The sequence below is a fragment of the Prionailurus viverrinus genome, chromosome B2 (assembly GCF_022837055.1).
Source record: "Prionailurus viverrinus isolate Anna chromosome B2, UM_Priviv_1.0, whole genome shotgun sequence".
In the NCBI taxonomy this organism is placed as follows: Eukaryota; Metazoa; Chordata; class Mammalia; order Carnivora; family Felidae; genus Prionailurus; species Prionailurus viverrinus.
In genome coordinates this window covers 136,131,322-136,708,037 of record NC_062565.1, presented here as the reverse complement: position 1 = coordinate 136,708,037, position 576,716 = coordinate 136,131,322, and the positions used below count along the sequence as shown (strand labels likewise).

At 45.6% G+C, this 576,716-nt stretch overlaps 2 protein-coding genes across 8 annotated transcripts; both read right to left on the bottom strand.

Moving 5' to 3' along the window:
• Nucleotides 1-107,102: 107,102 nt before the first annotated feature.
• On the bottom strand, nt 107,103-293,353 carry MTHFD1L (methylenetetrahydrofolate dehydrogenase (NADP+ dependent) 1 like). The gene is made up of 28 exons (XM_047858248.1): nt 292,836-293,353; nt 285,986-286,070; nt 284,549-284,599; nt 284,405-284,458; nt 281,320-281,444; nt 279,335-279,435; nt 277,216-277,352; nt 263,327-263,438; nt 255,482-255,573; nt 253,374-253,471; nt 250,600-250,773; nt 242,189-242,325; nt 240,677-240,723; nt 238,627-238,734; nt 237,441-237,515; nt 236,526-236,628; nt 233,139-233,215; nt 229,077-229,217; nt 225,496-225,564; nt 218,664-218,775; nt 185,411-185,550; nt 178,746-178,787; nt 177,836-177,936; nt 177,106-177,283; nt 162,326-162,433; nt 159,754-159,906; nt 114,614-114,734; nt 107,103-107,401 (listed from the first exon to the last, which is right to left on the bottom strand). Exons 1-27 carry the CDS (start codon nt 293,060-293,062, stop codon nt 114,645-114,647), a joined length of 2,937 nt encoding a protein of 978 aa, XP_047714204.1. The 5' UTR covers nt 293,063-293,353; the 3' UTR covers nt 107,103-107,401; nt 114,614-114,644.
• Nucleotides 293,354-303,759: 10,406 nt separating this feature from the next.
• Nucleotides 303,760-541,710, bottom strand: PLEKHG1 (pleckstrin homology and RhoGEF domain containing G1). Of its 7 annotated transcripts, XM_047858247.1 has the most exons (17): nt 541,581-541,710; nt 485,121-485,177; nt 405,666-406,171; nt 373,521-373,621; nt 354,600-354,669; nt 345,916-345,962; nt 341,230-341,380; nt 337,333-337,464; nt 334,147-334,329; nt 333,958-334,053; nt 333,675-333,761; nt 327,482-327,515; nt 323,892-323,987; nt 321,782-321,820; nt 319,762-319,784; nt 313,171-314,812; nt 303,760-307,088 (listed from the first exon to the last, which is right to left on the bottom strand). In XM_047858247.1, the coding sequence occupies exons 3-17, from the start codon at nt 406,071-406,073 to the stop codon at nt 306,025-306,027; spliced, it is 4,173 nt and encodes a 1,390-aa protein (XP_047714203.1). In that variant the 5' UTR covers nt 406,074-406,171; nt 485,121-485,177; nt 541,581-541,710; the 3' UTR covers nt 303,760-306,024. The 7 variants fall into 7 exon arrangements, with proteins under 7 accessions (XP_047714203.1, XP_047714199.1, XP_047714201.1 ...); XM_047858243.1 differs by lacking the exon at nt 485,121-485,177 and having other exon boundaries at nt 541,581-541,691; XM_047858245.1 differs by lacking the exons at nt 485,121-485,177; nt 541,581-541,710 and adding an exon at nt 496,038-496,091.
• Between the last annotated feature and the right edge of the window lie 35,006 nt (nt 541,711-576,716).

Sequence of the window (576,716 nt, the reverse complement as noted above, 5' to 3'; positions counted from 1 at the left end):
GATGCGGGGCTCGAACTCACGGACCACGAGATGGTGACCTGGCTGAAGTCGGACGCTTAACTGACTGTGCCACCCAGGCGCCCCTAAAATAATTTTTTAAATCAGTTTTAACGATAACCCAGTATACTATATTCACAGTATTGAGTGATAAATTATACTAATAATAGGTTTCATAAAGAAGTAAACAAGAGAGGTGCTTGGGTGGCTCCGTCAGCTAAGCGTCCGACTCTTGGTCTCTGCTCAGGTCATGATTTCATGGTTCCTGAGTTTGAGCCCTGCATAGGGCTCTGCTTTGGCAGTGTGGAGCTGGCTTGGGATTCCCTCTCTCTCTCTCTGTCTCTCACCCTTTATCTGCTCCTCCCCCACTCGCATGGCTCTCTCAAAAATAAATAAACTTAGAAACAACAAAAAAGAAGTAAACAAGAGAAGAGAGCTTAGCATTGAACAGTAGTTCTCAAACTTAGCTGCATACTGGAATAACCCAGGAATTTTAACAAATACTGATACCTGCATCCCAACCTCAGAGATTCTGATTTAATTGGTCTAGGGTGCAACTTGGGTACTGGTGTTGTAAAAAGCTCCCTAGGTGATGCTAATGTGCATCTGAGGTCTAGAACCACTGCTCTAGCTCTTAGATTGAATTGACTTTCTTGGTGCTGCTTAGCTTCCTTTCCTGATGGGCATTAGTAGTCAGCTAAGCAAGGATATGGGAGAAAAGCTATTTCCTTTTAGCACAGTTTTTTAATGACATTAGGGGAAGGGAAGTCTATGATCTGGAATCATTATAATTACGTGTACTCAATCTGGACCTTCCAAGGAAATCAATCAACTTGTAAGGGGTCCAGCATAGAGCCACATGGCATAATGAATTTTGTCTTATAGTGGGAATACCTTATAGTAAGACTGTACTGTTTCAAATCATGCCAAAGAAGATGGTTATTCCAGGATAGAGTTACAGATAAATATAAAAATATCTCTATGCAATTATATACTGCTTATCATATTCCTAGCCAGAAAACCATTAGGTTATGAAATACTGAATATTTGCTTCAAAGTATAGAATTTAATCACTATAGAAAATATTTGGTCAGCCAAAACCTACATGCCTTCTTTAGTCATGGAAATAATCAGAGTGTGAACTGATAAATATCTTAACTAGGAATAAATTGAAGAAAGGCAGATATGTTGATCTAACATTTCTTTTGCATTCCTGTAAGTTGACTTGCTAAATGCTTTTAAAATAAATGTGAAATAATTGTATAACAATTTCAATAAACCCATACTAATATGCACACCTGATTTTTCACAATTTAAAAGAGTAATTCAATGGAGGGAATAGAGCCTTTTCAATAAATGGTGCTGGAACATTTGGACATCCATAGGCAAAAAAGTTAACCTTGACCTAAGTCTCACACCTTAAAAAAAAATTAACTCAAAACGGATCATGGGCTTAAACATAAAACATAAAAATAAATATATATATGTATTTTTAGATAAGAGATGGGGCACCTGGGTAGCTAAATTCGTTGAGTGTCCAACTTCTTATTTTGAATCAGTTCATGATCCCAGGGTTGTGGGATCGAGCCCTACATCAGGCTCTGTGCTGAGCGTGGAGTCCAGTTGGGATTCTCTCTCTCCCTCTGCCCCTCGACCCCACTTGTGCTCTCTCTCTCTCAAAATAAAAGTAAACATAAAAAATAAGATACAACTTTAGGATACAGAGCTAGGCAAAGAGTTCTCAGCCTTGATACAAAAAGCATAAGAGGAAAATGGATAGATTGTAGTTCATCAAAACTTAAAACTTCTGCTCTGCATAAGACCCAGTTATAAGAATGAAAAGACAAGCTACAGACTGGGAGAAAAGTATTTGCAAACCACAAATCCAATAAAGACTAGTATCTAGGTACATAAGACATTCTCAAAACTCAGCAGTAAAAAAACAAAAACAAAAACAAACAAAAAAAAGCCTCTAAGCAATCCAATTAGAAAATGTCCAAAAGATTTGAACACATTTGACTCAACAATGAAAAGAAACTACTGATATATACAATAACCTGGATGAATCTCCAGAGAACAGTGCTGAAAGAAAACCACCAATCCCCAAAAGTTACATACTGTATGATTCCACTTATATAACATATTTAAAATGACAAAATTATAGAAAGGGAGGAGAGTTTAGTGGCAGTCAAGGGTTAAGGAAGCCTTGGGGAGGAGGGAGAGTGTGGAGGAGGGAGAGTGTAAGGCTAAGACAACAAGACAGATCCTTGGATGAGAATGCTCTGTACCTTGAGTGTATCAATGTCAATATCCTGACTGTGATATGTACCATAGTTTTGCAAGATGTTACCATGAGGGAAACTGGGTGAAGGGCATGTGGGATCTCTCTGCATTATTTCTTACAACTACATGGGAATTTAACTGCGGGGGTGGGGGTGGGGAAGTTTTAATTAAAAAATATATATATATTTAATTAAAATATATATATATATATCTGTATTCTCAGATGGGCTAAAATTAAGATCCTAGATATCTGTTTTTATTCAATTTCCAGTCTCCTCAACTTTCCAGCATGCTTGAAATAACCTTTAAAATGAAAACTAAACCAAATCAGATGTCAACAGTGTTAAGAGGCTGGTATTTTGTTTTGCTTCTAAGCTTTTTAACTCTGAAACAATCAGACTTGGTAAAATAGGGACACAATAGATTTCCTGACTCTGCCCTTCGTGTCAATACACCTTTTTTTTTTTTTTTTTTAACGTTTATTTATTTTTGGGACAGAGAGAGACAGAGCATGAACGGGGGAGGGGCAGAGAGAGAGGGAGACAAAGAATCGGAAACAGGCTCCAGGCTCTGAGCCATCAGCCCAGAGCCCGACGCGGGGCTCGAACTCCCGGACCGAGAGATGGTGACCTGGCTGAAGTCGGACGCTTAACCGACTGCGCCACCCAGGCGCCCCTCAATATGCCCTTTTAACTCCTTGGTTTCATTTTGCCAGTAAAGAAGGAGTGGGTCCACCTGTAATCATCTTGGCCAACATCATTTCCAAGTTCCCCTGCTTTTCAAGGGCCTCAGAGGAACCAAATCAAACAAGAAATGTAGCAAGAGGAGCAGTCACAGTGAAATCAGCTAAGAGGAACATCTTTCGCTTAAGAAGAGTTTCTGCAAAGGTCGCTGCCTTTTCTGCTTCCCTCATCACTAATGTTTAGCAAAACACAAACTGGAAGCTAGCAATATCACGTCAGATACCAGAAAAGAAAGATAAAAGAAATCAGATAAAGAATGGGAGGGGACACTAAGGTGTTTTAAAATGTTAATTTCCCAGAGTGGGGACACCTGGGTGGCTTAGTCGGTTAAGCGTCCGACTTTGGCTCAGGTCATGATCTCGCAGTTCATGAGTTTGAGCCCCATGTCAGGTTCTGTGCTGACAGCTCAAAGCTGGAGCCTGCTTTGGATTCTCTGTCTCCCTCTCTCTCTGCCCCTCCCCTGCTCACACTCTGTCTCTCTCTCAAAACATAAATAAACATTAAATGTTTTTTTAAAACCGTTAATTTCGCAGAGTAAATTTAACTTCAACAAAATTGAGCATGGTTTATATTTTCTGGACTAAAAAAAAAAATTCATGTCCTCTTTGGCCTTTTTAAAATTTATTTATGTTTATTTATTTTAAGAGACAGAAAGTGCAATGGGGGAGGGGCAGAGAGGGAGAGGGAGAGAGAGAGCATTCCAAGCAGGTTCCTCATGTCAGCGTGAAGCCCAGTGTGGGGCTGTGAGATCATGACCTGAGCTGAAGTTGGACCCTTAACCGGCTAAGCCACCCAGGTGCCCCATGGCCCATTTTAATACCAAATGTCAAATATTTGCTTATCTATAAATATTTGCAACATCCAAGTCAATGTAGCAAGGCATTCTCCAAGATTAACAAATTGATCATCATTTATAATCATATTTTTTAAAAAGCTTTGAAAATGATAAACCTCTCAGCTAGCACCTATTGGCCACCTGTATTAGAAGCTGACTTTCAAGGGGGCACCTGGCTGGCTCAGTCGGAAGAGCATGCGAGTCTTGATCTCAGGGGCCTGAGTTCAAGCCCCACAGTGGGTGGGGAAATTACTCAAATAAATAACAACTTAAAAAAATGAAAGGATTAAGAAGCTGATTTTTTTTTCCTTCTTTTTTTTTTTTTATTTTTTTTAACATTTATTTATTTTTGAGACAGAGAGAGACAGAGCATGAACAGGGAGGGGCAGAGAGAGAGGGAGACACAGAATCCGAAGCAGGCTCCAGGCTCTGAGCCGTCAGCACAGAGCCCGACGCGGGGCTCGAACTCACGGACCGTGAGATCGTGACCTGAGCTGAAGTCGGACGCTTAACCGACCGAGCCACCCAGGCGCCCCAAGAAGCTGATTTTTGAGCCGAGTAAGACATAGACAGTGGTGGCAGAACGAGACTTAACCTCACAAATGTGCACATGCGATGAGTTTTTCATCTTCCACATTTCATTGTATTCAGATAAAACGGTTTCTAGACACTTTGGAGATACGCAGAGGAAAAAATCCATCTCGGCCTCTCCTCAATATAACAGCGTGCCTAATTTTGGTGGCTGAGAAAAGGGGTAAGAAGATTTTTTAGAGATCTGAACTGTTTAAAATAGGTATTTTTTGCCAGTCTGTGAAGGACACCGAGCTTTCTCCATTCCTGAAAAGAAATGGCTCAGGGCACCAATACACTGTGTGTCTCTGGCTCCAGGGTTTCTCTGATGTCCATGAGCCGGGCTTGGTGGGAAGAAAGTAGCAATGGAGTGGAAGAATGATTGCATTTATTATTGAATAATTTTCTCTTCACCGACACAATTTCTATGAGCACAAGTTGCAAATGCAACTTCCTTTCAGGGCATCATCTTCATCCCCAAACTCAAAACTGCATAGATAATTAAATGGGAATCTCTTCTCTCCCACCCAAGCCACAGGTGGGATTCAGGAAAGTGTTTGGAGCCGGTAAAACATGTTGGCCTTGGCCTTCGTTTGAGTTTTTCTTTCCTTTTTTTTTTAAATTTTTTTTTCAACGTTTTTTATTTATTTTTGGGACAGAGAGAGAGCCAGAGCATGGACGGGGAGGGGCAGAGAGAGAGGGAGACACAGAATCAGAAACAGGCTCCAGGTTCTGAGCCATCAGCCCAGAGCCCGACGCGGGGCTTGAACCCAGGGACCGCGAGATGGTGACCTGGCTGAAGTCGGAGGTTTAACCGACTGCACCACCCAGGCGCCCCTGAGTTTTTCTTTCCTAAAGCTGCCCACCTCCAGTCTGGCTCCTGTCACTGCCTCTTTATATATATAGTGCTCTGGTTCAAACACTTGCTGTGGAAACTGCTGCTCTGATTTGAAGTCCCTTATCCCCACCCATCCTTCCCATCCTACCCCACCCACCCACTTCTGGCTCCCCCTGTCTTATATTACCAGCCTTCTGCGTGCCCAGCCCAGGGAATCCCAGCATAGAGGACAGGTTCTGCAGGGGACACTCCCCTAGGGCTTCCTTGCTCTTCTCGAACCTCACAGACTCTGGAGATTAGGCCATAAAAGACCTTGGCTTCCATCTTGGATGCACACAGAGAAAAGCAGGCCGCCATCTTGTAAGCCGACCGGTGCAGAGGTGTGTGTATTGAGGGACTGAAGCCTTCTGCCAAGAGCCAGCTAGGAACTGGAGCCTCCCACCCACCCTGAGAGTAGGCTGAGAAGTGGATTCTTGAGCTCCAGATGAGTCTACGGATGACGCCAACCCTGCTGACAGCTTTGAAGGCAACCTTACCAGAGACCCTGAGCCAGAACCACTCAGCGGAGCCATTTCCGGATTCCTGATCGTCAGAAATTGTGTGAAATAATAAATGTCTGTTGTTTTAAGGTATTTAAAAAGGCCCCGTGTTTGTGTTTCAAGGACAAAGAAACTACCTTGGAATTCGCAAGCCCAAGAATGTTCAGGTATTTATAAAAGAAGGTGGTAGATTCTTACAGCCAGGGGTCTTTAGGCCTGAGTCGAGGCCTTGGTATTTGTCATGTCAGTTTAGTGACCGCTGTGCTCTGCAAGGCTGCTGCACTGTTTTGTCTCTGACAAGATCTGGATGGAGCTCTCGGAGGCAGATGTGTGACGAGGAAATGAGCTCACTGCGTGGCAGGCAGAGCAGCAGGGCGGTTTCACAACAAAAATGTGGCTGCAGAGAGGACCTGACGGCAAGAGGCAGGACCCACTGTGATAATTCCACGTGCAACTAAACACTCAGGAGGTGCTCAGTTCAAACCAACTTAAATGGGGCTGTAGGTACAATGGCCTTTTCCTGACACTCAGGAGCTGTGGGAGAGGCTCCGGAATTTAGAAGACTCAGAAGACGAAGCTAAAACAATACCTATTTTCAGACCTAAGAGTGGAGATGCAAATATATGTAAATCGAAATACTGAATTTTAATGCGGAAGTGTCTTAGGATCTGGAGGAGTTTCCCCGGAGGTGCCTGAGGCATTTGGAACAGCAACCAAGGAAAGGAAAAGGTGGAAGGGGTGTTGTCACCAGGGGCCCCCCAGCAGAAGTCTCTTCCGTGCGAATGGAACTGCCCAGCACGAGAGATGCGGTAACAAAAATCAATATTTGCAAAAGACACGATAGGTTGGCTTGAAGATGAGATGAGCAGGTCTGTCATATCCGTATGGAAATTTCCAAACTTCTAATAATTTGAGAAGCCAAGTTTTAGAACCTCAGGGGTCCCATCTTTTCACTGGAAGAAGTGCTTTACGATGTATCTGGCTTTTAAATGTGAGATTTCAATCATATTTCAGCTCTAATTTAACCAAACGAAGACTCAAGAATAAGACCATTTGGGGCACTATGAACTTTAATAAAAGGTGGTGCTCTCTTTTTATTGTCGGAACAAAATGAAATAGGAGATCTCTTATGTTTTTGTTTTTTCAAATTTAAATCTGAATTAAGTAACATATAGTGTGCTGATGGTTTCAGGAGCAGAATTTAGTGATTCATCACTTACATATAACACCCAGTGCTCCTCTCAAGAAGTGTCCTCCTTAATACCCATCACCCATTTAGCCCATACCCCCAACCAACACCCCTCCAGCAACCCTGAGTTTGTTCTCTGTATTTAAGAGTCTCTTATGGGGTACCTGGGTCGCTCAGTCGGTTAACCATCTGACTTCGGCTCAGGTCATGATCTCGCGGTTTGTGAGTTCGAGCCCCACGTCGGGCTCTGTGCTGACAGCTCAGAGCCTGGGGCCTGCTTCAGATCCTGTGTCTCCCTCTCTCTCTGCCCCTCCCCTACTCATGCTCTGTCTCTCTCTGTCTCTCAACAGTAAATAAATGTTTAAAAAAAAAAAAAGAGTCTCTTATGGTTTGGGAGATCTCGTATTAAACTGTTATTATTTTAAAATTATAAAAGGCAAAGGACAGGCCTTGTGTTTTTGTCTCATGTTTCAATTTTGGGCCCTCTGCGGTAGATGGCAATGAAGAGGCCATTGTCCCTGTATCCTCTGTGAACTGCAGGTGGATGGCACTGGTCACCCATCCACAACAGGAGGCTCGTGGCTCTGTGTCTGTGTCCAGGTAGCATGTCTCCACGCGGGGACTGTCAATACACTCCCAAAGAATCTGGCAACTCCTTTGTCTTTATTCCAGGATCCTGGCATGAGGAGATATGCCAGAGGCCTCTATTTGGACACCGGGCTAATGTCCCTCCATGGGCTCCACAGATAGTACCCCACCCCAACATGAGGCTTGAACTCAAGACCCTGAGATCAAGAGTTGCATGCTCTAGTGGCAGAGCCAGCCAGGTGCCTGTAAATCTATTTTAGATTTTAAAATAAACAACCAGAAGGGCGCCTGGGTGGCTCTGTCTGTTGAGCATCCCACTGGTTCAGGTCATGATCTCAAGGTCCATGGGTTCAAGCCCCGCATCAGGCTCTGTGCTGACAGCTCAGAGCCTGGAGCCTGCTTCGGATTCTGTGTCTCTCTCGCTCCCTGCCCCTCGTGTGCTCACACACACTCTCTCTCTGTCTCAAAAATAAACACTAAAGGGGCGCCTGGGTGGCTCAGTCAGTTAAGCGTCCGACTTCAGCTCAGGTCACGATCTTACGGTCCGTGAGTTCGAGCCCCACATCGGGCTCTGGGCAGATGGCTCAGAGCCTGGAGCCTGCTTCCGATTCTGTGTCTCCCTCTCTCTCTGCTCCTCCCCCGTTCATGCTCTGTCTCTCTCTGTCTCAAACATAAATAAAAAACGTTAAAAAAATAAACACTAAAAACACAAAATAAAATAAGAAATAACCAGAATAGCAGAATAATCTGCCTCCGTCCAGCCAGTTTGGTGTCATTGTACTGGCGACCTCCGCTGGCATCGTGGACCATGAAGCCAGATGCAAACACACAGGAGGGAAAATGCTGGGATTCTTTCTCTAGGGATGGAATACATGCGTGCAAATAAAATGCCTCACTGGGAAAGAAATAAATACATAAAAGTAAGAATAAACAACCGGAGCTCAGTGCCCTTAGTGACGCCTTTCTTTCACAATCAAGTTTGTTGGGAGAATAGTCTCCACAGCACGTTGATCTTCACCTTGCCCTCCATCATCCCTCAACACGCGACCATCTGGCATCTGTCACCCCCACTCTGGCAAGTTGCTATCTGCTCATCCTGGTCACCACCAGCAGAGAGCACATGTCGGCCTCCGTCTTTGTGCCCATCTACACTTTGGCACTGGGGACCACACCCCTCGGAAAATCTCTTCTGAGGCTCCTCAACTTTAACTCTTTCTCCGGCCACTGCCCCTTCCATCCATCCATTTTTCACTGCTGTAGACCCTTATCATTTAGGTCCTTCCTTCTTTCTTCCTTCCTTCCTTCCTTCTTTCCTTTCTGTTTTGAGAGAGAAAGACAGAGCTCAAACAGAGGAAGGACAGAGAAAGAGGGAGACACAGAATTGGAAGCAGGCTCCAGGCTCTGAGCTGTCAGCACAGGACCCGATGCGGGGCTCGAATTCACGGACCTCAAGATCATGACCTGAGCTGAAGTTGGACACTCGGCTGACTGAGCCACCCAGGTGCCCTGGGTCCTTCTTACTCTTCCTTGGTTAATTATCCTGATATCTTCAGCACAGATATACACAGTAGGACATGTGTATGCTTGTGCAAGTTAACTTTAATCTACTTTCTAGGAGTGTTTCATTGGCCTTAAAGAGGCCCTGATTATAATATTATTCAGTCCTGAAAAAGAATTAAATTCATAATACATGCTACATGAAACTTGAAGACATTATGCTGGGTGAAATAAGCCAGACATAAAAAGACAGACTTATATGAGGTACCTCAAATCGTCACATTCATTGAGACAGGAAGTAGAATTGTGGTTGCCACAGGCTAGGGGAAGAAGGGATGGGGAGTTACAGTTTAATGGGGACAGAGTTTCAGTTTGGGAAGGTGAAAAAAATTCTGAAAATAGCTGGTACTGTTGGTTGCACAACATTGTGAAGTTCTTAATGGTTTGCAATAGTTTTAAAATGGTTGAAATGTGTGTCCAGGTACCATTTTCCCATGTGGGGACTGTTAATATGTAGTGTTTGTATATTTTGCACTAATTTCTTTTTGAGAGAGAGAGAGAACCAAAACCAAAAGCAGGCCCCATGCCCAGTGCAGAGCCGAAAGCAGGGCTCGATCTTACGATTGTGAGATCATGACCTGAGCTGCAATCAAGAGACAGACACTTAACAGACTGAGCCGACCAGGCGCCACAGCCGTAATTTATTAAAGTGAAAAAAAACAAAGACCCTAATCAGAAGGTCATCCCCAGAAGGCACTTCAAATACCTCATTTAATGTGCCCAGAAGATTTATTGATCAGAATAAGAGATATTAAAGATAATTTTTAACTGGTAAACAAGGTGAACAAGACAGGCGGCCAATAAAAGGGGCTGTTCACGGGCTTTGCCTGGATGAGTGGGTGTGAGAACTGGGTGACTCTATAGTCTAACACTTTCAGAGAGGCTCCTTAGGTCAAAAATTCTAGAAGTCTCGAAATCTGTTGTTGCCTCACTAACGGCTGCCCTCCTGCCCTCCCGCAGAACATTGTGGATTGGTTCCTTCCTGAGGGGTGTCTGCGTCCCCTCGGGGCACGTCATAGGACTGCTTTCCTACTTGCTTGCTCCTAAATGTTTGTGCCTCTTCTAGAACTCTGGTGAAGCTGCTTTCATTCAATATACAACCTGAAATGAACTTGGGGTGGGGGAGACCAATCGCCCTTGGCTGCCTCCAGTCCTTGGAAGCGCTGAACTTCTCCAGTAATCTTCCTAAGATGCAATCTGGGCATGTCATTTTCTCACTCCAGATTCTTCAGGGGCCCCCTTCACTGACACCTCTCCCCATTCACTCGCAGAGTGAGCTGTCAATGTCTAATGTGGCACACAGACGTTCCCAGATGTGACCCGGCCTTCTTTTGCCTTCTCTTCCCCACCCTTGCTCTCCACCCCATCTTGCCAAACTCTGACCCCAGCATACCAACCCTTGAACCCGCCCTTGTCTTTCCCACCTTCATACTTCTGCACTTGTGCCTTTTATTCTGCCCCCAAAGCTCTTCCTCCCCGTACACTCTGGCCTTTGCTTCAGGGAACAGCACCAAGTCCTGGCCTAGAATGATGCATCTGTGTCTGGAATTTGACCTTTTTTTTTTTTTTTTAATGATTTTTTTTAAAGTTTATTTATTTCTTTTGAGAGGGAGAATGATGTGGGGCGGGGCAGAGAGAGGGAAAGAGAGAGAATCCCAGGCCAGGCTCTGCACCGTCGGCAGAGAACCCGATGCGGGGTTGAACTCCCCAACTGCAAGATCGTGACCTGAGCTGAAAAGGAGTCAGAGGCTCAACCGACTGAGTCACGCACGCGTCGCTGGAATTTGATCTTTTTTCACGATATTTTCAGCAGCTATGAGATCACTGCCTTTGCATAGAGAGGAGGATGAAGTAGACACAACAGGGAGAAACGGAGACTGCTCAGCCTTGGAGAGAAAGAGAGACTGAGGGGACAGGACTTTCTTCTTTAACTGGTCGAGTCCTGGCTCCCTTTGTTTCTGAGAAGCAACGCAGCCGTCTGTCCTTGGGATCTGGGAGTAAGTTTACAATCTCCTTTGCAGCTAGTTGGGTCTTGAGCAGGCTACCCAGTCTGTAGAATGAACTCCTGGGGGATGGGGTGATGGTGAGTACTCTGTGGCCTCCCAGGGGGGCTGCCTGGTCTCTGCTTTGGGAAGAACTGAGTTAGGAATCTGACGTTTTAAAGTAAAATTAGGTAATATGACTTTAAGTTAAGTTCAATTGATCAAGAAAGGATATATATATTTAATGTTTGTTCATTTATTTTGGGAGAGAGAGAAAGCAAGCAAGGGAGGGGCAGACAGAGAGAGAGAGAGAGAGAGAGAGAGAGAGAGAGACTGAGAATCCCAAGCAGGCTCCACACCGTCAGCTCAGAGCCCAGGGTGGGGCTCAAACTCGTAAACTGTGAGATCATGACTTGAGCCGAAATCAAGAGTCAGACAGTTAACCGACTGAGCCACCCAGGGGCCCCAAGAAAGGATTGCAAAAGCTGAAATAAATTGTTAACAATTTCTTCAAGAGGTGCACATGTAACCTCAAAAGGAAAGTCACCTAAAACAAGAACCGGAACTAGGGATTTTTGGCCGGGGACATGTTAACCTGGAACGGTGCACAAAAAGTCACGTTCATATGACATCTCCTTAGGCAAGTTCTGGAAAAGCGTTTTCTTCTAGATTCTTCATTTGCTGCTGCCCCAACTTGCTTTTCTTAGGACATTGGCTAACATTGGAAATGTGAGTAAGCTACACTTCGGGTTTGTAATTCAATAACAGCAGAAAGATCTAGAATAGAATCTCGAAGAAGCCAATGCCGATATTCTTATAGGGCTTGTGTTTGTAGCCGATTTCCAATGAGAAACCAAGGACGTTGGCTATGAAGCTGCGCACGAAAAAAAAAAACCACAACAAAAAACCTGCACATGGGAACAAGAGGTGTCTTATCTGATGAGTATCTCCCAACTGTGCCGAGTCGGCACATCCTTACCTGATCTTCCGGAAACACTACCTGTGGCCTGCCAGCTGATTTGCCAACGATACAGAGAGGCGCAGAGAGCGCAGACCGTCGGGTCCGGTCTCTGGAGAGCCTGGGATCAGTTTGTAAGACTCGCTGGGCTCCTTGGGAAAGGAGGGTGGGGTGGGTGCCAGGCCGGGATAAGCTCTTCGGGAACAAGGGCAGGAGACCGGGGACGGGCAAAAAAAAAAAAAAATTAAATAAACCTGAACTCAGTCTCAATTACAGTGGAGCGTCAGCCACCAGGAAGCAGCTTCAAACAGAAAGCAACTACCTCATGCGCCCCGAAGGCTTCTCTGACGGAGCCCCCGCGGTTCAGCTCTACTTAGCCCCGGTTTTCCCCAGCCCAATCTGTAGTAGAAGTTAAAGGATTCTTCATCCTATAGTAAAGGACCGTGCCTTCCCCCTTTATTTCTGATTTCTCCCTTTTGCTCTGCAGTCTGTTAGTGTATGCTGCGGCCGTAATGAAATGTGGCTAATTCAGCTTTGCTAAGTTTGCAAGCGTTGCAATTAACGTGAAGACCTACCGGAGGTGAAGTAGAGGTCAGAGTGGGTTTTTTTGTTGTTGTTGCTTTTGTTTTGTTTCAGGAAGTCCGAACTCCTTTTCTTACCCATTCTCCTGGTTAGCTGTAAGGGAGTTTTGTTTTGTTTTTGTTTTGCAAGCCTCTCGAATTCAAACCGGATAAAGCTTTACTTCTTTCAAGTGCATGCCATCACCGGGACTCACGGTGTCGGTGTCGTTTCAATGACTATAAATAAATCCTTCCTTTAAATTAGTATAATTTCGAAACCAGAATGTTCTGAAACCGACAGGAATGTTTATCCTCAGGTAGATTAACTATAGCTCTAACAACTTTGTTCGTGCTTTGATTTGCGGAAGGAATTCTCTCTTCGTCGGTAACACCGGGGCTGGGTGTTGTCGTCATGAAACGGGTGGTGTGACTTCGTGAGATTTTCCACGGCCCTCCGTCTCGGGTTTGGATAAAGTCTCGCTGGGACTGGTTGGGGGGCAAAGAGAGGAACTGTAAGTATGAGAGAGGGGAGCCGCAGGCCCCGGGGTCAGTATGCAGTGGTGTAGACCTTGCGGGCAGAGAGATAAGGAGGGTCACACCGTGGCCCAGAGCTTGTGGCCAAGAGCTTGGGTCCGGCAAACCCAGCTCTCCCACCACGTGACCTTGGAGGAATTGCTACATGCCTCTTGGTCTTTGTTTTCTGTTTTCTCATGTGGGAAGTGGGGATATAAAACCCAATGCACACAGCACTGTTAACAGGATTCCACGAGATAAAAGACGCATGGGGCAATGCCCAAGAGATCAACATTAGCTGCTGGTATTGTGGCAACACTGGCTCCCGAGCTTGCTCCCTCTGGAAGGCTGGGTGAGGCTGCAAGCTGGGCTCCTCATCTGGAAGAGGGGTTTAATACCTATTCCACAGGATCGGGGTAGGAAGCAAGGGACCGCAGGTCATACCTGGGCGGTGCTGGAAACACAGCAGGTGGCCACAGCCCATCTCAGTGCCGCCTTCCTACCTCTTGGCGAATTCGGAATGAGATGGAAGTCAGCCCGCCGCCTGTTTAGACTGATTCCACACAGGGAGCCATTGTATTTGGAACCCCATAGAGGGACTGACCACAGGATCATTTAGAACACCATTTTGTATTCTCTTTTAAGGTGTTTTTGGTCATGTTTGTGAGGTTAGAACATCGTGGATTCATTTACTCCTCCAACTGCAACAGCCTTACTCCCAGGCCCTGTGTTAAACCCGGGAAGTATAGGGGCAGCCAGCTGGCTCAGTCGGGAGAGGGTGCAACTCTTGATCTCAGGGTTGTGAGTTCGAGCCCCAAGTGAGGTGTAGAGATCACTAAAATAAATAAATAAATAAATAATAAATAAATAAACAAACTTTAAAAAATAAACACTGAGGAGCGCCTGGGTGGCTCAGTTGGTTGAGTGCCGGACCTCAGCTCAGGTCATGTTCTCACCGTTAGTGGGTTTAATCCCCACGTAGGGCTCTGTGCTGACAGCTCAGAGCCTGGAGCCTGCTTCAGATTCTGTGTGTCCCTCTCTCTCTGCCTCTGCCCTGCTCTCTCTCTCTCTGTCTCAAAAATAAATAACTATTAAAAACAATAAAACATAAAAAGATCATGACCCCAGCCAAAGTCTGATGCTTAACCAACTGAGCCACCCAGGCGTCCCTGTATTTATTTTTAATTTTTAAATTATTATCTCCCAAATTGACCTTTTTGGGTATGTGTAGTGCTATGAATTTCAACACATGTACAGTTCTGTGTAGCTATCAGGATACGGGACAGTTCTATCACACCCCTCAGAAATTCATTCTCTGCCCCTTCGTGGTTGCACCTTTCCCCCACGCAAGCCGGTGGCGACTCCTGGTCTGTTCTCCATCACTGCAGGTTTGTGGGGTTTTTTGAGAATGTCATGTAAATGGAATCATAAGTTACGTAAGCTTTTGAGACTGGCTTCTCTTATTGAGCCCAATTGCTGTGAGATTTCTCCAAGTGTTGTTTGAATCCGTACTTTTTCCTGTTTGTTACCGGGTCATCGTATGGGCATACCACAATTTCCTTGCCCACCCCACTGAAGGACATTTTATTGAAGGGCTTTTTTAGCTGCCAGAAGAAATGGGAAGGGAGCTGACCGGGGAGGAGACCAGTTGGATATCTACTTCAGGAAACCTAAGACAGGGGTCATGAGGCCAGAGTCAAAGGAGACAGGTAGGGAAATTTCCAGGAGGGAGAAATGGACAAGATATGCATGCTTAGTTAGATATGAGCTGGAGGGAGAAAGAAGTCTGGGATGAAGCCCGGGTTTCTGGTTTGGAAAACAAATGGGACTACAAAATAGAGAATTCAGGAAGGAGAGCATGACCTCACTGTGGAAGGCCTTCGCGGAAGGATGACAGTCTGTGAGGCACCTGGTACTTAGCAGAGGCTCAAGAGAGGACCAGTGCCTGGGAACCCAGGTGTCCCACGCTCAGGGCGGATGCCACAAGCGCAAAGACGAAAGACACAGTCTAAGGCTCTGAAGAGTCAGGTGTGTAAGCGGGTCATTTTAACATCACCAGAAATGCCAAACTGAAGTGGAGGCATGGCATTTCCAGAGTTTGCAGGAGGGACCCTGAACTCAGCCTGCCAGCCAGAGATGGCTTCCTGGAGGAGGACATACTTTGATGTCAGATCTTTCCTTTATGGAAAACGCTGTCCTCCAGATGGAACCACTTACAATGTGAATATTACCCAGGAGGATAAACAGTTTTGCTCTTTGGCATCAGTAGATGCTAGTCTGCATTAGATAACCGGTTCATCTAAAGCTACGAATGAGGCTGGAAAAGTCTGAGGGGAGGACAGCGTGAAAAGCCACCCTGTGGGAGTAGGCGTTGCTGAGTTATCTAACTTGGGAAAGCTGACTCAGCAACGAGAATCATCTGAGAGCTTTTAAAAATGTTTTTAATGTTTATTATTTATTTATTTATTTATTTTTTCAACGTTTATTTTATTTTTGGGACAGAGAGAGACAGAGCATGAACGGGGGAGGGGCAGAGAGAGAGGGAGACACAGAATCGGAAACAGGCTCCAGGCTCTGAGCCATCAGCCCAGAGCCCGACGCGGGGCTCGAACTCCCGGACCGCGAGATCGTGACCTGGTGAAGTCGGACGCTTAACCGACTGCGCCACCCAGGCGCCCTTTATTATTTATTTTTGAGAGAGAGAGAGAGAGAGAGAGAAAGAGAGAGGGAGACAGAGTGCAAGTGGGGAGGGACAGAGAGAGAGAGGGAGATACAGAATCCAAAGCAGGCTCCAGACCCTGAGCTGTCATCACAGAGCCGGACCTCGAACCCACGAACAGTGAGATCACGACCTGAGCCGCTTAACCGACTGAACGGTTAAAAAGCTTTTTAAAAAATTCAGGTAACTGAGCCTTACCACAGACCTAAAACCACAGAGTCTCTGGGTGTGACCAATGAAAACAAAACAGAAAAGAACTCCTGGACGATTCTAATGTGAAGTCAGGTAAGATCCTAGAGTATCCAGATGGCTTGGCAGTAGAGCCCAGGAACACTGAAAGAGACTTACCTTGATTTTTGCCACAGACACAGTGTAAATCGTCATCCTCAGAAATGCCAGCCATTGGTCGTAGGGAAATCAAGTCCAGTCATAGGAATGGCTCAGTTCAGCTCATCTTTATTCCGGAAAAACCAACTCCAAGCACAAGCCACACTCACTAGATGTTAGTTTATAGTCAAATAACCCTACCATGTCCAATAAAAAACATAAATGCATGAGGCTGTTAAAACACTGATAACAGCTATACTTTTTTTGAGTTCTTACTATGTCCCAATTTTGCATATACTCAACATTTTTTTCGTCTTTCTAACAATGCAGAGAGGTAATTGTGAAATAAGCCCATTGTTCCTTGTTCAAGGTTGTACATCTCCCAGGGGCTGACCAGTCAGATTTCAAATTTCATTCTTTCCATTATATCAAATAAACAACCTTGAAAGATCTGTAATGAGGACACGAGTGACCGTTCAGCACAAGGCCAAGGGAACCCGCAAGAAAAAGCAACATGACAATGAAGTGTGTAACAAATCGGGCAAGGGAGATAATGAAAAATAAACAAAAGAAGGAAGAGCAGACGAATAGAATTTAGGGCAAAGCATCTATTAGCAAAAGACACTGAGGGACTCTTTTGTGAAAAATAATGAAATAGGCCCAGCATTTCCTGACCCGTGTTTTATGTGTGTTCAAGGCTGGTGTTTATAGTTATTCCTGAACAGTCTTGACCCTACCCTACTTCCTGAGTTGGTTTTTGTTTTTACCTCAGGAAGACAGGTTTAAGGACCGTTTTGGTCGCATCCAGCTGTCCTACTTGTCCATCAAATCCAGGCTTTGTTGCTCTCACAGCCTCTCTGCCTGCGTGTGCGGCTTCGACTCTGTCTCGAATTGTTCTAGAGTCTGAGGGCTGACAGCTGAATCCGAGTCCCAGAGACACAGACCTTGACCTTAATAGCACACTGACCTAAAAAATATGCCAATTAATACACATAGGAAGAGAGGGACAAAAGTGAAGCACAAAAGAGAACAAAGGAACCGCAAAGGGGGAGTGGACGGACCGAGCTGAGCAGGCTGACCAGAGAAATCTGGATTCATGGTAACTTTAATACAGGCTGGGAAGTGTCATGGTAACAAAAGTTCACAGCCACTTCCTCGTCTTCCTCCTCTTCCTTCTTTCCTCCTCCTTCCCCCCCCACCTCTTCCTCCCCTTCCTCCCCCTCCTCTGCTTCCTCCTCCTCCTCCTTCTCTTCTTTTTCTTTTTCTTCTTCTCCTTCTCCTTCTTCTTTCCTCAGCTAGGGCCAAAATAATCTGGAATTTATTTAGATACAAGAACTTTCAGGGGCGCCTGGGTGGCTCAGTCGGCTGAGCGTCCGACTTCGGCTCAGGTCAGGATCTTGCAGTTTGTGAGTTCGAGCCCCGCGTCGGGCTCTGTGCTGACAGCTGGGAGCCTGGAGCCTGCTTGGGATTCTGTGTCTCCCTCTCTCTCTGCCCCTCCCCCACTCACACTCTGTCTCTCTCTCCTTCAAAAATAAGTAAACGTTAAAAAAATTAGATACAAGAACTTTCAGGGAGTAAAGTGTATTTAATAAAGGAAAGGATTATAAACAAGGCTATACAAGTCGCCCTTCCTGGATAATGTTGAGACATAATTATTATTCTCAAGCACCAACTGTATGCATGGGAGTATACTGGGCACTTCAAATAAATTCCTTACTTCATTTAATTTTTTTTTGAAACTTCCTTTTTTAAAAAAAAACCAAAACCAAAACATTTATTTTGAGAAAGAGAGTGAGCATGCATGAGCAGGGGAGAGGCAGAGAGAGAGAGAATCCCAAGCAAGATCCCCAGTCAGTGCAGAGTCCGATGTGGGGCTCGATCCCATGAACCGTAAGATCATGACCTGAGCTGAAACCAAGAGTTGTACGCTTAACTGACTGAGCCACTCAGACACTCTAGATCTTTTTAGAAACTTCCAAGGTGAATATTATTACCCACATTTTACAGGAAAGTAAACAGAGGCTTGGTGGTGTTTCCAGGGAGACAAGTAGTGAATGGCATGGCTGGGTTTAGACAGAGTTATCTTTGACCCTAAAAGAGTCTTGCTTACCATAACAGCAGGACCTATGGTCTTGAATTGGTTCACACTATGGGATGACCAAATCAGCAAACGGGGGCCCAACCCTGCCTTATCTTAGGGACAAGAGGGAGGAAAAGAGACAGGAGGAAAGAGAGGGACTGAGAGTGATCTCACAGGGAGCAATTCTCCAGGTCCTTCCCCCAGCACGAAGCTAAGGGAAACCTTCACCTTTTTCCTTTAGGATGAATCCTTTCAGATTTGAACGAGTGATGTTAGCACTGCACAGTTGTGCTTTACGAGTACTGTCCGGGGCACTGTTTTCTGCATTTGCATCCTTTCTGAGAGAGAAAATAGTGAAGCTCAGAGAAAGAGGCCAGGGGCCTTGTTTTAGGCCCTGAGGAAAGCAGAGAGCAGGGGGAACAAAGCCCCCACCCAGTTTCCAAATGCAAGAGAAAACAGTATCAGCCCAGATAGCAAATGAGTATTCTTTCTTCCATAAAGATTGTGAGAAAACTGGCCTATGTTCTAGTGTCTCCTTTCAATTCCCTAGGGTAATTTTTTTTTTTAAATGTTTATTTAGTTTTGAGAGAGAGAGAGAGAGAGCGAGAGAGAGCAGGGGAGGGGCAGAGAGAGAAGGAGACACAGAATCTGAAGCAGGCTCCAGGCTCTGAGCCATCAGCACAGAGCCCTACATAGGCCTCGAGACCACAAACCGTGAGATCATGACCTGAGCCTAAATCACGGGTCAGATGCTCAACTGACTGAGCCACCCAGGCGCCCCTCAATTCCCTAGGGTAATTCTAAAGGGTGTCTTTTAAGAAATTCTTGAATCCACATGGAGAACTAAAGGACACGGGTAAGTATAAAATACAGTATAACTTTATTTTTTGTTTGTAACACTTTTTTCCCCCTCCTGTCTGATTTAAAGGAGAACTGTAAACAGCAATAATTAGAAACCTCTGTTGATGGGTACACAATGTATAAAAATATAGGTTTTAGGGGGGTATATACACAGGTTTTATTTCCCTTAATATGGAAACAAACTACAACAAAATGACAGTGAAAATAATGCACTTATAATGGATCCTTGAATGCCTACTCTATGCCATTATGTTACATGCATTAATTTAAATGCTTTTCTTATTATTCCCAATTAGTTAAGAAAATGAGACTTAATGGGGCGCCTGGGTGGCTCAGTCGGTTAAGCGTCCGACTTCAGCTCAGGTCACGATCTCGCGGTCCACGAGTTCGAGCCCTGCGTCGGGCTCTGACGGCTCAGAGCCTGGAGCCTGCTTCCAGTTCTGTGTCTCCCTCTCTCTCTGCCCCTCCCCCATTCATGCTGTGTCTCTCGCTGTCTCAAAAATAAATAAACGTTAAAAAAAAAATTTAAAAAAAAATAAATAAAATGAGACTTAAAAATGTGAATTAAAGTTTCTCAAGATAACACAGCCTTATTTTTTCTTCACTTAGGATTCAAAGATCAATTTGATTTCCAAGACCGTTCATTTATTGAATAACACTACACAATACGGTAGAAAATTATTTTCAGCAAGAAAGTGGAAGTGTAAAATATACCAAGAAAAAAATACCGGAGTGCCCCTGTTAACCTAACAAATTCAAAAATCTATTGGAAATAGCATAATTTGTAATCTAATTTGATCATGTAGGGTAATCAAGAACGAAGGAAACATCTTTTCCTTCATTTGCGAGCAGCCCTATCCCTAGTGGAGAACCCCAGACCAAAGGCAAGGGAGGAATAGACTCCTACTAGGCTGAAGGAAGGAAAAGGGCATAAAATTCCAAGCCCTCGCTTACCCCAGCCTTCCTTTCATTTTTAAATTGATTAAAAAACAACAACAACATAAGGGGTACCTGGGTGGCTCAGTCAGTTGAGCATCTGACCCATGATTTAGGCTCAGGTCATGATCTCACGGTTTGTGGTCTTGAGCCCTGTGTCAGGCTCTGTGCTGACACTATGGAGCCCGCTTGGGATTCTCTCTCTCCCTCCCTCTCTGACCCTCTCTCTGCCTCTCTCACTCACTCTCTCTCTCTCAAAATAAATAAATAAACATTTAAAAATAAAATAAAATAAAATAAAGTTAAAAAACCCATAAGATAAAATTTAACATCTTGACCATTTTTAAGTGGGCAGTTCCGTAATATCAAGGATATTCACATTGTTGTAAAACACAGCTCGGCAAATTTTTTTTTCTTTTTTTTAATATTTTACTTTTTACTTTTTTGAGAGAGAGAGAGAGTGCGTGAGCAGGGGAGGGGCAGAGGGAGAGGGAGACACAGAATCCGAAGCAGGCTCCAGGCTCCCGAGCCGTCAGCACAGAGCCCGACGTGGGGCTTGATCTCACGAACGGTGACATCGTGTCCCGAGCCAAAGTTGGACACCTAACCGACTGAGCCACCCGGGCACCCCACCACAAATTTTTCATGTTGCAAATCTGGAGCTCCACGCACATCAAATAAGAACCTCTTCCCCCTCTCCCCGCCGTTCCCCCAGCCCTTGCAAACCATTATTCTGCTTTTCTATTTCTATGAATTTGAGCACTTTGCATGCCGCATAAGCGGAATCATACATATTTGTCTTTTTGTGTGACTGGCTTCTTTCATTTAAAAAAAAATTTTTTTTTTCAACGTTTATTTATTTTTTGGGACAGAGAGAGACAGAGCGTGAACGGGGGAGGGGCCGAGAGAGAGGGAGACCCAGAATCGGAAACAGGCTCCAGGCTCCGAGACATCAGCCCAGAGCCCGACGTGGGGCTCCAACTCACGGACCGCGAGATCGTGACCGGGCTGAAGTCGAGATCGTGACCGGGCTGAAGTCGGACGCTTAACCGACTGTGCCACCCAGGCGCCCCCTCATTTAATACAATATCCTCAAGGGTCATCCACGTTGTAGCATGTGATGGGATTTCCTACATTTTGAGGGCCGAATAACATTTCACTGTATGTGTGAGCCACAGTCTGTTTGTCCATTTGTCCATCAGTGGATACTTATGCTGCTTGTACTTCTTGGCCATTGTGCATCGTGCTGCTATGAACGTGTGTGTGCAACCATCTCTTCGAGATTCTGCTTTTAATTCTTTTGAATATATATCCAGAAGTGGGATTGCTGGAGCCTACGGTGCTTTTATTTTTAATTTATTGAGAAACTCCCATATCATTTACCAGACCAGCTGTTACATTTTATAATCCCGCCAACAGCGCATAAAGTGTTCCAATTCCTCCACATCCTTGCCGACACTTGTTTTTTTGTTTTTGTTTTTGTTTTGTTTTGTTTTCCTGGATAGTAGCCATCCGAATAGTTGTGAGGTGATACTTCATTGTGATTTTGATTTGCGTTTCTCTGATGATTTCTAATGATGAGCATCTTTTCATATACTTTTGGTCATTTATATACACTGTCTTTGGAAAAGTGTCTATTCAAGCCTTTCACCCATTTTTTTAAAAATTAGGTTATTTGATTTTTTATTGTTGAGTTGTTGGAATCCTTTATTTATTTTTTTTTTTAAAGTAAGCTCTTTGCTCAACATGGGGCTTGAACTCATGACCCAGAGATCATGAGTCACATGTTCTACCAACTGACCCAGCCAGGCGCCCCCTAGGAATCCTTTATATATTCTGGATATTAACCTCTTATCAGATATATGTTTGCAAGTACAGTTGTCCTTTGACCAACGCTAGGCTTGGGCCCACCACTCTCCCCATGCAGTTGAAAACCTGCATATAACTTTTGACTCCCTCAAAACTTAACTACTAATAGGGAGAACCTCGAGGGATCACTCATTACTGAGGCATGCAATTCACTGAAGAGAAAAACTGCTCTCAGCGAGATGATTAGCATCACACTGCATTAAAAAAAAAAACATTTTTAACGTTTATTTATTTTTGAGACAGAGAGAGACAGAGCATGAGCAGGGGAGGGTCAGAGAGAGAGGGAGACACAGAATCTGAAACGGGCTCCAGGCTCTGAGCTGTCAGCACAGAGCCCGACGCGGGGCTCGAACTCACGGATCGTGAGATCATGACCTGAGCTGAAGTCGGCCGCTTAACCGACTGAGCCACCCAGGCGCCCCTCACACTGCATTTTAAGCAGATACTTGCAAGGCTCCAGCTCGGTGGCTACCAAATTATTACAAAACGCTGGTCCATTATGTACTATGGTTCACGTTGTGCGGTTATGATTTAATACTCCATCTTTGTGCTTGTTTTCGTTTCTCTCGACTGCTGATGTACAGTCTGTAAATGCTTGTGTGCATACATCCTGATAAATTTTAACTTTTTGTAAGAGATTTGCGTACACTTTACGGCAGCAAATGATAAAATCCACATTATTTTATGCATTTATGACGTGTCTAACTTCTAATTTTTTGTGATTTTTTTTTAATATTTCACAAGGTTTGTCTTTGAGTTTTTTCAAATTGTCCCCAATCTCCAAAAACTTTCCAATATATTTATCGAAAGGAACCTCACATGTACGTGAGCCTATGCAGTTCCTACCCGTTTAAGAGCCAACTGTGTCTTCTCCCATGCCGTAGATGGCTTTTTTGCTCTGTTAAATGTGGCCTTAGATGCACAAGTTTTTAACTTTGATGTAGTCCCGCTTTGCCAGTCTTCCTCTGAAAGCTGATGTTCCAGCCTATGTACCCCCTGTGCCACATGCCTTCATCCAGTGACTCCCAAACTTGAATATGCATTAGAATCTCCTGGAGGGCTTGTTACACCATAGATTGCTGAGTCCCGCCACAGAGTTTTTGGTTCGGTAGATCTGGGATGGGGCTCCACGACCGGCATGTCTAGAAAGTTCTCAGGTAATGCAGTGGCCGATGGTCTGGGCACCACACCTTGAGAACTGCTGCTGGGGTCACTCAGTCTCTCTGTGTCTTTAAAAATTATTTCCATGCCTCCTTGCTTTTGCTGTTTGTTCCCTGCCTGGAATGGCCTTTATGCACACACCTCCTCAGTGAACTTTCACTGAACCCTCCAGTTGGAAGGAATCTTTCTCCTTCGGAGTTTCTACGTCACTTTGTATTTATTTTGTCCCTTCCCACCTTTTACTTTCGGTGGTATTTATACACCAGTCACATCCTCTACTGGGATAATAGACTGTTTGATGTGAGTACTTCAGTTCAATGTCTCTTTACATGGCCCTACAGCGTCTAGCACGATATTTCACCAGCACATGGCATGGATATTGGTTAAATGAGTGAAAAATTAAGGAAATGCCCATTGAATGAAAGGACAGCAGCATTAAGGAAAGAAACACGACATGAAAGCTATAGGAGAAGAGACAACATAAATGGAGGGCAGTGGGGGTGGGGGAATTTTTTCCAAGAGGGAATTTTGTTTTGCCAACTACATGAAAAGCAAGAATAGATCAGGTCTATCCCAGCTGTTCTGTTTGTCTGTTTTCTTGCAGCTGTGCTAGAATTTTTTTTTTTTTTTTTTTTTTAGGCTAACATTGCTAATCACCATTGCCAGTAGGGCCTTTGTGATTAAAAGAACGAAAAGAAAGAAAAAGATTAATGACTTTAATTCCCAAACATTTAGGGAAATGAAAGTGTGGAGGGGGGCAGTGTTCTGGCATCTTGACTGGAACTCTATAGACTGTTGTGTTTTCATCTTGCGAGAGATCAAGACATCTCTCCCCAGGGAGGATTAGACAGGGCCGTAGAGTGTAAAACAGAACTATCGAAGAAACCGTAATGAACTCTAGAATTAGCTCTCTCTGAACAAAATTCTAAACCAATGTTTATAAAATGAACCTGACATATCATTCTTTTTTTTTGGTGCGATTTTATTTTTAAGTAATTTCTACACCCCGCGTGGGGCTCAAACCCACAACCCTGAGATCAAGAGTCTCGTGCTCTATGGGCTGAGCGAGCCAGAAACCCCATGACATCTCATTCTTTTTTTTTTTAACTTTTTTTTTTTAATGTTTATTCTATTTTTGAGAGAGAGAGAGAGACAGAGCACGAGCAGGGGAGGGGCAGAGAGAGAAGGAGACACAGAACCCAAAGCAGGTTCCAGGCTCCAAGCCGTCAGCACAGAGCCCGACATGGGGGTTGAACCCACAGACTGTGAGATCATGACCTGAGCCAAAGTCGGACGGTTAACTGACTGAGCCACCCAGGCACCCCAGCATATCATTCTTTATTACATTTATGACCCCACCTCTCTGGCAGGTTGGACCAGGAATGATTTCTAACTTTTGCTTCTTTATTAGGATAGCCTTCATTGCAAACTACCAGTGTGTAATAGGGTGTTTCTCTGCCATCCTCTGTCTGGGACTGACAGAGCTTTGGCCGTGCACTTCTGAAAAGGCCCTTGAGCTTAGGAATGCAGTCCACTGCAAGCACCACAAGCCAAGGAAAAAAGCAAGCCACAGAGAGCCCTGGGGTTTCGGCTGGAACACACGTCCTGAGCACCCTCTGGAAGTTTCTGTGATTTTTGTCCCCAGTGGCAGCATTTTATTTTGGGTCAGGGCTACTACCCTGGGATCATTCTATGCAGCTGTTAACCGTTTTCATTTTTGCTTGCTGTTTGGACACTTCGGCAGATTCTATTGTGATCTCCAGTCATTCCTGTCCCAGGTGCGCTACCAGAACATTCTAACCACAGGACGTGTGTTGCTCTTTAACAGTACATAGGAAATTAAGAGAACCTTGAGAGCTGGCCTGAAAAATTTATTAAGCTCTCCTAAATCTTCCTCTTTTAAAATCATTTCTCCATGGTGTGGTTGTGCCTGGGAGGACTAGAAATCAACGTCTCAGTCATGAGCCCAAGATTCTGTGAAATAAAACATGCCCAGGAATTAAATTTTTTTGTAACGTTTATTTATTTTTGAGACAGAGAGAGACAGAGCATGAACGGGGGAGGGGCAGTGAGAGAGGGAGACACAGAATCGGAGGCAGGCTCCAGGCTCTGAGCTGTCAGCACAGAGCCGGACACGGGGCTCGAACTCACAAACTGCGAGATCGTGACCCGAGACGAAGCCGGACACTCAACCGACTGAGCCGCCCAGGCGCCCCTAATACACTATTTTAAAAGAAAGCAAAATAAAAACGACACAAAATGTTGCTAGTTACAAGTCTCTAAGAAATCATGCATACCTGTTAATACAATTGAAAGGCAATATGCAAGTAAGAATATAGTTGTTCGATATTGAACGAGTTGGGACTCTGTTACAGGGAAGGAAAACTGAAATTTTAAAGGAATCTTGGCCAAGACTGGGATTTATTTGCCCCAGATCCCAAGCAACTATTGAGCGATGGAGCTGTAGCAGAGCAAGGATCCAGCTGGCCCATTGACACAACTACAACTGGGCGATTTAACATCTTCTTGAGTCTTGCCATCTCTAGACCTTGCCCTTGGCCCCATTCCTATTCACTACAGTTGGCTTTGCCTACATGGAGAACACATGGCCTTCCCAAATCACACTTTCCAACTTTTACTATGTTGCCTCTGTATCTCGTCTCCTCTTCTCAGGACATAGTCTTATTGGATTAGGGCCCAACATAATGGCCTCATCTTAACTTACTCACCTCTTTCAAGGCCGCATCTCCAACAGCTGCATTCTGAGGGTTTAGGGCTTCAACATAGGAGTTTTAGGGGGATGCAATTTGGCCCATAGCACATGATTTACTACGGTGCTTCCACCCTTGACTGATGTTTACATTATTTCCTGGATTTTGGATTGGATTTAGAACTCTTTGCTTCTGCTGACTTTGAATTGCTGTTTTCATCCACAAAGATCAGTTATTCTAAAGATATGCACCTTGTGTCAGATTGTTGGACTCTATTTTATATGATCCTGTTGGGTCCCTTATTAATTTACTAAACAAATATTTATTGAACAGCCAGCATGTACTAAATATTAATATCTAGTGTAAATGTGAGGAAATATGATATCCTTGGGAATATCAAGGTGAATCAGCCGTGGATCCTGTCTGAGGCTTTTATTCTAGTAGAGACGAAAAGTCGAAAAGCATCAATAAATATAATAAAAGAAATAGAGGTTTAAGGCAAAGTGTACTTTAGGAGATGTATGGATAAATATTATAGAAATTCAGAGGAGGAAAAAATAGCTTAAGGCTGGAAAGACTGGAGAAAGCTTCTGGGAAGAGGTAGTGTTTGGGCTGAGATCTGAGCTGCGGGTGGTACTTGAACTTATGAAGGACAAGGCTTTTCAGGAACAGAGATTGGCATCGGTGCTGCACCTGTCAGACAGACCTGGGAGGCCGGGATCTTCCAAGAGGAAGCGCTAAATGAGGGCCCAGACGTCTCCACACAGGAGGAGGGGAAAAGAGGTCGGCCCCGTGATGTATCAACCTCAGGCGAATTATTCAGTCAGAAGGTAGAGTTTATTTTCCTCTCAGGTAATATTACCCTGATTCCTCAGTTCACGTTCATTCCTCCATCTACGGCAATCTGACTTCTAGAGTGAACAGAAACCTCCTAATTAGCAAACCCAGTGGTCCCTGTTCCGTTTGCTGCCCACCTGCCTTTCTATGGCATTCTACTTTCCTCCTTGAAACTTTTTTCCTCCCCTGGCTCTTTGACACCCCTTCCTCCCAGCCCTCCCCTCCTCTCCTCCCGGTCTCCTCCCAAATTTGCATTTCCTAGCTTTTTAACCATCATGTAAACATTGGCCTTTCCAAGTGGCCACTTCTATTTTTTAGCTATTGCTTTTTGGCTGATGTCTTTTTTTTTTTTTTAAGTGAAATTGCTCTTCTAGTATTTTCAGTCTCCACCTGGATGTTCCATGGGCTTCTTAAACTCAGGAAACCAGATTCATTTTCTTTTTTTAGATCTACACTCACTTCCTACAAGATTTCAACAGTCTTATGGCTTTCAATGCCCTTCATGCGCTGGAATCCCAAGTGGTTTCTTGAGTTTGGACTGCTTCCCCGAACTCCAGACTCATGCTTGTCTCCTCAGGCTTCATATGTCCCCAACTGTACTTTGTATTCTCCCTTAAGCCTTCACTGTCCCCATGTCACTGTCGCTCTTAATGACCGCTCTGTCTTTTCGATCGCTCAGATCAACAGCCTTTGGGCTGTTGCATTTTTCCCTCTTGCATCCTGAATCTGGTCTGACCACAAGAACTGTCCACTCTTCTTTCTGCATAGGGTCAGAACATGACTACACCTCCCCACCCCAGAGCTGCAAACCCAGTCCAAACTATATGATCTCTTGCTTGAATGATTGCAGTAGATTCCAAACTGGTCTCTGGTTCCACCCTGGGCCCCTTTCGTCCTCTTCTCAACAAAGCCGCCATGCTGAAACTTGTGTTGGACGGAGTGAAGTCCTCCACTTGAATGATCCTAATGCTCTCACATCACTCAGAGTACAACCAAGTCTTTCCTGTGGCCTCAGTGTGACAGGATTTCGTTACCCGTGAAACCTCGATGATGCCCCTGGCCCCACCTTGCCCATCCTGCAGCCTCTGGCCCCACACTCTATCTCGAACACATTGGACATGCTTCTTCTGACTTGGGCCTTTGTACTTCCTCTTCCTGTAGCCATCCCAAGTCTTACTTCCTTCAGGTTTTTGTGCAAGAGGGTCTTCAGTGGGACCTTCCAGAACCACACTATCTCAGATTCTAACTCAGCTCCCTACACTTGATATTTTCCTTCCATGCTTTATTTTTTCTTCTTAGTGCTTATTAATGTCTAAACATAAGATAGATTTTACTTATTTGTTTACTGTCTGTCTCCTCACTGAGACCCAATAGAACAGAGAATTTTGTCTCCCTTTTTAGAGTTGTATTTCAATGCCCAGAACAAAGCCTGGGGCCCAATAGACACTTTCCAAACATTTGCTGAATGCCGACAACACTTACATATAGTATTTATTTGTTCCCTTAGTTAAGTACCAAATCATGTACTATTCTTGTATCATCACATTGGGGCTTCTTTCAACATATGAATTTTGGAGAAACACAAACATTCAGTCCATAACATGGGTTGAATTGTGTCCTGCTCCTCCCACCCCCAAAAGATATGTTGAGGTTTTGACCCCCAGTGCTTCAGAATGTGACCTTATTTGGAAGAAGGGCCATTGCAAATGTAATTAATTAAGAAGAGGTTACACTGAAGTAGAGTGGGGCCCTAATCCAACGTGACTTGTGTCCTTGTGAGAAGACAGCCGTGTGAAGCTGAAGGCAGAGACTGTAGTGAGGTATCTACAAGCCAAGGAGTTGCCGGAAACCACCAGCAACTGGAAGAGGCAAGGAAGTATTTATTTTTAGAGCCTTTGGAGGAAGCATGGCTCTGACAACACTCTGATTTTGGATTTCTAGCTTCTAGAACTATCAGAGGATAAATTTATGTTCTTTGAAGCCATGATGAAAACCAGAGGAAAGCCATAGAGCAAATGACAAAGAAAGGATGACCATTGCAAAGTGGTCTGGAGAGTACATTTTTTAACATTTCACAATTAAAGCAGACAAATCACTTCTGACGTGAATTTTTCCACTGAAGTATAACATCTACGCAGAAAAGGACGCACCAGATCAAAATATAGGACCGACGGAACCCCCCTTGTAGCTTTTCCCTGTTCTTTCTCCCAACAAAGACAACCGCTGTTCTGACTGCTCTCAGTGGAACAGACCTCTGGCTGGTTCTGAGCTTATAGACATAGATGGAACCACACAGTCTTTATTCACCACACTGCATACCACACCCATGCTGGAGAAATGCCACCAGATGGCATATTGGGGCTGCCACCACCCTTTGTTCTCACCACCCCACAATCCCATTGTATGCCCAGACCACTTTATTTACCTATCCTGTGGATGTCCACATGGGATATTTCCACCTGGGGGCTCTTAACAAATAATACTGCCGTGAACATTACTGTATACGTTTTCTGGTGCACACACACACACACACACACACACATTTCTATTGGGTGTCGTATTCGCTTTTTATCACCACTGCAACAAATTACCACACAGCCCTCACTTAACACACGGTTGTTATCTCTCAGCTCTGTAGGTCAGAAATTTGCAAAGGCTCTCAGCAGGCCCTACCTTGCCTGTTCGGGTTTTTAGCCAAGTTCAGTTTCTTGCTTCTGTAGGACTGAGGGCCCATATTCTTGCTGATTCAGCATTCCTTGGCTTATGATCTTGTCTCTATCTTCAAAATTGGCAAAGACAGTTTTCAATCCTCCTGTCCCATGTCTCTGGCTGTCCTTTCACTGTTGTTTCTGTCTCTGACCACATTGGGAAAGGTTCTGGGTTTTTAAGGATTGATGTGATGAGGTTGAGCCCACTGATAATTCAGGATAATTCTCCCCATCTCAAGGTCTGTAACTTTAATCACATCTGAAATTTACCTTTAACCATGTAAGGTAGGAAAGTCATAGGTTCCCCAAATTAGGAGGTGGACAGCTTTGGGGGAGGGGGATGGTCTTTATTCTGCCTACCATATACCTGGTATATACCTGGGAGTGTTTACTCCCACAGAAGAGGTGCATAAATTCAACCATAGCAGAGATTGTCAATAGTTTTTCAAAAGGTACCACTTTATTTTTTTTTTTTTAATTTTTTTTTTCAACGTTTATTTATTTTTGGGGCAGAGAGAGACAGAGCATGAACGGGGGAGGGGCAGAGAGAGAGGGAGACACAGAATCGGAAACAGGCTCCAGGCTCTGAGCCATCAGCCCAGAGCCTGACGTGAGGCTCGAACTCCCGGACCGCGAGATCGTGACCTGGCTGAAGTCGGACGCTCAACCGACTGCGCCACCCAGGTGCCCCAAAAGGTACCACTTTACACCCCCTCTGGCAGTCTGTGAGAATCGGCTTGCTCCACATCCTTGCTGGTTCTCAATATTGGTAGCTCTCATCGATGTTAGCCTATCTGTTGGGCAGGTAGTAACAAATAAATGGGGGTTTAAGTTGCATTTTCTTGGTGATTAATCATGAACATATTTTCATATGCTTCCTGGTCGTTTGTATAACCTCTTTTGTGAAATGCCTGTGCAAGCCTTTTGCCCATTTCAAAAACTGCATTGAAAGCAAACCATTTTTTGAACTGTGAAAACATTCATCAGGGTAGGATTTGCCATCTGCACGTGCTCAGATACCTAGAAAATAAATAGATAACTCCAATGCATTTAGAATGCCAGCAAAGGAAGAAAATGAGCTAACCTTTGCAGTTCTTTTCTTATCTTTCTTCCTTTCAATAAAGCTTAACAACTAATGAAATCAATAACAGTAGCTCACATTCGTATAGTGCTTTAGGATTTACAAAGTGCTTTCACGTCCATTTTCTCATTCTCCTTTTGTTGGAAGGAGCAATAATATGTTGCTTGCTAGTCCTGTTTTCATACCGTATATTACTTTCAACAAATGCAAAAATCAAGGCAAGACGCATATATTAAAATCATTGTAGTTGGGCTAGTCAGTAGCATGATATGTGAATTTTATAATTATCCTTCTTTGCTCACAATTATCTCAAATTTGCTAATGAATATAATAAATGCTTGTAGAATGTCTAACAATCCCTCCATGCTGTTATGCTGAAAGGCACTTCTGGGAGTTGCTGTTAAATCAGGAAGAGAGCATAAATCTACAGAAGCCTGGTGATTGGAAATGGGTCTGTGGCAGAGAGGAGCCAACCTCCACTGTGGAGAGCCACAGAAAGATACAAATCAAGCAGACATGTTTTCAAGAAGCAGAGCACAAACAACCTTTGTACATTACGTGCTTTTTTTCATTCCTTCCACACTAGACACTAATTACGTTAGCCTTCTTTGGTACTTTAATAAAGAATTGTGCTTCTTGCTTGATAGCACGTCTTCCCTTGACCTAAATGTGTGTGTCTGGGGATGGGAGTCAGGGAGGACTAATATCTATGTGTAGCTGTGAAATGAGAGAAACTGTTAAGAAAAGCAATAAACATGCATTAAAATTCTCAGGCTAAAACGTACCCTGCTTTTTTTTTTTTTTTTTTTTTTGCTTCTTGACATTTTGAATACCACCATGCTATAAAAGTATATGACCTCTTTTCCCATCAAGTTTACAACCTTAAAAGATGAGACAGGCCAATGCAAGACAGAAATGAAAAACATAAATGTAATGAGTTTTTTTTTTTAATAGGGCCACCTCAACAGCAGGATCGTATCTCATGAGAAGTGACTTGTCCTCTTCTAGTTTAGTAAAAGCCAGCAACGATCGACAGTTTGACCTGCAAACGTGATGCTACAGCCGCTGTGCTGCGACGTTTATCCCTTCTTCCTCGGTCACCGCCTACCCCAACAGACCTTATTGCCTTGTGTCACTTCTTTATTTTTCATACTTGTGTCACTATCATGTTACTGCATGCACGTCATGGTACCACTCCACGTGCACTTTCCTTTTCCTGTTCACTCACTGCGTGGAATGCATGTGGGTGTCTGCACTTCACCCACGCGCTCCCCGGTGCAGCTTCCACGCTTCCTGCAGGCTGACTGCCCTCCTGATTCAAGGAAGGACATGTGGCTGTGGCCAAAGCTCATCAACATAGTCCCGCTCCTGGCCAGGGAGGGAGACGTGCCTTCATGTTGCAGAGGGGTTTGCCGGAGCTCTTCACAACGAAGCGGCTCCATTCTCGAGACAAGGAAGCCTGTGGGCGGGGGAGTGGAGGCACGAGCCGACTTTGCAGAGGGCAGATGAGAGATTGGAAGACGCTTAGCCTTCCGCGGCATCATGGGAAACTGCAATGAACCAACAGTCCTGATGCTTAACTTACAACATAGCTCCTTTATTATTTTTTAATGTTTACTTATTTTTGAGACAAAGAGAGAGTTCACAAGTGCATGCGCGTGCAAGTGGGGGAGGGGCGGAGAGCACAGGAGGGAGAGGCAGCCTCCACCTGTCAGCACAGAGCCCAATGCGGGTGAGATCACGACCTGAGCTGAAATCAAGAGTCGGATGTTTGACTGAGCCATCCAGGTGCCCCACAACACATCTCCTTTAGGGCATAAAGCTATTTCAACTGGCTTTTCTGTTCTTTACAACTGAGTGTATCAGAACAGGTATGTTGCTTTTAAAGTGTATTTATTTTGAGAGAAAGAGCCGGGCAGGGGCAGAGGGAGAGGGAGACAGACAGGGAGAGGGAGAATCCCAAGCAGGCTCTGCAGTGTCAGCGCAGAGCCCGATGCGGGGCTAGAACTCACAAACTGAGAGATCATGACCCGAGCGAAGTTGGATGCTTAACTGACTGAGCCACCCAGGTGCTCCTGATATGTTGTTTTTAAAATACTGTGTATTCATAGAAAATTTGAGGTGTCTAAGCTCAAAAGATCAGGAGACAATCACCAATGAAAATATAGTTTGTTACAACTCCCAAGGAGGTGGGGGGGGGGCATGCCACACCAGGGGGTCCACATGCAGAACTTCCTGGGTTGGTTAAGAGCAGCAGGGGAGGGAGAAACTTGAGGCAGGAGCTTTTATTGTGGTTTCTGTGGGAGGAACTGGGAGGCACGGCATGAATGTTTAGGATTGACTAGTTCGGATGATTTCCGGGCTCTCGGGCATCAGTCGTCCCTAGTTGTCTAGTATCTGGCTCTGGGGTGACTAGGGCGGCGGGTAGTGACCCAGAGTTTGAGGGCCCTACCAAGGAGAGTTGCAGTGTGGGCTCTGCATTGGTTGATTTGCACTTAAAAAGCATGCTCATGGGTTTGGTGTTTAGTATCTCTGGGAACTGGCTCTTCACCCTGGAAGGGAAGTCTTCTCCAGGGCCACAAGGCCCCAGATGTCAAAGCATCAGAAAATAGAATATCAAAGCCATGGTTAATACATATGTTCACAAAAAGCTTAATGAAATCACCTAAGATTATGTTTTTGCTATTAATATTGCAAAAGAAACAGGGAAACAACTAAAGCTGATTTTTCATGATACCACCACAAATTTTCTAAACCAAAAAAAAAATGTTTTTAATTTAAAAAATGTTTACTTATTTATTTTGGGAGAGAGAGAGAGGGAGAGAGAGAGAATGAGCACAAGTAGGGGAGGGACAGAGAGAAAGAGGGAGAGAGAGAATCCCAAGCAGGCTCCCCACTCAGCTTGGAGCCCAACATGGGGCTCAATCCCATGACCCTGGGATCATGACCTGAGCCACGATCAAGAGCTGGATGCTTAACCCACTGAGCCATCCAGGCGTCCCTGTAACCTATATATATATATATATATATATATATATATATATAAATTATTCACGATTTTCATGGAATAAAGCATTCTGAATTGCCATACTCTCCATAGAGTTATTGATTACTTGGGCATGGTTACCGTTATTTTATTAAAGAAGTCTCTGGGATAATTTGCTTTCTCCTGTGTTCATTCAACAATGTGTTCTGAGCACCTAGTATGTCCTGGGTGCTGAAGACATAGCAAGGACCCTGAGAAAGTCCCTCTGTCTTAGAGTTTATATTCTGGAGGCAGTGGGGTAGACTATAAATAGAAATTAAGCAATCACATAAGACGACTCCATACAGTGATCAGATCATCGGCACCATAGGATGAGGCCAGGGGAGGGTCTCGAGTTTTGATTGGGGACCAAGAAACCGGATCCATTTCTTTCTCCTCCTCTCATTGCCCCTCCTCCTTGGATACATTCTGAAGGTATCTTATTTCATGCTTCGGGCTCTAAGGGCTTCTGCATCAAAGCGCAGGTGGTTTTCACCCCTCCATTTTCATCCCACTGCCTCAGATGGTGACGGCCTTTCCACCTTATGTGTATTGTCAGAGCAAAGGCAACTCACCAACACCACAGAGGCTCGCTCTCCCTCTTTCTGCTTTCTTTTTTGAGAGAAACGTGAGATTTTGGGTCATGATCCCACAGTTCTTGAGTTCGAGCTCCACATCGGGCTCTGCGTTGACCGTGCAGAGCTTGCTTGGGATTCTCTGTCTTGCCCTTCCTCTCTGCCCCTCCCCTGCTCACACTCACTCTCTCTCTCTCAAAGTAAAGAAATAAACTTAAAAAAAAAAAGAAGAAGCAGAAAAGACACCAGGCATGCATGTGAACTAGAGGGCCGGCACGTGAAGAGGGAGCAGGAACATGGCCACCTGCCGGCTAAGGAGAGAGACTGTAGAGGAAGCCAATGCTGCCAGCACCTTAATCTTGAATTTCTAGCCTCCAGAACGGTGAGAAAATAAATTTCTGTTGTTCCATCGACGTTATGATGACAGCCCTAGCAAGCTGACACAGTGAAGAAGAAGGGGCCCCCGCCAGCACATGTCTTGCTGATACGAATTTTCTCCTCCATCCAGCCTATTCTGTCCCACTCATTCCAGACTTTGTGTCTTTGCTTTGCCCCTTCTGTGCCCTGACATCCGAACCATATTCTTCCCAGCATCCGTTTCCTTTCTACTGCCAACAGCAGCTTGCTTTTCCTTTAAGCAGCCACAATTCTCACCATCTCAATCCATGCAGTTGGGAGGGAGTAATGCTATATAAGCTCTCTGCCCCTTCCCCGCCCCCCACCCCCCGAAGTCTGCAGAAGCTGAGTCGACAAGGAGTCAGGTAGATCCAGGACTTCCGTGCAGCCCTAAGGAAGGAGATATTCTCCATCTGAGCTGCTTGGCTGATAGCTTGTCAATCCACAGCTGCCAGATGTGACTACTTGCCTTCTGGAAATGCAGTGAATTCAGAAAACAGCACTGAGACCACATCCTAATGACATCATTTGGTCTCAGTCCAGCCTTCCCTGAGCTTAATCCTTACCTTCTTAATTACATGATCCAACCACTAATGCCTCCCTGCCCACTTTTTTTTTTTTTTTTTAAAGCAGGGTTAGATTGAGTTTTTATAACTTGTAGCTGAAAGAGTCACGACTAGGGGCGCCTGGGTGGCTCGGTTAAGCGTCCGACTTCGGCTCGGGTCATGATCTCACGGTTCATGGGTTCAAGGCTCGCGTCAGGCTCTGTGCTGAAGCTCAGAGCCTGGAGTCTGCCTGGGATTCTGCGTCCCCCTTTCTCTCTGTTCCTCCCCTGCTTGCGCTCTGTCCCTCTCTCTCTTAAAAATAAACATTAAAAAAATTAAAAAAAAAATAAGAGTCACGACTATATTGCTACTCTGGCTTTCTTTTGACAACCATTTGCTTGATAGATGCTTTCACTCTCAATCTGCAGGTGTCTTTAGGTCTAAAATGGGTCTCTTGCAGGCAGCATATAGATGGGTCTTGCTTTTTATCTATTCTGTCATCCTGTGTCTTTTAACTGGAGCATTTAGTCCCATTTACCTTTCAAGTAACTATTGATAGGTATGTATTTATTGCCATTTTATTACTTGTTTTGTGAATGTTTCTCAAGATCTTCTCTGAACCTTTCTTGTCTTTCTTTCTTTCTTTCTTGTGTTGCTGATTTTCTTTAGTGATATATTTGGATTTCTACCTCTTTATTCTTTGCATATTTATTAGTGGTTTTGATATATGGTTACCAATAATTTTCTATATAACCTCTTCTGCATGTAGCAGTCCATATAAGGTTGATAGCCATTTAAGTTTGAACCCACTCTTTTTCCTTCTCCTTCTCACATCTTAGATATATGTTATTATGTTTTATAGCCTTTTTTTTTTTTTTTTTTTTTTGGTGAGTTCCTTGACTGACTTTTTACTACCTTATGATCCAGCAGTCGAACTACTGGGTATTTACCCAAAGAATGCAAGAACACCAATTCAAAGGGATACATGCACCCGTGTGTTTATAGCGGCATTATTTACAGCAGCCAAACTACGGAAGCATCCCAAATGTCCATTGATTGATGGATGGAGAGAGAAGTGATATTATATACATAATTCAGCCATAAAAAGGAATGAAATCTTGCCATTTGCAGTGACATGGATGGAGCGAGAGAGTAAAAGGCTAAGTGAAATTAATCAGTGAAAGACAAATACTTGATGATTTCGTTCATATGTGGCATTTAAGGAACAAAACAAATGAGCGAAGGGGAAAAAATAAGAGACAGAGAGAGAGAAATCAAGATACAGACTCTTTTTTTTTTTTAAATTTTTTTTTCAATGTTTTTTATTTATTTTTGGGACAGAGAGAGACAGAGCATGAACGGGGGAGGGGCAGAGAGAGAGGGAGACACAGAATCGGAAACAGGCTCCAGGCTCTGAGCCATCAGCCCAGAGCCCGACGCGGGGCTCGAACTCCCGGACCGCGAGATCGTGACCTGGCTGAAGTCGGACGTTTAACCGACTGCGCCACCCAGGCGCCCCAAGATACAGACTCTTAATTATAGGGAACAAACTGATGGTTCCCAGAGGGGAGGGGGAGAGGGAGGGGGAGGGGTGATCGGGTGATGGGGATTAAGGAGGGCACTCGTGATAAGCACAAGGTGATGTATGGAAGGGTTGAATCATTGTATTGTACACCTGAAACTAATATAACCCTGTATGTTAACTAACCGGAATTAAAATACTTAAAAAAAAAAGAGAGAGAATCCCAATTTACAGACTAAATTGGATTCATTCCTTAATGCCCACCTCCTACTTCACCTCCTTCATCACTCTTTAATCATTTCCTCCAGCACACAGACTCTCTCTTCTCTGAATTTTCAAGGAATTTAAAGTCTGTGAGTTGACTAGCCTTGTTTATATTTCTCTTTTCTTTTCTTCACCCCTCAGACCCTCCCGGGCACCCCCACCCCGCCACCCCCCACCATACTGTATTACAACGGGCCAACTAAAATCTCTACGTGCTTTCTCTGGCTCTCTCACTGGTTTATCTCATTGGGTTCCTCCAGGCACCTTGGGAGAGGTTAAGTGAAAGTCGCACCGTAGGGTTTGGGGGGAAAGAAGGGGGTAAGAGGGCTGTGCCCTTCTGATAGTTAAGATTAAATTTGCCTGCAACGACAAAACCCCAAAATAGCAACGGCTTCAATTAAACAGACATTCATTTCTCTTTCACATAAAAGAATGGCGGTCTAGAGCCCAGGCGGTGCCACAGAGTCAGAGCTCGGGGCTCCCTTCATTTTGTGGTCTGCCGTGAGTGACTTCAGCTCTTGATCCCGCCTCATGATTCCAGGAGTTTGCCAAGATGGCAACAGGCAAGAGGGCGGAAGGGATGAAGTATGGCACTGTTCTTTTCCCTTAAGAATCCCCACCAGGAGTTGCGTTTGTCATTTCTGCTTTCATCCCGTTGGACAGAGTCTAGTCACACTAAGCTACAAGACAGGCTGGGAAACGTAGTCTATATTCCGGGCTGTGGTCCCAGCAAAGAAGAGGTGGGGGAGGTGGGGGCAGGTTGTCTTACTAAGGATGGGGAAAGAGACATGGAGGTTACCGAGAGTCTCCGTCACTGTCCTCTGAGTCCTTTCTGCTCTCTGGTTGCTCAGCCCAACACCATTCTTAGGTTGTCGCCTATTGTTTCATATTTGGGTTCTCTCTCCCCAGACAGACTGCGAAGGCCTGGTGGGCAAAGGCTGTATTCAGTTTTTCAGCTTTCTCAGCTCCTTGGATGGTGCTTTTTACATTCTGTCTTCATGATCATAAATCTATATTTGGTGAGGAGAGGAGGACTTGCGGCAGGAAACCAAAAGCAAGGTGTCGTACAGTTTAATTATTCCCCAAAGATCACCCAGCATGAAGCCAGGCCCACACTCTTGCTCAGGCTTTGAAATCAGACAGTTCAGGGGCTCCCGGGTGGCTCAGTCGGTTACGCGCCTGACTCTTGGTCTCAGCTCAGGTCATGATCTCACAGTTTCAGAGTTTGAGCCCTGAGTCAGGCTCTGCGCTGATGTGAAGCTTGCCTGGGATTCTCTCTCCCGCCGTCTCACTCTCCCTCTCTCTCTGCCCGTGCATTCTCTCCCTGTCCCTCAACAATAAAAAGTAAATAAACTTAAAAAAAAAAATCAGACAGTTCAGTTCTAGAATCCTGGCTTTACTTCCTTTGAGCTGATGGTCATGGGAAAGCAAGTAAAGGTCTCTGAGCCCTATTTTGCTTATTTATGAATAGGATTAATTGCTTTCTTTCAGCGTTGTTTCCGCAGCCAATGTGTGTAAATGCCCAGCACATTATGGGATTCATTTATTCTTTCCTTTAATCTGCAGTAAGTGATAACGGACCGGGAGCTGGTCTGTAGTTGGATGCTATCCAGCTTTGCATGCATCTCAATCAGCAGACCAGGCTTTTTCTAGGCCATGCGAACTGTGTCTTCTCTTTCTCTGCCTTCTGCATTTAAGACTTAATCTTTGTCCTTCAAGGGCAAAACAAAGGGTGATCCAACATATAATCACCACGTTAATATAAGAAGTATCTAGGTGTGCACACATGACTAAGTAGCATCTATTGGAAGATGTCTTCTGCCCTGACTTGCAAACAGCAACTGTAACTGAATTATGCAGAAAAGTTGCGGGCACAGTCCTTTCTCCTTTGTACCCCCCTCTACTGCAACAACAAATCATTGCCCTGGGCAACTTTCAGCAAATCATTTAGAAGGCTCCTGAAGCTTGAATATAGGATGCTGTTGGTCCCCAAACGTCAGAATTATAATAGGATTAACCCTCAGAAAATTTTCTGCTTCTCCTATGCATGTCTCTAAATGAGCCAACAGATTAACTTTGTGCTTAATTCATATCAAGTCCGATTTCTGAGGTTTGCACCGGCAAGAGCCTAACACACAGAGATTATAAAGGATCCCTCACCCCTCCCCCGCTTCCCCTTGTCAAGAAAACAGACTGAGAGAGAGCCCAGTGACCAACAGGTAGCTCATCGAAGACTGCCCTCTTCATAAACAGACTACAGACTTCTTTTGTGCTGAATTCATATGAAGGTGCTGATGCTTAACACCGGGAAGAATCTACATCAAAGACTTAGAAATCATCTTTACCTTTTCTTCTCCTTTTGTCAAGCATTTCTCTTCTGTATCAAACACGATCCTGTACAATTTGGGGCACATACATATTAAATATTCATAGGCACTATTGTGCATCTTCAGTTCGATACAGACCAGGTCTACCTATTTGTTTAAAGGCTTATGGGAAAGGTTAAAGTGGTTTCTTATGCATCTATATTGGCATTTCAATTTTGCAAACTCATGGATATGCCTATTTCTATGTTTTTTGCTATGCCTGGACACTGCCCAGTATATGGCAGGTACTAAATCCTTACCCAAAGCCCTGGGGTATTTCAGAATACTTTGGACTTTAAAACGGTGACACAGAGTATAAACCTCCCCAGTGGGGCTTCAGGAAGTTCCCTGTTGCCATGCGGTGATCTATTTGCATATGATATGAATATTAACACTAATTAAGACTGAATAGGCTCATGTCATTTTAGGTCAAGCTTTGTTACCAAATGAACTTAAAAAAAATTTTTTTTAATGTTTTATTTATTCCTGAGAGAGAGAGAGAGAGAAAAACAGAGCATGAGCGAGGGAGGGGCAGAGCGAGAGAGGGACACAGAATTCGAAGCAGGCTCCAGGCTCTGAGCTGTCAGCACATAGCCCGACGCGGGGCTCGAACTCACGGACCGCGAGATCATGACCTGAGCCGAAGTGGGACGCTCAACCGACTGAACCACCCAGGCACCCCTACCGAATGAACTTTAAATATTTTCATGTTTTGGAGCTTTCAGGTTTTAGAATTTTGAGTCAGGGTTTGTGTCCCTCATCATCTCTCTCAGAGCAGAGACTAAATTCTGGTCAAGGTGATACCAAAACCCCTCCTGAGATCATTTTGTATTTTATCTAAAGTTCAATGGCAGTATAAATAGAGGGAGAATGTTTGGAATAAAGATATTACACACACACACCAGTTACACACACACGAACACACACACATATGTGCAGAGACATAATGGAAGATATAAAGCGCCTTGTTAGTTTTTAACAATAGTTTTCTGCAGTTAGAGGGATTATGGGTGAGTTTCGTTGTTTTCTCGGAGTTTTTCTGTGTTTTTAAAGTTTCTGCTTTAAACATCTCATTTTCTCTTTACGATAAAAGGCTTTTTGGGGTGGCTACCGGGCTCAGTTGGTGGAAGATTCAACTCTTGATCTTGGGGTCGTGAGTTCAAGCCCCATGAGATGACTTAAAAATAAAATCTCTACAAAATAAAATAACATACGAGGGCATTGGGTAATCCAAGGTCTCATCTTTCCCTCACCGTCTTTTTCGTCCCTTCCTCTCTAGAAGTTATGTGTCTTTGTTTCCCTGGTCTGATTTTGTTTGCTGGGCTTACAAAAGAGTGTTGAGTAATAATATGGTAGGAACCACTCTTGTCTTATTCTTGACTTCAATAGGAAAGAATGCATTTATAGAATTAAAAATGATATGAATATTAGTTTTTAAAGCTTTCATAATTTTGATTTGATTTGATTTGATTCCATATAGGAATTTAAATGGGGTGGACAAAGGATCTTTCCACGTGAAAGGATCCAAACATAAGTATGAAACAAACTACTTTATGGTTATAATCTTCCCCACTTCTTTTCCAGGCGATGGGCAACTGTACCTGGATGCAGGAAATCAGTAATCATCCAAACACTGATTGAAGTTTGATTTAACTCTACCTGGAAGAATTAGTTTTATAAAATAAGTTTAAGAAATTATAACCTGCTGGGTTACCTGGGTGGCTCAGTCAGGTGAGCATTATACTTCAGCTCAGGTCATGATCTCATGGTTTGTGAGTTCAAGCCCTGCATTGGGCTCTCTGCTGTCATCAGGGGAACCTGCTTCGGATCCTCTGTTTCCCTCTCTCTCTGGCCCTCCTCTGCTCACACTCTCTCTCTCAAAAATAAAATAAACATTAAAAAAATTATAACCTGGGGGCGCCTGGGTGGCGCAGTCGGTTAAGCGTCCGACTTCAGCCAGGTCACGATCTCGCGGTCCATGAGTTCGAGCCCCGCGTCAGGCTCTGGGCTGATGGCTCGGAGCCTGGAGCCTGTTTCCGATTCTGTGTCTCCCTCTCTCTCTGCCCCTCCCCCATTCATGCTCTGTCTCTCTCTGTCCCAAAAAAAAAAAAAAAAAAAAAAAAAAAAAATTATAACCTGACGGTAACATGGAAATATTTATCAAAGAGGAATGGGAAATAAAAAGTAGTTGACAAATATAGGTGCAATAAAATACTCCAGAATGATCATCAGGAAACTAAAAAACAAAACAAACAAAACCCGATTTCAGAAAAAGTTCTAGATGGAGTCAAGGAAGAGTAAACAACAATAAAAACAGGAAAACTTCACAAAACTCCAAGGCAAATATCTCCTGTGTTAATGATTAAGGAACAGAATATATCAAAACTGTGTTAGGAAAGTGTAAGATACATTTACGATTAGGTCAAAGTTTGTAAGAACAGATTGCAAGGAAAGACAGAAAATGAGAAAGAAAAATGCACTTTGTTGTCCGCCCCCCCCCCCCAAAAGAATGAACTCTGTCTCTGTGTGCACCACGCTTGTTGTTGCCTGGCAGTGAGAAAGCTCTAGAACAGGGATGGCCTCCTGTGTCTCTGATTTGAGTCCTGGCTCCTGCCCTTCCTTCACCCCCCTCACTCACCACTGGGACTTATCCTGGGGTCCTCATAGCTTCTTGCAATGCAGAAGGGAGCCAGAAATATTAACAAAGAATCCATTTCCCCCTCCCCCCACCCCCACCCCCACCAACGCGCCCTTGGGTCACTAAATTGCTTTTGATTCCAGGATGGTTTGTGTAAACAAAGCTAAATTCTGTAGAATTAGGCAGATCATAACATTTTAAAAAGAAAGCAAAATTCTATTTTGAGGGCAACATTGCCGAAACAATGCTGAGATCAGCTCTTTTCGGATCACAAGATACTTTTATATGTTAAAGGAGAGACTGTCTTGTTTCCTGTATAGCAGTTTACAGGAAACTTTAGCTATTAAAAAGTTGTCGCGATCCTATTGTCTTACTCGTTTTCTGCAAATAATTTTTCTAGTTCTATTTCCATGCTGTCATGATAACTTCTCTTCTAGTGTTTAAAGTGTTAAGTTTTAGCATATCCGAAATATACACATGACCATGGTATTGGGACATGCTCTCAGATGACTTGTTTGACCTGGAAACTTCAGGATTCAGGTTTTAGCTCTTTCCAGAAGCAGCGCAATTTTAGGAGAGGAAGTGCTGCTCTGACTCCAAAAGATTGAGGACTAAGACCTACAAGCAAATGCGTGAAGCATTTACGCCCAACCACCCCTACGGCCAAGTCAGTGCTTCACTGTCACTGCAGGGGGAGAGGAAGAGAAATGGCCTGCCTCCCTGGCTTCTCCCCTGCTCACCAGCACCTGCGAATGAATCTCCTTCTGCAGAAGCAGGAGCTGGAAGGCTGGGGGCTGAGGGCTGGGGGCTATTCTGGACGCTGAGCCTGTCCCGGAAGCTGGAAGCGTGCCAATCCCCACTGAGGGAAGAAGGAAGGGCGCCAGGCCCCTCCTGAAGAATATCTATCTATGGATTGCTATGAGCATTAAGCCAAAAATAAATGGGACCACTTTTTAATGTTTATTTATTTTTGAGAGAGAGCCCGCAAGCAAGCAGGGAAGGGGCAGGGAGAGGGAGACACGGAATCCGAGGCAGGCTCCAGGCTCTGAGCTGTCAGCACAGAGCCCAATGTGGGGCTGGAACTCACGAAGCACAAGCAGAAGTCGGACGCTTAGCCGACTGAGCCACCCAGGCGCCCCTAAAAGGGACCACTTTTGATAAATGACCAAAAGAATAAACAGCGGGGACTCAGATAGTCATACACCTGTGCTCATCGCAGCAGGACTCTTCCCAAGAGCCAAAGGGTGGGAAGAACCCAAATGTCCATCAGCAGATGAATGGATACTTAACTGTGGTAGATGCACACAATGGAATGTTACCCGGCCATGAAAAAGCACGAAATTCGGATACAGGCTACGTTGCGGATGAACCTCGAAAACACGCGAGATGAACGAAGCCAAACACTAAAGGATAAATACTGCGTGATTCCACTTACATGGGGTACCTAGAAGAGGCAAATTCACAGTGGTAGAAAGTAGAGATTACCAGGGACTGCGAGGAGGAGGAAATGGGGGTTAGTGTGGAATGAGGACAGAGCACGGACGATAGCAATGTGAAGCACTGAATGCCCCTGAATTACGCACCTGAAAATAGTTAAAATGGTACATTTTATGTTATGTATATTTTAACATGATCGGATTACATTTTTTAGAAATCATTCTCAGAGAGAGAGAGAGAGACACAGACCATGAGTGGGGAGAGGAGCAGAGGGAGCAAGACAGAAGCCCAAGCAGGCTCCGCACTGTCAGCACAGAGCCTGACACGGGGCTTGATCCCAAGCCCCTGGGGTCGTGACCTGAGCCCAAATCAAGAACTGGATGCTCAACCAGCTGAACCACCCAGGCACCCCAATATTTTACCATAATCAAAATGAAAACAAAATAAAAGGTAATGGGGCGCCTGGGTGGCTCAGTCGGTTAAGCGTCCGACTTCGGCTCAGGTCATGATCTCACGGTTCATGGGTTCGAGCCCCGCGTCGGGCTCTGTGCTGACAGCTCGGAGCCCGGAGCCTGCTTCGGGTTCCGTGTCTCCCTCTCTCTCTGCCCCTCCCCTGCTCGCACTCTGTCTCTGTCTCTCTCTCTCAAAAATAAAACATTAACAAAACAAAACCATCAACCAACCAATCAAACAAGCAAACAAAAAATCCGGAGCCCATATTCCTCTCTAGCAACTGCCCCAATTCTTTACTCTTGCTCACAGCAGAAGTTCCTCGAAATTGTCTGTACTGTGTAACCTCGGTTCTGTCCTCAACCACTACCCTCTGGCCTCTGTCACCACCACACAGCTGATCAAGATTACCAGTGACCCCCATTTGCCCAAACCAGGGATCAGTCCTCATCTTTCTTGGTCTCACAGTAGCACTTAGTGGCGGACTGCTTCCTCTTTAACACTATCTTATTTTATTTTATTATTTGGTGCCATTCTCTCCCGGTTTTACTCCCGTTACGTTGACTATTCCTTCTTGGTCTCCTCTGCTGACTTTTTCTGTGCCCACAGTTTGAAGCCTCTTTTCTTCTATGTTTGCCCTCAGTGATCTCACCCTGTTTCGTGGCTATAAATGCCATTGACAAAAATTTTTTTATGTTTATTCATTTTTGAAAGACAGAGGCAGACAGAGCATGAACAGGGGAGGGGCAGAGAGAAAGGGGGACACAGAATCCAAAGCAGGCTCCAGGCTCCCTGCTGTCAGCCCAGAGCCCGACGCGGGGCTCGAACTCACGAACTGTGAGATCATGACCTGAGCCGAAGTCAGACGCTCAACCGACTGAGCCACCCAGGCGCCCCTGTAAATGCCATTTATACGCTGATGGCTTCCAAATTTCTAACTCTAGTTCTGACCTATCTCTTGAACACCAACCAGACTTCTCAAGTCAATAGCCCGTTGGACTTCTCCAAGACTCTTTAATGGGCATCTCAAATTTAAGAGGTCTAAAATGAAAATTTTAAAATAAAGTTTATTTATTCTTGAGAGAGAGCATGAGGTCAAGCAGGGGAAGGGTAGACAGAGAGAGGGAGAGAGGTAATTCCAAGCAGGCTCTGTGCTACCTTCTCAGAGCCTGATGTGGGGCTTGAACTCATCAATGATGAGATCATGACCTGAGCAGAAACCAAGAGTTGGACTAAAGTGCCCAAACTGTTTTCAAGGGCACTGAATTCAGACCTCTGCCTTCCTCAGAAAGCTAAGACATAGTCTTTCTTTTCCTTTGGTGTCTAAATGGAAAAATGCATACAGCTTTGTTTTGTTCAGAATAAAAGCCTAAGATATATGAAAACTCCTTGTTGAAGGAATATTTCTTGAATATGTATGGCTTGCCAGGCTCTCTGCTTTGACTGAGGCCACAAACATGTATGGAACACAGTTCTTGATTCTTCGGTTTACTACTTTTTTTTTTTTTTTAATGGAATAGATTAAAAAAAATTTTTTTTTTAAGTTTATTCTTTTTTTTTAATGTTTATTTTTTGAGAGAGAGAGAGACACACACACAGAGACAGAGATGAGTGGGGGAGGGACCGAGAGAGATAGAGACACAGAATCTGAAGCAGGCTCCAGGCTCTGAGCCGTCAGCACAGAGCCTGACGCGGGGCTCGAACTCACGAACCGCAAGATCATGACCTGAGCTGAAGTCAGATGCTCAACTGACTGAGCCACCCAGGCGCCCCAAGTTTATTCATTTTTGAGAGAGAGAGAGACAGAGCATGAGCAGGGGAGGGGCAGAGAGAGAGAGAGGTAGACCCAGAATCGGAAGCAGGCTCCAGGCTCTGAGCTGTCAGCACAAAGCCCAACGGGGGGCTTGAACTCATGAACCGAGAGATCATGACCCGAGCTGAAGTCAGATGCTCAACTGACTGAGCCACCCAGGCGCCCCTAGGGTTTAATACTTGAGTAGGGGAAACAGATATGTAAGTGCACGATTTTCTTACCTTATTTGAGTTACTAAACATCAATATAGTAGACTAACTTCCCAGTGAAAAGGAGGCAAAGGATATTAAGAGACAAGCCATACATACACACAGTGCACGTGATCCTTAAGCACGAAACTATGCTTTACTTAATTCATAATATAAGATACACAAAGAAGAACAAAAGTGACATTGCATTGCTTACCTATTTGATTGGCAAAGGCAAAAAATCTGGTAACCACTGTGTTGGCAAGGGGTTGGGGAAGAGACACTATCACATGCGTGACTGGTGGGAACATGCGTGAGTACAACATTTATGGAAAGCCATTTGATGGCACTCGTCAAAATCTACAATCCAAGGGACAGGGGTGCCCGGGTGGCTCCGTCCGTCAAACGTCCCACTCCGGCTCAAGTCATCATCTCGCAGGTCGTGAGTTCTAGCCCCGCGTCAGGCTCTGTGCTGACAGCTCAGAGCCTGGAACCTGCTTCAGGCTGTGTCTCCCTCTCTCTCTGCTCCTACCCCGCTCATGCTCTGTCTCTCTCTCCCTCAAAAATAAGTAAACGTTTAAAAATAAATACCCGTGAGTCCATTCTGATATAGTCTAATGCCCAGCATCTTAAGTGTGGGTTGCATGCAATGACTTGATTCCAGAGAGTACGGAGAGGGGTGGGGGATAACTTCAGCGAGAAGAAACCAGCCACCTACCGTCACAGCTAGGGGATCATGGTCAGCACCAACAGTGATAAGTTACGCTGACAGTGTATTCACTTGACACGGGGTGCGAAACACGACACTCTAACCTCTGTTTCCCCCAGACACATCATCCCAGTGTAGCCAGGAGAAAAACGGCAGACAAACCCCAATAGAGGGACTTCCTACAAAATACCTGAGCAGTACTCCGTATATTTGTAAGAAGGGGCTAACGAGAAAGGGTGGAAATTGCTGACGAGTGACAAGCGATAGGATCAAGGGATAACAAGGAGTCCCGGCGCTGGGCCACTCTACATTTCCAGTGACGGTGATCCGCGTGCTTCTTTTTCTCCCAAGTAGCCTGTGGCAGGAGTAGAGACAACAGGATGATCCCGGATTTGGGCCGTGAGTGGGGTAGAAGGAACGAGGGGTCTGGGAGTAGACGGCAAAGGAGCGCCAAAGGGAAAGGGTAGCCGGGAGGGGAAGGCAAGGAGCCCAGAGGGAGCCGGGTGCTGCGGGCCCTAAGGGAGCGGCCACGGGCTTGGCCTGGATTGGGTGGAAGGGCGTGGGTAGGAAATTCCGGTTCGGGTCAAAGCGTGGGGCTCCTCAAGTGTGAGATTTGAGGGCCACGCCTTAAAAAACGTGGTACATTGGCACAATGATAAGTAACGCTACTTAACATTAAGGTAAATGGGAAGGGCGGCGGTAAAGAGATGGGAAAAAGTAAAGGGTGGTTGAGAAATGTTAAAAACCCTGTGTGGTTACAACGGAAGGTCCACGTATGGATTATCGTGGTACGTGTATTGGAGAAGATAAGGCGGGGCCAGATTGTCCCAAGTTTCTGGTTTGGAGAAGGAGTGCCTGCACACAGTACGAAAAATGTCATCTCGTTCAAGCCCAACTTCCTATCAGAGGGCGGAAGTTAGGATGGAGGTCACGGGGGTAGACTGAAAGATTCGGGTGGACGGGCACTACCCTGATTACTGCGGAGGTCAGCGGCGTTAAGATTTTGTTTCATGTTTTATTTATTTTTGAGGGAGAGAGAGAGAGACAGAGACAGAGCGTGAGCAGGGGAGGAGCAGAGAGAGAGGGAGACGCAGAATCCGAAGCAGGCTCCGGGCTCCGAGCCGTCAGCACAGAGCCCGACGCGGGGCTTGAACTCACGAACCGTGAGATCATGACCCGAGCCGAAGTCGGACGCTCAGCCGACTGAGCCACCCAGGCGCCCCTCAGCGGCATTAAGAAAGAAGTGAGGGGGGGGCGCCTGGGTGGCTCAGTTGGTTAAGCGTCTGACTCTTGGTTTCTGTTCAGGTCGTGATCTCGAGGTTCGTGAGTTCAAGCTCTGCGTTAGGCTCTGTGCTGCTGATGTAGAACCTGCTTGGGATTCTCTCTCTCTCTCTCTCTCTCTCTCTCTCTTTCTGTGCCCCTCCCCTGCTCTCTCTCTCTCAACATAGATAAATAAAAGAAAAAGAAAAAAAGTGAGAGGTGCTGCTATCCATGAAAAGGGTCGTCGGACCATTAACGACCAAACGAAATACGTGACTCTTTTTTTACCAGTGACTCCAAGAATGGGGAATGACCGTTTGGGGAAATAGAGGAAAGCGGAAATGGACTGTGATTTGGATCATATTAAGGAATGACTTAATTTTTTTTAGGAGTGATATTGATATTCCAGGTATGTAGAAAATGCCAATGTTTTCAGAGATGCTCCCTGAAGCATGAGGGACTGGAATGACACGATGTCTGGGATTTGCTTAAGAGAGAGCAAGATACAGCAGACAGATGAACGCTTATCAGTATAAATCTTGCTCAGGGTTGAGTCTCACCCGAGACTGTCACACGCTCTCTACTTCTGAGCATAGCATATTTTTGCAAACAGCTGAGCGAGGGCTCGGGTCGAGAATACAGTTAGAGTCGTCCCACCTTCAATCCCTGGTGGGCGAGGGCCCCGGGTGCCGCCACCGCCGTGGGCAGGTGGCCTGGGTGGCCGGGGAGCGGGGTGGGCTGCCCTTGATTCCAAGGCATAGCCAGGGTGGTCTGCAGTCGCAGCCTGGAGCTGAGGAGGGGAGCCGACCCCCGTAGGACTCATTTTCTGCTCTTTATTCAATGGCTGGGAAACCTCGAGGCCCTTTCCTTTGGCGTCACACCCAGCTCTCCAGCCCGCGGAGGACGCCAGGCCACAGGGGACGGGCTGAGTGGCAGGAAATAGCAGCCCCCTCTCCACTGCGTATTTGTGGCTACTTAGCAGTCCCTGCTACTCCAGGATAGGAGGGTGATAAACAGTGATTACGGGTAAAGTTTGTGGTGTTTGTCTTTCCCGAGATCAAAACTCTATCTCCCCTCTGTGAACATAAGCCATCAAAAGTCGATCTGTCTTTAATTTTCCCTGGGTGGTCCTGGGCTGACGTCTCGCCCTTTCGTCTCACCCCAGGAACTAGGGACCCGATCTTTTGTTCCATCTGCTTCTAAGATAGCTCGCCTCCCCGCTGCCGGCCTGGCCTGGGATTCTGCGTCCTGAAACGTCGTCGTGTAACGTTACAAGGAACAAGAGATCCTTACATTTCGTTGTGAGCATCCCGGGCGACGAGCCTGCGTCCTGGCCACATTTGTGCACAACTGGTCTGCAGTCACGAGAAAGCTGCAGAGAGCGTGGGCCGGGCTAGCCTGTGACCCCGCTCTGCCCCCACTTCTAAAGTCTCCCCCAGATCAGAGAGACTGTTCTGCCACTTGAAACGGAGTAAACCCCACCTTGATTTTGACGGCCGGTGAGCTGGCTGGGGTTCTCAGTGAGCATTTTGTGCGTGTCCCACGGAGGCTTTCCCCGGCGGTGGAATTGGGGGGCGCCGGGGGGACAGGGGTCAACACAAAACAATTGTGATAACAGCTCCCAGGAACCAGAGTTCACAGTGATTTGAAAGCACCCTTGCATGCTTGAATTCTTGGGGGCGGCCGCTCCCCTTTCTTCAGCAGAGAGCACAGGTGACTGGCCATTCCGACCCCTCTGGGGGACTGTGTTTCTCTTGGCATCTGCTAGGTGGGGCTACCCCAGAAATGCAGAAATTGCACAGGGCCGCGGGCGCACTGACCGGTCATGGGTCACAGGGCACAAGGGGGCCAGGGGAAGGAGCCCAGGAAGTTCAAGTGTCCCTCCTCCCTGCCTATCTCACCCTGCACCCATCCTCCCTCCTCCCCAGGAATGTATTTCTGCGTTTTACCTACCTTCCGGAACTTTGGAGCTCCGGGGCCACGGTGTTTGAGACCAGCCACTCATCTGAAACCTCATACCATTATCCTCCTCATCGCCCTGGAAGTCTGAAATCTGTTCCTATCAAAAATCCTGGTTGCGCCTGGCCAGCTCAGACGGCAGAGCAGCACGTAGAGCGTGGGACTCTTGATCTTGAGGTTGTGAGTTTGAGCCCCCCTGCCGGGTGTAGAGATTACTTGTAAAAATAAATAAATAAAATCCTAAAAAAAAAAAAAAATCCCAAGAAGGCTGGCTTCAAAGTAGAAAACACAGCTAGTAGGGAGAATCAGTAGGATGTGGGCATCTTGAATTCATTAAGCCTACGGCTTTATAGAGCGCATTTAAAATGTATATACTAAAGTGAATATAAACTTCATGATTTATTTTGCCCAAGATGAAGAAAAGGATGAGAGGAAATTAAAGCTGTGCCCTGGCACATTCACGGTGGGGAAGCCTTAGTCAACACTGCGGACACACTGGGATCCCGGCAGTCTGCACAGTGCCCCCCACCTGGGGACAGCCCTTCCTGGAGAGCCTGCTGGTTTCTCCCTAGGCTGACAGTTGCATTTTACAAGGTTCCCACTCATTGTCCACTGAGAATCTGTTACCACGAAGCCACCTGATGGCTCGGAGCGACATGGTTTACATTTTTCAGGTCTACGGATGGATGAAATTATACATCAAAAGGTGGGACTGTGGCTCACCTGTGCCCGGGCATTTATCACTCCTGCCGGAGCCTTCCTGGAGATGGGTTCAGAGATAAACGCATTCAGACACGACCATGAAATTGGAGGCTGAGACAGGGAGCTTGAAAAGCTCCTCGGAAGCAGCCTGGCGTTTCAGGGGAGGCAGAATTCCGTGAACTTACCGACAGAGCTCTGATGAGCTGCAGGGCGATCCCAGGTCTCCCTGGTATATTCTCCCACTCTTTGAAGTCCTGAAAGTCGCCTGTGGTCCCTGAAAATGTCAGGATAAAACGGAACAAAATAACTTGTACCTGCTGCCTTTATGGAGAAAAGAAATCAACACAGACAGCTGCAACACTTAGGATGGCGACTGGCACATAAATAAATGTTATATACTCTTTGTGTCAAAAATCCGGTTTCCTAAACAAGTGATCTCATCTATCCACCTATTCAACATCAGCTATCGAGAGACTTTGGGTTTGAATCTCGGCCTTGCAACTTGGTAGTGTCGTGTCAGGCAAGTTTAACATCTTTCTTTGCCTCGGTTTCTTCCTCTGTACAATATAAATAAGAATGGTCCCTGGGGTGCCTGGGTGGCTTGGTCGGTTAAGCGTCCGACTTCGGCTCAGGTCATGATCTCACGGGCCGTGAGTTCGAGCCCCGCGTCAGGCTCTGTGCTGACAGCTCAGAGCCTGGAGCCTGTTTCAGATTCTGTGTCTCCCTCTCTCTCTGCCCCTCCCCTGTTCATGCTCTGTCTCTCTCTGTCTCAAAAATAAATAAACATTTAAAAAAAAATAAAAAAAAAATAAGAATGGTCCCTTGTAAAACTCTTCTGAGGATTACTTGAGTGACATGCAAAACGTCGAGAGCAAAGTCAGCACACAGTAAGTGCTCCGTAAGTGTTAGCTGTTACAATGATTAGATCTGAAAAGACATCCACTAAAATTAACAGCGGTATTTCTGAGCGGTCGAGTCACGGATGTGTCTATTTAATTTTATGTTATGAAAGTTTAAGCTTCCTCTAGGGCAGGGGCACGTCTTCCTGCTCTTCATAATCTTTGCGTGCCTAATCCCGTGCCTGGCTGGTAGTAGCTGTTCAGTAAATATTAAACTCAGCTGTTAGGATTGCTCTCGGTGAGCACCTCTCCCAAATATCCATTGTTACTGTCCCATGTTTTCACAACTATTAAGTTTCTGGAACAGAACAGGTAAAGTGAGATGAAATCAACAAAGCTTCGTAAATACCAATCAACACAAATGTATTTCTTACAAAATGGCGTGCCTTTTTTGAGACTCCTCGAGGGCTTCGATGGTAGATTCTGGATTTGCCCTCTCAAGTGAGGCCCCTCTGTAAGCCGGCGCTATGTGGTTTGCCATAAAAATAACAAACTACTAGTTAATCATCTGCATATGTAGCCCTGTAGCGGTGGTCCCCTGGGAATGGCGAGTAAATGAGATTTTATGGAAGTCAGACCTCTGGATAGGCAGTGAAATTGGCAGTCAGAAAAAACAAAACAAAACAAAACAAAACACAAACCACAAAAAGCAGGATTACAGGAAAGTGTATATAATATGATTCCATGTACATGTAAAATTACATTTATAAATCTGTATGTACATGTACGTATATAATATCTTAAATAAAATGTAAGTGGTGGTTATCTCTGGGTAGTGGAATCTGGGGTGATTTTTTTCTCCCTTTATACTTTTTCTACACAGAGAAATATGTGCACACACACATACTCTACGTGAGAAAACAAACACACAAAAATAACCACATACTTCCAATTAAGTACTCATTGAAGAGAACTTCTCTGTTCAACAGACTTTAAAACGTATCTATAAAGACATCAACTCTGATGTCTAGAGGGGTTGCCAGATTTAGCAAATAAAAATACAAGATACCTACCCCCCCCCCCCAAATAGAAGATATCCAGTTAACTCAAAGTCTGATCAACAATGATAAGTATATATCATGAAACATTTGGGATCTTGCCTCTTATCTTCTATAGAAAAGTAGAAAAAAGTAGCGACACTCCTACCATTATTTATATTTCTTTTCATTCTTTTTTCTATAAGTAGGTTTTGTTTCACATGGTCAAAAATTATACTGTGAGGGACACCTGGGTGGCTCAGTTGGTTAGGCGTCCAACTTCAGCTCAGGTCATGATCTCACAGTCTGTGAGTTCGAGCCCCGCGTCGGGCTCAGTGCGGACGGCTCAGAGCCTGGAGCCTGCTTCCGATTCTGTGTCTCCCTCTCTCTCTCTGCCCCTCCCCTGCTCATGCTCTGTCTCTCTCTGTCTCAAAAATAAATAAAAACATTAAAATTAAAAAAAAAAATCATACTGTGTGTGTACAAGTTTCATTCATTGACCAAGTTTTTATTGTGTCTCTGCTATGGAACAACCACTGGGCTAAGAATTGAGAATACCTCAGGGGTAACACACCGTCAACTTTGCCTCCATTAACATAAAATCATTTTTTTCAATTATATATTCTTTGTATAAAGCAACGTAAATGCATAATCTGACATTGAGGTGGCCAATTCCACTTTACGTAGCCAATCTTCTGTTGTGGGTCAATTTATTCATTCATTTACATACTGACTCTTTATTATTGTAAATAATACTGCCCTGAATGTCTTTGTGTATCAAGCTTTTCCCAAATTTCAGCATTGTTTTATTTTTAAGATAGACATCTAAGAATACTACTTTAATTTTAGGATACATGGAATCTCATATTTATTTGTCTAAATAGGTTCACTGGCTAGAGCGACAAAAATGTGTGTCTATAACACTTGACTAACACATTTGATCATCTTTCCATATATGAGCTTACTAATGTTATTTGCTGGATTATCCATTTTTAGGGGTGGGGTCTTAGTGATTTTTCTTATATACTTTATGATCTTATATAAAAAGCCTTTTGGGGCACCTGGGAGGTTTCGTCAGTTAAGTGTTGGACTCTTTTTTTTTTTTTTTAATTTAATGTTTATTTTTTTGAGAGGGAGAGAGAGAGAGACAGAATGTCAGCTGGGGAAGGAGCAGAGAGAGAGGAGACACAGAATCCGAAGCAGGATCCATGCCCTGAGCTGTCAGCACAGAGCCCGATGTGGGGCTTGAACCCACGAACCGTGAGATCATGACTCAAGCCAAAGTCAGATGCCTAACCGACTGAACCACCCAGGTGCCCCTAGAATATGTTTTTAAACGTTAGAGTTATTCCCCTAACTCTAAACTCTTCTTTCTGAAAAAAAAAAAAAAAAAAAAAAAAAAAAAAAAAAAAAAAAAAATTCTGTAAAACTTGCATTGGGATTTGAGTGGAAATAGCATGAAAGCTATAAATTACTTTGTTAACAATGGACGTTTCTCCACTTATCCAATTCTGCTGCTATAGGTGTTAACAAAAGTCTTATATTTACCTCATTTTACATTTCTCATGAAGGCTAGGCCTGGGTTTTCTCGTATCTTTCAAGACTGAATCCCACCAGATTCACCCTGATTCAGCCAGATTAGCTCCACTTTTTACATTTATTTAATTTATTGTCTCGAAGTAATCTTTCAGTTGAATAAGAGGTTGTGTGGCTTAACGTGATTTGAAAAATCACTGGAGGGGCGCCTGGATGGCTCAGTCAGTTGAGCGTCCGACTTCGGCTCAGGTCACGATCTCGCGGCTTGTGAGTTCGAGCCCCTCGTCGGGCTCTGTGCTGACGGCTCGGAGCCTGGAGCCTGCTTGGGATTCTGTGTCTCCCTCTCTCTCTGCCCCTCCCCTGCTCATGCTCTGTCTCCCTCTCTGTCTCAAAAATCAATAAACATTCAAAAGAAAAATCACTGGATGAGTCAATCCGTGAAGATCGCTTCCACTGCGGAAAGTCTGGATTCCATGATCTCTTAAACACCTGGTGCTTTCTTGCCTTTGCCTGTTGCTAGCACTGTGCTTTCCTACCTGCAGTGGCCTCCTCTCCAGATCTGAGCTGGGACATTCCTGACAACCCCAACCCACGTCTCCTGTTCTCCTCCTTTGCACCCGGGGCGCTCTGGGACTGATGGGCTCTGCTCCTTCGAACTTAGCTATGTATTCTCTGACCACCCAAGTCTTGACGTTTCAATTAGATTATAAATACCTTAAGAGCAAGAACCATAAGTTTCCACCTATTACAACAACACCATGGTGGTTTTTTTTTTAAGATTTAATTTTTTTCAGTAATCTCTACACCCAACGTGGGGCTCGAACTCACAACCCTGAGATCAAAGGTCTCATGCTCTTCTGACTGAGCCAGTCGGACACCCCAACAACACAGTGTTTTATACATAGTATGTATTCTCTAAATACTTACTAAACGAATAAATGGCAAGCACAGAATTAGAACTATGTTTGTTTCCTTGCTTATTTTGATCCTATGAAAATGCGATGAAAGCATTTGTTAGTTTCCTGGTGTAACTAAACTTTATATCTGAATACAAATGAAATGCTGAAGATCTGATTTGTTTCCTCATTCATTAGCATTCACTAGCCGTGTGGATAGAATGGGTGCCCGTGCATAATGAGCTCCCCATCACCGCTGGCATTCAAGTAGCACTGAGTGACTGCTTGTGACGGATGTGGTGGAGTCGATTCATGCCGGGATCCCTTCCAATCCTGAGATTCGCTCATTCATCAGATATTCCGTGGCTGAGGATATAAAGACGTGGTCCCTGATCTCAAGAAACAGCCTAGATGGGAAATAGTCACATGCGGAAAAAACAGAGACGTACTGTGATGTGCGGAAGATGTGTGAGAGGTGTAGAGGGAACAGAGTATTTCAAAGGAGCTTGCAGTGGGGGCAGAAGTCCAGAAAGGCCTCTGGAAGGGGGAAGCGGCTGGGTCTTGGAGCTTGAACGACTGTGGCCCAAGCAGATGTAGGTGGAGGGAACAGTGAGCTTGGGGAGTGAGCAGATTGAGCCGAGGCGTGGAGGCGTGGGGCCAACGAACTCGGAGAGGTTCGCCATGGCTGGGGTGAGAGCCAGGTCCTGCGGGGCCTCGACTTCTGCGAAAGCAGTTGATTCAGAGCACAGGCCAGTGAGGCCGCAGTCCACATCCGTGGTTCAGAAGAAACCAGTCCCGCCGACACCTTGACCATGAACTTTTAGCCTCCAGAACGGTGAGGAAATAAATTCCTCTTGTTCAATTCATCCACTGTGTGGTGCTTTGTTATGCAGCCCCAGAAAATTAATGCCACCTCTAAAGGAAGCTCCAGGAAATCAACCAACATACAGGTTTTACTTTGGAAATAGGTAAACAAAATTAAAAAAATAAACTAAAGCTTTAAACACCTTCAGTAATCTGCTCCCTGATTTTTTCTGAAGATCTCCTGTATTCCTGACAGGCCCATTTATGATTAGCATGAACCGTTTAAACCAGGGGCATCTGGGTGGATCAGTCGACTGAGCGTCTGACTTCGGCTCAGGTCATGATCCCACGGTCCGTGAGTTTGAGCCCCACTTCGGGCTCTGTGCTGACAGCTCAGAGCCCGGAGCCTGCTTCAGATTCTGCGTCTGCCTCTCTCTGCCCCTCCCCTACTCGCGTTCTCCCTCTCTCTCAAAAAATAAATAAACATTAAAAAAATTAAAGTTTACCAAAACATCCAGATTTATCTTGTGTACATACAATTAACTTATTTTTAAAGTGAACTAAACGGCATGGATTTCAAGATTTGCTCACAGGACAATAAAACAGTGTTCTTGCCTTAGATTTGTGTGAAAATCTGCTTGTGATCACACTCACACAGTCTCTAAACACTAGAAACGGAGTGAGAAATTGCCCCCTTGGTGTGAGGGCTGGCAGCTATGGAGGCCAAAGTGGATTTTTTTTTTTTTTTTTTTGCCAAAAAATAGGTTTTTCTCTTGTTAAGACAACACAGCACAAACTAAGAAGGATTTGTGTTTGGGGGTAAAGCAAGACATTCTGAATAAAAGTTTCCTAAAGAAGAGACCTTCAGGGGCGCCTGGGTGGCGCAGTCGGTTAAGCGTCCGACTTCAGCCAGGTCACGATCTCGCGGTCCATGAGTTCGAGCCCCGCGTCGGGCTCTGGGCTGATGGCTCGGAGCCTGGAGCCTGTTTCCGATTCTGTGTCTCCCTCTCTCTCTGCCCCTCCCCCGTTCACGCTCTGTCTCTCTCTGTCCCTAAAATAAATAAAAAAAGAAGAGACCTTCATATTCCGGTGCTGGGGGCAATCGGGAGTCCTTGACATTCCTTGACTTGTACATGCCTGGCTCCACTCACTGCCCCCTCGTCACACAGCGTCTCCTCCTCTTCTTGTGAAAACACCAGCTACATCTGATTAAGGGCTCTCTTATTTCAACATGACCTCATCTTAACTGTTTACATCTACAGTGAACCTATTTGCAAAGAATGTCAAACGCTGACTTCGGACTTCAACGCATCTTTGGGAGAGACACACGGTTCAACTCGTATCAGAGACCATCTCATCCCACCGATTGATTCTTTTTCTAGCTGTTTGTTTCTAAGGAAAGTTAGGATCTCAGAGGTTGAGCTGGAGAGTAAATGTGTATGAAACTGTACCTTATTACCCTTGGTTTCAAGGGAGTAGAAACCTATCTGCCTGTAGATTCGGCTGCGAGGAATTCTTGGATTATGGTGTCAAAAGAAGAATGAATCGATCAGACTGTGAGAGGGGTGTTCCAGCTTGGCCGCAGAAGCTACTGGAACAAGAGCAGGTCAAGGTTTCTCTGATTCTCTTCTTTGGGCTGTTGGAAGGAGGTCTCTGTTGAATGGATGGTAATGTGACTATTGTCCGTTCCCAAGTTTAACCCTTAAGCTTTCTGGTGGTAGGGCCAGACCCCCTGCAGGAGAGAGCTAGCAGTTCATGGGGATGGGGTGCCAGGCCATGGGCAATAAATTTTGGCAGCGGCGGGGGGGGGGGCGCCTGGGTGGCTCCGTCGATTAAGGGTCTGACTTCGACTCAGGTCATGATCTCGCTGTTCGTGTGTTCGAGCCCTGCATCTGCCTCTGTGCTGACGGTTCAGAGCCTGGAAGCTGCTTTGGATTCTATGTCTCTCTCTTTCTCTCTGCTCCTCCCCTGCTCACACTCTGTCTCTCTCACTCAAAAATAAACATTAAAAAAAAATTTTTTTTAAAGTTTTGGCCAGTGGGATGGACTCCTGAAAAAACAAGGCAGATACTGTGGCACCACATAGACGAAGACAGACAGCAGAGCAAGGAACCGAACTGACCATATTACAGATGCCCAGTGTAAAAAGATAATTCAAGAGAGGAAAATCCAATTTTTATGTAAATTACCCAGATGGATTCTAGTGCTCGTTCATGTTCGCCCGAGAAATTACTCCCTTCTCTATTTTATGTCATGTAGTAGATCAGATTTATATCTGTGCTCCAGTGCAGGGATCCGTGACATTTACTAAATCCGAATTGAAACAATAGTTGCAGATTCATCTGAAAATTGATCAGGTCAGATATTTTGCATACATGGTTCTTGTCCTTTTGGGGTGTCCAGGATTTATTTGTAAAAACAGACTTTCAAGTCAATTAGTAAGATTCACTGGAGCTTAAAAGTGGTCATGTTCATATTCTAGCAACGGTATCGTTCCCTGCATTTCTTTTTTTTTTTTTTTTTTTTTATAAATTTTTTTTTTTTCAACGTTTATTTATTTTTGGGACAGAGAGAGACAGAGCATGAACAGGGGAGGGGCAGAGAGAGAAGGAGACACAGAATCGGAAACAGGCTCCAGGCTCTGAGCCATCAGCCCAGAGCCCGACGTGGGGCTCGAACTCACGGACCGCGAGATCGTGACCTGGCTGAAGTCGGACGCTTAACCGACTGCGCCACCCAGGCGCCCCCCCTGCATTTCTTTTAAGGCATTTGTGCAACTATTCAAATGTTGATTCACTCCCGGATGATAGGGTGCACATTGAATGTAGTTTGCTATTTCTACATTATCACTACTAATTACTTGCCTAAATCGATCACAGAAAGGAAGTGAATGCGATTTTTGCCTCTCTGCTACACTACAGAGGACAGAGTGATTACGGAAGCTTGATTTTTTTGTGCCCAAACATTAAATTCTCAGGGTCATCAGGACCAGACTACTGAACGTCACATCCAATCTCTGGCTGCCAAGTGACATTTTCGTCTGGATTCAAGTGGGCACCTCACACCCACTTCTGTGAAAGCAACTTAACCCCTGCCTTCTCCAGGACTCCCTCTCTGGATGGCGTTTCCATCTTCCTTGATGATCAGTTCTCAGGCCCAGACAACTCCCTTTTTCCCCTCATCCCTGCCTTCTGTGAATTATCCAAGTATTATCCACGGTGCTACCTATATCATGGTTCTCCAACTTTGCTGAGGGTGAGAATCACCTGAGGGAAGTGTCAATGAACTCAGATTTGAGGTCCCATTCCTGGAGATTCTGAATCAGTAGATCCAGAAGTGGCCCAGGGATGTGTACTTAAAGCAACTCCTATCCTTCAACCATGTGGATTGATACCTCCCAGCCTTTAGGAGCCACTGCCCTGAATACCCCCGCCACCTCCAGCCCCCACCACCTCCAGCCCCCACCACCTCCAGCCCCCACCACCTCCAGCCCCCACCACCTCCAGCCCCACCCCTACATCCAGTATCTCCATTTGGCAAATCAGCTCCAACAACATATGCATTTAAATGCCTATTTTTCCCAGGCCCTGTGCCCATATCAGTGGAAGTACAAAGATGAATAAAGCATAGTCGTCCTCTCAGGACAACCCCTTAGCGAAGGAGGTCATCCGGGAACCTGAATTCTATTCCTGAGATCAGTGCTATGTTTAGGAGAAGAGGAAGAACCCTCAGGTCCTCAAAGAGGGAGAAGAAGGAGTGTTTAACTCAACCTGAGAGAGCTTCCTGGAGGAAGTGATGCGGAATTTATGATGAAGATGAGTTTGTCAGACAGTGAAGGGCTGGAGGGACAGAACATTCCAGACAGCTTTAAGCAGGGGAAGAATATAACTAGATAGGAGCTTTAGATTCAGCTCTAGACTTATCTTTTAGCGTCACACATTGGACCCCCTGTTAGGTTGTTTGAAAGTTCTTGGGGGTTCCCCCACTCTTCAACATCAACTACTAGTAATTAATTCCTCTGTCTTGCATTCAAGGCCCTTCGTGACACAGACCATCTCTCTTTTATCCTTACCTATCACCTCTCCTCCTTTATTTTTTCAAGTTTATTTATTTATTTTGAGAGAGCGCAGGGGAGGGGCAGAGAGGGAGGGAGGGAGGGACAAAGGATCACAAGCAGGCTTTATATTGCCAGTGCAGAGCCTGATGTAGGGCTCGAACTCGCAAACCGTGAGATCACGACCTGAGCTGAAACCCAGAGTCAGACACTTAACTGACTGAGCCACCCAGGTGCCCCTATTGGCTCTTCTTTTAAAAATCTGTGTTCTCTCTTCTCTAAGAGCGTTCCCATCCACCATCCTGTAGTTCTCTCCCTGCCCTGCTTTTATTGCCTTGCCCACTCCCATTTTTCAACATTGATTTCCTCACCTGATTCATTTCAAGAGACGGGATGTACAGATGGATGATGGCCAGAGTAGCTATAAGACTAGAACTCTGGTCCAAAACTTGTAGTAACCTGCCCAGAGAATCGGTCCTGGATCTACAATAAACAGCCAAGGAAACCGGCTGGCTGTAAGCCAGACTTGTAGGAAATCAAACCGCTATCTCTAGTAAAAATCGAGGAAGCTGAATAATACCTTCTGTCCCAAAAAGCCCCAAATGGCCAGGACTTGATTAATATCTGACAGCTTTCTTCACGTTTACCCTGCTTCCAACCTGGGACCCACCGCGAAAGGCCAATACGCGCGCTTCCTGGACCACATAGGATGCCCCACTTTGGTCAGCTGCCCGCAGCTTCCCCATCCCAACAACAGCCTTCTCCAGCCCCCGGAAGCTTTGCCACCTCCCTGTCTGCCTTTGAGTCTTTGCCAAAGGCCAACGACAGTAGTTGGTTCCCCTGTCACAGCAACCTCTGAACAAACAGGCTTTGCCCACGCTCACGTGGTTGGTCTCTATTTATTTGCACAATTTGTAAGACTGTTGAAAATAAAACAGTTGTAGCCTTGGTCCCTCTTTTTGGGATCGTCCAAGAAACGTCCACTTATTTCTTTCCTTTGTGAAAGCGATTCCCTAATCTGTATAGGAAGTGACTAATCTTGGGGGGGGGGGGTGCGACCGGGTGCCTCCGTCCGTTAAGCACAGGACTCTTGATCTCAGGGTCGTGAGGTCAAGCCCGATGTTGGGCTACATGCTGCGCGTGGAGCCTACTCGAAAAAAAATAGTAAAAAAATTTTTACTAGAGGGCCTGCTCGAAAAAAAGAATCTCCACACTAACTTAAAAAGAAATGGTCAGATGCCCCGTGTCACTATGGCAATCTTCTAGCCCGGCTTGCTTGGTTTTACGCATACCTTGCTATAATAAATCTTGGTTGATTAGTGGATCACTCTATTGATATTACCTTGAAGTTACTTAGCTCAGGGTGACGATTTTACTTTGCTCATTTACCTGAAAGGCTTGGACAATACGGTGTTTCTGCAGCTAGTCCCTCTAGGTGGTCAGGCAGCCTCTTAGGCCAGCCTCCCACGGGCTTAGCCTGTCATTTCCTTCTGCCCCTTTTAACCCTTAAATATTTGACCCCCTGAAGTCCTGAATCTCAATTTTCTAAGACTTCCAGAAACCCTGATTAAGCAGAGGGGGTTTGAAAATTCTGTTAACCTGGTAGGACACTGTTGTTCACAGTGAATTATTTTATCCTAAAGCAATGTTCTCGAAAGCTTCAGGGGCACTGCCGCTGATACGGAAGAGCGTGCAGATCTGCGAGCCTATCAGCCACATCTGGCCTGGTTTCCTGGCACTCTTCTAGTGCTGGGATCCCATGCCCTAGGAACTCTGGACTACCCCCCCCACCCCCCCACCATCCGTGCCACCCGCCTGCTTGCCTTCTCCTGGTTTGTCCTGCTCACGATGCCCTTCCACCCACCTCACCTGGGTAGTGGCCACATCTCTCATTTTTCAAGCCCAGCGTCAGCAGGTAGGAAGAGCACTTTGCAGGGAGTCATTCTGTGCGTTATTACTTCCCGGCTACGGGATGCTTGGGCACATCACTTCCCTTTTCTGAGCCTATTTTATCATCTGTGAACCAGCTTTGAAAATAATTACCAAATAGGTCTGAGGACTTAAAAAGAAGAATGTTTATTAAAACATTCTCAGCTTACTGTTCTCTTTTTTGACATGGGTGGTTACACAGGCATTTGCCTGTGATCATTCATTGACCTGCCTATTTCCATATGTGCACTTTCCTGTGTGTTGACGTCAATGAAAAAGTTAGAAACAACTAACTAGTCCAACTTAGTAGGGTCTTATAAATATTATAAACATTGGTTGTCTTTTCCCCTTTTCTTTTCTTGCTGCAGGGCGGATGACCAGAGTTAGGTTGAATGACCAAGGCAGGCATGACGAATCAAGATTCACAAGAACGTAGATGAGTTATGTTGAAGGACTGAGGGCAATAGATAAAATGTATTAGGGGCCAGCAAGGGAACAGTGCAGTAAAGAGCGGGAGATGTGCACACAGGGGATCATTGCGAAGAAGAAGCTGAGATTTCAGCTGACCGCAAACTTGATTTTACTCAACAGTCTAGCTTGGCCGCGAAGCTCGGTGGCTGTCTGCGAAACAAACAAGCAAACCAAACCAAACCCAAACAGAACAAAACAGAAATCTCAACACAACTTTGGGTTTCAATGCATGTGTAAGACTCAGATCTCAGCAGGTAAACGGACCCACCAGATTGCTGAATCTGACAGGCCACACCCATATTGTACGCATTCGGTTACCTCTTCTTAGGATGAGCCTAGATCAGTGACCGGGTCCAGAGTTCAGTGGTTAGGATCTTAAGAGGGGCTTAAAGCCATGTCGTAGGAAGATCTAGAGAATTGAACCTTTAGGAAATATTTGGAGGGTGACTGGGAGGGCTTCATATATAGCGAAGGATTTTATCAAAACTTAGAATTATTCTATGTAGTTTCACAAGGGAAAACGGGACTCAGTAGGTGAAAGTCTAGCTTTTGGATCATATTAAGGAAGGAGGTAGCTCATGACTGCCGTGACTTGAAAATAGAATGGATCGCCTGCCCGTCATCGGCAGCATTTAAGCAGAGGCTCTATGGTTGTGCATTATAACCATTGTAGATTATATTTCTATTTTGGGTGAGATGATAAATTATATACCTTCTGTTACGAGTTGAATTGTGTCCCCCCCCCGAAAAGATATGTTGAAGTCCTAACTCTGGGTACTTGTAAATATGACCTTATTTAGAAATGGGGTCTATGGGGGCAATTGGATGGCTCGGCCAATTGAGTGTCCGACTCTTGGTTTCGGCTCAGGTCATGATCTCACAGTTTTGTGAGCTTCAGCCCAGTGTCCGGCTCTGCCCTGGCAGTGAGGAGCCTGCTTGGGATTCTCTCCCTCTCTCTCTCTCTCTCTGTCTGCCCCTGCCCTGCTCACGCTCTCTCTGTTTCTCTCAAAATAAGTAAATAAACTAAACTAAAAAAAAAAAAAAGAAAGACGTGAGGTCTGTTCAAGACGTAACCAAATTAGGATGGTCATTAGGGTCAAACATCATGCAGGGGTTGCAATGACTGTTGTCCTTGTAAGAAGAGACCAGAGACAAACATGGAGAATGTCATGTGAAGACACAGATGATGGAGGGAAGCCGCTTGTGCACCACCAGAGGCAGAGATTGGAGGGAAGCGTCCCCAAGCCAAGGAATGCCAAGGATGGCAGGAGAGCAATGGCAGGAGACATCCAGAAGCTGGGGAGAGAGCATGGCTCTGGCAGTACCTTATTCTTAATCTTCTGGACTTCACAACGAGAAAGTTAAAAAAAAAATTTTTTTTTTTAATGTTTATTTATTCCTGAGAGAGACAGAGCATGAGCGGGCGAGGGGCGGAGAGCAAGAGGGAGACACAGAATCGGAAGCAGACTCCAGGCTCCGAGCTGTCAGCACAGAGCCCGACGCGGGGCGCGAACTCACGGACCGCGAGATCATGACCTGAGCCCAAGCCGGACGCTTTACCGGCTGAGCCACCCAGGCGCCCCAATTCTGTGGTTTTAAGTCACCCAGTCTGTGGTCCCTGTGACAGCAGCCTTAGGGAGTTTAGTATACCTTGAAAATCCATTCAAAGCCTCTGAATCCTTGCTAATCAGCGACAATCCAGGCAGGCTGGCCTTCCAGGCCTTATGTCTGCATATACGGATATCTGCGGCTCTCTGTAACTCCTCTCCCCAACCCCCCCAGTGACAGCCTTATCCCCTGAGCCTCTTGTCCTTGGTGCTTCCCCCAGCAGTGCCCATGGCTGCTGAAGCCCTGGGAGATCCTAGGCCACATTTCTCCTTCCCCCTCCAGCCCTGCTTTCAGGCCTGGCGAGCCCAGGGCTCAGAATTTGGAAGCTCTGTGAGGCCAGGGTCACGGTCAGGGCTCTTTCTTGCTGACAGTAGGAATCACTAGGCTTTGGGAGCTCCAGCCCAGAATAGATGGGAAAAGACACTAAGAGTTGCAAATAACTCACCTGCAAATGAACCTTTGGAAGACGGTCATTTGTGAGTTCACGGACAGCCTATGTTTGACACTCAGGCCCCGTTTATAGATAAGGTTGTAACGTTGCAGCAGATTGAAACATTCAGCAGTCCAGAAACATGCTGAAAGAGCTCATAAAGCAACTCATTTTTCCTCCCACTGAAACTCAGGAATGTCCTTTGAGGACTTTTGCTGAGACACGTGAATGATTTGCTTTTTAAAACCCTGTAAATCAGGACCTCCATGTGATTCTCACACAAGTCCAGCTGGTCACGTGCAAAGCTTGTCTGGGTGCCTGATTCTCCTCGCGGTGGAGCGAACAGGGCTTGTGTAGGCTGAGACCCCGACCCACAAAGGGAGGGTATGTCGGAGTCCTCCCCCAGGACAGCAAGTGCAACTTGGTCCTCCCTCTTATTTCAAGAGACAGCGAGGGCTGGAGTCCTTGAATCCATTCGAGCTCCAGTGTCCTTGATCTAAGTGTATGTTCCCCTGTGCTGGTCTCCCTGCACCCCAGCCTTGGCCCAACTTATCACTTTGCATACTGGGCTTCCACATCAGGCTGCATTTTAGTATCTTACTTATTGGTTTTTAAATATTTATTTATTTATTTATTTATTTTGAGAGCGAGAGAGTGGGAGAGGAGCAGAGGGAGGGAAAGAGAGAATCCCAAGCAGGTTTCTAGCTGCTAGGGCAGAGTCCGATGCGGGGCTGGACCTCACGAACCAGGAGATCGTGACTTGAGCCAAAATCAAAGAGTCAGATGCTTAACTGACTGAGCCACTCAGGTGCCCCCAAGATTGCATTTTAAAAGGAAGCCCAGGGGCGCCTGGGTGGCGCAGTCGGTTAACCGTCCGACTTCAGCCAGGTCACGATCTCGCGGTCTGGGAGTTCGAGCCCCGCGTCAGGCTCTGGGCTGATGGCTCAGAGCCTGGAGCCTGTTTCCGATTCTGGGTCTCCCTCTCTCTCTGCCCCTCCCCCGTTCATGCTCTGTCTCTGTCCCAAAAATAAATAAATGTTGAAAAAAAAAAAATAAAAGGAAGCCCATTGCTAACCTATGTATATGTGGGTGTACCAATTTGAAAATGACTCCTCATGGCCTGGAAGAATATTGCGATGGGTTGAATGGTGGTTCCCTAAAAGATATGCTCTTGCCTTAAGCCCTGGAACTTGTAATGTGACCTTATTTGGAAAAAGGGTCTTGGCAGATGTAATTAAGAATCTCCAGTTGAGGGGTGCCTGGGTGGCTCAGTCGGTTAAACCTCTGACTCTTGGTTGCAGCTCGGGTCCGGAGCTCACTACGGTTCCGGAGTTCGAGCCCCACGTGGGGCTCTGCACTGACAGAGCAAAGCCTGTTTGGGATTCTCTTTCTCTCCCTCTCTCTCTGCCTCTCCCGCATGCACACACACTCTCTCTCTCAAAATAAATAAAGAAAAACTTAAAAAGCATTTGAAAAAAGGGATCTTGAGCTGAAATCATCCTGGATTATTTATCCGGGTAGGCCCTAAATCCAATAACAAGTGTCCTTGTAAGAGACAGACAAGGAGAAAGCCACGTGAAGACAGAGGCAGAGATGTGTTATGCAGCCAGAAGCCAAAGAATGCCTGATCCCCAGAAGCTGGAAAAGGCAAGGAATGGATTCTGTTCCAGAGCCTTCAGAGGGATCAGCCCTGCTGAGCCTGTGATTTCAGACTTCTGGCCTCCAGAACTGAGATAATAAACTTCTGCTGCTTTAAGCCACCAAGTGTATGGTAATTTGTTACAGTGGCCACAGGAACCTGGTGGAACCATCATGAGGCATTTAGTGTAGCTGAGGGAAAGGACTGGTGAATCCTGTCCATTACCAAGCCTTGGACCTGTACATCTTCTGGGCACACGAATCTCTGCACCATGTTAAATAAATATTATAATTCAACTTCTGGGAGTCTATCCTGAAATACCTAAGAAAACATGGAAAAATTTAACTCTGAATATGTTCATCACAGTGCTATCTGGAGTAAAGAAAAGTTGGAAACAATTTGAATGTCTCACCACAGGGGATCAATTAATAAATTATGGGGCAGCCATTTAGAGAATCCTATGCAGCCATTAAAATAACATTACAGAAATGTAACTATGCATGTGGAAGTATGTTGCCAGTTTACTTGTATAAAAATACATTTGGTATGTGATCTCATTAAAAAAATACATAAGTATATAAATTATGTATAAATATGTAGAAAAATCTAGAATGGAATGTCAACAGTGGCTTTTTTAAGACAGCAGGTGTTTTAGGCTCTTTTGCTTCTCTGGGTTGTCTGTAATTAACATGTAATTTATAATAATAATGCAAAGTATTTGTAATACTAATAATAATTATTATTTAATTTTTTTTAACGTTTATTTATTTTTGAGACAGAGAGAGACAGAGCATGAACGGGGGAGGGGCAGAGAGAGAGGGAGACACAGAATCGGAAACAGGCTCCAGGCTCTGAGCCATCAGCCCAGAGCCCGACGCGGGGCTCGAACTCACGGACCGCGAGATCGTGACCCGGGCTGAAGTCGGACGCTTAACCGACTGAGCCACCCAGGTGCCCCAATAATTATTATTATAATAAAAGCAATGGAAGGCATTTATTTCATTTGGAGGAAGAAAAAATCCTGAAACTTGTCATCAGCTACACAGTGGGAGGTATTATCTTCCTGTGTGGAGGATTTAGGAAAAGGGGCATGAGAAGGGGTCAATCCAGCACCAGGAGATCCCTCACTCCTGGGCGCTCAGAATGATGCTGGGTCAAGAGCAAGTGAGTAAGCAGGGGATGATAAACTAGACAACTGCAGGACTTGTCAGAACCTTCTGCATGCTAACACCATGGCAGATCTCCAAGACAAGCATGGGGTTACATGTTCCCACCCACCTTATTTGATCACGGAGCCAGGAACATGTGATAGTAATCCTGCCTCTGAGAGACACAGATGGGGAAATTTTGGAATACGCTTTGACAAAAAGCAGTTCAATTAAGTGAAGAGCAAAACTACCCAGATCCGAAACGGGGGAGAACGTTTCCAGTTTATATATTGCTGAGAAACACTAGCTGCTTCCCGTGAGCCATAAATCGAACACCAGCAGCATTGTCCGAACACCAGCAGCAAAGTCTGGCAAATGAGAACAAGGAGCACGGAGCAGGTTGGCTATTCTCCCGGCTATTTGGCTTCTGCATTAAAAAAATTTTTTTTAAATGCTTTATTTATTTTTGAGGGCAAGAGGGATGGAACACGAGCGGGGGAGGGGCAGAGAGAGAGGGAGAGAGAGAGAGAGACAGACAGAATCCGAAACAGGCTCCAGGCTCTGAGCTGTCACCACAGAGCCCTGCGCGGGGCTCGAACTCACAGACGGCGACATCAGATCATGACCTGTGGGCTCTGCATTTGAGAAGCCACGCAGAAACGTGAGAGAGGGTCCTGAGAATTGCAGCAACCACCAAAATATAAGAGGCAAAATCATATTACATGCGAAGGAGAGCCAAAATGAATGCACATTATGTGTGCCCAAGAGTCAGGGTACAGAAAAGCAAGCTGTCAGCAAACATCTTCCCGGGGCCGATGGGCGGGGAGAAAGCCCGCGCTCGCCAGAGTCCGGGAGGCGAGGGCTCAGCTCAGCACCCAGGAGGTGCTGTTCCCAGGTGCCCTTTCCAGACTCTGCCTTCACGTCAGGGGGACTTATCTGGCCTTCTTTCTCCTGCCCAACCTGACTACAGTACTAAACTGGACTCTTCTTTTTTCTTTCCTCTTTTCCCCCTTAATTCTTTTCTTCTGCCCTCAGAAGGCTCCCTTAGGACCGCAGAGGCCCCAGCTCTGATCGCAGCCCCGCCCAGGCGGCAGGGGCGGGGCCCCAGCTCTGTTCGCAGCCCCGCCCAGGCGGGCAGGAGGCGGGGTGTGGCTCCCCAGCCCTTGCAGGATGCAGTTTCCTCGTCTCCCCTCACCCCTCCCCGCCCCCGACAGAAAGGAATGTGAGAGGACATCCTGCGTTGGGACAGCACTCCTGGATTTTCACTTCCTGCCCCTCGAGCGAACACCCTCTGTTCCCCGCGGAGTCCTGGCTGCCGTCGGCTTTCTCCTTCCTGTTGTTCTGTCCTCTGCTAGTTCTTTGCTTTCTCTCCGTGCAAGACATTTGGAAGGAGGGGCAGCCCCATGTGCCTTTGGGAAGCTGGTGTTTAGATTTTTGTGGCTCTTAGGTTTTGGTCTCTCCCACCCGCAGGGAGCGGATGGCCTTCGGCAGCCCCAGCCCCAGAGCAAGGCTGCTCCCCCCACCCCCACCCTCCCGGGCGCTCGCTGGGCATAAATTCTGTGTGCAGGGAAATTACCTGACAGCCTGTTAACCCTGCAGTTTTCCCCGCTCCTCACCCAGACACCGACCAAGAGGGTCTCATTGAGGGTGAATCTGCATCTCGCACGCGCGCGCGCGCGCGCACACACACACACACACGGACACGCGCGCGCGCACACACACAAAACCCAAGTGATCTGTGATGCAGAACCACCACTGCCCGACGGCAGGTGGTCAGGCACCTGCGGGCACAGCTGGACACCCCGCCCCCCCACCCCCCACCTCCACTGCCCTCCGCATACCTGCTCACGCCTAGATCTGTTTATTTGATCATCTCAGTACTTCTCAGTCGCGTCCTCTGCATTCCAATGCAACTGGGTGGATAAAGTCCACATCCTTAGTCTCTGGTACGTAACCAGGATGTCCCTGGAATTGATTATCCACGTTGGGACACTTTATGAGTGAAGGGGACACCTTTAATAATTATGTCGAGAAATAGACATGACCCCGCCAGCTGGATGTTCACTCTCTCTGGACGTAGGTTCTCTGTGGGCTGGCCTCTCCTTACCTCTGACTCCTTCTGAAGACGTTGCTTCTGGAACCCCAGCACCCACCCCAACTAGAGACCCCAGGCTCCCTGTAGGACTCGAAATTCCATAATGTGCTGTGCTCTCTTTCTCTTTTTTAAAGAAATGTTTATTTTGAGAGAGCGGGAGAGCATGTGCACACGTGGGTGTGGGCAGAGGAGGGGCAGAGAGAGAATCCTAAGCAGGCTCCGTGCTGTCAGCGCAGAACCCGACTGGGGGACTCGATCTCAGGAGTCACGAGATCATGACCACTCCTCTGCCATCTTCACACAGCTCACGCCCTTCCTTCTGGCGTCAACTTAGATATCACTTCCTGGTGAAAACTGCCTTGAGCACTCTCCCACCCCACATGGGGTTAGGTCATCCCACCAGGGCTCCACATACCCCACTGTGGCAGTATTTTTTTGTAATCATCCGTTGACTGGTGTATTTTTTCTCCCAGGAGCCTGAAAGAAGGGAGTCCCTGGGCAGGGACCACATTTTGTTTTCGACTACATTTAAAACCTGACTTGTCTAGTAAGAAGCCGGCACAATCCCTCAACAAAAGTTTGTCTCAAAAACAATGTACGAAATACTGTTAACTGGTCCCCAGGATTCATTCATCAAATCCTGACTGAGCATGCCCGAGCTGGTGAGCGTTGGGAGAGGGGCAGAGAGAGAGGGAGACACCGAATCTGAAGCAGGATCCAGTCTCTGAGCTGTCAGCACAGAGCCCTACGGTGGGGTTCGAACCCATGAACCCTGAGGTCATGACCCAAGCCGAAGTAGGACGCTTACCTGACTGAGCCACCCAGGTGCCCCATGACTTCAGGCCTTTCGAGTGTTAAGCCTTTTTTCATGTTGGTGAAACAAAAGGAACACAACAAAAAAGACAAGACTTGGACAAGAGCCACGTGACACAGCAGCTAATCGAGGCGCCTCTGTGGCCTGGCTGCCAGTATGTCTCCTCCCTGCCTCATTCTGGACAAGTTACTTAAACTCTCTGTGCTTCAGTTTCTGCATCGGTGATATGGGGATGAATAACTGTGCCTGGTACATAGTAGGTGCTCACTAAATACGATTGCCAATAGATAGTTTGGTCCAAGGGCTGCATCCCTAACGGGAGACCCTCAGGGCAGGGTCACAAGCGCGTGGAGGAGACAGGCAGGTTCATCAGGAGCCCCTGCAGCACAGCGGGTATAGGCCAATCTCCCATCTCTGTTCAGCTGTTGTAGACAAACGTCTGGAGGGTTAGGGCCAGCTGGAAACAGCTTTAGGTTTGGACAACAGCCACTCCCAAGTTCTGTCCCAACCAGAGCAATCTTGGCAATCAGCTTGGGACAAAATAAAGAGAAATACAGCAAGAGAGCCTGGGCATCGTGGGGAGAATAATGTAGGCAACACAGAGCACCCTCTTCATTTGAGACTTTCCGGAGATTAGAGGGAGCTGGTTTAAAGTCTTCTTTCGGGGGCCCCTGAGGTTACTTGCCAATCACTGTCGATCAGTAGTTACTAGCTGAGTGGCCACGCTGCGTGCACGCTTTTTTCACGCTGAGAGCGAGAGTAATTTTGACAGTTGAAGCTCTGTTTAGTGGATAAGCAAAGTAGAGAATAGTCCGAGTTGAATCTGCCCCAGTACCCCGACACTTACCCCAAATTGTTGACTGGATTTCATTTAAATGAAATCTCTTCTTTTGGGGAGCACTTTCCAGCTGGCGAGGCCCATTCACCGCGTGCCAAGGGCAGGGCTGCTGGTCAAAGCAGGTGGGGGACCCTGAGCATCTGCAGAGCGTGCGTCTCACTGAAAAGAAGAAACTATTTCTTTATTTTGAGAGCGAGAGAGAGCGCGTGAGCACGAGTGGGGGAGGGGCAGAGAGAGAGAGAGGGAGGGAGGGAAAGAATCCCAAGCAGGCTCCGCGTTGTCAGCACAGAGCCTGACTTGGGGCTCCATCCCACCAACTGTGAGATCGAGACCTGAGCAGAAATCAAGAGTCGGACGTTTGACCGTCTGAGCCACCCAGGCGTCCCTACCTGTCACTTTTAAAAGCCCTTTGGAGTGGGAGCCACGCTTACCCCAGGCTCCTCCCGACTCTCCTCCCCAGGGCTGGACCAGGTGGTCTTCAAGGGTGTGCATCAGTCGGATTTGTCTCTTTGGGTAATTTGTGTGCTGCCTCTGCCCGGCCCTTTCTGAGGCTTTGGGGGACACCTCTGAACAAGGAGGAGGCTCTCCCAGCCCTCTTGTCGCTGCCGAATGGGGGCAGGGAGACATGAGACTTTAGTACAACCACACAGGTATTGCCCTGAGCCACTGGTCCTCCCGGTACCACCCTCCTCTGAGGGATGGCTGGCGGGGCCAGCGCCCAGGAGAGGAGCTGCCTGAGGAAGAGGCTGGTGAGAAAACCATGGGGATTCTGTCCTGGAGGTTGTGAGACCCTGAGGGCTGTGTGCGTGTGTGTGTGTGTGTGTGTGTGTGTGTGTGTCCGGGGCTGTATGAACCTCTTCCTGCCCTTGGCTGGTGATACTCACTGTTTACCCTTCAGTCCAGAAGTTACTTGTGGAAGACTTTTGTGCCCATCCAGGTCTGGGTTGTCTGCACTGTCTGGTGGCCTCTTGATCCCCTGTGCTTGGCCCATCGCAGGCCTGAGCCCTCGGTGCACCGCTGCTTCCTGACTACCTGCTGGCGTCCTGAGACCCACGCGGCAGGATAAGGAGCGCCTGCCATGTTCACCACTGTGTCCCTAGCTTAGCACAGGCTGGCAGATGACAGTCACTCATTAAATATCAGTTCCATGAGGGGCACCTGGGTGGCTTAGTCTGTTAAGGAGCCAACTTGGGCTCAGGTCACGATCTCAGGGTTCATGAGTTTGAGTCCCGCATCGGGCTCTGTGCTGATGGCTCGGAGCCTGGATCCTGCTTTGGATTCTGTGTCTCTCTCTCTCTGCCCCTCCCCTGCTGGTGCTCTCACATGCTCACTCTCTCTCTCTCTCAAAAATAAATAAAAACATTAAGAAAATATCAGTTCCATGAAAAGAAAAAGGAAAGGAGGAGGGGAGAGGGAGCGAGAAGGGGGAAGGGAGTAGGGGCCTCGAGCACTAAAGACAAAGGATGAAACTTGGGACTCTTTTATTTTGCCCACAAGCACCAAGCTAGTGTTGACCAACCCTGGCTATCTAAAGAAAGTGTATTGGGTTGGAAGACTGAGGCTCTCATCCCAATTTCCCCATCAATCTTCCATTTGACTTTGGGCAATTTGAAATTAAAAAAATTTTTTTTAATGTTTATTTTTGAGAGACAGAGAGAGACAGAGAGAGACAGAGAATGAGTGGGGGAGGAGCAGAGAAAGAGAGAGACATAGAATTCAAAGCAGGCTCCAAGCTCTGAGCCATCAGCACAGAGCCCCATGCAGGGCTCGAACTCCCAAACCGCAAGATCATGACCTGAGCCAAAGTCGGACACTTACCCGACTGAGCCACCCAGGCACCCCTGACTTTGGGCAATTTAGTATAATTCCTGGAACTTCATATTTTTTAGCATTCAAGTGAGGACAATAGTGGGAATTCAAAGATGAGTGTTGAAGTTCAAGTAAGATGTGGGCGACATAGCTATAAAAATTCAGTGTGTGTTATAAACTGCAAAAAAAAATGCATATAAGTATGGAATAAAGGGGTTTAAAAGTTTTTTTTTAATGTTTATTTATTTTTGAGAGAGAGGGAGAGAGAGATAGTGGGGGAGGGGCAGAGAGAGAGACACACACACACAGAATCAGAAGCAGGCTCCAGGCTGTGAGCCATCAGCACAGAGCCTGATGTAGGGCTCAAATCCACGAACCGTGAGATCATGACCTGAGCCAAAGTCAGACGCTGAACTGACTGAGCCACCCAAGTGCCTCAGAATAAAGGAGTTTTATAAAAAACTTCACAAGTCAAACCGGTGGCCGAGGGGTAGAAGTTCCACCTGCCCCGTAAAGGGTCTGGCCAGATGCCCTTTTTCTTGCCTTTAGGATTTCCTGTATGGGTTACGTACAGACCTGGTGTCTGACATAACCAAGGCATTAAGACTCCAGCTTGCTCTGTGGAAAGGGGAGGCACCATGTTTCCCTTGAGGAGGTGCCATCTTTGCCTTGACTTGACCTCTCAGCCAAAGACATGGGAAAAGCCATCTGACTGGACTGCCCTGACAGCCTCACTTTCAGCATCGTGATATAGGAACAATTCACAAAAAGAAAAATACCAACACAGATCATAGGCTATCAATGACACATACAAAATCGGAACCAGAAGACCTTGATACCAACGGTGACATGATATTCGGTCCCCACCCTCCCGTCTTTTCCTCTAAACCTTTCCCTCTCTGCCAAATCTCATTCCCACCTCTTCCCATTCCCTGTAGGTGACTAACCTCTCTTCCCACTTCACAGAAAAAAACAGAAGCCCCCAAAGCAGGGCCTTCACAGCTTGCTGTCTCCCACTACCTGCCCCACCATGTAGTGACTGACCTGTCTCCACACTCACCTCCCCCCCCCCCCCCATCAAGGGAGAAGGAGTTGTCTTTCTCTGTATGATCCCAATTCTTCCACCTCCATTTGGACTCATCTTGTTTCCCGCAGAATTCCATTCCATGAAAGGGAACCTTTCCTCGGTGTTGAACCTCTTCTCTACTTGATGCTTCCATTCAGACTACCGAGCGGATCCCCTGAGCACTCTAAGTATTGCTCTGTTTTCCTCTTTCCCTTGGGAGCTATGCTTTTGGAAAAAGTAATGACTCTCGTGTTTTCTGTTTCTTGGCCTTCCATGTCTTCTGTTTCCCAGGATTCTATGTTTACACTTGTTCTCACTCTACACACCCTACATTGGGGATCTCTCCTTCCACATGATAGTTGCCACCCGTACTGGGTTGAGTAGTTGTGCCACCAAATTGATTCCTTCCTGGAAACTCAGAGTGTGACCTTATTTGGAAATAGGGTTATTGTCGCTATTAGTTAAGGTAAGATCATGTTGGAGTAAGTGGTGTTCTAATTTTTAAAGAATGTTTATTTATTTATTTTAAGAGAGAGTGCGATCAGGGGAGGGGCAGAGGAGAGGGAAAGAGAATCCCAAGCAGGCTCCACGCTGTCAGCACAGAGCCTGATGCGGGACTTGATCCCATGAACCGTGAGATCATGACCTGAGCCGAAATCAAGAGTTGGATGCTTAACTGACCGACCCACCCAGGTGCCCTGGTTGATGCTCTTATAAAAGGGGGAAAAAGACACAGACACAGACACAGGGAGAACACCATGTGAGAGTGGAGCAGCGATTGGAGTTATGTGGCCTTTAGGGTAGGACCACCATGGACACCATCAGAGGTTAGAGGACACAAGGGAGATTTCTCCCTTAGAGCCCTCAGAGACAGCATGGACTGCCACACCTTGATTTCAGACTTTTAGCCTCCAGAAATCAATGTATCAATAGTTCTAGGATTTCTCTGAAGGTTCTAGGGGAGGATCCTTCTTTGCCTCTTCCTAGCTCTGGGGGTTGCTGGCCATCCTCAGGGTTACAGGTGCATCATTTGAATCCCGTCTTTGCCTTCCTCATCACATGATGTTTTCTCTGGGTGTCTGTATCTAAATGTTCTGCTTGTAAGAACACCAGTCAGACTGATTTAGAGACCACCCTAATGCAGCATGACCTCATCTTAACTCGATTGCATCTGCAAAGACCCTACTTCCAAATAAGGTCGCATACATAGGTTCCAGGTGGATATGACTTTTTTTGGAGGAAACTATTTAACTCGGCTCGATGACTTTGGCCTGCAAATTCCTTTGTATCGTTTGAATTTTGCATGCTGCATGTATTACTAACCACTCACGAGGTACCTGATGCCTATTTGATGAGTATATTTTGACCTTATTTAACTGTAGGAGATTCAAAATCCCTGAAGCAAAGCACAGCATCGAGAACCAGCTGTTCAGCCCCAACGTTGCCTTCCCATCTCTTTGGGCCACGAGTGCAGTCATTCCTAAGGCCGTGAACTCCTAAGGGCCAGGCCAACTCTGTTTCTTCACCAGTGCATCTACGGTATCTGGTTCTCAGTCGGTGTTTGTTAAAGAATGGGTACATGGATGGCAAGGGATGAATATTTTTCAAAGATTTTAATGCCCTTTGAAAATCATTTTGAGCACCGACATATTTAGGCATAAAGAATGGCGAATGAAAAAGATAATAACTTGCAGGTACATATGATTCTAGCATTCGTGAAGCTCTTTTGTACGTGATTTAATCTGATTCTCACGCACCCTTGAGAGAGAAGCCGAGCCCAAGTTTTTGGCTCAAGTTCATGGGGCTAGTGATTGGCTGGTTAGAACTCAGACGTCCTCACTCCTGTAGGGCTTTGAGTCCCTGTCTGCTTTCAACAAACAGGTTTTGATGAAACCTAGTCCTTTGTGCAGTTTATTGTGAAAGAAATTTCAATGAGGAAGAAAAGGCCATATTTCTCTTTGAAAATGAGAAAAAGTTATGAAAATGAAAAAGGTTATACTTGAAAGCAAGAAAGTAAAATTCTAGTTTGATATGAGGAAGCCAAATGAAAGCTTTTTTCCCCTCTAAGCCAAAAGCTAAAATTGGAATATGTAAATATTAAACATTTAATATTTAAAGCACTTGTTTAAGAAAATTGGCCCTGAGATGCTCAGATGATTCCTAATTATTATTTAACAGATATTAAACGGTTCTATTTTTCTATTTCTTACTCGTGACACACCACCATCATGGGTAACATTTTCTATGCATCTCTAGACACAAATAAACATTTTCATCTACAGCATCTGTGGACTGCTTTTGTGAAGCTTGCGTGCTAGGAATGGTCATTTACATCGATAAGGGTTGTAACGAAAACAAAGAATATGCGACAGAGACAGTATGTGGCTTATAAAACATACATTTACAGGAAAAGTTTGCCGAGCCCTGGCCAATATTTGTATTTGTATATGTGTATAAAATCATTGCACCAGACATTATAGCATTTGTATGTATGTATGTATGAATGTGTGTATTATGTATGTATGTATGTATTATGTATGTTTCTACATCTATCTATCTATCCCCTCCCTTATCCCACAAAGGGTTCCATCAAAGCAAATAAACTCCCAAAGCCTCTGTGACTCTTCGGCAAAATTAGCCCCTTCCGTCATGCAATCATGGTATCCACGGCTTAAAGGTTGATAGAGCACAGAATTGAACGCTCTGCCGTGTTCAATGAAAGATGAGACACGATAAGAGGTACAGAGGATGAAAACCACTATGAACGAGCAGCCTCAGCTAGAAAGATGATTTACAATTTGCATTGAACTTTATATTTTCCAAGTGCATTTTAATTCCCTTCCGTCAATTTTCCAATAACTCTTTGATGATCTGTGTTAACTATAGAAAAGTCAATGAAGAAAAAATGATCTAAGTGGATGTTAAACTGTGACGTCAGCCTGAAATTTGTTTTCTGGTGCCATATTGATACAGATTAAAAAAAAATTTTTTTTAATGTTTATTTATTTTTGTGAGAGAGAGAGAGAGCGCGCATGCGAGCAGGGAAGGGGCAGAGAGAAAGGGAGACACAGAATCCAAAGCAGGCTCCAGGCTCTGAGTTGTCAGCACAGAGCCCGAGGTGGGGCTGAAACGCATGAACTGTGAGATCATGACCCCAGCCGAGGTCGGACACTTAACCCACGGAGCCACTCAGGCGCCCCGATTGCATTGTGTTCTAAAAGCTGTCACTGTCATGACGTCTTCCTCCGAGATTTGAAAGTGGTTCTGAGCTCCCGGCGTCCCTCGGTGAAAGTGGACATCCAAAGACCGGAACAGAGGTCAGGTCTAGGGACAGGACAAAAATTTGCCAGGGATCTGGGCCTTCCACACTCCCCTTACCCAAAGACTCACACAGAGGATGGTTCATGTGAGGGGAGTGGGGGTGTGTGAAGGGGGGGCGGGGTGGGAGAAAGGGGAGGGGCAAGAGCGTGGCAGCCGGGGTTAGGGCAATAAAAACACCAGAGGCGTTTTCCTAGACATCAGTACTCAGGGTGTTCATTAGCCAAATAGACAAATCCTCCCTCACTTACATATTCAACCCTCCCCAATGACAACCGCAGGTCTTTCCTCCTCTGGCCCCCAGGGTCAGCGTGACTTAGGCGGCTTATTGGACAGGGTGAGTTTTGCCCCTTTGATGTGTCTCTTCCCCACCCTCTTAATTATTGGACTGCTGGCTGACTGCAAACAAGTTTTTATTTGCCAGAAGGGAAAAAGGGGAAAAGGTCGAAGGGTGAGAACCAAATCAATTACTCGCCTCAAGTCAATTCTTTTAACTAGGTAAGTAGTCGTCCCCCCCCCCCCCCCCCTCCATCCTCCAGTTTCTGAAAGAATTCAAGGGATTGATAGAAAGAAGTTTGCTCTGTGGGTCCTTTTGTGTTACGTTGCTGGGGCTACCTTAATCGATTATCATAACCTGGGCAGCATCAGGAACAGAAATTTGTGGTCTCACAGTTATGGAGGCTAGAAGTTCAAGATCAAGATGGGGGCGGCCTTGATTCCTTCTTAGGGCTGAGGAAGAATCCGCTCCAGGCCTGTCTCCTTGGCTCGGACGCGGCCGTCCCCTCCCTGTGCCTCTTCACATAGTCATCCCTCTATGCATGTCTGTCTCCAAACAGCCCCTCTTGTGAGGACCCCAGTCATATCGGAGTAGAGCCCACCCTCATGGCCTCTCTTGATGATCTCTGTAAAGGTTCTATCTCTGAAAAAGGTCACATTCTGAGGTACTGGGGGTTAGCACTTCAACCCAGGAATGTGGGGGGACACGGATCTACCCATGACATGCTCCCACACCCCACTATTCACGCCCGGTGTTTACTCTTCCAGCCTTCTGCCAATGTCCCCTTTGCCCCACTGCATGTCCCTGGCTCTGCCTCTCTCTACCTCCGTCCCCAGGGAGGGACTGATACAAAGTGCCACGTGCACTCTGACAGTCGTTCTCAGATTTCCTCTCAGTCTCCGTTTCCACCACCATCTCCCCGGTGTGGACGGCCCATTTGGCACCTGGACCTATCACTTCTTTGACTTCCTCTTCACCAAGGTGATCTTCACCTTCGTTTCTCTTCAGCTCTGTAATCTGCTCCCTGGATACTGCGTAGACCTTGGCAACCACATGAAGTTATTACTCGCCTCTGAAATCTTGAAGACCAATATCCCACTCTCCAACACCACACTCAGTTCTCTCTCTCACACGCCCACTGAACCTGCTCTTGGGGCTGACGAGCCCCTCCCTCCACCCGTTTCCCAGCTCCGCTCTAGATCCTTCTTCCCCAGCACTCCATACATCTATGCTGTCCAACACAGTCACCACTAGCCACATGTACCTATTTAAATTTAAGTAAAACTTGAGAATTCAGTTCCTTGGTCATACTAACCACATTTCAAGGGCACAAAAGGCTCGGGGAGGAGCCAAGATGGCGGAACAGCATGGAAGTTTTTTGTGTGTCTCGCGGCCATGAAATGCGGCCAGACCAACACTAAACCGTCCTGCACACCAAGTGCACGATAGGCTCCTGTGGGCTACTGGCCACTGCATTCAACGGTGTAAATTACAAAGCATTCCCATTATAGCAGAAATTTCTACGGACAGTACCACTCTAGACCTCTCGGTCATCCCTTGAACTAATTTTCCATGCACTGACATCTTGTTGAATAAATGAATAAACCCTCAGGATTTTCACGTCTTTGTCTTTCCCAACAGACGCACCGCTGTGACTCAGTCCTACCAGCTACCTGTTCTTGTTCTGCACCTGTCCGATGTGCGTAGCTGGAAAATTTATTCAGCTATCGCTTCATGCTCCTCGTCTATAAAATGGGGATAATAATCGTTCTCATAAGATTATTGGCAAGATTGAATGAGACAATGCCAAAAGGTGATCATTCTACCAAAAGGTGCAGATCGTAGCAGTTCAATACATTTTGGTTTCATTATTATTTTTTAATTCCAAACGTCAGCTGGACTCTCACATTGTCACCCGCCTCCCTATCTCTCTCGATAAGTACATTCCCACCCCTTTCTACTCCTAAAGAGAAGAGGCATTCGATTTATTTTTCTTTCCAAGTTTCTATTTGTTTGTTTGTTTATTTATTTATTTACTGGGGGGAGAGCCAGAGGGAGAGAGAGAATCTCAAGCAGGCTCCACACTCAGCTCAGAGCCCAGTGCGGGGCTAGATCTCACGACCATGAGATTATGACCTGAGCCGAAATTAAGAGTTGGTCACTTAACTGACTGAGCCACCCAGGTGCCCCAGGAAGAGGCATTTTCTTCACCGACAAAAACATTTTATTATATTCTCCTACATCAGTGGGAGAGACTTTTCTTTGTAATAAGGAATTCTTTGTAGCATAAGGCAGATCTGCTTTAAGGTGGTGATGTTTAGTCTCTAAGACTGGTGATCAAGAAAAAACAAGATATGGGGCGCCTGGGTGGCTCAGTCGGTTAAGCGTCCGACTTCAGCCAGGTCACGATCTCGCGGTCCGTGAGTTCGAGCCCCGCGTCGGGCTCTGGGCTGATGGCTCAGAGCCTGGAGCCTGCTTCCGATTCTGTGTCTCCCTCTCTCTCTGCCCCTCCCCCGTTCATGCTGTGTCTCTCTCTGTCTCAAAAATAAATAAACGTTAAAAAAAAAAAAGAAAAAACAAGATATAATTTCTGTAAGTGTATCTTGGTAAGGTGCAGGATCAGTTTCCTACAGTTCCTACAATACATCACCACAAATGTGGTAGCTTAAAACAACAGCTATTTATTTATTCTTAGTTCTAGAGGTATTGGTAGGAAGGTATCCTGCCAAAGGTCCTGCTTCTGGTGGGTCCAGGCGTTCTTTGGCCGTGGCTTCTGTGTTCACGTGGCTCCTCCTCTGTGTGCGTCTCTGTGTCTTCTCCTCTTCTGTCTTTTAAAAGGACACTCATCATTGGATTTGGGGTCTCTTGTCTTATTTGCACTGGGATTTTTATTTATGGAGATGGAGTGATGACATAGTTTGGTCAATGCCATGGAAAGAATAACTTATTACTTACATTTCCCAAGAGAAAGGGAATCTCATGCCACTCAGGCCATATGGGGAGATGGGTGGCACCAGGTTTGGCCAGAAGGCAGAAGCAGGAGGGGAAATCCTAGGGCTGAGCCTTTATTGGAGTTTCCGTGGGAAAGCCAAGGCAGGCAGAGTAAATGTTTTAGGATTGGCTGATTTGAATGATTCTGGAAGGCTGTGGGCTCTGGGATGGTCTCTGGACACCTGGCACCTGGCCCAGGATGATTTAAAAAAAAATTTTTATGTTTATTCACTTTTGAAAGACAGAGAGAGAGCACAAGCAGGGGTAGGGCAGAGAGAGAGAGGGGGCACAGAATCCAAAGCAGGCTTCAGGCTCCGAGCTGTCAGCACAGAGCCCGGCGCGGGGCTCAAACTCACAAACCACAAGATCATGACCTGAGCCCAAGTCGGATGCTCAACCCATCTGAGCCACCCAGGTGCCCGGGCCCAGGATGATTTAGGGCAGGGGAAAGGTGGGCTGGTGTGTGAGTTGGGGCTGGAGATTCAGGATTGGTTTGCATATGAAAGGTATAATCCTGGGCGAGTTGTGATTCTCTTGATTTGGCTTGCCCTGGGGGTGGGGGTCTCTCCCCTGCTCCTTAAGGCCCCCAAAGGCCAGCACTTCAAGAATACAGCAAATAAGAAAACACAGTTAATATAATTGGCCCTGTGATGAATGGATGCCAAACAGACAAATACATCTGGTTAATCCAAGATGATCTCATGCCAAAATCCTTAATTACATTGCAAAGATCCCCCCCACCCCTTTCCAAATAAAGTCACATTCACGGGTTCCGGATGCACAGATCTTTTTAGTGAGTATGTGTTGGGGACTTTCTTCTACCCCTGACCACTGCCCTACTAACCAAATGCCTCTCAGAGACCCATTCCCATTTTCCTGGGTCACCTCTTTGTCATTTCTTGACTGGACTATCATCAAACTTGCCTTCTGGCCCCATCGGCTCTCCTTCAGTCCATCCCCTGGGCACCTGGGCAGCATCGAAATGATCTTTTTCAGATGTAAACCTGATCCCGTCACTCCCCTGCTTAAGAAGCCTGCTTCTAAAGAGTGGGGCTGTGTCAGCTGTAGCATTCTGAGTGTTGCAGAAAATGTATTGTAAAGGAAACATTTCCAAGCTTTCAGACTCCAGAGAATCTGCTCCAATTTGTAGATCAGAGCAATTTAAACGCATTCATCTGTGTGATGGCTGTGCATAACTTCCCACTCCGACGCCTGAATGAATGAATTAATATCCCGCACTCCATCTTCTATCCAGCTGCTTTATCTAATTGGATGCAGATTAAACATGTATACTTAGTGAAGTGAGTTTGGAAACTCCATAATCCCTCAGAGGAAACAAATTTCCAAATGTTCAGTATGGCCAACCGGTTCCCTTAGACCCTAGCATCAGATAATTTGCTTAAGTTTTGCCACACTTCATCGTAAATTGAGAACACAGAACTCCCCTGTACACGAGCTAGCATAGGAAGAAGACACGGATAGCCCAGGTCCAAACCTAATTCACTTGAGACCATGCAAACCTGCCTTACTTCAGCAAATGCAAAAAAATCAAGTTAAAGTGAGCGATGTTTTTTTTAGATAACTGTATCTCAGCCCTCCTTGTAAAATGTTAATCCTCAAGGATGCACTTGGGGTCACCTGCTGGACCCCTTATATTTCCAAAATCACTCCACAGACCAAACTCCCAATGATTCACGAGCCTTCCCTATTGGAGAGCAGATCATATTTTAAAAAATATAGTTGTAGCTCCAAAACCCAGACAGTAAGATCTCAGACGTAAATCAGAAGGTCTCAAAAGAAAACAAGAAAAAAGAAAAAAGACTCAGAGGTATCAGCAGGGTCTCACTGGACCTGTTGAAGGCAGCCCGGCCAGATACCCTGGCATGTGCCACTCTGGGGGACAGGATTGAGCTCTTCATAGTGTGTCACTGTACCTCACTTTGGTTCTGATTTATGGAGTCTGTTGAGATGGCAAGTGATAGAAATTTAGCTCAAGTGGGTGTCATGTAAAAGAGTGTTTCTGTTGGGTCCAAGTTGAAGGAATGATTTCGTCAGTTGAATCCAGTGGCTTAAATAAATGTCATCAGGATGCGTCCCATTCTCCTTCTTCCACTCTCTTTTCCGTTGGCTTCATTCTCCAGATGCCAATGTCTAGGAGGTACCCGGTGGCTCCAGGCTCACTTCCTACCAACTCAGCAACGTCAGGGGAAACACTTGTACTTTTCCCGTCTACAATCTCCCTCCCCCTAAAGTCCTCGGAGCCTTAATTTAGGTCCTATTTCCAATCCCAGTGACTGGCACACACACCTGGGTCACTAGCTTGTATCTGGAGCCGGTGATGAGATTCACTAGACGGGTATCACCCAAGATTTTCCCAAAGGAAAAGGAGAAATAGGGGATTGGATGCTGGACTGGCAAATGAAAATCTTTCTTCCACATGCCAGGAAGTGAGTTGGCGGTCTGTAGAGGAAGGTAATGGGAGCACGTTCCATCTCTGTATCTTCATGCCCTGGAGCTTCCAGGGAAAGAACGCATTCATTCGTATGTACCAAGATATGTATACGTTGATCTCTTTATTAGAAGACATAGCTTCTGAACTTTGTCGCTCTTCACATGCTGATGCATAGGAGGTTCTGGAGAGACCACATAACGACGTCCAGGCTATTTGTGATGAGTCTGAACTCAAGCTTCAGGGACTGACTTGCTTCTCACGCACATTAGCGTGAGCTTGATGGTCAGTGTGCTATGAAGGTCAGTTGCTTCTAAAGACCAGTGAACTCCTCCTCCTGCCTCAGTGCTGTGGACCTGGGCTTGATTGGAATCCCCCTCCCGAGAGTCTGGTCCATGATGGGTTGGCAAAGTAGATTGCCACTTCTAGATTTGTTCTCTCAGCCCTAGAAAAGAGAAGTCACTGAACACTGACTTATTGAGTACTATTTGTGTTTTGAAAGCTCGGAAATGTGTTCTCTGGGTTATACATTTGGCCTAAAGCACCCCGTGAGCTACCACACACATACCTCTCCCCTCACCCCACATGCTACCCACGGTAGAGTCCCACTGTTTACAAAGATCTGTTCCCTGTTTACAAAGATCTGTTATTCAGAACTGAGTCATTTACACGGTCCTGTCTTCATCTTCATAGGCTCATTGGAGAAAGCTTTTTTAATATAATTTAAAAAAAAAATTTTTTTTTTCAACGTTTATTTATTTTTGGGACAGAGAGAGACAGAGCATGAACGGGGGAGGGGCAGAGAGAGAGGGAGACCCAGAATTGGAAACAGGCTCCAGGCTCTGAGCCATCAGCCCAGAGCCTGACGCGGGGCTCGAACTCCCAGACCGTGAGATCGTGACCTGGCTGAAGTCGGACGCTTAACCGACTGTGCCACCTAGGCGCCCCTTAATATAATTTTTTAATCTAATAATAATTTATTTTTAATAATCACATCCAAGTTAACACGTGTAACAATGACTTCAGGAGTAGATTCTTTAATGCCCCTTATCCATTTAGCCCATCTCCCCTCCTGTGACCTCTCCAGAAACCTTCTGTTTTTCTCCACATTTAAGAGTCTCTTACGTTTTCTTCTCCTCCCTGTTTTTATATTATTTTTGCTTCCCTTCCCTTATGTTCATCTGCTTTGTATCTTAAAGTCCTCATATGAGGACTCATAAGTCATATGATATTTGTCTTTCTCTGACTAATTTCGCTTAGCATAATACCCTCTAGTTCCATCCATGTAGTTGCAAATGAGCAAGATTTTATTCTTTTTGATTGCCGAGTAATACTCCATTGTATATATATATACCACATGTTCTTTGTCCATTCATCTACTGATGGACATTTGGGCTCTTTCCATACCTTGGGTATTGTTAATAGTGCTGCTATAAACATTGGGGTGCATGTGCCCCTTCAAAACAGCACACCTGTATCTCTTGGATAAATGCCTAGTAGTGCAATTGCTGGGTCGTAGGCTAATTCTATTTTTACTTTTTTGAGGAACCTCCATACTGTTTTCCAGAGTGGCTGCATCAGCTTGCATTCCCACCAGCAGTGCAAAAGAGATCCTTTTTCTCCACATCCTCACCAACATCTGTTGTTGCCTGAGTTGTTAATGTTCGCCATTCTGACAGGTGTGAGGTGGTATCTCGCTGTGGTTTTGCTTTGTATTTCCCTGATGATGAGTGATGTTGAGCATTTTTTCATGTGTCGGTTGGCCATCTGGATGTCTTCTTTGGAGAAGTGTCTATTCATGTCTTTTGCCCATTTCTCCACTGGATTATTTGTTATTTGGGTGTTGAGTTTGATAAGTTCTCTATAGATTTTGGATACTAACCCTTTATCATTCGCAAATATCTTCTCCCATTTCGTCGGTTGCCTTTTGTTTTTGCTGATTGTTTCCTTCTCTCTGCAGAAGCTTTTTATTTTGATGAGGTCCCAATAGTTCATTTTTGCTTTGGTTTCCCTTGCCTCTGGAGACGTGTTGAGTAAGAAGTTGCTGCAGCCAAGGTTGGAGAAATCTAAGATAGGATATTTTAACTGAAAGTTAGTTACCTCCAGGAGATCCATCGTCTTTCCCATTAGTTGATTGACACCTTTCGTACAATTTCTTCTTCTTCTTCTTCTTCTTCTTCTCCTTCTTCTTCTTCCTCTTCTAATGTTTATTTGTTTTTGAGAGAGAGAGAGAGAGAGAGAGAGAGAGAGAGAGAGAATGAGTGGGGAAAGGGAAGAGAGAGAGGGAGACACAGAATCCAAAGCAGGCTCCAGGCTCCAAGCTGTCAGCACAGAGCCCGACACGGGGCTTGAACTCACGAACTGCAAGATCATGACCTGAGCTGAAGTTGCACGCTTAACTGAGTCACCCAGGCGCCTCACTTTTCCTATAATTTCTTAAAGATGGTCAACCAGCTCTGTTTCAGCACTTGAGAGGAAAGTCACTATTCAGAGATTCTCCGGCACTCTTCATTGTGAACACCTTGTATCATGACAAAGTTCTCTCCCATATTGATCTCAAGTTGATCCTTTCCTAACACCCGGCTCTTCTAACCTCAAATCCTGTTGTTAGGAACCTTTTGTTTCTCTTTTTAGTAATAGACCAGAGTTGGCACTTCAAATGGTTTCTTGGGTGTCTCTTTACTAGTTAAAGGCTCATCATCTTTATTTCAGATCGGTAACAAGGCACGTTTCTGGAATGTGTATATGGTTTCCATATAAACAGTCCCCAAACTCATGGATCAACCTGACAAAGTCTAGACTCAGGAGTTTGTTTCAAAAAGAAAAACAGGTCAGCTATGATAGAAAGAATCGCAAGCCTATAAATTGTGCTGAGGTGTGTTTACATAACGACATAAGAGTTTAAATAACGCACTCTAAGAGTAAACTTAACTACAAGTTATAGCTGTAAAAGCAGCTTCAGCAGGGTCAGCCGAAAGGACAGGTTCCACTTGCCTGGAGCGAGCACACAATACAGATTTCCAAGCAGATGGCCAGCACGTCAGGATCCTGCATCCAGGGGGTGAGTTTCATCATCCGTTCTCATCTGGAGAAACTGAAGTTCAAAGAGATGAGGCACTGCCTCAAGTCACACAGAGCCCTCATTTCGGGGGCCAAAAATCCCCGTGACCACTCTGACCTAATCCAGGTGACAATTTACAGCTGATTCATATGACCTTGTTGACTCGGGCCAGTACCCTAAAGCTATTTCCCATCTCAGGAGACAGTAAGCTCAAGCCTATACGGCTGTGAACTTTCATCAGATTTCTTAGAGATGTCTGCAACAGGCCCCCGTCCCCTCCCTACCCCACCAATCCCTAGAACTCCCAAATCACCATTCAAGCATCAGTCAAGTTTCTTAGAGAACCAGGGATGTAATTTGTTCAGGGATTTTGGCTTATGCCAAGAGTTAAGCGAAGTCAGAAAAAAAGGACAGATGGACCAAAGTAATATATTCAAGTAACATGTTAAAAACAAGACCAAGAGGCTATAAGAGGAACTTTGTGGGATTTGTAAACAAATATCAATGCTTTATAAAATTTGATAGCCACGTGTTAAGTAAATGTAATTGTTTGAATTTTATTTATTTTGAGAGAGAGAAAGAGAAACAGCACAAGGAGGGGGAGGGACAGAGAGAGAGAGAGACTCCCAAGCAGATCCCTCCCTGTCAGCGTGGAGCTCGACGTGGGGCTCAAACTCATGAACCATGAGATTTTCACCTGAGCTGAAACCAAGAGTTGGACGCTTAACCGACCGAGCCGCCAGGCGCCCCAAGTAAAAGTAATTTTCAGGCAGATTACTCCATGCTGTATGTGCGTGATCACAGAAACAAAACCAAGTATTAAATATACATTTTTAGGATCTGTAATCTATTAATATTAGATGCTGGAACTATTTAGGGTTCTCGCTGAATTTTTGATTAGACAGGAGCAAAAACGGACAGATGGTATAGGTTGGCAGCTCAGAGATGTGGATAAATACCGTTGTCACTTGACAGATTTCACCTGGAACACCTTAATTACCTCCCAGTGGCCCCCCTGTCTCTCCTTTCTGTAATCCATCCCCTCCAGGGCCGTGAGGGCCACCTTTGTTGAAAATACTTTATGGGGCGGCTGGGTGGCTCAGTTGGTTAAGCATCCGACTTCAGCTCAGTTCGTGGTCTCATGGTTTGTGAGTTGGAGCCCCACATCGAGCTCGCTGCTTTCAGTGCAGAACCTGCTTCAGATCCTCTGTCTCCCTCTCTCTCTGCCCTTCCCTTCTCCCCAAAATAAATAAATAAATAAGATATATATATGAAAAAAATATATTTATGTATTTCATATATATATGAAAATACTTTTATGCCTCCTCTTGCCCCTCAAATAAAGACCACATTTTTCTTTTCTTTTTTTTTAGTGTTTTATTTATTTTTGAGACAGACAGAAACAGATCATGAGCAGGGGAGGGGCAGAGAGAGGAGACACAGAATCTGAAGCAGGCTCCAGGCTCTGAGCTGTCAGCACAGAGCTCGACATGGGGCTAGAACTCACAAACCACGAGATCGTGACCCGAGCTGAAGTCGGATGCTCAACCAACTGAGCCACCCAGGTGCCCCTAAAGACCACATTTTGAATATGTCATTTAACACTCTGAAATCTGGCCCTAATGCATCCTCCTTCCCACTAGGTGACCAGGCACCAAATATTCCTGCTTTATTTGTTAGGATTCACCTTAGACTCTCGTGTTCGTGAAGTCTTTGTACCATGGAGCACGTACCTACAGAAATCAGCTTTAAAGCGGAATTCTGGAAGGGCAAGGAAGTGGAGGTCTGGTGGAAGTAAAGCCGGTGACCTCCGGGCTAGGTCATATCACAAGGACACGGTATCTGTCCAGCTCTCTCTCTTGGGAATGCTTGCCCTTGACTCCCAGCTACCATATTGTGAGGAAGCCCAGGTCGCATGGAGAGGCCACGGTGGGGGTCCCAACCAATAGTCCCAGTTAGGCCCTCATCAATTGTCACGCATGTGAGACACATGTGATGACAGCCAGCATCAGTTGTCACACATGTGAGTGAATAAGCCCTCAGATGATTCCAGCTCCTACCCTGCAAGCCTTCCAGTTGAGGCCCAGTCCTTATGGAGCAGAGATAAAAGTGTGCACCCTCTGTGACCTACATTTCTGGCCCACAGAAATCAGGAGAGATAATAAATGATAATTGTTGCTTTAAGTCACTAGGATTGGGGGTAATTTGTTATGCGGCCATAGCTAACTGATATAGTGCTGCTTACCTGATTTTACCCACACCAGGGAACAGATTTTTGTTGTTGGTTAGTTACTAGCCAGTGCAGAGGTCTGTATACAAAGATATCCCCAAAGGCTTTTAAATAATAACCTTTATAGGAAAAAGGAGGATATTTGAATACCAACTAAGAAATGAGGGCTGTGTGCGTGTGTATGTGTGTACTATCTTAAGCATTAATAAATCTAATAGGATAGAAATGCTCGTCACGGGAGGGACGCCTCAGTGACTCAGTCCGACTCTTCATTTTTCTTTTTTATTAAGTTTATGTATTTACCTGGAGAGAGAGTGGAGAAGGTGCAGAGAGAGAGGGAGAGAAAATCCCAAGCAGTCTCTACACTGTCAGTGCAGAGTCTGATGTGGGGCTTGAACTCACAAACCATGAGATCAAGACGTGAGCTGACATCAGACGCTTAACCAACCGAGCCACTCAGGCGACCCAAGCATCTGACTCTTGATTTCGGCTCAGGTCATGATCCCAGGGTCGTGGGATCCAGTCCCGCGTTGGGGTCCGCCCTGAGCGTGGAGCCTGGTTAAGATTCTCTCTCCCTCCTTCTGTCCCTCTCCCCCGTTTGCACTGTCTCTCGCTCTCTTGAATTAGAAGAAAAGAAAAGAAAAGAAAAGACAAGAAAAAGAATGCTAGTCACTGGGGTCCTGGTCGCAGCCAACAGTTCCTCTGCACTGAGCCCTGGTGAGCATAGCCATCGAGGTATTGACGAGAAAGGCGCAGTCGGGGGTAGATTCCTATTACTGGCACTTGAGCGACCCCTCTGTTGTGTGGGATTCTTTCTCCCGGCTATTTGGTGCAGCATCGCTTGCTTCTTAAGGATCTTGGTATTGTTTTCAGATCCGTTTCCATGTCTGCAAGGATGATCGCTCAACCTGGCCTCAAGTTGCCAAGCTTTGTTGATTTGAATGACGATCTGCTCCATCGGAGGCCTGACTTCTTCTTCACGTGGACACTGTGTCATTGCCCGGACGCTCCAACATTTGTTTTAGATTTTATTTTGGTCATCTAGTTCCCCGGTTGACTTTCAATGACTTGAGTCAACCAGTTGAATGGTGCATGGTTTTCCATATCCCGCGGTCAGCCGATGGCTCGGTGTATTCTCGCTGCCTCTTCTTGCTTTTCTTCCTGCTTCTCTGGCGGGGCGGGGGGGGGGGGGGGGGGGGGAGTGGCCACTGGGCAATGCACGCGCCTGCCCACTGCGCTTCTTGCTAAGAGCCCTAATTATCGCTGTGGGTCAGGGTGACAGAAAAGATCATGGTTAAAACAGGACGTGTGAGGGGTCAGCGCACGGCTGGGAGTTAGCGAATGTCTCCTGGATGCTCAGATCAACTGTTGAATGTATTAGGGGTGGCACTAGGGGCCGACATAATCTAAAAATAACGCCTGTTTCCTCATACCTACGATAATCACACCGAAATAAGGTTATGTCCAACTTGGGGGGATTCCGATTAGCTCTGGGCAAAATGAGACCTACTGTGAGGGCCTGACTTTGCAAGAGCCAGCAGGCTGACCGGCTTGTCTGCCCGTGCCCTGCAGCCTGACGTGCCTAATACATCATCACCGAGTGACAAAGCACCAGAGAAAGGGCTCCTGGCTGGACGTAGGTCTTATTTTCCAGGCTAATAGGTTTTCCAGGGAGAAAGCTCCCTGGACTGAGCCTGGGCTCGGGGTCTCACGGAACCGCGACCAAATCCTGCTCCTCCCCCTCATCATTTGTTTCTGGACGAGTCACCGAACCTCCTAAGCCTCAGTTTGCTCCCTCTCAGATGAGGATAATCATACCTGCCTCGGAGGATTTAGTGAGGACGGAATGAGGTCATGCTGATAAAATGTGCCTGCTGCACACACGCCCTCAGTAAATGGTCTCTGTCATTAATCCTCGACTGTCAGAGCTGGAAGAGTCCATACCAGACAATTCTTTTCAACCTTCTCATTTTACAAGTGAGGCCACTGAAGACCAGAAAGAGGAGACGACGTGCTCAAGGTCACAGAACGAGTTACAGTAGAATTTGGTAATCCCAACCGGAGTTTCCCAAAACCCCAGCGATAAAATGGGGGAAGAGTGAGGAGACAAAATTTGTATCAGGTGGGTGAAAAGTGTTCCAGGTGTCTCATAACAAACGTACTTTAAGAAACTGCTTTAAATGTGGCAAAACACACTCGGCATGAAATTTACCGTTTTTACAAAAAAAAAAATTTTTTTTTAACGTCCATTCATTTTTGAGAGAGAGAAACGGAGCATGAGCCGGGGAGGGGCAGAGAGAGAGAGGGAGACACAGAATCGGAAGCAGGTTCCAGGCTCTGAGCTATTAGCACAGAGCCTGAACTGAGACTCGAACCCATGAACTGTGAGAACATGACCTGAGCCAAAGCCGGACGCTTAACCGACTGAGCCACCCAGGCCCCCCCTGATTAGTGTGCTTTTGAATCGGAAAAAAAGATTTTGAATGGGGAACACAAATTTCTAGGGTGTCCTCACCTATAGTTAGGACGTAAAGTCTCAAGCTCTCCTCCTTACCTTCGACTAGGAGTGGAGCATTGCATTATTTTTGGTAGACTTTAATCAGGAACACTGTTCGTTTCGGGGCCGGGGCGCTGCTTTCTGCTCTCCATCCCTGGGTGTGCGCTTGCTCTGCCCTGGGCCGGCTGGACAGGATCCCCTCCCTCTCCCCCGGGTCTCTAGGACTCATTTATACAGTGTGAACTTGCACTTCCAGCCACTGGCCTCCCCTCTGTCCAGGACTCTCCAGTCCCCGGCGGTCCCTCACTGCTGTCACAGCAGCAACAAGGGAAGCAAGGAACGCGGTCCTCTTCCAGGAGAGGGCTGAATCCTGTATCACATGCACAAAGAACAGCCCGGAACCGGGTCTGGTGATGAGGCAGATACTGTGCCCCGACCCGAGCGCACGCTCTCTCCCTGCGCTGTTTTCACACCAGGCCAAGCACCTGATGTCAAGTCGGATGTGAATCCAGACGCACTCAGAGGCCACATCAAACGCCTCCCTGGGTGTCTGGGGTCTGGAGTGGCCTGGTTGTTGAGAGCCTGGAGAGTTAAGGGAATCAGAAAATTAAAGGGTCTAAACTGGTCACGCACCACAGGACGTGACCCCAAATGCTGGTGACAAGAGTGACCAGAACGACACCAACGAGACACATCAGGGCCACTGCCCGCCGCCGCCGTGCTTCGCAGCTGCTGGGGACCAGAGGCTCCTCCGGACCAGGCCGAGGGACCTCTGAGAATGCCGCAGCCCCCACCCCTGCCCCCCACCCCCGACACACACACAGGGGCGCATCCTGCTTCCCTAGGGAGCCACCAGCAGGCTCAGTCCTGCCATGGGGAATGTTCAGGAAAGCTTCATGCCCCTTCTCTACTCCCAGGTCTGAGCTTCCTAGCCTGTGGACCATTCTCTACCGTTCTTTTCTCTGGGGTGGTTAGTGCTTCTTCGTCATTTCCCCTTTACATTTCGATTGTTCACTAGGGGCATCTGGGTGGCTCAGTCAAGCATCTGACGTGGGCTCGGGTCATGATCTCACAGTTCGTGAGTTCGAGCCCCGCGTCGGGCTCTGTGCTGACAGCTCAGAGCCCAGAGCCTGCTTCCGATTCTGTGTCTCCCTCTCTCTCTGCCCCTCCTCTGCTCACGCTCTGTCTCTCTGTCTCTCTCAAAAATAAATATTAAAAAAAAATTCAATTGCTCATTAAACACTACTGAATTCTGTCATGATGATGTTAAAAAGAACAATAGCTTTTTAAAAAATGTTTATGGGGGTGCCTGGGTGGCTCAGTCGGTTAAGCGTCCGACTTCGGCTCAGGTCATGATCTCACAGTCCGAGAGTCAAGCCCCGCGTCGGGCTCTGTGCTGACAGCTCAGAGCCCGGAGCCTGTTTCAGATTCTGTGTCTCCCTCTCTCTGACCCTCTCCTGTTCATGCTCTGTCTCTCCCTGTCTCAAAAATAAATAAAACATTAAAAAAAATAAAAAAAAAAATAAAAAAAATAAAAAATGTTTATGTATTTTTGAGAGAGAGAGACAGAGAGAGAGAGACAAAGAGAGAACGAGCTGGGGAGGGGCAGAGAGACAGGGAGACACAGAATCGGAAGCAGGCTCCAGGCTGTGAGCTGTCAGCACAGACCCCGATGCAGGACTCGAACCCACGAACCTTGAGATCATGACCCGAATCGATGTCGGGCACCCAACCAACTGAGCCACCCAGACGCCCCAATAAGAACAGAAGCTTAATTGGGGGCATTCACATGTGCCAGCACTGACAACACAATTTATCTTCGCCGTAACTCTGTAAAATAATTGTTATCACATGATGTGGAAACTGAGGCATTTCGAGGGTCAGCGTCTTGCCCAGTCCACAGGCAGGGAGCAGAGAGCCAGATACGAGGCCGGGCAGCCATGCCTGGGCCGTACTCTGGACACAGCGAAGGGTGTTGCCAGGCAGTCTGCAGTCGGCTGGGCAGGTCGGCTAAGTTCTAAAGACATTCAGAATTGGAGCCGTGTGTTGAAATAACGTCTTTACGAGGACTTTATTATTTATTTATTTAAATAAGTTTTCTTTTTTTTTTTTTTCATTATTTTTTTAAAAAGTTTATTTATTTTGAAAGAGAAAGAGCACGAGCGGGGCAGGGACAGAGAGAGAGAGAGGGAGAGAGAGAGAATCCCAAGCAGGCTCCATGCTGTCAGCGAGGAGCCCCAGGCAGGGCTCGAACCCAGGAACCGCGGGATCGTGACCTGAGCCAAAACCTTAACGGACTGAGCCACCCAGGACGCCCACGATGACCTTCAATAAGAGCCAGTAAGAAGGCTAATTGCTCTAGTAGCTAAAAATTGTCATACTAATGAAAAGTATTTTTTACTTTTCACTGATAAAAAACCGATTTCTTTTTTCAATTTGTACTAAAATACACATAACAATTGTTATTTTAACCATCTTATTTTTATTTATTTTATTTTAAAATTTTGATTTATAATGTTTGAAGCTATCTTAACCATTTAAAGGATGGAATTCAGTGGCATTAATGACAACCGTAACCTTGTGTAACCATCACCACTATCTAATTCCATGGGTTCTCATACCCAAACAGAAGCTCTGTACCCATTAAGCCACAACCCCCAGCCTGTTCACCTCCAATTCACTTTTCGTCTCTAGGAATCTGCCTAATCTAGATATTTTCATAAAAGTGGGATCATAACAATATCTGCCCTATCACGTCTGGCTTGTTTCCCTCCGCGAGATGCTTTCACAGGCCATCCACGTTGTTGCACGTGTCCCAACTGCATCCGTTGTGTGGATAGACCACGTCTTGTTGATCTGGCATCTGTTGGACACTTGGGTTGCTTCCCCCTTTTGGCTCTTGCGAGCGACACTGCCATGAACACGGGTGAGCACGTTTCTGTTTGAGTCTCTGTTTTCAATTCTTTGGGCATATGCCCGAGAGTAGAATCACTGGGTCATAGGGTAATTCTATACTTAACTTGTTGGGGAATTCCTTTTTGCTATGGAAATAAATAGGTTTGAAAAAGGGGGTAAAAGTGCAATTTCACCGAGTCAGTCTCGTTGCTATGACTAACAACCAAACTGGGGCACCTGGGTGGCTCTGTCGGTTAAGCGTCCAACTTTGGCTCAGGTCGTGATCTCATGGTTTTGTTAGTTCAAGTCCCTCGTCAGGCTCTGTGCTGACAGTGTGGAGCCTGGTTGGAATTCTCTCTCTCTCTCTCTCTCTCTCTCTCTCTCTCTCCCTGCCCCTCCCCCCTCAAAACAAACAAACAAACAAACAACACCAAACAATCCCATGTGTGGTTTGGAATGGTGAGGATATTCTTGATGATGTGTTTTTTTGGTTTTTAAATTTTAAAAATTATTTTTATTATTGTTTTTGAAGTAGGTTTCACTCCCAATGTGGGGCTTGAACTCACGATCATGAGATAGAGAATTGCAAGCTTTCCCGAATGAGCCACCCAGGGGCCCCTTGATGATGAATTTTTAATTTGATGATGCAAAGATAAGAAATAGTTGGATTGTTATGAGAACTGTGTTAAAAATTCAGCCTTATTAGAGTGAATCTGTGGGGTTCAAAAAAAATTTTTTTTAAACATTTATTTATTATTGAGAGAGAGAGAGAGACAGAGCATGAGCATGGGAGGGGCAGAGAGAGGAAGACACAGAATCTGAAGCAGGCTCCAGGCTCCAAGCTGTCAGCACAGAGCCCGATGTGGGGCTCGAACCCACAGACTGCGAAGTCATGACCTGAGCTGAAGTTGGACACTTAACCGACTGAGCCACCCAGGCGCCCCTGTGTGGTTTTATTCTAAGAATCAGAATCTCTCCATTCTTGGGGTGATATTTGAAACAGGGTGGGAAACACTGGCCCTGTCTGCCATCAGCCGTTCTGTACAAAGACCCTGGGCCCCAGGCAAGGGGGCTTTCAGCTTTTTTTATTTTTATTTTGAGAGAGAGAGAGAATCCCAAGCAGGCTCCACACCGTCAGTACAGGGCCTCGCACTGGGTCTCCATCTCATGAACCTGTGAGATCACGACCTGAGCTGAAATCAGGAGTCAGATGCTCAACTGACTGAGCCACCGAGGCACCCCAAGGGGGCCTTAAGATGGGGAGACCAGGGACCCGGGAGGGGAGGGCACAGGTCCAGGCAGGTGGAGTCTGAAGGAAAGGGCACCTCTAGGGCAGTCACTGGGATGGAGGATGGTGGGGAACAGGGACACTGGACTCGGGTTACCACGAGGCTGCAAGGGAATCAGAGACAGTTCAGAGCGGCAAGTGACCTGGAGTTTGAGAAAGCAGAGATGTCATGAAAGCCCTAGGTCCCACTGCTGAAGGCACCTCACAGCAGTCTTGGCAAAACCAGGAGGGCTGACGGCTCCTCGAATTTCTGTTTCCTCTGAATTATCTGTCAAAACTTTGTTCTTGTTCGGTTTCCCCCTCTTTTTCTGCCTGTCATGACTCAGTGTGTGGGGGGGTGGGGGTGGGGGGTGGGGACAGGTCTCTGGGGGGCCAGGGAGAACGCAGCTGTAACTTTGGAAAGGCCCTCCTGGGTGTTTTGATGACTATCTGTCCTGAATTTCCCGCAGGTCATGTTAAAACTGAAACGTCCTCAGCAAAATGGACAACACGATTAAAATCACTCCTAGAGCACACTGGTGAGTGCATTTTCTCTCCAGTCCTTTTCTACGGGTACCTTGAGAGGAAGAGGAAGAGATTGTTCTCGAGTGGCTACCTCAGGGGAAGGCTCGGTGTCATCAGTTTGCCTCAGAGCCCAGGTCTGGCCCCCACAAGGTCCTCCACTGTGGGCATCGCGTCTAAAAGGTGAGGCCTCTGTGGAGACAGATGGGATTCTTTCCTCAAGGGTTAGCTCCATGTTGGGAGTTTTCTGCCCACCGAGTGCCTGGCCTGTGTCTGCCCTCATGGCACCTGTGGTGGGGATCCCAGAGCAGGTGGGCAATTTCCAGGGCTTTCTGGTCTTGGTTCCTCCCTCTAACTCCTTTTTCCCGCCATTCAGACTCTAGCACATTACTGGATTCTGCCTGTCAGACTTGCAAGTCTCAACCAGGATACGGTATTTAAGCAGATGAAGGATATTTTTAAGGAAAATGTCTTCTTTCTTTGACTTCATAAATTACTTTACATGACTGTTGACCCCTGGCCCATGTGAGGTGAGCGTATCCATCCTTCACTGCCATTTTCCACCAGGGCAAGCCACTTTCCCAGTGGCCCCTGACTCAGAAGTTCTTTCTCCTGTGTCCCAGCTGCCATCTTGGGCAATTGTAACATCACGTTGATAACGAATTGGTTACTTCGTTCGTGATGAATTTATCGGGCAGCTACTTCTCTTGGCTACTAAACAGCGTTAAGATAAAATACAAAATGGAAACCAGACCCGGAAATTCCCCGACAAAACCAGTGAAGCCATGGAAGCGAAAGCTAATTTTGCTTATCCTGCAACGCAGGTGACATTAGGTTGGGTCGCTTCTTGTAAACACCTCGAAAAATCATAAATCAAACTTAAACTGTTTTCCAAAACTGGCACGAAAGAACCCTTTTCACCAGTACTCATCATTAGGGAAAACTCCAGTGCTATAACCATTGCAAAAACTCAACAGCCTCTGAATTTTCACTGTATAGACTGTCCTACGAACACACACCACTGAGATCCATCCCACTGTTGGCTTGAAAGTTCCCAGTTCCTGAACTGTTTTTATATGCACAATAAGCTCTCGCTAATTACTATTTTTTTTGCTCTGATGGTTTTCATTTCGCTATTTCTGGATTAGTGACAGCGGGAATAGAAATAATGTTACTATGAGTAATAAGGATAAGAAATCATCCATTCGTCGTGCGTTACATTCTGGCTGTGTCTGTCTAAAGCCGGGGGAACAGAGGATAAGTACTGTGCATAGGATAAGTACTCAACACTGGAAAATGTTTCTTAAGTTGAATCAAATACTCCATAAAATATGCCATTCACCTTTCAGATACGGTTCTTCAGAGATGATTCCATCAGGCCACAGAATTTTAAATAAGATTATCCTAGGGGGCACCTGAATGGCTCAGTCAGTTAGCCAAACTCTTGGTTTTGGCTCAGGTCATGATGTCAGGGTTCATGGGTTTGAGCCCTGCATCAGGCTCTGCGTTGACAGTGCTAAGCCTGCTTGGGATTCTCTCTCTCTCTCTCTCTCTCCCTCTGTGTCAAAATAAATGAATAAACTTGGGGCGCCTGGGTGGCTCAGTTGAGCGTCCGACTTCGGCTCAGGTCATGATCTCACGGTTCGTGAGTTCAAACCCCCCCATCGGGCTCTGTGCTGACAGCTCAGAGCCTGGAACCTGCTTCGGACTCTGTGTCTCCCTCTCTCTCTGCCCCTCCCCCCACTTGCACTCTCTCTCTCTCAAAAGAAACAAACATTAAAAATAAATAAATAAATAAACTTAAAAAACAAAGATCATCCTAAAATGATCTGGGTGGAAATATTACCCATTATAACACCGATTTCTGTTTGGATCCCATAACCCAGGTCCAGGATCAGTGTCAGATCAGGGCCTGCGTTTTCCAAGTGGAGTCTGTGCAGAACTGGTAGGTTTGCACAAACTATGACTCACTGCACAACCATCCTCCCTGTGGGGGCCTTGGTCACATGGCGGGAAGAGGGTTTGCCCCTCACAGGACGTTTGCCCGCTTTGGTCGCACTGACGTTAAAGTCCCAGTGTGGGGAGGTTGTCGGCCTTGTAAGATAGGGTGCAAGCTCAGGGTTAAAGTTACTTCCTTTTTACACACGTTGGAGACAATCTGGTCGTTGCATAAATAGACCCCTGCCTGGACGCACGCAGTCCCCGCTTCTGTTGTTATTTGGGTTGCCGTGCGGCTTCTTGTAGACGGTTCCTTGTCCTTCCCGGTAGGGACTAGTTCACTCTCGGTCCTCACCCAGCCGCTGACCGCTTGGTCTGGGAGCTGCCCGCCGCCCTCAGGTGTCTGCACGGATGAGGGACATCTGCCCAAGTTTCTGCTCTCACGTCACAGTGCTACGAACTGAACTTTCCGCGCTTAATTTTTCCTTAGAACTATCAATATCACCAGCCAATTTTGGGTATACATGTCGGGCTGTGTGCCAGCTTCATTAGGCTCGGATGGAGTCTCTCTCTGTTGATTACCTTTGGGTGTTTATTTGTATCTTATTCTAATTTTTTTTAACATTGATTTATTTTTGAGAGAGAGAGACACGCACACAGAGTGCGAGCAGGGGAGGGGCAGAGAGGGGGGAGACACGGAATGTGAAGCGGGCTCCAGGCTCCGAGCTGTCAGCACAGAGCCCGATGTGGGGCTCGAACCCACAGTCAGATCATGACCTGAGCTGAAGTCGGATGCTTAACCGACTGAGCCACCCAGGCACCCCTCTTTCACTTTAAAAAAAAAAAACACTTAAAAAAAATCTTTATTTTTGAGAGAGAGACAGAGTGTGAGCAGGAGAGGAGCAGAGAGAGGAGACACAGAATCCAAAGCAGGCTCCAGGCTCTGAGCTGTCAGCACAGAGCCCGACACGGGACTCGAACTCATGGACTGTGAGATCATGACTTAAGCCGAAGTCGGATGCTCAACTGAGCCACCCAGGTACTCCTCACTTTTTTTTTTGTAAATGTTTATTTTTGACAGAGAGGGATGATGCAAGCGGGGGAGGGGCAGACAGAGAAGGGGACAGAGGATCTGAAGCGGGCTCTGTGCCGACAGCAGTGAGCCCGATGTGGGGCTTGAACTCGTGAACCGTGAGCTCATGACCTGAGCCGAAGTTGGACGTTCAACTCACTGAGCCCCCCTGGCGCCCCACCACATTCTTTCACTCTTAACATCTGTGTGTTCTCACCAGCTGCTTTGAACCCTCTCCATTTTTAAAAAATGGGGGAATTCCAAACCACTTAACAGCATATTCTTGCTCCTGACTTGCCACTGGCTACAGGAGAAAGTTCCTTAACGTTTGCCTGCCAAGCTCACTCTGCAGCGGAGCGGGGCCGTCCTGGGGTGCGTGGCAGCAGGCGGCATGGTGTTTCCACGTGTGGCGTCTCGTGGATCCAGGAGGACCTCGAGCATCTCTGACGCTGCACACTTTCTCCTTCTCATCTTGGCCACGGCTCCATTTATGGCTTTTGCCTCGCTGAGTTCAGATCTGTCAGAAACCGGAACCCACCGCGCATCCGTCTTTCTCTGCCAGTGTAAATCCTCTCTACTCCTTCCTTCTCCTGCCAAATCCCATCCCTCCCCGGCTTCAGTCACCTCCCATCCCTGTGGCTGTTCCCCGTGAGGTCCCAACTCACTCATCCCTTTAGAACTACGGCCTCCCACCTTCCTTGGCTTCCCTCTGCCCTAATTACTCAGCCCTGCAGCGGATTTCTTTCTGTTCATCTGCGGTTTGTGGTAGAGGTTTCTCTTTCTGTCACTTCTGTTTATGCATGTTTACAGTCGGTTCAATGATCTGTTCTAATGGTGAGGAGGGTGGCGTGAACAATTTTAAAATAATTTACCTTTGCCTTTGGAGTGCATTTCTGCACTCACCTGTGAGTCTGGGGGTGTCTGAAATTCTGGGAATTCACATGTCAAACTTGGTGATGAAACTAAGGTCTAAACTGCCTTGGGAGGAATGGGGGAGTTATGCAGCATGTTTTTCCTCTGGCCCCTGAAATCGTCTTTGGCTTTCAAGTCCGTGGTGAAGCTGAAAAGCATCACTTCTCATATAGTTGGCTTGCTGTGGACCCAAGAGAGCCTTTCCAGTCCCTCCAGGGTGTCTGTCTCAGCTGTTTGTCTGGTACGCACTCTCTCAAGGGCGGGGGGAGGTAATCAAGAGGCTGACTTGGAGGAAAATTGTCAGGGCTCGTGTAATTATCTGGGGGAAGAAACATTCCTTAATTGTATGACTTTGCCAAATGAACATTAAGTGTATCTGCTCATCAGTGCACACACAAATTTAAGTGGTCTGATTGTTTTGAAAAGTTGTCCTTGGTCTCCTTGTTGTCAAATACGTAAGCAACATGATATATGATTGAAAATATTAACTGGCTTAAAAAAAATTTTTTTTTAACATTTATTTATTTTTGAGACAGAGAGAGAGCATGAACGGGGGAGGGTCAGAGAAAGAGGGAGACACAGAATCTGAAACAGGCTCCAGGCTCTGAGCTGTCAGCACAGAGCCCGACGTGGGGCTTGAACCCACGAACTGCGAGATCATGACCTGAGCCAAAGTCGGCCGCTTAACCGACTGAGCCACCCAGGCACCCCTAACTGGCTTTAAACTGGCAGGGTCCTTTCACGTAGAGGTGCCCACCCAGGGCTGAGTGAACATTGGACGTTCAGGGTGGTGTGGTGGGCAAAGGTCTGAAGCCCTAACCACACCATGAGAAATATTTAAAGTTCGCTGATTTGTTATGTAAACACTGTAACCTCAAACTCGGTCTCGGCAATGACATCCCTGTCCTCGGTGTCTGCCCTGCCCAAATGGAGGGGACATGGGCTGTTTTCAGAACACACCTGCCAGCAGTCTCCTAATCTCGGGGTGAAATATGGTCTGACAAAGTTTCTGGAAGTTTTAATCTGCAAAGGATTTCAGGAGACTAAACTACAAACCCAGGGTGCTAAAGAGAAGGGGAGCCGACCACTAAGTGTGAATTTCATGAAAATGAACTCAAAGCATGTGTAGACACCAGGGGCACACGGGTAAAAAGCTGTCATTGCTCCCGGGCCAGCCCAAGCGTTTACAGGTGTTCCTGCCAGGCTGGCCTCTCCCTCCAGGATCCTTGCAATGGCTTCTGGGATCATTCCACCAGCTCCCCTCCCCCAGCTTGACCATCCTCTCCAACCTCCTGAGCTTAGCGTGAGCCTTGCCTGGGGTCAACCCATCCTGGACTATTAGAAAAGATTCTGGGATGGTAGCACTGAACTTGACCGACCCCAGACAACTTCTTTGTTGTCCACTGAGTCATCCTCAGAGTCTGTGGTTGCCAAAATAGCATACAGATTACATTTGGGAGCCTTGGGGGAGCAGAGAGGCCAGAGCAAGGCAGGGGAGAAATGCGTAAAAAAATATTTAATTCCTTGGCTCTGAAGAAGTATCAGCAATTGAGGGGGTCGGAATGGTGATGTCTCACACACAGCAGGGGCCACAGAGGGCCGGGGGATTGATGGCTACAAATGTTCACTCGTTCTTTCAACAAGTATTTGTTTCGCACCGTCTAGTTGTTAAACATTGGCCTAGGCACCACTGTGATACAAAAGTGGATTTGGGGTTAAATTTTAAACTTTGTTACGCAGGAGAATAACTTAGGGAACTTGTCAAAGATATGGATTCCCAGGATTCCAGAGAGCCCAATTTCTTAGGTGTGCATGGAGGTAGGAAGATGCATTTTTAACAAGCATCTCGGGTAATTCTAACGCAGACAGTCCTGGGATCGGTTCAAAAACAAAACAAAACAAAACAAAACAAATGTAAAACTAACCTAAATGCATAGGAGTCTGCTAATTGTCCAGAGAGGATTTCTATGTTCAACCAGCTCTTACGTAGTTAGCTTACCTTGAACACACCGGGTGTGGCCAGGCACAGTTCTACTCTGCGAAAAATTAAAGACGAAACAGCACACCCATCGCCTCAGACTCTGGAAAGCAATGCTAGGTTGGGAGACCACACTTGGGACATGGGACAGGGTTTAGGCAGCACAAAGGAAGGAGCATCAGATTACCTAGGATGACTTCCCACCGTGGTAAGGCTGAGATCACAGGAAGAATTTCATTCTTTTTAATTTCTTTTTTTTTTTTAATTTTTAAAAAAAAATTTTTTTTTTCAACATTTATTTATTTTTTTTGGGACAGAGAGAGACAGAGCATGAACGGGGGAGGGGCAGAGAGAGAGGGAGACACAGAATCGGAAGCAGGCTCCAGGCTCCGAGCCGTCAGCACAGAGCCCGACGCGGGGCTCGAACTCACGGACCGCGAGATCGTGACCTGGCTGAAGTCGGACGCTTAACCGACTGAGCCACCCCGGCGCCCCTCATTCTTTTTAATTTCATGCTGATGGCTCAGCCACATGGTCCCACTTTGTCAAGTTTTTTCCCCATTCTTTTTGGTTCACGACCTTCACCTTCTGTCCTAGAATCAACCATCTTCCTGCGGTCTGAAGGCAGGCCCAGGAGTAGTCATTAAGAATGGTTCTTTGGGGGCGCCTGGGTGGCGCAGTCGGTTAAGCGTCCGACTTCAGCCAGGTCACGATCTCGCGGTCTGTGAGTTCGAGCCCCGCGTCGGGCTCTGGGCTGATGGCTCAGAGCCTGGATCCTGTTTCCGATTCTGTGTCTCCCTCTCTCTCTGCCCCTCCCCCCTCTGCCCCTCCCCCGTTCATGCTTTGTCTCCTTCTGTTCCAAAAATAAATAAACGTTGAAAAAAAATTAAAAAAAAAAAAAAAAAAAAAAAAAAAAGAATGGTTCTTTGGAGGGGATCCGGGGTGGCTCAGTCGGTTGGGCCTCTGACTCTTGATTTTGGTTCAGGTCATGATCTCACGGTCATAGGATCGAGCCCCGCATCGGGCTCTGTACTGGTTGTGGAGCCTGCTTGGGATTCTCTCTCTTCCTCTCCCTCTGTCCCTCCCTTGCTTGCTCCCTTTCTCTCTTTGGATACTCTCTTGAATCTGTGGTTATTTTAATGCATGTTTAGAACATGATGCATCGGTAGGTAACATCACACAAATAGCTGCCAATTAGGGGGACGCTGGCTATTTAGCTCTGTCCCATCTCCAGTGACCAGTGGCATCTGCCCAGGGTTGTGGACACTGGCTTGCGCTCGGGAAATTTATGGGCTTTAGCAGAAAGGTTGCCTGTCTCTTGATGGATAAGGGCTTGAAGTCAAATCAAATCTAATTGACCAACAGCTAAATCTGAAAATGAAGGCCACCCTTTAAGAGTGGTTCTAAGTGTGATGTAGGGTCTGAGGGCAACCCACCAGAGACATGATGTAGGCCATGAAGGCTACCCCGTGATTTCTGAAACTTTTCACATTTTTGTATCTCAGTCTTGTCCCATGACATAGACTAAAACCTTTGCTTATGAAATCCTCGACTGGCAGGCTGACACCAATTCTCCTATGCCACCCGGGTGGGTTTCCTATGACTCAGTTCAATTCAGTTTTGACGCTCACTACATGGAGTTACTGGGGACCTACAGGTTAAAGGGCAGGGTCCCCAGCAAGGTGGGCTGACACATGCTCGGTGAGTGGATGGGCGAATTCACTCCAAAAATATTTACTGACCAAGTGCACTATTCTGTGGAGAATGCCCCAACATGTTTCCTTCTGTCATGGAACTCGGATGTTGAGTTCCTTTCCTTCCTTCCTTCCTTTCTTCCTTCCTTCCTTCCTTCCTCTTCCTTCCTTCCTTCTTTCCTTTCCTTCCTTCCTTCTTTCCTTCCCCTTCTTTCCTTCCCTCTTCCTTCTTCTTTTCTCTTTCTTTCCTTTCTTTTTTCTTCCTTCCTCCCTTCCTTTCATGTTTATTTATTTTGAGAGAGTGCAGGGGGCGGGGAGGGGCAGAGAGAAAGCGGGGAAAGAGAGTCTGAAGTATGCGCTGCACTGACAGCAGAGAGCCTGATGCAGGGCTCAAACTCATGACCTGTGAGATCATGCTCTGAAGTCGGACGCTTAACTGCCTGAGCCACCCAGGCACCACTATTTTTTTTTTTTTTAAGTACATTTTATTTATTTTGAAGGAGGGGAGCAGAGAGATAGAGAAGGAGAGAATTCCAAGCAGCCTCCATGCTGTGAGTGGGGAGCCTGACGTAGGGCTCGGTCTCACAAACTGGGGGATCATGACCTGAGCCGAAATCAAGAGTTGGAATGCTTAGCCGACTGAGCCACCCAGGCGCCCCAATTTCCTTTTCTTTTTTTTTTTTTTTTTTAATTTTTTTTTTCAACGTTTATTTATTTTTGGGACAGAGAGAGACAGAGCATGGACAGGGGAGGGGCAGAGAGAGAGGGAGACACAGAATCGGAAACAGGCTCCAGGCTCTGAGCCATCAGCCCAGAGCCCAACGCGGGGCTCGAACTCCCGGACCGCGAGATCGTGACCTGGCTGAAGTCGGACGCTTAACCGACTGCGCCACCCAGGCGCCCCCAATTTCCTTTTCTTACATTGACTCAGCATTCTATGGTTTTCAGAGGTTTCTACATTGTCTGAGTTAGGCTTCTTGTATATTGCCTGCACCACTCCCCGAATAAGAGACTTAAGATTCAGACCAGGGGCCCTGGCTGGAGCAGGGACTCTTAGGAATGACCTGACATGTCAACACCTAAGAGCAGTGCAATGCTGCCTCAGAACCCGGGTTTAGGCTGTTAGAATTTCATCATGACCTTTTTCACGCCACAGATCCCTTTAACAGTGTGAAGTCTATACCGCTTCTCAGAATAATGTTGTTAAATGCTTTGGGTTTAAGGCAAGCCAATGATAGTGAAATACAATTATTAAAATATCGAGGGCACCTAGGTGGCTCAGTCGGTTAAGTGGCCGACTTCGGCTCAGGTCACGATCTCGCGGTCCGTGAGTTCGAGCCCCGCGTCGGGCTCTGTGTTGATGGCTCAGAGCCTGGAGCCTGTTTCGGATTCTGTGTCTCCCTCTCTCTGACTCTCCCCTGTTCATGCTCTGTCTCTCCCTGTCTCAAAAATAAATAAAAACGTTACAAAAAAATTAAAATATTGAAAGGTAATCAAATTGGATGATAGCAATATATGTGGCTCTTTCTTTTTTTAAATTTTTTTTTTTTTCAACGTTTTTATTTTATTTTTGGGACAGAGAGAGACAGAGCATGAACAGGGGAGGGGCAGAGAGAGAGGGAGACACAGAATCGGAAACAGGCTCCAGGCTCTGAGCCATCAGCCCAGAGCCCGACGCGGGGCTCGAACTCACGGACCGCAAGATCGTGACCTGGCTGAAGTCGGACGCTTAACCGACTGCGCCACCCAGGCGCCCCTATGTGGCTCTTTCTTTACACATGAAATAACAAGGTAGTGGCTGATCTAATAGCTATCATTCAGAGGTCATGATGAGCAAAATGCTACTCTGAATATCTGCAGACACTGGAATATAGTATTAAAATGTCCGTGATTTCTTTCTTTCTTTCTTTCTTTTTTTTTTTTTTTTTTTAAAGTCTTATTTATTTATTTTGAGAGACACAAAGACAGTGTGAGCGGGGGAGGGGCAGAGAGAGAGAGAGAGAGAGAGGGAGGGGTGGAGAGGGAGACAGAGGATCTGAAGCGGGCTCTGGGCTGATAGCAGAGAGCCCGATGTGGGGCTTGAACCCATGAACAGTGAGATTGTGAACTGAGCTGAAGTTGGATGCCTAACTGGCTGAGCCATCCAGATGCCCCAATTATCTTATTTTTAAAATGTCTATTTTTTGAGAGAGAGAGAGAGAGGGAGAGAGACAGCATATGCATGTAAGCGAGCGGGAAAGGGGCAGAGAGAGAGAGGGAGAGAGAGAATCCCATGCAGGCTCCATGGCGGTCAGCACAGAGCTCAACGTGGGGTTTGGACTCATGAACCATGAGATCATGAGTTGAGCCCGAAGCCAAGAGTAGGACGCTTAACTAGCTGAGCTACCCAGGGCGCCCCAGGTATGGGTAAATTATTCAAACAAAACAAAGCAAAACAAAACCCTGGCTAATGTCAGATCTGAGGATTCTTTTAAAATATCTACTGTGAAGAATACTCAAGTATTGTTTCAACGGGGTCAGCACATCCCAGTTAAAATAACCCCAGAAAGAGAAGAATACAAAGGGCCGAAATGAACGGACTGGCTTACCGCTGCTTTCTGGGGGCCACATTCATCTCTCCCCTGTCAGTTGATCCCGATGGTGCATCTCCCCAGGAGCTTTCAGAAGCTTCTTCTCACCTGGGTCTTAACCTCTGCAGGTGACGCTGCCACAGGACTGCGAGCAGAGAGGGAGCCCGGCCACTAGTCTGTGTGCCATGGCGGGTCACCGGGGCCCCCACTGATCTGTCAGTGGTTTCTGACATTTCACTTCCAGAGGCGGAGAGAAGTCAGCATCCGCACTTGAGAAGATTTCACACTTGAACCGGCCAGGCCACGTCAAAGGCGGTATGCTCTTTTTCCTTGGGCCTTGGCCTCCCAAGAGATGGTAGATAAGTAGGTCTTCCCTGAAGGAACACCTTCTGCCGTCTGGGAACAGCCTCAAGTCATTACGAGTTGATAAGCCCATTAATTAACCAGCTGAAGCCCTTTCAAGTCGGTGGAGACAGCTTATCACTCGGCAGGGGGTGAGTGAGAGAAAACAAATCCACCAGAACTCCAGTGATGGTATCTAGAGGAGGTAAATGTGACCACACAATAGTAAAAGTCTGGGGTGTTCTAGCAACACCTGGATTACAGGCCCTTCAACGTTGAGCACTGAAAAGCTCTCCCATGTCTGTTTGGGATGCTTTTCTTTTTTTCTTTTTGGTGAACTGGCGAACTGCCTGGTGAAAGCAGGTAAAGAAAGAAGTCTAAAGCCCCTGGAATATAGGTTTCTAAAAATGTATTTTTTCTTTTGTTAATTTTTTAGTGTTTATTTATTTTTGAGAGGGAGAGAGACAGAGTGCAAACAGGGAAGGGGCAGAGAGAGAGAGGGAGACACAGAATCCGAAGCAGGCTCCAGGCTCTGAGCTGTCAGCACAGAGCCCGACGTGGGGCTTGGACCCACGAGTTGTGAGATCATGACCCGAGCTGAAGTTGGACGCTGAACTGACTGAGCCACCCAGGCGCCCCGAAATACTTTCAAAAACAGAAAATGAAACTAAATAGCAGAGGAAAATTATAAAGTCAAATAACAGAAGGCAACTGCTTAAAAAGGAACTCCTGAGCCAGACCGCTCATTGAGTGCATCGCAGAGAGAACAGGTTTCCTGTGAACCCTTAAGACCTTCAAAGGGCAGTATATGGAAAACACTGGTTCATTGTATATTTGGAGAGGTGTACTCGCAAATAAAGGACGGGGGTGGGGGGAGAGGGACACACACCCTTCAGAAACACCAAGCAAAACCATTCTTGAGACAGTCTTTGGGTGGGGAGGCTTTTTGGTTGTTTCAGCCATGTTTTGGAACAAATTAAATTGTGCATAAAGACACATTATACGCAGGGCAACTAACGAGCAGGGTCACTGAAGGGTGCAGTACTAGAATGTGCAGGAAAGATCCGATGGCAAGGACTCTGCAGGATGCGCCGGGGGGGAGGTTGAAGATATTTATGGTGACTCTTTTACTTATACTGCTTAGAGGACAATCACTTCTTGTTTGTTCCTGAATCCTTGGTTTTGTCTTAACTTTTATATAACTTTGTGTTATTGTAGGAAAAAATGGAAACAGAAAAGGGTCAGTAACTCCCCGGGAAGGGGGTACAGCCCATACACCATTCTTTACTATGAATTATGGGTTGGACAAATGGAAAAACATCTGCCCAACACCTGACCTCAAGAGCCAACTTTTCTTTGCCCTATGGGCCTTCGAAAGCTTAATGGCTGCTGAGATTCATTTGTGGGTGGACGCAACGAGCACGAACCCATTATTTTTTGGGTAAGTGATGTAAACTTCACTGGCACTGAAAAACAGTTCTGCGTGTAAAATGCACTGCGGTCTAAAGGCTATTTATTTATTACAACCCTCCAACGGTCCGAAGATTTCACAACGGATCAGATATTTCTGTGTGCGCATGCAATTTCTTTCTCATTATGTTTCTAAAAGCCCTCGTTGTATTCACAGTTTTCCAGAAAATCTGTCAGGTCACAACCCCAATGTGAACAGTTACCTCTAGAGATCAGAGAGTTTTATCTAGCGTTGGAAACTTGCTGTTTGGTTTTCTAGATACCTGTTTATTTTCAGTTCAAAGACAAAACAGAAAACTCCAGAGTGGAAAATGGTACCTTTTTTGTTCACACTCTTTTAATCCCTCGGTCCCCATAAAATAAACATTCTACAGTGTAAGCAGTGGGAAATAATGTAAACTCTGAAGAAACGGAAAATAAATTACTTTCTTTCGAACTTGGTGGAGGTCCTTTTACCGGACACCATACTCTGTTGCAAACAGAATTCTTGAACGGAGAATAGGTCTTTGGTCTATTTCCCCATTTCTCCCGCATTGTGTAACCGGCATATTTCAAATTCACTTTCTTCTCCAACGGCAGCAAGAAGGCAAAAGACGGGTTTGTGTTTCGGGAGCCTGGAAAACAAAGCCATGTTTCAGTGATTTAAGAAGAGCTTTCCCCCCCCCCCCCCCCCCCCGTGATGTCAAACTGGTAATATAGTTCTAAAAAGCCAGAGTCCAAAAGAAAATTCACCCGCAGATAAATGATTCCCTTCACAAGACAGGGCTGGGAATCACTGTTTGGAATCGTCTTTCTTAAGAGCGGTGGAGAATCCGATTCCACACCGCTCTGTGACCCAGTCAGCACGGTCACTGTAGGCAGCGTTCTGAACCTCCTGAAAAGATCAGGCGGAAATTCTAAAATTCTGAATTTGGGCTTTACGGTCCCCGGGATCCTGCCGAGTGAGACCGCTCAGGATTTTAGATCAGGAATCCTGTCGCCTTGGATTTCAGCTTGTCTTTTATGGTAGGCACAGAAAGGAAGGTCTGAAAAATGCATTTAGGGCAAGAATGGAAGGGAGGAGATCTTATTGATGTTAAAGCTTTGTTGTTTCCTCTGAAAGGATATTAAGACTCCTGGACACTGTTGGAGCCTGAAATCTTTTAGAAGGAGCAGTCATCAAACTACATTTTAGAAAAGACAAACGAACCAAACCCCGAAGGTTCAGAAAGTCTCTGTTCATCATTGCGGAAGAAGTGTAAATGCAAGTATTTGGCCTTTAATCTGAACTTATACGTGGAAGAATTTGTCTGCTGGGCCAGAACATAGTGAGTTGGCCTCCCACAGATGAGTGGGGCCTCTAGAGCCAGAAAGGATGCTTGCTTAGCCTCAGAACAGAAGACAGTGACGAAGGCAGGGGACCAGGAATGCAGACTACTCTCCTCGCATCGGATTCAAGTCCGGGAAGTAAACAGAAAACAGGAGCACCCCGAGCACAATAATCCTCAACCAAAAGAAAGTATTTTCGAAGTTGGGAAGGGAGGTTTGCCTGGGGCAGGACCTCACCCCTCCATTCAGGGAGGCGGCCAGCCTCACTTTGGGGGCTCTCGTGATCCTGGACCTGAGGCTCAGGGACACACATGGAGGAAAGGAGGGTAAAGGGAATGACGGTGGGCTTGGTGCACTGGAAACAGCCCAAGGAGGGCAAGTCTGAAGACCTTCCAAACCCAAAGTGGGTGGTTGAAGACCAGCTGATTAGACACCTTAGATTTGTACGTAGTGGTTTTGTGTTTATAGCGGTGTGGCGTATGTGGTTCCACATTAAAAAACAAAACCAACCAACCAACCAACCAACCAACCAAACAAACAAACAAAAAACACCTCTGCGTGTTGACAGAAGTATAGAAAGTCTGAATACAGATTTTATAAATTGGAAATGCAACCACTCTAGTGAGGATTTAAAAAGAGGAGTCAGCTGTTTATTATTATCCAGTTATTCAGGAAAAAAACTTCAGAATTTTATGAGGACAGAATATATGAAATAGTCTATCTTGGTATGGAATGGATAAGAAATCAAAGAGAGCCCAAAACATTTCTTCAGATTCTTTTTTAACATGTTTATTTATTTTTGAGAGACAGAGAGAGACCAAGTGTGAGCGGGAGAGGGGCAGAGAGAGAGGGAGACACAGAATCCGATGCAGGATCCGGGCTCTGAGCTGTCAGCACACAGCTGGACGCGAGGCTCGAACCCATGAACCGTGAGATCACGACCTGAGCCGAAGTTGGACATTTAACTGACTGAGCCACCCAGGTGCACTGCCCCGCCCCCCCCCAAAAAAGTTTCCTTAAAAGGGAGTTAAGAACTTCCCCCCAATTTTTAAAATGTTTATTTATTTTTGAGAGAGACCAAGAGACAGAGCACAAGCTGGGGAGGGGCAGAGAGAGAGGGAGACGCAGAATCTGAGGCGGGCTCCAGGCTCCCAGCTGTCAGCACAGAGCTCGACGCAGGGCTCGAGCTCATGAACCGTGAGAACATGACCTGAGCCGAAGTCAGATGCTAGCTGGCTGAGCCACCTTGGCGCCCCCGTCACCACCTTTCGATGTCAGTGAGATGATAAAGATGACATCTTTAGATTCAAGTCCCCTCCATCTTTTATTTAAGTGGCCTGAGCTTCCCATTGTGCCCTCCAAGGATGGCTCAGGGCGAGGTACTCGCTGACCTTCATCTTGGAGCATAACGGTAATCAACAGTGTTTGAGTTGCTTCTTGAAAAGACAGTTTTAAGACCAAAATCACAGAGCCCAGGTGCTCCCCGAGGAAACCCTGAAGCCTCTGGTTTGCATAACGGACCCTGACCACAGAAGGGCAGCAACCATACTCAAGACAATCGTATGACCATTAACTATCACTGAACATTTCTGCTCTGCAGGCAGTTGGGGGAAGAAACGAGCACCTTTCTTTGCACGTGCAGTTCAAGAAAAAGCTTTCTGGGCAAATAACTAACATTTATAGCAGGACTAGAGTCGACTGGATTTCAGCTCAGGGTCATGATCTCACAGTTCGTGCGTTCGAGCCCCGCATCAGGCTCTATGCTTATAGCACAGAGGCTGCTTCGGATCCTCTGTCTCCCTCTCTCTGCCCCTCCCCCCTCCCTCTTTCTCAAAAATAGATAAATGTTAAAAAAAAAAAAACAAAAAAAACACCTGAAATCCAATCATCTTCAAACAAAAGACTGAGCAGTAATATGGCAGGATCGGTGTTCCTGGGACAAACAACTGATTTTAATTCTTTCTATTTGGTGCCACCCGGAAGAATGAATCATGCCCTTCTTCTGACAACAGTGAAAGCATCACAGGGGAGCCTTGGAAAGGAGCAAGAGCTCAGATTCTGGTGACTTCTTGACTCTCTGTTCATATGAGATCTTAACATGAGTTCCTCGACGGGGAGGTAAGCAGGAGAGGAGAGGAAGCGGAAGGACAGAAACAGTTGTTAACAGAGCGCAATCTTCCGTGTGCTACACGTCTACAACGCGTGCTGCAAAAACTCACGTGTGTGTTACTCTGAGGCTGACAGCACGGGGCTCTCTGGAGTCTGACCGCTCCAGGAGCAAAGCGACCGCCAGACGTTCCCGCTTTTGGCGGGCAAATCTGTCTATGCCGACTGTCATCCAAACGTCAACATTTTGATTCCTTGCACCTTTAATCGCCACAGACCTGACTGTGAGGAGGTGGCCCCTGACCGCGTATTGTGAGGACATGGGAAACAGAGGGTCCGTTTGCGGGAACATCACCCCGGGAGTTCCCGGGAAGGAATGTTTGCTTTGTACAGCGCTTTCTCCCGTGACACTGGATCCATTTTCAAAGGTGCAAAGCAGGGTCAAGTGATGGGTTCTGAACCACCGCCCGCCGAGCTGGGAACGGGATCGGGCAGTTCACAAAGCAGAAAGGAGCCTTGGATAAGTGAGGGGGAAAACAACATTCTATGAGAGAGTTCAGCGAGAGATAGCCCTATTATACTCCGGCGAAAAAGAATCTGGACAAAGTCATAGCTTTTCATACCCAAAGAATTATCTTTTGTTATACAGAAATGATCCCCAAATTATAGGTCTGTTCAAATACCTGGTTACGATCTTCTAGGGCGGGCCAAGGTTCATTTACCCTGTGACTGACACGCAAAGGGCATCCTTTGGTTTGGGCATAAAGGATGGGGTGAGACAGGGGAGGCAGGTCCCGGGGGAGTCTCGGCATGGGTGCTTACTGGCGGGGCACCTTGACCCTGCTGCTGACTCTCCTGGGCCAGCGCTTCCACAGCTCTGAAACAGAACCGCCCATCTCGCTGCACTGATTCCAGCATGACATGTGATAGGCGGTGGCAAGGGGTGGGAAGGTGACTCCCGTGCCAGCTTTGGAAGGAGAGGCAGGGCCAAGCAATGGAAAGATGGCTCTGCAATCCTGGGGTTCGGGACCACGCCTCAGCTACCTCCTCGGGGAGGATCTACCCCTGCGGGACAGCACCTGCCTCCAAGGGGTGCTGTGACCACCTAGGTGAGGTGCTCGGCACGGTGCCTGGCTCACTGAGGTAACTTCCACAGGCCGGCGTCCTGACCTCTAACCCTCGCTCAACACTGAAAAAAAATCTGGGGGTGCCTGGGTGGCTCAGTCGGTTAGGTGCCCGACTCTTGGTTTTGGCTCAGGTCATGATGTCACAGTTTGTGAGCTCGAGCCCCACGTCGGGCTCCATGCTGGCAGTGTGGAGCCTGCTTGGGATTCTCTCTCTCACTGCCCTTCCCCTGTGCTCTCTCTCTGTGTCAAAATAAGTAAGTAAACTTAAAAAAAAGTCCGGAGGAACACTTGTTAGGGAACACAGACCTAAGGATTTAAGTGTACGTGACGTGTCCCTTGGCATTAGCAGAGTCTTAACCTATAATTAAGGTATAACTGGGTTTTAATTACCTACTTGAGGAACAAATGAAAACGGACCACGAGGCTGGAAAAATACAACCCGAGAGAGATAAAAGGGTGAAAACACACTTGTTCTGGAGAAGAATGATAAATGGCAGAAATGCAGCAGAATGGGTTCTTGACGTGGAAGGGGAGATTAGTCAGGATGGGTTAATTTTCAGTGGAAGAGGAAGGATACTGCCATTTTCCCAAGAACTAGCTGGAAAACCCAAGACATTCTCATACACACACACACACACAAACACACACACACACACACACACACACACATACATTATATCCAAAGACCAAAATGACACCACTATCAAGGCTTCTTTGTGAAATTTGTCTCCTTGGTTTATTTTGTGGGGGTTTTTTCTTCTGAATGGACACAGATTTGAAATGTGGTTGTGGTTCAAACTAAACATAGCCCCCACTCCTCAGTGAAAAACAACAGCATACGCCTCACACACCCCAAACCCAACAATTCCGCACGTTGTATTAATGTCATTTCATACTGGCGTGGTCCCTTACCTTTCTCATCATAGTTTCTAGCGTATTAGTAACAAAGACTTACAAAAAAGGAAAACAATCTCCTCATGTGGACGACTGGTAGTGAAACCAACCAAAGTGAGAATTCAGGTCAAGTAAGCTTGTCTAATAGGCCCACAGTCTGGGTGGCTCAGTGGGTTAAGCTTCTGACTCTTCGTCCCAGCTCAGGTCGTGATCTCATGGTTCGTGGGTCTGAGCCCCACGTTGGGTTCTGCACTGACAGCACAGAGCCTGCTTGGGATTCTCTCTCGTTCTCTGCCCCTACACCCTGCTTACTCTCTCTCTCTGTCTTAAATGAATAAAAATTAAGAAAAAGAAAAAAAGGAAGGGATGCTGGGCTAAGGAACAGGAGCGATTGTGGAGACGGAACTGGGAGTGTTGGGAAAAGGAATGTGTTCTGAGAATATGGTGAGGTTTGATATACGGGATGAGAAAAGCAGCTTCACAAGCCTTTACGACTGGGACTGAGAGTTTTCCCAGGGGCAGGATTAGGAGGGTGGTCATTTCTCTTCCGGAAGGGAAGCCAGGAAAGAAGCCAGCAGGTGTGACTGCAGTCCTGAGGGGCAGACATGAGTAAGACCAAGGGACCCCCACTGTGGGCTGCCTATGGGGGCTCCACGTCAAGACCAGCCCTCTTAAACTGTGTGGACCATGAACTAGCGAGGGTCTCCTTTCTGCTGCCCTGTCCTTCCTATGACGCACAGGGCCCTCTGCGTCAGACTGGTCTCATCTTCATGTACCTTTCCAGTGGTACAAGAGCCCAATCCATCTGTTGTGTCACAGTCGAGTGTTATGCGTTGAACTGTCCCCAAAAAGATATGCTGAAGTCCTGACCCCCAGGACCGAAGACAGTGACCCTACTTGGAAATAAGGTCTTTGCAGAGGTAGTCACTTTAAGATAGGGTCTGGAGGGTGCGCCCTGATTCAATGTGACTGGTGTCCCTATAAAGGACACCCCCATACAAAGACAGAGACACACAGAGAATGCTACAGCCATGGAGGCAGAGATTGAAACGATGTGGGTCCTGCTGGGAAACATTCAGGACGACTGGCACCACCACAAGCCAGGAAGAGGCCAGGAAGGATTCTACCAGAGTCGCAGAGGGGACACGACTTGGCTGACACCTTGACTTTGGATTTCTAGCCTCTGAAACTGAGAGAACAAACATTTGTTGTTTTGAGCCGTCCGGTTGTGATACTGTTATGGCAGCCGCAGGGAACGAATGCCCCCAGATCCGTCTATCACGTAATTCTGACTCCGCACAAGAGGTATGTGGTAGGAAGGTAGAGTTATAAAATGCCTAAAGACACAGTAGTCCCCCTCATCTGCGGTTTCGCTTTCCATGGGTCTAGCTGTCCACAGTCAATGTGGTCTGGGAGCAGATGATCCTCCCGGCACGGTGTCAGAAGGTCAACAGCAGCCTAAAGCTATGTCACGATGTCTACGTCACCCCCTTCATCTCATCGTGTAGCCATTTTATCATCTCCCATCAGCACATGAAGGGGGGGGGGAGTGCAGTACAATAAGGTATTTAGAGAGCGGGAGAGAGAAAGACCACATTCATAGAACTCTGATGACAGCATCTTGTTATAATTGTCCTACTTTACTGGTACTTATTATTGTTAATCTCTCACTGTGCCTAATTTGTAAATTACACTTCATCATGCGCGTGTACGTATAGGAAGAAACATAGCACACGCAAGTATTTAGTGCTATCTGTGGTTTTAGGCATACGCTGAGGGGCGGTGAGGGTTTGTGTGTCTTAGAATGAATCCACATGGACAGGGAGGGACACTACATTCGCTTTTTTTTTTTTTTTTTAAATTTTGTTCATTTTTGAGAGACAGAGAGAGACATAGGATGAGCAGGGAAGGGGCAGAGAGAAGGAGACACAGAATCTGAAGCAGGCTGCAGGCTCCAAACTGTCAGCAGAGAGCCCGATGCGGGGCTCGAACTCACGAACTGCCAGATCATGACCTGAGCCGAAGTTGGACGCTCAACCGACTGAGCCACCCAGGCGCCCCGACACTGTATTAAGTTTTAATTCTGGAGACAGAATAATGAGTTCACAGCGTTCCTTTTTTTTAATGGCAAGAGATGCCTTCAACCAATCTATATTCAGAAGCGACATGATTTGACTTTTACTGGACTGGAGCCCATCTCACTGCATATCCACATCGAGGAGTGACCCAAGTCACGGGCTCTTATTCAGTAGGAATTCATAGTAACAAGTCAGGAAATTACTTATCAGCCCATGTTTTGTAGTAAATATTAGAAAAACAAGACAAAATAAAACTAAAACATATTTGGGGCAAGAAAGAAAGAAAGACACGGGAGGAAGCCCAGGAGCCTACCTGCACTGGGTCCTGTGGAAGTCTGGTTCATTTAGAACAAGCCTTTAACTTGCTCTGTTTCTGTATCAAGATCTATATCGTAGAAGCAGGGCCGGGTCGGCAGTCCTGGCATGGTGCTCATCTAGAGGAGAAAACGGAATATTGTATGTTAGCAAATGCCGCAAAACGATCACTCTGAACAGTGTACATCTAATGACATAAATTAACTACATAATTCAATTCAGCCTCCTGTATTAGGTCACCTGTATCTCTTTAAATTCGCCATCTGCTATTTCATTCTTGGTTTAGGAAATGAAATAGAAAAGGCAGATGTCAACTTCCTGAACGTGGGGACCACTTACCTCCCCCCACGGCTCCACGGCACATCGTAGCTCCAAGATTCTCAAATCACATCTTTAATTAAGTCCCCCACCACCCTTAGAGGGAGGTACTAATTTCAGCCTCAATTTATTTTAAAAAAAAAAAAATTTTTTTTTTCAACGCTTATTTATTTTTGGGACAGAGAGAGACAGAGCATGAACGGGGGAGGGGCAGAGAGAGAGGGAGACACAGAATCGGAAACAGGCTCCAGGCTCCGAGCCGTCAGCCCAGAGCCTGATGCGGGGCTTGAACTCACGGACCGCGAGATCGTGACCTAGCTGAAGTCGGACGCTTAACCGACTGCGCCACCCAGGCGCCCCCCAGCCTCAATTTATTGATGGGACAGGGGACATTCAGGCACAAGCCATGTGCTCAAGGACATGGACAAGGACAAGCAAGGTAGTGGTGGGGACAGGATTGGAACCAGGCCCGTGCTCCTTGCTGCTTTGCTGCGGTGTGTCCAGATCAGTCTATCAGAGTGCGTCTGAGTCCACTTGCACCGGAAACCCTTGGTATCCCGGAGGAAAGTGCTGTGATTGCTGGCGACTCACGCACTAAAACACGGTCAAGGACTTAGATGGTGAGGCTCCGGGATGATCTGCTCCTTAATGATCGCCGTATTTCCTGCCGGACTTTATTACTGTACTTTTCATAAAAAGGATGCTCAGAAACCAATGTTGCACGCGATCGTTTGGAGCAAAGACACCGGGACCCCACTTGGCTTCACTCTTCTGAGGACTAAGGGCTGTGTCTTGCAAAGCTCCTGCCTGCTCTGGCCAGAGAACATTCCAGTGAGATGACGTGTGACACGGCCAGGACTGCGTCCAGGGTTCGCCCACTTCTTCCCACCTGCGACAGAGCTCAGCTCTCTCACTTGCCTCATACCTTCTGCAACGACTCAGGGTGTCCCCCTCCGCCACCCCCTGCCCCCCACCCCCGACCCCTGCCCACGATGCTGGCCGACTCCTGCGGCTCATACTGGGGTCCGTGGCCCAGCAGTGTGGGCATCACCGGGAACTTGTTTGACGTCTCAAATCTCAACCCAGCTCGGGCCTGCTGAATCGGAATCTGCAACGTCACCAACTCCCAGGTGATTCGTGTGCACGTTACCCTTTGCGAAGGCGGCCGGCTTAGACAATGTGGCCGAGGAGGCCTCCTCCTTCAGCACTGGGGAGGGAGCTCCGAGGTAGAAGAGGTGAGGAGGAAGGGGACGGGAAAGTCTGATTCACCCCTGGCCATGCTACTTCACCCTCCTCTGGAGCAGCAGGCGGGGAGGACATCCGTGCCCCCACGGGCCTCACTAACCACCTGCTCCCTGAGAGTGTGGTGAGAGGGCCACCGGACCTGCTCTCTGTGTGGCCGGACGCATCAACACGGCGATGTCTGGTGGCTAGCTCCTGTCTTGCCAATTGTGCAGGATTGTACTTTAGGCATATCATGGGCTAAGAAGGCTTCTGAGGGGGCACCCGGGTGGCTTAGTCTGTTGAGTGTCTGATTTTGGCTCAGGTTATGATCTCACAGTTTGTGGGTGAGTTCGAGCCCCACGTTGGGCTCGCTGCTGTCAGCCTGTCAGGGCAGAACCCGCTTCGGATCCTCTGTCCGCCTCTCTCTACCCCTCCCCTGGTTGCGCTCTACTGAAAAAAAAAAAAAAAAAAAAAAGGCTTCCGAGCCTTCCTGGAATATTGCTACCGTTTGTAACATGGCTTTGAGAAAACGTGCTCTGGGTTTCAAACAATTAACTACAAATAAAGTTCCGGCACCCAGCTTGGAGGTGGGGACTTCCTGAATTTTAAACCTTTACTTCTGTGGATGCCTACTTATCCTTGCAAACGTTCTGCTCCTAGCAGAGCAGTAACATTTTTCTCTGGTTATCACAGTGGCTGTGCATATCTGAGGAAGCCCGGAAAGAAATCCATGCTTCCTGTTGTAGCACCGGGACACCAAGCACAAAGGCCACTGGTGGCAACTGTTCCTGTTTTTTTCCAGCTGCCTGTGGCCAGCTCACGCCGGTGCTCTACGGAGGTCTTCCTGCCTACCCACACTATGCCACGGGCATTTTCAGATGCCTTTAGAATGTGTGTGGCGGCATGGATTTGGAAAAAGGGACCAGCGTATTTTATAGGTTAAGAAATGAATGATCAAGGGCGCCTGGGTGGCTCAGAGGTCGAGCATCTGACTTCGGCTCAAGTCACGATCTCCCGGTTCGTGGGTTCGAGCCCCGCGTTGGGCTCAGTGCTGACAGCTCGGAGCCTGGAGCCTGCTTCGGATTCTGTGCCTCCCTCTCTCTCTGCCCCTCCTCCGCTGGCGGTCTGTCTCTCTCTCTCAAAAATAAATAAACCTTAAAAGAAAATGAATCATCATATTCAGCCACAGCGATGCTGCCCCGTCCCTTAAATTAACTCTGTAGATGGAAGGCACATTTGGCAGTAAGAACGTTACCCAGACTTTGTTGCGTCTGGGGCCGCAACACTATTCATCGCAGGGCAGAGTTCAGTCTGAGGCAGGCCAAAATCCACACGAGGTGAGAAACCCAGGAAGACGCCTGTGTAGCTGGGCCCTCGTGGCCAAAGCCAAAGTGTCAGCTTTGTGTGCAGACGGTGACACAATAACACAACGGCTGCCTCTTCATGCTCTTTTTACTGACATGAAAATTCAACTTGTCGTCATTTACTTTTTTTTTTTTTAGAAAAGTGAGCTTTTTTTCTTTTTAAACATTTATTTATTCTGGGGACAGCGTAAGCAGGGAAGGGGCAGAGAGAGGGGGACAGAGGATCCGAAGTGGGCTCCCTTGACAGGCTGACAGCAGTGAGCCTGATGTGGGGCCCAAACTCACGGACCATGAGATCATGACCTGAGCCAAATCAGCTGCTCAACCGACTGAGCCCCCTCATGATCAACTTTTTGAAATTAGAGTTCGAGCCCCGCGTCGGGCTCTGGGCTGATGGCTCAGAGCCTGGAGCCTGTTTCCGATTCTGTGTCTCCCTCTCTCTCTCTGCCCCTCCCCCGTTCATGCTTTGTCTCTCTCTGTCCTAAAAATAAATAAACGTTGAAAAAAAAATTTTTTTTAATGTTTATTTTTGAGACAGAGAGAGACAGAGCATGAACGGAGGAGGGGCAGAGAGAGAGACACAGAATCTGAAACAGGCCCCGGGCTCCGAGCTGTCAGCACAGAGCCCGACGCGGGGCTCGAACTCACAGACTGTGAGATCGTGACCCGAGCTGAAGTCGGACGCTCAACCGACTGAGCCACCCAGGCGCCCCTGAAATTATTTTTTTAATGCTTATATATTTTGAGACAGAAAGCATGTGTGTGAGTGGGGGAGGGGCAGAGAGAGAGAGAGAGAGAGAGAGAGAGAGAGAGAATCCCAAGCAGGTCAGCTCAGAGCCTGACCATGTGGGGCTCGATCTCATGAACCGTGAGATCATGACCTGAGCAGAAATCGAGCCTTATGCTTAACCAACTGAGCCACCCAGGCGCCCCCATCATTAAGTTTTTTTCAGCAGATGCCACACCGCCAAGGCTGACAAAGGCCGAGTGTGATTTCTGTGGTTCCTGGAGCTGGTCTCCTGGCTGCGGTGAATTCTGATTCTTTCAGAACAAAACCGGGAACTAAAAGTTGCCAAAATATTAAATGCTGGGAAGTGTGAATCTGTTTCCTTCATTTTCAGCCTATTTCTCTCAAATGGGGGGGAACTAAGTTCAATCAGAAGCCTCCCATGCTCCTTTCCAATTATGCAATCGTCACTTCCAAGAATCAGGGCTACTTATTTGGGACCAGAGGACAAGAAAGCACGTAGGGTCTGAAGAGCCAAGGGACTCCCTGCCCTGTGGACAAAGAGCCATCCCTAAAGTTCTCCTGCTGAGCAGACACAATATGGAATTATGTTAACAAGACCTAAAACATTCACATAAAATTCTCTCCCAATAAAAAAACTTTGTTATCAAAGGACTGTGGCCCCCAGACAAGGGTCACTACTGCGCTATGGGAAAGAAAGAATTTGGACAGCCCTTGGGAGTTGACCTCTGGCCCGACGCCTGGGGTCGGAGGTGATCTGTGTTGACTTTATTTGTGTGTCCTCTAAGAAGGCCCCTTGCTTAAAACAACGAGGGAGCCACTAAATTGTACTTACTTGTCACGCTGCATTAATGGATTCTTTTGCAAAGGCTGAAAAACATGGGCTTTTGCCCTTCATGACCCTAATTTTAACGGCAACGAATCTTCAAAATCTATACTGATTTCGGGTGAAGCTTATTTTGGGGAAATGGTGAGTTCTATGAATAGTCTTTATAAACATACATTAAACCTAGTTAAAGAGATAATCTTCAACTACTTAAAAGTAGTCCTCGTAAGTAAAAAAATATTCTCGGCATGAGCAGAAAAATTATTAAGAATTCTATTTTGTAAAGTGATAGAATCGTAATTTCTACTTCACCAAAATGTCGTTGTAGTTAATTTTGTTGTGTTGGGGAAATTTTTCTGGCTTCTTAAATCTACTTTTTCATACTAAATAAATTATCCAGTTTTATTTTGGTTTGGAAACAAAAATAAACATTTTTACTTGCATCTGTTTGTTCTTGTAGTTTGTGACCTGAGGTAGAATCCTTTCTACACACTTCTTCTCTCCAAGAGATCACCGAACACATTTGATTTTCTTTCTTATGAAATAATAACTCAAAAATGTAAATTCTTTATTAAGCCAAAGTATTTTCTGAGTGGTAACTTTACTGTCCTTTGCCTCTCAGTCTTTGGCTAAGATCAAGTGGAAATACAGTCCCTGGCCATATAACGCCTCAATAAATACTTTTAATTTTTTGTCTTTTTAAAGTAGGCTCCACACCCAACGTGGCGCCCATCGCGGGGCTTGAACTCACGACCCTGAGCTGAAATCAAGAGGTGGATGCTTAACCCACTGAGCTACGTAGGCGCCCCAACAAATACTTTTTAGAATAGAGGAGTAAAAATGGAGGATAATTAAGAGAATTCGGAAACAACCAAAAAGAAGCCTTCTTGAGGATCGGGCTTTTTCTGTTTCTTCCCTTCTTTGGATGTGAAAAAAGCTACTGGAGGATAATGCGTGAGGAAAGGTGGCCACATATAATGCCCAGTGACTGAAAGAGAGGGAGATGAAAAATCATTACGATGAAAACAGGTAAGGCTGCTACACCGGGGTTTCCATTGGCCTCACTTAGAGGAGAGAGATGTCCCGGGATTTTTTTCTGGGCAGTTAGGTAATAATCACCTGCACAGCTTGTGACCCCATTCCAAAATATCTGTTTATTAGCTAGGGACACTCTGAGAGTGTGGAGATATGTCCTGTTAGAGTGCACTTATCTCTCCTGGTGGCCTCTGGGGTCCTGTTCCCACGTGAAGGGACACGGTGAGGTGTCATTCACCTCGGGAACCTTTGCGGAGCATTCCCCGTTGGGGACGCCACGGTGACCAGGACCTGGTCCCCACTTTAAGAGGGACAGACCAATAGAGCAGACCACTGGGATATTTGGACCAAGTCACTCCACTCTGTAGTTAAAACACAAAATCTTTTTCCTTCTATGATTTTTATGTAAAAAGAACGTATGTCATAAATGCTTAACTTACGACTTATTAAGACATAAGCCACGTTCAATTACTATAAACACTACCACGTTGCAATGGCACACTGTGCCCAGCGTTACACGGCTCAGATTACTCTGATTTAGGTCAGGGGCCTTGAATGAAAGAATGGGCAAGCACTGTTATTTTTCTCACCCTTTGTAAGGGAAGACTCGAATTTTCTTCCAGTGCGAGGAAGCTAGTCCCTGTCTTCCCAGATTTTTAAAAATCTACTTAAAAAAATGTTTTTAACACAAAAAAGTGAAAACCGCTAGGCGTAACAGGCAAAGTCCTCTCCTCATCCGCCTCCCAGAGGGGAGCCCTGTAAATAATGTCCTGTGCCAACTCCGGGGTGAGTTTCTCTTCCTATTTAAGCGACGTAGCTGTATAATGTATATCCTTTTGTACATAAATTGGGTAATTCTACATGTATAATCCTGAAATCTGATTTTCAGGGAGATTAATGCTTCAAACTGGGGTAGTTTTTACACAAGGGAATACTCTCTGGAGTGCGTGAGGCAAGAAGAGTGTCCTCACACATTCTGTGTGAGAACTCTTCTGGGGCTGCTCTTTGGAAAAGGAGAGATTGGGGGAGTTTATTTAGAAAAAAACAAAGATATGGGGCTCCTGGGTGGCGCAGTCGGTTAAGCGTCCGACTTCAGCCAGGTCACGATCTCGCGGTCCGGGAGTTCGAGCCCCGCGTCGGGCTCTGGGCTGATGGCTCGGAGCCTGGAGCCTGTTTCCGATTCTGTGTCTCCCTCTCTCTAACCCTCCCCCGTTCATGCTCTGTCTCTCTCTGTCCCAAAAATAAATAAACGTTGAAAAAAAAAAAAAAAAAGAAAAAAAAAGAAAAAAACAAAGATAAATGTGAAGCAGGAGGGTCTGACCAGACATACACGAAGGAAAGAAGAAATTCTGCAACTTGTTTGCAGTGCTTTGAGCGTAAGCTAAAGATTTCAAATGTTACAAAGGACTAACAGTTTTGAATGGAAAGATGTTGAGAAGTCTCCCGGCACCCCATAATTCTTTTCCTTTATTTGTTCTGATTGTGAGGACAGTATCACTTAGTTTCCTCCCTCCCTCCCTTCCTTCCTCTCCGTCTTTCTCTCTCTTCTTCTTCTTTTTTTTTTTTTTTTAGGTTTATTTATTTAGGCAGAGAGAAAGGGAGAGAGAATCCCAAACAGGCTCTACACTCAGCGGAGAGCCTGATATGGGGCTCGATCTCATGGCCCAGGAGATCATGACCTGAGCTGAAACCGAGAGTTGGAAGCTTAACCGACTGAGCCACCAGTCACCCCAACGCCCTAGTCACCCCTTCGGCTGTGGTCACCAGGAGCGCCCTCCCTGCCCTCGCGCTGGCTGGCTCAGTAAGACAATATCCTTCCAGTTCCCGTGCCCGGAAGCTCGGAGGTGGCACACTGAAGGCCGGGCTGGGTCCTACAGCCCAATGGTTTCTCTCTGTTGTCCTCTGGGTGTTGGCTTCATCCTCAGGCTTCCTGCTCTGTGTGGGCAGCTCTGGACCAAAGGCGCATACCCCATGACACCCAGCGCAGTACTATGCTAAGCACTTTCCAGGCACTGCATGTAGCTCATTTACTTCCTACAGCCCTGCGGGGACGGGCTACCGCCATTATCCCCATCTTGCACACTGGGAAAATGAGACATGGAAATGCATCATGATGTGCCCCAGATCACACAGCTCAGAGCTGGTGGAGCTGGAATTCAAATGCAGTGAGTCCCGGCCCTGACCGCGGAGCCCCACGCTTTCCTTACTCGATCATGGCGTTGAGTTCACGGCCCTTCAGTGGCAACATGTGCACTTGGGCCGCAGCGGGGGAGGAGGATCTCACCCGGACCGGAGCCGCAGAAAGCAATGTTGTGAACCCTTTTCATGGTAGAAACCGCTGCGTCCCATGCCAGCTACCGATGTCTCAGCCACGGCATTCGGGTAACTAAATTTACATGAATTTGTCAAGTAAACTCAGTTACTTTACAACTTCAGCCTGGATTCCTTTTAAACCGTGTAACGTTTATTTAAGGACATGTGACACAGCTTACGCTGGGGGTAGGAGCCTTCCAAATGACATCTTAAACATCTAGTCACAGCACTTAGCAGTGAGTAAATCATACCTGATGACTGCCGAAAAAATTTCCAAAATGATACACAAACAATAACACCCAGAGTTTTTTCTTAAAAATAATAGGTTTGCAGCTTTTTAACGATCAGCTGTGAGACGTGGATTATTGAGTCCCCTCTGAAAGTGTAAATACCATTATCCACTGAAATAACCGAAGAGCCACATCAATTTTTACCTAAAAAATTCAGGGAAAACATCCCATAACTATGTTTGGAACTTGCTCTGATAATTCATTTCAGCGGGTTGCCAAAATCTGAGATAGACAATTTGAAATCAATGCTGCTGTTTTTTACCCTTTTGAAAAAAAAAAATTATTTTTGGGTGAGCGCAAGCATCGTCGGGGGGAGGGGCAGAGAGAGAGGGACAGAGAATCCAAAGCGGGCTCCACGCTGACAGGCTGACAGCATTGAGCCCGATGTGGGGCTCGACCTCAGGAACCATGAGATCATGACCTGAGCCGCAGTCGGATGCTCGACCGATGGAGCCACCCAGGCGCCCCTCGATGCCACTGTGGATCAATGAGTTGGCTTCTCTGCCACGTACAGGCTTTGTTTTTATTCCTTGCCAAAAATGATACACAAAGGCCACACCTCCAGAGAGAGGTATTAAATTGTTTGCATCCTGTTCACATTTCCATGAGACAGCTCTGGACATTCCTGCCTTTCCTCATTCCACCACAAAGGCCATATCTGAGCCTGATGAGACAGGTGAGGTGGAAGAGGCTTTTTTTTTTTTTTAAATTAAAGTTCTATTTTATTTATTTTTAGAGAGAGAGACAGACAGACAGACAGATGGAGGGAGAGAGAATCCCAAGTAGGCTCTTTCCTGTCAACTCTGAACCCTACCTGGGGCTCGATCTCACAAATGGTGAAATCATGACCTGAGACGAAATCAAGAATTGGACACTTAACCGACTGAGCCATCCAGGCGCCCCTAAGAGGCTCTCTTCTTCCCACTTACAGGTGCAGCAGTGGGCTCCAGGCTGTGGTGTGCCCTTCCCTGGGGCCCATTAGGAAGGGGGTCCTCAGTGCAGAGGCACTTGGGGGTAATCAAAGTCTTGCGAGTAGCAGTAACCCAATCAAGGCCGAGGTGTGGTGGGAAGGGCTCCACCATGAACGACGGGTGTGCGGGGCGGGCGTTCCTGGGTAAGTTACTTCCCCAAGCCCTTGGTTCTTATTCTGGAAATGCAGTCTGAGTATCAAACTATCTGCGGGATAGGGCCTATTTCAAAACTCAAATGAAATAAAGAAAGGACCCTAGTCTAGTGGTGAATACACAATAGAGGCTATTGTCACTTTATTACAGAAAATACAACCCTCATTATCTCCTGAAGTGAGTGTAACTTATGTATGCGAGACACAAAAAAAGGAAGTTTGAAAACAATTCCTATTTCTGACGAATTACGGATTTCTTTGATAAGACAAAAATGTTCAGTAGTTTCGTGAGATGTTCCCCTAACTTTTCTGGCCTTACAAACAATCTTAAAAGCCATACTTCCTGGCCTTTTTACTTATGGTAATCAAATCTGAAGCTATCCCCAACTAGACCTAAGATACTCAAGCAAACAGGGGCTCCCCTCTGCTTGAGGACAAATCTTATTTTAAAGGAGAAGCCTCCAGGAGTGTGACGATGGCCCGAAAGCCGCTGTGCCCCTACCCTGAGCCGAGTCGGTCGGAAATGAAGGCCCCTGTCTCTGTGCAGGGCAGAGAAGAGGCTGGGAGGGTGGAGGCACATTCAGTCATCTGCCAGTTGAGAGACAACATCAGCTCTGGCACAACAAACCAATTTAATAATGCTTCACCGTTTGGGAACCTGATATTAAGTAATCAAATTCTCGTTTCTGAGAAGCTCATCTGCACATCGAGGGGGGGTGTTCTGGGCATGGGTTTTATCCCAAGGTCCTAATGGCAATTGAATCATTATTCTGTAAGGCACTGAAAGCAGAGAGAAGATGCAGGGGACAACAGGAAGGAGGAAGGCAGGCGTGGGGGAGGGCCCGGGCTGCCCCAGCATTTAGTATTTCCTTTTTGTCTTCGCCCTGCCCAGCCCCGCCGACCCCCTGCATGAAGGATAAAAAGCTGCTGCAGCAGGAAAACACAAGGCAGAGGGAGAGTGTATCCATTTCTTTGATGTCCCCTTTATGCTTCTCTTGGGACCGAGGCAGAGGGGTGGTCCGGGGAGCCTGCCGGGAGGAGGGGAGGCATGGGAGCTGCCGCCTCTAACGCTCCCCGACCGAGCGTTAACACTCCCTGACCGACCAAGACTTGGTTGGCCAAGTCTTGGGGAGGAAACTGATTCAGGGAAGAATTCAGCACTACCCTGCCACCTAATTTGACTTGTAAATCCTAGAGGTCTACTTTGCTCTGCAACATTTTTTGTTGTTTTAAGGTGATTTAGAGCAGAAGCCGGCGGAACACTCAGGACCGGAACACTCAGGACCGCAGGCTGGGTCTACGTAAGGCAGGTGATGGACAGAACTGAGCCCCATCCCTCGCTCCTGTGGGAAAGCCCTAGGCTCCAACGAGACGAGCTGGAGACAGGGCTTCGATTAAGTGAGGTCCTAAGGGTGGGGCCCTGACCCAACAGGACTGGTGTCCTGGTAAGAAGAGGAAGAGACACCAGAGACCATGCACACATAGGGAAGGCCCTGTGAGGACAAGGCTGCCTGAAAGCCAGAGGAGGGGCCTCGGGAGAAACCAACCCTTCGGATGCCTTGGTCGTGGACTTCTGGCCTCCAGAACCTCGAGGAAATACCTCCTGTTGTTCAAACCCCTCAGTCTGCGGTACTTCGTTGTGGTCCCCGTGCGGGTGGTTCCTTGCCTCTACACGCTTTCCTCGACAGCAACAGGACGCGTTTTTCTTCTGTAACTTTCCCCAGTTCCTGGACTGAAAGAGTCCTAACTGCGCTACTTGCAAAGGCTTCCCTAAACTGAACATTTTTGCCTCATCGCGGGGCCGGACAATAATTACAGGACTGCGTGCGGGGGCAGCCGGGGCGCCTGGGCTTTGCCAACCCAGCCACCCCTCCTGGATTTCTCTCCACCTTCTTCACCCGTCTCCCCCCCCCCCCCCCCCCCACCTCCAGTGCCTCTGACACTTGGGGGGCACAGCGGCCGCCCAGACCTGCTTCCTCTGATGCGGTGGGAAGAAATACAAAACTGTGGGCCATTGACCCTACATCATTCACAAATCGTGCCCCTCCCCCTTCCGTTTCTCACAAACACACAGGATATGTTCAAAATAAGGAGAAACACCGAGAGAGCGAGCTGACAGATTCTCTTAAGTTTAATTTTGATCAAAGAATATCACGTACGTGGCTCGAAAGGTCACACTGTTCCTCAAGGCATACTGTAAGAAATGACAGGCCCCCCTCTGCCGCTGCCCGCCCGCTGCATTCCTACGCGAAGCCTCTACCTACGCGAAGCCTCTACCGACTCCCCACTGCTCTGGATTGGCCAACTTCAGTTACTATAGATTGGCTTCCTTAATACCGAAGATGAGGCTTTAATCTTTCACATCCCACCACTCATGCTCCCCTCCCCTCCTCTTTCCATCCCTCAAACGTACAACTATCATTACCTTTGGGTAGATCAGGATTTATTGGACTATAAACGTTACTCGGAGTGAGGCCGTCATCCGGATTCTGAACACACTTGCGTCCGGCCACAGCTCCCGCTTCTCCCGGCGCCAGTAACTGCCCTGAGTCTTCATGAGCTCAGCTGGCTGCGTGCTTATCATTCAACCAATTCCCAGGGACAGGCCTCCAGGTCAGCCTTCCTGGGGCCAAGTGTGAGGGGAGCCTCCCTCGCTTGAGGGTGCCCTTCAGCCTGCAGGCCAGCGTCTGGTGGGATCTCTCTTTGCCGTGACCCTGGGGATTCCCTTCTGGTACTTTCTACCGTCTCAGTTTCCATTCGCCGTACCCACATTGTGGTAGGTACACCCTGTGGCGGCTTCCAATAACTGCTTCTCCTTGAGAGTTGAGACCTGTGACTTGCCCTTAACCAAGAGAATACGGCAAAGGTAAGGGGGTGGGGCTCAGTCGTGCCCCCCTGCCAGCTTTCAATAAGTACCATGTTAGGAACGGGCTAAGAAGGCCACAAAAACCACATGTAGCCTTCAGCAGATGGCCAACAAAAAGCTGGGCTCTCAGTCCCACAAATGCAAGGAACTCAGATGAAGAAGAACCCTAGGGTCATATGAGAACCACGGTCCCAGCGAAAGCTGGGACTGTGGCCTGAAGGACACTTAGCTAAGCTGTGCCTGGACTCCTGATCCGCGCCAACTGTGACATACAAATGTGCACCGTTTTAAGCTGCTCAATCTGTGGGGATGTGTTACAGCTAGGAAAATAGAAAATCAATACAGGGATCTTCCTCTTTTAAACACTTTCTCTCTTGTTTTTCCATTTGCTGCAACTTTATGTTAAAAACTGCATTATTTAGTAGCTTGGCATACGATGAACCTACACACGTTCAAGGGTCAAGGTTATGGTGTGCGATTGCAAAACAAGCTTCTATAAACATTTATATACAGATCTTTATAGGGGCTTTTATGTTTCACTTCTCTTGAGTAAATAATTAGGAAAGGATTTTTTTTTTTTTTTTTTTGCCATAGGGTAGACACGTTTAATTCAATTACCAACTTATTTTCTAAATGGTTTAAAAAAAAATTTTTTTTTTTACATTTATTTATTTTTGAGAGACAGAGTACAAGCAGGGGAGGGGAAGAGAGAGAAGGAGACAGAGTCCAAAGCAGGCTGCAGGCTCTGAGCTGTCAGCACAGCCCGACGCGGGGCTCGAACTCACAAACCGTGAGATCATGACCTGAGCCAAAGTCAGATGCTTAACTGACTGAGCCACCCAGGTGCGCTACCAACTTATTTTCTAAAGGGGTCATGTGCTATCGTGCATTCTTTCCAGTTGCATGAGACCTCCAGTTGTCCCATATCCTCACCAACATCCGGTACGGTCAGTTTTTTTTAATCCTAGATATTCTAATAGCTATGTAGTGGTATCTCCCTGCGGCTTTAATGTGCGTTTCCCTAATTTTCATGTGCTTATTACCCATATATTTTCCTGGGCAAAGTGTACGTTCAAATCTTTTATTCACTGTTTGATTTCTCATTATAGGGTTTTGAGAGTTCTTTCTATATTCTGGATACAAGTCTTTATCAGATAGATGATGTGCAAATGTTCTCTCCCTCTCTGTGGCCTATTAAGTTTAGAAATATTTGTTTTTTTTCCTAGATGCCTTTCAGTGTTGATTTCTAATTTAATTTCATTGTAGTTAGAGAACCTATTTAGTATGATTTGAATCCGTTAGAATTTATTGAGATTTACCTTGTGGCCCGGAATATGGTCTATCTTGGCAAATATTGTGTAAATGTTTGAAAAGAATGTGTATTCTGTTGTTAGAGTGTCCTATTAATGTCGGTTGGGTCAAGTTGGACTGTAGTATTGTCCAAGTCTTCTACATCCTTATTAATTTTCTGTTTAATTGTTCTGAGGGGTTTTAAAATCTCTGCATTTGTGGCTTTGTCTGTTTTCCCTTACAGCTTTGCTCCACGTATGTTGAAGCTTTGTTATTAGATACATGAACACATAGGATTATTATGCCCTATTAATGAAATGGCCCCTTTACAGTTATGAAACAACTCTTATCATCCTTGGTGATATTCTTTGTGCGAGTTCTGTTTTGGTACCCCTGTAGTTTTCTTTTGATTAGTATTGGTATTTTTCCAGCCTTTTTCTTTTTCTTTTTTTAATTTTTTTTCAACGTTTTATTTATTTTTGAGACAGAGAGAGACAGAGCATGAACGGGGGAGGGGCAGAGAGAGAGGGAGACACAGAATCGGAACCAGGCTCCAGGCTCCGAGCCATCAGCCCAGAGCCCGACGCGGGGCTCGAACTCCCGGGCCGCGAGATCGTGACCTGCCTGAAGTCGGACGCTTAACCCGGGCCGCGAGATCGTGACCTGCCTGAAGTCGGACGCTTAACCGACTGCGCCACCCAGGCGCCCCATCCAGCCTTTTTCTTTTAAACTAGATATGTCTTTATATTTAAAGTGGGTTTCTTGTTATGTATTTGAGACTTGCATTTCTGGTCAGTCTGACACTATCATTTAGACCATTTATATTTAATGTGATTATTGATACAGTCGGATTTAAATCTAGTATCTTGCTATTCTTTTTCTCTTTGTCTATCTGTTCTTTGTTTCTTGTGTCCTGTTTTTCTGCCTTCTTTGGACTGGGTTTTTTTTTTTTTTTTTTTTTGAGAGAGAGTAACAAAATTATTTTGAGAGAGAGTGTATGTGCGCACGTGTGAGTGAACGAGGGGCAGAGAGAGAGAGAGAGAGAGAGAGAGAGAAGCTCAGACAGGTTCTGTAATGACAGCAAGGGCTGTGCCGTCATCACAGAGCCTGATGTGGGGCTCAGTGTCATCACTGTGAGCTCACGACCTGAGCCAGAATCAAGAGTCGGATGCTTAACCGACTGAGCCACCCACGCACCTCCCCTTTTGTCCTAATGTTTACATGCCCGCGCCTGGACTGAGTATTTTTAATGATTTCATTTTCTTTCTTGGTTGGTTGAGGAACTACAACTCTTTGCTGTATCATTTTAGCGGCTTCCTCAGTGCTCATGTGCACACATTTAGTTTTTCAGAATCTACCATCGAGGGATGTTACGCCACGTCACGTACAGACCTTGCGATATTGTTCTCGTATGTTCCGCTTCTATGTATTTAAAAAACTCCACGTTTCTATTATTTTTGCTTTACACAGTCATTTATCTTTCAAAGAGACTTAAATGCTAAGAACAGAAGTCTTTACGTTTACCCATGTGGTTACTATTTCTGGCGGCGTTCTGTGCTTTGAGTAAATCCAGGTTTCTGTCGGGTATAATTTTCATTCTGCCAGAAGGATTTCTTTTAATATCTCTTACCCTTCAGGTTGGCTGATGCTCAATTCCTTCAGCTTTTACTTGTCTAATAAAGGCCCTTATTTCACTGTAGTATTTGAAAGGCATTTGAACTGGGTAAAGAAACCTAGGTTGAGAGTTTGCTTTCAGTACTTTAAAGACGTCGCCCCTCTGTCTTCTGGTCTGCGTGGTTTCTGATGAGAAACCGGCTGCCGATTTATCTCTGTTCCTCGGTACATAATGTGTCTTGTATCCTCTGCTTATTTTTTATGATTTCTTTTTATCATTGGCTGTAAGCAATTTTTTTTTACATTGAAAATATGCTTTATTGAGGGATAACTGATATATCACATTATATTAGTTTCAGGCATACAGCAGAACGGTTTGAATTTGTATATATTGAGAAATGATCACCACACTAAGTCTAGTTAAACATCTCTCACCACACAGAGTTACAAAATATTTTTTTTTCTTTGTGATGAGAACTTTTAAGATCTACTCTCTGAGCAACTCTTAAATATGCAATACAGTATTAATTAGTCACCATGTTGTACATTACATCCAGTGACTTATTACCATATGGAAATTTGCACCTTTCGACCCCTTCATCCATTTAAGGAATTTGATTAAGATGCACCTTGAGAAGCGCCTGGGTGGCTCAGTGGGTTAAGCATCTGACTTCAGTTCAGGCCATGATCTCACAGTTTGTGAGTTTGAGCCCTGAGTCAGGCTCTATGCTGACAGTGCAGAGCCTGCTTTGGGTCCTCTCTCTCTCTCTCTCTCAAAAATAAAATAAGTAAACATTAAAAAAAAAAAAAAAAAAGATGTGCCTTGATGTAATTTTCTTCATGCTTCTTGTACTTGGGATTTGCTTAACATCTCAAATCTGTGGGTTTATAGCTTCTGTCCAATTAGGAAGATTTTCCCCATTATTTCTTTAAAAAATGTTTTTTAATATTTATTTTTGAGAAAGACAGAGAGAGAAAAAGAGAACGAGACAGTGAGCAGGGGAAGGGCAGAGAGAGAGAGAGGGAGACACAGAATCTGAAGCAGGCTCCAGGCTCTGAGTTGTCAGCACAGAGCCTGATGCAGGGCTCGAACCCATGAACCGTGAGATCATGACCTGAGCTGAAGTTGGACACTTAACCGACTGAGCCACACAGGTGCCTCTGCCCATTACTTCTTAATGATGCTCTTTTCATTTTTTAAGCCTTTTCTGTTTCATTTTAGATAGCCTGTATTGTTATATCTTCAAGTTAACTAATCTTTTCTTCTGTAATATCCAATGAGTTATTTTTTCATCTCAAACATATTTACAATTTTCATCCCTAGAAGTTTGATTTGTCATTTTTATGTCTTCTGTCTCCACTTGACAAGTAAGTCTTTCCATTGCTCTCTTGAACATATAGACTACCATAATAACTGTTTTAATTTTTTTTTTTTTCAACGTTTATTTATTTTTGGGACAGAGAGAGACAGAGCATGAACGGGGGAGGGGCAGAGAGAGAGGGAGACACAGAATCGGAAACAGGCTCCAGGCTCTGAGCCATCAGCCCAGAGCCTGACGCGGGGCTCGAACTTACAGACCGCGAGATCGTGACCTGGCTGAAGTCGGACGCTTAACCGACTGCGCCACCCAGGCGCCCCCCGTAATAACTGTTTTAATGTCCCTGTCTACTAATTCTATTATCTGTGTCATTTAAAGGTTAATTTTGATGGACTTTTCTCATTACAGGTTATATTTTCCTGCTTGCCTGTGTGCCTGGTAATTTTGGACTGGATGTCAGATATTTCATCTTCCTGGGGACTGGATATTTTTTGTATTTTGGTACTCTGTTCTGGGATACATTTAGTTGCTTAGAAACAATTTGATCCTCTAGGATTTTGTTTTATAGTGTTGTTGGGTAGGACTGGAACTGTATCTAGTCTAGGATGAAGTTTTCCCTTCCTGAGGCAAGATCTTTCTTACTATTCTAACCAGTGTCCCCTGATTATGAGGCTGGTGCCTCTTCCTGGCCCTCTGTGGGAGCCACGCACTGGTCCCTCCAATTCTTTTGGGTGATCCTTTCTCTGCCTTCAGGTAGCTTCTCTACACACATGCACCGATCGCTTGAAAACCCAAGGAGGCCCCTCTGTGGCCCTTCGGAGCTCTCTCTTTCGCTCTGTACCGCCCCTTCTTCTCTAGTATCTGCTCTGCAAGCTCTAGATGCCTTGCTTTCCCGGGACCCCATGCCTTCAACTCAGGCGGACAGCTGAACTCTTCTGGGTTTGCTGTGGTTTCACAGCACCATGGAACCTTTCCTCCGGGCAGCAGTGGAGGCCACTTGTAGGCCTCACCTTGTTAGTTTCCCATTTCTCAGGGATCGATATCTTTTGCTGCCTGGTATCTGAAGCCTTGCGTGTTATCTTCTCAAATACTTTGTCTAGTTTTTTACTTGTTTCAAATGGGAGGGTAAATCTGGTCCCTCTTATTCTATCTTCACTAGAATGCAATTTACTTTTAAGAATGTTCTATGTCGCTGGATGAGCTATTATGTTATAAATGTGAATATGAAATTTATAGGCTGATGGAGGTTTTCAAGGTTACCATTATGCCACTCACCCTACCTACAAGGTAAGGTTATTGGAAACATGGTGTTTTTACGCATAGTGACAGAAAATACGTAGCCCAAGAATAAAATGAAAGGTCCAACGGTACAATACAGGGGCTAAAAACTAAATTCACTTTCTTAAACCCAGAGTCAAAATTCCACCCACTGATGAACATGTGAAATACATATAGGAACTTGTGTGTGTGTGTGTGTGTGTGTGTGTGTGTGTGTGTATGTGTGTGTGTAAAACGTTGGCAATCTTTAGAAGGGAGCATGAGAAATCTTATACTTATAATGTAGATTAATACATGTACTTTTTAAAAAGAAAATTATAAAAACAGGAATAAAGCAACACACATTTATGTTTCAGCTTATAAACTGAAAACCAATATGAAAAAAAAAAACAGGATTCTCTAGTTACTTCCTAGTTATCTCCTTTTCTCATTCAGAACAAGTCGGTTTCCTTTGAACTTTTCTGTTTTTGCTAAGTCAGCTCCTTGCACGTTGCTCTGCTACCGACAAAGCAGCAAGAGCCATTTGAAGTTCAGGGTGCCTGTCAGCCACCCTCTCGGTGACCTTGGTGAATGAGAGCTTCTCACGATGGGACATTCGCAAATAAATATGTGGCTCAGGCATCCGACAAGCCTCTGAGAAATTCTCTAGCCTGTTGAAGTACAGTGATACCATCAGCCCATTAGCTATTTTCCCACAGAAACCAAGCCAATAGAATCTGAATTTTTCATATACTTCTATATAAGTAACAAATTGTCAATGTAGATGCACTTTCCACCGGTTTGATTGGCACCACCTGTCTCCCAGCTTTGCTGTCCCATTTCCACGATAATCCTACTCCGCCTTCCTCCTCCTTCTATCCCCGCCCCAACCATCACGCCTATTGTAATGTAATTTTCTGTAGGCGAAGAGTAAATCTGGTGCTTACGTGAAAATTTAATTTCAAGCACTTACATCTAGTGGCGGATGAGGCAAGACTGCAAATGCAAACATTTGTTTCATTTGTGGTTATGTTTAAGAGTTGAGGCAAGTGAGTGAAGCAGGGTTCTGATTTCTCTAAATTCACTGGGACTGGTGGGTGGGTGGGGGTGGGGGGAGTTGCTGGCTTCCAGAACAGCTGTTTCCCTTCCCTGTAGTCAGTGGGGAATTCCGTGGGGGAAAGGGCAAGGACTGGCTCTCTGCCTCAGGTCCTTTGCATTTCATTCTCACCAGGACTTGGGGGACATTGGGAAAGTGAAAACAGTTCCCAATGGGAAAGAGGTTAGGAGGTCCGGAGACAGTTTTATACATTTATTACCTAAACATAAAATTGCATGGACCTCTTTTCTTATAAATCACAGGTTGAAAAACAATGGCCCACATGCCAAATCTAGCAGGCCACCTATTTTTGTAAATAAAGTTTTATTGGAATACAGCACCACTCATTTGTTTATATATGGCCTATGGCTGCTTCTGCACTATAGCAGGGTTGAATACTTAGGACAGAGGCTGTGCGGTCTGAAGTCCTTACCATCTGGCCCTTGACAATATTTGTTGGGCTCCATTTTAAAAGAGGACTTGAGAAGAATGTGGGTATTCTACAACCTTCCCCAACGACACCAAAAACATTTTGTAACTAGCGAAGTGCACGTATCAACTGAATGAGAGAGGCTGGTGATAGTAATGGAATCCTGATAACTGGAATAACAATAAACCTATTTTTCAAAAGGGCATTGACCTGGTATATTCTCCATGTTTTGGGGAACTGCTAGGGGAGAATCATTCTCAGGTTAAGAGAGATTTAAATATAAATGGTAGTATGCTAATTTATAGTGTTCTTTCTTCTTTAAAAAAAATTTTTTTTAATGTTTATTTTTGACAGAGAGAGAGAGAGAGAGAGAGAGAGAGAGACAGAGCATGCATGGGGGAGGGTCAGAGAGAGGGAGACACAGAATCTGAAACAGGCTCCAGGCTCCGAGCTGTCAGCACAGAGCCTGACGCGGGGCTCGAGCTCACAGACCGCGAGATCATGACCTGAGCCAAAGTAGGACCCTCAACCGACTGAGCCACCCAGGCACCCCTAGAGTATTCTTTTCTCTTAGAAACGACTTCATAGATTGTATTTCATACAGTTAAAGTTTGAAGAATACGAATTCATAGATTCTAACTCATAAAACCTAATTTGGGGCTTCTAGATAAAAGTTTTACTTGGAATCTGATTATAATTGGGAAAGCACCTCAGTTCTTGGAGATGTGACATCTTCTTGTACCCAAGGGTATGACTTTCTGGTCCACTTGGGCCAGAGGTGGTGAGTCTATCTGTCCATACGTCATTCAAGGGCTGAAAGAATGACGCTCTTGCTAAGAATCAACAGAACCAGGTCCTGTCAGTGCAAGTGGGGCACTTAATGTTTGAGAGGTGGTGTTCTTCTAGGTACCGAAATAGAAGACAAAGCTTCTGTGGCACGTTCAGGTGTCAGTGGGACTTGCTGAGGGATCTATGATCTCAGAAGTCTGAAATGGCAGTTGGAATGATTGAGTATTTGCAACGGTCCTTTCAGATCTGGCCCTTTGTCATGTAGGGTAGTCTGGCAAGTGGCCCCAAAGGCCTTGACTGGCTCTGAGACGAGGAGGGTCACCAGAGGGACCTTAGGAGGGAAGTGATCCCTGGGCAGGCAGTTAAATAGAACCAAGGACACATGGGGCTTACTCAGGAAACAGTGGGACCTGCTGGAAGAAGGGCAGTTGGTACAGGGCAGTGGTTCAGCTAACAATGGAAAGGGCACTTTCCTAAAGGAGAAATCCAAGTTACAAATCCAGGGTAAGGGACTGCAACAGGAAAACAATATAATGGTGGATTTGATCAAGGGTGAGGAGTAGTAAAGGGCAAAAGCCCAGAGGAAGGCAGAATCTACTGTATGGGTTTTGTATTTAACGTTTGCCACGAATGGCCAACATCTAAAAGTCCTCTGGCCTATCATGCCAGCCAGAGAGCAACTCGGCCGTTCTTCACCCTACCATATACTCCTCCTGGCTGTACAACCTGGAGGGCCAGGGGAGCCCCGTGGGGGGTTCAAAAGAAAAGGACCTAAGTAAGACCAACCAGTGTGATCTCCATGTACCTGGGTTTGGACCTTATGACTGCAGTCATTTTGGAAGGAAGCCACAGTGAAAATATCAAAGGGCAGAGGTGGCTGAACTTAAAATATGAAGTTAGTACTCAATGTACCCCATACCCCCCCCCAACCCCCCGCCACCAGCCCCCGCCACCAGCCCCGCCTTTCCCGGCATCCCCGTCTGAATTCCTCGTCTTTCACCAAGACCATCCCAAATTATGATTGATGCAAAACCTGCAATAAGACGATACCATAGTTTTAGTCCTTTCCAAAAATTTAATGAAATCAGGCACACTGGCACAGGTCCACAGGAAAGGAATCAAAGCTGGATACCATGATCGCTGCTTCAAAGAAACCGAGCCGAGTTCAAAAGAAATAAGGCTGTGGACAAGTATTGATGTCATTCTTAAGGATACTGATGGTCCAAACCATGAATGTATCACTGTTGACAATGCTAAGTGTGGGGAAAGTGGTTACTTTTCTGGCCTACGGAAGACCGTCCTTGAAGTTGTAGCGTTCCTGTTCTGTCCAGTTTCACTGTCTTAACGTTGTAAGTAAATGATTTTTAAGTTAAAAAATTTATGCAATTCCCAAGAAGCTTAAGAAATTTCGAGTTAACTTTTGAAAGAAATAACTTGGGCTGTATACTCAGAGTATTGACAGAGTCTCCCGGGATTAGCGAATGGAAACATTAAAAGCCCGAAAAAGTCCTGAAAAAGAACAAAGGTCAGAGAGTGGGCTGGGAAGCATATGGACGTTGTAACTGAATCCTCAGTTCAAGAAACTGATCTGCAGCAGCTACTGGGAGCCATGAGGAAATGCGTCAGGATTTGAAAGCCCCGGTAGCGTTACTAACCACATCCAAGAATAAAAGTGAAAAACGATACTGGAAAATCCTGAGGTGTCTCCATCTTCATCCAAGATAAGATCTTGGCTCAAGTTCCCCTTAATGGGTCACTAGGCACAAGGCATCGGTGCCCCGCACAGTCACAATGTGGCTTTTTAACTTCAGCGGGTTCAGGCGGTCGGTCATGCCTCTGTTGCCACAGACAGGGGGACAGCATAAACTTTCTTTTGTCATCTTGTGATCTGATCAAAAACACAGCACTGCTAGGAGATCTGCATTCTAGCTGTTATCCTGGTTTGTTTCCCCAGAAGCCTCCTCCGCTGCCAGTGGAGTGAATCAGGACTGTGTTATCTGGTTAGCATCAATCACCTCTTTTATGCAGCCATGCCTGAGAGTAAACTTGTTTCTCAGTGCTACGTGGATGTCCCTTAGAACCTCACCAAAAATTGCAAACGTGCAATCAGAAATAACCATCCACTGTTTCCAGGCACTGGAGCCCACGGGCAATCCATGGGACACAGTCAGAGTTCACGTGGCTGGGGTCTGCGCAACAGCAGAAAGAAAGGAATTAATGGGGACACCAAGCCGCCAGACTGCCACGAGGTTCCAATTCCTGGAGAAGGAGTGAGACCACATGGTGGGCCTGGGTCACTGGGTTTGAGAGATTTCCCTCCCCAAGTACCCGCAGATATGTGCTGCCATATACAGTCACCTACGTAACTCAAGTTTAACATGCGATCTTATTTCCAGCGTTAGCAGGGAATAAGTGTCACATATTCCTTAGGAACCTAAAAAAATTGTGATTTTATTTTTTTTAATGTTTATTTAATTTTTAAGACAGAGGGAGACAGAGCATGAGCAGAGGAGGGGGCGGGGGAGAGAGAGAGGGGGAGACCCAGAATCCGAAGCAGGCTCCAGGCTCTGAGCCGTCAGCACAGAGCCCGACGCGGGGCTCGAACTCACAAACCGCGAGATCATGACCCGAGCTGACGTCAGACACCCAACCGACTGAGCCACCCAGGTGCCCCCCAAAAATTGTGATTTTAAAAAAAGGATTTGTGTGTGACATGTGTAAGTGCTCAAACTAATAGAAGTTGACTTTATAATCATGAAATTGCTACGCTTTTAACACTTACTCAAATGTACTACGGAGATCTACATACACTGCTGTTAACATGTGTATACATATGCATATGTAATGCGGAGCAGGAAGGGAAGGAGAGGAACAGAGGTAGGAATTTTGTGGGAATAAGATGAGAAACGTTAAGTTTGAGAGGACACACATTACGGGGCTGGGGGTCCTCAATCATCCCAACAAAGATGCACTCTGGCAGCTGACTTTTTGGAAGGGCCAGCAATAGACTAAGGATCGACCCACTTTTTCTGTGGTTCTTTTTAAGGCAAATCATTATTAAAAAAAAAAAAATGCTATCCAACCTTTATGAGTATGGGGACTTCTTTTTGAAGTAGAAAATGAGTTCCTATGGGCAGAATCCATTGAGTGTCAGGCTTTTAAAAGACTTCGTATTTCATGTCCGTCAACCTCTGCCTATAACTAAACAGATAAAGGGGCGCCTGGATGGCTCAGCTGGTTAAGCATCTGACTTTGGCTCAGGTCATGACCTCACGGTTCATGGGTTCGAGCCCCGCACTGGGCTCTGTGCTGACAGCTCGGAGCCCGGAGCCTGCTTCGGATTCTGTGTCTTCCTCTCTCTCTGCCCCTCCCTTGCTCATGCTCTGTCTTTTTCTGTTTCTCAAAAATGAATAAATGTTTAAAAAAATTAACAGATAATAACAGATAATAAACAGATCATAGTTTTCGACTATGGGAGGTGCTTGATTTATTTGCTCCACGGACTAGACACAGCCTTTGGGATTTTTGCCTGACAAGCACTCTTATCCTGGTTTTCCTGTAACCGCAGAGGCCACCTCACGTGGTGTAGGTGGGTCTGCCTCTGTCTTGCCCGCAGTGATGGGGTCAGGGCTGGGACATGAGGCAAACGGGGCCTGTCAGGGGATTCCTGAACCCTGAGATGCAGATGGTAGGACAGAGGAGATTCCTCTTCCTCCGAGACAGTGAGTTTTTTTTTTAAAAAAAAATTTTTTTTTTTCAACGTTTATTTATTTTTGGGACAGAGAGAGACAGAGCATGAATGTGGGAGGGGCAGAGAGAGAGGGAGACACAGAATCAGAAGCAGGCTCCAGGCTCTGAGCCATCAGCCCAGAGCCCGACGCGGGGCTCGAACTCACGGACCGCGAGATCGTGACCTGGCTGAAGTCGGATGCTTAACCGACTGCGCCACCCAGGCACCCCAAGACAGTGAGTTTTAAGTGTGAAGTAGGTCACTCCTTGATAGGCAGGGCATCCGTCCGAGGGAGGCTAGGCTGACAAACGGAGAGCAAAAGCCAGAACCCTGACCTCAGCTGTGCCTAGAGTCAGACAACTCTAGAAGTTTTTGTTATTTGGGTCAGTTTCTTCCCCCCTTTTGCATAAGTTTGAGTTGAGCTGCTCTCATTTGCAACTAAAACGGAGTTCTGAGAGCGAGTGCCAGCTCTCACTGGCTAGGGGTGACTCTGTCATATGCCCCTGCGCTTGCCCTGGAGACGGAAGGTGCTGGAAGGAGGTGGGAAGGCAATCAGAAGCTGCCAGGGGCCCGGGTCCCCTGCAGGCTCATTCGCTTGCCTGAAAATCTCTTTCTTTGGCTAACCTGTCCTTGGTGTTCGCCGGGAGTGGCATTTCAGACACTCCTATTAAGTCACATCAAAGGTACAAAACTGTAAACAAATGTGCAGGAGGTCATTTAAGAATGTTAACACACTCTTCAGGATTAGCAAACATTTGCTATCTTCAAAAGTTATAAGCTATGATTTGGTTTAATATTTTACTTTGTTGTTGTTGTTGTTGTTGTTGGAGAGTGGTGAGTATTAAACCGATTTTCATTCAATTGAAAAAAAATTATCAACCCCCTTTTTCCAAGTTAAAAACAATTTAACACTTCAAGGGAATTTATCAGGAATTTAAGAAATGGCATAAAGAGAAACATTTTAGATTTATGAAAACAAAGCAAATTTTTTGGAGGCGAAGTCCGTAAGCGAAAAGTGTTTTTTAACAAAGACAACTCCTCAAATGGACGATTTTTGCCAAAAATTAACCTTCTTTTCATTCTTTCATTTTCCAAGACTTTAAAACAGTATATTTTTAAGACAAACAATTTGATTATGTATTTTGAGAAACTCTTGATCTGTGAGTTCATCCAGGAGTGGTCTGGTCCCAGTGGAAAGATTCATGACAAAGACATACTGATTATTGTTTAAACTCCTCAAAATGTCACAACTCCTTGCAGCAACTGTAATATTATGCTGTGCTTTATTCAAATTATTGCCCTCTTGGACAACAACAACAACAGCAACAACAACAAACCCGGAACACATTCAGATCTTTGGTTTTAAAGGTATCTTTTCAAATACTTCATTGATTTTCAATTTGAGGCCAGATAATATAATATGACGGCTGCTGTGACTTCCCCCTTCCCATTCTTGACTTGGGGTGTTTAATCCTACTTGCTTCAATGTCTAACTACATTTGCATAAGCCTGCAACAGTATTAAATGGAAGGCTTCATGAATTTGTCAATATTATTTTTGGCTTGCTTCACGGAAAGCAAACATGCGATGCTAAAAGCACAAAAGTTTGAACAGGGAAATAAGCAAATCGCTCTTACATCTGCATAAGACATATTTGTTGGTAAAATACAAAAGAAAAGAGAGATGGGCGTTTAACTGGATTACTCATCTTACAAAATATTCAGCCTTCTTCCTAGGCTATGCTGCACAGTGTCGGTTAATCACGTTGGAGAGCTGAAGGAACAAAGACTGTTTTGATGACAAATGAGACAGCAAACGAAGCTCAGATAGGAATAAAGATTCGAGAGGGAAGTATTTTGATTGTTTTTTCGTATCTATGTTGAGATGCTACAGGTGACTGCAGCCTGTGTTTCGAATCGACATTCTACCATTAAGTCTGATTTTGTATGTACCTTATGGTATCCCTGGAGACAACCTAGAGTCATGCGAAATTGCCGGTTAATAACCACACAAAAAGTAGCCGACACAGGTAAATGCATCCAATCTAGCCCTAAGAAGGCCAGGGTGGACATCAGAGAAGGTGAAGGTTTTAGGCAGCAAGGTTACTTCCGAGAACAAAAGCCAAGTGCGTTGAACTCAAGGGATATCTCGCAGAACGGCAGTCTCCACTGCTTTCTCGTTCTGCTCTACCCAAGTTTTAGGCCACCCAAGAATGAAATCCAAAACTGAATAAATATGCACAACCTCATTTTACAGTCTTCAAGTTCCACCTCATCCTTTATCGGGGCTTCAGGCAAATCATTAACTGGTTTTCAGTTTGACTTATCTTCATTTCCCATATCCAGGGGGTCGCCCTGCGCACTCTTGCCCCCAACACACTCCTAACCTGTGTATCACGCTTATCTATCTCGCTGCTGGCCCAGGATATGAAGTATGGCTAACAGAGTGCCTGGAAACATAAGTGTTTATTGAACAGACACGAGAGTAAAGAGGAGAAATAGGTCTTAGTAATTTATTGATAACCCGGGTTGACTGGACATGAGTCGCCGGCTTAGACGCTGCTCAGAAACCCCTTCCAGGTGGAGGCCTGGAGGTGACCAGCTTGACTTTTCAGGTTCCAAGAATCAGGCTTGCGTGAAGCAAACTTACAAAGGGTCTGCTTTAGAATCTAAATGCCATTTTGTTTATTTATGGACAATGCATGACTCTGCGTTTTGAGAGACGGTGTGGTATGATGGGAAGAGCATCACGGAAAGACAGACGTGAAACAGAAGACCGTGCACCCACGGCACGTTGAGGGGCCTCCGTTTTCTCGTTTATGTATTGGGACAACGGGACCTGTAGCACGATGATTTGCAGAACCACAACGCTGGGCTTTCTCACTCTCTGACCTTGGTTTTAATAACTATTTTGAACTGTTAACGACTCCAGAATCTTGAATTTAGGGCACAGATTTCTTTATTGTACCCTAGATCCGATGCCCCGTTGTCCAGTGAACGTCTTCACTTGAACTAACAACAAATGCTTCACTCAACGTGTTCGAAGCTCAATTCGTTATCGTGCAGAAAACGGTTAACACGGCAGGCCCGGGAACGCCATCATCAGGCCTGCTTACAAGGCTGGTGCCTGGAACTTGGATCTGGGGAGGGTCCCTGCCATTCTCTGACTCCTCACGGTGGCTCGCAGCACAGTTTACCCCGAGCACCTGCTTTCTTTTTTTGGAGTCTGGAATTCGGTACATGCCAGGCAGAGGGTACCTATGCGGCTGGCCCCCAGAAAAAAACCCCAGGCGCCGAGTGTCTAATGAGCTTCCCTGGCAGACTACATGTCACACGTGCTGTCACAGCTCGATGCTGGAGGGATTAAACACGTCCAGTGTGACTCCACTGGAAGAGGACTCTTGGAAGCTCGCGGCTGGAGTCCCCGGGACTTGACTACATGTGCCTTTTCCCTCTGCGAACTGTGTTTGTGTCCCTTGTCATAAACCACAGCCCTGAGCGTGACTGTTTGCAGAGTCTGTGACTCTGGCGTCTCATGGAGCCTGAGGGTGGTCTTGGGCTCTCCCAACACAGTTATCTTCCTTGTAAAGCTCTTTGCTCCTCTTTGCACTGCTTATCTAAGTAAAAGACAAACAGACCTAAGGGAGGAAGGGGTCAGAAGCGTGAGCCCTTCTTGAATCTCTCTTCCCGTCTCCTGTTCATACAGCCCAGGTCACTCGACCCACCGGCTGCCTCCTCTCATCTCGCTAGACCTCAGCCTAGACGCGTGTATTTGCCTTTGTAACAACTATCACCTACTAGGCCTTCACGCCTCTAATCTCTCTTCTCTCTATTCCACCCTCCGGACTGCTGCCTGAGTGATCTTTCTAAAATGTGAACACAGTCATGATATGTATTGCTCTGCTTCAAATCCCCAGGCCCTGCAGAATAAAGCGCTGACTCCGAACCTTCCCCCAGGGCCTCGCATGACTTGGGTGTTGCCTTCCTGCCCAGTGTCATTGCTCACACTCTTCTGAATCTTGTTGCTTGCACACGTGATCACTGTTAACATAGAACGTTAGCAATGCTTTCTCATGCCTTGCCGCTTTATGCTTGCTGCCTTCCTGTCCCCTGTCGCCTGGCTAATTTGTTCTCATCCATCACAATCGGGCTGAGGCAACTCCACGCTCAGCCTGACCTCCCAGGTCAGCCAGCCAGCCAGCCCTCGGTGCTACCTGCGCTCAGAGGGCAAGAGCTCTCAGCTTTTCAAGGGTCTCTATATTTAACTGTCGCCAAGCCTTTGAACTCCTTGAGGGCGAGGTCCAGGCCTTTGTTGTTCTGTTTGTTCTTTCTCATGCCCTAGTACACAGCGCTTTTCAATAAATATCGAGTGATTCAGAAATAAGGCATTTGTGTGTTTGCACGGTGATGCATCCGTTTCGCTCGAACTGCCTAATGAATCATCACTGTTTGCCTGAGCATCTAAAGTTTGTCTAAAGGAAGAAGGTTAGTCAATGAGAGAATCAGTTCAGATGAGAGAACTCTCTCACCTGGGTTCTCTTGGTGACAACAACAAAATCTTATTCCTCAGTGCCCCCTACTCTAAATTCCAGGTGGTCCTATAAGTTCTGCTGCCCGTATCCCACCCGGGGCAATGAATTTAATTCTCCACTATGTAAATATTAACTGAGTTCTTTTGATCAGATTTTTCTGAACTGCTTCCCACAAACTCAGTTCTGTTTATCTTAGAGATGTCCGCTGACTGACCTTGGCCTGCTTTGCCCTTCACTTAAATCCTAGTATCTTTCTCCAAGTCTCTACTGTTCCCTCCCTACATTACATGAAGGATTTGAGTCTGGAACCAAGCAAAGCCAAAATCCACTGGAAGCAATGATTTCCTCATAAATAAAACGGATGATTCCCTGGTGCATTATGTAATACACTGAGGAAGAGCCTTCTCTTCCCATCTCGTGGCTGATCTATATGCGCCCACAGGACAGAGAGCACAGCTGGTCTCCGGTGTGAGGGTCCTAAATGTAGTGGCAAGGACACTCGAGGAGCTGCCCTGGGACACGCCAATCTCCATGTAGTTTGATCAGCGGGAAATCCTCACCACCTCTAATCATTTCCAGGAAAGAAAACTATTTAACAAAACGGTAAGAGGAAAGCTTCAATCTTAGGACAGTACCTGCTAGGTTTTACAACATTTCTCATAAATGCTGGAGTTGTCCTTTCTCATACAAAAGACCATTCTTAAATTCTCCATTCTGACTTTATAAAACACCAATCCAAATCCAGTTGAGAAATACAGAGGCTTAAAACTGACAGGACCAGGGCGCATCACCCCACCTAAGAGGTACAGGGGTTTGCTCTGTGGCAGAGGCAAAGCTTCTAGTACAAATGTCCCAATTCAGTGTACTCAGTACTGCACCATTCTGCCTTGCACTGATTAGCTGTCTTTTGCTTTAAAAATAAAAGTTCCTTGGGACTCCTGGGGGGCTTAGTTGGTTAAGCCTCTGACTCTGGATTTCGGCTCAGGTCGTGATCTCACGGTTCGTGAGTTTGAGCCCATGTTGGGCTCTACGCAGACACCGTGGAATCTGCTTGGGATTCTCTCTCTGCCCCTCTCCCACTCATGCTCTCTCTCTCTCTCTCTCAAAAGAAATAAACATTAAAAAATAAAAAATCAATAAAACCAAAAAGTTCCTTTAGAAGTATTGTGTGGGAATGCCAACTGGTGCGGCCACTCTGGAAAACAGGATGGACGTTCCTCAAGAAATTAAAAACAGAGCTACCCTACAACCCAGCAATTGCACTACTAGGTATTTATCCAAGGGATACAGGAGTGCTAATTCGAAGGGTCACATGCACCCCGATGTCTATATAGCAGCACTATCGATAATAGTCAAAGTATGGAAAGAGCTCAAATGTCCATCGACTGATGAATGGATAAAGAAGATGTGACATATATGTACAATGGAACATTACTCAGCAATCAAAGAGAATGAAACCTTGCCATTTGCAACAACGTGGATGGAACTAGAGGGTATGATGCTAAGTGAAATAAGTCAGTCAGAGAAAGACAAATATCCAGTGACTTCACTCATCTGTGGCATTTATGATATGAAACAGATGAACGTAAGGGAAGGGGAGCAAAAATAATATAAAAGTAGAGAGGGGGACAAACCATAAGAGACTCATAAATACAGAGAACAAACTGAGGGTTGCCCGAGGGGTGTTGGGTCGGGGATGGGCTAAAGGGGTGATGGGTATTAAGGAGGACACTTGTTGGGATGAGCACTGGGTGTCATGTGTAAGACACGAACCACTAAATTCTATTCCTGAAATCATTACACTATACATGAACTAACTTGGATTTAAAGGAAACAAACAAAAAAAAGAAGGGTTGTAAAATGTATAATATTGGTAAACTGCTGTCCAATAAGCTAAAACAGTAAAAAAACACACCCTTGGTGCACACCTGTAGGTGGCCCTCCACACAACTGGCCTGGCCACACCCACAAGGCCATGCAGGGGGCGTCAGGAATCCGGGGAAAGGAGGGGACCAGCGCTTTCTGCGGGCACAGGGTCGGGGGTGTGCGCGAATCACGCCCTTTCCTTCTTGGGGGACAAATGACACCCCAGCCCTCCCCCCACCAACCATAATTTTCAGGACACAGCTCTATCATGGGGGTTGAATGGGCTTCTGTAGGCTAATTGCCATCTATCATATTGAAAAATTTGCAAAGGTGAAACAGATTAATGACTTTTGATGGCTGTCAGCCTGTAGGTCAACCTTAAAAGTGAGCAAGCGAAACACAATTCCGCAAAGCATCCCGAAGGCGCTTCGCGTAAGCTCACAAGTGCAGCCCTTGCCACCATACCAGAGCCCAAAACAGATGGGACAGACGCCTACACTCAGTTCCTGTTCCTCCACGAACCCCAACACGGCTCTGACCCTCCCAGAGCGTCAAGCTGCAGCAGACACACATCTTTCTAAACTCTCTTTGTGAAGCTACTTAGATTTCATCAACGTGGTCAATCAGCTTAAGCTCTTACTAGGTGTCGAAATGATAACAAGAAACTGAAACCCTCAGTCTATAAGCCACGGGTTGTTGCTGAGTGGCAGAGGAGGGTGAGGATTTTGTGTTCTGCTTTCCTCAAAGAGAGAAGACTATTTCCTGGAGTGTTTTAATTGAGAAAGATAAGGTAGGAATACATGTGTCTATGTATGGGTCTATTTTAAGTCTAGATCTCTTTGGTCTTAGAACACGCTGGCGGGGGACCATTATTTACGTTTGCCTCCTAATCTGTATGTCTGTTCCGGAAGACCGAGGTTTTCAGCAAAGGACTTGCAGAAGTTTAGCTTTTAGTAAAACTTAAAGATTAGATCGACAGAAGTCAGGATCGTGGAAGATAGAAACTGAATAAAAGTCAAGATCTAGTTAGGCAGTGGGTGTGTGGTCCGGGCATCGTACGATTACTGGAGCCGAGCTGTTTATTGGTTTTAGAGCTTCTTGTGAACCGAAGCAAAAAAGGGGAAAACACGCAGGCCTAGGATGTGCCTTGAAAATGTATTTTCACTCTCTGAGGGCAGCCGCACAGACAACGAAGTGAGGAACTTCAAAATGTCATCGTCACTTAGAAATTCATTCAATAATGGGAACCTACTGTGTGCGAAGTCTGGCGTTTGGGACTCGGACGAACAGGATGTGGTTCCTGCCCTCCCAGGACTCATCACAGAACCACACTGGCTACTTTCTAGGGGAGGACAAGCTCGCAGGTCCCCTAGCTCGGAGCTGTGAGCACTACACCAGAAATCGCCGTGTGAAAGTGTAAATGGAACGCACAGAAGTTACTGAGCCCAGAGGACCCTTTCCTGTGAGCTCCCTGGAAGGCGCCCCAGGTAAGAGGACGGTGTCCCGCAGTGGCAAGTTGCTCTGCGCAGCACCAGTGTCCCTCGAAAGAGTGCACCGTTCCAGGGGCACAGACAGACCGCAGCGTCTTCCAAAAATCCTCCAGAAATACCATTTCCCAAGCATGCCTCTGATAAAAAGTCAGGCAGCTGATAGCTCAAGCGTCTCATCTCTGGCAGAGGCAGGGGGTGAATCTCTTCTACCATGCCGTGTTCCTATGCCTGGCAGATCGATCATGTGGCTGGTAGGGTTCCATCAAGGAGCCAAACCCAGTCTCTCACCTACAGGGATGACCAATCCATCCCCAAGAGACGGAGGCCAGGCCTCACCTTTGAGAACAGTTCTGGACCTGACACAAACACATTAACTAATGGGTGACAGAAACACTAAGAGAAGAAGTGGCTAATGTTATTCCGGCTGATATTCAAAGAGACTCAAAGGGACGGTTTTAACTAGAAAAGCCACAGGAAAATCCCAACATATCGCAATTAAAAGTTTACCTTTTTTTTTTAAAGATTTTTTTTTTTTTAATGATTATTTATTTCTGAGAGAGAAAGAGAGAGACACAGAGAGTGAGTGGGGGAGGAGCAGAGAGAGAGGGAGACACAGAATCTGAAGCAGGCTCCAGGCTCTGAGCTGTCAGCACAGAGCCCGACGCGGGGCTCACCAACCACCAGATAATGACCTGAGCTGAAAGCAAGAGTCAGATGCTTAACTGACGGAGCGACGCAGGTGCCCCCTGACTCACACAATTTTAAAGACTGTATGGAATTAACAAATATCAAGCAGTATGGTTTGGGACACCATCTGCTCCCATAATGGGATTGGTTTTGGAGCAAATCACTTGAAGCCACTCCTTCTAATTAGATGGCGACCAGAACCAAGGTCATTTGCAGTGACTCCTGGGATGCGAAAATAAGACCGAACGATCAGTACAGAGGTGGTATAACATTTCTGAGGAGGCAATGCCGGGGTTGAATGGCGGCTCTGACAGTTACTAGCTCTTTGATTAGGGCAAGTTACTTAACCTCTCTGTGCCTTGGTTTCCCTGTGTGTAAAACAAAGCCAGCGATGTTGCCCACCTGGAAAGGGCGCAGTGAGTGTTAAGTGAATCAATACATACAAATTTCTCAGAATGCGGCCTGGCATCAGTAAGTGCTCAGTGAATGTTTGCTCTGATTGCATTTTTTTATTATCCTTATAATTTATGTAAGCATCCCTTTCTTTCTAGCTGCTTTTCTATGCATTTTTACATCGTTGACATTATGTGCTACGAACCTCATGTATTTTCCCACTAAACAAATCAATTGTTTCTCCAAGTCGTTAAACATTATAAACATACAAACACTGTCTATGTTTAGGGACAATCATTCTGGTCCTGAAACTATCCAGATGTTAGTATCTTTAACCTTCTGTTCAATGAATCTTTTTAAAATTACATATTCTGGGGGTGCCTGGGTGGCTCAGTCGGTTAAGCGTCTGACTTTGGCTCAGGTCATGATCTCACAGTTCATGGGTTCGAGCCTCGCGTGGGGCTCTCTGCTGACAGCTCGGAGCCTGGAGCCTGCTTCGGATTCTGTGTCTCCCTCTCTCTCTGTTCCTCCCCTGCTCTCACTGTGTGTGTCTCTCTCTCAAAAATAAATAAAGATTAAAAAAAATTAAAAAAAAATAAAATTACACATTCCATTTAGGAGAAGAGGGTGGATCGTCTGGGGGCTAGGAGAGGTCTGCTCACGTGCGCCATAGACAAGGTACAGGAAAAAAAAAAAAAGAGAGTTACACTGAGGACCTATGAAAATTAACTGAACTATTGTAGGCAGAGTTTTTGAGTTTAAAGTTGTGATACGTGGAAAGCAGCGTCTGCATGTTGATAGCGCGGGGATGAGGACGGGGTGTCACAGAAAGGTGCAAAGTAGGCTGGTGCACTTGAGAAGAACTGGACACTCTGTCACTGTCCCCAGCTTGACTCTTCTGTGATCACGAAGAAGTGCCAGGGCAGGATTTATGGGCATGTGTTCTTTTAGTGCTGGTGGCGGCGGGGGGGGGGGGGTGTCCCCATCATGGTTTCCACATACTATATTAACTATTTGCTGTCCAAATAAGAGAAGAATCTGTCTGAAGTTGTTATCAGTAAATGTCACGTCTTCTTCCCGGACCTTCTGTTCTTTTCCCAGTGAGGTGGCGACACCGGTCTTTTTCTCCCCCCCCCCGTCTGAAGTACTTCCTCCTCCAAAGAAAGATATAAGGTACTGATTTATGCCTCGAATGAAAACCAAGGGGGCTTCAGAGAAGCGGAATAGATGTCCTGTTGGAATCCCGTTGTCACGTGGTTTGGGGTCTCTCCTGTCTCTTCCTGCCAAAATGACTCCATTTCCAAAATGGAGCACATTCCATTCTTTATGACAAACTTATCAAGATTAAAATGACCTTCGGCTGTCAAAACAGCTTGAAGAAAGTCAGTTACGGTTATTATAAAGAATATAGAACTTACAGCCCTCTCTTCAATGATCTTTACCCATGTGAAAAGTATAAGTAAATAGGTTTTAATCAGCATGAAGGACTACAAAGAAGGAATCTGCCAAACTCGTTAGGGGAGAAAGGCCAACGCCATAATGGATCTGGGAGCTGGACCCACCACCGTCAAGTTGACGTTTCGTAGACCAGTCCTTGTAACACGTATTTGCGGTAGACGACTAAAAACTGTCCCTTAGACGAGCGAGCAGCAGTCAGGATTTTTCACTGCTCGAAGAGAATCTTTCACGTATCATTGTGATTTCATAGGTTTGATGACAAGTTGACTCTTTGCCGTTTGGGAGGAGCCTCAGCCAGGCCATCAAAAAGTGAGGAAAGCTAATGGAAACTCGGTGGTGGTCCCAGTGGACTTATAATAACTGTCATAGGGCAGCAAACAAGATAAAAGTGGAGGACTGTAACAGATCAGAAATACCTGTGCAAGTCAGGCAAATAACGCCCGGCGCCTCACAGAACAGATTCCTTCCTTCATTTGTAGGATGATTCGCTTTATTTGTGTCATGTCGTTTGAAGCAACTCTAAAAGCTTTTGACTCGCGGCAAATGACACCTCGCTCAGAAACCAAACTACCGAGGCTCCATGACTACATGGATATAGACCTCGCATTTCGCCGCTCTCCCCACCGGTGGTCCTGGAATGCAGAAGCAACCTATCTGTCCCCGGACCCAGCCTGGAGCTGCCCGTTTTCACCCTCCCGGCCGCGCGGTTACCTAGTACAAGATCCGTTCTGCGAAAGGGCTCCACCAGCCCGGGTGGTGACAACTGCTAGAGGTTTTGTTTCTCGGTTTTAAAGACCACAAAGAATGGCCTGGAGACCTTGCATCACGGGCACGCGGAAGGTGGCCCTGCACACCCCCAGGGGCCACCATTCCCACAGACCGCTAGGTCTGGGGATGGTCTGCTCACATCGGGCCAGTGGCCAAGGGCTTCTGATGGCTCACTCCCACGGCATTCAACTCCCAGCTAAGGCCCTTTGTGGTCGGGGGGCTCCTGCCCCTGCTCTGTCTGGAAGGCTTCACCCTGGCCCTCGACCTCCATAAACACCACTCTTTTTCAGGACATCTCAAGGGCACTGCCGGGTTCTCTCTATTGCTGCCCCTTCTGACAGGAGATGTGAGTCCTTACTGTCCCTTTTGCACCTTGGTGCCCCCAGCACTTGGCTGACACACGACTTTGTCTGCTTTCCCCTAGCATCCAGCATCTGGGACAGGGATTGGGGGTTTCTGGTCTTTGCAACCTCAGTGCACAGTGCAAATTAGACACACGACAATGTTTTAAATCAGAACGAAATTAACGACTGTATATTGTTCCAACGTCAAAAATTCTCCAAGTGTTAGCCCTGGCCTCTCTCCTGAACTCTGGAAGCCAATTTCTTTTCCTTCCTTCCTTCCTCTCTCTTTCTTTCTTTCTTCCTTCCTTCCTTCTTTCTTTTTCTTCTTTCTTTCTTTCTTTCTTTCTTTCTTTCTTTCTTTCTTTCTCTTATGTTTATTTATTGAGAGAGAGAGAGAGAGAGAGAGAGAGAGAGAGCGCCAGCGACGGGCAGAGAGAGAGGGATAGAGAGAATCCCAAGCAAGCTCCACCCTGTCAGGGCACAGCCCGATGCGGGGCTTGAACTCGCGAAACATGAGATCACGACCTGAGCCGAAATCAAGAGTTGAATGCTTAACTGAGTGAGTCACCCAGGCGCCCCCTCTGGGAACTAATTTCTAACTGTCTCACAGACGACTTGACAGGAAGTTCAACGGGCACCTTAGACAACATGTAATTCCATGTTCACTGCAAAACCAGCTTGCTGTCTCTTTTCTTTCCAGGTCCGTCCTTCTAGGTCCCAGGAGGCACCTTACACCCCTTCCTCACATTCCATCCCTTGTCGGCTCCTCCGACTTCCACCGGTCTCCCAGCACACACACTTTCCTCTCCCCTCCTGTGGTCACTCCCCTGTCACGGGCCCATGACACTCACTTGGGCCTTGGCACAGGCCCCTCAAGGTCTCCTGGCCTCAGTCTCTCTCTCTCTCCTTCAGGAGATCGCTGCCAGCGTGGTTCTCTACCCACAAAATGTCAAATGCCTTTGGGCACCCCAGCATGTCATTCAAAGTCTTGATCTCTAACCCATCCTCCTCCTAAGTGGCCTTCGCTTTCTTTGGAGTTCCATGGCACTTTATCATTTACACCTTTCTTTTGGCAAGTAAATGCACACACTGTTGGCTGTAATTTTTAAAATGCTGATGCCTTATTTATCCAAACGGTCTCCTCCCCCTAGGGGTGGCATCATGTTTTATGCTTTGTTATGTGTGTCAGGGCTTAGCACACCTGGCATCATGAAAACACACGTGCTGACCTACGCAAAGAAAAATATCACAATGTGTAAAATCTAAATTATTCCTGGGTGAAGATCTCGTAAGCTTTAATATTCAGAATACTAGAACTTTCTTTTGCCATTTCCCACCAACCATGCTCAGAGGGCTGATATGGAGAGTAATGAGTCATCTATATAAAACATTGGGAAGAGCGTCTGACCTACGTTAAAGCCATCATGATGATGGTGATGAGGAGGAGGACAGAGAGGGGAAGAAGGAGCACCCTCAAGGAGGACCAGATACATCCACGCAAAATGCGGATAAACTGTTTCCACGCAAACGGCCATACCGCCAAGCAATACCATCTGGAGGGATCCTTGAGCTGCACGTCCATATGTAAGCACATTAATAAAAATATATTTGGGCTGGTTTATACTACTGCTGGTCAGTAACTGGTTCAAGAAGAGAGGCTAGGGCAGCGATTGGGAAAGGTGGAGTAATGAGCAGATAGGGCTGGTGGGCACTAGAGCCTGGGGTATGAGCTCCTTACAAGACTGCTTCTCCCAACTGGAACTTAAGTCTGGGAGTCTACAGATGGTGAGTTCACATGGGCAGAGCCTTCCTTAAAAATTCCCTTGCTCTCTGTGGCGTTGGCAGGCGACCAACACACTTGGGCAGCTCCGAACATACGTTCTCTGCTGGACTTCCAGTTGTGGAAAGGTCAAGGGAACTGGAGACATGGTTCGTAGAGGCGGGCCTGGAGGAACAGGAGATATTGGGCAAGGCGACGTGGGACGAGCCCAGACACCCGAAGGAATGAACTGCAATGCATCTCAGCTGGGTGGCACCGAGTGAGAGACAGAGGAACCGGAGGTGAGCAGGTGGCCCGGGGGCACCATCTCCCCAGAGCCAGTTGTGGGGGCGGGTCTGGAGGTTTGATAAGTCGGTTTTCAGAGCAGAAACACAGACGGGTTTGGGAACTGGACGATGGATTTTGAAAGGTGCAAGAAAGCATGGTAGGTAACTTACATGGGTCCTACACTCTCTAGAGCTTTCTTAGGGTTGGAATGAGTCTCAAACAGAAGATGGAGGTCCGTGATCGCTGCAGCAACTTACGTTTCCAGCCCCAGGTCTCCTCCTTGCCAGAACGTGGTGCCTTTATTACGCATACCTAATGCAGGCATACCAGCAAATTCTTATAGGGGGTTGGCAATGAGTCTGTGAATTTTCTTTATGGGTCTTCTAGGGACTTTATAGTTACATTTGTTCCCTGATTAAATTAGATTTGTGATTCTCGCTGGTATAAAATGTTTTGAGTTTTCAGTGATATGAAAGGCTGAAAGATGACCATTCTTTCTTTCAAAAGTGATAAACAGAAAATATTTAATGGAGACACATCATAGGTTAATTATGTTTTTTAACACTTAATCTGATATACATGGATGGATAAATTAAGGTCAGGCCTGCAGCTTGCCATGACTTCAGATATTATCAATTATATTTTCCTTGAAAACTATAACCATAGGCTTAATTTTTTTTCATGTTTTATTTATTTTTGAGAGAGAGAGAGAGAGAGAGAGAGAGAGAGAGACAGAGCACGAGCAGAGGAGGGGCAGAGAGAGAGGGAGACAGAATCCGAAGCAGGCTCCAGGCTCCGAGCCATCAGCACAGAGCCCGACGCGGGGCTTGAACTCACAAACTGTGAGATCATGACCCGAGCGGAAGGTGGACGCTTAACCGACTGAGCCATCCACGTGTCCCATAACTGTAGGTTTAAAGTGTGCCAAATGTCCGATAAATTTAGCCCTCTTTCCATTTATCCATTCCCTCCACACCCTAAAAAATGACTCTGAGGAGCACTGGGCCCTTTAGTTTGGAAAGCTGGAATCTGGTTTGTATGGATTTAATTTCCCATGCAGAAATGACTGAGCTGCTTCTGATTATAAGCCTCTTACTAAACACTGTGATAGTCAAGTATAACAAATGCAACAAAGAGGCACAGTAGAGAAAAGCTCCATGAGGACCAGATAATTGTACGGGTGTCTTTCGGAAGTTCTGAACTGGGGTGGGCCTCGAACGTCAGTTTCTGCCCTGAATCCAAACTAAACACAGGGAGAAAGCAAGCAGGCTGGAGATGGAAGTGGAGGAGGAAGGGGCCAGTATTTCACCAGTCCCTCGAGAAAACACAAGATAAATATGCCGACTGTAGGGCTGGACACTAAGTGCTACAAGCACCTCTTCTAGGTTTGTAGAAAGTAAGAAAGAACCAACACGTGGGGATTAATAACAGGTTAAAAATTTAACTCGATGACAGAGATCTCTGATACCGTTATCACTTGGCTTATTATCCAGCCAAAGCTGATTCCAGTTAAAGTGACTTTATATTTATGCTAAAAATAAATTAGCGTCACACCAGGGGAGAAAAGACCCTCTAAGCAAATGGACGAGACCTAGATGACCTCATGCGCTAGAGAAGCAAACGCCATTTTCATGAGTCACAAAGCTTGTCAATGTGATAAACGGTTTCTGGAAATCGAGAACGCTGCCGGCCACCTTCCGTTCCCCTAAAGCATGTCACACTGGAAGACAAGGACGACAGACACATGTTTGGCTGGCCTCTGGACCCTGGGGAGGAAGGTGTGGTCACAAAGCAACCAGCCAGCCCGCGGGGATGCTGCAGGGACGTCACTGTAAGAGGAAGCCAGTGGCTGCCTGTGCTGGAGGAAGGCATGTTCGGGAGAAAGCAGGAAATTCTGATGTAGAGATAAGGCAGGGTAGTGAGAAGGGGACCCGTGCCGGGTGGGGAGAGGAAACGAATTAGATCCCCAGGGAAGGAGAGGAAGGGCATGACACAGAGAAGGAGGCCAGATGGGGAGGGAGACCCGTGAGCAGGGCAGGAGTCTGGTTTATTTCAGGTGTTGGGGTAACCAGGGCTGAGGACAAGGGGGAGATAGGAAGGCTGTGTGCTGAGACTTAAAAGAAATAAGTTCGGAATTCTTTGTTTATTCGTGGGAGGTAGGGTGGGAAGGTGGAAAGGCAGAGAGGGAGGGGAGGGAGTGAAACGAGGGGGTGATTTTGTAGCTTCTGAGGGTCCGAGCGATGCGCTGGGGCTGAGGGATGCGTGATGTCACACGACAGTGAGCCCCTTACTACACGGCTGCTTATCCACTGCATTTAAAGTGCAGCCTGGGGAGTGAATGTTTAATTTTTTCACCATGTAACTGGCCGTAAATCTCTGGAAAATGTGAGGAGCGATGCATTTGATTTGAACCTACAAAGGCTGAATTAATTCACCTTCACGCTTAACCGAGTGAAGCCAGTTTATGACCATGCATCCCTAAGTGGGGCCGGCGCACAGAGGAGAGAACGTATCCCCACCGCGCTTGAGAATAACTTCATCGCTGACCTGAATCGGATCCAGTGGAAACTAAACATTCAGTACATACTTTTACAGTAGAGGGAGTAGAACGGAAAACAAAGTGAGCTTAGCCGAAACGTGAGAAAGAACAAAGCGGGGCCGAGGCTTAGCTGGGTGGGGCCACAGTCTACCTTCCCACCCCCTGCACCCCCCAGGCCAGTAAGTCTCCACCCAGCATGAGTTGTGGATGACATCACTCACTTCCCAAATACACGGCGGCGGTTTCCTGCTTTCCACAGCCCAGCCAAGCGATGTGGTCAGCGGCGCACCTGGGCACAGATGTGGCCGGGTCGGGTCAGGTCAGAGTGGAAATGAAGGCCACACCAGTGCGCGTTCATGTGCTCGCTCGGTAAACTGCGTGCTTTGGCGCTGATCTTTTGGTCCCTCTTTCTTGGACAGACTTGCACACTGTGATGGGTCCAGGCCAGGCCAGTCGCGACAGGAGCAAAAAACGCACGAACACGTAGGCAGTGCCCGTGATCAATACTCTGCTCTGGAAAGAGCCCAGGGACCGAAGTGAAGGGAGGAGGAAGGGACAGGGGAGCCCTGACTTGCTGCCTTTCCTAGTCCCCCCTATCTCATCAGTTTGTGGGGTGAAAGCACTTAGCTTTTTTTCTGTACAGTTCCAAGTATCCACTCTGCCTCCCGAAACGCCCTCCCTGGCAGTGACCAGCATATCAACGCCCTATGACGTCTTAATCCCTTCTGCGTCAACCGTGAGTCTGCTTATGTCCAAAATTCTAGCCCACGTTCTTGGCCCGAAGAGTCATCTTGTCGTAATTTTATGTCCCATGTTGGTCGGTAGAGAAGACTTCTCTGTCAGGGGGATCTCAGCACAGGAGGACTTCTATGTTCTTTGGGAGTCTCAGTGCGACATCAAAGGAGAAGAGTGGGATACACCGAACGCTGACATCAAATGGACTTGGGGTGGAATTCACAGAGCCGGACATTTCTCCACGCCGACTGTTTGACACCTCGATCTCGCATTTCCTTAGCAGAGTCTGGGGCTGGCAAACGTTAGACAGAACCAGACGCACCACACTCAGGAGTGCATTTCTTACGACAACACCCTAGCCCTTCTGTCCCGCCTTCAGGGTCTCACCTTTACAGGTGTTAGAACACGGCAAGGCAGCTGGGATGGGCAGACGACGCGACCCGGCAGGTGCCACCTGCTGCGCACAGAGTACTACTGACTCCCCGGCAACTGAATGGCCCTAGTTAAACATTTTTTCCCAAGGACTTTTAGTTTATCACTTGCCTATTCATTGCGTTTTCATGGTATAGAAGGGACACATGCTCAATGCAGATACTGAAATAAGCAGAAAAGTACAGAAAAAAAAGCTGTTTCTACTACTGCAGCCCAATGTTAACATTTTGGTGTCTTCCTAGTTTTTTTTTCCAAGTGGAGTGTAATTTACTTCTCAGTAATATCATGGCATGTACTTTGCTTACGTGCCAATAATTTTACGTCATGCAATTTATGCCAAATGATTAAAGAGCCCCTGTAAACTGTAGAAACCTAAAGGCAATATCAAAACAATGTGACCAGAAGAGAAAGACCACCTGCTGAATTTCTTTTGGCACAAGATTGTTTTGGAGAAATTTAATAAGCTATTAGGTTGATTGAACACGATAAACCGTAAGCTTTGAAAGAATTTCGGAAATATAACGTTAACAGGGTAATCCATGGAATCCAGGGTAGGAAAATCTTGAAAACAATTTGCTCTTTTCTTCCCACATCAAGAACCTGTATTTGCTAAACAATGTCTTAGAAGGAGATGCACTAAGTAGTGATAATCTGCTCAGGAATCTTGTATGGTTTGTAGCTTTCAAGAATACGCCTGAAGTAACATACAACTATGTCATTAAGGAGAAGCAAGAATATATATGGTGTTTAGTGGGAATGGAGACCGAGATTTTGCGAAGGAAAAAGTAGCTACGGCAAGATGAGAAACACCGAGAGTGCAGGGAAGAGTGGTAGCTGAGCCGAAGGTCCCTAAGCTAGTAATCCTTGCCTCGGGTGCTTCTATACAAACAGACGGGGAAGTGGAAGCCACTAGCGAAGCGGCTACAGCAGTTACTGATATTTCTAATTATTAGTGTATTGTGTCATAACTACATAGAACATGATGAAATGAAGTAATTAAGTGGTAAAAACAAAAACAAAAACAAAAACCTCTGGCCTATAAGTAAAGACAGGGGGTTAAACAGTCAATATCCACAAAGCTAAATCTGGAGGGGGGAACACTGAATTCCCCAGACATGTCACCGCGTGATCGCTCAAGGTCATCAGGGCTGGAGACGTTTATTGTTTGAGGACAGACTTGTCTATACTCACATTTGCCACTTTGGAACCTACTACATAGCTGGGGGCTGTTTCTCCTTTGTCATAAAGCCTACAGCTTCCTGTACTTGTATGATTTCTTTTACTACGGTATAGCAGAAGGCCCATTAGGGAAGGACTTGATCTTATTCGCCTCCACGTGGTTTATGAATGAATGAATGAATGAATGAACACTGCAGAAAAACTGAGAAGCTTTCTGATGTTGAGGTCTCAGTTTGGCCTTTCTTTCTGGAGTGGATAGATGGATATGTATTTCAAAAGTACTCAGGGGGCACCTGGGTGGCTCAAGTCGGTTAAGCGTCTCACTTTGGCTCAGGTCATGATCCCGTGGTTTGTGAGTTCAAGCCCCACATTGGGCTCTGTGCTGAGCCTGGAGCCTGGAGCCTGCTTCAGGATTCTGTATCTCTGTCTCTCTCTGTCCCTCCCCCACTCGTGCTCTGTCCCTCTCTCAAAGATCAACATTGAAAATAATTAAAAAAAAAAAAAAGAAGAACTCAAATAAGCACATGTTTCGTGATTAAGAGTAAGAGTGACTCAGGATGCTAGGATTTTCCCACCTGCAGGAACCAGCCCCTCCGGTGTCCCCATTCCCTTTCCCTCAGTCATCTCAGCAGGAAATTACTACACTGTGTCTCCCACACGGGTGATGAATGTTCGAAGCATTTCAAAAGACCGTAGCAGGGCCCAGAATGGGGTCAAGTAAAAGTAAATACCAGCCCTTATTAGGCGATCCTGGCCTCCAACGGTGCGCTTGCCCTGATACACGCGCAACTTCCCGCTGTCATAGAAAGCGGACGCTAAGGCCACCAACTACACGTGACCGCTTCCTGACCTCCAGGAACTTCTTTAGTCAGGCACTGCTTCCTTCCTGCGTCCTCACACTTGACTGTTTCACTGACGGTTCCTGGCCTGGCCCTGCGGTTGGGGGCACCACAGGGCAGCCCGGGGCTCTCTTCAGGACACTGCGGGCCTGCGGCCGCCCCCCAAACGCCATTCCTCACATTCATTTTCCTACTAGTCATTCGTCAGTGTTCCCGCATGAGTGGCGGCTCCAGAATTCTGATTTCCCAGAACTGGTCTCACATGTGGGTCTGGTGGTATTAGCTGGGATGGGAGAAGATCCACAGCGTATATTTGTTTATTGTCCACAAGATTTTATTTTTTCAACATTTTTTTATTTATTTTTGGGACAGAGAGAGACAGAGCATGAACGGGGGAGGGGCAGAGAGAGAGGGAGACACAGAATCGGAAACAGGCTCCAGGCTCTGAGCCATCAGCCCAGAGCCCGACGCAGGGCTCGAACTCACCGACAGCGAGATCGTGACCTGGCTGAAGTCGGACGCTTAACCGACTGTCCCACCCAGGCGCCCTTATTTATTTATTCTTGAGAGAGAGAGAGAGAGGAGCAGACAGAGGGGGAGAGACAGAATCCCAAGCGGGGCTCCATCCCGCGACCGTGAGATCACGACCTCAACCGAAATCAAGAGTCAGATCCTCAACCGACTGAGCCACCCAGGTGTCCCTATATGTGCTTGGAGTGTCGTCCTTCACCCTCTTCTCAGGTCTCTCATGCTTCTCCGTGCTTCTCCCCTTGTTCAAGCTCTGCCTTCATCTACATTCTTACAACTCTCAAGGGCCTTGCTTCCTGCTCCTCCGAGTGTTATGTCTGCATTTCTAACAGATCCACAGGCCACTTTACGTGTCCCGTTAACGCCCGCACTTCTCCACATCTACGCCACACTCATCTAGGCCCGGCCAATCTGCCTTCCCCATGTGCCTTCTGTGACCACGGCACCGCCATCCACAGTCAGGCGGCAAGTGCCCCTCCCCCGGCCCCACAGGTAGGTGGCCGCCCTTAAAATCCGTCTTGCATTCTCCTCTTCTCTCCATATTAGTTTGAACGACTGCAGTGCCATTTACCTCTGGCTCTCAGCCCTCTAACCATGCTCCGTCTGCTGCCAGGGCTATTTTTCTAAAATAAAAATCAGATCACATTTTTCCTCTTACAAAAATAAAACGAACAAACAAACTCAGAAACCGCCCTGTAGTGACTCCCCAGGGCGCCGAGGAGAAAAGCCCAAGTTCCCACCGACGACAGTCGAGCTCCGCAACAGCTTGGCCCGGTCTTGCTCTCCCTGAGCCATTTCTCAGACTCCCCGGCCCGTCCAACCCCAGCCACGCTGGACCACGCTGGGTCTGTCTTGTATTTCTGTGCCCCTGAGTTGAAATTCACTGTTTCCCCAGTTCAGAGCTCTTACGAAGAACTCTCGACTCTCTTCTTCCACATACCGTGTTCCCTCATCCACCTCGGGCCAAAGCGGCTGTCGCCGCCCCTGTGCTGAGGGCATTCAGCATGCCAACGCCACCCTTTCTAGATGCCTCTGTGCTATGCAAACCTGTGCTCCTCAGAGTATCGCCATGCCTCACATGCAATGAGAATGCAAGAAATGCTTATTGAAAACATCTTGCCCAATATTAGATGAAACATGTGAATGTCAAGGGAAAGATTCTGCGCTTTTTAATCTACTTTTGGCCCATTCATTGCTTGTTTACATAATAACAACAGAGCCATGTGTTGGATTGAAACACTGGATTTTTGCCAGCCTTTAGAGGTGCTGGGCGGGTCCTGTCTGGCATGAGCAGTCTCCTCCATTATCTGACTAGAATAAAATCTTATCATTTGAGTACGATAATGTGAAAAAGGTCCCGAGGCACCATACTAAGCCATTCCACCATTTAAATATCAGACTGAATTCCACCAAGTTATTCTCTTCCATGTTCTATGAGGGGAATCAGTTTTATGACTCAAGGGATCCTGAACACACGATTTAAAAAACAAAAGAAAGAAAAACCCAAACCACGACGGAAGAGGTGTTTTACATGGTGGAAGAGAATGTCTAGAAAAACAGCAAATACTATTAATTCCCAACACCCGATTTGCAAAGCATTGGCAGAACAGAAGGATTTAAGGCATCAGGACAACACAGCCTGGGGAAGGTTTCCGGAGAATGTTACTCACCGTTCCGACCAGAGGGTAGATGAACCCAGCGCCTATGCTGGCCCGGACATCACTAATGGGCAAAATGAAATCTCTGGGTACGCCTTTCTTGTCAGGTTGGTGAGACAGAGAAAGGTGAGTCTTTGCCATGCAGATGGGCAGATTTCCAAATCCCTGGAAGAAAGGAAAGGAAAAGAAAGGTGTTCATTGAGCACAGATGTTAGTTTCTTGTATGTGTCTGACTTGCACTCCACGCGATCCCCGAGGCTCAGGTCCAGGCACATGGCAGGTGCTGGTCACTACTCGTTCACTGGGCAAGAAGATGGGAAGAAAATTCATTTCCACGTGATCATCGCGTGGCTGAAAGTACCTGCTGTTTATTTCGGAGAACTCTCCGTAAGGAAGGCAGCATTATGTGTGTGTTTGGGGGAAAGTGTGGCTATTTTCAGGCAAAGGAGAAGCAAAGGCCCTGTCAGAAACTATTTCCAAGGATATTAATATCCGGGACTCAGAAAGGTAAAAATGGAGAAAGGCTCCGTAATGAGGCTTTCAGTCGTGTTCACTCATTCTCGGAGGCTGTCGGGAAGCAAAGGGTCCCTTTGTGTTGGTTTATGAATCATGGTTATTTGATCTGCGATTACATTATATGAACTAAGATGAGGTCACTACTTAAGACTCTTATTTTTGAGGACCAAAGGCGATGCCTGACCCAGAGTTCCAAAGGTGAAAGGGCAGGAAGTCACATGTGGGGTCTCACAAAAAGGACAGTGTCCTTGCAGCCTGGTTCTGATTAAAGGGTACATAGTGTCTCTTCAGAGACTTTGCTAATTAATGGCCACCACATACTGGACACATAACTTTTAAGGAATATCTCTTCAGTCAGTTGGTAGGGATAAAAGGAATATAATCTTCAGAGGTAACACATGCAGAATTTATGATTCAACTTAAAACTATTTGGAAGATTTTTCAATATTTTCAATTGGAGGGTGGGGCTGGTCTGTTTTCAAATGCTAGAATAGTCTCATATGCTGATCAGAAGTCTGCTGGGGGACAATCACAATTGCTCTACAGAAATGGGGGCCAGAATTTTGGGTTTCAGAGATCATTCAACGAATGAAATAATTTGAGCTGATGTAGGCTTGCCCGTGTAATATTTTGCCGCTCCAGATATTTAAAAAAACAAAAAACAAACAGGGTATATACTAGTAGCATATTACTTCATATAAACAATAAGTTTTAATGCCGAAAACAAACACTAGAATAAATAATGATCCTTAAGCATTATTTTAAACTCACGTAAAAAAAAAAAAAAAGATGAATGACAATGACCTTACTTTACTCATTTCATTGCACACGAGAGAAATTTCACTGCAGAACAATGCCAGTATGTACAGCAATTTGTGGGATCCATTTATTTTTTAAAAGCACAAGCTGAGGGCATACGTGGAAAATTCTAAGAAAACATGAGTTGCTAATTATCTTACCAAACCTGGGAGAGTACTCTGGCCGGCACTGGTAGTTTTTGTCAAAAAGTCAAAATATGGGGCGCCTGGGTGGCTCGGTCGGTTAAGCATCCGACTTCGGCTCAGGTCATGATCTCACAGTCTGTGAGTTCGAGCCCCGCGTCGGGCTCTGTGCTGACAGCTCAGAGCCTGGAGCCTACTTCCGATTCTGTGTCTCCCTCTCTCTCTACCCCTCCCCTGTTCATGCTCTGTCTCTCTCTGTCTCAAAAATAAATAAACGTTAAAAAAAAAAAAAATTTAAAAAAAAAGTCAAAATATGATTTACAAATAGGATTTAGGGGTCGGGAATTTTAAAAAAGAGATCAATGATACTCATAAATGAAGTCATTTCGCCAGCCAGCTCTGGAAGTGCTTTGACCTCTATCACATCACAGCAAAGTGGAGGGAGCATTCGAGGCATACGGTCGTTTTGGTCGAGGTGGCTGACCGTGCCGCAGCAGAGTCCATGAATGATGGTCATCGTAGGACTGGACTCAGGCTGCTGACTCCCAGCCACCTTCACAGCTGTTTGCTGACTTGTCTTTGTCACTCTCTAGAAGATGACAGAGCCTTCGACTCTGGTGGGCAATCTCGGCCCCAAGCCAATGAACCACTTGCAGAAAAAATGAACACCAAGAGCCCCCATCTTTGTAAGTTGCACTACAGACGCCTTGCCTCACCTGGCACGGTGCTAACATTCCTAAGGGAGTAAGAGCCCTGCAAGGAACAGGAAGCACCAGAAATCATCCAAATCCGACTCCACAGCCGCACATCCAAGTTTCAATGCTCCTGGCTGAGCGGGAGGGATGAACCATCCCGTCACAGACACGACATCACACATACGATGCATATCGGACAATTTGCAACCACAAAAGTCAACGATGTATCTTTCAGAGGATATACACCTTTGCTATAATGTTCTATTTGTAATCAACAAACTACCCAGGGATATCAGTTCAATCTCTGTGGACTAAGTAGATTGGGCTGAGTTCAGCTGGGGAGACAAATATCAGTCCTTAAGTCAAAGTGAGCATTTTACGAGCCACAGGTGGACTTTTTTTTTTTTCCCCCCTTAAAAGTGTAACTCTTACCTGTTGTGTGTAACGATCTATTTTGGATTGTGCCTCAGGAGACAGTTCGATATCTTTGGCTCCATATACAGCCTGCGCGATGGTTCTTATCTTTTCTACAATTGGAAGCTGGAGAAACACAAATGACGACAAAATTGTTAACGTTAATCTGGAGAAAGAATTGAGGGAAAGCTCGGGGAGTTTCTGTGCAATTGCTTAAAATTCCCTACCAGATTCCCTCCTCAGCATCCGTGGCATTTGAAACAAACACTCTTCTATCACCCTTAAAGTATGACGAAGTATCAAGAAGCCTCAGAGGTTCAGCCAACTCAAAGGCTGCTTATCTAATCATTTTTACCCACTGCATTGTTTTAAAAGATGTACTTCATACTATGGTTTTAATGGTCTTATGTGTCAGAACAGGAGTCTCCTAACTAAATACGCAAGGCTGGTACTTAAGTGCATCTCAGCTCGGGGTTATAGAACAGAGAACACAGCAATACTAGAAAACAAGTACTTTTTTTGTGAGTAGGAGTGGGCTGATGTTTCGATATAAATGTCGATGCGCTGACTTTATTGGGAAATCGGGGTTGAATCTAGTGTCACTTCAGCGAATTATGAGAAATCATGGAGACTGGGAAAGAATCCAAGAAGGCTGGATACAGGCACAGAAGTGTGTGTGGTGGAGAATAACAATCCTCCATAATGCTGGAGGGGAAACGTGGATGCAGACTGCTGGCAAAATCCTGAATGTGATCTTCAGAAAGAACCGTGGTTCACCGGAAAGGAGTATGTCGCAGATAAAGTGATTCTTACTTAAGCAAATCATTTGACAAAGTCGTTCATAATTTTACTATGGGTGGAAGGTACAGAGGCATAATGCAGCTAGTGGATTTACCGTTTGGTGCACAGCTGCTGGACCGAGTGCCCACTGGTGGAATGAATGTCACCAAGGGGCAGAAGTACGTCTGTACATTCGTACGAATTACTACTGATCCACACAGGAAGGAGAGTTATCCCATAGGAGAAAATGAAAGCTGGGTCTACCCCCCACCCCCATCTGACAGAACCCCAAACTGCTTTTGAATATGTTTTTCATTACTAGAGTTTTTATTACTGTAGAGTTGTTCTGTAGCCTGGAACTTAAATATTGGACATTGCAACAAATAATAAATGAAGGTGTGAGTCATTATAACGCTTCACTGACGGACGTAAAAGATGGTTTGAGTCAATGGAGAGAAGCACTCTGTTCACAGACGAGAATACTGTACAGATGTCAGTTCTCTCAAACTTCACCTATTAGTTCAGTGCAATTCCAATAAAAATCCCAAGAGCACTTTGGGATGCTTGGCCAACCAATTCTCAAATTCCTAAGAGTAATGGCACAGATAGGTAAGATAACTTCAAAGGTAAGTAAAACCATAAGAACAAAGATAGGGACCTGCCTTTCCAGATCAATCAGACTACAAAACTATGGTAATGAATTCCATATGGTATTGGCATAAGACTACATGAATCAATCAATGGAAGATAAGAAAGAACCCAGAAGGATACCGCAGCAGGTGTGGGACAGTATATAGTAGAAGTGACACAAAACAGAGAAAGGGCTGACCATTCAACTGACGTTCAGCTAGAGAGAAATAAAATTAGATTCTTACCTCGCAAGTGGCACTTACATAAATCCAATATAGAACAAAGGCATAACTTTTGAAATTAAAACTCTAAATATTGGAAGAAAACATTGGGAGCTCTCTTTATGATCTTGAGGTAGGGAAGGATTTCTTAAATATGGTAAGAACAGAATATGCCTTCAAAGAAATGATTTATAGATCTGACATCAAAATTAAAAACTTCTTGTATACAAAAAGACATTATGGATAAGGAACAGTCTGGGAGAAGACAGATACAAGCAAATATTTAGCAGTCAAAAGAGTAGTTACTGGAATGAATTAAAAAAACCTCCCACAAATCAAGAAAAAGACAAATAATTAATACTGGGCCAAAGGAGTGACTAATAACCATATAAAGAATGCCCACTCTCATTAGTAATCAAGGAAACAAACGAAAAGGATAAAAATCTAACTCACACTCATTAGCTTGGCAAGAATGAAAATATCAAGTATAGGTGAGGATGTGGGGGGAATGATCCTTCTAAGTACCCCTGCCTTGGTTGAGATGCTAACGGTCTACATCGTGAAGCTTCCTAATTGGTCTCTTCGCTTCCAACATGCCCTCTACTCTACCATGGTCTAAAAGGTCCTTTTGAAAAGGTACCCAACTACAACAAACTCAAAAATCTTCCGCTTTTCACGGCCTACTGAAGAAAAAATCTGGTTGTGATATTTAAACACCGGCACAATATGTGCTCTGAAGCGTAAGGTTAAGCCCCCATATCTTAAAATTTCCCCATGTCTTCTTGCTTCTGGGCCCTGCACATAAAGCTTCTTCGTCTGTAATCCCGCAAGATCAATCTCCGAGCTCTCTAAGGTCTCTCTCAAAGGCCAGCTTCTCTAAAATAGACAAAGCTTTTCCTGATCCTTCTGAAGCACAGGTAGGCATTCTTTTCTCTTCTGTTCAGATGGCCCTGTACTGCGCTTACACGGATGCTTTACAGGACTGGGGTTTCACCCGGGAATGGCAGTAAGGGGGCTGCCGGCAGGGCTCAGGCTATTTTTGGGTACACTGATGGACGTCAAATGGTAATGGTCCTAGGATCAAACTAGGACCCTGAAGTCTACCAGAGGGCCAGGGGCCTGTTGTAAACCATGTCACAGGAGAAATCAGAGAATAATCTGCACCTCCAGAAGGGAGTACTCCAAAAAGAAAGGATCATTATTTTCCAGGAAGGCAGAACGTGCAGCAAAGACAGAAAGGAGAAAGAAGTTAATTCTTAGCCCGATGTTTAAGGAGAAGCTGTAATCCTCGGAACTGCCTCACTCAATGGTGACCTGCCTGCTCCGGGAGAGATCAGTGTAAGCCAGGTATGGTGCCAGGAATGTTCTAGGAAGAATTACAGAGATAACCTGCAGGGCAGCTTCTACTGTAAAAGATTCCACATTCCTATTAGGTGAAAAGAAGGAACAGCCTATTGAACTTCTCTGAGGTCAGGGACCACCTCTTGTTCACCTACAGGCGGGGTATTAACACAGCCCCTGGAGTACAGAGTAGGCCCTCAGTATATAGTTGAGCAAAGGAACAAATCTTTCTTTTCTTTTTTTTTAAACAGTTTTATTTATTATTGAGAGACAGAGCATGAGCCCCTAGGGGAGGGGCAGAGAGAGGGGGGAGACGCAGAATCCGAAGCAGGCTCCAGGCTCTGAGCTGTCAGCACAGAGCCCGACACGGGGCTCGAACCCACACACCGCGAGATCATGACCTGAGCCGAAGTCAGATGCTTAACTGACTGAGCCACCCAGGTACCCCGGGAACAGATATTTCTGAATCTCCTGTTGACCAAGCAAGGATTCCATGTGGTACAATGTCAATGTCAGATTTTAAGAAAGTGAAGGTGCTGATGTGCTGGAGACAATAACGAGAAAGGACTTTTTGCTGAACCTCAGACCTTCCTCATCAGCAGGATATGCGGACGGGCACTGAAGTGCTTGCTTTTGACACTGCACTTAAGCTAATACGGTCTCCTCTGCGGGTCAATAACTGCTTTGCAAAGAGCAAACCTTTTTAAGAAACAGAAGTTAATCGGATGCTGGAAAATATTTCCAGCATCCACAGAGAGCAAGCAAATGCCCATGCTTTGTCAGGGGAAGTCAGGTCTCAGGGTACTGTGTTCCCCAAATAGTATAATAGTGGGTGGTCCTGGGCAACAGGCAGTGTCCCCAGGAGAGCTACAAAATGACAACAAAAAAGGATATTGCCATTCATGACATAATTTAACGACTGCAACGCGCTATTTACTGAACTCTGGGTTACGATTTGAAATTAAAATTAAAAGGTCAGCACGATGACTTTCCTGTTACGACAATACTTAAAGAGCTCACATGTGAAGCAGGTAATAGTGAAAGGATGATTAGTGAAGGAATTAGCGAGTGGGTATTTAACTAACGTATTACGGTCTTTTTCCCCCTTTATTTTTAGAGACAGAGCAAGAATCTCAAGGAGGCTCCGCGCTCACCACAGACCCGGATGCGACGTGGGGCTTGATCCCACGACCCTGGGGTCACGATCTGAACCGAAATCAAGAGTCGGATGCTCCGAGGGGTCCCTGTACTGTATGTTTTTAAACCTGACGGTATTTCATTTCAAGAAATATATGTATTTAGGGGCGCCTGGGTGGCGCAGTCGGTTAAGCGTCCGACTTCAGCCAGGTCACGATCTCGCGGTCCGGGAGTTCGAGCCCCGCGTCAGGCTCTGGGCTGATGGCTCGGAGCCTGGAGCCTGTTTCCGATTCTGTGTCTCCCTCTCTCTCTGCCCCTCCCCCGTTCATGCTGTCTCTCTCTGTCCCAAAAATAAATAAACGTTGAGAAACAAAATTAAAAAAAAGAAATATATGTATTTAATTTTTAATTGTAGTAAAATATACAGTAATAGAAAATTGACCACCTTAGCCATTTTGAAGTATATAGTTCCATACGAAGTACCTTCATGCGGTTGTAAAACCAATCTCCAGAACTCTTTTCATTTGGCAAAACAAAAGCCGTGTACCCGTTCAACACTAACTCCCCCTTCTTGCTTTTCCTCTACGAATTTGGCTACCCCAGCTACCTCACACAAGTGGAACCAGAGAACATTCGGCCTCTTGCACCTGGGGTATTTCAATTAGCACGACACTCAAGGTTCGTCCGTGTCGCAGCATGTGTCTGAATTTCCTTCCCTTTGAAGGCTGTGTTATGCTTCACTGTAAGTGCATTTTTTTCTTCTCTAGGCACCCACTGATGGACACTCGGCTCTTTTCTACCTTTCCACTGTGAATAATGCTGTTAGGACTGCGCGTGTACAAATACCTCCTTGGCGATTCAGCTTTCAATTCTTCGGGACATTCAGAAATACGCATTTTCGGCTGACGACTAAACCACCTTCCTTTCCAATGCTCACTTGATAGTATTTTGAGAATTTCAAGCAGGTGCCAGGCTGACTAGGTAAGCCGTGTAGTTGTTTTTCGTCTAATTCCTGTAGGAAAATTGCAACCACCCAAACGTGACATGCTGGGCAAGTGTAGGAAAGCAGGCAAGGGCCAGCAGTAGGAGTCCAGCTGGGCGCCTTGTCTCCCCTCTTTACCCTCAGATGCCAGACCCCCAGGCTTCCCAACATGCCTTGCCTGCCTCTTGCCCTTCCGCACTTCCGCCGCCCTGGCCCCAGTCTTGCTATGCCCGGGGAAGAAGAGCGTGCTCCCCTGACCGCTCTGACACGTGCAGTGCTGTCCAACGTGAGCCTAAGAGAATGGCATATCCACACCCTGGCGCGTGACCCGCAGCCCCATGCTAAATAAATCAAGCGCGTCAGCTGACCTAGCCACAAATCCCAAGACCAAAATCCTCTCTGGACTGCGACTACAATTTTTCTTTGTCACTCACGTGGACAAGCGAATAAAGAAAAAGATGATCTTAGCTAATGTATCTTTTGGGTTTTATATGAAAACTAAAAACTGCCCTGATAAGGTAGTTCCCATCGCCTACAACCTATGTTATGTCAGTAGGCAAGGGACATCCTGCTGTTGCTCGGCTCAATTTGGGGGCGAAGTACAATCTTTTAAGAAAAAAAAACAGAAAAGAGAGAGCCAAGCTGTCACGTGATCTTGATCTGAACTTGATATTCACCTACACTGCTTGGTTTTAAATGAGTTTTCAATAAAACAAATAAAATGGTAAAATAAATTACGAAAGCTTACGAATTAACCACCCCTGGCTTTCCCTGACTCTGTAAATATTTACTAATTTATCTGTTCACCACATCATTCTCCTCCTATCCCTAATGTCTAGGAGAGTGGCTTGCACGCAGTAGGGATTCCACAAACACCTGCTGAATAAATAAATAGCCACCGAGGGCGAGTACTTTCAAGATGTCACGGTATACAGAGAACTTTGGGGACCTCCTGAATAAAGTGCGTCTGATGGGGTGGGGACAATGACACAACGCACAAATATGACACACTAGTGCCCTGGAGGACAAAATTCTTAATTGTGGTTAATTTAAATTGATTTATCTATCTATCTATCTATCTATCTATCTATTTATTTATTTATTTATTTTTATAAATTTTTTTTAACGTTTATTTATTTTTGAGACAGAGAGAGGCAGAGCATGAACAGGGGAGGGGCAGAGAGAGAGGGAGACAAAGAATCGGAAACAGGCTCCAGGCTCTGAGCCATCAGCACAGAGCCCGACGCGGGGCTCAAACTCACGGACCGTGAGATCATGACCTGAGCCAAAGTCGGACGCTTAACCGACCGAGCCACCCAGGCGCCCCTACCTTTCTAGTACTTCAAATAAAAGTATATGAAACCATGGACGTTAATTTATCCTGGGCACACACAAGGTATAAGGGGTTCATTGCAATATACCTTTAGTGTCATGGGAGCAGTGCTCTTACTGAGAAAAACAGACACTTGTATCTTTGACACAAAGCTTGTCCCTGGCTGTTAACCAGCACATCTGAGCTCCTAAACGTGTACGTGCTGACTAACAGGAGCCAGCTCACTGAGCAGGTGTCCCTGCTGGCTCGCTGGCCCTGAGCGACAGGTTAACCCCGAAGACTCCAGAGGAATCTCACTGTCCTAAGGCAAACGAGATGTGCGGTGGATAGAGCTGGGGTCTGGGAATGGAAAAAAAGCTCATCGCCGAAAGATCTCTATTTGCCTACGTCAAATGATGCCAATAAAAAATTCACAGGGGTGAGCTTGTGTACGCTCAAGCAGAACATAAGAGCAACGTCAAGGAAAGGAACATATAGGAAGGGGTGATTTTAATGATCTCCTCCCACCCGCATGAAGAAGCGCTAACGTGGCCTGAGCACGTGGCTTTGCCTACTAACATGTATTTTTATGCCATATGTGTTGATCCCCTTTCCACAAACTTGGCTTGTAAACCTCAATGTATTATAAGAGTAATACGAATGGTTGCAAGGTGTGGTTTAAGTTCCATTTTCACACTCAAGGAGCCCTTGTTTTTGTGTATTTTTTTTTTTTTTTTACAAGAGTCTCTTTTTCTTGATTGTTCAGCGGCGTTCATAATTTCCCTCATGGAGATCTATCAGATCCTTTGGAAATGTGCTTCCGAACAAAAAACTCTGGGTGTCAGAGTCTCACTGAAGAGCATAATAAACTACAGCTGACCCTTGAACAATGGGAGATGTGGGGCACCAACCACCCCCACATAGTCAAAAATCCAAGAATACTTGACTCTACCCCCCAAATGTAACTAATAGCTTCCTGTTGACCAGAAGCCTTGCTCGTAAGGTAAATAGTTGATTAGCACATAGATTGTATGTTGTATGTACTATTCTTACAATAAAGGAAGCTGGAGAAAAGAATCGGTTATTAAGAAAACCAAAACAAAGAGAAAATACATTTACAGGACGGTAGCGTATTTACTGAAAATCCGCGTACGTGGGTCCGTGCAGTTCAATCTTGTGTTGGTTCAAAGGTCAACTGTACTTTTCCCAAAGGAAACAGAAATCATTTTTTCACAAAAAATCATCACTAAGACAAGTCTCCAAACTCTCAGATACTGGAGTGACTGAAAGCCTGTGCTGTTTTAAGTGTTTCTTTCCTAAAACGCTGACATTGTAGGTTTCTCTTTTATTTATTTAAAAAAGTTTTTTTAAATGTTTATTTTTGAGAGAGAGAGTGCACAAATGAGGGATGAGTAGAGAGAGAGAGAGAGAGAGAGAGAGAGGGAGATACAGATCTGAAGCAGGCTCTAGGCTCCGAGCTGTCAGCACAGGGCCCGACACAGGGCTCGACACTGGGCTCAAACCCACGAACCATGAGATCATGACCTGAGCTGAAGTCAGATGCTCAACCCACTGAGCCACACAGGCATCCTGGTAGGCTTCTTTTTTAAAGTGGTATGTTGTATTTGGTCCCTTTAATGATAAGATCTGTGATAATATTAAAAAATATTCCTTAAGGGGCGCCTGGGTGGCTCAGTCGGTTGGGCAGCCGACTTCGGCTCAGGTCATGATCTCGCGGTCCGTGAGTTCGAGCGCCGCGTCGGGCTCTGTGCTGACAGCTCGGAGCCTGGAGCCTGTTCCAGAGTCTGTGTCTCCCTCTCTCTGACCCTCCCCCGTTCATGCTCTGTCTCTCTCTGTCTCAAAAATACATAAACGTTAAAAAAAAAATTAAAAAAAAAATTCCTTAAGTGCTTGTGTTTTAGGCTGAGAAACGGGTACTGTCCCTTCACAATGGTTGCCCGTCACCTACACGACAGTCGGAATGTCCAGGCAGTGGATGAAGAAATGGTAAAGGTGGCTGGCTAACAGGGTGGGACGCTGACGGTTCATTTTACAACCCTCAGTCTTTCTTGATGGGCTCGCAATTTTAGATCAAATAAGGCATTTCTGGAAACTTCTATCACAGTGACATTCCACTTTTCACGTTAGAAGAAAGCACTTAAATGAAATTACAGGAATCCTTGCGACATGCACACGAGAAACAGTTATAGACCACTCTTTCTTTCTCATCGGATGCTATTTCTGGTGCCAAGGAAACAGAGCTAGGACATGCTTTGCCAGAACCACACAGGACTCAGTCGGATGCAATGAGGAGGCTGGGCGGGTTCCAACAAGAGGCTCTGATCTGACGAGACCTGCCAAAGACAGCTGGGGGAGACGGCCGAGGAGGTGAGCGATCTACTGCAGGCCAAGGGACTTGACAGAAAACACAGAAACCAGTGCTGAAACAGAATCTAAGTTTGACAGAGATTTGAGATGTGCCCGCAGAAGGGTGTGGTTCGGTCAAGGGGAGGCAACGCAGGAATTTGCAGCTGAATGGTGGAAAGGAGGCGGGGGGAGGCTGATGATGGGCTTGAAGAAGTCTGGTTGAAAGACCCAACTCGGTCATAACAGAAAGCAGAACACGAGAGCATAGGATTTCTGAATGAGGTACTGCGCTGCGTGGAAAATGTAAGGGGCTGCTTTCTACAGAACACTCCAAACGTTCCATTGCTCAGCAGAGGGGAGAGAGCTGAAAGGTCGGTGGGAGCAGGAAGGGACCAAGGGCGAGTCTGTAAAAGGGAAGAAGGAGCCAGAGCACGTCACAGGGGGAGACGATGTTAGAAGGACAAGGGCAGTAACGACAAACCACATCCCTTCTCCTCGCCGTGTGTGTGTGTGTGTGTGTGTGTGTGTGTGTGTGTGTGTGTGTGTGTGTTTGCAACTGCTATGAAATATAAAAGATACACAGAGATGTGCATAAAGGTAATTTTACGTTTTAAAACTCCATTAATTAATTATAACTACACATAGAATGTGACATGCACTTAAGGCCCCAGAACTGTACATTTAAAAATGGTGAAAAGGGGAAATTTCATATGACGTAGATTTTTTTCTACCAATTTAAAAACGCCTATATACACATGTACGTGTGTTTACGCTTATCTTTATGTATTTCAAACTTGAGGCTCACAAACCACCCTAACGACTGACACAGGCTCAAATTTGAATCATTAAGGAAGAGAAAACGATTCCTCAATAACCAAATTAACCCCGCCCCCCTTCCCCAACCCGGCCGCCCCGCCTTAAAGGGACCAGCAGGAGAGCAAACCCTCCTGGACAAACAAAAAGTGCAGTAGTTCAGAAATCGGGGATGCTGGCTGCCTGGGCTGAGTCTTCCCGGTCTGTTTTGATCTCCCGCCATCCAGCCCCCGCTGCGATCAAGAGACTGGCTTCGCACAAAGCACAGGAAAGACCCTTTAATAAAAACAAACACTATCCTCTCTTGCCGTCAAGGCTGCACCTCGAAATGTTTGCAAGGTCAGAGGAAGGATACGAAGAGGGTTTTCAACCTTAACTCCTGAGTTAACACACAACACTGAGAGTCTGATTTGCGAGCTGAGTTTTGGTGCCTCACAGCATTTGCAAAAGCGTCTGCCTTTTTTTTTTTTTTTTTTCCCTATCACTAAAGGCTCCCAGTTCTAATGCAGAAAGAATGCTAAACATCTTCCTTTAATTTGGTGATGCCTTTCATGCCGAGTGCAACTGGACACTTGGCCTCTAATTCTTGGTTTCAACCCACTTGAACAGGAAAACCAGTCCTGGAGCCTGACAACGTTACCTGAGTTACAAGACAGTTCTTGAAGGTCAACTCAGGAAGCCCTCCCCACCCCCTGAAGTGAACGCGAGAGAGGGACGGCTAACGTTGATTGCCAGCCTCCTGCCTTCCCACACACATTTTACTCTGAGACGTTTCATTTTGTCCTCACAGCAAAGTGGTGAAGTTGGTGTCAATAGCAGACGCTATTTTATAGATAAAGAAGCTGAGGCTCGGAGAGAGGAGTTAACTTGCTCAAATGTTATCGATCGTAGGAGGCCCAGGCAAGATTTAAACTCAATTCTGCATGACCCCAAAGCTTTCTCCTTTGGACTATAATGCTTCTCCTTCTGTCAAGTGTCCATCCGTTATGGCACAAGTCCGTCACCTTCTCTGAGCGTCTGCTTCTGCATGTAAAATGCAGAGTTGGGGGACGCCTGGGTGGCTCATTTGGCTCAGGTCATGAACTCATGGTTCATGAGTTCAAGCCCCGCATTGGGCTCTGTGCTGACAGCCCTCTGTCAGCTTGCTGTCCCTCCCCAACTTGCTCTCTTTCTCAAAAACAAAACAAAACAAAAAAACCCCAAACATTTAAAATGCAGAGTTGGTCCCACACACCCCCTGGCACTGGCTGAGATGTACTAGAATGATGTATGGAATAGGGATCTGATAGCTAACAAAGTGTAAATACAGACTCATTTTTCTTTCTGCTATACTATTGTCCTGTGTGCTTGCAGGTATGGAGATATCGTATCGGTCAACTGTAAAGACAGAACTGTCAAAAGTCATAATACAAGAGGGAAAGTTACAGAAAGATGACTTCTGGGGGACATAACGTGGACCGTGATTATCCCAAAGGGTTGTGAGATGTGATTACCCCCAGGGGTTTTGAGATGATTCCTACTCCCCGCACAAAAGCGATCACGTCCTGTGCTCCTACTCTATGTCAAATGCCTCCGAACGATCTCAGGTGACTTTGTTTTTTAACGCTAGACTGGGGCAGAGGTGGAGCAGGAAACAAGACCCCATCGACCCCGTGGCGATGCATTCTTGGTGGACGGCAAAAGGCACACAGAAGCCTGGTTTGCGCTGAGAGGCCAAGGCAGTAGGAGGGTGATTTATCCAAAAGGATTTCACCACTTCTGTTTTCCTGGAGGGCAATCCCACACCTATTAAGCTGCCAAGCACTCACGGGTTAGTCGTTGGGGGGTGGAAAAGAAAGGGAATGAAGAGTTTCAAGAGAACCATTACTTAGTCTGTGTAGGTTCACCAGCACGATATATGAGAATTGAGGACGAGGTGAGAAAAGGTTGAGCTGCGTTAACGACTGAACCACGGAATTCCGATTTCTAGACAAGACTGTAAATGGTCTTCGATTATCTAGAATCATTTTGCCAGTGAGGGGAACGCAGCTTGCTATTAGGGAGGCAGGAGTGAGCCAGAAGCAGCAATCACTCTTGACGTTATACAGCGATCCGCAGAGATGCTGGCTATCTAATAAATAATTATGCAATCCAAATCTAATTTCTGGGTTCTAAGAAAAGGGAGAAGAGTATGTTGGCAAAGGAGGCAAGAATCCTATCAAACGCAGGACTTTAGTCCATGTTATTATAAATTTTCCCCCTATTTACAGGGAGGCAGACATTTTAACAGCATCATCTCCTTGAAGAATGGGATCCAGGAGGAAAAAAAAAAAGAAAATATCGGAAAGGAAAGGGGTTCGTCTTTGGGTTAGCGCGTGTATGCGAGACTGGAACGCAGAAACATTTCTTCTCTTTGCCCACCTTCTTTTCACTTGGGGTGGTTTCCTTGAACACAGTCCTACTTGGTGAAATCGTTCTTTCAAAAACTGCCTTTGGCGCTCAGAGCGGGGACGTTCCACATCAGATGGCAATGGTCTGAGGCTCCTAGAGCAGGCCAGGGAGAGTGGGGTCCCTGACAGTGGTTTGCGTAAGAGGGCCCAGGGCCGTGCGAGGTGTGACAGACAACCTGGCGGGCTCACCCGGGCAGTGGGGCACAGGAAGGAGCACAGAGCACACGGGCCGGCCCCCACTGAGTTGGCTTGAACTCCCTCAGCGGGCCCCCTGCACGGCCGCGTCTAGCTTCGCTTCGCATCTCCAGGGTGAGAGAACTCACGTCTTGCAGTTCCACCGGTTTTCTTCATGGGGAACGGGGGCGTCCTCCCTCTACTGATCTCCGCCACCTCTGTAACCCGGAACAGGCTTGGCTCTCACTCGCAGCATGGCCTTCGAACCGACAAACCTTCCGTGGGCTAACCTTCCCAATTCATTCCTGAAATCCTTCCGTTCGGGGACACTTACGGAGCGGCCACAACGTCCAGGGAGCCTGTGTCTGTCACTGCCATTCTTCTGCAGGCGGGCCACTCCTTTAAGGAGTAGTTCCCACCCTCACCTCTACTTTTTTTTTTTTTTACATTTATTTATTTTTGATAGAGAGGGACAGAGCACAAGCTGGGGAGGGGCAGAGAGAGAAGGAGACACCGAATCCGAAGCAGGCTCCAGGCTCCGAGCTGTCAGCACAGAGCCCGATGCGGGACTCGAACCCACAAACCGTGAGATCGTGACCTGAGCTGAAGTCGGATGCCTAACCGACTGAGCCACCCAGGTGCCCCTCACCCCTACTCTTGAACACAGTACTGCGTTCTGAAGGACAGAGCAGGACGGTTACCTCCACCATTCTTGATACTCTCCCAGCTCTGCCTCTTTCGGGACAGGGGACACTGGGTACTTATTTAATTTCCTTGTACTTTAGCTTCCGTATGTATAAAATGGGGGGCTATCACCAATTCCTATCCAACAGGGATGTCGAGACTAAAGCAGTTACATGCACAAGGGGCCCAGATGCCTGGCACAGAAAAAGCCTTCCTTCTTACTAGCAGGAGACTTGGCAGGAAGGTGAACGTCGTGCCCTCGTAGGACATAACTCTGGCCATAGAGACAGTGCTGCTATGCCCTCTCTTCACTTACGCTGTGAGTCTGTGCATCTGAACTGGACAGAGATGTTACTGCTTGTGATGCCTGAGGGATCGACAGAGCGAGCGAGGGAGTGAAGGAATGGGGGGAGAAGCATCCAGCACTCTGGCAACCCTGGGCTACCAACCAGGACAGATCAATAGCCGGAGCCGAAGCCACAGCGTCCAGGATAGGGATGTGCAGGTGGGTGCCGAGATGAACTGAGAAGAGTGAGATCCCAGGAAGTTCAGATTTTCTGGCTGAAGGCTAATTATCCAGCTGCTGAAAAATATATGAGACAATCCGGCAACTCCACCGCTGGCTGTATACCCCAAAGCATTGAAGCAGAGTCTTAAGGAGATTATTTTTATACACATATTCATAGCAGCATGGTTTATAAGAGCTAAGAAGGGCACCTGGAGAAAATGGCCACCGACAGACGAATGAATGGACTAAATGCGACACGTACAACATGCGATGGAAGGAAGGAAATCCTGACATGTGACGGGTGTGGGAACGTGGATGAGTCCTGACGTTGTTCTGAGCAAACGATACCAACCAAGTGTCTGCATCCTCCCCACCCCCCACCATTCATATGAAGTCTAATCCCCAACGTGATAAGCGTTAGGACACGGGGACACTGGGGTTGACTATGTCGATGGAATGAGGAAGCGGGGTTTTGGGGGCAATGAGGTCACGAGACTGGAGCCCTCATAAAACAGACTCCAGAGAGATCCTACTTTTCTTCCACTACGTGAGGATACGGGGAGAAGACGGCCGTGTATGACACAGGAAGCTGGCCCTCACCGGACACCGGCCCGAGCCTTGATCTTGGACGTCCCAGCAATAAACTTGCGTTGTTCATCAGCCACCCAGTCTGTGGCAGTCCCTCCAGAAGCTTGAAAGGACGGAGACGGTGAATAAGCCCGTCACGAAAAAGACAAGACCTGGATGGTTTCAGATGAAAGATATGCAGACCGGTCAGACCCAGAGACAGAAAGCAGGAGGGTGGTTAGCAGGGGTAGAGGGGGTGCGGCAATGGGGAGCTGGGGTTTAATGGGTGCAGAGTTTACGTGCTGCAAGATGAAAAGAGCCCATGGTGTTTGCACAGCAATGTGCGTGTACTCAACACCACTGAACGGTACACGCCAACAGGCTAAGAGATAGTAAATGTTACGTGCGTTATCCAACAACTAAATATTTTCATCTGCCAGCACACACGTGGCTCCAGGAAACCACGATGAGGGACGAGAGCGATCGCAGAAATGGATGAGGAAAATACACGATGTCACAAGCCTTCAGAAGTTGCTCAGGAGAGGGGCGCCTGGGCGGCTCAGCCAGTTAAGCATCCGACTTCGGCTCAGGTCATGATCTCGCGGTCCGTGAGTTCGAATTCTGCGGCGGGCTCTGTGTTGACAGCTCAGAGCCTGGAGCCTGCTTAGGATTCTGTGTCTCCCTCTCTCTCTGCCCCTCTTCCAGTCTCTCTCTCTCAAAAATAAAGATTAAAAAAAAAAAAAGTTGCTCAGGAGAGCCAGTCCTGAGCGTGTTCGGTTTCGAACCCTGTTGCCCAAAGCACCAGCCTGACCCACAGTGGAGGTGCCAGAGGCGGCACCTTCGCCGAGCTTACCTGGAGGTCGTAGAGGAATCGGAACCGGCTTCCTTGACCTGCAGCTTCTCTCACAGCCCGAGCCAGGTCTACCGACCCTTTCCCGCCGACCGACCAGTGATAGCAGGGGACCGCATCAAAGGCGCCGGCCCGCTTCGCCAGCTCACACACCAAGTCAATCTCCGCGCGGGTGTCGGTCCTGGTGATGAAAACGTTTGTGGTTTTGCATCTGTATTCATTTAGGGATGTTTTTAAAGAAAGACTAACCGTTTATACAGAACTTTGCTCTCTAACACTGAATATATTTTAAACATCAAAAGTGGTTACGTTGTGTTTAAATAAATCAGACTTAAAGAAAAGCGCTGGGGGAAAAAAAAAAGAAACCTCTCTAACAGGACTCAAATATTTCAAGTTGTTAAGGGTTTTATTGAGAAAATTCCATAATGTAACCCTTTGATCATCCACGGTCTTTCGGACAGAAATGCTGGGTGGAATTTAAAAAAAAAAAGAAAAGAAAAGAAGCAGCCAAGGAAATGTTAACTCACTATATAGATTTCATTTCCTATAAACATTTGAGAAACTTCTGTTAAAATGAAACCAACCCAAACCAAGCCCACCAAACAGAAGGAGCAGAGTATTTCTAGATAGTTCTTGACAAAGCAGAGAAAGACCACAAACACCCCTCAAGACACAGAGTTCACAGGGTGGCCCGCAAGACGAGCACGTTTAAAGCAGGGGGGACTTCACTTACTTGAAGACATTCAGAGCCACGACAACGGGGACCCCAAAGAGCTGAGCAATCTGAATCTGCTTCTGAAGGTTACAGCAGCCGTCTGCCACCAGCTGGATGTTCTGGAAGAAGACCAGACCCCCATGTACGCCTCCCACCAAAGCTGCCAAACCAAACTGGCGAGAGTCCACTCTGGCAGGTTTCGCTCCCATCTTGCTCCCTTGACTGTCCTAGGAGCTATTAAATAAGACCATAAAACAGCTTCTCCCCCAAGAAAAGGTGGCTACAGAAAGAGGAGGCTCATTTCCACAATAATTTCTGAAGTCATTCTGAGCCCAATGGCGTATCTGGGTCTGGAGCCGGGCGGCTATTTCTTCTGCTGACTGGTGGCCAGGGCAAAAGCAATGCATTCATACTCTGCAGGTTGGTAGACAAGAGGGCACAAGGCCCCGGGAGGGTGAGGAGTGCTGTCTGGCCGTTGCCGGCTCGAATCCCTGGTGCCACCTGTAGGAGCTAAGAGGTACTGTTGCCAGTGAATCAAAGTCTAATTTATCCAAGAGTCAAGTAACTCAAGCGAGTGATAAAACCAAATGCATACGCTCCACAAGTCAGTTTTTTCCACGCCGAAAGAATACATGGGTATAAGCTTCAGATTTGTTTCTGTGCTGGAGACTGAGCTCTGGCTATGATGGCTGCCCAGAGGGTAGGGAACCGTGCATACGTGAAGCCTGCATCCATCACACCTTAAGAATGAAGAGTTAACTCAACGGATTTTATCCCTGGCCCCCACCCATTTTCTCCCGGATTATTAGAAAAGCAGTTTTCCAAGAGGCCACTGGTGGAGGAGGGCTCATTCACTGATTGAGATTCAGCTGCTGGCCCATGGGTTTGAATGGTTCTTCACATAAGCCTTCAAAACACCTGCTCTTACCTCCTCTGTATATTCTTTCTTAAGCGGGACACCAGCAGTTACCTGAGACAAGAAAAGGCAAAAATTGAGAAAAAATCCACTGAAATGCTTAGTGTTGATACTTGTTGCATTTAAGAGTAGCCGCATAGGTTGAATTTCTAGTAGCTTTATGGAAAATGCATCTGAATGAGACATACTGGATTGCAGCACTGGTTTCCGTAGGGGCTTAAGGACCTCCCTTCTCCCACCATCCCTCTGGCCTGCACACAGCACCCACCTCAATCCTGGGCACACGGTTACCACCGGGTAGACCAGAAAGCCTACTTCTTTGCCGTCTCCTGTACCCACTTCCGCTGAATCCAAATATATCCAAAAGGGTATGGTTAAAGCAGCAGGGAATTCTTAGGTTAGAGCAAATGCCTTTTACTCAACGGTGCCCAGCAGGCCGGGCACATTTGAAAAGCCCAAATATATTGAAAAACCTTGAGCGTATTTAAAAAGGGTAAGTGGCTTGGAAACGAACAACTTGCCATTGTATTTACAAATCCGGGGGCTTGTTTTTCTTATCTTCTTTTACATAAGAGGCCGTTAATTGGCATTGCACTAAACACTGAAGTGAGGAAAGTTTATTTATTGTCACCGGGAATCTGACCACTTTATACTGTCCCTTTTTTTGTTTAAAAAAAAAAAAAAAAGCTTACTCTGGTAGAGATTCAAAAGAGAAACGAATCATGGTCCCTTTTTTGGAAAGGTGCATTTAAAAGCACACTGATGCTTGGGCTTCAACCACACTAATCAAACCAGGGTATCTGGGAGTGGGACCCAGAATCAGTAATATTTAAAAATTCCTCAGCTGGGGGTGCTTGGGTGGCTCAGTTGGTTAAGCGTCCGACTCCTGATTTTGGCTCAGGTCATGGTCTTATGAGTCAGATTGAGCCCCACCCCCCACTTGGGATTTTCTCTTCCTTGCTCTCTGCCCCTCCCCCACTCATTCTCTCTCTCAATAAAAAAAAATATTAAAAGTAAATAAATAAAAATAAAAAGTCCTTAGCTGATTCTTTTTTTTTTTAATTTTTTTTTCAACGTTTTTTATTTATTTTTGGGACAGAGAGAGACAGAGCATGAACGGGGGAGGGGCAGAGAGGGAGGGAGACACAGAATCGGAAACAGGCTCCAGGCTCCGAGCCATCAGCCCAGAGCCCGACGCGGGGCTCGAACTCCTGGACCGCGAGATCATGACCTGAGCTCAAATAAAGAGTCAGATGCTTAACCGACTGAGCCACACAGGTGCCTCTCAGCTGATTCTAATTTGAGCCAATAGCGAGAACTTTCTTACTGGTGTCCCTTATCCTAGCATAAAACGGAACTTATAATTTGAGTGAAACCTGACTTATACAAAGTGTACCATCTTTCCCAACAAATTCTAAATAATGTTGAAGTGATTGCCATCACTTCTCTCTCTCTCTCTCTCTCTTTTTTTTTTCTTTTGGCCTAGTTTCTCACGACAACATATAGGGTGGCCAGGGCAGGTTAAAGACGAGGAAACTGAAGTTAAGAGAAGACAAGGTGTCTTGCCCAAGATTACATAGTAAGCAAGAGGTAGAACAGGGACTTGAATACAACAGGGTTCTGAAAACCCAATTTAGTACCTTTCCACATTGTTTCTGCCTAGAGCCTGCTTCTAGAACGTATTTGGATTCACTGAGGGCGGATGACTTACTCCCCTCCCATGGAAGACGCCTTGAGAATATTAAAAGTCCTTTGAAAACAAGTTACCTCTGTGACAGATTGTTTTCTGTTGGTGTGTGGGGACCTAATAAAGGATTTTCAGATGGGTTTTCCAGCAGTAGCACGGAATAAAACACGGAGGGAATCTTTCAATGGGAACAACTAAAATGCTAGATTAAAAAAAAAGAATGTGAAGTATTGTTGAGCCTCCAGACATAAAAAGTTCTGTGGAATCAATTATTAAGCACAGGAAGAATGGGATGTATACACGTGTCAAAAAGTAGAGAGGATAGGAGCGCCTGGGTGGCTAAGTCAGTTAAGCGTCCAACTTTGGCTCAGGTCACGATCTCACGGACCGTGGGTTTCAGCCCTGCGTCGGGCTCTGTGCTGTCAGCTCAGAGCCTGGAGTTTGCCTCAGATTCTGTGTTTCCCTCTCTCTCTCTCTCCCCCACTCATACACACACACACACACACACACACACTCTCTCTCTTTCTCTCTCTCAAAAATAAACATTGAAGAAAAATTAAAAAAAAAAAAAGTACAGAGGATTAACAAAAGACTAACAAAATTGATGGCACTCTGGTAAGACTTTTTTTTTAAAAAAAAAAAGGAATGAAAATATATTATAACTACACAGCTGGAGACAGAATTAATAATATACCATGACCAACTTTATACCAACACACTTGAAAACAGAGGGGAATTCACACACGTATAATGTTTACTAGAACTCCCTTAAGAGAAGTCTAAGATGGTGTAGTCATTTAAAAAATTAAATCTGTAGTTAAAAATCTACCCCTCACCGATAAGCCACAAGCCTATACATTGTTACCGGTGAATTCTTGCCATCTTTGTATAAACAGATTATTCTAATGTTATAGGATCCCTTATAGAGTACATAAAACAGAAGGAATCCTACTCAATTTAGTTTACATGGCTGACATCTCACTCAAAAATATGGATGCAAAGATCCTACTTAAAATATTGGGAAACCGATACGCAAAATTCAGTTGTTCGTGAAAAAGATAATATATTCCCAAGTTAGATTTATTCTAGGAAAGTAGGTTCACTTCATCTTTGAAAGTGAAGCAATATAATTTGTAATATCAGTAGATCAAAGAGGAAAGCTGTATCACCTCAAAGGGCGGAGAGAATTATTGAACATTTCTTTAGAATAAAAACTTGGCAAACTAGGAACAGAAGTCAATTTCCTTAGTTTGATAAGAATAATATACTACCAATCTATAGAAAAATCACAGTTAATGATGACGTATTAAACGTGTTCTATTTCAGATGAGGAATAAGGATGCCACTCCTATTTAATACTGCGTTGCAACCACAAAGACCTGCTTAGTGTGATAAGAAAAAAAGGATAAAGATTAGAAAGGAAGAAACAGAACTGTCATTATTTTCAGTTATGCGTGCCCACACAGAACTCTAAAGCATCTACAGGTAACCAAGGCCAACTAGTAAGACAATTTTAAAGTCACAGAGACGGCTGGACAGCATGGTGACCACGGTTAAGAATACCGTATTGCATGCTTGAAAGTGGCTGGAGCTTAAAAGCCCTCTGTGCAAGAAACTTTTCGTACCTGTGCATGGCGACAGCCGTTAACTAGACTTGTGATCCTTTTGTGACGCAGGCACATGTCCAATCGTTCTGTTTTACGCCTATGATGAATATACGGTTATATGTCCATTGTACCTTACTTTTAAAAAAAGAGGATTTAGAAAGGGCACTGGATGTAAAAGCAATATAAAAGAATCTGGGAGGGGGTGTGTTAAACGAAAATATAAAGTACGCAGTAACAAATGCACAGAAAGAGAAGCCCTCTGTGGAATAAACTGTAAATTGTTATGAAAAGACACTTAAAAAGACCTAAACCAATAGAATTAGCTTGGATGGGAACTTGTCAGATATCGCTAATCTCCTGATATAATTGATGCTATTCTAATGAAAATCCTAAAAAGATTCTTGATGCAACTTTACGAGCTAATTCTAAAATACATCTGGAAGTGAAAAGGACCGATCCCAGGCCAGGTATGCACGAAGAGATAGAGCAACCTGGAGGAGTTTGCCACAATGGCTGTCTGTGCAGCACAGGCACAATTATAGGTCAATGGACCAGCAGAACGGAGGAGACATCCCAGAAAAAGACCTACACCTGTATGGAGAACCAATTTATCACAAAGTAGGCTTGAGTGATAACAAAGGAGGGACTGTTTAAATAAACAGTACTAGGCCAACTGGTTATTCATATTAAAAAAAAAAAAAAGGGAAATTAGATCTGCTGATTGCACCGTATATGAAAATCAGTAGCAACGGGCGTGTTGGTTCATTTCAGGCGTCAGCTTGAGGCACAGGGTGTTCAGATACTTGGTCGAACATTATCCCGAGTGTTCCTGTGGGGTGTTTTAGACTCTGAGTAAAGCAGATTCCCCCGAACCCCCAACAAGGTGCCGTGCCATGTGGGTAGGCTGTATCCCATCAGCTGAAGGCCCTAACAGAGCAAAAAGATTCCGTGGTAGGAAAATTCTCCAGCAGACCGCCTTCAGAATACGTCTGGACCTGCGACACCGGCCCTCCTGAGTCTGCAGCCTGTTGAACCACCATGTAGATTTCGAACCTGCCAGCCTCCATAGATGTGTGAGCCAGTTCCTTATAATCAATCTCTCTTTATGTAAATACACATTGTATTACTTCTTAATACAATATGTTTAAAGAATTCATTGCAAAGGGATATCTCGGTCCGTAAGTATAAAAACATTATACTAAAAATACTATACAGTGAGTTGCATCGGAACGGTCAGCACTTTGGAAGACAGGATATGAATTTTAAATAATTGGGGCTAAAATGGGCAAGTTCGAGGGTCACAGGATTTTCCGCTGCACAAATTATGGAAAAAAAAACAAGCTGAATAAACATAAGAGGCCGCCATGGTTATTTGTATAATGATACTTCCAAAGGAAGTAGAAATTATAATGGCTCAAAAACATTACCACAGAGTTGTTTCAAATGAGAAGGAAAGACACTGACATGGATAATAGAGAGTATAGGATTAAGGAAACGAAAGCTCATTTACTATTCAGTTGTTGAAAACATTTCCTGGATGCAGATTATGCCAGGCATTAGGGATACGGAAATTAGTAAGACATAGTCCCTAATCTCAAGGGATTCACAGCTGAGAAGGGAGATGCATATATAGACGTTCACAAAACAACATGATGCAGAAGGCTCTTCTGGAGCCTCAGGAGGGGGATACGAAGCTTCGCCAGGCTTCCCGAGCCTTTTCTTTAATCATCATCCACCCGGATCTGTGCCTACTAGGCTTGAGCCCTGTTACCCTCACTGGCATGGAGCCATGACGGGAGCAGAAGAGGTACAAAAAGACTAAGGTGAGAGGACAATGCCACCACTGTAAAACAAGCACATACGTTAAGATGAACTAAAAGAGGATGATACATCACGTACACAATTTTTACAGGACAGATACGAGAGTGTGGAAAAACCGTAGACTAAAACTCAAGAGGCCTCGAGTCTGATCAGTCCCCTAACTCGAAGGATGATACCAAGCAAATCACTGAATCCTCCTGGTACCTCGGTAACTTCATCTTTACAAACACTGAACCAGACTTAGACAATCCTGAAGCCCTTTCCAGTCTTAAAGCCCTTCGATTTTGCGATGTCCAGGGTGCAAAACAGGGAGGGAGGATTTCAAATGTATATTATAGGAGGTAGAAGTTGTTTTTTGAAAATGGAAATTGGCATACAGATTCAGAATCTAAAGGGAAGGAGTCGCTGTAGGGATAAATGGTGTTTTGAGCCAAATGAGAATTCCTTAGGATCTACCGCTTAATGACGCATGTCGTGCCCATCTCGCATTTGAATTCATGACGGAGCTTTGGGCTAAAATGGACTACGTAAGTGTTTGGTGTTACCAGTGGATTTGGGATTCCTGTTTACCCTTCGTTAATGTTCAGCTCTGCCTGGTGGACAGAGAGGGGAGTTTGGATCTAAGACTCAGGCTTCAGATCTGGCTCTCTGCAGATAGATAACGTCAGCCTCTCCTAGGACAAAGACTTGCTAAAATGGTTACACAATGCACATCACAGATGCGTTTCACGATGGCAAACCTGTCATTCGCTCTTGCCACATAATAATGATTACGTGACCTCTGTATACACGGGATTACCGATGAAGAAATCAGCTTTGGTACTTTGTCTGATATAACCGCAGTATAAACGATGAAGACACCCTGACTTATTATACTTCAAAGATAATTACTCAGGATAACATTTCCTATTCTCCCTTTGAAAAAAAAAAACAACTTAAACATGAAAAAAAGAAAAACATTATGTCTTTACTACAGAAAAAATTTTCTTTTGTGTGTGAATTCTGCATATAAGATAGGTTAATGTCAAAAGTCTGTGAAAATGTGGAAACAGGGTGTGTTTTCCAAACAAAGCTCTTGTAGAAATAATCCAGTGCCGTAACAGAGCGGTAAAGTGAAATCAGAATAAACAGAAACAGAAGGAAAACAGTTCCAGATGAAATCTGATGAGACCCTGCATCAGTGAACCGAAAAACTATCGGCACGAACACTGAAAAACCACCCGCAAAAGCAATTATTCCTCATCCTTATGTTCCCTGCTCAGAACAAGAGCCTGTATCGTCTCGTTACACCCTGGGGTTATAAAATGTTGACCTGAGTTTCAGATATAAATCTTAGGACCAAAAAGCGGTTACATTATGCTCCTTCCCAAACTACGGCTCAGCAACGTCTTTGGGAGCATCATCCTTTACTTGAACTTACGAAACGATCAGGGCCCCATAACGGTGATTTGCCGTTTAAGGAAACGGCGGTTATGAAGCAGGTTTGAAGGTTTCAGACGCGAGAGTCAGCCTCATCTTCGTTCTGGAATGCGTTTCACTACGAAAGGAAGTTGGGGACTTACGCTCGGGCCGCCTCCGTGCATCTTCAGAGCCCGCACGGTGGCCACCAACACCACCACGTTGGGCACCAAGCCGGACGCTCGACACTTGATGTTGAAAAATTTCTCCATTCCAATATCAGCACCAAAGCCGGCTTCAGTTACTGTGGAGAATCAAGGTGGAGACTTGCTATCATTGTCTCACAACAAGAGCAGGTTTTAGTTTTCAGCAATTGTTGGCCGTGACTCAGGCTCAAAGGACGGTTTAAACCCCGACACGTCCAGCGGCATTATTTCTTGTTCATACGCAGCGGTAGGCTGATTTTCCCATTGTCACAGAAGACGTTCCCCCCTTCCCTACCTTCTCTAAAGAGACGGCTCTCTACTCAGCTTTATACCGCGGTGCCTTAAGGATTCACTGCCAGGGCCAAAAGTCTTTTTCCACTATGCACACTCACGGCAACGTGTTTCTGACCACAGATGGGATTGCCAGCTTTTTAATCGGGTTCCAAATTGTATCAAGGGACATTGCTAGCATGATTAGCATTAGAAGATCCTTTCTTGCTTTTTAACACAAAAATATTTTTTAATGTTTATTTTTGAGAGAGGGGCAGAGTATGAGTGTGGGAGGGGCAGAGAGAGAGAGAGAGAGGGAAACAGCAGAGTCCAAAGACGGCTCTAGGCTCTGACCCGTCAGCACAGAGCCCGACGCAGGGCTGAAACCCACAAACCATGAGATCATGACCTGAGTCCAAATCGGACGCTTAACCAGCTGAGTCACCCAGGCGTCCCCCTTTCTTACTTTTTATAACACACATAGAATCCCTTATTTAGTGCCACCATTGTTTCATGTTTGTTGTGTCATTTGTGTTGCTTGATGAAATTCAAGTTAGCAGAGTCGGTTAAGAAGATGAATCATCAGGCTTGATAAAATAGCATCTTTAGTCCATAACCCCAGGGGACACCCCTCGGCCCCCAAATTGCTAGAAAAGTTACCGCGGAGGTGGCTGGGAGAGTGCCTGACACTGCTTTCCCAGGTGATACTCCTGACTGCCGAGCGGTCAACGGCACACAGCATCGTTTCCACACACAAAGGACAGCTGTGCGACGGGCAAGGGCACCCGCACCACCAGGGGCTTATCAGACACACAGAATCCCACACCTAGTGAATCACGATAAGCATTTTACCAAGATCCCCAGGTGAGATGAATGCCCATGAAGATTTGAGAAGCACACACTAGGAAAAGAATAATATCAATGTATGAATTAGACACGACATATTGACAGTCATTATGTCAAGGCCGTCATTTATGGCAGAGATAGGAACCGGCAGGAAAACACACTTACCAAGATACAATCACACCATTTGAAATGTGCATCACTGAAGATCTCTGTCTCGAGCATTCACTAAACGCACACGTTTTAACAAGAATCAAGGAAAAAAAATCGTGACGTGTCACATAGAATTTCAAATGCTAAAGACAGCAACCCATCGTTCTAATTCGTTGTGGCTTCCTTTAAGTGCTTCATATTCCTGTATAGATTTTATAGAATAGGGAGACTTTTGTAGTTTGCTCCTTTAAAATGTTCAGACGTTTCTCGCAGTACTACAAACGTTCAGAATTTATGACCCTACGTGGCAGCTTTTAATTTTGTTAGGTTGATGTATGAAGATTTACAAAACTGTTCCCCCTGTTATTAGACATGTGGGTTGCTTCCAATATAAATAATGATGGAAAATATCTGTGCATATGAGATTTAACCTCTTCCACATTATATTCTTGGAAGAAATTCCCAAGGGTTGAGAGCACGGTGCCAGACGACATAAAAAATTTTTATGACTGTTGATATGCTTTTGACAAATTGAAAAATATTTCTTTAAAAATATTCAATTTGGAGTGAACGTAGCTAGAAAGTCAGTTTTTCCCTTATTGTGTTTTCTTTGAAGAAGCAATGTACCAGAACAAGTTAAAGAAGTGAAAGGCATTCCTCTTTACACACTGTTCGGGGCAATTCTAGTGATCTGATTGGTGGGGGTCTAAACAGGGGAGGTCGCGGACAGTAACGGCCCCAATCTCGGTGGTGTCCCGGGTGAAACCAGGGGTGATGATAGCATGGGAGTGGCACAGAGGACTCCAGAAGAGGGATGTTCAGTTCATTTTGTCAGAGGTCATGACAGAGTGGGCTCCCAGGAGGGGAAAGATGACCATACTACTGTTGGACCAGACAGACCGTATCCAGAATCCCTCCCAACTGTGCATATGAGCTGTCAATTACACAGTGACCGTCAAAAAATGAACGCTGGTCAGTGAGTTAACCGACTGGAGTCTCAATGTCTTCATTTGACCTGTTGGGGGGATCAAGTGAGATGGCAATGCAAAGTACTCAGTGACTGCTTTTCGGGGCACGGTGGGGGCTCACAAAAATGGTCTGCTTCATTATCACCAAGAGCCCAATTCTCCCACTTGCTAGAAGTCATATTCAATTCTTAAGCATTTGTCGGATTCCTGCTATGTCCAGGCATTATGCTCCGGGTAGTGGCCCGGGAATAGGGTCCCCCAACCCTGGTCCAGCCCTCCAGGGACCTGGGTGGAGAGACTCCCCACTATTGGACAGGAGAGAAGGGGGGCCCGATGCATGGGGAAGGATGGAAGTTGTGTGGCGGGTTTGGAAAATGGTGTCCATGGAATCAGGCTTTCGGGGACAAGAGGATTTCTCCAGGCAGAGAAATAAGGAGCTGGGGGTGGGGGAAGGAGAGGGAGAGGGGAGTGAAGGGGTTCACAGGTAAAGGAGAAAGCAAGAGCAGAAATCATCCTGTCAAGATGAAGGGAAATGATCCACGATGACTACAGAAGTCCGTTACCTCACCCAACGTGACCTGTTCTCCGGTGTGATCGGTTACGAGGAGCAGGGATGCAAGTGACAGAGTTTCGTGCGCGTGTTTTTGTTACAATGCTGTGATATCTGAAAAACTGCTTAATGTTGCCCTACAGCTGGAGGTAGATCATTGCGTGCAGTGTTTGATCCAGCGGTCTCTCGGTCTTTCCAACTGGACGCCCATTTCCACTCGTAGCTCCCCTATGAGGAGACTGAGCTCCACGAGGACGGGGGCCAAGTCTGTCTGAGAGACCGACACTGCTGGACATACACTGGGCACCGGATGACTTGTGTACGTCTCTAAGACAAATGAAAGGGAGCGGGTTCAGATGCTGTGTCTCCCCCTCTCTCTGCCCCTCCCCTGCTTGCGCTCTCTCTCGTAAGTAAATAAACATTAAAAAAAAAAAAAAAAGGCGAGCAGCAGGATTGCAAAGTTTTAAGACCCTTGGTCACAAATATAACAGCACGGTTCATTTATAATAATTTAATCCCCCTAAGAAGCCGCGAGCTTAAGTTCCCTTCAAACACCATCGCCTCCTTAAACTTCACAATGTAGACGCCACGCTCGTCCCACCTTCATCAGATCTCCGGTGCCTAAAGGAAAACATCCAAGTTCCTTGTCACAGAGCCCAGGCCACCCCGAGCCTCAAGCTCACACCTCCGTCCACCTTTATTCTGCCTGCAATTGTGTGCTCATATCCTAATATCGAGCTTCCCACACAGCCCGCACAGCCGATGTTTGTCATCTCCGCCCCTCCTCCAGACGGGAACATCTGGAAGGCTCCTCTCTCCCCGCTCTCTTCTCTCCTTCACTGCCCAAGCCTCAGCTCGGATGCTCCAGAAGCTTGCCGCGATCCTCCCAGGGAGAGGGGGCTGCCCCTTCCAGCCCTCTGGTTTGCTCCTTCACAGGGCCCACGTCCATCCCTGCATGCAGTGTCTTAACGGGACTCGTGCGTCATCTCCCACTTGGAGGGCACGGACCGTGTCTTACTCATCTTTGGGTGCCCACTACCTGTCACGGTACCTGCTGCACATGAATGAATGAACAAAGGTGAGAAGAAACTACGAGTAGGATTCAGAGCCAGTGGGGATCAAGTAGAGGCCATCGTTCAGTGGAGACAGGGAGACACGAAAAATAAAATTAGACAATTAAAAATGTTCTTATGCCTCCCTGTCATGCTTCCCTTTTTGCTTTATAGTAGCAGAAGTTTTTTTTTTTTTTTAATTTTTTTTTTCAACGTTTATTTATTTTTGGGACAGAGAGAGACAGAGCATGAACGGGGGAGGGGCAGAGAGAGAGGGAGACACAGAATCGGAAACAGGCTCCAGGCTCTGAGCCATCAGCCCAGAGCCCGACGCGGGGCTCGAACTCGCGGACCGCGAGATCGTGACCTGGCTGAAGTCGGACGCTCAACCGACTGCGCCACCCAGGCGCCCCTATAGTAGCAGAAGTTTTAATGCAAGGTGTAAATGTCCTCTCTGACAAAGACATGACCGTCGCAAATGTCGACACAGGTTAGCTAAGCTTAATTTCGTATTTTATGAGGCAAATTGAAGAAAAAAAAAGTACCAAAAAGACCTGCAACTAGGGAAGGAAACAGGATGCAGTAATACAAGTCCAGGGGCCGTGGCTTCCAAATGCAAGGGAAATATGGAGGCAAATAATGTGCAGAAAACAGAAGAACGTGCCAGATTCTCATGCTTGGGAGCCTGTTCTGAAATACTGCACGGGATCATTTCTGTTATTTGTTTTCAAATATCAGGCTGCTAAGGAAAACAGTATGGAAAAAGTGTGCTATGCACAATTACCGATCGCCAAAAAAAGGACAACTTAGTAATGTTCCATCAACAGGTATCAGCTTGGAAGTGCACAGTGTGGAGTGCTGTGTATCTGTGTCTTGCGTCTCAGTGGGTCTTGCCATGAGCAGGGGACACGCCACTCTCACTGGCAGGTTCTATTTCCGAGACACTTCCTGAGAATTATCTACAGAGCACCTGTAAGTTAAGTTTTCCTAGTGGTCTCAAATAAGCGATTTGGTCACCTACCACATTTGCTGCTTTTGATAAATTGCAAAAGAGATACACTGAAGAATGACTTATGGTTGATGTTAATAGCGACCTGTTCTTGAGTCATGAAGCAAACACACTATGATTTAGCATTCCTGAAAAGCATGTAATGTAATCTTCTGAAAGCTGCATATTTAAAAAGGCTCCCAAGAAAATGTTTGCACATGCCACAACAATTATTTGTCTTGGCAATCTCTTTTTTTTTGGGGGGGGGGGGGCGGGGGATGGTCACAGATGTTCAACTTATGACATGAAGGAAAACAGGAAACTGACTGATACTCTTACTGTGTAAGCACAGAAGCTGTTAGATAGTGATTTTATAGCATGGCTTGACTCAACTTTATAACCCATAATCTGCCCAGAAAGGAAGTGTTAGTGGGTCTGGGCTTGGAAGGGACTAGCTATTTGGACAAAAACGGTTAGTACTTTCACAGGGAACAGAGCTCAGGGTTCAATGGGAGAGTAAAAACCAATACCGGACAACCAGGCGGCTGGCTTCCCACGCTGCCCTGCGAGGGCACCCGACTCACATTGTACAAACTAAACAGAAACGACGACAACAAAACCCTTCTGGCGGGCACGTATCGTATCTATGAAATTCGTGAATGAGGCAGAGAGAGGATTTTCGTATGTCAGTATATTCCATCGTGGGTCCGATCTGCAGTGCACAATGCATACAAGAAAACCTTAATCACAATTAGGACTGAGATAAGCAAGCACCAATCAGCTAACTTACTTAAAAAAAAAAAAAAAGGTATTTACGTCATCACCTCCTCCTAGGTGGGACCTAAAACTTACGGATTCATAAAATTCTAGAGCTAGGAGGGAACTAACCTCCTCTGGGCCGTATGTGCCCGGCAAGTTACGTTCCTGAGGGAAGAGCCCACTGTGGTGTCCCAGGTCCCTCTGATCCACAGCTCAGAGCTCTGCTCTCTGCTACTTGGCATTCTATTCAAAAACACTTTGGATTAAACACATCCATCTCAGAATTAAGGAAAAACCTCCCTTTTTCCCATTCAGCAATTACTGAACCTCTATTCCTTTGTGTGGCTCTTAAGCAGTCATGTATGTACACGTCTTCATTTAGTGAGGAAACATTTTTAACATGACAGAGATCGGGAATATTAACTAATGACCTAATTAAAAAGGTGTTATCGTTCCAACCTTTTCCTTTTTTACTTTTTCTTCCTTGAATTCCTTTTGGTATTTTAAAAACTTTTATTTATTTATTTATGCAATAAGCTTGAATTCAATTTTTTTTCCATTTTTTTTTACCGTTTATTCATTTTTGAGATAGAGACATGGCATGAGTCAGTGAGGGGCAGAGAGAGAGAGAGGGAGACACAGAATCTGAAGCAGGCTCCAGGCTCTGAGCTGTCAGCACAGAGCCCGACATGGGGCTCGAACTCACAGACTGCGAGATCATGACCTGAGCTGAAGTCAGACACTTAACCGACTGAGCCACCCAGGCGCCCCTTGAATTAGATTGTTTTGCATTTACTTCTGAATGATCGCATGCTTTGGTACATTTTCTGAACCCATTTCTATGGAATCACAAACTTGACTGGTAGATCAGTGGTTCTCTAATGGGGGTGGACTCTACCCCCCACCCCCCCGGGGGACTTTTGGGAAAGTCTGCAGCATCTTGTAGGCAGAGGCCAGGGATGCCTCCAAACATCCTACAAAGCACAGGATAGTCCCTCACCTTCTCACCCTCCAAAAAAACCCAAAGGTGGAATTATCCGCCAAAATAACAACAGAGTTTGATAGTGCTACGGTTCAAGCATGACAATGGCGCCTTACACTTTCTTTTTTTTAAAAAAATTTTTTTTTTCAACGTTTATTTATTTTTGGGACAGAGAGAGAGACAGAGCATGAATGGGGGAGGGGCAGAGAGAGAGGGAGACACAGAATCGGAAACAGGCTCCAGGCTCTGAGCCATCAGCCCAGAGCCCGACGCGGGGCTGGAACTCACGGACCGCGAGATCGTGACCTGGCTGAAGTCGGACGCTTAACCGACTGCGCCACCCAGGCGTCCCACACTTTCTTTTTTTTAAAAAAAAAATTTTTTTTTTCAACGTTTATTTATTTTTGGGACAGAGAGAGACAGAGCATGAACAGGGGAGGGGCAGAGAGAGAGGGAGACACAGAATCATAAACAGGCTCCAGGCTCCGAGCCATCAGCCCAGAGCCCGACGCGGGGCTCGAACTCCCAGACGGCGAGATCGTGACCTGGCTGAAGTCGGATGCTTAACCGACTGCGCCACCCAGGCGCCCCATGGCGCCTTACACTTTCTAGATACTCTTCCTGAGCATGTTACAAATGCATTAGATGCGAGAATAAAAGATTATACAAAATTATTACACCGATAATACCCTTACCTGCCATCAATTCCTGAAATAGGATAACCACAGTACAAACTCTATGTGTTTGCTACAATGTGGCAGTTTCTGGAGATGAAAAGTACGGCACCACATTGGGTGACTGCTGTACCAACCTCATAAGAAGGGAGGGATGGACAGAAAAAAATCAGTATGTAGCAATGGTCAGTCTTACTGCTGAAGACCAACATCTATGATGGGGAAAGCTATTCTAATTAAAGACCGGGCACCAGGAGAGCCCAGGGCTAGTTCCTAAGTACCCCCTACGTGCCAGGCGACGTTCTAGACATCCTCTGTCTCGTTTCGTTCTTCAACACCTAGGAGGGACCTTTACCTGCCACATCTGGCCTGTGAGGCTATGGATCAACGGTTCTTCCCAAGCTCACACAGCTCTACAGGATGGAGCTTGGGTTGAAAGCGAGGCCCACGTGACTGCAGTCTAGGCCGGTGTCCCCGCCCCTGCCACCTTGTCAATGAGCCAACTCACGACGCAGCATGGAAAGTGGCGCTGCCACCAAGAATCTTGACACCTCCTACTTCAATATTTTGGTACATGAAGCGCCGTCATCTTCGTAAATTCTCTTCCTGAGCTCTGACAGGGGTGTCCCGACTTGTTTTCTAAGTGCGGTAAGAATTCCTGCTGTGACAACAGAAAGTGCGTAATGGGGAGTCTTCACCATTATGATATGTGTTTCTTTCTTTTTTCAATGGAATTCATCGGTTTGTTTTCTCTCTTGGGGCAAATGATCTAGGAATTACGAATCACAATCCTCTCTTAGTTTTTGGTCCGTGTGCCCACAGTGCGAAGTCCTGGGAAGCAGCAGGGTGGGAGCAAGGAAAGAGCTCTGAGGGAGACGAAGCTCCCTGGACCAGTTTCACTGCGTTTGGTACCCAGTGCAGCACAGGCTACAGGCAGAGAACACATGTTCGGGCATCGGGCCTCCCGAGAACCAAATGCTCACTTTCCACTGGGTGAGTCAAGTCTAGACTTGACTTCCCAGCCTCCTCCAGCCAGGCATCTCATTTTTGCTTTTACCTTGGGGAAACTCGTCCTTGGACTCTGAGACAGAGTGAAACTGAGGCACCAAGATCATTTCTCCCTAAGTACCTGGCTACTGGATGCGCCTGATGTCACAAGAATTGCTAATGGAATTTCCATCTGCGTTGTAACTAAGGGGTCCTTTATTCCATGTGTGCTCAGATGATTAGAACTTTCAGACTTCAGAGCCAATTCACAACGGCAGTCATTTCTCTGTGATAAAGGCAGCCACACACGTGTCACATAAATATACAACATACTCAGTTCCCCATTACTTCTGGGCACGAACTTGACTTTATGGACTGTGACGTCTCACAGAACTAGTACTCACAATCCACTTGGCTCAAAATGGGTCGAGATAAGAAGTAAGTCTGCACAGTGCTGGTTTCGCTAACTTAATCCTCGAAAGAATTTCTTCTCGGGGCGTCTGGGTGGCTCAGTCAGTTGAGCGTCCGACTTCGGCTCAGGTCACGATCTCGCGGTCCGTGAGTTCGAGCCCCGCGTCAGGCTCTGGGCTGATGGCTCGGAGCCTGGAGCCTGTTTCCGATTCTGTGTCTCCCTCTCTCTCTGCCCCTCCCCCATTCATGCTCTGTCTCTCTCTGTCCCAAAAATAAATAAAAAACGTTGAAAAAAAAATTAAAAAAAAAAAAAAAAAGAATTTCTTCTCAACAGAGGGAAGAATGAAACTGTAGCTACCATGCACTTAGCACTTTATTTTCTCACGACAAATCAGAAATAAAAATAAAACCTTGGTACAGGAGGAAGCAAGGAATATGCGGGACTAGACTTCACTCGGAAGCACTGTGAACTACAATCCCCCAACAGGGACAAAGGAATAGAAACTAGACTCTTCAAGCTGCCTCTTTCTGCCCTTGGTAAACACACCCATCCAGCTGCAGCTATCTGCAGATAAACTCGGGGAAGACTCCATTCAAAGTCACAGAAGCACAAGAATTTGAACTTGAGCTCGAGGTAGGCTAGCCTTTGAGCATTTTGATTCTTTTTCCCCAGTGACTAGAAGGAGACTAAGGAAACCGGGATGGATCATTAATGATAAGAGAAGTTCAGCATTATTACTACTGCTGGAAAAAAAAAAATTAAACGTGATGTCAAATATATTAATTTTGAGGATCTAGCTCATCTTAAGTCTCTGAAATTTTACCAAAACAATCAAATCTTTTCTGTTCCTTTGGATTTGTCTATTTAATCTATGCTCCTCCTTGGTTTTATTAAATGTCTTAAGGTCAAATTTCCCTAAGGGTATGTAGAACCAACCGGGCACATATTAGGGAATTTTCGTAGTCATATAGGAAGCATGAGAAAGTTACTGAGGATGTATCTGGGGAAAGGGAAGAACAATAATAAGCAAAACATAACAAGGACACAGATCCACTTGAACCATATGTTTTCAGTAACGACAGAAAACTCTGAAAGTACCAGTAATGCTGTTTAGATGCACTTTAGTGTCAGGGACCCAGAATTTCCTTCCTCTGGAGTTAATTAGTAATAGACACTGGTTCATATTGTTTGAAAATATCATTAATCATCCTGTTTTGTAAAATAATTCTGACCCAAGTGAAACTTCATTTTGGAAAAAAAAATGTTAAAGACGCAAATTAAATTATACATGTTATTTTTACCTCCCTTATAAAACTCCCAAACTGAATTAAATTCACGAATCTATTATCCAAATAGCTCCCGTCTTCTTGCAGCGATCATGAGCATTTCTACAAGGTCACTGCCATGACCAGGGTTTTAACCCTTCTGTTTTTAGCAAAACAGTGGTGTCCCAGAGTTCTGGCTAGAGGCCTGGAATTTTGGATGATTGCATGGAGGCAGAACTGTTCTCTTGCAGCTCCCGAGAACTGGACACAAGGAAAATAACTCGAAGGAGAAACAAGCTTGCAAAGGCTTTAACTTACCCTAAAATAATCAAAAGATGAAATAGAACATTTTTTTTTGCTGAGAATTTTATGAAAACAAACCCAAAGAGTCAAAAAGTAAAGATGTCAAAAGGTAAATATATTTTATCTGAAAGGTTCCCGGCTGGGGGGGTGGGGGGTGGGGTGGGCGGAGAACCATAAAAAAAAAAACCTACAATAGCTTTTTCTGCAAGGAAAAGAAACCCAGCCAGTGAAACTCAGATTACTGAGTTTGAGAACAAATTGAATATGCCAACATTCCTAGTATGACGCTTCTAACAGAAGAAACTAAGACAGAAGGAAAGCATTTTAAACTTGGAAGCTGGAAGATACTACAATGCACGTAACAAGCAGGCAGAGCAAGGGTTATGCAAAGTGAAGGCAGAGACCCATCAGTGTCTCAGAAAAGCAGCGTCCTGGGTTGCAACCAGAATTTGAAAAAGAAAAAGAAAAAGAAACAATATAAGGACTATTAGGATACATCCCACGCAATGAGAGTAAGGAGTGTTGTTCCAGAAGACGTGATTCTTCTGGTTTTGTGTACCTGCACACCTGTGTACACGTGCATTTGTGATAAAAAAAAAAAAAAGGTACTTCAGGCCTCGGGTTTGAGTCAAAACTGCCAAGAGTCACTGGCCCAGACTCTATGCAGATTTCTCATCTAGGAAGGGAAGAGGTAGAAATGCAGGTTTTACTGGTTTCTCACAAGAGCCACGATTTGGGCCTGGCTCTCTTCTGCTGAACAGCGAGCTCACAAGGAACAATGACCCCAATCTCACTTTAATCAGTCATTACATTTGTGTTTAGGGTCAGAGGTGCAACGTTCCTCTCACTGATCCTGCGGCTGTATTTTTCGGTGTGGGGGCAGGAATGGTCTGCACTATCCTGCCTTCTACGTTTTCTTCAGTACGCATGACCCGGACAGGAGAGTAAAGTCCCCTGCCTGTCCGATGGGATTGGATCCTGAAAGGACTGGATTTTTTTTTAAGTTTATTTATTTTGGGAGAGAGAGAGAGAGAGAGAGAGAGAGAGCGAGCATCCCAAGCAGGCTCCACACTGTTAGCACAGAGCCCGATGCGGGGCTCGAACTCACAAACCGTGAGATCATGACCCAATCTGAAATCAGGAGTCAGACACTCACTCAGCTGATTTAGCCACCCAGGTGTCCCCGAAGGATTGGATTTTAAAATAAGAGGGGCATCTGGGTGGCTCAGGCAGTTAAGTGTCCAACTCTTGTTTTCAGCTCAGGTCATGATCTCGTGGTTCGTGGGTTTGAGCCCCACATCGGGCTCTGCTCTGATGGTGCTGAGCCTGCTTGGGATTCTCTTTTCCTCTCTCTGCCCCTCCCCTGTTTGTGCTCTCTCTCTCTCTCAAAATGAACAGATAAACTTAAAAAAAAAATTGAGAACACATTGAAAAGACCAATAATTCATATTTACATTTGTAAAAAACTCAAAGTAAAGAAAATAACCTTGAAAAGGAGGGATGAGCATATTTTTTCTTTGGCTTATTTTCAACATGACCTTTTTCTGCTTAAAAAACGAATATAGGGGCACCTGAGTGGCTCAGTCAGTTAAGCATCTGACTTTTGATTTGCGCTTAGGTCATGGTCTCACGGTCGTGAGTTCGAGCCCTGCATCGGGCTCTGCACTTAGAGCAAGGTGCCTGCTTGGGATCCTATGGGTCTCCCTCTCTCTGCCCCTCCCCCACTCACACTCTCAAAAAAAACATGTTAAAAATTTTTTTAAATGACTACATTATTATCAGTTTGGAAATGGAAATTTGGTGTGGAAATTTCTGGAAAATTTGATGCGAAAAACAAATCAGCAGCAACAAATCAGGCAATTTTAACCATATTCGCTGTAATCTCTGTTCCTGGCTATCGCTCTGCTGTTGAGAGGAAAGACGCCCTTGAGAAGTCCAGGGAAAAAGTAACAAATAATCAGGAGTAAGTCTAATGTTCCCACCACCTGCCTCTACCCTATCCCTAAGCCCAGCAGGAGCCAAAGCGACAGCTTGGTATGCGTGTCATTTCGTATAAATGAGCCACAAACCCTCAACTGGTCACCTCTCTCTCCTCTGCCTCTCTTGTATGTTCCCAGCCTGGCCTTTTATCTAAAAGTGCGTCCCATTTTGGAAAAACTGCTGATTAAGATATGATTGCTCGCGGGCACCTGGGTGGCTCAGGGTGTAATCTCGTGGTTTGTGAGTTTGAGCCCCTACATCGGGCTCGCTGTTGTCAGCCTGTCAGCACAGACCCTGCTTTGGATCCTCTGTCCACCCCCCCCCCCCCTCTGACCCTCCTCCGCTCACACTCTCTCTCAAAAAGAAAAAAAACATTAAAAAAAAAAACAATAGAATAAGATTATTTGTTTTATACAGGGGAATGCTAAGTGTATATACACATTCATTATCATGTTTATCATGCTGGCGAAAGAGAAACATTAAAACGAGGCTTCGTTACTTGCACAAATTATGTTGCTTGCACATTTGTGAGATGGGCCTGAAGGGCAGACAGGGGCTGCTCCCGCAAGGACAGGGATCCCCATTTATACGCCTCTATCTCTAACATAATGGGTGTCACCCTCTCTAGACACTTTGGTGTCCTGATCGTCTCGGTGAACCTCATCCGGAGCATTTCCCGAAGACTTTTCACACCTTCCAAACAATATTTCACTTTATAGTATTCCATTAAAAGAGCGAGTCATGATTTATAAAGCCACTCTTCCTTTTGGTCCTGTTTTAAGTTCTCCTTCAAAAAGGATCTGCGATGAACTTAAGAATGAAGGTGAGCCAGTCAGTTTGGCCGACTGAGAAGATGATCCCGGGCAGGTTTTTGGAGGGAAGTCGAAAGTCTGCTCTCCTCAACCTTGCCTGGCTACCCGGCAGGTGCTGTCACAAAGGAAATGGAGATGGTGACGTGCATGACTCGGCATTAACTCAACTGTGTGCCTGACAAGCCTCTTGAGCTATGTCACGCTGCCAGGGGGTCATCAAGTCGCCTTTGTATTTGCAGGAGACCATGTAGAGTCAGAAAATGTCTTAGTTTCTCTTGTAGCTAAGTATGGCTACGGGACCAAGGTGATTAACTACCGGAAGTGGTGGGTGTAACTTCCAGGAAGGCTCCTCAAAAGGGGGTGGGCCTTTCTTCCCTCTTTCTGCTGGCTGGGATACAGATGTGATGGCTGGGGCGTGGGCAACCATCGTGGACTATTAGGCAGCAGAGAGTCCCTGACGATGGAGGAGCTGTCATTCCAGCCCAGGTTGCCTACCCCAGATTTCTTTTATGTGACAGAGAAATAAACTTGTATTTGCTTTGGGTCCCTTCCTTTCACTGTTGCTGTTATCTGTGGGTGAACCTAATCTTAACTGATGTGTTTGTGAAAACAGAGCCTATTCAGAAATATTAAAGCATTTTTCATTTCAGTTTGCGCTTGATTTCATTCAACAGTATGCAGTGTTTTCCTTCTGTGTACAACAGTAATTCTGGGACTGAACTCAAGGTTCCACATCTAACTTAGAAAAGATGTGAGGCTTGCTTAACATTTTGCTGATGAAAGAGCTGAAATTTTAGAGGTTGGCATGTGCCCATAAATGCCCCAAAGCTATGTGATGCAAAGCAATTGGAAGAGGTCTGATCACAAGTTCCAGGCACAGAATTAAGGCCGAAAAGCAGGAAGCAGCAGTACGTCAGCGTGCAACAGCACAGGGTACACGTGTAGGACTCCAAGGGTTTTCTGCTCATCGGACGTCAAGAACGGTTCTCGCTCCCAATTCCACCTCCTTTGTGTGTGTTACGTGCTAAACAAGGAAATGCTTTTTGGAGGCAAAAAAAACCCCCTGTTTTTATAGCTGTTTTGAAAATTTTTAGGAGTTACATCATTAAATTATTGCCTGACCCTTAAAAAGTAATAACAGTCCACAGTCAACCAAAGCATTCGTGCAATTTTATAAAACAAACCAACAAACCAACAACAACAAAAAGGACTAAACAAGATGGGGGGAGGGGGGAATCAAGAGAAGGTGCTCGGATTGCTGGTGTTTGACATTCAGAATGTTCTTGTGCCTCGACGCTTGAAAACATGGAACAATTTTTTTTTTAATTTTTTTTTCAACGTTTATTTATTTTTGGGACAGAGAGAGACAGAGCATGAACAGGGGAGGGGCAGAGAGAGAGGGAGACACAGAATCGGAAACAGGCTCCAGGCTCTGAGCCATCAGCCCAGAGCCCGACGTGGGGCTTGAACTCACGGACCGCGAGATCGTGACCTGGCTGAAGTCGGACGCTTAACCGACTGTGCCACCCAGGCGCCCCTGGAACAATTTTTTAAGAACCTCATTCACTGGAGCCTAACTGAACAGAGAAAGGCTCAGTGGGTGCACCTGGCCCGACACCGTCAGCTCTCGTCCCTCCATCCATCACTTCTGCTGGACAGCAAGGCAAAGCCCTGACCCTCTAAACATGACTATTAACATCCAGATTTAGCTCTAAGCAAAGCTAAATACTTGACCACATTCTAACGATGACTGCCAATCTGAGGCTCTGGTCGCAGCCTGTCTCCTAAATTACAGACCCGCATTTCCTCCCTGTCCCCGGCCCCCCAGCTCCCCCCTCCCCGGCACGCAACACATAAGTAACAGACATTAACATTTTACCACAATTGCCTATTTTCCTCTTCCAAAAGCGGTAAACAGCACAGAGAGAGCTGAGGTCGCCCATGCCCGGTCCCCAGTTGGGCTCCCTGCTCCCCGCCGCCAGAAAGGGAAATTCTTACCAACTTGGTGCTTCTCCAGGTCGTGTGTTCGTACTTGTACATACATACAAAGGCATAAACAACATATAGAGCCGGTTTTGTGTTTTAAGAATGTGTTACATTGAATTTACAATCCCACAACCTGCTTTTTCACTCAACGTTGTATTTCTGAGATCTTGTGTTGTGCAAATAGCCAGAGGAAAGTCTTCTGGGGTTTGCAGCACCCACATCTTTACCCGCTGACAGAGTCCCTTCCTAGGCAGGGAGCCCCCCTGGACAGGACCGTGGCCCTTCCCCCTCCCTCACTATTCCTCTTCAGGAAGGTGGAATGGCTTACGAGAGGGGCAGGGGGGAGGGGGTAAGAGAAACACTACCTTCGCGGGGAGTCCCGGCAGCAATAACTGTGCATCATTCCGGAAGCCTTCATAGATTAGAAACTGTACTAACGCTTCTCCATCACTTAAAAGGATGTTGAAAATACACCTGCAATCTGTCTTCTCTGCCATGTCTCTGGGCTACCGGACCCCTGGCGGTTCCTTGAGCACAAGCCAGCCTGTCTGCTCTCTCTGTCCCGCTTTATTTTACATCCTAACCATTCTTCACGGCTCGTCTCAAATGCCATCTTCTCAGGCTCCTTCCTGGAACTGCTATTTAGAAATTGTCAATTTACCTCCGCTATTAATTGAAAACATAATACTTCAGATTGGCTCTTAATCCCCTCCAGAGTGACTTCATCTCACCATGAGATTCACCCCTCTGCGTCTCCTACTCCAGCTACACCATCCCCAGAATCCACCAACACTTCCCCACCTATGCCCATTTGCTGTTCTGTACGTTCTGCCGAGGACTCCTTTCTCCCTAACTCTGCAGGTCAAATTCCCTCAGATGTTTCAAGTCAACTTTTCCTGTCTTAAAAATTACACAAGTCACATACCCTAATTATAAAAGTTTCAAGAATACCAGAAAAATAAAGTATAAACTAAAAATCGCAAAGACCCCATTTCCCATAGAGAAATAAAAGCAATCATTTGACATACATTTTTAAAAAGGAATCCTGCACCCCACCTGGGGCTTGAACTCATGAACCCAAGATCAAGAGTCATATGCTCTGCTGACTGAGCCAGCCATGTACCCCTGATTTATACCTTCTGTACCTTTTCATTTCATATACAGTACATTTATTTCAAAATTTTCAAAAATGAGAATTAAAAATTTGTTTTGTAACTCCATTTTTTTTACTGTATATATCGTGAACATCTTTTCATGTTTCATATAAATTGATTCTTCCTAATAGCCTTGATGTTATATCAATAATACTAAACTAGTTTTGCTTTTTTTCTTGAAGTTTTAATTTTCACGTTAAAACTTTCGTCTATGTTCATTCCTAATATATTGTGTCAAGCGACTATGAGGTTTGTGCTTTAAACTTAACAGTTGGGGTGCCTGGGTGGCTCAGGCGGTTGAGCGCCTGACTCTTGATTTTGGCTCAGATCACGATCCAGGGTCGTGGAACTGAGCCCCGCATCAGGATCCATGCTGAGTGTGGCGCATGCTTAAAGTTCTCTCTCTCTTTCTCCCTCTGCCCCCTCTCCTGCGTGTGCGCTCTCTCCCTCTCAAACAAATAAATAAATAGAATTAATAGCCAAATGTCCAAACATCATTTAACCAATGATCCATCCACTAGTCCATTTGAAGGTCATGTTTGTCAAATTATTAATTTCTTTTTTAAAAATTTTTTTTAAACGTTTATTTATTTTTGAGACAGAGAGAGGCAGAGCATGAACGGGGGAGGGGCAGAGAGAGAGGGAGACACAGAATCGGAAACAGGCTCCAGGCTCCGAGCCATCAGCCCAGAGCCCGACGCGGGGCTCGAACTCACGGACCGTGAGATCGTGACCTGGCTGAAGTCGGACGCTTAACCAACTGAGCCACCCAGGCGCCCCATATTAATTTCTACATATAATGGAATAAGTCTATGTAGGGACACGTCAGAGGGTTTCTCGGTATCAGTTCTTTGCCAATCCCTCTTTATTACTGTGGCAGAATTACCTTGTTTTGATAGCAAGAGTTAGGTTAAGTCATCCATCACTATTCTTTTAAATTTTTTTGTCTATCCGCATGCACTTATTTTTACAGAGTCTAGAGCATGTTATTAATTTAGCCATGAAGTTCACTGTCCTGTATAGCTTCACCTGGTAATGATATACTACAGCACAGTATAATATTGGATTGCTTAGGGTGGCATGGCATGGTACACCACCCTAATTTTACATGTTGGTTCGACACAGGAGAATTTTTATTGTTGAACTTGGCTTACTGCCATCCAAGAACATGGGGAGACCTCCCGTCGACACAGGCCTTGTGCTGTGTCTTTCAATAAAACTTCGTAGTTCTTTTTTCTCCATGCTCATTTCTTGTTACAGTTATTCCCAAGTACTTTATTGTTTTGGGGACACACAGAAGTAGGATATTCCCATTACAGTGTCTAACTTTTTATTGCTGATCTGAAGGGAAATTATGGACTTGTACATATTTATATTGTATCAAACTATTCAACCAAGACTCTGTCTAAAAGAAATATTTTAAATTTCCCAGTGATATAATCATACTGCCTATAAATCAAATATTAGTCTCCTCTTTTTCAATTTTTTAATTTTGTTACTATTCTTGTTTCATTACACTGGCTAGGACTTCCAGAATAAAGACAAATCACAGTGGCGATCAGCATTCTTGTCTTGTTTCTTTAGGACTTGAATGTTTAATATGACGCCGATCGTTAGTTTCTGTTTTATAATTCTATTTAAATTCCTCTTTTGCGTGAAGTCTTATTCCACTGAGATGCCTTTTTCATCCTCAAAGTTACTTCTTTACTCTGCCTTATTTTGAACATGATACTCAAGCACTTTGTAAGCAACCATAACTCTCTTAAACCTTGGGTAGCTTTTCAATTGGCATTTCTTGTATCAAAGTATTAATGCATCAAACAACATTTATGGTTGAAGCTGGTAAGAGAGGAGGGTTTTAGAAAGCAGTAATAATCAATGTTTCTTTCCCTGCTCCCCAAAAGATGTGAAAATTAGGTCCACAAAAGACTCGAACGTTCCTTACCCAATTACCAGTTTCTTACTATTCCTACTAGAAAATCTATTGTTTTCTTTGAATAAGAACAGTATAATCTTGTAATTATACCAAACACTGCTCCAAGTTTAAGACAACCTCATGGAAGTACAATTTTCTAAACTATAATTTGTATATTAGGTAAGGGTAATTTTACTCTCAGCCAAAATAGGGTAAAATAATAGTCCTACAATGGAAATTTACAAGTTATCGCACACTGGATCTTAATAAACTCCTTAAAATAGTCTATGCGTTTTGTGAACTTCAGACCTCCAACTTTAATCTCTGGATCACATTTTAAAATCATTTTATGTTAATGATTTTAACTCCATATTTCATGAGCCGATTTTAACTCCACATTTCATGATGGTAAGCCGGATTACATGACGAGCACGTTATTTAGAATATACATAAATCTTTTTTTTTTTTTCCAACGTTTACTTATTTTTGGGACAGAGAGAGACAGAGCATGAACGGGGGAGGGGCAGAGAGAGAGGGAGACACAGAATCGGAAGCAGGCTCCAGGCTCTGAGCCATCAGCCCAGAGCCTGACGCGGGGCTCGAACTCCCGGACCGCGAGATCGTGACCTGGCTGAAGTCGGACGCTTAACCGACTGCGCCACCCAGGCGCCCCTAGAATATACATAAATCTTAACTAGGGATGGGCTAGATAGCTCATTGAAAATAAATTTGCATTTTGTAAATGTAAACAGTCAAGGTCAGGTTAGACATTCCGAAAGCTCAAAACTTCTTTCAAAACTTTCCCCAGGGGTGCCTGGGTGGCTCAGTTGGTTAAGTGTCCAACTCCTGATTTCGGCTCAGGTCATGATCTCACGGGTTCATGAGTTTGAGCCCCGCATCGGGCTCTGCGCTGTCAGAGCCTTGGTATTCTGTCTCCCTCTCTCTGTCCCTCCCCCGCTTGCTCTCTCTACCTCTATCAAAATAAATAAAAATAAACTTAAAAAAAATATTTCTTCTAATCAATACATACTGAAATTCATATTGTGTAATATAAAATACTTTTATATCAAAATTAACATAGTATTGTTTTTTGAAATTATACGTATAAGTTTGTAGTCCATATAAGTCAGTCAAATTTGTTATAAAAAGAGGGAAGGGCGTGTTAAGTTTAAGAATGCATTAGGGCACAACACCTGCTCAGTCACAGAGCTGATAAGGACAGAGCTGGAATTTGAACCAGGGCTGTCCCTAGAATCCATGTCTGTAATTCTTATACTCTGAGATGAAAAAGTCACGGACTGTTCCCTTCCCTGCCTCTAGGGAGTTCTCTGAATTGGGAAATTTACGTGCTATTTACGGAGAAACTGAGGATACAGCCTGCTGCGAACAGAAGGGACGCTCCAGCAAAGACACACACAGGAGAGGGCCACCGGGAGGAGAGTCAGGAGAGGCTGATGTTCAGAAAGAGCTTTAAGGAAGAGAGGAGTGCTGTGCGATGTGGCTAACAGCCGAGCAGGATGAAGGGTAAGAACTGACCATCAGAGCACGAGCGAGAACAGACCCCCAAATAAAACAGTGAAAGAAGGAGAGTTCTGCACAAAGACAGCCACGGTCTAGATAAGCCACGGTGAGTGGCAGTGCAGCGATGGCAGGGAGGGGTGGGGACGTGCACAGCAGAAAGAGAAGAGACAGTTTGGAGAATGGCTCTTTCCAGAAGCATGGTGGACCTCTGGACTCTGCAAGGTCTCAAGAGCTAAAAACGAAGAGTAACTCGTCTTCGTAGGATTATAACCCGTCTGAACAAAATGTTTTTAATGTTTATTTTTGAGGGGGGAGGCGTGTGCGAGGCAGAGGAGGGGCAGAGAGAGGGAGACAGAAGATTCGAAGCGGGCTCTGCACTGATAGCACAGAGCCCGACGCGGGGCTCGAACCCACGAACCGCGAGATCATGACCTGAGCCGAAGTCGGAGGCTTAACCGACTGAGCCACCCAGGCGCCCTGGATTACAACCATCCTTTAAAAGGAGATGCTCACGTAGAAGTAGGGAAATATTAAAGCAAAAAGTGAATTATCTTTGCACGGACATACTGGACATAATTTGAATTTTCTTCCTCACTCCTGAAAAGTTTCTGATTCTTCTATAATGATTAGAGTATTACTTTAACAAACAAAAGTTACATATATGTGGGAGGTCCTCAACACATTTAAATTTTCCCTAGGTGAAACTCTTGCACTGGCAAATTAGTGCAAGGGTATTGGACCTATGCAGATTCTTCAAGTTGGCTAAAAGCAGCATCTACTAAATGGTTTAGCTACTCTATTTTTTCAAATCGCAAAATGATTTGCATCCTGCCTCTCTCCCCTTGGCAGTGATGGTCTTTCCCAAATAAGAAGCCGAATCCCTCATGTTTTGATTAGCATCCCTTTTGGCACCAAGAGTAGATTTGAGATGATAAATATGCCAGTTGAATTTCAGACCATATGTTTTTAATTTTAATGTTTAATGCCACTGCAAAGTCGCTCCGCATTGTGTCTCAACAATGTGAGTTTAAGTATCTTCGGCTCTTTTGCGATCCAGAGTCGCACAAGGCTGAGGCAAGACAGGGAGATGTGCTGGGATGCTATCGTGCACTGTGGATCTGCTGGGCGCCCGGCTTTCTTCCTGGTAACCACAAAAAACTTCAAACAAGGCCTTCTAGAAGGAATTCCCTAAGAAGGAGGGTATCTGAAGCAATCCAGTCCCCTTAGATCTCTCAGATGCCCTCTGGATGGTCCCGACGCCTCTGTATGAGAAGGGACAAGCAATAGTGTTTCCCATTGGCAGAACTCAAATCCCTCTGTGGGTTTCATATGAGGTTTTTTTATTTTTTTAAATGTTTATTTATTTTTGAGAGAGAAAGAGAAAGAGAGAGAGCACGCAAGCGGGTGAGAGGCAGAGACAGCATCCAAAGCAGGTTCCAGGCTCGGAGCCGTCCGCAGAGAGCCTGATGCATGATTTGAACTCACAGACCGTGAGATCATGACCTGAGCCAAACTTGGCTGCTTAACTGACTGAGCCACCCCAGCGGCTATTTTTCACTTGAAAACGAATTAGCATTTGTGAAGAATTATCTTAAAAGTAAAGATCCGTAGCACCCCAAGGTGGTAATAATAGCCAGCATCCACTGTTGAGTGTGCATCTGAGTCTGTACTTTTCCAGCATTACCGCACCTCATCCACAGAGCAAGCCTCGCGGTAGGTATTGTAGAAACTGTGATTTAGGGAGGTTAGACGAACTACCCAAAGACATGTCCAGTGCATGGTGGAGGACATTCAAACGTAGGCAGCTGATGAGCGTTTTGGTTTGCTTTGGATATTCGTTGAAAAGATAATACGCGCCCCTAAGTTTGCTGTAGCCTTGTTTTCAATAGCCAAGATAACGGAAGCAACTCTAGCGTCCATCGATGGATGAATGGGTACAGAGACGTGGGGTGCACACACACACACACACACACACACACACACACACACAGGAATACTACTCAGCCATAAAAAGGAATAAATCTTGCCATTTGCCATGCCAAGGATGGAGCTAGAGAGTATAATGCTAAGTGAAATAAGTCAGAGAAAGGCAAATACCGTATGATTCCACTCATACGTGGAATTTAAGAAACAAAACGAACAACAACAACAAAACCCAGACTATTAAATACAGAGAGCTGGTGGTGGCCACAGGGGAGGTGGTGGGGGGATGGGTGAACCAGGGGAAGGGGATTAAGAGCACACTTCTCATGAGGAGCACTGAGCGACGTATCGAACCGTTGAAGCATTATATCGTACCCCTGAAACTAACATAACGCTGCATGTCAATTACACTTGAAAATAAAAACAAACATACAAACATACAAACAAACAAACCCAGGCAGCTGGAGCCTGCAATTGAGTACGTTTGGCTGCTCTGAGGAAAATCATCTCCATTACCTTGATTTTTCAGTGTATATAGCAGAAAACGACCTATAAATGGTTATTGCCCAAAACAGGAACCCAAAAATGTTAGGGCAACTGAATAGTACTCAAACTGAATTCCACCAACGGTTGTAAAATTTGGTGAGTGTTAATCAACAAATCCTAAGTTTAAAAAAAAATTATGAAAGAGTTGATACACACAGAAGAATATACGTAAGTTGGCAGCAATAATGAAAAAGTCTGAACATCCAGGACAGTGGGCACTTCGTGGGAAGGCAGAGAAATGGGGCCATGACTTTTCATACTTTACTATCCCAAATGCACCACGGAGAAAAACAAATAGAAACCAGGCTTCTCATGAAAAACTCCTCAATTACTTTAGTGTAAGAAAGGGATGAATGTTTTGCAATTATTTCATACTCATTTGTTTTGGATTTTTCTTCTGCAACGCAATTCTAGAAAATTGGTGATCACCACGTACTCCTTTTTCTGCTGAGCGAGAGCATGAAAGATCTAAAATTTCTGTTATCTTCACGAGCAAAGGTTCTTTCTTCCTTATCTCAAAAATTTGGGGATTTGATTTACACTTAAAGAACATATCAGCAATACAAATAGTAATCAAACAGAGAACCTGAAAGCATTGCACGTGAAGATAGTTTTGTTCAAAGTATCTTGTGAGACAGAAAAGTAAATAGACCGGAAAATTAAACCCTTTCTTTTCAAAGGTCCGCGGGACCTTTTAGGATAAATGTTCGGAATTGGACAACACAGGGTCAGCACAGGTCCCGTCTCCAAAAACCAGGTCCCGCTGCCAAGGGAAGTTCAGCATCAGCAGGTCAACGGTCCGGGACAGACAACATGTGGATCCCCTTCTTGTAGAAAGTGCTGGTCTTCAAGGCTGATGAGCAGTGCCAGAGAAACCATCTGTTAGGCTGCTCTTCTCTGAGGAGGCAGAAGGGGGAAGGAACCCTCACAGTGTCAGAATAAGTGGATTAAAAAGCAGCGCCAGGGGCGCCTGGGTGGCTCAGTCGGTTAAGCGTCTGACTTTGGCTCAGGTCATGATCTTGCGATTCATGCGTTCGAGCCCCGCGTCAGGCTCTGTGCTGACAGCTCAGAGCCTGGGGCTTGCTTCGGATTCTGTGACTCCTCTCTCTGCCCCTCCCCTGCTCACACTCTGGGTCTCTCTCTCTCTCTCTCTCTCTCTCTCTCAAAAATAAATGTTTAAAAAAAAAAAAAAAAAGCAGCTTTAGATACAAGTCCCAGCACCTGCACTGGCCTTGGTCATGGGATGAGGAGAGCTGAACTTCTAACTGATTTAAATCTGTTGAGCTGACAGCCACCTCTGAAAGAACCACCAAGGAAGAAAAACTTTCACAAATGGTGAACTCAAGAAACGGGACAGCATAAACATAAACTGCGAGACAATTAGAGACCTAAATGTAAGTGGCAACATTTTATAAGCCAAAACAGATTTATAGAGTATCTTTATGATTCCAAAAGCAGGACTCGTGAAGAGAAAGGACGGAAAAAGAAAAGGTACAATGAACACATTTAAAAGATAAGCCACACGTGGGAGAAGATATTTGTAACGCATAATGGCCAAGTGTTCATGTTCAGGAAATATGACCCCTAACATCTTACTCCTAGGAACAGACCCTCCACGACTTTTACGCTTATTTTCAGAAACCTAAATGATAATGTTCCTGGTAGCATTATTTGTAACAGGGTACCAAAAGGAATCTCAGTGCCCCTGAAGGAAGAACGTGCAAATTTATGTGCTATATTCATGCCACGGAAGACTGCCCTGTGGGGCGGATGAGGCTTACTTGATCACAGTTACTTGGATAAATGCGGAAACGTAAGGTTGAACAAAAATAGCACGCCTCCTGCTTTTGAGTGGCCTACGACTTTTTCATTCTCTTTACTTTCTTAAAAAACATTTTTTGAGGGGCGCCTGGGTGGCGCAGTCGGTTAAGCGTCCGACTTCAGCCAGGTCACGATCTCGCGGTCCGTGAGTTCGAGCCCCGTGTCGGGCTCTGGGCTGATGGCTCAGAGCCTGGAGCCTGCTTCCGATTTTGTGTCTCCCTCTCTCTCTGCCCCTCCCCCGTTCATGATGTGTCTCTCTCTGTCCCAAAAATAAATAAACGTTGAAAAAAAAATAAATTAAAAAAAAAACATTTTTTGAATGTTTGGGGAAATAAAAAGGAGGAAAAATACTTCACCGCATGTGAAAATTACATGAAATTCACATGTCAGAGCCCGTGAATAAATCAACCTATTGGAAACCAGCTTCCTTTATTCGTGTAGGTCTTCTCTACGGCTGCTTTTGCAGTTGAATATTTGCCGAGAGGCTATGACTCACAACGCCTAAATTATCGGTCTTGCCCTTTCACAGCAAAAGTTTGCTGAACGCTATTGCAGCACAATGCACATAGTAAGATTTATTAACGTATAAAATGCTGCAATCACATGCTGTATATCCGTGGTTCTCAAATTTATGTGCTGAGGTATCCTGAGGCACCGCACTGAACTCAGAGGACCCGTGGGTTATTTCCAATTTTGGAAGGAAACTCGGTAACACTCGACATCTGTTGAACCCTACAAGTTCTACCACTTTGAGGTACTTCGTGGTCTCAATTTTAACGCTCCATGGTCCTTTCGATGACATCATATATTTGTGGAGCCAAATTTTTGGCAGTTGCTGCAGTGAGAGCAGGAATGGTGTGAAAACCAACGTGGAACAGGAAATGAGCTCCGAAGTGTGGCCCAATCTCAAGGAATGAGAAGTTCAGTGCTCAACAAGGACCCACACCTTATTAATAAGCTACAGTGGCTATTTTATTTTATTTGTTAAAAATGTGTATTTATTGGGGCGCCTGGGTGGCTCAGTCGGTTAAGCGTCCGACTTCGGCTCAGGTCACGATCTCACGATTTGTGAGTTCGAGCTCCGCGTTGGGCTCTGTGCTGACAGCTCGGAGCCTGGAGCCTGCTTCGGATTCAGTGTGTCCTTCTCTCTCTGCCCCTCCCGAACTTGTACTCTATGTCTCTCAAGAAACAAATAAATGTAAAAAAAAAAAAAATTAAATTAAAAACAAAGGTATTTACTTATTTTGAGAGAGAGAGAGAATGAACAGGAGAGGAGCAGAGAAACAGGAGGAAGAGAATCCCAAGCAGGCTCCGTGCTGACAGTGTAGATCCTGATGCAGGGCTCGAACTCACAAACCGTGATATCATGACCTAAGCTGAAATTAATTAAGTCAGACGCTTAACCGACTGAGCTACCCAGGCGCCCCTATGGTGGCTATTTTTTTTTTTAATGTTTATTTATTTTTGAGACAGAGAGAGACAGAGCATGAACAGGGGAGGGGCAGAGAGAGAGGGAGACACAGAATCCAAAGCAGACTCCAGGCTCCGAGCTGTCAGCACAGAGCCCGATGCGGGGCTCGAACTCATGGACCGTGAGATCATGACCTGAGCCGAAGTAGGACGCCCAACCGACCAAGCCACCCAGGCGCCGCATATGGTGGCTATTTTAAAATGAAATAATATTTTTCTTTCCATGTATATGTATCCTTTTTTTTTTTTCCAGACAGCTACTAAGTTGTCAGGACATAAACATCCAGGAAGTTGCTCGGACCTAACTACTTAATAAATGGAAGCATTAGGGATTTCTCTTGGCCCAACATGCCTTAGGAAATAGTTGCTGCGACACAACATGAACAGAGAAGGTCTGAGAATCTCTGTTGTAGATGTTTTGTGGATACATACTTATGTAATAAAAGCATAAACTCTTCCCGGAAATGATAATCCTTAAATTAGGATAGTGGCTTCTTCTAGAAAAGTGCAAAAGGGAATGAGATTAGGGAGGGACTCACAGGGACCTCAACTCTGTGTCTAATGTTTTATTAAAAAAAAAAATGGGGTGCCTGGGTGGCTCAGTTGGTTGAGCGACCGACTTCAGCTCAGGTCATGACCTCACGGTTTGTGGGTTTAAGCCCCGCGTTGGGCTCTGTGCTGACAGCTCAGAGCCTGGAGCCTGCTTGGGATTCTCTGTCCCCCTCTCTCTCTGCCCCTCCCCCACTCATGCTCTGTCTCTGTCTCAGAAATAAACATTAAAAAAAATTAAGAAAAAGCAAAAAAACACTAAAGCACTCACAGCAATATGTCGTGGTTCTGACACAGCTGAGTGAGTGATGGGAACACAGGCATTTATTATACTAATGAGCATATACTCCTGGATACTGTATACTCAGAATATTTCATTTTTTCCCCCCACTTATTTTTTTGAGGGCAGAGGAATGGCTGGTGAAAGAAGGGAGGGCGTCTTTACACAAAAGCACGGGAAGAGGAAGGTGGGCTGGAATAAAGAGCGGCAATGAGAGTGAGGGCGAAAGAAATTAGGTCTCAAGGTACATCAGAGAAATCCGAACTTCCGTGACCACGAAAACCGCCTTCTCTTACTGGGCTTCCTGAACACAGCGGTTAAAGAACAGCACTGGTGATTAGGAGTTTCCCGAAGGTTAGCACGTGACCAATATACCTCTGCACTTCCTGTCCTTGATTTAACTACGGATACGATCACTAGAGGAAAAAAAAAAAAAAAAAAAAAAAGGTGGGAGGTATCCTAACAAAAGTAGAGCCTAGGCTGAGATCTGTGTTTCTAAATAATGAAAACAGAGTGAGGTCTGGGACAATTCCAGCTTAGAAAGCTGGAAGGCTACTCGACATCAGATTTTTTTAAAGGGTGGGTGAAATTCTCAGAATGTTTAGTTTGGTCTGGTTCTCTTCTCTCCAAAACGAAAGGATATTTAAAGTTTGATGGCAATGAAAACGGAAACAGACAACACGCTGGTGACTGGGGGGCAACTGCCGGCGGAGGTTCCCGAAGCCCAGGGAGTAAGATCTAAACGGTTTGCAAAAGGGGCGCTGGACCAGGAAGAGGACCGTTAAGAGATGCAACTCAGTAAAGAGAGATGATAAAACCACTGCAGACAGAGTCAAGTGATGATGTGCATAGGCTTTGGTGCAAGGGGGGCCCTGAGGTTGTATCCTCCATCACTGACTGGGTGAATGTCAGAGGACACAGTTTGTAATCTCTCTAGGCTTCAGTTGTGTCATCTGCAAAACAACGACACCAGCACCCACCGAACCGAATGGTCTCAGGCCTCAGAGGGAATGCATATGGCGACCGGGCTGGGATACAGGTCTGGAGCTCGCGAACCCGCTCAGAAAATGGCAGTGTTTGTCACGGATACTAATGAGGCCTTGTTTCCCAATCTTCCTCGGTTTGGCTTGGAACGACCATGGTTATTTACTCTGAACTCTAAATCCTCATCGTGAAATGTTCAGGGCAAAGCTCAGTGGATGATTCAATTGGGCATTGGTCTAATGTGCCCTTTTGCTGTACTATCTTCTCGTGCTTATGTACCCAGGCGGTGTGTGGAGAACCCGCTGTGGGTTTGTGTTCAGGTGACAAGAAGACACACAGTCAATTTAGGCAACATCTTGACCAGCACTTTGGAAGAGGGCACTGAACGTCAAATGTGGGCGGAACTTCAAAAGCCACCAAATCTTCGTATAGATCATTATTAAGCAAGTATGGTGAAATGGAGCGTGGCATCCATTGGGCCACGAGAAGAAGGCCCTGAGTCTTTATCTTTTTTGGGTCGTGGATACCTTTGAAAATGTAATGAGAATCAGGGAGCCCTTCTGTTGAAAAAAAAAAAAATACAGGGGTGCCTGGATGGCTCAGTCGGTTAAGTGGCCAACTCTTGCCTTCGGCTCGGGTCATGACCTCAAGGTTCATGAGATCGAGCCCCGCGTTGGGCTCTGTGCTGACCGTGTGGAGCCTGCTTGGGATTCTCTCTCTCTACCCCTCCCCCCACCCCAAAATAAATAAACTTAAAAAAAACACACCATATATTTATGTATATAATTCTGTATTTAATTATGGGAGGGGTGGCTGGTAACCAACAGTTAAGAACTCCTAGCTATAAAGACGTACAAGCACATGCTGAATTCCAGAGTGAAGGAAAGGTATTCACTCGAAATGGGAATCAAGACCAAATTAAGAAAACAGAAAGCAAATTAAAAAAACCAAGGATCCTGTGTAAGTTTGAAATCCTTACAAATAGTTTAAAAATGAGATAATTTATTAAAGCCTAGAAACTCAATGTTGTTTTCTTTTTCTTTCTTCTTCTTTTTAAAAATATAACCCATGATTAGGGTTTGATGCCGAAGAAATGTTTGCTTTCAGCAATGAATGGAGGTTACGTGGACTCCCATGAGGACTACTGGCTAAAGGAGAAATAGAGACAGTGATCACGGGGACCACAGCATGCTCCCCCAAATTCTCATGGACTATTCTGGTCAAGTTTGAGAAATTTGCGCAATTACATTTGACTGGTGAAAAGCGTGGGTTTGAACTGGGTAGGTTCACTTATATACAGATTTTCTTTTCGATACCTACAGTATTATAAAAATATTTTCTTTTCCTTATGATTTTCCTAGTATATATTTTTTTAACATTTGTTTTTGAGAGACAGAGTGAGACAGAGCATGAGTGGGGGAGGGGGAAAAAAGGGGTTGGGGGGGAACACAGAATCCGAAGCAGGCTCTAGGCTCTGAGCTGTCAGCACAAAGCCTGATGCGGGGCTTGAACTCACGGACCGCAAGATTGTGACCTGAGCCGAAGTTGGCTGCCCAACCAACTGAGCCACCCAGGCGCCCCTCCCTTATGATTTTCTTAATACTATTTTATCTAGCTGGCTCCACTGTAAGGTTACAGTGTATGATACACACAATACACAAAATATGTGTTCGTTGACTGTGTTTGGGCTCTTGTCAACTGTAGGCTATTAGTAGTTAAGTTTTGGGGAGTCCAAAGTTACATGCGGATTTTCAACTACACAGGATGGAGGTTGGTGCCCTAACCCCCACCTTGTTCGAGAGCCAACTGTAATTAAATAAACTTCACTCGATTTTAAGTCTAAATGGAATATTGATTCCATTATCTTGGAATAATTATTGCAGAGTAGACAAAATAATTCCCTTCCTGTGTGTGTTGGGACACAGAAATATCTTAGACTAAACGTACTTCATGAAACCTGCAGTGTGGGGAAAATTGTAAGAGATGCCCGTCATCTCTGAAGGTTCTTCATTCATCAGTATGATACCTAATCTCATACGTGCATTGTACTTCCATCGAGATTCTCTTTATGGGCTTATCTCTCACACCACATTGTAAATTACCGGAAGCCAAGAAACATGTCCTACGTATCTGATTCCAAGCTTCTACTATATAGTACTTGACATATAGCAGGAGCTCACTGAACGTGTACTCAAGGAAATTATTCCAAAGGACTTAAATAAATCTTCAGTTACTTCTTCTCCAGGGTATCACATAGAACTGAAAATGCCAGATCATTTGCCCACTTTCAGTCTGACCCAGAAATTCTGTCAGATTGCTCTTTCTCTGTGAATTACCCTTTCAAACCCTTTGCCCATTTCTCTACTGGATTACTTGCTTTAAAAAAATCAATCTATAATCCTTGGTGGTTTATATATACTCCAATTGTTAGTCATTTGTCTATTACCTCTGCAAATGTTTTTTCATATGCGCTCTCTTGTTTTTTAACTCCCCTATCTTTTATCAGACACAATTTACTTTTATTAAAAAAATTTTTTTAATGTTTATTTACGTTTGAGACAGAGAGAGAGAGAGAGAGAGAGAGAGAGAGAGAGAGTATTCACACATGCACAAGCGAGCGGGACAGGGGTACAGAGAGAGGGAAATGCAGAATCCAAAGCAGGCTCCAGGCTCTGAGCTGTCAGCACAGAACCTGACGTGGGGCTCGAACTCACAGACCGTGACGTCATGACCTGAGCTGAAGTTGGACACTTAACTGACTGAGCCACCCAGGTGCCCCCACAATTTATTTTTAAATATAATCCAAATTATCAATCTTCTTCTTCTAGGTTTGGGCTTCTTACACAGTAAGAGAGACAGACTTCTATAAACAATGACTTTTCTAAGGGCGTACATTTTCCCACAGGCTTCAGATAAACCTAGGTCTCCTGCATTTATCTTCCTTGAGACCATGTTAAAATGGGGCTCGTTTGGTTTCCCTTTTGTCTGAAGCCCCCAAACAGTGTCAGTTGTTCTGGCACTAAAGGCTGATACTAAACCTAGCGACATTTGCAAAGACATTGTTTGGAAACAGATTCTGCATCCTTTAGCCCAACAGCTCCCTTGAAGTTCCAAAGTGAGAAGCCACAAAAGGATTTCTTCAAAGAAAATGACCAGTGTGCAGAGTCCCACTGCCCACCCCCCGGTGGAAAGGGTGCAGAGCTAGAGAGTGAGGCTTTAGAAGCAGGACTGGAAAGGCTCACTGAGGCAGAGACCCACAGTGGTCGACTGGGGATGAGTAAGCCTGCAGGCTGAAAGGAAACAGCCCCTGGCAAAAGAACAGAGACTCAAGTGAGACGTGTAACTGTACTCCCACCAACGGGAAGAACACGGGTTGAAGGTCTATGATGCCTGGAGATCAGGTATTGAATTAGCAGCGGGACTGTCTAAAAAGGATATTGCCTGGAGGGTTTCTGCCAAGAGTGTGGGTCCTCTGCTGGAAGAGACCGGATGGGTACCACTGAATGTCAAAGCTTCAACCCTGGAGGGGCCAGAGGCAGACTAAGGGACTAAGGACAAGATGATGGGGGACAGAGAAGAAGCCACCTTTCCCTTCCCGTTATCGGTCAAAGGCAGGTCCAACGTAAGAGAGAGGAGAAGCTTAAATATGAATGAAAGTTGGAGTTTTCTTATTTTTGTGCGAGACGGCACACACGCGTTTTAAAATTAAAATGAGACTATTCTTATGGCAGAAAGTGATTAGAGGAATTAGAAAATTTTTTATTTAGAATTTCAGTTTCGCAAGATGAAGAGTCCTTGAGATGGATGGTGATGATGGTTCTGTAATAACACGGAAGCATTTGACTACTGATTGGTACACTTAGTCATGGCTAAGACGATCAATTCTATGTTAGATGGATTCTCCCACAGTGAAAAATAAACTCACTAACCAAAGGAAAAGAAGAAACAAAAGAAAAAAAGGGCAAGTTAACCTTTATTAGTCACGTATCGGCAACGGAGAGGATGATAATAATAAGTGGTTTAGAATTGTTGAGTCTCACCCCATGTCAGGCGCTGTGCGAGGGCTTAGCGTGCACAGTCTCGCTTAAACCTGATTTCAAAGCTGTGAAGCGAGTCTTATATAAAGCCCTATTCTACAGATAAGGAAACTGAGGCTAAGAAGGGTTAAGTTACCTGAAGTGACCCAACTTGAAAGGAGCCAGATACCGACTCTTGAGCCGGTCCCCTAAACCATCTGGCAGGGGACAGATTTCCGGCACTGACTTCTCCCCTGCTTACAGCCCCTTAACACTAGAAGAGATCACAGAAATCATCAGCGAAATCACTGACACTTCCCTGGTCCTCCATGGTTTACACAGCAATTCCTCATTTGATAGTACTCATTAAATTACTGCAAGGTATTCTATTACCAAAAGAGGAAGGTGAATCCTGGAGAAGTTAGGTAACTACCAGTTAGGGTCATGATCCCACAGCTTCGATCTCAGGGTCACGGCTGCCCATCCACACGCAATTCGTCGTCCGGTCCAGTTTCTCACTTTTCACGTGAGAATGTCTCCCAGGGACACGCCCAGAGAGGCTAATGGTGTGTCCAAGGTCACACGGGAAGCTAGTATGTTTTGCACACCCCCTCAGCATACACCTTTAAAGATGCTTTGCCACGGAAACGCATATTCTAGAAATATATGAGGACAAAGTAAAGATCGGTACAGAGAGCTCTGTCGGCACAAAACAGAGTGCTTTCTTCTAGAAGCTCTTTTATTTGTGGAGTGGATGCGTCAGGACCACCACTTCACAGAAGCACCCCGCTTTTCAGTGCCTGCCCTGTGCAGACTCCTTGTCCATTAGCTCTGCAATTATGCTGTGATCGATCGAGCAAATCCATTTCGACGGCATGTCTAGCCAGTCTTATAGTGGATTTGGTACCCCAGCAGCCAAGTACAGACCCGGAGGAATGAACCACATAAATTCTCATTTGATCCCGACTGCATGCCTACAGGGAGTTCTTAAAAACAGTCTCAACAACCCTGGATGAACTTTATAATGGCTGGGCAGAAGAGTGCAGGGCTCAGAACCTTTTCTAGTGAAAGAACTCACTTCTCTGAGGTCGACAGGAGGCTCGTGATTAGCGCGAAAGCCGCGACCGTGAGACTTGACGATTACCGGCACCAACGTGGCGAGTGGAAATCACCCGTTGGCGCGTGAAGATCTGCCGGTGCGGTCTGTCTGATGCCAGATTCTGGCGCTTAGACCAAGACTCCTTGTTACCTGTTTGTCTTTCGTTGCCGTAACCTCGCGGGGGGCGTCGGGGCAGCAGTGCCAGAGCCCATTCTACGGCAGTCGCCCCCCCCCTTTCCGTCTGGAATGGCCAATGGAAACCAAAGAGAAGCAGACACCGCCAAGGGGAGCTTGGCAGCAGCAGAGAGTGTGAAGTCCTACCAGTGAAATCTTCCAAGTCCGTGGGCGGCAGTCTCCCCTCCGTCAGACACAAACTAATCCTCCGATTTGAGGAAGAGCAAACTGATTTCTACTGCTAATGACGGCAGACGTTTGGTGAGTACTTCTGTTACACACACACAGGATGACAACTCCGTACCCACGCTCCACGAAGGCCGGGCCGGGTCTGTTTCGCTCGTCATGTGTTTCCAGGCTCCGAGTGGCACGCCTTGCACATGCCAGGTTCGCGATAAATATTTGCCGAATGGATCAAGCATCTCACTTGGTTCTCATAATAACTCTACGAGGTTTGAAACCATGTTGTAATCACCGCTTTACAGATGAGAAAACAGGCTCAGAGGGTCGCTAAAAATGTGTCCCAGATCGCTCTACCAGCGAGTGTCAGGCCGCGTATTCAAACCCGTACGAACTTGACGTGAGAAGCTACGGTCCCATCGCCGCATCTAGTATAGACCAGACCACAGGGCTTTTCCAATATTGAGACCCTCTGTGAAAGGTGGGTCTGAGAGACTATGTTTCAGGTCAGAGTGGGTATCGCTGTTTTTCTGCCACCGACTTTTAGACCTCTTCCATATTCTACAACAACTAAATTTAAAAAGAAATGACTTACCCACAAATCCTTCTTCACCAACCAGTTTCAACGCGATTTTGTCAGCCAGCACTGAAGAGTTGCCATGGGCGATGTTAGCAAAGGGGCCAGCGTGCACAAACACAGGCGTTCCCTACGGAAGTTGAAGGACAAATTAAAACCCCCAAAGACAAAGGGAGGAATGAACCAAGGCAGTGAGTCACCGAAGCCATTCTGCTTTTATCAATACTGCACAGTCAATGTACAAATTCTCGGGGCGCCTGGGTGGCTCAGTCGGTGAAGCGTCCGACTTCGGCTCAGGTCATGAGCTCGCGGTTTGTGAGTTCGAGCCCCGCGTCGGGCTCTGTGACGACAGCTCAGAGCCTGGAGCCTGCTTCGGATTCTGTGTCTCCCTCTCTCTCTCTCCCCCTCCCCCGTTCATGTTCTGTCTCTCTCTGTCTCAAAAATAAATAAACGTTAAAAAAAATTTTTTAAAAAACCCAAATTCTCTCAAAGAAAATAAAAACACCCCGACTCTCCCAAAGGGCCAAATTCCTGGTGTATTCTCCAAGAGTGTCATCTGACATTTAATGCTGAACTAGGAGAAAAGCTGTAAGAATTGATTATTTCCTACTATAACCTTGAGAAAGCACTCAGCTGACTCACTGACTGTGAAGTAAACTATTTATCTCCCTTCACGGTATTTGGCATTACAGTTTTTAAAGGAACAGAATTAGACCCTGATGGTCTAGGAGGCTTAATTAGGTGTATTTTTTCCTTCCAAAAGAAGTTAATCACTTCTAGAAAAATCTAAAGAAAGCAAAAAAAATCAATACAATTAATGAGTTGTGTGGAATGGCAGGACAACCATGTAACGTTGAAGTTCATTAGAGCCTATTTTTATATTTACACAATAAATTTGCTCTTCTGATTTGTAAAAATTCTACCTAAGTCTTTCTCATTGTTTAACTGGCTTCCATGTTAAAAACCTGGTAACTATTCAGATAATAAAAGCAAAGAAAATTGTCCCTCTTGGTCAAATGCTAGAGCAATTCTTACTAAACAGGCAAAAGAAAACCCCACAACAATATAAGGGAATTATCAAAACCTTTAGATTTAAGTTGGTAAAGAAAATCTGTCAATATATTCACTTTAAATGCCATTTCTACACTTTTCCTTCATCAGGGAGAGCAGACTGTAGCCCTATCTAAAGGAATTTATCCACATGCAATCAAATGCTCAGGTTTTATTTCGAGCCCAGCCAGGGCCACTGGGGTCTGTATACACGAAGCCATGGCCCCACCTGTGAAAATACAGGCTGCCCCTTTACTGACAGGAGGGAAGACAGGGAGTGATGTGGTGTGGGGGTGGGGGGGTGGGAGGCTGGGAGCCATGGAAAATTCCCATGAACCATGATGGGCTGCTGGCAGAACATATTTCAAAGATGAGAAAGCTGAACAAAAGCAGGAAGAAAGGCAGTGAAAGAAAAATCATCTCTGAGAATGAAAAAGAGAAGAGTTTATCAAAGCCACTCTGTGAGTTCTCTATTTACTTTTCTTCCCAAAGTCCTCAGGAGGGACAATGACACGGTCCTCGTGAGGTCATACAAATGTCTGTAAAAATAAAGCTGGGAATCTGAAATCCAAACATAGGTGCCGACAGATATATTTATGTGTGTGTTTAGTGTCCAGATCTCTCTGTGTACCTATCTGTAATTTCTCACTTCTGTACAGATGAACCTTTTATTTATTTATTTTTTTCAATATTTATTCATTTTTGAGAGGGAGAGACAGAGCGCGAGTGGGGGAGGGGCAGAGAGAGGGGGAGACACAGAATCCGAAGCAGGCTCCAGGCTCTGAGCTATTAGTACAGAGCCTGATGCACGGCTCGAACCCATGACCTTCAAGATCATGACCTGAGCCGAAGTCTGATGTTTAACCTACTGAGCCACCCAGGTGCCCCACAGATAAACCTTTTAAATGCTCTGCAGAAAACACTAAGTCTCCATCACCATCTCCCCTTGCCGTCCTGGAATATGGCTGCCTGTGTTAAGGTAGCAGAGCCGGGGAAAGCGTAGTGGGGACGTCACAGGCTCCATCCCTGGGTAGGCAGATGCCTTCACTTGTCTACACACAGCAGCATTCAGTGCGTCCACTGGTCTGAGAAGCATCAAACACTGGTCTGGTGGTGGTAGCGGTGACAGGGTGTGACTGGATGAGCATAAACACTTCACTATTCCTGAGATAACCACTGTGAGGACTTGATCGGCAGTGTTTTAATTTAAAACTAAAGGCCACACAGCAGGTTAATTACTAAAGCAGCATTAGAGCCTTGGTTTTGAAATTCCTATAGCATGGAGTCTGAATGGAAAACTTTACAGATCATTGTTAGACATTCAAATCCAGAGATGCTCACACACTCACCTAATATTTGTGGCTATGATACAGTACACTGAGTTAAAATACTTAGTCTAAGGAGCTCTGTGACTGGTCCAAAGATATAGAAATATCTACCATGAGTTCAATACTTTATTTCATATGCAGAACACAGAGGAAAGTAATGCAGGAACCATCTTGGTTTCTCATGATGACAAGGCTATGAATATCCTCCTTAATGGATTTTTCAAAATTTTCCAAAGATTAATACCTCAATTAATCATTTGCTTACCAGAGCCCTAAGAGAGCTTTGTATAAAAGAGCCTCCTCAGGGTTGTGAGTTCAAGCCCCCGTGTTTAGTATAGAGATTACTAAAAAACAAAACAAACCAAAAAAAACCCCCCAAATCTGAGTATTTTCCAAACAAGGTGCCGCATACGGCAGTGTGCCTTGAAAAAAGAAAGGAAAAAGAGCTTTCTGCTATGCTGGAAATATTCTATATCCAACATAATAGCCACTGTCCACATGTGGTTACAAGGCACCTAAAATGTAGCTAGCAAAAAAATTTTTTTAATTTTTTTTAATGTTTAGTATTTATTTTTGAGAAAGAGAGACAGAGCACAAACAGGGGAGGGGCAGAGAGAAAGGGAGATACAGAATCCAAAGCAGGCTCCAGGCTCCAAGCCGTCAGCACAGAGCCCGACGCGGGGCTTGAACCCACGAACTGCGAGATCACGACCTGAGCCGGAGCCGGACGCTTAACCAACTGAGTCACCCAGGTGCCCTCCCAATTTTTAAAAAACAACTATATAAATAGAAAGGTAGCTCATATGACTGCGGAACCAAATTTGAAATTGTATTCAATTTAAAGTAATTGAGATAAAAATAACCACGTGTGGCCAAAGGCTACCATATTGGACAGCACATGGATACATATATGGCTCACCCAGGGTTAAAATGTTAAGACATTTCCATTTCTCTGTCTTCTTAAAATATTCCGCAGGGTGGGGTGCCTGGGTGGCTCAGTCGGTTAAGCGTCCGACTTCAGCCCGGGTCACGATCTCATGGTCCGTGAGTTCGTCAGCCGCGTCAGGCTCTGGGCTGATGGCTCAGGGCCTGGAGCCTGCTTCCGATTCTGTGTCTCCCTCTCTCCCTGCCCCTCCCCCGTTCATGCTCTGTCTCTCTCTGTCTCAAAAATAAATAAAATAAACATTAAAAAAAAAAAATATTCCGCAGGGAAGTTCTTACTCTGGCCATACATGAGAATCACCTGGGATACCCAGGCGCTACCTCCCTGACATTCTGGTTCACTTGGTCTGGGTGGAGCCTAGCATTAGTATCTCTAAATCTTTCCAGGAGATTCTAACGTGCAGCCAGGACGGAGAACTACGGATCTCCTGGCAACCAGTAGTAAGGTAACCCCTGATAACCTGCTAGGGGACCAAAAGTCAAGGGTATTCAAACATGAGCACTAAAGCACCATCTATATACTGAACAATGGTTTTTACGTTACAGGCTGACTTACATTCCAAGTGCCACTCGTTAGCCAGGTTCATTGGGAATGGTTAGGACCCACGTAGCAGAGTTCATAAATGCAGGTATTTTAACTGAATGCTGTTTTGTTATTTTTTTAAACGATGCCCATTGTCTGTTAACGTAATGACAAATGGCCTGGTCTTAAGTGAAAAATGGACACAAAATGTGAGTACAAGAATCATTTGGGAGCAGCACGGCCCACTGACTCCTTCCCTAATGGAAACTAGACTTTTAGAATGGGTCATTACCTTATAAAGTGCAGGTAATTTTTAATTTGAGAAAGATAATCATTTAAAACAATAATCTGATGATCCCAAATAATGATAACAGTATGTTCATTTTTGAGGGGGACGTGTTACGAGGAAGCAGGGTCACGTCTCTAAGCTTTTTTCTTATTCACTCAGTTGTTTATTACACAAATCTGTATTTTTAGGAGTGACGTAGTAAAAGTTAGTAAGTAGTCATTTAATTATTCAACAAGTGTTTGCCGAGCGCCTAATACATGCAAGGCACTTTCTAGGAGCCACAATCCGCTGGTGAACCACGTGGAACAGGTCCTGCTCTCATCCTGGTGGATGAACAAAGTAGGGACTCTTACGCTGATACTCCCTGACATGCAGAGAATGACAGGACAGTGACAGGACACAGGGACTGGGGCTGGGTTGGACGCAATGTCCCGGGAAGGCCTCTCCAGGATGCTGATATGTAAAGGGCATATGATTTCACTCCTATGTGGAATTTAAGAAACATGACAGAGAATGTAGGGGAAGGGGAAAAAAAGAGATAAAAACAGAGAGGGAGGGAGGCAAACCAGAAGAGACTCTTAAATACAGAGAACAAACTGAGGGGTGCTGGATGCGAGGTGGGAGGGAGCACGCGCTAAATGGGTGACGGGCATTAAGAAGGGCACTCTTTGGGATGAGCGCTGGGTGTAAGAGATGAATCACTGTATTCTACTCCTGAATCCAAGACTACACTGTATGTTAACTAAGTTGAATTAAAATAAAATCTTGGAAAGAAAAAAAAGAATAAAGGACATGAATCCTAAAGTACAGGAGGGAACTAGACATGGGAAATCGGATGTCTGCAAGGGGTGTCCTGGGCAGGGAGAGGGAGGATGGGGGAAGAGGCAGGCAAGGGCCAGACCCTGCGAGGTTTCCAGCCAGAGGGAGGACCAGGGTAAACCACCCAAGGCTCTAGGCAGGAGAGCAACAGAGCCTGATTCAGTTTCCGAGCTCTCGGGTGGCGGAGCAGAGAAAGCATTCTGGAAGGGAGAGCGGAGGCAGTGAGGCTAGCTGGGCAGGAGGGTACACTGGAGGCTGGGCACACACACGGAAGAAGCCTCTGCAGGGATGGAGACAGGCTCCAGGATGATTCCTCGGACTTTGGCTGAACCATGGCCAGGCTGAAACTCAAAGACCCTATTTTATAATTAAGTTTGATACGCAACGGCTCTTAGCAGGCACACCTACGACTCTGAAATTCTGAGATCAGGAGATTCTGAACGAGAGTCTGGGGGGTCATCATGTGGCTGGCTGATGGTGGGGGAAGGGAGGGCTCACACTCGCCAACATTCAGAAGCTGAGCTGAGGACAGGCCAGCAAAGGGAATGGAGGGGAGGCCAGCAGGAGGTCCAGGGACACAAGGCACCACAGAAGTCAGAAGAACTAAGTGTTCCAGAAGGAAGAAACATTACCTGCGTCAGACCTCGTGAAGAGGCCACACACATAGACGGGGACAGAGAAACGAACACCTGGTCGCATGGAGCTCACGCTGCGGGAGGCAGAGGCCCCACGGAAAGGTGCTCGCGCTCTCCCCTCTCCGCGCCCTCAACTGCGCACCTTCCAGCTCGGTCTGGTTCCACCATTTCTGTCCTGGTGTCCTGCGTCTGGATTCCTGCTCTCGACGGGTGCCCTTCCGACTGCACAGCACGTTCCTGCCCAAAGGCTTTGCACTAACTGTCCCCCTCCGCCTGCAAAGCTGCTCCTCACACACAGCTCGGTCTCTTGCCTTGCTCCCATCTCTGGTCACCAGACACCAGCCAGACACACACACACACACACACACACACACACACACACACACATCGCTCTCTGCTCCCTTAACCCCTCTGACTTTTCTTCTTCAGTCTTTGCCGGCGGCTGACATGCTACATCTCGACACACTTCTCTGCCATCTGTCTCCCCCACTAAAGCACAAGCTCCGAGAGGGCAGGGACTTTGTTGTCCTGAGCCATTGCTCCAAGGCCTGCCTGTGTTGCGTGTTAGATGAATACCAAACCTTCATAATGACCCCATTAAGTTAGTCTTCGGTACCATCATCCCTTCACATGGGAGAGAACAGAGGCGTGGCCAAGGTCACGGTTAGCGAACGGCAGAGGGTACGCTCAAACCGAGCGTTCTATCAGCTGAATGAACGAATAAATGGGTGGATATTGTTTGTCTTGCCCCTTCCTTCTCTGCTGGTTGCCTCCGCCTCCCTTGAGTGACCAGAAAACCAGACTGAAATACGGGTATTTTGATGAGAAAATTTAAGTTCGATGAAGACAAGGGCAGGGCAAATCTTATAAAAGCTTGCCTGGGGAGCATTTCTTGGCATACGCTGCGTGTTTTGCTTGGGGGGGGAAACCCCCCAAACTCCAACCTAATGGATTATGAAAAGCTAAGTCCAAAAAAGGCAAAAGAGAAAACATCACGTAAACGTGGCTACATAACTTACTGAGGTGTTAGATATGGCGTTTTAAAGTCTCCACTCCAGTCAATTAGTACTGCATTACCTAAGGAAAGAATCTGTAAATACACTTTTAAGTTCTTTTTTTTTTTTTTTTTGGAGGACCAAGGACTTATTCGGATGCTCCCTGTGGGCTCACGCTGGCTGGAAACGATCACGCTGTGTGGGGGTGCACAAGCGATCCGATGAATGCAAACGCTGTCAACAATTTCTATAAAAAGAAAATCACTTACTTCTAGGGTCTGCATCAGATTTGGTTTTATTGCATCTTTCATCAAAACTGTCAATGCGCCTGTGACCCCCTAAAGGAGAGAGGAAAAAAAAACCTGCTTTAAGTGACTGACAAAAGATCATCTGTGCAAAGGTGAATCTCATGGCCATTTCTCACCAGCCCGCCTCGGAGGTGGGCATTCCCACAGGCTGCTCTCAGCTCGGAGCTACGGGTACCACGGCTCCGGCGGCCGTACCCTTCTCTCCCCCACCTGAATGCATGTCAACCATTCTGAGATGTGAAGTGATGGAGAAGTAGCAGTCCCTGCTTTTTTTTGAAAAAAACCAAACAAACAGGGGCGCCTGGGGGGCGCAGTCGGTTAAGCGTCCGACTTCAGCCAGGTCACGATCTCGCGGTCCGCGAGTTCGAGCCCCGCGTCGGGCTCTGGGCTGATGGCTGGGAGCCTGGAGCCTGCTTCCGATTCTGTGTCTCCCTCTCTCTCTGCGCCTCCCCCGTTCATGCTCTGTCTCTCTCTGTCCCAGAAATAAATAAACGTTGAAAAAAAAAATTAAAAAAAAATAAAAAAAATAAAACAAACAAACAAACGCCTTCCTTGATGGTGTTTAAGAGGCTTGCCATACAGCAGATCTTTCAGTCTGCCTAAAAGTATCTTGTGACAATTACACACGTTATTTTCTCATTATCAGAGATTATACTCTTGCCTGAAGAAATCAGATAAAGTATGACAATAAGGCTATTTACTGAGTGGGAATGGAGAAGGATAAAGGGGAATGTCCTAAAGCACCCATTTTTCTCAAACCAACCAACGAACACTTGGTTTCCCAGTGTTTCATCCCGCAGAGCCAGAGGCACTCAGAAAACTACATTTGGAAGGCTTCTGCTTTTCCATCTCTCATGCTGCCTGTCTGCCCGGAACAGAGTTGATGCCGCCTGTGTATAAAATGTGGCTACTGCCCCCTCCCAGTCCTACAAAGCTCTGGGTGAGGCCCCTACTGTATCCCCTTCCCCATTCCTGGAAAAGACGGGAGAAGGGAGAAACAGGGAAGAAATCTGAGAACAACCGGAAAAGTGTGCCAAAGAAACAAAACAAAACAAAACAAAACAAAACAAAACAAAACCCTTCCACCTCTTCTACAGACACTGGGCAGATGCCTTCAAAACACCCGTCCGTGATTGTAAGGCTACGACAGGAGTAAATGCATGGTGATGTCACCCGTGAAAGATAAAAATGCCACGAAACATATCTCAATGCATCAGGTGGCAGAATCTAGCCGATCTTCCTCTTTTCAAAATACGTGAGTCAATTACATTCTCCCTCTGCGTCGGTGATGCCTCTTATCTTGTTGCGCCCAACGCACTGACTGTCATCGAGCCCAAGCAAAGAGAGCAGCTCTGGTCCGTTTGCTGAGTCCGGGGGGACAGAGTGTGGACACATTCCTCCAGAGGATGGCAGAAGGGATCGTCTTATGAGAAACTTCAGAAGCCATTTATCCCAATTCTCATGGCAATACATAAATCCTTTTGACCAAGAGCAAAGTATATAAAAAGTTATAAAACAGGGGTGCCTGGGTTGCTCACTCGGTTAGGCGTCCAACTTGGGTTCAGGTCATGATCTCACGGTCCATGAGTTCGAGCCCTGCGTCGGGCTCTGTGCTGACAGCTCAGCCTGGAGCCTGCTTCAGATACTGTGTCTCCCTCTCTCTCTCTCTGTGCTCCTCCCCCCGCTCGTGCTGTCTCTGTCTCTCAAAAATGAATAAACGTTAAAAAAATGTGTTTAAAAAAAAGCTATAAAATAGTGAAATGAAAAGATAGATGCTCTAAAAATCCTTCCTTAATTTTTTATGAAAGACTAACTATTGGTAGTTCCAGGTTGATGAAACACAATTGGAAGAAATAGGTGCTTTTTATGAACAAGGAAGGCAAAAGATGACCCCAAAGAGTCAACTTTGGATTTATTTCCAGATCTGAGACTTGTATCACACACACACAAAATAAATCTAGGGAAACAATATTTCCAGATTAAGTTCCAAACTATTCTTGATACATATTTATTAATACCCAATATTACGAACAAAGAAATATATTGATACAGAAACCATAATATGTTTAGCTTACACAGTTTACAAGATATTGATAATTAAAAAAAAAAAAGTGGGAGGGGAACAGAGAGAGAGACAGGAGAGAGAGAGAGAGAGAGAGAGAGAGAGAGAGAGAGAATCCCAAGCAGGCTTCACGCTGACAGCACAAAGCCTGATAAGGGGCTCGATCTCACACGAGATCATGACTTGAGCCAAAATCAACAGTCGGATGCTTGGCCGACTGAGCCACCCAGGCTCAGTTTCAAAAATACAACACCTTTACAGCAACCTGGATTTGGGTTTTCTCATTAAGCTTTATTCTAAGCATCCCAGGGACTGCTGATAAAAACACATTTAATTTAATTGACATATTTAATATTTGATTGACAAGACCTATGTGATGAGTCAGTCAGGTTCTCAGAAGCAGCCAAAAAGTAACTTTTGGCAAAGGATTCCAATTACATCCGAAGCGCCTGGAATTAATAAAATACTAATTTGCCTTTTTCCTCCCACAACTGGTTTCCAACTGCCAGGGAGCATCCAGCTGCCATCATGGTATGTGACCCGGATGTGGGAAAGTCAGCTGAAGTTTGGAGCGTGGAACGGCTTTCCAAACGCCTGTGTCATACCCTACGCACTTCGAAACAGGTCCAGGCACATGAAACAGCTATGCCACCAATGGGGTTTAAGTTCCCAGAAAAGGTGGTGATTCCGAAGAGGAAGAGAGATGAGCACGCCAAATGAGAGGAAGCCCAGCAAGAGACAGTGATGGGCCAGGACACCACGGAAGCTCAAAGAGCAGCACTGAACTCAAAAGGGAGCCAGATGGGGAAGACTGATTGAGGCAAGATCCGGTGTTATGATGTGACGCCCAAATGTAAGGCACAGGGTTAAGAAGCCAGGGCCAATTTTCACTTCACCTTTCTTTTTTGGTTTTTTAAAATGTTTATTTATTTTGAGAGAGAGAAAGAACGAGCGGGGGGAGGGTCAGAGAAAGAATCCCAAGCACGCTTCACGCTCAGCGCGCGGAGCCCGAGGCGGGGCTCGATCTCATGACCGTGTGATCGTGACCTGAGATGCCATCAAGAGCTGGATGCTTAACTGACTGAGCCACCCAGGCGTCCCTGGCTTCCCTTTCGTGAAGGGGGAGCCGCTTACTTCTTAGTCTTTTGAAAGGCGATTTGTCCTCGATTTAAAGCTGGCACAGATCACCCTTGGTAAAAAAGCCGAGAGCTAACAGGAGGCAGCCCCACCCCAGCCAGGGAGCAGAGATCAGGACAGGCAACTATCAGGAAAAGCTTAGGAGATAAATTTCATGTGCTTTGGCTGCAGAGAGGTACAAACACATTGCCGCATGACAGACAGGCTGGTGAGGGACAAATGTGTCTGCAGAAATCATCTGAATTTCCTTGACACACGCTGGTAAGAAGAAAACCCTCATTCTCTTGAATCTACCACAGGGACACGGCGAGCTCTCCTGAGTTCCTGAGACGGACATACTCACCAAATCTTCTGCTGTCACGGGTTGCCCATTTTTGTCACTGGCCACCACCATTCTTCCCAGCCGCTCCTTCATGTCCGCGAGGCTGTCGGTCAAGGCCAGCACTGCCATGATCTCGCTGGCCACTGCGATGTCAAATTGTGCCTGAAAAGCAGAAGTATTGCTCACTGACCATGTCATCTGGATGGCCATTTGTACAAGTAGCCATATTGCAGTAAGTAGGCTCCCGCAGGCCTGGGGGTCTATCCTCCATGGGCCAAACTTTCTGGGGGTCTATCCTCCATGGGCCAATCTTTCTGGGGGTCTATCCTCCATGGGCCCATCTTCCTGGGGGTCTATCCTCCATGGGCCCATCTTCCTGGGGGTCTATCCTCAATGGGCCAATATTTCTGGGGGTCTATCCTCAGTGGGCCCATCTTCCATTCACAAGTAACTGGAGTGTCTAGAAACATGTACAGTCTTGTGCTTGGTGCTCCCTAGGGTTGGCTCCCTACTGTGGCCACAACTGTTCTTTCATTTGTTCTGCTGAGTAGGACTCAGCCTGGCTAGGCCCCTGCTGCTCCCGCCCATGGCACCATGTGGTCTGCTTTTGTAGCATGTCTCAGATTTGTAACCAATGATTAATGTGACTGCCTGTCTGATGGCTGTCTCTCCACGTCGGGAAGTAGTGCCATGAAGGCAAGACCCCTGGGGAGGCTTTACTCCTGGGTCTGCAGCATGGAGGACTGGGTGTGAAACCCAGCGGGCAGTCAATACCTATTTGCTAAATAAATACCTGCCGACCGCCTCCACTGTCATTCATTGGTGTGTCAAGGGGGTGGCATTTGTCCAGCAAAGAGCTGAGGGGCAGACAGCGCAAGATGGTTCTGAGGCCAGTTTTCCAGAGTTAGAGCTTCACGCAGCAATGTGGACACCAAGTCAAAAGGTGACACAATCAATTTTCAGCTGCCCACAAGGGCTTGGCCACATCGGACCTTGAAGCACCCAGCAACGAACGCTGGACAGCAGCTAGTTTCTGTGAAATGTTCCTGGGCTTTCCTAGTCCCTCTTCTGGATCTCACTCCAGGCTGGACATAGGCCAACAGGAACTAAAAGAGAAACAAGGAACGTGCCTTCCTCCTCTTTATAGTCCAACCTACTGGACAAAAATCACTTCATTAGACTCCACCTGAATTCTCTTCTTCCTGAGGGGCCATGTGAGCCAGACAAATTCAAGCGTATACAAGGAGAAAATGGCTGTGCCCTGGCGGGGTCACCCTATGAGACATTTTATTGTCCATTTCCTTCACTGACAAGAAAGGAAATGAAGGGAAATAAGGAACTTTCTGGATACTTCCAGGTTGAGATTTCATTAGTCACTGAGGTACTGAAAAAATAGTACCTGGAAGTCAAACACAAATATGTTCAATTATCACATTTTCAATATAACCCAATCCAAATTATATATAATCCAATATAACCCAACCCAATCAGTGACTTTTCACTGTATCATACTCAGGATTCTCTATACCACCATTCCATTATAAACAGTGCATATAAAACACGCCTGAAAATTCTGAAGCTTTCTTTATAAAACATAAGACTAGAGATACTCTTATAATATTAACTATGTAATAATAAGTAGAATTTATAACATATAAGCTCTTCGTTTGTAATCACTATAATTTCAAGGTTTTGCGCCTTGAATAACATTAAAAATGAACTAAAAGAGAAACAAAGAACATGCCTTCCTCCTCAAAATTCAGCCACTGGAATTGGGTCAATTTAAATATTCTCTTTTTGAGACGAGTCGGTGGCTCAGTCAGTGAAGCAACCAACTTTGGCTCAGGTCACGATCTCATGGTTCGTGGGTTCCAGCCCTGTGTCGGGCTCTGTGCTGACAGCTCAGAGCCTGGAGCCCGCTTCGGATTCTGTGTCTTCCTCTTTCTCTCCCCCTCCCAGCTCGCTGTCTCCCTTTCTCTCAAAAATAAAGAAACATTGAAAAAAATTTTAAATAAATATAAAAAATACTTTTTTAAAAGAAAGTTTATGCTCATGCTCTGTCTCTGTCTCAAAAATAAATAAATAAATGTTAAAAAAAAAAAAAGCAAAGCTTATTTATTTTGAGAGAGAGAGTGGAAGCACAAGTAGGGGAGGGCGAGAGAGAGAGAGAGAGAGAGAGAGAGAGAAGAGAGAGAATCCCAAGCAGTCTCTGTGCTGGGCACAGCCTGATGCGGGTCTCAAACTCACCAACTGTGAGATCATGACCTGGGCCAAAGTGCGACGCTTAACTGCCTGAGCCACCTAGACACCCCAACTTAAATACTATTCTTATTCATTGTATCGGCCGAATGTAGTACCTATGCTCATTTCCGTTTTGCAAAGAAAGTATTTCAAAATTAAATGAAGAGATTTTTATTGTTTTTCACAAATTCAAACAAAGAACAATACGCAATATTGGAAGTATGTGAATCAACACGGCTTTTCCGGAAGGTAACGTGGATAGAAATGTGTATCATCGTGGGAAATCTGCTTCTTCTTTGACTCCCCAGTTACAGATCTGGGAGTCTGTCCTAAGGACGTCATCAGACAAGGCACACAAATATGTGTGTGTGTTCCTACAGCTTATGACAGCCCGACATCGTAAACACCCTACGCGGCCATTAACAGGGAACTGGCTGAACCGATTACACTACGTCCACAAGGTGCGATATCACACAGCCATTCCAAAATGATAATATAGATCTACCTTTATTAACATAAAAATATATCAATAGAAACTTATGGCTTAAAAAAACCCAGTTAAAGCTCTTAAATGTAATCCCTTTTGATTTAAAAATAGGTATGCATAAAGCAATGAGATATAACCTTGAGCAAGTCACTGGACATTATATGCCTGCTTTTCCCATCTGCAAACCAGATAGATGCGTAAACGTGTGTAACGAGCTAAAGACACCAGGCGTTCAAACCACGGCCGTGGTTAACCTCCCATCTCTCCAGTACTGGTTACAGTACAGAAGTACACAGAGGAAACGTGAGAGGACTTCCTTACTGGGCCCCTCATTCCCAACCCTCTTTACAGAAGTAATTCATGTCAGAGGTCGGTGTAATGTTGCTAGCTTCCGCTCTTTGTGTGTATATACATACATGAACATGAATGAATGAATGTCTTCCTATCTTTCGGAAGCTTCCTGAAATTATATGGCACTGGTTCTGGTTTTCCAGCATGTTGGAAATCGGTTCATGTGTGTGAGTTCCAGGATGCAGAAGAGTCTGGGGGGGTGGAGGGGGGGGAAGGTGCACGGGCTTAGCCGGTCTTGATTCAATCCGCGTATTAGCTATTTAATTCAAAATATTTCAAAAGGTCCAAAAGACTATTAAGTATGACAACTGAATACTGTAGTAAAAGTGATTATTTTTTCCCTAATAAAAATCTGACAATGTAAAGGCCATAAATCTAACACCATCTTAAAATATAAAGTTTATTATACGTAAAAAAACAAAACCCCACACAAAAAACGAAAAAGGCTTGCTGGGCCTGAGAAATTGCAGAACGATTTCATGTTCCCCAAGCATCCCTCTCCACACTGGAGATCTAATAAAATGAAGATAAACATCATAATTCACCTTCAACACCTTCTGCACTTGGGCAGTAAGACACTGTCCTTAAAAACACTTCAGGCTATGAAACCAAATAACGAGGTGTTTGTCCTTTGGTTTCCGAACCTTGAGTTATGTGTTTGGGATTTTCTTTTCGCCAGTTGTTATGCGGATGTAGCATTAACTTGGCAAATTTGCCGCAAAACATGTAAAAATTTATTTTCAAGGGACACCCTGAGTGGCTCTTCCCGGGGTGACAAACAACTACAATGACACAGGAAAAGGCTGCTAAGAAAATACCGGGGGCCTTTCCATCTCCTGATTCTCTCCGGGTCCTGCTGAGGAAGCAACGCCTTGAAAGGATGAGAACCCCCCAGGCCACAGCAGGCGGCGGACCGAGAAGAGGACAGCAGAGAACCAGCTTCTGGGTCAGTGTAAACCAACCTAGGAAGAACAGAGCCGGTCCCACGGAGAAACGCCACGTACCTGCCGGGAATACCCCTTCTCTGTGGGCGCCTGCCCAATCGTCATTTTTCGTAGAAATCGGTCATTTGTGTCCAATACTGAAAAAGAAAAAAAAGCATATTCAATCAACAAGGAGGGACTGGCTGCCCCGTGTGTGTGTCTGGAGCCATTGTGAGTGCCAAGGGAGCGGCGGGGAGCAAGAGACAGCTTGACCTCCCGGTGGGTAGACCCAGGGAAGGATCGGGTAAGCCAGAAAATACCGGCCGGTGGTAAGCGCCTTCAGAAGAAAACAGAGATGATGTGATAGAGTGTGTCAGGGGGTTGGTGAGGGTGGGGTGCCAGTTTTCGACCAGCCAGTAAAGGAAAAGCATTTCTGAAGTGGTCACATTTTACACTGACACCGGCATCACCAGAAGCGGACAATGAAGTCTCTGAAAGGGTTAAGCGCTGACCCACCCTGTGACCCAGCAACTGCACTCCTGGGGATACAAGCAACCGAACCCGAAGCAGGGACCTGAACACAAATTTGCGCACCCACACGCACTGCAGCACGTTAAGAAACGTTAAGATTAAAAACCGACACACAAGACAGAGACCAGAAAGGAATCCTGAGGATTCCTGGCCTCTAAATAATATAGAACTAAAGGTGGACTGAGAAACCCATTTATTCACTCCAGGAATATATACTCGGCCAATCTTGTGCCAGGTGCCGTCCCGGGATGCAAAGATGAAGAAGACATCAATCTCTGATCGGGGGATCGGGGGCTTTTAAGGGCACAGGGGAGAAGAGGAGGGTACGAGCGAGTGTGGGTCCGAAGGGTCCCTTTAGCACTACCGTAGTAGGTCTTGAAGAACATCCAGAGGGTGCCTAACTTACTTATAATATAATTCTAGCACCACCAACAGTTGGCTCCCGTTCTGGGCGGTACAAGGCGCAGGGCCACTATTTTGCCTTCGGCAGAACAACTGTCATGATTCCCTGCGAGGCTGTTGGGACAGCGTCGGGAACCAACAAGCTGATGTTGCTTCGCTGAGGATAACTGAGGCGTGCAGGACCTTGGTCTAATGGCCAGGAGATGGACGAACCAATGAGACAGGGAGAAGGGAAGATTGTAGGCCCCAGGTGAGGTTGGCGTGGGGGACGATGATCAGAGAGGCAAGGGCTCCCGCTGCTCTAGGAACCACAAAGTGGCTCGATGCTTACTGCTTCTTCTGTTGATGTTAATTGTTTCTGGAATAGTCTGTTGGCTCTGGTCCGGTCCTGTGCCAGGCAATGAGGCCTATAAGCCTCTGATGTGAGGCATAGGATCAAAGACCTACCACTTACACTTCTTACACTGAGCGCAAAGGGAAGGGCTGGCCATGAAATCCGCGACGTTCATACAGTCTGCAAAGAGTGTTCAGCCCCATGTGGTCCCTGAGTGTCCCTCTCTAGTTCTCAAATCATATGAGGACCTAAGCTCATCACCAGGGTTGTGCTGTTTCTAGGTCAAATCCTATATTGCCTTCTAAAAAAACGAAACAAAACAAAACAAAACGCTATATAAAATGTCCTCAAGTCATTTGATAAAGAGTTCCATCTTTTTTATATTAATTCATGAGAATAAGAGTCAAACTACTCAGCAAATGTCGTTCTAAACTCCTTCAACCCAAGTGGCTTACCTATATCAATAATATTTTCTTCACTTTAGTGCCAGGAACAATAATATAATTCTAGTATTTATCTGGAATAACTTTTTAAAGTCGTCACTTCCATTATTAAAAAAAGTTAGCAGGCTTCCCAATAAAATGTTGATAATATTCATATCCATTATTAAAACTGCTGTTGGTCTGTTAAATAATAAATTATGGTTCATCTACAAAGGCATATCCTAGGTCCATTTAAAATTACCATTACAACAAAGAGCTAACTGAATGGAACATGCTACTTACGATACAAATGAAGCTGGTGGGAGGGGGCACCTGGGTGGCTCAGGTGGTTAAGTGTCTGACTCTCGGTTTTGGCCCAGGTCATGATCTCACGATTCATGAGATCGAGCCCCAAGTGGGGCTCCATACTGACAGCATGGACACTACTTGGGATTCTCTTTCTCCCTCTCTCTCCGCCCCTCTACCCCACCCCCACCGCACGCATGCATGCACATTCTCTCTCTCAAAATAAATAAGTAAACGCAAATAAATAAGACAGTAGGATCTAAAACCTACACACCTAAGTTAGAGTTATACACAAAATCCAGATGCACAAAAAAACTGAATAGTATTGTTATTAGTACGGTAAGATGTTTCTTTCTTTCTAGACATCTCCGAAATCTTGATAATGTTATTGGTTTTATTAACAAAACATTTTTTGAATTTCCGAAACGACGTTACTCTCCTTTAGTTTGGGAGACAAAGACACAGACAGCTACATCATACAACTATTCCCTATGGATTACTTTTGGGTGGTGCTGTAGGGTTTGCAAACCACTCTCATTTTGCAGTGGAGCCACGCAAGGCAGACGCCGGTATTATTACTCCATTTTACAGAGAAGAAAACCGAGGAAGTCATTTGCTAATGGTTGCACGGCTCATAAATGGTGAAGCCAAGACTCAGTTTCTGGTCTTTTTCTCTCTACCCCACGGTTTGTGGGAAAACACTAAACTGTTAATGAACTGGGTGAATGGATTCCCAGAAGAGAAGCTTTGGGAAGGGGCGGACCTGGGCTGTGTCTGGAAGGGTCTAGGCAAGGAGATGGGGTGGGGATGGCCGGCCAAGGACAGGCAGAAGGAAGAGGCTGTCTCGAAAGCAGACAGGGAGCAAAAGCGTATGGGGCCACACTGTGATAGTGCTTCAGGCCAAGCGGTGTGATGGCGATTGTACCCCACACAGGATTTTATCACACACCATGGGGGCTTCTGAGTCAGGAAGGGACAGAACATCTCTACACTATGAGCCTACTTAATTAACTGGGAGAAAGAAGTTGACACAAGAACGTTTTTGAAAAGGCGCTTGCAATCAATCAGGCATCTGATAAAAATGTTCTGGTAGTGGGAAGAAATGAGGAAAGTGAGTGGGCAGGTCTGAGAAGAACACACAGAACGACCGGGAATACGGACCAACTCACCCTTCGGAGACACCTTGGGGATCATCACCCGGTACTACCACGGAGGAGAGAAACGAGGAAATTTTCCTTGGACATGTGTTAGGGGGAGCGGATGGGGTAGAGCCAGTCATGAAGGAGCATGACGCTTCCTCCTGAACAGAAGGCGAGGGTGAGGATGAGGAAATAATGGCTTGGGACAAACAGAGGGATCCCAGAACATGAGCTGGGAGGACAAGGGGAGGAAGTGACACCATGTGCTCGTGGAAGTGGGTTACGAGCTTCGGCTGGAGCAGACCTCATCCCCGACCCCACAACCGGCACGAACCTCGCTGCCACGTGATGGTGGAGGGCTCGATGTTGAGACGGGCGAATTTACTTATTTCCTCCTCCGTCAGCGTACTTGGATCAGTCTTATTTATTCCCAGTTTCTAATGATGAAGACGAAAAACAACGTGATCAATTTTGGAAGGAATAGAAGGCAAAATGTAGGGGCACCTGGGTGGCTCAGTCAATTAAGTGTCCAACTCTAGATTTCAGCTCAGGTCGTGATCTCAAGGGAGCTGTCAGCACAGAGCCTGACGTGGGGCTTGAACTCACTGCGAGATCATGACCTGAGCCGAAGTCGGATGCTTAACCGACGGAGTCACCCAGGCACCCCAAGGGGGTGAATTTTTAAAATCGATTATTACCAACCAATGCCTGTAACTTATACCATTAAGTTAGCTTTTAGTCTCTGAAAAGAGCAAGGGGGAATCCATGGGATTCCCAGGACAGCAGCAAATAGCACCAGGAAATAAACGATAAGACGGATAAGAGTTAAGATTACTTCCACTCGCACGACCGTGGCATCTTGCTGCAACAAAAACTTATAGAGATACATTTACAGAAGCCAGAACTTATTTCCTAGAAATCCAAGAATACAAGAGAAGGACTCTTGGAAATTTGATCTGTCAGTTGACTACGATGCTCCACACCTACAAAGCAGTCCTCCCGGTTTACAGCCGAAGGAACAGAGACCTCCAAAGAGGAACTAATCTGTCCGCTTGCCCTTTGGTGTAGCCGTGTCTCAGGCTTCTCCTTCTATTCTCTCTCGGTTATATTGCTCTGTCTCTAGAGTTTAACGCCCCAAAGAGTGTCTGAAAACCCAAATCAAGTTCAAAATTGCTGGCGTGGACAATTTTTCTGATTTGTTTCTAGGACATTTTCTTGTTGAAGAGCCAGCCACCAGCTGGAAACTTACTTTCAGCCGAGCAAGTTGAATGCTTGAAAACTCTCGAACACCATTCACTAAAGGAACGAGTCGATTATACAGCGCCTAAAAACACAAAACAAAAATAAAGCCCCACAAAAGTTTAAGGGCCAGCTAGGAACTTGGATAATTCACAGCATATGACAAAGCTCATTACATTTATAACCAAATTGTTTAGATTAGAGACCCTATTAAAATTCTTGGCTGACATAAACAATGTAGCCTTAACTTCTATCATTTCAATAAATCTGACTAGATCTGAAATCATGCACATTGCAAAAATGTTGCATAAATATGTATTTCTTGATCTCTACAGCCTTACAACCAGCAAATTAATATTTATCTGTACTTGGCTTCAAAAACGCACACGGGAGTTACTTTAATTGGGAGGAAGTCAGGATCCTTGTAAACATGCCAGAAAGTCCCACGTTTATCCACGGTCCACGCCCATGGGGAAGTAGCACCTAGTGCTCTATCACTGTCAGGTGTGTGTTTACCTCAGCTGCATGCACTTGAACTCCAACAAGGGGGTCTAATCTCATTCACAGTACATCTAGAATGGCTGCATGTAACATTACAGTCAAAAAGCTATCTTTCCAATCCCCTTAGTACAGACTGGAGATTGGACCTTTGGACAGAAGGAAGAGAACTGGTCTACCGATTACCTTCAAAACTGAAGTCCCATCCAGAGAATATTTGCCTTAAAATTACAACTAACATGGGGTGCCTGGGTGGCTCAGTCGGTTAAGCGTCTGACTTCGGCTCAGGTCATGATCTCGTGGTCCGTGAGTTCAAGCCCCGCGTCAGGCTCTGTGCTGACTGCTCAGAGCTTGAAGCCTGTTTCAGATTCTGTGTCTCCCTCTTTCTCTGACCCTCCCCCGTTCATGCTCCGTCTCTCTCTGTCTCAAAAATAAATAAACGTTAAAAAAAAAAAAATTAAAAAAAAAAAATTACAACTAACATAATTCACCCAACGGCTTGGCAGTGGTCATAAACTCATTTGAGAATCTGACCCAAATAGGGATCCTCTCCCCAAGAAATAAGGATACATAGAACTCACAAAATTGTTAATACAATTTCAGTTTATCGGCCCCACAAAGTTTTCCCATGAACTCCTCAAGAATCCAGAAATCCCAGGACAAGATGCCCAAAAAGGCCAACGAGAAAACTTCCTCACCTTGTCTGTTTGAGTGTTTTCGTGCAAAATCCTTGTGTCAATAGCGGCGGCCAGCAGGTTATTGGCGGCAGTGATGGCGTGGATGTCCCCGGTCAAGTGAAGGTTGAACTATAAAAGAAATGAAAACATCTTTCTACTTGTCTCAAACAACCGTGGCAGTATTCAAGGACTTCCCGAACAAATAAAATATTGCACGAATTACACAGCCTTATAATGAGCTAAGTCCGTAAAACAACTTAAATAAAAAAGCTGTGAGATCATAACCTGAGCCGAAGTCGGATGCTTTTTGGACTGAGCCACCCAGGCGCCCTCTAAGGCACTTTGTATTTTTACCTCCCCTCCAGGAAAGTGTTACCAACATCTGCCTCCCAGTAATGTATAAAAGCGTGTTTCAATCTCTCACTGGTAAGAGTTAGTATTGTTACTATTTAAAAAAAAAAAAAATCCAGCTGTCGATTTGACAAGTAAAATGGTAGTAGTTTTAATGTAGACTAATTTGATTATTAGTGAAAATAAACAACCAACGATTCGTTAACAGCTCTTTTCTGATGTTTGCATTGAATCCTTTCCCCATGTTACCGTTGGCTCATGTTTGTCCTTCCCGATGCCTGTTCGCTATCCACTGGGGTGTCCCCAGGCCCCAGACAGGCCTCTCTTCTTTTTCTGACCACCACCCCCTTCACCACAGTTGCAGCCTCGCGGCCATTATTGTCCCCGTGATCCGCTTCAATCAATGACTCAAGAGTTGCTCAGCTCACGCTCCCTGATGTCCCCCCTTTCCTCACGCCCCACATCTAATTCTGCAAACTCAGCAAACATGTCTGACATCGTTGCCATGCTTTTCCCATCCTCACTGCCACCTCCCTGGCCCACGCCACTGCCTTTCCCCCGGGCTTCCTTACTGCACTCTGTACTCCTAGCAGTGTATTCTCCGCACAGAGTCCAGAGCGATTTTCATAAAACTCAATTTACATCATGTTATTACTGTGTCACCATCCCCTCAATGGCGGACCGCGATATTCAAACAAGATCTAGGCCATGAAATTCAAAGCCCGAAGGAGCTGGCCCCGTGCCCATTTCCGTATTTCACTTCCTCTATCCCCACTGGCCCCCTGACAACACGCTGATGGCCTCCGGTTCCCCGGAGACCCCTCCCCGCCCCCGTACTGTCCCCCAAGCAGGTCCCACTCTCCCCCCATTCTGCACAACCCTGGCTCCCTCTCGCCCTTCAAGACTCAGTATTTTCACTTTCCATTCTTCAACCCATCTGGAATTTATTCAAACATTTTCCCATGATTATTTCTTAAGTTTCTGTCGGTACGAGTTGTCTATTCATGCACTCAGTCAACAAACACGGTCTGAGGGTCGGGCATTGTGCTCAGAGCTGGGGATAGAGAGATGAAGGAGATACGGAAGGTCTTCGAATTCAAGGAACAGACTGCCTGATTGTTTTTGGCCTATTGAACGATCATAAGGCAGCTGAAACCATCATATGCCTGAAGTTTGCCCCAAGTCTGAGCCATGCAGCTGATGTCATATGACAGCAGGACACCGATGCCCTTTGAGTATTTGCACAGGAATTTCTGAGCCATTCCCCTGGGCATGTTCCTTGTACCCTGTCCCCAACCTGGCCTCTTGGCTCTGGTTCTTCCTTGTGAACGTTACTCATCCCCCTTCAGATGTGAGGCTTGGGGCTATTTTTTCCAGCAACGCCTTACACTATTCTCTCTCAGCCCACCCCCAGCACTTGAAGAGTGTCCATATTTTCCCTTTAGCTTTCCTGACCCTCAGGCCTCCATAGGCAAACACCCTTCCGAATTCATTCATCGAAATCAACGAACATATTTACATCAAGTGGCATAGACATAAATAGCCCATAACACTCGTCAGGTTTTGCCACTGTAAGTGATGCAAACGTTTTTGGTTTTCAGAATCTTTAGGCCTTTGGACTGAGGATAAAGGACTGTGGGCCTGTGTTGATGGGGCACAGAAAAAAGGCTGCAGGAAGGAGAAACAGGGACACGTGACATGTGTTTCGCTGAGATCTTACCTCCTCCATGGGGATGACCTGGGCATATCCGCCGCCCGCGGCCCCTCCTGAACAACAGAACAGACGCCGTTTGAAATCATTCAGCAAGTATAGCTACACAGGATGAACAGAGCCCCGGGGACACAGCTCCCCAAACCCGGCAGGAAGGCACGCACCCCCAAGATGAAAACAGCAGGGAGTAAAGAAAACATCAACTGTCCATCAAAGCAGAACAAAAGGGGAAAACGTTCCCACTTCACCCAACAATACTATGTAAGGACTGGAGTTTCCTGGTTAAAAAAAAAAAAAAAAAAAAAAAAAGGTAAAAACAATACAGCAAATCTCATTACAGCCAACATGAGATTATTTTATTCATCTGTTACTAGATCTATGTGGCTCTGTGTCATTTCACCTGCACATGCTTTGAATATCAAAAAAAAAAACCGCTCAAAAAAATCCACCTGGTGAACTCAGACCAATGCATTGTAAGATGCGGCCAAGAGATTTTAGAGAACAGTATATAAAATTTGTCAGGCTGACTATCCCTCAAGGGAGTAACGTCACTACATTAAAAAGACTTCTCTTTCTTAAAAACAATAGTGATACCTTCCGTGTCCAGATCATCTTATGGTGTGCCCTGTTCTTTATCTGCTATGTCATTTGGTCCTCACGACAATTCCGTAAACCTGGTACTCTAGAACTTTTAGCACTTTCACAAATGTGGCCCAGAGAGGTTACGACTGGCTGAAGGTCACACAGCAGCAAGAGACACAGCCACAGAGAAAACCGCAGGCTTCTTGCTACAAGTTTAGCGTTCGTTCCACCACAGAATGTGTGACGTTCTCTGAGTTATCGGCACTTAATGAGTTCAGAGTTATTAACATCTGTGACAGTGAGATAAACAGAATACCGCTAAAATCCACAAAGTGCCAAGAACGAATAGTAATTGCGGCAATAAATGCTATTGTTAACGCGAGCTGAAGGATGACCTCATGATAAATCAGTGTGAGTGTGAAGGTGCCAGATGTCAGCCCAGCACAGCCAGACAGAAATTGCACCACAGCTCTGTCCACAGCTGGTCAGTTTCCAGAGCTCTGCAGGCCCCCCCAGCAACTCTCGCGCGATGAAGCAACGAGGGTCCAGCTGAAAGGGTGTCTAACTGGCTGGAAAGACCTTTCTCTGTGGCAGGGGTGGATGATACAACAGCAGTACGAATAAGAAGGTATCAATCAGGTGCAAGGCTTCCGCCCAAGGCTGGAGTCCTGAGCAAGGGCCCAGCAGCTGCTCCACGGAGCCAGGGCGATGGGCTTCTTGCGGGGCTCTGCCGAAACCCCCGCCGCAGCCCCCTCTGCGGGAGGACCGCCTCGGGAGGACCACCGCATACTGAGCGTGCAGGTGGGGTGTGCGTTGGGATGAAACGTCGGGATGAGACGTACCGGTCCCTCTGACAAGTTTTAACGCTAATGTTCTTTCAAAACTTTGCTCTGCCCCCAATTTTGCTCTGCAAAATATATCAGTTGTTAAATCAAGTACCTTTCACGCCAAAAGTTGGTCCTTGAGAAGGTTGTCTGAGACACGCAAAGGAGTTGATGTTGAGGTGTGCAGTCAAAGCCTGTACAAGCCCAACTGTAACTGTACTCTTCCCTTCCCCGAGAGGGGTGGGTGTGATCCTGGTTTGGAAAAAGAGAGAGAGAGAGAGAGAGAGAGAGAGAGAGAGAGAGAGAGAGAAAATTTAATAATATTTCCTAGACCTATGCAAAATCAACCTAAGGTACGAGAACCAAATCAGAGCAGACAGGTAGAGAACATGCCATTCCCAATTTCACTTAAAAATTCAACTTCCAGGGACTTTTACGGTCTACCCACATCACACAGGCCATGTTTAAGCTAAAGCCAAGAAACAGACACACTCTTTACCAAGAGACCAAAAAAGAAAAGTTATTCGGCAGTGATAACATTAGCAGCTTCAAGAAATGGCATAGAATTATCCATCAAATGGTTTAAATAATTAAGCTGATGTTGTTTCTTCTTAATGGGTGATGTGGCATTCATTCGTCTAGGGCCATTTACTGGGGGCACAGTGCGGGCACAAGGCCTACTCGATGGTCCATGGCCAGACTCTGAGCATTGGAAGGCATCCCATCGTACCCTCTCATCCATCTTCTTCCAGATCTCAGGGCCCAGGGCTTGTCCCCACCATGTTGCAACACAGTGAGGGAGCCTCATTACCTCTGGGGTAGCCCATTCATTTCTGGATAGCTTTTTACGGTTAGAGAGTTTTTTGTCCTAAAGAGATGTCTGCGTTCCTATAGCTCCTATCTCTTGGAGTCAGACACACTGAGCTTAATCCCTTCTCAATCAACAGCCCCTCAAGCATTGGGAAAGAATGAGTCCAACACTCCCCAGCACACAAAGACCCCAAGTGCTCTGGAGGACCTCGTTGACCACCACACTCTATAAAAGCAAACATCACACATTAGTTACGACCATCATGGCGTTAACTAAGAAGACAGGCGTGCATTACACTCCCAAATAAGGACCCATAAAACTGTTCCGTAGCACACTCTGACCATTGTTACAAGATTTAAAAACTGTCATGTTGGCTTGCGACATGGTCTCCGATGAGTTAGATGGTGCAGTCAGGGTCGTCCAGGACTCTCAACCACAACAAAACCGACAATAAGAGTTTTCTGACCTATAAAACCTAGTGATGTGACCACAAAGAAATAGAAAAAAAGCCTTAGATATATCATCGTCCCCAACTGCCTCAGACCGCCACAGTGATACAATCAATCATCCTTTCAGCAAATATTTATTAAGTACTACTATGTGCCAGACCACTAGATCCTGGGGACACAATGATTGACCAAGTTGGACTCCATCACTGCTCTCCCAGGGCTTACAACCGATGGAAGATATGGACAGACTGACCGGCAATTACAATTAAAGTGATAAACACATATGAGAGAAACAGGGCAATCAGACTGTGTTATGAGAGCACAAGGCAGGAGGATCTGATTACGTTTGGGGCATCGGGAAAGTCTTCATATAAGAAGTGCCACCTAAGCTAAGACCCGGCGAATGAATAAACGTTAGCCAGATAAAGATGGAGGGTGGGCTTGGGGTCGTTAACATATGAGGTTCTGTGAAGGGCGCCTGGCTGACGCAGACGGTTGAGCGTCTGACTTCGGCTCAAGTCATGACCTCACAGTTCGTGAGTTCGAGCCCGCGTCGGGCTCTGTGCTGACAGCTCACAGCCTGGAGCCTGCTTCAGATTCTGTGTCTCCCTCCCTCTGCCCCATCCCCGCACGCGTGCTCCTGCTCTCTCTCTCTCAAAAATAAATAAACGTTAAAAAAATATTTAAATATGTGAGGTTCTGTGCGTTTACATTTCTTAGGTTAATTTTTGTCCTCGATAAGGAAACTGAGGCACGAAGAGGTTCAGTAACTTGCCCAAGGCCAAACAGCAAGCAGTAAAGCCGGAAATCAAAACCCGTCAGCTGACTTCGCCAAGTCATTTCTACAGACAGAAACTGTAACTGTTGTTCGCCACTAATTAGCAACTGAAAGCATGGGAGTGGGGAAGATCACAGTGAGAGGGAACACAGCATAAAGAGGGATAGGATGGAATCTTCTAGAACGTGTTCTCTGAAGGCATGGCCAGAAGAAAGCAAAAGGAAACAAAAGGAGCAGTAGGGAGAAATCTTGAGGATGAGGCAGGGCTGCGACAGGGGCGTCTCCGAAGGGAACCGGGGAAGTGCCCACGGAATCACAGGCCACGGGGACGCCCGACTCTGGGTGAGGGCTGAGAAGCCATCACCGCACGAAGCAACAGGGTCGCTGGCAGGGTGCACGGCCCCACACATGCTTGGTGACGTACGCCTCCCTCCACTCCTCAAGCCGCATGACACCTGGTCAACATGAAGGCCCAGGTACGTGAAAGTGTTTCCACTTTGAGTCAACTTCCTGTTGATGAGTACAAGAAAAAGAGTGGTTGGAAAGCCACAGGCATCACGGTCTTCGGGCGGCCTGTAAAAAAAAGTATCAAACACAGGGTGGGTTAAGTACGGTCCTCGTCGTCCACTGTTTGCAAAGGAATAGGTGGGCTACTTCGGTGCGTCACGTGAAGCATCACATTTTCGTCCCCAGGGATGTGCTAATATAGCTGTCGGAGACAGCCTGACGCAGACACGCCCAGAGATGACCTCCTCCAAACTTCGGCCGGCCATCCAAGTCTTAATTAGAAACATAGGACGGCTTAGCATTCTGCCAACTGATACAATTCAGGAAAATCAAAAAGCAGGAAGTATTTATTGGGAGCAATAAAAGGAGAGCCACAGTAAACATTTTATTCCACCTCATTCCTACGTTGGATCTCAAACTTGGGTTTAACGGCTGTCCCAGTGTCCTTAGCTCTGACTCCAAATTATCCAGTTGACTCAGAAGACAGTGAAGGCCAACTTAACCTAATTGCTGTTCTCCGGAAGAGCTTAGAGTTTACGGAGCGGGAACAATGCCTTTCGCTCATGCTCTTCCTCAACATCTCCCTGTAGCTCTATCCGCCCCCCTCTGTTTCCCACAGCATTTATTATGTATGTATCACATCACTTTCCTGAGGGTCTTATTACAAGCTTCCTGACACGGCTGTCCTGCCTACCAGCCCACAAGCTTGCTGAGGCGAAGGACTATACCCATTCTCATTGCGTTTCTGTCACCTGTCCAGGCACAATCGAGCAAAAAACGCTTGACAAAGCAAGGGCATCTTTTCTTTAAAAAAAAAAAAAATTTTTTTTTAATGTTTATTATTTTTGAGAGAGAGACAGAGACAGAGAGCAAGCAGGGGAGGGGCAGAGAGAGAGGGAGACACAGAATCAGAAGCAGGCTCCAGGCTCTGAGCCATCAGCCCAGAGCCTGACGCGGGGCTCGAACTCACAGACCGCGAGATCGTGACCTGAGCCGAAGGCAGCCGCTCAACCGACTGAGCCACCCAGGCGCCCCAGCATGCACATCTTTTCTAAGACAAATGTTTACTGTCAACTACAGTTAACGATTTATCAAAGCACTCCGTGACTTCGGATGTGTGGACACATCCTATGAGAAGTTTACCATTTGCTCCAAGGTCAAAGAGATTGCTTATGCAGAGAGGAGTGGCAAAACAGTGTGCAGTTCTCAAACTCTGGCATCTTGAACAGAATCACGTCATGAGCCATGGATCTAACCTTGAACTCCAAAACTACATGCTCAAGCAGCATGTGAATATATATCACTCATCCCGGGCATCTTCGTGACTGGGAAGTCGTTACAGGCTTTTTATTCCTGGCAACAAACTCTGTAGCCCACTGGGTTGTGTTTCCTATCACACCTGACTGACGGGAGTGAGCAGTCCAAAAAGGCCCAGTCGGTAGCGATCTCTTGTAAATACCTTTGTTTTAGTCTGCAAGTTGTGCAAATAGCAGAAAAACTCACAGAGGTTTAAATAGTGACCCAAGGTAGAAAACCAAAATCTTAGAAAAGCCAGGAAAGATTATTTAACACTGACCAAAATAATGGCTTGGAACATTAAAAAGAAAAAAACCCAAAAAACAGATCAGATATTTGGCACTCTGCAGGAAAGAAATACAGTGATGTGAATGACTTTAATTATTCTTTAATGTGAAACTCGGTCTGTTCACAGACCAATTTGGGCTTCTTTTTTAACTGCTCTTTCTGCCTGAGCAATTTAGAGAAGTTCTCAACACTTCTGCGCAGAAATCGGGACAGGGCCAATGGAGACATATCTTGCACACACATTCAATGCCCTACAGCTGCACTCCAAGGCAAGTTCTCAAACAAATTCCTTTTCGTTAGTGTAACTGGGAAAATATGTAAAACTCAAGAGCCCCTAAGATTCTTTTGGCGTATTTCCCCGAACGATTCCCAATACTTTTCATTTTGTCAGGCAAAGCAAATAAAGTGATGTGTAGGTGTAAATACCATGCGATGTGTAGCTGATGAAATACAGATGATTCCGATGGAGTCAGAAATCCTCAAGTTAGAAGAACAGCTTTTAAAATGAAGTAATCTGTTCCGCATTTGGGTTATTAACAGAAGATTTTCTTTTAATCCTGTTGTTTTATATTTTAATTCTACCGTTGACACGCTTAAATCACATTTATACATAAATTCGAAAGTACAACAACAAATGTATTATTGAGGTGTCTTGAAAAACGACTTGGGTGCCTGCATTCTTCTAAAGCACGGGAAAAGACTCATGTTACAGTATTCGGAAATAAAAGTGGGACACAAAATGGTATTTATAGCATGATCTCAATGTGTAAAAAGAATGGATGCAGAGAGAAAATCCTGGAAGGAAATACAAAAAATTGTAACACCTCTCAGTAATGAGAGACTTCGTTTTTTCCTTTTTGTCTTTCATGATGTTAACTTTTTATATTGTAAGCCAGGATTATTTCCAGAATAGAGAAATCCTTCAGAAACAGTAAATAACTCATTTATTGGAGAGGTCCTCTTGTAAGATTTTATTTTTAAGTAATTTCTATCCCCATGGGGGCTTAAATTCACAACCCCAAGGCCAAGAGTTGCAGGCTCTACTGACTGAGCCAGCCAGGTACCTGGGAGGGGTCCTTTATATTTCTAAAGATATAGCAATAAACAGCATGTTTGATAATCGTCACTTTCCATTAACGGACGTGACCGAAAGCAAAACTATGGAGGCGACCGGGTTTCAAATGAACTTTTCATTTTACATTGTAAGTAAAATGATTGTCTGGTATTTTACAACCGATCTCAAAGATCCAGCTATTAAAAGGTGCGAAAACAGAAGCAGTTTACACACTTAAAAAATATGCCATCTGTTGTGTGGGTGGGGGAACACAGTGTGGTATATAGATTTTCCAAAAACCTTCAGGCTTTCCTTACAGATGCAGGTATGTCTCAAAATCCTACCCTCACAGCATTTCCGCCCCCTCAGTGGAGTTGAAAGGAACGCAATTTAGTTTTTGTTGATTCACAGATCGTTGTTTTGTAAGGACCATAGAGCCACTGTTTCAGGAAAAGAGCTGTTTATCTCTTGGGGTTAAATAGTCCTTGAGAATTCAGGTTTAATTTCACTTCTTTCTACAATATGACAACCTGGCTCAATCTGGCTCTTCAGCTCAGATGCACATACAAATGCTGGCAAAGAGACAGCGTCGGGGCAAGAACCAATGTTCTACGTGCCTGGACCAATGCACAGCTTTAACCCTAGGGAGCGGCGCGAACCGGCACTCTCCAGCATGTGGCTGGAGGCGGGCCTAGACCCTGTGACTTCAAGAAGGCAATCTGATAACAATACCATGAGGGCTTTTGTTTTAGAAGTTCAATTCTGTGCTCCCAGCAAAGGGCGGAGCCACGTGTAGACTGGTGTTTTTATTTCTAGAATTGACAAGCCCCCAAAAGAGTAAATCACAGCCACTCCATATGACAAATTACTGCTTGATTCTTCCTTGATAAACTGAGAGCCCATCCTCCTCACTTTTCCTTAAATCCTTCCACCTTAAGCAAGGAGAGAAAACTATCAAACCCACCTACCAAGATCACTTAGAGACTAGAAAGAGGGAAGCAAATTTATGGATAAAATACGAAATTTGCTTTTGAAGCTCTGAACGCCCAAGAGTTTATTTATTTCTGTAAATCAGCTTGCATCTAGCACATTCCAGAAGAGCAACACTGACCCCATGTGTGCTCCAAACCCTGGGACCCAAGAACTCCCAAACAGCCCCCCCAAGTCAGCTGAAAGGTCCCCCCTTTATGGATCTGGCCCAGAGCGCGTAGGTGAGGCCAACCTTTCCCCTCAGCACGGAGCACCCGTGCAGCCCCGTTACAGAGACATCAGAGGTGGGGTCCTAGGTTGGGAAGGACCCTGGTAGGATTGGGAGTCCGATGGTAGGGAGCCTGGAAGCCTGTGGGAGGTTTAAGCCACAGGCAAATGAGATGCTGCAGCCACTGAGTGACTCTGACAGCCCTAGATGGAGACAAGCGATTACAAAGGAGCTGGAGAGGAAGGAGGGAGAAGGGGGGAGGGAAAGAAATATGAAGAAATGATTTGACCACTAAAGAGGTGACATTACGGATGACTGCAGTTTAATCTTTACTTGTAGGTTTATAATTTTTTAATTTGAGAGAGAGCGAGCACACACGTGCGCACACAAGTGGGCAGGGAAGGGGCAGAGAGAGAGAGAGAGGGAGAGAGAGAATCGCAAGCAGTATCTGCACTGTTCGTGCAGAGCCTGATACGGGGCCTGAACCCACAAACCGTGAGATCACGACCTGAGCCAAAGTCAAGAGTCGGGCACTTAACCAACTGAGCCGCCCAGGTGCCCCTCTTTATTTGCAGTTTTAAAACACTCAGTTTAAAGCCCCTAGGGATTTTTCCTAAGGAGAGCACCGGACAAATGCACAAATACGCATGCCCAAGGCTGTTCCTTTTAGCACTGTTCACAATGGCCAAAAATGGGAGGCAATGTAAGTGCCCATCAACAGAGAGCGGGTTAAATAAATTGTGGAATGTCTCCCATCCAAGTACTAACCAGGCCCGACCCTGCTTAGCTTCCGAGATCAGACGAGATCGGGCGCGTTCAGGGTGGTATGGCCGTAGACAAACTGTGGAACGTCTCTACGGTATTTTCAAATCATTTTTTGGCCTCGATTTACTTGAAGAATAAGAAACATGCTCAAGTGTCAGCCACCGAGCCACCCCGGGCTGCACAGTGTTGGGAAGATGTGTGAAATGGAACCTACCCTCATCCCAGGCATTTTTACTGCCCCTCCCCCCCGTGGAATGTTCTGCACTCATGCAAAATGGTAATAGCTCTGTACCGTCTTGCATGGAGTGAGCTAGGCACGCAACACGTCGCTGACGAATCAGGCTGCTTACAGGACAGCACGTGTCAGCTGATGTCGTTTATGATGTCGTTTATGAGAGACTGTGGGTCAACATGTTAACAGCCCTTTCCTCTGGCTGATGGGATTTGGGATGCGATAGTTTCTTGTTTATGCTTTTTGGTATTTTGGAAAAGTTTAACGAGCATGCGTGACTTGTAATAACCAGAAAAAGGAATAAGCTGCTTACGTTAATAATAAAATATGTGAAAATGAAGTTCACCAAGAGTGAAGTCCAGTTGTCGGAAATGTCTCTGCCTGTTAATAAACAGGTTTTTGTGCCTTAAGGCTTGGCCTATATATCATTAATAAGTCACTGCAATGAAATTTCAAGACAACAAAGGAATTTATATGGTCTCTTGATGTTCCCTCAGGTCACATTGAAAAAATATTTGAAATCCCTTGTTTTCTATCATTTTTCAGCTAGTGAGTGTATTTCTTTTTTTAAAAAGAGGGAAAACAAACACCCCTTTACATAAAACTATGCATTTGTCTTTTATAAAATGACCAACACAAATGAAAACGGCCCTATATTAATTTTGCAAGGCAGGAAAAGAGAACTAATGAACTTTTACAATACAAATACATAAATAGTAAGGATATTAACAAGAAAATAATAGCTTGCACAATTATCTGTACATTTTCCATTAAAATGTTATTTCTGAGTAGAACATAAAGACCCCTACGCAGTTCAAGATACTTTACCTTTAAATCTTACTTTGACTTTTATCATGAAAAACTACATGAAAAACCCAAGGATGATCAAAACACAATATGAGGAACAAAAAACAAAAGGCTGGATTAGAAACGCATTACACTTTCTATTTTGTGGAGCAGACTGAATTGTTTTGCACTGAAAATGAAAACTTACCTCGTGTCAAATGAAGGAATGCCAAGTGAAACGGACACAAATGTCAAGTTTGAGAAGAGGACGGATTTGAGGGGGTGTGATGACAGATACAAATAGGGAAGCGAGTTTTAGAAACAGGCCGTCTTGGTAAAATAGATTTTAAAAGTAGCCTTACCCAGCTACTAAAACGTATTTTCCATCTGCTTGATCCTTTAACCTTTCCAGCAGGGACAAACGTACTTTGGCTTTGCTTCTGCCATAGATCTCAATTTCATCTGCAAGCAATCCTATCTCCTTGGCAAGGACATCCACGGCTTTTGGAGTCTGTGCTCTTGAAATCTCAAGATCACTAGCGGGGGAAAACACAGAGAAGGCGAGAGTCTCCTCAGGTTAGGTGGTCACCACTGGAGGGAAAACAGCCATACGCCACGCCAAGGATTCAATCAAAGCGATTGCCTTGTGGTCCTCTCTCCCAAGCGGCATTAAACACAACTGCTAATAGCTAACGTGCGTGAGAAAATGTACATTTCCTTGGAGAAGCAACTTTTCAAAACTCACGAAGCTCCTAGAATTCTGCCCAGGTACAAAGATAACCCCTGTACTATGGGAATAAAGAAGTGTGAATTACAGTAAGTCCAAAGGCTTCCTTTACGCACGAATCCTTTGTACAGTGAAGTGCTTTCTGTGGACCATCATTGCGTTCATCGCCCGTGAAGAGACGGGTTATTGCATAATGCTCTTGCTGGGCTCGCCCCACGTGTCTCTTGGCTATTCAAAAACGTGGAAATGCTATTTTGTTTTATCTGGGTCCATACTCTCTCTCTCTTTTTCCTACTTCAAGTCCAAAATTGTATCTCAAGGTATTTTATTAATTCCATAACCGTCAGTAAAAGGACCTGGTGCTTGAAACTCAACTTCAGACACAGGACATTTTAGGACCTCCGAGTGTCACTGGGCAAATAATTTACCCTATTCTACCAGCAGGATGAGAGCACGGCTGTTCACCTTACTGGAATGCTAGAAGATGGGCACGTGCTGGACTTCTCAGAGAGTCTTTTGGGGCTCCCGAGCTCAGCGATTTGTTCTAATGGGGGTTCGGGCCATCTGTCTGCCAGACTGACCATCTGTTTGAGAGCCAGACGTGGCTGGCAAAAGACAGGCTTGGGAGACCATGCCTGAGACTCAGTGGGTCATAAGGGTTGACACGCAGAAGACAGCAGCGCCCTCACTCACCCTGGAGCTCTTCTTCTGGAGGCACAGCAGTGTCCTCCAGGCAGCCCCCTGCTCTGACTTTTCTTTCCCTTGCTCCCGCTAACGATGGACTCTAAGCCCTCACATTACTCTATATTCCCCTCTACGACCCCATAGAAGACTGATGTCGGGGCAACAGGTAAACAGTAAACCCACGTCCAATCTAGACCTCTCTGAAGTGCACTACAGCAGCTCAGAGAGGGAGAGGGGGCCTCCGCCCACATACAGGCTGAGCTCTGTGCTTCCAGACAAGTGCCCCTGCCCCTGCATTTCCCTTTCCAGCCTCCCCCCGCCCCCACTTCTTTTTGCCTTCCTGTCTACCCCTTTTTTTTCTTTTTCTCTCCTCCCCAAATCTCCAAAACTGAAGAGCCCGCTCTTGGAAAACCTCCCGTTTTCTCTTCGCTAGCTGAAGAACGACAGTGACATCGTTCTGATTTGAGGGTAATATATAAATTACTCAGCCTGCCTTTCTTTCCCCTTTAGAAGGGACCTTTAGAAGCCAGATTTGGTTCAGCGATTAAAACACTTCTTCCCCCGAGTGGAATTTATTTCGATTTATGCCAAGACTCTGGCACACATTTGGCAGTCTACCTGAATTGTGTTTAGCTCTCTGCAACTAGAATGTATTCACTTACTTTTAAAACTCAGGGTCCTTTAACAACACAAGTAACTTCAAAAAATAAAATATTTCGTGAAATAGATTGCACCACTACAGGGGCTGGCATTACAGAGAGTAACGTTCCCTGGAATTTATGGATCGACAAACATAGAAAGCGACTGGGATGTTCAGTCTATTTCAGGGGTGAAAACACAGCCCGATGCGTATAAAAGAATCATCAGCGTTCAGCTGTGGTCCAAGGACACAGATCAAATCTACAAACCAAGTGGTCATCAAATGAAAACGGAGCCGACTCCCGAAGGTTCTATCTCCTGACGTGTTGTTTTCCAGTGGCCCCGTGCACACCCTGGATGAAGAGGGTGGGGCCTGTTCACCGCGGCGGGAGCAGCGGGGGACCCGCGATGAGGCTGGAAAATGCACCTCCCTGGCTCTGCTATCTAATGAATTATTCCTGCGGTACAGTATGTATTTCTAAATTTATGCAGGGAATATATAGCTTACACTTCATTAAATGCTACGCGGAAGGAAACATCCATCTGGAGTATCACACAATACCCTATCAGCTGGTAGATATCGCTGTGTGCTGAGGAAAGCTGAACTCACTTCCCACATAGAATAGTGTTTCGTTTGGTCGGTCATTTACCCTCAGAGCAGATACCTACGTGGCCCTGAAGACCAAGCTGACAGATGAACTGGGCATTCCTGACACTGAAAAGCATATTCCAAATATTGTGCTACCGTATCTGGTCAAATCTAAGGCACCGGTACGTTACAGACCACTAAGAAGAAAAAAGAATGCCATTTAAGACAGGACACATTATCCACAGTAAGGGGCATCCTGACTTCGGACATGAAGAAATGTACATCCTAGAGTTGACAGAATACGGGAAACATGTTCATTATTATTATTTAATTTTTAGGACTTAAGCAACCAAAAAAACAGGGCAGCACTGTAATTAGAGAAAATTATCCACCGTCAAAGCCATAACAACACCTCGAGCCCCCAGCCCGGTGGAGAACTTTGGCTATCTGAGGCACTTTGGTGACCAGAGATCAGTACAACGAAATCCCACGAATACCTCGGGACGGGGGAGAGAGGCTGGAGTTTCAGGCAGTGAAGTCTCCACCTTGCGTGCTGCTGTTCCCGTAGCCATCTCCTTCCACTGCTGACCATGTTCTTCATGGGACAGAAAGGAAAGCATGTTATAAAAGTAAAGGCTGCCAGGCTACGACTCTAAACTACGAAACTACTGTTCAGGGGTGTCATGTCGTAAGGACCACAAGGTTGCACAATAACCCACGTGAATATCAGGAACAAGTTTATTCACACGTAGTTAGGGTTGCAGGTTTTTTCAAAAAAGGAAAAGGTGAGCTACATGTACTTTTAAGATAGGTTAAGGGGTGCCTGGGCGGCTCAGTCGGTTAAGCATCTGACTTCGGCTCAGGTCATGCTGTCATAGCTTGTGAGTTCGAGCCCCGCATCGGGCTCTGTGCTGACAGCTGGGAGCCTGGAGCCTGCTTCCGATTCTGTATCTCCCTCTCTCTCTGCCCCTCCCCCACTCATGCTTTCTCTTTCTCAAAAATAAATGAAACATTAAAAAATTAAAAAAAAAAAAAAGAAAATAGCTTAAGTATTCACTAAAGACATCAAGTACTTGAATACATTAGAGAGTGGGTTCTCCACCTCAGTTAGAAAAGAAAAATGAATAGGAGAATGCATGGCTGATCAGCTTGGATGCCCAGCTTCCAAAATCTGCAACACCATGTCAAGTATAATCCTTTCAGAGTTGACATAATCGAACAAGAACGCTGAATTGTTCAATGGTGATACACACAGAGAGACAGAGAAATAAAATCTAGCTTAGGTCGAAAACCAACACATAATCCTTATAAGACAGTATTGTATCCCATTTGAAGGTAAAGTTTTATTTTTGGAGGGCGCCTGGGTGGCTCAGTCGGTTAAGCATCCAGCTTCAGCTCAGGTCATGGTCTCAGGGTTTGTGGGTTCGAGCCCCGCACTGAGAGTGCAAAGCCTGCCTGGGATTCTCTCTCTCTCTCTCTCTGCCCCTCCCCTACTCTCTCTCTCAAAATAAACTTTAAAAAATATTTTTCTTTTTTCTTTTTTTTAAAAAATTTTTTTTTTCAACGTTTATTTATTTTTGGGACAGAGAGAGACAGAGCATGAACGGGGGAGGGGCAGAGAGAGAGGGAGACACAGAATTGGAAACAGGCTCCAGGCTCCGAGCCATCAGCCCAGAGCCTGACGCGGGGCTCGAACCCACGGACCACGAGATCGTGACCTGGCTGAAGTCGGACGCTTAACCGACTGCGCCACCCAGGCGCCCCTCTTTTTTCTTTTTTAAAGGGAGGTTAGTTTATATTTTAGTGAGCTCTATTTTTAGTTTTTTAAATTTATTTTTAGTGAGTCCAAGCCCCGAGTTGGGCTTGAACTCAGGACCTGAAGATCATGAGTCACATGCTCTACCAACTGATCTAGCTAGGAGCCTTCTAGAAAGGGGAAAGAAAAAGGGAAAAAGGGAAAAGTGGTGCTTGACTCTGATGGCGAGGTCATAACACCTCCTGCGGCTTCCTCCTTGCCTTCCCCTGTGGCTCACCCATCCTGGTGGATGTTAGCTGCCACCTCATGAGCTGCTCTCCTGAGAAGTCTGCCTGGTGAGGGACTGAGGCATCTTGCCAAGAGCCAGTGAGAAATTAGATACGACACGCCAACAGCCACGCGAGTGAGCCATCTTGGAAGCAGAGCCTCCGGCCCCGGTCAAGCCTTCGGATGACCTCCTGATTTCCACGGCACAGGAGACCCTGAGCGAGAACCACGAGGCCCAGCCGCTCCCAAATCTGACCCACAAACACTGGGAGTTAATAAACGTTTCTTGTTTCAAGCTGCTAAATTTGGGGGATAATGTATTCCACAGCAATAGGTCACTAACAACAGACCCTGAGTTGTGTCTCCGTCCCACACGTGTCACGTAACCAGGGGCAAGTTGTTCCAAGCTTCCATTTCCTCATCCATCAAACGGGAATGACACTCTCTCACAGGATTATGGTAAGAATTAAATGTCATTATGTGTGCAAGGTGTTTAACGCTGTGTCTGCTCAACAGAAAACACTTGCAAGACGTTAACAACTGCTAATCAAAACTCCAAACCCACAGCCGTGCCAAACAAACCTGAATCCGCAGAGCCGCAGCAAGGAGACTCACATCATCCTCTGCAATGAGGCCATTAAAATGAACCCCAAGAGAACCACATCCAAGCCTCCCTATAAAAAATTTTGAGGAGAAAAAAAAAGACATTCAGGATATTGTCGTTTACAACCAATTGCTTCTAGTAAAAAGCCAGCACGTTGAGCGCTATTCTCATACTCAACCAAGGAACTTATTAGGATGTCTTGGCATAGCTCCAGGTAGGTCACCAGTCCCTGGCGCAGCCTGGGGGCCCTTGACTGGGCCACACAGAGTTAGACTGGACGAAAATCTTGCTTCTACCGCCAGCCAGCAACTGTGACGCCGGGCCTGGTAATTAATGTGGGTAGCGGCAACCCCACAGAACTCGGAATCGAATGTGAAAGGGCATGTCAAAGTGCCGGGCAGATAAGAAAAGCAATTTCCTTCAGGCATACAAGGTATAAAGAGGGGGACTGAAATAAATAGCATAATCGCAACCAAAGTGCTGTGTGAAAGATCAGGCTTCCTTTGAGAACTTTAGGAATCCCTGTCGTGAAAGCGAAATATTTTCCACAGAAACTGAGAAAATGTATTTTCGGATATTAATTTTAGGGGTCACCTGGTTTCCAGAAGAGAGGGGTATTTGTACCAATTCTGCTTTCCCTTCCTTAGCTGGTGCTTATAAAGGTTATGAGAAGTTAAGCACATATGTAAAATACTTCAGTCTATATCCTCCCTTAGAGAAAAGAAACATTTCTTTTTTTTTTTCAACGTTTATTTATTTTTGGGACAGAGAGAGACAGAGCATGAACGGGGGAGGGGCAGAGAGAGAGGGAGACACAGAATCGGAAACAGGCTCCAGGTTCCGAGCCATCAGCCCAGAGCCTGACGCGGGGCTCGAACTCACGGACCGCGAGATCGTGACCCGGGCTGAAGTCGGACGCTTAACCGACTGCGCCACCCAGGCGCCCCCAGAAAAGAAACATTTCTAATAGCAACTTGGTTGAATTAAGAACCGATTTTCCTCTATTTTGGACCACTCTACTTTTCAATTATCCATTTTGCTGACAGTACTTTGCAAGAGCACAAAACACTTAAGACTAAGCGTCTTGTGATGATCTACAGTCAAATGTATTAAGGGTGGTGGAAAATCCTATCCCTCCGGTATTGTTTAGAGTTTAGTAACACTTCACAGTTTTATAAATTGTATTTAGGCAAAAGCCAAGAGTCTAGAGAATGAGATTTGTTGTTCTGTTTGAACCACTAGAGATCTGATCTAAAGATCCTGTCCAACCATTATGGAAAAGAAAGATATTTCCCGCATTTTTATCTCTATCTTTAAGTGACAAGGAAAAAAGAAAAAAAAAAAAAAAACCAAAACAACCTACACTCCAGGAGCTGAGTTTATTTATTAAATAAACGGGGCATCAATTTATTAATGCAAATTCCCAGAACAGAATCACAAATACCCACCCAAATGAGGAATATTTCACCTACGGTGTTACACAGTGAATAATTCTGCCCGTAATCTTAGGCGCTGCCTTGCATAAAATAGAAGGTGGCTAAAATCAAAAAAGATTTTAAAGCACAACACAAGACGTGCCTACACATATGTTTTAAACATTGGGAGGATTTACAGGAACCGATAGTTTTCTGTCTGAACAAAGTTACCTGAATTTCAATAATGCTTTTAGTATCATGCTGTTTTCTTTTCCTTCTACTGAATTCCACCCTGTAAAATTATGTTTCATGTTCCCTTGGTGGGAAAATGTAAAATGGTGACCTCAAGGTGACCGGATCAGAAGTTAGTGTCACTTTCTTCTGTGCACTCTTCTATATTTCACAAGCTATCACGAACACTGTATTGCTTCTATAGTTCGAATCACTGTAATCTTAAAACTTAGTTAAACGTTCTGAATCCAGAGAATTCGAAGCAATGAATATGGTAACTCAGTGAATCAGGAACACATTATCAACACATTTTGTGGCTAAGGAGAACTGAGAAAAGAAATCATTACCTCATCCCTCGGCCTGTGTAGACGCAGGGCTCCACCCAGAGGCTGTCTACACTCCGCCTGCCAAGGCTGTCTGCACTCAGCCCGCGAATCCAGCGGGGGTCCCAAGGGTCCCGTCCCAAAGCAAATGGGTCTTTTCACTTCCCACTAAATACTCCCCATAGCTCATGGTTCTTCCAAGGACAGGTCAACGAATCACGTTAAAAGATGGCCTTTCATTTATAATTTTTTCTTGCTAACCAAACTTTCTACAACATGAAAATTTAAGGCTAATGTGTCATAATGCTTTCCCTGGAAATCAGAACAGAACTTTCCGTGACAGGAGCTGCCCTGAGACCACCCTGGGAATTCTGCCAGAATAAATGAAATGGGAGGGACAAGGCAAATTCTTCCTTGGTCTCCGTGCCCTCTCTGCTATATGGAAACTTTCCAGTTTTTCTGCAGTCTGGCCCACGGCACCCTTCTTATCACAAAAGCGCTATACGAACCCATAGACTGAAATCTCAAATACTTTCTCACCCTCTGGGAAAACGAGTAACTCAAAAAAACTTCATGTGAAGTTTTGGAAATAAGAAAAGCTAAAGAAAATTACATATTAGTGCAGATAACACTTTCAAAACCTCTGGTGATAGTTTTAAGTTCAATATATTAATCATATTGGATAACAGTAAAATGCGATAAATGAGCTCTTAATATAATTTTTGTATCAATGTTCTCAAGAGATGAACTCACAGTTTACAACATCTGAATTCCAGGGGCGCCTGGGTGGCTCGGCCAGTGAAGTGTCCAAATCTCGATTTCAGCTCAGGTCATGATCTCACAGTGAGATTGTACCCCGTATCAAGCTCTGTGCTGAGCTTGGAGCCTGCTTAAGATCCTCTCTTTTCCCTCTGTCCCTTCCTGCTCTCGTGTGCATACGCGCGCTCTCTCTCTCTCTCTCTCTCTCCAAAAAAAAAAAAAAAAAGCCCAAAACAAAAAGCATCTGAATTCACTACCAAATAACAATGTTTTACTATTTTAACAGAATATATGAATCTTCAAAAACAATGGAGTATTATTAAGATATGCATATCAAGGGCTGCCTGGGTGGCTCAGTCGGTTAAGCATCCGACTTCCGCTCAGGTCATGATCTCGCGGTCCGTGAGTTCGAGCCCTGCGTCAGGCTCTTTGCTGACAGCTCAGAGCCTGGAGCCTGTTTCAGATTCTGTGTCTCCCTTTCTCTCTGACCCTCCCCCGTTCATGCTGTCTCTCCCTGTCTCAAAAATAAACGTTAAAAAAAATTAAAAAAAAAAAAAGATATGCGTTTCAACTGATAGAAACAACCCTTTTGATATCACTGAAACCAAAGCAGGAAGGAATTAACAGAGAGTTGTATATTCTAATCAGCTTGAGACTTTTTCAGAAGTAAGAACGTTAAACGTGTCATACTGAGAAGCAGTTAAAATTTGAAATGAAAACCTAGCAAAAACATACAGGTCCAAATCTTCCAGAATTTCCCGGGAAAACACTTAAGGGAAACCAGTAATAGATTATCATGGATTTTAGAATAATTGGAGTTCAAAATTCATAAGCAAGTATCTTTTACTTGCAATGAGATCATGATTAAATTACAAGTATGTCTCATTTCTCTAAAGCTACTGCCTTGCATCCTCAGAATCTCACTGGGAAGAATCCTTCCTTGGGCTTGATTTTCAAATACAGACTTACATCTTGCAAATAAGAAGTCTGAAAGCTACTTTGTGTACTACAGGTATGAGGACAATGAAGTGGAGGGAGGTGGGAGGGGGGCCACTTATTGGCAGCTCCCAAGAAAGAGGTGCTGTGAGGTGAGAGCTCATTTATTCCTCTCAACAGCCTTGCTCCCATCTTACTCACAAGGAAACTGAAGATCGGAGAGCTTCACTTATTTGCCCAAAGCCACACAGCTTGTAAATACGAGGCAATTAAGAGAGAATCAAAACAAAAATCTAAAAAAACGCTTCTTCTCTTTGAGTGAGATCAATCTGACCCAGATTCCATCCTTTTCTCCTCACGTGAATTACACTGTGTCCCTTCGGGGCCATAAGAGAGGTGGCTCGAGGTCCTCCAGGACCAGGTCCCCCAGGTCATTAGCATGAACTTGAGATGCAGCCCGAGGGGTTCCACCACCACTCCACACCAAATACACTTACGTTCACTTAAAATGATGCTGGCAAGGGCGCCTGGGTGGCTCAGGTCATCGTCTCACAAGTTTGTGAGTCGGAGCCCCGCCTCGGGTGAACACGAGCCCTGCTTTGGGTAAGCCCTGCTTCTCTCCCTCCCTCCCTCTCTTGGCCCCTGGCTCAACTTGCACCCTCTCTCCCTCAAAATAAACAGATGGATGGATGGATGGATGGACGGATAGATAGACAGACAGATGGAATGATGCTGTCAAGTACTCTGACCCACATTGCTGTTTGGATTCTGTTCTCCGGGCACGAGACACAAGGCCAGCTTCTCTTTTGTCCCATTTGGCACATCAGGGAATAATCTTAATATCAGGGTACGAAACGGTCTTGCTTAGGATGAATTCTGCTCTTTAGGAAGCAGAGCATTACAGCATCACAGCTTCTTTGATTTGAAATTTAATAATAACAAACGATTCTTACAGCTAGAAAACTGGATATAAACATGTACCTCTTGTAAATCTAAAAATTAGACTCACGCCACAGAAGAGTGAACAGATCGAACAAGTTGGGTGTAACTGTTTTCCAAGCACTGGGTCTGGGATGTCAGCCATCACGAAAATTTCTCCTGGGATTAGGTACTCAATACAATGCCTCTACAGAATTACCTCATTATAAATCACCACATCCCATCTATTTTTATGGAGGGGTTGGGGGGGGAGAACCCTGTACCGTTAAGACGAGGATGAAAATTTCATCATAAAACCCTGCCTTCACCCAATCGCCAGTTTATTAAGAATTCTTTTGCTCTTAAAGGTGAATAAAAGCACCTTTCCTTTTAACACTGCTTTCAAAAGTCTCTTTAAGGTGACAGGGTTATACAAAAAAGAGAGAAGAGCCTTTCTTCAATCTATGCATAGATTAAATTTTCAGACTAATCAAAGTTGCTAAAATTAAAATGGACTACCAGGAAATAGAATGCTATTATAAATAGTACTGACTGTAAAATGTTCATCTATTTAATCAGGAGAACATTTTTCCTCTTTGTCTTTGCCCTGCCAGCCCTGTTTTTGAATGGGAGGCTAGTTCAAGGAGATGTCTCTGTGTCTGCAACTAACTGAAAACTGCAATCAGAGTACAATTCTGGGACCAGGTTTATTCATTCATTCAACGCTCATTTACTGAGCATATACTTGACTCAAAAATCAGGAAGAAAACTACTAGTACTGGACCAGATACATTTAAAATAAACTGCAGTCAGTCTGCATACAGAACCATTCAGTCAAAATATAATGCCCTGGTCTTTTTTTTTCCCCCAAGGAGGATGGTTATGCTGAAATCTAATGTTTTTATGAATGCCTTTAAAAAAGTAAAGGTCCCCAAAAGAAACATATTAAAAAATACGGCACAATTTCACTAAAAAAAATATATATATATATATACATATATATATATATATATATGTATATATCTAGTCATCTTCATATAATCATAGAGCTCAAAGGGATTCCAAGAACATTGAAGTAGACTCTACCTCCAGCCAAGATTATACCAAAATTGTCCTAAACATGTAAACTCTAACTAAAAAAACCCCCCAAAACAGCAAGGAATTGTAACAGCCAAGCATTCATTTGAAAGAACATCAAGTCAGGGGCACCTGGGAGGCTCAGTTGGTTGAGCGTCCACCTCCAGCTCAGGTCATGATCTCCCAGTCTGGGGGTTCAAGCCCCGCATTGGGCTCTGTGCTGACAGTAAGAACCTGCTTGGGATTCTCGCTCTTTTCCTCCTTCTCTGCCCTTTCCCCACTCATGCTTTCTCTCTCTCTCAAAATAAATAAACTTTAAATAAATAAATAAACAAATAAATAAACAAACAAATAAATAAAAGAACAGCAAGTCCAAACTGACTTTCCTAACCTAAATTCTGAGCAGAGGAGCAAATCTGCTGTGCCCATCATTTATAGGTCAGGCGTTGTTTTTTTTTTCAGGCGGGGAAAGAAATTTGTGGCCTGAAACTACATGTATTTCAAAGGAGTTACTTAGTGCAAGCCTTCTGTTTGCGAAAAAGATCGATTAATCCTACATCCACATTATATTATGCCTCTAATTGCTTCATTCATCTGCGTGCTCTTCATCTAAGAGCCAAGCACATGGGCATTCTGGGAAATCCCTGAGCTTCGTCCCTTGCACACTCCAACCCACCCCATCCCCCTTCAGCCCCAAAGAGCTTTTAATCTGACTGGTTAATTCGGGGGGGTGGGGGGACACTTCCTAGAGGGGTGGGTCCATTATTTTTCTTTTTGAAGAAACAGTTATATGAATTTCAGTAACACTTTGAGGATCACGTTGTTTACGTGGCAATCAAATTAAGGTTAGTGCATTTTTTGTGGCAAAGTGTAAAATGGTATCTCAAGGTGGCTGGACCACAAGGTGTGTGTGTGTGTGTGTGTGTGTGTGTGTGTGTGTGTATTACATATACCATTTGATACTATTCTCTGGGTCGTTCTCTTGTGGGGTGGTCTAGGTTTCAAGGTCTAGAACTCCCGTGTGGTCGGGGCAGAAAGAGGGTAGAGGCCTCCACCCACTTTGGCTCCAATTCTGACCATCTTTGGGGGAAAAACGCTATGCTCCAGGCCTGCTCACCATAGACCTCGCCAACGCTGAAATCTGCACACACATGTTACTCAGGGACTTGAAAAAGTGGACGAGGTATGGTGCAAAACTTTCTTAGCCTCAGAGGGTCCTTCCGTGAATGAGAAAAATGTATGCCTCTGGGCTTGCTCGTAACCAGCCCTTCGACTGGATGACCTGGTGTGGGCACAGCTTGAGATTCTCTCAAGGTGGGTCTGGTGTGGTCCAAGGCATTCCTGGATCCTGTGGTGAAATACACCTTAAGACCACCTCTGTTTCTTTTTTAGTTTAATGTTTTATTTATTTTTGAAAACGAGAGAGAGAGAGGGAGAGAGGGATAAAGAGAGAGAGAGAGAGAAATGGAGACACGATCCAAAGCAGGCTCCGGGCCCCAAGCTGTCAGCACAGAGCCTGATGTGGGGCTCGAACCCACGGACCGCAAGATCATGACCTGAGCCGAAGTCATTTGCTGAGCCATCCGGGTGCCCCGGACCACCAGTTTCTGATGGTGACTTTCACACTGCTCTGAGGTGCCTCTGGGGCTCCCAGGAAGTGCCTGAGGGGTCACCGCAAGGGGAAATCAGGGAGACACAAGCACTGGTCTCCATTCTCATCCCTCCCAGCAACTATTTTCAGCTGCTCTTACCTGTTGAAGTTCATGTAAGATTTCTTTGGGAGAACGGATCCCACTTCGTGGTCAAAGACTAAAAACCACTATTTCTAGTTTATTTCACATGCATACACACGATCTACTTCAGGTCACTACTGCCTGGACTGCTCAGATGTAGAGGCCAACAGGGGCACGTCTCTCCAGGGGCACGGGGGAGAGCTACTGCCCTTGGCCTCTAGGCTTCTTTTTGCCCGACAACACAGTTTCAGTATCACGTAACCCAAAAGGCAGGCACATCAACAGTCGAAGTTTCCTCTCCTGTGTACGGATGTTGACGGTGACCAACCCTTCAGGGAACGTCCTCTCCTCTGAATAAGTTTACACGTTTCTCTCACACTCTTCCCTGTCTTCATCCACGGCCCAACACCAAGGTTAAGACATCGACCCACCTGATAGGAAGTCATGGGAACAGTTGAGAACTGTAGTTCCTGGTTGTATCCACGAAAGGGGAATGTCTTCTGGCTTGGGAGAGCCTACGACCGCGATATCAGCCTCGTGAAGCTGGAGAGAAACAGAAAAAACACCGCACGGGTTTTAACCTGTGGCAGAGACACAGGACTGGCGATGTGTGTCAATGGACTTCAACGCGATAGGGAACTGACATGCATCCGGAGGTCAGCGCCATGCCAGTTAACAGGGACAGAATTGCTTCACTGAGGTACGAACACAGCACAGATCGGCACAGGGCGTGACCATCATATCCTACAAAGCAAAGGGGGTAGAAGTTCTTCCGGGCAGTCAGTTCGGCGTGAACGTTGTGCGCGATGTCATCGTCCACGTTTTCAGCACTGACTGCAATACTGAGAAAAATGATGGGGCCGAGAAAACCATTCAATGGAAGCAGAGACTGAAAGGTGCACGGGGTGGGGGGGGGGGGGGGGGCACGTAGGGAAGCCTCTTGGAAGATCTGGCCAGTTAGGGGGGCCCGCTGGCCTGTACAACTGCACACTCAAAATTAGACCCATATGGAACTTTTACTGGATCTACAGGAGGGTTGTCAAGAGCTCAAGAAAGAATCTCATTTTCCTTGAGGCTCTGCTTAGTCTCCTGTCAAACTGCTCTTTGCTTTCTTTCTTTCCTTTTTTTTTTTTTTTTTTGAGAGAAAGGAAAGGAATTCGACTATTACTACAAAACACATTCATCATATCCGTCCCGTCCGATTTTGATAACACGGTGGTGGAGTGACTTGTCTGGTAGGAAGGGGACACCTAGAAACAAGGGAAGCGACTGGCTCTGACCTCAACCAAAGAATGACCCCGTCCCCAACTAAACCGACGATCGCAAACTGGATTCCTAAGGAGGGTGCAAAGCCAGGGACAAATCTGAGACCCTGGTGGGGGAAAAGAACTATGGCTACACGTGTCAGCGATGTGGGTTGGTGTTATACCCATTTAAGAGACAAGGAAATGGAGGTTCTGAGGGTGTGAGCACCTCTCTGGTTTCCCAGAGGAGCCAGTCTTGGACACTCAATGGGGGAGAAAGGGGACGCTGCAGCCCTCTGCTCTCCCACGCCGCTTTCCTTCCTTCATTGCGCTTTCCACAGGCTTCTGTGCCCTGCAAAGGACTGCAGACTCTTTAGAATCAGCCAGAGGAGGTCGAGATGAAACACAGAAACTGCCCCGTTGCCACTCCCACCGCCCAAAGTCCCCGGAAATGAACGTGCTTCCGTGTGCCCTCATCCATTCTCAGCATGGACAGGCTGGTTGCTGAAGGGCTCGGGGACCCACCCAGCCAGCAGCTCAGCCTAAAAGTCTGCAACACAGTTTGGGCAAGAGGCTGCCTCGGCTAACGTCTCTTAGAAATCTCGGGACAAGAGATGGCAGCGAGGGGAGGAAAATCCATGACAGTCCTCCTGGGTTTGTGAAGGAGAAAGCCAGGATCTAGAACAGCGCCAAGCTCCCTTGACAGAGGAGGGACACGGTAACAACTTAAATGGCATGTCTTTTCAAAGAGCCGATAAAGCCAACCTTTAAAAGTGACATCCCGGGAACATCGGAGCAATCTGATCGTGCCAATCGGGGAAAGGGGGTTAACAGTCACACAGGGCTCACTGCTCTTCAGTACGAACCTCATGGAGGTCCAGGAAGAAGCCTGCACTGAAATCGTGTCCAAGTATCATGACCAAATCAATCACATTAAAAAGAAGAGAAGTCCCTACTAAAACAGCCACCATTTTCTTACGCTGCGGGGACACAACACTGTGAAACGGAACGAACTCTAGTGTGTTAATGTCACATGTTCTCCGTAGATAGATCTGAATGAAAAGCAGCTAGATTCTTGGCTGATGTTATATTCAGGGGCAAAAAGCGTTCTTATGGAAAGGGGATTTTACTTGAATAAAAAAAAAAAAAATGCACTTCTTCATGTTCTTCTATCACTGCAGATACTCAACCACAGTAAAGCCCCCAGAGAAACTCAAATGCTTCATGCCTGTTGGAAATGACCAGCAGATAAGAAACGCCATCTTGCTACATTTTCATGCACAATGGCAGCAAAAACAGAACGCGTGAAAACTTCTATAAAAAGGAAGTTAATATATACGGGCTGAAACGTTCGTTTTGGAAAAAGCCAAGGATCACGAGTCCCCTAAGAACACTTAGTTTCCTCCACGTGGTATCTTTGATACAACCTGTTCTTTTCATTACCTATAAATCTCACGAATCTCATGCCGACCCCTCCACTCCGTATTTAAATACAACGCCAAAGTGCGCTGTGCTAATAAGTAACTGGACGACAGTTACTCCCACAGAGAAAAGACAAAAATCTCCGCCATCAGTAATGATCACATTGGAGATGTTAATTCTTTCTGGAAAGGAAAACTGCTAGATGCTTAAATCAATACATAACCCACTGAGGACCAGCAAAGATTTTAATGAGCTAAAGAATTCAAGGAGAATTATCGTCTCGCTGGCTGTTTCCACTTTCCTCCTCCCAAATGGGAAAGACCCTGGCCAAAGCCTGGCTTGCAACTCTGCCTCTTAACAAAATATTGCTTTCTCTGCTGAGGTTTGACATAGAAGCTGCTTATAGAGTACTGCCCACTCCCCAGGCGGAAGACCAAATGTTCAAACAATAGTAAGACACAGATATGCTGACGTTTAACGTGGAGTATGTGGGAGTCACATAGAGTCGAGATATCACGAAAATTCTTTTTCTCTACGTCATTGGTTTTTAAGAGCGGGGGGCAAGCATCAGAAAATGGAGAGAGGAGGACAGAGGACAGATATGATCTGCAAGGTTATAAGGGACATCATGATTTTGTATTTAGCAAAAAAAAAATGTATTTTAAAATTCAAACTATAGAAATTACAGCCCCACCCTGTTGGCTAGAAGACAGAATTTATCTTCCACTATTGATGTGTTCTGAGAGGGCACATGTGGGAATCTGAGGTATGAGGTATGTATATATACAGAAAGCTGGGATGCTTAAAAAAAAAAAAGGTGGATAGGTTTTGATGAATCGTGATCACCTGAGACCCATAAAACCTGTTTCTATATTCTTCAAGTGATCAACACAGTTCAGAAAACAAAGTTCAAAAAAATAAAAATTAAAAAAAAAAAAATCAATAGGTCCTTTCTCCAGCAAAGATGTGCTTCTGAAGTTACAATTGCTTACGAGAATGAAGAAGGTCCAGGATTCCTTAGCGAAAATACTTACTCACTAGCCATCTCTCAAGTGCTGTTTGGGGCAGACAATGACTGAGGTCACTGAGGACCCGAAAATAAAAATCCTGCCTACAAGATTTTACAACTAGGATCTACAGGATGGAGGGGAACAGGGCAAACCACTGGGATACGAAAAAGAAACAATTAAACATTTCATTTCTACTTATGTTGTCCACACAGGCATGGGCATCCCTGATCCGTCTTTGCACACGAGCTGGGCAGGTATCACACACAATACAGAGAGGGGTCTTGAGGGAAGGGTGGCTTGAACTTGTTCTTCCACTTTCGATGAACTGGGACACATTGTGGTTTGTGCAACCCTGGTTAAGTGGCTTTAGAGAGCAAACGTCCCACAGCACATTCTTTCCAGTGCTTTGTAATGAGAAGTGTCCGTGAAATTTCATGTGGCACAGAGACTCCTTGACTATCTCATGGCAAAGTCCTAAAAAGACTTAGTGTTTTGTTTTGGGTTTTTTTTTTTTTTTTTTGAGAGAAAGAGAGAGAGAGGTGCAAAGGAGAGGAAGAGAGAGAGAGAATCCCAGGCAGCCAAGCAGGCTCAACACACTGTGGGAGCCCGACGTGGGGGCTTGATCCCACGACCCTGGGATCATGACCTGAGGTGAAATCAAAAGTCAGATGCTCAACTGACTGAGCCACCCAGGCACCTGAGGTCTCTTAAAAAAATTTCTTTAATGTTGGTTTATTTTTGAGAGAGAGAGAGAGAGAAACACATACAGGAGGAGAGGGACAGAGAGAGAGGGAAACACAGAACCCAAAGCAGGCTCCAGGCTCCGAGCTGTCAGCACAGAGCCCGACGCGGGGCTCGAACCCACGAACCATGAGATCGTGCCCTGAGCTGAAGTTGGATTCCCAACCAACTGGACCACCCAGGCGCCGCCCCCCCCCGAGTTTTTTTGTTTTTTTTTTTTTTAAATGAGATGTCACTTTCTTCCTATAAATGTCAAATTCCCAACGTTGCTGACCTTCTCTTGCTACTGACAAGGAGTGGTCAGACTGGGCTACTTTGGTTGTGCTCACACCATCGGATGTGTTTTAGGGAGATTACGCTGGATGCTGGGTTGAGAATGCGCCGGAGGGAGTGGGAGGGAGACATGCGAGAGGAGACATTTGGTAGGAAGCTGGACGCACGGACTCGGAACTCAGGATGGTCAGGGAGGAGGGGAGGTAGGCGGGATTCATCAGCATCAGATACGGGTAAACCCAGAAACGCGGGGATCTGGGAGAAACAGGGAGGGTGGGAAGGAAAGGGGCCTTGAGTACATTCCTGGGAGTGTTCATCTTCAAGGGTGAGAGAAACGATGGTGACTGGTGTGGCCCAGAAGGTAGGAAGAATGGGGGAGTCATGTAGGCGCAGGGGAAAGGGCATGGTCGACAGGTCTGAATGATGCCCAGTGGCCAAACAAACTAAAAGCAAAAAAATCCATTTTTGGCAATTAGGAATCCATCAGTGACATTCCTATAGAAATGGGCAGGAGCCTGGTAAACTCCTGCCTTTCGGGTCAAGTGTATTCCCTGCACACGGAGACTTCGTTAAGGCCGAGTGTTTCATGAGCACAGTCCCCGTTTATTCATAAGCTACTTTGACTTGGAACGTCTAAAAGACAGTAACTCCCTCTTCAAGTGCACGGGACGCGCACACGGGTCATAACACACAGTAAGAGGAAAGCACAACCGCATAGCTAGCGATGGGTGAGCTTTGAATGACTTATCGAAAATAGTTCCCTTCCTCGTATTCTGGCCATAAAGTCAAAAAGGATGGCTAAAAAGGAGACACAGAGAGAGAGCTGCGTGTTTGTAGGTGGGGTGAGAGAAAACTTAATATGACAAAGGCTCAGAACCGTGCAGCACAAAGATGAGCGAATGCCCAAGTTACGGTTCCCAGAGTGACACTAAACCGGCCAGGCTTCCCAGAGGCAGGACGGCCCCGACGTACGCTTCCGTCGTCAACCCCATACCTAAATAGCTACGGCCTGTCCAGGCTGATGCCAGTGGCTAGAGCCGTGGGAGATTTGCCTTTTCATCTCCTGACACGTTTGTACTTTCCGCTTCGGAACCCCGGATGACGCATCAGCACAGTTTTGCTTTCCACCTCCTCCAAGTAACTCTTCAGGCCTCGGTCACCACCTCTGAAAAGTGAAGGAGTCGCCCTCGACGGGAGGGGACCAAGGTACGGCGGGAGCTACGAGGCCTCGACTCGAGGGCAGACCCCGCTCCCCCTCGGTGCACAGGCTCCCACGCTGCGTTTTCAGGTGTAACGTGAACGAGATCGTGCGGGAAAAGGCTTTGAGAACTAGATCTTTACCCAAACGTAAGGCGCTTTATTTATTAGAGGGGGGTTAGGTTTAAAAGCTACCGACGAAAGTAACCTAATTCCTTAAATTACATTTTGGTTCCTCACGTAGCATTTACGCTGGGGGAGAAGGGGGACGAGGCGGAGCTTGGGTCTGGCAAGGTGCAGAAGGGCCAACAGGGATGACACTGGCTGGACTGGAGGTGTGGTCACTGGCCTGTTGTCCACGGGACACAGCGTGGAGCCCTTCTTCTGTGCCGTATCCAGTGCATGCTATGTGTGACTAAGGCTCCCTGTACGTGACTCCTGGGACTGCGTGCCCCTCAGTTCCTCCGGATTCTCTCACAAATCCTTTCCTCAATCCTGCCGAATATAATCGGCCTGATTTGGGGACTCTCAAACAAACGTCCCCCTCACCTCTTGTTTGGGTGGCAACGATCAGGGAGTAGCAAGGGTGAGAATGGGAGCTGACATCGAAAGGCATTTTCAGTCCACGAACATGGAGAAATCTGTCAAGGAGCCCTCAGAGGCCTACATGACTCGGGTCGCTTAGTCACACGTTCCTGCTGAATAGCCTTGGTATTTGCTTGGCACAAGATGTGTGGTGCCCTGAGATTGGGGACAGAAGCCCGTATCGGGTGGGGGAGAAGAGGGACGCATGTGGATGTGCAGTCCTGCGTGCCCACCCATGTGACCAGGGCGCCCACAGCGTCCCTGGAGGGCAGGTGACAAGCCCAGTGCCTCAGGGCCAGAATGGCACTCGGTCTCCCTCTGCTTCCTCTCCTAAATGATGTCTGTGGAGGGGTGCCTGGGTGGCTCAGTCGGTTAAGTCTCCGACTCTGGCTCAGGTCACGGTCTTGTGGTTCGTGAGTTCAAGCCCCACGTGGGGCTCTGTGCTGACAGCTCAGAGCCTGGAGCCTGCTTCCGATTCTGTGTCTCCCTCTCTCTCTGCTCCTTCCCCGCTCACGCTCTGTCTCTCTCTCTCTCTCAAAAATGAATAAACATGAAAAAAAACTTTTTAAAGAATGTCTATGGGATTCTAAACTGTTGGAATAAAACAATAGTGAACTCATGGCCAGTCTAACGTCTTGGGCCTTGGTCTCCCTGAAGTTCCCCATCTGAGCTATCAGATACTTTTAGGTGTAAAAGATTAAACGTTAAAGGGACTTTTAAAGACTGGGTTTTGTGATTGTCTGGAATAAGAGACCACTCGGGACAGTGGCTCAAAATTCAGGCTGGGGGCGCCTGGGTGGCTCGGTCGGTTAAGCGTCTGACTTTGGCCCAGGCTGTGATCTCACAGCTTGTGGGTTCGAGCCCACGCCAACAGTGCGGAGCCTGCTTGGGATTCTCTCCCTCTCCCTCCGCCCCGCCACGCACACTTTCTCTCTCTCCAAATAAACTTAAAAAAAAAAAAAATTAAGCTGTAGTGCCACCTCCCCCGTTACAAAAAGTCTCAGCTTCCTCAGCCGTGATGTGGGGGGCATGGGGGTCCCACAGGCAGGGCACCTGCAGAATCACGGCGACAGCAAAGCCCTGCCCCTGGCTCACGGCACTCACGAACTCAACCGGTGTGAGCCGTCGTTACCGCCGTTTACCCCAGGTCCAGCTCAAGTGTAGCCTCTCCTGTGAATGTTACAAGCAGCTATTATCCTCACCAGACCCCCTGAAGGCCGGGAGACAGTGGGGTGACATGCATAAAGCACGGAAAATAAAAAATCTGGGAACTGAGAGTTCTGCACCCGGCGACAAGGTAGTGCAACAGCAAGGGAGAACTGGCAGGTGCATGTTAACAAAAGCTGGAGTACTTGATCGCTAGACATGCCCTGCAAGACATGCAAGACTGAGTCCTCCAGGTAGAAACGATGGGACCCTTGACATTAACTCCAAGCCCTAGGAAGAAACAAGGATCTCCGGAAAAACCAGTATTGCTGTATTTTTGGTTCGTAACGATTCTGTTTTATTTCCTGCAGGGCTTAAAAGCCGAATGCGTTAAAAATTAAGATACATTTTAAAAACCCAACCACGTAACTCGCTAATCTCACCCAGTTTAAAAGCTAGGGTTTTCTTCCAATCTTTGGAAACAAGCGTTTTTGGTTTTGTTTTGTTTTTTTTTTTAAGATTTCATATGTACCATACAGAGTTATTCAGAATTTTCCAAACCACTTTTAAAAGCCTTTTATGAGCCATGCCACGCAGTGAATGTAAACTGGAAACGACTTTGTGATCATTTAGCTTTGCTCAAAGAAATGACACACTTTGATCCTTCAAATGGGGAAAACCTTGTATTTTTCCCTTCTTGTGTCAGTACTCGTTTTGAGGGTCTCCGTGCGCAGGAGGAGGAGAAACGAGATCCTCTGAGAAAAACAAAATAAAAACGGTTCTCTTATTTCTGGGTTCTTTCTTATACACACAGCTGGGATCGACCCGATTTCTCACAGCTGGAGGCCATTTCACCCCCGTCCCCCAGCTGTGTCTGACCACAAATTCAGGAGGCTCTCCCACTAGCAGTGTGAGTTAAGGGGGTGTGCACACACAGCCCCAGAGGGCCTGTCGACTTCACTTCCCTGGAGAGGGGTACCACTCCAACTCATAAATACTAAATGCCGAACATCGTCTCACTTCAAATTGCTTTTGGCATCAGGGTGAACTCATCAGGGTGAGGGAGAGATAAGCCCGTTCTCGCTGGGTGGGGGGCTCCGTCCAGTCCCCACATCGGGGAGTCATTCCACTCCAGGGGCTTGGGAAGCTGAGTGGGGCGTCTAAGTCTGGGCGGAGGAAGGAGGGCGATTCCTTAGCCCTACCCAAAGACATCACGCCCAGTGCTTTGGCTTACTGACGTCTGATGCTCCATAGCACGCGGCTCATTTGGACAAATGCCCAGACATTCTTCCCCTCTCCCACATGCAAATGCATAACGTTGCAAAGCCCAGAAGGGACGCTTGAAACAAAGTGGGAAACTCATTCTTATTTTTCAGTGATGCGCTCTGGTGGGCACCAGCGATAAAGCTACAAAACACAGCAGTCGACTCCATTTTCCACAAAACTCTAAAAAGGCAAATCTCAATGCTTCACGCTCAGGCTCCACAGAGATCTTACGCGTCGGCAGAATCCATTTCTATTTCAGTAACTCTGCGTAACCATGCCTCGACATTGTAGGAAGGAATAGTATTCCTGTAAGAAGTAATTAATAAACGAGGAACCCCCACCGAAGATAACTTGAAGCAGAGTGGCTTCCGAGTAACGCAGAATTCACGGGAAGGAAGAGGTCCACAGCCATGGAGCAAAGGCTGTTACATAACTCAAAGTTGAGACTATTCCCAGTGAAGACTGGGGGTGAGCCCGGACAGGTCAAGACACTGTCTCTTAGTCTGGCTGTGGTTTCATCCCCTCCACCTTCATTTTTTTCTTTTCCGAATGTTTACTTTTTGAGAGAGAGACAGAGAGAGAGCGGGGGGAGGCAAAGAGAGAGGGAGACACAGAATCCAGCTCTGAGCCATCAGCAGAGAGCCCGACGCGGGGCTCGAACTCACGAGCCTTCGAGCTGTGAGATCACGACCTGAGGCGAAGTCGGCCGCCCAACCGACTGAGCCCCCCAGGCGCCCCTCATCCCCCCCACCTTCAAATGCTGCCGGGAGGCTCCACAGAGCGACTCCCTCCTGCCAGCCATACGCTGGAAGCACATCTACTGGGCTTCCAATGAGGGACCTAGATGCCACTATTTTATCGGCTTATCTCCTTATGATTTAACTGACCCAGCGGCCTTTCCACATTGTGAAACTTGCCAGTGTGTTTCCTGACTCGCCTTTAACAGTAGCCAAACCATTAATGTGGATGCTCGTAGGTGCCAAGTTCTGTCCTAAGCCCACGTATAGGACCAAGTTTCCCCAGCGGGTAGGGGAAATTATAACCCTACACATTCTACACATGAAGACACAAGGCTCAGAAAAGTTAAGCAACAACTAAGGCGTGAACCCACAGCTGTTTGTCACCAAAGCCTATGTCCTACTGCTTAGCCAGAACACGAACGTTGTGTCTGATTCACGGTAGGATCGGTTGTAGGTAATCCCCACCTTGAACGGCTACGGAGTGTAGGAGGGGGGGGAGACAGGATTCTTACGTTTCACGGTTACCTCCTGATCCCCAAACCTCTCAGGATGGAAAGCCCCAACCAGACAGCCAACGGGGGTGGGGGGGAGGGGGGGTCTCGTTCCGTGTCAGGTACAAACAAGCCTAGAAGAAATGCTTTGCAAAGATGACTTCCTTCCACCGAACGGCCATAGTCCTTTGCTTCCCCTTTTCTTTCCGCAACACTTGTCACTGCTGATAAGGAGAATCTGAAAGCACTGTAATCTTACATCGGACCAGTTATTCGCTCCTAATAAAATTAGAAAACAGAGATCCCAATCTGTTGTTACATCTTCAACGTTTTTCACCGTGAAGGTTTTCTAAGGCGCAGCAAGGGTGGACACACCCTGTCCCGGGCAGGTGCCCCCAGGATGCCAACCCGTGCCAGGATGCCCTCGGGACCTCATGAGCTGCTACCACTGTGGTCTACAGACGTCGGCTGACCCTCAGCAACAAGGCCCAGCAATGGCCTGTGTTTTAGAAATCAAATATAGGAAGAGGGAAAGGTCAAATGTCGGGCAGAAGCGTGGAGGCATATCAGCGGGGAGGTAGCTGGTATTGAAGTGCTGGCTGCTGGCATGAAAAATGGAAAGGTAAAGGCTCTACCTCCTGGTGGGACAGGAAGTAAGTACGCCAGGTAGAGGGGGGCCAAACCAAATGCATTTCGCAGACAAAGAGTATGAGGAGCCCTGAAAATTCCTTTCCATATTTTTGGCTACAAAGATGAAGCAATCGGGCGCCCGGGTGGCTCAGTCAGTTAAGCGCCCGACTTTGGCTCAGGTCATGATCTCGCAGTGAGTTCGAGCCCCGCGTCGGGCTCTGGGTAGAGCCTGGAGCCTGCATTGGATTCTGTGTCTCCCTCTCTCTCTGCCCGTCTCTCGCTTGCAGTCTGCCTCTCTCTCTCTCTCTCAAAAATAAACCTTAAAAAACAAAAACAAAAACAGACGAAGCAATAAAGAGAAAGTCTATAGTCTCTATGAGCCACGGTGGTGCGGTTACAAATACCGAGGCCTCAGGAAACAGAATGTGTGTGCAACGTGAACTTTTAAGAGAACCTTCTTGGGTATCTGAAAACAGGAAAGTTACCCAATTTCTAGAATCTCTAGAGAGTAAAGCCACTTAATCGTTCTCAAAGTTAAAATGAGATTTATCCCAAAGAAGAGTCAAGGTGATTTATTTCCATAATAAAAAAAAAGTACTTTGAAAGATGTCTTTGTTTTACAAAAACACAGATACAACTAGCAAAGTCTCTGTGACAGCTGTGAAAACATTCAGTTGCCAGTGAAGGTATTTTTCTCTTTTTCACCACAGCTGTTCAGTTCAGAGCAGGGTTTGTTTTCCTCTTTCACTAAGCTTCCAGATCAAAAATTCTAGGCTCTGCGTTGCACAACCTTGCCCTTGAATTTTCTTGAGTAGGCTGCCACCGTGTGGTGACCACTAAAAAGGCACGTGCGTTTGAGCTCAAGGGCAAGACGTTCCCGAGCGGTCTTAAAATATATTAGATCCACCTGCCACTCAAATATACCCTTCTAGGTGGAGACACCTGCCTTCCCTGGGCAGCACCACAACCTGCTCCTTTCTGTTCTCCTGCGGCAACATGAGGAACATGTGTTTTTGATGTTCCGCGGTACTTTATTGTACCTAATACACTTAAGAAAAAAAAAAAGTTTATTTTTGAGAGAGAGAGAGAGCGGGGTACGGGTGGAGAGAGAGGGAGAGAGAGAATTCCAAGCAGGCTCTGAGCTGTCAGCACAAGAGCCTAACGTGGGGCTCGATCTAACGAACTGTGAGATCATGACTTGAACTGAAACCAAGAGTTGGACGCTTGACCAGCTTAGCCATCCAGGCGCCCCTGTACTTAATACGCTTTTTTTTTTTTTTTCACTATTTTTTTTTAAATTTTTTTTTAATGTTTTATTATTTTTGAGACAGAGAGACACAGCATGAACAGGGGACGGTTAGAGAGAGGGAGACACAGAATCCGAAACAGGCTCCAGGCTCTGAGCTGTCAGCACAGAGCCCGACGCGGGGCTCGAACTCACGGACTGCGAGATCATGACCTGAGCCAAAGTCGGCTGCTTAACCGACTGAGCCACCCAGGCGCCCCAATACGCTTTCAATGTAACTTCATTTTGCTTGAAATTTGTTCAATTCAGGGTCATATTTTGAAATTATGAACTTTATTAACCGTTTCAGCCATGAAAATGTAAAAGAATGGTATAAGGCGGGCGCCTGGGTGTCTCAGTCGGTTTAGCATCCCACTCTTGATTCCAAGCACAGGTCACGATCTCATAGTTTGGGAGATGGAGCCCCACATGGGGCTCTGCGCTGACAGCATGGAGCCTGCTTGGGATTCTCTCTCCCGGTCTTTGTTCCTCCCCTGCTTGAGCACAGGTGCGCTCTCTCAAAATAGATAATTTTTAAAGAAATTCATTTTTTAACTATGGGTGTGCTGGGTAGAAATGCAATTGGTTTTTTGCATGTTGATCTCATACCCAGAAACCCAAGTGGACTCTTTTTCATTCTCATGTTGTCTTATAGATTCTTTTGGGCTTTTTATGTAGGTAATCCTACCATCTAGGATCTAGGACAGTCTGGTGTCTTCCTTTCCAATCATTATAAATTCTTCCTTTCTTCATATCAAGGCACGGTCTAGTAATTCCCATATAGTGCTGAGGAGGAGTGCTGAGAACAGGCACCCTTATATCTTTCCTATTTCTAAAGGAACGTTTCTAATATCACCATTAAATCTATTTGCTCTAACTTTTCAGGTGTTTTATGGGGTTAAAGAATTCCTTTAACTTCCTAGACTAAAAGGTTTATTTTTTTATTTATTTTTTTTTTTTTTTTTTAATTTTTTTTAACGTTTATTTTTGAGACAGAGAGAGACAGCATGAACAGGGGAGGGGCAGAGAGAGAGGGAGACACAGAATCGGAAACAGGCTCCAGGCTCTGAGCCATCAGCCCAGAGCCTGACGCGGGGCTCGAACCCACGGACCGTGAGATCGTGACCTGGCTGAAGTCGGACGCTTAACCGACTGCGCCACCCAGGCGCCCCTAGACTAAAAGGTTTTTTTAGGAAAAAAATCATAATGGAGACTAGATTTTGCCAAATGACTTTTCTGTATCTACTATGGCGACAGTATAGTTTTTAATCTGATAATATGGTAAATTATGTTCATAGATTTTAATGGATTTTTCTGATCTTAAACTACGCTTGCAATCCTATGAGAACCCTAGCCTGGTGTTGGATTCAGTTGTTAACATTTTGATGATGATTCTTTTAACTATGTTCACAGATGAAATTGGCCCATACTTGTCCTTTAGCATCCTGTCCTCGTTTGGGCACTCATAAAATGGGTTAGGAAGTGTTCTTTTTTTACTCTATAAAAAAGATTATGACCTGTTCTTTGATGGCAGTAGAACTCATTTGTAACATGACTGATGGCCTGTTTTGTTTGCATGTTTGGTGGGTAGACTGATTCAATGTCTTTAATATATGTAAGTCTAACTGATTTAACTTAAATCCATTTTGTAAGCTACATTTTCAAAAAAAAATTTTTTAATGTTTATTTATTTTTGAGAGAGAGAGAGAGAGAGACAGAGCGTGAGCGGCGGAGGGGCAGAGAGAGAGGGAGACACAGAATCCAAAGCAAGGCTCCAGGCCCTGAGCTGTCGGCACAGAGCCTGACGCGGGGCCCGAACTCATGAATGACGAGATCATGACCCAAGCTGAAGTCGGACGCTTAACCGACTGAGCCACCCAGGTGCCCCGGTAAGCTACATTTTTTAGAAGTTCTCATTTCATGCATATGTTCAAATTTACCCGTATAAAATTGTCCATAGCTTCCTTTTTAGAAAATCATTTTTCTTCTGCGGTTATGTCCCTTTGTTTTCTAATATTGCTGGTGTTCTCTTTTTGTTTCCGTTATTTTGGCTAGTGGTGTTTCCGTTTTACTAGACTCTTCCGAGGACTGACTTTTGGCTCAGCTGGTAACCTCTCACATACATTGCTTTTCTATTTCATTAACTTCTGCTCTTCATTGTTTTCATCCTTGGAGATTTCTGTTCTTTCTCTAGCTTCTTATGCTAAATGTTCATGCCATACATTTCTAGTTCTTTCCCTTTCCTGGTAGAAGCATTTAAAATTCTGTTTCCCACGTGAAAGATGCTTACCTTGCTTTGAAGCTGAGGTGTTTTCCACTGGGAGCTCATTGTCATGGACCCTCTTCTCTGGAACAGGCATTGCAGGGCGGCTTCCAAAGACCCATGGGCTCCTATTACCAAGACCTTTTTTCCATCCAAGTTGACACCTGCCCACCAAATGGAAATCCAGTATTATGATCAAAACTTCAGAGTCCTCCTCCCACGCAGCTTTAGTGGAAGGAAAAAGAACCCTTTAAAACTTGGCCATCTCCGTCAAGCTGCAGCCTACAATGCCTATCAGTCATAATTTACTCTTTGTGAATTTTATGGTAGAGTGACAGAGAATCATCATCCTGATAAGTCACAGGATGGAAAAACAGGGTCTACATGGGTTACCTTAGCTTAATGCTACTTGTCTTAAAGGTATATATCAAAAGTTAATCTTCTAATAGAACTTTTATACTTTGTATAGTGTATACTTTGTGTACACTTTGTATAGGGTATACTTTGTGTATACAAAGTGTATACTTTGGAGGGTTTTTTTTTTTTTAAATTGAAGTATAGTTGACACACCGTGTTATATTAGTTTTAGGTATACAACACAGTGACGTGACTATATGTCATTCTACGCTCACCATTAAGTGCAGCAGCCATCTGTCACAATACACCGGTATTTCAATACCACTGACTATATTCCTATGCTGTTCCTTTTATTCCTGTGACTTATTCATTCCATAACTAGAAGCCTGTTCCTCCCACTCCCTTTCACCCATTTTGCCCCCTCCTACCCATGGCCAGCTACCAGTTTGTTCTGGGTCTATGGGTCTGCTGCTGCTTTCTTTGTTTTTTTTAGATACCACAAATAAGTGACATCATATGATATTTGTCTTTCTCTGACTTACTTCATTTAGCATAATACCCTCTAGGTCCATCCATGTTATCACAAATGGCAAAATCTCATTCTTGTTTACAGCTGAGTAATATTCCGTTGCATATGTATACCGTATCTTCTCTACCCACTCATCTATCAGTGAATACTTAGATTGCCTCCATATCTTGGCTACTGTCAATAATGTTGCAATAAATACAGGGGTGCATGTATCTTTGTGCATTAGCGTTTTCACTTTCTTTGGGTAAATACCCATATAGAATTACTAGATCATGTGGTATTTCTCTTAATTTTTTGAGGAACCGCCATATTGTTTTCCACAGTGGCGATACCAATTTGTATTCCCACCAATAGTGCATGAGGGTTCCTTTTTCTCCACATCCTCACCAATACTTGTTATTTCTTTTGTTTTTGAGTCTAGCCATTCTGATTGGTGTGAGGTGATATCTCATTGTGGTTTTTATTAGCATTTCCCTGATGATCCATGATATTGAGCACTTTTTCATGTGTCTGTCTGTTGGCCATCTGTATGTCTTCTTTGGAAAAATGTCTACTCCGACATTTTTAATGTTTTAATCAATTATTATTATTATTGGGTACTGAGTTGTATAAGTTCTTTATACATTTGGGATATTAAATATTTTGGAATTTTTGTTTGATTGTTGCATGTTTGGATGTGGAGAAGGGACATCTTCCTCTTTTTCACTCAAGCTGGAATCAAGTCCTTAAGTATATGAAATCTGATAACCAAGAGAAAGAAATTATTCGTTCTCTACATTACTGACATAGAAAAGAAAGGTCAAGGGGAGAATGATGGAAATTGAACACTGATTACTGAAAAGAGATATTGCTCACTGATGAATCCCAATCACGGTTTCCATACCCTGAACTATACCTCACAGCTTCCTCGTTTAAATATTAAACAAAAGTCTTATTTAAGTCTATACACTGACAGATTTGAGAAGCTGGCACTTGGAACAGTTCTCATTGTGGTTACTCTGTTCCATGAGAGAAGCTGAACACCTGTTTACAAGTAGGCCGCCCATCTTGACCTGCTTCTCTTTAAAACTGTAATACAGTTAATCTTGTTAGAAAAATTTGTCACGCTCATTTATAGCTCCCAAAAGATGAGAGAAAGGGCTGACATTGAACATCACTTCCATGTTTCAATTAAAATCTTCCGGAAACAAATGCTTATTAAAAAATCAAGCCAGTACCAATACGTAGGAAATAGTGGCATTTCTGAAGGAGCAACCATACCTGACTTTTCAAGAAGTTCAACTACAGCTCTGGCCACAGGTGAGACGTAACACTCATGGGCGTCCCCGCGGACCAGCCTCCCCAGGTTTACATCTGTTACTCTGAATTTGAAAATAAGGGAAGTTGGAAGTCAAAACTTGGTCAAAACTTACTGATCTGTAACTCACATGTATTAATCCCAAATAACATCCGAGTCAACGTTTCATAGACAGGCTATATTAAATCATTAAGTCGAAATAAAGAGTGGGCAGGAATAAAGACCACTGGCTTCTTAGCGCAGTCCCTCAGGAAACTCTGAAGTGGTCCCTGTGGGATGGGGACGACCTTGGGAATTCTGGTTCTGCCTGGATCGCCGGACCACAGCATAAGGCCATGCAGGGCCTCGCTGTGCACAACTCCAGGGAGCTCTGTCCAATGCACTACGTGGAATCTGCTCTGAAGTGTGCATACCAGGGTCATATAGTAGAGCCCACTTTCCCCCTGAAGAAATGTATACCTCAATCAGTATTAAAATCCAGGACCAACCGCAGAACTCTGGGGTAACGTAGCAAGACTTGGATTCACAATCCCCATTTAGCATCAGTATTTATCTCCTTGAGAAGTCAAGGGAAAAAATGAGTGACCAGGTACCTTCAATGACTTTTGTGCTCTTCCTCATTCAAATCCAGGACTAGCGAGTCCGTAACTATCTAGCCGAAACCAACGGTCTCAATAAAGGCTAGTAACGAAAGAGACATTTAGAAAAGTTCCCATAATTCTCTTCTTTTTAAGGAAAGATTTGAAATGACACTTTGATATCTTTAGGTCCTGGATGCATTCGAATTGATGAGGGCTTCTTCTCCCTTCTAGTTAGTCTAATACAGGGTCAGAGATTTTCAGGACAGCTTTGCAACCTGTGTTTGGGTCTATCCTCACACTGAGTGCCCACAGAGGCCGGAGTAACGGAAAAGGCCTGGGCGTGTCGGCGAGGCAGGAGCCTCTCAATCCAGCTCCCTTAAGTCAGCTGGATTGGGAATCTAACTTTTCATTTGCTTACAACTTCATAACACTGAATATATTATGTTCTTTTTGGCCAGGGTACAAAACACTTCCTATTTCCACATAGGTAAATGAGCTTTTCATTCCCCAAGACTCAGAGTCCTGATGACCCACATGAATGGGCGGTATTCCTTGTCTCCTGAAGCTGATGTCATGCCAGGACATGAGTCAAAGACAAATATTAGTGCACCACCTACTTGTAGTTTTCCTAATTTCAAGTAAAACCTTGTGTTCTGAATAAAAGTGCTTGTGTTGCTTTTCTCAAATGACCTGCTTGTGTCGCTTTTCTCAAATGACCTGGGGCTGAGAATATGGTCCTGCTGGGGACTCAGGACGCTGGGTTGTTTCTTTGGTCTGGCAGAATTATCAAGGAAAAGCTCATTAGAAGACAAGGCTGGCCAAGGACTCTGTAAGTCAGGCAGGAAATTACCAAATGAATATGATGGTGTTAAGGACATTATTTCCAGAATGGCACCCAAGCACTACAAAAGGACATGTGCATTTTCTAAAATCTGTAACTTTTTTTTTAAATGTTTATTTATTTTTGAGAGAGAGAGAGAGAGAGAGAGAGAGAGAGAGAGAGAGAGAGACAGAATGTCAGCAGGGGAGGGACAGAGAGAGAGGGAGACACAGAATCCGAAGCAGGCTCCAGGCTCCGAGCTGTCAGCACAGAGCCCGATGCGAGGCTCAAACCCACGAACCGCGAGATCATGACCTGAGCTGAAGTCAGACACTTAACTGACTGAGCCACCCAGGTGTCCCGAAAATGTGTAACTTTCTTATACGGAATTTAGAAAGCCCTCAAATCCCTGAAATAGTTAAAGGATTTCTTGCACCTCTTAATTACTGACATAGTTGAAACCGTGGAACTAAAAGAAAAAGAAAAATCTCAGTAGAAAAACTCGCTTAGCAGTAAGAATGGATTGCTTTCTTTTCTACTTTCTCACCCATCCACATCCTTTTCTGGTTTCAAGGCATTGAGCACTTTGTTGCTAAATGAGTTCTCGGAGATCTGAAGGGCAAGGCCATGTACTCGGGTGTCTTCATTAATCTTCAAGATTTCATCTATAATCTGCAGAGGAAAAAAAAAAACCCTAAAATCAATTTTACGAAAATAAGAGCCAACAAAAGAACCGATTCATAAAAATGCATCTGTCATAGTTCCTTTTTCAGTCCTTGTTGAAGACTTGATGTAAAGCAGAATGAATCACATCTAGTTTCTCTTTCTCCCATGTGTATAAAAGCTCAAAGGAAGCATGCCTGCATTTTAGTGACTTCTCAGTCTCCCTTATTGTGTTACTTCCTGGCAGAACAGAACAAAATAAAACCAAACCAAAGCTCGACAGTTCACAACATTTAGATAGGCAAAAGATAATTCCCTGTCCACAACTATACTTAAGCCAAACACACTGCCAACCTTCAGGGAGACCAGGAAGCAAGAGTTTCAGGCATTCCAAACTGGCCCGGACAAGCCTGTACTTCAAACACAATGCGTTCAACAAAAGCTTCCCTATTGTCACTCCCAAGAAGCCCTCACTGAGGCCCTCAGGTTCTCTGGACCTGAATGGCACACAGAAAGCATTTCCAAAGCCTTATGGTCAATGCATTCTCAGCAGAGAAATCTCCCTTTTATAGGAAACTCACTATTTACGAAAAAGACCAAAGTACAGTTTGGGAAGGTGATGTAAAAGCTAACGAGTGGCTAGGTAGGTCTTTTAATAAGCAACGCTCTGTCCTCTCTGTTTATTTTATGCCAGGAGAGAACATACTGATGCATTTCATTTCACAATATTATTTGTTCCTAATAAAAAGAGACACCAGCTCATTGATAGGGGTCTCACTGCGAGGAGTATTGGTTTACCCCTTCCGTTTCACTGTCTAGCAAAAAGTCACCGTGGTATGTCCACCCTGGTAAGAGAGGACAAAGCTGTTTGATCTACAACAACGAGAAGGAAAATTTTGTCTCAGTTATTCACTTATCTTTCATTCATTCAACACATGTTGAATGTTTTGAGCACCTACAACTGTACCAGTTCCAAGACCGGAAACACAGTTGGGAACAAAACACCTGTCCTCACGGAGCTTATAGTCTAACGGGGAAGACAGGGGCAAAACCAAAAACTAGTATCATCTCTGGAAGTGGTAAATGACGTGAAGAAAAGTAAAGCAGATAAGGTAAGGGGCCAACGGAGAGATGGCGGGCTGGGGGTGTGGCCAGAGGGAGTGACGTCGATGGGCAGCCCAGAATGAAGTGGGCAGTCTATTGTTACCTGTAAACTAGAAGGTGGCAGAAGCAACAACGAGATCTTAACTCACAAATTAAGACCCTTACTCTTTTCCAGCATAACGCCACCACCACGCAAATTCACATTCACATTTTTGACAAGGAAAAATCTTTGTCAAAAAATAAGTCAAGGAATTACACACACACACACACACACACACACACACACACACACACATACACACACACACGAAATCAAGGGCTATCAACACCAGTGGCAAGGAACCTGAAAAAATACAGACAATGGGTGTCTCTCAAAGGGAAAACAAATTTCTCTGCATTTGTTAACACTGGTATGACACGTGTCAGTATTTCTAATATATTATAATGGTAAGTGTGGCAGAAACCATCTGCCCCAGATATGGTTTCCTTTCTCCCTTAGTAATAAACTCTTGACGTTTAGCTGTTCTAATAAATGGTCTAAGGCCATCTGGTGTAAAGACTACCTTTCCCAGCCTTCCTTGCTTCGTGGCCAAGCAATCAGGTTCATGTCAATGGCACAGAAGCAGAACTGTGACTTTTAGGAACCGTCCCTGAAGGGAAGAGACTGAGGGCCTGCCTGTCTTTGCTCCTTATCCTTCCTCTTCCTTGCTGGTGACAATAAGTTGTTGAATTGAGCCTTGTGATCAGAGAAAACAGGGAAGGTTAAGAAATACCCCCAACCTCTGTGTACTGCAAAGAACCAAATACAGAGCCTACAAATTCCCATTCATGTCTCATAAATGATTAGGTGAACTACTTGCCCCCCACAGCTCAATCTGAACAAAATGCTTGTTAATCAAACTTGGGGAAATTTCCCTCCTTCCCCCAGGCTGCTAACCGTTGGCCCACCCTCAGCTGGATTAGCGGACAACCCCTTTTGAGAAAAGGCTGGCTACAGGGTAAAACATTCTCTGACTCGTTATCCCTATTGCAATAATCCTTTTGAATTATGTGTCTCCTTACTAAGTCTGGATTCATTGGACCCTGGCTAGAACGTGGATGTGATATGGAGAGCTGAATCCGCCATCTTGGATCCCCAAACAATACAGCAGCAAGAGAGAAGGAGCCTAAGTTTCTGGTCCCCTCGTGATGTCACCATAGCATCCTGCTTCTCAACCTGACTTACGTATGAGAAAAATAAACTTCTGTGTTACTTCATATTCTGTTATTTGAAGTTTTCCAGCACTGGTGGTCAAACCCAAGCTTCCCTGCCATAGCTGGGCTGAAGAAAAGCTAGCCACAGAAGGACCAAACGCGAGCATGGTCTAGTTTCCTCACCACTACTTATGGGGGTGGCTGCTTCTCCCAGGCTTGAGATGACCCTTGCAAAGGCTGTTACTCCCAGAACATTCGCCTGGAAAGGACGCTGAAGAGGATTTCATCCTATTCCTTTAGTTTATCGATAAGCCAGCTGTGACCCAGAGAAGCCAAAGGAATGGCCAAGGGCAAACAACCAGTCAGGACAGGGAAAAACCTGAACTAGTCCTCCAGCCGCCGACACCCAGACCATTTCCACTGGCCGCTACTGCGGCAGCCAAAGAAACACAACCAAAGTCACCGAGTCATAGACCAAGTCTTCCATAGAAACATCTACTGAAGGACAACTGGCGAACGAGCATTTACGCTAGAGGGAAAAGCGATCTTCCCTCTCAAGGTTCAGCCGCGAGAATAGGCTGATCTGTTCAAGCACCACTGAGAGACGTCAACAGGTTTAGTAGATCCGAAGAGGAAAGCGACCGGAGCGTTCGGGTGCCCGTGGTACTTACCTCACCTTCGCTGCTATCTGGAGGAAGGCAGATGTGAGTGATGTTCAGACCAGCCTGCAAAGGGAACACAAGGTTATTCTGCCACGGTAAGAGAATGTGCTATCAAAAAATTATGACGAATTTGTGGAATTCAACAATCCTCACCTCCTCTGCCAGATTCTGGTTTATCTCCTGCATCAAGTTATCATCACCTGCCTTAGGAAAGGGAGCAAGAATGACAATGTAATGACAACAAAAATGTCTTGAGAAAGCACAAGACGTAACGCAGAGACTAATTTTGTGACTATATTGCCCAATTAATTAGAAAGAGAAGGAAATACAGAATCCTATAGCTCACAAAAGAAGACTAAAGCTGGTATTTTTTCACATATGTATTTCACAACTTTCAAATTACGTTACTTTTAAAAAATAATAGCCCTCTTAGGGCGCCTGGGTGGCTCAGTCGGTTAAACATCCGACTTCAGCTCGGGTCACGATCTCGCGGTCTGTGAGTTCGAGCCCCGCATTGGGCTCTGTGCTGATGGCTCAGAGCCTGGAGCCTGCTTCGGATTCTGTGTCTCCCTCTCTCTCTGCCTCTCCCCCGCTCGTGCTCTGTCTCTCTCTCAAAAATAAATAAACATTAAAAAGATAAAAAGAATAGCCCTGCTAAGGCACACGGAGCCACACAGCCAGCACCTCTTTCTAAATGAGGACACCAAAGACGGGGATTGAGAGGACTGCCCGTAGCCGGAAAGCGATCAGCAAGCACAATCCCAGGAGGGCCAGGCCTCAGTCACTCTTCTCTCTACCCTTCTCGCCTGCCTCTCTTTGTAGGGCATGTGGAGGCAGACCACACAGAATGCGAGTGACTCGAGCACAGCTCCAGAGTGTTGAAAATCACAGCGCTCGTGGCCCTAGACGCTGACGTTCTGACACATTAAGTGCGTGCCAGGAACGACGGCGGAGGCCCAACTGCTGTGCTGTGTTAGCTTACGGGCTTGGCTCGCCTCATCACTTCCCTGCACCTGTCACCCCACGGGGGTGCCAAGAAGGATGGCAAACAGTGCCAACTGTAGTCGGGAATGAAGGGGCCGCAGCCAGGAGATGTACATGAATGCAAAGTCCTTCCGGCACGCGCTGACGTCTGGCCCTTCAAACGTACGGCAGGCTTCGCCGGATTTAGTAAGATCACTACACGCCATGCCCCGTCACGCATCTGTCTGCCACAGAAACAAAGGGGAATGTTTCCCCTTCATTTTCAAATCATATCTGATAAGCGTTTATGAGCACACACGGACGACAATATATCTATGGAATACAACTTATGTGTGTGCCTAGCTCCTAACCTCTGAAAGCTCCCCACACCCAGAGGAGAAAGACTCACAAAAGACGCACTCAAGCAGAGCGGTAAGCAGCCAGTGACCAGGTAGAAACAAAGTGACCAAAGGAAGAGGGAAATGACAGCGTTTCCAGCCGTGCCCTCTCTTCCCGCCCAAATGGGACTCCGGTGACCGGAAAATGGCCCTGGTCTTCTCTACACAATTATCTTCTACATTGAAAGGCATCCTAAACCAGTAGGACGGAACCACACTCCCAGCTTACCTGTATAATAGCCAGCACCGGCTTAAAGGCAGGGTTTTTTTCTTGCAATAAACTCAGAACCTCTTTCGAATTCTGAATGACTTCTCTACATTGAGAAAGAGAGACAGCACGCAGTCACGTCTTTGTTAATGGCTAGAAAGGACGGATACAACACACTTTCCTCGAAAGTTCGCTACTGTAGGGGCGCCTGGGTGGCGCAGTCGGTTAAGCGTCCGACTTCAGCCAGGTCACGATCTCGCGGTCCGGGAGTTCGAGCCCCGCGTCGGGCTCTGGGCTGATGGCTCAGAACCTGGAGCCTGTTTCCGATTCTGTGTCTCCCTCTCTCTCTGCCCCTCCCCCATTCGTGCTCTGTCTCTCTCTGTCCCAAAAATAAACAAACATTGAAAAAAAAATTATAAAAAAAAAAAAAAAAAAAAGAAAGTTCGCTACTGTAAGTGAAAATAGACAACCTAAGGGTGCGCTCCACCCACGGGAAGTGTGGCCAGGCGGGGCAGGGTAACAATGTTGAAGCGCGCACTAAACAAACCGGGACCATCTGAGTTTAAAGACGCGCGGACGCGTGCCACGTAAAATGTTAGCAATTATTTTCTAGGGGTGACTTTTTCTCTGGTGTTTTCCAAGTTTACTGTGATACAAATTTCGCGTTTTTGTTTTTTTTTTTTAAATAATCCCCTTCCTCCACCCCCATCCATCTCCAGGCCCTCCCCCCCCGCAACCCCACCGCCGGGGACCTCAAACATCGGTGGGGGAAGGTAGCAGAGACTGGGGAAGAGGCTTGCAGTCAGAAAAGTGGTGCGTCAGGATAAATCCCGGGTCCCAGAATTTCAAGAAATGTGAAGGGAGTGGGTGGGGAAGAGAACAGAGGAGAAGGAGGAAGGGAGGGGTAAGAAAAGGGATGTGGGGGGGGAGGAGGGAGGGGAGCACAAACAGTAGGGACCCATCAGAATTTGATATTCTCCCAAGGCCTCTTAGGGAGAGAGCGTCTCCAGTCCTCTGGGCTCCCGCCATCCAAGTCTGCATTTGGACTTCCTAAAAGTCCCAGTAGGTGACTCCTGGGCCCAGGGAATGGGGTGTGCGCGGGGCAGACCTAGATAATGTGGTGCAAGTCACATACTCCCTCTGCGGTCTCCGGGATGAGCGATTTCGCCACCACCGCTGTGAAATGGTCCTCACTTGCGTGTGAAGTTGGCTTTTTCCCTCTCACAGTAACAGACAAAAGGCTCAGCCAAAGCAGTACCCAAGCCCCTTGTTAAGACCATCTTGGGGCACCTGGGTGGCTCAGTCGGTTGAACGTCCGACTCTTGATTTCAGCTCAGGTGAGGATCTCACGGTTCGTGGGTTTGAGCCCCGCATCCGGGCTCCGTGCTGGTGGTGCAGAGCCTGCCTGGGTTTCTCTCTCTCTCTCTGCTTCTCCCTTGCCTGTGCTCGCTCTCAAAATAAATATTACCAAAAAAAAAGACCATCTTTAAGTTTTGTTTTCTGTCTCTGACGGGGTCTTACATGCACCTAACAGCTTCCAAAAAATGCAGGGGGAAGTTCCGGCCAGACTCCAGCTGCACCGAATGGCCGAGGCACTGCAAAAAGGCATCCGTCCGCTTCCTCCAGTTTTCAGAAGAAACTAATGTGCCTACTGGCGGGAACTGCTCTCAGGACTGCTAATTGGGGCCACGTTGGGTCCTTACTCCTGCCTGGTTCCTAAAGGCACTGGAAAGGGGGTCCCCAGTGGTTTTGGCAGTGTGCGCGAGGATCATCTGGGAAGCTTGGTAAAAAGAAAGGTTTCTGTGTCTCATCCCGGAAAGTCGGATTCAAAAAGGGCTGGGGTGAGGCCCAGGAATGTGCATCTTCAACAAGGGCCCTGGGGGAGGGGGGGGCTCTGAGGTACTGTTAAAGGGGAAACAGCCACACGTCGGGATGCAGGCCTCCCATGACCCATCGCGACGTTTACTGTGTCTCTGACAAACTCCAGGAACCTCATGTGTGGAGACCTTTGTTCGCCTAATCGTACGGTCTCTTTCTGTGACTCAAAGCTACCCTCGAGCACTAAAAAAACACACATTCCGACGGCAACAGTTTTCCCAGTTCATAGCCTTGACCATCCCTCGGTAAGTGAAGGCATCAAACACCTGGAGAAGCACACACCTGTCACCACCTAAGCTCATACGGCTAATTCTCCCCGTCTTGTTGTAGGTAACGTTTCATTCTTTTTTTTTTAATTTTTTTTTAACGTTTATTTATTTTTGAGACAGAGAGAGACACAGCATGAACGGGGGAGGGGCAGAGAGAGAGGGAGACACAGAATCGGAAGCAGGCTCCAGGCTCTGAGCCATCAGCCCAGAGCCCGACGCGGGGCTCGAACTCGCGGACCGCGAGATCGTGACCTGAGCTGAAGTCGGACGCTTAACCGACTGAGCCACCCAGGCGCCCCAACGTTTCATTCTTTGAGGTTACTCCTTATTTGTACAGTGACAAAGTGAGCACGAAAGGAGTCACCAGGCTCAAAAAACCTAAAAAGCAGCATACATGTTTCTGATCAGAGATTCTCTCACTCCTGTGAGGAAAGCTGCCTTGTCAACTTCCACCTGGAAGGAATGCGTGACTGTCCAGCCCGGCTGGCTGCCCTTCGTAACTGCAATTCAGAACTTTATGGCTGAAGAAGGTGGTAATCATCTGTAATAATGTAAATACGTAGATTAAAGTATCCACTTCTCAAAGGACTTCAATTTCCTCCATTTTGACCTTCAACTTTCTAACTGATTAAATTCTTCATTCCAGCTTATCTCTTAACTCAGACAAAAGCATCCCTTGAAGGGATTCAAAACTACCCCCTCAAGCAATAAGGACTGCCCTGAACCAGCAAGACCCCACCCAGCCCGACCCCCAGGCAATGACCTGATCTTTACGGCCCACCTGCCTGTATCGACCCACATCTCCCTTATATAAAACTAGAAGCATTTTCAGTATCTTCAGACTTTGGAGACCGTCTTTGGGACACCAGTCCGCTGTCTTCTGGGTGCTGGCCTCGCTGAGATAAATTCCTTTCTTGTTCCACCACCACTTGTCTCTCAGCCTTTGGATTTTGTCGGAGGCGAGGGGCCGAACCTATTGTTTGGGTCCCTCGGAGCCACGTGCTCTTGCCCCTGGGTGCTCCGGTTCCACCACCAGTGACTCCAATGACACGCTGGTCTCCCTTTGGCCGTGAAATAATGTGTGCACCAGGGTGCAGAATAACGACCTCTTTTCTCAGCCTCCCCTGCAGCCAGCTGTGTCCACACCCGAGTCTCCCAGGCAGCAGGTGCTAACATGACTAGAAATGATCAATTTCAGTACATCCCTAAATGCAGAGCCAATTGATTGATTTCAAAGGCAAAAGAGGTGACCAGCGCACAAAGAGTTAAACATTTCCAAAACAGCCGTCAGTATTCTGAGAAGTAGCCCAGGTTGAAAGCACCACTGAGCAGTTTAATGGATCCAGGCACTGGTAATTTAGCGGATACATTCACTATAATAGTGGTATTGCTACAACTGATGATGGCTCGGATTACTGGGTACTTCCTATGAATATTTTCTCCCATTTTCCCTGTTTACAGAACTCTTGAGTGAGAGCTGCTTGTGGCCAGCCAGCCACACTAGAGGGCACACTTCCCAGTTTCGCCTGCAGCTCGATGGGGTCCTGTCCCTAACAACTGGCCAACAGGCTGGGAGCACTGGCCAGAGGGAGGCGAGGAATGTGCAGCTAAGAGGTACACCAGCAGCTTGGCCCCCTTTCCCTCTTGCTGGCTGGGAGACGGGAGCAGCCGCCTTCCGCCCAGAGCTGGAGCAGTGAGCAGGCGCCCTCGGGTCATCATCCTACCTTCCCTGGTCGACCTCCCTCTGCACACTGAGGCCCACAACATTTGGGGGTATCGTCAGTAAAGCAGACTAACTAGCCTGTTGCCTCTGGGTGCACAGGCCTGATCTGGGAGCTTTCATCGTATTTGCTGTGTAAGATAGAGAATGAAAGACATCCCATTGTTTGAGAAACCACTAGAAGAAAAAAAAGCTGCCAGTTAAACTACGGTACAATCTTTTCTTAACACAGTGTTTACTTTGTAAATATAAAAAGAGCTTTTAAGACTTCTTTAGACATAGATATGTTTTATTTACCATAACCGACTCATATGAGCATAAAAAGGAAAACTGGCAAACAAACAGAAATATACCTAAAACTTCTTCGCATTCAGGATCTGACTCGTCTGAGTGACTTTTTTTGACTCAAGAGTCCTTGACGGCAATTTCGTTTTGCTTTTTTTTTTCCTCCCCCCCCCCCCCACAGTATCACTCTCTGTGCCGTCAAGGGTGTAAGTGATGCAGCATTTTGTGAAAAACCGTAGCATTTTTGCCCCTGAAATTTTCACTTAATTTCCGACACCCATTCTGCAAGTTTTAATGCTACGGCTTTCTTGATTCTACCAGATGTCAATGGTCAGTTGTCAGACAACAACCAGAAATCATTTTATTTCCTAAAATGGCCCTTCCATGACTTGTGGATGGAAATATTGGGGATTATGCTTTCGAGGGAGCTTATTCGTCAACTTTTCTGGTATATGTCCCTGAAGTAAATAAAAAAAAAAAATAATAACATACACACACAGATTCCCAGAAGTCTATTCTAGGTGACTTCTAGCTAGGCCCACCTCCCTCCTTTCCTCCCAGCCCTCAGGGAATCTCTTGGAGGAAAGTTTTGTTAGCAGATGCACCTAGGTCAACTAAGTTGCAACAATACGCATGGCCCAAATCCCCACAGGTACAGGCAAAGACAACTATGCGATGACTGTCATCTGGCCAACAGAACTGTCAGACACAATCCACTGAAAGACCAGTTTTGGGGATATTGAAAATATGTCTCTTTGGGGCGCCTGGGTGGCTCAGTCGGTTAAGCGGCCAACTTCGGCTCAGGTCATGATCTCGCGGTCCGTGAGTTCGAGCCCCGCGTCGGGCTCTGTGCTGACCGCTCAGAGCCTGGAGCCTGTTTCGGATTCTGTGTCTCCCTCTCTCTCTGACCCTCCCCCGTTCATGCTGTGTCTCTCTCTGTCTCAAAAACAAATAAACGTTAAAAAAAAAAAAAATCCTGACAGCCGGTATCTGTGGAGGTCTTGATAGGACAATTCCTGGACTGTGCATTTTGTATGTGTTCTCTCGTGCAAGCCCTTCCGTAACCCTTTGAGGCAGACTCCCCTTCTCCCTACTGTAGTTCCTTCCCTACCAGGATCCTGAACCAGCCCCCCTGCTGACCACTCTGCACATCTCCAGGTCAGGCAACGAAAAGAACAGTCATGAATGGAATCCATGAATGGATTCATTCACCCACCATATCACAAGTGTCCAACGTATAAATGGCACTCAGCAGTGACAAGAGACAAGGCTCCCGACCCCAGAGCTTTCATTCCAGGTAGGGAAGACAGACAATAAAAGAACAAAATTTCAGGAGGCAAGTAAGAGCTACCCAGAAAATAAGAGGGTGATGGGGTGGTGGCTCCTGCCTCCCATACTGTCTTCAGACCCGAACGCACAAAGGTGAGCTCAGGGTTACACTGGTCACAATCTAATGACCCGAGGAAGCCTAAGTAACTCCTATATTCAGAAAGAAGACAAGATAAACAAAAGCTCCTTAGCGTCATCGGCCACATCATAAAGGGCTTTGGGAACAAAGGGGGTAAAGGCTATTACTTTTAGAAGGGGGGAGAGAAGGAAAAAGGAAGAAGATGCGAATGGAGGGCCTTGCAACAGCTTGCTCGGTGACACGGCATTCTGGAACCAGCATTCTGCAACCAGAATCCTCCTTCGGGGCGGGGAGGCACGCCACCTCCAGGTTTGTCCCGAGTGCTTCACTCTACAGGTTTAGGGCTCCAGTGAACACACTTCTCCAAGAGGGGCCCGTCAAGGCTCTTCCTCGGCTCTCTCCCACTCAGGGGACAAAGAGGGCTGACGACTGGGGCGGAAAAGCGGTGCGAGTTGGGGGGATGGACTTAAGCGGCGTCTCCGGTGGGGAGCAGCGAAAGGCTCCGCCCAGCGCTCCCGCGGTTCCCTTCTGGGTTGGCCGAGAACTTTCTACACACAGCGGCGCTGGGGACTCCTTGCCCACGCGTGCAGCAATGCGGGGCACGAGTTGGCCCGACTGCTCCGCCGCATTCCGCATGTTGTCGGGTGGGCCCCGCTCCACGTTCACACGTCCAGGAAATTATTATGTAACTCAAGAGAGCACGCTTTCCCGCCCGCAGGAGGCTGCGGCGTTGCGGGACAGGGCAAGCCTCACCCCCGCAGGAAGGGGCCAGCTCTCCGCATGCGGGGGCGCCGCGCAGAGCCGGGCGGCTGCCGGGCCTAGGCCGCCTCTCGCCCGGGGCCCTACCTACTCCCGGCCCCGACCCCGCCCCGCCCCTCCTCCCCTCCCGGCCCCGCCCCCGTCCCGCCCCTCCCCCTCCCGGCTCCCGCCCTCCGTCGCGCCGCTCCTTCCTGCCCCGCCGCGCGGGGCGCCGCGACACCAGAGCCCGCCCCGGTGGCGCACGTGGAGCGGGGCACGCAGGCTAGCGGCGCCCGCCCCGCCAGGGATGCTCGCGCCGCCCGATGCCCTTCCCGGGCCCCCCACCTCCCGCCCGCCCGCCCGCGCTCTCCCCGCCGGCCGCCGGCGCCTCTAACGAGTCAGCACCAAGCACTCTCGGGCCCGCGCCCAGCGAAACCCCCGCGGAGGCCCCCAGGACCACGCCGAACCCGGAGCGCTCCGGCCGCTCCAACTCCCGCGTCCCCCACTACCCCCCACCCCCACCCCAGCTGCCGCCACCCGGCCCCGGGGCGGCGGCGAGCGCCGGACGCTCACCTGACGATCGAGTCCCGCGCCGAAGGCGCCCGGCTGCCCTGGCCGCGACTGTTCCCGGCCTGGGCGTCCTGCAGCCGCCGCTGCCCGAGCAGGCCCTCCCCGCCGCCACCTCCGCCGCCACGGCCGCTGCTGCTGGCGCGACCGGGCGCTTGGAGGCGGAGCGGCGGGCCCGGGGGCCGCGGCGGGCGGCGGAGCCCGCGCAGGAAGAGCGGCAGGCGCGCGCTCATGGCGCGGGGGCGCAGCGAGACCCGCGAGGCGGCGAGAGCGACGGGCGGCAGGTCTCCCTCCACGCGGAGATGCGGCTGCGGCGCGCAGACGGGCGGCGGCGTGTAGCTCCTCCCGAGGGTGGCGGGGCGGGCGCCAGGCAGGGAACCGGCCGGCGGGTAACGGGCCAGTGGCAGGAAAGACCTCCACCTTCCTCCTCAACCGGAGCGGGAGCCCCTAGGGGGCACTGCACCTAGAGGCCGTGACGTTGGGAGGGCGGGAGCCTGCGGGACGCGGGGCTGGTCCTTCCAGTGGCCCGGTCCTCTAGGGCAGGCTCTCTGGCACTCAGTCCTGCTAGAAATCTGGCTACAGGAAGGTGTGGCATCAGGGAGGGCTGTGGCCCATTCCAGAGATAGTACCTGCTCCCTGTGCCTAGGATGCTGATAACTCCCTGCCCTCAGGTGGGAGTTTGCTTCCTGGAAGGCCACTTGGCTGAGCGTCTAGTTTAGATACCAGGGCATGGTTTACTAGGCTGGCGGTGTCCTAACAGTGGAGGATGTGTGGGGCTTGGGGTTCCAAAGCTGACCTGTAGCCTTGGGCAAGTTAACCCCTGTGAACCTGAGCTGCGTCCACAGTTAAAACAAGATAGTGATGCTTTGTTTATAATTTTATCAGAATTATGATTCCCAAGTAAAGTGGGAATAAAACCAGTGCAAATTACGAACAGTAGCTACCACTGTACAAAGCGCCGGGAGTGACATCTCACTTAATTCTAATAAATGTACAGATCTTTCTGGAGCCATGATGGGGTTACCTCCTGATAAACTGGTCCTAAATGGAAACTCGGTAAGTTGAAAATTCATTGATTACACCTAACCTACTGAACGTCATACGGTAGCCTAGCCTCCCTTAACCATGCTCAGAACACTGACTGTAGCGTATAGTTTGGCAAAATCATCTAACACAAAGCCTATTTTATAATAAAGTGTTGAATAGCGCATGTAATTTATTGACTACTGTACTGAAAGCGGAAAAAAGAAGGGCTACGGATTGATTGTCAGTGTATGGGTTGTTTACACTTGTGACCACGTGTCTGACGGGAGCCTCCTGTGACTGCCCCTACCCAGAATCAGGAGAGTATCCTGCTGTTGTAAATCAATAGCCCAGGAGGAGATCAAAATCCCAAATTTGAAGTCTGGTTTCCACTGAATGCTTATTGCTTTTGTACCATCCTCAAATCAAAAAAATCGTAAGTCGAACGGTGGTTAAGTCAGGGACCATCTGTAATGCGTTGAGTATTGGCCTGATTGACAACTTGGGGGAAGCCGGTCCAGAGGGGTCATTTGGTTCATTGACAGCGCTGGAGGTTTGCCTGACCCCAATGATCATGTTCTTAATCTTATAATATTGCCTGCGTTTTTTATTGTAGGATGATTGCCTCATTTGGCACATTACGACTTTGTAGGGTACAGGAATACCTAACATTGCCACAGCCCTGTGATTTAGGTATTCCCACCATTTTGTAAGGAGGAAACAAGATCACAGAAGTTGCACCTTGCACAAGCATATAAATATTACAAGGGAAACTTGGGTGGTCCATTCACTTACTACCAGTGGTGATCTTGGGCAGGTCATAAAACTCTTGGAGCTTCGTCTCATTATAAATTGGTGACCCCCCCCCCCAAAAAAAATTAAAAAAAAATTGGTGACCCATTCATTTAGCATTCATTGGACACTACTGAACATGGGTCACTGGTCACTAAGATGAAAATCACCTTGTCCATAATGAGTGTATGGGAAATCTGCGTCTTCCTCTTAATGTTGCTGTGAATCTAAAACTGCTCTAAAAATAGTCTTAAAAAAAACCCCAAAAACCAAAAACAGCCTCTGCCCTAAAGAAGTTCTAATAGTAACTCTGCCACAGTAGCTTTTCCAGCTAATGAGTGCTCATAATAGTGATACTTAAAACCACAGTGGCAGGATGCCCGCGTGGCTTGGTCCGTTAAGTGTCCGACTTCGGCTCAGGTCATGATCTCAAGACTAGTAAGTTCCAGCCCCACATCAGGCTCTGTGCTGACAGCTCAGAGCCCGGAGCCTGCTTCAGGTTCTGTGTCTCCCTCTCTCTCTACCCCTCCCCCAGTTGTGCTCTGTCTCTCTCTCAAAAATAAACAAACATTAAAAAAAAAAAATCACAGTGGAGACCACATATGGTATGATCCCGATTATAGGAAATGTCCAGAATAGGCAAATCTGTAGAGACAGAGAATATATTAGTGGTTGCTTACAGCTAGGGGTAGGGGAAATGGGGAGTTGACAGCTAATGGGTGTAGGCGATGAAAACGTTCTAAAATTAATTGTGATGGTTGCACAAATCTGTGAATGTGCTGAACATCATTGAATTGTACCCTTGAAATGGGCGAATGGTATGGTTATGTGAGTTCCATGTCAATAAAGCTGTTACCAAAATGAATAAATTAAATAAATAAATAAATATATAAAAGGCTTTTGAGATAAGGTGGTAGGGTGCTGGGGTTTAACTGTTCTGGAGGAGAATCCAAAAAAACACCAAGGGATCTGATGCTTGAGCTGAGTGGCCTTTAAGAAATACGTATACTATTTATAATCTGCAGAAAAGCATAAGATAAAAAATAAAATCACTCTAACACTATCACCAAAACATCACTATTAATTTTTATCTCTTTATTTGAAATTATTTTATAAAATTACATATGGTGAATATATATATGTGTGTGTGTGTGTGTGTCTTCTTCACTTACTATATATCTGATTTAATGAAATTGGAAAGGAGAACATTTGAAATCATGGCTTTTCATGGTTTTATATTATAACATAGCCTATTTTATGGGTAAACCATAATTTATTTTCTCTCTCCCTGTTGTTGGCTGTATTGTTTCTAATTTTAGATGTGACAATACTGTTGTGAATATGCTTTCATTCATTTGTCAATAGCTCTGTACTGAGACCCTTCTGTGTGCTGGGGGAGGAATGGGAAGAAGATTGATCAGGGGGCCACTGACCCCTCAGTCATCCTTTGCTGAAGCAGTTCTCAGAAGACTCATAACTAGTAACCATGTTAACTGAAAAACAGGGCAGAGAGCTGGAGGATAAACAGCACAACGTCCTCACATAAAGAAGCAACCCTCCCGATCGTACGGAGTTTCAAGGAGGTTATGGCGTTTTTATGAATTCCAGGGCTCCGCATGGCACAGTGGGTTCCAGAGACTTCCCAACGTTTAATTAGACACGCTGTACGGATGGAAAATTTGAAGAGAAAAGATTAAGTTAAAGACTTCATACCTAAGCCAGCCTAATGAGAAGTCACAAAACTAACTTGTTACTGGCATTGAAATGACTCAGACATCGAAATGACCCTGACATTGAAATGACTCAGACTATAGAGACTATGTAGACTGTACTACAAAGCCATTTTGGAGAACGCACTTAGGAGCCGGTTCTCAGCCATCACCAGAAGCCTATGGCGATCCACACCTCTAAGGTGATCCCCTACATCGTTAGATGACACGTTCAAGTATAATGTTCTGTACCTAGAGACACGTTGCTTCTTTTTCGACTGAACTAATGTCATACACTCTAATCTTAAACAAGCTTAGGTGAAAATGAGGTCCTATTTTTAATATTAAAGTAATAATATATTTTTTGGATCAGAGAACTAGGAGTTATAATAAATGCTGTTAAAGTAGTTAAGGGGGCACCTGGGTGGCTCAGTCGGTTGAGCGTCCGACTTCGGCTCAGGTCATGATCTCACGGTCCGCGAGTTCGAGCCCCGCGTCGGGCTCTGTGCGGACGTTGGCATAACGTTATGTATGTGGCATATAAGACCATTTAATAACGCGTGATTGCTTGACGATAGTTGATGCTTAACTAAGGTCTATTAGGATTGTGCCCTTAATATGCAGTTTTTAAAATTACTTTAAAAGGTCTAAGACAACAGATGACTGTGCTGGTTGAGAGCCAGTTAAAATATTTGACCTGACCTCTTCAGATCCTGATGTAGATGATATGGACACCTGTCTTCTGTTCACTTTCACTCCCTCATGGGCCTCACTCTGAAGTCAACGCAGCCTGAGCCCAAGGTGCTCGCATTCCACAGGAAAGGGATTTGAGTTCTTGCACGCTTGCGATGCACGTTTGCAAGACAGAAGAATAGGAAAGGGAGAAAGATTTGTGAAAATAAATTTAGGATCTGTCCTATTCCCAGGTTTGTTTCATAGGGATCATTATCTCATTTTGATAGATACGTCTGAATCCATTTACGCAAAATTCAAATATATATTAGTCTGCTTTGCAAAAGCCAACCAAATATATATTAGCCTGCTTTGCGAAAGCCCTTCTTCTAAGAAGAAAGGGCTCCATTATGCTGAAGGCTTTAAAAATCCGCTCACCGATGTTTTTCCCCTAGTGCATGGAGATCATTCCAGTGCACGTTGAGATAACATTCGGACGTAAGTCAAAGACAGTTCATTTTCGGTATGGGAAATGTGTCTCTGAAATTAAAATATTTTTAGATATTTATACACATGTACAGTGAGAGAGCATTTGCTTTATAGCTGGCTCTATGCTAGGCAGGTAGTTAAGGGGTCAACCGTGAACAAAACAGACACAGCTCGGGTCTCATTGAGATTACTGTGCACGACTATACGCTAGAACACACGCATGCGGGAAAGGAAAGCCGTATGATAGTTCGGAGTCTTCTATGAGTACCACAGAGAGGCACCTTCCTAGACGTGGAGAGTCACAGAAAGCTTCCCGAAGGAGTTGGCACTTGAAGGCAATACTTAAAGATGGCTTAGGAGTCAAGCTAAGAGAAGAACGGTGTGCTGGCAGTGAGTATTCTGAGTTGAAGGAACTGCGTGAACCACAGTCTAGAGTGAGAGAGAGTGCTGACTTCACCTCCTGAATAGGAGGTGTTGGGGCTGCAGGAGAATGAACAGCCCCCCCCCCCATCCTGCCTTTAAGAGAGCCTTTGGAGGAACAGCATCCTCAAGGAAGAGCTAAGTTCAGTTTTAAAAAAAGCAATGAATTAGCTTTCTTAATTTGAAAGAGGATGGACCTTAAGCATGGAATGGAAGCAGACAAGGAAAAGATATGGGAAGAGGTGGTTTGGGAAAGAGCGAGACAGGGATGTGGGCAAGGAAAGGTGGTGCGAGGGGCACATGTGCTGGGACATGGCCCGGATACCAGGGGAATGGAGCACGGTGGTTACAGCGGTCCAGATGCCACAGACACTGACCCATCAATACCAGAAAGGTTAACAGTGTAGGGAGGGCACTTGGACTTTTCAAGGGTCACAACGGATTGCACTTCCACGGGAATTCTAACTTTGGATGGACGAGAAGACTTTGGTCTCTCAGGAGGGACTACCTGAATTTTGAATGATTTGCTTGGGCTTGGAGAGAAGCTCTAGATTGGACGCAGTTTATCCAAAGCTCTGGAGATGCGAGGAGGGGCGCACAACGACACCGACCTGCAAAATCCACATCATGACCAACGAGCTCTGCATGTGAGGCCAGGCTTGGGGATCTTTGATACATACGTCTTTACTGCAGCTGATGCTTTTCTTCGACTACGTTGCTAGATGTATAATTACTGGGTCAAAGATGACCCTTTGATATTATTGATCCCTATTCCATATTACCAAATTCATTTCTGAAAAATGTATACCAACTTACATTCTCATGTAGTTGGGAGTAACCCTTTTCCTCTATCCTTAACAGTATTGGATAATTAAAAAAAAAAATCTTTTTTTTTTGTATGTCACAGAATTGTATCGTTGTTTTGAGGCAACTTTCTACGTATCTATTTTATTCTGCATTTCTTCCTGCATTATGTTAACTTTATTCCAGGCTGTCACTGCAAGGACATTTGTATAGCAAACAGCCTTTGGAGGACACAGTATCTCCCTCTGGGGCAGAAAGCAGATATGTTTGTTGTCCAGAGAGCAAGGAGACTAGCTCCCTCCAGGCGCAAAGATGGGGCAGGTTTGCTAGTAGCCCTTTAAGACTGCAGGCTCCTAAGTTCAGGATTCCCCAGCCTTGAAATAAACCCAGGGCGTGTGCAGTATGCACTTGAGCTACTCTGCATCGCCCCCATGCATTTGGAGGAGCAAGGGGAGCCAATGCACACGTGAAGCTCATACCTGCTGTGCCAGGAGTAATAATGTCCATTTGTCTCTGATAGAGGAGTTTCGTGGCTTCTGCCAGCATCCATGAAACCGATGCAGGCTAACTTCTAGCCGGCAAGCTGAGTAATATTCCAGCTTCTGCACAGTTCTGGATAGTAATTTTTTTTTTTTTTGACAGTAATTTTTGAGCTGAGGGTTGACCATGCAGGCTTTCTCCTGGGTGGTAGGGGAAGGGCAATGTAGGCAAAGGGAGCGGCTCCTATGAAGGCAGAGGCAGATTTTGGAGGGCTTGGTAGATAGACTATTTGGTTCTGTTTGTGTTTAGAAATGTAAGGCTGGCTAAGATCAGGAGGACAGAGGTGAACAAGCCTGGAAGTGACGATGACAGTGGCAAGAAGTGACTGAAGACAGTGGCAAGACAGCCAGCTGGGAAGCTGTTGTAGAAAGCCAAGAACAAAGGGCACAAAAGTACCCGAGGAGTTTCAGAGGAAAAAAGGGTACCAGATTGGAAGTGACAACTCCGGGTGGGGGTGGGGGGGAGGGGATGTCTTGGGGGAGGGGTGGAATCTGTTTGCTCTCAGGAGGGAAGTCTAAGCTAGAAATGGTGTTTTAGGAAAGAGTATAAACCGTAGTTGTCGCCTTCGGGGAGCTAATAAAATTAGACGAGAATGGGATGGAGAACATTTGCTCTCACAAACCTGAGGCTTATCGAGGCCAGGCAGATGACACGTGCTAGTGACGTGGACCAGATGTAAAAGTTCCCCCCAAAGAGGCAAAAGGTAGAGCAGACTTTCTATGACATGCTTTGCGGTAAGAGCCTATACATTCTATCGAAAACACCTGCATGCGAGTGCCCCATGGTTACTTGAAATTTGCTGATGAAGTCTACAATGGAGAAGAGAGGAACGTTAAAGCCAGTCACCCCCTTTTAGGGTGATTTTTGCCCCTAGGTTCCCTCAGAGCCCAGAGTCCGGGCCCAAACAAGCCAGATGATGGCGGGGATGATGGTGATGATTTTAAGAAGCCGGGAAGTGGGATTTTTGTGTTGAAACTTTCTGAAGACGTACAAGCCCGGTTCAGCGTCTGGGCCAAGGTCTTGTTGTGATGGTAACATGAGGACCACGCGGAGAGCCACACATACGTTGCCTTTCAAACAATAGGGCCTTTGGAGCTTGTATTTGCCCCACAGAGCAGATGATCTGCTCACCATCCAAGCTCTGTTCTTTTACGTTCAGCTGAATAAACAAGGTTTTAGAACTAACGAAGTAGACCAGCTTGCTTCCCCCACCCCCTGGTGTGAGGCATCGGCTGTCTAAGCCATTGTCAGGAAGATCAAGCTTTGTTGTTTTTCATAGATAAAGTGGATTTGGCTCAGGCGTTCACCGCCTTTGTGAAGCAGACAGGTTTGTCCTCACCTGACTTCAAACCCCCAACTACGTGCTAAGTTGCTCTGTGCTCTCCAAACATACCTGAAGCCAGTTACTGGGAAAGGCGTTTTGTCTAAATGGGATTTCGGAGAGGGGTCTGATCATCTGACTTTCACATGGCCGTGGAGCTTCTCAGCTCAGTCTCACTCGAGAGTAAATTTCCTTGGAATTCTATCAGCCAAGTGATGGAAAAAGGGCCTTGAGGCTTTTCTCTGACCTCCCCTGCCCCCGACAGAAACTACAAGTCAAGATGTTGGATTTCTGAGGGTGCCTGCTGTGAATTTTAAAAAGCAACTGAAATCATTGTTGTTCTTCCTCCTTTGTGTCTCTGATTTGCATGTTTTTCTCGTGTTTTGGGCTCAAACAAGTTGTTTTTTTTTTTAATTTTTTAACGTTTATTTATTATTGAGAGACAGAGAGAGACAGAGCATGAACAGGGGAGGGGCAGACAGAGAGGTAGACACAGAATCCGAAGCAGGCTCCAGGCTCTGAGCTGTCGGCACAGAGCCCGACGTGGGGCTCGAACTGGCAAACTGCGAGATCATGACCTGAGCCGAAGTCGGACGCCCAACTGCCTGAGCCACCCAGATGCCCTTATAATGCATTTGAGATTAATACAAGTTGTTGCCTGTATCAATACCCAATTGCTTCTTATTGCTTAATATTATTCCAGTATATGAATATACCATATTTTGTTTACTTATTCCTTGTTTAAAATTTTTAAAAAATATTTATTTCTGAGAGACAGAGAGAGACAGAGCATGAGCAGGGGAGGGGCAGAGAGAGAGGGAGACACAGAATCTGAAGCAGGCTCCAGGCTCCGAGCTGGCAGCACAGAGCCCGACGCGGGACTTGAACTCACGAACCATGAGATCGTGACCTGTGTCGAAGTCAGACGCGCAAGTTTTTGACCCCATCTATTCAATCATTAAATATTTATGGAACACCTGCGAATTGTCAGGCACTGTACAGAGCTGGTGAAAACATCCATCCCAAGGGGTCCAATGAGTCACATGCTAAATTTTAGTATATTCTTCCAGGGGTGCCTCAGTGGTGCCATCGGGTTAAGCATCTGACTCTTGATTTTGATGCAGGTCATGTCGTGGTTAGTGAGTTTGAGTCCCTCGTCGGGCTCTGCCCTGACAATGTAGAGCCTGCCTGGGATCCTCTCTCTCCCTTGCTGTTTACTCCTCCCACATGTGCACCGTCTCTCTTAAAAATAAGGAAAGAAACATTTTTTTAAAAGAATATTCTTTCAAAAAGAAACTTCCAAGAAGAAACATCTCCTATAAAAGAGTTGTTTTCAAATATGCTATACACATTCCGAATGTTCATTTATGATTATATGGACCGATGGTGCAATAATATTTTGCACTCAGTAACCTTTTCAACGCAGCGTAATTCCATATTGTCTTGGTATTACACGCTCTAAATCACTTGTAAGGAAAGAAAAATATGAGAAGCTAAATGTGAGAGAATGTTTATGTTTCCATACTTTTTTTTTAAACAAAAACATTAAAAAAGCATGCTTAAAAAAAAAAAATTAAAAAAAAAAAAAAAAAACGGGGCGCCTGGGTGGCGCAGTCGGTTAAGCGTCCGACTTCAGCCAGGTCACGATCTCGCGGTCCGTGAGTTCGAGCCCCGCGTCGGGCTCTGGGCTGATGGCTCAGAGCCTGGAGCCTGTTTCCGATTCTGTGTCTCCCTCTCTCTCTGCCCCTCCCCCATTCATGCTCTGTCTCTCTCTGTCCCAAAAATAAACAAACGTTGAAAAAAAAAAATAAAAAAAAAAAAATAAAAAAAATAAAAAAGCATGCTTAAGAAAGCTCCATATCTTATCCATAGGACAAGGTTTAAGTTAAAGACATGTAAACTTGCAAAAGGGTTGAAGCTGTTTCTTTTATTCCAATCCCTTAGCACTGCCTCAATAGAGGAAGTTATATAATGTAGAGGATGGGAGAGTTCTTAAAGTATTAACATTTGCTCCTCAAAACAGAGATTAAAAAAATGTTTTTTGGATTTTTTTTTGAACAAAAGAAAATAAATGTTAATATTCATGTTTAACAGCTGTGTTTCTAGTTCATTGCAAGCCTGATATTTAAGATTTTTCTTCCTTTCCCCTAAGGATTTAATTTATGTATGTAATTTACACAGGGAATGGTCTTTCTACCATCATTTGCTTCTTGAAACTGAACTTTCATGACTGTTAGAAAAGCCCATCTACTTCCAGACTCGATGCAGAGGAATAAGCTACAAACCTCATAAATCCTCTAAAAAGAGGAAAAAAAAAAACCTCATAAATCCTCAGTGTGAAGTTTAGAAATTCCCCACTTTAAAACACTCTGAAGAAAATTTCAAAAGTTATTCTCCTCTGTATAAAGAAACTTAGGCAACATATATTTTCATTATGCCAGAGTAGGGTTTATGCTTATATTGGGAACTAGAATTGCTTTCAAAATGGTCTATGTTTACCAATTTATATTAACATGCTTCTGTTCTCTGTAAAATTTTGTCTATCAAAAAAAAAGGCAAGTTATACCCCCAAAAAACCCTTAATTTGTGCCCCCAAAGTTTTACGTTAATTTATGATTCAATAATGAAATAGTTAAAAAAATATCTTGTTACTACAAAGTAAAAAAAAAAAAAAAAATCTTTTGATTTCATGTAAATCACCCACCTGTCAAGAAAACACATACCATCCCAGACACTAAATTCAATACTTTAAAAGTAATCCAGGGGCGCCTGGGTGGCTTAGTCGGTTATGCGTCCGACTTCGGCTCAGGTCATGATCTCGCTGTTCCCGAGTTCGAGTCCTGTGTTGGCTCTGTGTTGACAGCTCAGAGCCTGGAGCCTGTTTCAGATTCTGTGTCTCCCTCGCAGTCTCTGTCCCTACCCCTCTTGCACTCTGTGTCTCTCTCTCTCTCTCTCTCAACAATAAATAAACATGAAAAAAATAATAAAAGTAACCCAAAGATACAGAAAATGTCCTGTCACTGAAACATGGCATATCGTCATTAACCGTGACCCATTTTCTGCATGGCTCATAAAGGCAAGACAAAAAAAGTATTACAACTAAACGTTGTTTGGAAAAATCTTGACCTTTCTCGAATAAACACACTATTTCACACTATAATTTACCTTGTACTTTACAAACTTTATTAAATAATGAGCATTACTAACTTTATCTTATATACAATATTTAAACTATGTTTTCCTAGATGCATTGTTTTTTTTTTTTTTTGCACAAAGACTAGGTAAAAAGTGAACTTAAAAAAAAAAAAACAAACCTGAACGTTCAGTACAGAGACCCAGTAAGAACTTGACATAATTTTAAGTACATATAACTTTCCCCCAATTATGTACAATCCTACCCCACCTCCAAAAGAAACTATTTTAAACGGAAGCATTTAATTGGTAACTTTGAGGAAAAATATGAACATGATTATATATACACACAGCTCTCAAAATCTGCATCCTGGCTGACAGAAGACATCTAAAAGGTAAAGGTTTATCCTAGAGCCTAAAGACAATGACACAGACATTTTATACAGCACGACATCCACCTTGGTGCAGCCAGGTGACATCGAAGCCATGCAACCAGAACACTGGCGTGAAGGGTTCATAATTTCTGAGAGTAAGACACCGCAGTAATATGGACAATATAGACTTGGGGGGGTCATACACACTAAACAGCAAAAATAGGAAACTACATTCTAGGACAAGAAGAATCAGATAACTTTGTTCTGCAAGCGCACTAACAAGCCCTTCTGGCAAGTCTGAGAACATGCTTCCTTGCAGGGCTTGTCTTTTCTGACACTGCTTAGTCCTGAAAACTCCTATCGAGTATAAAGAAAGGCAGTGAAAGAAGGAATGTCTCTAGAACCATGCTATCCAACAGGGACTTTGTTTGACAAGCTCTAAGAAGAAAGAATATAGAGAAGGAAGAATATCGTTGCTTACCTCCGGATAAAAGGCCCACACCCCCTTTCCTACACATATAGTTTTCAAAATAAAAAACCGAGCAGGTGGGGAAGGGACCACAGAACGTAAAACTGCTTAAAGGGAGCCTTAAAAGGCCACAGTTTAAGAACACACTCTTCTTGCATTGACCGGAATCTTCAATAAAATACAACATTGTTATAAAGGACCCATAGATCTGCCTTCGCTTCTCTCTTGTGCCGCTTCGGTTTTGTTTTTTACTCTCAAGGTCTGGTTTTTGCAGTTTCTTTCCATGAAGTGGTATGTTGGTCCGCGATATCACAGTGAGCGGCTACTCGAAGACCATAATGACAATGAAAAGAGGTTTTTAGTCACAGCTTAGCAGCCAAAGATTCTTTGCTCTCAAACAACGAAAAGAGGCCCTCGTGTTATGCTTACTTTAAAAAACACATTTCATCGCGGTCAACGAAATCCTCAAGGCTGGGATGAGGTCATTTGGTTGAACACGAAACTCAGGAAAGTACAAACGAAAAACTGCTGTGCAAAGGGTGACGCTAACGTGTGTTGTTGTATTTTAGCTCCTGGCTTGCTTTGTGTTGAGTAGAGATACGCACAAAGAAATAGCATGCAGGGTTCTATTTCCGCCCCCTCTTTAACTGTAATATGAGAGAACCATCTTTTCTATTTTCTTGCTTGTAGTTTTCTTTAAGCACTTGAGGAAAGCATTCCTTTTACTCCAGCCATCCAAAATAAACATAAGAGCGAGCACATTCTCCAGACCTCGTCCAGGAATGGAGGTAAGGATTTTTGCTTATACACAATTGGTCTTGCTACCTTCCAGTGCACAATAGGTACCCAATTTCCACACTGGCGTGACCCTGATAGAGAAATCACTGATACAGAGTGAAACGGGCACTGGAGATTCATCCTCCAATGAGAGATCTCTAGCTTAAGTTTTGCTAGGGTCTCGTCGCAAATGAAACCCAAATGCCCGATGTGATTCACGTTAATCCTTCAAACGGCTTTCGTTTTCCCTTCTTTCGCAAACATGCGGAAAAGCCTCCTCCTTGCTGCCTTTGGGTCCTAGAATAAAACTATTTGTGGCTTCTGGATAACAGGAGAGGATTATGGCATTTCTTAAAGTCTGGACACTATTGTCAGGATATGGGAGAAAGTATCATGGCCATCAGGTTAAAAAAAAAAAAAAAAAGCCTAAAAATTTTCAAGTAAGATTGACTTACAGGAGACACGACACAGCATCAGAGAAGACACTGGCTATACAGTACGATCCCGGCTGGCTTGTCAGCCGTTTCCAAAAGTTGTGCTGGAAAAGAAAGTATGGTTTACACTTCTGGTTATTACAAAATCGTTTTTAATCTGGTACATATAAAACACCTCTCAGTATCTGTAATCTGTGAGCATCACACGACATTGGTTTGCACAGCTTCTACTAAGAAACTTAGGCAAAGCTGCTGGAACTAAGACATTGAAATTTTTCCCTCAGCGACTGGACGATATTTTGCTGATTGGGAGATGGCCCCCTCCAAAGATAGTCATTCAGTTTGTCCGAATCGTCGTAGGACGTCAGGTATGGTGAAATCCCAAGTGGGTCGCCCATTGGCTTTTTGGGAGAGCACGGACTGTTCACAGAGTAAGACGTGTTGTTGCTACGGGTCTTCTCAGTAAAGTCAGCATCCGTCATCTGTGGGTCAGCTTTCTTCCTACGACCGTGAGATAGCTCTAACTCTGACTCGTCTTCTTCTGACTTTATTTCCACATAGTCGTCTTCGTCTCCTTCAGTCTCCTTGAAATTGGAAAAATAGTTCTGTGCAGCTATTTGAGCACTTAAGGGCAAATTTCTATTGACGACCAGAACCTTCTGTGAGTCTTGGAGCGTGAGATCGGAGCGTTTTTCAGTGCCCTGTTGACACGAGTCAGCCATACCTGCCAGCAAATCCTGGTGGCTCTCACACCTTGAACTTTTGTGCAAAGACAGCAGCTGTTTCTTTCCCACTTCTCCAGGGTAGTTGATGGAGTCCACGGACTTGTTTATCAAGATTGAGGAAGATGACTGGGACCTATTGTAAGGCTGAGATTTAGCACTGATTCCTTTGCGACCCAAAGAGTTGTAGAGGTGGCCCTGGTAAGAGTTCTCTTTGTTGGGCTGACTGACTATCACACTGTGTCTCTGGAAGGAGCCCAGCAGAGGGTCGGAGGTTTGGAGAGAAGGCACAGAGCAAGCTGTGGACAACTGTCTTGGAATGTTTTTTGTGTTGATCTCTAAAGTGGGATGTTTCGACTTCAAGTCTTGCTCTGGCTGGGGACAGAAGTGCACTAACTCTCCATTACTATAGGTTGAATGCAAAAGCCAATCCTCACTGCCATGTTGGGACCGGGGAGCTGATGCAGACGTAGGGTTGGAGGGTTCTCCAGGGCTGGCCCAGCTGTCCTTCTGGGTCTTAAAGGGGGTCTCTCTGAATACAATCTGGTCGTACAATTGGGAATACTCGGCAATCCTGGCACCTGGAAGGCAAATGTGAAACAATAAACATACATAGGGTTATGTCCACATGCAAAGATTAAAATAAATAAATATATATATATATATATATGTATGTATATATATATATATATATATATATATATATATATATAACATGCTAACAAACATATTTAAAAATTTTAAATAGGCAGGACTTTTAAGTGTGAGGCCGAGTCATCACTGAGTACTAAGCAACGCGAGCTAATAATCCATAGTTTCATAAAAAATAAAAATGTCACCAAAAATGTCACCTAAAGGTTCATTTAATTTGATATCATTCTGGATGAGTTTACTTCAGGTCTGCAAATGTTCACTATCTATCATGGAAATTTCTGGTGTTCTTTACAAGCATGAAATGGTGTCAGTGCTAAAAAATGGGCATCATAAAAACAAGAAGGTCAGCACTTAAACCCTGGTCAATGAAAAATAACACAAGTGTCGTTAAAAGGAATATGACACAATCCACTAGTGGCTACCCCTGGCTTCTCACTAGTCTTGATTGGTCCCAGACAATGACTCCTAGAAGAGGCCGCTCCTGATGGCTGTTCCTGTACTTCCCGTTTCCAGGTGGCTGTCCACTGCCACTGTCTGGGAAACCAGTGTCTTCAGGAGGTCCTCCCTTCCAGTATTTCAAAACCATGTGTATTGACTGACCCACATCTCCCTTCCCATCCCCAAGAAGCTGGGCATTGAAGTCTATGCTTCCGAGATATTAAGAACGAACCATCTGTGCATAGGATCGATAGTGTAACATTCTCTAGTATTTGGCCAGAACAGGATTTGACTGTTACTTCCACAAAAGCTATTGCCACGTTAAATTAAGCTGTGAGGCCATTCTCCTCTCTGTTCCACTTCTGAGTACAGATATTTCTAAAGATGTTAACAGAATCAAGATACGGATACAATATTCTCTTGGACCAGGAATGTTTTAAGAGACTGAGCCAAGAGAATGTCAATTTCAAGAGCTACCCACCCCTCCATCATCCCAATCCAGGTATCCACACGACCACCCTAGGATCAAAAAATTCCATGCATCCTATAAATTACCCAGACCACATCTACATAGTCTTTTGAAAGGGATCTATCCCATATGAGATAGCCAGCAAGTGACATTACATTTTCTTCTTCTGTAAGCTTTTGATATTTTTAGTAGCCTATTGTTAGCAAATTATCCCTTGAATTTAAATAAAATGTTTACTTGAGTTTCTGCCATTTCTTTTGTCTCAATCTTCTATGAGAACAGAAGACAAGTTGCAATTACTCTGTGTGCCTTTAATTGCGAGCTTCTCAAATCGCTCCCCTAGTCCTCCAAATCAGGGTAAATCGTCTGTTTAACTTTGTACAGACCCTACACTCAGATCCTTTAGGTTTTCAAGTCCAGATTCCTTGGAAGAACAGAGAATATCAGTTTAGAATTTCTAGTAACAAAGACATGAGCTATTATTCCTTAAATGGAATACTGACGATTCTCAATGCCAATTAAATTTGGCAACCCCTTAAGAGATTGTAAGTATTGATTGGGGCGCCTAGGGGGCTCAGCTGGTTGAGCGTCTGACTTCAGCTCAGGTCACGATCTCACGGTTTGTGAGTTCAAGCCCCGCGTCGGGCTCTGTGCTGACAGCTCAGAGCCTGGAGCCTGCTTCAGATTCTGTGTCTCCCTCTCTCTCTGCCCCTCCCCAACTCATGCTCGGTCTCCCTCTCTCTCTGTCTCTCAAAAATAAACATTAAAACAAAAAAGCACTTTAAGAAAATCTACATGAACCAAGGTGCTCACATTAGCCATTCTGAAATCTATAATGTTTCATTAACTATGAAACCCAAACAAAGGCAACTGAACTTTTAGACATAAGTCACTGGTTAGTGAAAGTCAAATGGTTCTGCCCAAACCACTGTCATTTATATTACGGCCCTGCACCTGATCCCGCAGCTAAGTCAGGAAGGCTCTGAACTTTTACAAGATACCAATAAGGTGACAATTTTGGGGAAAGCAATGAGAGCTAATTAAAACATTTGGTTAAACTATTTCAGTACCAAAGTTTAACCATAAAGTTGTGTATGAACATGGTAGCCCAGATGATCTGAAACCATCTATTACCCAAAATATCCACAGTATTTCTCATGCCTCTTTCTTCCTAATCACACTCTCTTCCTCTTCCTTTGCTTTATCAAATCCGATTTACCTCTCAAGACCCTCTATAAGCCCTACCCCTTTCATGAATCATTTTCTGATCCATTTGTTTTCACTGAAGCGTTGTATTAGTGTGGACCATAATATTTAGCTATTGGTTGCACACCCATGCATAGACATGCACACACGCATACACTCAATCTTGCGTTGCTAATTGTTTTATGTGGTCTAGTTTATCATTCCAGCTAGTCTATGAGCTTTTAGTCTTGGAGAACAATCCTCACAGAGCACCAAGCATAATTTCGGATAGAAATCAGTCTCGGAAACTACTTAATTATTCTGATAATTTTTGGACGGCCACCTTTTATTTTAAGCATTGTGTTAAAAATGGAGGTGCTGAGGGTGCCTGGTTGGCTCAGTCGGTCAAACGTCCGACTTCAGCTCAGGTCATGATCTTGTGGTTTGTGGGTTCGAGCCCTGTGTTGGGCTCTGTGCTGACAGCTCAGAGCCTGGAGCCTGCTTCTGGTTCTGTGTCTCCCTCTCTCTCCGCCCCTCCTCCACTCACATTCTGTCTCTCTCTCAAAAATAAACATTAAAAATTTTTTTTAAAAAAATGAATGTGCTTTTTCTAAGACCCTTCCCCAGAGAGTAGAAAGGCAGCCTAGAAAATCAGGGGCATAGCAGAAAAAGAGGAAGCAGGAAAGCAGTCTTTGATTAAAATGCTTCCTATAGACAACTCATAATGCACACAGTTTACCTTTGGATAATAAAAAGTCGACCATTTATAGATTTGCAATAAAAAGCATCTTAAAAGTAGACAATATACTGTGCCTATCTAAGTTGTGGAGCTTTTGTTCTGTTTTGTCTCAGCTTGGCATTCTAAGAGAGTCTATAACTTGTTTGATGGCAATGTGAATAAGAGACTGCTTCCAAAGGAACAGGTGTCATTCAATAGATTTCTTTAGCCAGATGTATATAGGAAATAGCCAGTGCAAGACGACACTTCTAATCTAAAAACCTTAGTATCGGTCAGCTGGTTCAGAGGTCCCCATCATCCTTAGTTCTGGCATTAACAGACTTTATAGAACATGTCTATTATCATTATGTGACGACCCAGGGCTGTCCCTGGTTTACTTCTCTTTTGTTCATTTCAGTGGTGGTGTTCTTAGGATTCCAGATGAAAGCTTGAATTGATCCTTACCGAGAAAAGTATGAAATACATTGCTTTCAAGACAGACGATTAATGTCAATGTTTCTGATACTGCTTGAGGTGTGGACCAAAGCATAAAATGTTATTTTGCCTTCTCTATGCAAAAAAAAGGGAAATTCCTCAAACCTATATGGAGTCTTCTCCCACGTAAAACATCACACAAAAAGGGAACCCAAAGGTTTCGTGGCCTCAAAGACTATCAGAAGGGAGGTCTGACTGACCGAGAAGGCCGGCATGCTATCGTAGGCTCTAAACAGCGGGGGAAACTAGACCTGGTTGGGTGATTTAAAGGCAGAAATCTGACCCGGGGCCTGTAGACCCCCCGCCAGAGAGTTCAATAAAGGTGCTCGAGAGTTTCAGCAGGTGAATAGGGCGTTCCTCCTTCCGTACAACACCGAGAGCAAGCTCCTGGCAAAGTGGCAAGGCCCATACGAAGAAGTCTGGAGAATCGGTCCGTTCGATTATGACGTCCTGTGCCCAGATAAACAAGAGAGAGAAAAGGAGTCATCATGTCAACTGATTGAAAGCCTAGTGGGCACAGGAAGTGGTCTCGATCCACCCGGATGGAAGATTCCTCAGGTCTGAGAGATGGCAGGCCCTAGGGACGTGCTCCTGCCAGACAGCAGGGGAGACCCGGCTCTCAGAAGACGACTTTGGAGCGATCTCCTCCTCTTGGTTGGGGAGAACGTCGGTAGTAGCCCACCATGTCAAGAAAGGACCCAGATGCAAAGCTGACAAAAGATCCTATGGGATCCCAAGAAGACATCAGTAGGTAAAAGCAAAAAGAGAACCAACCAAAAATGAAAAGCAGCGAAAGAAAACCCCAAAAGGAAAATCTGTCCATACTTAAGAGGTGGGTAAAAAAGAAGACCATTCAAAGTAGTTGTAAGCCCGAATGAAACAGCACTGAAGGACACGCTTCTATCAATTTTTGAGTTTTGCATGTTAATAGATGGTCCGTGTTCAAAACAACCGGGCTCAGGCGATTACCACTTTTTAAAGGACAGTCTGCTGGTATAATCTACCATCATCAGAAACCTTGGAACCAGATTTCTCTTAGCCCAGGTTTGGCCAGTGATTGCACTGCTGTTTACAAGGCCATCTCTGTCCCCAAAGAGTCCTTCTGCGGCCGGAACCCACTTTTTTTCCACGTGTAACAACAAACCAGCTTAGCAACGCTACCGTTGGAAAAGGGATCCAAACCAACTCGAGCATATTCTCGCAAGGGGGAAAAACATATGCCCATCTGGTCTCTCACACTCATACAAAATCCACTTTTCACCTTCATTTTATTTAAAAAGAAGAAGAAGGACTCAAGAGAGTCTGCAAAGTCCTTCAGGTGGCAATTCCAGGGCTTAACGGCCCTATTTGTTAGGAAACTTCACTGTGTGATTCGTTCTAGAAAAAGAGGCAAGCTGTAGACAATTCTTAAATACTCCCAAGCTTGAAAAAAATCCCTACACGTCCTTGTCATGTAACTTGTGGCTTCATTTTGGATTTGGAGATCCCCTTCTCATTCTCTGGTTTCCACGAAGAGAAGGAAATCAACCTCCAAGAAAGGGGGTGAGTGGCACCAATCTGGCCAGATGAGCCGTGTCACTATCCTGCTAACTACCTGAATGTGCCTCGATACTGACCCATCTGGGTTTTACTTTTAATTGGAGAAAGGCCTCCTCTCATTTGATACTGAGGTGGTCCTTTGTCAGAAAAATCTAGGGCAGGGATTCTTAAAATAGGATCAAAAGACCACACTGTTTTAAACCGCAGACTCCTGGGCCTAACCCCAGAAATCTCTCTGGGTCTAGAGGTGAAAAGCTCCTGAGGTGAGAAGCAGCATGCCCTCAGGTTTCTCCTCCAATGACAGTCATGTGTCTCATTCACACATGTGTCCTTCCACCAGGATCAGTGTCGAGTTTTGTGTATGTACTTCTTTATAACACAGAGAGAAGTCAAGCCTTTAGCCCCAGTCCTGCCAATATTGTACCTGAGATCCCAGATTTCTGCCCCAGAAAGGAGGCTTGACTGAAGTTACTAAACTTTTTGGAAGCTATGTGAGAATACCAAGTGAGATAGTATTAAATGCACGATAGCAGCTATTTAACACACACACACACACACACACACACACACACGCACGCACGCGCGCGCACACACACACACACACACACACACACACACACACACACACACTGGTAACAGAAATACGTGGAAAACAACTAAGGTATAAAATGTGAATAGCTCTTAAAGAGAGCAGAGAGGACTCCTTTTCCCCTGTTAGGATGAGTGGGCATTTTCTGTTGGGATTCTGGAACAACCCTATTCCATATGCTTCCAAATCTTCAAAGCGTACTTGAGCCACTGCTCATTCCCAGCACACTGATTCACAGGGAAAGGCTTTACGTGATGCCACAAGTTCAACTGACTGCTATTTTTTACACTTCAGAGTGGAGAACGGGGCTTAAACCATCAAGCCTGTAGTGACGGTGTCACACACACCTACAACAAAAGCCTCCGAGACCAAATCTTACTCCAAGAGACTCTGAGCCAAAAGTGGGAAAAGATGAGCAACGGCCTCGCCAGTGTTTGTTAGTAAGGCAGCGGTCTCGATTTGAGAGAATGAACGTCTGAGTGGCAACGTTCTCAAGGTTTAAGGGCATTTGGAACCTGGAAGCTGCCCTCACATCCTACTTCCAAGAAGGAAGGAAAGCAGTGTGAAGGAACGTACCGATGGCAGGGCCCCCTTGCTTCTTCTCTTCTAAGATGGCCGCCAGGTCTTTGTGCGTGGACTTCTGTTGCTGGCCGGCCAGTGGCTGCTCCAGCTCTGGGCTTCTCACTTTTAAGAGCTGATTTGCCTTCTTGATCTTCTGACTGTACTGCCTGGCCATCATAAAAACCCTGCTTCTTGTCTTATCTGTGGCATCCATCCCAGGGTCAGGGGTTTCCAAGTCTGTTTGGGACAGACCGCTGTTGGCCAAGTCGTAGGGATTTTCCATGGGAGGTGTTTCACTGGCCAGAGACAGCCGGTTGAGACTCATAAAGGAGTCTTCTTTAGAAATCAGGTCCTCCTCAAACGGGCAGTTGGCCCGGCTAGGTCTGCCGCTGTCTTTCAGCGGCGTGAGGAAAGCGTGGCCCTCCGGGAGTGACAGCGTGGACACGGAACGTGCCGCCTCCCTGCCCAGCTCGGGGGTGCTCTCGGAGTACAGCCTGCCCGGCATGTCCTCTGTGCTGACGGGAAATGCTGCCAGGAGCCGGTCTCTAGCTTTGACTTCATTTTTCTTGATGTAATTTTCCAGGTCATTCCAGATTTCGTCCACTTCTTCAGACAGTTTATCAGATATCGATTTATCGGCTAGGGACAGGTTACAGCTGAAAGAGTTATAGAGCAAACTCAAATAATCATTATCAGAGGGGCCCTGGTGGTAAGGGGCTTCGTCCTCACTGAACTGGAGGCTGTCCTGGGAAACGAAGGGCCTCAGACTGTCGCAGCATGCAAAGTCGGCGTCCAGACCTAAGAAGGTGCTCCTCTTGGGACGCTTCAGGCTGCTGCATTTGAAGTCCAGTGAGGGTGGATCTGGGAGCCCTATGGTGTCATAGATGTTTTCCTCAACCATCTGGAGTTCGTGTGTGCTTTGGTTCGACGCCTGGCGACCAGTTGGCGCTCCGTCCCTCATCGTGTGCAGAGAGGTCTTCTCGTGGTCAGCCTGCCTCTTTGAGAAGGCCAGCTCCGGGGTGCTCTTGGGGCGGACAGAGTCCCTGGCTGTTTTGGGGGGCGTGGGTTCGGCTTCTTCCCGTTTGGCAACCATCAGTTTCAAGTCCTCGTAACTTATGTTGTCATAGACGTGGTCTACGTCATCGAAGGTCAACTCTACGGATGACCCAAAGGGAGTCATTCCTTCCTGCCCTTCTGTTTTAGGGTCACTCTGCAGTTCCCTTCGGGGGCTATACTGAGAGCCACCACCGTCCCGAATTCTTATTTCGGGGGGACACGTGTTGCTCTCGCCAGCGCTACTGGCCCGCCTGACGACCCGGTGGCCAGAGCCGGTGGCTTCTGTGGATTCAATCTGTCCCATGTGCCAACTGCACGGGCGACTGGAAGTGCCGTCTTCACACAGTCTGGCAGAGTTCAGATCCGAGGAGGAGAAAGAGGGCACGAACATCTGATAGTCATCTTCACCGTCCTCATTCTCCTGAGGGGACCGATGGCTAGGAAACAAGGCTTGTCTGATCTGGTGGTCCGTCCAGATGTTTCTGATGGCTCCTCCCCCACGAAGCACGCTGATAATGGCAGAAGTGCTCGGCTGACTGTTCCTCTGTGCGGGAGATGGTCCCGTTGAGGTCCGCGGGGGAGACCCTTCCTCTCTGGAGACCTGGGGCAGATAGAGACATATTGACTGAACCGGAGTGCCATAGACACAGAGTGCCCTGGTTTTACACACTGCCTCTCCCACCGGACTATAAGATCCTTAAAGCAAATGATCGGTAAATGTTGATTTTCACTGAGGGGAAAAGCACGTCAGAGTTTTGCAAAAAGGGGCAGAAAGGACAGGAACTGACAGTCACTTAGAAACAGGCCAGGCCATTTGCAGACATTCTCCACAGGTAATGCTCATACTCTGCGGGTTAGATGTGATTGCACCAATCGCACACGAAGGAAACCCAGGCTCTCTCTAGTTGGTAGAAAGGCTGGGATGCAAACCCAGGTCTGACGCCAAATCCCTTATCCCAATGCAGGGAATCGGCAAAACACAGAAAACTCTTAGATGCTTCGAATAATTCCGACGCGCACTTGGCAAATAACATTATACGCGTGAACGTACATGGGTATCGAGGGCCATGGTTTCTGGTTTCTCTCTGAGACTTGACTCCTAGGAACCCTATTGTGGTTTCTGGCATACCAGAAGCCTCTGTCAGTAACCTGACGGCACAGCTCGAGGCTTGCTCTGAAATCTGCAGACCTGCCTTGCACCTACCTGACCAGCACTGCCTTGATTTATAAATTCTAGGCAGAGACTCTGTTGCAGGAATGTAACTTAATCCACCTTTGAGCTGCTGAGCTTTTCACTTTCTCTCAAAATATATTTGATTAAGTAATATTTAGATACCTGTTAGGAAGTAAAATATGAGCGACATTAACAAGGTCTCATAAAAAAACACACTGGGGTCTTTTATCACTTGGAACCTTTCTTGATGGACCTCAATTGTGCAGACAGAGAGTGGATCGGCCTCTGAGGCCGTCTGTAGTAGAAGGATCAGCTTCAAAGAGTTGCAAGGGTTAAGACCAGTTCAGGGGCGCCTGGGCGGCTCGGTCGGTTAAGCGTCTGACTTCAGCTCAGGTCACGATCTCGCGGTCCGTGAGTTCGAGCCCCGCGTCAGGCTCTGGGCTGATGGCTCAGAGCCTGGAGCTTGTTTCCGATTCTGTGTCTCCCTCTCTCTCTGCCCCTCCCCTGTTCATGCTCTGTCTCTCTCTGTCTCAAAAATAAATAAACATTAAAAAAAATAAAAAAAAAAAAGACCAGCTCAAACTGATTAGCACCAGGGACGTATTTTCTGACTGAAGCACTATAATAACCAATTAGAACAGTCCAATGAGCAAGAATTTTTCATCACTTGTCCATGAAACTGGGATACATATTTTCTTGGAATAACCTCTCGGCAATGTGGCTGCCTGCCTGCCTGTCTGTGTATCAGGGAGGGAAGGGAAGTGTAGGGAAGGCAAGAAAAAAATTTCATCCTGAATGTTATTTTTCTGTTAAAAATTAAAAGCTAAAAAAACCCCACCCCATTAGTCATTTAATCTTGTGCTCACTTTTTTTCATGTGATCAAACCATAGACCATTTGAGGACTAGGAACCAATGAATATGCACACGTATGGACACAGACACACAAATATATATATATATATATATATATACACACACACACACATATATATATGATTAATATATATATGATTATATAGGATATATATATGGATATATAAGGATATATATATGGATTATATAGGATATATATATGGATATATATAAAAAATATATATAAATATATATATGATTAATATATATATGATTATATAGGATATATATGGATATATAAGGATATATATATGGATTATATAGGATATATATGGATATATATATGATATATAAGGATATATATATATATGGATTATATAGGATATATATATGGATATATATGGATATATATAAAATATATATATAAAAAATATATATATGATTAATATATATATGATTATATAGGATATATATATGATATATAAGGATATATATATATGGATTATATAGGATATATATATATGGATATATATAAAATATATATATATATGAGATTATATTTATGGCTCTATTTTCTTTCCTCACCCTTTAATATCTCTCCCTTTTTACCTTACTCAGACTGTACTGGTATCATGTTTATAAAATATGGGCAGCCAGTGGCTACATTTTACAAAATAAAAAAAGTTAGTATTAACTAGTAAAATCATGACAAAGCACTTTGGAAGTGTAACAAAAGCATTTTGTGAACAGCCAAGTAACACTTTCTTAAAATCTCCATTCCAGAACGATTCCCAGACAATTTAGAAAATGAATAAACCTACATTTTTAATATCAAAAGATGCTTTTAATAAAACTAATTAGTTGAAACTTTGGACTTTGGAAACTGATATTTTATATCCAGTAAATCACCAGGAGAACTGAAGAAACTCTTAGCTTTAGAAATAATCAATATGAGGATTTAGCACAACATACAAGCATGCGGTTTATACATCTCACTAGAGGCACATATATCTTCACTAGAGCCGTGAAGAACATTTTTTCCTCATGGTTTTTCTACATTCTCAGCATTATGGCTATTTATAATGATACGAGAATAGCTACCACTTGTGGAGCATGTGTTTTGTTCTAGATTCTGTACTAAGCACTTTTTTTTTTTAATGATTTTATTTTTAAGTAAATAATTCACCCAATGTGGGGCTCAAACTCATAACTCCAAGATCAAGAGTCACACACTACTGACTCAGCCAGCCACGTGCCCTTGTATTAATAAGCACTTTTAAAAACATATTTTTGTGGGGCACCTGGGTGGCTCAGTCGGTTAAGCATCGACTTCAGCTCAGGTCACGATCTCACGGTCCGTGAGTTCGAGCCCCGCGTCGGGCTCTGTGCTGACAGCTTGGAGCCTGGAGCCTATTTCGGATTCTGTGTCTCCCTCTCTCTCACACCTTCCCCTGTTCATGCTGTCTCTCTCTGTCTCAAAAATAAATAAACGTTTAAAAAAAATTTTAAAACCACGTATTTTTGCATTTAATCTTTATGACAATTCTGTAAATTAGAAAACTAAGTCTCGGTAAGGTTAACAACTTGCCTGTAGCCATACAGCTTAGGAGTGACAGAAATGGATTTGAATCCATGTCTGAATCCATAGCATGTACATGATCTTAACTGCCCCCCCCTTTTTTGCTCTTGCTCTCTCTCTCCCCCTCCTTCCCGTTCTCTCTCTCCCCCCACCCCCACCACACACGTTCATACATATACACGTACAAATGGCCTTGGAATATGTATTCCGGGAGAAATGTTAAGCTATTATGAAGAATGTTTCTGGAGCGCCTGGGTGGCTCAGTCGGTTAAGTGCCCGACTTCAGCTCAGGTCATGATCTCGCCGTCTGTGAATTCGAGCCCCGCGTCCGGGCTGTGCTGACAGCTCAGAGCCTGGAGCCTGCTTCGGATTCTGTGGCTCCCTCTCTCTCTGCCCCTCCCCTGCTTGTGCTCTGTCACTGTCTCTCTCTAAAATAAACATTAAAAAAACCCAAACAAACAAGAGTATTTCCTGGTATAAACTCCTCAGTCATCAGTAAGTCTATCCTCCTTACATTCGGTATTGTTCATTAGCATTAGGAGACAGAACTTTACCACTAAGAAAAAAGTACATTGCTTTACTTCTTCTCCCATACAGAGACCTGGCTTGGATCACTATTGTTGAAAATTTCCAATAAGCTCTTGAGATCCCATCTTTAGGACCAACAGAGTGATCCCCCCCCGACTGGTACTGAGCAGGGCTCAGTGGTCCGAGGTCTGAGTTTGGCTGCCTTAAAGGCGAGGGTACCCTCTGTGCTGTTTATGAAAACAAACGAACAAACAAACAAAAATCAAAAGCTCGTGCTGGATTTCAGGACAATAACCCACTAATATGTTTCAAAAGCTTCCAAACAAAAATATGTGCCTCCTGAAAAAAATCCGCATGCTCCAATCTTAAGAAAGTTACTTCGGGGGAAGACTGTTGATGTTTAGACATTTTACTGTATTTAATGGAGGGATAATAAACACTTATTAACAGAGTTGCTTGGGCCCTGTGCTAAGGAGTGGTGCAGTGGAACTGTGGAAGAGCTCTTTGTAACCACATCCTCACAGATATAAGACATTACACAAGAAACCACAACCAGTTTTCGAAGACTTACTAACTTAGACAATTGGTCAGCAGCCATATTAGACATGATCCAGGTCAGGATACAAGATCTGTGCTTCATAGGTAATAAATTCAGATATGCATCTTTCAAAAGAGCACACCATTTTTAAAAAAAATTTTTTTTAACGTTTATTTATTTTTGAGACAGAGAGAGACAGAGCATGAATGGGGGAGAGGCAGAGAGAGAGGGAGACACAGAATAGGAAACAGGCTCCAGGCTCCGAGCCATTAGCCCAGAGCCTGACGCGGGGCTCGAACCCACGGATCGCGAGATCGTGACCTGAGCTGAAGTCGGACGCTTAACTGACTGAGCCACCCAGGCGCCCCGAGCACACCATTTTTATTCCCCTTCTCCCAACCTTTTACCGGAAGAAAAATGAAACTTCACATAGTGAAGCTTCATTATATTGACATATGTCCCTACGTCTCCTACCAACAGTGGGACCATATTCTTAGGAGATCCCTGTGACCGAAGGCTAATGCTTTAAAAAGGGGGCAACGTTTGGGACGCAGGAGCCTGGGTCTTGTGTGCACAGACGTGCAGGGCAATGTGGGGTGGACCCCACTAGCATTCAGGGTGCAGCTTTACAGCTTAGGTAACCTTACAGCTTTGGAGGTGAGAGGTGGGACAGAGGGATGAAGAAATCATTGCCTTGGTTCTGATAAATGAAGCAGGGGGAGGGAGGAGGTTATAAGGACGAGCCCTTACTTAAATCTTACCTCAAGATGTGAAATCACTGTTTACACTTGGAATACAGACCGGGGATGAGATATATAAGGGTACTTTAAAGGGTCCCTCAGTAAACATTTCAAAATAAGAAATGTAATAATGCTTACCTTTTGGATGTCTTGTGCTGTTTCTGAAAAATAAAAAAGGTTTAAACATTTTTTTTTTGAGGTTTAAAAATGTAACTCATACTTATGTAAACCTCCTCTTTCACAGGACTTTAAAACTTGCTAATAACGGAACCCTGAGAGGCTTTGGGGCCCTCTAGACCTAATTTTCAGAAAATGCCACTCGGTTTATCCTGTTCATATATCCTGGATTACATGTAAAACAACTCTCCATACATCTGCGTGTGAAGTATCTTTCTGAATCCCTACGAGCAACAGACCGATTCACGTTAATACGTTCCACAGCCTTCCTCCCAAATACGTATTACCTGAAATACACGCCCTAAGCCATGACAATCACTTAAACATAAGACTATGCTGCTGCTAATTTTTAAACATTTACTGGTTTTGACTGCAAGGAACAGACAGCATTTATCACTGGGGTCACCTTGGCGCTGGGCTAAGGAGTGGTGCAGGTGGGTGTCTGCGGGGGGCGTGTACAGCCACATCCTTACAGACGTCCTTTTGGATCACCTGATGACGTGTGTATCATCTTCAAAAACTGTTTAATTACGGAAGCATATACAGGAAACAGGGATCGAACCCTCTCCACAAATCCCACCCTGTGGAAATGACCATACTTGCAGACTGATTGATGGTCCTCTTTCCTGGTCCCATACCCACTGACACCAGCCCACCACAATACATGGTTTTGTTTTTAAAAGAAAGGTGCAAACACAGCATTGCATTTCCTGCTGAATGTATGTAGACACTCTGGTCAGTAGATAGGAAGGTACTCTATTGACAACTGCAGAATATTCCACGTACAATTTACTTAACTCTTTCCCACTGGATGGGCATTCGAGGTGCTGTCCTATTACAAAGGCTGCAAAGCACGTGCGCGCGCGCGCGCGCACACACACACACACACACACACACACACACACACACACACATTGATCTAGCCATACTTGTGTGAGTACGTCTATACAGGAAGTGTCCTCATGAAATTTATAAAAGTGAAAAAAAGCGGAATTGCTGAGTCCAGGGCAAACACACACTTTTAAATTTAAATGGCTTTTGCCAAATTCTGCTCCAAAAACGTTAGAGAAATTGATACACTATTCATTTTAGAGTGCCTGTTTTTCTATATTTTTTGGTGGAGTTTACCGATTTCACCCCAGCCCCCATTTATCTCCTGTAAATGTATCATTTTTCTGGGGCGCCTGGGTGGCTCAGTCGGTTGGGTGCCCGACTTCAGCTCAGGTCATGATCTCACGGTTTGTGGGTTCGGGCTCTGTGCTGACAGCTCAGAGCCTGGAGCCTGCTTCAGATTCTGTGTCCCCTTCTCTCCCTGCCCCTCCCCCACTTGTGCTCTCTGTCTCTCAAAAATAAATAAATGTAAAAAAATTTTTTAATGTACAATTTTTCCGATTACTAGCATGGATGACTATTTATATATTTTATTGGCAGTTTGTGCTTTTTCTGTGAAATGCCCAATTATGGTCTCTGCCTTTTATTTTTATTATTAAATTTTTTATAATGTTTGTTTATTTTGGGAGAGAGAGAGAGAGAGACAGAGCGTGAGCAGGGGAGGGGCAGAGAGAGAGGGAGACACAGAATCTAAAGCAGGTTCCAGACTCTCAGCTGTCAGCACAGAGCCCGACCGATATGGAGCTTGAACTCACGAACCACGAGATCATGATGTGAGTTGAAGTCAAACGGTTAACTGACTGAGCCCCTCAGGGGCCCCTCTCTACCTTTTAAGAGAGTCCTTTGTCTCTTCTTTTTGATATGTGGGATTTCTTTACATAATAGGTATATTAATCTTTTTATGCCGGGTTATCTATATTGCAAACATTTTAAGTCATTTGGTTTTATATTTAAAAACAGGACACTATTACTTATAGAAGTCAATCAAATGTATCAATTCATAACTCATCTGGTGTTTATTTTTTTAAATATGGTTTAACTTAGTGGACATCAACAGAAATGAAAAAAGGAAAGATATTTTAGGACTTACCACTGGTCTTCAAGACTTTATGTGATCTTGAGGAAGGTTCTAGGAGAAAAAAATAAGATCAGCATCATTTGCAAAACCAAATCAAGATTTTTTTCTTTATAAGTGCATTATTAGTTTATAGGCAAATTAACTGAGCTCTATTTTTTTTTAATCAGATACACCTGAAACCCACTGCTTAGAGACACTCGACAGCAAGACATTCACTCCGACAAAACCGGAGGATAAAATTTAAGCTGTGCAGGGGGCCCTGGGAGGCTCAGTTGGCGAAGCATCCAACTTTGGCCCTGGTCATGATCTCACGGCTCCTGAGTTCAAACCCTGCATGGGGCTCTGATCTGACAGCTCAGAGCCCGGAGCCTGCTTTGGATTCTGGGTCTCCCTCCCTCTCTGTCCCTCCCCTGCTCACGCTCTGTCTCATTCTCTCTCAAGAAAATAAAGATTAAAAAAAAAGGTTTTTTTAATTTAAGCTGTGCAATCAGGGGTTGCACAACAGAAAACCACCCTCCCAACAACCAGTAGAACAAATTATTTAGCTTTAACTACCACCTATAAGCGGACAGTGTTCAATTTTATATCCTTAGAGTGGACCCTCGTCCCAGGCCTCAGACCTCAAATGTTAACTGCCGATCTGACATTTCCCCAATGTGCCCATAGACCAAGCAAAACCAACATGCCTCAAACTCACCTGTCTCCCCCCATAACTGTTCCTTTATCCAATTTCTTATCTTGGTTGTCACTGACATTACCCACCCAAGTTAGGTGCCAGGACATCATTCAACATTTCTCCCGTATTCATCCATCACAGTCCTGTGGGATCCCAATAATGCCACCCCACTCCCCCCACTCCCCCTACTCCCCAGTGTCTTAATCCAGGCTCTTGTCCTCTCTCCTCCAGACCAGACAGAATGCCTACTTCAGTTTCTACATCAAACCCGAATTCCTTTTTTTATTAATTAAAAACATTTTTTAAATGTTTATTTATTTTGAGAGGGAGAGAGAGAGAGAGAGTGCGAGCGAGGAAGGGGCAGAGAGAGACGAAGAGAGAGACTCCCAAGCAGGCTCCGTGCTGTTAGTGCAGACCCCAGCGCAGGGCTTGATCCTGTGAACTGTGAGATCCTGACCTGAGCCGGAATCAAGAGTCAGTGCTTAACTGACTGAACCACCCAGCCGCCCCCAGAATTCTGTATTTAAAAGGTAAACATCCCATTGTTTAAAATCCTTCCGTAGCTTGCAGGATCAAGTTCACACCTTCTGTGATTAGGCCCCCTCTGCAGCTCCAGCCCCTTCTCCTTCCGGTTTACCTTGCATGCCTGTACCTCTACCCACGGCTTCATCCAGCCAGGCTGAAGAACCGGCAATAGAGGTCCGATCTAAGGTACGCTGGCTCCAGCCCCAGGGCCTTTGCACATGCTATTCCCCCGTCTCATCTGTCTCCTCAGCCCCCAGACTCTATCCCAGGTCCCCTGCTCTGGGAAGCTTTCTCGCCTTCCTAGAGAGTTAATCTCTCTCTTTCCTTGGCCTCTCCCTCTACTCAACCTCCAGCACAGCTCCATTATACGGACCGGTACTTATTCACCCTTGTTGACTCCCACTGGACTACAACCTCCTCGCAAGCAGGAATCACGCGTATTATTTATTCTTGCATTCCCAGTCCTTAGCCCAGCACGGGGGTACTCAATAAATGCTGATTCAAATGAAAAAAAAAATATCTGAGGCCTAAGAGAATGCTACCTGGAGTCTGGTTCAGCAAACATGTGCTAAAGGTCTGAATGATCTGTGCATTAGGTCTGAATGATCGTTTGTATGTGTCGTTGAAAGGATACAATTTTTCCCCAGTGTAGTAAATAAGGCTTTAAGTACCTACAAGCTAGTGGTAAGAAGCTATGCAAAGAGGAATTAGTGGACTGATAGTTTTACATTCCCTGGGAAATAGAGAGACACACAGAAAAGTTTTAGAACGAAAGCCTGACAGTCCCATCTTAGGGCAGCTTCCAATGTATTCAAACTGGCCGTGAGCTCCGACACCAGAAGGGAAGTGTGTTTTTTGCCAGACTGAAAGGATCTTTCATTACTAGTCCCCCCAGATTATTAGCTTTTGATCACTATTTACCAGATTTCCTTCTCGGCCGATATGGAGCAGAACCGTCTCTAGAACCACAAAATGCTTTAGTCTCTCCCTCGGGACTGTAACAGAAACCGGGATAGTCTGAAAAGAGAACCACATGCACCAATAAGAATGAGGTGTTCAGCGACTTCTCAGAAAATTGGTACGGCTTGTTCTGGATATCTGTGGGTTTATTCTTTTTCATCAGACATGGGATAGTCTCTCCTTCCATTAACTGGTGTTGACTATGTATCACGGGGACTTCCAGGAGTCTGTCCACAGGGACGTGTGCCTTTCTGGCACACGTGTGCGCTCTCTCTCCCTCCTCCACCCCTCACACACACACACACACACGCACGTGCACACGTACATGCTCTCTCTGCAGTCTCCTTTTTTGCTCATTAGCAGAGAGAGCCATAGCCACTGGCTTTACCCTTTGCAGAAAGTTACTTAAAACGTGCAAGGTGTGGTTAACCTCCTACTGCCACTCAGGGTCCCGGGCAACGCGCTGCCCCCACAGAGGGCAGACGGTTCTGTTAAACATCACCACAGCCGAACTTGCTCACGAGGCCCCAGACAGACAGTGGCGATGAGCCACAGAAGACACTCTGTCAAGGCAAAGCCATCTGGAGAATTCCACTGAAGCACAGTTTCACGAGGTGTCTGTGCCTGGCGTGGAGGATGTCGGGATACTCCTGCCCTCCGGAAGCTGGCCTCTGCTGCAGTGACTCTTAACATCTTTCTAGACACTACGAACATTTGATGAATGCTTTGGTTCATCACTGCTGAGCAATGTCCTGCGAACATTTGATGAATGCTTTGGGTCTCTTACCAGAAAAGGGATTTTCATTTAATTTCAGAGTTTATGTCTTTCTGCCCGTCTAAGGAGCACACAGGCTTCAGATTAAGAATATGGGGTCTGGGGCGCCTGGGTGGCGCAGTCGGTTAAGCGTCCGACTTCAGCCAGGTCACGATCTCGCGGTCCGGGAGTTCGAGCCCCGCGTCGGGCTCTGGGCTGATGGCTCAGAGCCTGGAGCCTGTTTCCGATTCTGTGTCTCCCTCTCTCTCTGCCCCTCCCCCGTTCATGCTCTGTCTCTCTCTGTCCCAAAAATAAATAAACGTTGAAAAAAAAAATTAAAAAAAAAAAAATATGGGGTCTATGGGGCGCCTGGGTGGCGTAGTCGGTTAAGCGTCTGACTTCAGCCAGGTCACGATCTCGCGGTCCGTGAGTTCGAGCCCCGCGTCAGGCTCTGGGCTGATGGCTCAGAGCCTGGAGCCTGTTTCCGATTCTGTGTCTCCCTCTCTCTCTGCCCCTCCCCTGTTCATGCTCTGTCTCTCTCTGTCCCAAAAATAAATAAACGTTGAAAAAAAAAAAATTAAAAAAAAAAAAAAAAGAATATGGGGTCTATCGCTTCTCGGCCTTTTGGCCGAGATCAAGTGACGGATATGGGGTCTAGGGGCGCCTGGGTGGTTCAGTCGGTTAAGCGTCCCACTCTGAATTTTGGCTCAGGTCACGATCTCATGGCTCGTGAGATCGAGACCCAGGCTGGGCTCTGCACTGACCGTGTAGAACCTGCTTGGGATTCTCTCTCTCCCTTCCCCTCTCTCCCTCCCACACACTACTCTGTCTCAAAAATAAATCAGCATTAAAAACAAGGAAAATCGGGTCTAATCCTAAAGCACTCCAGCATATTCAGGGATTATCTACACCCTGAAGCCTAAGGGTAAACAATTTTAGGACATGGCTATCGTGGAGTTAAGGCTCTTCAGAGGGTGTCTACAGTTCGAGAGGGTTCTAAGAATTGTAAAGACCACACACATTTGTCCAATGTCAGTAGCAAAGGTACATAAATGAGGTCACTTGGCCCAACGGACTGGTCTACTCTATTCCTACCCAGACAAGTCCAAAGTCAAGGTGGGGCAAATGAGGTGATTTTCCTGGGCTGGGCTGCTCTAGCCTAGGCCTGGGCCTGGAAGAAAGCCACGTAGCACCGATTAGTGGCTTGAAATAATTCTGTGTGTGCACTCACAGAATCTTAATGGTGTCCATGAACCAGCACCCAGAGACTGAGAATGAGGAAATAGTTCTACTGAATGAAGTTTGTCATAGAGATAGGGGCTTCTTCAGACCTCTTTCTCCACCTTTCCTCCTAATTCTTTCTGTTTTAGACAGATAAACTTATTTTTTTGTTTGTTTTTTAAGTTACTTATTTTGAGAGGGAGAGAGAGAGCCCAAGCCGGGGAGGGGCAGAAAGCGAGGCAGAGAGACAGAATCTCAAGCAGGTTCCTCACGGACAGTGTAGAGCCCGACGTGGGGCTTGAAGTCACCAACCATGAGATCATGACCTGAGCCAAAATCAAGAGTCAGATGCTTAACCGACTGAGCCACCCACGCACCTCCCCTTTCGTCCTAACGTTTACATGCCCCTCCATGACTCTGCCTTCTCTTTAGAGCGTTTTTATTAAAAAAATAATAACCTTTTTCTCCCCCCAATGTTTGTTTGAGAGAGAGTGCAAGCAGGGAAGGGGTGGGGGGGGGGACAGAGAATCCCAAGCAGGCTCTGTGGTGATAGCAGTGAGCCCGATGTGGGGCTCGAACTCCCAAACCGTGAGACTTACGACCTGAGCTGAAGTCACACGTTCAACTGACTGAGCCACTCAGGCGCCCCACCAAAAAGTCTTCAAGAGCTTTCCAATGAATAAAATGGGCAGGGGTGGGGGCGTTAGAGAAGACAGGGCAGCAGGCCCCAGCCTAGCCTTCTAGTTGGGGTCACGTCCCATCATCTCTCAGGAGCTGCCGGATATGAAATGGGGGACCTCAGCCATGTGGGGAGGAAGCTTATCTTTCTCCCTCACTAACGCCTCTTGCTTTCGCAGCAGAGTTAACCGCCAGCAGCATGGAAGGGACGTGAATCAGTATTTGTACCCGGGGAAAGATGTCTCAAAAGTAAGTTATTTCAGATGTGTTAAGTACAAGTTTTTGTTTGACCCGGTTGTCAGTCTCTGAAACCACTGATTCTCTTCTTAGTCTATTTAATCTGGGAGAGAACAAGAATCGATAAACGGTGTTGAGCCGGGTTTTATGTGCTAGGAAAGACCTCACTTGTATTCATTTTCTGCCTGTTTTTATAAGCCTGGAAATACAATCCCATATGTGGAGCAGTGGAAATTTTCAAATGTGAGCTGCATCGGGGAAACCATTCACTGTCTCGTGGGCATGATCCTTGCAGGTAATCAACAGGTTGTCCTTCAGTGGGGTGCGGCCAGAAATGTATGTAAAACCTTGAGTTTTGGTGCAGGCGGAGGGGAGGGTAAGAGTTGACCTTGGAAGCGTATGTTACATTTGCAGCTGACACAGAGATCTGGACATGGGGCCGGCCATCAGGCGACTCAGAGATAAAGCAGCGAAATCCATATACAAACGAGTCAATGCGTAAGGAAAAGATGATACCCTCTGCCAGCTCCGCTTGTGAAAACAGTGAAGAAAGAACTGTGCTTTCCTTACACCTGACATTTTTATACACTTTAAGATAGAAAAGATGATAGATACAAGTAGACAAGAAGGTTTCAAATTGTATTAAGAAAACAAAACTTACGAATGGCATCCATTTCAAGTATTGCTTGCTTGGCCTGTAAGAAAAAGAAAGTGCATCTGTAACTACAATTACTCTTTGTTTTTTCTTTAAACTACCTATCGCTATCGTGAGACAGGTCTTATCCCACCGGAATAAGGGATTTTTGAAAAAGCTTAAAAAAACTCCTTATTTCTTTTAGGCATTAACACACAGTTCAAGGGCTTCGAACAGATGAGTGCCTCCTGTGGATCGCACGTGCTGCACGATCAGCAGAGCTAAGCTTACAGCCTCCATCTGGAAGGAAGGAAGGAAGGAAGGAAGGAAGGAAGGAAGGAAGGCAGGCAGAGAGAGAGGAGAGAGAGAGGATAGAAGGAAGGAGAGAAGGGAAGACAGAGAGGAATGAAGGAAGGAAGGAAGGAAGGAGAGAAGAAGAGGGGGAGAAGAAGGGGGGGAGAGAGAGAAAAGGAGAGGTGGGAAGGAGGAAGTGGGGGGAGCCTTTCACTAAGGTTTCTAAAACCTGGCATCTGGCGGTCAGCCCATTATAAAATGTAGATCCCGGCTATTCCACCCTGATCTACTGAACCAAAGGCTCAAGGGATAGGGGTCTAGGATCCATACCTCCAGCCTTCTCCAAATCACGGGGGCCTTATAACTGTTCTGAATTGTTGCAAAAAAGATTGCTGGGAGTTTCCAGTTTTCCTCTGTCCAAATGCTCTGTGATTATCCTTAGCTACCTCTCTTGGCTCTCTCTGGCACGCCTGTAACTCGTCTCTCCCGTGCCCTAGAGTCTCCCAGGCAGGGGGAAGGGCCCTGAGGACACGGTTTGTGACACGGCTCTCGTGCTTTCCTAGCTGGAGGTGTTTCCTTAGCCACAAATGGCAAGACCGGACCTACCTTTCAGAGTTGCTACTAGGCTCAACTGATAGGCACTAAACGCAGCGAAGTCACCGCCCACCCGCCAAGGGATTGGGCCAGATAAACCTTGACCGGGGCTTCCTTCACACATCTTTCGCCCCACCTCAACGCTCACAGCTTTACTGCTTTGAGGCTTCTGGCCATTGTCCCTGTTGCCAATGTGGTTAATGTTTAGGGAGATATAAAGAGATGGTTAATGGGGCGCCTGGGTGGCGCAGTCGGTTAAGCGTCCGACTTCGGCTCAGGTCACGATCTCACGGTCCGTGAGTTCGAGCCCCGCGTCGGGCTCTGGGCTGATGGCTCGGAGCCTGGAGCCTGCTTCCGATTCTGTGTCTCCCTCTCTCTCTGCCCCTCCCCCGTTCATGCTCTGTCTCTCTCTGTCTCAAAAATAAATAAACGTTAAAAAAAAAAAAAGATGGTTAATGACCCTGACATGAGTCATTTTGCCTGAGGATTCAAAGAGGGAAAAAAAATTAGTCTAGGTAGAACTCCTCTCACGTCATTTTCATTTTTCAGGGGTCGTGTAACGTAACTGACGGACATCAGACTAAAAATCACCTAAAAATAATTTTTCTTGTATTTTGCCACAATCCGTGATAGCACAGTGAAAACATTTGGGCAAACTGGTAATGTTTAGGGGCTCAGTCGGTTAAGCGTCTGACTCTTGATTTTGGCTCAGGTCACGATCTCATGGTTTCTGAGTTCAAGCCCCACACTGGGCTCTGTGCTGACAGTGCGGAGGCCTGCCTGGGATTCCGTCTCTCTCTGCCCCTCCCCGGCTCACACTTATGTGTTCTCTCTCTCTCTCTCAAAATAAATACAACAAACTTAAAAAAATAAAAATAAATGGTAATATCTAGTTAAAAAAAAAGAGGGAGGTGAAGGGGTGCCCGAGTGGCTCAGTTGTTTAAGCGTCTCTTTTTTTCAGTTCAGGTCGTGATCTTACAGTTCGTGGGATCGAGCCCCACATCAGGCTCTGTGCTGATGGTGTGGAGCCTGCTTGAGATTCTCTCCCTCCCTCTCTCTCTGGCCCTCCCTGCTCATGCTCCCTCTCTCTCCCCCAAAAATAAAGTTAAAAAAATAAAGAAATAGAGGAGGAGGAAGGTTTAAAAAAAAAAAGGCTTGTTGAAGCCACCCTAAGTCTGAGATAACAAATGCATACATTTTGTAACACTGATATTTTTATCATATATTCGGAGTTTGCAATGACTAGTTGGAATTAATTTCAAACGCCAATGTGAGCTCAGTTTCTGTGAAGTGCCCTTAAAGGACCAGGTGATTATATAAGCTGCAAAAGCCTCTACCTTTCTGTCTTTATTCTCAATCAGGACGAGAGTGAGTTTATACACTACGTATATGAATAAACACAACGGCTATTTCCAAGAAGCTTCCTGGTATCTATAAACTCGGCTTGACGAACTCGGTATTTATTTTTCCTGTCTTGACATTTCATTTCCGGAAAGTACAATTCCCACATCTTCCTCTAGGAGTCAGCCAGGGACCATCGCCGAATTAAAGGAACTCAAGGAAGCTGGGAGGAGCCACAAACACGAATTTCCATCAGCTTGTGGTAACACTGTTAGACGGCTGTGATGCATTTTTTGATGTTCACAAAAATTCCTCATTATGCATTTCTTTTACCTAAGAGGAATACACAGATTTTGAAAGCTTTAGAGAAAAAAAAATAAGAAGAAAAAGCCTTGAAGAAAGAAGTGGAGAGTTTAGCTTAATAATAATCCTGCTTCAATAAAGTAGAAAATTATTATCACATTATAGGGGATGAAGTCTATTAAATAAGTGAATTTTCGTTGCCATTGGGGGCAATATGGTTAAGGCTTGCCCTCTGCAGCCAGCCAGACCTGTGTCTGACTCAGGCTCACTCATGCACTCGCCACATAAACTTGGGCAGTTCACTTAACGTCCCTGACCTTCTGCTTTTATTTCTCCATAATGGGGTGAGTAAGATCTTTCGTGTCAGGTGGTTTGCTGAGGCCGAACTAAAGACACAAAGCAGTTAGCACACTGTACGTGTGTTCTAGAAGTTGTGGCGGAACAAGTGACGCTTCGATTGTAAAAGGGTCAGGGTCAGGGTCAGGAATTTGGGTACAGAGATGCACCTGCCTTGTGACTGTATTCATCATTTTAACGCACAAAGGGAAACCCCCCTGGAACCCACACATCTTGGTATGTCAGCTAGTCTTGCTTTGTAACGGCCTTTCAGAATCCTCCGGGAGTTCTGATTTTCCCAGTTCACCGGTGAACCAGAGGTGGGGCATGTCAAAGACACTGGGTCATTGCTCAGAAGGGCATTCCGAGGCACAGGGCCAGCAACCCACTAGCCAACCACGAAGAAAACACCATCACCTCTCTGCATGAGCTGTACCTTCCAGCTCTCGACACTCCGATGAAATGAGACTCACGCTTAACTCAAAGCACACACCTTTGCACACTCACTTCCTGGGCACAAGATCATTGCTGACAGCCCCTGAGAACGAGCTTCGAGTGCTTTGCAAAGTACCCAGAGTGAAATGGACTCTCTTTTCTCCGCAATGTTCATGTTTCTTATTTCCCCCTAGTTCTACCCCCATGGCCGTCATCCCGCTTTCTGTTCCACGTCACTCCCGCCCCGCCCAGCAAGGACCATGTCACCATCCGTTGTCACCGCTGACAATGTATTCTCCACCCTTACCTCACGCCACTTTTTCTCTGACAACCTTTTCCTCCACTCCAGAACAGCGACACACAATCAGAAGCGGCCCCAGGACCTTAGCAGCACGGAGAACTGCTTTGCTTCTAAGGCAGGGGCTCTACAAGTCTCTACTTCAGCTACAGACCTCCGTATTTCCACCTGCCCACCTTTGGCTGCTGTTGTGCCGGTTCCTGGACTCTACAGCCAGCAGTCCTTCAAGCCATGCCCAGTCTCCTGGGTGCCCTCCCTCTCCGCTCAGCCCGGAAATCACGCTCGGTCACCGCACCCATGTGCTGATTAGCACCCACCTTCCCCTGTACTGGTTCTGCTGACCTTCACCGTGGGGAACCCACCTGCGCTATGGTTCCTCAACACTTGTTTCCAAATTGCTGAGCAGATTTTTAAATTACCTCACCGCACTGATCCACGGTGACCCCCTTCATTAGGTCTTGGATGCACCCATCCCTGTAGTTATCCCTCCACGCGGGACCACTTTCTTTAGCAAGTGTTCTGAGCCTTTCCACTTTCCCTCAGGGGCCCAAACCCCCCTGGGCACCCCCAGCCCCCCCAGCCAACCGATGACATCATCGCCAACCCCAGGAAAATCCAACTCTCCTATCTTCACTCAAGTCTGTCTCAAAGGTTCTCTCATTTGTCTTCTTTCTCCCCAAGACCAACCTCGCACCCAGCGCTCCTGATCCCCCGCTCCCCGCTCCCCAAAATGGCTCCCAAAGAGCATGCCTCCGCTCATCTTTCTGCTCTCCTTCCCTTTCTCCTTCCCTCCGCCGACAGTCACGTCCACGGCGTGCTTCACCTGCACCAAGTGTCTCACTCCTCAAACCACCGCCTGGTAAGTGTTCTGAACTGTGTTCAAGAAGTCTGTACCCGGTCTGCCTCTTCTCATTTCCGCCTCTTTCCGCCACGCACTGCACTCTCTCCTTTGTCTCTCGGTTGCCAACCCGTGTATCCCCTCTTCTGTTGGAGGCTGCCTCGCCCCCTGCAGCCTTGCAGACGGCTGCCCCCTCACGCTCTCTGAGATCCTTTTCCTCCTCTGTCAGCACAGCTTTCTCCTTGGGTTTTCTTAGGGCCTCCCACCTAACCCCTCTTGGTGGTGCTCTAGGTCCCCACCCGCTGGTAGATCACTTAGATGTTGGGATTCCCAGGGCTTCTTTCCTTCACGGGCTTTCATGGGCCATCCTCTACAAAGCTCGGGGCCTCAGTCGCTGTCTGTGTCAAGAGAGCCTCCAGGCCCGCAGCTTCCAAGACCTGAATTTCCACCTGGGGCCCACCCGCCTCCTCGCACGCACGCACTTGTGAGAGCTTCTCCTCACTCCCATCCAACTGGTTCCTCTCCTTATCTCAGAACTCCACACCGTCCTCTGGGCTCAACCCCTGACTCATGCTTGACTCCCATCTCTCTCTTTCCTCATGCGCTTAGTGGGTGACAGACCATTGCTCAACCTCTCTGAGAGCTTTTGCACCTGCTCCCCCCCCACCCCCCGGCCCCCCGTTGCCGTGGCTCCCCCGAAGGGCCCCTCGTCTCTTTGCTAGACTACTGTGGCGGCTTGCTCATTCTTCTTCCGCCTCCAGTGTCACTTCGTCAACTCGTGTGTCACACGGTTTCTAAAGTCACACTTTCAGAACACAGGGGCCACCCTGCCAGCCCTTCCTCCGAAGCCTCCGGTGGTTTCCCACCGCCGATGCACTCGGACTTCTTAGGCCTTCAAGACCTTCAGAGCCCAGCGGACTGCCTTCCACTTGTCCGGCCTCACCTCCTACTCCATCTCCTGAGGATTCAGCCCTTCCGCCAAGGCACGGTCTGTGAGCTGTGAACATGATGCCCCCATTCACAAGGAAGGCATTTCTTTCCTTTCCTTATTCAACTGTAATTGAACACATTATCCTTCCACAACACTTGGTTCATACCTCTGTTAATTCTTCCTGTTTAGCAAACAGTTCGTTGTGTGTATAGCTACCTCCCTCATCTACAAACTCCCTCACAGCTGAGTCTGTATTTTCTTTCCCTTAGCATTCCCACAGAACCTCAGCTAGCTCTATTCACAATAGCTGCTTAGTATAGCTTTGAATACTTCTCATAACTGTACTCTACTATTTCTCTAGAAATCTTCTTGTAGCCTTTTCCTTATTTTTTTCCTTCCTCAAGCCCCAAAACAAAATATAACCACCACAATAAAAAAAAAAAAAAACCTTCCACAATCTCCCTATATGTGAATCTTTTTTTAAAATGTTTATTTATCTTATTTTTGAGAGGGAGAGAGTCAGAGCATGAGCGAGGGAGGGGCAGAGAGAGAGGGAGATACAGAATCCAAACCAGGCTCCAGACTCTGAGCTGCCAGCACAGAGCCCAACGTGGGGCTTGAACCCACAAACCATGAGATCGTGACCTCGGCCAAAGTCAGATGCTTAACCGACTGAGCCACCCCGGTGGCCCTGTGAATCTTTTTAACATACATGGCTAATTTAGTTGATCCCATAAATATCCTATCTCCCAATTTTCTTTATTTTAGAGTTGAACATTTATTGCCATCAGGCTGCCTTCTAGGACTTGGATGACCTTAATTTTATTGTCTGTGGACCTCGGCACCTTACCTTAGCTGGGATTTTTGCCGCATGGTTCTCCAGGATCAGTCTCTTCAGGTGCAGAACCCACAGGCGCTTGTCTTGCTGGGATTTGGCCTAGCGGAAGGAAATGCGGACGGTCAGACGACTCACGTCTCCATGACGAACGAGATTCAGACACTCCCATAACCAACCCTCTGACGAGACGGGAAACACACCGTGTGGCCAGAAGGCTCTGGAAGGGCCGGCTGGCCCACGGCGCCCATCGTTTACAAGAGCGAGCCCTGCAGGGAGGGGAGGCCTCTGCTGTTACCTGAACCGTGTGCTGCAGCTTGGGGTTCTTATAGTGGAAGACGCTGAAGCTGAGAGGCTCCTTTGGTATCACTTCCACGAGCATGAGGTTGCCGCACTGAGCAGGAGAGCAGAGAGAGGGTGAGGTGCACTTGGAGGAGAATGGGACGAGCGGCCGAAGCCCTTGCCCATGGCCAACATTCAGACCTACCAGGATATGTGCTTTGTACGTAAACGTGTCGTCTCTCTTCTTTGTGATCAGAAGCAGCTTGTCAAAGAGGAAGAGCGTCCGCTCATTCTTGGCCCGCTGGATGCGAAAGGTCCCTTCGAGCACCAGTTCCCCATAGCTGGTCAGGTCTGGCCCCTTCCAGTTAGTGAGCAGACTCTGTATCTCCTGAAAAAGTGACCATTCTGTGTGATCAAACAAGAGATGGGAAGCCATGGAAGAGAGGGAAAGGTCTCTCATTTGCTAAATCTCAAGAGTGGTGTCTGAATATTCTATGACAGGGCCTAATGGGTCTATTTGGTATCCAATGGTGTCTAATGATCCGTGACCCAAATCCACATTTAAAAAAAGATTTTTTTTTCAATGTTTATTTTTGAGAGACAGAAATAGAACATGAGTGAGGGAGGGGCAGAGGGAGAGGGAGACACAGAATTGGAAGCAGGCTCCAGGCTCCGAGCTGGCAGCACAGAGCCCGACGCAGGGGTTGAACCCACGAATCAGGAGATGGCGACCTGAGCGAAAGTCGGAAGCTTAACCGACTGAGCCACTCGGGTGCCCTGACCTATATCCACATTTATGGGGGTTGTCACATAAGGGCTAACAGAAATGAATCGAGTTGTTAGTTGATCAGTTGCCAATTACTTATTTCCGCTCCTTGATAATCCCTCCTCTGTGGCTGATGACAGCAGTTATGCCTCTCAAAAGCTAGGTAAAGAGGCGACTGGCATGTGACCTTCTCAGAGAGCCATCCTTTCCTTGACTTTCTCACCCACATTCTCTGCAGAAAACCTTCAGAGCTATTGCTGTGGAAACCTTTTTCCAGAAACTGAAATCCATACTACATATAAGTAACTCGAAACTAAAGCCTGTGACAAATCACGTAAGAGACATCTTAGAGATTTCCTGATGTTAATCCCATTTATTTGGGGAAAGGAAATTAATTTCATTACCATTATGTTTTTAATGGTGCTTGCTAAATATAAATTGAGAGCATGATCCTGAGGTATCTTTGGGATTTTACTGTGTACCCATACCAATGTTCTTTAAGAAAGCTGATTTTTTATTGTTTTGAAAAATGAACATATTCACAAAGAGCATTTAATTAAGCGGCCCCCATACAGGACAACCCAAATGTCCATGGGTTGAAAGTGGAAATGGATGGTAATGGAGATAAAAGTCTGAGCCTGAGCCTGATTTAGCAATGTCTGCAGAACGCCAAACAGATTTACAAGGTCTAAAAAAACAGTCATTTAGCCATTTCCGAATATGCAATAGACATTAAGTCCACAAAACATCTGGATGATGAACTATTAAACCTTTTCTTACTGTTACAAAAAAAAAGACATGACCTGAAAGATTAGAATGTTGCCTTCCCTTGATTTTTGATAGTCTATTGCATCACATCATACTCTGGCTGCCTATAGATGCATCTTACGGTTTTGCTTAAATTTATGGGCTGAATAATGTATCTTTTTTCCTGAGTTTCCACAGATACTCTACACAGCATGGCATCACTTTGGGCTTTTATGTCTCACTCCAGGAACACAAAGGAGCCTGCCACCAGCCTCTAGACCAACATAAACATTTTTTTTTAAGTTTATTTATTTATTTATTTATTTATTTTTATTTTTTTTATTTTTTTCAACGTTTATTCACTTTCGGGACAGAGAGAGCATGAACGGGGGACGGGCAGAGAGAGAGGGAGACACAGAATCGGAAGCAGGCTCCAGGCTCTGAGCCATCAGCCCAGAGCCCGACGCGGGGCTCGAACTCCCGGACCGCGAGATCGTGACCTGGCTGAAGTCGGACGCTTAACTGACTGCGCCACCCAGGCGCCCCTAAGTTTATTTATTTTTTTGAGAGAGCGAGCGAGCAGGGGAGAGGCAGAGACAGAGGGAGAGAGAGAGAATCCCAAGCAGACTCTACACTCTCAGTGCAAAGCCTGATGGGAGCTTGAACTCACAAACCGTGAGATCATGACCTGAGCTGAAATCAAGAGTTGGATGCTTAACTGACTGAGCCTCCCAGGTGCCCCTAACCTTTTTTTTTCTTTCATGTTTATTTATTTTGAGAGAGAGCAAGAGGGATGGAGAGAGAGAAACAGAGAGAGAGAGAGAGAGAAAGAACGAATGGGGGAGGGGCAGAGAGAGGCAGAGAGAAAGAATCCCACGCAGGCTCTGCATTCTCAGCGCAGAGCCCAATGAGAGCTCGAACTCACAAACTGCGAGATCATGACCTGAACTGAAATCAACAGTTGGGCACTTAACCAACTGAGCCACCCAGGCACCCCAACCTTTTATTTTTAAAAAGTGCATTTTTTTATGTGCCTGGGACACGATCCCTGGCTTAGCATTTATCAAAAGTTCCCACAGATTTAGGGTCCAAAATGTTGGTGCTGGAAGGGGTCTTCGCAAACCCCTGGTCTGTCTTATTTTAGAAAGGAGGAAACTAACACACAGTAGACAGCCTCCTCCCGAGTAGAACACTGCAAAGGACCTGCTTCCAGACTTAGCTCTCCTTTGTCTGGGTCCCGGCCCCATCACCACCCATGGACCACCTCACAATTCTGCATTAACTAGTGAGAGCGGAAAAGAGGCTGAAAAACCCTTTCAACAGCTCGGAAGAAAGTTGCTTCCAGCAAGAATTACTTCTTTGTCATTAACATAAGGTAAGGAAGGGCTTGGGAGACTCCAATTTTTTATTTAAAAAAAAATTTTTTTTAATGTTTTTATTTATTTTTCAGGCAGAGAGAGACAGAGCATGAACAGGGGAAGGGCAGAGAGAGAGGGAGACACAGAATCCGAAGCAGGCTCCAGGCTCTGAGCTGTCAGCACAGAGCCTGACGCGGGGCTCGAACTCACAAACTGTGAGATCATGACCTGAGTTGAAGTCGGATGCTTAACCGACTGAGCCACCCAGGCGCCCAAGGGAGACTCCAATTTTTAACTTGGGTTACTGAAGGGGTTCCAAGCAAACTATTAGTTTAAAAGTTATAAAGTAACTTCTCGTAAACACCGCGGTAAACAGCGATCAGTATTAGCCATGTCCCGATCTTTCTTCAGATGTGATGAAGGCCACGGGTGACATCCAACGCTTGAGCAGCCTTAATACCTGATGTGGAAAGTGATAAGAAGTCAGCGTGCCAGCGGGGCTGCCGTTTCGAGGGTTTACCTGTAGCCGGACCGCGTGTTCGTGTTTCCTCTTCATGTCATTGATGTGCCAGGCCACTCGCTGCATCGTGTCAATGGCATCAAGCACCACATCATAGCCTTCTGTGTCCTTGTCAAGGTGATTTTCTATTTCCTTGGGGGGGGAAAAAAGGAGCCGGTCATTTTCATTATTTTTCTCCTATCGCCAATGAAACATAGTACCTCTATCACGCGTTCCTCATATATTATTTTTGCCTATTTGTTTACACACGAGCAGCGTGCCTTAAGAGTTTGAGATAACTTACCAGAAATATCTACAACAAAGTGGTGAGATAGGGACGAAGACGGGGCTAGGAAAACCAGCAACAGAGTAGAATTTCATGACGAGGAGGATAAAACAAAATATGATAGAGTCCGTTAAGTCTCTTAGAGATGTTACAGTAGATACAAGAGTTGATATTATAGTTGGAGACTGCCGAGTTTCCTGGTAGCCAATGTAATATAAGAAAAAAGACAACAGGGGTGCCTGGGTAGCTCGGTCCGTTCAGCGGCTCACTCTTGATTTTGGCTCTGGTCATGATCTCATGGTTCATGAGGTCTGGCCCCATGCCGGGCTCTGTGCTGGCGGTAAGGAGCCTGCTTGGGATTCTCTCTCCCTCTCTCTCTCTGCCCCTCCCCTGCTTGTGTGTGAGCACACACACACACACACACTCTCTCTCTCAAAATAAATAAACATTAAAAAATATTTAAAAAAGAAAACATACTTTTTTTTTCTCCCAGGGGAAATAAAATGTCTCAAGCAGGATTTCATATGTAACAGAGTCAAACACAGAGCGGCCATTATCTTTAAAAGTACCTCTACAGCAAGGGCCTTTTCATGTAGTCAAGGCTTTAAAGCCCAAATGAAGTTCATAAGCACTTAGCACTGAGTTTCGCAATCCCAGGGGCACAAAAGGGCCATGAGCTCTGCTCCAATTCTTTCCAGCACATAAGACCTATGTCCCTAGCCTTCTCAAGAGTCTAAGGACAGGGACTATTGTATCATTTATTTAATCTTTTATCTACTCAATAGTAACTACGGAAGAGCTGGTATTAAGTTGGTATTAATAAGAGCATGCTTATTAAGTTGAAGCTCTATCTTTTTACAATGACAACAGTAACCTATATACATACATAAAACAGTAGGAAGATATTATAATTAATTAGATCATTTCTAGGGCATCTATGATATGCATGAACATTAAGTCCAAGGTTGGAGATCGAATCTTATGGTATAACTTATGAAAGTTAGTTCCATTATTTTATAGTCCTACCTCATAAATCTCTGTTTACTTTTACTAAATACTCAAGTTTTCCACCTAGCTAAAAACTGGGAAAGAATTCACATTTTATTTCTATACTTAAACTCACCTGTTGGAAAGGTCCTATGAAACCATACCACTAAAGTAACAACTCCCAGGTAAGCTTCAGATCAACAGCAAATTAACAAAAAATAATAATTTCTGGGGCACCTGGGTGGCTCAGGTGGTTAAGCGTCTGACTCTTGATTTTGGCTCAGGTCATGAGCTCACAGTTCGTGAGATCAAACCCCAAGTCTGGTTCTGCTCTGTGGGTGGAGCCTGCTTGGGATTCTCTGTCTCTCTCTGTCTCTGTCTCTGTCTCTGTCTCTCGCTCTCAAAATAAGTAAATAAACTTGAAAATGATAATTTCTTCTTCTGGCCTGAGAGGCAATCCTGTTCAATGACAAACAGACTCAGGAGTACAGAGTGTATTCTTGTGCGGATCTTCATGGATGGCTACACAACTTTGAAGTGACGTAAATGACACAGAAGGAATGCTCTAAATCAACCATAAAAGCAAAAATACTTCAGAGGCAACCAGAAGTTAGTTTTCGATTAATCTAACCGCTGTTCTTCTGTACCAACCGCTACAGACTGAATGCCCGTGTCCCCACAAAAGCCACATGTTGAAGCCCTAACCCCCATTGTGCCCGTATTAGGAAGTGGGGCCTTTGGGTGGTGATTAGGTTATGAGAGTGGAGCCCTCATGGATGGGATTAGTGTTCTTATAGTAAAAGGCGAAAGATTTATACGATCTGAAGAGAAACCAGAGTATGGGATTAGTGTTCTTATAAAAGGGATCCCAGGGAGCTCTCTTGCCTCTCTCCACCATGTAAAGAAGCAAGGAGCTCCCAGTCTGAACCCAGGACGGGGATATCACCAGAACCTGACCATGTTGGCGCCTTGATCCTGGCCTTCTAGCTTCCAGGACTATGAGAAATAAGTTGTTAAGCCCCCCAGGCTATGGTACTTTGTTACAGCAGCCTGAACTAAGATACCAGCTCCGTATTTAGAGGGTAAGGGCCATTTTTCCTATTAATTACCTCTTTGTAAGGACCTTGTTACGTCCGACATGCTTAAGTAACTGCTATCTTAGACGCTGCTTGGCTAGAGGCTATATTTAGAGATCACTGAGATGCACTAGTCTTAAATGCTATATTAGCACAATCCAGCGGAGATCTATCCTGGGAGAGGTATTATTTATTTGAGAGTTATTTGGACACTGATTTAGCAAATTAATCCTCCTAATCTAAGAGGTCACTAGTATTAGTGTGACAATTAAAGTAATATCCCTGATGTGGCTTCATAGGACACAAGATTCTCCAAACGTGAGCCACCCAGGCGGACAGACAAAGCTGAGAAGTTTCTAGCAAAGTTGGACCATTAAGCTTCCTTAAAATTGTAGATGTGTGTGAACTGAGCAAAACTGGAATGATTATCCAAGTGGGAAACCTGGAATCATTTAACAAGAAACATATAAATTGCAGGCATGTTGATACAGAGAAGAGCTCTGGATTAAAATATTTTTAAGAAAAGGTTTTTAATGGAGTGCAAAAATAATAAAACAAAAACAATAGCTCATTTTTATGGACTGCCTGTGAGGCACAGTGAACACGGACAACTTACAGGATTTGAACCCAGGCAGGACGGACCCAGTGTCTGACTCCTAACCACCGTGCCATGCCTTCCTCATATGATAAAGGCGATCGAATCCTACTTACTCAGCGGAGGTTATTTGCAACAAAACCTTCCCCCAATTTTATCAGCTTCCCTAGAGGGTCAGACATGAGCAAGTGGGAGCTATATCTACGCTTGTTTCTTCTTTTTTAAAAAATTTTTGCTTAACATTGACTCATTTTTGAGAGTGAGAGAGACAGAGCATGAGCGGGGGAGGGGCAGAGAGAGAGGGAGACAGAATCGGAAGCAGGTTCCAGGCTCTGAGCCATCAGCCCAGAGCCTGACGCGGGGCTCAAACTCACAGACTGTGAGATCATGACCTGAGCCGAAGTCGGACGCTCCACCACTGAGCCACCCGGGCACCCCTCTACCCTTGTTTCTAAAGCCTCCTTGAATTGTGTACAAATAATGGGAAATGAAATAAATACCCTGAAGTGATGCTAAGCCCAGCTCAAGATCACTCATCCCACCCCTCATCTGTCTTCTTTTTCAGCCCTTCTCTTTGCTCAGGCAAGAGCCAATCTATGACAGCTCTCCTCCCCAACTGCCTACTGAAGCCAGGCTCGTGGAAATCAAATAAAACACACACAAAAAATCTGTTTTTCGTTAAGATGATAGCTCTCTGCCTGAAACTGTTCACTGCCCGGAGTGAGGTACTCCCAAGCCCTATCAGAATCAGAGCTAAAATGAACCTTTTTGCTTGGCGGGTGTCAATGGGGCTGCGGGCCCAGAATATAAATATCTCTAATTCCTCCAAGCAGATTAGTCAGTTGTAAAGTATGAATGTGGAAAATGTTTCCATATGTCCACAGCCTTCTCTGATATTTCCCCCCCCTCAACTTAATATATATACGCCAAATCCCCATCCCTTGGAAGGTATTCAAGTGTGGGCAGAAACTTACATGCAAAAGGAGATGATACTTGAGAATCCGCTGAACTGGTTTCAAGAGATAGGAGCCCAGAGGCAGTGAGTGTTTCAAAGTTTCCTGACGTTCCCTGAAGAATTTGGCCAGCATCTTGTTCCGCATGCACTCTGTTAGCACAGCCACTGATCTGCGACAAGAATATATATTTTCACCCGAGTTGTAATGGTAAGATGAGTTATTCAAGTTTTAATGTATTGTTGAGATTATTTATTTATTTATTTATTTAGAGAGGGAGAGAGAGGATCCCAAGCAGGCTCTGCACGGTCAGCACAGAGCCCGATGCGGGGCCCAAACTCGTGAACTGTGAGATCATGACCTGAGTAGAAACCAAGAGTCAGACGCTTAACTGACTGAACTACCCAGGTGCCCCAGGTACTCAAGTTTTAATGGCCAACGTAAGTGTAAATGCCCTAAAACAGGTAGGGTAGCAACAGAGCTACAGCTAGACCAAAGTGCCTCTGGACAAATTAGAAAAAGGTATCTCTTTGGGTGGATGGATTAGAAAAAGGCACGATAGGGGGCTCCTGGCTCAGTTGGTTAAGGATCCGACTTTGGCTCAGGTCATGATCTCACAGTTCACAAGCTCGAGCCCCGCGTCGGGCTCTGACAGCTCAGAGCCTGGAGCCTGCTTCGGATTCTGTGTCTCCCGATCTCTCTCTCTGCCCGTCTCCTGCTCATACTCTCTCTCTCACAAGAGTAAAAAACAGTAAACAAAATTTGTTTTTTTAAAGAAAATGTACCAAGAAAAAGGAGCTCTTTCTTCAGCAGATCCAGCCCCGAGCCGGACATTTGTCACCCCTTTTGCTGGTTGCCTTTGTATCATGTACAAACCGCATCATACTCCCTGCAGATTGTTGGAGGCTGTGGCCCACGGGTTAACCTCCCTTTGAACAGATCCCTCTAATGACAGTTTCTGAAACAGCTAGAGAACCTCCTCTCTTAGCGAGTGTGCCTCCCTGAGTGTGCTAGGAAAGCAGGTCAGAGTTCCGTCTGCGTCCCAGCCCCCCAAAAGGTAATTAAGTAGACGCCCCCCCCCCAACATCCCCAAGGACTAGTTGAAACAGTGTTCCTACCTTATACATAAAAGCTAGTGGGCTTCTGGAGTCACACACACAAGTAAATTAAAATCTTATGTTCTCATAACTTAGAAGAAAGCAGGTGGAAGTAATTTCAGCCCCTTTCTCCCCAAGTCAGTCATGTTTTCAGGATTCATTTAGAAAATTAGAGCCAAACAACCAAACAAGACTCCTTGGAAGGAAGTGAAATGGAGGTCCGAATCAACCTATTAGAATCACTTTTGTGCCCATCTGCTTTGAGAAGTATCTGTTCAAACGGGTTTATTTCCCACATAAGTGGAGATTTCAAAACTATCCTTTATCACGGAGCCAAGGGTCTTTTCTAAGGTTCTTCAGAGGCAGAACCAGTTGCCCAGTTGCCCTTTGGCCATATGAAGGCTTGAGCTCTTACCCACAGACAGGACACCTGCAACCAATTCTGAGTGCACCAAACTCCAGATTCAGGGCACAGGCAGACATCTGAGGACAATGACCCGACAGGGCCTGCACCCCTCGCCGGGGAAAGGAGGGAGGGCTTGTGTCTCTTCAAGATGAAACTATTGGGGTGTGACTGGTATAAAGAAGGTGGACATCTGTCAAGGGGTGCCGGCGACATTTAATATCCCCAGCTTGGATCCGAAGGGAGAAGAAATGTTGTCAGATGGGCTGAAACCCTCAGCGCTCTTGGCTTGTTAAGACAGGGGAACGGAAACCTGGGGCCTCAGACAGCAAACTGATTGGAGACGAGGGGACAAGAGGAAATCTTTTTCTAGGGATATGAAAACCACACGGTTGGGCAAGCGCCGGACGCGCCTGCCTCCCTGAGCCTGCCTGTCGAGCATCTCTCTGCTAACGTGTCTCTTTCCTTCGTCAAAGTCAAAGATATAAAATAAGAAAAAAAAGATATATACAAAACCCAGAAAGAAAAAAAAACACTTCCTCCAGGGAACCGTCCTAAACTCTCCTCAAGGGGTCTTACTATTCCTCCTCTTCCTGCACCTTTAGCTTCTAGTACATACCACGAGTCTGGACTCCATTAATTTGTATTCACTCATTTGGTCTTCTCTAACACGCTATTGCGTGATTGCATTTAGTGGAGTTTGACGCTGAAAAAAACATAACATTTGCTAGAAGGCAAGGGATATTAGCTCCTATCTCCAGCCAGTACACACGGAGCTTGGGACCATGCTCCATGAATGACAGGCTCTTAAAATCTGTGTCCTTGCTCAAATGATTTTGCCTGTCCTTTGACCCTGAAGCAGCCTCGTATAGAAAAAGCAGCCTTTATTCTGTACTTTCCTTTCTTACTACTAAGTCAGAAAAATCTTAATACAAACTTCCCAAACTACAAATTCAGATGTTATTTCTTTGAATGACATGTTTATGATGAAATTTACACACCCGCCCCCCCAACAAGCCCCTCTAGCATCTCTCATCCTGATAATTGCGTCCAGAAATGTGCTGATGCTTCAGAGTTCGAATGTTGTCCCCAACCCCCTTCCCTTGGTTAGGAGTTTAGTGGAGAAGTTGGGGGCCGATTCTGTGATTTCTCTGGATTGGGGTGTGGCACCATGCCGGTTTTTAGCCTGCGGTCCTCGGGATTTAGTTGAGGCATTCTACAATTTTCTGCTACCTTCAGCACAGAGGTGGAAACAAATACCATAGGAGAGAGGCTTGCTTACGTGAAACTGTGTAAACTGCGTGTGTCTGCTCATAAGGATATGGTGACAAATGTACGAGCTGACATGTGGCTTTTGGTGTTTTTTGTTTGGATTTTAGGGAAACCTGGCCAATGCACAGTTGGGTGCGAACCAAATAAACCACTGCAGCACAATACCTTGACCCATGTCTAGAGAGGGAGACTAAATCCTTCAATGCAAAGTATTTGTACATAAATCGCAGTCCCAGGCTTCATGCCTTTTAATCCACACTGGCTTTCTTTTTTTTTTTTTCCTTAAATTTTTCAATTTTTATTTATTTTTGAGAGACAGAGTGTGAGTGGTGGAGGGGCAGAGAGAGGGGGAGACAGAGAGAGTCCTAAGCAGGCTCCACACTGTCAGCACAGAGCCCCACGCGGGGCTCCAACTCACGAACCGCGAGATCATGACCTGAGCCAGTCGGACGCTTAACCGACTGAGCCACCCAGGCGCCCCTGTCCAGACTGGCTTTCCGGGGCCACTTCTGAACAGGGTTTCCATTTGTTCTTCCTTGCTGCAGCAGTACTAGGGGCTCAGCCTGCTGGCTTCTCTTCTAGGTGGATCCGGCCAACCACGTCATCCTTAGGGACATGTCTCCACCAAGATAGGCGACAGGGCACGTAGCTCTTATCTCCCTGGCTCGTCCCCCACGATAGCTCCCATCAAGTTCTGCTGATCACGTGGGGAAGTGGCAAAAAGGCACAGGGGTGGGGAGAATCACAAACCTTCAGAAACTTCACAAGGATGTAGTAGCTTTGGGTGTGAGGTTGGGGAAACCTCGATTCGGATTCTAGCTGGGCCACCCGTCAGTTACGTGGCCCTGAGAAGGCAATAAACCTATTGGAGCCTCAGTTTCTCCACCCTTACATTGGGTTGGGGCAGGGGTGATTATGCGCTAGCAATTGTTGAGAACCTATTATGCGCCTGGCACTGTGATGGATGCTTTGCTTTTCTTGAATCCCTTGGCATCTCTGGATCATCATGAAGGTTAAATCCAACGACACGTTGCATTTACAGCACTTAACACAATGATTAGGACTCAATAAATGCTCAGTACAAGTCTTTTGCTGAAAAAAGAAATGCCAACAGTGTGACCCAGGGTCTTCGGTCGGCCTCCCTCACTGAAATGGTCACTCTAGTGTCCGTGTGGCGCTCCCGGCACTACCCTCCTGTGTGGCTTCCAGTGTAAACGAAACGAAAGCCAAGATCCAGTGAGATGAGGAGGCCTTTTTCCATAGTTCTTAGAAATTATATAGCAAAGGGGCGCCTGGGTGGCGCAGTCGGTTAAGCGTCCGACTTCAGCCAGGTCACGATCTCGCGGTCCGTGAGTTCGAGCCCCGCGTCGGGCTCTGGGCTGATGGCTCAGAGCCTGGAGCCTGTTTCCGATTCTGTGTCTCCCTCTCTCTCTGCCCCTCCCCCGTTCATGCTCTGTCTCTCTGTCCCCCAAAAAAATAAATAAACGTTGAAAAAAAAATTAAAAAACAAACAAAAAAGAAATTATATAGCAAAGATATAACATATTCTATCCCCAGCTAGATTATATAAACTCATTCTCGGCACATCCCAAATTTTTCAAAACACGGCACACGTACAGGAGGGTCAACGGACAAGAATCACAGCCAAACACAACAGGTTTACTTAGGTTTCCACGGAAGGACACCTCGCAACCTTTTTGGTCTCCTTCACGGTCTTTCACACTTTCCCTCCCACTGGCTCTGCTGGGAGTCCCAGAGCCGAATGGATGGATATCTGGGTAGCCCGTAATCCATTGTCAGCACGCTGTGGAGACTCCCCAGGGCACCCAGTGCACGGCCAGGTTCAGGACGCCTAACACCAGCATACGTCGGACCCCTCGACCTGAAACGGTATGCGAGTGCAGGAATGTACTGTGGTATACTCCCAGCATGTACCTTGGATAGTTAGTGCAGTACTGCGTGTAAATGTGGAACTCTTCACTCTGCAAGGAAACAAAAGAGACTTTTAGAGGCAAAAAAAAAAAAAAAAAAAAAAAAAGAAAAGAAAAAAAGAAAGAAAGAAAAGCACAGGCATCACCATTCATTTAAAAACGATAACAAGAAACATCATTCATACTTGTAAATCTGGCTCTGTCGTCACGCGGGCCTGTCTGAGCCCCTGTGGCAATCCGATGTCTTTTTTTTTTTTTTTTTTTAATCTATGTCTTTTTTTTTTTTTTTCAACGTTTACTTATTTTTGGGACAGAGAGAGACAGAGCATGAACGGGGGAGGGGCAGAGAGGGAGGGAGACACAGAATCGGAAACAGGCTCCAGGCTCCGAGCCATCAGCCCAGAGCCCGACGCGGGGCTCGAACTCCCGGACCGCGAGATCGTGACCTGGCTGGAGTCGGACGCTTAACCGATGGCGCCACCCAGGCGCCCCGATGTCTTTTTTATCTACCTTGTTTCATACCTAGAATCAACTCGAACTCATCTGGGTTCAAGAGACACTTACTGAGCACCTGCTGTGTTAGGTGAATCTGAAGGCAAAAAGGAAGAGGAGGAAAATGAGGTTTCTGCCTCAGGCACTCCCAGTCCTCCCAGTAGATGTGCAATGTGAAAGAGAAATAGAATATATCATCTAATTATGGTGGTAAGAACACGGGGAAATACGTGCAGGGCACAAGAAAACTGTGCTCTCAAGCCCTTGTGTATACAGTTGTCCCTGCCCACTGTCCCACCTCGCAGCCACCATGCATCCTTTGACATTGAACTTAGGCTTTTTTCCTCCAAGGAGCCTTTCCAGAGCGCTAGCCAAGCTAACTGCTCCTACGCTGGGGTTCTGTGACACCCAAATCTCTCGTAGCATTTACCAAGTGGCAGTGTCATTTCCTCTGAATCTGTGTCTCCCACTCCAGACTGTGAGTTCCTACAAAGTAGGGGCCATGTTGTATTCACATCACGCCTGTGGAGCTACCAAATCCCCCCTCTTTTCTACTAAACCGGAAATTACCTGAGAGCAGGGTTCAAGCCTACCTTTCTGTTCGCACCAGCATGGTAGCAATGCCTCAAATGCCGTAAATGTCTGACTCACCAATGTGGGGCCCTTGCCTTTTCCTGACACCACATTCCCGGTGCCCTAGTTTCTTTCTTGGGCTTTCAAATGTCTAGTCATATTACCAAATATTGAGAAATATTAAGTCAATCCTTCTCGCTCGGACAGTATTTTGTTTAAAAGGTAAAACCACGACTTCCATGCAAATATAGAATAAACAGCATCAAAGATTTTATTTAACCTACTGCTCGGCGAGGAAAGCAGTAAGCTATTGTAACTGGATTTAAGGATAAACACAAGCTTCGCGCGTAGGTCAACGGGGAATGCGGAGAGGAATTTACAAACAGATACCAAACTGCTTTCTTCTATAGGGTAAAGAAATCCAATGTCCCTCTATGGGACAGTTTTCATTTGCATGCCTGTGGTCAACAATCACTGACGTTGCTATCAGTTATCAAAAATTTAGAGTTAGAAGATAGCTCGAAGACAATGAGAGATGCAGAAAGTCTACTGAGTCGTATAAATTAGAAGGGTGAATTGGAAAATTCTTTCCTAGTGGAGGCACCCAGCAATCTTTGCGGTCGGTTTCAAAGTCTTTCACAATTTTCCCCTGCATTGCCAAGGGAAAGAGGGATGCAGATGGGCAGGTGAGAGAGCAAAAACCTGGGTTTTTAAACTTTAGACTGTAAAACTTTCAGTCTGAGTAAGTAATTCAAGGCCAATGAATTACCAGTTCTTGTAAACTCTGAAATGGAATTATATTATTTAAAAGAGACATTGCATTATTTGGGTGGTATTTCATGTTCTGCCCTTTTTACTTTGAAACTACTTTAGGGTGGATTAAGAAAATTTTTCTAATGTATTCATTTTTGAGACACAGAGAGACAGAGCATGAGCAGGGGAGGGGCAAAGAGAGAGGGAGACACAGAATCCGAAGCAGGCTCCGGGCTCCGAGCCGTCAGCACAGAGACCGACACGGGGCTCGAACTCACGGACCGTGAGATCATGACCTGAGCTGAAGCCGGACGCTTAACCGACTGAGCCACCCAGGTGCCCCAATTTGAGATTTTTTTAAACGTTTATTATTTATTTTTGAGAGAGAGAGACAGAGCATGAGTGGGGGAGGGGCAGAGGGAGAGGGAGACCCAGAATCCAAAGCAGGCTCCAGGCTCTGAGCCATCAGCACAGAGCCCGACGCGGGGCTCGAACCCACCAGCCGTGAGATCATGACCCGAGCTGAAGTTGGACGCTCAACCAACTAAGCCACACAGGCACCCCAAGGCCGGATTCATATGTGACTGGAAGACAGTGACTTTTTCTTTTCTTTGTTTTGGGGGGGGGGTCATTTTAAAACATTATTTTTTTTGATTTAAAAGATCATTTAAAAGATTTGGCTACTTAAAAGCCTATTTAAAAGAAATGGCTACTTAGAATCCTTTCTGCTCGCTTGATGAGGATTAGATGTAACATTTTTTTATTACAGAAAGTCTCAAACGTATTTATAAATAAGTGGAGAGGATAGTGTAAGGAATCTCCAAGCATCCATCACCTGACCTGGATATTAACTCATGGTTTATACCCACCTACTTCCCTATCTGAAGCAAATTCTAAACATAGGATCATTCCACTTGTAAATATTTCAGTATACATCTCGAATGTAAAGACTTTTAAAAAGAAGCATCACCACAGTGCCATCATCACATGTAAGTAATTCCAAACTATCATGAATGTTCAGCCGTCACTATTCATATCTCCTATCTTCTTAATTTTCTTTTTAAAAATAGTTGGCCTATCTGATTTGGAACCCAAATAATATACAAGGCAACTGGTTGATACCTCTTAAGATCTTTTAATCTATAAGCTCCCCTTTTATCTCCCCCCACCCCGCCCCCGCCCTTGCAATTTAGTTGAAGAAACCAGACTGTGTGTCCTAGAGAGTTTCTCATGGCCTGTCTTGCCGGTTATATCCCTACGGTTTTCTTTCATGTGTCTCCCTACCCCCTGCACTCATGTGGTTTAGGGGAAGCCTGAACAGGCTTATGTTCCGGTTTGGCATGAATACGTCCTAAGTGTATTTTGCTTCCATCAGGAGGCACAGGGTGTCGGGCTGTCTTTCTCTTTGTGATGTTAACCACCGATGGTGATTATTGTCTGATTTATTAATTCGTTAGGAGCTGCCAAATGGTGGTATTTCTGGTTCTATGATTCCTTCATTTGTTAGCCAGAGTCCTTCCAAAAAAGGAACTTCCTTATGTTAACCGTGACCCCGCAGTTTGTAGTTTGTATGGAAAAGGCAGGATGGATGCTTGATAATTTTCCCAATTTTTCAGGATGAGGCATTGGCTCTCTAGCATCCTGCAAAGGCCACCACTTTGAGTTTTTTGATCACTGTGAATTCATGAATAGAAACATCTAATGAGTTTCAGATGTTTCAAAAAAAATTTTTTTTTAATGTTTATTTATTTTTGAGACAGGGAGAGACAGCATGAACGGGGGAGGGTCAGAGAGAGGGAGACACAGAATCTGAAACAGGCTCCAGGCTCCGAGCTGTCAGCAAAGAGCCCGACGTGGGGCTCGAACTCACAGACCGTGAGATCATGACCCGAGCCGAAGTCGGATGCCTAACCGACTGAGCCACCCAGGAGCCCCAAGTTTCAGCTGTTTTTAATTAATTGTCCTTACTGATGCTGAAATGTCCCATCTTTGGCCAGCAGGAGCCTCTCCTTTCGCATTCGTGACCTGACTTACAGCCTCCAACAGCTACCTTGTTTTCTGGAATGATAAGACGTTCCGGATCATCCTGTACATTTCCTGCCCCAGACTCATCCTTCATGGAGCCCGGATTCCTTTTGGTAGGAATTAGTATTTGGAGACCACAGTCTGGGCATCAGAGATGGTCTTGCTACTGTATTTATCGTTATTTCCAGGCCTTTTCGGTGGACAGAGCTAGGAATATGGTGTTTTTTAAAGATAAAATACATCCTTGGTTCAACCTGGCAATTCGGATTCAGGATTGGAGCATTTTTAATTAGCATCATTGTTCGTCTGTATTTTCTGCCTTTTACCAATTCTAGGTCAATGATACTGACATAAACACCTTGTTGTATCCCACAATACACTCAATTTCAGCAGAACAATACCAACACCAGCACATTTGATATCATTATCGAAAACAGTTAAAAATGTATTTGCTGTATTTTCTCCACAGTCGATTTTAAAATCAACTGGAATTTCCTTCGTGGGATCATGCCACAAATTGGCTCTATCCAGAGGCTCATCATTTCATTTTGTTTTCATTTTTGGAGACTGCTTTTTTAACTTTCATTTTGTCTTATAACTATGTAAAACATTTACATGGGTTCAAGGTCAACTCCGTAAGAAAACGCGTATTCAAAGAAGTCTAGCTTCGGTTCCTTTCCATACTAGTCTCTCTCGCCATCCCTATCGGCGACCAATTTTTAATTTCACAGTTGATTCTTTTTTAAAAAAAAAAAAAGTTAATACCAGTGTAGTTAACATGCGGTGTTATATTCAGTTTATCCTTTTTTTTAAGATTTACATTTAAATATAGGCATGTCCTTCCACATTTCTAGATAAATAAAAGCAAGTTATTTGTCAGTGATTCTCAACCCTGAGTATATGTCACAACTACCTGGAGAGCTTGTTAAACAGAGATTACATTGGTTGCATTCCCAGAGTTTCTGATTCCGTAAGTTGGCTGTGGGTCTGAGGATCTGCATCCTAACAAGTTCCCAAGTGATGCTGGTGATGCTGGTGCTGCTGGTCTAGGGAGCACACTTTGAGAACCACAGTGTTGCACACTTTTATCTACTTCTCTCCCCACCCGTCCCAGTAGTACACAGAGATACTCTTGAGTTGTTTCTACTGCTTCATAGTATTCCATTATGTGGATATGCCACGATTCATTCAAAGAGCTTCCTGTTTATTGACACTTCGGCTGTTTCTCTATATTGTATATTTCTATGTATTTCTATATATTATTTATAGAATTTATATATAATATGTATTAATAAAATATTTCTATATATGATATATATCTATACATTGTGACGATTATTACTATAAGACTAGCACCACACTTACTGCATTTTTGTTGCTGGATCTTGGGAATAGATTTCTGGAAGGAGGACTGCTGGATTACAGGATGACTTCAAATGTAATTTTGCTAGATACACCCCAATTCTCCTCCACGGGGCCTGTGCTACTCAGTTCCGCCACAATCATAGTTAGCCTCACTAACTTCGTATGCCGCCACATTTTCAAACATACTACTTTTTTAAACACCTAAATTAGTTGCCAGCTTCCAAAAGTTGGAAGAGAAAAAGGTCTTGAGTTCTGGCTTCTCCCGAAACAGTGTTAGACGCACGGGCCCTGGCGCCCAGTTTCATAGGACACTCACGCCCTCACAACGCAGGTACCGAGGCTGCTCTAGCCCCCACCTGGGCCCACGCATGCGCTGCATTCACCTGGTTAAGCCCCTGAAGGCACTGGAGCGTCCAGCCTCCACAGACGAGATGAGCAAAGTGATCTGCCTGAGGTCACCCAGTAAATTAATGGCAGATAGAGCCTTTCTCTGGGCGCGCTCACACGCTCTCAGTTTCTTGCTTCTTTTCTGCCTGCCTGCTGCTGTAGTCAACCTGGGATTGAACAATTATCAGGTTGACTCTCCTAAATTTAGGAACTTTTAGGATCATTTGCAATGACAAACTTAAAAACAACGGCTGCGATGAAAATATATCTGAATTACATCATATACTTGACCTGCATACACCTTCCCCCTAATAAAGCCTCAGGACTGTTGCACGACTGAATCGCTGTGCATTTTGTGACATCATGGCTCTATTCCAATCTTAAATTAGGCAGTTTTGATTTAAAGCAACTACATGGTCTTAACATAGAATCAAATGTATATTTGACCTTGGACTTATGAGCTCTGTGGACAATTCCAACAATGGTTTTATACAAAAATCAATAGCCCTGAGTTAGTTAATCCTTAAATGCCTTTTACTCAATATATGCTACCCCAATTCCTTTTTAGAACTATTTAGGGAAAAAGCAATGATAAAGAAAGCATACAAAAATAGGTATTTCCTTCTGATTAAACTCTGTCAAACTGTAATTAGAGATGTAAAAATGGGACATTTAATTATGAAAGAACCAAAATAAAAGAGACAGTCAGGGATGGCCAATTGAGCATATGGGGAACTCAACTGTTTACTGAATGAATAACCAGATTAAAGAAATCTGTACGATTTTAGGGTTTCTTTGGTCATGGGGTCCATCTCTTTCATGTCTGAGTGCTCTCTCTCTCTCTCTCTCACACACACACGCGCGCGCGCACACACACACACACACACACACAGACTTTGATTCCCGAGGAGTTTTCACTGGACACTATGAGAAAGGCTTAATATGTAAGTAGCATATGGGTGAGGTAACATGAACTTGAATTCATTCCAATGGTAGGAATATCCAATGTCAGTACTTTCCTGAGGATAATTTCAGTAAGCAGATAGGGCGTGTGCGTGCCTGGGCACTGAAGGGAGACGGGCACCAAGGGAGGCGGGAGGAGGGGCTCAGGGGACGCGGGGTCTCTGAAGATAAACTTTGTCTCCCTCTTAACTGCTGTCTGGGGTCAGCCCAGCTGACAGTCGAGATAAGGGACAGAAATGAGGGTGAGGTGAAGGCAGGAAACCAAGGAAAACTGCTCCAGGTGTTTCCGGAGTCCTAACAACAGACAGATGCTCAGCTGGGAGACCGCTTGGCCTGCCCACCGGGGAGCTTTTACTTTTGTCCCCCCAAGGAATGGCCCCTGCAGTCCCTTGTCCTTCTTTTCTAAGCAGCAGGTAAGAAGTACCGTATTCCCCTTTTGTCAGGAAGGATTTCTGTAATCTCCACATACCACAAAAGCAAGGTCAAAGATGAGTCTCTGCGTAAGCCCCAGTGATTCAGATAAAAGCAGAAGTCAATTGCCAGCTTTACCTCTTTCATTAATGGCCTCTCAATTAGAGCAATTTTCCATTCCTCCCCAGAGTGGAGCAGCTGGTTGTGTTGCAGAAATCGTAACATCTTCTAAATTTCAGGGTGCTGAGTGAAAAGCAGGCTGTGCCAGAACCGAACGCTCACTGCTTACATGTGAAAGTGCGGAGTGCCCAAGTTAGTCTTCTAATTAAACTTGGCAATGTTACAATGAAAAATAAGATCTGGGAGTTGGCAACGTGGCGCATAAACAAACTTTTATGTGAATAATTAAGCCGGAGCTAAGCATATGCTGGACCGTCTTTAATCAACTTGTGATTACAGTTACCGGTAAAAGCCCCAGCGTTTCCGATAGTTTCCATGTTGTTTATGCGCTGTGGCTATTCTCACATATCTACTCTGATATATACTCAGCACGTCTTTTTACCCCCTTTCTCCCTCTTCCACTTGCCTGCTCTTTTTTAAATCCCTACCCTTCTGGAGAATCAATTATGACACAGGCAACGTGTGAGAAGAATTGTGTAAGCATGCGTGCACATTGTACATGTTAACACGCTGACATCCACACAGCTGCCCACCATCGGGAGTATTTTATACGCAAGCCCATCAACTGCCTTTAAGGAATCATGCTTCAAGGACACCCAGGGTGTTGTGATTGGATTCAGTACCACTGGATGGATCTGTGGCCGTAAGAAATGACCCTGTGAAACACGTCCTGAGCCAGGGTCAGACATCTCAAAGTTCACAGTGCTCTCTGGCGTGTTAAATGAGGTGCTAATTCTTGGTTGATCCCAAAGTACCATCACGAACCTTGCCTAAACCTTTGCACACTTGAAACCACAACTGCAGAAATCACATGAAGGGTTGCTGAATAGCATTTCCACTAGACCTTTTCCAAATGAAAGCTACCGAACGTTTAAGACAAACTTAAGATAGGATTCTATATATAGTAGGTAGGTAGCAAGTGAGAAAAGAGCGTGAAGGATTGTCTTGTATGTTTCAGAATCCTGGTACAGAGCTGACCATTTAAGCTTTAACGGTCAGAGCCTTTTCTTATATTTTTCTCAGCCATCAATGCAGCTTAAGAAAAATGCAGGAAAATGAGAGCGCATATTTAAGATAGAAGAGATTAATTCTGCCATCTCTTTATTCCCCAGTGATAATTATATAGCCTCGGCTAGCACCACGTACATTACATATAGAATACCTAGATTCCAACAGATTTTTGTCACTGGTCTTGTGGTATTTCATATGTATTATTTTTCAAATGTTATCCTATTCTGCGTTTTTCCTCCCCACCAAGATTAATTTTTTTTTTCCCTAGGAAAGATGAGTAAACATCATTCAGTTACTATGTAAGTTCAAGGACAACTACTAAGTTAGTACTTCCTAACTTACTAGGGACAGTAACAGTATTTTTTTTTTTCCTTGCTAGTGGAAAAAAAACAACAAAAAACAGAGCGAAGAGAGATTAGTGGCTAACTTCATCCAGTATGGAACAAACCAGTCATTTTAACTTTAAAATGAAAACAATTTGCAATCTGTGCCTGTCTCGGTTGGCCAAGAGAAATGAACCTTGCTTACCTTGGACACAAAACATTCTGCTATGGCCACAGGATCGTTTTCACAGTTTTCCAAATCTTGTAGAAGTTCACTAAAAAAAAAAAAAAAAAAAAGCCAGAAAGTATTATAGTTTGATTATCGAGGACATTTTATATAACTTAGAAGTCTATACATTTATAGGGCATTTACAAGGAATCTTTTTTTTTTTTTTTTTTTAAAGAAAGCTTTTACTAGTGGTCAAAGCCAAAGTGCACTCTCAAGGTGGGAGAGCGGGCAGCCCAGAGCTGGCAACTGCTATGAGGAATCACATTTAACTGGATAACTGATGACCCATTGTCATTTTATCCAAAGCTTCCATTAGGGACTTGCCCAAGGTCATGGTGCAGCAGGGATTTAAACACAGGTCCAACCCACAACTCTCCCACCTAGAGATAAGCCCAGCCTGACACTGAAGTCTTCTACACGGTTGGCATTGTCTGTACACATGTTTACACACACTTACTCATTCATCACATAGCTGTCTAGGTGCCGAATGCTAGGCAAGGCACTAAGAACAAACACATCAGTGAACCAAATGACATATGGTCTGTAAGTGCTTGGAGCTCGGAATCTATTGGGAGAGTCAGACATTCCATCAAAGGTCACACACACTAACAAATTTAAAATTAGAAACAGAGAGGGGCACCTGGCTGGCTCAGTTGGTACAGCATGTGACTCTCGATCTCGGGGTCATGAATTCAAGCCCCACATCGGGAGTCGAACTAATTTAAAATAAAATAAGATAAGATGAAATAAATTAAAATAAGATAACATAACATAAAATAAGATAAAATAAAATAAAATAAGATAAAATAAAATAAAATAAAATAAAATAAAATAAAATAATAAATGGAGATAGTGCTCTAAAAGAAAGCTACACTGGGAGGAAATATTTTTCCTCAGATGAAAAATCTTATTTTTTAATGGGAATATAATTATTTTAAGTAACTGCATAATATTTCATTGTGTGCTATACCATAAGTAATGGAACTAATCTCCTACTGTTGGATAAAAGTCTATCAATGGAATTCCTGGGTCAAAGGCTATCGCGGGGTTATATGTTAACACATTTCCAAATTACACGTTGTATAAGTTGTATTAATATATATTTTACATGTTTATTTTAATTAGAGATATATATTTAATAAAAATGTAAATAGTTCTACAGGAATTACAATACAAACAAGCAGTTTCTTGTTTTCCATTTCCCATGCTGGACCGCCATCCTCCAGAAGCATTCTCCACTTCTGTTTCTGCTGTATGTATCCACAGCTCTAGACATGCCGGTAACGCATTTTCAGTATTTTTTGAGCTATTATTTCCTTCTTAATTTGCCCAAACTTCCCTTCATCCCTTCATCTTGCCAACAATCCCTCTCATGAAATTTGATTAAAGTCAGAGCTTACATTTTGATGACCGTGTCAATATTATTCTTAGCTGAGCCCTGGAGTATACCATAATTATATTTCCTTTCGTGTAACACCAGGTTTCCCCTGGAGTTAAAGTCGTCCTTTTTTTCAAATATACACCAGTTGTCCTCAAACTTTGCCGGAAGCATAATTCTTTGCCTCGCTGCGTTCAAACATCAGATCATCTACTGGTCGGTCGTCTTCTTTCTTCGTGACCTCCCTGCTGGAGCCCTTGGTCCTTCCACTCTGCTCCCACCTAGACGGGCTGCTCTCCCAGGCCTGCGGGGTTGTCTCTTCAACCCCATCCCGATGACGCAGATCACCTGGTTCCTGTGTTACATGCCCCGCTTCTTAGATACCATTTCAGATGTATCCTTCTTTTTGAGATTACGACATCCAGTAGCTGTCTGAGTAAGGGCAGTAGGCAGGAAATTTTCTGACACTCTTCCTGTTTTAGAATGTTCTCCTTTCACACTTTGCTGATCATGTCAGTGGATACAGAATTCTTGGTTGGAAATGATCTTCTCTGAGTATTTGGGAAACTATCTGTTGCTCTCTGAATTCCAATGCTGCTGAGAAGTCCAATAACATTCTGATCCATGATCCAGGTTTCATGTGACCTGATTTTCTATTCTGGAAGCTCTTAAGAGTTTTCGCCTTGTTAACATACTTCTGAAGTTCGGTGATGGCCCACTTTGGGGTGAGTCTTTTCCTGCACGAAGCCAACTTGACTATTTGGGAAATGTTCTTGAGCAATTGCTTCTCAAAGTGACCCCCAGGCCCTGAGGTCCTGAGACCTCTTCAGGGGGTCGATAAGGTCACTATTTCTATAACAATTCTTGGACAATTTTGGATTTTTTTTTTTTACATTCATTCTTTCATGAGGCTACAGTGGACTTTTTCAGATGGAAATTAGAAGCAGACTAAGAATGCAGCTGTTTTCTAGTAAGTCAGACAATAAACTTGTGAAAATGGAAAACAATTCCAACGCACACACACACGTTAGTGAAAAAGAACTGTAAAATTATTTTTCTAAAAATGGGTGGTTATTATTGAATAAATTGAAATTTTAACAATTTTTCAGTTTTAACTTCTGTCATGGTAAAGAAAACATCATAAGCCATAAACAAAAAAAAGCTTTTTGGGTCCTTAGTAATTCTGAAGCAGGTACAGATCCTGGGACCAAAAAGCTAAGGAACTTTTGTTCCTAAATTAGGTCTTTGATATTTCCTCTCCTCCATTTTCACTTCTCTCTTTGAAGCTCCTACTATTCACATTAAATTTTTTTATGTTTACTTATTTTTGAGAGAGAGAGAGAGAGAGAGAGAGAGAGAGAGAGAGAGCGAGCCTGCATGCTCAAACGGTAGAAGGGCAGAGAGAGAGGGAGACAAAGAATCCGAAGCAGCTCCAGGCTCTGAGCTGTCAGCACAGAGCCCCATGTGGGGCTTGAACTCACGAGCCACGAGATCATGACCTGAGCAGAAGTCAGACGCTTAACTGACTGAGCCACCCACGTGTCTCCCATTATTCACATTTTCGATCTCTTGGTGTGATACTCTAATCTTTCTTATTCTTCCTCTATCTTCCATCATCTTGTTTATTGTTCATTTTCTGGGAGACGTCAATTTCATTTTCTGTCCCCTCTATTGAACGTTTTCATTTCTTCTATTTGATGCTTAATTTCAAGGTATTTTTTTAAATAGGCTGTTTAGGTGGTTCGTATGTTTCTGTTCTTGTGAGTGCAAAATTTCTCCTCTCCAAGGATGATGATATTACTATTATTATTATTATTAATTATTTTGGGCCTTTCTTTCCTGCTCTTTGCTTTCTGCTGAGCTCTCTTTACACCGTTTGATCATTTTGGCTTCTGTCATTCGTGTTAGAGGCTCTTCCCAAATATCTGGGGATATTAAATTGTCCTTTCATGGTTGAAAATGAGACACGGCAACTGTAAACTATATAAGTGGATCTTTCCATGGGATCCTGGTCCCTTAAGGCAGCTGTCCTCAAACTTTGTGGTATCCAGACCCATGCACAGAGTCTAAAAAATTCTTTATGTGGATCATATCCCTGGATATTTATTAGAAATTAAAACTAAATATTTTAGAAAACTGATCAATTCATATAACAAACCCAATACATGTTAATATGATAACGTTCTGTGAAAAACAGGTTTAAAATTTTTTTTTTCAACGTTTATTTATTTTTGGGACAGAGAGAGACAGAGCATGAACGGGGGAGGGGCAGAGAGAGAGGGAGACACAGAATCGGAAACAGGCTCCAGGCTCCGAGCCATCAGCCCAGAGCCCGACGCGGGGCTCGAACTCACGGACCGCGAGATCGTGACCTGGCTGAAGTCAGACGCTTAACCGACTGCGCCACCCAGGCGCCCCGAAAAACAGGTTTTATAAAACAAAGTTTGGTGAGAAGACTAGTGTTGTTTTACATTTTTGTGAATCTCCAATGTCGACCCCAACGGAACACGGATGGATTACTTCTGCATTCAATCTGCTACAATCTGTTATTCTGATTGAAGTACGCGGAAAACAATCTAGCCTCACCTGGATACGTCACTAGAAAACAGAGGAGACTTTGAATAGCCTAGTAAGTGTGGTTATGCTTCTTTGATATTACACTGAAAACACATGGCAATTTCTTAGGTATCTGTTGGAGTCTGAAACCATACCAAGGCACTATACCCTGTTACTTTAAAATCCATTGGTCTATTTTGGGCGCCTGGGTGGCTCAGTCGGTTGAGTGTCTGACTTCGGCTCAGGTCATGATCTCGCGGTTCATGAGTTTGAGCCCCGTGTCGGGCTCTGTGCTGACATCTCAGAGCCTGGAGCTCACTTCAGATTCTGTGTGTCTGTCTTTCTCTCTGCCCCTCCCCTGCTCATGTTCTGTATCTCTCTGTCTCAAAAATAAATAAAAACATTAAAAAATAAAATAAAATCCATTGGTGTATCTTGCACATTGAAAGGACCTTTTACCAATGCAAGATTTCATGATGGTCCCAATATCAAACATCCATTCCTAATATTCCCATAAAAACATCCCCTTTGTAAGATTATTAATAGTTTGGAAAATACAGTTCTGATATTTGTATCAATATCTCTTACAGGTAGATGGGTATGAATTAAAGATAGTTGACATCTAATCATTGGGACCTAAACACTGGATGAAGAGAATAGGTTGAAGAAAAATAATAGTCAAAGAAGCAACATTTCTGGGCCAGTGATTTCCATTACCGGAGGATGGCATGCTCAGGACATAGGTTTTGCGTCCAGGGATTTCATTATAAATCCTCTGTCTGCTCAGAGAATAATTTTGAGCAGAATCCATCGTGGCTTAATAGAAATACTCCTTGACAATATTTAACTCCCTATGTTCTTTTTTTTTTTTTTATTAAATTTTTTTTTTTCAACATTTATTTATTTTTGGGACAGAGAGAGACAGAGCATGAACGGGGGAGGGGCAGAGAGAGAGGGAGACACAGAATCGGAAGCAGGCTCCAGGCTCTGAGCCATCAGCCCAGAGCCCGACGCGGGGCTCGAACCCACGGACCGCGAGATCGTGACCTGGCTGAAGTCGGACGCTTAACCGACTGCGCCACCCAGGTGCCCCAACTCCCTATGTTCTTTAAAAAAAATTTTTTTTGAAGTTTCAGGGTTTATTTGTTATAGCAACTACCGTACCTTAAGTAACACGTGGAGAATATTAAAATAAATCAGCAAGCATAATATTAAAAGGAAATAGGAAAACCGAATAATAATCCATTTTCATAAATGTACACACACACAAATAGCGCTCTGGGAAACTAGATGAAAGATAGTATGAATCAAGACATGAAATATCATTGGATGTAGTCCTACTCATCTATGTTCAGTTTTGCTACCCGTGCTTTTGGTGTCACATCCAAGAAACCACTGCCAAGACCAATGTCAAGAAGTTTTCCCCGTACATTTTCTTCAAAAAGTTTTTTTTACAGTTCTAGGTATTTTATTTTACTCCTCAGTCTCTTTTGAGTTGATTTTGGTGTGTAGTGCCAGACAGGGGTCCAACTTAATTCTTTTTCATGTGGACATCCAGTTTTTTCAACACCACTTGTTGAAGAGTCTCTCACTGCCCCATTGCATGTTGATGGCACCCTATTTGAAGATCAGCTGATTGTATATTACATGAATTTATTTCCGGGTTGTCTATTCTGTTCCATTGGACGATGTATCTATCTTTATACCACTGCCGTACTGTTTTAATTTCTGTGGCTTTGTAATACATTTTAATTTCTGTGGCTTGTAATACATTTTGAAATCAGGAAGTAGGATGCCTCTAGTTTTGTTCTTTTTGCTCAAGATTTCTTTGGTTTTGCAGAGCCTGATACAGTTCCATAATAATTTTAGGATTTTTTTTCTATGTAACTGCAATTGGGATTTTAATAAGGATTGCAGCGAAGCACTGGGTGTCATATGCGAGAGATGAATCACGTGGTTCTACTCCTGAAGCCAAGGCTATGCTGTAGGTTAATTAACTTGCATTTAAATTAAAAAAATAATTTAAAGAGAGGAAAAAAATAAGGATTGCAGTGAATCTGTAGATTGGGAAGTATGGAATTTTTTAAAAATTCATTAATTTCTTTATTGTTTAGCTTATATCCAAGGTCGTTAGCATATAGTGCAACAATCTCAGGAGTAGATTCCTTAATGCCCTTTACTCATTTAGCCCATCCCCCCCCCCCACACCCCCTCCAGCAGCCCCTTGTTTGTTCTCTATATTTAAGAGTCTCTTCTGTTTTGTCCCCCTCCCTGTTTTTATATTATTGTTGCTTCCCTTCCCTTATGCTCATCTGTTTTGTATCTTAAATTCCTCATAGGAGTGAAGTCATACGGTATTTGTCTTTCTCTGACTAATTTCGCTTAGCATAATACCCTCTAGATTCCATCCACGTAGTTGCAGATGGCAAAACTTCATTCTTTTTGATTGCCGAGTAATACTCCATTGTAGATATATATATCACATCTTCCTTATCCATTCATCCATTCATGGACATTCCATACTTTGGCCCTTGTTGATAGTGCTGCCATAAACACCGAGGTGCATATGCCCTTTTGAAACAGCACACCTGTATCCCTTAGGTAAATACCTAGTAGTGCAATTGCTGGGTCGGAGGGTGGTTCTATTTTTAATTTTTTGGAGGAACCTCCATCCTGTTTTCCAGAGTGGCTGCACCACTTTGCATTCCCACCAGCAGTGCAAAAGAGATCCCCTTTCTCCGCATCCTCGCCAACATCTGTTGTTGCCTGAGTTGTTAACGTTCGCCATTCTGCCAGGTGTCAGGTGGTATCTCATTGTGGTTTGGATTTGTATTTCCCTGATGATGACTGATGTGGAGCATTTTTTCATGTGTCTGTTAGCCATCTCGATGTCCTCTTTGGAGAAGTATCTATTCATGTCTTTTGCCCATTTCTTCACTGGATTATTCATTTTTGGGGTGTTGCGTTCGATATGTTCTTTATAGATTTTGGATACTAACCCTTTATCTGATAGGCCATTTGCATTCCGTTGGTTGCCTTTTAGTTTTGCTGATTGTTTCCTTCGCTGGGCAGAAGTTTTTTATTTCTTTTTTTTTTTTTTTCAACGTTTTTTATTTATTTTTGGGACAGAGAGAGACAGAGCATGAACGGGGGAGGGGCAGAGAGAGAGGGAGACACAGAATCGGAAACAGGCTCCAGGCTCTGAGCCATCAGCCCAGAGCCCGACGCAGGGCTCGAACCCACGGACCGCGAGATCGTGACCTGGCTGAAGTCGGACGCCTAACCGACTGCGCCACCCAGGCGCCCCAGAAGTTTTTTATTTCGATGAGGTCCCAATAGTAAAAACCCCCACAAGTCAGGTGTCAAGGGCATTCCAAGAGGCTCCTGGCAGCCGGGGCGAGCAGCGCCAAGCCCCAAGGGCAGGACGGAGCCTCATCTGAGAACCGTGTGGACCCAGCGCAGACTCCCCCGCCACCCCAGGCCCAGTGGGGCCCGGCCGGCAGCTTTATGCCACCACTGGCAAGTGAGAAACCACTTTTGTTTTCACGTTTGTTTTACTTTTTTCCCCGTGCCTCCGGAGACGTGTTGGGTAAGAAGTTGCTTCGGGCAAGATCAAAGAGGTTTTTGCCCGCCTTCTCCTAGAGGATTTTGATGGCTTCCTGTCCTACATTGAGGTCTTTCATCCATTTTGAGTTTCTTTTTGTGTCTGGTGTAAGAAAGTGGTCCAGGTCCATTTTTCTGCGTGTCGCTGTCCAGTTTTCCCAGCACCACTTGCTGAAGAGACCGTCTTTAATCCATTGGATAGTCTTTCCCACTTTGTCAAATATTAATTGGTCTACATTTGTGGGTCCAATTCTGGGTTCTCTTGTCTATTCCACTGGTCTATGTATCTGTTTTTGTGCCAGGACCATACTGTAATACGGTCTTGAAGTCTGGGATTGTGATGCCTCCTGCTTCGGTTTTCTTTTTTCGAGATTGCCTTGGCTATTCGGGGTCTTTTCTGGTTCCATACAAATTTTAGGATTGGTTGTTCTAGCTCTGTGAAGAATGCTGGTGTGATTTTGAGAGGGATCGCCTAACTCCCTGTGTTCTAAATGTTATGCTCATCAAGCTCCCCTGAGGTTTAGCTTCATCTCGTGGTGGCCTGGCTGGAGGAAGTGTCTCAGGGGACCCACCCAAGCTCTAGGTACAACGCACCTGTAAATGAGTGGCTGGCATTTGTTGCTCAAACCACAGGGTGGGAGGGAGCTGGGATGCAGCTGAGACGCCTTCTAGTCCCAACCCCTAATTTTAAGGTTAGGCAATCATGGCTCATACACGGGACGTAGCTTACCTTAGTTCACACAGCTAAAAATTAATGGCCACAACTGGGGTGAGTAACAGGGCTGTTGAATCCCAGGCCTGCACTCTATTTTAAACACATGTATTGAATGACTTATTTCCCGACCAACTCTAGAAAGCTGAGGTTTCTTCAATGGGAGACCTTGTCTACCTGGGAGCCCTAGCTGGAGTCCCCAGGCTAGCTTTCCTTTGCAATCATTTTCTATAATAGGACAAACACAAAAAATGGGAACAGTGAGGAAAAAGTAACGGGATTGCTTTCGAGCTCTTGTCATAAGGGCCATCATCCTAATGTATGTGGCCCACCATTTGTTTGCTCTCCATTCGACAATAATTATTGAAAGCCTCCATGGCAGGCATTGTTACAGGTATGGAGGTACGGGACAAAGAATGTGGGCAAAAGTCCTGTCCTATGGTGCTTACGCCCTGACCAGAGGTGCTACATGTGAATAACTGAATAAATAAAGAGCACGATAGCAAACGAAAGACAAATGTGGGCAAGGATGCGAAGAACGCAAATCTTGTACGCTGTTGGTGGGAACAGAAAATGGTGCAGCCCCCGTGGAAAGCAGTTCTTCAAAAAATTAAGCATAGAACTGACATGTGAGCCAGGTATTGGATTTCTGGGTATTTATCCAAAAGAAACGAAATCAGGAACATGAAGAGATATTAACACACCCATGGTCATTGCAGTACTATTCACCATAGCCAAGATGTGGAAACAACTTAATCCATCAATGGATAAAGAAAACATGGTATGGGGCGCCTGGGTGGCGCAGTCGGTTGGGCGTCCGACTTCAGCCAGGTCACGATCTCGCGGTCCGTGAGTTCGAGCCCCGCGTCGGGCTCTGGGCTGATGGCTCGGAGCCTGGAGCCTGTTTCCGATTCTGCGTCTCCCTCTCTCTCTGCCCCTCCCCCGTTCATGCTCTGTCTCTCTCTGTCCCCAAAATAAATAAAAAACGTTGAAAAAAAATTTTTAGAAAACATGGTATGTACATACAATGAAATATTATTCATCCTTTACAAAGGGAGGAAATTCTGTAATATGTGATAACATGGATAGGCCTTGAAGACATGCTAAGTGAGACAAGCCAGTCACAAAGGACACAGACAGTATGACTCCACTTACTTGAGGAACCTAAAGGAGTCAACTTCAGAGACTCAAATAGTGGAATGGCAGATCCCAGGGGTTTGCAGGGGGAAGGGGGAGCAAATGGAGGCGTTGCTAATCAATGGGCCAAAAGTCCCAGTTAAACAAGATGAATAAATTCTAGACATCTGCTGTACAACATAGTGCCTAAGTTAACAATAACGTATTGCACACTTTAAAATTTGGTCAAGAAGATAACACGTTAAGCATTCTTATATAATGAAAAATAAAATTTGAAAACACCATTTTTCTAAAAGCAGAAAAACTTGGGGGTATCCGGGTGGCTCAGTTAGGTAAGTGTCCAACTCGTGATTTCAGTTCAGGTCATGATCTTATGGTTTGTCGGATTGAGCCCTGTGTTGGGCTCTGTGCTGACAGTGCGGGGCCTGCTTGGGATTCTCTCTTTCCCTCTCTCTCTCTCTCTGCCCCTGCCTTGCTCGCTCTCTCTCTCTCCCTCTCAAAAAAAAAAAAAAAAAAACCACAAAAAACAAAAACCAGAAAAATCTAAACGAAATTACAGTAGAAACTCACATATCATAATGTATTATCACTTAATAAGAAACGTTTATGTGAAAAATAGTACAGTATTGGTTTTACTGAAAACAAAACAACATAATATGACATTATACTATGTGATACGCAGCAGAAAGGGCAATGTGGGGAGAGCAATTGAGGCTGGGTGGTGGGGGAAGAGCGTTGGAGCAGTCATGGAAAACTCTTGTTGGAGGTGATATTTGAGTGGGGGGAAGGCTGGAAGAGAAAGCCACTTAAGAAATCAACTGTGAGTCCAGAATGAGCTTGATGTGCTCCTGTGTGAGGTTACAGAAAGGAAGCCACTGTGGCTGGACTTTGGTGAACAACAGGAGTGTGGGAGATACAGGAAGCAGACTAACTATAAAACAATATGCCCTGTACTACGGGAGCACAGACGTGGCCATGCCATGTGGTGTATCAGCCACTGAAGATACTCCATAAAGACCAGGACCAGGCCGGTCCTCCTAGAGTTACAGCCTAAGGGCGGGGACCGGGGTTTCTCATTGCATCTGTGAATCTAATGAACAGCCCTACATACACATTGACAGGAAGGAGTGACTCATAGATTGTTTTAGGCTCACAGCTAAAATTAGAGTCATCCCACCTTCAGGTTTTGGGTATTTCCCATTTTCCCTGAGTAACTGTTTCAGATATTTTTTCTTTTTTGAGTAGGGCTCGGGAAAAGAAGATTCACATTTCTTACTTGAGCCCAAGTCCCTTTTTGGGGGGGTACAATTCGAGGAAACACTGTTCACTTTTACAGAACACATTACATGTAAAATTTGCCCTGACCAGTGACGTGAACGTGAAGGCAGGAACTGTATTTTGACCTTGAAGATTCTACCGCCTTACACCAAATGAGATTCAGGAATGAGGCCTCTCCCCTTCTGGTCTGCAAAGGACTCTTAGCACCACTTCCTTTTCCCACCCACCTAAGTCAGCTGGCATTTTAACTTGTTGCAAGCATCCAGGCACATGTACACATGGGAACAGAAAATGGAACGAGGTTAACGGCACCAGATGTTCCATTAATTTCACTCAGCACTGGCCTTGGAAAGTCCACTTGAAAAAAAGCCTGCAGGTAAAAATATTTCTACCACTGTGCAGAAGTTAAAGAGATTCTGGTGGTGACAGAATGGACTAAAAGAAAACTTCTCCCAACTTTTACTGCCTTACTGTTCTCTGTATCCCCTGGTTCACTTTCTAAATTACACTTCAAGGGCGAAAAAAAGGGTGGCTCAGATCATTTTTTGTTTTTCGACTTAAGACTAGACTTAGCTGAGTATTTTACAAGCAGTGACTGGTATCCAGAATAAAGAGACAGAGTTTAAGGGGAAAAGCAAGATTTGACTCTCATCTTCAGAGGAAGGAACGGAGCTTAGATGATTTTAACTTGCTAATAAGTTTGAAACAGAAATTCAATAGAAAAGAATGACCTGTCTTTCCTCAAAGGTTCAAATTATAGTTTAGGTAACTCTTCCCTATTCCAAGAGAAGAATGAGTGTATAAAACAGTCGATATGTTCTTCTTTAATAGGAAGTAAAAAAAAAAAAAAGTTTTGGGATTTTAGGGGCATGTTAAGAGGGTGAAAGAAGTTTCTTCTCACTGACCTAGTTTCCTGACCATTCGGGGATTTCTTCCAGACACCAAACTAGAGACTTACATTTCTAGGCTACCACAGGGATTACGAGAGGAAAGAGAGATTTCGCCGTAAAAAGGAAAACAAAAATGAAGTATCAACTTCATCCCCAAATGTTTTATGTTGGCAGATTTTGTGAAATAACAATTTAAATCTAGGCATACACCAAAATTGAACAAAGACAGTATGAGGGGGGGCGCCTGGGTGGCTCAGTCTGTTGAGTGTCCGACTCCTGATTTTGGCTCATGTCGTTTTCTCATGGTTGTGAGATTGAGCCCATGTTACACTCTACGTTGGTCACGGAGCCTGCTTGGGATTCTCTCTCTCTCTCTCTCTCTCTCTCTCTCTCTCTCTGCATCCCGCCCCCCCGCCCAACTGTCATGTGTGTGCTCTCTCTCTCTCAAAATAAAGAAAGAAACATTTAAAAAAAGATAGTATGAGAAAGAAGTTATAGATATCGGTCATTTATAAACATGTATAAAACATTTCTTAAAAAAATACAAACAAATCAAACGTATCAGTGCATAAATATATAAAACCCAGTAATAAGTGTATGATTCAAATAGAATGTGTATTAATACAATTTACCACATTATGAATAGAGGGAGAAAATCATACCCTAATTTTCTTAAAGGCGGTAAGTATTCAATGAAATTTAGTATGCACTCACAATATCCTAGCAAAATAGGAAAAAGTGTTTATCTAAATCCCAGAACAAAGAGAGTTAAAGCATCCCTGCTAATGTCAGAAAGACGATAAGGATGCCAACATCATATCAACATTGTCTGAGAGGACTTACCCCAAACAATACACAAGAAAAAAACATAATGGGTAGAAGAATACAGGAAGACAAAAAGATTTCCTCATTTTCAGATAGCGTCTGTACAGAAAATCCAAAAGGATTTATAAGCCACCATTAGAGCGACAGAAAAGCTTAGAAAGTTAGCTGGATACTATCTCAGTATAACAATCAATAACATTCCCAGACGACAATGAGTCAGTTTAAAAATAGAAAACATATTCTAGTCAAAACAACACTGAAAGGAATTAGGCTTTTAAAAGTTGTGTGCATGAAGGTGATGGGGAAATGATAAAACATTTATTTTTTATTTATTTTAAAAAAAAAATTTTTTTTTTCAACGTTTATTTATTTTTTGGGGACAGAGAGAGACAGAGCATGAACGGGGGAGGGGCAGAGAGAGAGGGAGACACAGCATCGGAAACAGGCTCCAGGCTCCGAGCCGTCAGCCCAGAGCCCGACGCGGGGCTCGAACTCCCGGACCGCGAGATCGTGACCCGGCTGAAGTCGGCCGCCCAACCGACGGCGCCACCCAGGCGCCCCAGAAATGATAAGACATTTAAACAAAGGCTCGATCGAAGAGAAATACGGTTATGGATGGGATGACCCAATACTGTAAAGAGATCAATCTGTCAAAATTGATCTATATCAAATGCAGTTTCAATAAAAATCCCAACAGAGTTCGTCATGGAACTTGACAAAATAATAATAAAAAAAAAATCACTTGACAATGCAGAGTCAAGAAAAGCTAAGCCACTGTTGGAGGGTAACGTGGGCTTAATAATGAAGACGGCATGGTATGGGGGAGGGACGGACAAATAGAGTAATGAGACAGAATACACGGCTCAGAAACAGACCCACACACACATGTAAAAGTCACGTGGGAGGAACATGGAGGTAGGAATAAGCACACAAAGGACGCACTTTTCAATCAGTGGTGATTGGGCCATTGGCTACACGCAGGAAAATAAGAATTTGGACTACCTACCATATACCATACCTCCAACCACTGTAGTAAGATTAAAGACAAAGCAAAAATTTAAGACGTTTAGAAAATAATAGTGCATAGTTATGAACTGAGGGCACAAAATACTTCCTTAAACACAACGCGAAATGCACGTATTATAACATGTGCATTTATTTAAAATGGTCAAACTTATGACTTCTTTTCAAACAAACTGTAATTAAAGTTAAAAGACAAGTCTTATAGTAGGAGGTGGTGTGCAACTCACATAACCCACAAAGATCACCAGGCAAAATGCATCAAGCACTCCTACACGACAAGAAGAAAAGGAAACGTCCTGACAGAAAAATGGGCAGTGGATAGGAGGCAGAAATTCACTCACGAAAAATAGAAGTGGCCAACAAACAAGAAAAGATGCTCGATCTTTTTTTTTTTTTTATGTTTATTTATTTTGAGGGAGAGAGAGAGAGAGTGTGTGCGTGTGCGCGCGTGTGTGCATAAGTGGGGGAGGGGCAGAGAGAGAGGAAGAGAGAGAATCCCAAGCAGGCTCTGTGCCGTCAGCGGGGCTCTACGTCACGAGTCGTGAGATCATGACCTAAGCCGAAACCAGGAATTGGACGCTTAACCAACGGAGCCACCCAGGGGCTCCAAAAGATGCTCAGTCTTATTTATAATGGACAAAATGCAAAGTAATGTATCCCCCAATGGGATAGTACATCACAGTTAAAATAAACAAAGTAGAGGTAGAAAGCTCAAAAACAATGTTGAGTGAAAAAAATTTTGTGAAAGGTTGACACAGTTTATGCCATGTTTGAAATAAGCGAAAGCATGTTACATATTTAAAAAAAATTTTTTTTAATGTTTATTTTTTGAGAGAGAGAGACAGGGTGTGAAGAGGGAAGGGGGAGAGACAGCGGAGACACAAAATCTGAAGCAGGCTCTAGGCTCTGAGCTGTCAGCGCAGACCCCGATGCGGGGCTTGAACTCACAGACCATGAGCTCACGACCTGAGTCAAAGTCGGACGCTTAAACCGACTGAGCCACCCGGGTGCCCCGCATGTTACATACTTTAAATTAAATACTTACGTATATAGTCATGGCCACAAAATCCTACTTGGCAATGAAACACCAAGTCTTGGATAGTGACAGTGCTAGTGTTATACTGAGCCAGATTACGCTGGCTTGCCTGAGCCAATTCTGCACGCCTCTTCCCACTTCCGTGTTCAGTGATGTCACGTTAGCGGCTTAAAATCTGCGGTGAGGGAACGTTTACACCACAGAAATTGGCAAACAGTGTAAATCCCAGATTCCCCCTCTCTTCTCCTGTTGCCGGAGAACTCGCTTACGAGCAACATCTCTGTGTCATTCTCTACAGAGTGAAATGCAGTTGGGAAGGGTATATAAGGGACTTGAACATTATTTACAATGTCTTGCTGTTTTAAAAAATTTCTAAAGCAAATATGACACAAGAAAAAGCTTTAGGCCACCCGGGTGGCTCAGTCGGTTGAGCGTCCAACTCTTTTTTTTTTTTTTTTAATTGTTTTAAGTTTATTTCTTTATTTTGCAAAAGAGAGAGAGAGCAGGGGAGGGGCAGAGAGGGAGAAGCAGAGTGAGCGAGTGAGAGACAGAGAGAGAGAGAGTCCCAACGGGCTCCTTGCTGTCAGCACAGAGCCTGATGTGGCGCTCGAGCTCATGAGCCGTGAGATCATGACCTGAGCCCAAACCAAGAGTGGGACACTTAACCTACTGAGCCACCCGGGTACCCCAAACATCTAACTCTTGATTTGGGTCAGGTCATGATCCCATGGTTGTGGAATCAAATCCTGCATCAGGTTCTGTGCTGAGCACGGAGACGGCTTAAGATATTCTCTCTCTCTATTCGTCTCCCCCACTAGCATGATCTCTCTCTCTTTAAAAAAAAAAATAAATAAAATTTACAAAACTTTGATAGAGTGAGGGTGGGATTCATAAGTGCTTATCATGCTACTCTATGCTTTTCTGGAAATATATATTGAAAACAATATCTAGTCAGCAGAGTTTTTCAGGCCAGCATAACACCATTTTCTTTTCCCCCCTCTTTAATTTTAGAGACTTAAATCTTGCTTAGTTGGTCACAATAATATTATATTATGTTGAAAAACCTGGACCTGAACTAATAATAGAACCTTCAAAATTATTTTAAGCCCCAACCATAGATTTGGCAGATAGTCGTAGCTTTGAAATCAACTGATGTAGGATATCTAATAAAAGATTCATAAGAGGCATTAATATAAGAAGTCACATCAATACTATTCATTTAGCCAAATGTAACAGCAAAGACGTTTGAGCTCTCAATGTAGACTTCAGATTTAAGGGGAAGGAAATAAAAATGAATAGGGACCCAACAGTATAGACAACGCATCTGAAAAAGTTAAACAAGAAGATATTCTTGAAAATAGTAGCGAAATAAAATAAGAAGAAAGCCAACAGAAATTTGACAAAACCAGAAAGTTGGCAAACAGGCTAAACTGGATGCCTAGTTCCATGTCCTTGAGCAAAGGACTTTTTCTACACTGCATGACTGATTCGTCTATAAGATGTGCGTACAATATGCATCCTAACCACGGAGAGCTGTTACAAGGATTAAATGAGATAATGCATGTGCAGGGGATGTCTAAGTGTGACCTACGAAAGGGAGAGGCATGAATACGTTGTGCTCATTGTGCGCACGCTGCGTCCCTACACTGACGCGTCACGTGTCATCATCATCATCGGGGTGCTCATTCACTCTGCCTCAAGTTTATTGTAGACATGTCTGGCTTCCTTGCTCAGAAAACACCAAAGAGAAAAGAACAGACAACTGATTCGGGAATATAAAAAGGCCTTCTCAGTCTTCCAACTCGTGCAGAATGGGCTCCACTGTCAAGGGCCGTTCTTGTTGCCTGGGCGGGGGCGGGGCTACGCTACGCTTCTTTCTTACCTTTCTTTAAATTAGGAGACGTTGGAAGCTTTAAACTCTGGGGAGTAAAAACCGTTTCTAGACTACGCTGCAATGTCCCGGACCATGGCTGGAAACGCAGGGCTCCGCTCTGGCAAGAGGGAATATGGCTAAATGCCTGGGGTTTGGGGTCAGAGGAGCCCAGATGAGGCATAGAAAGTGATAGTGCTCATAAAACTCTATGGCCTCTGGCATGGAGAAGGCCCTAGAAAAACAGTCATAACCATCAGCTCACAGCCAAACCACCAGAAGGCGCAGGCCAGGCGCCTCCCAGCATATGTGCTTCCACCCTCGCCCCAGGTTACGGAGCTACTGCTAGGTTCTGGAAGGAGAGGCCACTCAGGGGCTCACAGGATTGAGCATCACTTTACCATCATTTACCATTTACCAGCTAACATTTACCATTGTGGCGAGTGACGGTTAAATGGGAGCCTGCCTGAACACCGATGCATTGCTAATGAACATGCACACTCTAAATTCCCTAATTCAAGTTCCTGATGACTTTTCTCTCTTTTCTTAAATATTTTTTTAATGCTTGTTTATTTATTTATTTAAAAAAATTTTTTTTAACGTTTATTTATTTTTGGGACAGAGAGAGACAGAGCATGAACGGGGGAGGGGCAGAGAGAGAGGGAGACACAGAATCGGAACCAGGCTCCAGGCTCCGAGCCATCAGCCCAGAGCCCGACGCGGGGCTCAAACTCACGGACCACGAGATCGTGACCTGGCTGAAGTCGGACGCTTAACCGACTGCGCCACCCAGGCGCCCCAATGCTTGTTTATTTCTGAGAGAGAGAGAAACAGAGAGAGACACACAGGGAGTGACAGAGATACACAGAATCCAAAGCTGGCTCCAGGCTCTGAGCTGTCAGCACAGAGCCCGACGTGGGGCTTTAAGTCCGACGCTTAACTGACTGAGCCACACAGGCGTCCCTCTCTATTTTCTTATTACCGTATTTATTTTATGTCGAAGGTTTTCCCCAGCCACGACTGCACGCTTCAAACATCGGAGAATCTTTCCAAAATTTCTGATGCCCTGGCCCCACCCCAAACTAATTCATTAGAATTTCTGGGGTGGGATCCGTCATTTTTTTTTTTTTTTTTTAAAAACCTTCCCAGTTGATTCCAGTGTGTAGTTCAAGTTGAGAACCCCTATCTTGGAACATGCAGACTGGTTTTCAAAGTCTCCTGGGTCCAATTAGGAAGAGGCTTCAACACCTGCAGTTTTTACATCGTGGGCTTTCAAAATTAAAGGAGCTGTTGATGCAATTCAAGACGCAGGTCTCCCAGAGAGGCCGTGCTCGGGCTGGGTGTTAGGGATTCGGAGGGAGCAAAGGAGATGTGGCTCCCGCCTCCAAGGTGTCACATACACCAATTTCATTAAGCAAAGTGGGGTAAGATTCATAGTTTGCGTTACGGTGGAGTCACACGATGGCAGGGCGCTGTCGAATTTCATAATGGGATTTTAACAAATTCGACATCATCCCCGGTTGATATTTTTGGTGCTTCCTCTGTGCTGGCATTGAGCTGGGCACTTTTGGTATATGAATGCCCTGAAGCTTCACAATAACCTTACGAGACACCTATACTTACTGTTCCCATTCATTCGTTCCACAAACGTTTGCATGTCGCCTGTACGCCAGGCACTGTTGAGGTACAAGGGCAGGAAGGAAACAGATCCCTGTCCCTGGGGGAGTGGGCGTGGCGAGGAAAGAAACAACAGATGTCAACCCAAAGTCAGTTACAGGGTATGTCGGAATTCGATAAATGCCAGGAGAAAAAGAGCAGTTGAGGGGTGTGCGTGTGTGTGTGTGTGTGTGTGTGTGTGTGTGTGTCCGGCAAGCTTCATGGAGAAAGGAAGACAAGGGTACAGCCTTGGAGGGAGGGAATGAGTTATTCTACTCCATCGAAAGACTCACCCAAAGATACCTACATGGCTCAGCTGGGATGCAAACCCAGACATGTTGGAAACCAGAGTCTGTAATCTTAACCTGCCTACTTCCTGGCAGAAGTTTCACAACATACAACACTAACCAATTTGCCTGTCCCAGCCCCTTCAGCAAATTTTCTAAGCCCAGTGTCTTTTATGTAGTCGGTCCTCAATACGTGTTTGAACTAATCATTTAAATGTAAATTACTAAGTAATTTGAATTCATATATGTTGTGACCTAAAGTAGTTGTGTGTTTACGGTGTCCTCCCCACGCCCTAGGCAGAAGACAACTTCTAGAAAATCCAGGGGAGGTGGGGTGCTGCAGACTAAGCACGCGCACGCTTCTGGATGTCCCGTTTCTGTTGTGTTGTAGAAGAAAGATGTCACTCCTCCGTCAGGGCAAACAGGTCTCTTCTCCGAGTCAGGAGGGTGGAGTGGGATGGAATATTAAATACATGGGAGACTCATCTAGAACAAGGATGCTTCTAGCTAGAAGGCTTCATCACATGATGGCACACAAAACCGTATGACGTCGAATCAAGGATTACAGGTAAAGTTTTCTTAGGCTGCATTCACGTGAAAGTCATCACATTCGCGTGTGAGAACAATCATTTGAGTATGAACTTACCTATTGAAGTGGTAGATATCCTGTATGTTTCCAAAGAGGGCTGATCTTTCTTCTGTCCCCAGCGGAAGTTTTGTTTGGTCCCTGATGCAGTCAAGGTAATCCTGGGAAATCAATGACAAGGATGTCTTAAACATTCCTGTCCTTCTCCAAGCCATCTTTAGTTATGCAGGACAAACCTTTCATATCAGTTTCAAGTAATTATCATGCTAATGTGCTCATTAATTGTACTGTGTCTCGTTTATTAATGATGACAGTACTTACCTATTTATAGAACAGGGAGTTTGGACAAGAAGAAGGAGTATGCCACACAATAGTCTATATACCACCCAAACGTATTAGAGCCTCCCTAGACGGATAATATAATGATCTTCGTTTCTCAGAATGTCAGAGTTTTGGCATAACAACACCGTCTTCTGTTTCCTTGACTGATGTATATGATAAAAAGATACTCAAATTCATATAGTAGAAAGCCAGAAATGCAGATCTTAACACTTCTCATCACAAGATAAAAAATTTGTAACTCCGTGTGGTGATGGCTGTTAACTGAACTCAGTGTGGTGATCATTTCACAGAATATATGTGTATCAAATCATTATGTTTTACACCTTAAACTAATGCAGTGTTCTGTGTGAATTTTATCTCCATAAACTGGGGGGAAAAGAGTTGTTTAAACATAACCTTTAAATCGGGAAGCTATCGGTTGTTAAAGTGCAGAACCAAATCCTTCCTCAAATACCAATTTCCAAAAAACCCCAAACTCTCTTTTTATTTTAATAAGCACATAACTCACTTATGCTATCTAGTAGCCTATGTTAATGAGCCATGGAAAGCTTTGAAATGATTTTACATCTTTTGACAACAGTACCAGCTCCCAAGCAGAGCTAATGTGGGCTCAGATCCACAGTGGGTTAAGTGTGTGTGGCTTAGAAGCTTGGAGCTGCTGCGAGAAAGCTGTTTTCTGCCCCGGGTGTGAGAGTTCATAACTGAGTGTTCCCCCTTCCCCAGCAATGCTTGAAAAAAGAACTCCGTAGGAGGCAAGAAAACAATAAAGAAAAAAGTGAAAACAGCTGAAATAACGTAAAGTAGAAAATAAATACAATCCCCTGCCCTGGGCTGCACGATGTACCGTGGCCCTCGACCAAACGTCACACGGTGTTATGCAGCATGTGGAGAAAGGGACCCTGCGAGAATCCCAGGCCACGGCCACATTCCAACGTCCAGTCGCAAACACAATAGCATTTAGGTGTGATCAGCCAAAGGAGAAACGAAATTTAAGAACCATCAGATAATTCTTCCTTCTCCCTTTTCATCAGGCACATTCATTCTCTCATGCTCTTCACGTTCCTCAAAGGAAAACCAGGCAGGGCCTCATCATAAACTTTCTCAGGAGCCCATTTCCCAGAATGCATCCTAACTTACCATTCTGCTTCGTCAATACTAAAATCGTGGCATGCACGAACCATTGTTTGCTCATTTATTTTTTTAACTTCAATCCAAGTTGGCCAACATATAGTGTAATAATGATTACAGGAATAGACTTTAGTGTCCCATCACTTACACACGGCACCCAGTGCTGATCCCAATAAGTGTCCTCTTTAATGCCCATCGCCCTTTTAGCCCATCCCCCACCGACACCCCTCCAGCAACCCTGTCTGCTCTCTGTATTTAAAAGTCTCTTATGGTTTGTCTCCCTCTGTTTTTATATTATTTTTGCTTCCCTTCTCCTATGTTCATCTGTTCTGTATCTTAAATTCCACATGTAAGTGAAATCACATATCTGTCTTTCTCTGATTGACTTACTTCGCTTAGCATGATATGCTCTAGTTCCATCTCCATTGTTGCAAATGGCAAGATTTCATTCTTTTTGATCGCCAAGAAATATTCCATTATATCTATATCTGTGTGTGCGTACACACACGCGCACACACACACACACACACCACATCCTCTTTATCCATTCATTAGTTAATGAACATTTGGGCTCTTTCCATACTTTGGCTATTGTCAACAGTGCTGTTATAAACATTGGGGTGCATGTGCCCCCTCGAAACAGCCCTCCTGTGTCCTTTGAATAAATATCTAGTAATGCAATTGCTGGGTCGGAGGGTGGTTCTATTTTTAATTTTTTGAGGAATCTCCACACTGTTTTCCAGAGTGGCTACACCAGTTTGCATTCCCACCAGTAGTGCAAAAGGCTGAACCAATGTTTCTAAACATTTTTTCTCTTTTAAGCTTTGTGGTAACATCGTTTCTTCTGAAGACAGTGGCCATCTCAAGAAGAAATTTAAATTCACAGGGTTTAAGTGTCTCTGGCACCCAAAACCCACAACAGCAAGACATAGCCTCCTTCCTTTCATGAATGGAACAATGATAAGGAGCTTAAGTATCTGCATAGGATATAGAGTTAATGCCCAAATAAGAAATGCTAAAGATAGCTAGAAGTGAAATAAGCACCTTTTGAACAACATGTAAACCTAACCTACACTTGTGCAAAAAACTAAGTGTATTCAATGATGCTTACATAAAATTACAAGTGGTACAAAAAGATGGGCTAATATTTACTTGCACTGAATGCTTATATTTGATAGTTGTTTAAAACGTTGATCAACATTTTATTTCCTTATCTTTTTTTTTTTTTTAAATAGGCTTCACACCCAGTGTGGAGCCCAATGTGGGGCTTGAACTCATGACCCTGAGATCAAGACCTGAGCTGAGATCAAGAGTTGGAGGTTTAGCCAACTGAGCCACCCAGGCACTCCTGATAACATTCTATTCTATTCCGTTCTATTCCGTCCTATTCCGTCCTATTCCAATCTATTCCATTCTATTCCATTCTATTCTATTCACCTTTATTTATTTTTGAGAGAGACAGAGACAGAGTATGAGCAGGGGAGGGGCAGAGAGAGAGGGAGACACACAATCCAACGCAGGCTCCAGGCTCTGAGCTGGCAGCACAGAGCCCCATGCGGGGCTTGAACTCACGGACCGCGAGATCATGACCTGAGCCAAAGTCAGACGCTCAACCGACTGAGCCACCCAGGCGCCCCATCATTTTAAAAGGACCTATCAAGTGCGGAATTAAGAAGGTAAAACATAAGGTTATAGATGGGCATGAAATTAAACAGAAAGATAAGGGTAGGCATGATCCACACAAATAGCAGGATAAAGGCTAGGGCAGAAGTGACATATGTGTGTGCCAAATTCACCTCGCTGGCTGCCATGGGCTTTAAAGGAGAAGACAAGCCTTTTTCTCACTTCAGGTGAAAAGCTTGCTCATTTGCAGAAACCTGATACTAAATTCTTCACGTGAGGGAGAGATGGCGTTAAGGGGCTTGAAGAATTTCAGCTGGGGTTAGAAACAAAGAACCATGGCTGGCTTCCAACAGAGGATGGCCCCTCTCCAAATGAAAGAGTTTCTAAACCCCCCAGTTCGTGGTAGGGAGACTAGAATGTCAAAGCTGCTCGTTTGTTGAAATTGTTGAGGAAACAGATCGTTAGGAGTCCCAATTTTTGTAGGTCACTCTAGAAAACGGATCAAAGTCATAGGGCCACAACTCGTTGCCCCCACTGATCATAATTAAGCCTTTTAAATAGGATACTTTAACCCTAAACCAGTTACTGGAAACGACTGTAGCATGCACTGCGTTAGCAGCTGTAATCATCTCAAGCCAAAATGAGAGGTTCGAAGCTCGGTGATAATAACAGTTGGTTCAGGGCTCAAATGACAGAGCAAAGACACCAATGAAATTTATTAGAGCCTGTCACACTGCTTATTAATTTTATGGGCTTGATGTCAGCACTTACGGCTACCCTACAGTTAACAATGAAGGATCAATTTAAAACTTTTGCATTGAAAACGATTATTCTCCAAAAGGATCAAAGAATTCACTCCACTTGGGAGAGGGACAAGGTGGGGAGATACACACAAAAAAAGAGCTTGCCACTAGTTGGAAAAATGTTCTATTACGCCATTTTAAATTTAGCCTCAGGTATTTGTTTTCTAATCAGTTTATGGCCTCAGGATCTCCTTGAGATTTGTACACGGGTGTCCTCCTTGTGGTAACTTTTTCATCCCCTGTAACGTCCGGTACTGAAAACACCCAAGTAAAGACTCACTCAGTGCTATTTTACATTTATTTATTTTTGTGAGCCAGAGAAAGACAGAGCACAACTGGCGGAGGGGCAGAGAGAGAAGGAGACGGAGAATCCGAAGCAGGCTCCAGGCTCTGAGCTGTCAGCACACAGCCCGACGCGGGGCTCGAACCCACAAACCGTGAGATCGTGACCTGAGCCGAAGTCAGACGCTTCACCGACTGAGCCACCCAGGCGCCCCTCTCTTTTCAGTGCCATAAATGGCAAAGTGGTACCCGAACTACAAGAGAGGTGCAGAAGTTGAGAGTAAGCAGGTGGAAACTTCCAACATTTTGAGAGAATGAGATCTGTTGAATCTAACGATAAATTCGGGCTTATATTTTGCATGTCTGATTTCTTCTATTTTGTTTTTCTAGCGATTTACTTCTTACTGTATTTTACAAAAGAATAAGCGTGTGACTGACTGGAAGAAAACACGCATGCACGCACACACAAACACATCCCCGTCCCTCGGCACAGGCAGAGGAGCCCTGGTCTACGCAGTCCCCCAGCAGAGATGGTGCAGAAATGGACAGAGTTCAAATTCCAATTTAAACTCAAGTGCAGTGTCCTTGGTAGTTCGCCTTATTTTTCTAAGACGCTTATAGAATTAAATTAATGTCCCTGCCCCATTTCCCTTCTTCCTCTAAAATAACATTAAAAAAAATTTTTCAACGTTTATTTATTTTTGGGACAGAGAGAGACAGAGCATGAACGGGGGAGGGGCAGAGAGAGAGGGAGACACAGAATCGGAAACAGGCTCCGGGCTCTGAGCCATCAGTCCAGAGCCCGACGCGGGGCTCGAACTCCCGGACCGCGAGATCGTGACCTGGCCGAAGTCGGACGCTTAACCGACTGCGCCACCCAGGCGCCCCTAAAAATGTTTTAAAATGATAACCTGTTTACCATAATAAAGATAAACCACAAGAGGGAAAGAGAGGCGGACTTAGAACTATAAAGTCTCACCACACTCTACATCCTTTCTACTCCCTTCCGCCTCCTCTCTTGGGGAGAGTCCATTGTAGAAACACAACAAAAAGGTTCCATTCCCAAGTCCTCTTGCTGACATCTCAAGGTTCAACCTAGTGGGTTTATAGTTGGCTCTTTTTGGTTGGTTTTCCTGTTGTTAGAACTTTCAAATTCCAAGTCCTTTCATGTAACTCGTATGTGAGACTTTTGGGTCTTTCTTTTGAAGGAAGCATTTTTTTTTTCTTTTCTCCAACCCCTCCACCTTTTCTAGAAAGTAGTCATCTGTTTATCCCCAAACCTGCCCTCCAAATGCCATGCATTACATTGGGATGCCACTGACGCCACAATAAGTTACAAAAACTTACACTTGCGTATCAATTTACAGTTTAAAAGCATTCACATTCATTCCTACAACCCCCCCACCCCCCCCCCCCCCGCACCTTTTACTGGGGACCTAAGACTGTGTGCCGAGTTCTGTTTTACAAGCTAAGAATTAAAAAAATGAATAAACCATGATTCCTACCCCCAAGGAGTTCCCCGTGTGGTTGAAAGACCAGTGTAAACAAACAAGTACAATACAGTGTTGAGGCTGCATGGCTGATAAATATTCAGTATGGTGGACAGAGGGGGCCGAGAAAAAGTGCTCAATTCCAGGGCGGAGAGAGGCTCTGTACCAGAGGAAGTGTGCGTGGAACTGAATCTTTAAGGAGAACCAGCATTCTGGATGTAGAGAAAGGGAGACAGCATCCAGGAAGGTAGAAAGGTGCAAACAGAGGCCTCAGGCCACTGAAAGGAGCTGACCTGGGCCAAGAGGGCAGGGCCTGTGCACAGGCACACAGACCCTGGGGGTGAGCTGCGGTGTGAGGACGGGGGGATTGTGGAGAATCTTCCGTGCTCTGTAGGTGGTGGCCACCACGGAAGGAGGTAGGGACACCGCAGACCATCCCAGCCTCAGTGAAGAAAACAGAACAGAAGGTGTGAAAAGGGGGTGGGGAGGCCGGTGAGACCAGCAGAGCAGCGCAGGTGAACCCAGACCAGGCCCTCAGCGGCAGGGTCTACAGAGAGGAACGCCATCTAACCGGCGTGAAGGACAGAAAGGAGCCGGTCAAGGGTGAGAGTCACAGTGTGTGAGGGACACTGTTGGCTCTCAGGATGTAGGGGGCCCACGGAGGTCACCCCAAGATGGGTCACTTTGGCAGAAGGTCTATTTTGAGTTAAAAAGCAATCAAAACCCAGCAAATTCAGGAAAAGCTCTTCAACCTCCCCCCTCAAATGCCTAAAGAGAATTGAGAGAGAGGACCTGCTCCAGAAAGAGGGCTATCACCACAGACAACCACATTATGACATGAGCCACGTAAGGCAGACAGGGAGGGACCTAAGCAAGGCCACTCTGAGCAAAGTCCTCTCGTCCTATTGTTTCCGAGGGGCCAGCAAACATTTGTTTACCAAACATTTACTTTTTTTCCATCTTCCTGTAAATTGCATTCCTTCCTCTGAAGGCCCCGACCTTTGCCCCCTTCGCCTTAGTTCCGGATGACTTTATCTATCTATCTATCTATCTATCTATCTATCTATCTCATGTTGCCCGTCTTTGGAATTCCCATGTCTGTCCGTACGTACGCTGTTAAATCGGATTTTGTCCTGTTAAATCTATCTCAGGTCAACCTGATTCTTAGCCGGGCTGGAAGGACCTCGAAGGGGCCGGGATTTCTTGCTCCCCGACGAGGAGGAGGGAGTCCGCGCTTCTCTCTCCGCTCACTTTCCACGCTGAAGAGAAGGAGCTCTGTTCTCCTCCCCCACAGCAAGACATTTCTCTTATCCTCTGTGGCGGGCAGTGAATGAAAAGGCAGGAAGGCCAACGCCTCGTCCACCGCATGGACGGAGCTGGGATGCTCCCTCTGGGAAGAGCACCCACCGGCCCTCACCCTTCTTTCTGCCTCTCTAGGCCTGGAAGCTGGTGAGGTAAAAGTAAGCCAGGGCCGCTCCTGCTGGCCGAGCCTGCAGAAGCCTCAGCTTGGCTCTAGGCCTTGTTGGCCGGCTGGTACCCGCGGTACCGGACCGCCTCACAGCCAGAAAAATCACTGACAAACACCTCTGGGGATCTGCGATGAAGAGGAGACAAATCTTTTGGCCTCACTTCTCTAGACAGGAGACCTCCACGCGGCTCTGGCTTGCTCATCTTGTCTTCTTAGGGTCAAAGCTCTGAGGAGACATATGGGGTTTTACTTTCCAGCCATTGTCCTCTGCACAAATAGAGCCCCCAGGGAACATCACCGTGGTCATGACCGGTTCAGCATCACCGGCCTGGCCCAAGTCCCGGATGCACTTTCTCTCCCCGTTCCCGGGAGCCCTGAAGAGAAGAAGGTGGTGGGCTGGGGGCAAAGACAGAGCGTCAATCGGTTTGGGATGTGTGAAGACACATGTCGCTGTAGGATCTCCAAGGAGGCGGTTTGGCAGGCTCAGGATCTGGGGAGAAAAACAGCGGTTGGCTCAGAAAGCTCCGTGGGGAGCTAGAAGCTGTGCAAAGGCTGTGCAGCTTTGGGCTCGGGCTGAGGCAGCGCTGACAGAACAGAGAGGCCAAGGTCGTCTCCGGTGCTCCAGCGTCCACGGCCACGGCCAGCGCCCACCCACAAAAAAGCAGCTTCCGAGTAGCTCGGTGTCGGCCGCCTGCAGCCTCGGTGAGGGGGGAGCAGGCCATGGCACCTCCAAGAAGTCTCCTGTGGCAGTGACAACAGCGAAGAGCCCTTGCAAAGGAAGTGATAACAGTAAGCGAAGAGCTGCGAGGCCACGGGCAGCACAGGACGCTGGGGCTCTCGCCCATGAGACCGCACCCCTGAGCGGGAGCAGCGCTGGGGGGCGCTTTGGAGGGGGTCTATCTTGGAGCAGAGAGCCTGGCAAGCCCTCCTCTTCCGGACAGTCTTGGGGAAACTGAGAGACGATGACAGATTCCCGGGTGCAGTGACTAGAGAGAGCTGCGGCCTGCCCTGGAAGTGGCTAACGGGACTGTGAATTTTGACCCGGGAAGAGATGTGGGACCGGGGAGGATTGACCGGTTGATCCGTCCACCCGTGCACCCACCTGCACGCCCACCCACGCACGCACCCACGCACCCCACGCGCGCACTCACCGCAGATGCGTCCGTGAACGGGTTGGTGGTAGGTGTAGGGAAGGGGAAGCCGAGCATGAGAACCAGGTCAAGGGCCAAGATAAGCGGCGGGGGGGGGGGGGGGGGGGGGGGGATAAGCCCCTCGCCTGGGAGGTCCGGGCTGGGAACACTGTCTTTCTGAGTAGAGCAGGGAGTGGCCACATGGGTCAGCTTCATTTCTTGGCTAGAGAAAATTCCAGTGAGCCAGAGAATACAGGGTAAAAAGTTCCCTCTCCCTCCGCAGGGCCCCTCCCTCTCCCCAGATGTCATTCTCCAGAGGTACCTCTGGTTAGTGACCTGGTATGCATGCTCCTGGGCTATGTTCCAGGGCAGTGACATTTGTCAAAAATGAGATCTATGCTCGGTTCACAACTTCTCTCCCCCCACTCAATGTATATAAATACACAGGCTTCCTATATGTCAAGATAGTTCTTTGTCATTCTTTATAGTGACTGCGTTGTATTCCCTTCAATAGTTTCATTATAATGTACACAACTAAGAGTTTTGGGGGCCACATCCTATGTGCGAGTTTCTGTATTAAGGGGGGACATCAAGAAACAAGTAAGATGTGACCCTGTACTCTAGGTGCCCACAAGAAGAGTACAGGAGAAAGGCATGTGGAAGAAAGAAGTCAGAGTATGACAATGTGTTACAAAAATTATTTACAAAATGCGGTGGGAGGATAGAACACATTTTCAAACAAAAGAAACCCTTTCTCTTTCTTCCAAATAAGCCACTAATCAGGGTTTATAGTAAAATCTCCCTCTGTAGCCTGCAGATAAAGTTTCAGGAGTTAATCTTCCCGTTAATCTCTTTTCTCTGATTTCTCTGCCCACATCCATGGGGGGGAAGGGGGGAGGAGGGTACAGCTAACGAAACGGGAGGCGGGGGTCTCCGGCCACTTCATCAAGCTGGAAACAAAGCTCTTATTGTGGGAGCAGTGTTTTCCTCGAGTCTGTACAACGTTGCCTCCACACCGCGGAAAAGTGCGCAGAAAATGCCATATATCATCATGGCGACAAACTCTGCCAACCTTGTTGGGGGTCGGGGAGGAGGGGGGGGCAGAGGGGGGAAGACAGGGAGGATGGATAGAGGGGAGCAGAAGAGGGAGAAGAGAAGAGGGAAGAAAAAGGGGAGTAGAAAGCACAAGGGGGAAAAGAAGACGAGGAGAGAAAGAGGGAAGAATATGAGAGGAAGACGTACACCCCGTGTGCACGCACCGCAAGGGGGTTGGGGGGGGGAGCAAAGGGGGAAGAGTTAAAAGCAGCATCTGTTGCTGGTAAGAGATCAGTTCTCATCCAGTCTTCCTAACTGATGATATAGAAGCTGATCTTAACTGGTGGTATGTAAAAGTCAGAATTAATGGCTCTGAGACATTTGAGTAAAAGGATCATAAACAAACAAACAAACAAATAAATAAAACTGGGAGCTTTCAGCCTCATTTACCTAGTATAATACTTTCAATACATAAAGCATCAGTAAAAAATGTCAGGAATGGCCTTCTTGCTAAGCTGTGACAAACGATGCAGCCTGTTCAGTCCCCTCCAGTGTTTCCCCTCTTCCTCCTAAGAGAAGGGGAGCAGGGAGGTGGGACAGGCAGCCCTAGACAGGGGGAGGATTGGGCAGGTCTTCCCAGAAAGGGAAACTTGGTCTGGGCAGACAGGAATTCTATTAAAAACAGAAATGCTGAGTCGAAAGAGAAATAGATCTCTGCTTGAAGACAACTGGGTATATTTGGTTTTCTCCAAACAAAAACTGGGTATATTTGGTTTTCTCCAAAGGCTTTAAGCAGAAAACACAAATGAACTGGCAGCCTATAGTAACTGAATCAGAAGAAACAGGATTAGCATTAATATATTAAAGTTCTTCAAGCAACTAGACGCCCATCTTTTCCTATGCTTCTGGCAAACCATTATGGAAATCAGTTGTCTTTTTTTTTTTTTTACTTCATATTGACATCCAGAGGAAGATGTGATGTATATAAACGCAAATAAATTTTAAAAATTCATGACAATTAAAAAGAATTTGGTGCAAATATAGTACTACAATTAATCTCTTAGCTTACCAAGTTAGAACGGAAAAGTTCTTACGAGAGTCCCTTCTGTAACAAAAACATGGCAGGAAACTTAATTTTCTATTGCTTGTTAAATATTTATTTTAAAAACCGTGTTTAGTGTTTTCAAATTACATTGACAGCATTCTCATATGTAAGAGCTCTTCTTTTTTTTTTTTATTTTTTTATTTTTTATTATTTTTTTTTTTTCAACGTTTATTTATTTTTGGGACAGAGAGACAGAGCATGAACGGGGGAGGGGCAGAGAGAGAGGGAGACACAGAATCGGAAACAGGCTCCAGGCTCTGAGCCATCAGCCCAGAGCCCGACGCGGGGCTCGAACTCACGGACTGCGAGATTGTGACCTGGCTGAAGTCGGACGCTTAACCGACTGCGCCACCCAGGCGCCACTGTAAGAACTCTTCTTAAAATAGGGGACAGGGACACATGCTGATTTCGAAGTCCCGCTCGCACTGAGATATCTTTCCATACTTATTTGAAGCCCACATTGCTTTTTTTTCTGTACTCTTTAATCCCGTCGTCATTTCTAACAACCAAAAAAGAATAAAGCATTTCTGGGATAATCTAAGTGCTCACCGAATATGCATGAATGTAAAGTATGTTTAAAATCTTCACAATGGGGGGCGCCTGGGTGGCGCAGTCGGCTAAGCGTCCGACTTCAGCCAGGTCACGATCTCGTGGTCCATGAGTTCGAGCCCCGCATCAGGCTCTGGGCTGATGGCTCGGAGCCCGGAGCCTGCTTCCGATTCTGTGTCTCCCTCTCTCTCTGCCCCTCCCCCGTTCATGCTCTGTCTCTCTCTGTCCCAAAAATAAATAATCGTTGAAAAAAAATTTTTTTAAATCTTCACAATGGGCAACCAGAGAATTTGCCAGAACCATCTGGAGTAGAGCACAGCACCAGCATCCCAGTGGGTGCTGATGAGATAGGAAAGACAGGTTTATTAAACACTTCCTCTGGAAGGAGTTCCCCCCCACCCACCCCCGGGTCACCTTACTTTTCTCCAACTCTCTTTTTATGTCTTCCTTCTCATTGGGTTAACTTTATACGGCATCATTATTATTATTTTTTTTTCTGCCATTTTATTTTCATCACCGAGACAAACTCTGTCAACTTTGCTGAGGCTGGGGGGAGAGGGGGGGACAGAGACAGGGTGAAAGAGGGGGATAATGAGGAGAGGGGGACAGAAGGGGGAAAAGAGAAGAGGGAAGAAAAAGGGGAGTGATGTTTTCCCTGAGTCTATATAACGTCGCCCCCACACCATGCAGAACCATGCTGAAAACGCAATATAGTTCTCCGGGTCCAAGCCAGGGAAGGAAGCAGACAGATACAATTAGACGTGGCTGTAATCCTTAAGGAGGAAAACAGCAAAGGGATGTGATGTCCTGGCAGAGCTTTAAGTACCTGAAAATGAGAACTGATTCATCTCAATTATAATCACGGTACTGCTGGTATAATTTGAAACACGGTAATTAAGGAAAATTAAATAAAGCCCAAAGGATTTTGTATATGGGCAAGAGCAGAAAATAAAAGATCAGTAAAATAAATGTACGTTATTAGATCATCTGAAGTTTAACACCTCCTCACTGCTATTTACTACGATCAGTAGTCTTACGTTTATGTTCATTGCTACGCGCGGAGCTCACTGCTTTATGTGCATTGTCTTATTTAACCTTCACGGCAACCCCAGGAGGGGGACCCGATTATTAGTCCCATTTTTCTAGAAGTTTAGAAGATTTCAATTGTTTCCCAAGGTCCCACAGACAGTGAGCGACTCAGTCACATTCAAACTAGGATCAGCTGACTTACAGCCCGGGCAGTTGGAAACCCAGCACTACTGTTTCCAAGGCTTTCGTCCTTAATGCAGTCTCTTTAAACAGGAGGCGACGTTTGCTGTTGACTTCTTCTGGGGACTTGATGTGGTTTTGATTAGGTTTGAGGTAGGAGCCTACCAAAGACAACAACTCTCATTGACTTGGCGCCTACCGCGTTCCGGGATCGTCAGCACACTGTAGCTGAATCAGTCTCAGTCCATTTACACGTCAAGCCTCCCTCCTTCGTGTGCTCGTCAACACACATCCCGCACATGCTTTTCCAGCAGCCGAGCACGCTGGCTTTCAACCGTCTGGCATCTGACTTCCAACGCTGGCTCGCGCCTTCCTGTCTCCTTCGGTTCACGAGTTCTCTTTCTTCCCTCTCACCTTGCGCCTGGCTTTCTACTCCTGCAAAACGTCCCCCCTTCCCTTTTCAGGCGCAGGTCATTTCATTCCTCTTTATGCCCTGACTCTTCCGTAGCTCCCCCACAGGAACACTCTCCTCTACAAAACGGTCATGTGAACCCTCACAAATGAATTCTTCCATGCCTCCCGGTACCATGCTCCTCTTCAGTATATTAAACAAACTTTACATGATGGGGAGCCTAGAAAGCAGAGCACTGAAAAACTATAGGACTGGTTGGGGCGCCTGGGTGGCTCTGTCGGTTAAGCATCTGATTTCAGCTCAGGTCGTGGTCTCACAGCTCGCGGGTTTGAGCCTCACATCAGGCTCTCTGCTGTCAGCACAGAGCCAGCTTTGGATCCTCTGTCTCCTCACCTCCCTTGCTCCTCCCTCTCTCTCTCAAAAATAAACATTAAAAAAAAAAAAAAACAGATACACAGTTTTGCCACATACACAGCACAGGTCACCGTATGCATAACCTAATCATATGTTAGACAATAATGAACTATAGGACTTATTTCATGAGCTGGAACACTTTCTAGTCTCTTTTACTGAGACAGGAACTATACTAGAGGTGATTCTCATAGCAACTGATCTGTATACAGTAGGTACTCAAGTAGCATTCACTTGATAGAGAAGAAACAAGGCCTAGGAGACAAAAACCTAGTGTTGTTTGTGCTAAGTTGCTTGGAGCTCTAACCCTGAAACAGTTTCCACTAGGCCTCAAGGCTGGAGCTACCTGGGCAATATCAAGTAGTGAGAGGAAAAAGCTGGAAGACCTTAATGTCCCATCTACTGAGTCACACAGTTTAATAATGACCTCAAGGTCAAGCTGTTCTATTTGAAAACCGCAGTGCAGTGAGGCTGTGTATGTTAAAATAAAGAATCTACACATGGACTGATCTCTGTATGGGCAGTTTTTCAATGCGGACGAAGGTGATTATACTTTGGTGGCATTAGGTAATCCGCTGCTAAATATGGAGATGCCTATAGGCTAAACCCTTCCGTCCATTGTACCCAAAACAATGAGTGGCCCTAAGGACATATATTACTGCTTCTCTGGCTATACTGTTGTTGACCTCATCACGGTAAAATCGGAACCAGAAGTTACTTACTGACACAGAAACAGCTATGGGCTTGGAGACGTGCAGGGGGGCAGAGGGTAAAAAGGGGGTGCAGGTGGGCCACCGTGACGGGACATTCCTCAGAAACCTGACTTTCTCAGGCCTCCTGAATGGGGTACATCCGGAGGTTTCCTTCTGTCATACTGGAGGCCTGGTCTCAATGCGTGCCCACAGAGTGACATGTGTGATGTAGGGAAAACTGGTCTCCTCTCCTACATCTAAGGCACACTGTCCACGGCCATGGCCATCTTGCTACTTAGAACTGAGAAGGAGGGAGGGAGGCAGATCTTGTAGGATGAGAGGTTTCCATAAGTGAACTTCCAAGAGATCGTATGGAGTGAATTTCTACAGCAGCACTTGCACAGTCTGAACAGAGGTACGCTATGTGTTTTTTCTTGTAACAGATGCAGTTTCCATCTGCTGCAAACCTGCTTTCCCAAGAAGCAGATTTATAGGAGGACAGAGCAAGACGTGGGCGAAAGGGCAGAAGTTCCCTGGAAGGCCTCAGCTCCGGGGCTGCCTCTGGGTGCAGTGTGGTGGAAAGTGCAGGAACCACAAGCACGGGCAGCCTGGAGCTGGGAGCTGTACCTTGGATGGTTATTGGCCTTGTTGAGACCCCACCGCCTCAGCTTTGAGTAGGGGTAACAGGACAACGCAGGCCTTGGGGGTTAAACGATAAGGCCCATTCAGGGCGCCCGGCACGTGCGGCTGATGTATGGCCTTCCGTGTGCCCGCTTCCTCCTCAAGGAACTACCTTCACAGATAAATTATAATAAAAACTGCCGCCGTCTTTCTCTGCCACAGGTATTCACAGTGCCACAGGAAGGCTGACGTCCTTGAGCAGCTTGCTATTAACCATCCTTTTTGGGACAGGGTCTGAAGATTGTTACGGGAGACGTATGCATACAAAGACCCCGGCCCTCTCACTTGCTAAGCCCGCCTGGACAAGAAATCCTGCCTCTCCCACCTGTCTTCAAACTGACCCCTCCTCTCTCCGATCCCTCCTCTCTCCCATCCCTGCCTTGGTCTTGGTTACCTTCCACGTGCCTACTGCATGGACATCCTAACCAATCCCTCTATGGGGCTCTCACCGCTCCAACTTTTGAGAATGAAGCCAATGCGGTCTTTCTAGAACTCAAATTTGATGCCTGCCTCCTGCATAAAATGACTTCCCGTAGCCTTCAGCATAGAGGGAGGTCCTTCAAGGCCTGCACCCCCGCCTACCTTTCTAGAGTCTTTTATCCACTCTTCTGTTTCCTCCTTCCCTTACCCCCAACACACAGGCATTCACTCCCGGTACTTTCAGGAATGCTCTCTGTCTGCTGCCTTCATTGTCTTTGCACACTCTATTTTCACTAGCAAGATGGCCCCTCCTACTGTCAAACCCAGGCTAAGATTCTTCCCAAGAATCCTGTTCTATCCTTTCTACCTCTTGGGGGTCAGATGCTCTCCTGAACATCCGCATTTATGATTCCACGATAAAAGAGGAGTGAGTGCTCAACAGACAGTCCGGTCAGAATGCCTTTGGAGTTCCTGCTTTCCCTCAAAACTGCTGTCAACAATTCGCAGGTGTGACCCCCTAGCTTTCATAGCCCTGAAGGTTTGCGGAATGAGGGCGGTGAATTCTCTAGACCAAGTCTCTCTGTTAACTGGGCGAAGCCAAGCCGGGAAGGCAAGGGTTAAGGAGCCAGGCTACACTCAAACTCCCTAAGGCTGAAGTTGTATTGAATTGTAACCCAACCCGGCATTCCTCTTCTGCCCCCTCCCCTCCCTTTGTCCCCGGCCGGCGATTTTTACCACGCAACCTCTTGAAGAGGCAATTCGTTTTCAACTCTCTCCCCACCCACCCAACTCCCCGCTAAGCACAAGAAAAGAAACGCTCCCCTCATCAAAAGTAGATTAACTCACACCCCTTTCTCTATCTGCATTTGCATGGGGAACACCCTTTACCAGGCTACAAACAGACCCCTGGGTTGCGTGATTTATCCACCGCTTTATGGAAAGCCAGACAAAGGCCGTGTCTTTTCAGCAATTCTGTATTTGCAGGCTGCCGCTCCGGGCCAGGGCTGGGGCGCCCCTCCCGACTCATCTCCCACTTAAAGCTTCTGAAAGGTTAACAGCATAACTTGAAGCCCCATTCTAAAAGTGAAGGAACACTTGTACCATTTCTTGTGGATCCAAAGAGGAAAAGAAAAGGTTAGGAGAAAATATTTTCAAGTGCAGTCTAAAGGAATGGCTTGTTCTGTCTCTTACACACACACACACACACACACGCACACGCACACACTGCACAATGCCCTTTAGGCAGCCTGCAGAGAAAATCGAGGAGTAATTTCGCCTCAATGTGATTTTGATTTTGCTATTTGCCATTCGAGAAACCACAGATGTAGGCTGCAGCCTCTTTCTTTCAGGGGCCTACTTTAGGAAAGAAGGGTATCGAGCACAAGATTCAGTATGGATTCTTTTCTATTTGTTTAACAAAACAAGATTCTTAATATTTGGAACAAGCATTCCATTTTGCTTTGGGTTGCACAGATGCTTGAAATTTCTCATCATGTCTCTATTATTTGCTTAATGCGTCCCCTCGCAGAGTAAGGATGACAGCACTTTTCACGAAGTGTTATCTCACCTTTGTGAGTGGATCCGTTGTTGTCCAAGAATCTTAGGTATTAAAAGTTAATGGCAATTAATGAAATTCTGACACGTGCTCCAGCATGGATGAAACCTGGAAACATGCTAAGGGAAACAAATCAGACGCAGAAAGACGGACGTGGTTTAAATTCATAGCCAGAAAGTAGGCTGGAGGTCGCCAGGGGCTGGGGGCAGGGGAAAATGGGGAGTTATTGCTGAACGGATCCAGAATTTTTATCTGGAGTGATCAGAAAGTTCTAGAAATGAGTAGCGGTAATGATGGCACATTATGAATGTGCTTAATGCCGTTGAATTGCACACTTAAAAATGGCTCACGTGGTAAATTTCATGTTATGGATATTTTACAGCAGCGGAAAACACTGAAAAAGTCAATTATTCTAATCAGAAAATCACTTTGTTTACGAAGGCCAGGCATCAGATGATATAGTTTAGATGCTCTAACAAACATAAGGAAAATTTTTTCTTGCTATTCAGGCACATTACTAAAGACCCTGGTTATGCCCTGATTGACAAGTGAAATTCACCAGGGTCACGGAGGTGAGTTCTAGGTGGCCTTACATTAGTCCGTCTACTAAGGAGTTCTTTCCTCTGGCGCCTTAGTGCTGTCGCATCCACCCCACCCCTCCCTTTGCTGTGGGTGAAGAGACCAAATAATTAAGCTTATTTTAAACATGTAGGGTAAATAGGCTCTTAGTGAGAGTTTGGAGCCTCTCCTGGGGTAAAGACACAGGAGTTACTGTTTGGCGTTTGAAATAATCTATTTTGGCTGCTCAAAGGACTTACTTATTTCCTGGTTACATTCTTGAGAGCTGAGGCTGGAAGAGATGAGATCTCCAGTCATCTTTAGATTTCAGCTTTTTGAATTAGATTCATTTATAGAGGATGAAGCTGAGGTCAGGCTGGTGGGTCACCCATGGGTGCACAGCTACAGACCCAGGGCCCAGGCCGACCTTCTGGCCGTGTTACATCGATCTAGGTTTGACCTAGCTCAAGCCAAGATTCTGAGAATAATTTCCTTCCACTGTCGCAGCCCTTTATATTGGAAATGAATCCCAGCTACCTGTAGGTATGTCAGGTAAACTAAAAAATCACACTAAGATATAACCTTTTTTTTTTTTTTTGACCTGTCCTTTTTAGGTTGCACTAAAGTTAGATTTTCGGAAATAACCTCTTAACATAGATTACCAAACACAACAATCGATGACACTTCAAAACCTACCCGAAATGATTGGCTTTACCAAACAATACCCATTATATTAGTAATCACATAATAATAACTCTCACTTGAATGCTTACTATGTGTCTATCATTGTGCTAAGCATTTTGCACGGAAAGCCTTATTTTCACAACAACCCTATTATTCCCATTTCACAGGTGAAACGCCAGACGTAGAAAAGTTCAGTAACTTGTCCGAGATCACACAGGAAAGTGGAAGAGTCAGGATTTGGATTCAGTTCTCAGATTTTAGCTTCTCATCATTGTGTTGTCTTTCACAGGGGATTGGGTGGGGGGAGTGGTAATTTGTGCTGTCTTTAAATGTTGAGCTTTCCCTTCGTAACAATGGACAAAAAAATGCCTTTAGGACTGTGGTCCTCAACATCCATTGCTGTTTAGAATCTGGAGAGCTTTAGGAAAACCGAGGCCATCTCCAGGAAAATGGATTTCAATAGCCCAGGGTGTCGCTTGGGACAAGAAAAGTAACCCCTCCGCAGGTGATGCAAAGTGCAACCTCTACTTTAGAAAATTCCCTATTTTTAAGCTGCTCCTCCTAACTAGATTTCCTACGTGATAGCTTTTAATTGCTCAAATAATAGCCCCTTTGAACCTGTTTATGAGGCTTACTATCCTTGGTCTAAATCTAGGTGATGACCACTTAATTGCGCGTTCCTCATAAGGTATCTTTATTATGTTTTACTTTTTCTTATTTTTAAAGTAGGAGTTTTCGTCTGGTGAATCTTCTTACTAAGAGTAGTTTTTGAACATTCCAGATAAGTCGGAATATTAAGGAAATTTACACATTTGATCAGTAACCTGCTTTACCTGATTTTTTTTATTTTTTATGTTTTTTTCCAAATTAGGACAGAAACTTCAAAGCGTGCTCCTGCTTCAGAATGGGAGTCGGGGAAAAAAGCGTTCCAGAGAACCAACCAGACTATTATCACATGTGGACTAGCCCAGACACACACTCTGGTCTTGGAGGAGACCCTCCAAAGCCTACCTGTATCTATGCTGGGGGAAGAGGGCAATTTCATAGGTTACTTTAGGCTTGTCCCAAGAAGTCGCCAAGGAGGTGACTCTAACTGTGGCCACGTCCCCTCTGTGTCACCCCTCTGGTCAAGCCTAAACTATGTGGTGGCTAGACACCGAAGGTGCAAACTTCTCACACATGTCCAGGTCAATTTTACCCCGGCCAGCGGCCGAGATAGAGGAAACTGGGCAATAAAAGTGAGAGGTTTCCAGAAACGAATCGACAAGCGTGTGTGAATGTGAGAACTCTCCTTAATTGGCATATAGGGGGCACCCAATACATCTGGGTTTTTTTTCCAGTTGTTGCTAAATGGAATGGCTGGGAGACAGGACCCAGATGCAGTCCTGGCTCTTCCAAAACTTAGCATCAGGGCCTGGGTTTGAAGAGCTATCAGCTGTTGAGGGTTTGCGTGGTCCCAGCGCTGCGCCAGGCGTCTTACAGGCATGGCCTCGTGTGATCTGCACAATGTCCCAGGAAGTACGCGATATGCTTTCATTTTAACATGAAGAGACCGCAGGTGACGGAAGTTCAGTAAGGGCTCGAGATCAAAGGTAGTTAGACGGCGAGGGATTTGCATCCAGCTGGAGAAATCACTTGCTTCTCTGAATCTCCATTTCCTCAACTATAAAAATGATGGGGTAGACCTAGATAATTCATTCAGCAGGTTTTAACAGACGGCCTAGTAAGTGTCAGATACGGGGAGGGTTAGGAATAGAAAACTTACCAACTCACCTCAACTCTTGCAGAATCTGTAGTCAGACCTCACAGAGTTATTTTCTCTGTAAGTTTCTCTGCAATTTGGTGTGATTTTACTTAATCAAAAATCCCACACATTTGAAAACAGTCTAAGGGTCATCAGCAGATGGGTGATAAATGAAATGTCTATATAGACTATTATGTAACAAAAACGGAAGAAAATTCTGGCACATACTATATATAATAAAGATAAACCTTGAAGATATGATGCTAAATGAGATAAACAGTCACAGAGGGACCAATACTGTATGGTTCCACTTATATGGGTACCTAGAGTGTCAAATTCATGGAGACAGAAAAGAGAATGGCAGTTGCCTGAGGCTGAGAGATGGGGGAATGGGGAGTTACTGTTGAAGGGGTACACAGTTTCAGCTGACAGGAAGGTTCTAGAGATGGATGGTGGTGATAGTTGCACAACAGTGTAACTGTGCTCAATGCCATTGAACTCTACACTTAAAACGGTGAAAATGCTACATTTTAGGTATATTTTACCACGATTCAAAAAAGAGATTAAAAAAATTCTGTGAGAGGGGCACCTGAGTGGCTGAGTCGGGTAAGCGTCCGACTCTTGATTTCAGCTCAGGTCATGATCTTGTGGTTCGGGAGATCGAGCCCCACATCAGGCTCTGACGTGCAGACAGTGCAGAGCCTGCTTGAGATTCTCTCTCCCTCTCCCTCTGCCCCTCCTCTGCTTGGGCTCACTCTCGCGCTCTCTCTCTCCCCACCCTTCTCCTGCTCAGAATAAATAAATTAACTTAAACAAAATTCCACGAGTGCTACTGTGCAGAACAATGCTTATACCCCATAAGTGGCAAAGTAGTCTTGGTGGACAAAGGAGAAAGCCAAAACATGACCGGAAAACGGTTAACTAAGTTATGCAGGCTGACAAGTTGTGCATCGGCCCAAGCCACCTCTTCCTTTTCTAGGTATTTAAAAGAGGGTTCCACTAGGCGTTAGGCTTATCTCACGATCCAGGTAAATTCTTCTATGCGATTAGTTTCACAAGGTGCAAGCATCTTGGGACGACATTTCTGGCTGTGGTCAACTTCTCTCAAGTGAAGCTTGGTTTGTGGAGAACATCATTTCCCGAATTCTATAATTTTCTACCCACTCACTATAACTGAATATTCAAGATGGCACACATCCAAAAGGCAGCCTGATTCCAACCCAACTGAACAGGAACTGTTTTAGCAAATCTCCAATAGAATTTTGCCCACAGGCGGTCTTTGAAATATATGAGCACTTCTTCAGCAGACCAGTAATAACAGCTACTCAATCACTTGAGTTAACTCAAGTTTTTGAAATGCCTTTTCATTAACAATCAAAATGTTGCCTCAAATGAAAAGCCTAATAGGATGGGAAGGGACTTTTCGGTTGCAGGTATTTCTAAGTGCTTGGTCATGCAGAAGAAATGAAAGCACTCAGTTAGGTCTGTGAAAAGGATAGTTTCTATTTTCTTCCCCTCTCCGCCAATTACATTGTAAGGCTGTACTTTCCTTTATTATGTTGTCTAGCTGTATCTGCGAGTGTAGGTGGAAAACATCATCTAATGTTAACGTCAGAAATACGCTAATATTTACCCCTCAAATCTCCTTGGCGTACTAAGAGTTCCATCAACACCAACTGCTATAGTCTATGCAAGAATATTTGACCAAATTGTGCAAATCCTTTCAGTAAAACAAAAAGTTCCTCCAACTATTTGTGGTTATAAGTAATCACGTTTGTTGGGTTGAGATTAGGGTAAAAAAAAAAAATCTATTTTAGTTTCCAGAAACATGAATGAACTCTCAAACTGCCAAGAGAAACTGAAATTCTTTCAAACCATTTTTTCTTGAAAGGTGGAAACGAAACGAGCCTTAAGGATATTTGTCTTGGTTTTTATTAGTCTCATTTAAGATAAATGGAAGACCGTGTTTTTTGACAACAGGGATACTGTTCTTGCTCTGAGCTAAGGGGTGGGGAGGCTTACTTGTAACAGGTCATAATAATTCAAAGAATAAGTACAGTCAGTTCTGCTATAACATTTATTTTAAACACGAATTTGTTCCCACATGATTAATATACAAGGGAACAATTTGAACTTAATTCAAATATCCTAACTTTGCCTTGGCTTATGCAGGATCTCATCCGTAAGAAACACTAGGTGGATGCAGAAAATTGTCCCCAGTTCCAGAGAGCAGCACAGGAAGACAAAAACACATGCGCTCACCTCGAATGCCTACCAGAGGACTCAGTCCACCTGCATGCATAGTATGTGCCACACTCATCCATGTCGGGTGACTTCAAAAGAATCCCTTGGGGCACCTGGGCGCCTCAGTCGGTTAAGCGTCCGACTTCGGCTCAGGTCATGGTCTCCAGGGTTGTGACTTTGAGCCCTGCGTCGGGCTCTGGGCTGACAGCTCGGAGCCTGGAGCCTGCTTCGGATTCTGTGTCTCCTTCTTCTCTCTCTGCCCCTCCCCAACTTGTGCTCTTTCTCTCTCTCTCAAAAATAAATAAATGTAAAAAATAATAATAAATAAATATTAAAAATATCTTTCAAAATAACCCCTAAACTGCATTCCTGTAGATGGTTTCCTATTTTTTCTCTTTCCTCTTAGCCTATCTTGTATTTTCCCTCTCTGTTCTTGGTTCTTTTTCCTCTTTTATTGTTCTTTTTGCTGACTCTTTCTCTCCTGCTCCCTTTCTCTCTTCCTCTCGTATAGAGGGTGGCAGGTGTAGCAACCAGGGGGCTTCCATGAGCAACTTCAAGGTCAGGTTTACTAAGCAGGCATGTATTTCTTAACCATTGAACAAGTCTAAGTCTGTGTCTTCATTTTTCTCAGATTCCAATCTTTTTTTTAATGTATCACTGATGACGTTTTTGAGTGTTGTGCTCAAAACTCATTTTTCCTATAAGCCCTGTTTCCCCCGCCCCCGTGATTTTGCACCGTGAGCGATTTTTAGGAACACGCATGTCATGTGTCGCGTTAATGGCAGTAAAAGGAGTGGACTCGGGAGTGAAACTGGGTTTCAGTTTCAGCTCTACCGCTATCTGTCTATGTGGCCTCGGATAACTAACTTTACCCTTCGTCCATTTAATATTCTTGCGCGAAAACAGGGGTATTATCCTAATACCCACGTGATGGGGCTGTGAGCGAGGATGGGGCTTAAGCCAGTGCCTGATATGTGGTAAGTACTCCAATATTACTCGCTGTTAGTGTTTATTTTTTAGCATTTTTGTTGTTGTTGTCCAGGCACATATTTAGAAAATTGACAAGTGTTAGGGGGCCTGGGTATCTCAGTCATTGAGTATCTGACTTCGGCTCAGGTCATGATCTCATGGTCCTTGAGTTCAAGTCCCATATTGGGTGAACATGAACGAGCCCTACTTTGGGTAAAACACGAGCCCCACTTCTCTCTCTCTCTCTCTCTCTCTCTCTCTGCCCCTTGCTCACTTGTGCTCTCTCTCTCTCTTTCTCTCTCTCTCTCTCTCTCAAAAAAAAAAAAATTTACAAGTGTTAGATACATAGTATGTTTACAGCCGTTGGGAACCAGTGAGGTCACAAAGCTTAAGGTGTCACATTGGTGATGTCACGGTCTACCATGCTCCCAGGTGAATCTGATCGATATAGATATTTTAAATAATGTTCCTAAGTTTTGACTCAAGATCTAACCATCATAAAGAGGAGAACTGGTAGCAGGAAGTACACACGAGCTCTGGGGAACGGCCAACAGCTGCTTTTGTGTAGCAACTCCGCAAACTTTGACTCACTTTGCTTTTACAAAATGCTGTCCACCTTGAACAGTTTCCCTGTTAATACCTTCTGACTGATCACTAATGAACAGCACCTTCAAAATGGGCAAACTCATTAGGACTCGGAAAAAGTGACAACCCAGGTCTCGGTCTTCCCTCCCACGTTAAATTACAATGAGTTGAACAGATGAATGCTCAAAATCACCATATTGAAACTGAGGAGGACACAAATAAATGGAAAGGGATTCCACGCCCATGGATTGGAAGAATTAGTGTCGCTAAAATGTCCATATTACCTAAAGCCATCTAGAGATTCGCGGCAATCCCTATCAAATGTCAGTGGCATTTTTCGGAGAACAAATGATTCCAAAATGGGTATGGGACCACAAAGGAGCCCAAATAGCCAAATCAATCTTGAGAAAGAAAAATAAAAAGCTAGAGGTGTCACAAGGCCTGATTTCAAACCATATTACAAAATGACTGTAATCAAAACAGTATAGTATGGTAATCAAAACAGTCACGTAGACCCATGGAACAGAATACAGAGCCCAGAAATAAAACCTATGTATCTATGGTTAATTAACTTACACAAAAGGAAGCAAGAATATATAATAGGGGAAAAGACAATCTCTGCAACAGACACTGTGGGGAAGAACAGATAACCACATGCAAAAGAATGAAACAAGACCACCTTCTTATACCATATACAACAATTAGCTCAAAATGGATTAAAGACCTGAATGTAAGACTTAGAAGAAAACATAAATGATAAGCTCCTTGACATCAGTCTCGGTAATTTTTTTTTTTTTAATCTGTCCCTTGAGATAAGGGCAACAAAAGCAAAAAAACACAATAAAATAAAAACACAAAACAAACACAAAAACAAAACCAAACGGAACCACATCAGACTAAAGAGCTTCTGGAAAGCAAAAGCAACCATTAACATAATGAAAAGGCAATGTACTGCGTGGGACAAATATTTGCAAAGGATATATCTAATAAGGGGTTAATATCGAAATATATAAGGGACTCATACAACTCAATAACACAGAGCCAAACAATCTGATAAAGAAATGGGCAGAGGATCTGAACAGACACATTTCAAAGAAGACATCCAGATGGCCAACAGGCACATGAAAAGATGCTCAACGTCACTAATCATCAGGGAAATGCAGATCAAAACCTCAATGAGGTATCACCCCATACTGGTCAGAATGGCTATTATCAAAAAGACAAGAAATAACAAGCGTTGGCAAGGGTGTGGATAAAAGGGAACTCTGACACACAATGAGAACGCAAATTGGTGCAGCCGCGGTGGAAACCAGTATGGAGTTTCCCCCCCAAATTACAAATAGAACTACCATATGATCCAGCAATTCCACATCTAGGGATCTATCCAAAGACAATGAAGACACTAATTTGGTAAGATACCTACACCACGTTTATTGCAGCATTATTCACAATAGCCAAGATAGGGAAACAACTGAACGACCACTGATAAATGAATGGGTGAAGAAGTGGTATACATACACAATGAAACACTACTCAGCCACGAAAGAAGAGTGAGGTCTTGCCATTGGCGGACCTTGAGGGTATTAGACTACGTGAAATACGTCGGTCAGAGAAAGACACATACCGTATGATGTCACTTTTACAAGTGGAATCTAAAAAACCAAACCAAACCAAATCGGACCAAGACTCACAGATACAGAGAACAGAGTGGGGGTTGCCAGAGGGGATGGGGTTCGGGGCGGGGTGCGAAATGGGTGAAGGGGATTAAGAGGTACAAACTTCCAGTTATGAAATGAGTGATGAGGATGTAATAGACACCGCAGGGAATCCAGTCAATAATATTGTATTAACTTTGTGTGATGCCAGATGGTAAATGCCCTTACCGTGGTGGTCGGGTCCCAATGCACACAAATGCCAAATCACTATGTTGTCCACACGAAACTAACAGAATATTGTGGGTCAATTATGCTTCGATAAAAAAGTGGGGCGCCTGGGTGGCGCAGTCGGTTGGGTGTCCGACTTCAGCCAGGTTGTGATCTCGCGGTCCGTGAGTTCGAGCCCCGCGTCGGGCTCTGGGCTGACGGCTCAGAGCCTGGAGCCTGTTTCCGATTCTGTGTCTCCCTCTCTCTCTGCCCCTCCCCCGTTCATGCTCTGTCTCTCTCTGTCCCCAAAATAAATAGACGTTGAAAAAAAAAATTTTTTTTAAAATAAAAAAAAAAAGCAACGAAGTGGAAATAAAATCACTGTGTTCCCACCTTCTAAGTTGTTGTCATTGTCGAGGGGGCAAGAGAGGAGAAGGAGATAGGGGAGGGAGGGAGGGGGCATGAGAACAACGATAGCAACACAACAACAATCATAAAGAGATATGGAAATGAGTAGTCCAAGTGAGATCTGCTCATTACGTATAGTGATCAGATATGCTATTTGAGGAATAGCTTCTACACAAGCAGAAAACTATTTAACAGGGTTGCTCCTAAATTATCAGCGATCTTAAATGGTTTTAAGAAAGATCTCATTCAGTCATTATGATAAAAGCTCTTGGAGGGGAAAACAAATAGAGACATTCAAATAAAAGTACTCAATGCCACGTAAAAGAAAAAGTACATTAAATTGTGCCAAATCCCATAGTGTAAGTTCTTTATGAAATCCACCCACATAACAAGCCTTCATTAAAAACAATTCCAGCCAAGTCCTACACCCCAGCCTTGAACACATATCTCCCCCAGTATTGAAAAAAACTTTACGTGACCTCATAAAAAGTGTCGGCATAATAAATGTTATTTAGGCTGGAGGAAAAGTATTCAGTGAGGACATCAGCAAATAAAAAGGTACTAAAAGCCATGACAGTTCACCTCTTCTCAATAGCCTTCTCCCTTGGTTCGAAACCTTTCTCCTCTTCTCCAGTGTCCTAAGCAGTTACGGCTGGCCCAGGGAATGTCTACACAGAATCCTGTTCTCATGGCTAAGGGAAGAGAGTGGAAGAGCCACAAACTGCCCCTTCCCACACCAAACAGTCTTGTTTCTCCAACAGGATCCATAGGAAGCCAGACTTCATCAGAAACCACAGCTAAATTGACAGTGTTGTGCTGGAGGACGGGGTGGCCCTGGACAAAAGCTAACTCCGATTCCATTCTAAGTCTCTAAGCTAAGTCTCTAGACAGAGTAAATGGTGGACAGGCACTATAGACTCCCCAGGCCTGGTCAACAGGTTTCCTTCCTCTCTCCTTCCTCTCTCCTTCCTTCCTTTGTTCCTTCCTCCTTTCCCTCCTTCCTTCCTTGCTTCCTTCTCGCTCTCCCTCTCCCTCTGCACAGATTTGAGAGAAGGCTTGCTTCCTAAGTGCAAGAAGGTTATCCCTTCCAAATAAAGTGGTGCCTCCACTACTAAGAGCAACCTCTTTTCTAAGCTATGGTAACGCGCAGAGCATCTTTCAATGTGTTTCACACCACCAAGCATGTGAAAACCTCCTTCTCTCCTCCACCTACCCTGATGCTGTCTACACTATCACGCACTAAAGGAAGAGTCTCTGTAGACTGAAACACACAAGAGCTGGGAGGTCGGGGATCAACATTCTAATCCTTGTTCAGCCACAGCTTTTGAACAATGCTGAATGCTCTCCACAAAGCTATGCTTAAGGCTTCGGCTCTTTAAGTCTTAAACATTAAGGGTGTGATACTCACTGGCTTTTTAACACAGTGGACAAAGGTGCTTGAAAAAAAAAATGTAGCTCTCTAGGATAGGATAGAAAAAAATAAACTGATGTCACACTCAATATTTTACTCATTTTTTCCACTAAATACGTATGTCCTCGATGGCCCCCAAGATGATATTATGTAGCATCTCTTATAGTTCAAAGGTGACATTCTGTAGCAGGGAATTCACTTCTAACTGGACAGCATTATGAACTATTTAAAAACTTTCCTAAAAGGTTAAAACAGGCCGTAAACTGTATCTGGGGACAAATCTTATGAGGCTTTCAAAGGCTCTGTTATAGATCGTTTAGGAAGATTAAAGAAACCCCCTCTACCTATGAGAGTTCCTTCTCAGTCATTGTAAGGCTCCATTAAACATGAAAAGAGGCCCTTACTGTCTACTTTCCAACTACAGATTTCTATCTCTCCACAAATTGTATCAGTGGCTGCTTTACTTCCAACTTTTAAAACTTGCTTTCTTATTACCTCGTCTTACCTGTGAATGCTATTAGAAGCCATATATAGAAATGGAAAGTACAGCTCCATTGTCCTTTTGAGTCTGGATCTCATGTCCCTTTCTTTCCCTCTTTTTTCTCTCTCAAATGTCAAGTGTACAAACTTAGATGACCAGGATGTCAGGCAAAGAAGCTGCGGTGGGGAGGGAGGGGCCGGGGGCTTGGAACGAAGGATCTGGGCAGGAATGCTAGAAAGAGAGGGCAGCAGGAGTAAGTACAATGACATTTTTAAAAATTTCAGGAAGCAACTAGGGATTCAGAAATGGATTTCTAACTGGCACGGGAAAGGAAAAAGACCTATATATTTCGGATCAATACAATCGCTCTACGTATGGGAAAGAGAGGCATATAACCTTTGCAAGGTGTAGCCAACATCTGGGAATTCTCTTACCTAAATAAGTTTGGAAGGATATCTTCTCCGAAATAAGCCACTCTGAGGATATTGGGGACCGGGCTAAACAGGTCAAAGTACATTGTGTTAATGCCTCTAAGATTTTTTTTTTAAATTTTTTTTTTCAACGTTTATTTATTTTGGGGACAGCGAGAGACAGAGCATGAACGGGGGAGGGGCAGAGAGAGAGGGAGACACAGCATCGGAAACAGGCTCCAGGCTCCGAGCCGTCAGCCCAGAGCCCGACGCGGGGCTCGAACTCCCGGACCACGAGATCGTGACCTGGCTGAAGTCGGACGCTTAACCGACTGCGCCACCCAGGCGCCCCTCTAAGATTTTTTTTTTTTAATTTTATTTTAAATATTTATTCTTGAGAGAGAGACAAAAACAGAGTGTGAGTGGGGGGAGGGGCAGAGAGAGAGAGAGGGAGACACAGAATTTGAAACTGGCTCCAGGCTCGGAGCCTGTCAGCACAGCGCCCGATGTGGGGCTTGAACTCACAAACCGTGAGATCATGACCTAGGCCGAGGTCAGGCACTTAACTGAGGCACCCAGGCGCCCCCAGATTATATTTTTAAGCAACCTCTACACCCAACGTGGGGCACGAACTCACAACCCCAAGATCAAGAGTTACATGCCCCACTGACTGAGCCAGCCAGGCGTCCCTGTGTTAATGTCTCTGAAATCTATGTGTATATCAGCGATCTTTCCCAAAAAGGTTTCCATTTATAAAAATCCTAAAACAAATCTACACCTGAGCTGTGGGGATGATGTACGAATGTGGTATACAGATAAAATGTGCTATTTTACAGGGAAAAATGAGGAAGCCATTGAGGATGGCTGTCGAAACACATTAGTTAGACGGGAATCAGTCACGCAGAGTGCAGAAAGTCAGAAAGGTGCTTCTGCCTGGTTGAAAAGTGACTGACGGGTATCTCTATAAATGTTTGGACTTTTCCTCCCCCACCCCCCAGAAAGAATTCTTGCTTAGAAGGAGCCAAGTCACAAGCTCTGCCCCTTAGGTGTGGTGAGAACTCGTATTGGCAGGTGGTTAACGAGTGGCCCTTTTCCCATTTTCAAATTCTGCACATGAGGGGCGCCTGGGTGGCATAGTCGGTTAAGCATCCGACTTCGGCTCAGGTCATGATCTTGCGGTCCATGAGTTCAAGCCCCGCATCGGGCTCTGTGCTGACAGCTCAGAGCCTGGAGCCTGTTTCAAATTCTGTGTCTCCCTCTCTCTCTGACCCTCCCCCATTCATGCTGTCTCTCCCTGTCTCAAAAATAAACGTTAAAAAAAAATTTTTTTTTAATTCTGCACGTGAAAAATTGAGGATTATTAGAGAAGCCGGCTACAGAATTATAACAAGAAGATAGAAATGGATCGAGGAAAACAGACTGACTCTGTATCTTAAAAGAACACCGATTTTCAGAGTCTTTGTTGGGCACAGGTGCTGTAAGTGGGAAAAAAAATTGGTTATTCTTCATTGAGGAAAGAACTAAATACAATGAGTTTAACCATTCAGTTAAACCGCTCTGTGAAAATTGTGATCTGGAGAAACAGAGCGAGTCACCTAGCAAAAGTACGTGAAGAGCAGGCTGTGACGCGGAGTCCCTCATCTAAAGGGGGTCTGGCCTTTTCTAGGTGGAAAGGGCACAGAAGTGAAAGCGTTCTGGTGAATTCCAGAACAAAGCATCATTTACTTCTTCCTGTTTGGGTGCCTCCCACTTTGTCCGGGACTTTTCTTCCCCAAGTGCCCTTCCTCCCAGCATCCTTCTTCACCCTTCCCCTTCCCTAATTATGTGTTACCTCAGATTTTAGGTGGATTCACCGGAAACAATCCAACTGCATTCAAAACAATAATACTGGAATCACCGCTTAAAGGTTTTTTTTTTTTTTTTTTTTTCCCCCTCATTAAATTTCTGCTGCAGCAAACGGACCAATCTGTTCATTTTGGGGAAAGACTTTAGGTAAGACACAGTATGGTTAAATGACGACCACTCTCACCCAGCAAATTTGGAGGAGGCCGGTGAGGATGACAGTCTCCTTTTTATGGACTGCTTACCACGTGCCACATCCTGTTGTACAAACTCTTCATGTATTTTCTCATTCTTCTACTAATGCTGGGTGGCGGGTAGATATTAGCCTTATTTTAGAGTTGATGAAACACAGGCACAAGCTCAGAGCCTCAAACAGGGGCTGGCAAACGACGGCCCCTGGATCAAGCCTGACCCTAAAGTTTTTCTGGAAAATCCAAACCCACTCGTTGACATAGTGCCTGGGGCAGCTTTCGAGCTACAAGGGCAGAGCTGAGCAGTTGTGAGACCTTAGGGCCCAGAAAGCCTAATATTTACTCTCTGGATCTTTATAGAAAAACTCCATCAAAGCCCAGTATAAAACATGGTTAATTCACTGATTTAAAAAAAAAAAAAAAAAAAAAAAAAAAAAAGGCAAGAACATCTGGGCAGCTTGGAATAGAACTTTTACTGAAACTTTCTTAGAAAAAAATATTCTAGGGGCGCCTGGGTGGCTCAGGCAGGTAAGCATCCAACTTCGGCTCAGGTCATGATCTTGCGGTTCATGAGTTTGAGCCCCATGTGGGGCTCTGTGCTGACAGGTCAGAGCCTGGAGCCTGCTTTGGATCTGTGTCTCCCTCTCTCTGCCCCTCCCCTGCTCGTGTTCTGTCTCTCTCTCTCTCTCAAAAATAAACAAACATTAAAAACTAAAAAAAAATATTCTGTCTTCATCGGTTCTTTCGTGTTCAGATCTTACCTATCTCCTCTCACTAAAGTTTATCAACCAGTCTCAGAAAAAATAACAGTGTTCCTGGAACACCAGTGCGGTAACTACTGGTTTCTTTCTTGGTGTGTGAATTTTGATCAGGTGAAAAGATTTCCAAGAAGCAAAAGAAAAAGGACAGACCAAAGAAAGCTTCAACAGCCATGACTTTCCCGAGAGGTTGCAAAATTTTTGGCAATTTCACAGGTATTTCTTCTCAAGTACAAATGACATCATTGCTGAAATTAAAAAGGAAATTGGCCTGGTGGATTCTACATTTGGTATCACATATTGTTTTGGTTGAGCATCAATTGATTTTTCTATTTTTACCGGGAAGTTATGTCATAACTATTTTTAGTAGACGGGGTCTGGTTCTGTCATTTATGGAACTCAACACACAATTATGCCTCAGAATTTTCTTCTAAAGCTCAAAGAACGCATATATTCGGGGCAGAATGTGCTCCTCAGCAAATATTCTCCTATACTCCGAAACATTTTAGATTAAAAAGTCTAAAACAGGAAGTGGGTATTAGCAAAGGAAAGAACTTGGTATATTACCAGGAAGGAAAGTGGCTATAGCTTTATGACATAAATTTGCCTTAGAAATATTAATATTTTTAATCATCAATTGACAGGGAGTTAACATCTGTGCTGCTCTGGTAATTTTTACTTTATCCTTAAGCACCTATCTATAAATCGGGGCACCTGGATGGCTCAGGTGGCTACGCGTCTGATTTCGGCTCAGGTCGCTAAGCGTCTGACTTCGGCTCAGGTCATGATCTCACAGTTCATGAGTTTGAGCCCCACACTGGGTTCTGCACTGACGGTGCAGAGCCTGCTTCTGATTCTCCGTCTCCTTCTCTTTGCCCCTCCTCTGCTCGCACACACACATTCTCTCTCTCTCTCAAAAATAAACATTTAAAAAAAACAAGAAAAAAAAAACGATCTATAAGTCAAAGTCAATTAATAACTCAATCTCCAGAGTACATGGTTTGGCCCATAAAGCTGAGCTCAATTCACACGGAGCCAAAGAATTTAAGCAAACTTGTTTGTAATAAAAGTGACCAGAAAGTAAATGCCTGAGACAAGATAAAGCCCACGGTTTTTCCCTTCCCTCTACCCCCTTCCCCCAACACCAGCCAATAGAGAATAGCATCGAACAGAGGCTCCCAAGCTCGCCTGAATCTCTTGGGGATCTTCCACAATCTCTCTGCCTGGGCCATACCCCAGGCCCGTGAAATCACAATCTCTGGAGGCGGGACACAGGGATCAGTCCGGTCTGGGAAGCTCCCAGACACCAGTAGATAATTGTGATTAAGGTGCAGATAGCCTGAAGGACTCAGCCAGACTACCCCAGACATCTGCAGGTCGGGGCACTTAAAGTGCTCTGGCACCTGGGAAGCACTTGGAGCTCTTTGGTGTAGGAGTTACTACCATAATGCACTGGCGGGGGGGCAGGGGGTGCACTGGTCCCAGCAGTCTTGCTTCTAACACATCATTAGCGCGTTAATGCAAATTATCAAGAGGATTTTAACACAATGCGTATGGCCTTCGGGTTCCTCTTAAGTTACGATCGTTGGAACATTCACCCTACTTCCGCATCTTGGGAGACAACGCATCTCTGATACCTAGCTTTGCTCTTTATTTTGCAAGCATATTTCTCCTGCGTGACCAACTTTGAAAGACCAAAACCGAAGGAAAAACTGCGCCTTACCTCCACGATGCTTTTCAAGTCTTGCACGTAAGTCCTTTCGGTCTCCAGAATTTCCTGGACAACCCTATCCACATAGAGGAGCTTGGGGCTGGTGGCCGACTCCGCACCCGGCTGGGTCGCCCCGTTGGCCTCCATTCTGCGCTGGGCCCGGGGCTGCCCTTCGTCGCCCTCGTCGGCGTTCTGTTGCCCGGCGGCGCTGTCCCTCTGCAACTCGCCGCTGGAAAACGGCCTGGCCGGAATCAGCTCCAGTTTTATGGCCCCGGCTTCCTTATCTTGGTGAAACAAGCCCAAGTGGCTGTTCGAAACTAAGGTCATCCTGCTGCCGAAGGAGCCATGGCTGTCCCTGGAAGAGGCGGAGGACGACGTGGAGCCGAAGCTGACGGGGCGGTCACTGTCAGAGAGCTCCATGGCCTTCAGTTCCTGGGAGCGGGGATGCCTGGCTATGGTCTTGGGATCTGGAATCTCTGCTACAGCTGATGGCACTTCAAGACCTAACTGGTGCACATCTACAGTCATTGGGGGTGGGAAGGAAAGAACAAAAGAAAGAAAAAGGACAAGGTGAGCACGTATTTTAAAATTGTATCAAACAAGGTTTAAAGGCGGTTAAAGCCTTGCCCAAATGTATATACGGTCAGAAGTAGAAAGGTGGTGAATTCGTTATAGAAGGAAATGCAAAGGCGCCCTTGGGCGGTTGAGTTGCAAAGTTTGAGTTTCTAAAGCATCAGCCGGGAGCAGGTGAGAAATGCAGAGCCTGGGGCACGACCTCTGCATTTTAACAAGATGCCAATGCCACTGGCGTACTCGGGAAAGCTCGAGAAGCACTGCATCCACCGTGGCAAAGTGGGATCACCTGGAACAACTCGTGCAAGCGGATTCGCCCAGATTTACTAAATTAAAGGCTCCGCGGTCAGGGCATAGGGACTCTATAGCTTTAACAAGCATCACGAGGGATTCTTACTTCAAACACACCCTCCGTGATTCTTACGGAATTTTATGCAACACTGTTCTACGTTTTCAGTATTGCACTCTAATTCCACAACAGTTTAAGCCACCTTCCTGCAGTCATCACTATTTAACAGATGCTGACAATTTTACATTTTACTTGGAGACAGCATGAAAGAAAAAATGTTGTGTGGATAAGCCTTTTCTAATACTGGGCAAGGAAAGCCAAAATATTAAGACCTATACTTTCTCTCAAACTTCCTCTCTCAACACGACATTTCTCTCAATCTCTACTTGAAAGTTGACATCGTAATTGGGGTGTATATGAAGTTATGCTATGACAGAGTATATTTGTTTTTTTTTTTTTAACGTTTATTTATTTTTGGGACAGAGAGAGACAGAGCATGAACTGGGGAGGGGCAGTGAGAGAGGGAGACACAGAATCGGATGCAGGCTCCAGGCTCTGAGCCATCAGCCCAGAGCCTGATGCGGGGCTCGAACTCACGGACCGCGAGATTGTGACCTGAGCTGAAGTGGGATGCTTAACCGACTGAGCCACCCAGGCGCCCCCAGAGTACATCTGATTAACTACAACAACCCCCCCCCCCAAAGTTAGATAACACGGCAGTGTAAATATACAATTAAGTAATATAGAAACTCGCTTATGAGAAAAATTATGCATTTTTAAAGAAATGGAGCTGTTAATGTTTAGAAGACGGCATTAAGAAGAGAATATCTAATGGCAAAGTCAAAAGGTCACTTAATATATGTAGCATTTAAATCTTGAGGCCCTACACAAAATTGAAACTCACAGAAGATATTTTGGGGAAACACACAAAGTTCCAATCTTCTTTGTTTGCAAGAAGGCAGGACGAACACTGTTTCCCCCTAACGAGATCCCAAGTTTACAGAACAATATACCTTGCAGTAAAGAGCATGCTGAATGAAGACATTTGCTTCATTTTGGCAGGTGACCTTACCAGCAGGATCCATGTGTACGGGTTTTGTTAGAAAACATATGAGTGCAACCTATGTTTAGAACGTTATAACAAGACACACATACATTAGTAAGAAGGATCTAGATTAATAATCATTTTTTAAAAGGAACGTGAATTTGGTTTGACTCTATAACAAAGACTGTCAAACAGCTGGTAGCAATATTTCTAGAATGTAAAGAATCCCATCAACTCTGTATCCTTCAATATCCCGAGTTTTTCTAGATAGTTTATATTTACAGCAAATATCAGTGCCAACGTGTAATGCGAATATTATAAATATAAAATAAAAGAACTAAATTGGGTCAGCAAGAAGAAATGGTAAGAAATGTGTAGGAAATGAGTAATTTATCAGCATAACCACTACCACATGGTATAAGCTTGCCACAAATTTTTAAAGCTTTTGCAATACTCTTTCTGCTTGTTCTAGGACAACTTTATGGCCTATAAAACATGGATTGGTTATGGTAGTTAAAATGCACTTGCCCTAAAAAGCCTGAACCAACTTGAGTGGGGCAAAAATCCAAGAATCAGCCAGGCATTTAGGTGTGCTTACAGCAAAGGGCACTTGCCCACATTTGGGACTGGTGCTAATAACGTCCTGGGCAGTTGGAAGTAGAAGCAGACTCATCAAGGTTTTCTTCCCCTTATGATGGCAGCCATCGTAATCATCTGATTAACCATAATCATAACCATGAGGTTGATCTCACTTTAAAAATGGGCACTAACTTGGGAAGTACAGTATACGATTATTCTTTAAGGTCCCAAGGGTCCAATGAGGCAACAATGATTTCGTACCAAAAATAAGCTGGATATACTGTACATGTAAGCCAGGGCATCTGGAAAAGTCCAGATCAACCTAGTCTCCATAACTGGACACACCTTCCCTCCGGTATAGAAAACTACATTGAACAGTTCTGGAACTCTTGGCAGCTATCCATTATCAGTATTGGTGAAAATGAACACAATAGAGACTCACTTCTTTACTTACTTCGATGCGCCAATACCGGGACTGAGGGATTAAAGGGGAACAAAAGTGGCCAGATGCTTCAGAGGAGTCCATGCTGGGCTGCTAGGGATAACAGTGCCTTTTATTCTTTCAAAGATAGGGAAACTCGGGTCAACAGGTCCCTTCGTGGATACATCTTTTTTTTTTTTCTGTTTATTATTTATTTTTGAGAGAGAGAGACAGAGACAGAGACAGAGACAGAGCGTGAGTTGGGGAGGGGCATAGAGAGAGGGAGACACAGAACCTGAAGCAGGCTCTAGGCTCTGAGCCGTCAGCACAGAGCCCGATGTGGGGCTCGAACCCACGAACCACAAGATCATGACCTGAGATGAAGTTGGATGCTTGATCATGACCTGAGCCAAAGTCGGATGCTTAACCAACTGAGCCACCCAGGTGCCCCATGGGTACATAGCAGCATGAATTGGTCCTGTTCCAGTTAAGCCTTCTTATATGCTAATGCCAGGCTATGTGTTCTAGGCCACCGGGCCAGCGTATTCTTCAGACTGCCGACCGGGCTCTTTTCAAAGAGACTATTTGAGATATTCGGTATCTGTAGTATTTAACCAAGTTTACTACCTCAAATTAAACACCTTCCAAAATTACCAATGACAGAAGTGAAACACTTAATGCTAGGTCATATAATGGTGTATAAATATGAGACTACATTTGCTAATGGATAACATTTTTTATGTTGATTCACTGCTTAGAAGATAATTATAGTTTCCACACCTAAGGAAATGGACCTCATAAAAACTGCCTCGTCTTGTTCTCACCTCCCTCAAAATAATTTAACATTTCCACCCTGTCTGGCCTATTCTTCCTGATACAGCAAACTGACTACTGATATTTATCTCCAGAGCTGACTGTTCAACACAATAGCCAGGAGCCGCACGCGGCTATTGACCGCTTGAAATGCAGCCGCTCCAAATGGAGATGTGTTGGAAGTGTAAAACATATACCAGATGTTGAAGGTTTCGGATGAAACAAAAAAGGACTAAATACCGCATTAATAATTTTACATGACTTACATGGCGCGATAATATTTGGGGAAAATGGGTTAGCTAAAATACCTTTTTTTTTTTTTTAATTTTTTTTTCCACCGTTTTTTATTTTTATTTTTGGGACAGAGAGAGACAGAGCATGAACGGGGGAGGGGCAGAGAAAGAGGGAGACACAGAATCTGAAGCAGGCTCCAGGCTCCGAGCCATCAGCCCAGAGCCCGATGCGGGGCTCGAACTCACGGACCGCGAGATCGTGACCTGGCTGAAGTCGGACGCTTAACCGACTGCGCCACCCAGGCGCCCCTAAAATACCTTTTAAAAATGATTCTCACTGCTCTCATTTTGCCTTTTTTAGCCTTGCTACTAGAAAATTACGAATTACACAGGGGGGTTGCATTATAGTTTAGTTGGACAATGATGATCTGGAAGTCTTCGAGATCATGAGATTCCTCTGGAAGATTTAAATGTACCGCTTTATCAATCTTTATTCAATAATAGTGAAGGGAGAGGTGCATAACACTCCAAGGTTGTCTTTCTCCCCCTCCATTCATCAATACACCATATTGTTACGAGTTAAGAAAAACAGTTGTAAGACAGTCGCTGTGCGCTAGATATTGGGGGTAGCTGATGTCCCATATACACAGAAACACCCAGACACAAAGCTGTAAGGCACGAAAGCTGCTTCCTCCGCCTTGAGTGAGAGATGCTGACAGGTTGTCTTAGCATTTGGCTAACGTGCTGCTTTGTTTTCTTTCCCATAACCTCTCTTCCTTCTTACCAAAACCCAAACACTGGGCTATTATATAGCACCTGCTGAGAACCTGCCCAACATTGCTGATGGCCCATGTCAGCGGGTCTTTTGACCATGAATATCCTAAAATAAGCCGGTTCTACCTGCCTGGAGGGTCTTGGTTCATCTGACCCTTGATACACCCGGAGGTAGTGCTGGTGGACACACATGTTGAGGGCCTTGGAGTGCTAATGATTCTTTTGTTTTAAATATAGAACAAGTATTTAAAAAAAATTTTTTTTTTAATTTTTGAGAGACAGAGCGTGAGTGGGAGAGGGGCAGAGAGAGGAGGAGTCACAGCATCAGAAGCAGGCTCCAGACTCTGAGCTGTCAGTGCAGAGCCCGACGTGGGGCTCGAACTCATGACCTGTGAGACCATGACCCGGGCTGAAATCAATGGTCTCTTAACTCACTGAGCCCCCCAGGCACCCCAGAGTCCTAATGATGCTTCTAGCCCCAAGTACTGTCAGCCTCAAAACCATCAACATAAAATATTTCTTCTTGTGCCATCCTCAAGAAGAAAAAAAAAAGCTATCGCAGCCCCACGTAGATATGCTCTCACACACTTTACATCATAAGAAGTCTCTAATTGTTTCTAGGTGAAAGACCTTTAATTCCTTGGCTCTTCTTTGTTTGCTCTTCAAACTTCCATTATTTTAATTGTTCTCCTTTGGAATGTCACTGCTAGAATCCAAAGCAGCACTTCTTGGCTCTAACTTGCTCAGGCTGATTTAGAGTTGAGGCAGGACTTTCCATGGCAAGTAGAGCCCAGGCTTCCTGTGACCATGTTTACATGGTGCAGGGGCGACTGATGGGTCCACAGGGGACCACTCCCGGTCACAAACCCCCACGGGGAGCTTTACAAGGCAAGACAGAGCCCTATGCACGATGGGGGCTGAAGCGTGATCAGGATTTCCGAGTTCTGCTCATTGCTATTCTAGACTTCAAACATCTAGGCTGAGTTCCTTGGCAGGACAGTCATGGAAATCAAGAGAATGTGTTACGCTCAAGACCAATGAATAACTAAAATGACGTGGTTCCGTATTATACTGCCTGTGAATTTCTCACAAAGGGGAAACCAACAGAGACACTAAAGTATAAGCAAGAAGTTATTCTTTCAGCCAGCAAAGTCATTTAATACAGGGCCAGTCTTAGGTAAAGCCTCAAAGTTGTATATAAACAAAACAAATGAAAAAAAACTTTTCAGAGTCGAAGTTATAAGAAATACACATTTACGTATCTCAAAGACAACACGAGGTATTTGAGGAGAATGGTTCTCCCGTATACGCCTCTGAGATAGTGGATAGCTCAGTGGATAAAAGCCACCAGACAGCAACACGAATTTCTGCCTCTGGGTTTTTCTAAAATACCAGTGTGATTCTTGCAGTAAGGGCAGAACTGCAATTCTACGTGTTCCTTAATGCTCAGAGTATTCATTCCAGGTAACTTGATTATCATAATTATCTGCAGCTCTTTGGTAATAAAGAAGTAAGAAAAAATCAAACTACCATGTTAATTTCTTAGTGTTAACCTATGTACTATGGTTATGCATATGGTTATGAGGGGAAGCTGGATGAAAGGTGTCAAAGAGCTCTGGACGATCTTTGAAACTCTTCTGTAAATTAAAAAAATTTCCCAAAATACAGAGTTTAAAATATCATGTTACCACTGAAGAGGCAGTTAAGTATTTGCACAAGAAGATCAAGAGTGGGAAAAGATGTTTTGCAAAATTCTCTTGTTCCAACAAGAGGCGAGGGGTTGAAAGAGAAAACAAAAACAAAGATTCTTTCAAGCTGTAAAGTCTGATACTAAATATTTAGGTAATTTACTAAGGGTTTCCATGCCAGCAATGGAAACTAAGAGGATAGTTAATGCAGTTAATAGATAAAGTACCCCAGCTCAGTGGTGACTCCAGAATTTCTACATTCAAGGGCAAGAGCTTGCCAGTTTTGCTTGAGGTGTTTTTGGTTGTGCTTTTTATACAAATGCAGCTGTTTTTGCCTTTAAGGTCTGCTTTTATTATGGTGATTTAGTGTGGAAGATGAAGGAGATTACGGGGTTGGGCTGAATCAGTTTGAGAGGGGGCTGTTAGTTATCCACCAAAGTCCATGCCCTTCTTTAGTGAATAGGGTTCCTGTTGCCTACACTTTCCAACCTTCCCTCCATACATAACAGTGTGAAGGTCAAGTTCTCTTCATCAGTGGAAGTGAGAAGTGCCTGTCTGGGGGTCCATTTCTCAAACATTTACCATCATTCCTCCGCATTCTTTAAAAAAAAATTTGGGGGCGCCTGGGTGGCTTGGTCGGTTGAGTGTCCGACTTCGGCTCAGGTCATGATCTCACGGTCGGTGAGTTCGAGCCCCGCGTCGGATTCTGTGCTGACAGCTCAGAGCCTGGAGCCTGTTTCAGATTCTGTGTCTCCCTCTCTCTCTGCCCCTCCCCTGTTCATGCTCTGTCTCTCTCTGTCTCAAAAATAAATAAACGTTAAAACAAATAAAGAACTGAAAAAAAATGTTGTTTTTAATGTTTATTTATTTTTGAGAGTGAGAGAGAGACAGAGTGAGAGGGGGAGGGGTAGAGAGAGGAAGACACAGAATCTGCAGCAGGCTCCAGGCTGAGAGCTGTCAGCACAGAGTCCGACCCGGGGCTCGAACTCACAGACCGTGAGATCATGATCTGAGCTAAAGACAGAGGGCCAACCGACTGAGCCACCCAGGCGCCCCTCCTCCACATTCTTTCCCTTCCTCCTGGAACCCAGATGTGGCAGGGACCTTGCCTGAACCCCGAACATGACACCGGGGCCCTAGAATATGGTAGAACATGAGGGCAGAAGGCGCTTTGCATTAAAACTGGGTCTGGACATGCCCTGAGCCACCATACAGAAAAGTCTGGTTATCCTGAAGCTGCCATGCTGGAGAAACCACGTGGTAAGACCACACTGGCATGTAGAGAGATGCTTATGGAACCCTAGCTGTTCCAGTGCCTTCTGTTTGCGTGTTTCCAGCCACAGCACCAGCTGCGTGAGTGAGAAGCCTTCGAGTTGACCCCAGCCAGCCCTGTTATGTCTGACTGCAACCTCACAAGTCCCTGATTGAGAACCACAGAGCAGAGCCTCTCCTGAATTCCTGACTCACAAAACCTTGAGAGATTACAAATGATTGCTGTTGTTCCAAACCACTAGGCTTTGGAATGATTTGTTATGCAGCAAGAGATAACCGGAACGGTCTCTATTATAACAGACTAGCTTTACCGTAATATGCCACTGGTCTAACTCTGCATCAAAATTACCCTTAAAAAGCAAAAATCAAAATGAACTAAAGCCTCCACATTCATTCACATGTGTCACTACTCCTTAAAATTTTATATGTGAAAAAAATTAACAGAATGCTCAAAGCTGAACTGTGGAGCAGAGACTCTGGTTTCTGATTTCTAGTCCATTATTCCTTGTACTTGGATATAGATTCATAAAACAGTAAGGCAGAAAAGGACCTTAGAGATCAGGAAATGCACTTAAACATAAGCTCCCTACATAAAGCACATGGTTCCAATGTGCCAAAGGGCCTACATAGTGTGTGTGTGTGTGTGTGTGTGTGTGTGTGTGTGTGTGTGTGTGAAGGACTGATTATATACCCAACTGTGAGTTATAGAAAGAACTCAGAGGACCAGCCAGAAATTAGGTGATGACATAACACTTCCTCTCTTGGTTGGAGGGTTTGCATTTCTGCCCGGGCTCTGTACCACCAAGGCTGGTATTAGAATCTTTGGGTTTCAGGTTTCCTCACGTATAAGTTAGGTGGCTGGACTGCATGATTTCCTCAGGTCTCATCCAACCTTTGGGATATGAGTCCAACCCTGAAATAAACAGCAAGTCCATTCCTAGCTGGAATCACAGCATAAGCAGTAACTGCAAAGTAGCAATTTTCTTCGAGATCCTACCAATGTCAGGTCTTAGCTGTTGAAATATATGTCATCGACTCTGCCAAGGCTAAAAGTCTCTACTTTTAATTTAGATTAAATAATAATCTATGCTTCACTTCCTATATTCACTTTGAATAGCACCTTCCTGTTAGGATGGAAATATCAGTTTCAGGGCAGTAACTAACAATGATAGCTGTACATTAAGGCTCTGTCGGGTATTGAACACACTCAGTTCCTAAAACATCTCTGCACAGTTGAAAGGGAGGCATTAGGGTAAATAACATTTGCTGGGGGGGATAAAGGAGGAGGAAGAAGAGGGGAAACTCAAGGGACTAACAATAGCACTCTGAGTAAATAAATCCCTCCACAAAGTACACTAAACATTTTCTTAGAGAAAAAGAGGAAGAGAATTCAAAGTGTCAACAACAGAGATCTGAGTAAATATATCCATCTAGGAGGTACAATATGAAACTATTAAATGTCATGTCCTTTCAAATTCTTATGGGCGTAGAAAATCATCATAATATACAGTTTAGTACAATGCGTGGCTTATAAGACATGTGTACCATATGATTCCAGTTTTGAATTTAAAATGCCACTTTTTTATTATCCACATTAGAAAAAGATTAAGGTGGTGTATAATAAAATATCAACACTGGTTTCACCAAGTAGGAAAATGGAGGATTTCTTCCTTTGATATTTATCTGTAAATATCACTTTCCTCCATATGTGTATTACTTTTACGATCTGAAAAAAGTTATGTGAGGACATTAAAACTACAACCTGTTTGTATGAAATACTTAAATATTTTATATCGAAGTAATTGATTTTTATGTTTCTTAATGAAAAAGGATGCTGAATATATCCTTGCAAATATATTACCATCACTAAATCAAAATCAAATAAAATCAGAATCCAATGTGCAACAGTGTGGAACACACTGCATGCCTCCTTCTCCCCAATTATTCCTCCTAATAAAAGTATTTCTTGCCAATAAAAACTCAAAATGGAAACTGCATTTACTTAGTCAACTTTGGGTCCCTCTAGACTCAGACTAAATTTCACCATTACAGTTGCTAAGCGTAAAATTTGCAAACCTTTATCTCCCCACCCCCACTCAGCCTGCAATAAACCTCAGAAAGAAAGCACATTAAAAGACCGGGCATTCCATACACAACGACCTGGGATTCTAGTTTTCTCCCCAGAATCACAAACTTCAGCTCTCTGGACATTTCCACCTAACTTTAAGGAAAGATCCACACCAAACCAAAACAAGGCAACAACCATTTAAGACACTGCAGTTCAGATGCAGAAGGAAAAAAAAAAAAATCACCTTCCAGACTAATTCCATGGTTGGATAACTTTTTTCCATGCATCGCATTTATAACAGAACAGATGTAATATATCCCAGCAAGCCGCTGTCCCTGCACAGCGTTGTGAAGGACTCCCTCCCGCCCCCCAACTCCCCGCGACAGTTTCTCACCGCAGTGGCCGGTCTCTGGCTGCTCCAAGAGGACATCGGCTCTTTGGACACTGCCACGGTTAGCACCTACCTGTGCTCTTACCCAGGCTAAGCCGCATCGTCTGCCTTCAGCTGATGCAGTGACCTCACTGGGAGCTCAGTCAGGTAAAACAAGAAGGCTTTACTAGTCCGTGCAGCTCCTTCCGCAGAAATATTGCATGAGTCAGCTTTTATCTCTCAAAACCCAACACACAAAGGCTTTACAAAAACCTGATTTGCAACTTTCTCACTGCCTTTTTCCCCCTAGTGTGCAGACCACAGACTTCAGCATCACTAAGAGCCTTAAATGAAACATGACATCATTCAATTGAGAAACAGGACAATAGACACCACTGTGGGTAACTTGAAAATGCACACTTCGCTGAGCAACACCCTGCGACAGCCATTCTTTTGTGAACATCAAATACAAGCCACACTCGCCTAAAGCTGCTTGGGCTTCACCTTCCTGGCTCCGGCTACCATTCTCATTAAATTCCACAAAAGAATCAAGATCTTTGGAGCTCTGATATTTTCAAGTTCACTTCCTGAATTATAAGTGTGTTTCACAGTAAATGGACACATCTTTAACACAAGTTTTCAAGTGAAGTTTGCAGGTGGCAGTGAATCACCCAGTGGGAAGACGTCTGGACGTTTCCTTTCCTTTAACAAGATATTTAATACAGTTTTAAGTAGGCAGAGTTAAACATGAATCTATTTAAGCTTCATTTAAAAAAACAAACAGCATTGGGGCGCCTGGGTGGCTCAGCTGGTTAAGCGTCCAACTTTGGCTCAGGTCATGATCTCACAGTTTGTGGGTTCGAGCCCCTCGTCGGCTCTGTGCTGACAGCTCAGAGCCTGGAGCCTGTTTCGGATTCTGTGTCTCCCTCTCTCTGCCCCTCCCCCCACTCGTGCTCTGTCTCTCTTTCTCAAAAAGTAAATAAACATTAAAAAAATTTTTAAAAAGCACTTAAAAATCCATCTGAAGAAAACCACTGAAAATGTAAACTCAAAGGCATTTCTTAGAGAATTCTTATAATTCATAAATATGAAGTAGCAAAGACAGGATGATCGGACTCCAACCCTTTAGTACAAGAGAACTTCAAATTATTTTGGATTTCAGTTTCCATAAGGCCATCTGTCCTTAAAATGCTATGTGTATTTTTACAGAAAGACCCAAAAGGTTCATATTTGACAAAGATATCGAGTTCTTTAGATGAAGGGTCTTCAGAAATACAAACTGTTATTGAAAACTGATACGACTGCACCAGAGAGCTAAAATTCAAATTATGGATTATGTCTACGTACAGACACGGAAATCTACACTATTTCAAAAGATCAAATCCTTTAAATAGAAGTTCCATTTAAAGCATTCGTTTGGGGTCATGGAAAATAATATGAGCTGAGCATCTTTAATGCAGATATTTCTATCAGACCTATTACATGATTTTAAGCTAACAACATAATAGGATAATTTATTTTAATGGCGATTTCCTTTCAAATAAGGCAGGACCTATGTAAGGCCACCTAAGTAAGCCATTTTGATGGAAATTGATCCGTCAGTTCAGAGGACAACTTTTAGAATGATTTCTCTTCCACAAAATTCACCAGTTTGATGGAAATCACTAAATCACAGATGCTGAAAAGGCAGTTTGTGAGGAAGGGTCCTCCCCGGGGCTGTGGGGACTCTCTTAATCCTGCATACTGAGCTCCACAGTGATATCTCTTGCCCCCCAAATAACGTCCCCTAGACCCCTGCCCAAAACCTCCGTTCCTGCTTAGCTAAGAGTCAGTTCAAATCTTACAAGCTCCACCAAATCTTCCATAGCAACTCCGGCCCCCTGCACCTTCCAGTTGTTAAATGGCTCTTTATGATACTCAGAGTATCACGTGGTCTCATATTTCATTATTTTCTAATGGTCTCGTTTCTACCCTGGACCATCAGCTTGCGGAGCTGGGAACCTTCCTATACTGTAGATTTGATCTTCATGTGGAAGATGCAAACATCTAAATTCTTAGATGGGGGTAGTACATATACACAGAGGCTCCTGGCTTTCTCCTGACCCATGTGTTTTGGGTCCTTACCTTCAGATCACAAGTCTTTTATTTTCTACTACAGTATTATTGTACCTGGATTTTTTTTTTTTTTTGTTTCTTTGCCAAGAGACATTTTTTAAAAGCCATTTCTGAGAGATGCTGTGTACATTACAGCAAGACTGTGTCCAGTGTGGATGCTGGGCAGTCTGTAAACTTCTGCATTAACCAAGTGACCCAACCTGTAGGGCAGCTTTGAAGTGACAGCACAGGGCGTATTTGGTCCCATGGGTTAGTCATTTGTTAGTTCACCTGTGATTCCTGTTTTAGTAAGTAAAGATCTTTCCTAATTCTTGCAAGTAACTGGAATCATTCTCTATCACACCTGCAAACATGGCTGGTTCATAGGATTTTGAATCTAAGCTTTGAAAATCTAACTTAAAAAAAAAATCTAGCTTTTTCAGGGCAGGGAACACACACACACACACACACACACACACACACACACACACACACACTTTTTGCCTTTATATTTATCCCAGTACCAAGTGTTTGCTAAGTGAATTAACAAATGAACAAAGCATAAGGCTCAGGGACCTAAGAGCAGAGAAGAAAAGGGAAGGGAAAGGAACATTCCTGGAGAACCATTCAAGGCTCTTTCACAGCTGAGGGCAGAGGAGCCTCCGTGTGTGTGCCTGGGTGTTTTCTCAAGGCCTCTCTGTGTCCCACCTTACTCTGCCATGGCTTTGCTTTCCGGTTTTTCTCATCTCATGTCCCACACGTGGAGTACACGGGCTGGCACCAGCTCTTGTAGGTGCCCTGCTGGACCTCTGTGCACGGAGCAAAATAAATCCCAAGACACGTAAAAGGCACAAACACTGGCATCCTTGCTGCTTCTTCCTGTAGAATTTATTTGCCGATATCAAGAGCAGGGAAAAGGGCTGTTTCTGCTCAGCAAAGTCTCTTTGTAAGGGACAGAGAGATGGGTCGCAGATATATTGCACATTCATGCCTTGTTAGGTGAAAGAGATATACTCTTACTGGAAAGCAGCTCTTGTTAATTCGCTTGTTAATTCGCTTAGGCAATTAGGAAGGACAGGGGCTATTCACAGTAGCCCCCACCGGGGCTGGGGGCCCAGGGGTGGAAGAACAGCCCCCACAGGACAGGTCTACAGCACTGACCAGCCAGCGAGCCAAGTGCAGTCCAGCCTTGTGGCCTCATTGGAGGAGGACCAGAAAGCCCCACTATTTAAAAACGTCCTTTCCCAGACATCTGCCATAGGGCGTGCACTTCCGCTATGAGAAACCAGGTCTTTTGGTTTAAGCTAAAAGTTGTCAGTGAACACTCGAATCTATCCCGGGAGGGTTTATGGAGTCATTGCTACCCTAGTATGAATTAGCCGGTGCACGTCCGCGTCCTCCCCAGGAACCGTACAGGTCTTTTAGGAAGGAGGCCACAAGGGGACTGTCCAGGAGGGCTGGGAAGGCTGAGAGGGGGAGGCTCAGAGAGCGTGCGGTTCTAGGGACTTAACAGGGTCTGACCTAATTGCGGTCCTCTGCTGACTTTGCAGCCAGGCAACAGCTCCAAGAAGCCGGGCAACAAAGGGTGAAGGAATGTCCTGGAGAAAGGAAGCAGTACAAAGGCACACACACTGTTTTTTGAACGCAAGGGAAGATTTTTGCTTCCTAAAACCAATACCGGATAAAGCAGATTTAGAATACAATCCTACATTTTCAGATACAGAGGTGCTAGGAGTTACAAGGGGTACTTCAAACCACAACTAATATTTTATACACAGCATGTAACAATATAAATGCTGGGAGTGGGGAGGGGGGGCTGTTTATCTGGTGATTTAAGATCTTGCCATTTCCCAAACTGGTGAAACCAACCGTTTTCTAAAGCACAGGACACGGACAAAACATTCTTAAGGGTTTTTTTTTTTTTTTAGCCCATTAGAGCTTTTTTCTTTGATAGAAAAAGGCAGATTACATTTTTCTGAGTGCATACCACAGAATAAATATGATAAACACTCGAGCCAGTCGCCTGCCAAGAACTGCCACATCCCCACTGATGTCCCTTAGAAGGATACACTGACCTTCCTCCTGAAAATGAGATGTAATGTACTAACACCCTTCTGCATTGCAGGTGTTTATTAAAAATCTATATACACTCCTCCAGACCGTCTACTCTAAACCCAGAAAATGTCACTAGCCATAAATTCTGCCTTGCGATTGTTATACAAACCAAAGTATATACTTTGTTAAACAAACACAAAAGCTAATCTGGTTTTTTCTTTCTCAAAGATGATTTTCAAAGTGAAATAATTTTAATCGTGAGTTTATCTTCATAAATTTAAAAAGTGGTTGCTCTTAACAAAAGGTACAGATGTAAGGCAGACAAAAGCACTTACGTATAGGGGAAATTAAATGCAGCTATTATTTTTTTGTTGTTGTTAGTCCTGGAGTATTGAACATAATAATAGAAACCAAACTATAAATAATAAATGGTTTCCAGTACTCAAATCTTCCAACTGAAAACAATTCTTCACCCCCTACTGCACTAAAATGTCAGTATCGAGTCACGGTCATATGAATTTTAGAAAAGAAACACACAACATGTACTATTCACACTTTCTCACAGTCACCCTTACCTTGCAATCAAGTCATATTTTCAGGTCTCGGTCATATGTCAGTCTGCCATGAAAGCCAACTGAGATTGCCTAAAATCCTGCTGTTTCTGGAGTGTTCCTCCATCGGCTCATTTCTCTGAGTCTAGGACAATCATTAGCTCTGTTTTTCACTTTGTTCTTTTATTAGGCTATTTCGGTCTTTATTGTCCAGAGACGATGAAATCAAGTCTTAGTTATTTCTGAACTGAACAATTTTTAGATATTGAGCAAGCAATATGTTACAAATAGTCTCTTGCTTTCAATAGTAGATCAGTCCCATCTTTGAGGACACCATGGGAGGACTCTCTGTGCTAAGCACAATGAACTAATTATCCCTCTAAGAATGCAGTATGTTTCCAGACACATTTTTCTCCAGGAGATAACACACATCTAATCCATTCATAACGAAAGGCATTCAACACACTCTATACTTTTGAAAACACTCTTTTAAAAAAAAAAAATGTACTTGAACTTGTAGGAAGGGCTTGGATACTCTATTGATACCCTGCGGTGCTGTTTTCCAAAATAATAATTTAAAAAAAGAATCTATTATCGTTTCAGAGTAACAACCGTGGGGGGTTCATAACCTTTATGTGAACTGGCAAAACCATTTCAGATGCTGGCAGAGAAGAGAGACAAACCCCCTGGCCAGCCATTCCCTCCCTTACAGCTGTAAGGCCATGGAGTGACAGGGAGGGACACAGCCAGGTAGACATCACCAGCGGCACCCCTAGCCTGTGGACTCTGTAAAGCCGTGGTGGGTTCAGAGAGACGATTACTGAAAGCAGCAGAGGTGAGGACTGAGGCTTGCGAGGGAGACACAGACAAGCTGCTCGGAGCAGCTATGAGTCTCCTCTGAACTGGTTCTGAATCTTCCCCATGGTAAGTGCCATCCTTTAGGGTGGCCGCCATCCATCCCCTCCCCCAATCCCAAGGCCCCCTTCACTGTCACAAGGGCTGAGGGCTTACCCTGTCAGAGCAAATGGATTCATTACCGGGGAGGCGATCTAATTTCTAGAACTGAAGTGGGGTGGGATGAGCTATTCGTTTGGCCTCCGGCACCAAGTCACGAGCCCCATCCCATTCAGGCAGAACTTTATAAAAGGCCAAGGATAGATCCCATTCCAGAAGAGCAGAACTCAGTCTTCTCTCAAAGAGTTGCGACGATTTATTACCTTCCGGGATTTTTTTTCTTTTTTTTTTTTGTTTAACTAAAGAAGGCAGTGAGGGCTGCTGAGTGAGATGATATTATTACAAGGATCTTAAACACCCACCTGTTACTGTGGGTACTGATCTTTGCCTGTTAGAGCTTTGGCACACACACAGCAACCACCTGCGGACCCTTCTTTTCCCTTCACACCGTTTCTCGACTTCAACAGTAACCACCACGCCCCTTCACTGGGCTGGGGACCTAGCCGACACCAGGTTCTGTGCTGGCTCGGTGAAGGGACGCTGGCTCTGCCTTCTGGACGTTCCTGCCTAGCGGGACTGGACGAGCATTAGATAGTTGATGACAGGTGGGAGGAGTGTTAGGCATCAGCTGCCACTAGAAACTATACATAAGCACCTGCTCCGTTTTCCTAACCTGCCTTGCCCTCCAAGCGATATTAACATTGGATGGGACCTTCACGTTGACGGTAAAAGCGAGCTCCGTGAGGCGGCCTGCACTTAGGTTCTCCCTTCAGTCTTGGAGAGTGAGCTCCGTCGGGCTCATCCTTCGTCTTACATTGAATTACTTGGTCACCAGGCGGAGAGCCAAATTTGCTGGAAGTTTTTGTGAGTCTAGGCGCTTGCCTGCTTCCTAGTTCCCACAGAGATACATGAAGTAACTTGTTTATGTTGAGAGAACACAGGAAGGGAAACAGAGCTCTCTGTTCGGCTACAGGTTTAATCCTAATTAGGCTGAGAAACAAGTGTCACCCAATTCACTTTGGTTTATTCTGAATAGAAATCTTTGAATCCTATACAAGCACAGGAAAGAAAAACAGAAAAAAAAAAAAAAAAAAAAGGAGAAAAAGCCAGAATATTCGTACTGGCGGTTGAGAGGTGGGATCGTGGGGGAGACCCCCTCATTACCCACTGATTTAGTCTCTACGTTTTCTTTAATGAATATGTATTGCTTGTGGAATCAAAGCAGAAGCACAAAGTTAATTTATGTGCCAGTTATCTCCCATGTGCTGACGCCTCCACACCCCCTCCCCCCGATCTTTTTCTGCCCTGCTCTGCCCAGGTCTGCGCCCTCTGCCCCCTGCCAGCTGGCTTTAAGCTGGGTTTGGCTCACCAGCAGCCCCGATATTATGAGGTAGGAGGAGAGGGAAAAGGGGGCATTTCGTCCCACGCCCTGGCTGATGAGGGGTCTGCTGGCAGCCAGTCTCCATGGTTCTGGCTCTCACTGGGCTCCCGTGTCCCTTGGGGGTCCCTGTGGGTTGTCTCCAAGAACAGTGTCGGGCTGCCTGTTGTTGCTTCAGTCTCTGGGTGCTTTACCCCCTTGCTGCCTCCTTTGGTCACACCACCGTTAATAAAGTAACCCCTTCATTAGAGTCTCCACTTGAGGGGCGCTCAGTTGATTCAGCATCCGACTCCGGCTCAGGTCATGATCTCACGGTCCGTGGGTTCGGGCCCCGCGTCGGGCTCTGTGCTGACAGCTCGGAGCCTGGAGCCTGCTTTGGATTCCTGGGTCTCCCTCTCTCTCTCTTCCTCCCCCACTCCTGCTCTCTCTCTGTCTCTCAAAAATAAACGTTAAAGAAAACCAACCTCCATTTGAACCAGCTGTGCTACTTCAGTTTCTTGCCAGGTCCCTGGCTGGTACAATTTTTTTTTAAATTATTTTTAAAATTTATTTATTTGGAGAGAGAAAGCATGAGTAGGGGAGGAGCAGAGAGAGAGAGAGAGAGAGAGAGAGAGAGAGAGAGAGAGAGAATCCTAGGCAGGCTCTGCACTGTCAGCACAGAGCCCAACACGGGGCTCGAACCCACAAACCGTTTGATGATGACCTGAGCCGAAGCCGGAAGGCCAACCAACTGAGCCACCCAGACGCCCCTACAGTTTTATACTTAACTCCAGAACCTCTGGTCTGAAAAGCTGATAGCAGTTGGACTTCCCATGCTTAGTCAGAATGCTGACCATCGGGTCTTTACTGGGTGGAATACTGTCAAATCTAAGCCCTTTTTTGATTTATGGCCTGCTTGATTCATCTCAATGAAATACACATTTGCTTAGAACCTACTCTATGCCAGAAATATATTTTTGAATTTGCTGTCTACTGATATAATTCATTGCCTCAGCCATATTTATTAAGGAGCTACTACGTGCCAGGCACTGTCTTAAGCGCAAGAAGATACACCAATGAACACTTAACAATTCCTGCCTTTATGGAGTTTATTTTTGAGTAGGGGATATATGGATTTTAATCCTCGGATAACAGTACATCAATATTGGAAAGATACTTTGAGTTTTTCTAATCTAATCCCTTATCTGGCATTTAAGCAATCACTTAAGAGTAGCTCCCCAGAGAGGCCCGGTCTCTGCTTGGGTCCTGTTAGTTACTGGCGATTTGATCCCTGCTCAAAGAGTCCATTACACTTTGGGCGGTCCTAATCTTTAGAGTATTTTCTCACCTTTAGCTGAAGTTCTTGAACTTCTGCAAGGGCCACTTCAGGAAACCTAAGACAGATCACACCTCACCCCCCATTTTGAAGTTCCTTGATTGTTTGAGATGCTATCAGGTCTCCCACTCGTATTTGCCTCTTCATTCAGATGTTTATTGAGTAAGTACCCTAAGTGACTCCTGGAGGCAGGGTTCAGTGGGGTGGGAATGGCTCCTTGTCCCTTGCGCTGTGGAGAGCGTGCTTAAAAATGGCGCCACCCTGTGACCACCTTCTCCACGAGTCTCGAGATCTTGCCTTCCTATGGCTTCCACCAACGTATTTTCAGAATTTTAATCTTTATGCCAACTTACTACTGTAAAAAGTGTTGAAAAAGACACCATCCCTCTGGGGAGTAAATGTTCTCCCTGCTCCTCCTAGGCCATATTTTTAGAGGCAGCAACAACGCCCCGTCTCCGAAAGACACAGAATGTGGCCCCGGGAGACAGACCCTGGACAATCACATGAAGGAGTGATGAATTCTACTATGAGATGTGTGCTATGCAAGGAAAGCACGGGGAGCAATGGAAACACATCAAGGGGGACCATACCTGGTTTGGGGCGGCCAGGGAAAGCGGCCTTGTGGGAGGGATGTGTGAACTAACGTCTGAAGGCTGAGAAGAAGCTAACTTGGGGAAGCCAGGCAGAGGGAAGAGAGAGACCACCCAGGTGGTTGCATGTCCCGTAAATGCAAACTGCTGGTAAACTTTCCATTTCACCCACAGTGGCCACTGGGCGGACATCTTTGCCCCCGGACAACCTCGTTTACAAATATACTGTGGCATTAAGTAACTAGGGTTGCATACTTCTTATTAAAGTATGTTCTAGTTTCTTTCCCTACTCTGGGGTGATCCCATCCTCCCATCTGAACGTACCAGCCCCTCTCTTCTCGACTCTTCTTCCGCCCCTTCCAGACACTGGGCAGAGCTGCCAGGGCAGTGTCCGTGACTCCGTCCTTGCCCAACCACTTGGACAGGGCCCCTTGTAAGGTATGGTTACGGCGTATCACGCTGTCAATGTCCCTGCCCAGCATTTTTATCCAAGTATAATCAGGTTAAAATGAACGTCAGAGGAGCCCTAAAACAAGAAGGGTCACCAAAGGACAGAATGGGGGAGGGGGTCACCCCACTCTGTCTTTACTACTTCCAGGGGACTTAGGGATTGACTGCATGCATTTGACCCTTGAGCACTTCCCAGGACCAGCTGGTCACCTTTCCTAGGAGATACAAAGTGAGGGACAACTTCCTAGTGCCGGTGTGGCCCCAAACATGACATCTGCTGGGGAGTCTGTGAAAATTAGGACATAACAAGATGGCAGACCCCAATGAACTAAGCTGCCCTGAGAGTACCGGGGAGCTAATTTCACAAGGACCGTCGGTTACCACCCTAGCGGTGTGAGAATAAAAGTCACTCCCCAAACGGAACTTATTCTATGCAATCCAAACCATCATTTACTCCTCCTGAAATGATGGGTGGAAAGGACACAAGGCCCTGAGTTGAGATGTGTGGAATCTCAGCTCTACTGACAATTGTGTCCTCTTGGGCAAGTTACCAACCTCTCTCTAGGTCCCCAATGAAAACGCAGGAGTCTACGAGATTTAAGAACGCTTCTAAAATCTATAAACCGGGGCGCCTGGGTGGCGCAGTCGGTTAAGCGTCCGACTTCAGCCAGGTCACGATCTCGCGGTCCGGAGTTCGAGCCCCGCGTCGGGCTCTGGGCTGATGGCTCAGAGCCTGGAGCCTGTTTCCGATTCTGTGTCTCCCTCTCTCTCTGCCCCTCCCCCGTTCATGCTCTGTCTCTCTCTGTCTCAAAAATAAATAAACGTTAAAAAAAAATTAAAAAAAAAAAAGACGCTCCTGGAATAGTGGAATAGTGGTAACGTAAAAGTCAATGTAACCATACGACTGCAAAAATTATGCTCTTATAACACACAGATAATGACAAGCATGGCTAGTTCTAAATTATCCTAGGAGCTCATATACTTTCCACACATGCAATCATGGTGATTAGAACAAATTCACTGTAATGAGTGTCCTGGTCAAGCCTCCATGGAAATTGGGTGGAGAGAGGGGGGCAGAGGAGGAGAGAGAAAGAGAAAGTGGAAGGGAGGGAGAGGGCAGCTGTCACATCTCAAGCAACTTAGCTGTGGGGCTCTTCTATGGAAGGGAAGAAAACATAAGAGGAAGGGAACCCTTTCCCCGTAGAGAGAGAGAGAGAGGTGAGCACCAGCAGCTTGGGACGGGGGTTGGATGGCCAACCGCGGACTCTAGATATCTCAGGGCAGGGGCTCCTGGGAAGGGAGGCATCCTGGACAAAGGGCAGTGACAGTGCAGGCAGGGGGAACAGGGAGGCAGGGAGGGAAATAGAGGGAAAGGAGTCGACCGAAAGGAGATGAGGTCTTCTACCTGTCCTGGTGGGAAGGGACACTGAACCGGCAAGGTTTAGTCTTTTAATTAACGTGACTTGACCCACACCCCCAGGGCTGGTGAGGCCTGGCGTGAGTCTCCCCTGGAAGCTATGATCTGAGGCTGAGCAGGTAGAGTGTGAGGTGAAGACTTTCTTTCAATTCCTTTCAATTGATGAACAACATTTTTAACATCAGGATATTTCCCATAAAAATCCAGATTGTGTTTTTTTTTTTTTTTTTAACTTGGGAAAGGAGAGTAGCAAATAAAGGAACAATTAACCTGGCGGTACCTTCCTGCTTAGCAGCGATGGGGCTGCTGAGCTTGCTCCCTTTACGCTGGCTGCGCGCTTTCCCAGTCTGTCCCGGTCCCCACCACCCTTTTCAGTACTGCGCACGTCCCCTCACCCCTTTCCATGACCTGCCTGGCCCTGGAGCCTGGGAGCACTTGACTCTGAGTCACATACACGACCCCATTTGAAGACTACACTGCATAGTAGGTTAGTAGTCCTAGAATGACCAGATTACCGGAAATAATCTGGCAAGGACACTTTACTTCCCGACGGTTTGTAAGTCATATAAAAATGAAACGTAAAGTGGGGCACCTGGGAGGCTCAGCCGGTTGAGCGTCCGACTTTGGCTCAGGTCGTGATCTCACAGTTTGTGAGTTCAAGCCCCGTGTCGGGCTCGGTGCTCACATCCCGGAGCCTGGAGCCTGCTGCGGATTCTGTGCCTCCCTGTCTCTCTGCCCCTCCCCTGCTCTCTCTCTCTCTCTCTCTCAAAAATAAACAAACATTAAAATATGAAACATAAAGAATTTAAAATATCACTTGTCATTTCTCTCTAAAAGCTTGAGGGGGAAGAGGTGCCATCAGACGAGAAACCACCACGGAAAGATTTAGTAAGGGGAGTGTGGGCAAAGGTTTACAGTGGAGGGCGAGGAACATGTCCCTTGCAGGTCAGGAAATTGGAATTGTCTTTACCACTTAACCTCATCAGCTCTCATTTTGTTTTTCCACCCCTGTTATTAATCAAAACCTTTCCCCTTCCAGGTCTCCGCAAACCTAGCCGTAAGGTTTAGACTTTGTGCAGCGTCCTCTGTGAAGGAACTACGACAGGAGAAACAATTTAATCGGTAATTCTGCCAAACCAAACGCGCGAAAAACCGGTATCGTTAGGTTTTTGACATTAAAATTTTTTTTTCAACGTTTTATTTATTTTTGGGACAGAGAGAGACAGAGCATGAACGGGGGAGGGGCAGAGAGACAGGGAGACACAGAATCAGAAACAGGCTCCAGGCTCCGAGCCATCAGCCCAGAGCCTGATGCGGGGCTCGAACTCCCGGACCGCGAGATCGTGACCTGGCTGAAGTCGGACGCTTAACCGACTGCGCCACCCAGGCGCCCCAAGTTTTTGACATTTAAAAGCCCTGGGACGGGAAGACAAAAACCGTGGCCCCAGAAGGATGCCACCCTCCGTGCTCTGGCAACACGTGGGGGTCCCTGCCATCTACAGACCCTTGTACAGCTATGGAAGCGGGGAATCTGTTGGTGATACTCTTCTGAACAAGAGTATCTTGTTCATTTAGTGGGCTCTAAATGTCAACATTAACGTATCATATCCTCGCTTCATAAAACATTACTTCTGTTTTAACTCAAAATAAAAATAATAGGGCAGAAGTTAAGACCTAGAAGTGGAGATCCCCTGGGGCGCGTGGGTGGCTCAGTTGGTTGATCTTCTGACTCCTGATGGCAGCTCAGGTCATGATCTCACGGGTCGTGAGTTTGAGCCCTGCGTCAAGCTCCGTACCGACAGCGCGGAGCCTGCTTGAGATTCTCTCTCTCTTCCTTTCTCTTTGCTTCTCCTCTGCTCTCTCTCTCTCTCGCTCAAAATAAATAAGGTTTAAAACCAAAAAAAAAAGTGGAGATCCCAGTACCATCAAAATAAACAAAGGCTGTAAGATTGGGCAAAAAAAAAAAGGAGGAATAAACAGTCCCCGTAACTTGGAAGGGCATTTGTGTATTTTGATATTGAGCACTGAAGGAGACACCCAGAGGCATGAGTTAATCATCTGCATTTTTCCTAGAAAGGGGGGAAAAAAAAAACCCATCCTGCACCCTTTACCAGTGTTTCTTTCTTTCTGAACCCTGGAGATAAAAATTTTAACACACAGAGGCCTCAGTGAGGATTTGCAGGCATACCCAAGTCTTTCTGAAGAAGAAATGTCTCTGATATGTGATATCTTCCCTCAGGAGTACCAGGAGGAGGGAATGGGTGAGGGGATAGGAAAACAAAACCAGCTACTTTCCCCTAATCCTGATGTGGCAGAAAAGCCGAAAGCTAAAAGCTTCCCTGAGGGAAAAAGATTCTAGACTGAAGTGGATCAAGTAAGTCTAACAAACTTCAGACTACTTAACTCGCTTACATTGCACAATTGTGAAATGTGTTTACGAGGCCACGCGTTTTCAGCACACCTCCTAGCTGCCCACCCCCCCCCCCCCCCCCACTGCAGCCCCGGGGGGTTCAGGCTCAGGTGGGCCTAGACATTGATGGTGAGGGCCACAGCAAGTCTGGGGAAACCCCACTCCAGGCCAAGTGAGGACAGGTTGGCACCCCTGTCTTTTTTCTGGGGTGCTTCTCTGGAAAGGCTGAGAGAAGAAAGTGTTAGAGAGCTAAGGATTCTTTCTCTCTTCTGTGTCAATAAATCCCATTCCATAGTTTTATTTTTTAAAAAAGTTCCTCTAGGGGTGCCTGAGTGGCTCAGTCGGTTAAGCGTCCTTTGACCCAGGTCACGATCTCCTGGCTCGCGAGTTCGAGCCCAGGCTTGGGCTCTGTGCTGACAGCTCGGAGCCTGGAGCCTGCTTTGGATTCTGTGTCTCCCTCTCTCTCTGCCTCTTCCCCACTTGTGCTCTCTCTCTCGAAGATAAACATTAAAAAATTTTTAAAAAGTTCCTCTTGAAGATGAGCTAAACCGTGTATAATTCATGAAACTGAGTGTTTTAACAGCACACCTTCCAGATATACTTTGCATTTCATTCTTTTGTAGAAATTCAGGGATTTTATTTTTTATTTTTTATTTAAAAAAAAAATTTTTTTTTTCAACGTTTTTTATTTATTTTTGGGACAGAGAGAGACAGAGCATGAACGGGGGAGGGGCAGAGAGAGAGGGAGACACAGAATCGGAAACAGGCTCCAGGCTCTGAGCCGTCAGCCCAGAGCCCGACGCGGGGCTCGAACTCCCGGACCGCGAGATCGTGACCTGGCTGAAGTCGGACGCTTAACCGACTGCGCCACCCAGGCGCCCCAAAATTCAGGAATTTTAATGTATTTAGATATTTTAATACACCAGTTACCATATGGTCTTGTCAACCAAATACTTGACAAATGAATTCTGTGATTGTTAGTCCACACTCTAAACCAGCATTTTTTCAGGGTACAGCACCTCGTAAGGTTATAGACTGAAATGTGTCCTCCCCGCCCCCAAATTCACGGTGAAGCCCAAGGTGCCCTGGGAGATAGGGCTTAAGGAGGTAATTAAGGTTAAATGAGGTCATAAGGTGGGGCCCTAATCTGATAGAACTGGAGCCTTTTTAAGAAGAAGAAGAAACAACAGAGGTCTTTTTCTCTCTCTGCTCCCACACAAAGTGAAGGCCGTGTGAGGACAGAGAGAGAGAAGGCTGCTGTCCACAAGTGGAGAAGAGAGGCCTCACCAGAGACTACCTTGCTGACACCCTGACCTTGGACTTCCAGCCACCAGGAATGGGAGAAAAGAAATGTCTGTCATTTAAGGCACCCAGTCTGGGGTATCCTGTACGTGAGCCTGAGTAGATGAATACAATCACCATCAGCTTGTGTTTTCAATAAGCAACCCGATTGCTGGGCCCTGACACTAAATCGGAATCTTTAGGGACAGAGCCTGGAATGGGCATTGGTCACTAACTCCCCGGGTGATTTTTGTCACTGTAAAGGTTGAGGGTCATTATTTGGGGGGGGGGGGGGGAGGGGCTCAAGTCTGTTACCAGCTCCCAAACCTCTCCCTCAACCTCCCCTATTCCACCACCCCAAAGAGGAAAAGCTTATGGGGTCAGTGAAAAACTAGAGACCTCAAACGCTTAACATTAGGCTCCCCAAAAGGGGGACAGAAGCTTATAAATAGAAGTAGTCAGAAAGGTTGGAGTCAGAGGCAAAGGACTTTGTAGGAAAATTCGCTTCAGTTTCCTACTTGGGCTGGTTCTAGAAGGACGAGAGGGGCCCTTTAGACCCACACGAGATCAGTCCAATTCCACTGCAAGGAAACCACACAAAGATTTTGTGTGAAGCAAAGGTAAAGTTAAGAGAACCTTTGTGCTGTGGACACATCCGCCCGCAGGGGCCAGAGAGGTTGGTTGGACACTAGGGGTTCATGCTTGGGAACCTGCTGTCTCCTCCCTGTCCTCCAAGAACCAACTAAGATGGGGTTTTGGCATCCTAAGAGCTAAAAAATGGAGTTGGCTTACCAACCATTGAGGATACTTTCAACCCTGAAATTCAAGGGCCTATAGAAAATGAATATTGGCTACTGTTAAAATCTTATTTAAATCACTCATGAAAATCGCCAAAGTGAAGATTCTACTAAGTCAGTCAAACTACTAACACTTGAAATTAATGGAGTTACATTGTCAGAAATAATAATACATAAATAAGCAAACTGAACGGCACCAAATACTTTCAACTATGCAAAAATGCCACACAAAACTCTGCAAGTCTCCTAAAATCATATTAAACAACCATCAGACACGATTTTAAAAACGGCATATTGGGGCACCTGGGTGGCTCAGTCGGTTGAACAGCCGACTTCGGCTCAGGTCATGATCTCGCGGTCCGTGAGTTCGAGCCCCGCGTCGGGCTCTGGGCTGACAGCTCGGAGCCTGGAGCCTGTTTCCAATTCTGTGTCTCCCTCTCTCTGACCCTCCCCTGTTCATGCTGTCTCTCTCTGTCTCAAAAATAAATAAACGTTAAACAAATTAAAAAAATAAAATAAAATAAAAAAATAAAATAAAAACGGCATATTGTCTGGAAGGTGGGCCCCAAACACTAGGATATATTTTTCTTAAAGTGATTCTTTTTTTTTTTTTTTTTTTTTTTTGGACAGAGAGAAGGAGAGAGCATCCGTGTAAGTAGGGAAGGGGCAGAGAGAGAGGGAGGCAGAGAATCCCAAGCAAGCTCCACACCGTCAGCACAGAGCCTAATGAGGGGCTCGAACGCATGAAGCGTGAGCTCATGACCTGAGCTGGATGACGCTCAACCGACTGAGCCACCCGACTGCCCCTATTTTCTCGATTAAAAAAAAGAAATACTACAGGAAGTACCCTTCAAGTGGAATAGGGCTTTTCTAATGGACAGAATAAAATATTTCAGGTATTGAGTCAAAATCTAAAAGCCCTTACAGATAATTCTGTGTCTCCTAACTTGCTTTGATCTTTAAATTCTGGGAAGGAGGTCTGTAAGGAGAGAGGCAGTACGATTTTCTTTGTCGTGAGTCTGAAAGCCTGGGTGTGGCTGTCCCTCCCTGGCAGCTGGGACCTTTCCAAGTACACCAGTCATTTTCTCATATGAAGGCCACACAGACAGGGAGAATGGTGAAGGGTAAAACACCCATCTAGGTGAAGTCCTTTGGTTTTTGCAGGCACAAAGGAGAGAAGTGTTGCTGATGGTCAGAAGTTGCCAGTGTCCTTCAGAAGGTGCTCCATGCACTGGAGCTTTTGAGAACCACCGTGTTATCCAGTCACGCTGGTGAAGAGCCAAAAGATGTCTGTGTCTTGTGGCCTAAAGTTTAGTTTATATTTTATTTTATTTATTCAGCTGGTTAGTTTGTATTTTAAAGATATAATGGCTAACCTAGTGCTGCTGAGGGGTGAATCATGGAGTGAAATATACCTAATTTCAAATCTCGGATCTATAACTTACTGTACGATCACGGACTTGAATTTCAATGAAACTCGGTCCCTTTAAAATCAGGGACCATCTTATTTCACAGGGTTCCCATTTGATTTAAGTGATAGGAGACTTAAAACCACCACGGTGCATGGCACCAGGAGGCATCCAATCACGTTAGTTTTCTTCCCATTATGGATAGACTATCGTCAAATGATTAAAAAGAACCCCAGATGGGGCGCCTGGGTGGCGCAGTCGGTTAGGCGTCCGACTTCAGCCAGGTCACGATCTCGCGGTCCGGGAGTTCGAGCCCCGCGTCGGGCTCTGGGCTGATGGCTCAGAGCCTGGAGCCTGTTTCCGATTCTGTGTCTCCCTCTCTCTCTGCCCCTCCCCCGTTCATGCTCTGTCTCTCTCTGTCCCAAAAATAAATAAACGTTGAAAAAAAAAATTAAAAAAAAAAAAACAATAAAAATAAATAAATAAATAAAAAGAACCCCAGACGCAAATAAGCCTAAACTCATTATATTCATTTTCTTCTAGTTATAACACGGATGCAATCACAGGTGTTACATGCATCCGTAACCACAACCGACGCCTTCCTAAAGAAAGTTTCACGAACGGGAACCTTCAGTAGGCTGCTTGCGTGTACCATGCTACCAAGTGGAGACACCAGAATTTGAACCCAGGCGGTCGGATTTCAGAGCCTGCCCTCTTTCTCACTATGCAATTCTGCGGGATGTGTCCATTCACACCACAGATTTATATAGAATTAGAGAGCTTGGGACGTGGGCCTTGGAAGTTTAGAGAGGGGCCTCGGAAAAACAGTTACTATAAATCTTTCATTTTGTAGAGGAAGTAACTAAAGCCTGGGAAGAAGATCACCCAAGGTAAGGTAGGCCGGTGGCTCTCACCATCAGAATCACCCAGGAGGCCTGCTCACCACAGACTGCTCGGACCCGCCCTCAGAGTGTGACTCTGTGGGTCTGGGGTGGGGCCTGAGAATCTCTCACAAGTTCCCAGATGGTGTTGATGCTTCTGGTCTTGGGAATACATTTTAAGAACCAATGACCTCGTCAGTCACTCTCTGAGCCAGAATGAGGTTTTGGCTCTTCTCACTTTGTATCTTCCCAGTAAATGGTGGCTACCAGCTGCTCCGTAACAGTGAGAGTCTGAGGGAGACTGGGAGGCCTGCTAGAGCAGTCCCGGATACGGTCATGGGATGCTCTCCTCCTTCTAGTTTAGCTGAGACATCTGGAAGCTTCTTTCTGGCAAGCAGGCACATTGCATCACGATTCACTATAATGCTGGTACTTCACTATGACCCTACCTACCTCTGTATCCAACCGATCTGAAACGATACGATCCTGCTTATTGCCAATAAATAGTGAGCATTATTCTCACTCTGAGCTATTTACCAAAAACTTATAATCTAACGTTTGGCTCTTTTAATGCTAACCCTAGCGGGAGTTTTAGCAAAAGAAGCAGGGGTCATGAATAATTGCCAGTATTTATTCTCAGAAGAAAAGGACGATGGGACCATTTCAAAGTTTTCTTTTGTTTACATTATAATTCAAAAGGAACTTTTTTGTTTATTTGCTCCAAAGAGGATCTTTCATTACGATCCCCGGTAGAGTGAACTATTTTGAAAGTCGGGACATTGTTTAATTATTGTTTAAACTTGCCACATTTAAAGTTGCTTAGTGTTTCGTGTTGTCACAGGGCGTTCAGAGGCTTATGCAATTTAATGAGTGTAAGGTTGACCGAGCCTGGCACACATGGAGTGTGCCCAGAGTGCCAGCCAGCTTTAAACATCATGGCTCCTATTATTTAACAGAGCCCAAGGGTTATTTGCTAGCCCATTTGCTCAGGCAGGTAGGTAGGGTGAAATGGCACGACCCGAGTGAGTAGACAGATCTCAGAACCAGAACGCTCTCTTCCCCATTAGCAAGGGGATTTAAAGAGCATGACATTCAGGAGGCATTTAGGGAGCATCAACATCTATGAGGTAATTATAAGGTCACCCACAAAACCTCCCAGGACTTAATACTCGGTAGTCACTTACTGAACCAAAGCACCTTTTCAGAATACCTGCTAGGCACTAGACTTTCAGGTAAGGGTTCTAAAGAACATTACCTGGAAAAAATTATTTTTTGAAATAAGCATAAGTCCATAAGAAGCGGCAAGAAAACAAAAAACTATACAATGGGGTCTCCTGTAGCCCTCACCCAGTTTCCCCCAATGATAACGTTTTGCGTGACGGTAGGACAGAAACAAAAGCAGGACGCTGACATCAGTCCAGATCACGAAGGTCATTCGAACTTCATTAGTTTTAAGGTGCGCTTTGGTTGTAAAGGACATAAGAACAAAGGGAAGAAACAAAAGGGAGATGTAAAGACAATGAACACGACCGCCAGTGTCGAACCATCTGGTGGTACTTAAATAAGACTCTCCTTGAAAAAAAGACCTTTAAAAGATTTTTTTTCCAGAGACTATGCTTAAAAATTATAATCAAATTAAAAGTAATCTTTAGAAGCCCCCATTATTGTATTCATTATAAGTGAGTCTTATAGCAAGTCATTAAAGTCATTAAAGGTTCCCCAAGTATTCTTCCTTGACCATTCTTGTATGTATGTGTATACACACACACGCGCGCGCACACACACACACACACACACACACATACACATATATATTTGAAAATATTAAAATTGAATATTTTAATTAGCTGGAATAGGTAAGGTTTTATTGTGCATCTTATTTTCATCATACCCAGTCAGGTTAGGAAGTCAAACTAGGGCGCCCGAGGGGCTCAACTGGTTAAGCATCCGACTTTGGCTCAGGTCATGCTCTCGCGGTTCGTGAGTTCGAGCCCCGCATCGGGCTCTGTGCTGACAGCTCAGAGCCTGGAGCCTGCTTTGGATTCTGGGTCTCCCTCCCTCTCTCTCTGCCCCTCCCCTGCTTGTGCTCTATCTCTCTCAAAAATAAAGAAGCATTAGAAAAAAAAAAAAAGAAGTCAAACCACAGATAGGCCAACAACTTCCTTCATTAACAACTATCTTTCAAAACTGACATAACACAAGGTAGTTCACAACTGACCTCCCCGTTTGATGCGTCTGCCAATATTTGGTCTTTAGCTGCAATATTTTTTTTTTTAAAAAGCAGCAGCAGCAGCCCACCAGAAGAACAAAATGTCTTCAGAAGCTCCTAAGAAGCAGATTCTCTGAGTCCATCCCAGAAGTACTTTCCTAAGCAGGTAATGATGGGGTGACATGTTTGATTATTCACCCTAAGAACGCCCCTCTGGTATTAGAAACCAAAAGTGGCATTTTCCTTTTGCATGGTGGGGACCCGTCGGCACGTCGGCATGGTGGATCTCCCAGCAGCAAGGCCAGCCAGAGTAAACAGATGTTTCACTAGGCAGAGGACCCAAACTCCCCTCCACTGTACAACCCCCGCTGGGGTCATCTGAATTCCAAATGACCAAGCAGAACTTTTGCAGAGAGCTCCCCCCACCCCCCTTCCAGGGCCAGCCCTAGGCAGGGCTCTGAAATAGGAGAAGCTTACCCTGGACCACACTGGTGCAGCCCCCCCAGTCCCCCAGGCATCCCTACTCATCCCAGTGGAGTGTCCTGAAAACCCCACCTCCTCCCCCAAACACCCCTGCCCACCTGGGACTCTCTCCTTCAAGGGCTGTTGCCCTAAGCTTGGCCACCTCACAAAGATTCTGAGGACACTGGGACAGCATTCAAATGAACTGCCCAAGGCACAGAGCTTGAGAACTGCAGGCCTGACTCCAAGTTCAGTGCTCTCTCCATTGCCTACAGTGTGCTGAATTGCTCTGTAGGTCCAAGTGGTTGGAAATGCACCGTTTTATGCGTTTTTCTTAAGTTCAAGAATTTACAAATTGTTTGAGATGGTCCTTACTTTTTCAGAATCAAACCATCAAATACATTCTATTTCAGCTTGTAATTTTATCCTTTGAAAGACAACAAAGTCTTCTCTTTAATAACAGGTGAAGAGAAAGCCATCTCTGTTAAAGCTTTCAAGCGGATTTCGAAAACCTTCATCACATACCATCAGCGGACTCCGTGTCACGCACACTAAGAATACCTTTAAAATAGTTCCCTTGAGACCTCTCTCTCCTGCACAGAGTTTTGTATCTCTGGACTTAAAAAAGCGCTGGCAAAAATATGCTCACGAATCAGGGATTCATAATTCAAACTCTGGTCGGCTTAAGACTCCTTCCGTGCGTTTTGCATAGAGATGTTGTTCAGGGACGCAGCCACAAAGTGAGCTCCACGGGGCTGAAGAAAAACAGACCACGGGGAACATGCACTGATGTGTCCCCGAAGACGGGAGAAGCGTGTGTGCATCGGTGTATGCGGGTAACTAGTTATTCAAAGCGCTTCCGCGCAAGATGAACGCGTCTAAATGTCATCCTCTGACTTCAAATTGGAATCTGCAGATTATTCCAGAGCTGCCAGCGCAGTAGCCCTGCAGGCCTGAAGTGGCTCGCGGCTTTGGGGAGAGGAGGAGAGACCTCGCTCACGAAGCCCTCTGCTGCTCCCGCCCACGGCGCTACCGAGGGTCTCTTGGTTTTAGGGTGAATTTCACTGCCACGCTTCCTCGACTTTCAACTGAAATATCAAAGAAATAATTTAAAGGACATGTGGCCTTTTCAAAATGGTTACAGAGGGAAATGGTTCTAAAACATTTCCTGTACACTCAATTCGTCCTCATCACAGCCTCGATACACAGCCAGGGCTTTTGACACCGTTTTAGGTTGATAACCAGTTTTCCGGACTCGCTGCGTAACTTATATAGGGTGCCCCAAGTTCACCCAATTGGTTGTGAGAGTCGCCAAGAAAACCATCCATTCGCACCGTTCAGGTGAAAATTCTAAATCTGAATTATTATTTTGATGGGTCTTCTCCCTTCTTTCTTCCTAAGTACTGTGACTACACTTGGTTACTATACAGACATTTCCTCACAAAACCCCCCTCCGTTCAAGAAGGGCACATTTTGTTTCCAGAAATCTTCAGCAACCAGACAGAATTCATCAGAGAAACCGGAGGGTCAGATCTTTGCAAAACAACAGCAGTGAACATTTGAGCGCTTGTGTTGGTCAGGCACTGTTGTGAGCCCTGGAAATGCACTGTTTCTTTCAGTCCTTGTAAGAATTTGCTCATCCCCATTTCAAAGATGGGCAGTTTGAGGTTCATGCGAGCTATGTAACGCATCCCAGGTGCTACTGCTGAGCACAAAGCCAGGGTTCCATCAGGCCTGCTTACTCCAGTGTCCGTATTCTCAACCATTGCCCTGTACTTCAAAGTTTCGAGGAAAGGGGAATCAGAAGTTTTCTTTGAGAGGAAGAAATATGTTCTGCAGTCAAGGATCCTCGTCTATAGAACAGGAACTACAGAGTGATTGAATATTTCTAGTAAATGCCTCACATTTTCTACATCCTTAGCGCAGATAAAGGCCAACTAAAGGCGACGACTCAGCAGCTAAAAACCAAAGGACAAAGACAGACAAACAAACAAAAAGACAAAGGACAATGTGCGGTATTTACAGTCTTTGAGAAGTTTCTCAAAATGGCCAAATATGAAAAAGTACATATGCAAAAACGTCAAGCTCAATTCAAGGTCGAGAAGCATAAAGCATTGAGCAACTTCTCTGCAACCAGAATGGAAACCGGGGTCAATTCTCAAGTAGAACAAATATTGTTCTTTGGAACGGAAACTTGTTGCTGAATCTCACCACGGAGCAAAAGGCTTATAAACTTTTGAAAAAATAAGGTTCACATGGAAACAAAAACACAACAGGAACTCCAATATGGAGCCTACCAGATGCTGTGTGTCCTCCCAATTCTTTTAAAGCCATTGTTGGCCATTAAAATGTCAATGTAGGAATCGTGACATACCAATAACTCTAGTATTCCAGAGGAAATGTTTATGCTGAAGTTTTTAAACTTGGGTTTTATAAAGACTTCCTAGCACGGAAGATAGATGGGAGCGATAACGTGGAGGTTTAGGCAGCTCCGGTTACTAGGAATTGACCGGAACGCATCTAAAAGACAGGACTGAGTCACGAGGACCACACGGTACCAGCTAATAACGAGAGCTGACACTTCCCGATTTCTCACTATGTGCCAGGTGCCATTCTGCAGATTTGTTAAAACTCACGTCATTCTCACATGTCTAAGAGGTAAGCATTGCTAGCGCCCCTCTTTTGCACTTGAGAAAAGTGAAGCACTGAGAGATTCCGTAATGTCCAAAGCCATACGCCTGGGACGCGGCAAAAGTGGCCTCTGAACCAGCCGGTCTGATGCGGGGACGGAGACATCTCCCACGGCTCTGATAACTCCCTGTGCAAAGCTCTACGCAAGAGGACGGGGACTGTCCACGCAGAACCGAACGCACGGGGGAGAGAAAACAGCAGTTTCCGCCACGTTCCTTCGGCAAAGTCTCTTATGACTGGACTGGAGGTGCCTCTGTCTGAGGGCCCACCGTCCTGTTGGAGAGTCAAAGCTCCCAGGCAAACAGTCAGAAGCCAGTAGAAAGATGAAGACAAGTGAAGTAATGACTACGTACAAAGAGGTGCCGGTTTGGTGGGGAACAGCGTCTAACTCCCCATTTTCTTGACGTGTTCTTTGCATCTTTTTCCACTTTACCCTGCCTGTCAATCGAGTCACGACCTCCCTGAACTCCTGACCTGGGCCTCTCGTGCTCCACATCCCCCTCACAGCTGGCGCAAAGTATAGGCTTCGTAGATGCATGATTTACGTGTGGACGTCTTCCCACAGAGGCTGAGCCCCGAGCTGACTCCTCAGGCAAGTGACGGGTGAAGAGTCACGGAAAGAGGGGGTGAGAAGGCAGCGGAGTCTAAGAGAACAAAGCCATGGCGGCTGTGAAGGGAGAGAGCTCACGGGGAGTAGCTGGCATGAACCAAGGACGTGCGTCGGACTGTGACCAGACAGGGCAGTTACTGATGCAGGACCTCACAGTCTATCCCAGGGAATTCAGAGATTATTCCAGAGGCAATTAGGATCATCGGCTGATGATGCTGGGGAGAGAGCAACGTGCCAAGGGCTTTGTTTGCTGACATGAGAGCTTCCAAGTCCCAGAGTTAGAATGATGAGAGAGAGAGAGAAAGAGAGAGGGAGGGAGGGAGAGAGAAGCCAAAAGTCAAGAAGCAATTTCCAGGAAGGGAGAAGACAGTGCTTAAGTCACACAATGTACTTATTTAATTTTAACATGCCGAAAGGCAGGCCGCCAGTACACAATACGGGCATCTTTGCACTATTCTGACAAAGCTGGGAGAAACAGAAAAGACTTGTGGAGGGACAGCGGCCACATGAATTCACCCCTGTTCCTTGGCCCGGTGAGTTCTGGGGAAGCTTCCACAGGTTTCCACCGCTTCATTTTCTGCTGCGGGTTGCTGAGAGGATGAAGTGAGACCAAGCACGAAAAGAATTTAGCCCAGCGTCCTGGTACATAAATTTTCTAACTTGTGTGTTCTTAGCTTCTGTATTCGCCTACTTGGCATCCGTTAATTACAGGGCCAAAGTGGTTTACATCTCCCCTGCGATCCAGAGCCCGTACTCGGAAGCACCTCTTTATCTAACTCTTAGGTACCAAAGCAATACTTTCCTGCTCTACACTCATCCCAGGGTCAGGGGCCAGACAGCGAGGGACAATCCCCATGTCCCAAGGCCTGCTGGGATTATTCGAACTGGCCAATCCTAGGCTGTTTAGCCTGCCCTGCCTTGCATGGGCAACCCCAATAAAGGCTGGGCCTAGGCTTTCCTCTGGTTCCTTTCTGCCTCCCGACTGACATTGGTGCTTCCCAGGTGGTCCTGCACGGCAGGCCACGGCCCTCCTTTCGGGAAATCTAAGTAATAAAAAATCTCCTTTGAGTGGCATTAGTCTGTGTTGTTACTCGGTCATTTCTGTAATTAAAATCCCACAGGTACAATCGTTGAGACAACAGAGCTCCATCAAGAACAGCCATGATAACTTTTCCACAGGCCATACCATAGAATCAGTTAAGTTTATATCCCTTCTCTCCATCCCATCTCTCCCGTTACTTTCGTGATCTTGACCTGAATCATTCCAATAACCTCCTGAGGACTCTTGCTAAATCCAATCTCTTGCTCCCTCAAACCATCTCTCCTCATGGCTCTCCTCTAAAACTCAGGACGTAGGTTACCCCCTGCCAGGAAAGCTTGATGTCGTTCCCTCTGGTCTGAAAATTCAGCCCAACTCCTTATCTGGGCAGTTAGGCCTTCCAGGGTCTGGTCCAGAACTGCAGCCATACTGGGCGACTCAATGTTGCTCACTAAGGCCACAGGTTTTCACACATCTGTGTCTTTGCTCAGTCCAGTGCCTGCCCTTGGGATGCTTCCCACTTTCTGTAAATATGGAGATCACAGGGTACTTGGGGCCTTTGCATCTGCTTATATAACATAATTGTTCCTCAGAGTATATAACTGATTTCAAATCTTCACTTTGACTTCGCAGAACCTTCATGAGATCAAAGAGACTGGAAGTGTAACAAGAGCAAATATTTCCTTTCTTAAGCCTTCAATCTCAGACTTGAAAGTATCCTCAATGGTTTGGAAGGCCCAATTTAAGTTCTACTTACTTGGGAAACTCTATGCGGTCTCTTAAAATTAATCATTTGTTTCTCGGATAACCATTAGCACTTAATTCTGTCTATTCATATTATATTTGTTGCATTTCTTTACATTTGTTTTCCCTAGGTCATAAACACTCTTTTGAAGTTGAGGGTAAGCTTTAGATAGATCCTAAAAGTTGTCACCACAAGGGAAAAAAATTCTGTAACTGTATACGGTGATGGATGTTAACTTAGAGTGATCATTTTGCAATATATACAAATATTGAATACAGTTTCAGTACCCTTGAAACCGATATAATGTTACAGGTCAATTATGCCTCAATAAAGAAAGGACAAGCCTCAGTAATTCTTTTATCTTTCTAGCATGCCCGTTAGTCTTACACATAGCAGTTGCTCAGGGAATATTTACTGAATTATAAGCCCTATGATTATTCTAGTTAAAATAAAGGGCTCTTATCTTTTTTTTTTTTAATTTTTTTTCAACATTTATTTATTTTTGGGACAGAGAGAGACAGAGCATGAACGGGGGAGGGGCAGAGAGAGAGGGAGACACAGAATCGGAAACAGGCTCCAGGCTCCGAGCCATCAGCCCAGAGCCCGACGCGGGGCTCGAACTCACGGACCGCGAGATCGTGACCTGGCTGAAGTCGGACGCTTAACCGACTGCGCCACCCAGGCGCCCCTAAAGGGCTCTTATCAAGTGGTAATTGCATAGTTAATTATGGGCAAATATGGGAAAAGGTTTATATGGCTCATTTAAACTAAGAAAAATTAGTATAGGTCAGAGTATAAGAGCCTGTTACATTCTATCAGGAAACAATGACAGATGTAAACATCATTCTAAAGTGTTACTGTCATATTTAGTCATTACTATTAATTACACAGGGGGTTAATACGAATTTCGGCTTACAAAGATAAAATACTTTTTAGTTATACACAAACCATACGCCAAGCTGTGATGCGCCGTTTTTTTCTTTTTTTTTTGTTTGTTTGTTTGTTTGAAGTTTTTATTTAAATTCTAGTCAGTTAACAAGTAGTGTAATATTGGTTTCAGGAGTAAACATTAGTGATTTCTCCCTTACATACAACACCCAGTGCTCAACACAACAAATGTCTTCCTTAGTGCCCATCACCCATTTAGCCCATTCCCCACCCTCCGTCAATTCATCAACTCCCTCCATCAACCCTCAGTTGATTGATTCTCTGTAGTTAAGAGTCTCTTATGGTTTTGGTTTGCCTCCCTCTCTTCCCCCGCCCTTGCCCTATGTTCATCTGGTTTGTTTCTTAAATTCCATATAGGAGTGAAATCGTATGGTATTTGTCTTTCTCTGACTGACTTGTTTAGAGCGATGCGCAATTTCTCAGTTTTCATCTTGTCCATGCCCGCAGTTGCTAGGCCAAATATGGGGTAAGGTTGAACATTCCAGTTGGAATTTACAGAAGCCTGACCAGGCATTTTCAAACTCTACCCAGTCCTAAAGAAAGAAATGGGCCACGTCCTGGCTGGACAGGAACCCAGAGGCACCCACGCAGTCTCTCTTCCTTCAAGTCTATGCTAGAGCTGAATGAGGAAATCAGGTTTGGGTAGAACTCAGTTATAACCTCTTAAACAGCCACCTGAAACTTCTCCGAGGTCCTCAATAAGTGTTTGGTGGGTTATCGGACTTTATCGTCTGACTTTCTACCCAGCATAATTGTGGAAAAAGAACGTTGGCTGAGATTTACAGCGACCTCTTCTTAGCAGGTGGGTGGCTGGGCTTGGGAAGGAATGAGAATCACTCCAACTGATGCGAGGAGAAGCTGTTCCAGCCGACATAACAAAGGGAATGGTGATTTAGAAAGAATCTTAAAAATTACTCAGAGATGATCACAGGCTGTCACTGAGAAATGAGGAAGGAAGGGCTTTCTTTTCGACTACAGGGTGTATGGCTCTACAGTCAGAAATTATTATTTTATATTTAGGCCAATGGCAGCCCTGTCTGCCTTTGAAATGTAAAAAGCAATAATAACTTAAGTACCTGGTATGCCTTACAAAGCATCAAGACAGATTACACAGGCCATAGATGAAAACCAGGCTCCCGGCTTTATAACACCTTGCATTTCACGGTTCTGAAGTCACCGGTTATCAGTCATCGAGCGCCTACTCTACGTAGGACACTGGGCATGGTGGATTGAGAGAGCATCAAGCCGTGGAGCCCTCCCCGGGCTCATCGTCTAGGTGAGGAGGGAGGACCACAGGGAAAGGGAATAAATGCTCCTGCTGCATCACAGTCAAGTCCTTCAGGTGGTCAAGGGGCTTCCACAAAGAGCAACATTTCCGAAATAACGGCATGAACTAAAACGAACACGATCTCTCTCAACAAAGCACACAACTTAGTTGCGATCTGAAATTGGCCACTGTTCATCCTTGATTAGATTTTGAGAAAGGGGGTGGGGAAATCACCTACAGCAAAGGCACCCTGTGATAGCTGTCCTCAACCTTCCTCCCCTGTCCTGTACGACGTCTGCAACAGTCCAAGCACAATCACAGCTGGTTTTAGCGTGCCGAGGGGGGGGCTGCCCCCATATAAAGGTACGCATCCTGACTTTATTTGGACAGAGCTGGCACCAGTATAGTTATGTCTGTATTTAAAGATCAAAACCGTGAAATCACCCAAATCTGCCTCGGCCTTCAGTTTCCTTACCCCCGGGAGGTGTAAAAGGGTTTCTCGAGGCATAGTAGCTTCCGCCTCAGTCTGCTCTCAGTTCCTGAGCTCAGCGCTGAGAAAGAACAACCAGGTGGGCAAGGCCGAGGGCAGTTGTGGGTTGAAAAGGCTCGTCTCAGGTCACACCGCTCAGCGTTGGGACACTCCGATCACTCCCATTAAAAGACATCACTAAACATTCACGAAAGACGCGAACTAGGTGTTGCCAGGTTTCTTGAGTCAACTTTTACCATTTCACAGTGAAATATTTATATTATATAACAGATCCACGCTCCATACTTTGTGGTTCTATGGAGTGTGAAATAATTACAACTTTTACTTTTTTTTAAGTTTATTTATTTTTTTAATGTTTATTTATTTTGAGAGAGACAGAGACAGAGAGAGAGAGAGGCAGAGAGCAAGCAGGGGAGGAGAGGAGAGAGACACACACAGAATCTGAAGCAGGCTCCAGGCTCCGGGCTGTCAGCACAGAGCCTGATGCGGGGCTCAAACTCATGAACTGCGAGATCATGATCTGAGCCAAAGTTGGCCGCTCCACCAAGCGCTCAACTGAGTCACCCAGGTGCCCTAGCTTATTTATTTATTTTGATAGAGAGAGAGTGTGTGACCAGAGAAGTGGCAGAGGGAGAGGGAGAGGGAGAGGGAGAAAGTGGGGAAGAAAAGATCCCAAGCAGGCTCCACACTGTCAGTGCAGGGCCACATGTGGGGCTCGAACTCACGAACTGGTAGATCATTACCTGAGCTGAAACCAAGAGTCAGGGGGGCTTAACTGACTGAGCCACCCAGGTGCCCTGATTATAACTATCAGTTTTTATGTCAAAAGAAAAATCATTGCTCCAGAGGATAAAGAAAGAAAGCATAAAAACCATATTCTTTAAAAAAAATTTTAAAACCAGATTCTTTTTTATTTAAAATCTTTCTGGGGTGCCTGGGTGGCGCAGTCGGTTAAGCGTCCGACTTCAGCCAGGTCACGATCTCGCGGTCCGTGAGTTCGAGCCCCGCGTCAGGCTCTGGGCTGATGGCTCGGAGCCTGGAGCCTGTTTCCGATTCTGTGTCTCCCTCTCTCTCTGCCCCTCCCCCGTTCATGCTCTGTCTCTCTCTGTCCCAAAAATAAATAAATGTTGAAAAAAAATATTAAAAAAAATAAAATAAAATCTTTTTCCTGGTACCTAAAAGCAAAACTTTAAAAACCATTCATCACTCCATCTGAAGAGAAATTTATTGACTGATTACTCTGTGTCAGGACCTGGACTGAACATTAGGATAAAAAGATTTTTGAAAAGATCAATTTATGGCCCTACCTTTAAAGAACTGAAAATAAGTAAGTTCCTGAGGCTCTTCATGCTTTAAATAACTTAAATGTAAAAATATCATCAGACTGAGAATACTGGAAGATTCCTTCATGACTAGGTTAGAAGTTCAGGTATACTGGGGCGCCTGGGTGGTTCAGTCGGTTGGGCATCCAACTTCAGCTCAGGTCATGATCTCACAGTTCGTGGGTTCGAGCCCCGCATTGGGCTCTGTGCTGAAATCTCAGAGCCTGGAGCCTGCTTCGGATTCTGTGTCTCCTCTCTCTGCCCCTCCCCTGCTCATGCTCTGTCTCTCAAAAATAAATAAATGTTAAAAAAAATTTTTTTTAAAGTTCAAGTGCATTTAAGGGATAGAGAATAAAATAGGAGGGATTTAAAACAATACTATTGCATCAGCCATAAAGGGGTTCTGATACACGCTATGGATGGATTTTGAAAACGTTATTCTAAGTGAAATAAGCCAGACGTGAAAGGACTAACATTACATGATTCTACTTATATGAAATAAGGAGATAAATTTATATACAGAAAGTAGATGAGACGTTTACTAAGCGTGGAGGCAAGGGAGAAATCGTTCTTGTTTAATGGTTGTAGAATTTTTGTTTGGGGTGATGAAAATATTTGGGTGGTATACAGTGGAGTGGCATAGATTTGTGAAAGTAATTCATGCTACTTAATTGTATCCTCAAAAACAGTTAAAGTGGCAAATTTTATGTCATATGTCTTTTACTATAATTTTACTATAATTTAAAAACATGAATAATGTAATATACCGGAAACAACTGAGTTGTCCCCTTTCAATTAAAAAAAAATATTTTTAACATTTATTTATTTTGAGCGAGACAGAGCACAAGCGGGGGCGGGGGCAGAGAGAGGGAGGGACACAGAATCCAAAGCAGGCTCCAGGCTCTGAGCTGTCAGCACACAGCCTGATGTGGGGCTTGAACCCACAAACTGCGAGATCATGACCTGAGCCTAAGTCAGACGCTTAACTGACTGAGCCACCCGGGCACCCCTGAATCGTACCCTTTAAATGAGTGAATTGTACGGCATGTAAATGATATCTCAAGAAACCTGTAAAAAAAAACCCCACCGTCCCTCACAGGCTGCATATGACTCTGCCATCTTGTAAAGCTCTGATTATTGTTAAATAAACTTAGCAGGAGCAGAAACAGCTGATCAATGTTTGCAATACTATGACTCACATTTCTTACTACATACCTAGGTTTCACAAAAGATCACTAATCCTACTGGAAGTTTAGAACACAGAGGAGCCTTCTATCTTTTGCAGGCCTGATAAAATAACTAATTTACTATCTTGCAATGGATACTTATCAGACTGTTTTCAAAACCACCTCTTGGCTTGATTCTTGAGCGCGATCAGCCTGAAAAGTCCAGCTGGAAACCACCGCCAGAACAAAACAAACGACAGCATTTAGTTTTTGTACCTCTCAATCGTCGGTCAGCGACAGATCAGAGCATGCCAGTTATCTAGAGAAGCGCCCGGCACATACTGACTTTTGACACGTATTCGTTGAAACGAAAGAACAGTTGCATCGACTGCTTAGAAAGCTCCCAGGGCTGTGGGTCAGATAAAAGCATTTTGAGGGGCTGCAGGCCAGCTCAGAAAGCCCCTGGGAGTTTATTACCCCTGGGCTCATACTTGCTTTGTGTGTTGGCTCTGTGCTCTCACAGGTCAATCATCAGCGAGGCCCAAGAGCTCCTTTCTCAATAAGTTTCATTAAGAAGTTCAAGGTCCAGACAGAACCGAATGAGGTCAGGTATTTCAGGAGTATTGCGTGCTAATGAAAATTTGTTTCAGAAAAGGCCACAATAACCCTTTGAACTCAGTGAACAGGAGAGCTACGTTTCGGTCACCAGTCCCATCGTGGCCTCCAAACAAGAGTAACAGAAAACAAACACAGTTGATAAGGAAAAACCCAGAAGCTAGCCTTGTTTTACCATCTCCCACAGCAGAGGCAACACAGTGGCATGATTTAGACTAGAATTTGCCAAGAGCCCGTACACATCTTGTCTTACGGGTCAAATACAAATATCACAGAACACGGATTATATCTCAACATGAAAGCTTTGGCAGGAGAGTACGGTAGAAATAATGCCCTTTTCCTGGGTGCCTACTGAAGGCACCTGCGTCTTTGATAGGAAAATAGAAAAACAAAACTTCCACGGGTGAGCTGCCCATCATTTACAATAACCGGAGAAGAAAAACAGACGTTAGGTTTGTCAGTGCTATTTGGAGGTGGGGGAAGCTCGTAAGACCCTCATCACCTTCCCGAACCCTTAAGGAAAAAAAAAAAAAAGATCACACGGTCACGGCCGAGTTGTCACGAACGTACCCTGAGTCAGAATTCCATCTCGGCTCCGTGGAGGAAGGGGTTTGGATTCAGCCCTTCGAGGGGAGCTTCGACTCCTCCACCCTCGGATGAGGGTCCCCACCATGGTCGCGGACAGCATGCTCCCCAGGCAGCCGCGGCCCCGCTGCAAGACGGGGAGGGGTGGACAGCCCCGTCAGGCTGGGGCAGGACCAGGTAACTACACCCAAGGCGGACAGGTCTGGGCAGCTCCACTGCCTCCGTCCTGCACCCACATTCTCCTCAGCTGGTGTTCTTAGCCCTCCCTCGGGAGGCCCAGGGAAAGTCTGGGAGATGGGACGAGAAAAGCAGGCAATGCAGAAATAAAAAGGAGGGATACGAACAGAGCCAAGCAACGGGAGGGGCCCGTCGGGAGGACACAAGGGCCAAGCTCCTCCACATGAGGGAACTTTCTTTTTATTCTTCCCTTTTCCCTTAAAGAAGTCTCGTTTTTTAACATTTAAAAGTGGCTGTGGGGGGGGTGGGGGGGCACTTGGGGGAGGCATGTACCTTTCCAGCCTCTTTCTCTCTTCCCATCCCATTTCTCTCCTGACCTGCAGCTTTGGGACAATTACTCTTCCAGAGAGAACCATTCTCCTAGACAAATGGAATTCCTTCACAATATACGAGGAACATTTCTACTGTTCTGAATGTTCACTTCGCAGAATTATGTCAGCTTTTGTGGCTGAGGGAAGTTGGTTAAGGGAATTTAATAAAAATTCACAATCATGTAAACTCTCAAAGGCTTTTCATTTCGTTTTGTTTTGTTTTATTTTTTTTTTAAGTAGTGTTAGCGGACTGAGACAGCCAGGTGCCCCTCAAAGGCTCTTTAAAAATGAACTGATTCCAAGGGGTGCCTGGGTGGCTCAGTCGGTTAAGCATCTTGACTTTGGCTCAGGTCATGAGCTCACAGTTCGTGGGTTCGAGCCCCGTGTTGGGCTCTGTGCTGACAGCCCAGAGCCTGGAGCCCGCTTCAGATTCTGTGTCTCCCTCTCTCTGTCCCTCCCCAGCTGGTGCTCTCGCTCGCAGAAATAAACATTAAAAAAAAATGTTTTTAGGGGCACCTGGGTGGCTCAGTCGGTTGAGCGTCCGACTTCAGCTCAGGTCACGATCTCACAGTCTGTGAGTTCGAGCCCCGCGTCGGGCTCTGGGCTGATGGCTCAGACCCTGGAGCCTGCTTCCGATTCTGTGTCTCCCTCTCTCTCTCTGCCCCTCCCCCGTTCATGCTCTGTCTCTCTCTGTCTCAAAAATAAATAAATGTTAAAAAAAATTTAAAAAAATGTTTTTAAATGAATTGATTCCAGTAGCCTAGTTCTTTTCTCTCTCCTGGTGAGCTGGCTGGAGTTGCCTCATACCGAGAAGGTGGGACCTGAGCTCCATTTAGTACACTGCTCACTTATGCCCCCTACTGGTCAAGATGCCCGGTGCACATTGGTTGGAGACCACCGACAGCATGAGGGCTGTGGGAGGGGCAAGTGGTAGAAAGTTCGAGAATCCCTTGAGGATCTCTAGCTGCTGTCTTCATTCACCCTGGGTGGTATTAAGATTGAATTAATTGTATTAGCCTGAGAGGTTTTGATATAATTTACTGTTCTTAATGACGTCTATGGATTATGCCAATGAAAGGATCTACATCCACACACTCCTTTTCTCCCTTCCCAGTGACACCTTATTTAACAAGATCGAGACTGTTTCTGCAGGAGGCAAACTCCTCAGATCCCTCCCTATTCTCCACGCACACACAGATGTCTACAGTGTATTACAAAGCAGCAGGGTTTTGAGGGTTCACACTTTGCACATTCGTTTTGCTGAAGGGTCCCTCATTTGCTCATTATTGTGAACCCTTCCAAAATTTAGAAAAACTTTAGTATCGCTGCAGAGGGAGGGAAGGTAGAAATGGAGGATGGGGACTTGAAGGGGTACAAGACTGGGAAGCTGTGGGCTCTAGTCCTTCCTCGTCCCAACTTTAGGGTGGGGGTCAGCCGCGAAGCTGGGGCACAGTGGATATGATCATGGGGGGCGGCATTTGATGAGAGGTACGGGTCCTGTCTCTTCCAGTGGTGCACCCCAAAGTGGGGACCGCCCTCTGCCATGTAGCATGCCTTTCTGCTGTGCTGGGCTCTGCCGGGGGTCAGCAGATTGCTGCCCGGTGAGCCATGTACCTGTCCTTTAGGGAAAGGGCTGAAGAGGCCTTCGACAGTCTCTTAGTTCCCATGACCGTCAGAGTCATAAGGACAGGCTGAAAGTGCCTTTGCTGGGCCCCTCCCTGTGGGCATGGAGTGGCATCCAGGAAAGGACACAAGGGATCCAGGTGCTCAAGCCTGGGGCCTGGTTCTGGCCTGGAGGTGGGGGATGAAGCAGGACTCTTTGGGATGGTCCAGGGTCACTCGTTAGGGGACAGGACCAGGAGGCGGGAACACAGTAAGTGTGTTTACCTTGAGTCATTTTGTTTAGGAACTCCGTGTCCAGCTGCAGGAGACTGGGTGGGCTGGGGGTGAGGCCCCTGAGGGATTCCAGGAAAGGCTCTATCAAGACAAGCTGAAGCCACCTTCGCCCCATTCTCGGGGTGGGGTGGCAGAGATAACACAGCAATGCTGCAAAAGTCAAGGATCTGCCGTGCAGACTATAGAGAACCAGCATTCTTCAAGTGGGGCTCTTGTTCAAGGTCTCCCATCGTCACCGCTGCCACGGATCTGAGATCCCCGCAAACCACAGACATCGCTCCTCGGTGGGCGAATCAGAAGTCCAAGGTGACAGCCACAGGACACGCGGCCAGAGCCTGACGCCCAGCAATATGCCCAGATTCAGACCCTGAGAGCCCTGTGCAGCTGCTGTTATCAGCCACCAGAAGCGACATCAACGTGGAAAAGCAGGTGAAGGGAGCCACCTGCTAGTTGCAGTGAAATTCCCTGAACCCCATGCCTGAGTGCTCCCCAGAGGTCTGCCTCCTTTGTGTCCTCACGGTTCCCAAGGCTCAAGCGCCCGGCACTCGGCACACTGGGCTTATTCTGCCGGCGATCCCCACACCGCAGGGCGCGTTGGGAGCTCTGGATAAAATGCAGATGCCCGGGCCGGCCCCACTAGGTCTGGGACGGTGCCAGGGAGCTGGGTGGCTTCGAGCTCCTCACACTGTCTTACGTTACCAACCCGGAATCCAGCTGAGGGCGGTACGAACAACCCCCCCGACCGGACTGTGGGCTTCTTGAAGCCGGAGGCCACGACCTTCATCATCTTCGCGCCCAGCGCCGTGTTGCAGCCAACACGCAGTTGGACGAAGAGAATCAGCACTGTGGCCAGAGGCCCAGCGGACTCCCCCGCTGCCCGGCTGCCCGACGCCCTGATTCTCCCAGCCGCCTCTCGCTTGCCGCAATCGCCCACACTGCCTGGCTGCGGGTGCCATCCGGGGACCTCGCCTGGTCTTTTCTGCACCACAGGCCCCCGGGAATCCCCACGTGTCACTCGCCTGTGGTGTTTTACTCCAGGCAGTGACGGTCTGTCAAGGCTGCCGTTTTCCGGGCCCCCCACCCCCACCCCACGGAGAACGGCTCCACCTCTGCTTCGGATACTCCCGGAAAGGGGTCTGCGTGCAAGTTCAAGGCTCAGGCTTCACGGCAGCGTCGAACACTCTGCTGTCCTTGGTCTGCCCGTCGAAACGGGTGGGCGCTCAGTGTCCAAGGTTTTCCCCAACAGGAAGCTGAGTAATGACCGTGACTGCTGTGGGAAACGTGGGCAGGAAGAGGAAGAAGAGTAATGTCCTGCCTGTGTAGGTCAGCCCCACCCTTCCTAATTCATACACATATACTTCCTTAAACAGACCTGCCACACGCCCAGGGTGTTCTTCCACCAAGATGCAGAGGGAAACAGCTTTAATTGCGAGCACATGAGGTCATTTTCCTCCCAATCAGCCTTCTGATGACATACCCTCCCCCTCTTCATGAAAAAGGACGCGTCGAGGAAGGAAACACACTTTGTCTTCAGCTAGGAGATCTAGACAATCAGAATCACACCGAAGGATCCTTAAAGGCCAAAACGGCTCATGAGAGACTTTACTGCACAGACGTTTGCTTCTGATTTCCTACGGTGACAGTGAGTTACCAACTATTCTCTAAATCCCATTAACATAAACACTGTGCCCACACTCCCCCTATGGAGGAGGAGGGCTGAACTGGGCCATCTGCTTCTCTGTAAGCTCTTAGGGCCTATGATAGTTCAGGGCACACAAAGGGCACTTAGCCAATACGGAGTCTGTCTATGAATCCGTGTCAGGCTGTGATATGGCTGTCCACTGCTGAAACGTGCGTTAAGCCATCAGAATGAACTAGGACTCCCATCTCCGTAGCAAATATCTGATCTCCCGTTACTGTGTCAGGAAGGAGATGCTGGGGCACAGGGCGGGGCTGTGTGGGGGGAATTTCTTCATAGCTCCGGATTGTTTTCTGCCATCTGGGTGGGGTTCCAGGAGCTTCCGGTCTCTCTTTGACCTCGCACACAGACTTCTCTTTGGGGCAGAAATCGGGAATTTGGTCAGCGAGTGTATAGAAGGAAAACTGGGCGGGCGTCATCTAGCCCCGCTCTGGTTCTTTTCGGCAGAGAATTGCCCACAGGTAGCCCACGTCTTGCTTTACTTCTTGTCGCCACAAGGGCGCCATGTGCACAAGCCACTCTTGTAGGGGGGGAGGCTGTCCTATTCATTCTGCCGCGTGGGAGAGCTTCTGCTTGTGGGTTTAGTATTAGGTACCCACCCCACAGACACGAGGCACAATCTCGCGTCAGTTTTATCGATAGTAAAGGTGAGAGATTGGTTTCTCTGCCTTATTCCTTTGTTTAAAATTTTCAGATTGCTTCAGAACCCGGGTGGGAGGAGAATGTCTTTATTGCCCTGTCCCCCGATGTCCTAAGTGTGGGACACTGGTGTTTATTTGGCGATTTATAGCAAGTTGTTTTATGGGTTAGCTTTTAGGGTCCTGCAGCTGGCTTCTTCTGTGACTTTGGAGAGCAGCTTTAAGCCTTATACCGCATGCAACTTTTACTCTGACAGCTGATTTCAGCTTAAGATGACTTTGCCCACAGGGGAGCGGCTCTTTCTAGAGTATCGGGGCTGTTCATCGACACATGAATGGATAAAGCAGATGTGGCCAATTTTTACGATGGAATATTACTCAGCCACAAAAAAGAATGACCTCTTGCCATTCGTGCCAACAGGGATGGACTGGTTAGGCTAAGTGAAATACATCAGACAGACAAACACAAATGCTGTAAGATTTCACGTATACGTGGAATCTAAAAAAAAAAAAAAAACCCAAAGGAATAGAGAAAAGAAGCAGAAACCGGCCCACAAATACAGAGAACAAGCTGGCGGTTGCTGGAGGGGATGGGCAAAATGGGTGGAGGGGAGTGGGAGACACGGGCTTCCGGTTACAGAATGAGTCACGAGGACGAAAGGTACAGCACGGGGACTACAGTCAACGGTACTGTCACAGTTTTGTATGCTGGCAGATGGTAGCTATGCTTGTGATGAGCACAGCATAACGTGCAGCCTTCTGGAATCACTCTGCTGTAGGCCTGGATCTCCTGTAAGGTGATGGCCAACCATACTTTGATGAAATAAAAAGACAGACAGTCAGACTGCAGGCACCAGGCCCTCCCAAGCAGGGTTCAGGGCTCATTCCCGGAAGCAAATGACGGGGTGGCCCCAGCAAGTGCAAGCTGAGCCTAACGGTGGGGGGAGGGGGCGTTAGGAAGGAGGCTACCACTGCTTGCCCTTGACCTACACAGGTGCGGGGTCTCTGAAGCAGGTGTACGGAGGCAAAGAATCAGCAATCGGATAAGGAGAGTCCTTGCGTTTACAGGCGACTGAGACACCAAGGGCGAACAATGCTGCAAGGCGACGAGTGGCCGTATGTCTTGCAGAGGGGGGCACAGCTTCGAGTGCTTCTCGCCAGGCCCGTCCAGGCAGCGCCAGATTAACTGCTCCAAATCCCACTCTGCATCCAAGGCCAAGAGGAAATCCAGGAGGGGCAAAATTTGGATTGAGGTGGCTCTTTGTGAGTCTCCCCACCCTGCGGGGCCTTAAGATAGTTCTAGATCAATTGGTTCTCTCACTCAGATACCACTGAGACTCTGGAGCTGGCAATGGCCTTTGGATCAAAGTGCTGCATGTTGGGAACTAACTAGCTGCTCCGGGGGAAGAGAAATAAAAACCTATTTTCTAAGTTCGGAGGGCCTGCAGCCGTCTGTGTTGGCTTAGTTCGCAACATGAAGAACATGGTGGAAATTCTAAAGCGGAAAAAAAAAAAATGAAAACGAGAAGAACAAGACGATGCTCTACTGTTGGTTCTTTTCTCTGAGTAATAACCACAACCTGGGCTGAACTGTTCTGAGCTGGACGCGCTACAAACTCCAGCTAACATTACCTTAACTCCCAGATGCCGTGTTTATGGTCCTCAGTGTTGCCGTGGTCGCATACGGGGAAAATATCAACGTGTGTCGTGTCTGCGGATATAAATCAATCCCTGAGAAACCTGCCTGAAAATTCATACAGAATTTGAATTCTCACACACACACAAGCAGGTCTTGTAGTCTAGAGACATTTATTAGCTGCCAAGGCATCTGTTTTCTCTCCACCCTAGCGGTAGGAAAATGTGGTCACACTTGCCCATCTCAGATGACTTTCCTGGACTCTCCAGGTGTCCCGCTGCTCCAGGAGCAGCTCTCTTCTCTTCAAGGGTAAAAGTCACATGGGGTTATCTGCCCTCACCTCTTCAGCTCTTCCCCAACCCACTCGAATCTAGTTTTCCCCTCGTCTTTTTCCAACCATCAGAACGGCTCTGTTTCTTCATCCAAGCTGGTATTTATCAGTTTCTTTCTCATGTAACTTCCGGCAGTGCACGACGCTTTCGGGCTCCTCTTGAAGCGCTTTCGTCCCTTGGGGACCACGGTCTCTTATTCTCCTGGTTTTCCTCCTGCCTATATTGACATTCCTTTTCAGTCTCCTGTGCAGGATTACCCCGTGACTCATCTGTATCTTTGGCCCAAACTTCTGAGCACCAGACCAGTATATCCAAGTGACTCTTTGAGATCTGAGAATTCACAGGAAACTGAAATGTAATAAATTACCCAAAACGAAATGCAATCTTCCTCCCCAGTCTGGTCGCCTTCCAGTGACTGCCACCCGATTTGTGTGGACACACCAGCCAGAAATTTGAGCCAACCTTTCCACCTTTTCACTCCAGATATTCAAATCATGACCACTGCTAGCTTCTTTGGTGGTTTTGTTTGTTTTGTTTGTTCTTCACTTTTTAGCTCACTCTCAAGTGTCACTGACTTTTCTCCATCTCTGCTCTGGTCATCTTTCAATTGTACTAGCATAATATTCTCTTACACCTTCTCCTGAGAGCACAGGACCATCACGCTACAAGCTTTTCACACTGCAAATGGGATGTCACCCCACCCTTACCTCATCCACCGAAAACTCCCCTATGCCTTTCATTTCATCGAGGACCATGATCAAAAATTTCACATGATCCCGAACACCTTGTACCTCCTAGTCCCTGCCTCCTTGCTAACTTATACGGGAGTCTCTCCTGGATGGCTCCAGACTCATCGCTCTTCTCTGAGCTCCTCTAGGAGATCCGGGTCCCTACACATTGCTTTCCAGCCACGAACGACCTCCTGCCACAGCTGCGACTGCCCTCAGTCCAGCTACCACTCTTCCAGGCAGTGCCTATATGTTTGTCCTTTCTAGCATTGATAATTTGCAATGAACTCTTGGTTCATAGTCATCTCCCCTACTAGTCCACTCTGTAATATTGATGTGGTTGTGTGTGTGTGGGGGTGGGGGGGGGGCGGGGTGTCATGTGTGTTTTGCTCACATCAAAACCCCAGAATAGTGCCTGATACATAGTACCTACTCAATGAGCACTTAGTGAAGGAATGAATGAATGAATAGCCATCATGCACTGGGGCGTTGGTATAATTAGTGTGCATGATATTTCTATCAGAGCCGCTGTAATTAAAAAAAAATGCTATTGTTATAATGAGAAACCAAGTTCTGTTAAAGAAAGCAGCCCGGGGGCGCCTGGGTGGCTCAGTCGGTTGGGTGACCGACTTCGGCTCAGGTCACGATCTCACGTTCCGTGAGTTCGAGCCCCGCATCGGGCTCTGGGCTGATGGCTCAGAGCCTGGAGCCTGCTTCCGGTTCTGTGTCTCTCTCTCTCTCTGCCCCTCCCCCGTTCATGCTCTGTCTCTCTCTGTCTCAAAATAAATAAACGTTAAAAAAAAAAATTAAAAAAAAAAAAAAGAAAGCAGCCCATAATTATAAAATCATTCCCGTGGGAAAACATGATCTACTTTACGATACCTACTTTATTTTATGAATTCTCCAACGAGCGCTGTGGTGCAAAGTGGGCTGCCTATATTTGTCTCCTCTTTAGATTTAAGATTCGCATCTTCCGTGCTCCTAGAAACCCTATCTGCATTGCTATCCACAGCCATAAAGCTCAAGAAATTTAACAAATGACTAAACATCTCTTGGCAGCTTAGTATTCATTGTAAGGTTAAAACCCAGGTTAAAATACATTTCAAAAAACCTATGAAACTTGCATTCTATTAAAAACATCGCAACTAAGAAATAACATTAAGGCAGCAGAGGCTTTCCGTGGCTGACTCTTGATATATTGCAAAAACGATTTTCACATTTACAGTTGACCCTTGAACAGCGTGGGGGTTTGGGGCACCCCATCCTCCCACACTAGAAAATCCACATGTAACTTTCAACTCCCCAAAACTTCTATAATAGCTTACTGTTGATGGGAAGTGTTACTGATCACATAAACAGACAATTAACACATATGTTTTATATGTGTGTGTGTGTGTGTGTGTATATGTGTGTGTGTGTGTGTGTGTGTGTATAGATATATATTTTAACGTTTGTCTGTTACTGAGAGACAGAGAGAGACACAGCATGAGCAGGGGAGGAGAGGGAGACACAGAATCTGAAGCAGGCTCCAGCCTCTGAGCTGTCAGCACAGAGCCCAACGTGGGGCTTGAACTCACAAACCACCAGATGGTGACCTGAGCTGAAGTCAGACGCTTAACCGACTGAACCACCCAGGCGCCCCACACGTATGTTATATATTATATGCATTCTCTACTGTGTTCTTAGAATAAAGCTAGAGAAAAAATGCATGAAGAAAGGCACATGGAAGAGAAAATACACTTACGGGACTGTGCTGTATGTATCAGAAATAATCAGTGTAATTGATCAGTGGACCCGTGAATTTCGGGCTCCTGGGCTCTTCTGGGGTCAACTCTACTTTTTCCTCTGCATCAAAGTAAGAAAGGCCACCCTGCATTAGTGTGGCACCTTTACTGACAACTGCAATTTACTAAGAATTTGCTTAACATGTTGATTTTGTGGAAAAATCACTCATAAATATTTTTTCCCCTTTTCTTTTTTCAGAGGTTTATCTATGTTCTCAGCAATAAAAAGTGACAGGTTTAGACTGAACTCCAGTTGACAATTGGGGTCCAAAGATTTCAGGCTTTAAAAACTGCAATATCAATTTAGCCCCATTGATAAAACCCAGGCTTTCCAACCCTGTTTAAAAGGTACCTAGAAATGTTTTGCCATTAATTCACATCCTCATTCATTCACTCCTGATGGTTAGGACAGAGTCCCAGGAAAACTTCAGCATTTGGCAGTTGAGAATAACCATCTGCTCCAACAAGACCTTTGTTATTTGTGATTCCACCCTGAAATCTGAACCCCGTAAAATTTTAGACCTTTGTATTAGATTGGTGCAGAACCTTAAACTGGAGACCATGCCGACATTTCTCTGTCTTTTAAAAACGGCATGTGGATTAATTATAAGGTGCTGATTGACCTGGATTAGTCTTTATCCCTGCCGACACAAAATTAATTCCTACCACTTACATCAATTAGATTGGGTCAAGATGGGTAACTTGGGCTGAACCTAATAGACAAATTTCTGTTTACTAAGGCATCTGAAGTTAACATGGATTATTTCCGTTAAGAAATAATTCTTTTTGGGGGTGCCTGGGTGGCTCAATCAGTTAAGTGTCCGACTTCGGCTCAGGTCATGATCTCCACGATCCTCAGTTCAAGACCCACGAGACCCACGAGACCCACGTCGGGCTCTGTGCTGACAGCTCAGAGCCTGGAGCCTGCTTTGGATTCTGTGTCTCCCTCTCTCTCTCTGCCCTTCGCCCACTCATGTTCTGTCTCTCTCTCTCAAAAATAAAAATAAATATAAAAAAAAAAGAAATAATTCTTTTTTATATATGGGGAGTTATTAATGGCACTAGGGATTAAATTTCTCTATGTTCACTTTATAGAGTTATTAAAGCTTATATGGACACTGCTGAATTTAGCTGTTCATTTGGAACAATTTTAAGACATCTGACTAGAAAAAGTGAGGAAACATTAACCTTAATGGCCGCATGCTTTGTCTTGAAGTATCAGATATTACTCATGCCAACATTTAAGGGGTCATAAATACCATTTACATTAAAGGCAAGGGAACACATTGAAAAGACCTCGTAAGGCTCCCCCCTTTTGCTGAAAACATTTGATATCAGACACTTTAATTAACAAACAGTCGGCTAACTGGAGTTTTAGCTAACAGAACCTGAGCAATTCTGGATCAGAGTACCTTTACCCTGGTCAACTCCTGGTAGTAAGAAAGCTCTTTGGGGGCGCCTGGGTGGCGCAGTCGGTTAAGCGTCCGACTTCAGCCAGGTCATGATCTCGCGGTCCGTGAGTTCGAGCCCCGCGTCGGGCTCTGGGCTGACGGCTCGGAGCCTGGAGCCTGTTTCCGATTCTGTGTCTCCCTCTCTCTGCCCCTCCCCCGTTCATGCTCTGTCTCTCTCTGTCCCAAAAATAAAAAAAAAAAAAAAAAGAAAGCTCTTTGGCTTCTCGACGGTCTAACCCTCCCCCTCAATGCCACTGGAAGCGTACCTCTCCTCTCCTTCCTCTTCCACTGCGGTCACTGAGGGCTCCCCAAGCCTACAGTCCCAGAAACCTGTTCTTGCCTCTGCAGACAGCAAGGCAGTGAGCCTAGGAATACAGTCCTGGGGCACAGTTTCAAATGGCTGCAGAGAGTACTATCAACAAATAGTAAAAAGAGAGCATTACACCATATTAGGGATGAAGCAGGCTAATATATTTTTCCCCAGGTTAAAATGAAAAACAGATGATTCAGATGTCAGAACTTAGAATTTCTTTCCCAATTAAGGATATTTCACATGACGGGCATATGTCAGGTGTTGTGGTGAACACAGGTGGGGCCCCGCCCACCCCGCCCCCCCCCCCCCCCAACCTGGTCTTGAGTCTCTGTGTATGTCATGAAATTGTCCTCTGACGGGATGATATAGCAGCTGGGCCCGGAAGAACAAACAGGAATAATAAGGGTCAGCCGGCCTGGATCTGCAGGATGCGGTCAGGGGGCAGGCACGCAGAATGCCACGTGCAAAGACCCATGGTGCCTATTTGGGGGAAACGCAAGCAATGCAGTAAGGCAGAAAGCGTGGGGTGCGTGCGTGTGTGGTGTGTAAGGCGTGGTAAGGAGGAAGAGTGAGCAACAAGAGGACAATAGACACAAGCAGGAACGAGGCCACGAAGGGCCTCACGCATCTAAACCGAGGGTCCGACTTTATCCTACAGCAATGGGAAGGGTTCGAAAGGTTTTAAATTGAGGAATACCATGATCGGATCTGTATGTTGGAAAACAGACTCTCAATGACGTGGGAGAACAGATGAGGAAGTAAGAATGCATGTAAGGGGGCAGAGACCAGCTGGCAAAGAGGTGATGGTGGCCTGTATCGAGACAGCCGGAGTGGGGAAGCATATGGTTTGGGGCTGCTTAGGTTGGGGTGTGTGTGAAGGAGGGGGAGGAGTCCGGGAGAGGGCTAAGGCCTGTGGTGTAGACACTTTGGGGCTGGCACCGCCATTTTTCACAGGGCTACGCGTAAACAAGAGCGGAGGAGAGTCTGGGTGGTGGGGTGCCGGGTCAGGTAAACAGTGACCTCCATTTTCAGACATTTAGGCTACTGCTTGTATTTTCTTCTCCATGGTCATCAATCCTTTCAAAGCATTTTTGAACCTGGGCTTTTTTAGAGTCTTTGAGTTGCAGGAGTTCCTCCTCCAGATCAGAATCTCCCTCATCCCCATTTCGCTCTCCCTCATCCCATCTCTCACGCCTTCTAACGCTACAGCTGTTCAAGAAATGCTTGCCTCCTGACACCCTTACGACACATTCCCAGAAAGAGCGCCGTGGGCTTAAAGAGCTAAGGCTTTAATAATTCTTACTACACGCTGCCAGGTTTTCTCCAAAGAGACTGAATCGATGTACATTGTCAACAATAGTGCACGAGGATCTCCGTTTTCCCTAGAGCCCTTCCAGCATTGGCCTTTGACATTTGTTCACTTGGTCGGCGTGAGATGTTTTCATTAAAAAAAAAAAATTGGCTAAAGTTGGACGTATCTCCAGATTTGGTTTCCTATTGGGCTTCTTGTTAGGTGAAAAGTCTGTTTCTATCCTTGGACCACTTACCCAGTGAGAATCTGATATTGTACTTGTGTTATATATGAATATATATATATATATTTTTTTTTTTTTTGAGAAAATAAAACTCTAAGACAAGGTTATAGGAGGAGGACCTCCCTTCTTCTCCCAAACCCCAAGCCCGACGTGGAAAGCAAGGGAGGAGAAAGAAGAAAGACAGCAAGAGGGTATGAGCCCGTGTGAGAAAATGCTCCTGAGACAGCTCAAGTGGCCAAAGGCACGCACCTTGGTCTCCAGCAGATCTGGGTTTGTGTCCCGTTTCTGCCATTTAGCAGCTGCGTGACCTTAGGCAAGTTCCCACACCATGTAATGGGAGAGCGCATTGAAGGGGACGGGAATGGGCGCAGGAGGACCAGTCAGGAGCTGCTCTCACAGGATGGCACATGGGAAGCACCCAAAATGTCACTCGTGACCGCTACACGTTGCTCAGCGAGGCCACTTCGTCGACTGTTACGACGGTTTTGGGTTTACCGCTCCACTTTCAAATAGGAAGCGGTTCCAACGGGTGGGCACCCGTTCTAGGAAGTGTGCGAGGTATATAACCTGGCATTTATGTGACTTGAAAGAAGAGTGAAACGCGGGTGTCATAAATGGAGGTCTACAAAAATTTATAACCCTAGCTTGACCTTGGCCGGCTCTCGGCTCCCCCTCTGGATGTCATTTCTCAGAGGAGCTTCTAAAACTCCCCGGTGGCAAATTCACTCTGGGCAAGGCAGGGGGAAGAGAGCTTGACCTCTGAGGTCACTTGTTCTGTTGCGATTGTTAGAGTAAAATAGCAATTATCCAAATTCCTCAAGAGATGAGAAGTTCTGCCTAACTGAACTTTCTGGTCGCTTTGGGGTTAACAATGAAACCCTCTTTCAACCCCTGTTCAATTTCTTTGTCTCTAAACGGGGTCATACAAGTTTCTGCCTCTAGAAGTAAGTATGGTGGCCAAGCTATAATTTAGCCTTCCTCTGATGATGCAGTCTCTTGCTCTGCCTCGGGGTCAGCTCTGAAGAAGGAGCCTCACCACAGACTCCGAGAAGAGAAGATGGGTGAAATGGATTGAATGAAGACCTAGGATACCGCACTTCAGGAGGTCTACCTTAGTTCCGGAAATAACCCCTCATGTCCAAGACCCCTGCGTGTGCAGTGGAGAGGGAGGGTTAGATTTTCTTCTAGAAACGGAGCTTAGAAAGAACAGTCCCTTAGGGGCTTTGGCTTCCCTACACGTTACTGGACTACAGGCGTACGTCATGCCCCAACTGGGAGTTGAAAGCCCCAAGAAGTGTTCTGCAATAGATTTAAGCACCTAATAGCGAGCATTGGCTACAGAGAGGTGGAAAAGTTATCAGCCTTTGTCTACTAGACTCTTCATCTAAACGCTGACTACCATGAAGGGTCTGAGTTCCGACAGCTCCGCAGAGGTCACGGACTACACAGAATGTGTAAAAACAACACGGCACTACACAGATGTGCGTATGCTTCCAGATAAAAGGGTCGTTTCCTAGAACGGAGCTTACCTTAAACGTGTTTTTGGAACTTGTATCCACGATGAGCTGCCCTCTTACAGGGGAGGCTAAAGGTTAATTTTCTGTGGCATTAAGCACTGCAGGCAAATGCCAAAATTCTATTCCCAGACCTAAATTATATAATCAGAAATAGAGCATTCGAACCGCACATCAAATAGTCTCGCTTCCTGGCAGACTATGAAAAAAATCAGTTTCAGTGTTTGAAGTAGGCATTTGTTTATATAATGCAATCAACCATGACTGCCAAACACAATAATTAAATGCTTTAACAAGGGGGAAATCTTGCCAGAATATGTAATTTGAGGGGGAAAATAAGCAGAGGGTTGATATGTAGCAGAAAATGCTGAATTATTTATTTCCTGCTAACTCAGAAGCAGACACTCCGACTACGTGCAGAGATAGTCAAAGAGAAAGGAGAGAGTCAGAGGGTCAGCTATTTTATTTAAATCTCATCTTAGCTTTTATCTTCCCACCCCAGCTTGAAAAATGAGGACTTCTCGCCTTCCTTTCCTCGTAAAATCACCTGTGTGGAAATGAAATGAACAGCTATGGAGAAAAACCCAAACAATCGTTATCTTTCTCTCTTTGTTAGTTGAATTATCAGCTGAAGTTGTATTCAGTTTGGACTGTGCCTGTATCTCTCTCCTGGGCAGGGATGACGCCTGATAAGGGAGTGCTTTTATGTCACCGCGTAAAATGACACAAAACAAAATAAAACTGGGATGTTATACCTACGCATTGTAAAAATTCCTTCTAAATCTACAGCCTTTGCTATGATTTTCTCTTATGACATTCAGAGGAAAAGTCGTGGCACGTGAACAAATAGCCGAAGGCATTAAGCATCAATGCTTAAAATAATATTACTTAACATAATAATGAAAAACATTCCCCAATTATGTCTTGTGGCTCCTAAACAATTTAACGTATGCCTTTCATATGTAAAGATATTGTAATAAATATACATATATAATAAATGTATTAATGATTATGTATTATGTGTAAGATGATAATGTAATATGTATATTTGTATATTAGTTTCCATTAATTATATTACACGGGTCAAGGGAATGACGACTTAAAATTTTTTTGTCTTGTCTTACTGCACCTAAATGCTACCACTGGTGAAATACAGCATCGGTTTAATACAGGCTTCTAGTTCAAATGAACAGCTAATTAGATCTTTTAAAAGGGTTCGACTTCTAAGACAACCGAACATCCTTAATTTTGATGTTCACATCTCTAAGATCAAACAGTATAAATGCCCTCTGGCTTCCCGCGAGAACTTAAAGGAACAGCAGGAAAAGGAGAGGAGGCAGAGGCAATTTCTACAATTTGCATAGTACCGCAAAGCGCCGAGTAACAATCTATTCATGGGGACATCCATGGCACGAGGCTCTCATTTTCCCCATGGTATAGACAGAACCCAGGCTGAGGGAGCCCTTTGCAACGCTCATGTGGTGAGTTGCGTAAGGGAAATACCAGTATGAAGACTTCTGGTATTACTCTCCCTTTCTGTGACCTGAAAAGTGGCTCCTCGGTAACATCTACGCACCTTTTGTGTGACTTAGAGCATAACTTCTTTAGCATCAGGGGCCCCCTGGTCTGAGGGATCATTAGCTCTTGACTCCAGCCTAGTGCAAAAGGTTCCTAACCGCTTACCATTTTTTTCCACTCTTACCCGAGAGCTAAATAAAATCAGTCTTCAAAAACTTAAACTGGATTGCATCACTCCCCTGCTGAAAACCTGTCAATGTAGTCTCCTTGCACTTAGAATAAAAGCCAAACTCCTTAATGTGGCCTGCAAGCCCCCCACCCTCCCTCCCATCTCACCTCATTGTCCCCTGTCTATTGCTCCCCAGCCTCTCTGGCTTTCATTTTTCATTCTTTCATTCACAGCCCAACTTCAGACGGGCCTGCCCCAACTCCCTCGGCCAACAAAGTCTGTACACGTTAGGAGTACCCTGTTTTCTCCATTCGTAACACTCACCACGATTTGTAATCATACGCTGTAATGGTCTTTAAAATCATTTTTCAGGGGCGCCAGGGTGGCTCAGTTGGTTGAGCATCTGACTCTCGGTTTCAGCTCAGGGCATGATCCCAGGGTCATGGGATCGAGCCCCACGTCGGGCTCGATGCTGAGTGTGGAGTCTGTTGAAGATTCTCTCTCTCTCCTTCTGCACCTCTCTCCCATGCATTCTTTTGCTCTCTCTCTCTTTCTCTCTAAAATAGATTAAATGAGGGGCGCCTGGGTGGCTCAGTCGGTTGAGCGTCTGACTTTGGCTCAGGTCATGATCTCGCGGTCCGTGAGTTCGAGCCCCGCGTTGGGCTCTGTGCTGACAGCTCAGAGCCTGGAGCCTGCTTTGGATTCTGTGTCTCCCTCTCTCTCTGACCCTCCCCCATTCATGCTCTGTCTCTCTCTGTCTCAAAAATAAACAAACATGAAAAAAATAAATAAAAATAAAAATAGATTAAATGAAAAAAAAAATAATCTTCAGCTCCACTAGACTCTAAGCAACCTGGGAGTCCACTTTATCTATAGCACCTACTACAGCACTTGGCATATGAAGCTTTTGGCTGCATGAAAGCTTAAGCAAGTGAAGCGTGAGGGGACTCCTGACCCACCTAGTTCCTCAACAGTGTTGGGCTTTGATGACTTCTTACCTGTAATGGCTCTCCCTTACCCATAACGGCTCTTTAAAGGAGCACTCCTTAGGACGGACAAAAAGGGAGCAACACGAGAGCTCTAACATTACGTCATTTCCCTCAACGAAATGGACCATATGGACCTACTAATAGGTCTTTTCGCCATGAGTACATATGTGCCCCAGGGTGTCCCCATTATTCCTGGGATAATCAAGGGGCCCCAAAGTTTGCCGAATGAACCCAAGGATGCAAAAGCATTTTAAAATAACCCTTAGTTAGCTCTAGGGCTGACGTGTAGGGACAACTCCAGGGGCCTCCGTTCCCAGAGGGGTTTGTGGTCAACCCCTGGTGGACGGTGTAGAGCAGGTCCATGTGGCCATAGGTGGTGGCTGTGCTCAGTTCCTCAGTGTTTTCATTTTGGATTATTCTTCCAGCCCTATGCTTTGCTCCTAGGTTTATTCTTTGTTATGAACCCAACATTTAACTTCTACGTGTCTTTAAAAATACAATTAAATGGATCATATTCCTTATAAAGTCAATGAAATTAAAGTCAGTGAGAGGCTATGAAAAGAGAATCTGCTTAAGTCAATTTTTTATTAGAAAAACACCCCCAACATCACTGACGTTTGAAAACTGATCCCTCATTGTTTAGTTACTTTGAAAACAGAAGCACATATGAAAATATTGTATAAAATGTTTTCCTTAAGTATTTTTCTTGAAATTTCCATCAAAATCCACGGGGTTTATGAAGAAAAATAAACATCGATTTCATTGAGGGAGCAGGGATAAAAATTAATAAAGCCACTGCTTTCCTTAAATACAAAAATCCCTTAGTAATCCCAGGAATGGTTTCAAAAGGAAATCAGAAATACATTTTAAGGTCAAAATCTGGGTAAGCACAATGTCAACATGAAGAACACCTTTGGTAAGAACTTGATTGAGCTTAAGAATCATTCTTTACAAGATTCTGTACAGGATTGTTCTCTATGGGATCAATTGTTTCACAGGATTCTGCCAAAAGGACCTAAATAAATAGTTCAAGCAACTCTGACAGCAAGTAAGGCGTTGAAAGTGATTTAGTAAAAATTGACCCCAAAGAGCATCTCACGAGCTTACCTGTCCGCTAAGGAGTTAATTCTCCTCTTACCCAGAAGCCCTATGGGCGCAAGCAGAAGTAACTGCAAGGGAGGCATCAAACTAGGTCAGAGAATGTCCTCTGTAAAAGTTCAAATGCCGGGGCGCCTGGGTGGCGCAGTCGGTTAAGCGTCCGACTTCAGCCAGGTCACGATCTCGCGGTCCGGGAGTTCGAGCCCCGCGTCGGGCTCTGGGCTGATGGCTCGGAGCCTGGAGCCTGTTTCGGATTCTGTGTCTCCCTCTCTCTCTGCCCCTCCCCCATTCATGCTCTGTCTCTCTCTGTCCCAAAAATAAATTAAAAATGTTGAAAAAAAATTAAAAAAAAAAAGTTCAAATGCCATCTCAGAAGCCTCTTCAATCTCCGTCCACTCAGAGAAAAGTCACCTTTTCTTTCTCTTTGCTCCTACTCCTCCTGTGCAACAAAGACACATCCCAGCTTGCTACAGTCACGAGCCTTGAAGGCTTTTGCTCCCTCCTTTTGAGGGCTAGATCTAAGCCACGGGTCTCCTTTTGTCTCTCCTGAATCCGCAGAGTAGCCGTGCAAATGTTTGAGTTAAAAAAATGAATGTGGGTATTTACAGTGATCTTATTTTAGCTGTTCTACAGAACTAGGTGGGGGAGAAACAAGCCTTGAGAAGAAAGCTTCAGTGAAAATGTTGAAAAACAAATTAGGATTAGCAATTGCTCTGAGTCGTCACTGCCATAAAATAAAAAGATTATTGCCAGATGTATGCAATATATTGGTCCCAATAATTCTGCTCTCGTTTTATCTACATGTAAGGTCAAATAAGACATTCCGTTTTGTATTACTGTGTACAAAGTACAAGGACTGGAAAAACCATGTGTTTTGGACCATCTGAAGACTATATTTCCAGAAACATATCAAAATGTAACTAACTGAAAGAAACAAAAGTTTTTAAGCCTTTACTATACCCTTCCCCTGCCAGGTAATCAACTTATTTTCATGGGTCCATATAAAGCATTCTGATTTTAAAGTCTTTCATGTGAATATTTCAGGGCAGGGCTGATTAGGAACACTGAACCCCAGCGGACTAGAACACTGAGCTCTCCCTTGGTCATGAGCCAGCAAGACTCCATGGAAACCAGTGAGTCCTGATAGATCAAAGAAGAATCTAACACTTAAGAATTGCCTCCAACAACCCAGTAATAGAAACTATGCTCAATAAGGGTACAATTTCTCAAATGGACCATTACATTTTATTACAGAACTCAAAATATCACCCAAATCCAGAAATTTACAAAGGGAAATGTTGGCTCCCAAAGAAAAACCGTAATTCTTTCTTTGGAACTAAACTACAGAGAGGGTGAAACATATTTGAGGGAGCCATAAAGAACCCAATCGTCTTGCACTTTGTTTAGAAGGTATTTTGATTGTTTAATGCTTCCGTGATAATTTTTTTGTTATGTTTTTAGGGAAGTTATGGTAGGACAGCTAGGGCTTTCTGTCGTTTCTTGGCAGGTACAGATGGCAATCTACGTGTTTGGCAGGAGGACACAGCAATACGTGGGCACAAGAAGCCTTCTAGTTCACAGACAAGCTCTCACACCCAACAGAAACCAGCTTACAGAAACAGGCAAGTGGACTTTTAGACTCACTCTTCACTGTCATATTCCTGGAAAGGCCTATTTGCCTACAGGCATTTCAGCCACTTTCGTATATAAGTCAATTTTCAAATACTTCTGCTCTTTATGTCTCTTTAGACACACATCTCACAAGTAGACAAGAGGTCTTGAAACCTTTTATGCCCACTGATTGACCGAGAAATCTTTTCAAGGGCCAAGTAGCCCACAACAACACCAAGATACTATTTTTCCTTGTTATTGTTGGATTTAGTATCACCGTTAGTTCTAAGGGAGGGCCAATTCTGCTTTTCACTGCGCTTCATTGATTTTTGGACTTCTGAGGTCAGTTTCTCTAAAAGTTGCTAAGCAGAAGCGAGGCTGGACAAAAAAATGTTGTATTTGATAATTATAATGCAGGAAAATACTTCTGCTCGATTTATTGAAGCATATTGTTTAGACACATCTGTTGCAAATAGGAAAGACTAGATTGCTATGAACAAGGAAAATTAATTATATAATTAGAGGTTGTCCAATAACTCGACAGAATTACTGGATTCTGTGCTTCAAACTACTCTCTTCCCAGATACTTTATGATGTTAGATTGTGTGTAACAAGCAGAAGCCCATTCTACGCAAACCTCATAATGCTGTCTCTTACAAGTTTGCTGAAAACACAGACTGAATTGAACAGATAATATAAGCAAGCAGCCTTCTTAGAGTTGATCCACAGCCAGAGACTAAGTACCCATAAGGTCATGTGTGGAAATTCTTTTAAAGAAGTCTAGGGGGAGGGGCGCCTTGGTGGCTCAGTTGTCCGACTTCTGCTCAGGTCATGATCTCACGGTTTGTGAGTTCGAGCCCCGCATTGGACTCTGTGCTGACAGCTCGGAGCCTGGAGCCTGCTTGGGGTTCTGTGTCTCCCCCTCTCTCTGCCCCTCCCCCACTCACACTCTGTCTCTCTCTCCTTCAAAAATAAATAAATATTAAAAAAAATTTTTTTTTTTTTTAAAGAAGTCTAGGGGAGTCTGGTGGCTCAGTCAGTTAAGCATCTGACTCTTGATCTGGGCACAGATCATGATCTCACAGTTCATGAGATCGAGCCCCGTGTCAGGCTCTGTGCTGACGGTGTGGAGCCTGCTCGGGATTCTCTCTCTCCCCTCTCTCTCTGCCTCTCCCCCACTTGCACTCACACACTCTCTCTCTCAAAAATAAATAAATGAACATTAACAAATAAAGAAGTCATGTCTACAGCAATACAGTATTTTAAAAGGCTAGTGATCAAGTATTTAGGGATCTGAGAAACTTGAAATCTTAATAATTAGGTAACCGAAGGTAATATAAGCCCAGCCTTAATATACGTTTAAATAGGCCCAATTTTCACATTGGAAGATTTGAATGGCTTGCATCCCCAGCTCCAGACTAATTTAGCAAATCAGTTTTTAAATTTTTTTTTTTTTAACATTTATTTATTTTTGAGACAGAGAGAGACAGAGCATGAACGGGGGAAGGGCAGAGAGAGAGGGAGACACAGAATCAGAAACAGGCTCCAGGCTCTGAGCCATCAGCCCAGAGCCCGACGCGGGGCTCGAACTCCCGAACCGCGAGATCGTGACCTGGCTGAAGTCGGACGCTTAACCGACTGCGCCACCCAGGCGCCCCTCAAATCAGTTTTTAAAAATCCACCTTTCCTATTGTTCATTAGTGTAAAATATGTGTGTATATATGTACATGTATACGTATAAATATATACACAACACGCACAGACCCATTGCGAAGAAAATAAAGAATCTTATAAATGCATTTGGTCTGATGGCAACCATGCCGAGCTGGAAGACAGGATATCTTGATTCCAGTTCCGTCTCTGGCGCAAGCGTTCTGGGCACATTTGGGGGCATCACCACGTCTCCCTGGGCCCCGATTTTCTCATAAGTAACAGGACGTATTTACAACTAAAATTAATACCCCGTGTGGCTGAAGCGAGCACAGAGACGGGCAGAGACACACAAGGCTCACTGGTTATCTGGAAAGTACAATTCTGCTCCACGCAGAGAAGAAAGATGTTTCATGAATGGGGCAAGATGACAGACAGACTCAGGTTAGCAGAGGGGTACGGGCTGGGAAAGAAACCAGAGATACAGCTGGACAGAATCAGACCACAGATGCCCTTGAAGGGGGAGCCGGTAGTATATTGTGGGGACCCCGCTTGTTGAGAGGAAGGCCAAGTCTACACTGTTCCTCAACCCTCTTCTCTGGGCAACATTCCAATCTGAATATACGGGCTGACTTCAGACAGCCACAACTCCATCCAGCTGCTGAAAGGGGAACATCTGACCCTTGTAACACCTTTTGTCCACATTGTATTTGTATAACTTGCTTCTTTTACCCAGAGAACTGCCAGGGTGATGGAAGACGCAGAAGAGATCATACATCTCTGTTCAATGTTTTGTTGTTGCTGTTGCCGTTGCTTTCGACAAGGAGTTTTTGCTCAAACAAGGGGCATTTCCAACGTGGAAAGAAGGGAAGGAAACACCAGATCATCGTCAGGACACCATTTCCACTTAAGAGGTGGAAGCGAGGCCCCATTAGAGCAGACAGGCACACTGAGGCCGAGTTTGTTTGCTTGTCTGTGTAATGTTTTAAAATTAAAGCTCATTTATTTATTTTTGAGAGAGAGCGAGCCAGCTGGGGAGGGGCAGAGGGAGAGAGAGAATGCCAAGCAGGCTCCACATGGACAGCGCAGAGCCCCATGAGGGGTTCGAACTCACGAAACTATGAGATCGTGACCTGAGCTGAAGTCAAGAGTCGGACCCCTAACTGACTGAGCCACCCAGGCATCCTGAGGCTGAGTTTATAGATTACAAACTTCTTTGGTCTTAACTGGACTATTACCTGAGCTCCAGAGTGGGGCCCCCCCATGCTACCTTCACCAACGTTCCTAGATTGACAAACCTTAAGGAATGAAGAAACAAATGCCAGAAACAGCTGGGGGGGGGGGGTTACTATCTGTTTTATAGCTGAGAGAAACAGAGGCCTTTCCCTAGCGGTCTGTGCTGGTACCCTTGGAATTGAGTAACACGATCCAGCAGGAAGAAAGCCCTGTGCCAAGCCTTGACATTAATTATTAAATTAAATCATTAATTTAAATTATTAAATTAAATCATTAAAGCCTTGACCCAAGCAGGAAAAAAAGTTCCATTTTCCCCACCAAAACTTTCTTTTCCGATGACATAATGCTGTTGGAGAAGGAGGACAACACAAGATAGTGACACCAACGACCGCACTTTATTTAAGTAACTTGCAACCTACAAACAGATTGAGTTCTAAAGCACTCTGAGCCCAGACATAACGTCTGGGGACTGGAACACATCTTCCTACAGACATGGCATTGGGATAAGGGATGAGGAGGTAATGAAATTGACTACGTTGGTCTATTTAACCTGGGCCCTAAGTAGCACATGGAACCTGCCTGTCTGATCACAACCTACTTCTACCCAGCTGTCGAAGCCAGAAGCCTAGAAGCCACTCCCAGCAGCTCAGTTATTGGTCTACTGTCCTCAGGCGCCATGGGCCCTAAGGTCTACGTCCGAGTCCTACAGATAGAGGAACGCAGAGCAGACGGTATTTTCTAACAGAATAATTTGCACTTAAAATTCCATGAGACATTAGCGACGTCTCCAGCTCTGCATAGAGTATAGTCTGACTCTGGCACATGCTCCAAAAACCAAGCACCAATTGGCCCAGGGTGTGTTCTGCACATGGGTGATTCTGGATAGCATGGTAGGCTGGATGGCTGCCACCTTCCGGTCATGGAGACTCAGCAACTTAAGACCACAAGATGAGGACAACACCCCAGTTGTTCATAATCTGAGACGTGGTCCCCTTTCTCCAAGGTGCCAAGAAATAACTTGAGGAACTTTCTAGAACAATGGACAGTCTGCAAAGGGATAAGAGCCAGGGGTTGACAGATTATATTCAGAACTAAGTTTTATTTAGAAAATAAAAATGCGACAAGTACAACAACCTCACTTCCGTGGGCACTGTAGATTGTTCACCCAACACCTATTCTCTACCTCTCCCTTCCCAACAAGCCCTTGTTTCGTTGAGGTGTCCACCTCTTCATCTCTTCTACTCAGTCATGTGGTAAGGGTGCAGCTGATCCCATCCCCAACTGTATTGGTGGATCCTGGTTAATCTAAGCCAATCAGTTCATGGCATTCTTGGTGCGGTTATTCCTCTCTGTGATGTAAGAGACCATTGGATTGGAAGAAGGGACTTGTATTCCATGGCTAGGGAGAGATCCCTCTCTTTCTCCTGGTGCAGATGGACAAAGGAATCTGTGAAACCATTTGTGTCTGGCAGCCATTTTGTGATCGTTTAGGAGAATCTGCCAGAGAAAGAAGCCAAGAAAGATGGGGGCAAACTGAATTATCAGTGATGTTCCTAAGAGTCAATGAACCCTAAAGGACATATTCCTTCCATAGATTAGTAATTAATTTCCTTTTGTTTCAACAGATTTGAACTAGAGTCTTTCTTATAGTTGAAAACATTCTATCTGATAAAGTAAAAACCCAGGGCAGGGAAAAACCCCATGAAACTAGTAAAGCAGGGAAAGCAGAAGCCTTGGGGATGGGGTTGTGGGAGATAAAAAATGTAACAACTGTGCATGTGCTTTGAATGTTAGGAAAGAAAGCGCCTTACGTATCTCTAGCGTTTTCTTCCTGAACATACACTGATCTGCTAAAATAAAAATTCCTTAGAATATAAGTCTTCAATTTGCTATAAATCTAAAATACAAAATGCTTGCCCTTTTCTCTAAATGGTTCACTTGGGAAACACATTTTCCTGACTCAAGATACCATATTATTTAATCCGTTTACTCAACAACTGCTCAGTATACAAGAGTGAGCAAAAGTAAATAATTGGCCTTTCAGGCTAAACCTGGTGGCGGGAGAGAGAATTAATCCTCTCTCTGCAATATAAATGCAAACATTTGATGTTTAAATTGGTACTCCCAAAGCCCGGATGATTTGTTTAATCGTAAGTCTGAATGAACTGCCGAGAAGTAGTTGGAAATAATTAGAAGAGAAAGTTTTCTTGGCTGTCTTTCAAGATGGTCAGAAGAACGATCACGGAGGAAGAAAAATAAATTACAGCGTTCGATATCTCACAGGAGGTCAGCTGGTCATGTCAACGAACCTTCTTCCCATCTGTTCTCTGTACTCTTAAGTGACCCCATGAGCATCATAATCATTTCATAAGTGTTTAAAGTTTCTCAGATAGGAAAGCTCATGTTCATTAAAAAAGCACAGGGAAAACTTTGAAATTTTATTTTGTGTCTAAGAAATACATAGCTGGGACAGGTCTCTGGGTACACAAGGTAGCAGAACAGTTCACTGAGTTCCAAAGGAAAGAAGCCTTACATCCCCCAAGAGAATCCAGGGTTTTCCTATTCTGTTCCCAGGCTCACTCAACTGTACATGTACAGGCAGAACCAATTTAAAAAGGGAGCATGTTCCAAAAGACTCCCGGTACATGGTTGTTTATTTCTACAGGAAAATGTGTTCCAGGTCCTAATGGTATATATGGTTCCCAGCCATATAAAAAGCCACATAAAAGCTTTTTAACACACAGTAATCCTCAAGGTGGGCTCCAGCTGTAGGTTATCAGTGTCTTTCTGGAACAACATGTCTCAGATGCCAGGGGGGTGGGTAACCCGAACTGGGAAGATGAGGAGTTGAAGGGGGGGAAAGGCAAAGATGTCCTTATCCTTTCCTTTTCTCCTTCAACCTCGCATTACCCACGACTAGCAAATGCTCACTGTGGGACACGCGGTCACAGTGGGTATATTTCTCATTTCTCCTTTCGCGATATGTACATATCGTGCACATGTTGTTTGAGCCCCCATGAGGCTCGGTCACCATCCCCACCATCTCTTCACTCCCCCCTCGGCATATGAGGTGCTATTTTATTGCTTATCCCAACGCATTCCACCTAAGCCCTTGCTACAAAAGAAATGAGAATGCCTAGGTCTTAGAGTTTCCAAGTTTTAACTGGGATAAGACGTAAAAGCATAAAACTTTAAAGTGTGATACACTGTGTTCCTATTATTGCCCTGATGTGTCCCTGAAGCTCCACGGTTTCATTCTTACACACGATTACTTATGTCTTTATGACTATAGTTTAATAGCTCGCGTGCGAATCTCTAAAGCCTGATATCAAGATGCATGACCTAATACAAGACGTGGGTGCCACATTCTCTAGTTGTGAGAAGTTCTCCAGGAGGTGAGGTTCGCCTACAAATACCAGACTTTCAACTGTTTGTGGGAACAGTGGGGAAAGAATGTAGGTAACAGGACCCCACCCTCCAAATGGCCCCAATGTAGGCACAAGATTGCATTTCGGGACCAGTATGGGTTCAGTAGGCTCTGTCTGCTTGAGGACTCCTCATGCGTGGTTTTATGTCTAATGAGGAAAAAATACACCCCAAAGTATTTTTCAAATGAACTGTTGGAAAATCACCCTGGCTTGAATCGAAGATGGCTTGCACATGACCTATGTGTGTATATACCTAATTTTACTGCCCGAACCCTCATCAGTTCCCAGTCCTTCCCGACAGACCGCCAGTCACGAATGTTCAAGTGCTCTTGAGAAATTTTGGAGGGGTTTTTCGAGAGGGCATTTTGCGAAGAGAGAGATCCTGCTAGATCCCAGGGGTGGTGTGGGCAAGCCGGCCTTGGCCTCTACGTCCTCTGAGGCTTTTTCCAGCTAGCATCGCCTCACAGGCAGATGTCGAGGCCGAGGGCACAGAGAAGGAGATTCGCTCACCAAGCCGGGCATGTGATGGGATGACACGTCTCGACAGCTGGGGGAAGTGGCTTAACCCCTCACCCCCTTCCTCAGCCCCAAGAAAGCACAAGGCCATCTTCCCGGAATGGGGATTCCTTCTTCAAAGGATCTCACGCAGTTCAATTTTACAACTTTTTAGATCCAGCGGACCAAGGAGACTTCCTTTGCCCCAAGTAAATATTTCCACAAATAACTTCTTGTACGTAGGCCACAGATTGCTCAGATTGGTCATATTTTTTTTTTTTTTTTTTTTTTGCTTAGAAACAGTCTTTGTGCAAGACTTCAGGATGAAACACACACCTTGCCTGCAAGTTGCTTCAAATGATGTTTCTTTCAACAATCCTTACATTGTCTAGAGAGGGGCTCCGATCCTCCAGTTAAAATGAGAGATAAAGTGTGGAGTTTTAAGACTCTGCTGTCAATAAAGAGTGGTTAAGTAAAGCTAAAAGGCCCGTAACGAACCAAGTCGTGCCTTCAGCTTAAAAGGGCCGCTACATTTTCATCTCTAAGACTTTTCCTCAGGCATAAAGAACAGTGGTGTCCTCTCCAGCAGACTCTCCTGAGGGAAAACCTGGTTGGGGGAGGGGAGAAAAAGTGATTGGACTGAAGAGGCAAAGAAGAAAAGTGGAGGGCTGCACGAGAAAAAAAAAAAAATTAAGCCTGGAAAATAACAGTTACGAGGAAAATCAGAATACTTCCTAATCTGGAGTTATCCCAAGAAAAACAAATGACCGCATACACATCCATGTTTTAAGGGTTTGATAGACAGTTTTAGGGGCACCTGGGTGGCTCAGTCTGTCGGGTGTCCGACTTCGGCTCAGGTCTGCTCTCACCATTTGTGGGTTCGAGCCCCGCATCGGGCTCTGTGCTGACAGCTCGGAGCCTGAAACCTGCTGCAGATTCTGTGTGTGTCTCTCTTTCTGTCCCTCCCTTGCTCGTTCTCTGTCTCTCTCTGTCTCTCAAAAACAAACATTAAAAAAATTTTTTAAAAGAAATATTGGATAATGAAATGTCTTGGAGTTTTAAAATTTACTCTGCAATAGTCTTCACATTCAGAACTAGGGACAAAGAAATTTGGGCTAAGCATGTACGACAGAGGCACCTACCTGGGTGTAAATATCTCCATATTTCAAACCAATTCAGCGTATTGATTTCTTATGAATGAATGTGAAATTTCTTAATCACGTATCAAAAAAATTTGTGAATAGTTATGTATCAGGCACCAGCCTAGAGACGATGCGTAAGACCTAGTTCAGCCTTTGAATTACCTCAGTCCATTAGAGCAGGAATTAACAGCTCTCGAGAAGGCATCTCAAGACGCATTTTTAAGATCGCAAGGCAGCATCACATAATTAAAATTGCTAAATGCATTGTTCGCAGTCTAACTGATACCGCAGCTTTGAGGAGCAGGCAGATAAAATCAGTTCAGAGTAATTTAAACAGGAGGAGGAATTTGAACTGAGTTTAAAAGGAGAGATAAGGTCCAGATAATAGTGTTACTGCTACTACCCTCCAGCTCCGTTTGAGAGCCTGCCAGGGGCCAGGCTCTCACTACAGTTGGCACTGAACACGCACTCTCTAGACTCACAGTTAAACTGAAGTGAGTTTACGGCCGTGATTTCACAGATGAAATTGGCAAAACACTTGCCCGAGGTCCCAGGGAAGAGAGAAGGAGAGATACGCACCCAGGTCCAGCTGACCCCAGAGCCCCCTGTGTTTCTTGCAGACCAACTCCAAGGAATGGAGAGGGTTCTGAGTGGTACAAAACACAGTTTTCTGGAAGAGTTGACTTAAAGATGACATGTTTAGAAAGGTCAGATTTTACAGAGCAAGCAACACGTCATTGTGAATGTTAGACCAGACACCCGACATAATTAACCCAAGACGTTGCGCAGACCAGGCTGGTGGGCAGAAGCAGCAGGAGGTTTGCAAGTTCAGAAAAACGAGAGAAAGAGAATCTGGTCCTTCCGCCCCAAGGTGGCAACACAGGCTCGCAGTATAGCCAGGCTGTGGGTGGCATTCCACATGTCACAGAAGCAAAGAAGATATTAGACTTGGGGTTGTACCCAGGTGTTTATACTTGTCCTATTTCAAAAATTGCTAATTTGGGGGTGCCTTGGTGGCTAAGTCGGTTAAGCGTCTGACTTTGGCTCAGGTCATGATCTCACGGTCCGTGAGTTCAAGCCCCGCGTCGGGCTCTGTGCTGACAGCTCAGAGCCTGGAGCCTGCTTCGGATTCTGTGTCTCCTTCTCTCTCTGCCCCTCCCCTGCTCATGCTCTGTCTCTGTCTGTCCATAATAAATAAACGTTAAAAAAATTTTTTTTTAATTACTAATTTTGTGACTTTTGGCAATGACTTAAATTTCTGAGAGTTTCAGTGTCCTAACATGGGAAGTTCAATTCATGATAATAACTGCACAAAGCTAAAAGAATTAAGTAAGAAAAAGTATAGACAGCTGACCCTTGAACAACGTGAGGGTCAGTGCCCTTAACCCGCCCCCGATGCAGCTGAAAATTGGTATGTAACTTTTGACTCCCCTCAAAACTTAGCTACCAATAGCCTACTGTTGACCAGAAGACTTACTGATAACATAAGCAGTCGATTAACATATATTGTATACATGCATTAAAAACTGTAGTCTTACAATAAAATCTTCTTCAGGCTCTTTAATGCGGTCGAATCGTGGGGGCATGGGTTCCAGAGTACATGAGTCGCCAAAAAAGCCCCCCCCCCAAAAAGCGCACCCTCTTCTTACAATAAAGTAAGCGAGAGGAAAGAAAATCTTATTAAGGAAATCGTAAGGCAAATACATTTACAGGGCTGTACTGTATTTAGTGAAAAAAATCCATGTGGACGTGGGCCCGTGCAGTTCAAACCTGTGTGGTTCAAGGGCTAAATGTAGTGCCCAGTGTGTGATAAATACTCAAGTGATCAGCGTTTCCCTTTATGAAGGGCCGTGGAAACGGAAAAGAAGGATGAAACAGAGGGTGAGGAAAATTTAGTGAGATCTGGTGACAAATTAGGTATTGGGGGACGGGGAGGGGGCGGGGAGGAGGGAAAGAAATGTCAAACGTGCATTTAAAATGAGAAGCACTTGGGGCGCCTGGGTGGCTCAGTCGGTTTGAGCGCCCAACTTCGGCTGAGGTCACGATCTCGCGGTCCGCGAGTTCGAGCCCTGCGTCGGGTTCTGGGCTGATGGCTCGGAGCCTGGAGCCTGCTTCCGATTCTGTGTCTCCCTCTCTCTCTGCCCCTCCCCCATTCATGCTCTGTCTCTGTCTCAAAAATAAATAAACGTTAAAAAAAAAATTTAAAAAAAAATAAAAAAAATGAGAAGCACGCACAAAAATATCTTCATCTCCTCAAATAGGATTTAGAACTTAGTTGGAGGAATAAGTGACCTTGGAGGTGACTGGGAGCTCCCCAACTGGAAACACCCAGGAAAGAGAGTCAGTGCTGAGGCAGAGGGCTTAGAAATAAAAGGGAAAACAGAGAAACACGATTTGTCGGTCATCTGGCTAAGAGCCTGGTGGCTCCAATATCCCATCTACGAGGACCTGTGAAATTGGTCCACTCTGTTTTCCTCTGAATGACCACGCTTTAGAAATCAAAGGAATATATACGAAGTTACAACATTTTAAGAAGCCAGACTCCACTTTTTTTCTTTTTTTAAGACAAAGAATATTAAAAGAAAATACTCTACTTAATGCAGGACTTAAGATCAATTGCAACTCTGTGTCTTTCAATTTTAAAACACAATGATTGCTTTAATGCCCAACTTAACTTTAAAAAGTCTTTATCACGAATGTAATCTTCCTCCAGAACAGGCTTCCCTTATGGCCCAGAACAGCCATGACGGTGTCGGGCAATAAAACACACACTTCTAACAGCAGGCGGACCTTGGAAAATGCAATTGAAATCGAGATGCCTGGGGTCTGGAACGGGAAGAAAGGGGCCGAGGCAGAGGTGATGGTGACAGCAGCATTACGCAGTCCGCGTGAACGCAGGCCTTGATGACTGCCGGCCATGGTGGATAATTCTGACTTCTTAAGCCTGGTGAGTCTGGTCCAGGGTTTCTACGAGTGTCTCAAGTATTAAAACTAGTTGTCTGTTCCAGACATTGGACTCATTATCTACAGCTGTTGAAAGCAGACCTGGCACCACTGGGCGCATCTGGTTCTTCTGACATTTTAGGTGACAGCTTTTCCGTGCCCATTAGATGTTCCCCGGGTAAGCCCCTGGTGGGCCCATCCTAGGTAGATTTTCAGCTGCAGATGTTCAGAGCATGAAACTTCCAATAATCCTGCGTGACCCCCCATCCTTCATGGGGATACGATACTCCATCTGGTTTCTAAAATACAACAATTACCTGCACCTCGCTGTATAAGTGAACAACTTGTGAACCTTAATGTATCTAAAGCATAGCTTTGAAACACAGAAAGGAAAAGCTCACAGAATTAAAAGGAAACACTGACAATTCACTAACACAGTGAGAGCTCTAAAACAGCCCTCAGAACATGACAGGGAAAAAAAGTGGGAAAAAAGTAAGGATACTGATGATGTGAATAACAATGAAACAGTTTTGACTTAACCGATAACTTCATACTCAACCAACAAAAAAGAAGCATCATTTTCAAAGACAGAGAACATACCAAAGTGAAGAACTTAAAAAAACATTTTTTTTTATTGTTTATTTATTTTTGAGAGAGACAGAGACAGAATGCGAGTGGGTTAGGGGCAGAGAGAGAGGGAGACACAGAATCCGAAGCAGGCTCCAGGCTCTGAGCTGTCAGCACACAGCCCAACGCGGGGCTTGAACTCATGAGCTGTGCGATCACGACCTGAGCCGAAGTCGGACGCTCAACTGACTGAGTCCCCCAGAAGTGAACAATTTATACAGGAAGTGCACCTCTTCGGATCACATTTCTAAGCTCTTCGGTAAAATACCTTTCTGATGCCACTCTTTATCACATGCTGCTTCACAGAAAGGTTATTTGTTAGTTGTGTCTTAGAACTTCTCCAAGGGCAGAAGCCTTTTCTTCTCGCCTTGGTACCCTTCACAATGCGGGGTGCTTTGTACTTCACCGTTTCATGCAAAGTACGCCCTCACTTAGGAAACGATCCTGAAACAGATCACCTTTAACAATGTATCAATTACGACTCGGGCCAAGGAGTTTTACGCCACTTCCAGGAAACGTGTTCACATAAGGAGCCCATCGGAATCTATCACATGTTATTAGACTGGACGTAGGTTAATAGTGAAGGATCTAAGGCAACCTTCTCCCACATTAGAATTTCAGATGACCGGACATCATCTCTGCCGATCCTTGAGCCAGTGGCTTAGCTAAATGCTTTCAAGGTGCTCCACAAGTTTCAGACACGGAACCTTCGGGTCGCTCTGAGGGGAACGCCGAAGGTGAGGGATCTCTAATGAGCAGACGCGAGGCCTGGCCCCGTTACCGGGTATGGAGATGGGGCACCCCGAGCTGGCGTGCAGGGCTTTGTGGTCCAGAAGCGTCCGCTCTCCAAGCTCCTCCTACGGGGACGGGTCACAATTCTGGCTTCAGTTGGTTCTCTGTTTCTTTCTACAAGCAATTTCTATGTTTGTGTTCCCACACTTGGCCTTGCGTCTGTATTCACCAAACTACCTTCCACAGAACAACACGGTTAACAGGTTAAAAAAGAAAACCCTATAAGGCCGGGCCAGGTGGAGGAGGTGGGGAGACGGTCCATGCTCAAGTTTGAGGAAGCCTGCCCACAGCACCTCCTTGAAGACATGGAACTTAGAGCAGCGTGGTAAAGGCGGTGTAGAAAGAGGAACTCATCAACCTTGCTCAAACGCCAGCTATTTCACCGTGAAGCCCCCCGCCCCCACCCCCTCCTTGTTTTTGACGGAAACCTATTGCCATAATTCCACAAAATTGAGGTCATACTGTCCTGAGAATCCCCTAATGCTCCATGCCAGGAACAGCAACCAGTTCCTCATTCCAAAGGTCATCCTTTCATGAGAAAACAAGGACTTTTTTTTTTAAACTAATATCGTTTTTTTTTTTTTCTCAAGAATAGCTGGGGACCCTGTCATACCTTTCCCTAATGACACAGATCTGCAGCGAGAAAGTCTTCCCTCTCCACTCTCTCCTCACCCCTTAACCTCTACCCCAGCTTAAGCCATGCAAACTTCTGGCGATACTTTCAAAAAATATTTTGAAATTTTTGATCGTGGCAAAATGCACATAACATAAAAGTTGCCATCTTAGCCATTTTTAAGTGTATAGTCCCATCGTGTGGGGCGCACTTCACGTTGTCGGTGCAGCCGATCTCAACAACTCCTTAATAGGAGATACTTTTTTTTTTTAATGTTTATTTTATTTTTGAGAGAGACAGAGTGTGAGCAGGGGAAGGGCAGAGAGAGAGGGAGACACAGAATCTGAAGCAGGCTCCAGGCTCCGAGCTGTCAGCACAGAGCCCGATGCGGGACTCAAACCCATGAACCGCGAGATTGTGACCTGAGCCAAAGTCAGACACTCAGCAGACTGAGTCACCCAGGCGCCCCAATAGGAGATACTTTTTTTTTTAACGTTATTTATTTATTTATTTATTTTTGAGACAGAGAGAGAGCATGAATGGGGGAGGGGCAGAGAGAGAAGGAGACACAGAATCGGAAGCAGGCTCCAGGCTGTGAGCCATCAGCCCAGAGCCCGAAGCGGGGCTCGAACTCACAGACTGTGAGATCGTGACCCGAGCTGAAGTCGGACGCTTAACCGACTGAGCCACCCAGGCGCCCCAGGAGATACTTCTTAATGGAGGAGAGATGCCCAATGCTTGGGCAGAGTCAAATCTGTACATCTTTCTGAGTGCTGTAATTTTGTGCTATGCTTTTGTAACCACTATATTTAGCTATAACACCTTTAATCTTTGATGACACACTAAAAAAATCATTTTTATGACACCGCACGTCAAGAGATACCCAGGGGATTTTGCAGTGGACGAAGCAGAAGGAAAGCATCTCGATGACTTTTTAAAATTTTTTTTTCAACGTTTTTATTTATTTTTGGGACAGAGAGAGACAGAGCATGAACGGGGGAGGGGCAGAGAGAGAGGGAGACCCAGAATCGGAAACAGGCTCCAGGCTCTGAGCCGTCCGCCCAGAGCCCGACGCGGGGCTCGAACTCCCGGACCGCGAGATCGTGACCTGGCTGAAGTCGGACGCTTAACCGACTGCGCCACCCAGGCGCCCCTCGATGACTTTTTAAAGATCCCATCCTGCGTGAAGCCCTGTCCTCCAGCACTGGGCCAAGAGTTCCGCTGGATGGTTATATGATTAGCAGTGTGTAGTTCAATACAACAAGTTATTTATTCGCAGTGCGAATCATTTACGCTGCAGCCACTGGTGAGCCTTCTATTAGATGCCATCCAACAAATCTATCGGCCTGAGTAACCCTCTTACAGGGCCTTGGGAACACAGTGGCGAGGACACCCGCGGGACACGGAAGGACGAAACAGCTGATCCCTCCCCGAGCATGCCTGCATTGTATTGTTTGTAAGTCCTGGGGGTAATAAGCCTCAATATTCAATCCCACAAAGCCCTCAGCTCCAGGACTGTACCCTTTGGACGTACCACAGAAGCAGCTGGTGACCTGGGTTCAATGCGTGTGCATCATGCACCTGCTCACGTAAGGGCAGTGAGAGTCATCGTGTGGGGACGGGAGACACGAGGGATGTGTACCCTCCAGAGAAGAGCGCGACCCCCCTGCAGGCCCCTCAGGAGCCATCACGGCAGCGCTTAGTGATGGCACGTCTGGCACAGGAGACACACCACGTCTAGTCTTCAGGATCTTCGCTAGAAACCGCCCCACTATCCTGCACCCCCACTGGACCTCAGAAGGGGCTCGGAAACTGCTGGCACGAGCAGTAAAGGTCAGGACACTCAAGCACCCCGGCGCCGGGTGCAGGCGTTACAATATATTTAGTTGGCATCTTTCTGCTCTTTGGGCAGCTCCATACCGTGCACTCCTAACGGCAGCTCTGTCCCAACATACCTTCCTCAGAGGGCGGGTGGGACCCTGGACAAGAACACAATGAGAATAAAATGCAGGGGCAAGTTTGTTCAGGAAAAAAAAATTACGGGGGCGCCTGGAAGGCTCAATCGGTTAAGCGTCCGACTCTTGATTTCGATTCAGATCGTGATCTTGCAGTGCATGGGTTCAAGCCCCACATCAAGCTCTGTGCTGGCGGCGTGGAAACTGCTTGCGATTCTCTCTCTCTGCACCTCCCGCGCTTGTTCTCTCTCTCTCTCTCTCTCAAAATAAATAAATAAACATTCAAATCTTTAAAAAAAAAAAAAGAAAGAAAATGTACACGTGGGTGTGTGTAATGCATATATTTGGGGGGGCTGCTTTAAAATGCAGTCTTGAAGCTGAATCTCGCTCTCTTACACACACGCGCACACTCATGGCACGTGGACAGAAAAATAATGCATTCCAGTTCTCCTCGAGTCAACAAACCATGCGAAATAGGGCCACGCTCCTCTGGTTTTTCAGTAAACCAGGACCACCTAACCAAGTGCTATTAATTAAAGTCAGTTGATTCTGTTTATACCTCTAGATTTACGTTTCCAATAGCTGGGGCGAGGGGCACCTTTCTCTAGAATTCTCTTGCTTTCCTGACTTCATCTGATTAAGTGGTACCCCCCGTCTACACTGGCTTGCTCATGTAGAGAGGACAGCTCTTATGTAGTTGGCCGGTAACAGTCTGGTAGATGACAATTTTATATTAACGTGCAATGTCCATTTTTGTGTGTGCATGCCCGGATGCTTGCCGGTCTAAGGAGGAGAGGGCTAGCAGTCCGCTTACACGCCCAAAGCAATTTCAGAATACGGTTTTTCTAAAGGAGGACGTTAGCCCATTCATTCTTTGGGCAAATATTTGAGCTTCTTTTTTACGTCTGGCTTTTTCTCGAACAAAATAGCAACGAACAAAAGAGACAAAGATCCTAGCTCTCAGGTAGTTTATCTTTGAGCGAGTTGCCTATTTTGAAAAAAAAAGTTCTCCAGACATGCAATGCGCTTACTTTAAGATCAACAAGTGACTTTCAGGAGGTATTCTAGACACAATGTATATAGTCAGTACCGTTGAAGACTAACAGAATTATTTTCTCTAAAACCAGATCCGGGCTTCAGACACAAACAAAACCAGATCCGTCACGGCCATTGAGAATGGTGTGCACCTGGTAACAGACATGAGCGGCTACGGAAGGAGGAAAATTCTAGACTCCCGTGGCAGCAAGGAGGCCGGCTGAGCCACCGGGCTCGGGAACACACACCCCTTGGGCAAAATGCTTGCCCGACACAGACCACAGCTTCCGGAGTCAAGTCTTGCTTTCCCTTTCCTTATTTTTCTGTATCATATTATAAAGCTAACAGGGTATCGGTGGGTCTCTCGAGGGAAAAATATGGATTTTATTCCAGAGAAACAGCACCGATAGTCACAGCTCCTACGCCTAACAACACGTTACTTTTCTCTGCAGCGAGAACCGTGTCCCTCGCTGATGAGCAGACGAGTCCACGGACTCATTCACAGAGAAGACGATCATTTCTAAAACAGAAATAATTACTTCTCTCCCCAAAAAGAAAGAAAAATGCATTCGAGTGACGGGGTCTCGCATATGCAGAGGGCGCCTGACGGTGACTCAGACTTTTGTGGGCACTCTGGCCCCTTCCTCCATAAGAAATGCCAAAAGTTACACTTTACAACTGCGTTGTTACAAAGAAAAACGTCATCCAGCCCAAGCTTCATTATCCTGTATTCACCATTGCATTCACTTATCTCCTGCTTTGAAAAAGAAATTAAAATGAAAACATTTTCACGGGCCTTTAAAAGGATCAGGGATCCGGGCACCGTGCCTAAGAAATAAGTCAGCTCTGGACTACCGACTCTTGATTTTTAAACTCTTCAGCGTCCCACCGTAAGTTAGGCAAAGGAGCTTCTGGGACTTTGTGGCCAGCAATGAAGATCGGCGGCAAGAAAACCATTGTTTTTACCAGTTAACAAAACACTGATGAATTCTGAACTCTGACACAGCAAAGTCATCTTGACTCCATTAAAATACCATTTGTCTTCGTAATCACTTTGAGTACTTCAAGAAGAATAATGCAGTGTATCAAATATTTATGATTCCAATAAAGCATTCTGATTTTGCTAGTTAAAGGCAACAAAACTCTAACCCAGGGCTGCATTTACGCTTTTAATTTTGTCTTTTATTTTACTGTTTGGTTAAAAAAGAAAAAGAAAGAAAGAGGCCTGATGTAACACGGAAAGTCTAAACTGACGAGTTAAAAATGATAATGCAGGGGTGCCTGGGTGGCGCAGTCGGTTAAGCGTCCGACTTCAGCCAGGTCAAGATCTCGCGGTCCGGGAGTTCGAGCCCCGCGTCGGGCTCTGGGCTGAGGGCTCGGAGCCTGGAGCCTGTTTCCGATTCTGTGTCTCCCTCTCTCTCTGCCCCTCTCCCGTTCATGCTCTGTCTCTCTCTATCCCAAAAATAAATAAACATTGAAAAAAAATTAAAAAAAAAAATGATAACGCAATGCTTAGCGCACTGAGTCTCTTCACCTATTCCTAGCGTTCTGGTAAGCACTTGATATGTCATCGAGCAACATCAGCATTCCGGGTCCTGACATATAGCTTATCATGTGGGTAGAGAATGATCAAGTACTTAGGAAAGAAGCAGGGTAAAATAACTGTCTAGAACTGAAAAAAGGAAAAAAAAGGCATACTCTTTCCTTCCTTCCCTTTTAGCATTCTTTGTGGTTTTTCAAATACTACCACCACAAAGGTAGATTGAGATTTAAAACGGTCCAGAAAAACTCAAAGTCAAAAGGACAAAGAGAGCTTTTCTAGCCCATAAAAGGCGTTTAAAAATACCCTAAGAGGCCAACTCATTAACAGCTGAAGGCCAATGGGAAGAAGTGACTTCAAACTGAGTCACACAATAGTTACTCTCCCGGACTCCATTCTTATTCTTCATGTATGTATGCATGTATGCATGCATGTGTGTGTGTGTGTGTGTGTGTGTGTGTGTGTGTGTGTGTGTGTATATGTTATATATATATATATATGTAAAGTATGCGTCTCCTTTCATATTTTATACTGTGGTGACCATACTTGTTATTCTGGCTTACAAAATAGCTAAAAGCAAGAACAATTTTGCCTACAGTGTACTTCTACAAAAGAACCTAACAAACCTAAATTATGAATGTGTTAATTTTGTAGCATGTTTCATACTCGAGTAGCAAAAAAAAGAAGATAGCTCACTTTTACAGGTGAAGCTTTTCCAGTGTCTGCACTCAGACTCCCAATAACCGTCTTCACCTGTAGAGGAGACACAAAAATGAACTTCTTTCTTATTGCTTTTCCAGAATTATCTTGGCAGAACATGGATGAAACAGCAGGGCTAATTCTAAGAGGCAGAAGGAACACGGGCGGCAAAAAGCCAGCATTTTCTGAGGAAAATGCCACATCTATGCTACTGGTCTATGCTAGACCTATCCCAATAAGCATAACGATTTAATTAAAAAACAAAAACTTACAAGATGTGATATTAGGAAAGTTACTGATGTTCCATCCTTGATTTTCCCTTTCCCTTAAAGTACTCATAAAATGAAAGATGTGAACTTTAACTAGCACTAAAAACTAAGTTCAATGACCTGTAAGAAGCCGGGATGAATGTCCCCTTCCTGGAGGAGAGAGGAAACCCTGAGGGGCAAGAGGAGAATGGATGGTTCTCCTCAGTCTTGGCCACAGTGTCCCTATCTCTGAAGTACAAGCCGTCCACAGGACGAACAACTTTCGAAGGCTGTGGCCACTCTATCCCTGAGTTCCTCTCCATGGCTATATCCCATAATTCCTCTCACTTTCCATCTCTGCAAAGTAGTTGGGATGGGGGTGGAAATTCACAGAGGTGATATTTACATCTGGTGAAATTTGGGGTGGCTTTTTTTCTGGTCACTATTTTTGAAAAGAAGGAACCACAGACATTTCTGTGTCTGTCGAGTTGTGTGCGTGTGTGTGTGTGTGTGTGTTGTTTTAAATCTAGTTATTTTTGAGAGTGAGAGAGTCAGAGACAGAATGCGAGTGGGTTAGGGGCAGAGAGAGAGAGGGAGACACAGAATCCGAAGCAGGCTCCAGGCCCTGAGATGTCAGCACAGGGCCCGACGCGGGGCTCGAACTCACGAACTGCGAGATGATGACCTGAGTCGAAGTCAGACGCCCAATGACGGAACCACCCAGGCGCCCCCATGTCTATAGAGTTTTAAAGGACAAACCAAATGTGCTTAGGAATTTATCAGCTGGACATCTTCACGATAAAAACTTCAAAATATTCCAGTTGACTGAGAGGGACGCATCAAAATAAAAAGCTAAGAGCGAAAAAGTAGTCACGGTAGCACTGGTGGAAAGTGTTACGAGCAGGCAAACAGGGACTGAAGTATGCTAATTATCCTAAAAACAGTCCAAATAGAGCGAAAACTGTGAACATTTTTGAAAAGGCATCTAAAAAAACTTTAATGACTAGCTCCATCTAAGTCAGAAGTCCTCGATCCTGTTATAAAGAAACCAAAGCAAACCAAAACAAAAAAACAACTGGGAAGTGAATAGGATAGATGGTGAAAGCGAGCCCATTGTACTTTGTCTATGAGGCATAAAAAATGTGGTTTTCCTTATGGCACCAGTGAATGGTTGTGGGGTTTTACTGTTTGTTTGTTTTTGTTTTTAAATTGGACAGAACAAAGAAAGGAAATATGTATTTAAACTTAGTTAAGTATGAAAATAGTAATAAATAAATAGAAGATGAAAGAGGCAGAAATAAACATAAAGCAGGAATTTGTGATTTAGATATTTAAAAAGCAGACACTGGTTCATTACAGAATGAAATAACTCATAGATTTCAGGCAATAATCTCATCTTAAAATCCAACATGAAATTAGAATTACTAAAGGAGGGGCGCCTGGGTGGCTCAGTCGGTTGAGCGTCCGACTTCGGCTCAGGTCACGATCTCGCGATCCGGGAGTTCGAGCCCCGCGTCGGGCTCTGGGGCTGATGGCTCAGAGCCTGGAGCCTGCTTCCGATTCTGTGTCTCCCTCTCTCTCTGCCCCTCCCCCGTTCATGCTCTGTCTCTCTCTGTCTCAAAAATAAATAAATGTTAAAAAAAATTAAAAAAAAAAAAGAATTACTAAAGGAATATATCACTGACATGGAAGTGATTAAGAACTGAGTGTTACATAAAAATATCATTGTGAATAATTTCACATCTCAATACAAACAGTTTTCTCAGATGGCACTTAATTATTAAAACTGAACCAGAAATATAAAAGCTACAAAACTGATAAGGGTTTACTGCAAGGAGTAAATGATTTCCAAACTACATAGAAAGCTTTGAGGATACAGAACAGATGAGGATCCCTAGTTTTTTGGGTGAAGCTAGTACAAGCCTGATGACCAAACTTGAGAAGACACAAAGAGAGAAGAAGCTCGTTTAACTTAGAAAAATAACACAGAGGAGTACTAAATCAAGGGCTCAGAAAACTCAATTTCTAGTATATGAAGACAGCGACACAATAATAGAAATTGGGCTTATTTTAGAAATGTTATTGAAATAGATTTCTTGTGCTCTATCAAGAGGTCATAAGAGATCAATGCATATTCGTACGTTCAAAGATGCTCAGAGAGCAGGGTCAAACTCAGCACCTCTATCTGCCAGCCTCTCAGTAATCTAGAAATAGAAAGGTCACAGACCACAGTTTTTAAAAGGATCTGAAAACAACAGACCACATTTTTGTTAAAAAGTCAATAACAAAATATGCTCGCCGTGCAAAATGAGAGGAATTGAACAGGCCAAATGACCACCATCACCGGGTGACAAGGTTGAACACCCAGAAAACTCAAGGGAAATTTCTAAAAAAACATCTATCGGAAACAGTAAAGGTGCCACAAAATTATTTGAAGCACAACACATAAAAAGCAATGTTTTTTGTCCATTTGCAGCAATGACCAGTCACAAATGAAAACAGATCTGAAGAGAGATCATATTTAGAAAAGTGATGCTTATAGCAAAGAATGTACATAGAACACACTTAAGGAAATATTTGGGACAATGGTTTCCTCATGAGAAATGATGCAAAGTACAAATGTACTTTTTTTAGAAAAGGAAAAAAAAGCTTTACTTAGCCAGGAAATTCAACATGAGGGAAACCAATGTATTTTTAGTTTTTAGTCTATGGATGGTGAACTACCATTAAAGGACTATGAGAACAGCAAGAGACTTTTACAATCAGAGATGCTTATTTATAGGTGAATACTTGAGGACCTCAGGGTATAAATTCAAGATAATATTTTTAGAAAAAAAAACCATTAAGAATATTTGATTATCCGGCCATAAGTGCAAAATCCACTCAGGGCATTAGAAACAAATAGAATTTGATATTTAAAAAAAACCTGAAACACATCATTACACTTTTAAATGTTGGGGAAATGTATATAAATAGCCATTGATGTTGGATTTGTGAAAAGAAAATGCTGACTGCACTTCACTGAATCATGCTGAAACCGGTCACGTTTTATTGCTTTTGGTCAAAGAACAATGCTAAACTTATAGTCTGGAATACGTTCAAGTTCATGTTTAAAATAAGGCAAAATACAAGTGATGTGCGTTTGAGAATAAAAATAAATAAGATGTCACGATTGGTCTTATAAAAAGGAGACAGAAGTCCAAAATATGTCACCATGTCCTTTTGACTACAGTGTCTAAAGTAAGTTTACCTTTAATTTTAAACAGAGTGTGCAGACTAAACGCTAAATGCCCTGATCACAACATAATCAATTCTAGTTAGACAGAATGAACATTAACAAAAATTGCTCTTTATATGTGGGACACAATAAAAGGCCTGTTAGTTTTGCAGAACCGTAATACCCAGTGACTAGCAAAAGTGGCTTTTAATGGTCTGAGTAAGCGTGGCTTCAACAAGGAACAATTTAAAGTCCTGTCTGATAAAACACTTGTACTTATGATGATGACTCTACAAAGACCCAAAGCATAAACATTTTCCCTACAATGTCAACTATTTGAAATACAGGAGCCCCTGAGATCTGATCATAAGCACAAAATTTCTTATCTTTATTTCTTGGGTGCAACACATGAACTTCACAGAAGAAACAAAGGGTGAAACTACACATAAGGGGCTACCAGAAACCACAGGGCTGCAGACCAGCGTAGACCATAATGTAGTTAATAGTAATCATGCCAACAAAGGGCAAATCTTCCAAAGTTCCTCCCATTAGTATCGAGAAAGTCTTCCCTTTTTCCCCCCACCACTCCCTCTCCCTACAGAGTATTTAGATCAGTAACACAGATGGTCAAATGGACAAAAACAAAGTGAATATTTTTGAGGGATGCGCTGCTAGATCATGTAAACCCAAAGGAGATCCCTGTATCTGGAGTAGAGTTCTGCTTCTGCCCCAGACCCTCCACCCTGGAGTGCCACTCCACATCTGTCCAGTCGGATTTGAGAACGGGAGGTAACTTGTGACTCGAGGTCCGTGCAACAGAAAAACCCCTTTCTTGCTTCTACCTGCTCTTTTTTGAGTGCACAGACCATAAGCAAGTAACAACAGCTAGGGTAGTCCAACCTTCTTCAACCGGTTGTTGAAAGTGGGAGGAGTAACAGCAGCTGCTGTTTTTAGAAGCCCAACACCTATCTACCCTCCTTGTAGCAACCACATGGGCATTTTCATCTCCTTTGCCCTCCTCCCAGCTCCTGTGCCCTGAACGACATTAACTAGGCTAAGCTGTTCATCACGTTTCAGCCCCGATGACTGTGGTTGGTTCGCGAACAGGCACATGGTCCAAGCAGAACCCCTAGGGCCAATGAAACCTCATCTGGCATATTTTATTAAACTTACTAGCAAAACAGACTCTTTACTGTTCCTACCAGCCACAGGTGAGACAGGGTTTAGGGGCCAGAGGTACTTCAGCCATCTGTGCCTTTTCCCATTCAATGTTATGTTTGTGAGATTCCTCTACGTTCTTTTGCTAACTACGCAGTGTAATTGTTTGCGCGGACGGACAGCGTTTCATTGGATACTTTGCGGTATATTCATACGCTTTCCTGTTGGAGTTTTAGACTGTTTCCACTTCCCCTCTATTACAAGCAATGTTGTACCGTGGTCCTTATGTCATGTTTCGCCTGGGATTCAGCTGAATTGGAACTGCTGGGATTTCATCATGCACATGAACGGTTTTGTTTTTTTTTTTCCGGAGTAACTGTACCCATTTACACTCCACCCACAGTATGTGAGAATTCACTTTGCTCCATATGATGGCCGACACCGGATACTGTATTTTAATTATAGCTATTCTGGGTAGGAAATGGTACTTTTTGTGGTTTAAATTGGTATTTTCCTAATTACTAATGAGGCTAAGCATATTTTCATATGTATGTTGGCCATTCTCGTTCCCTTCCCTATGAAAAACTTATTCATGCATTTTGCGCATTTTACTATAGAATTATGTATAGAATTACATTCTTACGAATTTGTTGGAGCTTTGCATATATTCCCCATATATAATCCTTATGTCTATTTTGTATTATGATTTATTTTCAGTCTCTCTCTTGACAGGCAGAAGTTCTTAAATATGATGCTCTAATATAGATCTCATTATGGTGTAATGAGTTTTGTGTCTTGTTTCCCTATCCCAAGGGCATGAAGATATTCTATATTATGTTTAAAAAAACTTAAAATTTGGATTTCACATTTAAGCCCTTGATCCATTTGAAATGACTAGGCACGCTGTAAGGCAGGGATCTATTTTTCATTTTTTTCCCATAAGGAAAACCTATTATGCCAGTATCATTTATTAATTTATTCTTTCCACCAATTTGCAGTTCGGCTCTGTCACATATCAGGTTTCTATATAAACAAGGGCTTATTTCAGAACTACTGCTTTGCTGGTCTAGTTGCTTACTTGTATTGCCAAAATCATAATGCCTAAAATACTGTGGCTTTCTAGCAATATAAATAACATCTCTAAATCCTTCTACCTGTTTTTTTCTTCAGCATTCTTTTGGCTACTTCTGGATCTTTCTTCTATAGAAATTTTAGAATCAACCCAAGTTCCACAAAAACATGCTGGATTTTGATTGGGATTGTACTGGACCTGTATTTGGAAGAATTGACATCTTTCACCCACCCCTATTTGTCTAGATCTTTCAGATGTATCTTTCGATAAAGTTATAAAGTTCTTCCTTTTTTTTTTTTAATTTTTTTTCAACGTTTATTTATTTTTTGGGGGGACAGAGACAGAGCATGAATGGGGGAGGGGCAGAGAGAGAGGGAGACACAGAATCGGAAACAGGCTCCAGGCTCTGAGCCATCAGCCCAGAGCCCGACGCGGGGCTCGAACCCACGGACCGCGAGATCGTGACCTGGCTGAAGTCGGACGCTTAACCGACTGCGCCACCCAGGCGCCCCAAGTTCTTCCATTTTTTACATAAAGGTCTCACAGATCTCTCGTTAGATACATTTCTAGGAACTTATTTTTCTTACTATACTTTTAAAAATTATATTTGAAAACATACAGAAAGGTACACTTATTGTGTTTGTTCTTTCATGGAGCCAAGCTTTGGTTCTGAGATGCTATACGCACACATAATTGCTCCGACATAAGAAAACCCACTAATGGAATTCACAATAGAAACTTGTTGACCAAGGTGGGAAGGGAGTGGGGCGAGTTAAAATAATCAAACAGTTCAGAATAAGAATGTTAAACATTTACATGCATTTTTCATTCATGCAATTAATTGTTTGAATACCTCCGACTTTCATTTATTCATTCAACAAGTATTTAGGCTCTGTTATGTACAGATAACACATTTTTATTCTCAAAGAGACGTCCAAAGACAGATACCGTACAGCTTTCCTTGCAAACTCAAGTCCATTTTTATTTCCAATGCGATATCTCTACTTGGTCGTTTCTTTTTCTCAAAAGAAATCCAGTGGGTCTCAGCCGCTTTAAAAAAAAAACCCAAACCCTAGAATTTTGGAAGTGGCCACTACAGACAGGGGTACAAATCTTTCAATAGCTGACATTCATTGGTTTCCTAACCAGTCAACATACTACCCTTACCTACAACTGGATGAAAGTGTGTAATCAACACCTGATCTACGCCAGGAGCGGGGTTACAAAGTGGGTGAAGGACGGGGTCTCCAGGGGAATTTTCTCTTTTTACAGAATGGATGTATTCTTGGAAAAACTACACACATCAAGCCACCGGAATAGGTTGAATGGCTTTCAGTGGCATTTCAACAGATACAAGGGAAAATTTGTCAAAACGAAGGCTCTACTCACTCACCCCTGATGTTATGTATCAGCTTTGCATATCTTATCAGGCACTGCAGGCCGCATACAGATAAAATGCAGAAGTGAGTTGAGCTTTTAAAAGACAAGTTCAGTTTTTGGTCTGTATTAATTCCTGGGGTTCCCAGGATCACACACAAACACTAGATGGAAATGATTCAAGTTCTTACACATTATTGAGACATGTTAGGACAATACTGGAAACTTGTCAAATCGGAGCTGTATTTCATGGTCAGTTGGCTGTGAATTTTTAAAAAAAAGCAACCAAAAGCAGACAGACAACAAAAACTGCATACCACATCTGGACGGCCCAGATCTTAGATTTTGCCATTTCCTGTTTTGTTTTGTTTTGTTTTTTAAGAGACTAGCAGTTGGCATAATTACCTGACAAAGGATTGTTAATTCTAATCATCAGAAATCAGGGGTGCTAGCAGGTGTCCCCTTCCTTGTATTGTCCTCTATGTCTCTTTCTTTCATTCTTACAGCCAAGTGGGCTTCTTAATAAGGGAAGCTGGCCAAATAGAACGGGGGATTTCAACATCATTTTCTTTCATTTTTCAAGGCTGGAGGTGACCCTGGGCAAAAATGTGAAGTAGTGAATGATTCTTGAGTGAGTGACCTTCATTCAAGTGCTGTTAAAGGCACTGGGATTACAAAGAAAAAGACTGCGGCTTTGCCGAAGACAGCAGGCATCGAAGGGGTAAATGCTAGTGAACAGATTGGATGGTAGCTATATTACAAGTGCCAGAGTGCAGCTAAAGCCACATTCCTAACTCCCTTTCTTATCACCCAAGCAACCCACGCTACTCGTAAAATGCCTAGAAGGCATCCAATAGCAAAGCATCAACCATGTACCCTGCACAGGTGCTGACGACCCAATAGTAAGTAGGACAGATACAGTCCTTACTGCTCACAGACCTTCCAGCTAGTGGGATGGGGCGGGGGTCACAGATTTAGTGAACAGCAAAGCCCAGAGGCACCTGCGGTTACACAGTGTGCTCCTGAAAACTTAAAAAGAATACAATGTTAATACTCAAACGTGGGGCTTGGTAACGTATCAGTGGAGGAATATTATAGGTGAGGCAGAACTTTCCAAAGATCTTCAAGTACAGACACAAGTGACAAGCAGGAAGGTGACCATGAAAGTAAGATTTGGCGGCAGACCCTGGACTTAATAAAATGGAGGAAGTCACAGAAATGGACGAACATTTCGAAGCAGAAAAATTTTATAAGCAATACCTCCTAGAGATTCTACCAACCTAGATCAATAACTGTATGGAGCGATTCAGATGTGTTAGCAAGCAGTGAAAATTAGCAATGGTAAGGAACATAGGGACATTCCCTAAAATGAACAGAATTCAGACGGCTGTGGTTTTTAAAGTTGGAATGGTTTAGAAGTAAAATCAATTTTAGTGTACGGAAACAGAAGACATCATGTTTCTTATGCTAGTTATTTAATATTTGGGGAGGTAGCTTTAGAAATCCGAATTGGTGGCTGCCTGTCTATTTAATGGTGGAATACTGATTTCTTTTTTTTTTTTAAAACCAGGCTTCTGTAAAAACACTACTTTTATTCAGGCAATATATGGAAAAAACTGTTACATCATTTTTGAACGTTATATTTAGAAAGGTAATTTCCTTTCACTGAAGGCCCCCCCCTTTTTTTAACCTTTCCACATCAGTCAAGAAAAACAGGCTTTGACTTCAGTTTTTAAAAAATGAACTACCAAATATATCACAGAGTTTTTATTTAACATCCATCTTGAGGATATTTCGATGAGCTTTCAGGTTTGGGGGTTAAAAAGAAAAGGAAACATGAATATGGAGGGCAGGCTTCCAATAAAACATTTTACAGTCCCTACCAAACAGTGATTTATTCATCTGTATGTTCCTTGCCATTACAGCAGCTAGGACTTCCTGGAAATCTTTGGTTTTGCAAATGCGGTCTGTTTTTACTTCTAAAAAGAGGGGAAATGCTAAAACTGAATTAGTAGCCCATGAGGAAAATAGAAGGGTGATAATTGACATATGCATAGAAACCTTGTCATTTTAAACCTGTACTTGAGAAAACGACTTTTCTTTTTATTAATTATGCCATTAGCATATGCAGCGTGTGCTTACACGGTTATTTTGCCGATTTAAAAAAAGATTCAAACTTAAAGTGAATGCCATTTCAAAACTATTTCAGAGAGTCTGAACTTCACACCATGAGCAGATAAACATTTCTTCAGATTCTGCTTATATGCATTTTTAGCACGGCTACTTGGGTATATAAAAGTTACAAGAGCCTATAATAGCATGGGCATTCGGCCACGTGCTATTAAACCCATAACAAAGGGCCGGGCTCTAACAGATACGCTAGAGAGAACACATGGCCACAGTTCTCACTATGAAGCTGAAATACTAACGAAGAAACTGAAACATAGTATCTACTGCCATAGGTTAGTTAGAATTGCACTTACCCATCTGAATGTTCAGCAACTACGGATATTTGTGCAGCATCTACTTCCCCCAGTAGACCACATAAGACCCCATTTCCTTTGAGCACAACAGCATGCCCAATGCCTACCACGTGGTACTGGCCTGCAAGTACTTATTAACTGAGTAACTGAATCAAATATGCTCACTGAGTAGGTATTATAAGCAGAGTTTTAAGTGGGAGAGTGCAGATGATCTATAGATGTTGACAGGACAGATCTTTTAGAGGAGAAGGGGTTGAAAATACCGAAATGGGGAAATCATCAAAAATTCCCTGAAAAGACAGGAGGAACTGGGACCTAGGGCTCAGAAGCCAGTGTTAAATAAGGTTGGGATACTTTGGCCGTTATCACAAAGGGCAGGCATGTGACAGTTATTAGGTTTGAGGGCAGGCAGTGGCCAGCATATTCTTAGGTGATTTCTATTTTTTTCTTGGAACTCAACGATGAGATCATCTTCTGGATGTGGTGAGCGAGAATGTCTATTTGGGAAGAGTGGGGAACACTGGATAAGTCATTTGGAAGAGTCGGGCATGAGCTGATGAAGCCTGTCAGGATCAAACTGTGTCATCAACCACCAGGTGACGGAACCTTAGGTGGGGCACCGGCCCGGGCATGCGCGCAGCAGAGAGCAGGTAGGAAGGGTAGGTAGCATCACAGAAAAAGCCTTGACTTTGGCATCAGGAGACCTGCCTCTGTGCCCAAGCTCTGCTGTGCCCAACGACCTGCTGGGCTTGGAGGAATCACTCATTTCTTTAGCTCTTCGGTTTCTGCCATTTGTAACACGACAGGGTTGCATAAAGATCTCCAGGCCCCTTCTAGCTCCAAAAGGGCTCTTTATAGAATAACCAGTAAATGGTCTGATGGCTGCACAATTAACACGATAACATTTTAGAATTGTATAGAAACCATTTTTACGGTCCTGGCGCATGGCTTCATTACTTTCTGACGTGGATTACACCACAACCTCCCCTCTGGTCTGCCTCTAATCCTATTTCCATCCTGTCATCTATACAACCAACAGGATCTTGTGACTTCTTGGCTTCAGTCCTTCCAAAGGTCCCCCCATTGCTATCTGGGTGAATCCGGACCCCTCAGTCCAGCCCAGGAAGCGCTTTGTCATCAGTTCTGCCTCACTCATTGCTTCCCTGAAACACAAATTGCAAAATAGTTTTCCGAGAGAGAGAGAGAGAGAGAGAGAGAGAGAGAGAGAGGATTTTCTCTATTCAAGCAAAAATAAGGGTTCTTCATCCCCTAAACATACCTATTCACTACTTCAGGGATATATGTATAGTCATTTGCTCTTTTAAGATACATAGTCCCATTTAAAAACATCATACTCACAGATTTGGGCCAAGCACTTCTCAGTAGCAACAGCGAGAATTTGTGGCTTAGTTAAAATATACTAAAGTGAATTCCTTTCACTTTTCAAGGTGAGTACAATGTAAGTTAAAGCCTCCCTACAAGAAATGGGCTTTCCAGAGGAAGTGAAGAAAGTATATAAATAGCATTACCCGATTCATTAAAAGAATGGTATTCAATGATGTTTACACAAGTGGTTCTCACTCTTTAAACTTAAATCTAAATATATTTTAAAAGCTGGATGTAAAGTAGTAATTTACTGAAGCCAAACCACAGAGAAATTTCAGGAATGCATCCAGATTATATTATTCTATTCTCAGCTATATAAAGCGAATAGTTAATAGTTTCTGTTTTGGTCATCTATTGACGAATTGTCACCTAGAAGAATTTTGCAACCTAAAATAACTTGAAAAATTGTTTCAACTCAATTAAGTGTCTAGGTAAGAGGTAGAAATGTAAGCCCCTAACCACTGAGTCGCTATTTTTACCCAAGAGGTACCCGGTCACAGTCACTAGAACTCCTCAGCCTCCCCCCACCCCGTGCCTGGGAATTTTCTTGTCCTCTTGACACCCTTATTTGCCTTCATTTCAGGAATGCTACTGTAGCAGGGGTGACCCTCAGCAAGAGTGAGGGAGGGGCGATAATAAGAAAGGTTCAAGCAAGGGTCAAGAGAAAGGGGGGAATGCTTGTGGCTGATGGGGCCCCAGAACCTTTTCTGTAAATGGAGTGGAGGACGGGGCAATCAGAATGAGTTCTAGGAAAGAGACGGGAAATGGACGGAAAGACATTCAGAAGCAATGGGAGAGCAGGGGGGAGTAGGAAAGCCTAAAGTGTTCCCAAAAACCAAAATAGGTAACTCAGCTGAAGCTAGGGTTTGGGTCGAAAACAGTAATACATTCCATCTAAAAATTAACAAAATAAGGAAGTGTTTAACCCTGGAAAAGAAAAATTCTAAGCAATCCCAGAAGATCACCTGTCAAGTTTATCACTGTCAAGAACAAAACTTTCTTAAGGGCTGGAATAATACTCATCGTTATTCACATTCCTTTCATGGAAAAGAGGACAATAATGGGAAAGTTCTCAGATTATTAAATAAGAAAGTGTCAAAACAGAAAACTCAATGGACTAAATAACAGAACTTACATAGCTGAAGACTCATTCAGTAGCCTGCAAAATTTGAATCTCCAGAACATGTAGCAAAAACAAAGAGAAGGAAAATAGGAGAGACATGGAGAATTGATTCCAAGAGGTCCAAAATCCATCTATTGGGGTTCTCTGTGAAGACTGCCTAAGTATCAGTGGGGAGAAAATATCCTGAGCCTGAGCAGACGTCAAATCATAAAGGTCAAAAAAAAAAAAAAAAGATTCATGATAAAAAGATCGTTGGCGAAGCATCAGAACTACGGATAAAGATTCCCCAAAGCTTCGAAGAGGTAAATAAACAGACGCATACACAATCAACTAAGTTCTAAAAAACAGCTCAGCACCAGACTTATTGGCTACACTAGATTGTAAGTATCAAAGCGGCAATGCTGGGGCGCCTGGGTGGCGCAGTCGGTTGGGCGTCCGACTTCAGCCAGGTCACGATCTCGCGGTCCGTGAGTTCGAGCCCCGCGTCGGGCTCTGGGCTGACGGCTCGGAGCCTGGAGCCTGTTTCCGATTCTGTGTCTCCCTCTCTCTCTGCCCCTCCCCCGTTCATGCTCTGTCTCTCTCTGTCCCAAAAATAAATAAACGTTGAAAAAAAAAATTTAAAAATAAAAAAAACAAAGCGGCAATGCCCTCGAAGCGGAAGAACTATCATTTTGAATCTAGACTGAAAGTATCAATCAAATGTGAAGGCGAAATCAGACATTTTCGAACATGCAGTAACGGAGCTGACCATCCACGCGCACTATATATAAAAAGCTATCCCAAGGGAACAGTCTACCAAATGAAAATGGAAATCTAAGGAAGAGAATGACATGGCTTGAAAAAAATAGGAGCTGAACACGACTCCAAAGTAGAGGAGTGTCTATAAACGAAGCTGTTGGAAAAATCTCCTTCGAGCAGCAACATTCAGTGATCCAGAATGGAATTGCATTCTCTGCAGATCGGAGTATATTACTTGGCTCCACGGTGAATAATATTTGCATATTGGCTTTCAATTGCTAGGAACAAACCATAGACAAAAGAAACATTCATAGTTATGCTATAACAGCGAGCAGAGCAAAAGTATTAAACTGTGATACTGTAAAAATTAGAGTCTAACGCACCGGGAAGTTGTAGGTAAGGGCTGACCCTCCTAAGTCTGAGGGGATCCGGGCATGGGACTTTCAGTGCTAACGATGGCAAAACCCTGGATAAGCCAGGACTAGTCTGTCACCATAGTCACGGTGGAGAGGTGAGTGAAAGATGCTAATATCCCCCCATTCTGCAGAGCAAAGGGCCAACAGAGGCTTTAGAAAAGAACAACTGTACTCGAAAATGAGGTTTTTATGTTTGATTTTGACCCCTTCCGAACAATGTAGGTTTTTATTTATTTTTTTAAAGGTTTTTAAAAAAATTTTTTTTAATGTTTATTTATTTTTGAGACAGAGAGAGACAGAGCATGAAGGGGGGAGGGTCAGAGAGAGAGGGAGATACAGAATCTGAAGCAGGCTCCAGGCTCTGAGCCGTCAGCACAGAGCCCGATGCGGGGCTCGAACTCACGGACCGTGAGATCGTGACCTGAGCCGAAGTCGGACGCTTAACCGACTGAGCCACCCAGGCGCCCCCAATGTAGGTTTTTAAAACAATACATCCACTTAGAGTAGAATAAGTCGAGTTTTATTCATGAGGCATCTAACTTCTAACAAAGAGAATGTTTCAAAATGAGCAAAGTCTAAGGCTCCAAACAGGGGGAGCCACATAAAAATGAGGAGAAAAGGGATTTTTATCCAAACTCTGACTTGAAAGCAACAGTATCAACAAAACCGACGATGGGAAGATCTGTTCCCTTGTCCAGAAGCAGTGTCTGGGGTCTCGTAAAGAATGGATGGTCACAGGAAAGGACAGGAGGAGGAAGTCCTCAGTGAGCCAGAAAAAGGGACCGAGGGAGCTGAGTTAATCATGCAACAAGCCACCAGAAGCCACCCTGCCATTGCAGCTGCTGTGGGGTGGCCCGAGTGGCCGGGTCCCTCCACCTAAGAGCTGCTCAAAAGACACACTGCTCTCTCTCTAAGTGTGACTATTTATGGATGTCATACATTATACGACTTAAAAAAAAAAAAAGCCTGAATGATACACCACGATCCGTTTTATGCCAAAATCGTTACTCATATAAAAAATTCAAAATAGGACATCTTTTCATGAGCATTAACACTTTGAAGTTTGTCTAATGACTCTGAAGAGGGATTCATAGCTATAGATTTTTTTTTTTGTCTTTAAAGAGAACCTAAATCCTAGGTAGGTTGAAGCAATTATTTGCACAGGAAGCTATTAACTTATCTACAAAGGATAACACAACCCCGAAAGATAGTGATTGTTTCATTCCCTTCAACTTAAGAATGCCCTCTGTTAACACCTAAAAGATATATTATTTTAAACTTAAAATGGAAAAAGCCCATCAGCCTGCCTTCTGTAAGTCACTAACTAGCAAGCAATAATCAAAATCCATTATGAGTGTCCGTGCATGGAACTGTATGTCACAACTTAGTGCCAAATCAGTGGACACCTATCAAGTTTCCTGGTTTTAAGATTCACTTAACATTAAAAAAAAAAGAAAAAGAAAAAGAAAAACATACCTGAAATCAGGATAGAGCTTACAATCGACATAAATACTTAATATGGCCAGGTTTATGTAGGCTCCTTGAGGCTGTTAAATCAATTCCATATCTTAAGAATCCAGTTTCTGAGAAAATCCAGAAATACCATATCCATAACTCGTCAGTAACATGTTTGAACCCACGAAAAGAACATAAAAAATATAGAGCTCCAGATAAGTTGAGATGTTGGTCGTAAGTGAAGACAACAGATATTAGAAACATTCAAAAGGACGTAATCAGACCTAAACGGACACTCTTCCCAATTCTTGTGAACTACAAATTATGTATAGTTAATCCACAAGTTCCAAAAGAAAAAAACAACAGAATCATGATTCCTGTACAATACCCACCAATGACGTTCATATTTCTTATTTTAATTACAAGACTCCTAAAATGCTCATTCAATTATTTCAGGGCATTCCAAACATTTCAAGGTCATGTATTGAAAGTGAAGTTTGCAGTGTCATTAAGTTTCCATGACTCCCCAAACAACAACAAAATTTTTTTTTTTAAGTAGTAAGAACGCAATTTACTCACACTCCAGGAAACAAATTGAAATGTACTGGAGTCAACTTAATGAAATAATGGAAAACGTTTGCGTGAAATTCAAAGTATTCTGTCATAAGCCCTTCATGGGTAAGGACCGTATCTGTCCGCATTTTCATTTCTTTCCATTTCCAGCGACAGTTCGATTGAGTATTCAAGTTAAACAGGATTGAGAATGAATTGTTTTTCCAGGGGAAGAGTCACTCGACTACTTTAACGCCCGGGTTGTTTAAAGTATCTTCAAGTGAAAAAAAAAATTCCCCTAATTCTTCTTGGAAGGATAACATCCCATAAATTCCTCCGCACCCTTGCCCCGAAGTCAGTGACAAATCACAGCCTTGTAACCCTTTGGAAAAGATGTTGGTGTTTGTAATAATCCAAAAGCACGGAAATGATGATGTAGCTCCAAGCATTCACTGCGTTCTTCACAACATAAAGATTTATTGTTCAATTGTTTTATCACTTTCATGGGTTTTCTCCCTGAATTAGGCTTAGAATCTGGAGATGAAAGTTAAATTTTTCCATATGTCTGAATTTAAATCATTCGATCTAGTAATGGAAAAACTGATTTACCCTTTCAGTTAAAATATTTTAAATGTTTATTTCTCTTCACTTTATTATTATTTTTTAAATGCTTTCTCCCAAAGCTAAGTTTCAGGACTCAGTTTTCAAATTAGCCTTGAACGTGGTCCAATTATAGAAGTGAATGGGGCAATAGATAACGTACGGAGGGCATACTACGTGCCTTTTGAGCTGCCAATACTTTTTCTCTCCAACTACTGTTTAAAATTTCTCCAAAGCCGTCAAGCTTTCCTAGACTTCCCTGGGCTACACATTTTCCCTACAGTACGAAACATTTTCATACTTATTATGCTCCGACACTCATATGGCCGCTTGATTGCACGCTTTCTTTTAAAAGGCATACAGGTTACTCGACCCATTCTCCTTAATCACGTGAAGACCAGTCTGACGGTCAGGCAGTCTCTCCCGTGCTTTCTGTCGACTCACGGCACTTTGCACATAAGCGGCACCCCACACACTGACCAGCACGTAGTAGGTCACCATGTTTTCGAACGGGTGAGTGCGTGTCTTAGCCATCAATCAGTCTGCAGTCGGCATGCTCCTTGATTCTCAGAGGGAGAGACAACCTCATCTGATGTTTCATATTGTGCCGGGCACTGAGATTTCTCCCGGCTACATTTATTTACCCGAGTCAAATGTGACACCGTAACCGATTCCCAGGGACAGCATGGTATGGTTTTCTCTCACTACTGCGCAGAACTTCTATTTTGTTTTGTTGGAAGTTTAGACTACCCCTCATTGTATCTTACAGAGCCTAAAATTAACAACATAGCAATGTCACCCTTTAAAAAATGAGGCCACTTGTATTTATGGTATTGATTATGGGCACGTAAGAAAAAGCGACAGTCCTGCTTTCCCAACCCTTATTGCCTCCATCCCCTCAAAGCCCTGAACACCGCCTCGTTCTCCTAGCAGGTCAGATCCTGCCTGGGTTCACCCCCAACTACTCTCCAACAGACATCCTTCACGTCCTCCCATTCTTCACTCTTGCAACCGCCCAAGAAAAGACACACACGGGGGTAGTTTTCGTCTCCCTAGTGTAAGTACTATATCTCCGATACTGTGATCGATCCACGGTCGCCAACCCCACTTGGGCAAACTTTTGATGTTCTTCAACCATCTTTTGACCTTGTTTTTAACTTGAGTGTTAATTGAACACTTACTGTGTGCCAGACTGTGTGCTGGGGTAAGCTGTTCCTGCCTTTATCCTTGGTCAGTTCCTTCTACGGCTCCTGTCTGCAGCCCTTCAGACCTTCTAGCTCATACCATCCCCTGCTGTCGGACGACATCGGATAGCCCTCACTCTCCGACGTTGAGGAAGACGAGGCCAGCAGGGATCTCAGCTTTCGGAGCTTTGCACTCACAACCCACCTCTGCCTTCACTCTTCTCTGCTGTCTTCCTACAGGCTCAGAGGGGAGGGTGGTCAGAAGGGAGCAGGGACCCCTCATCATTAGCACTGTCCATCTTGTCCATATGTCATTCCCTCCCATACGTCCAACTTTCTCTCTCCGTCGGCCGTTTTCTCCCAGCCGATGCGTATATGTCATCTCAACCCTGCTTAAAATAAACAGCATCCCCCGGGGTGCCTGGGTGGCTCAGTCGGTTGAGCACCCGACTTCAGCTCAAGTCATAATCTCGCGGTCTATGAGTTTGAGCCCCACGTCGGGCTCTGTGCTGACAGCTCAGAGCCTGGAGCCTGCTTTGGATTCTGTGTCTCTGCCTTCTGTCTCTGCCCTTCCCCCATTCCTGCGCGCTCTCTCTCTCTCTCTCTCTCTCTCAAAAATAAACATTAAAGGGGCGCCTGGGTGGCGCAGTCGGTTAAGCATCCGACTTCAGCCAGGTCACGATCTCGCAGTCCGTGAGTTCGAGCCCCGCGTCGGGCTCTGGGCTGATGGCTCAGAGCCTGGAGCCTGTTTCCGATTCTGTGTCTCCCTCTCTCTCTGCCCCTCCCCCGTTCATGCTCTGTCTCTCTCTGTCCCAAAAATAAATAAACGTTGAAAAAAAAAAAATTTAAAAAAAAAAAATAATAAAAAAAAAAAAAAAAAAAAAAATAAACATTAAAAAAATTAAAATTAAAAAAAAAAGAAGGATCCCCTTGGGACCCTGTACCTCCCTTGCCTACTCTCATCTTCCTTCCTTGACCACACTTTTTGGGGATCACTGTTTACGACCTTCTGCTTCCTCTTCTCCCGCTGACGCCATTCTTGCTTCTGTGCTCTCGTGCCGCCATGGAGATGACGGAGGCACAGGTCTTCAGAGGCTCCTGAATCTTTACCTCCAGCTTGAAGCAAAGCCTTCAGACTTGTGTCTCCAGCTGCCCGCGAAACAGCTCCGTGACTGTCTGGGCTGATTACCCAGCAGGGCAAAGCCCCTCGCCCTAGCCGGGCACGGGCTGCGCTACCCAGACCCCCGCCAACCTCACAGTGCCCCGCACACACTGGCAGGACTGTGCTGTCTGTAGCCACCGCCCCCCCCCCCCCCCCCCGCCCCTGCCACCACCCCAGATGCCCCTTTACCTGCCTCTCTGGAGCCTGTCCCCCTGAGCCTGTGCCCGGGATGTCACCCTCCCTCTTCTTCACCTGGCCTACTCTCTTGCGCCCCTCCAGACTCAGCTCTAGCACCGATGACCTCCTTCGCCCCTCCCCCCAAACAGTGCCTTTGACCTCAGGGACAGAAACATCGATCGTCTCATCTGTGGGACCCTGGGCCCAGAATCACGATTCAAACATGGGAAGCTGAATTAGGAGTCTTCAAAGGAGAGCAAATCCACTTGTTGGCTGCTCCCAGATGTGAAGTGTGTTATTTGGCTTTAGTAAAAAACAAATAAACTTTGGGGGGGGGGGGGAGAAAAAAAAAGCATTGCATAAGGTATTTGCACAGAATGGTTTAAACGCCTAAATAAATAATTAAGTCATTAGCAAAAGTATCAACAAAGCTGGGAGGGGGAAACTCATATAAAATCATACGAGAAGTGCCTACTAACCTTAATCTTTGATACCCTCAAAGTCAAAGCCAGCTAGTTCCCCCAGAAACTCTTTGGTACATAGAACCAGTGACTAGGATACGTATCATTTCATTACAGAGCGTTTTTGAAGGTTTTCTTGCAAACATCACTTTGAGGCGAGGTTCGTCTTTATTCTCTCCTCTGCCTTGTCTTTTAACTCACAATGTCCCTACCACCAACATTGCCTATGTCAGAATAAGAAGCTTGAAAAATGATTCTCTGTATCTTTACTTTTTGCTTCCTGAATTTGGACTCACAAAGCAAACCGAAGGCATTATGACTGATGAGGCACTTACTACCTTACTATAGGCAGTGCCTGGGTGGCTCAGTCAGTTAAGCGTCCGGCTTCAGCTCAGGTCGTGATCTCACAGTTCGTGGGTTCGAGCCCTGCGTCGGGCTCTGTGCTGACAGCTTGGAGCCTAGAGCCTGCTTCGGATTCTGTGTTCCCTCTCTCTCTGCCCCTTCCCCGCTCAAGCTCTGTCTCTGTCTCTCTCTCAAAAATAAACATTAAAAAATTTTTTTTAAAAAGAATACTTTACTAACAAAGCTTATTTTCTAAGCAATGCTCAACATGGTCACAAGACAGTGGCCACAAAGGGCACACTGCAGACTGGGATGGATAGGATAGTAGGATCCCATTTTTGAAACAAAGACATGTTTGCAGGAAAACATCTAGAAGGATGCAACACAAAAATGTTACACGTGGTTGCCTCTGTCCAGTGCCATTTACATGTATGAGGTCTTTTCCCCTCCCTATCCCCAGTCATCACGTGTCACTTATATACTCTTTTTTATTTAAGTATTTAAATTTTTTAATGTTTATTTTATTTTTGAGAGAGAGAGAAAGAGCATGAGTGGGGGAGGGGCAGAGAGCGAGGGACACACAGAATCTGAAGCAGGTTTCAGGCTCTAACCTGTCAGCGCAGAGCCTGACATGGGGCTCGAACCCACGAACCAGAGGATCACGACCTGAGGTGAAGTCGGACGCTTAACCGACTGAACCACCCAGGTGTCCCTAAAGTCTTTTAAATAATAAGTAAACTGAGGCTCATTTCACAGACTTCAGAAGCTCGGATACCTTCTGACAGGTATCAGACCATTCACTGGAGGGGCGTCATCCTGAGCCTTAAGACGAGCCCGAGACCGGTGTCAGATCCATAAGAAAATAGTGACAAGGTTTCTGAGGGCTGAGAAGGCTTAATATGGTAATGTAGGAAAGGGATTGAAACTCAGGTATTTGCATATCTGTGCCTGATCAAATTTTCTAAATGCATTTTACATGTTCGATGAATATTCCTTCACCTACACTTAATGCCCAATTCATCGAGAGTCAGTCTACATAGAACGTCCCCTGGGAATCTTTTCCCTCCGTCTGGGTTGGGCGGTGCCCCTCCTCTGTGCTCTCGAATTCTGCACAGTTCTACCAGCCCAGGATTCCCTCCCCGGTGCTGCAACACCTTACTCCTGCCTGTGTTCCCAACTAGACTCGGAGTGACACCGGGGTGGCAGTTTTCCTCTCTTGCTCATCACCCGACGAGAGCAGTACCTGAGCAGTGGTCATAGATGAGCAGACAAGAGCAGACACCCGACAAGGGCAGCGGTCACAGATGTTCCACAAGCATCAACTGAATGAGCGACTCCACCCGTATAGAGTACCCTGCTCAACCCCAGGTACGGCCGGTGGCTATCCTTCCCCAATGGGAATGGGATACTCCGTTTTCCAAGAAGGAAAGGGGACAGAATACCCAACAAACTCGTCCTAACAAATGATCGGGTGGCCTTTTAGCTGGATTGCGATAGCCCAGCAATGCTCATGGCAAGGCAGTGAAAGGGGTATGTCATAAACGCTCATGCAGATCCTCAAGACAGAAAGGAGAACTTCTAGAAGGAGAATGTTGAGAGCCAGGGTCAGAGGCAGGAAAAAGCACAGCGCGTTTGAGGGGAAGACACATCACAAGTAAGCACATGACACATCCCTCCAGACTAACTCACGCTCCCCGCTTGGCTTAATGCCTCCACTGCCTTGACTGTCATTCTCTCTGTCTTTCCCTCCCTCACGTGCACACTCTGCGGAGCAGGGAATATGGCATTCCTCTTCAGATCAACAATGATTTCCTCTCCCATTTAACTCAGCATTCACTTTCCTTGCCAACAATAAACCATGTATGCCCCCCTCCATACTCTTGCGTTATTTACTAGGTGGGGATGTCCATTACTGGTGGTACGTCTTTATCCTCCTATCTATGCCAGGAAACAGTGCTCTAGCTTTAATCTGGGGTGTTGTCAAAGTGCCATTCACATGGTGGTATTTAAACATGTGGGACTGATTCACATCTAAACAGGAATCTCACCTAACGTGCGAGAGCCAAAAGCTGACTGCAGAACTGTGCTGCGGCTGTGGCTCAGAACCCTGGTCAGGGCATTTTCACAGTCAGGGATGCATCTTCAGGTGCTGCTGGATCAAGGGGTGCTTGGTCCTCGAGCAGGCTGCCTCTGCCAGCCGCCATTCCTGCTTTCCTATGATAAGCCCTGCGATGCCTGTCAGAGGCCTTAGTGAATTTACCCACACGGTCTCTGGGCCTGTTTGGCGGGCATTTCACGTCGGGGTGTTCGCAAAACGATTGTCAGAGGGGAGCTGCCTTCCTTACCTTCCCCCTAATCTCCGCCAGCTCAACAGTCAGGAGCTCTCACTGACCCGTTTAGTTGAACTGCATTTATTTATTGGAACAACTTTACTTACACTGTGCTCGGAACCCTGAAAAGCTTTGTTGCCATCGACGAAAAGCAAGGAAATAGAGAGAACGTATTCAAAAGACAGACCTTGTTCTCTGAGCCACGTCCCCCCAGGCAGCTGACACTCACGAGTGGACACGAAGCTCTGGGCAAATCAGGGCCCGAAGAACCCTCGTCGCTTTCAAATGTCCATTCTACACACACATAGAGGACGGTTTTGTTTTGTGATCATTAAGGGAGTTTTTGTGAAAAAGTAGTTACAAGGATGAATGGTAAGAGTTTTAAAAAATACTAACAATTACAATAGCACGGCCTGTTAAACTGTTTGTGCAGAAGATGACCCTTCACAGGGGTTGGAGGCTTAGTACTCCCCGCAGATGGTGACCATGGAAATGTAAAACTCAGCTTAATAGGGGCGCCTGGGTGGCGCAGTCGGTTAAGCGTCCGACTTCGGCCAGGTCACGATCTCGCGGTCCGTGAGTTCGAGCCCCGCGTCGGGCTCTGGGCTGAGGGCTCGGAGCCTGGAGCCTGTTTCCGATTCTGTGTCTCCCTCTCTCTCTGGCCCTCCCCCGTTCATGCTCTGTCTCTCTCTGTCCCCAAAATAAATAAACGTTGAAAAAAAAAATAAAAAAAAAAAACTCAGCTTAATATTAAGCCCCTTTTTCTTTTCTCAAAGGGAAAGTGAACCTTCCTCACCTTCTTCATAAGACAATATGATAACGTGGCCGAGATTAGTACTTCACAGTTAAAAAAAATTTTTTTTTATCTTTTATTTATTTTTGAGAGCGAGAAAGAATACAGGCAGGGGAGGAGCAGAGAGAGGGAGACACAGAATCCGAAACAGGCTCCAGGCTCCGAGCTGTCAGCACAGAGCCCGATGCGGGGCTCAAACTCACAGACCAGGAGATCATGACCTGAGCTGAAGTCAGACGCCCAACCAACTGAGGCACCCGGGTGCCCCGGGACTTTACATCTTAAAAGAACCAATAAGGCTCCTAAACATGAGTGTGCCCACACTATTTATTGTTCTTCTTTGTATCTTAATAGTTCATATAAAAATCAAAGGGTTGGACTAATCCCTAAATTACCATGTAGTTCCAAGGTTCTGGGGTTTATATACTGTGGTGCTTCTATGCATATTAATCTTTATATAAGTATATATATTTACATATATAAACGTTACTATCACACACGCACATACAAATTGATCACTTCTCTGAAAGTCAAAGCCCACGGTGTAGATGCAAACAGCCAAGAGGTCTAAACTTCAGGACCGTTGACAGTCCCTGTGTTCAAGTTGGTCTCTAGTAAATTACAAGCTCCTCATACTCATCAATGGACTCTCCCATGACAAGAGTATTACTAGTCCCCAAAATAATGGAGAGTCTGACACAAGCCCACTAGCTTCACCGCGTGATTTATGGTCAAGAAAGAATCAGTCCTGCAACGAAGAACACGAGTGTTCAAAAAGTTCTGGGGCGCCTGGGTGGCTCAGTGGGTTGAGTGTCCGACTCTCGATTTCGGCTCAGGTCACGATCTCACGGTTTGTGAGTTCGAGCCCCAGGTCGGGCTCTGTGCTGACAGCATGAAGCTTGCTTGGGATTCATCTCCCTCCTTCTCTCTCTGTCCCTCCCCCACTCACTTTCTCTCTCTCTCTCTCTTAAAATAAGTAAATAAACAACAACAAAAAAAGGTCCCACAGCTCTCCAGTCAGAGAAAACACACGTTTCCCGTCCGGGTCTCCACAGAGGGGCTTCTGCTCAAATCGCCTCCATTCCTTGCCAGGGTTTCCGTGTTTCTCTGCTCTGGTCCCAGCCAGTGCTCTCAGCGTCAGCCCCCGCACTGAAGATGCACCCCCAGCGAGGAACCCCTTACCCCTCAGCACAGAGCACCACCAGCCACACCTCGGAGTGGCCCTCAGAGCCCTGCCACTGCAAGCGTCACCCGGACACAAGCATCGTCAGCCGCACCGTGACCGAGGCAGCTCTCAGCTCTGCCCCAGACCCTCGGAATCGGAACCTGCGTTCCTACCAGCCCCCATCCAGGTGACTCTGACCGGGAGCAAACGTGGAGAAGTGCTGCTCTAGACTTTACCACACAAGATGGGGCATCATTTGTGGCCTCTGGATCCAAGGTAGATTCTCGAACTACAACTTCTTCACAGACCGCCCCGCCCCGCCCCCACCCTGCACCACATATGCATCCAGACATCTACCTGCTCTAGTTTTTAGGACTCAAGACTAGTCCCCCTGTACACTGCCCATGACAGACCCCCCTCCTCCCTTCCACTTTTTATGATGCTGCTTAGGCAGCACTCAACGCTTTCTCTCCTCCCCAGCAAGTGCCGAACGTGTGGTGCCAACCCGCAACCCCGGGCCACCTCTCTTGTGCTCCCAGGCAGTGCTGATCCCCTAGAAGATAGCCTGTTGGTTTCTCTGTCCCCTGCTGGAACCCTGGCAGCCACAGTGAGCTCTGCAGCCCATAGTCAAGACCAGGGATTATGGCGTCCGACATGGGCTGAGGCCAAAGGACTGGTGATGATTAATAAGCCAGGCACTGCTAAGACAGGTATCAGAAGGAACTTAGAGCTAGGAAAAAAACAAAAACAAAAACAAAAACAAAAACAAAAAACAGGTCAGGGAGTCACAAAGTTTGTTGAGAGTTTAAAGACTGATAGCTTTTGGAAGTTGGAACAGGCAACCAGCTCAGCACACATCTGGAACTCAATAAAAATGGACGGAACGAAATGAGTCAAGGAGACCCGTCGTCATAGCCAAAGCTTTGGAAGCAGCTTCTGAGTTAGGTGCACAGGCGCATGCGTGAGCACGTACACACACACACACACACACACACACACACACACACACGCACAGCACCCACCCTGAGATACTAGACACGTGATAACGGGAGCCCGGGAAGGATAGCCGTGACCAGCGACAATCCGGGGGAGCTGCAGACAGAGTCTGGCTCGCTGAGCTGGCAGAAGCAAGCCGTGTGGGGTGTCCTAACACGCTGTTGTAGGACGTCAGGCCACAACCCTGCTATGTCTCCCCTTCCACACCCGTCTTCCGTGAGTGAGCTCGCCTCCTGCTTCAGACAAGATCAGCTGGACTTTGCCTCAACAAACAGACCCTCCAGTTTTACGTATCGTTACAGGTGTTCTCGGAGGAAGGGCTTTCTCTCTTCAACACAGTGAGAAACACACACTGCTTCCCGTCTCCACTTTGACTCCCCCAGTCCTTCATCTAGCCCCCCTCATGAGTCTCTTTCTCTTCAATTCGCAAATCAGTCTCAGGGCCACTCTCTTAATACCTGCTCGTCCCATTTCTGGGACTGACAACAGTGAACCAGCAGAGATAGATAGAGACTGACTGACTGACTGATTGATTGATTGATTGATTGATTTCGAGCACTCACGAGCAGGGGAGGGGCAGAGAGAGAAGGAGAGAGAGAATCCCAAGCAGGCCCCACACGGTCAGTGCGGAGCCCGACATGGGGCTCGAACTCACGAACCACGAGATCATGACCTGAGCTGAAATCAAGAGTTGGACACTCAACGGACTGAGCCACATGAATTTTCAGTCTACACACTTCTGAGACATCAGCTCCCTCATGCAGATTCAGTTGCCTCCCACTGCAGAGACGCTTCTGGAACCGAGGCCAGCCTCCTCTTACTACAGTTCCAGTTCTTACTTAGTGCCAATCATATCCTACCCCTCAGTCACCTTCAACAACACTAAACCCCACGAAAGTTTCCTCTGAAGTTGTGTAACACCGAACTTGCCTAAAGCACTCCCGGGGCTCTGCTGTCACCTGTGTGCCCTTTGCTGGCTTTGGTTTCTTCTTTCCATCCTCAGAGCTCAGAAGGGGTTGAGCCAGTGGGTTTCCATCTTTGCTCCCAGGCAAATCATAAAGCTCTTCCCCTTGAGGGAAGGGAATCTTTGCTTCTCACTCCTGCTCCAAACAGGTCGCTTTTATGTTTTTTTACACGCATATAAACTTTTCCACGCAAAATTTTGTTTATGGTTTTAAGAGACTTGAAAGCCACCACTGACGGGTGTAAGGAAGCAAGGGTTCAGAATCTCTTGTCCCAACTTTGGAATCTATCAGCGCTGTAACTCCTCTGACATCAGTTCTCCTCCTCAGTAGCCAAGAAGCAAGACCACCCTTCTTGTCTCCCTCACCTGGAGATCATAAAAGAAAACATGCATTAGTCCTGACACTCACGTCTCTAATGGACGGCGGCCACTGGACTATCTTCTCTGCAAGCGGCGTGTGCCCCAGCCACCCTGTCGGGAACAAGGAACGTTGGAAGAGGGAGGAGGATCCAGGAGGTGAGACGAAGCCATCCTGGACAGCACATCCGGGGCCGCGGGGGGCCTGGGCAGCCGCCTCTGGTCTGTCTGTCCACTGACCGTCTGACTGTCCACCACAGCACCCGGGACTCTGACAGGAGCCTGCTGGCATCCAAGGGGCCAACGCAGATTGTAAAAGTTTACAGAGAATTCCATCTCGGAAGACGCCTTTACATGTGCATTTGGCTAGTTATACAAATAATAGGCACACGCTGTAAGAAGTCGTGGGACTGAAGAAAAAAGAGGACACGGCATCACTTAGAACTCAGAGACGATCACGGCTAATATTGTGGTGCTTTCCTTCCAGTCTGGCCTGTTTGCTTGTTTATAAGGAGAAGGGGGAATTAAATAATGTAGTGAACTCTGACCTTTTTCCTCCCCCTCCCCCCCCCCCCCCGAGTATTATAACACAGGCATTTTTTAGGAGAGGAGTTGAAACTGTTGACCTTTTGCTACTTGCCGCAGAAACTCCTCTGAAAAATATCAGAAATGCCCCCTCGCCTGTTTTAGGAATCAGAGAGCCGCGAAGTGGACAGACTGTTGCCATTCTCCGTGGGCCCGGGAGCAGGGGGACCGGTGCACAGCCTGGAGGCAGTGGCAGAGGAGGCTGGCAGCCTGGCCCTGGGGGCACCTGGGGCTGAGACGCCCCGCTCCCTGCTCCCTGGGGCCTTCCCCTGATAGCAGCCCCCTCCACAAGCCTCAATCCCCTTTTCACCAGCCCGTTCAACCTTTCATCCCCGTCTTCAGAAGCCTCCACCGGTGCTCGGAAGCATCCGTGATCCTCCTGCCAGCCAAGTGGGGAGCAGTTGCTGGTAGAGGGAAGGGAAGCCCCAAACCCGTGGTGGCGGGGGGGGGGGAGAAGTGTCGCGAAATGCAAACTCAGACCTTATTGTTTTCCTAGGGCTCTGAACAGCACACAGCAGTTCCCTTACCTTGGGCATCTTGCTAGGTGACCTAAAGAGGCTGTCATTATGGCGGGAGTAGCCAAGAGGCCCCTGTCAGACGAGACCAGGTGTAGAATGTGGCTGTCATGCTGGGCCCCTTACTCCCTGTGATAGGGGGTGGGGTATCCCCAACAGGGCAACCTCATCCATTGCCATCACTCCCCGTCGTCCTATCTGTCTGTCCCCTGAAAGCAGACCTGGCAAGAAGGCTGCTAGCTGGACGGCAGGTGGAACTGGCTTCTTGGTTTTAACTGGGAAAGAGAGAGAGAAATTGTGGTGATCAGCTGCGGGGTGATAACAGGCTGGAGGGTGACACAGCCTTGGGAAGCCACGGCCGCAGAAGATCCAGAAACCCATACTCCATGAGCTGCTGAATTCCCCGGGCTTAGGAGATGTTGTTTTTCCTACTCTTCAGTAACAGTGAGTAAAATCTTTGAGAGTTTCAGCTTTCTCTTCCAAGTACGAATCATCGGGCTTTCATCCCTTCCCCTCCGCTGGAAGTGTTCATCAACTTGAAACTGTTCAACTGTGTGACCGCCTCACCACAAAACGCAGCGATCAGCTCTCAGAAGCCTGCTTTACTTCGCAGCCGTTATGATCTACATTCTCCACTGGGCTTCCGGGAGACCACAGGCTTCTGGCTTTCCTCCCCTGCTGGCTGCTTCTTCCCCGTCTCCTGGGCTGGGTCTTCCTCCTTATCCACCCTTAGTGCTGAGATGCCTCACGATGAGCCTTCTGGCCTCCTCCTCCCCGTCTACTCTCTCTACGAGACCGTATCTAGCTCCGTGGTTATAAATACTGTACGTTGGCTGGTAGTTTCCAGGCGACGTCTCCTCTCCGGACCTCTCTCTGGAACACAAGATTCACACTTCCAAGTGCTTTCTCGGCGTCCCTGCCTAGAGCTGAAATGCCTGTTCGAGGTCCAACGTGGCCACAGACTCCTAACTTCTCACCCTTGCCAACCTGCCTTTGTGTTTCCCACCTCAGCCAACAATGCCAGATGCATTCAAATGTCCAGGCTTGATCCTTTTTTTTTTTTTTAATTTTTTTTTCAACGTTTATTTATTTTTGGGACAGAGAGAGACAGAGCATGAACGGGGGAGGGGCAGAGAGAGAGGGAGACACAGAATCGGAAACGGGCTCCAGGCTCCGAGCCGTCAGCCCAGAGCCCGACGCGGGGCTCGAACTCACGGACCGCGAGATCGTGACCTGGCTGAAGTCGGACGCTTAACCGACTGCGCCACCCAGGCGCCCCTAGGCTTGATCCTTGATCCTTGGCTTTATCCTTGACTCTCTTCTTCCAATGCCCCACAACCAAGCTGTCCTCAAATCCCATTGGGTCCGCTCTCAGTAGGTATTCAACCATGGCTCACCAGTTCTACGGCTCCTATTCGGTTCCCAGCACCCATCGTCTCTCATCTGGACTGCTGTGAGCCTCTTTAACTAGTCTCCTTGCTATACTCAGGCCTCCCCGGTGCTGATTCTATGTAGACAAGCCAGAGCAAATCCACGCATATTCAAGACCATTATGCTCGTGGGTTCTAACCCCTCCCGTGGCTTCCTATCACACCCAGAGAGAAGTCGTGGTCCTACCCGGGACCTGCCCCCTGGGTACCATTCTCCCCGTGGTCTTCCAGCTGAACGAGGTAGAGGCCGCTCCAAGAGGGCACTGTGGACAGTCTCGCTCAAGTACAAAGAACGGTCTCACACGTGCGTATGCACACACACACATGCACCCACACGTGCTTTCTCTTGGATCAACTTCTCCGTTTCCACTCCTTCCCCGTCTACTCCGAGGCCTCCTTGTCTGCACGTGGCTGACAGCACTGCATGCCCACTCGTCACTGGAAGAACTTCTCTGACGTTACGTGCCTGACAACTGCCTGGAGATATCGCGACAACCCAGATCCATATTTTATAGGATAATACAACGGCTGTGCAGTCATTTTACCCTCTCTGCTGGATTATAAGGCCGTTAATAGTAGAGGCAGAATATTAACCAGCCCTATCACACTAAGTGAATTCAACCCCGAGGCCCGCCAGTTGAGTCAAGTTAATACATAATCTAGGTAGAGTGCGTAACACAGCAGGGCAAGGACAAGTGTGGATGCGTGTGTGCGTGCACGCAAATGTGTATTTTCCTACCTACGTACCATCCCCAAACAAACGTCCGTTTGCTGAGGGCTCTTTGAAAATTGATCTCAAAGGAATCTAAAGAGAAACCAGGATTAAAGGGCTACGTGTGGCAAGTTGCTATTTCGTGCTGTTCTTTCAGGCGAAGGGTTTTCTACGAGGTCAACGTCCTGTTTGAAGCTTCTACCAAGAAAAACATACACATATTAAACAGCAGTGGCAATTTACAGTAAAACAGAAAATCCCACTCAGAGAAGAAAACAACCAGAAACATATTACATTTCAAGCCTCTCAAAGTGGGAGTTCAAATGCCTACATCATTGCTTCACTGTTCAGTTTCACTGCAGAAACAGCATTTCCTCAATCATTCCAATATTACCAAACCTTTCAAACATTTGCTTTGGGTTCAATCTGTTGCCCACATGTCAGACGTAAGAATAGTTAACATTTGCAACCCTGATTCTGTACAAGGACGGGTTCTTTTTAAAAATCCCATTATCATGTGGTTACAAGGATATCATTAAAAATCAATACTAATGGAGGCTTATGTCTGTTCTTAGAACAGAATAAAGCCTGCGTGCCATAAAACTCCTTGCATATGACACAGCAACATGTTTGGAAGGCAACAAAGTAGCAATTGTTCATTATTATCTCTTTAATCTGGGATTTAAGTTTCTAATGATCGCAGATGGCAAGAAACTCCTCCAAAAGTGCTCGAGGCAAGCGTGTGATGGAAATCTTTTCTAATTGTAGCAAGCATATGTTGACACAAATATTTATATTCAATTTTGCCAGGCAGGACACATGTATATCCAATTTTGTTAACCCTGTAATCTCAATAAACAAGATCTATGTGTCAACGTTAGATTTCTCAGGTATGTAGTAATTATTTTAACTTCATATTTGAGACTAGACTAGTAAAGACTTTTTTTTAAGATGAAGGTCAAAAAAACGGTGCAGTTTCCCAGAAGGAAACCAGATGTTTAAGTTTCCTTCGAAAAATGATGTTAGTGTTGAGTTGGGGGAGGGAGTGGGGGGAAGACCACTATCATTTGTAAGGTTACGTCTTCGTTTCTCTTTACTCTGAGGTTTGCACGACAAGAATCTGTGGAAACGTTCGCTTGTCCTGATGGAAGAAACCACGATAACCTCATTTTCGAACAAAGGAAACATTTCAATGCAGAACAGGGGCTGTTGCCACGTTAGCAAAAGCAAAATTCAGGAGTAGAGATAATAATGCCTTGGATTCTCTTGCAAGTGCAAGTAATTTAAGAACAGATTTTGTAGCTTAGAATAGAGCTTGGGAAGCAAAAGGATGAAAAAGTTTCTCTCCCATCTCTGCCACAAAAACACCTTCGAAGACATAAATATTTTTCATTTTTCAAATAAACATTTGGTCCAGAATTTGGCATGGTATAAACAAACAAGTCTGCTTATGAACTTGCTGATTGGACTTGTATATCATCTCTAGAACAAGGCTCTGAGCATACCCTTCCCTTGATTTATTACAAGGGGACTTGCCCCACCACAGGGCCTAGACAGTGGCTTTTCTGTCTTCCCTTCCTCTCAAAATGTCCCATTCACCATAAAACACGGTTTATTTGCTACTTTTCTTTCATAAGATTTTTCTGAGTTTGCTAACAGTTGAACACAAAGATATTTAACTTTAAATAGTTTTCTATAGCCTTGACCTAAATTGAGGGTAAAAATAACACACACACACACACACACACACACACACACACACACACACACACACACAGAGTTTCAGGATGACAATGGAACTACTCCTAACGCTTGGTACGATATTATCCCTCTAGCATTCTAGCCCAAATGATGGGCTTGAATTCTTTGATACTGGGCCTGAGCCTTTTGAAATAGAATGGATAAGCACCTATTGAAAGAGATTCACTTATCTTAGTCACGTCCCATAATACTTGGCTCGTGCCGTAGCCGAACCTTGAAAACATAAAGAACACTTGCCAACAGAGTACATCTGAGTCTGGCAAGGCCAGAAAAACCTGAGTTTGCCAACACGGGTACCGTGATTGTACAAGCTTTTCCCTTCACTCAAAAGTCCAGGAGTGAATAGCACTGATTTCCCAGGTCCCCATCACCTCCCTTCATACCTAGAAGCACCCAGGGAAGCAATACTGACTCCTGATCACAAGGCACTGGACGGATCTTTCTTTTTTTAAAATGTTTTGTAACGTTTATTTATTTTTGAGACACAGAGAGAGAAGGAGCATGGGCAAGGGAGGAGCAGAGAGAGAGGGAACCACAGAATCCGAAGCAGGCTCCAGGCTCTGAGCTGTCAGCACAGAGCCCGGCGCGGGGCTCGAACTCACGAACTGTGAGATCATGACTTGAGCTGAAGTCGGACGCTTAACAGACTGAACACCCAGGCGCCCTTGGACTTTTATTTCAGAAAATCTGGATTCCAAGAGTTGTTTCTTGGTGCAAGGTACTTTGAAGCAAGGTCCCTACTTCTGGGCTTCGCTTTCGTCATTAGAGTGGAGTTCGAACACTGCCTGCCTCTGTTGAAGTTAGGCTGATTGTGGGGACAGCTGGAAAAAACAAACAAACAAACAAACCCGAAACCATAGAGAGTGTCTGGTGCACTGAAAGCTTTCAGTACATATCCTTCTCATTCTTTAATCCGAACAGAAATTCCAACATTTCTGTTTGAAGGAAGGATGAAGAATTGATCACTGTATATGCAAGAATCATGATGATGATGTTAGAGTCTCCTCAGTTTCCTTGTGCAAGCCAACTACAGCCTTCCTGGTTGAATTTCTTAAAAGAGACTCCCCTACAGCAGTGGCAGGGTGAGGTGCCACATAGACAGGATGGCCCCCTTTGCCCGCGAGAGGTTATAATCTGAGTGGGGATGAAATGTACATGATAAAGGCGTTTTTATTCATCACAGCAGGTAACGCTTGAGTACTCACTTTGTGGGTGGGTCCTGTGCCCAACACATTGGAAATGAGCTCACTTGTTCTCCACAATAACTCGGTGAGATACACACTGTTTGCTCCTTATAGACACAATAGGGAGGGGCAAACTGAGGTTCAGGTATTGAGAGTACAGGGAAGGAAGGAAGGTACTCCTGCGGTGGGGTCCCTTGGGGTGTGGCTGGGGCACAGGACCCAAGAACAAGGAGCAGGCATGAGTAAAGCAGGAAGGCATCAGCACACCCAAGGCCCAGGCATTTCCAGCCCACCTGGAGCACAGGCCAGTCATGGCAGAAAGGGCTGGGAGGGCTGGCAGAAGAGGCAAAGGTCCCACAGGCTGAGAGATGGAGTGAAAAATATATAATGCATTCTGCAGACACAGACAATCCCTGCAGCATTTCACACGGGTATCATACTCTCTTAGGTGCTGCTGGTGGGGGAAAATAGATCTTGCCTATTCTTCTGTTAAGAAATCTTGTATTAGATCAGTTCTTCAGGGCGCCTGGGTGGCTCAGTGGGTTAAGCATCTGACTTTGGCTCAGGTCATGATCTCACACTCCGTGAGTTCGAGCCCCATGTCGGGCTCTGTGCTGACAGCTCGGGGCCTGGAGCCTGTTTCAGATTCTGTGTCTCCCTCTCTCTCACCCTCCCCTGTTCATGCTCTGTCTCTCCCGGTCTCAAAAAGAAACGTTAAAAAAAATTTTTTTTTAAAAATCTTGTATTAGGTCAGTGGTTCTCAAACTTTTCTCAGGATCCCTTTTACATCCTCAGAAACTACTGAGGACACCAAAGAGCTCTTGACTATGTGGTTTATGAATTCTAACATTTATCATATGAGAAGCTAAAACCGACAAACTGAAGAGTTTCAAAATATGTACTAATTTATTTTATTTTATTTTATTTATTTTTAAAATATTTTTATTTATTTTTGAGAGCAAGAGACAGACAGACCGCATGAGCAGAGGAAGGGGCAGAGAGAGGGAGGGAGACACAGAATCTGAAGCAGATTCCAGGCTCTGAACTGTCAGCACAAAGCCCAACACGGGGGTCAAACCCACAGACCACAAGATCATGACCTGAGCCGAAGTCGGACGCTTAACCGACTGATCCACCCAGGCGGCCCTGTATTAATTTATTTTAAAATAACATCCACAAACCCATTACATGTTAATATAAATAACACTTTAATGGAACATAAAAATTCTCTATAAAAATTTTTTTTTTAATGTTTCTTTATTTTTGAGAGAGAGAGACAGAGCGTGAGTGGGGGAGGAGCAGAGACAGAGAGGGAGACACAGAATCTGAAACAGGCTCCGGGCCCTGAGCTGTCCGCACAGAGCCCGACATGGGGCTTGAACTCACGAACTGTGAGATCGTGACCTGAGCTGAAGTTGGACGCTTAACCGACTGAGCCACCCAGGTGCTCCTGGAACATAAAAATTCTTAAACCAAAAACACTCAGTGAGAAGGCTGGCATTGTTTTACAGTTTTCTAAATTTCTTGATTATCTGACTTTGTGGAAAAAAGACAGCTGGCTTCTCCTATCTACCTTAGCATTCGATATATTGTGATATCATATGCATATAGTCCCTGGCGAGCTTCATAGCACCCTTGTGAGAGAAGACAGTAAAAAAGGCCAATAATGTTTTAGTATTATTATAAAAATAGGTTGGCCTGGTGGACCCTCTGAAAGGGTCTTAGGGACCCACATGTGAACCACAGACCGAACTCTGAAGACTGCTGATCTCTGATCCTGATGATTCCAAGGGATGCGGAGTTGAGAAACTTTATAACAACAAATACTGAAATGCCCTGCTAACGCTTTTTACTAAGCAATATTTAAAACGGTGCCCATGACCTCACACACTTCTACCAAAAGACAGCACCGTCATTGACCCCAAACAGCACAAACTCTCAGAAAAATATACAATGCCCCCCCAACACTCCCCGCCACCATCAAGGTCATTTAACTTGCAAAATGGTGGGGGGGGGGGGATTCCCCATCTGTCTTCCTCTTTCTGGCTACACCTGTGTGGTTTAAGGCACGATCATGTCCAAGGTGACTTCAGCGTCCCCTGGTGAATTATACTAGAGTGAGTTGCGGTGTAAAGAGAAGTGAAACTTTAAGAATGTGTCCCTGACATGCAGGACCCTTAACAAATGACAGAAGTGGCCTCTGCTCAGTCATTTCCTACAGAACGACGACAACAAAAGATTTTAGTTAAGACTCCGTATCTACTGGACACAAAAGGAAGTGCTACCTCCTCTGTGACAGATGCGCTGAAACAATGCCATCGACTGGGTCTTCTCCTTAGAAAAGGGAGGGGGCTACTCTAAACCACCCCCCCTCCCCCGCCCCGTTTGTTTCTCTTTCCCCTAAAAGAGACTTACACGCTTTTAGGCATCTGGGAGGCAGGATAAATTGTACAGATTTATTTATTTCCTCTGTCTACCACTTGTAACATCAACAAATGAGATGTGTTTGGGTAACCCTAAGAAACAGAGCCCACCCTTCCCAATCCATATCCCTTCCCTACCCCATCACGCTGCCTTACTTTCCTTCACTGCGCTGGTTATTCCTGAAAACGTTCGACGTTGACTTGTTTGTGTCCGTCTTCTGCAGAGAATGCAAACTCCGAGAGGGCAGACCCCCAGTGTGGCTCACCCCTGCACCCACACAACCAACGAACGGCGCCTGGCACAGAAGTGGTGCACAGATATTTCCTGAACGAACACACACGCACATACTCATCATTACGGCAGAAGTCTAGACGACCTCAAAAAAGACAGCCACGTCAGTCAAAAAGATCTGGCAATTTACAAGACAAGCAGAATAGAACACACAATTGGCTCTGTTCACCCTCACTTGGATTAAGCGGGTGTGGAGGGGCGCCTGGGTGGCTCAGTGGGTTGAGCGGCCGACTTCGGCTCGGGTCGCGATCTCGCGGTCCGTGAGTTCGAGCCCCGCGTCGGGCTCTGGGCTGATGGCTCAGAGCCTGGAGCCTGCTTCCCATTCTGTGTCTCGCTCTCTCTCTGCCCCTCCCCCGTTCATGCTCTGTCTCTCTCTGTGTCTCAAAAATGAATGTTAAAAAAAATTAAAAAAAAAAACCAACAACACGGGTGTGGAGTGCCCACTGTCACAGAGGGAGTGACAGTGTTTGCATAGAGCCCTTCCCCACTTGCACAAATACTGAAGGGGTCTGGAGGGACAAAGGACAGGCCAGGCGGCTGTAGCAAACTCCTGTGGGATGAAGACCTGTCAGGTCTGGCCCGAGGGTGGCTGGGAATGGACAGAGCTGAGGGGAAACTGAGTCCAGGTGCCTTCCTGCCACGAGGACACAGTCAAGGCTGCCCAGCCCCTGGGGCTTCCTGCCGATGGCCAGACAAGGATTTGCGGGGCACAGGTTTGGAATTACTGCTAATGACCGAACCTGAACCAGTGTGTTTCTTTCCCTTCACATCCACCAACATCTCCTTTCAGATTAAAAATTCAAGAAACGTCGGGGCGCCTGGGTGGCTCAGTCAGTTGAGCGTCTGACTTGGGCTCAGGTTATGATCTCGCAGTTCATGAGTCTGAGCCCCGCATCCGGCTCTGTGCTGGCAGCTCAGAGCCTGGAGCCTGCTTCGGATTCTGGGTCTCCCTCTCTCTGTACCTGCCCCACTCACAGTCTGTCTGTCTCTCTCTCAAAAATAAATAAACATCAAAAAAAAGTTTTTAATTCAATAAATGTTATACACAGAGGCCCAAGAAACATACGAGGAAAGTAAACACAAAGACAAAAGATAAGAATAAACAAACACCATGAAAATATAAAGACGGTAACGATCGTGTGCTTGTGACCAAATAAAACATGGCATTTATTTACAAGATGTGGCGTCATAAATGTCAGCGTTAATGCTCCAAAACACCCTCCTGGACTCAAAACACATCTTTTGGGAAAAAGAAATCAATTTCATGCCCAAAACCGTAAGCAGTCCGAGCAGCGAACGGGTTGTCCTCTACAAGTTCTGTCATCCCAGCGAGAACTCAGACTTGGTTTTCACTCTTGGCTCCTGCGGGGAACAGAGTTGGGGCTATGCTGAGCCCCGAGTCTCTGGAAAAGCCGTGGGGAGCAAAAAGCGGGAGGGAGAAGAAAAAAAGACATTTCTTCTTTCAAGTCGGAGGAAAGAAAGCATCTAGAAGATACATTTTATTTTCCTTACCCCTCCCTCCGTTCCATTAAAGCCTCCCTTGGGTCCTCAAAGGTTCCCTGCTCTCCAACTGCCTACCTTCCCACTTAAACATCTGCCTCCTTCGTACGGAGGGTCTCAGTGGCATTAGGAATAGAGCAGCTAATGCTGGATTAATTTCATTGCAAATGTGTCAGAAATATGCCTATGTTTACAATCTTCTATTGCCTTTCAAGGAAGTGTGAATCCTGAGTCTCCTCTGAGCTGGGTGATGGTATGAGCTAATGCAAGGTTGGAAAAAGCGAAAGACCCGTCTACAAGGGCGGGAGAGGGGAGCATGTGCAAGAATGTGAGCGCGTTTTGGGGGGGCAGGGGCATGTGGAGGTGGGAGCAGCTAAAGCAAGCAGGAGTGTGAAGGAACCTCGAGCACAGAGCAGAGGTGACCTTTGAACCCCCACTCCCAGGCTTTAATCACATGGATCTCCCGGTAGGTAGCAGTTTGAGGAAAGTCACCATTGGAGTCGAATTGTCTAGAATCTGTCCCCAAAGCATGTCTAAACTGGTTTTTGCTTTTCCTGGTTTCTTCCCTTTGGTTTCTGAACAGGCAGATCTTTCACAAAGTTAACACACCCTCCTCTTGCTCTGTGGCTACTGCCTCTCCCCCAAGTAGGAAGCCTGGCGTTTCCACTGGGGACATCCCTAGCAGTAGCCAGGCAGGGGCCACACCACCCTTTGGATTTTAATTGTCCTCAGTAATTTAGAGACTGCCTTTATTTAGTTTGCCCCACACTTGGAGGGAGATCACTGCCGCTTTTCAAAATGTTTTGCCGGGTCAGAAACTACCCAGATGACCGCTGTCTGCTATGCTTCCTCTCTGCTTCCCTGGACTGAAAGGGGTACCCTCCTCCTGAAGACTCTTCCTTAGCAACTCACAAGAGCCAGGTATGAAATTTCAGGAATGTTGCGCGCCAGTGGTTAAAGTCCTCATTAAAACATAAACAATATGAACTTTAAATTAAATTATATTAAACACAAAGATATAAATGCCCCAAACTCGTCACTCTTAATTATTTTACCAGTACCAATGCTTTTGAGGTCATTGACATCTACTTTATCTGTATGGTAGAAATATTATTTTAATGGTGGACTAGTGTATATTTCTTCCCAAGTCTGCATTCAATTAATGTCCTATTGGTACCAAAAGTAGCCACAGTGGGGACATTTACACCCTGGAAGTTGGCAAACACTACAAGTCTGGGCGTGATTTGTTCTGTTTATGTCTAAGAAAGTGATGAAAAAGCTAATAATGCAGATTAAAACATAAAAGGGTGTTATGTTTATAGCTGTAACACTGTATCAACAGCACAAAAAAATGCGGAAATATTCCTCCAGCTCTCAATTCAGTACAGAAGTCATGTCACTGATGAGTGAGTGAAACTCTGACATACATCTTCATTGTTTCACTTTCCTCTTATGAACGTGAAAGAAAATAACAGTACTCACATCGAAACTATATTCACTTAATAACGGGTTGATTACGAATACAAGAAGTTTGGCAAACATTAAAAAAGCATTCTGTGCAAATCATTTTGTATTTTTACCACTATTTGCAAATTGTGTGCTTTGTGTGTTGTGTGTACACACACACACACACACACACACACACACACACGCCTCCCTACCCCCACCCCAGCAGGCTGTTAGACATTTACCAGCACGTGCACCATACTCGCTTTCCATCCTCCTGTGCTTGGATCTATTCCCTCGCCCCCTTAAGACCTGTTCCCACACCCCAGGCCGCCCACAAAACAATGCTTGCTGATATGCCCATCAATAAGCTGGAATCGTTTGTCTGTCAAATGGCCTCAGAGAATGGAAGGAAATCCTTTGCATTTATAAACCCTGGTGAGCTCTCTGCCTCCGCCTCATAAGCCCGCTCACACCAGTAGGCAGCTTTCTTCCCCACTTACCATCAGTATCACCGTTCTGAACTCTCCTGGGCAGCTTGGAAAGAGAGAAACACCTCTATTAGACCAAAACCTTATTGAGTCCTACAGGAAACTTTGGCAAGCTGATTTAGAGTTTTGCACTTGCAGAAGGCTTCGTGACATTAACAAATAGCCTTTTTCAAAAGTCCCAGAGCTTTGCGTAGTTTAAAAACTTTTAAAGCCCAAGTTTATTTTGCCACACTGGTAACGAACTGGTTAATTCCTTCTCATCAATTTACTTGTACATTTCACTAGGGCATCAAGTTTGATTTTGGAATGCCAATAGAAGACAATCCCATTGACTCAACTGGAAAAGAAAAGTGCTGTCTTAGCAAAAACTTTTTAAAAAGGAAGTCTCTTAATTCTTCCCTGGGCCACCGTGAAAACAAGTGTGATTAAAGTGATTGTTGTTCCTCAAACTCAGTGAAGCATAAATGGATTCTATAATCTTCACCAGAAGCCTGCCACCAAATGAGCGGTGCTTTTTTTTTTTTTTTTTAACTTAACAAACCTCCAACTCAGGATACCCTGTTACAAAGGATTTCCTGTAATTCTCTGGGAATATGCAATAGAAGAAAAGTCACAGAATCTACACTTCTGAAAATGCACAACTTAACTGCCCTTCTTCAAACTCCTCATTTTGGCAAAAAACATCTTTGCTATTCTAGCTCTCGATGTTCTTTCTAATCCTCTCAACCGTGTTGAAATCATCCCACACTCAATGGAGGTCTTAATTCTACAGCTTCCGCATTTCCCAATGGCTTTTTTCCTATCACCGTAGAATGAGAATATTGAAACCGCAATCATTTCTTTGATTAACCAGTTCATTCCACATGTGGAGTCCTTCAAGCAAGTGTCTGATCAGCACACCTCGTTCAGAGAAAAGCGAGTCTGCACAAGACATTAAACCGATGGAAGCAAGCAGATCGTATCGGTTTTCAGGTGTTTCCTGATGTCACCATGAATGACTGACATCCTATGGTGACCAGCATCTTTAGAAGCTTCCTCTCCAGAAGAAACTGCTTCTGACTCTGTTAGTAAACAGCTCTTGCCAAAATGAAGCGTTAGTTGGAAATGCCCAGTTGTTAATCAAACACTAGAATCTAATGTTTATTTGTACTTCAGTGGGGCATCCCGCCAGATGTTAAATATTTTAGGTACGGTTTTTGCTTTCAGAGAAGACGCCTCAGTTGTCAATCAAGTGGTTTGGAAGCTACCATAAGCCACGGTTTCGCGAGGCACTCGAGCAGGACATTTCAGTGACTCTGACTATACGTGCTCCTTCCTTCTGGAATGCCACACCTTGCAATGTCACCTTCCTTTTCTCTTAGCATGTGAGTTGTCCCCCAACTAGCCACTCTTCTCTTCTATAATAAAGCGATCCTCAATTGTAACCAGACATATGGCTGTCCATACTTCAGATGATATCTTTCAGTGCAATAAGAGAGAAGGAGCTTGGGTCCCTATGAGCAGAGAGCTACCTATTGGCCTTGGACCTACTCAGACCTGTGAGTTCTGGCAGTTGAATCCAACCCCAACCCATATGCCAAGCATACTATGTGCATGAGATCTGGAGTTGGTCCGTTGGGCACTGATCCCAGCGCTGCCATCGATTAAATGGGTGTCTTTGGACAAGAGATCTATCTAACCAGTATTAAACTTCAGTTTCCTCACCTACAAAATGGGGATGGTTGTGCACAAAGTGCTTGCGGGCATGAAATTAGTAAATGTACTAGTATTTAGAATTTCCACTGTATTCCTCACAGCAGACTCCGCCCACTGTCATCCTTCTTCATTCTGACTGTTCTCACAGAAAAATTCTAGCCTATGTGACTTTACATCTGTATATTTTTCCCATTGTGAGAATTTAAGTACATGCAGGAGTATTACAAAATTTCCACTGGGATTTGGAAAGGGGGAGCACTGCACCGGAGGAGGAAGGAAATCAAGCTGATGCCAGCTCTCAGAGGGTCAAATTGGCCAAGCAAGAGCAAACAGAGAATTCTGGATTGTACTTTGGGGTTGGTGTGAGGGGCAGGGGCATAGATATAGAATGCAGGAGAGGGCGTACCGGTGTGTGTTCTGGTAAAGCGGAGTTGGATCTAACGCTTTTGAACCTCTATGTGCCGTAGAGAGAGATTGAGCTTGGGGGTTGTGGCTTATACAAAGCCTGACTCACCTCAGATACCAAGTTACCCCACCTCAGAGCAAGGTGCAGACTTGGAAACAGAGGGCAACTTCCTCAAATCGTGAAATCGAGAAGGCATGCGCATGTATTAGATGAATGATGGAGAGGAAACTCATTTCGTATCTAAACTCATTGAGAACCGATTTGCCAACATGTTATTGACAAGACCAGTATGTCCCCAGATTCATTTGGGAGCCCAGTGTGCTTGAAAATATTCTTACTTAGATAGGAATCTAGAGTGTAACCTGGTCGGTCATTCATTCAAGGGAGCACAAACTCTGATTTTCATGCAACTATTTTCCCCTAGTGTTCCCTCAGTGGATTTCTTTAAAGGATTTCTTTAAATCTCACTATTCGTAGTAAAAGCTCTTCGGAGTAATCTCAAAGGGGCGGTGTACTGCCCGGAAGTAAAAAGACAATACTGTTTTTCCATTCCCTAGTAGACCAGAGTAAAAGTAAGAAACCCTGGAGGGCTGACCTTCACAGAAGGCAAAAGAGAGTCTGGGGGGAGGGGAGGAAGTCCTGGGGAAGCAGCCCTGGTGAGGGCCAGCTTCCCTTCGGTGGTCCCCTGCCCCCGATCAACCCTTGCTGGCCTTTCTCTCTCTCCTGGGAGCTCCTGCCTTGGAGACTGCCAACAACAGTGGCTTGGTGACAAGGGGGAGATCTCAACTGTCCATTAAGCGGCTGCTAAAGGCCAAGCACTGTGTCAACAATTTATCTGCTATTATTATGTGCTCATGACAATCCGATGCCGTAGTTACAACTGTCCTCCTCATTTTCTGGAAGAAGGAGTAGCTAGGAAGTAGCACAGCTCACATTCAAGGGCAGTCTGTTCAACTCTGAAAGAAAGTATGGACCAGGCTATCTTTATTCCCTGCTCAAGGCGACGAGAAATGGAATTTCACATCCTCTGAGGCAAGAACAGCAGGTTCAAAAATGGCCTCTTCCTTGGGGCGCCTGGGTGGCGCAGTCGGTTAAGCGTCCGACTTCAGCCAGGTCACGATCTCGCGGTCCGTGGGTTCGAGCCCCGCGTCGGGCTCTGGGCTGATGGCTCGGAGCCTGGAGCCTGTTTCCGATTCTGTGTCTCCCTCTCTCTCTGCCCCTCCCCCGTTCATGCTCTGTCTCTCTCTGTCCCAAAAAAATAAATAAAAAAAAGTGGAAAAAAAAATTAAAAAAAAAAATGGCCTCTTCCAAGTTAGAACTCATCGAAGACACCAGTCTCAGTTCTCTGGTACATGTAAACATAAGACAGAATTATGCCTCCACTACACGATGAGTCGGGGGGTGGGAGGAGGGGGCTTTCTTCCATTAGCCCAAGATCGCAATCACCATTTCTAACATTTTTATGGAGTTGTCTTTCAAAAATAAAATTTTAGGATACAATTTCTCTACTCATTCAGTTACATGTTGCAGGGCCTATGATGTACTTGGGATGTGACAGTCAACAAATCAGGCAAAAAACAAACAAACAAACAAACAAACAAACAAACTCCGCTCCAACAGGGAAATTTAGACGGAATAAGAACAGATATTAATTAAGGTAGGCATATTAATGAATTGGCGGTTAGAATGGAAGAGTGTGCTTATCAGCTGGAAATACATATTAAATATTTATGAGTAAAATAACATGAGAGCTGAGATTTGCTTTTGCTACTCCAAAGCAGAGGAGGGAGGTTCAAGGGGAAACAAGACTGGTGGAAATGTTTATAGTCGTTCAATCCGGCAGATGAATACATGGGGGTGCGTTATACTATTTTCTCTACTCGCGTTTATTTGGAGATTTCTTTAATTAGAAGAGGGACTCCTCCCTGAGGAGCTTAAAAGGATACATAGTAATTTACAGCGCGTCAGTCAGACAGACGCACGTGCTATGCAGAAAAATGAAGCCACAAAGGGAGGAGGGAGACGCCGAGAAGAAGGTGCCTCCTAGGCTAGGGAGGCCAGACAGCTTGTCCAAAGTCATGCCAGCTTTACGTGGGGGAATCCGGAGTGGAATCAGGTAGCCTAGTTCCAGAGCCTGAGCATGTAACTATCATACCACACTGCCTACTTTGATCGGTAGGTGGCATTTGGATAACGAAGGATAAACAAGGAGACCTACATATCAAGCAGTGACTTGATGATGTTCTGAGCGTCTGCTACCTGCGAGAGATTGTTTGGGGCTGGGCGCACCGTGGAGGAGGGAGGCAGGGTGTGGGGAAGCAACCTGAGTGGAGTGGAGGGCAGATATGGGAGAACAGTCAAGAGTAAGGTTTTCTGGGTAAGATGGGGCTAGAGGGCAGACCTGGCAGGCCAGCGGCCCAGGGGGACCTCCTGAGCAAATGTCTTCAGAAGCCCGATGAGCACAGGAACGGAAGAGGGTGGCATCACAGAACAGGTTCTCCGCCCCGTCTCTTCCTAAATACCCACCCATCCACTCACCCACATCCACCCACCGCACCTTAGGCGGCTGATCTCACTCTAGAATGTGGTCTAACAGTAACGGACAGCCAGAACTGACCTTACTAGAGGCGAGAGATAGCGATGGTGAAATTGATTTGTTCAAAAAATGTGTCAGCTTCTCTCTGTGCTGGGCACTGTTTTTAAACATTGGAAATACGGTGAAAGCAACACAAAGCCTCTCTTCTCATGAAGAACAGACAAGAAACAAACATCTCCTTTGTTATGTGTTGATAAATGCTATGAATAAAAATGAAGTAGGGTAAGAAGGATATGGCTTGCAAGGTGCGGGGGGTTCCTATTTTATAAAGCACGATGAGGAAGAATTCTTTGATAAGGAGACACCTGAGCAGGGAATTGCAAGAAGGGAGACAGTAAGGCTTTGATACCCAGGGGAGAATTTTCCAGGCAGAGGTCATGAAAACACTCTGAGGCTGGAGCTTGTTTGGTCTATCTGGGAACTGCAAAGAGGCCAGTGAACTGAGACAGAGTGAGCATGTGGGGAAGAGCAGGCGATGGGGTCAGAGAGAAAGAGTGGGGCGGGTGCCAACTGGGGAGGTTCTTGGAGGCTGTTCCACAGATTCGCTTTTGACTCCAAGTGAGACGGGGAAACACTGAGGGAGTCTGAATTAGCCCGCCCCAGCCTATGGCCAGGATCACTCTGGCTGTTGTGTAGAAAAGAGATCTTAGACAGCATGGATCTAAGCAAGGAGACGAGTTCCAAACTTATTGGCGCTAATCCGGCGAGAGAGGGCAAATGAATTGGACCCAGTGGGAGCAGCAGGATTCTGGATGTTTGGAAGGTGGAGCCCACGCAGTACGTCTCTTGAAGCTGAGATAGGAGCAGGGGAATGTGACCAGAGAAATACTAAAGGCCCTCCTCCACCTAGGACTTTTATCTGTGCCTTAAGTTCTACCATCAACCCTTCCTTTGGGTTAAGCCATTAAGAAGAGGCCCCGTTGACAATGTATTCACCGGTCAGATTTGTGTTCTAGAGATATCAGTGCTGGCTCAACAATTCTTCTAATGGTCTAGGCAAGAGCTGAGTGTCTAAGAGGATGGGAAAGGGGAAGGATAAGTGCATATGGGCTGAGAACTATTTAGGAAGTTATCGCGAACTGACTGGACAAGGCAGGAGAGAGAAGGAAAATGGCTTGCTGTGACCAGTGGGTTATGGTGCTATTAACTGAGAACTGGAAAAGGAGGGAAAAAAACAATCCCAGGAAGTTAGAGGTGGGTCTGGAAAGAGAGATTAGGAGCCCAATTCTGGGTGGGTGACTTTGAATCAATTGTGCAAAGGCCAACAGATAAATCCCAGAAGGCATGTGAATAAGTGAGAGGCTCAGACAGGCGGACTGCACAGTCTTTCTCTTGATTTATTTTAAAACACAATAGGGCCTCACTACTTGAGCCAGAAAATTTAAATCAGAATATTCTGAAAGAAATTTCATTTGGTTATTTCCTCATAGGCCTAGTAACTAAAACTAGGCTACCAGAATCCATTCCCTTTTAACACAAAGGGAGCCTTCGAAGACCTGTCTTAATAAGTTCAACTTGCGGGGCGCCTGGGTGGCTCAGTTGGTTAAGCGTCCGACTTCAGCTCAGGTCACGATCTCACAGTCTGTGAGTTTGAGCCCCGCGTCGGGCTCTGGGCTGACAGCTCAGAGCCTGGAGCCTGCTTCAGATTCTGTGTCTCCCTCTCTCTCTGCCCCTTCCCCGCTCATGCTCTGTCTCTCTCTGTCTCAAAAATAAATAAAAACATTAAAAAAAAAAATTAAAAAAAAAAATAAGTTCAACTTGCAAATAAGAGGACAATCATTGCACCGCTGAAAACAACACTAAACAATGTGGCTTAGCCATAGTCATTTTTTTCCCCCCAGGGAGAGTGCTAAATTCTGAATACGAGAGTAACAAATACAGGCTTCTGAAACTTGTTTTTACGTGCCTAAGCGCGACGTCGGTAAACTAAAATTAAGGTTTTCGTCCAAAGCCCCCACATCAGCGCTGCACGTCAGACTTCTCGATTCCACTTTACGGTGGAAATCGAGAACTGGACCAAACTCCAATCGTTAATTAAAGGTCAATGGCACCTAGTGACTACGATCTCTGCTGGGAATTCGAGGATGAAGAGGACACAGTCGCCATGCCCCAGGAGATTCACGACCTAGCAACAGGCCCGAGGTGCCCTCCCCATGCATTAGAAAGTGTGTTTATGGAGTTGGCATAGCGCTCATCTCCTGTCTGGAAATGCGCAGCGGTCACTCAACTGCTGGAACATGAGAGAGACTTCTTGCCACTCCAGTTTCGCTGAGAGTTGTTTCTATTCCAGAATAAGCACGCGTGAGCTTCCAAGTGCTCTATAAGCCAGTGAAAGGCAGGCAAGGAACATACGTATTCATAGAGCACCACGCTTTCTGCAGACCCATGCAACTTTCCAAACCAACAGCTCCCGGACGCCTCTTGCAGAAAATCAGTAGAACACAAATGCCTTTCCAAAGAAGCCTCCGTGAAGTGTTCAGTCAGAGCCCCTCCGGGCTTCCCAGCGGGTCTCCCTCCCCTTCCTTTCCCACGTCTTTCACTTCCTTCTCAGTTTTTCTCCTTTCCATCCTTCTCCCCCTCTCCTTCCTTCTCCGCCTTCTTCTTTAAGTATTTCGCTACAGGGGCGCCTGGGTGGCGCAGTCGGTTAAGCGTCCGACTTCAGCCAGGTCACGATCTCGCGGTCCGGGAGTTCGAGTCCCGCGTCGGGCTCTGGGCTGATGGCTCGGAGCCTGGAGCCTGTTTCCGATTCTGTGTCTCCCTCTCTCTCTGCCCCTCCCCCGTTCATGCTCTGTCTCTCTCTGTCCCAAAAATAAATAAACGTTGAAAAAAAAAAAAATTTAAAAAAAAAAGTATTTCGCTACCTACTCGAAGCCTCCTTTTTTTTAACGAATTTGTGAAAACAAAGATTTCTGCCCAGATTTCTTAACGCTCACTTCAACCAGTAGCAGGCAGATTATTTTGTTCAAATATTTGCTCTCAGGGAGCTCACCGTTGTGCGAGGGGAGGCAGACCAACGAAATGGTTTTCAAAAATACCCCACTGTACGTACTAGAAGTGAGGTCAACAGGACGCTGAGGAGCTGGAAGGATGGGGTATTTGGCTACGAAGGAGCTTAGGGGGAGGTGAGCTGAGCCGTCGTGGCTTCACAGGGAGGAGCAGCCACTCCTAGGGGAGCCAAAAAAGAAAGGGCGATGGAACTGAGAGATGGAGACTGGGAAGCACGTAGGGCGACACAGTAACAGTAGCCACGCTCCTTCCCGATCCGCAGACATTCCTTCGCCTTGGGCTGTACCATCTTGGCTGGCGTTCCAGTTCTGAATCAACCCACTTCCCGCCACCTCCTCGGCTAGCATCCCCTGTACCACTGCAACAGCGTCCCAACTGTTGTCCCTGTTTCCAGAACTTTCCACCGAAGTGCTTTCTCTGCACAGCAGCCAGAGTGATGGCAGGGCATCAATCAAATTATGTCACTCCCTTGCTTGGAACCCTCCGGTGGCTTTGCATTGCCCTTTTAAGTCATGGCAAAGGCCTTTGATATTATAAAGGTCTACACAATCCAGGTCCTGCCTACCTCTCCGGCCTCATCTCCCACCCACTGCGGCTCCCCTATTTCACACACACAGCCTGCCTTTCTTTTCCTAGAACTCACCAAGCTTATTTCTCTCTTAGGTCCTCCTCCCTTATTTTTTTTCCCCCCTCTGCCTAGAATAGAATGTTCTCCCCTCAGATCTTTTCAGGGTCACTTATTATTTAAACCTTGGCCCCATGTCACCAGCCCCACCCCCACCCCATTTCCCTATTTTCTTTCCTTTAGGGAACTTCTTACAGGGAGTTTCCCCTTCACTCCAGATTTGGTCTGCTTTGTTCCACGTATCCCCAGAATTCAGGAAATTATGTTTGTTGAATAAACTAATTCTAATCGGAATGCTCAAGTATAATGAATATCGTGTCTCCACGACGGTAACACAGACCCAGAAAAATGTGTTCTTCTTCCCTCTCTCGTCACCATGGGCTTTTGTTTGAGTTGTTTTCGTGTGGGCTCGTCGTTCCTGTGTCTAGCAGCAAGGAATAAAACAGAAGCGTGACACCCAGTGAACGTACCAAGAGAGCCACTATTTAGCAAGGACTTATTTACTAGGCACTATCCACACATGGTACATGGAAATCTCATGACCTCTTCGTTATATGGTTTTAGCCCCATCACAGAAGGCATTTTCAGATAACTTCCAACTGACACACAGAGACTACCCAATTCCAGGCTATTCCCACATCTCAAGTCTGAGGATTCAGACCTTAGAAAAACAAGTTTATCTTCGCCATGCATACGATTCCCCCCACAACGAATGCCACAGAAACAGTGTTTGAACTAGGAGCACAACAAGCAAGCAAAGAGAGCAAGAAAGTATGACATTTGCTTGCCATATCTGTTATGCATCCTGGAGTGCCCAATAAGAACCTTCTCTTTCAAGGGTAGGGTAGATAGCGTCCGACCATTTGCAAAGCGTGTTTATTGTACCTATTAGTGACCCCAATTAGGATAGCCGTTGCTAGCAATTATGTCTTTGCTGGCACAGACGTGAGCTCTCTTCGTCCCTTATAGAAGAAGGTTAAAGCAAACACCGCTTAACTCCCTATTTGGAAATTTCTTGAACTATAATATTAGAGTAGATGGGATCGCAGCTTGATACGGCAGAGCACAGAGCGAAACAAATCTCTTTTCGTTCCTCAGGGCTCTTCTGGATTTTGAAGCGTGTTGCTATTGCGGGGCTCATGACAACTTAATTTTTAGAACTTCCTAGTGTTTGCTTTCATAGCGGGGTCGCTTCTAAAGAGAAAGGCCTAACAAGAAAGATAAGAGTGCTTTCGAATAAGGACACTTTCTGGAAGTCATCTGGATTCTAAGTTGCTAGCGGTAACGTCTTGTGGTGACAGGGTACGGGGTTCCATGTGCCAGAGACACATTATTTTCACATTACTCCCCTTAGCATGTTAGCTTCAAGATCAGATATCGTTAAATATTGTGATTAAATGGCATTCCTTAGAGCTTAACCCAAACGACTGTTCAAGGCGAGAAGGGGAAAACAAGCATTTATCTGGTATACACAGCGAAGAGTGGTGGAAAAAAGCCAAGACCACCAAGATTTTGCTCCATAGCTATATTCCAAAAGCCTCCAAATAGTTCCCCAAGCGCTTTTCTGGATAGAGGCAATCCCAGGCAGCCCATCCACGCGCCCAGTTCCCATCACTTCATCACCCTTACAGCCTCACCCTCATCGTTCCTCAGCAACTCCCCACAAGTTCTGATCTATGATGGGAAAGGCATGAGGTAAGGGAAGCTTTTCCTTCATTTTTTAAACATTTATTTTGAGAGAGGGAGAGCGCAAGCGGGGAGAGGGGCAGAGAGAGAGGGGAAGAGAGAGATTCCCAAGCAGGCTCTGTGCTGTCAGGGCAGAGCCCGGTACGGGGCTCGAACTCACGACCCACGAGACGGTGACCTGTGCCGAAATCACGCGTCAGACGCTCGACCGACTAAGCCACCCAGGTGTCCCCGGGGAAGGTTTTTCTTTTAAAACATCAACTTTTAGAGGCTACATCTCCTCCGGTATGCTCTGCTGTCCCCCACTAGGTAATCCTATCTTCCCGAGTCTGACTCTTGGGGTTCATAATTCAGGTGTTCAGTTGAGTCACATTGTAAGAAGTGTGAGACACCTGAATATTTAAACTGTAAGCTGTTTCAGACCAGCTCCCGGCTCCTCCTTGGAGGCAGCGATAATATTTCAGCACAACACAGATGCTTAAACTAATAACAGGTTTACACAGTTTAAAGGGAACAAACACAGGATCGTATATTTATGCTCCAGATTACAGTCTTCCCTCTCTCCCAGCACATCAGAGAAGCACAGATGCTAGTCTTTGAGGACCGTGTGTCATCACACAGCCCCGGGAAGTTGAACTCTGATGGCCTCGGTTCAGTGCCCCCACCCCTTCCTCGTGGCCTCATGTTCCCCCCCCCTCCCCCCGCCACCAGCTTCTAGTCCCAGGTTGGAACAGCCTTAAATCATCCTCAGGCTGGACTGTGGTTAAGGTGCATCCCTGGAATGCCTACAAATGACCTTCCCTTTGCATCTACTTGTTTGCAAAGACTCATATTTCAGCTGGAGTTGGTATTGATTCTGAAGACCTCCCAAAACATGAGGGCTTCAGTCACAGGAGAAGGTGGAGGGAGGAAGAAGGGGGCCCCGGAAGGGAAACAGGTCTGCACTTGGCTTCCTGCACAAACCTCCTCCTTGGCCAAGCACTGAGGACCCCCCTCCCCCCTTACCAGGCACGGTGTGGAAGGGGACTTTGCTGGGTCTTCAGTCGACTACTGGGAGAGGGCGGGGTCCAAAGGAACAGACCCCAGGAAGGTCTAAGGAAAGGTGTGCTCACCGCGTGCACTAAGGATTTGCACGCCATGTTGAAATTAAAACCCGAGCCTCACGGAGGACACTTTACGACCGCTGGAAATAGCCGAGTATTGTCAAAACTCTCATGGAGTCATCCATCCAGAAACTGAGGAGTTAAAGGAATCTTGGACAGGTGGGGAGAGCTGGAGAAGGAGAGACAATGAGGCTCCAGACTGGGTACATAAAAAAAAAAAAACTTGATGAAGTTTCAGAATTTAGAGGGTGGTCAGAAAGCAAAGACTTAAGCAGTATGTTACCCTCTGAACAGGGAGGAGGGTGGGGAACTGTGGGAAGAGAACATTCCTTGGAGTGTGAAAAGCCGGAGGTTTTCCAGAGGAGGAAAGGGGTTGACTCTATATGGAGCCCCTTCCACTTCATTATTAAGGACGTACACAGTCAGAACAATGATCGGCCCCTTGGGAGACAGAGGAGAGGAGCAGTTATGTTAAATTAACTCTAGAAAACAGAAGAACATAAACTCCAGCTAATGCCTTCATTCCCCCCTAGAAAGGCATTTATGTGCATTAAAGTTTCACACATCCTTGCAGACAGCTGCCAAAAGGAATTATCCAGATGCAGAAACTGCTCGACTTCACTCCTACCCAAGGTACGTGTAGGTCAATTCCACTTAGACAGGATTCTCTAATATGCTTTGTTCATTTAAATGACCAAAGTGGATGTTTTAAACTGTTTAAAAAACACATTAGATCACAAATGTCCTACACTGTCTCACAATATTTTAATTTCCTGTATTCTTAATTTATCTTTGGCAGATCTGAGTCAGTCTTTCAGAGCTAGGAAATAGAAGAGAGAAACTCAGTTAGAATGTAAACCATTGGCGCCCAATCTTGTATGCAACCACGGAGGAGCACGAATGTATTCGATGCACATTTATATAGCAACAAATACCAATAAATTTCATTTGATGTTACGATGTACATTTTTCATAACTTACGGATGTATATTACAGGGGATGGTGTCAATTTCGTTGACAGGATTTCTCCTTTCTTAGTGGAACGTTAAAAAATGGCGTATTTCGTAAGTATCTCGGATTTGATGAGACAGGAACTCGTCAATATCATTAAAGTCACAGTTCAAACGTTGCCTTCTCTGAGAGGCTTCCTGGAGTGCCCATCTAAGGTGGCCCATCCTTCACCCTGAGTCTTCTCCCTCAGTCATCACGTCTCTACAGAGACCACATCTCTGTGTTCACCCCTATGCCTAGAAGAGCAGCAGGTATCATTCTAGACATGCTAGCCTCTCAATAAACAGCTCTGGAATGGAGGAAAGTTACCGTTTATTGATCCATTCCTACCTGTCAGACTCTGAACGGAATGCTTTACAGAGGCAAATCTCATTTATTCCTAGCATTTACGAAGTCGTTCTTATCATGTACTTTAAAGACGGGACGGCAGAGAGCAGCTTAAGTGCGGAAGCCAGGACTAGTCCTCGGCGCATCCTGACTTCAAAAACCAGACCCACAGACCCTAGGCTGTTCCGTGCATCACATACAAAGCCTGGAGACAGTTCTGTACCTGATTCTGTGATCTGTCCAAAGATCTGTGGGAAGATCCCTGAAGCTACAGAGAAAAATAAAACTCCCCCTCATCCTTGAAAAGTACTGTTTGTCCACTCGGGATCACCACATTCCTCTGTCCTTCCAAGCGCTTCGTGTTAAGGTCCTGTGTTAACATGGAAATAAGCACAGGTGTCCAAGTCTCTGCCTGGTAAGGTGAGGAGAGGCCCTGTGGAAGTAATGGATATTTAAGCTTTGTATGGAAGGATTCCACCATCAATGAGAGACAGCACAGCCCGCTCAGGGCTCTGCGAGGTGACTGATAGGGACGTCGAGTACACGTGGGAGGGGCTACAAGAAAAGTAGTTACGAGGGCCTCGGGTGCCATGCTCGGGGGTCTGAACTTCCTTTCATATCATTAATCATCTTCATCAATAACCCATTTCAACGTGGGCTTTATTCCATCCCAGCCAAGCATCTTTCCCATTCAGCATCTGACTCAAGGAAGAATACTGGACTTTGGTACTGTCATTCCTACGGGAACTGAAGGCTACGTCAAACAGAGACTTGGAAGGCTAGTGTAAAAAGAAAACAGAGCACAGTTAGAAAAAGGCACAACAAAGCAGACTTGATTATAAGTCCGTTTATATTGAGTCAGCTTCGATGGAGCCTATTAAATTCGTTATTCTGGGTCTCTGCAACAACACTGAAGGACAGCACAAACACAGCCTATTTCATTTAGGGCCGAGGTGGCCAACTACTGGGACAGGTCAAGGCCAGCACGCAGCCTGTCCTACCCATATGCCACAAAAGGAAAGACCGGCTTTTACATTTTCAAAGGACGGTAACCAAACAACATCCCCCAACCCTCTCCATCAAAGAATATATGGCATAGGCATACAGGGACCAGAAAATACTTTCCACCTGGCTCTTTACAGGAAAATGTGTACCACCTCCTGATCTAGAACAACTTCTTTATAAAAAAAAAAATTTTTTTTTTAATGTTTATTTTTGAGAGAGAGAGAAAGAGACAGAGTGCAAGCAGGGGAGGGGCAGAAAGAGAGAGAGAGAGACGCAGAAATCGGAAGCAGGCTCCGGGCTCTGAGTCGTCAGCACAGAGCCAGATGTGGGGCTCGAACCCACAAACCGTAAGATCGTGACCTGAGCTGAAGCCGGACACTTAACCGACTGAGCCACTCGGGGGCCCCTGGAACAGCTTCTTATCACTCGCCTCCATCTGTATTCCGACACAAGTCACGTTAGTTAGTGCCTAATGTGATTACCCACGTAGAGAACTAGATCCATTTACCACCTCAAGACTTAAAGCCAATTTAACGGGACGATAATTTATTGAGGTAGTCATTCCTCTTATGCGAATTCTAAATTTTTAGCGATTATTGGACTCACACCAATGTCAACTGTGATACGTTAAAAAGATGTCCTCCTTACACTTAAGTGCCTCCTAGCTTTTGGCCAACTGCTGTTAATGGTTTTACCTTCCTAATACTGGTGGTAAGGAGCTTCTGTGGGCTTCATAGCATCCTGGTTATTAAAGCTTACGAAAACAACTTTCTTAATTGAAGACCTGTGAAAACCCCGACTCCCCTCCCATCGGGTTAGAACATCAAGCCAGTGTAGCTGGAATCTTTTTTCAAAATTTAGCCTGGCATCCTTCATGTTCCTTTTTTCTACAGGATCGTATGGGATGGCGGGGGGAAGGAAGAAGAAGGTTCTGGATTTTGGGATCCATGATTACATCATACTTTAGCTTCCATCACCGAGTAATTCAATATTTACCAAAAGATGTTTAGGTTTGGAAATTTTTACTTGGCTTATATCTCCTCAGGAAAACATGTTTTTGTTAGTAACCTTGTGTATACAGATTGAAAAGATAGCAAAGCATGACTCAAACACGAAGACTATTCTAGATACACAGTCAACTCCTGATCACTGGGATGGGAATCACCCAGGCGTATCTGAAACTGTTCTGTAGCGTCTGGATAACCTGTGGCCCAGTTATCCTATAACAAACCTGGGCTCCCTTACTAGGAGGATTAGCCTATGTTTCTATTATCTTTGCTAAAACATCTGTCGCTTTTCACCAGCATGAGCAATAAAAAGCTGGACGTGTAGTTATCTCTTAATTACTTGAAAGCTGGTTCTACAGGCATAGGTTCTACTTGGCACAGAGCCCACGGCTCTGGCTGCCCAAATGGTCTGGGGTCAACTTTTCATTTTATTAAGCAAGACTGATGTAGGCTGTGACGAAGCATTAGTGATGCCTAACACATACAAGTACTAAGTTGCTTACAGTCTTTGTCTAGAAAATGTTTCCATTTCCATCCCTGCTAAATACATGACCATTTTGCTTTAGACATCATGTTTTTCCTAAGACAAAAGAGACGTGATTTTTTTTTTTTTTCTGAAAGAATGAACCATTACACTTGATAAAAAAATATGCCTCGGGGCGCCTGGGTGGCTCAGTCGGTTGAGCGTCTGACTTCAGCTCAGGTCATGATCTCACAGTCCGTGAGTTCGAGCCCCGCGTCGGGCTCTGGGCTGACAGCTCAGAGCCTGGAGCCTGCTCCGGATTCTGTGTCTCCCTCTCTCTCTGCCCCTCCCCTGCTCATGCTCTGTCTCTCTCTCTCTCTCTGTCTCAAAAATAAATAAAGACATTTAAAAAATTAAGAAAAAATATGTCTCTATACCACCATCACTTCTAGGTAGTGAAATTTGGGAGCAAGACACGTGAACCTGGGCTAAATCACACTTGTGCCAGTCCAGAGCTATGTAACCTCCAGCAAAATCACTCACTCCTGGGACTTGGTTTATCAACAACAATCATCTTTAGTTTTTTTAATGTTTATTTTATTTTTGAGAGATAGAGCGTGAGAGAGAGGGAGACACAGAATCCGAAGGAGGCTCTAAGTCCCGAGCTGTCAGCACAGAGCTGGACACGGGTCTCAACCCACAAACTGTGAGATCATGACCTGAGCCGAAGTCGGCCAGCCAACCACGCCACCCAGACGCCCCCTAAAGAATCATCTTTAAAGCACACGATGTGCCAAGCACTCACAATGAATTATCTCATTGATAATCATCAATGCTCAGTGTGACTCCACAGGAAAGGGCCATTATTTCCTAAATTTACGCAGGAAGAAATGAGCAAAGGTGAGATAATCCAGAGAGAGTGACCAACCATAACTGTTACGTTCTCCTGATTCCAAAATAATCTAGGTCTAAACAATTTCCTTAGAGGGGTCAAGGTCTCAGTGCTAATGAGCTGCAGAGAGGCGAACTTCATTCACAGGTCAGTTAATTCCAGAGAACTTGTTCTTCACCACTAGCACCTCCCCAAACCCTTAAGATGTAGCGTCTGAACTAGATCGTCCAGGATCCATCCTAGCTTTGATATTCCAGGCGTCTAACCATCCCTGCAGAAGGATTAAAAGATGACAATTATTTGAAAGACCAACCACCCGCCATGAAAGCGGGAGGGGGGAGCAGCCCACAAGAAGCAGATTGCAGCCATGAAGCATCCGAGCACAGACCCAGGAATTGCTTTTTGTTTACCAAGAGCTCAAAAGATGCAGTCGTCCTCAAGCATTCCCCACATGTACGTGTCTGACTACGAACCATTACATCTTAATGAAATCCCTTGAAAATCATATCCTCGCAGGAGAACAAAAGAGTGCTGGTTTATTCTTGGGTTTGAAAAACTATTGTTGCTGCTTTCTATTGTTTCTTGCAAAGTGTCTGTTTAACTTCTCCGAAGTACAGATCGGGTCTCCCATGGAAATAGTTAAGCTTGTACTTGCTGGCTTCATCCCGACCAAAGTCACCGAAGGCATTGGTGCCCAAGGGGAAGCTGGAGATGAGCAGGGAAAACTGATCAAGGCAAGCATGTGTAGGGCAGGCATGGGGCTGCTAGAGAACGGTTTCTCACTTTGTGCCTCCACAGGGAGCTTCGGAGAACGGATGCGGGAGAGAAAGTCAAGGTCAAGCAGTGATGGCTGTGGCCGACCCACTAAAGATGAGGTCAGCAAGATGGGACAAACTCTGGGCACAACATTTCTTCAGGTGGTTTGGTGGCGTAGACAGGGGCCTCAGATCAGATAGAAAGGAAAGTGAAGAATTAGGAATCCAGACGGTAAAGCATCAGATGTCAAGCCATCACTTTTGTATCTAAGTCTTGAATATTGTAACGCAAATAAATATCACTGGCTGCGGCGATGAATGTGAAGCTTTAGGAACTATCTGGTTCATGTACATCGCTTTATAATGAGGGAAGCTAAGGGCACACGGCTGTGCTCAGATCTCAAGTCAGAACAGAGTTTTCTTATTCCCCACGCGACGGGCTCGGAAATGTCTTAACAGCGTCTAATCAGAGTCCGAAGCCTATAAATTCTTTAATAAAAGTAAGCCAACTACAGAAACTGACAAGCCAGAAGAAGGCGACTTTAATGCGTGATAACGATTTTCATAGCACTGCACGACCTATCTAGGCCTGGAATTCTGTGAGACGACCAATTTGACCTCGAGTCAACGTTCTGGACTCCTCCCGGTTTAAATCCGAAGCACAAGGTGGTTCTGTATCCGATCCGTTGGACCCCCCACCCACCCCCCACCGCCCCCCACACCAACTCTCCCTCTCAGATCGACATTGTCTTCCGCGATGCAGGCTGGAAACAGCCTTCCACGGGACTCCCACTCAGCGATTTCAAAAACATGTGCACTAGCCATGGCCCCCCGAGGGTGCTACAAAGGGAGTGTTAAGGACCAGCACTTAACGAAACAGGGCTCCGCCGGCGCCCTTAAAAAAGTCACCCACCGCACTGTTGCCGCTGAACGGAAAGAAACTTTAACAGCCGAACTTCTCCCCCTTAGAACCTCCTTCGGCTTCTGGTTTGGGAACCAGATTCTCAACAGAGGACACAAAGAGGGGCTGGGCTTCGGGCATCACCCGCAGCCCCCGCGAGGCCAGGAAAGTCGGCGGAGTCCCAGCGGACCAGGTGTTACCATTTACCCCCGTGACGGAGGAGGCGCCTCAACTCCCCCCCCCCCCCCCCCCGCCGCCCCAAGGGAGCATATTTGGGCGCCAGGACACCAAGCCTAGTTCCTACCGAGGCAGGGATCCCCTAAGCCAAGCTCAGCACCCTGGCCTCCGACTCCCACCGCGGTTCGCGGGGCCTGGGGGCGCGGGGGGGGGGGGGGACGGGCGCCGGGATGGCTGTTGGGGAGTCGGCTTCGGCCGTCTGGCCGTCGTGTCCCGTTTTCGGACGGTCCCGTTTGAGCTGTGGGGCTAGGTTTGGTCACACGCCCGGGTGCACGCAGAAACCCGTTCTCGGAGCGAGCGGAAGGGTGCGAGCGCGGGGCCGGCGGTCGAGAGTCGGGGACCGGGAGCCCAGAGCCCGGGCGGCGGCGGCGGGTCGCCCCCTCCAGGCGGCGGCGGGCAGCGGCGGGCCCCGGGTCCCCGGCGGCGGGGGCGCGCGCCGGGACACCGTCCGCCCCCCTACCCCGGAGGGAGCGCGCCGGGGCAGAGGGGCCCCGGGCGCCGCGCTCCGGCCGCCTCCACCTGCGGCTTGGGGTGCCCGCGGGCCGAGGGTCCCCGCGTCCCCTTCCCGCCCCCCCCCCGGGGGCTCCCCACGAGCCGCCCCATCCCTGCACGGGGACCCCGGGTGGCGGGGCGAGGCCGGCGCTTACCGGGAGGGGGGCGGCCTCCGCGCCGGGGGGCCGCGCTCGCAGGTCGGCGGGGACGGCGCGGCTGCGCGGCTGCGGCTCCGGCTCCGGCCGAGCTCCCTGCGCCGCCGCTCGGGCTCGCACTTCCTCTTCCTCGGCTCGGCCCCGCCGCTCGGCCGCGCTCCCCGGCTCGGCCGCGCCCGGGCCCGCCCCTCCCAGTGCCGGGATGCGGGCTCCGCCGCCAGCCGCGGACCTTCCGTCCCTCCTCCCCGCGGCCTGGGGCGAGCAAGGTGGGGAGGCGGGGGGGGGGGGGGGGGGGGGGGGCGGAGAGCCAACGAGCGCGACGAAGCCCTTGGACTTGTCACTGGAGCCTTGCCAGAGAGCGCAGTCAAATTACAACCCCCCGGGGGGGTGGGATTTTTTTTTTTTTTTTTTTTAAATCCCAGCTACCGTTTTCGCAGACGCATCATTTTTCTTCATTTTCCGGGATCCTTGGGTCCAGCTTTCTCCTGGACGTGATAATTTCCCACACGATTTCTTTAAGAGAACACCCGAAATAATTTTCTTTAAGTCAACATCCTACTATTACACAGAAGCTTTGGGGTACTACCATGTAACAAGAGAGGGGATCTCAGAGTTTCAGGCATCATTACTCTAATCACCTAAGTTAATGTACCACATAACCTTTGCTTAGAGAAAGTAAAAGTGAAAAAGGCAAAGAAGACTAACCTTTGTAATAGCCAGATAAATGTTTAAAGGCACCGGCTGTGTAGTAAAAGTCTGACTTCAGCCAAAGGTGCCTACGGTGACCCTTAAAGGCATCCCGAGTGATTTCTTCACACTTACCCATCCTGGCAAAGGCAGACATACGGTTTGGCTATTGACTCTAGTACGTTACTTGATTTATAGGAATACGTTCTTACATTACTTGTTTACAGACCTTCAGCTTTACCAGTGACTAGCTGTGTGGCCTTGAGCACATTAGCTAACCTCTCCGTGCCTCAGTTCGCTCATCTGTCAAATGGGGATCATAGCGGTAGTGTTCACCTCATAGAGCTGCTGTGTGTGATTTAAGTAAGATATGCACCAGGCAGGCTTGGAGTCTAAGCCCGGGTAATAAAGCCTGGATAAGTGTTAGCTATTATTGTTGTTGACTTTCCCCCTTTTGTCTACTTTTGTGCATGTACATGATTACGGGGATCACAATAAAGATTTGAAAGGAAGGCTACGGTGTCACAGCTCTCTCCCTGCCACGTGCAGTTTGTGTTCAGTCTTGCAGTTTATTTTGTCTCCACGACTGACTTCTGTTGCCTAAAGCTCTGAGACTGTTTGATGCTTGGACTACATTACCGTGGAAGATTTGCACCGGGACTAAAACTGCAAGATATCTGTCGTCTTCAACGCATTGTTCGCGTTGGTCTCGACATACCCTCGCGGGGTCGGCAGGGCAGGTGCTAGGTCCTGTTCGCAGACGGGCAATGGAGGCCCGGCTTCGTCAGGACCGTTTCCGGTACGTGGAGCTCACACAAAACCACGTGTATCACCCCATCGCTCTATGTCGTTAGGGTGGGAGTGAGGAGGAACACATCGCACGTGTGCAGCACATTTGTGAACTAGCATCACATCCATGGTCTTTATCATTCCTGTAAAGTAGGTGCTGGTCTCACCTGACACTCGGGGCCTCAGGCTCAAAGAAGCTAACTGGGGTGTGTGTGTGTGTGTGTGTGTGTGTGTGTGTGTGTGTGCGCGCGCGCGCGCCACATGCGGTGTTGGGGACAACTTGGAGAAGAATGGAGGAGAACTAGGGTTTCCTGATTCCTAGCTAAATGCTCTCTCTGCTACTCTAGTCCCCGACGGCACATAGTCACACATTTCTTAGCACAGGTGACTTAGAGAAGGAGTGTGATCTGATCGCCAGCTGCAGACTCTTGTCACTTACGAGCTGCTCACCCTTAAGTCCATAACAGTTCTGAACTTTGGTTCTTTATCTCTGGAATGGTTACTGTTCGCCTCACCTCGGCTCCTTAATGAGGTAAGAGGTGGGAGGTAGGAAGTAGAAACGGGAACATGAAATCCCTTTCGTTGATACTGAGTGCCAAGTACAGCACTGGGCACCTGATCTGCACTGTTATTCCTGCGTCCCAAATAAAGGCACTCCGCCCTTCAGATCATTGGAGAGTGATCTCCAAATTACCTGGGCTGTGACCCTGTGTATCTAGTTTATCTGTGTGTGCCCAGCGCTTTGCTCAGCTCCTGACACAACGGATGTGAAAAGTTCCGTGGGTGAGCAGATGGCCGGCTGGATGAAAGAAAGAGTAACAGCCACAGTGGTGAACTTGCTATTATGTAGCAGTCCGTGTTAGTCATAGGCTACAGTCCCCTTCAAGGAAAAGAATCCAATGGAATGACTTTTTTTTTTAATGTTTATTTATTTTTGAGATAGACCCAGAATGCGAGGAGGGGAGGGACAGAGAGGGAGACACAGCATCCGAAGCAAGTTCCAGGCTCTGAGCTGTCAGCACAGAGCCCCATGCGGGGCTCCAACCCACAAACGGTGAGATCGTGACCTGAGCCAAAGTCAGATGCCTAGCCGACTGAGCCACCCAGGTGCCTGCCCTCTTTTTTTTTAATGTCTATTTATGTATTTTGAGAGACAGAGAGTAAGCCTGAGCAGAGAAGGGGTGGAGAGAGAGGGAGAGGATCCCAAGCAGGCTCCACACTGTCAGCACAGAGCCAGGCATGGGGCTCGATCCCACACACCATGAGGTCATGACCTCAGCTGAAACCAAGAGTCCGACGCTCAACCAACTGAGCCACCCAGGTGCCCCTCGAGTGACTTTCTAAAGGCATCTCTTGTATCTGGAAAATTCTTTGGGTGAGGTCTTCTTAGTACTAATTCCAATATAAGTCAAGGTCAAAAAAGGGAAACAGAAACCACTTAAAGTATTTATGAAAGAGAGATTTTATGCAAGGACTTGAGTCTGCAGTGATGGAAGGAACCAAGAATCCAAAAGGAGAGATGATGAGACAGTCCAGAAACTATCAACAGCAGAAAGCCATCAGGCTGGAGGGGCAGGAAGAGGAGGTGTTACAGATGGAACCTGTCTTTGAGAGCCAGAGAAATAGCCATTGCCTTAAATACTTGCGGAGGTGGGGAGGGGCAAAGACCTGGTTTCCCCCTTCCTTCGCCCCACAATCCAACGTGGGTTGAACCCAGCTGACAGGGAACCTGGAACGCTCCTCCTATAGGGTGCCCCATGGCCAGTCCTGTGATACAGGACAGGAAAAGGGCCAGGAAAAGGGCCAGAAGGATCCGAGGACAGCCAGCATCGGCCTGGCATATCCCTCAAAGCATACCTTTCCCTTCTCAAATAAGATTCGGTTTACCAAATATACTTCTGCTGAAGAAATGTTTTTGCTTTTTGAGATCCTTGATCGTCCCCCACAGCATCTCATACATTCTTCATACAGACCTGCTAAGATAGATCCTATAATCGCTAAATTACACACAAGGTCACAGAGATTCAGGAAGTTTCAGTGATTCGGTCAAAGCCACACAGCCATATGTGACGGAACAAGTTTCAGCTCTCCTGTGTGTCCCACTAACTCCTGTTTCTGCTGAAACGCTGTGCAATCCATACACGGTCTTGAATAGGATCGCATTTCAGGGTCACCCAGTCCATCCCCACATGGGAGTGAATGTTTGCAAGGCTTACAGAGTTAAAAGGCTGGATCACGCCTTGCTTTCATTTTATGACGTATGGTGATAACTTTTATGATGCCGATGGTGGCTATACTGAATTTATGATCACACATGATCAGAAACATCATGGCTATTGGATCATAGGAGCACCTCAGGAAAAGACATGGGTATCATTGATTGATTGATTGATTGATTGATGAAAAGCTATTTCAGTTTCCAATTGGATTTTGGGAGGCTTTCAGAAAATGATCTAGAATATTCGGGCCATTTTAGAGAGATGAGAGTAAGAGAAGGGACTTAGGGCATGGTCTCATGTTGGGAAGACAGAAAACCAAGAGTGGAAGTAGGTGCATGGTAGGGTGATGTGTGCCTTCAAATTCTCTCCAGCCAGGAGTGGAAATCAGAGTCTGCGTTGGTTGCTACCGGTGATCCTTTCTCTCAAGTCGCACATTAGCCGGGAGATTTAAAAATTAAGAAACTGTGCTAGCCTCAAAGAGTGAAAGATACAAATAAGAAATGTCCTTGCTGAGCTGGGTCCTCCTACATCTTTCGTAAAGACACGTAATCACCATAGGTCGTGCGAGTGTGAATTCACTACCTATCAGAGGATGATATACTGAAAGATTATCCTGCCAATTATTGAACTAGAACACATCTTCTTAAAAAGTGTAACTTCCTGCTGGTAAAGAAGGTCCCGGGAGAAGAGCTGGGCCCCAGATATCAGCCAGGGTAGGGAGAGAGTAAAGGGACACCAACGCATGCAACAAGGACAACAGAAATGTGCCTGGATGACAGAAACCCGTGAAAAGAGCCGTAAATAGCTCACGGTCAGCATCATAATTTTATCTATTCCTCTAATTCCCTTCGTTTCCTCAATTTTGACTGATACAGCAGAGTAAAGTGTATATGCACATGCTTTATAAATATTGATATTGATCGTCTTGGTTAAACTTAATCCCATATTATTTCATGCAGATGGCCTGAACATCTTTGTAATAGAGACCACTCTTAATTGTATTATACGAAACGAAGCAATACTGAACAGTTCATGCTTCTGCTTTAAAATTAGCCTTAATGGGGCGCCTGGGTGGCGCAGTCGGTTAAGCGTCCGACATCAGCCAGGTCACGATCTCGCGGTCCGGGAGTTCGAGCCCCGCGTCAGGCTCTGGGCTGATGGCTCGGAGCCTGGAGCCTGTTTCCGATTCTGTGTCTCCCTCTCTCTCTGCCCCTCGCCCGTTCATGCTCTGTCTCTCTCTGTCCCAAAAATAAATAAAAAACGTTGAAAAAAAATTTTTTTTTAATAAATAAATAAATAAAAATAAAATTAGCCTTATTTTCAAGTCTATAACAGTACATGAGTGGAAGCTTGTAAACTTTACGGTATTTTTTGAGTTGTGTTCTCTAGGTCGGATGTGGTAGAGGGAGGAGCTGCTTACAGCTTTATCTCCCAAAAATATCATATTTAGAAGTTCTCCACAAGAGTAGTACCACACCCCTCAGAGTCATTTAGAAATGTGTGTGTTGGGGGGTGGGTGTTTTTGGTTATCGTGGGAGGTGCGGTCTACCCGCGGTAGGGTGCCAGGGTTGATAAACTTCCTGCAACGGTAGGATAGTCCTGCACCACGAAAGGTTTCCCATCATAAATACCAAGAGTAGCTCCTTAAGTGCCCGCTGGTGGGGGGTGGGGGGGGGAGTGCCTTTAGACTGGGCACCAGGGGCGCCTGGGGGGGCACAGTCGGTTAAGCCGTCCCACTCTCGACTTCGGCTCAGGTCACGATCTCACGGTTTGTGAGTTTGAGCCCCACATCGGATTGTGCACTGACGGTGCGGAGCCTGCTTGGGATTCTCTCTCTTCCTCTCTCTGCCTGCTCGTGTGATCTCTCTCTCTCTCTCTCCCTCAAAAATAAATACATAAACTTAAATAAATTTAGAATGGGCATCACAAATTGAAATACCTTCTGGGACCAGGCCAGTAAAAATTTGGTTCAGCAGTGCAGAGCTGTGAGGGTGTGGTGCACGCTTAAGGCGTCTAAATTCAACTTTTCTTAAACACTGCTTTGCACCAAACATACCTTCCCTAAAGCCAGGATCTTCTTTTTTTTTTTTTTAAAGATAGTCTGAACAGGTTTATTTATTTTTGGGACAGAGAGAGACAGAGCATGAACGGGGGAGGGGCAGAGAGAGGGAGACACAGAATCGGAAACAGGCTCCAGGCTCTGAGCCATCAGCCCAGAGCCCGACGCGGGGCTCAAACTCCCGGACCGCGAGATCGTGACCTGGCCGAAGTCGGACGCTTAACCGACTGCGCCACCCAGGCGCCCCAAAGCCAGGATCTTCTTGTGGACCTTCCCTTTCACGTCCATTGCTTTGGATAACTTTTCAGGTAAGAATCAAAGGAAGGATCCTTCCTCCCTCCTCCGTCTCCTCCTCCGTCTTTCGTAAAGACACGGAATCAACTGCATGGGGAAGGATGGAGAGAAAATGCTTTTCTCCTCTAAGAATCCAATGCCGTGGATGCTCTAACTGAAATGACAAAATGAGTATGTGTGTGGGGGGGAGGGGAGGGGAGTCAGACTATTTTTAAGCCTGAAAAATTGAGTTAATGAAGCGTTTGAACAATAAACTGATGGCAGAGGCTGGCAAGCATGTTGGTTCCTCTTCCTTCTGTGTCTCCTCTTTCCTGATGTTGATAACACACAGCAAATCCTTACAAGTTAGTACACAGAACAGTGAGTTCTACTGGATGCTGAATATCTACCGTGTCCTAACTCTACATCGGGTGTTCTGCAGGACTTATTTAATCTTCACAGCTAAGTGTATGGTCTTCATTTTATAAGTGAGGACACCAGGGCTGAGAGAGCTCAGGTGATGTGGTCAACGGTTCAACAACGGTAAGGAGCGGCACCAGAATTTGGAACCAGGTCTGTGATCCCAAACCTGTCCTAAGTGCCCCGTGCCACTGAGGTTTGTCGCTACACGGTGAGTTTCGGCCATGTTCATTCCGGTCACCTTCTATGAGTTTGCGGCCAGGAGGCATGACTTCTATGACTTCTAGACAGTAGTTCATGGACTAATGCACACACGGGCCCCGATTAGATACTGTCAACATCTACAGCCCCAAATCTTTTCCCCTCAGTTCTGAAATCCAACAGCTCTGCAAATGGGAAGTTTTCCCTAAACCATTTGTACCGACGTCTGTCCTGACCTGGGCTCATTTTGTAAGAAAAACCCCACCTTCAGCGGCTGGAGACTTTGGGTAGTTCTTGCTTTTAATTCCATTGAGTGTGAATTTTTCAGTGAACTGCAGAAATATGAGGGTGCTTGATTTTGGGGTGCCGTCCCAGACGCCTGCAAGGCTACTACGCAATGTATGATATATGCACTGTGTTGCCTTTCTAAAATTCCCCACCAAAAAACCCCTAAAATCTTGAATTAGAGATTATGGATCTGAAGCTTCAAAAAGCCCACATGATACTGAACGGGTACTATTAAAACTATATTTTCTGAACGGTAAGAAGCAATGGCGTGTTGGCCTTGGCTTGTTGTTAGTTTGCAAGAGCTGGTTGTCACAATTTCCAGAATTTGGTAAGCCAGTGGACGTCAAGTCGGTAGCCTGAAATCAGCCAAGGTAGGAATATTTACATCACGGAAACTGGAAAATGCTGCAAATCAGACCTCCTTCCTCCGCCTTGCCCCGAAGCTCCTGTCTTGCCCTGAAGCTCATTGTTAAACATTTACCAGCACACTGTTGAAGTAGGGGTGAGATAAGAAAGGGGGAAAATGCCCCCCTGAGCTCTTCCCAGTCTGCCCTCCCTGCAAGTCAGAAGGTGACAAGGGAGGGTCTAGGATGAAGAGAAAATTATTGGCTCCACTGGAGCAACACACTTTCCCTGGACCATCTTAACCCTTTTGTCTTGAGGATAATTTTGATGGCGCTGGAACAAGATTGTTAGCGCCCTGATTGAAGCTTATCAGGAAATAAGGGCTTGGAGACTTGGGTAACGCGGCCAAGGTTTTATAACAAGTGAGAAACAGAGCAGGAATTTGGAGATGCAAGGGAATAAGGAGTTACGTATTTGAGGTATATTTTATTGGTGCATCAATAAAAGTATAGATCCTGTGGAATTGCCTTAGAATGTCCATCTGAGTTCTTCCCAGGGAATTCAGGATTGTGAAAAATTATTGCCGCCATGATGGGGCAATCTCAGGTTTACAAGTGTTTTGATGTGAATTTTCTCCAAGATGTGAATTTTCTCCCCCTCGTCTACCTCTCCCTTGTAAAGGAAGACATGACAAATGGTAAGATTAAGATTTGACCGTGCCAAGATGGTTCTCCAAAGACCACTTGAAATACAGGGGCTCTGCAGTGTCGTGCCCAAGAGGGGCAAAGACTTCACGATGTTGCCAGCCACAAGGATCCCTGGGTCCCCTCCCTTCTACAGTCAACCAGGCAAGATGTTTCGATCTTATGTGCCACGCAGAGTATATGGATTGAAGGAAGAGCACGTGGGAGACTCCGTACATGAACCAACACAAATTTGGGGGGGGGGGGAGTTTTTTAGCCCAAAGAAGACTTTCTACGCTGCTACGTTCACATGGAGTCTCGTGATTATCCAGTTCTCCTTTGTTTACATCTTTAGGCTAACTCTACTACCTGCGAGGAAAGAAGTCTTACATTCAAGATCTGAATGCACCCGCCATAGAAAAGGATAAAAGGGGAACTGAAGAATTCTGAAGAACAAAGCGATCAGCAGAAAGGGGGAAGCCCCATAATTATTCTTACTCATTTACGCCAGGATAGGTCTTTGAGACTGTGAATTTGCAGTGCTCTTTCAGGCACTATCATCTTAGAAATAATGATCTAGGGCCATCACTGAGGACTCTATAACAACTCGTCCGAAGCCGTTGGCAAATTTAGAGACTTGGGACAGTCGATAAAATGTCATTGCTTTTTTTCCTTTCCATTTTAAATGGTGGCAGGCAATGTTTCCTGAAGCATAAAACATACTTATTGCAAGCAAAAACTCTAGAAGGAGAGGTTCCGATGAAACCAGGCTTTCGAGGCTGTTCTCACGTCAACTGCAAAATGTTGTTTCAAATGTCTGGTAGCAGAGATACAATGATCTAGGACTGGGTTTTCATATTACATATATAACAAGTGAAACCACGAACTTCGAACTAGCGCTCAACGTAGCCCAATCCTGTAAGACAAATGCAAGATTAAAAAAAAAAAAAAATTAAGTCCCGTGAAATTCTAGGAAAAAAAAAAAAGGAAGAATTTATTTTGATCGGGAAACATTGATATTTGAAAATATGAAGACCTGAAATTTAAACAGAGTTTAACGATGAAGGAAGTTATCAGTAGGCTGATAGTGTGCCTGCTGTTTTGGAAGAACAGGAGGACGATACGGGGAACAAGAGGGAATCAAACAGCCGATGAAGGAAGATGAGATTTCTCTTTCATCTCTGGGAGCTCCTTGGAAAGAGGTGGATTGGACAGAGTATCCTTCTAACCCCAGGATAGTTTTCTTCAAGTCAGCATGATCAAGCTTTGTAATTTGCTAAGATATTTTGGTGGACTGAGTCTTTGCCATACACACAATTTATAATAAAAATATCTCAATCTCATGTTTCCCCCCTCCTAATTTCTTTGTTATGAAACTTGGGAACAATTTCATCCATCACCTTTAGCAGTCAGACTCTGTTAATACAGATGATCCTGGATAAACTTAAGAATTATTAAGAATAAATCAAAGATCCTTACCATATCGTAGTTTCTTCATGCTTGCTCAGTGAACGACACATCCCAGATATGGAGAATCACATTTGCATCAATTAAAAACTGGTGCGATCTAGCTGTTTCACTCGTGTGTGTCAACCGCCTCAGAACGGAAACAAAATCCACCTCCCATCACGATCACATTTGCATATGTATTTGTGCCTCTTTGTACGGGTCCGTTCTTCCAGGCTTCCTTTCTTTTTTTCTCTTCTTTTCTGAGTCCACTTCTGCCAAAAAGCTCCGCTTCATTCGCATGATGAAAATCCTTACTCCCATTAGCACTTTTCTTCCAGCTGAATTCAGCAAAACCTGATTACATAATATTCACATATTGCATATAAATTCTGAGATGATCCACTTTCGTTGGAATTTTGTGACAGAACAAATTAAACCAGAAGCCAAAGAAACATCATGCTTTTTCTTTAAAAAATCATTCTTTTAAAAATTGATTTCTTAATTTTTATAATTTCCTTTGACTTAACTCACCATGGCCGGACAACTGACATATAGGAATGGGAGAAAACCACCTGTCAATTACCTAGACAAGATCTGATAGCAGGTGGAGAACCCATGAGTTACACGGACTCAGCAGCCTGTGTAGATTCCAGCCTTTTGTAAAGCCATTAACCTCAGGCACTCTCCCTATATCGGTTTCAAAGTCACTTTTTTTTTTTTTTGGAAAAAAAAAGTTACTTCATTGTTTATGAAGAACCCAATTTCATGATCACTTTCCAGCAACCCAATACTTTCCTGAGAGCTGATTCCCACATTCCTAGCAAGATGGTTTGAGCTCCTATTTCTCTTAGGAATTGTATCCTTTCAAGAACTGAAGGGGTCTTTTAAAAGTATCCAGCAAGTAAAAACCAACCAACCAAACAAAAAACCGATCCGTCAAGAAAAGACAGCCTTGCTGTGGGCTAATTAACAAGCATCTGTAATCTTACCATTCCAAACATTATACATAACGTTGAAGTCACTGCATACCGCCTAGGAGCGCCAACATCTGTTTCTTCTTTCGGTCCTTGTCCTCCGGATTTAGTTCAAGTCCTCATCATGCCCCAACTGAGGTTTGTCCACTTCCGGGCTCCACACGCTCTATGTAACCTGCTGCCAGCCTGATCTCCATAGGATACTGTTTGCATAGCTGAACAACACATAAAGGGCCCCCAAATGGTTAAAAGCAGAATCAGGCTGTGTGCTCAGGAAGGACTTGGAGAGTGTGACCCAGGGATTAAGTAAACACTCAAAGTCCTCTGAGTAGTGGGGAGTCTTGCCCAGTGGCCCGCAGCCTGTGCGTTTTCTTCTCTGTCCATCCTAACTCCTGGTCACCGTTCTTCCCAAGGCGCGTCACATCTCGCCCCCCTGCCCCACTCCTGCGGCTCCTGTCCAGAAGGGAAGCTGGTCCCTGGGCAGTCACTTGGGGCTGGGACAGTGGTTTTGCAGAGCTCCCATTGGAGGAGAACACCTCTAATTAAATGTCAGTGTTGTCGCGACCCGCACAGGGGTTTAGTGGGAAAAGATGCTAGAATTTGGGATTATCGTTGAAGAAGTCGTTCTCACACCCTTAGCTTTGAGTAACGGTAGACTTGATTGGGAATTAATCTCCGAGTTATTTTGGTTGATTTCTTTTTTAAAAAATGTATTTATGTATTGTGAGAGAGACAGAGAGAAAGCAAGTGAGGGAGGGGTACAGAGAGGGAGAATCCCGAGCAGGCTGCATGAAGTCAGTGCGCAGAGCACGATGCGGGGCTCGAACTCAGGATGCGCCAAATCATGACCTGAGCCGAAATCAACCGACTGAGCCACCCGAGCGCCCCAGTTCACAAATTTCCTGGTAAGGCAGGCTCAAACACTGGGACTCCCGCATACTCTTTGTAGTACGTTGTCTACATTCTTGCTTACATCATTGCTTTTTAAAACTGTATATGCGTTATCCCACAATGTGGAGATGTTAATTTCCGACGAATTTCTTGTTTGATGACGTCATGATATGACGTATTCCAAGCATCCCTCAGGATTGTTAAAGAAAGATGCTTAAACCGTGGGGACCCCACTCTCAGTCTGATACTCAGAGTGTACAGGCCAAGTAGGGGACAAATGCCCTCAGGCCGGAGAGGGCGGGGTAAACCTCCGTTACACGCACATCAGCCAGCCCTTGAACAAACTTCAGTGGCTCCCTACTTTAGAATCAAGTTCAAATTTCTTAGCCCAGTATTCGAGGCCTATTAATCTAGCTCTTAGCTGACCATTTTGCCTTTTCTTCTTCTCCTCCTGCTACCGCAAGTTTTCAGTCCACAAAACCCACCCGTATCTGTAGCCCCCTATCAGAGCATCTCATTATCATGTGACTCTGTGTTTGCGGCTGGAACGTGCTTTTCTGTGTGGTCTTTGAGATGTACTCTTCCTTCAAAAAGCAGTTCTACTTCCTCGTCTTGTGTTAGGTTTTCCTAAAATCTCGGGGAAAAGTTCCCCCCTCAGAGTGCCCAAACCACGCCTGGTGGATCTTGTCTTCCCCGCGAATGGCAACAAGGGCCCAAATCCCCTATGCGATGTGCACTCAAAGTGCAATTGTTGACTTATAAAATAAGGCAGGTGAGCCTTTAATGCCAACGTGGTCGGCTTGCATGTACATGAGTTTTTGTTTTTAAATTGATATAATTGAAGGTAGTTAGTCATGTAATAAACTGAGTCATTGATGGGTTCTTTAGGGCCAGAGTCTCTCTCCTCAAGTTTTTTAAAATAGCCAACGGGGCACTTGAGGGGCGCCTGGGTGGCGCAGTCGGTTGAGCGTCCGACTTCAGCCAGGTCACGATCTCGCGGTCCGTGAGTTCGAGCCCCGCGTCGGGCTCTGGGCTGATGGCTCAGAGCCTGGAGCCTGTTTCCGATTCTGTGTCTGCCTCTCTCTCTGCCCCTCCCCCGTTCATGCTCTGTCTCTCTCTGTCCCCAAAATAAATAAACGTTGAAAAAAAAAATTAAAAAAAAAAATAGCCAACGGGGCACTTGAGTGGCTCAGTCGGTTAAGCATCTGACTTCTGCTCAGCTCATGATCTCGTGGTTTGTGAGTTCAAGCCCCATGTCGGGCTCTGTGCTGACAGCTCGGAGCCTGGAGCCTGCTTTGGAATCTGTCTCCCCCTCTCTCTGTCCCTCCCTTGCTCATGCCCTGTCTTTCTCTGTCTCTCAATAATAAATAAATGTTAAATTAAAAAAAAAATAGTCAACTAAGTAGTGGGCAGAAGCATAGGGGATTAAATAGGTTTGGATTGGATTAAAAGTAACTAGTGCTTTACTTGAGTCCCTCTTCAAGAAGAAGGCATTCTCTATGTTGCCGTATAATTTTCTGGAATCTGACGCTGTTCGCTTTCATTTTAATGAGTGAGACAATGCTGTAAATCTGTAGCTGCTACATCTGATGTGCAAAATCACACGATTTTTCAGAACTGGAAAGAACTTAGAGACTGTCGACTTTTCAAACAATTTTCCAAATAACTCCTGTCAAGAAAAGAAGATAAAAATGCCAATTTATTCATGAATGACTAATACAGAGAGCCATTTTTTATTTTTATTTTTATTTTATTATTTATTTATTATTATTTTTTTTTTTTTGAGAGACAGAGAGGGCACAAGTAAGCAAGGGGCAGAGAGAGAGAGAGAGATAGAATCCCCAGAGAGGCAGAGAGAGAGAGAGTGAGAGAAAGAAGTGGGGGTCACCCAAAGCAGGGCTCAGCTCACTGGACGTGGAACTCGAACTCATGAACTGTGAGATTGCGACCTAAGCCAAAGTCAGATGCTTAACAATGGAGCCACCCCGGTGCGCTGGAGCTGTTTTTTTATAATTCAATTCTGCTGTGAGAAAGGACAGACCCAATCATGGAACTAATAGTCTACACAGCAGCTTCCAGCGTGTGGCTGGGTTGCAGCCAGTCACCTGGTAGCAATGGGGGTGGCTCTTTCTCAGCAGAAAAATCAGAGCTATAAATATAGGGAGGTGGGGGGGCGCCTGGGTGGCGCAGTCGGTTAAGCGTCCGACTTCAGCCAGGTCACGATCTCGCGGTCCGGGAGTTCGAGCCCCGCGTCGGGCTCTGGGCTGATGGCTCGGAGCCTGGAGCCTGTTTCCGATTCTGTGTCTCCCTCTCTCTCTGCCCCTCCCCCGTTCATGCTCTGTCTCTCTCTGTCCCCAAAATAAATAAACGTTGAAAAAAAAAATATAGGGAGGTGGGGAAAGACCAGCCCCCCCAGCCCATGCAATGGAGGAAGTAATTGGGAGGTACAGGGTGCTTTCCTGTCAGGATCGCAAAGTGTTTTTTAGTTTTGGTTTGGTTTAGTTGTAGGCGCTGGGGATGTAAAATTTTTACTGGAAAGGCCCTACGCTCACTTCTGGTACATGGCAGAGAAATGGTGTGGGCGGAAAGATGCCGTCTCATATTGCCAAAGTGCCCTCACTATCTGACAACTTGGAGGGGCAGTCTTGGACGTAATCGCCTGCCTACATAGAGTGGCTACATTATTTCATTCATGAATAAATGCATGAACACACTCACTAATTCATCCGACATTCTCTGAGTCCCATGTCTGTGCCAGGACCGTGCTAGGCATAGGTGAGCAGAAGGGATGCTATCCTAGTCCCCATGGAATTGTCTTATAATGGGTAGGAAAGACGTCGATGACCTGATCCCAAGCCAGTATATATTGCCAAGCTTTGAAACTAAAGAATGCCTGCAGGGAAATTAACATGCTCTAGAAAGTCAGGGGAGCTGTCGCCAAAACTGCCATTTGAACTGGGATGAGAACAATGAGTTGGAGTCAACATGGTTAAGGGAAAGAGATGAAGACAGAGAGAGTGTTCCATGCAGGGAGAGCATTGGCAGCCAATTCAAAGGGCCTGGGGCAGGATGGTTAACCACTAGGGAAAGGCTCGAAGGCCTAGAGTGAGGAGGGGACCCGAGTCAGAGGCTGTAGCTTGGACAGAGGCTGTGGGTGCCGGATCTGAGTTATTGGCTGCAGGAGGCAGAGAAACTGGGGTCAGATGGCTGAGGGACAAGGAATTCTGGGTCCGTGGGCTCTGAGACCAGGAACTATGAGGCCACGAGATTTGCAACCCAGAGCATGTAACTCCATTTTCCTGAGTTTTGGTTCCTTCCTTCCTTCCTTTCTTAATGTTTATTTATTTTTGAGAGAGAGAGAAAGAGAGAGAGGGAGACAAAGCGTGAGTGGGGGAGGGGCAGAGAGAGAGGGAGACACAGAATCTGAAACAGGTTCCAGGCTCTGAGCTGTCAGCACAGAGTCCGATGCAGGGTTTGAACCCATGAACTATGAGATCATGACCCGAGCTGAAGTCGGACTCCTAACTGACTGAGCCACCCAGGAGCCCCTGCGTTCTGGTTTCTTAACCTCTACAAAAAGATTGCATTTGGAGGAAAGACTGGTTTTCCTCTTACTTACTAATCAGGTGACTATTACAAAAATTCATTACCCACCGTGCCCTTCAGTTTGTTTATCCAGAAAATGCGTATGTCCCTGAAGATGAAGGCAGGGATGGGGTGGACACAAATACGAAACTGAGAGCTAATTGTTCTAATCCGTTATGGAAATGAGGTAGTTCTTTATTTCATGTTAATCTTAAAGCCAGTTTTGTTAGAAGGTTAGAAGTTGTCTTATCTACTTGGTTGGAGCCAAATGCAGCCGAATTTGAATCTCAGCTCATTTAATTCATTGCTGTGTTAGTTTTCTTTTGTTTTTTCTTTAATTTTTTTTAAATGTTTATTTATTTTTGAGAGAGAGAGAGACAGAGCATGAGCAGGGGAGGGACAGAGAAAGGGGCACACAGAATCTGAAGCAGGCTCCAGGCTCTGAGCTGTCACCGCAGAGCCCGGTGCTGGGCTCAAACTCACGAGTCACGAGACCGTGACCTGAGCCAAAATTAAGAGTCAGATGCTCTAACGACTGAGCCACCCAGGCACCCCTGCTTTTTTTTTAATGTCATTTTATTTTTTAATGTTTATTTATTTTTGAGAGAGAAAGAGCCCAAGCCAGGGAGAAGCAGAGAGAGGGGTACAGAGGATCCGAAGTGGGCCCTGAGCTGACAGCAGCCAGCCCTATATGGGGCTCGAACTCATGAACTGTGAGATCATGACCTGAGTCGAAGTCGGATGTTCAACTGCCTGAGCCACCCAGGCGCCCTGTTGTATGTATTAGTTTTCTATTGCTGCATAACAGGTTTTCACAAAATTAGCGCATTAAAACGACACCCATTTATTGTCCCATAATTTCCCTAGGTCAGACATCCAACATGGCTCCCCTGCGTCTTCTGCTGAGGACCTCACATGGAAAGCGTTCTCATTTGAGGTTCTGTGGAAGGACCTGCTTCTAAGCTTGACTAGGTTGTTGGCAGAAGTCAGTTTCTTGTGGTTGTAGGGCTGAGGTCCTGGTTTCCTTGCTGGCCATCAGCCAAGGGGCATTGTCAGCATCTAGAGGCATCTCTCTGGATGCTCACGTGGCCCTTCCCTATCCCCCATCTCTAAGCCAGCAGATGTTCCTCTGGTCTCATGCTTTGAATCTCTCTGATTTCTCTTTTCAGTGGAGGCAGAGAAAGCTCTCTGCTCTTAAGGTTTTATGTGATTCAATCAAGTCCATGGATAATCTCCTTATTTTAAGGTCAACTGAGCCCTAGGATATAACCATGGGAGTGATATGTCAATATACTTACATGTTTCAGGGATTAGGGTATGAGATCTTAGGAGCCATTCTCAGAATTCTGTCCACTGCAATTTCTCAAGATGACCCTGAGGAGGTTGTTACTTAACCTGTGTTGCTCTTAGTTTCCTCATCTGGACCATGGAGTGGAATCACACGTTGAAGCATTATTATGTTGGTAAGTGAAATAAGATAGATGCTGTGTCTGAAACATAGCAGATACGTAACGAATGTGAATACGTTTTTCCTGGTATTTCACATTCAGTTTTGTACATTAAAAGCCTGGATAACCCCTAACGCCAGATGAGAGTTTCTATAAGAAAGAGGAAAGGATCCTCTCCCTTACAACTTTGGAATGTTCTTTCAGAGTTGTATGCTACTGTATTACATAACCAGGATTTGGTTTCTCTTAAGTAGCTGAAAACTGATGTATGCTGCATATAGGCATAAATTAAGAACTTGGACAAGAGAAGAACTTGCCAGAATTCAACCTTGGGGTGTTTATGTCTGATCTCAGAAAAAAAAAAATTATGTCTTGGCAAAAAAAGTAACTTCTTGGTGGTGGTGGCAGTTAAGAGGAAAACAGGACTGCATATATAATTGCCAGAGTTTACTTTATCCTGCAAATTTCATGGGTAAATTCCCTCAAAGCCCATTTGCTTTCAAGGCTGCAGAAGCTGATGAAAGAAAGCACGGTTCTACCCTACTGTTTCAGTTGTGGAGACATCACAATCCGTGCCCTGCAATGCTTCGTGCATTCAGTCCACGCAACAGCACGTTTTTATAAAGCCCCCTTCTTTATTAATATGAATTTCAACAAAAGACCAAGGGCCCTTAAATCCGTCAACTGGTCATAAATCCAAGCAGCTGTATTATGAGTGAATGGGCTACTGTGTTTGCATCCAGGAGACGGAGCACGCCCTCCCTGAAATAGTCATTCTTCCCCAAATCAGTAATATGCGGGTTGGGGGAAGTCAGAGCGCAGCTTTTCACAAGTCTTCAGAGACAATATGGAAGGTGGTAGAGGATCCACAGACCTAAGTCCTGGAGAAGCCTGGCTCCTGTTGTAATTTCAAGTGGCCTTTCAACTGCTTGCTCTCCCTCATTTCTCCAGCAGCGAGAAGGAATTAGTTATCTCTGCATATTAATATTTGCCTCCTAGGAGTAGCTTCAGGGTTAGCGGTATAGCGTGAGCAAAAATGCTTTGAATGGGGCATATTATCTGGTGATTATGCATTTTCCGTGCTCTACTCCAAGACTGAAGCCATAATGACTAGTGACACAGTCTCGGAGGACGGAGGAAAGAAAGCCGATGTATGCTAGTTCAGCCACATGCAGCCAGAGAACTTCTGGTGCACACATGTTCTTTGCTCCATGCCGTCAAGTCTGGATAAAATGAAACCTCAGGAGACAGGACGCACTGAATTTTCGGGTCACCGGGGCTCCCTTTCCTTTGTAATACATTATGTAAAAAACTGTCAGACATGTTGAAGCCTAAAATGGTTATCTTAAAATAATTGCTTTTGCTCACTGATACCGATATTGTGTGAGCTCAGAGTTGCCTTTCTGAGTATTTATTCTGAACTGTGTAACGCCAGGGGTGACCGTGCCGAGGGGTGACTGGACTGACACTCAGGCCTCATCACAGAAGTCACTTTAAAATATCTCCACATCTCTGATAGGCTATTTTCCTTAGTTTACTGCTTTCTCCATCCATGGGATGCACGCAATTGACTGATTCAACTGAGGTCCATTTGGTGTCTGGATGGCTAACATGAGTTCTAACATCCTGTTGTCTTGTATTTTTTAATAATTAAAAAAGGACGGGGGCGCCTGGGTGGCTCAAGCGCCCGACTCTTGATTTCAGCTCAGGTCATGCCCTTCCGGTGTGTGAGATCGAACCCCGCATCGGGCTCTGTGCTGAGAGCCGGGAGCCTGCTTGGGATTCTCCCTCTCCCTCTCTCTGCCCCTCCCCCACTCATTCTCTCTCTAGATTCTGTCTCTCTCTCTCTTTCAAAATAAACGAACACACGGGGCGCCTGGATGGCGCAGTCGGTTAAGCGTCCGACCTCGGCTCAGGTCACGATCTCGCGGTCCCTGAGTTTGAGCCCCGCGTTGGGCTCTGGGCTGATGGCTCAGAGCCTGGAGCCTGTTTCCGATTCTGTGTCTCCCTCTCTCTCTGCCCCTCCCCCGTTCATGCTCTGTCTCTCTCTGTCCCCAAAAAAATAAATAAACGTTGAAAAAAAAAATAAAAAAAAAAAACGAACATTAAAAAAAATTTGAAGAGGACAAAAATACATTCTCTGTGCTACAGAATATATAAAAGAATGCGGGAGGTGGAAAAGACATTTAACAATGGCTGCTGTTTACTGCGAGATCTCTATGGTGCCGGGCATCACTGCTAGGCACGTTGCTTGTATTATTTCATTAGAATGACAAAGCAGCCCATGAAAAAGGTAACACATCGTCATCACTTTCACTTCTCTGATAAAGAAATGGAGCCCTAGAGGGGTTGGGAGTTTTCCCAGGGCCCCCCAGCTGGAAGGCGCTGGGCTCAGACTTGAGTACAGTTCTGTCTGACCCATGTGCTCTGATGCCTGTGACTTATGTGCTCTGCACTCATACGCACTCTGATGTCATGCGCCGCAGCCTCCTGGTAGAAGGCAAGCCGTGCTCCGCAGGCAGACTGGACTGACCGAAAGGGCTTTTCTTCAGAAGAGGAAACCACACCAGCCGAACGAGGGGTGTAATCCCAGTGACTCTTGGGTTGGGCTTGGTTGAGAGCCAACTCCTGACGGGATGTGGCCCTGCCAGCCTTTGGGGAGTAGAGACACCACGATCCCCGTCGCCCCCGGCGGTAGACGCCAAGGAGGGGCCGTGAGGTGGCACTTAGGGTAAGCTGCTGGGAACAGGGTGCCCTTTCGTCCCCTCAGCCGGGCTGGAGGCAAGGTGGGCAGGAGGCTAGGGTGGAGGGCCAGAGCGGTGTTCTTCCCCGGGAAGGAGCTGGAGAAGCCCCGGGCAAGGGCAGTGTTCACGGGGCACTGCGGCACCGCGCCTTCTAAGATGCTCCCGAGGCACACGTTGAATGTGCTTGCCATTCTGAGGCACGACGAAGGGGACCACAGACCCCTTCCTTTCACTCATCAGGCTTACGGTCCCCTGGAAAGAACTATTTTAATATAAATCCTGAACATTTTAACATGAAGATTTAAAACTCTGGCACAACTTAGTTGAGTGTAATCAACACGCGGTAATGTACAAGGCTGGCGTAACAGGCAATGTTATTGCAGAACAGCACAATGCTCCCTCTTTTAACATATGTTTTCCTAATGCTGCCGTATCAGATGGGACCTCAGATTCCAAGATCTGCATCTCTGGGTCACCACTCACGTGCAAGAGGGCAGCTGGAGGAGGCGAAGGGCCGCCTGACATCAAAAGCAGGTGCTGCCGTTGGGACACTATCATCAGGCACGGTTTATATACTGATGGGGAACCATGTCCGGGGATTAGGAGAGACGCACTGCTCCATAGCACAAGAGAGGCGAGAGGGAAGATCGCTCTCAAGGATTATAAGGTCATGTCAGAGGGGCGCCTGGGTGGCTCAGTCGGTTAAGCATCTGAGTTCGGCTCAGGTCACGATCTCACAGTTTGTGAGTTCGAGCCCCGCCTCGGGCTCTGCGCTGACAGCTCAGAGCCTGGAGCCTGTTTCGGATTCTGTGTCTCCCTCTCTCTCTGCCCCTCCCTTGTTCGCGTTCTCTCTCCCTCTCTCTCTCGCTCTCAAAAATAAATAAACATGAAAAAGAAATAAGGTCACATCAGAAATAGAATTTTTGAGGAAGTTTGAAACTCAACAGCACTTTCCCTTCATACAGCAAATCTCAGCAGCTAAGACTTCCAGATTTCGGTGGAAATCCTTTAAAAAGAGATGGTGGAAGAAAAACATCGGGTGCACCTGTCCTATCCATATCCCTGAGCTATGAGAATATCCATTTAGTGACCTCAAGTGAGTGGCCTCATGTGGTGGTAAAGACGTGCCTGAAATCCATCAGAGGATCTTACCCTCTTCATAAAACCTGACCCCAAAGCAATTTATCAATTGCCTTTACAGTGAAAGCAGAAGAAGTCTTTGTAATTCTTTGATGATACCCAGTGTGGACCCTGAGTGCCACAGGGAGATAAGGAGGAAGACAGATATCGTCGGGGGAGGATGTGGTACCCTCAGCTTGACCTGTAAGGAAATCATCACAGGTGAAATGAGCCATGTCACTTCCGGAGAGCCAACCAAGGATCCGTAGTTAATTCATCCAGAGTGAGAGCGATCGCTGACAACGGGTGGTGTGAAAATTCGTTCTAACTTTCCTAGTTTTATGCTGCGTGAGTTAACACTTTTGATAGTGACAGGAAGGGCACAAGAACGCAAAAGTGTTAAAATGCTGTGCTTCATCATCCAAGTGAAGAAATCTTCATTGTTAATTAGTCATTCAGCTAACTGTATCCAATCTATGAGTTATCTGACTTTTCCTGTTAATTTTCTGGATGGAAGGCTTCTATCTGCAAGGATTTGAACCCTGTGTCTCCCGATTTGGGGGCACCTGGGTGGCATAGTCAGTCGAGCAGCCAACTCTTGATTTCTGCTCAAGTCATGATCCCAGGGTGGTGGGGTTGAGCCCCACTCTTGGCTCCAAACTGAGTGTGGAGCCTATCAGGTATTCTCTCTCTCTCTCTCTCTCTGTGCCTCTCCCCTGCTCATGCTCTCTCTCTCTCTCTCTAAATAAAGAAATTTAAAAAATCAAAATAAAAAAATAGATTTTGAATTAAAAGAAAGCAAGAGAACTTACACCATATCACTATCGAACCAGAGATCTAAGCGAGCCGTGGAGATGAACTCCTGCACCCCTGGGCTGAGATAGGTTTTCCTTATCGAAGTGGGGGGTGCAAGTGTCGGGGGGCCCGCAGCTGCCAGTGTCCCTGCAGCAGGTGGGGGTTCCTCCACCTCCCTGTGAACAGAATGAGTGACGGTCCCATGCGAGTTTCTTCCTCTGCTAATGCTTGTTAGGTGCGCTAATGGTCGCGTGGGGTGGGGCATACGGCAGAGATTTCCCAAAGGGGGTAAGAAATCCAAGCAGGAAAACGCCAGATCAACTTTATTTTTCCACATCTTCCTGAGCATGAAAGGAAAATCCAAGTGTCAAGTGGACAAATGCTTTATTTATAGAATATAAGTTTCCACTGCGGGCGTGCGCTGTGTTCTGTTGACTTTCTGCCTTCAACCCTTTTAAAGTTAATTTTGAAACTACGCAAGCAATACATTGAGGTATATGAACACTAAACATGAGTATCAGTTTTCTAAATACGCAAATACACAGGAAAAAGTTCTGGAGATCTATCTATCCATCAATATATATATGGCAGCATGTAATGGTCGACTCAGCAGCAGAATGGGGGAGGATGGATGGAGGAACAAGGTGGGGGCAGAGGCTGACCAAAGGGGACTTTAGCCTTGTCAGCCTCATAACATTTTACTTGGAGAATATGTTTTACTCATGTGCCTTATTCATAGACACTTCTGTAGGCTTGCCGATTGTTCTTAAACTTCAGCTTTCTCCACTTACCAGTCCATTGAATAATTCAAATTTGGGGAGTGGAGGATATGCTTTTTGACCAAAGGTTTGTGTCATTAATTGTTACTAATAAAAGAAAGCAGTCTATTGGAGTTTGATAGAATCGTTACATCCCCCATAGAGTCTCTCCACAAGTAACAATCTGTTCCCTTCCCCAAGCCTGATTTCTGGTTCTAAATAGAAAGGCATTGTTGCAGGCTCCATGAAGTCTGGTTGCCAGCACAGACAGGAGGCCAGGAAAGTCCCTCCATCTACTTAGTGCAGAGGAACCGATTCTCGGAACCCAGTGGAGAAATGGAAGCGGGACCGTGTGGAAGGCAGCCAGTCCCTTTCACCTTGGCCTTCCTGCTGCGCCATCCAGCCCGGCGCTGCTGGGGGTGCTCACGTCCTCGTCAGCCGGGTCCAGGCGCCGCCCTCACTCTGGCTTCTACTGCTCTATTATATGTCCCCTGTGCTCCGGCCAAAGGAAACCACCTCCTGTTTCCTGAATATTCCCACGCTTTCCTGGAGCATGTCTTGTTCACGCCTCTTCTTCCTGCTGAAGTCCTACCTGTCCTTCAAGACCCATCTCCAATACCAGAGTTTTCATCCAGTGTTTCTGAATCTGCCCAACCGGGTGGCGTTTCTCTCTCTTCCTACCCATGTCATCGTTTGAAGCTTCCCTATATACGCTTAGAAATGCCGAGAGAAGGGGCGCCTGGGTGGCTCAGTTGCACGTCGACTCTTGGTTTCAGCTCATGTCATGACCCCAGGGTGTCGGGATCAGGCTTTGTGCTGAGCATGGAGTCTGCTTGAGATTCTCTCTCTCCCTCTCTCTCTCTCTGCCCCTCTCCCCTGCTCTTGCTTGCTTTCTCTCCCTAAAAATAATAAAAATAAAAATGAAAGAAATGCAGAGAGACTATGTGCCCCACGAAGGCAGGGTGGTGTTTGAGTTACACAGTCCAATTCTCCTTCCTTCCCATATGCCAGTGCTTATTCTAGGAGTTAGAGAAATAAACATGCTCGAGGAATTGTCTCCATTCTCTTGGAGCTCGTGGTTTGGACATTCAGATAATTACCAACATGGACGGGTGAGGACAGCAACCCTACGCTCCCAAACTCACGGTTCTGCCTCTTGAGCCATTCTTGGGACACGTGAGCCTGACCGCTTTGCAAATTCCACCTCCCAACACTGAGAGGAAGACTCATTCTGCACGGACACAAGGGGCCCGGACAAGACGCTGGAGGGGAGCGCACCTTTCCAGTGGAGGAGGGAAGAGGGCAGGGTAAAATAACAGAGGGGAGCAAGCCAGTCACATAAGCGGCCATCAGTAACTTACCTGTGTGATCACTGGGTGGGGGGGGGGGGATGAAACACAGCAAGTTCTCCGCTCCCTGTTGTTTGTGTTGGTGCACGCGTTTCTGTATGTGTGTGCACGCACCTGTGTGTGCATGTGCCTGTGTGTGCATGTACCTGTGTGTGCATGTGCCTGTGTGTGCATGTGCCTCTGTGTGTGTGTGTGTGTGTGTGCATGTGGTAGGCAGGCATCTGGCTAAGAGAGTGCACCCTGAAGTCCAAGTGCCTGGGTTCAAATCCCGGTTCTGTCTCCTAATGGCTGGGGGCTCTGCGGCAGCTAATTTAACAACTCTGGGCCTCGATTTCCTTATTGTGAAATGGGGACACTAAGTAGACCTTCCTCACTGAGTTGCTGCAAAGGCTTAAGGGTGAAGTGCTTAGAATGGCACTTGGCACGGAGTAAGCATTCAATAAACGGTAGCTGTTTTATTGGACTAGGACACAATAAATATGAGATCGTATCTCCTACTTCTTTCTGATGCAGTATGACCAGGCCAAATTCAGCCCCTGTCATTCTGCCCGACAATCTGCTTTGCCTATCTTTGGGCTGACTCCAAATCTCGTCCCCCTGCCCCCTGAGCTGCCCAGGACCTCTGCTGTCTACTTGGCCGGCCAGGTAAAGTGCTCCCCCTGGGCGTCCAGCCAGGGATGCCCTCACAGGGCAGAGCCCTGATTCTGGAGTCAGTGTATCGGCATCTATCTGCCCTCTCAGAATTTGAGAAACTCTTTGGGGACAAAAGCAGTGCCTAGTAAATCTCTTTTCTTTGTTGTTGTTTTCACAACCATTTTTAAACAGCTCCCTCTTCTATGTCAAAGGCACAAACAGTTGTTTTTCATTTGTGTCACTCTCTAGGAAGCTATTCTTAGTAAAGAGCTAGGGTTCAGTCACGCTAATGATATAACGAAGTTTCTCATTTTAGCCTGGAACTTTTGCCTTATATGAAGTGAAGGTGGCGTTTTAGGAATCAGGTGCTGGCTAGAGAGAGGGCACGCATGCCAGGTTTCGGGGTGGGAGGTATAGAGCTGGGCTGGAATGATTCCTGCTAGCACTGAGTCACCCCACAGAGGTGGCCTGCGACTCAGCTGTCGTAAAAGTCACCCTTGGTCTCAGGTCTGCTTGGCAAGCCCCAGTTCCCGCACCCACAGAAGGTGATTTGAAATAAAATGAGTGTGACCGCATTTCAGTTTTAAGTAACTCCTGTTTTTATATCCTAAGGGGAGGCTGAAGGCGGCTAACATCAGCATCCCAAGAATGGCAGTTTACCGGGAAATGTTTTGTAAGTATTTCGTTCGAGGCGTGGGTCGGGGATACATTATCTTACCCATTTTGCAGATGGGAAAACTGGGGTACCCGGCTCCCGTGGGAGCCTTGAAGTTTTGGAGATGCTGCATGTAGTGCCTATTGGCCGTGGGAGGTGCTGGGATAAAGGTGGACGGGAGAGGGGTGCACGTGAGCCTGAGGTGACTACAGAGGGGCACTGGCATTGGCCCGCAGGGGACAAGGCCAGCACAGCTGTGGCGATGACGCGCCCCTCCCCGACAGGCTGAGCAGGGCGGGCCCCCGCTGTACTCTCCTGGTCTGATCTGCCTTCAGACCAAGGCTGCAGCCGGCTCTCCGAGGACTTGACCTACAGCACAGCCGCCCCGGATCAGCCCCCTCGCGGGGGAAGCCGGACCCCGCGCTGCTGCTGCTGCCGCTGCCGCGCGGAGAGGCCTCTGCCTCTGCTCCTGCCTCCTCCTCTGAGGTTTTCAGCTCAGAGGCCACCACGCAGGGCTGCCGCAGAGGGTCTGGACTGCCCTGTGGCCGCTGCTCCCCTGCCCTGCTCCCGCCGGCTGACGCTGCTGACCGCGCGCAGCCGGAGAGGCCCCCACCCCACCCCCGCCCCGTGACGCCGGGAAACGGACCTGTGACCCCTGCCTGCCGAGGGTCGCTGAACTTTCTGGCGGCGCACAGGTCAGTCAGAACAATGTTGGCCGGCCAGCGGGGAAAAGTGCTGACAGTCGTGGACATTTGCCCAGCGGGCTCCTCCCACGAAAGACTGATCGCTATCAGCCCTTACCTGAGCTTCCCCACCTTCCACCTGCCATCGGGGCCCTGGAATGAACAGACTGCGGGCGACGTCATCTGAAATTAACCGATCACACTCCCCAGGGCATTTTCTCAAGGAGAGGGTTTAACCCAAAGAAAGGGGTGTACTCTTTGCTTCTCTTGGTTTTTCCCTCCACATGTCTCTCTTCCCTCTGTTATTTATGGTCTGATGCCTACCCTACCTATCCTATTCTTCCTCTGGATTTACTTTCCTATGCATGTATTTAACCGCATGTGCAATCGTGCTCTTATATATATAAAGACTACTCTACTTATACAATTATGATGTGTTTAGACGGGTGCCAGGTGCTGTTACAGATACAAGGAGGTCTCTGCCCCCGGGAGAGTGCAGTCTGATCGGCCCCTGGGATACATGCATAAGTAACCACAGCGCAGCTAGGACACGATGAAGGTCATAAAAGTGTCACAAAGACACTGTTATTGCAGCATAGAGGACAGTGAGCCCACCTGCAGGCAAGTGACCAAGGACGCTCGGGAAGTGTGACGCCGGGTCCTGGGACTGAGACATGGCATTGATTCCTGTGCAGCCCCCGGCGCAAAGTCGATGCTCCACAAATTCTAGGCAGAAATGGGCACGGTTCGAGGTGTTGGGGATGAGAGAGTAAACTAAGCATACTAAGTCCCCACTCTCACTGAGCTCCCCTTCCGTGGCAGGAGAAAGACACTCAGCAAATGCGACCGTAACACCAGGTGGTGTTAGGCACCGAAAAGGAAACTATGGCCGGGTAACGGGTGGGGAGTGACAAGGGAAATGTTCTTTTAAAGAAGGTGCGGGCGCGGAATCCCTCTGACAAGCGAAAACCCGACAGAAGTGAGAGAGGCGCCATGCAGATTTCAGTGGCCGAAGCACCCCATCCAGGGAGCAGCAGGTACCAAGGGCTTGCAGACAAAACATACCGGGCGCGTCGGAGGAGCACAGGTGACCCAATGGGGCAAGCGCTGGAGGAGGTGAATTACAGGATGTGACGCTAGAGAGAGCCTTGGGACCAGATCACGTGATGTTTGCACACCACGTACTTCAGTATTTTATTCTGAGTGCAGTGACATCTCACGTTTCTAAAAGATGACCCTAGCTACTGAGAGGGGGTAAAAACATAAAATGGGCTGAAGCTAGGAGATGAGCTAAGAGTTGCATGGGGTCTCTTTTCCTGGAGTCTGGTGTCCAGATAAGGAATTGCGTAAGGAATTAATTTCTTCAGGAAATAAAGCTGGAAAAGTAATCTGGAACCAGGCCATGGTGGTTCCACCTCGAGAGCCAGGCTAATGACCTTAGACTCTATTTTGTAGACAGTGAGGAGATTGGAAGCTCTAAGTGGGTCCACTGGAAGGTTTAAGGGGATAAGTGACGTGATTGTTGTTTAGCTTACGATTGTTGTAAGCGAACGCGGGGCTCAGATCCTGGGACTTGAGGGACACGGGTCCTGCCCCACCAGCCACTAGCCCTGAAATCTTGGACCGCCACTGAACTGTCCAAAACTTCAGTTTATCTGCAACTCTTCCCTCTGTACTGTGAAAGGTTATTATGAGGCTGACATGACAGGAATACATACGAAAGCCTTCAGTAAACAGGGACACAGAGCACCATAGCAAGGAGGAGGAGGAGGAAGGGGAGGACGGTGGATAGAAAAGGGCAGCTGGGACGAAGACTGGTTGGGGAGTTTTGCCGCTGTCCGGGTGAGCGTAGAGCGGGCCTGAACTCAGGGGGTAGCAGCAGGGAAGCGAAGGAAGAGGCAAGTATCAGGGACATGGCCGAAGAAGGATCTACAGCTCTTACGGATGGGCAGCAAAGGATCTGTGAGGGTTACAGTTGGGGTTCAAACACAGGCTACTGTGGCGGCATCCTGCAGGGAGACTTGCGAGTCCCCATGCAGAGGTTACAGCTTGCAGTAGCCACTCGAACTTACTGCATTGATGCCAGAGGGATGAAGATCAAGGGCCGTAGGGTCGGGTAGAAGGAGCAGACATAGAAATAATTGTCAAAGAGGAAAGCAACCAAAAGCAAACGGCAGCTGGGGAGCGGGAGCGAGGAAAGACTGTATGAAGAGCCCAGTTGAAGTGGGAAACATGACAGCTTGGGTGTGCAGACGGGGGAATAGGAAAGAGTCACATGTCGGGGCTTTTAGCTTCAAAGACAGGAGGCAGGATGATTGGGTACCGGAAATGGAGCCGCCGAGAAGGGCAGGTAGTTTTAGGAGGGGAGATGGCAAGTTTGGGCATTTTTGGCTTCCCAGGTCATCAGGAAAAATAGTGAGAGCTATCTTGTAGGCAGTAGGACCCATGAGACAGGTACCCAACAGCAGCTGAGTGGGTTGGACGGACTGTAGTAGGCATGTAAGGGCTCAATATTGAAGGTGAGGACTTTGATGGAGCTAGAGAGTTGAATGAAAAGTCTTGGGAAGAAGCTGGCGAGGGGAATTAGTGTCTACACAGTAGTAGAGTGGAACGTACTCGCAGGTAAGGGGTGGGAGGAAGAGCGAAATGCAAAAGTGACATCTAAGAACTTAGAAGTCAAAGGAATTATTTTTTTTAATGTTTATTTTTGAGGTGGAGAGATAGAGAGAGAAAAGAGGCAGAGAGAGAGGGAGAGAGAGAATCCCAAGCAGGCTCCACGCTCAGTGCAGGGCCCAATGCGGGTCTCAATCCCACGAACCTTGAGATCATGATCTGAGCTGATATCAAGAGTTGGATGCTCAACCGATTGAGCCACCCAGCCGCCCCAAAGGAACTATTTTTAAAAGGATCTCGTGGTCGAAAGTGTCCAAGCTCAAAGGGCTGACAAGAAGGAGACATTGACTGGTGCACGGCATTTGAATTCGGGAGAGAGGGTAGGGGAGAGAGCAGGGGGTGGGGGGGGGAAGGTGGGGGGAGATAGAAAGGAGGAGGAAGGACAAGTGGAGGAGGAACATGAGAGAGAGGGGGTCATGGCGGACTTTGAAAGGCATGATCTCATCTGGAGGTGGAGGTGAAAATTTCAGGTGTTGAAGAGGGGACCGAGTGGACGGATATAGGCTTGAAGATTTTAGTGGGAAGATGACAGGGGCTGGGTAGTAGGTAGGTACACAGGGGTTAAGTTTCGGCAAGGGAGAGGTTTTGGGACCCCTAAAGACGTCCACAGAGGAAGGAAAGAATGACTACAGGCCTCCAGCAAGTGGCTAATGCTGTTGACCACCCGCCTGAACCATTCAGGCTCTAAGCAAGGCTCATTCCCTACGGGTCTTGTGTTTCTGGCCTCCTCCTGATGTTTAATAATAAATTATGCTAAAATATCCCAGGTAACTAAGTGTTCCTTTTGAGGTAAACGGACATAAAGAAATATTGATTTCTGACCAGAAAACAAAAACCTTAGCCTCACGAAACAATTTTTCTTTCATCCTTGTGGCCATCTGGGTTACTGACATTTCCCCGAACTCGGTAACGGGCTTCTTATCTGGGCCGTTCGTCTCAAACGGCTCCCACCAGCCACCTCATTCTTCACAGCTTTCATGAATCCTGCCTCTTGACATCTCCTGGTTCTATGGCCCCGTAGACTCCCCCTTTCCCGAAACGGGGCATCTTGTTCTCATTACCGGCTGGCTTACAAAGGAACTGACTTCCGAGCAGAATACACCCACACTCGCTCACTCTACAGTTATTTGGGATCAACCCCTTGTCTGCTGCTCCACACCAAGGGACACAAGAACATTTTAGAGTCTCCCGTAGTCTGCAACCTTGGAGTGGTAGCCACGATACAATAAAAACCGTACAGTTTCCTCCTTCAGTTATGTGAGGTCGTTTGGAGTTGCGCTTCTCTGTGTGGTGACACTCAAAGTCAGTCATTGTCGGAGACTCTGGTGTGTAATCTGAGGACGAACGTACTAGGAAGTTTAAACACGTGTTGTTGTTGTTGTTTTTAGTTATAGTCAGTTATAGTCCGTTAAGGGTTCCTGAAACAAAGTCGTCATCCCCGTCTACAGGTTTGAAAGAAAGCGGCACATCCCTTTCATTGGCCCTGCGGAAAGGAAGGGCCACACAACAAGATAGGATTGCTTGGCTCACCTACCAAAGCACAGCGACTTTTTCCCTGAAACTACTGTGACCGCATTAGGACGGGTGATTCATCCAGGTCCTGGGGTTGCCAGTTAACCCCACGGTACGGGTGCTCCAACATTCCGAGTCAGACCATGATTTTGAGTCCCATCCTGTGAGCGATCACCCCTCCCCCCCCACCCCCCATTCCCTTCTTTCTCCCTCCCCCCCACCCCCAGCATCCTGAAGCCCCCAGAAGGACTCTACGAGGTGTCTAGGAACTTCCTGTCCACGCCTGAAAAAGACTCATGCCCATCAACAGGGCCGCAGCTGTCTCCACCCCAGCTGGATGCGAGGAGAAGGAACCTTCCAGCCTTTCACCTGCTGGCATATAAGACTTTGCCTCCCTCCCCAGCCCCCGTGCCTGTCAATACGTCCTATGATAACACGCAGGCCACAGGTGAATTGCGTTCCTGTCTACTGGATGACAGCTTCTGTCAGATCCCGGGTGGCAGGGTCTTTATCATCCTCCCTGCTCCTTGGGGCTAGAGGTTGAGGGACAGGATGTCCCTGCCTGAGTGGGACTCCAACCTCACAGGCAAACTCTTTTGTTGCCAGCTGAACCCTATTTGAGGTGCCACAGGGCTCTCCATTAGAAAAAAAGAGAAGCGTCGATTCTGAGATAATTTATTTGGACAAGTTTCTCTCATCTCTAGATACAGACTAGGGAATACTTTGAATTTATAGACACAAAACAGAGAAAGGAAACAATTATCCAAGGGGGGCGGAGACATTTTTTTGTCTGAAACATTCAGATAATTGAAGCCAAAATATGTATGTGGGGAGGAAAGGGTGCACTTGAATTACAAGGATAATTGCCCCAATTCTCTGCTTTACTTTGCATGTGTAGACACAAAACTATACAGTGTTTAAAGTATCTGCCATCCTCAGAAATGAAACCCCAGCCTTTGTGAACTCACTTTATGTTAAGAAGCAATGTCCAGAAACACTGGAGCTAGGCCAACACCATTGTTCGCACTGCCTTTTAGTGTCACTGGAATCAGAGAGAAATTTGTTTTAAGGATAATGTACCATGTTTTTACCACAGGGCTTTCACAGCGAAGCGTGGGAAGGTGGAGGTTTCGTGCTGTCCAGGACAAGCCCTTTCGCTCTGTCTTGAGGGACAGAGCTGTGCCTGAAAAACTTTCGAAGGCTGCAGAATTTTAGTCTGTAGAATACTAGCATTTATCTTTGACTATGTGACGTGATAAACACATTCAAACTGATAAGGATTTATATCTACGATGGAATCTTAAGAGTGTCTCAGATAGCAAAGGTTGTTGGAACCTCTAGCTTGCAAAAAAAAAAAAAAAAAGATTCTGGATAAAATCTTATGGTGGGGGCAGGGGAGATGAGGTTACAGTTTAGTTTGGAAAGGGGAAACAAACTTCCTGAGGAAGGTAAACCGATTCTTTGAACGTTTCTTTTTTCCAACCATGGTTTTCTTTTTTTTTTTTTTTCTTTTTTTTTTTTCAACGTTTATTTATTTTGGGGACAGAGAGAGACAGAGCATGAACGGGGGAGGGGCAGAGAGAGAGGGAGACACAGAATCGGAAACAGGCTCCAGGCTCCGAGCCATCAGCCCAGAGCCCGACGCGGGGCTCAAACTCACGGACCGCGAGATCGTGACCTGGCTGAAGTCGGACGCTTAACCGACTGCGCCACCCAGGCGCCCCTCCAACCATGATTTTCTTAAGAAAAGTTAAGGAATAAAAGAACGAGTCTTTTTGCAAATGAGAATCAACCCAACAGAACAGGTTGGTAAGATAAGATATTAATAAAATAAAGATAGTTTGGGGGTGCCTGGGTGGCTCAGTGGGTTAAGTGGCCGACTTCGGCTCAGGTCATGATCTCACGGTTCGTGGGTTTGAGCCCCGCGTCTGGCTCAGTGCTGACAGCTCAGAGCCTGGAGCCTGCTTCGGATTCTGTGTCTCCCTCTCTCTCTGCCCCTCCCCTGCTTGTGCTCTGTCTCACTCTCTCAAAAATAAATAAATGTTAAAAAAATTAAAAAAAATAGTTTTGTGTTGGAACTGGAACTATAAAGTATAGGGAAAGATGAAAATAATCTTTTAGGGAGACACTTACTTGTTATGAGGATGGGCTTTCCCCTTACAATCCTCTTTCTTTCCTAATACTTATCATCAGCATTTAAAAAGTAGCCCTCATTTCTCACCATTGAGTATGGAGAACAGAAATGTGGACACATAATTGAGAGACATCACAGAAAAGGGATGCGGCTGGGGGGTTGAACCCCAACAAAGAGCTGGGGGAAGAGACGAGTGTTGCTTCAAGATGGCAGGTAGCTTCCAGAGCCAGAAAAAAACCCCAACATACTCTTGGGCCATGCTGAATGAAGGTGGGTTGCAGAGCCAAGATTTTGAGCCTTGGAAAGGCAGACCCAGACACGGGGGTTGACAAGCCACGCAAGTGCCTGTTCCGGGTGTAGGGGTTACGTGCATGGTTTTGGTGCCCACTTGCCTGGGTTTTAAATCCTTGTGCCCTCACTCATTAACGCAATTTTCTTGGCTTCTCTGGATCTCATTTTCCCTGCTAGCAAACGAATAAAGTAGAGCCTCCCCAGAAGTTGTTATGAGAATTGAATAGGCCAACATACGCCACGTGCTTAGAACAATGTGTCACACATCATGGGTAATCAGTGTCAGCTATTTTGAGTTTAGACATGGCTGGGTCCGGGCTTGGTGGCGTCACGAGAAAGCTGCCGGGCGAGTGTCTGGCCCATGAAGGTGCCATGTGTCTGGATTCCATCATGGTCTGAAATGTAAGGTGGGTTTAGCTAACAAGGCCGTTTAGTTTAACTGGCATCCAACACTCAAGAGGCATCGAAGGGTTTTGAATATGGGCCTGCAGAGGTCTAAGCGTTCATACTAAGAAGACAAGTATGGAAGGGAGAGACGGGAGACAGAGACCCCGCCGGGAAGCTGGTGGTGCGGGTTGTCTCTGGTAGGGCCTACCCCTCAGGAGGCTGACTGGGATGGACCGTGAGATGGGAGAACATCATCGGAAGGAGGAATAACACGTTTCCTAAACCAGTAACGTCGAGCTCTCCTGGGAGGGTGCCAATTAGCACAACCAGAAGTGTGTCGTTTCTAAATCTAGCTGAACCCCCAATATGGCTCAGTTTTCCTCTCATTTATCTCTTCGCGTTTCCGGTGGTGAATGTGTCAACTTTGATTGCTTTTTTCTTAAGACCCTAAGCCTGATTCACAACTTCTCAGCATAAGATTTTGCTCTGTTACCAGATGCAACCCCCCTCTGCTTCATTCCCCGAACTTCCCACGCTTCCTCTATCTTTTTGTAGGTCCCCATCTTTAACTTTTTTTGAGACTCCGAGGGGGAAAAGTCATTCTGGTAAAAGATGAGGGCGTCCACATATATACCCCCTTTGCTCTCTCAGAAGTCCCTCCGTCAGAAACTTTTTAAAGCAGTGCTTCCTCACTGTAACCATTTATTTCCTGTAGCATTCATGTTCTCCCTTCACTGGCTTTAAAACAATCAAAATAAGGGCACACTCAAATCCCTTTAATCCAAAAATATCTCTCGGCAATCTTAACTACACCCCAAGCTTCTTCATTCTTTGCATTCTTCCTTTTAGCAGTGAACTTGTTGACAAAGAGGTCTATACTCCTTCTACCTCCTTGGCTTCCATTTATTCATAAATCCCTTTAAAATATTTTTTCGTATGAGTGAATATAGAATACACGCAGAAAAAGGCACAAGCGATGAGTCATCGTGAAGTGAACACGCTCCAGTAACAACCTGGGTCATGAGATAGAAGTTGTCAGCTTTCTAGAAGCTCCTTTCATGCCCCATTCTGGCTGTTGTCCCTTTCTTTTTTTCCCCAAAGAGAACGGCTATTCTGATTTCCAATGTCCTGGGTGAATCTTACACATTTAGTATTTTATATAAATGGCATCATACAACATGCAGACCTTTGTATCTGCCTTATCTCCCTTAATATAAAGTTTGGGAGACTCGCTCATGTTTCCTGCTTATCAGAGCAGTTCGTTCCTTTTCACTGCTATATAGTAGTCCATCGTATGACTATAGCACTAATCATTCTGCTAGTTAAGGTAAAACAGGTTGTTTCCAGTTTTTAGCTATTGCTGCTATGAGCGTTCTTTTGGTGCATGCACGTACACGTTTCTGTTAGGTATTTATTTAGAAAAGGAATTTCTGTGCGTCAAAGGTTACACATATGATGAGCGCCAAAGAGTTTCCCGGAACGATTTTATCGGTTTACACACTCATCGGCAGTGGATGAGAGTTCAGTTGCTTCCATACTTGGTAACACTTGGTATTGTCGGGGTTTTTAATTTTAGCCATTCGGGCACGTGTGCGGCAATATCTCAATGTGTATTTTTTTCCTCTTTTTAATGCCACCTTATTGAGGTACAATTGACCTTTAATAAAATGCCCCTGTTTTAGTTCCATGTGTTTCAGATGTATACATCTGTGTAGCCACTATCCAATCAAGGTGCAGAATAGTTCCATCATCTCAAAGTTCTGCTGTTTCCCTTGCAGTGAATGCTCCCCATTTTTGGTACGAGGCAACCACTGATCAGCTTCTTGTCGCTGCCTTAATTTCGCCTGTCCAAGGATTTCATAAAATAAGACCAGATGGTATATTTTAAGTCTGTGGCTCACTTCTTTTGTTCTCCATAATGCATTTGAGCTTTAAAAATTTTTTTAAAGTATTTATTTATTTTTGAGAGAGACAGACAGAGCGGGGCAGAGAGAGAGAGAGGGAGATGCAGAATCCGGAGCAGGCTCCAGGCTCCGAGCTGTCAGCACAGAGCCCGATGCGGGGCCCGAACCCATGAACCGTGAGATCATGACCTGAGCTGAAGTCGGTTGCTTAACCGACTGAGCCACCCAGGCGCCCCTACTCATTCCTTGTTGCCAGACATTGGAGTTGCTCCTACTTTTTGGCAATTACGAGTAAGGCTTCTATCAATATTCATTCCACGTGTTGTTGCAGACATGTGTTCATTTTTCTTGGGTAACTGCCCAATTGTAGAATTTAGAGAACAATGTTAAGTGCATGTTTAACTTTGTAAGAAACCACCGAACTGTTTTCAAAAGTGATTGTATCATTGGCATTCCCTGTAGCGATGTATGAAGGTTCAAGTTCCTCCCCACACTTGTCAACACTTGTATGGCCAGTCGTTTTAAGGTTAGCCATTCCGGCAGATATTCACTAGTATCTCATTATGGTTTTAATTTGTATTTCCTCCAGTGATATTTATCTTTTCATTTGCTTATTTTCTATTTGTCCATCTTCTTTGGTGGAGTGTTCGTCAAATCTTCTCTCCCTTAATAAAAAAGTAGGTTATCTTCTTATTGTTGAGTTGTAAGAGTTGTTTACATGTTCTGAATACAAGGCCTTCATCAGATACACGTTTTGCAATACGTTCTCCCCAGCCTATGGCTTGGATTTTTATTTATTTAAATAATTTTTAAGTAGGCTCCATGCCCAATGTGGGACTGCCCAATGTGGAGCCCAATGTGGGACTCGAACTCACAACCCTGACATCAACACCTGAGCTGAGATCAAGAGTCAGATGCTTATGAGAAAGAATGAAATCATGCCATTGGCAGCAACATGGATGGAACTGGAAGGTATTAGGCGGAGTGAAATAAGTCAGTCAGAGAAGGACAGATATCATATGTTTTCCCTCATATGTAGATATTGAGAAACTTAACAGAAGACCATGGGGGAAGGGAAGGGGAAAAAAATAGTTATGGGGACAGGGGTTGGGGGAGAGGGAAAATGGGTGATGGGCATTGAGGAGGGCCCTTGTTGGGATGAGCACTGGGTGTGGTATGTAAGTCAGT

Excerpts from the sequence above, each read along its gene's own strand:
- MTHFD1L (XM_047858248.1), bottom strand. The coding sequence starts at position 293,062 with ATGAGCGCGCGCCTGCCGCTCTTCCTGCGCGGGCTCCGCCGCCCGCCG. Across the intron at positions 279,436-281,319 it reads CCAGAAAAGGATGTGGATGG|AGTAACAGATGTAAACCTGG; the intron begins GTGAGAAAGTAG and ends TTTCAAATTCAG. Across the intron at positions 225,565-229,076 it reads CCGTGACAGCAGAAGATTTG|GGGGTCACAGGCGCATTGAC; the intron begins GTGAGTATGTCC and ends TCTCTCCTTTAG.
- PLEKHG1 (XM_047858240.1), bottom strand. The coding sequence starts at position 450,149 with ATGCTGGTTCTCTATAGTCTGCACGGCAGATCCTTGACTTTTGCAGCA. Across the intron at positions 341,381-345,915 it reads TACTGCACTAACTATCCAAG|ATCAGTGGCTGTGCTAACAG; the intron begins GTACATGCTGGG and ends TTCTTGTCGCAG. Across the intron at positions 334,054-334,146 it reads CGTACAAAGCACATATCCTG|TGCGGCAACCTCATGCTCGT; the intron begins GTAGGTCTGAAT and ends TCTCCTGCTCAG.